Raw genomic sequence first — 538,120 nt, 5'->3', positions numbered from 1 at the left:
GGCAGGAGTCTCCATCAGCCCTACCTTGGAGATGCTGCCAGGGAGGTAACTTGGGACCTTCTGCATGCTGGTGCTCTTCCTGGTTCCTCTGGAGTGTGTGAAACAATACAGAAGGCTTTCTCTGCCCTTGTGCAGAGTGTCTTTGCTGGCAAAGAGTCTGAGTTGTGAATCGGGACATTCCCAGTTCAGATCTTGGCTCTGCCATAGACTCCACAGATGGCCTTAAGTGTCTCTCCTAGCCTCATTTTTCTCCAGCAGTATGGATGTAAATAACACTGATAAATGGGTGTATTTAGGATTCTAGCGGAATGACAACACAAAGTGCTATGAGCACTTGAAAGTGCTATAATTAATACATTTTCCCAAATGTGCAAGATGGGGAGGATATCTTTCTAAAGAGAATTCTAAAATATTTGCAGCTGTTGTGGTCCTTGGTGGAGGAAGAGGAGGGCTATCTTGAAAGCTGGTGACCATTACCACATCCCATGGCAAAGAATTCCATAGATTAATTATGCGCTGTGTGGAAAAAATACTTGCCACTTGTTGGTCTTCAGTTTCATGGGATGATCCCTGGTTCTAGCATTGTGAGAGAGAGAAGGAAATTTCTTTCTGTCCACTCTCTCTACTCCATGCATAATTGTATACACCTCAATCATGTCTTCCCATAGTCAACTCTTCCAAATGAAAAAAGCCCAGATGCTGTCGCCTTGCCTTATAAGGAAGGTGCTCCAGGCCCCTGATCATCTTGGTTGCCCTCTTCTGTACCTTCTCCAGTTCTGCAATGTCTGTCTTAAGATACAGTGACCAGACCTGTACACAGTAGTCCAGATGTGGCTGCACCATAGATGTGTATAAGGGCATTATAATACTAGCATTCTTCTTTTCAGTCCCCTTCCTAATGATTCCTGGCATGGGTTTAGCCTTTTTCGCAGCTGCTGCACACTGAGTCGGCTTTCAATGAGCTGTCCACCATGACACCAAGATCTCTTTCCTGGTCAGTCATTGACAGCTCAGATCCCATCAGCATATATGTGAAATTGGAAGGGGTTTTTTTTTTGCCCTAATATGCATCACTTTACACTTGCTTACATTGAACCCACATTTGCCATTTTGTTTCCCAGTCCCCCAGTTTGGAGAGATACTTTTGGAGCTCCTTGCAGTCTGTTGTGGATTTCACTACCCTAAATAGTTAAGAACATAAGAACAGCCCTGCTGGATCAGGCCCAAGGAAGCCCATCTAGTCCAGCATCCTGTTTCACACAGTGGCCCAGCAGATGCCGCTGCAAGCCACAGGCAGGAGTTGAGGGCATGCCCTTCCTCCTGCTGTGACTCCCTTGCAACTGGTATTCAGAGGCATCCTGCCTCTGAGGCTGGAGGTGGCCTATAGCCCTCTGACTGGTAGACGATGATAGACCTCCATGAAGTCATCCAAACCCCCTTTAAAGCCATCCAGGCTGTTGGCTGTCACCACATCCTGTGGCAGAGAGTTCCACAAGTGGATCACACCTTGTGTGAAAAAGTACTTCCGTTTGTGAGTCCTAGACCTCCTGGCAATCAATTTCATGGAGTGACCCCTGGTTCTAGTGTGTGAGAGAGAAAACAATTTCTCTCTCTCCACTTTCTCCACACCATGCATTATTTTATAGACCTCTATCATGTCTCCCCGCAGTCGTCCTTCTTCTAAACTAAAAAGCCCCAGGTGTTGTAGTCTTGCCTCATAAGAAAGGTGCTCTAGGCTCCTGATCATCTTGGTTGCCCTTTTCTGTACCTTTTCCACTTCTACTATGTCCTTTTTAAGATGTGGTGACCAGAATTGTACGCAGTACTCCAAGTGTGGTGACACCATAGTTTTGTAGAAGGACATTATAATATTAGCAGTTTTATTTTCAATCCCCTCCCAATGATCCCTAGCATGGAATTGGCCTTTTTCACAGCTGCCTCACGTTGAGTCAGCACTTTCAACGAGCTGTCCACCATGACCCCAGATCCCTCTCCTGGTCAGTCATCGACAGCACAGATCCCATCAGCGTATACTTGAAGTTGGGGTTTTTCATCCCAATGTGCATCACTTTACACTTGCCAACATTGAAGTGCATTTGCCATTTTGTAGCCCACTCTCCCAGTTTGGAGAGATCCTTTTGGAGCTCCTCACAATCCGTTTTGGATTTCACTACCTGGAAGCATTTGGGATCATTGCAAATTTGGCCACCTCACTGCTTACCCCTACTTCTAGATCATTTATAAATAAATTTAAAAGCACGGGTCCCAATAACTCTCCATTTATACCTACCCTCTGTTTTCTGTCCTTCAACCAGTTAGCAATCCACACATGTACTTGTCCCCTTATCCCATGACCGCTAAGTTTCCTCAGGAGTCTTTGATGAGGAACTTTGTCAAAAGCTTTTTAGAAGTCCAGGTATACTATGTCAACTGGATCACCTTGATCCACACACTTGTTGACACTCAAAGAACTCCAAAAGGTTCGTGAGCCAAGATTTACCTTTGCGGAAGCCATGCTGGTTCACTCCCAGCGGGGCATGTTCTTCTAGGTGTTTTACAATGTTAACCTTAAAGATGCTTTCCATCAATTTGCCTGGAATGGAAGTTAAGCTAACCGGCCTGTAATTTCCTGGTTTGCCCTTGGATCCCTTTTTGAAAATCGGTGTTACATTTGCTACTCTCCAGTCCTCTGGTACAGAGCCCGATTTCAGGGATAAGTTATATATTTTCGCAAGGAGGTCGGTAATTTCACATTTGAGTTCTTTGAGGACTCTTGGATGGATGCCATCCAGCCCAGTTCAGTGTCATCTGCAAATTTGGCCATTTCGCTGCTCACCCCACTTCTAGATCAGTCCTTGGCAGCAGCTCCCAGTAGGCCTGGGAGAGACTCCTGCCTGTAACCTTTGAGAGCTGCTCCCAGTCAGTGTAAACAAGACTGAGCTAGATGGACCAAGCATCTGATTCCATCTAAGGCAGTTTCCTATGTGGGTCATTCTGGATTTAAAGGGAGAGGAAAAGCAACTCTTGTTTTTTGGGGGACCGAACCATGATGCCTCGGCAGTTCTGCTCTCCAAAGCCTCCCATTTTCCTGTCTGTAACCTGAGCCTTTTTTGTACCCAGGCAAGCAAGCCTGGAAAGGGTTTCCTCCCTATCAAAAGCTGAGCAGGCCAAGCTGATCTGCTCCAGGCTACAAAAAGCGTCACATATATTAAATGTCTCTGAGCTTGTACAGAGTGCATGACCCTTACTCATGAGAAACCACAGCCAGTAATGGTTTAAAAGCATGTGATGGGCAGGTACCTTCCCTTAGCACAGAGGTGCCCAGCCTTGAGTCCCCACTCATTGTTGGACTACAACTCCCATCATCACAAAGGCCCAAGGGAGTTGGGTCGAACAATGTGTAAGGGACCCAAGATTGTGAAACCCTGAAAGGAAGTCTTGGGAGGATTCAGGAGCATCATTCATATATACACACATACAGACACCTTTATATCCTTTCTCCTCCAAGAAATTCAATGGAGCTTCTATGTCTTTCTGTCTTCACCTCATCATCGTCACAACAACCCCCTGAGATAGGCTAGGCAGAGAGTGAAATGTTCCCTCTGAGCTTCATGCTCCAGGAGGAACTTGAACCCAGATCCTCCCAGCACCAGACCAAAGCTCTCACCACTGTGCCATGCTCTTGCTGTAGTCATGGGAGAGGACCTGGGGTGAGGAAGCGATGCACACAAGAATACTGCTTCTGGTTGCCCCCAGAGACATGGGAGTGTGTGCCTCTGATGTTTGAAGCTACATTTTGGAAAACAAAACCAAAAGGTTCCTCTGCAGGTAGACATGTTTTCTTCTTGTGAGAGCTGAGCGCCCTCTGCTGACTGGCAGGTTGGCAATACATCAACATGGAGCTCCCCAGCTTCTCTCCACCCGTTGTGTGCAGCTAGGCCCTGTCAGAGGTCCAGAGGGGCCCAGCCTACTGCCAGCTTTTGAGGCCGATGAAAATGTGGTGGATAAAGGCCACCACCAGCCGAAGAGGCAAGATCCCTCTAAATTGCAAGGTATCAACAACAGAGGTAGGGCGTGCCCTCACCCCCTACTTGTGGGCTTCTTGGAGGCATCTGGTGGGCCACTGTGTGAAACAGGACGCTGGACTAGAGGGGTCTTTGGCCTGATCCAGGAGGGCTGTGCTTAAGTATATAAAATGACATGGAAACTACGTAAAGGCACCAAAAGAGTGAGACATAGTTTGAGTATTTACTGTCTAAAGCTAAGGCCTCTTTTGAGCTTGAGACCCATATGACCCTCCTGGACCAGCATCTGACTGGCCCTGTGTGCAGCTAGGGTGGCCCTCATTCCTCAGAGAGAATTCTTTGCCACAACCGCCAAAATGAGGCAGTGTGCTGGGCCTGGATAGAGTGCATGACCAGTGGAGCTAGAAGGCACATTTTCACCTCTAGCACTCTCTGCCCAAGAGAGGATTGGGAGCATTTCACCACAATAAACACAATCAAATATGCAAAATAAATATGGTAGCTAACACAAGTGCAGGTGAGAAATGAAAAAAACCTGTATTACGTGTTTATTAACGGTTTATAAAATGACTTGTTTAAATACAGTTGGGCTTGGAACACTGGAGCAGCCTGCAACAGCCCTGCAGTGCAAGCCAGAGTTAGTGTTGGAGATGGGGCAAAGGAAGAGCAGCTTGCAACAGCCCTGCAGTGTTGCCCAGTGGCCAGTATTAATAGCAGAAGCTGGGGGCAGGGCTGGCTGTGTGTGGCTTATGACATCCCTGCAATGTAGTCCTACTATGCTCCCCTTAATGGAGTCTGAGTGGAGTTCACAGTACCCTTGCAGTGTAGGCCAGTGTCGCCTATTACAGGCTAGAAAGGGCTGAAGAGGATTCACAACAGCCCTGCAAGGTCGTCCAAAGGGCTTGTAACATACACACCGAACCTCTATGGGTGTGGGATGTGGCTCTCTAGCCCTCCTCATCTCTATGGCCCCCCTCCTTTCAGCCATAGAGATGGGGAGGCCTAGAGAGCCACGCAAGGCTCCTTATGCCTTGCCTTCTATTGAGGAAAATCCGACAGGGAGCACGTAGTGACGTCAACGAGCTGTGCGAGTTGATTAGTTAGCCGAACCAGGGGAGGGGAGGAGCTACCTGCTTAATGACGCAACCCTAGAACGCAAGGGTTGATTGGCCGGGCGGGCGAGCCGCGCGGGGGGCCTACCTGCGCGATGACGCAAGGTAAAGCGGTGTTCCGAATTGGCTGGTCGGGCCGGCCAAAGAGAGCGCGAGAGGCGCTCGGCTCGGTGTGCTGATTGGCTGCTGAGGGCAGGATGGCGTCGCGACCCGGGCGACGTCTGTGACGCCTGAACGTGGGCGGGGCCCACGGCAGGAAATCGCCCTGCGGCGGGACGGAAGCGCGGTGGAGTTCCGCTTCCGGCTAAGGTTCGTTCTCTTTCCGTTCAGCCGAGGAGGTGGCCGCAGGACCGCGTGGAGGGTGGGTGGCCGAGCTGGACGCCTGGGTCCCCCCTCCTCCCATCTCCTTGTGCTTATTCATGGTTTCTTTTTCTTTTTAACTTATTCGCCCTGTTTCCCTCTCTTTCTCTGACTCCTGGCAGCCTTCTTTCTCCCCCTCTCCTGCCTGTGGCCCTTATTAGCTCCCTTGCGTGTCTGTCTAAAATAATTTATCTGTCTTTATAGGTAGATAGATAAAATTTCTGTGTTTGTGCGTGTATACACACACATATATCTATCTAATACAAGTATTAATAATTAATAACAATTTATATATTAATATTCTAATCTCATTATTATTAATATTAATTATAACTTTGGTGTATGTGTAAAACTATATGTAATTATGTTCGAACTTGTAGTGTAACTGAAATTTTACACACACATTGTATATAAATCACACTGTATAGAAAGCAAGAACTGTGTTCCTGCTGAGGAGGATGGTGGGGTTATAAGCATTAGGGGTTATCTAAGCAAGTGGGGTTATCTAAGCATTGCATGCTTAGATAAATACTAGTAGATCTCTGTTTACATGATCAGGTGTTTCTGGATAATTCTAAAATATAGACTAAGAAAATCTAGTACAGGCTGTAGTGGTTAGCAGTGAAACTAGTACAATAACATGGCTCTCTAAATGTATTTGATACATGTGATTTACTCTCTGTATCTTTCTTCCCCTGTCTGCCACTTCTGGTTCCCTAGACCCTTATTTCCTCCCCCTCTTGTGTGTTTGAGATGGTTACAGATGTCTGTAAGGTTTTCTGTATACTGTAATATAATGCATGTGAGGTGGTCCATGTCTAGATAAAACTCTTTATAAAGAGATGGTGGGGAGGAGATTATAATATAGTGAACATTAAAGAATATGTCTGCTGGGGAGGAGTGTTGGGAAGGTTGGGGGATTTTCATAGAGATATTACATTTGTCAGTATAAAACTGTTGGCACTTTGCAATAAAATGAATATGCAAATATTTTAAAATATTCTAAAATATGAAACAATGCACAAAACAGTTGAAACATAAAAAATTCAAAAATACCAAATAAATAATAATAATACAACAGTAATAAATTATTTATTAATAAGAATAAATATTACCAAATAAATAATAAAAAGCCAAAGCAATTAAAAATAAATTGAAATAAAAAGAAATGAGCCTGACCCTGGTGCAGGTGAGGGGCTTTGAGCCCAGAGCTCCTGACCCGGAGTCTGATGCTCTTCTGTGCTAAGCAGATGTAACATGATGGCTGAGGGATGGAGCTTCTGCAAAGCCCCTGGTTCATGTCTTGCTGCTGCAAAGTCTAGTACTCTTACTACACTACCTTAGTGTGCTCTGGCCTTTGTAGTCACTTGCTATAGGAGGCCAGTGTTCTGTTGTGTTGCTCAGAGGGTGAATAATATTTGTTTGATGGCCAAGATACTTCTAGGCTGAGCTTCCTTCTAGTCTTCAACCTGCCATTTCTCATTCTGATTTTTCCCACTCTTTAGGTGACATTCAGCTGCCACGATGCAGATTTTTGTGAAGACCCTGACAGGCAAGACCATCACCCTAGAGGTGGAGCCCAGTGACACGATTGAGAATGTCAAGGCGAAAATCCAAGATAAAGAAGGTAAGTGGTGGAGTCTGTCTTTATATGCCAGCCCACTGAGACACCTGCACACAGGCACGTGGGTGTGGGGAGGACAAAAGGGCAGTGGAGGAAATTCTTGTTTTATCTACCAGGGTTAAAAACACTCTTTAGGTTAACCTCCCTAAATGGTGGACTCATTAGAAGACCAGCAGCATCTAATAAAATTATTAAACTACTACACAGCCAAAGTGGCAGACAGCAGTAAATTCAGAAGTGCCTGTTCTCCGAAGAACTGTGGTTCATTTGTCCCAGGAATGTTGTTTTTAAAAAGAGGTAAAAGAAATCTGGGTTGGGGTGTTCCAAAGCTTCCTGGGTTTCAACAACAGTCAGTGATGGGGTCAGAACACTTGCTTTGAATGCAGAAGGCCCAAGGTTCCATCCTTGGCAGCATCTCTAGGTAAGACTAGTGTCCTCTTAGCTAAATGGAGTCCTCCCTGGTTACATATGAATGAGAGACTACATGTGTGAGCACTGTTAAAATGTTCCCCTTAGGGATGGAGCCGCTCTGGGAAGAGCACCTAGGTCCCAAGTTCCCTCCCTGGCAGCATCTCCAAGATTAGCCTGAGAGAGACTCCTGCCTGTAATTTTGAGAAGCTGCTGCCAGTCTGTGTAGACAATACTGAGCGAGGTGGACCAAGGGTCTGATGCAGTAAATGGCAGCTTCTGAGGTTGTTTTGACTTGCCTAAAATGCAGGCCAACCACTACCAGCCAGTACAGACAGTGGTAAGCTACAGAGCTAGAGGAGCCCAGGATCTGACTTAGTAGAAGGTGGCTTCGCATAGACATAGTTAGTTTTTTTGCTGCAGAAAGGTCTTTCAGTTGAATTTGTTAATCATTCGAACCTGTTTCACAATGAACAGGAACTTATCCTCAGGGTAATGCTGTAACCTGTTGCTTCTCGGCTGGTGTAGGAGGTCACCCAAGCTTGGGATTACATCCCCCCCACATGCTCCAAAAGGCAGGAAGTAGTCATACTTGAAGATCCTTAACCCAGTGCATGTGGGCGGATCTCCTCAGTTCTACTTCCTGCCTTTGCTCCAGAAGGCTCGCATTACAGCTCGCAGGCTTTGGCCTAGTTAACTAGGCCTCTTCTTTTCTTCTGCTTATATTCCTATTGTTTTTGACTATTTCCAATCTATTCTTCACCTGGTATTCTACTACTATTAGTTCTCTCTAGTTACTAAAGAAAAAAAAATAATAATAATTTTAAATTTTAAAAAAAAAAAATCATATCTGTTCTTCTACTGTCCTTTCTGTTATTCGTTACCTCTCCTCACCTCTTGCCGACCTTTTGGCCGATGTCCGCTAAAAAGACCTTCGGACTCCTGGCTATTAGGGAGAGATCCGCCCATCAGCGCCTGTTCCCGCCAAAAACTCGGGACTGCGCAAATCCTGTAAGGAAAATGGCAGATGTATCAGATGACCTTGCTGGCGCCTGTAGGCCACAGCGGTCCTCTCTGTTGCCAGATACCAGTGAGGAGACTGGGCGCAATTCATGCCACCAGCAATCCACCGAAGCAGGACGCAGGTGGCGGCACCAGAATCGGAGGCTTTCCTACAAGGAGGCCCCGTTGGTGGCCAGATACCGGTGAGGAGACTGGGCGCAATCCATGCCACCAGCAATCCACCGAAGCAGGACGAAGGTGGCGGCACCAGAATCGGAGGCTTCCTGACAAGGAGGCCCCGTTGGTGGCCAGATACCGGTGAGGAGACTGGGCGCAATTCATGCCACCAGCAATCCACCGTAGCAGGACACAAGTGGTGGCACCAGAATCGGAGGCTTCCCTACAAGGAGGCCCCGTTGGTGAGAGAGCTTTCGCCCGGCAGCGCGAGCCAGGTAAGCCTGTGATGTTTGGCCTCGCCCCCCCCCCCAACTCCTTTCCCTAGCAGTTGGGCGTGCAGGAGGAGGACTGCCTCAGCGAGTATTGGGGCCACGCTGAAAGGAACGTCAGCAGGAGTGGCCGCCCCAGAGCCTGTCGGAATCAGACGGGGAAGACGTGCAGGATGATGAGGCAGGCGGTGCTGAGCCCGTGGATGGGGCGTCGGAGCACCCAGAAGGCCATGAACAGCTCCCCCCGGTAAGATCGGGACTTGCTCGGGGGGGAGGAGGTGAGTGCAGATGCCCCCTATGTGGCCCCTCCCTCAGGGCCTACTCCTACAGGGAATGTGGGGGTTCCCCCTGATGCTGCCACTGCAAAGGGCTGGATTCAGGAGGCCGTTCAGGTCTCACTGGCAGCGGCGCTTAAAGCGCGGAAGCCTGCAAGGCATTGCAAGGCAGGCTGTGATCCATGTGTCGCCCTCAGACTCTCAGGAGGAGATGGTGCCCGCTAAGCAGCCCAGGGTGGCTATACGCCAGGACTCTGTGCCCTTGCGTAGAGGGAGGTCTTCAGATGAGTCTGGAGAGGACTCCCCAGATCTATTGTGACCCAGGGTCAGTGGGTCAGAGACATTGCTGGGCAACCCAGACAAGGGGCCCTCCTCCTCGGAAGAGGGGGAGATGATTGAGGACTCTGCTGCAAACTTACACAGTCAGAGGCTCTCTCTTATGGTGGATTTTCAGCCACTAATTAACCAGGCTATTGCTGCGCTTGATCTGTAGCCAGTTACAGAGGAACAGATCTCTCCTGTGTCCAAGGGCTCCTTGGTGCTGCCTAAGGCTAAGGTACCGCAGATTAAATCAGTGATACCTGAGGGCTTTACTAAGACCATCAAGGAGGAATGGGCAGCTATTGCGACTCCCAAAGCGTATGTTGACATTGGCTAGCAAATTGTACAACTTTGAGGAGGAGACTCTGGACTTGCTGAAGGTGCCACTTACGGTTGCTCACTTCGGGGCCCTACTTAGTAGCACAGTGGTACCCAAGGATGGGGACTCCTCTTCTAAGGAGCCAGAAAACAGAAAAGCAGAATCTGCACTGCGCAGGGCCCACGAGGCTTGAGCAGTGGCCATCAGAGCTGACACCACTGTGTCCTTGGTGTCTAGAGCATCAGTCTTGTGGGTTGGCGAGTTACCCAATGACCCTCCCACTAATCAGTCTAAGATGTGGCATAAGCTACTTCGTCTGCAGAGGGCGGCTGCCTTTTCAGCGGATGCTACTCTGGACAGTGTTCAGTTCTCGGCACGTGCGGTCAGTGCAGGTGTCCTGGCAAGACGCAACATATGGCTAAAATTTTGGAAGTTGATAATACGTCTAGGGCTAAATTAGCTGCTGTTCCCTATGCTGGGGGGAAAGCTAATTGGGAATGAGGCCCTGAAAGAGGTCCTCATTGAAACTAAGGATAACCGCAGGGCTCTGCCATCAGCTCCTAGGAAGAAGGACAAGAGTTTTAATCATAGACCGATGCAAACCTTCAGGGCGTTTAGACCTCAGTTTGTCAGAGGGAGCCTTTTAGGCCTTTTTGATCGCAGTGGAACAGATCCAGAGGCCAAGGCAGGCAAGGGTGCACTCAGCAGAACCATCAGTCTCTCGGAAACCAGCAGCGGGGCCCCAAAGCAGCAGTTCTGACTCCCACTCAGGCAAAGTGGGGGTCTGCCATTTGGACTGTTTTGGAAAGAATCCATCGACAGGTGGGTTCTTTCCATTAGCCTACACGGGTACGAAGTGGAGCTGGCCAGCCCCCCAGGAAACAGATTCCTCCTTACCCCTAGATCTGGGAAACCGGAAAAGCACAAGGGGTTGTCCATGGCCATTCAGTATCTGGTGGCTATAGGGGCCATAGAGGAGGTCCCACCTCTTCAGAGAGGCAAGGGCATCTATTCTGTGATTTTACGGTGCCAAAAAAGGACGGATCGGCCAGGGCAGTTCTCAACCTACGCCCAGTCAACCGTTTTGTGATAAAAAGGAGGTTCAGGATGGAAACCCTTTGTACCATCTCAGAGGCATTGCAGATGGGGGACTACATGACTTCAATAGATCTCCAGGAGGCGTATTTACACATCCCCATTCATCCACGCAGTCGACATATACTCCACTTCTGCTACATGGGGAGGCATTATCAGTACAGAGCCCTTCCTTTTGGTCTCTCATCAGCCACCCAAGTTTTTATGAAGGTTCTAGTCTGCTAGTGGCCACTTTATGCACTGAGGGGGTCCACCTGTATTGTTACCTCGACAACTTGCTCAAGAAGGGGCAGTTCAGTCGGCTCTGTCCAGAACAATGTCTGTGTTACGTGCGCATGGGTTTCTGATAAATGTGGGCAAGAGTCACCTGATGCCCACACAGAGCCTTCGTCATTTGGGCATGGTAATGGACACCTCAGTAGGCAAACTGTTTCTGCCACAGGATCGGATGGAGGTCTTAACGTCACTGGCTCGTGTGATTGCTTCGAGACTGTGGGCCAGCCTTCTCAATCTAGCAAGTTTGTTGGGTCTCATGGTGGCGGCTATGGACTCGGTGCCTTGGGCGAGGTTTTCATCTACGCCAGTTACAGTGGGGTTTCCTCCTTTACCAGCACAGGATTGCCCTCAAACGTGACAAGAACATTCCTCTCTTCGCGAGTCGATTCATTGGACGGCCCGGGGAACCTAGACAAGGGCAAGCTGTTCATAGAACCCGAGAGAGTGATGGTCACGACGGACACCAGTCTATCGGGCTGGGGGGCTCACTGTTGGAACAGTTCTGCCCAGGGGCTTTGGTCGGTGGAAGAGTTGCTCCATAGCATAAACTGGCTCGAGCTGTGGGCTGTCTTTCTGGCCCTAAGAGCCTTCACGCCCTTGGTGAAGGGAAGGAATATCTTAATGTGTACAGAACAACTTAATATCCATTCTGGACCATCATGTAAACAGAATTTCCAATGTTCGGGCAGATTGGCTAAGACGGCAGGAGATCCAGCCGGCAGAATGGGGCCTGCACCCTCAAGTATTTAGGTGGCTGACAGAGCAGCTGGGATGTCCCCAGATAGACTTGTTTGCATATCCTCAGAATGCCAAGATTCAGAGGTTTTACTCACGTTGCCCGATGTTGGGGGCAGAAGAGACGGATACGCTATCGGTGCCATGGCGTCCGTGTCTGCTGAATGCATTTCCTCCAGTGCCGCTGCTCTCCCGTTGCCTCAGGAAGCTGCGGGGTTTCCGGGCATCCCTGATATTGATTGCGTCTTTTTGGCCCAGAGGGCCTTGGTTTTCTGAGATCGTCGACTTGACCGTAGGTCATCCACTCAGTTTGCCAGACCATCCAGTTCTGCTGTGTCAAGGTCCGATTTACCATCCTTGCATCTAGAAAGTGTTCAGCCAACAAGATTTACCAATCGACTTGGCGTAGTTTTCTGCGCTGGACAGCAAAGCTCTCCCTGCAGCTGGACAAGTGCAGGTCGAGGGGATTACTAGGTTTTTCTTCAGGATGGCCTTGCGCTTGGTCTGAAACCCAACATGCTTAAACACCAGGCGGCGTGCTTGATCCAGATGTTGTTTCCTCATCAGCGTTTGTTCAGGCGTGGCACCCTCTTCTACGCAAGTTCTTGAGGGGGGCAGCTTTGTTGTCTCCTCTGGTCTGCCATCGTTTTCCGTCATGGGATTTGCATATTGTGTTGTGGGGTCTGCAGTTTCCGCCATTTGAACCACTTTGATCTGTATCATTGCAGATGCTGTCCTGGAAGGTGGCCTTTTTAGTAGCTGTAACATCAGCCAGGAGGATTTCTGAATCGCAGGCTCTGTCAGTTCAGAGTAATTTGTGTAATTTCTCTAAGGACTCTGTGAGACTTATCCCGGATCCTTCGTTTATCCCTAAGGTAAAGTCTCAGTTTAATCGTGAGGCGGTCATTTAATTACCTTCTTTTTGTCCGGATGCTCGTCACCCTGCAGAGAAGGAGTGCAACCGGACGCAGGCTTTTCGTAAGTCAGATGCTCTTTTTGTGGCCTTTAAGGCTTCTAAGATGGGATGCAAGGTCTCTTCAGCCATTATTGCTCGATGGGTTCATTCATGCATTACGATGTTGTATGAAGCCCAGAAACTTTCGGTGCCTGGTCAGATTACGGCGCACTCAACTACATCGGCAGCCACTTCCACTGTGTTATCTTCACCGGTGTCCCATGAAGAGATTTGCAAGGCGGCTACTTGGTCGTTGCCTTTTACATTTTCAAGGCATTACAAGTTGGATGAACATGAAGCTGCCAGAGCAGCATTTGGTCGGAGGGTCCTGCAACAGGTCCTTCCGGGTCAGTAGCTCCAGCTTGGGTATTTTCCCTCCCGTGGTTGGTGCTGTGGTATGTCCCAAGCTTGGGTGACCTCCTACACCAGCCGAGAAAGGTACATTGGTACTCACCGTGAAGGTGTCTTCTGGCTGGTGTAGAAGAGGTCACCCAAGGCCCGCCCGGGTTGTGTTAGGCTGGAGCTGATGATCTGGTTGTAGGGGGACAGTTTTTCTGTCTTTCTCCGCATTATTGTTTGTATATTGTTGTATATTCTCTGTTGTGTTCTGTGGTTTTCATTCCGTAGCTTGAGCTGTTTTAAGCACTGAGGAGATCCGCCCACATGCACTGGGTTAAGGATCTTCAAGTATGACTACTTCCTGCCTTTTGGAGCATGTGGGGGGGATGTAATCCCAAGCTTGGGTGACCTCTTCTACACCAGCCAGAAGACACCTTCACGGTGAGTACCAATGTACCTTTCTTGAAAAACCAGTATAGAAATAAAACTTGGTTTTTAAAGGGGTTAAATTCCGAGTGAGAGTCAAATGTTTCTGACTGAAACCCTGGAGACCTGCTGCCAGTTATGAACACCAATTAGCTAGTTGGACCAAGGATCTGATTCAGTAAAAGGCAGGTTAATACAATTTAGCCTTCACATAAGAGAGAATTTGGAGCAAGGCCTCACTTCCTGGTCTTAACCAAGAGGAGGTTCCCAGACATGCAAACTGTTGCCTTGCAGGTATCCCTCCCGACCAGCAGCGTCTGATCTTCGCAGGGAAGCAGCTGGAAGATGGGCGCACACTCTCGGATTACAACATCCAGAAAGGTATGATGCTAACATCCTTTGGAGAGAGCCCCCTGTGGAAGCCAGATGGTCTGTTGGGCACCATTAATTCCCTGTGTGAGGTGTCACCCCCATGCAAAGACATGAACGCAAGTTGGTGGGGGGACAGTGCGAGTCCCATTGTCTGTCCTCCAGCAGGCCTCACTCAGGTAGAGGCGCCTTTTAAAACTGCACAGTGGCCTTAATGGAGCTTCACAGTCTTGGTCTGATTCTCTGCAATATGCTGATGATCCTGGCCTACCTTACAAGGCTGTTCTAAAAATTCCTGCAGTGGTATGTTTGGAGCATTCTGTAAAATGTTAAATAAGGGGGAAGACATGCGACAAAGCCAGGGGTGTTTCCTATAGCCCTCGAAAAACGTGAGGCCTCTGCCTCTGCCTTGCTCAGCCTGGTGAGGCCTCACCAAGCGTCTTGTGTTCCCGCCACATTTGTTGACAGTCTGGCTCCTATACTTGCTGTTTTCCAGGGGTTTGGAACTCTTGTGCGGTTGGGTCTCCAGGCTTGGTGCCTTAAGAGGCTTCTTCTCAATGCTTCTGAAATGTCGGGGCAAGTTGCTAAGCTGAGATCCCCTTTTCTTTCTCCCCTCTCCCACAGAATCGACCCTTCACTTGGTGCTGCGTCTCCGAGGAGGGATCATCGAGCCTTCTCTCCGCCAGCTTGCACAGAAGTACAACTGTGACAAGATGATCTGCCGCAAGTGGGTGCCATCACTGCCACCTTGGGGTTGGGAGCAGGACCGCTGCAGGCAGGGAGGTGCCATCCCGTTGGCATCCTTGCGGGACGCGGCTGCCCCGCTGCAGCGTAAAATACCGAGACCAGTCCCTTCCCGGGGCCTGCTGAAATGTGCAGGTTTCCAGCCAGGAGGCCAACAGACGCCCGTAAACAGAGGCCTGTAAACCAGGCCTGCTCAACTTCGGCCCTCCTGCAGATGTTGGCCTACAACTCCCATAATCTTTGGCTATTGGCTACTGTGGCTGGGGATTATGGGAGTTGTAGTCCAAAAACATCTGGGGGGCCTAAGTTGAGCAGGCCTGCTGTAAACACTAGAGCAGCGGCAGGACCCCGTCTTTGGGGGAGAGTCTCCTATGGCAGCACACCAGGTTTATGTGTGTTGGAGGAGAGCGGGTCTTTCGGTAGTGAGCACGAGTTCTCCCCTCAGCAAAACAGGATGGGTAACCACATGTGTGCGCTGTCTTTGCCACGGGATGTGGTGATGGCCAACAGCTTGGATGGCTTTAAAAGGGGCTTGGACAAATTCATGGAGGACAGATCTTTCCATGGCTACCAGTCTGGTGGCTGTGGACCACCTCCAGCCTCAGAGGCACGATGCCTCTCAATAAATACCAGTTGCAGGGGCGCCACAGCAGGAGAGAGGGCATGCACATACCTCTTGCCTGTGGGCTCCCCAGAGGCATCTGGTGGGCCACTGTGTGAAACAGGATGCTGGACTGGATGGGCTTCCTTGGGCCTGATCCAGCTGCAGGGCTGTTCTTATGTCTGCTGTAAGATATTCCCCAAGCTCAGTGGTAGAGCATGCAGAAGGTCCCAGATTCAGTCTCTGGCAGTGTCTCCAGGTAGGCCTGGGAAAGACCTCCGAGCCTGAAACCTTAAGAGAGCCGCTGCTAGTCAGCATGGACCATACTGAGACAGATTGTAAGGCAGCTCCCTGCCATATACTGAGTGAGACCATAGGTCCATCTTGCTCAGTATTATCCCCACAGACTGGCAGCGGCTTCTCCAAGGTTGCAGGCAGGAATCTCTCTCAGCCCTATCTTGGAGATGCTGCCAGGGAGGGAACTTGGAACCTTCTGCTCTTCCCAGAGTGGTGGCTCCATCCCCTGAGGGGAATATCTTGCAGTGCTCACACTTCTAGTCTCCCATTCATATGCAGCCAGGGCTGACCCTGCTTAGCTAAGGGGAGAAGTCATGCTTGCTACTACAAGACCCGCTCTCCCTTCTTCCCCTCTCTTAGACCCGCTCTCCCCTTTAAGGTAAAGTGTGCCGTCGAGTCAGTTTAGACTCCTGGCGACCACAGAGCCATGTGGTTTCCTTTTTGGTAGACTACAGGAGGGGTTTACCGTTGCCACCTCCCACGCAGTTATGAGATTATGCCTTCCAGCGTCTTCCTATATCACTGCTGCCTGATATAGTACCAGTGGGGATTCAAACTGGCAACCTTCTGCTTGCTAGTCAAGCATTTCCCTGCTGTGCCACTTAAGATTATCTCTGATAACCGTGCTTGAAAAGGTCTCTGCCTATCAGCTGGGAAAGTTGCTGCCCATCAGAGTAAATGGGTACAAGGTTAGACGGACTCATCCAACCCTGCGTGAAATAGTTTTGTGTGTGCGTTAATTTCTGCTTGCGGGCTGGATCTTGCCAAGATCCATTACTGACCAGAGATGCTCTCCACTCATTTTGGTCCTGAGGTCGTGTGAACCTAAAGATTGCTGTGCAGGAGCAGACCACATTTTAGTCTAGCCAGCAACCAGGTTGATTCCTCAGGGGAGCTTCTGAGCAAGGCAGAGCAGCAAGAGGGTTAGGTGTCTTCTAGATGTGCTCTCAGTTTGAGTCTCCCATGCCCTATATTTTATTTATTTATTTACTTATTTGATTTCATTTCATTTCTATACCATCCTTCCAAAAATGGCTCAGGGCGGTTCACACAGAGAAATAACAAATATATAAGATAAACAAAAAGATAAACTATATGCACAGAATGCACCCAAGAACACTGTAGCTACCCCTGTCACACACACACACACACACACACACACACGTCTCAGCCGATGGTTGGGCCTTGGAGGAAAAGTTGGAGCACTGAAAGGTGCCCCAGAATTCCCTGCGAGGGACAGGAGTCACCGGGCTTCCTTGGCTGAGCTCGGCAACGTGGCAAGCGTTGCTTGCTGTGCCAGAGTCTGGAAAAACCATTGTGCCTTTCCTTTCAGGTGCTACGCCCGCCTGCACCCCCGTGCTGTGAACTGCCGCAAGAAGAAGTGTGGCCATACCAATAACCTGCGCCCCAAGAAGAAGGTCAAGTAAAGAGCCCGGCGGGGGCCATCTCTTCCCACCTGGCTTCAGCGCTCTGTCTCAAGGCTCGTAGCCGTTTCTGCCTGTTAGATTAAAACTTTCCGTGCACCATGTGGCTTGTGTGGGACTCTTCATTGCGGGGTGTGGGGAGGGAGGGGGGGTCCTAAAGGGAGCCAGGTTTTTATGGAATGTGCGGGGTTACCCCCCCCCAAGGATTTGCTCCCCTTGAAACCAGACAGGGCAGAATAGAGAACTCTTCCCATCTTAAGACTTGCGAACTGGTTAGAATGGAGGCTTCTCAAACTTGGGTCCCCAGACATTGTTGGACTACAACTCCCATCTTCCCCAGTCCAGCCTCTGGGGAGCCAAGTTGGAGAGCCTGCGAAAGGTTTCACCTGGGTCTTGATGCGTTTGACCTGTTAGGTTTCTGAAAGCTCCACTTGTAGGTACTTCATGAACTGCTCTGTCTTCTGGGCAAAGAGAGAGAACGGCCAGTGGGCTGGGTTAAGGGAGGAGAGGGCCATGGTTCTGTGGCAGCGCCCCTATTCTGTGTGGAGATGGCTTCAGGCTCCATTCCCAGCATACAGATTTCAGGCTAGGAAGACCCCCTCGAATTACTGTGGGAGGTTTCACTTGGTATGAGGAGTATGTGAGTGTGTAAGCATAATGGTAGTCAGGCTTCTCACAATATGGCACCCACATAGGAAGCTGCCGTTTACTGAGTCAGACCATTGGTCTACCTAGCTCAGTATCGTCTTCACAGACTGGCAGCAGCTTCTTCAAGGTTGCAGGCAGGAATCTCTCGCAGCCCTATCTTGGAGATACTGCCAGGGAGGGAATGTGAAACCTAGATGCTCTTCCCAGAGCAGCTCCATCCCCCGAGGAGAATATCTTACAGTGCTCATACTTCTAGTCTCCTTTTCATAAGCAACCCAGGTGGACCCTGCTTAGCTAAGGGGAACAGTCATGCTTGCTACCACGAGAATAGCTCTCTTCAGTATCCTCTGTCTATAGGCTTTCTTAAACTTCCATTGACAGCTCTTTGCCACCAAAGAGCTTACAACTTAAAATAAATGGTGTGGAACAGGGAGAATGTGAATGCATAATGATCAGAAGGTTTTGGGAGCATGGGTGATGTCACTGTACTCATCCAAAGCCAAAATAGGAGGAGGGGTAAAGTCAAAGGACTCCTGAAATCAAAGTGAGCAGTTGATGTGTGGGTCCACACAACATGACCCTCCGGCTGATTTTGGACTACAATTCCCAATCTCCCCAGTCAGTGGCCAATAGGGATGATGGGAGTTGTAGTCTAGCATCTGCAGGAAGGCCCGAGTTCAGCTCTCTCTCAGAGCTGAACAACTCTGGCCTTCCTGCAGATGCTAGACTACAACTCCCATCATGGGTGGGGCTGGTGTGTAGGCTGTCCTTGGTCTTCCTTCCCTTTTGCTGACTTGGACCCGAACAGAATCTGGGAGATTTCCAGCGGAGGTGGTTTATTAGAAAACAAAACACTTAAGAAATTGCATTTGGGACTAGGGCGAAAGGAAAGAGTTGACTATGGCAGACCACTGAGCTGGTTTATAAGCAAGCAAACAGCCCCTTTATCCCAGGGCTGCTCAAATTCGGCCCTCCTGCAGATGTTGGCCTACAACTCCCATAATTCCTGGCTATTGGCCAATGTGGCTGGAGATTGTGGGAATTGTAGTCCAAAAACAGCTGGTGGGGAGGGATAGGGTGGGGTCAAAGTTGAGCTCTTATAGTTACTGGAGTTTGCCCAGGAGGAAGCTACTTTCACATTAGCATGTGTTGAAACCAAAGTGTATCGATGGTTTCTGGATGAACAAAAACGTCTGGATGTGGTTTTGTCTCTGGACTTCTTGGCTTAAAATGCCTTAACGTCTAATGCTGTTATAACTGTTGGGATGACCAGTGGCTAAAAATGCATTTTAACTGTTCGTATAGGCTCAAAGTACATGTTTTAATTGGTAAAGCGGCGTATTCCTGCAAAGAGTCTTTGCCCAGTTAGAAGGGGCACCTTCTCCCTCAGAAGAGGATGGCATCCGAGATCATCATGGGTTGTCACGACCTCCTGCTCCGAGACAGGGCCAATCAGAGAGCTTTTCCTCCTGTAGCAGGAGGGAGGGGCAATCCCCTCAGTCTTCGCCCTGTCTCGCTCCGGCAGGTGCTGTAGTCGTTGGCTCTGGCTATTAATCTTTCTTCTCCGTTATTTTCGCCTGCCCTTAGGCCCTAGCCCTATCTGTCTACTCCTGAGCTGTCCCAGTCAGGGTATTCTTTGTTTCTCCTCTGTCCTGAGCTGTGCCGGTCAGGTCAGTGTTGTTCTGGGCTAAGCAGGGCTTATAGGGGCGGTTTGTATTGCGCCAGCCGTCTGCGGCCCTTCTCCCGCAGCGGTCACTTACCTCTGGCCGGAATGGCAACCGAATCTGCCTGTCCCGAAGGGGGGGTCTCCCCCTCTCTTTCGGAAGATTCCGTGGCGCCATCAGTGTGTCGGGATGAGTGGGCGGCGGCAACCACTCCCGCGCCCGTCACTCATCAAGCCAAGCGCAGGAAGAAGGCAAAGAAAGCCTCCAAAGACAAGCGGGTGGCGGCTAAAACGGCCAAGGGAAGCTTGCCTATTGCTCCCGTTATGGCCGACGAACAGGGAAGTCGAGAGCCTGTTCTCCAGGAGATACCGTCGACTACGGGCACGCAAGTTACTCCCACCCCCCCGCCTCTGCCCGTGGAACCTCCCGCTAAACGCGCGCGCCCCTCCAGCGGCGCGGATGGCAGCAAGGAGGAGATTCCCCCGAGTTTTGCCGCACTCCTGCGGCGTGTAGTGGCTGAGGAGTTTGGCCGGTTGCTTCCCACTGTGGCGGATCGTTTTCCCGCCCAATCTGCAGCGCCCGCCATTTTGAATGTGCATGGGGACGGACCTGCTGCCGCGGCCGCCATTTTAAGGCCGGGAGATATGGCTCCTGCAGGCGCTAACGTTCCGCCCGCATCTGCTGTAGTGCAGCCTGCTGCGCTGCGCGATCTCGGTCCCCCCACTCTCAGCCCATGTGCGACAGCCAGGGCTTTCCCCCACAGTCTTCGTCCACTGGGCTCTCCGACGGGGGGGGGCACCCTCAGAGGATTCCGACACCGACTCGGACCGGGAAGAGGGTGAACTTTCAGGGGATGAGGGGGATACTGCGCCTACCCCACAAGCCCCGTATCGACTGTTTTCTCCAGCCGACTTTCCTGTGCTCCTGCACAAGGTCCGCAGGACCTTGAGATTGGAGGGGGTGGTACCTCTCCCGCAAGATTCTTCTGAAGGGGTCTCCACAGTTTTACCCTCATTAAAAGCACCCGAGATTGTGGTGCCCTGCCCACAACTCTTCCAAGACATTATTCACTCAGAATGGGAGCACCCCACTGAGGCTAAGGGCCCCCCCCCCGGCATCAAGCGCCTTTATACCACAACCAAGGCGGTAATGGACACGCTACAGGTCCCCCCTGTGGACGCCGAGGTCGCCTCTCTGGTGACGGGTGCCGTTTTGCCTAGGGATGGGGACGAGGTCTTGCGCAACCATGATGACAAGCGATGTGATGCTGCACTGCGCAGATCCCATGAGGCCTCTTCGCTGGCCATGCGGGCTTCTATGGCCAATTCAATATTTGCCCGAGCCTCGGTACTATGGATTAAAGAACTCCTACCTCTAGTACCTCCCGAGCTGCTGGCTCTGAGGCAAGGGCTCAATAAATTACTCAAGGCTTCTGCCTTCATGGCCGATAGCTCCCTGGACGCTACACAACTGTCGGCCCGAGCTATGGCTTCTGATGTCACGGTTCGTAGACATCTGTGGCTAAAGCATTGGAGGGTCGACCAGAAGTCTAGGTCCAATTTGGCAAACTCAGCCTTCAAAGGGACCAAGCTGTTTGGGGACATTTTGGAGCCTGTACTGGTGGAAGGGAAAGACAAGAAGAAGGCGATGCCTTCAACTTCAGCACAGCGCCATGAGCGCAGGCAATACACTCCTAACTTCTCTTCCTCTTTCAGGGGTTACCGGTCCTCCTTTCGAAACCGCCAAGATAGGCAGGACAAGTTTCCTTCCTGGAAAAGGTCACAGCCATCCTTTCGGGACAACTCCCAGTCCAGGTTCCGGCAGCCCGGGCATCAGCAAAAATCCGGGTTCAAGCGTCCGGCAACTCAATGACTGTCCTTCGGAGTCGCAGGTAGGGGGCAGGCTACAGTTTTTCGCCCAGGCTTGGGCGGAAACATGCTCGGACGCCTGGGTTCTCCAGACCGTGAGCCAAGGCTACAGGCTGGATTTTCTTTCCCAGCCGCCCGACCGTTTTCTGAGGTCCCCCACCTCAGCCAAGTCGGGCAAACATTCCCTGATGTTGTCTGCCATCAGCCACCTGCTCAGGGTTCAGGCAGTCGAGCCGGTTCCCCCAGACGAGGTTGGGTGTGGCGTCTACTCCATTCTTTTTCTAGTGCCGAAAAGGAATGGAGAATCGAGAGCCATACTCAACCTGAAGTTTGTGAACCGGTTCCTGCGGGTCAAGCACTTCCGGATGGAGACCCTCCGCTCCATCCTGCTGGCTCTCCAAAAGGGAGACTTCTTGTCCTCAGTGGACTTGAAGGAGGCCTACCTCCATGTCCCCATTCACCCCCAGGACAGGAGGTTCCTCCGGTTCACCTATGCGGGGGATCACTTTCAATACCGTGCTCTCCCCTTCGGTCTGTCAACTGCACCACGGGTGTTCACCAAGGTTATGGTGGCACTGGTGGCGCACTTGAGAACGAAGGGGATTCACTTATACCCGTATCTGGACGATCTCTTGATCCGTTCGCCAACGTTCCAGAGGGCCCTGGGGGATGTTGGGGAGACAATCTCAGTTCTCCAGGCCCACGGGTTTCTCGTGAACTATCAGAAGAGTTCCCTCGTCCCCAAGAACCGGATTCAACATCTTGGGGCAATAATAGACTCAATGAAGGGGACGGTCTCCCTCTCCCTAGAGAGAAGACGAGGGTTGTCCACCGCGTGCCGAAAGGCGGGTCTCCGCAGTCGCCCGGATATTCTTTCCCTCAGCCAACTACAGGGGATGATGGTATCCACCATCGGGATAGTTCCCTGGGCTCGTCTTCATTCACGCCCACTCCAGTGGCTACTCCTGCCCCTCCAGGACTTGGTAGCTTCCTGGGCCCGGGACAGGGTTCTTCTAACCCCTCGGGTGAGGAAGTCCCTGCACTGGTGGCTGTCGCCAGCCCTGAACAAGGGGGTCTCCTTCCTCCCGGTGACACGTGTAACGGTCACAACAGACGCCAGTCTTCGGGGGTGGGGCGGTCACTGCCAAAGTCAGGTCGCTCAGGGTCTGTGGTCCCCTCAGGAACGGCTCCAGTCCATCAATTGGCTGGAGCTGAGGGCGATCCGCTATTCCCTGATTCGTTTCCTTCCCCTGATCGCCGGTCGGCATGTTCTGATTCAAACCGACAGCGCGACGGCAAAGGCGCATATCAATCGTCAAGGGGGGGACCAGGGCTTGGCCGCTGATGCACGAGGCCTCTGTGCTCCTACACTGGGCAGAAAGGCACCTGGGCTCGCTAGAAGCAGTGCACGTCAGCGGGGAGTCCAACACGCTGGCAGATTGGCTCAGCAGAACCAGGCTGGACCAGGCAGAATGGGTCCTGGACGAGCAAGCCTTTCGCACCATCACGGCGAGCTTCGGCCACCCACAGGTGGACCTGTTTGCGGCTCCGGGGAACGCCAAGGTCCCCAGGTTCTTCTCAAGGTACCAAACACACGGAGCCGAGGGGGTGGACGCCCTATTGACACCTTGGCCACAGGGCCTTATGTACGCCTTTCCCCCCACGCCCATCCTGTCCCAGACGGTCAGATTGGTCCGCCAACAGCGGGCGGAACTCATTCTCGTGGCCCCGCATTGGCCGCGCCGCCCGTGGTTTTCGGACCTCGTCGACATGTCCCTAGCCCCCCCAGTGCCCTTGGGCTGTCATCCCCAACTCCTTCGACAGGGTCCGCTCTTCCACCCGGACCCGCGCTGGTTGAACCTACACGCCTGGAGGTTGAGCGGGGCGCGCTAGACGCATGCGGTTACTCTCCTGCAGTCAAGGAGACTATCTTGGCATCCAAACGGCCCTCAACACTCAGGGTTTACCAAGCCACATGGACTGCGTTCGTGGCATGGTGCGTGTCGGTTGGGGCCGACCCTCACTCTGCCTCGGTCAGTCAGGTACTGGGGTTCCTGCAATCCGGATTGGATAGGGGGCTCAAACCGGCCACCCTCAGGCGACAGATGTTTTCTATCTCCTCTACTCTACAGGTTCCTGGGACATCTCCTTTGTCATGCCATTCCCACATTCGAAGGTTCCTTAAGGGTGCGGCGGCCCTTAGTCCTCCACCGGTCCATCGTTTCCCCACTTGGGACCTGAACTTGGTTCTTCGGGCCCTGGTTAAGCCTCCTTTCGAACCTTTAAGGACTGTGCCGCTGCGTATTCTTACCTTTAAAGTCCTATTTTTGGTAGCCATTACATCAGCCCGGCTGGTCTCAGACCTGGGCGCTTTGTCTGCCAGAAAGGAGTTGTGTCTAGTTTACTCCGATTACGTTGTTCTGCGTACAGACCCCACTTACCTGCCCAAGGTTAATTCTCTTTTTCACCGATCCCAGGAGCTCATGCTGCCTTCATTCTGCCCCCACCCTGCCAATCCCAGGGAGAAGGAGTGGCACACCCTAGATGTCCGCAGGGCATTAAGAATCTATTTGCGGCGCACTAAGGGCTTTAGGGTCTCTGATTCCCTGTTTGTATCATTCAGGGACTGCTCTCTGGGAAGGAAGGTCTCTTCCCCTACTTTGTCACGCTGGATCTGCGAGTGCATTCGCTTGGCCTATACAGCGGCTAAGGCGGTGCCTCCGGAGGGTATAACTGCCCACTCCACGCGCAGTGCCGCGGCTTCTGCAGCTCTCTCCACGAGGGCGCCTTTGATCGATATCTGCAGAGCTGCAACGTGGGCCTCCCTGTCCACGTTTGTTAAATTCTATAAAATACACGACTGGGCTTCTGCAGACGCTTCTTTTGGCAGACGAGTTCTGCAACAGGTGGTCCCGCCATAGGAGCATTCTCACGGTCTCCCACCCAGCTAGGATAGCGGCTATGGCATGTCCCATGATGATCTCGGATGCCATCCTCTTCTGAGGGAGAATGAGCCGTTGGCACTTACCTGAATGGTCATTCTCCTCAGAAGTATGGATGGCATCCGACCCACCCGACCGTTCGTGTTTCTGCTTCTGTTTGTTTCCAACTTATCCACCTTTCTGTTCCCTATATAGGTGTGGGGAGGCTCTATTCTTCCGCATTGTACGTCTCATCCCATGGGTGGGGTTTTTCCGCAATGAGAATTCACAGCTCGTTTTCTTCTAAAGTTCTACTTTACTTGTTGTTCCATTCTGCTTGGTTCTTTCTCTGCGACTGTTTTTTCTCTAGCCGGAGCATCGGAGAGCTAGCTATAGACTGAAGCCTGAGGGGATTGCCCCTCCCTCCTGCTACAGGAGGAAAAGCTCTCTGATTGGCCCTGTCTCGGAGCAGGAGGTCGTGACAACCCATGATGATCTCGGATGCCATCCATACTTCTGAGGAGAATGACCATTCAGGTAAGTGCCAACGGCTCATTTTAAAAGTGGTGAGCCTCTTTATCGAGCAGGGGGAGCGCAAATGGCCCTATCCATCCCTCCAGTGGCTGTTGCTGGTGTCGATCTTTTGGAAACTCTTGTGGAAAATTGTAGTCAAAGGTAAAGTGCACTGTCAAGCTGGTGTCGATTCCTAGTGATCGCAGAGCCACTAGGTTGTCTTTGGCAGAATACAGGAGGGGTTTGCCATTGCCCTCTCCCTCAGAGAGATGATGCCTTTCAGCATCTTCCTATATTGCTGCTGCCTGGTTTGGGGACCAACCCTTCTATAGAAGAGGGCTTTTGCCCTCCATACACCCAAATGGATAGTGTGGGGCATCTTTACTGAGGCCAAGCACTCCCTCCTCTCCTAAATCTGGATAGCCCCCAGAATATTAAAATATTCACTCCTTTTATCCCTCTCATTTTAAGTGTGATTCCTGATAATATTTAGGTTTTAGACTGTATCTTGTTTTTTTCCTTTAAATGTGTGTAAGCCACACTAATGAGGGTAATCGAAAGACACTCTGAATTAATACGGTGCATGAGGAACTCATTGCCACAAGATGTGGTGATGGCTGCTAACTCAGATGGTCCTAAACGGATTGTGGAGCCTACTCTCTACATAAGAGGTGAAGGCCTGAAAGCATAGTGAACAGGGATAGCAAATAGGACGTTGGAGTTTTGCAGGAGTTTAGCGGGAAGTGTGCAGGGGAGCCTGGAAGAAGCCCCTGTGATAACAAGGAATCCGGTGGAGAAGAGAAGGTAGGTACAAATTCCACCCTCATATTCTTGAGAAAGGCTGTTTGGACAGCTAAATAGCTGATCATTACAGCTGAGACCTTCCCTTCAAATAAACTATCTTTAAATACTGTAAACAGCCAACAAAACCAGTATGAAGATAGAAAGTCAGCAGGGGAGGGGGCACTTCCCAGTGTATTGCACAGAGTGCCACATGTATGACTATTTGCCCCATGAGCAGAAGTCATGGGTGTGTGCTCAGTGCAAGGAGTTCCTGGCTCTCAGGGAACAAATCCGTTCCCTTGAGACCAAGGTGGCGGATCTGGAGAAGCTCAGAGAGGCATGCGGACGAGACCTTCAGGGATGTGATACAGGCATCCCACTCCAGGGCTAGTAGCTCCTCTGTTGTCAGGGAGAATGAAGGTCTTGGACAAGGAGGACATCGGTCTGAGGAAGAGGGAAATGCTCCTTTAGAAGGGACCCCTTCCGTGGATGATGAGCCCATATCCTCTCGCACAGGGGATACTCTTCTGGGGGGTGGGGGCCTCCTTGTAGTGGGTGATTCGATCATTAGAGGGATAGAGAGATGGGTTTGTGACCCGTGTGTTGACTGCACGGTGACTTGCCTGCCTGGTGCGAAGGTTGCGGACATTACGCAGCGTCTAGACAGGCTCCTAGGTAGTGCTGGGGAGGAGACAGCTGTCGTGGTGCATGTTGGCACCAATGATGTGGGGAAATGTAGTCGGGAGGTCCTGGAGGCCAAATTTAGGCTGATAGGTAGTGTATTGAAGTCCAGGACCCCCAAGGTAGCATTCTCAGAAATGCTACCTGTTCCATGCGCAGGTACAGTGAGACAGGCAGAGCTGAGGGGTTTCAATGCGTGGATGAGACGTTGGTGCCGGGAGGAGGGGTTTAGATTTGTTAGGCACCGGGACACATTTTGGGGCAAGCAAGGGCTGTACAAAAGAGATGGGCTGCACTTGAACCAAGATGGAACCAGACTGCTGGTGCTTAAAATCAAAAAGTTTGCAGAGCAGCTTTTAAAATGACGCCTGGGGAATTGCTGATGGGAGCTGGGCAGTATCCGGTGAGGCAAAAGCCATCCTTTAAAGTGTGAGCGTGCAAAGGATTCAGATAAAACAGAAGGGGACAGAGCAGAACCGCATAAAGAGCAGACGGGAGCCTGTGCCAGCTGGTCAGAAAGTCAAAAGAAAGATAGCAGACACCAGGGAAGAGATTCAGCGTATAGGTGCTTATATTATTTATTTATTTATTTATTAACATTTTATATCCTGCTCTTCCTCCAAGGAGCCAAGAGCGGTGTACTACATACTTAGGTTTCTCCTCACAACAACCCTGTGAAGTAGGTTAGGCTGAGAGAGAAGTGACTGGCCCAGAGTCACCCAGCAAGTATCATGGCTGAATGGGGATTTGAACTCAGGTCTCCCCGGTCCTAGTCCAGCACTCTAAGCACTACACCACACTGGCTCCTTAATATGCCAATGCCAGAAGCCTCCGAGCCAAGATGGGTGAGCCGGAGTGCTTGGTTGCTAACACAGAAATAGATATAGTAAGCGTAACAGAAACGAAGAAGTGACAAGAGATGATTTTCTAAACTGTCTGGAAAAACTGAAAACTTGTGATTATGTGCCGTCAAGTCGGTGCTGACTCTTAGCAACAACATAGATAGATTCTCCCCAGGATGATCTGTCTTCCACTCGGCCTTGAAGGTCTTTCAGTGGTGCATTCATTGCTGTTGTAAACGAGTCCATCCACCTTGCTGCTGGTCATCCTCTTCTTCTCTCTCCTTCCACTTTCCCCAGCATTATGGACTTCTCAAGGGAGTTGAGTCTTTGCATGATGTGTCCAAAGTATGAGAGTTTGAGCCTGGTCATTTGTGCCTCGAGTGAAAATTCTGGATTGGTTTGTTCTAGGATCCGTTTGTTTGTTTTCCTGGCTGTCCATGGTCTCCTCAAAAGTCTTCTCCAGCACCAAAGTTCAAAAGCGCCAATGCTTTTTCTATCTTGCTTCTTTAAAGTCCAGCTTTCGCATCCATAGAGTGTCATGGGGGAAACCACCGTCCAAACGATTCTAATCTTTGTAGGTGTAAACATGACACGGCATCTAAATCTCCTTTCCAAGGCCTTCATTGCAACTCTACCAAGTGCTAGTCTGCGGCATATTTCTTGACTTCTGGATCCTTTACTGTTGGCAGTTGATCCTAAAAGACAGAAGCTATCCATCACTCCAATGTCTTCAATATCAATTCTGAGGCTGGTTGTCATTAGACTGGGTAAATTCACATTCATGTAATAAAGAGAGGCCAAATCTTTATACATGTTAAATGACTGTGCCTTGGAAGATTTAAGAACATAACATAAGAACAGCCCTGCTGGATCAGGCCCAAGGCCCATCTAGTCCAGCATCCTGTTTCACATAGTGGCCCACCAGATGCCACTGGAAGCCACAGGCAGGAGTTGAGGGCATGCCCTCTCTCCTGCTGTCCCTGCCTTGCAACTGGTACTCAGAGGCATCCTGCTAAGGAGGCTGGAGGTGGCCTGTAGCCCTCCGACTAGTAGCCGATGACAGACTTCTCCTCCATGAAGTTATCCAAACCGCTCTTAAAGCCATCTAGATTGTTGGCTGTCACCACATCTCATGGCAGAAAATTCCACATGTTGATTATGTGTTGTGTGAAAAAGTACTTCCGTTTGTTGGTCCTAAATTTCCCATCGATCAATTTCATGGGATAGGAAGCTGCCGTATACTGAGTCAGACCATAGGTCCATCTCGCTCAGTATTGTCTACGTAGACAATACTGAGCGAGATGGACCTGTGGTCTGACTCAGTATATGGCAGCTTCCTATCCCATGAAATTGATTGATGGGAAATCTAGGACCAACAAACGGAAGTACTCTACACAGACTGGCAGTGACTTCTCCAAGGTTGCAGGCAAGATGACCCCTATGTGAGAGGGAGAAGAATTTCTCTCTCTCCACTTTCTTCACACCATGCATGATTTTATAGACCTCGATCATGTCTCCCCGCAGTCGTCTTTCTTCTAAACTAAATAGCCCCAGGTGTTGTAGCCTTGCTTCATAAGAAAGGTGCTCTAGTCCCCTGATCATCTTGGTTTCCCTCTTCTGCACCTTTTCCAGTTCTACAATGTCCTTTTTTAGATGTGACCAGAATTGTACGCAGTACTCCAGGTGTGGCCGCACCATTGTGTTGTATAAGGGCATTATAATATTAGCCGTTTTATTTTCAGTCCGCTTCCTAATGACCCCTAGCATGGAATTGGCCTTTTTCACAGCTGCCACATATTGAGTTGACACTTTCAACGAGCTGTCCACCATGACCCAAAGATCCCTCTCCTGGTTAGTCACCAACAGCTCAAATCCCATCAGCGTATACTTGAAGTTGGGGTTTTTCGTCCCAATGTACATCACTTTACACTTGCCAACACTGAACTGCATTTGCCACTTTGTCACCCACTCACCCAGTTTGGAGAGATCCTTTTGGAGCTCCTCATAATCTGTTTTGGATTTCACTACCTGAAAGAGTTTGGTATCATCTCAAACTCCCTAAAATATAAGTTGCAGAACCAACCAGAGGAATGGCGCTCTTGGACTTAATCCTGAGTGGTGCCCAGGACCTGGTGCGAGATGTCAAGAGTTGCAGAACCATTGGGCAGCAGTGACCATAGTGTGATCCAATTCAGCATATAAGTCAACTGGAGAATTGTCAAGGAAGTCCAACACAGATGGATTTCAGAAGAGGAAACTGCTCAAAAACGAGGGAACTGGTAAAAAGGAAGCTGAAGGGGAAAGTCAGGAGGGTCAAATCACTCCAGAAAGCATGGAACTCATTTAAAACCACAATACTAGAAGCTCAGTTGAAATGACTACCAAGAAGGAAGAAAGGTACCACCAAGTTCAGGACGCCGCCAGTGTGGCTAACAAGTAGAGTCAGGGAAGCTATAAGGGAAGAAGGCTTCTGGTGAGGCAAGCCAGATATGGCTTTTGGGGGCACAAAAATGGTGGTAGGGTGTGTGTGCACTCACTGGCATTGAGAGGTGGGGGAAGAGACCCTCCCTCTTAATCAGGATGGGTGAGGTCCTTGATTGCAAGTATGACCAGCTGATTAGTCCAATTTGCATCCAGATTCTTGTTTATGACAACGAGGCTGGTGTCCCTTCCCCCCACCCATCAATAAAGCCTGCCCTAAAGCCTGCTGAGGGATGCCCACAATAACTTTGTGGGGCTATTTTAGAAAGCACCCCTACACATGTGTCAGGGGGCGTGTCTCCCAGAGTATTTCCAAACTTCCATATATGTGCAACATCTAGCTGAAATATGGCCCCGGTAGCCAGTAGTGAAATATTTTGGCCTCGTTTGAAGCCAGACCCCACTCTATCTGGGCCTGACTGAGTCATGGGGTTCCATTCAACGACGATTCCGTCCCATTGTTTCTGCAGAACATTCCGAAGCCATCAGGGGCAGGAGAATGCAGAGAGAGGGAGTGATCCAGTTTCCCAAGTGATGGTTGGAGGAAAGCACTCACCGTGGACCATACCAATTAAACAAGTTCACCCACGCTGTTGCGGTGATGTCATGGTTGCCTTTGTGACCAGAGAGTGAGGTAGAGGCGGTCCCCAGCACTTTGAGACTATAACCCATTGGCGGATCTCACAGAAGGCTCCTTGGGTGCCCATTCAAAATGTCGTTCAGAAGTGGTAGGTCAAAAAGCCCAGGGCCTTCACGGAAAAGGAGTCCTGGGCCCGCGCGATCCAAGAGTCCAGCACAGAGGTCTGTGAGTCCAGGATGTGTGAGAATCAGGACTCCTTCCCCGGGATATCCGATGGGCCAGTCGGCCAGGTCCAGAGCCTCTTCGAAAGAAAGAGGTTCTACCAAGATGCGGTCACGTACTCCGGAGAGAGATATTGTGAAGACCGGAGCGGTGGTGATCGATACGGGTACCGGGACGTGTAAAGCGGGGTTCGCAGGACAACAGACTCCCCAATCTGTCATTGGGACTTTGGTTGGTCACCCTACAGAGAAGTCCATGAGGACTAGAAGAGACAGACCAGATACGTATGTTGGGGAACGAGCGAGGACAGAGCCCGACCTTGATGTCATCTTGCCGGTAAGGCATGGCATAATCGTAGACTGGGAGGCGGCAGAAGTGCTGTGGAGACACCTCTTCTACCATGACCTCCAAGTTGCCCCGGAAGACCATGCACTCTTAATGTCCGATCCTCCACTCTGCCCGACCACAAACCGCGAGAAGTTGGTGGAGGTTGTCTTTGAGTCGCTCAACTCCCCGGGGATGTACGTGGCCTATCAGTCTGTGCTGTCGGTCTACGCCCATGGCAAAATCAGTGGCATGGTGGTAGACACGGGATACGCAGTGACGCACACCGTGCCCGTCCATCAGGGGTACAACTTGCCGCATGCCACGGAAAGGATGGATATCGGTGGCACAAACATTACATCTTTTTTGATGAACCTCCTACGGGACATGGGGCATTACTTTGACGAAAGGATGTTGGATGTCGTTGCTGACATCAAGCAAAAATGCTGTTATGTTGCCCTCGATTTCGACGCCGAGTGGAATCGTCCCAGGAGAGAATATATGGTCGATTACCAGTTGCCTGACGGCCAAATCATCAGTATGGGGAAAGAGAGATTCCAATGCCCGGAGATGCTGTTCAACCCTCCCCAGATGCCCGGTCTGAACCTTGTCGGGATCCATGGTATGGCCCAACGAAGCTTAAGGAAAGTCCCTGAAGAACACCGGAAGGACATGTACGAGAACATCATGCTGTGCGGAGGCTCATCCCTCTTTGAGGGGCTGGAAAAGCGCTTTACCCATGAACTCATGGCCATGGTGCCCACCAACACCAAAGTCAAAGTCACAGCCAACCCATTGAGGAAGTATTCCGTCTGGACCGGAGGCTCCATCCTTGCATCCCTGAGGAACTTCCAGCCCTGCTGGATTAGGAAGGAGCAGTACCAAGAGTCCGGGCCTTACATCGTCCACAGGAAGTGCTACTGAGATGACTGGATGAACCACGAAGGTAGCTTGTGGCCGAGATGGCTGGAAAAGAAATCAATAAATCAATCTGTTTGCATAAGCTGGAAATATGCCTTGTGATTCTTGAGCAGGGTGTCAATGTATCATCTCTTGGGTAGAATCGGTACTGTGTTCCATCGTACAGTCAGCTAGTCACCTGACTTACTGCGGGATAAGGCACAGGATTAGTTCAGAGGCAGGGTTGTGTTTTATTGGTGTGTGCAGAAGGTCCCTGGTTCAATCCCTGGCATCTCTGGTGTAAAAATAGCGCTGAGCTGAAATGCCGCCCCATCTGCAGGAAGCAAAAACAGGAGAGCCGAGGGTAAGGGCAGGAAGAGGCCCTTGCCAACAGCAGCAGTTTTCTTATCAACGACTGGCAGATATCTTTCCCCCCAGAACGTCTTTGGAAATGGTGCTGCCTGATGAGATGGAGCATTGTTCATCGTCCCCTGCTAACTGAGCAAAGAGGCACCTTTTAAAAGTGGTGCTTCTCTATATTGAGCAGGAGGAGAGCAACTGGCCCTATCCATCCCCCTATCCATCCCCAGTGACTGTTGCTGGTATCTGTCTTATGTTTCTCTTTTAGATTGTGAGCACTTTGGGGACAGGGAGCCATCTTTTAATCAATCAATCAATCAATCAATATGTCAGTGGTCCCCAACCAGGGTGCCTCCAGATGTTGCTGAACTACAACTCCCATCACCCCCAGCCACAATACATTGTCACTGGGAATGATGAGAGTTGTAGTTCTGGGAGTTGTAGAACCACTGATCTATATAAACTGCTTTAGGGACTTTTGTTGAAAAGCGGTATATAAATATTCATCATATTCCTCCAGAGGGTGAATGCTGGAAAAATAATTGCAGCGCCTGAAGTGATTAGGCTTTGGTGACCCAAAGATGGAAACTGGCAATAAAATTGCCCTACTTTTGGCTCCAGTACCAGGGCCCCTAAAAGATCCTCGGGTTGTTCAAACGAAACAAGCCACAGGTACCAAGATCCCCTGGGCTGAGGATGCTGCCACACAGAGGAACAGAGAGACCTGGGGCTGAACAGGTGTGCCTTAAATGTTACCCCAGCTTGGTGAGTCTCACTTCCTCATGAGTGGATCCTTATGCATTGGTGATGCAGGTGGGGACTGATCGTGTGGATCCTTGATGCAATCAGCACTCAGATTGTTCTCTCTGAGGTAGATCCATCCAATCACCCCAATCATGTAGGTGAATCAGTTAGACACAGAAGCTGCCATATACTGAGTCAGACCATTGGTCTATCTAGCTCTGTATTGTCTACACAGACTGGCAGCGACTTCTCCAAGGTTGCAGGTAAGAATCTCTCTCAGCCCTACCTTGGAGATGCTGCCAGGGAGGGAACTTGGAACCTTCTGCTCTTCCCAGAGCGGCTCCATCCCCTGAGGGAATATCTTCCAGTGCTCACACATCAAGTCTCCCATTCATATGCAACCAGGGCAGACCCTGCTTAGCTAAGGGGACAAGCCATGCTTGCTACCACCAGACCAGCTCTCCTCCAGCTCTCACTTCCAACCTAACCACGTCAACTAGATGTTCCCTCAATCCAGACAGGAACAGGTGCTTTCCATGCAGGTAGGAGAACGTCGAAGTGTGGTGAGGGTTCTATCTGACCCCAGAACTGGCTCTAGGTCCACCTGTCTGCTACCAGCCCAAGGGATCGGATGGGCTCCCAGACAGAGGACAGGCAGGTGGGACTGGTGGTCCCATCATGGTTAGCTCTGTGGGGCTCACATCTTTAAATGGGCTGAAGCGGGATGAGGTTTCGTGACTGAGAGGACAGAAGTGGCGGGGGAGCGGGGGGCGTCATACCGATGAGGAGAATCTGGTGCCAGCCATTTTCTCCATGCATCCTGCCAAAGCGATTCTACATCATGGTCTCCTATCATGCATAAATTGTTCGTAGGCGATTGTCTACCACTTTGGACACCTTGAGGCTGTTCTCACGGGCAGCCAAGCTACGTGAGAACACGTTGGCTTGATGTATCAGGGTAACCTTGTCCCCAATAAGGAGGTTCGTTCCTGGGCAGATGGAGTCAATAATCAGCCCAGATGAGAAGACTTTAAGATCAAAGGTTTATTTACTCTTAAGTAGTAAAGGTATTGTTTGGCTCATGCTCAAAACAAGACAAAGGACCATTACAGAAAGCAATACATTTATACTCTCAGACAAACAGCTGCGTAGCAAACCCGTCACCATGACTGGCTACGATTTCAGCCGTATCTGCTTCTGCGTTATCTTTCTCCTTCAACACTCGCAGGTTGCTTTGACTCTAAGGGAAGGAAAAGTACCCCAACAGCATTCTTAACTGCTGACAGGGATTTCTTACAAAATCCTTGAGACTAGGGAAGCAGGCTGGCATTATATCAAGCCATGCACTTCTGTGTCTAATTTGCTATACATCAGGCTGGCTACGGCAGCAGCAAAGCCTTGGCTTGGCTGTCCGTGAGAAGAACTGCCAGGATCCATGGCCGCAAACCTGCCTACGGAGCCTGCCCGTTCATTGCGGCTAAGGGTGCGAGGACACCCTTAACTCAGGCTTAACTGCTTGTTCGCATGTACCAGCAGCTCCAGCCGCTGCTGGCACAGGTGCGGGTGCGGGATAATCCCCACAATGCACTGTGTACTCACAAGGTGCATTGTGGGATCTCGGAGTTCAACACTGCAGGCACTGGGAGTGCGATTCGCGCTCCCAACAGAAGAACTTGGTGGTCTGGGGGTGGGGGGAGGTGAGTTAAAAGCGACATGAAACCGCTGGGAGATCGTCAGGAAGTTTGATCTGGGGTGCTATCAATATGCTGATGACACCCAGATCTATTTCTCCATACCAACTTCATCAGGAAATGGCATGACACCCCCTAAGTGCCTGCCCGGAGGCGATATTGGGCTGGATGAGGGATAACAGGCTGAAGTTGAATCCAAACAAGACGGAGGTACTGTCTGTAGGGGGTCGGGACCCGAGAGATGGTTTAGATCTGCGTGTTCTGGATGGGGTTACACTCCTGCTAAAAGATCAGATCCGTAGTCTGGGAGTGCTCCTGGATCCCCAACTCTCCCTAGTTTCTCAGGCTGAGGCCAGGAGTGCTTTTTATCAGCTTCGGCTGATATGACAGCTACATCCATTTCTGGAAACAAATGACCTTAAAATGGTGGTAACATATGCTGGTAACCTCTAGGCTTGACTACTGCAATGCGCTCTATGTGGGGCTGCCTTTTACGTAGTCTAGAAACTACAATTGGTACAGAATGCTGCAGCCAGATCGGTCTCTGGGACAACACGAAGGGACCACCTAACACCAGTTCTAAAAGAACTTCACTGGCTGCCAATAAGTTTCCGAACAAAATACAAAGAACTGGTTATTACCTATAAAGCCCTTAATGGCTTGGGTCCAGGCTATTTAAGAGAGCGCCTTCTTTGTCATGAACTCTGCTGCCTGTTACGATCTTCTGGAGAGGTCAGGTTACGGTTGCCACCAGCTCGTTTGGTGGCAACCCAGAACGGGGCCTTCTCTGTGGCTGCCCCAGGGCTTTGGAACTTGCTCCCTGCTGAAATAAGAGCATCCCCATCTCTGTCTGTTTTCAGGAGGACCCTGAAGATGTACCTGTTTTCCCAGGCCTTCAACTCATACCAATTTTTTGAATGTTAATGTGTTTTTATCTATTTTATCTTTTTATGTATTTCTAATGTTTTATATTTTTGATTATGTTTTAATGTTTTAATTCTGTAAACCGCCTAGAGATTTCGATATTAGGTAGTATATAAATTCAATAAATAAATAAATAAATTTTATTTTAAATATACACACACACGCGCACCATAGTGTGTGTGTGTGGGGGGGTAGAAAAGCAAGTGCAGGGGGCAGATCAGTGGGGGGGGGGACAAGGGAAGGGTCAGATTTGCATGGGGTTCTTCGCTGCCTCTCAGGCAGAGAGCAGGACGGCAGCCTCTGGAACCAGCATCTCTAAATGGATTTCAAGCTGGGAAGGAACCCTCAAGGGTAGCTTATTTCTTTATTTATTTAAAACAGTTAGCAGCTGTGAAAAAACACAAATTCCATGCTAGGGATCATTAGAAAGGGGGCTGAAAATAAGAATGCTAGTATTATAATGCTCTTATACAAATCTATGGTGCAGCCACATCTGGAGTATTGTGCACAGTTCTGGTCACCATATCTTAAGGACATTGCAGAACTGGGAAGGTGCAGAAGAGGGCAACCAAAATGATCGGGGGCCTGGAGCACCCTCCTTAGGAGGCAAGGCTGCAGCATCTGGGGCTCTTTACTTTGGAAAAGAAGCGGCTAAGGGGAGACATCATGATCGAAGTGTATAAAATTATTCATGCAGTGGAGAGGGTGGAAAGATGGCCTAGAACCAGGGGTCACCCCATGAAACTGAAGGTCGGGAAATTTAGGACCGATAAGAGGAAGTACTTTTTCTCACAGCGCATAATTAATCTATGGAATTCTCTGCTACAGGATGTGGTGATGGCCTCTCACTTGGGTGCCTTTAAAAGGGGCTTAGACAAATTCATGGAGGAAAGGTCTATCAATGGCTACTAGTCGAGGCTGTGGGCCACCTCCAGCCTCAGAGGCACGATGCCTCTCAATCCCAGTTGCAGGGGACCAACCGCAGGAGAGAGGGCGTGCACATACCTCTTGCCTGTGGGCTTCTCAGAGGCATCTGGTGGGTCACTGTGTGAAACATAATGCTGGACTAGATAGGCCTCCTTGGGCCTGATCCTGCAGCCGGGCTGTTCTTATGAATGAATGAATGACGGAGCTTGGACTGGAGGAGGAGAGAGATAGCTAAGGTCAGGGTTAGCGGACGAACAGGCTGAAGGCGAACATTCCCTCAAAGCCTAGCAATTGTATTCATTGCTAGGTTTATATGCCGCTTTTCACTAAAGCAATCCTAAATTTAATGTTTCATTTAAAACATTAAATGCCGTTTAAAACACATTGGAGAACAATACAAAACTATCACACCGTTAAAAGGATGCAGACATTAAACTGGAATATAAAACTACGAATCTAATCAAAAGCTGAGCAAGCACACACAATCGACCCACGGAGCCAAATAACCAACGCGTCCCATTTAAGCCTGCCTGGGTGAAAATGAAAGCCCTGATGATTTCGCGTGGCGGCGGCGAAGAGGCATGGGGTTGCCGTGGGGCGGTCTGGCCGGCAGGTGGCGGCAGAGGGCCCCGCTCTAGCGCGGACGGGCTGGGCGAAGAGGAAGCGCAGCAGCCGGTCGCCTCTCCTGCTGGAGGCGGGCGCGCTTGGAGAGCCTGCCGGAGGAGGGAGGAGGACGCCCGTTCCGCAGGCGCGGCCGCTGCCATGGTGAGCCTGGCTGGAGGGGGCCCTGGGGGGAGGAAGAGAGCGGCCCCCCCCCGCCTCTCCTTGCGGGGAAAGGCAGGAAGAGCCGGGCACCCCGAGGAGGGGCCTGGCGCGCCGTGGCGCAGCGCCCCGCAAGACCGCCAGCGGCCGCCAGAGGGCGCCCCTCCCCAGGAGGAGACCCGACAGGATTGGGGGGGCGGGCAAAGTCTCCCCTCCGCCTTTGCTGCTTGCTAGGCTGCGCCAGGCGGCTTGCAAGAATTACCTGCAAGCGCCTGCAAACTGAACGTAAGGCCGACGAGAAAAGGCAGTAGGCGCGATCAGGACCCGCCACGCGTAGCATTTGTATTGAGGTGGTTGCAGGGGTGTGTGTGGGGAGCGGGGGGGGGGGGCATTTCTTTCAAGCTTCTCGCAGCTTGTGAGCTGTAGATGCAGAGGCTTCTACTGGGAAGTGGGGTGCTGAGCTGGAGGGGGGGTCTTGCGTGGTCTGATCCAGCAGGGCTCTCAATATGCTCTTATTTGCCGTGATAGGGATGGAGCCTCCCTATGCAGGGGCAGTCTGCCCTGGAAAACTAGCTCATGGACAGGGGAAGGGGCTGTTGCTTTCACCCCACTCTTCATTTTAGATGTCTTGGAGTTGGGGAAAGGGTGTTGGGACTACACAAGTCTTAAGAATGTTTATGTACTGCTTCTCAGCGACAGCACAAGCTCTCAAAGTGGTTTCCATACTGCTGCTCATAGCAAAAAGGCATCTAAAATGGAACCTCCATGTTGAGAGGCAGTGTTCCCTGAATACTAGGACAGCAACTGGCCATCATGCTTGTGCCACACTTTCGGGCTTCCCGGAGGAATCTGACTGCGGTTGGAAACGGGCTCACAGTCCGATTCAGCAAAATGCTGAATTCTTATGCTGGCATGTGGGACTTGTAGCTGAGCAGGAGTTGGCCAGAAACTAGGTCTCTCCTGTTCCTAACAGCGATACCACCCAGTGACATACATATGAAGCGGACTCTGGCTAGACTTTAGGAGGAAATTGAGGACTGTAAGAGTTATTAGACAGTGGAACCACCTGCCTCATGCAGTGGCAGGCTCTCCTGTGCTGGAGACTTCCAGTTACAGGCTGGGCAGGCATCAACTCTGTGCTGAGCAGGGGGTTTTGGACTAGAGGACCTTAAGATTTATCTTCCCACTCAACAATCTGTGAAATCAAATGCATAGTTATGGCTTTGTGGTCCTGTCTCAGTATGGAATTGAACCAGTAATATTAATATTATTAATAATAATTTATTATTATTATCATATTATTATTTTATTCCAGTTCAGGTTCATTGATTATTATTATTATTTTAATTCTCTGGTTCAGAAACTAACTTTTGAAAGCAGTTCAGTAGCCCTTCTAGATCACTTCATCACCTCAAACTCCTTTGTGGCTGCAGTGGTAACTCCATGGAATGAACTTGATGATAACTGGTGTGTGTGGGGGAGATATTTATGGTTTTTAAACGGTTTGAGGTTAAAGGTTTTTGCTAGAAAAAAGTGGGTGCAATGAGATAAAAACCAAAACAGACAAAATTTTCCCCTCTATTGCAAGTTCAACACCTGGATGTTTTTCCCACCTGGCTTTTAGTTTGCATCTCCTCCAGATTGGAGGGGGTGTATTCACATATTGGCCAGATTTACCCCAAAGTCCAGGCAAACTTTACACAGGATTTGGGTTTTTCATTGTGCATTATTGTGTAGCACGATTTATATCCGGGTTAAAAAAAAATAAAATCTCCTTTTTGCGTCAGTTTATTTGGGCATCTTTGAACTCACAGTAAACCCTCAGTAAAGCCTGCTGTCTGGAAAAGCTCCTGGTGACTGAATTGTTTGTTTTAAAAAGGTTGCTGCTTTTGGGGTTTCAGTTGACGGGAACTAAGAGATTTTAAGTCTGGATTCTGTGGCTCATTGAAAGAAGTCTAGGAACATAGGAAGCGGCTGTCTACTGAGTCAGACCCTTGGTCCATCTAGCTCAGTACTGTCTACACTGACTGGCAGCAGCTTCTCCAAGGTTTCAGGCAGGAGTCTTTCCCAGCCTTACCTGGAGATGCCGCCAGGGATTGAACCTTGGACCTTCTGCATGCAAGCAAGCAAGCAAATGCTCTTCCGCTGAGCTTTGACCCATCCCCTTGGGAATATTGTACAGGAGACAGTGCTCACACAGAGTCTTGCATCCAAATGCAAACCAAAGTGGACCCTGCTTAGAAAAGGGGACAATTCATGCTCACTACCACAAGACCAGCTTTCCTCTCCATTATGTCTCTGAGCTGGGTTTTGGATTCGTTTTAGCTTTGTCCGTCTTTTTTAACCCTTCTCGGGTTCAGTTCTGGTTCAGACAATTAAAAAAGCAGTTCAGACATTTTAGAACATAGGAACAGCCCTGCTGGATCAGGCCCAAGGAGACCCATCTAGTCCAGCATCCTGTTTCGCACAGTGGTCCATCGGATGCCTCTGGAAGCCTACAGGCAGGAGTTGAGGGCACGCCTTCTCTCCTGCTGTTACTCCCCTGCAACTGGTACTCAGAGGCATCCTGCCTTTGAGGCTGGCCTATAGCCCTCTGACTAGTAGCCCTTGATAGACGTCCTCCATGAAGGGATCCAAGCTCCTCTTCAAGCCATCCAGGTTGTTGGCTGTCACCACATCTTGTGGCATAGAATTCCACAAGTGGATTATGCGTTGTGTGAAAAAATATTTCCATTTGTTGGTCCTAGATTCCTGGCAATCAATTTTATGGGATGACCCCTGGTTCTAGTGTTATGGGGGAGGGAGAAGAATTTCTCTCTATCCACTTTCTCTACACCATGCATGATTTTATAGACCTCTATCATGTCTCCCCGCAGTCGTCTTTTTTCTAAACTGAAAAGTCCCAGGTGTTGTAGCCTAGCCTCGTAAAGAAGGTGCTCCAGGCCCCTGATCATCTGGGTTGCCCTCTTCTGCACCTTTCCCAGTTCTACAATGTCCTTCTTTAGATGTGGTGACCAGAATTGTATGCAGTACTCCAGGTGTGGCTGCACCATCGTTTGGTATAAGGGTGTTATAATATTAGCAGTTTTATTTTCAGTCCCCTTCCTAATGATCCCTAGCATGGAACTGGCCTTTTTAATCGCTTCCGGGAACTGAGTCAACAGTTCCAACGAGCTGTCCACCACGACCCCAAGATCTCTCTCCTGTTCAGTCACTGCCAGCTCAGACCCCATCACTGTACATGTGAAATTGCCCCAGTATGCATCACTTTGCACTTGATTACATTGAACCGCGTTTGCCATTTTGTTTCCTACTCCCCCAGTTTGAAGAGATCCTTCTGGAGCTCCTCACAATCTCTTTTGGATTTCACTACTCTAAACTGTTCGGTGTCATCTGCAAATTCTGCCACTTTGCTGCTTACTGAGATCAACTGAGAGATCAACTGAGATCAACTTCTAGATCATGTATGAATAAATTAAAAGGCACTGGTCCCAGTACAGATCCCTGGGGGACCCCACTTTTTACTTCCCTCCATTGTGAAAACTCTCCATTTATACCTACCCTCTGTTTCCTGTCCTTCAACCAGTTAGCAATCCACACATGTACTTGTCCCCTTATCCCATGACTGCTAAGTTTCCTCAGGAGTCTTTGATGAGGAACTTTGTCAAAAGCTTTTTGGAAGTCCAGGTATACGATGTCAGTTGGATCACCTTGATCCACACACTTGTTGACACACTCAAAGAACTCCAAAAGGTTCGTGAGCCAAGATTTAGTTTTGCAGAAGCCATGCTGGTTCTCTCCCAGCAGGGCTTGTTCGTCTATGTGCTTTACAATTTTATCCTTGAGGATGCTTTCCATCATTTTGCCTGGAATGGATGTTAAGCTAACGGGCCTGTAATTTCCTGGGTCGCCCCTGGCTCCCTTTTTGAAAATTGGTGTTACATTTGCTACTTTCCAGTCCTCCGGTACAGAGCCTGATTCCAGGGATAAGTTATATATATTTTTGCAAGGAGGTTGGCGATTTCACATTTGAGTTCTTTATGTGCTCTTGGATGGATGCCATCTGGCCCGGGTAATTTGCTAGTTTTTAATTTTCCCAGGCAGTTTAGAATGTCATCTTTTCTGACTCTATTCTTTAGCCTCTGTCCATGAGAAGCCTGGTTCAGGAACAGGTATACACTCAGTATCCTCTGCTGTGAAGACAGATGCAAAGAACTCATTTAGCTTCTCTGCAACCTCCATATCCTCCTGAATAATCCCTTTGACTCCCTCATTGTCTAACGGTCCAACTGCCTCCCTGGCAGGTTTCCTGCTTCTGATGTATCGAAATAAGTTTTTGTTATTCTCCTTGATGCTTTTAGCTAAATGTTCCTCAAACCCTCTTTTCGCTTCCCTTATTGTCACCTTGCATTTCTTTTGCCAGAGTTTGTGTTCCTTTTTGTTCTTTTCATTTGGGCAGGCCTTCCAATTTCGGAAGGAAGCCTTCTTCCCCTTTACAGCTTCCTTGACTTTACCTGTTTGCCATGCTGGTATCCTCCCGGTCTTGGTGGTACCTTTCCTCCTTCTGGGCATGCATTCTAACTGGGCTTCTAGTATTGTGGTTTTGAGTAAACTCCATGCATTCTGGAGCGAAGGAATTCTCCTGATTTTCACTTTCAGCTTTCTTTTCACCATACTCCTCATTTTGGAGAAGTTTCCTCTTCTGAAATTCAAAGAATCTGTGTTAGTTGTCCTTGGTGATTCTCTCCCCACTTGTATGCTGAATTTGATCGCACTATGGTCACTGTTCCCTAAAGGGTTGATGACACTGACATCACGCACCAGGTCCTGGGTGCCACTCAGGAATAAGTCTATGGTCGCCTTCTCTCTGGTTGATTCCATGACCAACTGTTCTATCATTCAGCGTATCTTTGTCATTACTTGACTGTGAATTTCACCAGTCTTTGTGTGGGTGATTGAAGTCACCCATTATTTCTGCCCTTCCTTTCCTTGATGCCTCCCTGATTTTCTCCTGCAACTCCCAGTCACTGTCAGCGTTTTGATCAGGAGGGCGATCAAGACATTTTAATTTGTATTGTGCCTCTAGAGAAGGATGGGTATTTAATCTTGAGAAAAAGCATGCATTGTTTTTTGATTGTTTGTTTTATACACACACACACAAACACACACACACACCCCTTTGTGAAGGTTTTTTGCAAATCTGAAAGTGGAGGGCCTGGGCTTTGGACTGGTTACCCTTTCTTGTGTTCCGCTTCCTGAAAAACAATCTCTCCAAACTAGTTTGGGGCTTTGGGTCCAGGTTCTGCTTGGTTCCCTGGGTCTCAACTGGGAGGCTGAGCTGGAGCCCACTTTGGAACCAGCGGTGATTATTCAACGGCTGGCCTTCCAGGCCTGCAGACTAGCCCGCACCAGCAGGCCGGCTGGGATTCCAGCCTGGAAGGAGCAGAGCATCCCAAGGCCTGGACGCCACATGGAGAGTGTCAGCTTTAATTGGGTGAAATATAGGGAAAGCCCTCCACCGCCCCACCGCCCCGGGCAAGGGCTTAGTGCTGAGTGTACTGCTGCAATTGGGGTCTTTCCGCCCCCCCTCCCCTCCATTCCCAATTTGGAACGGGGCAAGGAGCGTGTGCCAAAATTGTGCTCCAGAGGTGTTTTGGAAAAGACGCCGTCTGTCTAGAGGTCAGGGGTTCACCGTGTCGGCGGAGGCGATGGGGAGGGTTCCGTTGTGGGGCTGGAGGGTGCGTCGCGTGTGAGGTTTCGCCATTTGGCCTCACTGCAGACCAGCCGAGTTGTGGCTGGGAACGGGCGAGGCCATTTCTGCCCTAGGTTTGTGCCCCAGGGTGCCAAGCTAGACGCTGCAGCTGTTGCCTTCAGGGGGCCGGACCCCTGCCTCTTTCCCCCCTTCTTGGTTCAAGCCATGGAGAGCTGGGGCAGGCGGCCAGCAGGCCGTGCCACAGCCTTGCCAAAGCGCCTGCTTCAAAGGCCCAGTGGAAATTTCTTATGGAGTGTGAGAGAGATTGGATTTTTGGCAAGCGACCCACGGCATAGAGAGCCAAAGCGGACGCCGTCCGTTCCAAGGAGTTTCTGGTGGTGGGGGGCGATGTGGGGGGGGAGGAGAAGAGGATTGTGGAGTCGCCAGCAAAGGGGGCCCGGCTCCCTCCCCCTTCAAAGCTTTTGGGCACAAAAATGCACACACACACACACACATATCTAAGCGAACCGTAGAAGAAATAAACCCACCCTCCGCCCTCCCCTCTTTGTGGAGAAATTGCAAGAGAGCCTTTCCCAAATGCACATGGTTGCTTCGAAAGAGGATAGCCAGGTTTTGAGAAGAGTCAAGTTTTGTTCCCAGCCAATGAAAAATGGCATCCGTGCAGCAAAAGAGCCCTGCTGGCTCAGATGAAAGGGCCATCTAAGCCCAGCATTCTGTTTCCAACAGGGGACAGCTGGAACCTCCAGGAAGCCCCCAAGCTGGTCATGAAGGTGATGGCTCTGGCAGCCAGGTAGATTGCTCTGAAACATGAAGGTTCCATTGCTGCTCCCCTGACGCGCTGTTCTTGGCAGAACGTTCCTCCTCCTTTTAAATGTGTCTGATCTTTTGGTTTTTGTAATTGTATTTTAAGCCCGTTCTCGGTAAACATAGGTGGAATTTTTACCCATGTTGGTGACTTGCCATGGTGTATGTGTGTGTATAAATATTGGATAATTCATTTACTTTCCTGCTATGCATTTTATTCAGGGCGCTATACATCCTGCGCTGTGGTTGTGTTAAAAATATATATCTTAAATGTCCTCTCAAGTATCACTGGTTTTCATTCCACATGAAACTGGAACATAGGACGCTGCCTTCTACTAGCTCAGTATTGTCTGCACAGACTGGCAGCGGCGTCTCCAAGGCTGCAGGCAGGAGCCCTGTCTTGGAAATGCCAGGGAGGGAACACGGAACCATCTGCAGGCAGAGGCGCTTCCCAGAGCGGCCCCATCCCCTAAGAGGAATATCTTGCTGTGCCCACACATGTAATCTCCCATTCAAATGCAAACCAGGGTGGGCCCTGCTTAGCAAAGGGGACAATCCATGCTGGCTGCCACCAGACTAGCTCTCTTCCCCTGAAAATGGAACACATGGCAATATAATTAATTTGCATCATTGGGGCCCTGCCTTTTTTGTTCATGGGGAGAGAGCAATGGCACACCAAAGCACCCCCCCCACACACACACACACCAAGAAAGCACTCCCCATTGGTGGCTGCTCCCAGAGTCGATATTTCAGAGGAAGCAGGTCCAGAGCAGGTCTGTAGCGTCTCACAGAGCTCTTTTCTGCCTTGTAGCCGGACAGGGATGTGCCATCCTTGGTGTGCCGTTTCTACGCCCTGCAGAGTGAGCGAGTGGAAGCGTACCGCCTTTTCGAGGAGTGAGTATCTTCATCTGGTATTTGGGGTACACTGCCTCTGAACATGGAGGCTCTGTGCAGGGGACGCTGTGTCCCCTGCACACTAGTCCAGCCCTCCCTTTTCCCTCCTGGGGTTTGAAAACGCCCCCGAGGCCCCATCCTATTTGGGACTCACCAAATCCATTCAGGACTAACTTATTCCTGTACCATCCAAAACTTGCATCTCTGGGTGGTTTACAATTAAAATCATTTAAACGTTAAAACCAATGCCGGATTAATCTGGGTCTCGCCTATTCTTTTCAGGACTAACCAAACCTCTCTATGATGACCTTCTGTGTTGGGTAGAGAAAGTTGAAGGAGAGGTGTGTGTGTGTGTGCGCGCGCACGCACATGTGCACATGCACACTCTCACCCCAAAATCCATATTTTGGGGCCTTGTACATTTCTGATGTCTTCAGAAATGGTGATGGTACCAGGCAGAGAGAGTTCTCCGTCAGGCACTGCCATAATTTGTTTTGGAGACCCAGAAATCCACGCAGGAGGCCTTCAAACGCCTGTCCCGCACCCCCCCCCCCAAAAAAAACATGCCCTGACACCCAATTGACTTCCGTGCCCCACTCTCCTCCTGGGACCGGGGCTCAGCAGGAGGGCCCCCGCCTTCTCCTCCCCACCCAGGGCCTTGCCTCCGGGTGCCTGATCTACTCCAGATGAGACCCAGGGAAGGCCCAGCCTCCAGACACCTGTCTTCCATTTGCAGAGCGGGCGCACTTGGTGTGTGTGTGTGTGGGGGGGACATTTGGAACAATTTCCTTCTGGGGATGGGGAGTTGGATGCCCGAACGTGGCCGTCCCCCACCGCTCGGAGGGAATGAACCTCGGCGCACTGCAGGGGATGTGGGTGATGGCCCCTCCTGGGTCAAATTGCAGCTCCGGGGCGGGGGGGGGGGAGCGTTGCTAATGCAATAGTGCATTTGGAAAACCCAGCCCAGTAGATCCTGTCCGGGGTCACGCAGAGGAGAGCACCCTTCCTCTTACCTGCTTAATGAGCCACTTGTCGGCCATAATGAGTAGCCGAGGCTGTCTTTGGCTCTTGTTTATGGGCTTCTTCCTGCACCCTGAGTAAGCTTGACGGCCGGGATTTGTGGCTAAGCTGTTGCAGGTTTGAAAGTCAGGGAAGGGAAGGCAAGGAGGCCATTCGGTCTGACCTCCATCCGCGCCTATATTGCATGCAGTGCCTAATTAACTTGCGGAACTCATTGCAGCTGGGTGTGGTGATGGCTCCAACCTTAGACTGCAAGGCCCAGGCCAATTTAATTTGTGACGAAGCCCCCCCACTTAACGTGCACATCCCGGGGAGGGCAAGACTCACCCCCAGTTCCCCTGGCTCCGTTTGTCATCTGCAGAGGCCACCGGGCCTATCTGAGGAGCGGTCCTGCCTACGACTTCATCCGCTATCGGCAGCTGGTGCACGAGATCACGCTGGCCTTCAACGGCATCTCGCAGGAAATCCTGCAGATCAAAGACCAGCTGGAGGGACCTTGTGGGCGCGGTGACCTGGCCCAGCATCTGGGGCGGATCCAGGAGAAGGAGAAGGAGAAGCTTGAGCTGGTGAGTGGAGAAGGAGGAAGAGTTCTGTTCACTGCTATAAACTGGTTTGACTTCAGTTTCGTTGTCCTGTGCACTCATGGGAACTGTGGTTCTGGAAGAGTGCTGAGAATCCAGGAGAACGTTGTTTGTTTATTTTATTCAGTTTTTATACCGCATCTCAAAGCGGTTTACAAAAGTTAAAAAAATAATATAATTCCTGGGAGCACATCACCCCCATTCTGAAAGAGTTGCACTGGCTGCCAGTTCGTTTCCGGGTCCAATTCAAGGTGCTGGTTTTGACCCTTAACGGTTTGGGCCCAGGGTACTTGAGGGACCGCCTGCTCCCAAGGGTTGTTGCCCGCTTGACGAGGTCATCTGAGGGGGCTCTGCTCCGGGTGCCAACAATGAGGGAGGCTCGGTTGTTGTGCTCGCGGGACAGGGCCTTCTCTACTGCTGCCCCCAGACTCTGGAATGCTCTCCCGGTGGCTATTCACTCCTCGGTCTCCATCACAGTTTTTAGAAAGCTTGTTAAATCTTGGCTTTTTACCCAGGCTTTTATATGATTATCTCCACTGCTGCTTCTTGTATTTTGTACTGTTTTTATGCTTGTGTTTTAATTTATTATTTTTTAAAAAAATCAGATTTGTTTTTATACTTTTTAGCTCAATATTTTAATGTGTCTTTTTTATAATCGTGTTTTTAAATTTTATTGTGAGCTGCCTTGAGATTTTCTTAATGAGAGGCGGGGTATAAATTTAACAGTCAATCAATACATACATACATACATTCCATAAAAGTTACGTCTAAAACCTTAAAATCAGCAAAAGCCATAAAACACCCAACCATTAAAAAGACAAACAGAAACAAGAAAGTTGAGAGACCCAGCAGCCCCTAAGGGGTAAAGAGCCTGAACAGATAAAAGGGTCTTCAGTTGATTTTTAAAAACAGCCACAGACATCCAGGAGTGGACATTCGCCAGGAGAGCATTCCAGAGCCCGGGGGCAGTAACAGAGAAGGCCCTGTCCCGTGTGCATGGCAATTTAGCCTCTCTCAATGTCGGCACACGGAGCAAAGGCTCCTCTGACGATCTTGTTAGGAAGGCAGAAACCTGGGAGCAAGCGGTCCTTCAGGTATCCGGCCCCAAACCACTAAGGGCTAACGGTTATTGCCAGACCAAGCATAGATCCTAAAGTTCCTTTTTGTGGGGGGAGCCATCAGTACAGTATTCCTTAACTCAGTTTTATAAAGAGTGCATGTTTATCCAGCTCTTCCTGCCAAAAGTTCATTCTCCCCCCTGCCCGCCATCCTCACAACAACCCTGCGAGGCGGCCATGCAGTCAGCTGTGCGGCCAGGCAAGGATCTCCCTCGTTGGAATCCCAACAGGCGCACCACACTGGCTTCTGTTGAGAATGGGTTTGTCGTGCAGACCGGGGGTTTTCAACCTGTGGTTCTCCAGATGTTGCTGGACTGCAACTCCCATCATCCCTAGCTACAGTTTATTGGGGTGGGATGATGGGAGTTGTAGTTCAGCAGCATCTGGACGACCACAGGTTAGGAACCCCTAGGGTAAAGTAAAGTGCTGTTGAGTCGGTGTCGACTTGTGGCGACCACAGAGCCCTGTGGTTGTCTTTGGTAGAATACAGGAGGGCTTTATCATTGCCTCCCCCTGCGCAGTATGATATGATGCCTTTCAGCATCTTCCTATATCGCTGCTGCCCGATGTAGGTGTTTCCCATAGTCTGAGAAACATACAAGCGGAGATTTGAACTGACAACCTCTGGCTTGCTAGTCAAGTCATTTCTCCGCTGCGCTATTAGTTGGCCAGTAGACAGACCCTAATGGTCTCTCTCCACTCAACTTGGGAACCTACCCTTCCGACCCCACAGGTTTCCCTTCTGTCAGCTCCCGTAAGGTCTCAGAATGTACTACCGGCCTCGAGACAGATGATCAAATAAGATCATCTTATTTGATCTTATTGCATCCTGCAAGGAACACAGACCTCCTTAGCTTTTGCAGGTGTCCCCCGTTAAATCCGAGACGGCGTCAAGCGCTCCGTTTGGGCTGCCGTAGCTATGGTGCGAGTGCACTTCTCGGGAGTAAACCTCTACCCTTATGGGGTACCTGTAAGGTTCCATGTTTTGAGCGAAAGGTGTGCAACTTACCTGGACCGGCTTGTGTAGCAAAAGTCGGCTCCCCGGTGTGGAAGCGAAGAAAATCCGAACGTCTCTGTTTCTCTCCCAGACGGCCCAGCTGCAAATTGCCAAGCAAAATGCTCAGGACCATCCTGGTGCGGAGGCTCACGAGCAAGAAGTGCGGGATGTGAAGCATAAGTAAGTGGCTTCCTTGGGGCGGGGGGCGGTTTCTGGGGCATGCAGATCCTTCAACCCAGCTTGCTCCAATTGCAGAGCAGAAGTTACTGGCCTAAAGTTGGGCCAAACTACCAAAGAACACAGGCTTTGGGCAGGGAAGGCCAATCAGGGTGATGAGTGGGCCGTTCGCATGTTTGGACCGGAGTGATCTTCGCGCTTTCTGCCTGTCGTGGAAGTCCTGCCAACGTGTTGACTTAGCCCAAATCAATGAATACCTGCTTCTGCGTGGTTGCAGGCCATGCATCTGTGTGCAGTCACATTGCAAAACCCTTTAATGGGGATCCCTGATTGGCTATGCCACACTACCCTGGTGTCTGGGTGGATCCGCCTAGAAAGATCCGCGTGAGAAAGTGGGTCTCTAGGAGTCTAAATATGGACATGGAAGATGTTAGCCAGATGTTTCCATGGGGTTGGATGAGGGGGTCAGGATCACAGAAAGGGTGGGGATCCTTCACTAAGTGATGTTTAAAAGGAACGCCCTACTTTGAGATGGAGTGGGGGGCACGTCAAACCTCTTCACTTTCCGTCTGTACCTATTTATTATTTCCTCACCCCCAAAATGTGCCAAATGGTTTCAAACATGGGGAACAATTTGGTATCCTCCTTCCTTTTCACTGAGGATGGTCCAGAACATTCTAGGGCAAGGAACCAAAGTCTCCCATCACCCCACTTGGCAGGACGGCTGAATTTCCCATCATGCTTTGCGCCAAGGGGCATCTTGGGAAGCACTTTGATGCTGTTTGTGAGCCAGGCCAGGGGGCGGTCTTGGGGGGATTAAAGCATCATGGAAACTAGACACCCCACACTTCAAGGCTCAGAGGTTCCCCACCGAAACTCCGAATCGAGTCCCTTTGCTGTCCTGGGGGCTTGGGGGAGTGTGTGCAAATTTGGGGCAGGAATCCGGGAACGAGACCCCCGCTCTCCTTTTGAAGAAGGGGGCCTCCTGAGGGCGGCTTGCAGGGCCGTGCCCCCTTCCTCTCCCCCCACGTTGGTTGCTTAAATTGTTGGCTTTCCCCCTGAATCCCACCGCCGCGGTCGCCTCTTTCGGAGCGTTTCATAAACAAGCATCGGGTCTGCGAGGGAGGTGGGACGGGCAGAGGCGCGGGGGAGCACGGCTAATCGCCTCCATATGCGGCCTTATTTATCGTTTCCATTCGGCTCACGCAGGCTAATTCAAACCATCGAGGCAATCAGCGAAATTCTCCAGGATTTCAAGTACGATTCGGAGGAGAACGCCTGATGGGACGTCCCATGAGATCCGCTGCGGCAAGCCGGGGTGGGGGGGTGGGAAGCTTGGGGGGGGTCCGGGGAGCTGCCCACCAGGCCTGACCCTCCACCCCCCCAGGCAGCCCGTCCTGGTCTCCTTCATGCCAGCCTGCATGCAGGCCCGATGCCGTGGTGAGAAGCTCAGCGGGGTGCAGAAATGGAGAAGCCATGGTCCACCAGCCTCGGGGGACGCCCGTCTTCTTCCCCTCTCTACTTGGTCTCAACCGGGACTGGTTTAACTTGCGGGGAGGAGGGAGATGGGCTGTGCCTCGGCGGTGGGCTGGAATGAGCTTTGGTTTTTTGTTTGTTTCTCCTCATTCAATAAAGGGCAGGCAACGGCTTTGATTCCAGGTTCCTTTGTTTGCCGTGAAGGCCCCATCCTTTCCTCTCCCTCAGCACCAAACCCAGCCCACTCCACGGGGATGTGTGTGTAGAAGTGAGGAGTCAAATAAAAATTAGTTACAGGATTTGTGCCAAGAGTCCAGGTAGAGAGGGGTGTGTGTGTATGTGTGTGGATTGGTCGAGGATGCTGTAGCCGTTTCCTGCACAGAGGGGCGGGGGTGGACTAGAGCACCTCTAAGGTCCCGCCTGACTCTACAGTGCTATGAACCCAAGCAATAACGTTGCCTCAGATTAATTCAGGTGCCCCCTCCCCACGTAAGAGCAGGAGAGAGGGCATGCCCTCAACTCCTGCCTGTGGGCTTCTTGGAGGCATTTGGTGGGCCACTGTGCAAAACAGCATGCTGGACTAGATGGGTCTTAGGCCTGATCCCACAGGGCTGCTCTTATGTTCTTATTGCCATGTGTAGTTCAGAGCCCTAAAGATCATGCCCCAGACCAGCTGGTAGGTCTAAAACAATTCCCCCTGAGTACCAGATGCTGCTGGCCTATCTTGTCCAGCATCCCGTTTCCCACAGGGGCCCACCAGATGCCTCCGAGAAAGCCCATGGGTAATTGCTGAGGACTTGCAATATACCTGCAATATTGTTTGCAGTCACCCAAAAGTGCCTGTGTGCTTGCGATATGCTGTCTTGGGATGGCTTATGAAAGGCGGTATAAAAATAGAATAATAAAATGAGAATGCTGTCTTTTCTTGCTGTTGCTCCCCTGCAACTGGTATTGAGAGGCATTGTGCCTCTGAGGCTGGAGGTGGCCCACAGCCACCAGACTAGTAGCCACTGATGGACCTGTCCTCCGTGAATCTGTCTAAGCCCCTTTTAAAGCCATCCAAGCTGATGGCTGTCACTACATCCTGTGGCAGGAAATTCCATAGATTAATTACATGCTTTGTGAAAAAATACTTCCTTTTTTTTCGGTCCTAAATTTCCCGACCTTCAGTTTCATGGGATCGTCTCTGGTTCTAGTGTTGTGAGAGAGGGAGGAAAATTTCTCTCTGTCCACTGTTTTCACACCATGTGTAATTTTATATACCTTTTGTCATGTCATAAGAACAGCCCTGCTGGATCAGGCCCAAGGAAGCCCATCTAGTCCAGCATCCTGTTTCACACAGTGGCCCACCAGATGCCGCTGGAAGCCACAGGCAGGAGCTGAGGGCACACCTTCCCTCCTGCTATTACTCCCCTGCAACTGGTACTCAGAGGCATCCTGCCTCTGAGGCTGGAGGTGGCCTATAGCCCTCCGACTAGTAGCCGTTGCTAGACTTCTCCTCCATGAAGTGATCTAAACCCCTCTTAAAGCCATCCAGGTGGTTGGCTGCCACCACATCTTGTGGCAGAGAATTCCACTAGTGGATTATGCATTGTGTGAAAAAGTACTTCCGTTTGTTGGTCCTAAATTTCCCAGCAATCAATTTCATGGGATGACCCCTGGTTCTAGTGTGATATGAGAGGGAGAAGAATTTCTCTGTATCCACTTTCTCCACACCGTCCATGATTTTGTAGACCTCTATCAGGTCTCCCCAAAGTCGTCTTTTTTCTAAACTAAAAAGCCCCAGGTGCTGTAGCCTTGCCTCATAAGGAAGGTGCTCTAGGCCCCTAATCATCTTGGTTGCCCTCTTCTGCACCTTTCCCAGTTCTACGGTGTCCTCCTTGAGATACGGTGACCAGAACTGTACACAGTATTCCAAATGATTTATATATGGGCATTTTAATATTAGCATTTTTATTTTCAATCCCCTTCCTAATAGATACCTGGCACAAGGAAAAGAAGACTGAGACCTCCATGTTTCACTTGAGGCCCCGAATTGTGGGACATGAGATGCTAGACCTTTTTGGTATGGCCCCATGGGACTCTTCTTAGGCTCGTGGCAAAACTGAGCCTCTCTGTTCAAGATCAGTCTATCTCCGAGTGTCAGCTGCTCAGAACCTGGCTCTCTAAAGGCTTCAGACGCAGAATTGAGTTTTGGGACAAAGGGCGGTATATAAATAAGGAGTGGTAACATGTACAAATTAAGGATTTGTTGGGGGGGTGAATGGGGAGAAACAGCTTACATCTACAACAGGAGCCTGAACCGCTTGGACAAAATTGGGCTATGCTCCCCACCACGCACACGCCGAAGAAACTTCCATTTCTCACTGGATGGGATTGCGGGATGAGGAGGTCTTGTTGGGGTTTTGCCCTGGGCCGTTGATCCTTGTTTCCACGGTGAAGGGGAAAGGGTCTGTCCCAGTAACAACTGGATGCTTTTGTGGTGGAGACAGAGGTCTTTGTGGTGCATCTTTTGGGTCCCGGACAGGAAAGGAACATTCAGAGCAAACAAATTTTGAGGGGGAGACAGTAGATGCTGCCCCAACTCAGGCCTGGTAGCAGAGGAGTCCCTGTTCAGTTCCAAAACAAAGTCGCAGCAGAGCGTCCTGTTCCTCTGGCTACCTGCAAGATAGGTCGACAGTGTCGCTTAGATCTCCAACATCGCCAGGAAGAACCGGCCCCAGCGCTCACGGCGGCCTCGAGGAAACTTCGCGGCCCACCATCAGACTCTGCTATGATTTATCGCCGGATAGGACCTGGGGGAAAGAGAGAGAGAGAGAGCATAAGCCAGAGGCACGGGATTCTCCTTGGTGGGCCTTGAGCCGTACGTGGTATAGGGGTTAAGTGTGTTGGACAAGGACTAAGGAGACCCCAGTTCAAATCCCCGTTCAGCCATGGAACTCACTGGGTGACTCTGAGCCAGTCACTTATTTCTTATTCTGACCTACCTCACAGGGTGGTTGTGAAGATAAACATAACATATACACTGCTCTGAGCTCCTTGGAGGGAGAGTGGGTTATAGATGCAATTCACTGTCTGTCTGTCTATCTATCTATCTATCACCTTGGAAGCCCTGTTCAGTTTGGGATGGGCGGAACAGCAGGGCGTCTTCTCCGGTCTCTGAGCTCAGTGGCTTCAGCCTGCAATGGAGCAAAAAGATACTCTATCCAGGGGTGTAGCGATAATTGAGTGGATGGGTTCAAAGAACACCCCCCCCCAGCTCCACCCTTCCCTATTTTCTTCATTAACTCCCTCATTCCAAGGGGCCACCGGGGAGAGGGGCGGACACGGCCCCCCGCTCCCCTAGCTACACCCCTGACTCGTATCTCCGTTAACCAGGCAAAAGATCCCACCATTTACATCATGCCTGGCCAATCCAGAGAGACTTCATACTGCCAGCCAATCACATGGCCTGATTTACACCATGCCATTCCCTTTGGTGCCTGAAGAGGGCTCCAAAAGCCAGAGCACATGCTGGCTCCCTAGGCTAGACTCCAGTCTCCAGCTGTGAGGTTCTGGGTTCAAGTTCCGACGTCCCAGACAATGCGGAGCAAAAAAAGAAAAAAAGGGGGTGGGTGGGGTGGGACAGAAAGAAGCGGGGGGGGGGGGGTTGGAACCACCAGATACTGCTATACAAATAGTATAATGTAAACACTATATATCATATCTTAATGTAACATGTTGCAATCTAATAAACCATATTACAATACATTGCAAAGTTTTTAATGAACTAACAATGGGCAACAATAGGTCTGCCCTTGGACCTTGCCCCAGCTTGACTCCCTGGCCTCTGCCCATCTCAGAATGAACGGGAAGCTGCCATATATTGAGTCAGACCATTGGTCTATCTCAGGGTTTCTTAACCTTGGGCCCCCAGATGTCGATGGACTACAACTCCCATCATCCCCAGCCACTATGGACATGGCTGGAGATGATGGGAGTTGTAGTCCATCAACCTCTGGGGCCCAAGGTTAAGAAACCCTGGTCTATCTAGCACAGTATTGTTTTCCACCTCATGATTCTCATGTGTGTAGATCCAGCCATGATATAGAAGCAGAAGGATTCTGGGCTAGGGGAGTCCAGAAACTCCCCGCTTTGCCACACACACAAGCAGAATGAGGTGGAAGAGTCCTGAAGCCATAGACTGGACTGTACCACTTCAGGTAACGGGGTGGAAGTGGGCAGGGGCCCGATTTCTGAATGCTCCCCACATCGGAAAACACACACAAACCCAGACTCCCTTCATGTCGTCAACTCGCTCTTCAAGGAGACGCCCAAGCAGGATAATCGCTGGTTCGGACTGTAGCCCTCCGACACGGCTTCTCTCCGAAGAGACCACAGAGTTTTGGGGAGCGGGAACAAAGGAACATAGGAAGCTGCTATATACTGAGTCAGACCACTGGTCCATCTAGCGCAGTATGGTCTGCCCAGACCGGCAGCAGCTTCTCCAAGGTTGCAGGCAGGACTCTCTCTCAGCCCTCTCTTGGAGAAGCCAGGGAAGGGAGGGAACTTGGAACCCAGATGCTCTTCCCAGAGCGGCCCCATTATCCCGGGGATCTCTTGCAGTGCTCACACATGTAGTCTCCCATTCATTCATGAGCCCCTGGTGGTGCAGTGGTAAAACTGCTGCCCTGTAACCAGAAGGTTACAAGTTCGATCCTGACCAGGGGCTCAAGGTTGACTCAGCCTTCCATCCTTCCGAGGTCGGTAAAATGAGTACCCAGAATGTTGGGGGGCAATATGCTAAATCATTGTAAACCGCTTAGAGAGCTTCCAGCTATAGAGCGGTATATAAATGTAAGTGCTATTGCTATTGCTATTGCTATTTCAGGTGCTCTCTTGGGTTCCTCTTCTAATTCTTGCCTCTTGGAGCAATACCACCGTGCGGCTAATGGGGAAGGAGCTGCCAGCTAAAAAAACACTACCTTGCTTAAGAGTCAAATGAGTACCCAGAATGTTGGGGGCAATATGCTAAATCATTGTAAACCGCTTAGAGAGCTCCGGCTATAAAGCGGTATATAAATGTAAGTGCTATTGCTATTGCTATATGCAACCAGGGCAGACCCTGCTTAGCTAAGGGGACAAGTCATGCTTGCTACCACAAGACCAGCTCTCCTCTCCATTTTCTGCTAGGCCCATCTCTCTCTCTGTGTGTGTGTCTCTCTCTCAAATGGGGTTGGTAGGGCGCTCACTCTCCTAACCGTATTTAGAAGGGTGGGTCCACAAGTGGTTTGCCGCTGTGGTGCCTCTGGGATGGGGGCTGATCCCGGCGGTACACACACACACACACACACACACACTCGGGCTGGGCCCCCTTCGCCCGGTTTCACATGCCCCTGTGAATAATCTCTTGTAGTGGCAATGTTAATGTCTCTTTGCGTTTTGTGCCCTGCATCCTGTATTTGGAGGCAAGACGGCCCTTGAACATGAGGCAACCAGCTGAGCAGCGAGCGAGTGGGCAGGGGTGCTTTCCCTCTGGCGCGGCCCATGCCTGGTTGCCACAAGCAAGGGGGGGTTGCCTGGATGCAGCCGGGCCCTCCCTCCCCCTTTCCCGCAAGGAGAACACAGAAGTCCTTACCTACCTGGTTCCGTGTTTTGTGCGACTTCTGCAGCGAGACGCGCCACTGGTCGTACATCTTGATGCTCAGGTTGGCGCATCCATAGGAGCTGCCATGTTTGCGCATCCACCCGAAGAACTGCTTGAGCTCCCGCCGCAGCGTGTGGTTGTTGTGTTCCCCGCTCTTGGGCTCGCAGACTCCGTGTGACCGGCCTGCGAGAAAAAGAGTGTTTGTGTGTGGCGGTGATTGAGGGGGTCACAAACAACACCTTTGCAGAAGGAGAGTTTATTCGAAGAACCCCCATGTTCAAGGGCAGTTTACCTCCAAATACAAGATGCTAGGCACAAAACACAAAAGGCAGCATTGCCGTTATGCACTATGTGCTTGCTTGCTTGCTTGCTTGCAGACACAGGAATGTACAGAGAACTCTGCCAGACAGGACCGAAATTCTAGCATTCTGGGTGCTAGCCACCCAGTCTAGCATTCTGTTTCCAGCAGGGGACAGCCTCTGGAAGAGAGGCATGAATCTCCTTTCACTTTGTCCTTGGCAACGGATATTCAGAGATAGCTGCTGCTTAACATGGAGGTTCCATATAGCCAATAGGGAAAGTCACAGAGGAGAGAGTGATTCCCGTCAGGCCGTCTGGCAGGGTGGGGGCGGGGTGGGAAACAGGGGGAGGTTCTAGAGGCCTCTGGCTGTCCCCTGTTGGAAACAGAATACTGCGTGAGGTGGACCTTTGGTCCAATCCAGCAATTCCTGCGTTCAGCAATACAGAGTCATCTAAGCAACAGACACTCCCTAAAAAATCTGTTCTGCTGCTTGTCCAAAAGAGAGAAATTCCCCTCTCGGTTTGTCTGTGTTTACAAAAACCAAAAACACAGATTGCTTTCATTTCGGGTGTGATTTTTCCGCCCTCCACCCAGCTGTTACGCCAGCGGGCAGATCTTAAAGTTTCTCTGTGCTTCAGACATCTTGTTAAACCTATGACGCCTTCAGGGAAGATGACAGTTCACCCCCCCCCCCCCGCCACCCCACTGATTCTGCTCCCCGGTTCAGGGGTCCCCAAAGCTGGGAGGTGATGGAAGAGGTTATAGGTGGGTTGGCTCGGAGCAGCTGGGGGAACACCGGTGCAGCTTTCTGGGCCCTCCCAGCTGGGAAATCAGGCCTCCCGCCTGGCTCCGAAGCAAGAAATCCAGGTGCCAGGCATACAGAGAGGTTAGGTTTTCTCCCGGGGCTTTTCGCTTCCTTCCCCACAGGTCTGCCTTTGGCGTGGAGTCAGTTTCTCAGGGCTGCCTGCTCAGATTTCTGGAGAAAGGGAGGCGCTGGCCCAAAGAGAAGCTGGCAGGACGCCCAAGAAAGAACGCCAAGAGGGGAGGGCGGGATTGCGCACCTGGCGGACGAGCGCAGGCCCCACTGAGGCAGGACAGCGGCGGGGGAACGAACCACCAGCTGCGTCTTCAGACCTCCGAAATGGGTGTGCCGCGTTTCCCCGACTTCGGCCACCTTTGGATATGTTTGCCGTTTCGTTTCCGTTTCATTACGAATGGACATGAAGGCTGCCATCTTTAATGGATTCATTGGCTGGACAAATTGATGGCAAATCTTTTCAGATGGACCCAAAAAAAGACATCCCCCAAACCTGTTTCCTTCTGTTTTTTAAGTTTTGAATATTTAAGTGTCTTGGAAAACTGCAGACGGCAAGAACCATCTTATAAGGATTTCTCTAACGCACGAGAGAAGGCCTCTTCTAAAGGTGAGGCTTTCCCCCTTCTCTTTCACAAAGCAGAGACTTTCCCCCTTTTCTTACACACACACACAGCAGGAATGCCTCTTCTAAAGATGAAGCAGATGGCAAGAACCATCTTATAAGGATTCCCACTCCTCTCTAACGCATGAGGGAAGGCCTCTTCTAAAGGTGAGGCTTTCTCCCTTCTCTTCCACAAAGCAGAGACTTTCCCCTTTTTCTTACACACACAGCAGGAATGCCTCTTCTAAAGATGAAGCAGACGGCAAGAACCATCTTATAAGGATTTCCACTCCTCTCTAACGCACAGGGGAAGGCCTCTTCTAAAGGTGAGGCTTTCCCCCTTCTCTTACATACACAGCAGGAATGTCTCTTCTACAGATGAAGCTTTCTCCCGTTTCTTCCTCACACAGCAGGAATACATCTTCTAAAGGTGAGACTTTCCCCCTTCTATTCCACAAAAAGGAGGCTTTCCCCCTTTTCTTACACACATGTTGGGAACTGTCCCTGACAGCTCAGACCCCATGAGTGTATATGTGAAGCTGGAGTTTTTGCCCCAATAAGCAACACTTTATACTTGCTTTACATTGAACCACATTTGCCATTTTATCCCCCACTCCCCCAGTTTGAAGAGATCTTTTTGGAGCTCCTCACAATTTGTTTTGGATTTCACTGCCATAAATAATTTAGTGTCATCTGCAAAGTTGGCCACTTTGCTGCTTACCCCAACTTCTAGATCGTTTATGAATAAGTTAAAGAGCTCTGGACCTACTTCTTACTTCCCTGCTTTGTGAAAACTGTCCGTTTTATCCTTCAACCTGTTACCAATCCATAACGGAACCTGTTCCTCTTATCCCATGACTGCTAAGCTTACTCAAGAGCCTTTGGTGAGGAACCAGTAGAGAGATCTTGGGGTGATGATGCTAGACAACTTGTTGAAAATGTCGACTCAGTGCACGGCAGCTTTGAAAAAGGCCAATTCCATGCTAGAGCTCATTAGGAAGGGGACTGAAATAAAAATGCTGGTATTATCATGCCCTTTCCCAAATCTATGGTGCGGCCAAATTGGAGTACTGTGTGCAGTTCTGGTCACCGTATCTTAAGAAGGACATTGTAGAACTGGGAAAGGTGCAGAAGAGGGCAACCAAGATGATCAGAAGCCTGGAGCACCTTACTTATGAGGCTAGGCTACAGCATCTGGGGCCTTTTGGTTTGGAAAAGAGACGACTATGGGAAGACATGATAGAGGTGTATAAAATTATGCATGTAGAGAGAGAGTGGACAGAGAGAAATTTCTCTCCCTCTTTCACAGCATTAGAACCAGGGGTCATCCCATGAATCTGATTCATAGGATGACCACTGGTTATCCACTGATTCATAGGATAGGAACATAGGCAGCTGCCATATACTGAGTCAGACCATTGGTCCATCTAGCTCAGTCTTGTCCACACAAACTGGCAGCGGCTTCTCCAAGGTTGCAGGCAAGAATCTCTCTCAGCCCTATCTTGGAGATGCTGCCAAGGAGGGAACTTGAAACCTAGATGCTTTTCCCAAAGCGATTCCTTCCCCTAAAGGGAATATCTTACAAGGCTCACACATGTAGTCTTCCATTCATATTCAACCAGGGCAGACTCTGCTTAGCAAAGGGCAAAAGTCATACTTGCTACCATGAGACCAGCTCTCCTGACCACTGGTAATTATTCAGTTTCAGTGAAACGGAAACACATAATTAATCTCTAGAATTATCTGCCATGGGATGTGGTGATGGCCACTAACTTGGATGGCTTTAAAAGGGTCTTGGGCAAATTCATGGAGGATGTGTCTACCAGTGGCTACTAGTTTGGTGGCTATAGGCCACCTCCAGCCTTTCTCCCTTTTCTTACACACATATTGGGAGTGCATCTTCTAAAGGTGGAGCTTTGTCCCTTCTCTTCTACAAAAATGAGGGTAAAAAACACACACACCCTTTTTACACACATTGGGAATGCATCTTCTAAGTGTGAGGTTTTCTCTCTTCTCTTCCACAAAGAGGAGGCTTTCTCCCTTTGTTACATATATGGCAAGAATGCCTCTTCTAAAGGTGAGACTTTCTTCCTCACACAGTGGGAATGGCTTTAGAAGACAGTAATCATCAGTGAGGACTTTACCCCTCCCTGTAAAGCAACCTTGGCCCTCTAGCTGTTTTTGAACTACAACTCCCATCATCCCCAGCCACTGTTCAAAAACAGCTGGAGGGCCAAGGTTCCCCATCCCTGCTGTAAAGGCTTTCCCACTTGTCTTCCACAAAGAGGAGAATTTCCCCCTTTCTTACACACACGGTGGGAATGCCTCTTCTAAAGGTGAGGCTTTCCCCTTCTCTTCCACAAAGAGGAGGCTTTCCCTCTTTTCTTACACACATGGGAGGAATGCCCTCCTAAAATGGAGCCTGATACAACATATACCCGCATCCAGAGGCGTATCTAAGGAAAATAGCGCCTAGGGCAAGCATTAAAATTGCGTCCCCTGTCCAAACATCTGACACCCATCTTTCAGATAACTTTACCATAATATCAGCGAAACAAGTCTGAAGGTCACAAACAAATCACATATCTGAATATGTGTACAGTGACTTATATTATATTAATTTTTTTTAAAAAAATTACCTGTAGCCCCTTTGGGGGAGCTTCTAAAGGCTGGGGGGGGGCTACAAAGGTTCCCCCTCCCCCCTGCTGGCCTCTAGGGCCTGACAGGGACCATTTAAGCATGTGCGGTGGCCATTTTTAAAAATATTTTTTTAAAAAATGGCAGCTGAAAACAAAATGGCCACCATGCATGCTCAAATGGTCTCTGAGAGGCCAGGTATGGCCTAGGGCCTCAAAGAGGCCATCTGAGCATGCACGGTGGCCATTTTGTTTTCGGCAGCCTTAAAAAAAAATAGTTTTAAGAAATGGTGCCCCCCTTCAAGTGGCGCCCGGGGCACGTGCCCTGCCTGCCCCACCCTAAATACGCCCCTGCCCGCATCACCTGAAAGCAAAAAAAATGCCTCCTCCCGCCCCCCACACCACCCCCACACCACCCACCACCACCCATTCCACTTTAAAAGTCACAGGCAACCTGATGCATATGGAATTTTTTAATGGAGAAAACTCATTTGACAGGTTGCCTAATGGAACGAGAGCCTTAATACTGATCTTGCACTCACCGTTCCTGGGCGTGGATGCCGCCGTGGGGTTGCTCCAGTCACTCCAGATGCCGGCCTTCTTGGAGCCATAGATGCCGAACGGATTGCAACGCACCTGGACAAAGTATACCGTGCCGGGTCTCAGCCCCGCCAGGCGGCACGAGGTCTGGTTACCCACATTGTCTACGACCTGTTGGGAGAAAGCGGAGACCTCTCAGCCCTTGGATCAAGGCTGGCCTTACTGCGCATGCTGCCAGGGCCACCTGCGGGCAGAGGGAGCACCGGTGAGTTCCAGGGTGCTGATGCCTCTACCCAAATCCTCTTAATGCTGGGAATCAGGTGGCTGCAAAGAGCCCATCCTGTGCATCAGCAGCGATTAGTGGCTGCTAGTCTGAGGGCTAGAGGAGGCGGCAGCGTGGTGTAGTGGTTAGAGGGTTGGACTAGGACTGGGGAGACCCGAGTCCAAGTCCCCACTCAGCCATGAAACTCGCTGGGTGACTCCGGGCCAGTCACTTCCCTCTCGGCCTAACCTACCCCACAGGGTTGTTGTGAGGATAAACACAACCATGCTCCTTGGAGGGAGAGCGGGATAGAAATGCAAAAAAAAAATAAAAAAAAATCAACCAATCAATAAAAATAAATAAATATAGGCCACCTCCAGCCTCAGAGGCATGATGCCTCTCAATAACAGTTGCAGGGGAGCAACAGCAGGAGTGGGGGCATGTTCACACCTCTTGCCTGTGGGTTTCTCAGAGGCATCTGGTGGGCCACTGTGGGAAATGGGATGCTGGTCTAGATGGGTCTCCTTGGGCCTCATCCAGCAGGGCTGCTCTTGGAAAGCTTGGAGATCTGCAGTATTCCGCCAGCCTGACCAGCTCCTCACTCATGGGCACCACCAGCGTAGCTCTCTTGCGCTGATCTACTCCCCAATCAGCTCTCTGACCCAGGTCAACAAACCCAACATGGCAGCCACACGGTGGCCAACACAGAAGCAACAAACTGATAATTTGCTATCTGGCGCTACTCCATAGGAGCATAGGAAGCTGCCTTCTACTGAGTCAGGCCATTGGTCCATCTAGCTCAGTCTTGTCTACCCGGACTGGCAGCAGCTTCTCCAAGGTTGCAGAAGTCTCTCCCAGCCCTATCTAAGAGATGCTGCCAAGGAGGGAATTTGGAACCTTCTGCATGCAAAGCAGATGCACTTCCCAGCGCATCAGGGGAATATCTTGCAGTGCCCACACATATAGTCTCCCATTCAAATGCAAACCAGGGCAGACCCTGCTTAGCAAATGGGACAAGTCATGCTTGCTACCCCAAGGCCAGCTCTCCTCCCTTATGTTGCAATTCTCAACTGGCCGTACTCCAGATATTGTTGAACAACATCATCTCTAGCCGTTGATGGGGGTTGTAGTTTAGTTTAGTTTAGTTTAGCTTAGTTTAGGAACATAGCAACATAGGAAATTGCCATATAGTGAGTCAGACCATTGGTCTATCTAGCTCAGTATTGTCTTCACAGACTGGCAGCGGCTTCTCCAAGGTTGCAGGCCGGAATCTCTCTCAGCCCTATCTTGGAGATGCAGCCAGGGAGGAAACTTGGAACCTTCTGCTCTTCCCAGAGTGGCTTCATCCCCTGAGGGGTATATCTTGCAGTGCTCACACATCAAGTCTCCCATTCAGATGCAACCAGGGCAGACCCCGCTTAGCTATGGGGACAAGTCATGCTTGCTACCACAAGACCAGCTCTCCTCTCCAGGGCAACCTGGAGAGTTTAGTTTAGTTTAGTTAACTAAAGTTTTTAAAGTTTAGTTTAGTCTAGTTTAACTAAAGTTTTTAAAGTTTAGTTTAGTTAAGTTAACTAAACTAAACTTTAAAAACTAAACTTTAAAAAAAACACTAAACTTTAAAAACTTTAGTTAAACTAAACTAAACTAAACTGGGGGGGAAAGTAGTTCAGCAACATCTGGAGTACTACTGGTTAGGAAGCCCTGCCCTAACAGAAGGACCAGCCCCAACCAGCTATCCAGGTTCCATGGCCCTTCCCTTCCCCGACACATTCCGCCCCCCCCCGACACGAGAACCGGGGAGGGCCCACCTTCCACTCCGAGCTGTCCTCCACGCGGTACTGGATCTGATATTTGGCCTGAAAGAGGAAGTCTTTGAGGGCAGGAGGGGCGCTCCAGCGGACACTCAGCTGGTCCTCGAGGTCTCCCAAGCGGCTCACATGGACATCCGAGGGGGGGTCAGTTGTGACTGCCAGGTGAACACAACAGTTGTTAAACTGGGCGGGCAGCGGGAGGAGAATGCTTTCGAAAAGTTCGCTCTGGAAAACACAGTTATTAAAGATAATGCAGAAGGCCATTCTGTATTCATATCTCCAGATCCTCTGAGGGTGGATGATTCGGCTGCCGTAGGAAGTGCATCAGAATTGCAGGGGAATTCAGAAATATTTTGTCCGCTTTCCAGATTACCCGCTACAACTGTAGTAAAATGCTTCGGCTTGGCAAGATCAAATTGAAAACGACCCCCAGAATCTACAGCGGGGAAATTGCCCTACTACGGGAAAAATACAGCTCCTTGTTTGCAACGGACATACAACGCTATAGCACTAAATCGCAGCGATAAAATCCGAAACAAGGCACCCGGAATGCGAACGGCAGCTCAGGGACTGCGGTGTCACAACCCAGGAAGTACGGAAGCACACGTAGCAGATACATTGTGACACGGTTGTAGGGTTTGATCTGAAAAGCGCCTGGTGCAGACAGAAGTGGCCAAATCTCCGTCCCTTCCAGGAAAGGCTGGTTTGGGGGGAGGCAAGGCCTGGGCAGTGACTCATACAGGGATTCAACAGACAGCCTCTTGGAGAGGAGAGCTTTGGATTGTGTTATTTTCTCTCTCTCCAGGAACTCCAGTCACAGTTCGGGAGCGGTTGGATTCAAAACCGTGAGCTTGGTGATGGAGTTTTCATCGCAGACGGGAAAGGCAGATAATCAGAACTTAGTGGCCTTTGCTAACTCGCCATATATGGGAGTGATCTTTCTCCAAGCAGGGGACATCCGCCCCCCCCCCCTCTGCCTATGGGGCAGCCCTTCCCTATCCCACCTCCGCCCACCAGCTCCTCTCGGCCAGCACCAGCACGTGTGAGATTTGACCTTGGCAGAGGTCCAGGCAGAAAGGGAAAGGGAAAGGGTTAAGAAGCAGCAGATGTCTGGAAAGCACATGCAAAAAAAAAAAAAAAAAAAAAATTCCAGGAGAAAGATCCTAATTAGATTAAGAGCAATTCTGCTCACATATGATCTATTTCCTGCTTTCCCTCCTCTCGGCAGGATGCAACCAGCATCTCTCTTTCTTCCCAGGCCTCTCGTTGTGTGCGTTTGCTGGCGCTGCAGATGGGGCTGTTGCATCCCTTGTGTGTGATGTCACCGGTGACGGGCGGTGACATCACATTCACAGCTAAAATTGCAAGCTAAATGGTATTTGGAAAACCTGAGGATAACTGTATGTTTTAGCTTTTCAGTGCTCTCCTCCCTTTTTCCATAAGAAGTTGGTGCACTGTTTTTTTTAAAAAGATGCTTCATAGGAAAAACTTTGCACATGCTCTGTATCTATTTCAGGCTATGAATGAACTACACCCAAACCCCGGAATATTGTTGCAGAGTAATTTAAGCATACACAGTGTTGCTGAGGCTAAATCAAGGAGGCTTGCATTTATTTGCATAAAGAGAAATAACAAAAGAACAATCTCCTGTCCAGGAGAAAAAACAGAGTTGCTGTTTTACAGCTCCAAGGCTGAAACAACTGTGAGGATGCAGACACTGGACTGAATTCAAAAAGTCAAATCAACCAATAGTGAGCAGGACCCCCCCCCCTCAACTAGGCCAAACCACACAAATACACATAGACATAAATACGGCATAGAGAAGAGCAACAAGTACCCAATGGAGGGGGGAAAATTCAACAAATAGGATTTCCTTCGAAAAGACAAATTCACAGGAAATAATAGCTATTGCCACAAAGAGCTAAATGGAGCCTCCATGTTCAGAAGCAGTCAGTCTTTGGGAAGCAGAGATTGACTGGGACCAATAACAGCTAACCTCAGTTCTGGCTAACTGCACCTGTTGAATTACTGGTGCCATTGCACCCGTTAAAGGGGCAACAGCCCTACCAGACCCTGCCAACCCTGAAGTGCTCTAGTCTTGGAGAGGTACTTTGAAAAAGGAGGGGAGAGATAATTGGATCACTACAATAAGGATTGCTGGTCTATGGGAGGAGAGCTGGTCTGGTGGGAGCAAGCATGAATATTGTCCCCTTTGCTAAGCAGGGTCCTCCCCGGTTGCAGGCGAATGGGAGACTACATGTGTCAGCCTGTAAGATATTCCCCGGAGGGGATGGAGCCGCTCAGGGAAGAGCACCTGCATACTTGCAGGCAGGAGTGAGAATTTTGGAGGGTTCCGCTTCTCCTACAGTCCCTGCCCAAATGCTATCTGCTGCACAGCTGTGCAAAAGACCCAGAAGCTATTGTGCCTTTTGCATGTCCTCAACAAGATGGCAGGTTTTTTGTAAACCACCCTGAGACGTACGTTTTGGGCAGTATAAAAATATGTCAAATAATAATACTATAGAGTGGGTGTCTGTTCGCAGGTACGCAGGGTGTCTGTAGGACAGCAGGATAAGTCCCTTGTAAAAAAATTTGGGAGGATATTCATTCATTCATTCATTCATTTGCTTATTTATTTATATGCCGCCCTTTGTCCTAAGACCCCCAAGGCGGTTAACAACAAGACAAAAACAATTCAATGAAAACATAAAAACAGGACAAATGAGGCTAAAGATTTAAAAGGGCAAGGGACAGAAATGGGCTGAAAGCCTGAATAAAAAAGGACCAGCCTCACTTTCCAGGACTGAACCTGCTTCCTGGAGAAAGGGCTCTCTCTGGGCATGAGAACGCACAGGCTTCCTGAGGTTTTGCTGGCCAGTGGCCAGACAGCATGGTGTCAGCCCTGGATGTTTAGTGTCAGAAAGGATTATTCAGTGTGATGGTTGGTTCTCTGCAGAATCTCTTCTCTCTGCTCCCAGCCCAGATCGATGTTGGACTACAACTCCCATCACCCCCAGCCACAGTGGCTGGGGATGATGGGAGTTGTAGTCCAACATCATCTGGGGACCCAAGACTGGGAACTGTCTGGTCTAGAATTTGCTCCAATTGCTGTGTCGACCAGGGACCCCTCCACTGTTCCCTCTAAGAGGGATTCCCAGATGTTGTTGACTACAACTCCCAGAATCCCCAGCTGCAATGGTGTTTGGCTGGGGATTATGGGAGTCTCTGAAAGGCATCATCTCATACTGTGTGGGAAGAGGCAATGGTAAACCCCTCCTGTATTCTACCAAAGACAACCACAGGGCTCTGTGGTCACCATGAGTTGACACCGACTTGACGGCGCACCTTGACTGTTACCTTTAGTCAACCACATCTGGGAATCCCTCTTAGAGGGAACACTGGATCCCACCCTCTTCTCCGGCATCCATCTTGATGAAAAGCTCTTGCCCCATTTTGCTCTGGGCGGGGCAAATGCCTTATAACAAGTGTGCGCTTCGGCTCGCTTCCCTAGCTCCAGCATCAGGCTGGAAATATTTATTATAGGAAGCTGCTTCCGAATGAGTCAGACCCTTGGTCCATCTAGAGCAGTATTGTCGACACTAACTGGCAGCGTCTCTCCAAGTTTCCAGGCAAGAGGGTCTCCCAGCCCTAACTGGAAAAGCTGCCAGGGATTGAACCTGGGACCCCCTGCATGCAAGCAGGTGCTACCTACCACTGAACTACGGGCTACGCCGTCCCCGATCTTGCAGGGCTCACGTGTGGTCTCCCATTCGAATGCAAACCAAGGTAGACCCTCCTTGCTGCCAATACATGCTTGCTGCCACAAGATCAGCTCCCTTCCCTGTTCGGATGAGGCAACTGTTGTGGTCTGTTTGGGAACAAGGCCCCGCCTTCGGAAGCCAGTGCAAGGTATATGATCAGCTGGTGACACACAGTTTCAGGCAAGGGTATCAGCAAGGGAGGGACTTGAGACTCCCTCTCTTCAGAGTCAGAAGTGGGTTTAATGAGCCAAGAAGGATGTGTTGCTTTTCGCCTGTCAAGATCTTGGGGGCTGGCTGTTCGGCTGTCTTGTTTCTCCCCCTATTTAATTCTTCAACTGAAAACTGGAGTGGCAAAAGGCGTAACATTAATGTTTGGGTAGGGTGGTTCACACAGACGTATATCGACTGATAATGGACGCTCCTATGCAGAGTCATTAGGAAGGGAATTGAAAATAAGACGGCTCATATTATCGTGCCCGTATACCAAGCTATGGTGCAACCACATCTGGAGTACTGTGTACAATTCTGGCCACCGTATCTTAAGGAGGATATTGTAGAACTGGAGAAGGTGCAGAAGAGGGCAACCCAGATGATCAGGGGCCTAGGGCACCTTCCTTATGAGGCTAGGCTGCAACACCTGGGGCTTTTTAGTCTGGAAAAGGGGTGACTATGGGGAGACATGATAGAGGTGTATAAAATCATGCATGGAGTAGAAAGAGAGAAGTTGATGCCATCCCATGAAGTTGATGCCCAGGAAATTTAGGACTGACCAAAGGAAATCTTTTTTCACACAGCGCATAATTACTCTATGGAACTCCCTGCCACAAGATGTGATAGCCACCAAGGTGGCTTTAAAAGGGGGCTTAGACAATTTCACGGAGGACACGTCTATCAACGGCTACTAGTCTGGTGCCTGTGGGCTGTCTCCAGCCTCAGAGGCACGATGCCTCTCAATCCCAGTTGCAAAGGAGCAGCTGCAGGAGAGAAGGCATGCCCTCCCCTCTTGCCTGTGGGCTTCTCAGAGGCATCTGGTGGGCTGCTGTGTGAAGCAGGATGCTGGACGAGATGGGCCTCCTGGGGCCTGATCCAGCCGGGCTGTTCTTATGAACCTGGGACCTTCTGTGAGAGAGCCAAGCGGGGGCTCCCCATTTCCTGAGGGGCCACGCTTACAGCAGACCGTGCTCACATGTCGTCTGGCCTGATCCAGCAGGGCTGTTCTCATGTCCGTATGTTCTAGGAACGAAGTGGTGCAGGCCTGCATCGGCAGAAGGAACTGTGCTGCTTCAAATTGCAGATTCGGGATGGGGGAGTGCCACATTTCTGTGATTCCCCAGTCAGAGGTACTCTTACCCCCAGACCTTGGGGCCCTGGCCTGTGGCCTCCAAGGCCTGGGTGGCCTCCTGCTGCCACGAGCCCCCCTGCCACCACCACAAGCCCCCCCCCCCCCCGCCGCCGCGATGCCAAATCAGCACCGCCGATCTTTCCCAGTATCTTAGCCGCCATTTGGGCGTCTGGGGTTGGGGGGTGAGCCGAGCAGGCCTGTCCCACCCCGTGGCGGTGGGGGGCGGGCGGAGAGGGAGTGGCTACTGAGCCCAAGAACTGTGGCCACTGGGCCGGACAGTCAAGATCAGCGGCCACTCCCGTTCCACCCGCCACGGCCACGCACATGGCGGCTAGAATACTTTGAAAGTTCAGCAGGAGGCTTGCAGCGGTGGGGGGGGGCCTCGCGGCAGGGGAGGTCTGAGCACCCAAATGTGTCACTGTCCCCAGTTGGGGGGAAACTCCCTGGATTTCGAAGGTTCGTACAGCAAGAAGTGTGTGGGACCGGAGCCTCTTCTCATCATGGAAGTGCTAGCTTTCTACTTCGAGGGATTTTTAAAAACATAGGGAGTATTCAAAAATGCTAAGGAAGGGCTGTAGCTCAGAGGTAAAGGTCGAGTGTGCCGTCACGTCGGTGTCAACTCCTGCCGCCCACAGAGCCCTGAGGTTGTCTTTGGTAGAATACAGGAGGGGTGGACCATTGCCTCCTCCCGTGCAGTATGAGATGATGCCTTTCGGCATCTTCCTATATTGCTGCTGCCCGAAATATAGGAGTTTCCCAGCGGGGATTCGAACCGGCAACAACTGGCTTGCTAGGCAAGTCATTTCCCCGCTGCATCATTAGGCGGCCTACACCTGTATTTTGATGCAAGAAGGTCCCAAGTTCAATCCCCGACATCCTCAGTTAAGGAGACATGGGTAACAACAGGACCAGGAAGGACTTTAGTTTGAAACGCCCGACAGCTGTTGCCGGTCAGAATAGACAATCCAAAGCTAGATGTGCCAGTGATCTGACTTAATACAAGGCAGTCAGAGTAGTCATATTGCAACCCGAAGTGGTATAGTCTTCTCCCATGTCAGGACCTAACCACCAGCAGCCCAATTCTACTGCACACAGGCCCAGAGGCATGAACGGCCGTCAGCCTGTGAAAGTTCCATCTGGGGCATTTTGATCTGCGGCATTTCATGCACACAAGCTCAGTGTTGCGGGATGGTATAGTCACCACGGGATGGACTATATCATGGGGTGGCCACGGCAGGTGCGTGAACCAGCATTGTTTGAACCAGCATTGTGAATCAGCATTCAAACAAGCGACGGTCGACAGCAAAAGAGAGGGAAGAAAGAACCGGATCTTACCAACATCAACGATGTCCAACATGACCACGTCTGAGACGGCCACCCCGAGCCGGTTGGAGGCCTCAACCCAAATCTCGTAGGGTGTGAAAAGCGCCAGGTCTTTGGGGATGTGGCAGGAGTAGGGGCCGGCCGTGTGGTATTCCTGGCACGTGTTGTCACGCCCATACCACCTAGAAAGCAAACATGGCCATTATAGCCCACACCCCATCCAATTTGGAATTCTGATGCCCCCCTCCATTGGGGCTGCGTTATTAGCATTGAGGGCAGGGGACACCAAATCCCTGGAAAAGAGACTCCCACGTGTCCTCCTCTCTCTGGATCTGGCTAAAGGCCAGCTCCCCTCCCACCCCAGGATGGAGAAACCGTCTGGAAAGCCCAGCCCCAGGGGGAGCAGAGAGAGGAGAAATATCAAGGAACGTTCTTTGTTGTCACGACCAGATGGAACCTCCATGTTCAGAGGCAGTCTATCTCTGTGTGTACTGTAGGCAGGATGTGCAACAGGAAGAGTGCATCACTCCTTCGCATGCTGTTTTTTTGCAGGCTCCCGAAAGGTGTTGAGCAGCTGTGGTTAGGAATACAAGGATGCTTGCTTGGGCCCCATGGGTGTCCTCCATCAGGGTCCTTTTCAAGCTCTTGCCTGAAAGCTTTGGGGCAGTCAAGCCAGTTGGAATGTGGCTTGAATTTGTACTGTAAACACATGTGGCGGTGGGGTTTCCTTTAACTAAATGGTACCCAGATTTCCTGACTGCTGCCCCTTTCCCCTCCCCAAGGCCTTACCTTAACTTGTACTTGAGGGTGTAATTGGTATGCAGGTGGGTTTCGCCCTCCGTCCCAGGTGACCATTTACAGGTAAGGTCCTTCAAATTCTTCGACCAGCAGGAGATATTGGTGGGCTTCTCTGGGGGAACTTGAGGGTGGAAGTACAAAGAAACATGCTGTCAACAGAGAAATGCCAGTACCCAAACCCATGAGACCAACTGTTTTTAAAATAGACTTCTTTGGCAGAGATGGGATGTTTAAATGGTGCCCTTTTGGGTACCAGCAATCTGGGACGAGGGTTGGAGAGAAGAGCAGGCCGTTCCCAGACCCAGTTTCCATCTTCTGAGAAACTGCCTGAGAACAGTTAAAACAGCCTGCGATAAAAATCTTAACGAATATTGATTTGGACAACTGTAATTTTCGAGAATGTGGCCAAAATAGCTTTTTCGCTCGGAAAACAAGCTCTTGTTGACGACAACAGCCCGGGACCAGAAACGTTTATCGGCGAAAGGTCTCACGAGCTGGTGAGTGGGTGGGATGGCGAGGCGAGAATGCGAGGGCAGCAAATGGCTGTTTGAGCTCCGGAGGAGCAGCGGCACAGCACTTGGGCTGGCTAGTCTAGTGGTTACGTGGGGTGGACTTTTCATGGCGGGTAGCAGGGCTAGGCTGTTGAGGGGGTGCAGAGGCGAATCTAAGGAAAATAGCGCCTAGAGCAAGCATTAAAATTGCGCCCCCTGTCCAAACATCTGACACCCATCTTTCAGTTAACTTTACCATAATATCAGCGGAAAAAACCAAGTCTGAAGGTCACATACAAATCATATATCTGAATATGTGTACAGTGACTTATATTATATTAATTAAAAAAAAATACCTATAGCCCCTTTGGGGGAGCTTCTAAAGGCTGGGGGTGTCTGCAAAGGTTCCCCCTCCCCCCTGCTGGCCTCTAGGGCCTCACAGGGACCATTTAAGCATGTGTGGTGGCCATTTTTTAAAATATATATATATTTTTTAAAATGGCAGCTGAAAACAAAATGGCCACCACGCATGCTCAAATGGTCTCTGTGAGGCCTGGTATGGCCTAGGGCCTCAAAGAGGCCATTTGAGCATGCACGGTGGCCATTTTGTTTTCGGCAGCCTTTTTTTTAAAAAAAAAATAGTTTTAAGAAATGGTGCCCCCCTTCAAGTGGCGCCCGGGGCACGTGCCCTGCCTGCCTCACCCTAGATACGCCCCTGAGGGGGCGTGAACTGAGTGACCCGCCAAGGTATCAGAAGCATGACTGAACCTGGCCCCATTTGGAGGAGGCATTCTTCTATCAGCTACAAAAATAAAACTGCCCACCCTATCGAAGTGTGTTAACTTTCATGCGACACCCCTGCAAATTCCTTTCCTGTGTCAGATGTGTCAAATCCCATCACTACCCCACAGGGACAATTGACCTAATCTGCACATGTTGCATTGTCTTGGAGGATTTATTCTGCTGCTGGTGGGGAGGGGAGAGGAGCAAAACAGGGGCCCCACAGCACTTCCCACAAGCCTACTGTTGCAGTAATAAGGACTAGAACCTTTGCATTTAAAACAAGATCCTCTGTTAAGAACTGACTTGCCTACTTTCCTTTCACTATCCCTACAGCTGTAGCAAATTTGGTTCAAATTGGTTAGACGGCGCACAAGTTAGCCCACTTGCGCCTCAAACATTCACACGTCTGCCATCTTGAATTGGGGTGGGACGACATCATCATAGACTATGCTGTTGAGGGGTCCCTACAGCTGTAGCAACTTTGGTTCAAATCGGTTAGACGGCGCACAAGTTAGCCCACTTGAGCCTCAAATGTGTACGTGTCCGCCATCTTGAACTGGGGTGGATGTCATCATCACAAACTACGCTGTTGAGGTGTCCCTACAACTGTACCCAATTTGGTTCATATTGGCCCAGGCATTGCGAAGTTGATAGGGACACACGCACACAGATATACGCACACAAACACACACACACACACACACACACACACACACGCGCGCAATGCCGGGTGTGTGAATATGAGAATAAGCTTACTCTCCTTAGGGAAAGTAGGCTAGAAAAAAGAGATTCTGGTGAAACTGCATCTTGTACCCCAGGGATTCCCAACCTGTGCTACTCCAGATGTTGCTAAACTACAACTCCCATCATCCCCAGCTGCAATAGATTTTGGCTGAGGATGATGGGAGTTGTAGTTCAGCAACATCTGGAGTACCATAGATAGGGAACCCCTGTTGAACCGAATACCTCTTCCGCTCCCCTTTTTGTGTGTGTTTGCACAGAAGGACAAAAGGCATATGGTGCTGTTGAACAGCAGCCTCATTCACCGCAAGCCCTAGGCAACTTATGGGGATGTACAGATCATGGGAAAGCTCTACTTCCCATGGCTCCCACCTCTAGTTTTTGAGCTGTGTGTGTGTGTGTGTGTGTGTGTGTGTGTGTCTGTGGTTTTCTTCACAAACATGAGGTCTAGCAGCTTACAATTTTTAAAAAAAATTAGAATTCCTCAAGATTCCGACAGATGCAAAAGATTCTGAGCTGACAGTGAAGGTCCATCATAGCTGAATTAGACCTGGCTATCTGGTGATATGGTTGCTGTGTGAAGAAAGAAATGTTGTGGGAGAAGAAGATTGATCATTGCCCTCCTGTGTTTTGGCCTCTCAACTTTGCAAGAGCTCACTTGCCAGCCGATTAGCTTTGCAAGAGCTCACTTGCCTGCAGATGAGCTTTGCAAGAGAATCTTGCCTCTGACTGAACCTACGTCCTATGTAGAGGCACGATCCAGCCAAGATGCCGCCCCCTTCCTTGCTGTGACAGACCAAGTTATCTCCTGACTGCTGCTGGGATCCATTCAGGCTGGAGAGGGTGACACTCAGGGTGGTGGCGCTGAGGACCTTGTAGGTCTCCACCGGGAGCGGCCGGCCATTCAGAGTCCAGTAAAGGTCCTCGGCCCTCAGACTTGAATCGGCGTTGACTGAACAGTTGGCCATGAGCGAGGAGCCAATCAGGAGGGTGGGGTCTTGGGGAGAGATGGTTGCCGGGTCTGCAGCAGAGAGAAAAGGAGAAGAGATGGCAGATGAATCTCTTTCTTGGCCCCTTGGCTGCGTCCCCAAATGCTACAGCAATGGAAGCATTCTGCCCTCTCGGGGATCTTTCTTTCTTTCTTTCTTTCTTTCTTTCTTTCTTTCTTTCTTATGATATGTTTTAACAGGCAAGAGTCTTTGTCTTATTTTGTGCATCAAAAGAGCCCTGTCAGAAGGGTCATAAGAACAGCCCTGCTGGATCAGGCCCAAGAAGGCCTATCTAGTCCAGCATCCTGTTTCCCACAGTGGCTCACCAGATGCCTCCAAGAAGCCCACAGGCAAGAGGAGAAGGCATGCCTTCTCTCTTGCTGTTGCTCCCCTGAAACTGGTATTTGGAGGCCTCTGAGGCTGGAGGTGACCTATAGCTACCAGACTAGTAGCCATTGGATAGACCTATCCTCCTTGAATTTGTCAGACCCTCTTAAAGCCATCCAAGCTGGTGGCCATCACCACATCTTGTGGCAGAGAATTCCATAGATTAATGATGCATTGTGTGGAAAAGTACTTCCTGTCGTTGGTCCTAAATCACCTGGCAAGCCGTCCAAGGTAGCGAAGTCAAATCTTAGCCAACATTCTGTTTCCAACACACACAGTATACAGCAATAAGAGGTAGACTGCACCTGATCCTGGAGGCTCTGTGGCTCTCGTGGATAGATCTCTTATCCACGGACGGACCCTATGCACTATGCCCAGTGCATTGACAACCAGCAGAGAAAGTGGACTTAGGGTCACAGAAAAGAATCAGCAACATGTTTCCTCCGGAGGAGGGTCAGTCTTTGAAATGCTTGCCCGGAGAAACACAGCCATTGAGGACTAAAGGACCTGGTCCCTCCATCTGTGAATGAGTTTAGGTATCAGCTTTTGTCCTTTGGCAATGGTGGCACCAGAAAAATGTTGGGTGGGGGGGCACAGAAAAGGCAAAGTGCATGTATGGGTGGGTGAGCTGTGTCCCACACATGGGGGGGGGGCAAATTAGTTGCCTGAGGGGCACTTGTCCCTCTGGAGCTGCCCTTGCCCTTTAGTTGAGTGCCACCAGGTGGCGCTAGGAACATAAGAACATAGGAAGCTGCCATATACCGAGTCAGACCCTCAGTCCATCTAGCTCAGTCTTGCCTTCACAGAGTGGCAGCAGCTTCTCCAAGGTTGCAGTCAGGAATCTCTCTCAGCCCTATCTTGGAGATGACGCCAGGGAGGGAACTTGGAACCCTCTTCTGCTTTCAGAGTGGCTCAATCCCTTAAGGAGGGGAAGATCTGACAGTGCTCACACTTCTCGTCTCCCATTCAGATGCAACCAGGGCGGACCCTGCTTAGCTAAGGGGACAAGTCATGCTTGCTACCACAAGACCAGCTCTCCTCTCCTAAGGAGAGGAGCTCTTCCACATATTTTCTCTTTGGGGCAGGTTCAAATGTTACCTGGGTCCCATCTTTGGGATGCAGGGAGGGAAGCGAGGAGAAAGCCATTCAAGGCATATTGGCCCAGCCAGAGCCGAGAGTCCGGAAGCTCTCTGGAAACCCAACCTTTGGGGCTACCCAGGGCTCCTCCTCACTCAAAACAACCACCCGAAGAGCTGCTGACCTCCACCAAGCAGACTGAGCGACATCAACAATCCAATCGCTGCTGTGTCAAGTCGCCAAGAAGTGTGGGGCTGTCTAGCTCAGTTGGCAGAGCCCCCTGCTTTGCAACAGAAGGTCCCCATGTCATATCCTGGCAGCAGCGCCAGTTTTGGCCTGGGAGAGACTCATGTCTGAGTCTCTAGGGGGTTGCTGCCAGTCAGTGTGGCTAGATGGACCAAGGAGAAGACAACTTCTTATAGACCTCATTTGTCAGTCACTAGGAACATAAGAAGCTGCCCTAGACTGAGTCAAACCATTGGTCCATCTAGCTCAGTATTGTCTTCACAGACTGGCAGCGGCTTCTCCAAGGTTGCAGGCAGGAATCTCCCTCAGCCCTCTCTTGGAGGTGCTGTCAGGGAGGGAAGTTGGACCCGCCTGCATGCAAGCGGGCAGGGGCTCTTCCCAGAGCTGTCCCCTATGGGGGAATTTCTTACAGTGCCCACACATGTAGTCTCCCATTCAAATACAAACCTGGGTGGACCCTGCTTAGCATCCCTGCTTGCTGCCACAAGACCAGCAAGCCTCTCTCCAAGTAGGGCTGAGACTCTGGAGCGCTTTTGCCAGTCAGAGTAATAGACAATACTAAAGCTTGATGAACGAAGGGCAGAAATTTCACATGGGGATTGTGGGGAGGGGGGGAGAAAAAACATCTGTTGATCTTCTTTCTCCACAAAACATCTCTTGATCTTCTTTCTCCACACCACGCAGGAGCAAAAGACCTTGCAACTGACCCGCTTTCTTGCACACCAAACCCACCATCTCTCCATCCGGGTTCTTTCTGGCCCTGGGCATGGGGGGAAATTGATGGGGTGACAATCGCTCTTTCCAGCGGCTGGGATTCAACCAGCCGCCGTTGACCATCAGGGTCCCCCTCTGGCCAGCCAAGGAGTCTCCTGCCTCTCCTCCTAGACTGAGCAAGCCCAAGCTTTTGGAGCACTAATTGCACCTTTGGTGGGAAGGGACGCCGAGGAGAACAGGGGTCCCGGACATCTGGTCCCACTCAGCCAAAGGCCAACCAAATATTAAGGTAATTCGTTTGGTCTGCTGAGAAATCCGAGGACCCCGCCTGAAATGAATTCGGCATGCTATTCCCTGAAGGCAGCTCGCGGTGGGAGGGGCGGGCGGGGCGGGTGCATTTCATGTTTCACTCCTTCGGTTTACGGGTTTCTTTGTCCGTGCAGAAATAAAAGCAGCAAAGAGGAGAAAGGAGAACCGAAATCAAAGAAGAGACAACAGTTTGGCTTGTCCAAGGAGGAGTTGGTACTCCTAATACGGACCTTGCCTGGTTGGACCAGAATGGGTTTGTCTAGTCCAGCATCCTGTTTCCAACAGGGGACAGCCAGAGGCCTCCAGGAAATCCACAAGCAGAGCAGCAAGGAAACAGCATTTCCCCTGTTGCTTGCCTCCAAGAAACTCATTTTTGGAGGTAGACTCCTCCTGGATATGGAGGTTTGAATTGGCCACACTGCTGCTTGTAGCTATAGGTAGGCCTCTCCACCTCCATAAAGGGCTCCCAGTGACAGAAATGAACATCATGGGTGGGAAATATAATCTAAGTTCTATTGGATGTTACAGAGTGGGGCAAGATAAAAGACAGCATGGTGTGGTGGTTAGTGTGTCAGGCCAGGAGTGGAAAGCAGTGGATTCAAATCTCTGTACAGTCACAAAGTTCACTAGGTGACCCTGGGCCAGTGCCTCTCTCAATCTTAGCCTAAGCTAACTCCTCAGGTTCTTGTGAAGTTAAAGCATGAGGGGACCCTCTATGCTGCTCTGAGCTCCTTGGAGGAACGTGGGATTTAAATTAATTTAATTAAATTACAAGGTTTGCAGTAGGTACACCTTTGGCCCTTAAAACCTACTGAACCTGCTTGGCCCTTAAAACCTACTGAACCTGTTTGATTAGAGGTGGTGGTCGGACGAGAGAAACGTGCGTGTTTTGCAGTCTGGGGAAGCAAAACCTCTTCCAAAGCACTTCCAGCTCTCTGAAAAAATGGCCATCAGCCAAACACACTCGTACAGAGACTGATCCAAAGTCTTTTGGCAAAATAAAGTCCAACAGAAAGAGAGAGTTCCAGCTGCCGTGGGCCTGGGACCAGACCAGGAATCCTTACCGCCGGGAGGAGCAAACAACCCCGCAATTACCTGACCTGCAGGAGGCTGCGTCTGATTCTGCCCCATGCCAGGCCTCCTGAAAGACCCAAAGCTTTATACTCCTCCTCTGTTTGGGAGGCCCAATCCCTGGGGTTGGAACTGGGATGTCCCGCGTCGCGGACAGTGCCAGCAACTGTAAAAGTAATAAAATTAGTGGTGTAGGGTGCATAGTAGGAGCATGGCGTGTTCCGGGGGGCGGGGGAGTTTGCTTTCTCTGCCGTTAGATTTTTCAAAGAGGCAATAAATACCAGCATCGTTGCTGCTCGCAGCTAAAGATATTTCCTCCTGGCTTGAGATGGCGTTCAGGTCCACGGAGGTGTTCCTGGATCTGAGGCCTCCTATTAAATTTCCATTTTGTGATCCAGCAACAGGGAAATGGGTCAGGGGGTGAGTTATTTGCCTGGCGGCCCTGTCGAGGGCCACCATTGTGCCGAGAACCTCTGGGACGGACCAACCCCCCCCTCCGCCCCGCAAAGTGGGCCATCTTCTAACCCCGCTGCAAACAAAAGAACCTCCGCACAAATACCCCTGCAAAAAAGAAAACCGAAAACACTCGAACTACGTCCAACTGCCCTGAAAACAGATCTAGTTTTTTTCTCCACTTGCAGAGGGGCTGCTGGTTGGTTTTTTTTAAAAGAAGAGATTCCTTTTCACACTCACCTCATGGACTCAAACATGTGTTTTAAAAGGGAAAGGTGTGAAATTTTCACACTGGAGAGGAAAAAGGCTAGGGGGAGGCGGGGGCCATAGCCGGAATGTGTCCCCCCCCCGCAACTTTGCTGTACCTGCAAGAGCTTTTATTGCATTCTGATTTTAAAAAACACAAAACAAAACAAAACAATTACTGATCAGGTGCTAAGTAATACTGGAAAGCAAAACCACATTTCCAAGGTGTCTGAAACATTTATTCTTTTCTTTTGAATGGCTTGGTTTTATTGCCTTTTGTGTGTTTGTGTGTGGGGGGGTGTTATTGGTGCTTTAAACAGCTGGAAGAGGTGGAAGGAGTCTGATATAAAAACAACTGAAACTGCAAACTTGTATTTCTCCTCGTTTGTCATGCAATCTTTTTAGAACAATCGTCTGGGGGGCTACAGTCAAAAAGGTGAGGGGGCTAAACAGGAGAAGGGGCAATGATTGTTAAGCAATCGCCTCTAACCTCAATGAGAGCTATAAGAAACAATTATGCCTGTCTCCCAGTTTACAGAAATGATTACAAGCACTATTACCCAGTTAAAGAAATCTTAGTCACTTAATTGGTTAAAGCAACTGACTAGAGAAATCATCTTCAGAGCAGGGAGGACAGGGACTTCCCTTGTTTAGATGGCGCATTGATATGTTACAGCAGTCTGAGCATATAAATTGGGAATGCCTCATTGTAGAAGAGGCATTCTCTCCCAGGTGCGAGAGAAAAGGTGGGCGTACCTCTTCTCAAAGAGCATGATCTTTATAAGCCCATTTTTTTGGGGGGGGAACTATTAGAGTCTGCCTGATTAATTAGTGCCCCACTTGTGATCAGTCCAAAGGGTTTCTCTCTACTGATTAATTGACTGAGGCTGCAATTCTGTGCATTCGTACTTGGGAGTAACTTCCATTGAACTCAGCGGAGCCTGAGTAAACATGCAGAGGATACTATGAGTGGGCTATTTCAATCGCTTGCATTAAAAAGACAAATCATATTCCTTAAAAGGGTCCCCACACCCACACCCCACCGCCCCGGCTTGAAGACTGCTATAGCCGCTACATTCCAAGATAACTTATATCCAAAGTTTCCATTTTGAAGAACCAGTTTTATTTGTTTCCTTTGTTTGTTTGTGTGTTTTTTAGCGGTGATTGGTTGTAGGATGGAATTTGCAATGCTCTTAAGTTTGCAAAACACTTTTCAGAACTGGTTTCTTTACTTCCAGTCTGTCTGCCTCTCTCTCTCTCTCTCCACTCATGTTATCTTTCTTTTTCACTCACTCATTCATTCATTCATTCATTCTCTCTCTCATGTTCTTGTCATCTATTTTTACCTGTTGGAAGCTGCTGCAAACAGGAGAGACGAGGCCAGAGAGAAATCCTTGAACTGAATTAATCTGTGAAAGGGTGGCCGACGTGTGTTCAATTATCCCTAGCCATAATAAATATCTCTTTAAATCTGTGTTTATTTAAAGTGGACATCCTTAAATCCCAGACATCTACAGTTCTGCAGAACATAAACAACATCCTTTCTTACTACAGACAACTACAGCAGTCTTTGCGGTGGGGTGGGGTGGCGTGGAGGGGGGGGGAATAGTCTAGACTTGGAATTGGCAAATGTATGGTTTGAGGAAAACCTAATGAGTTGGGTGGGTGAGAAGAATAAATATCCCACTCATATTGAATCCATCGTCTGCAGATTTCCAAAACAACTTGCATTTTGATTATGGAATGTTTTGCATGCATTTATTTATGAGCATCAACTATGGTGCGAATAGAGGGTGGGGGTGGGTGGGGTGAATTTCCCCTCTCTCCTATAATTCTGGAATTGGAGCTGCCCAGCGAATTAATTGCCAGGAGATTTCAGGAAGGCAGAATTAAGTGGTGCAGCTTCTTGCCACAGGATGTGGTGACGGCCATAGGTTGAAATAGTTTTAAAAGGGAATTAGGCACGTTCACAGAGACGGCGAGGTGGTCTATCAATGGAGGCTGTTCTCCATGAAAGTGAAATGGAGCATCCAGTTTCAGAGGCAATCTACCTGTCAACACCAGATGCTGGGTGACAAACAGGGAAAGGCTGTCACCTTTGGGCTCCGCTAGCTGTCCCCTGATGGAAACAGGATGCTGGCCTAGATGGCCTGAACTATTAAGCAAATCTCTAGTGTCCTTGCTTCAAGCTGTTCTCCTAAACCAAGACAGCACAGGGGCTAATTATGACACTGTATTTAGATGCCACTGGTTCTATGTTCCTCGGAATCTCAGGTCTTGGAATCAGATAATTTCCTTGAGAATATAAACCTCTGCTGTTATATCCTTGAGGAAATAATTTGACTCGGAGAGCTGGATTTTGGGGAAAAAACCATAGCAAATATTGTCTAAAGAGGGTGAGATACTGCTAAATTCTCAGTGCATAAAATCTCTCTTTCACACACATGCACACAACACACACACTCCATGACGATTTTGAAGTTTCCCCCTTGCATCCTGCAAAGGCAGGTTTATAACATTTGTGTCAACTTGATTTAGCGAGGGAGTTGTCTCTGTTAGTTAATTGGGACCTTTTGACCTTGGTGAGTTGAAGGAATTCCTCCCAACCAACCCAGGTGTTCAGAGATCAATTTCCATATTGTACCAGAACCTTCTCTAGCAATTCCGTGGAATCATAATAATGAAGCCCAACCCTTCAATGCTCGGTTTCCCATCTGCCAGCGGATTGCAACACCAGGTAGCAAATTACAGCGATTGCAGAAACCAGCTCCTAACGGAAGTTTGTTTAATGTCTTGCTCATAAATGTCAGGAGATAAAGTGCCTGCCAGGGACAGCAAAGGCAGGATTTGAGAGCTAATATAACGTAATGGACAGTATTTTCTCTGGAGCTGCATTCGAATCCTTCCTCTGTCACCAACCTCCCTGCGGTTATGACTCTGTCTCTCAAGAAAGTTTGTTGCGACAGCAACTGGTTTTAATTGTTCTAATGTTTTGATTTCATTTTAATTTGTTTTACGTTGTTGTAAACCACCCAGAGATGTAAGTTTGGTGCAGTGTACAAATATAATAAATAAATACATAAATAATAATAAATAAATACATAATAGAATAGAATAGAATAGAATAGAATAGAATAGAATAGAATACCTCCCTGAGTCATTTTTAGGGTGATATATAAATCAAATCAAATCAAATCAATAATAATAATAAGAAGAAGAAGAATAAACAAATGCCAGTCTGCCAACAACCCCTTGCTTGCTTCTTCAAATTCAAATTGCATGCACATTTTAAAACATTCACTTTTATTAATATTCTGTCCTTGCCACATTATTAACCTGCCTTTCTGTAATATTCAAAGTGACCAACAACCTAAAGCAATGAGAAATACCGGTAAAACGTAACATTGATGGTACAACCATTAATGGAATAAAAACATTTAAAGTTGTGCATGGCTGTCTTTGGACTTCAGAACAGCCCATGAAGTAGGCAGGTCTCCTTTCTGTTGGGCGCCCAAATATCAGGGAAGTGGAATAGGAATCTGGTGGCATTCAAGCATCTGTGACAAGGTTCTTATGAACTTAAAAAGCTGCTTCCTACTGAGTCAGACCTTTGGTCCAATGAACTCACGATTGTTAGCACTGACTGGCAGCATCTCCCCATAACCATTTCAGTTATTTTAGGAGGGGCATGAGAAATTCTGCAACAGTTGGGGGGACAGCTTACCACTGGCTAGCAACAGCTGCTCAGTTTTTCCTTTACTGTGTCTTTTTTTCACCTCATCTTTGACGGTGGCTGTAACAGTGGCAGCATTTATTTATTTATTTATCTATCTGATTTCTATACCACCCTTCCAAAAAATGGCCATAATTTCCCCACTAACAAACCCTGGGGACAACACTGCATGTATCTTGAACTGTGTATCATCTATCTGCTCCCACTATGATTGTAAACAGAGATTGTAAGCGACTTGGGGTAGAGACTTCTTTTTTTGTTCATTCATATTTTATATTCATATGCTGCTTTCATAAAATAACACCCCAAGGCCATTCACAAAAAAGAATACCAGACAGCAATAAAAACCTGTCTTTCTCCCCTACTGCTGAAATAGAGATTGTAAGCTACTTGGGGCAGGGACTTTTTTTTTTTTAGTTTGTTTATTCATATTTAAATTTACACACTTCCTTTTGTAAAATAATACCCTGAGATGGTGCACAAAAAGAATACCGAATATCAGGAAAAATCCACAACACCATTATCAAAACAACAATAAAATAACAATGGTATTGTTCTGCAACTGTGTACATAGGAACATAGGAAGCTGCCATATACTGAGTCAGATCAGATCAGTATTGTCTACACAGACTGGCAGCGGCTTCTCCAAGGTTACAGGCCGGAGTCTCTCCCAGCCCTATCTTGGAGCTGCTGCCAGGGAGGGGACTTGGAACCTTCTGCTCTTCCCAGAGCGGCTCCATCCCCTGAGGGGAATCTCTTCCAGTGCTCACACATCACGTCTCCCATTCATATGCAACCAGGGTGGACCCTGCTTAGCTAAGGGGACAAGTCATGCTTGCTACCACAAGACCAGCGAGGGTTAGGGTTAATGTTTTGAAGAAGTGGGCTCTCCTGTCCCTGATTGTTTCTGGAGGGCGGGGGGGGGGGGAATTAAAGTGCATGCTCGGGGCACTGGTGGATTTGGGCCTCTATTCTCCGGGGTGGGGCCCGTCTCCACATTGTCCGTCACTGGCCACAGGTGCGGCTTCTGAGCCTACGCCATCCGGGCGTTGGGTTTCATGCCAGACCTCGCTGCTCTATGTTCGGCAGACGTGTTCCCAGGACAAGCTGTGCAGTCTGGCGGTGTCCGGCTGTCCCAGCGGCAACAGGCGTTGTTCTGGGCTTGGCAGTGCAGTGCACACTCTCCGAAACCAAATTTCTCACCCTGCAGAGGAAGTGTAAACTTCCTGCTGCAACAGCCTTGTGTGTATGTGTCGAGGGGGGCTGGAATCTCCCCCCCACCCCCACCCCATCACCTCCTGTCTGGTGGGGATAGCCAAAATCCGCTCCAGGAACGAAAGCCTAATTTGTGTTTACAACACTCAAGAGGGCAGAAGCATTGGAAATTCTCTCTCTTCCCTGAGGAAACGCTCCGTGCGTGCACTTTCTCTGCAAGAGGTCCATCCTGAGCAAACAAAGGTCGCATCCAGAGCCTCGAGAAACGATGCCAGGCCTTCACTGCCCCTCTCTTCTGGTTACCCTTGTGCCACCCTAAAAGTGCTTGGGCCCGTTTTGCCATTTTCTTGCTTTGCACAAACCTCTCCGGGGGTTAAAATGCTCCACTGTGGAGACCCTGGCCTTGATTTGGAGTGGAGGCTGAGAGGAAGGGGGGCTTCCACCCCCCCATCTATATTCTCTCATGGGATTATGCAAAACAAGGCAGGGTGAATCTCTTTGACAATAGAGAGTCCATTGTTCTGAAGACAAAAGAACAGCATGGCTGGCTGGCAGGCTAAATTACGCCCGAGGAGTCCTACTGAAGTAAGAAAATAGGAACCTAAGAACAGCCCTGCTGGATCAGGCCCAAGGCCCATCTAATTCAGCATCTTGTTTCATACAGTGGACCACCAGATGTCTCCGGGCAGCCCACAGGCAAGAGGTATGTGCCTGCCTTCTCTCCTGCTGTTGCTCCCCTGCAACTGCGATTCAGAGGCATCATGCCGATGTCCTCCGTAATGAAGGAGTCAGTGTGGTGGAATGTTCCAGACATTGTTTTGTGAAAGATTCTCCCCCTTCCACACCCCCAGACTGAGGTTTCAGTCCCAATGCAACAAAGCCTGGTTGGTTCTCTTCCCACCCTCAGAGACTGTAATCTCCTGGGGACAGAGTCCTATCACACTGGGCACTGCTAAAGCACCTCATGCATCAGCCATTGTCTTTCCCGTCCATAGTAAATTAAGTTCTGGTTAGAAATTAGATTACCAGTTGTGGCCAGGGAGACTCTGTTCTCAATTCTGATTCATAGGATGTGTGTGGGGTCAGCTTATGACTGTCCTTTATGGGGTAAGACAGTAGATTCTCTGTTGCCTTTTATTTCGAAGGCGTTGGAGTGGATTATCTGTTGCCCTCTATGGGGCAAGGCTGTAGAGTCTCTGTCACCATTTGTCTAGGGATGTGGTGCTGATTCTCTGTTTCCTTTTTAGTGACTATAAGTTTTTTTTAATTCTTTTTACTCTGCCTTTTGGACTGAAAGCTCTACAAAGGGGCATAAAGATCTAGTGGGTTTTTAAAAAAGTTAATTAAAACAAAATATATCTGGCAGATTCTCTGCAGGATAGCCGTAGATACCAACAGATCAGTTATTCTCTGCATCTAAAGTGTTGGGAAGGGGTGGATGTTCACAATGTCCTGAAGATAAGAAGATTTCACGGCTTGCCTCCATGGTAAGTGAGTGCTAGAGTTTCCCCTTATGGAGTGGAAAGGGGGCCTGGATTTTGACTGAGGCTGGAGCTAAATGTGGGTTTCTCATTGTCCCTTGGGGTAGTGACTCTTTTCCTAGGGAAATTATTTCTATTTTCCTCGCCTGAAAAGCTGAGAAATAGAATCAATATCCGTGTGGCCGTTGAGAGAAAGAAAGCCCAGATGTACAATACTCCTAAGAAAATGGTCATTTTCCATTGCCAGGTCACCGCCCCCAATATTTGGGGGTGGGGGTAGGAGATCAGACACCCACCTCAGGAATAAAGATGCCCATTTTGGAGCAACTTAATGGAAAGCCTTCCAAGATATAACATTCGGAAAGAGCAAGGTGTGTGTTTGTATGTGTATGTGGCTGGGGGCGGGTGTGTGTGTGTGTGTGGATTAAAGAAGAATTCCTCTCTAAAACTACCAGAACAGGAGGGGGCTGCTTCCAACGAAATGTTTGAAAAATCGACTGTTACCACACACACACACACACACACACACACACGCACGGCCACAAAAGCATCTTTTCTAGGAATTTGGATTATCTATGTCTGGGTTGTGATGGGCTAGGATTTAGGATTAGAAACCACCAAAAGCCAAACTCAGGAGGGGAAAAGAAAGGATGCCCAGTAGATCATATACAGGATGGGAAATTCCTTTGTTTCTTAAATTAAGCAACTGGGTTTGGGGGAAGGGGGTTCTAATGACCTCCTCTCCTTCTTGCACTTTCCCCTTATGGGGGGGTGGTCAAAAGAGCCCATTTTCGCTGCTTCTTCTGGGGAGGGTTGGGAACCAGGAGATGCAGCGATACATCCCTTTTGTCTCCCTTCCTTCTGTTTATATATTGCTTTAAGGGGGGAAACACTTTCTTGGATCTCTGCCTCCCCTTTCCCGAGGATAAATAAATACTTTTGCTCTTTTAAAAACTAACAGCACCCATCCCCCCAACACACACACACACACACACACACACACACACACGCAATGCTAATTTAGAGAAAGGGCGTTGGGGGCTTCCCCCTTCGCAAGCGACCCAGGTTTTCTTTTTTTCTTTTCTTTTCTTTTTTCTTTGGGGCAGAGAGGGAAGGGAATAGAGGGTGTCTTCCTCCCCCCCCCCCCCGCATGTTTTCCTATTTTTGCTAGATGTCTACTTTTTTCCTATACCGGGCATACTGAAATTTGGGGTGGGTGGGGTAGGGGGTGCAAGGTGCATCCCAGAACGAAGAACAAACAAAGGTGAGCAAAAGTCCTTGGTGTGTGTGTGTGTTTTAAGTATGAACTATCTGGAGATGAAGAGCAAATGTGCAGATCTCTGGAGTGAGGAGAAAAGGAAGGGGGGCATCCTGAATTTAGCCCCCCCACAAAAAAATCCCCTACAGTTCAGCTCTTTCCATCTGTGCCTCTCTGAATGAGGGGGCTAGACGTTGTAGCTGCACAGCTAAATCTATGTATCTCCTCACTTCTCCAGCTCGGCACTGTTTCCCCCTCCCCAGGCGGCCTTTTCCAACTCCCCTCTTTCCATGCCTAGAGGTGGTCTCATCTCTATCTGTTTTAAAGTAGATCTGGAGACAGGAGAATGGGGAGGATTACACTAATCCCTGGTCTGCATTAATAAAAGGGGAAGAATGAAAGATAACCACTCAAAAAATTAAAACAGACTGGGGGGATGTTCAAAGAAACATCCCCACTCTTTGGAACGGTGGCTTTGCGCCCGGCTGTGCCCTGTTTTAATGGTTCTGCCGGTTTTTGCCTGATAGTCTTGCCATCCTTTTAAAAAAGCTTAAAACCACACACACACGCTTACAATTTAAAAAAATAAATTATAATTATGTGTGTCCCTTATGCCAGGATGATAATTTTTCCTCTGTGGTCAGTGCAGTGTCTTGAAGAAAAAAGGAAAGGAAAGGAAAATCGAAAGACCCTCTTTGTATTATTATTATTAGTATTAGTATTAATAATAATAATAATAATAATAATAATAATAATAATTTGCATCATCATCATTATTATTAGTAGTATTAATAATAAATAAATTAATTAATACATAAACAAAATCAAGACAGGTCTGCTTTAATTTATTTTTTAAAAATCCAGGGCTTCCTCTCTCGGCACTTTTAAAACCTCCCGTAAAACTCGCATCCCGGCCGCCTCCGGCTGCCTGGCTCTCTCTCTCTCTCTCTCCCCACCTCTTTCCTCCCCACTTCTCTCTCTCTTCCTCCTCTTTCGCACCATCCTTTGCGATTGCTGCTTTTTACGCAGCTCCATCTGCCTTCCACCTTTCTCCACTTCTTACAAAATAAAACTTGACAGACAGACACACAGAGAAAGAGATTATTATATGCAGATCAGAGATTCCAAGAGGGTTTTTTTTTTTTACTTACACATCAGAGAATCCACCCGCAGAAGGGACAGCCAGAGGAAAACGACTTTCATCATATTGCCGAAACCGTATGTGTGTGTGGGAGGGTGGGGGTGTTAATCAAAGTTTCCCCACTTCTTATAGGGACCCCTTTCTTCCACCCAAATCTTCTTGTCTGTGCCCTCTCAAGAGGCTCCTTTCCCAGGTCGTTCTCACAAGCAGCTGGGGGGTACGGACCCCCCTTTCCTTCTACCCCAAAGCCTCCCCCCCCACCCTGTCCAAACATAAAGAGGCAAACAAGAGATCTCCTAAGCAAGTCTGAGCAGTTCAAACTTGACAAGTTCCTTAATGTGCCTTTGACTCTCCGCCCCACCCCGCCCTTCCCCGCCCCTCTGGGCTTTGGTGGTGGGGGGGGGGGTGAGGCTGAAATTAACAAGCCCTTGCTCAGATCACACACACACCCTGCCCCTCTTTAGAGCCATCCTGCTCCTCTCTGGATGCCACAGGGCGGCTCAGGACCCACCCCAGCCCTTCCTTCCCCAGCTGATATTTCTCCCCCCCACCGCCGCCCCAACCTTCTTCTGCCTGTTACTCAATCATCGGGCTGCAAAGAAAGATCACTTCTGACTCAGGGCAGTAAATACCTCCTCAACTATTTGGCTCTCTATGGTGGGTGGTTTCTTTTGTGTGCCTCTTGCTTGCTTCTTTCACATTTGAGGTTTCCACTCTTTCTTTCTTTCTTTCTTTCTTTCTTTCTTTCTTTCTTTCTTTCTTTCTTTCTTCTCTCTTTTTCTCCCCCTCTTTCTTTCTTTCTTTCTCTCTTTCTTTCTTCTCTCTTTTTCTCTCCCTCTCTCTCTCTTTCTTTCTTTCTTTTTCTTTCTTTCTTTCTTCTCTCTCCCCCTCTCCCTCTCCCTCTCTCTTTCTCTCCCTATCTCTCTCTCTCTTTCTTCTCTTTCTCTCCCTCTCTCTCTTTCTTTCTCTCCCTCTCTCTCTTCTTTCTTTCTTTCTTTCTTTCTTTCTTTCTTTCTTTCTTTCTTTCTTTCTTTCTTTCTTTCTTTCTCTTTCTCTCCCCCTCTCTCTCCCCCCTCTTTCTTCTCTCTCTCCCTCCCCCCCCTCTTTTTCTCCCTTTCTTTCTTTCCTCCAGCTATCCCCAGCCTGGCTTCTTTCGTTCTTCTCTGCAGATCTATTTCCACCCCCCCCCCATATATATATATATATATATATATATATATATATATATATATATATATATATATATCTCCATTTCATTTAATGTCTTTCTTCTCTGCATTTCTCTCTCTCTTTCTATCATTCCAGCTTTATTTCTATCTCAGTTGTTTCTTCTCCCCCCCCCCCTTGGGTCGGTCTTTTTTGGCTCTTTAAAAATGTCTTTTTAAAGCTCTTCCCATCCCACCCTCTGTTCTCTGAGGTGAGTAACAAAGGGGAGCTCACTCCTCCAGAAGAGTTCTCTCCCTCCCGCCGCAACTGGGCAGATGATTCAAGCACTCCTGAGCCAATTCGGTTCAGAGATACTTTATGGGCACAATAAGTTTGCAGGCCTAACTAAAAATCTTTGTATGGGGCTGCCTCAGCAGTGTCAGCTTTGGAAGTGCACAAGGCTCCTCAGTGAGCACTGTGGAAGAGTTCTGTGTAAGTTGAAAGCTTGCAGATTGGTCTGTTTTTAATTTAAATTTTTGCTTTATCCTGCAAATTCTCCCAGATTATTCTCTGTATCTCTTTCAGTGCTGAGTTGTATGTGGTGATGAGCACCCTTCGATCCTTGATAAAATGTGTAGAAACAGCAGGTTCTTAAAATGCTTGTTTCAGGATGGAACTGGGAATAATAATGCTAATATTGATCAGTTTTAATACTATTGTTATTCCTATTAAATGTGCATATCTCACCATCACACTGACTGGTTTCTAAGCTATGAAGCGGTTCCTTTGCTCAGTCCAGCCAGTTTAGAGAAGAGATAAACCTTCACCTTGGCTGACAGAACCATGGGGTGAAATTTGGGATAGTGTCATTAACAGAAGATTTCCCAAACCCCTCTGAAATTACTCTAAAAACTCAAGAAACATACTCAGAAGAATGTGTTGCTTTCAGCATAAAACGAAAGTATTTAGTGTTTCAGCATAAAACTAAAACGTTTCAGCGTCTGCAGAAATGTGAATTGCACACACTCTGTGCCTCTGTCTGAGTCCCTATCCGGGGAGATGGGGGTTGGTTTGTGGCTGCGGACTTGGTGTAGCATAGCGGCGAAGAACCGGAGGTCCCTGGTTCAAATCCTGACTTGGCCATGAATTCATGAGGTGGTTGGTCATGTCATCTCAGTTCCCTTCTGCTGCAACTCTGTGTGTGTGTGTGTGTGTGTGTGTGTGTGTGTGTGTGTGAAAATAATACTTGTTTACCTCGCAGGGTTGTTGTAAGGCCTGAAGCAAGTAGACACGTGGAAAGGCTTACTGATCTTTTGCCCAGAAGAACAGGGCAAGTTCCAAGGGGGAGAGCTGGTCTTGTGGTAGCAAGCATGAATTGTCCCCTTTGTTAAGCAGGGTCCACCCTGGTTTGCATTTATTTATTTCTCTGTTTATTTTATTGCATTTATAAATTGCCCCATCCAGAAGCTCTGAGATAGTTTTTTTTAAAAACCCATAAAAATAAATAACATTTAAAACACACTACTTAAAACAATATACAAACAAATCTAAAACAGTTCAGAGCCATTTAAAACCAATTAAGTGGTGCAGTGGGGAAATGCTTGACTAACAAGCAGAAGATTTCCGGTTCGAAACCCCGCTGGTACTGTTACTGGGCAGCAGCGATATAGGAAGATGCTGGAAGGCATCATCTCAGACTGTGAGGGAGGAGGCAATGGTAACCCCCTCCTGTATTCTACCAAAGAAAACCACAGGGCTCTGTGGGCGCCAGGTGTCGAAATTGACTTGACGGCACACTTTACCTTTTACTTTAAAATGCTTAAAAACAATGTTAAAACCTTGGAAGGCCAAGCCAAACTAGTAAGTCTTTAGGGCTCTCTTAAGGGCCGACAGTGAACTGCGGATATCTGCCAGGAGTGCATTCTATATCCCAGGAGCAGCTACAGAGAAGGCCCGGTTCTGAGTCGCCACCAGATATACCGGTGGTAACTGGAGACGGACCTCTCCAGATGACCTCAACGTGCTATGGGGATCATACAGAAGAAGGTGCTCTCTAAAGTAGTCCGGACCCAAGCTGTTCAGGGCTTTAAAGGTCCCATTTGAATGGGAGATGTGCGAGCACTGGAAGATATTCCCCTTGGCAGGTGGGGCCGCTCTGGGGAGAGCGCCTGCCTGCTTGCATGCAGAAGGTCCCAAGTTCCCTCCCTGGAATCCTGCTTTCTGAAAGGATTCTCCTAAACTTGCTTTCCTGATTAAACCTATGCAGACAGGACTAAATACTCTGCCAAGAGGCTAAGGGGATCTCATCAAGTGGATGGCAAGTTTGAAACAGCCTTGTGCAATCCAGGCGGCTAATTACTTTCCTCTTTTTAAATTCTGTTGTCTCCAGTCTCCCCATTTAGCCAAAGGGGCAGCTATAATCTCTCCAGCTTCAGTTTACACACAACGATATCCTGAACTAATTTAACCGGCCCCAACTTCTTCTGTTTCCCCGCCGGTCCTTCCAAAAGCTATGACCCCGATCTGGGAAGCACAACACTTTGCAAAGCCGAGGGACATCCCGGAGTCTGCCCCTCTGATCTTACTGACTTGGCTCGGAGGCTTGGTGTGGGCAGCAGGCCAGGCCAAGTTGTGCTTTTGGGGGTAGGAACATGTCTTGGACGCCAAGGGCAAGGTTACCCACAGCAGCCTCCCTAGGGTGGATGATGGCGCCCCAAAACATGGGCAGAGATTCAAAATGGCCCCCAGAATTGGGCTGCCATTTTGCAAAGTTTTCCTTTCAGGAGAGCATCATGAAGCATGTTTCCAAGCTGGCAAATCCTGCTTTTCTCAGCAGTTCAGATCTCAGTCATCCTGAGGAGAGCTGGTCTTGTGGTAGCAAGCATGAATTGTCCCCTTTGCTAAGCAGGGTCTGCCCTGGTTTGCATTTGAATGGGAGACTTGATGTGTGAGCACTGTAAGATATTCCCCTCAGGGGATGGAGCTGCTCTGGGAAGAGCATTGGAATGCTTGCATGCAAAAGATTCCAAGTTCCCTCCCTGGCAGCATCTCCAAGATAGGACTGAGAGAAACTCCTGCCTGCCACCTTGGAGAAGCTGCTGCCAGTCTGTGAAGAAAATACTGAGCTAGATAGACCAATGGTCTGACTCAGTAGAAGACAGATTCCTACGTTCCTATCCTGACAGCAACCCTGTAAGGTAAGCCCAGTACACCACTGATTGATTGAATTTCTGTCCTGCACTTCCTCAGGGTGGGGTCCATGTTTCTTTGTATCTGCACAACAACCCTGTGAGGTCGGTTAGGCTGAGAGAGAAGCAACTGGCCCAAACTTGGCCAGTGAGATTGAGCTGAACTCGAGTTCACCCCAGATGCAAAATTCAAACCCAGGAGGACCCTCCGATCCGATCCGGGGCTCGCTCTCTTAGCCTGATAAGAAAAGCAAAGTAGGAATATGGATAGTGAATAATTAAATGAAATTGAACTCATTGTGGCTCGGGCCTGGGGCTTGTTTTTGGTGCTTCTGGGCATGTGCAGAGTTTAGTTCCCTCCCTTCCCAAGTTGCCCCCAGGGAGGGACAAGGGACACCGATTTCCTGCCCAGAGGACATGGTGCCTAGGCTGAATCAGACACTGGCATTTCTTTGTTGAGGATATAATTGTCCCTGGACCTGCAAATTTCCAGAAGAAGGACATGATTCAAAGGTTGCCTTGGGTGAGGGGGAGACAAATGCCAGAGGGGTCAGGACCTCTGCAGCCTAGCAGCAGCCCAAAGTGGGACATTTTGTCCCCTCTGCGTGCTGAGTCACGGAAGCTGCCAGGAAGGGAATGAGGTGGCGATTTCCCCTGCCCTTGGACTCTGGCCTTTTGCGGGATGAATCACTCAGCCCACAAAACAGCTCTGCCCATGCTTTGAGGTTTTGGGAGAAGAGGGAGGGGAAAGTCAGGAAGGGACGGTAGGCCCAGGAGCGGCGTGCAGTTCAAGCTTTGTTCCTCTCTCTCTCAGGACGATATAAGGAGAGCCCTGCTGGATCAAGCCTAAGGCCTAACAGGTTCAGCATCCTGCCCACAGGCAAGAGGTATGTGCATGCCCTCTCTCCTGCGGTTGCTCCCTGGCAACTGGTACTCAGAGGCATCCTGCCTTTGAGGCTGGAGGTGGCCCACAGCCACCAGACCATGGCAGAATACAGGAGGGGTTTCCCATTGCCATCTCCCGCGCAGTATGAGACGATGCCTTTCAGCCTCTTCCTATATCACTGCTCCCCGATATCGGTGTTTTCCATAGTCTGGGAAACACACCAGTGGGGATTCGAACCGGCAACCTCTGGCTTGCTAGTCAAGGCATTTCCCCGCTGCGCCATTAGGTGGCTAGGAATTTGTCTGAGTTGCTTTTAAAGCCACCCAAGCTGGTGGCCATCACCACATCCTGTGGCAGAGAATTCCATAGATTAATTATGTGCTGTGTGAAAAAGGACTTCCTCTCGGACTCAAAGGACTCAGCACTTCCTCCTAAAAGTCCCAACTCTGTCAAGCTAGGCCGATGAGAAGGTGTCTCCATGACTTTAGGGACCTTTGGCATCCATGGCTTCTCCGGGCACCAAATCTCTTTGCATTTTACTGTTTTCACGGGTTGTTGAGAATCTCCTGCCAGTTAGGCACTGCCTTTTTCCACAGAGTCTGGAAGGCCAGGTGGATAGGGAAAGAACATATTAAACACACACACACACACACCCCAACAACCACTACCAAGTGCTTTCTGAATCCGATCAACGGTGCATACAGACTCCAGCATCCTCTTTCCAACTGGTAAGCCCACAAACAAGGCATAAATGCAATAGCTCCATGCCTATCATTTCTCCCCCCCTCCCCGACACCAGTAGCTGGTATTCAAAGGTAGACTGCCTCTAAATATGGATGCTCATTTTAGCTAGCCAAATAGCTGTCAGTGGAGCTCTGCTCCTTAAATAGTTAAATAACTTTGGGTTACAGCCCGTTTGACTCACGAGTATACCCCTTAGGTTCTGGCAGCCCTCATCCCACTTAAGCAAACCGCCATCTATCTCGCATCTTGTGGCAAGAAATCCTGGAAGTCACTTAAAGCGCTGTGTGAAGAAATTCTTTTCTTCCTCTCGCCCCCCCCCGCCCCCCCATCCTGACATCCAAGGCCTATCCATTCCATGGGATGACACTGTGCCCCCACAAACTTTGGTATTATTAAAGGGAGAGAAAAAATGTTATTTTTATATATTTGTTATTGTCAATTCTTTTTTCAAAGTGGTCTATAAATATTAGCCTTGCCATGTCCCCCAGAATTTAGGGTAGCCCCCAGATTTTGGCTCCTCCACCTGGCTGCTAAATTCCACCCAGATTTGCCTAGATTTCAAATGTGCTGCCCAAATGGCCCGGATTTTACTCTGGATCCGATCACATGGGAGGGTAGAGAAGGAAGGGACATCATACAAATCTGTCAAATAAATACATAAATAAAATGCAAATTGGTTGCCGCATAATTTGCATAACATCTGCATGATTCACATAATTTTTGCCACATAATTGGCAAAGTAATGATACTTGCATTTTTAATAAATAAATAAAGATGCAAACTAGGCCACCCGGATTTGGGAAGCTTGAATATGGCAACCCTAATAAATATCCCTCATAATATTAATAGTTTTCGTCTACCCTCTCCACACCAGCTCCTGCACTACTTTCATTTCCCTCTCCTTGCCCCAGGGACAGCGGGGTCCTAGGCACATTTACTCAGAAGTAAGCCCCTCGGAGGTCTATGGGACCCGCTCCAGAGTGCAAAGGTTCTCAGCCTCCACCTTAACACAGCAGCTGAGAGCAGTGTGAACGCCCAGCTCGGCTCTCTGCCTGCATCCTTCTTTTAAAAGGGCTGTTGGGGGAAATTAAAAAAAGGCTAGAAATGCCAGGAATCCCACAAAGTCAGCCCTCTCCCACTTGAAATCTGGGCTCACCAGCACGACCAGATTAATGAGTAATTTAGCAGACTCGAAATTGACTCTTTGCTAACCCAGTGCCTAGTGCTAATCCTCACGGAGTGCAGAAGGTAGAACGCAAGTAGTTTTGGCAGGGAGCAGCGGTGGAGCAGATGCAGGCAGTCCCGGAAAAAGGCCTAGCTATCCAAGACATTGGAGAGCTGCTGCCAGTCAGAGTTGACAAGCCTGTGCTGGATGGAGGAAATGTTTGACTCAGTAACTGGGGAAGCTTCCATGATTTGCTTGTGAGAAGATTTACCCTCTGAACACCGGCTACTGTGAGGAGAGCCAGTGTGGTGTAGTGGTTAGAGTGCTGGACTAGGACCGGGGAGACCCGAGTTCAAATCCCCATTCAGCCATAAAACTAGCTAGGTGACTCTGGGCCAGTCACTTCTCTCTCAGGCTAACCTACTTCACAGGGTTGTTGTGAAAGAGAAACTCAAGTATGTAGTACACCGCTCTGGGCTCCTTGGAGGAAGAGCGGGATATAAATGTAAAAATTAATAATTATAATAATAATAATACTGGGGACAGACAACAGAGAAGAGCTGCTGCCAGTCAGAGTTGATGATATTAAACTAAATTTAGTAAACTAATTTTTTTTTTGGTTAAATAATAAATAAATAGACTTTGGTCTGGTCCAGTCGGGCTCTTCTGATGCTTGCGATCTAGGTCCCAGAGCATAGTCTAAGGGCACATGATCCAGCCACCTTGCTGAAGCTAAGCAGGTCTTGGTGTGGTCAGTGCTTGGATGAGAGACACGAGGATGCCACCTCAATGGTAGAACATCTAAAGGCCCCAACTTCAATCCCTGACAGCATCTCCAGGTAGGCCTGAGAAAGACCCTTCTTCTCTGCCTGAACCTTTGGAGCAGCTGCTGCCAGTCAGAGTAGACAGTACTCTGACTTTGTACCTGGGATTCCATTCCTCCTTCAAACTCTGAAACTTCAGGCCAGGTGTTGGAAGCAGCTTCAACCTGTGAGATCTGATTTCTTTCCCCACCAAAAAAACTAGAAAGCAACCCCAAATATATATATTTCCCTGACTGATGGCGGAAATGCAGCTGGGGTTTGTTTGCTCGGCGTTGTGAAATCTCTCACCCACTTCAAGAAGCTTCAAGGGCCTCCTTTTGGGTCTCCTTTGTTTCCCTGCACCTTTGTTGGTTAGCTTTTGCATGCAAGCGAAGGGAGTCATTCATGTTGATGACGCATCGATGGATTAAGCGTCGCCTTCGGCAGAAAGGTGGGGTTTTGGAGGGGAGCCCAGAGAGCCGAACCCTTCAAGTGTCGGGGCGATGGAGACAGATACCCGCCCCTCAGTGCTCAGGAGAGCTTTTCTGAGCCTGGATGAACAGGAAACGACCCAGCCGACTAGAAGAGAGGAGAGCTGGTCTTGTGGCAGCAAGCACGAATGGTGGTCTCCTTTGCTAAGCAGGGCCCACCCTGGTTTGCATTTGAATGGGCGCCATGTGTGTGAGCACTGTAAGATAATTCCCCACCCTTAGGGCATCATGGGGCCACTCTGGGAAGAGCACCTGCTTGCTTGCTTGCATGCAGAAGGCTTCAAGTTCCCTCTCTAGTGGCAGCATCGCCAAGATAAGGCCGAGAGAGACTTTGGAGAAGCCGCTGCTGCCAGTCTGGGTAGACAATCCTGAGCTAGATGGACCGATGGTCTGACTCCGTAGAAGGTGTCTTCCTATTTCCCTGCGTTCCCTAGCCTGGCTGGTCTGAATTTCTGGTGCAAAATGACCCCCCATCTGGGGTGAATTCTCCAAATCTTTTTTTTTTTCCCCAAGAGAGAATTTCTGGAAGAAACACACTAACATTTTCACTACTCTGACAGCTGTCGGTTTCTAATGGCTGGTCCCCCGGAGGTAGACTACCTCTGAGCATGGAGGCTCCATTTTGCCACCGCGAGAGCCCAGCTGGAAGAGACCCAAGGGGCATCTAGCCCTGCAGCTTGCTTCCCACAGCAACCCTCCGGATGTTCCCAGGAGGGCAAGTCTCTCTCTCTTTCTCTCTCTCTCTCTCTCTCTCTCTCTCTCTCTCTCTCTCTCTGTGCTTTGCATATAGACGCAGTGATGCTGTGGAGAATGTTCCCCATGTAATGCCACGCCTTTGTGGAGGAAGAAGAAAGGAGCAGAGCAGGCTGTAAATATTCCCCATCCGGAGGGTTGCTGCAGTGAACGGGGGAGATTTTTCCTATTAAAAGCCTAGTGGATTTAGTATCTTTGGCTCTGACAGCACAGACATACCCAGAGCTGTACATATTGTCAGCAGGTGCTTGGAAGGTGGAGCTGCCTGGTTGTGTTCTGCAGCTGCTCTGCTCTTCCTTCCCTGATCACCCCCAGCGTGGCCCCATCTGCAACAGCATCCAGCACTCAGTTCATCAGGGGTGCCAACTGACCAGGAAAGCATTCCTGGCTTGCTCCTGTGCCTGAACCAGCCGCCGTTTCCCCTGAAATTAGCAACCGCAGCTGATCATGGCATAGAGGGAAAGGCTACCCTCTACTAGCATGTGCAGACTGAGCAGCTGCTAAAGGTCCAAGAGCAAAGCCCAATAAAAAAGTTGGCAACCCGGGTCATAACCCACTCTCCCTCTTGTCAAGCTGGGTTCCACTGCACAGCCACAACCCCACTGGAACACGCACACCACTGACACCACGCACAATAATTTGTCGACAGCTCTCCGTCACGGCCACATTTCCCCATTATTTCGGGATGCCAGGAGGCTTGGTGCGCCCGCTGAGAAAGAAGAAGGTTTCCCCAGTGTGTTGGTCTTTTAGAGCTATAATTTAAAAATTAATAATTCTATATTTAAATGTTTAATATGTAGTTTAAAGCTTTCAGTTCCTGATCTTCATTTTTTATTTGTTGGTGTAAGCTGCGTTGCGCATTCTTGGAAAGGTGGGATATAAATATTTCAAATGTATTTTGAATACAAGGACCTATAAAAACTGCAGATCAGAGAAGTGTTACCTCAGCAGAGGTCTTCTGTTGCTGAGCTCATGCAGGACAGAAAGCCTCTTCTAAGATGAAGCATTCCCTTTTCCCTGCCATGTAGGCCGGAATGCCGCTCCCAAAATGACGACTCCCAAAATCCCTGAAAAGAAGTATCCCCTTTTGCTTCAGAAGTACTTATTTTTAATCCTATGCAAATATTTTAATTAGATACTGTTTTAAGTGTTTTCATTGTGTTTTAATCGTTTTAACTTTTTAATTTTGATTGTTGAAATGTTTTAGTCTTTTATTGGCTGTTTTTATTGTTTTGTAAACGGCCCAGAGAACTTGCATTTTGGGTGGTATAGAATGTATTAATAGATAGATAGATAGATAGATAGATAGATAGATAGATACATAAATAAAAAATTAATGGATTCAGATTTAACTGAGCCATGAATTGACTTCTTTTTACCTGGACAACTCAACCCTAAGAGGAAACTTTCTCTTTCTGCACACACACACACAACAGGTTTGTGTGTTTTATGTTCTCCCTTAACATGGAGCTGAGTAGGTTGCTGCATGGCATTGGTGCACCCCTTCGCCCCCCCACTTTTGCAAAGGGTCCCCCCCACCTCCATTGCTGGATTGTATGAGAAGGACCCCCCTTTCTCCTTGGACCATTACCAGCTCCAATCTCCAACTTGATTTCATCTCTTAACCCTCATGTGTTCCCCATTAAGCCGTCGGCACGCTTTGGGGGCACCAGCAATAAATTACGTTAATGAGCTTTGGTGCGGAAAGGTCCGTATCCACCGCAGGGGGGAGATGAAAGGGAAAGCAGGGTTGAGAGGGGACCAGGGCGGGGGGGGGGGGGGACGGCTGGTGCAGGTGGGAAGAGAGATGGGTTTGTTTCTGCTTGGGCCGGGCTTCAAACATGTGCTGCAAAGTCAGGGTCATAAATCTCACACGTTCAGGGAATGGCCCAAGAAAGCCAATCTCTCGCTCGGGGAGTCCCCCCAAACCATGGGGCGGGTCCTGTGTGCCTGAGAAATGAATGTGGTTATGGTGGCACCCACAAGCGTCTTCTGAAATTCTCCCTCTCCAGATTTCTTCTTGAGTTTCAGAGTTCTGATTAATCTTTTTTTAAAAAAACTTAACACATTTTTATACGGCCCCATATGTAAATCTCTGGGTGGTTCACAATCTAAAAAGAGAACAATTAAAACATTAACAGAATTAAAACAATTTTAAAAACAGAGAAAAGCTCTAAAAACTTAAAACTATCAACTAAAAGCCTGACTAAACCCTAAACCGGTATGTTTTCAGGTCTTTCTTACAAACATTCAGAGCAGGGGAGATGCTAATTTAATTTGAAAGTGCGTTCGTTCCAAAGTCACGGGGCAACCCTAGAAAAGGCCTGGTTTTGAGTTGCCACCAACTACAACCCGACCTCTGCAGGCAGAGGTAAGGTAAGGTAAAGTGTGCCATCAAGTCGATTTCGACTCCTGGTGCCCGACTTTTAAATAATAACAAATAAAGTAAAGGTCAAGTTGCTTCATCGAGTTTTGGTGTCAACACCTGAGGACAGCAGAGCCCTGTGGTTTTCTTTGGTAGAATACAGGAGGGGTTTACCATTGCCTCCTCCTGCACAGTATGAGACGATGCCTTTCAGCATCTTCCAATAGCAGCTGCCGCCTGATATTGTACCAGCGGGGATTCGAACCAGCAATCTTCTGCTTGTTAGTCAAGCATTTCCCGCTGCATCGCTTGAGGTGGTGCACCTAGGTAATTTTGGAGCCTGGACCGAAAGGCCTTTGGAGCCCGCCCCACCCCCTCCGCCCTGCTGCAAGTTAAGCATCATTTTTTAATGCATAGATTCTTGAGGGCACAAACCACACCACCCAGGACAGACTAAAGTCGATTTCGGGGTGTGTGTGCAGGGGGTGCAGAGGCCCTGGACTTCAGCCTCGAAGTCCAGAGGTAAGAGTACCTCTGTCCCCAGATGATCTTTGTAGGCAGCGGGGTTGATGAAGAAGGCAGCGTTCTCTTAAATAATCTGGTCTTCTTTCCAAAGAGGCATGGCTCGACGTAGGGATCCTCCCTGATTTCATTTCTTAATTTATCAGATTTTGTACAGAGCGCCACACACCTACGCAGGGTGGGTGGTCCGTCCCTGCTTTTCCGTTAGCAAGGCATTCGTGAGCATTGATAAAACCTAACCCAAAATGCAATCTAGCTAGCTCCAATGTATGCTATGTACGATTGCATCCAAAGTGCAGACCACTTGCACAGACAGGACATTCTGCCAGGTCTGCCTTGGAGAGGAGAGCTGGTCTGGTGGTAGCAAGCATGACTTGTCTCCTTAGCTAAGCAGGGTCCGCCCTGGTTGCATATGAATGGGAGACTTGATGTGTGAGCACTGCAAGATATTCCCCTCAGGGGATGAAGCCGCTCTGGGAAAAGCAGAAGGTTTCAAGTTCCCTCCCTAGCTTCTTCAAGATAGGGTGTAGAGAGAGATTCCTGCCTGCAACCTTGGAGAAGCCGCTGCCAGTCTGTGAAGACAATACTGAGCTAGATAGACCAATGGTCTGACTCAGTATATGGCAGCTTCCTATGTTTCCTATGTTCCTATGTCTCTGTGTGGCCTCTTTGGATGGCTTGCCTTTTGGGAGATTCTGCATGAGCCACCACTCAGAGGGAGCCTGGCAGTTGAATCTCTGACTGAGTCTCCTTTCTCTCCTAAATTGAGAGACACAACCAGCTCCGGGACATGACTCAGGGACTCCTCTCGCTTGCTACCTCAACGAGATCAGGGACTCACGCAGAGTCATGGCAGGTGGGTTCTTCCCCGGGACAGTCATTTTTCCTCTTTCACAAAGCTAGACCCTGAATATCGAAGAGGAATCTGGCCTCCTGACAAGCTCCTCGCTCATTTCTTTTTCTCCAAGCGGAGTCCCACTTCCTTCCCTCTCCCCGCTGGGCGTGCGGCTGCCGTCCGTGCCTGGGGGCTTTGGCATTGTTCAATTAAAGTTAATGACTTTTGCTCAGCCGGACATAAACATTAATGAGGATGTTGTTAAAAGGACAGGGGGAAGTGCTGTAAAATCTTCATAAGCCAGGAAGAATCAGGAGGTGACAGTAAAAGAACGGGAGAAGGTGGCCGAATGTCGAGCTGGCAGCACAGATGTGTTCCCTCAGTAACCAGACCTGCTCTTTTCTTGACATCCATGATGATGTCACGGCAAGAGAGCTGGTCTGGTGGTCGCAAGCATGACTTGTCCCCTGAGCTAAGCAGGGTCCACAATGGTTGCACATGAAAGGGAGACTAGAAGTGTGAGCACTGGAAGAGATTCCCCTTAAGGGGATAGAACCACTCTGGCAAGAGCATCTAGGTTTGAAGTTCCCTCCCTGGCAGCATCTCCAAGATAGGGCGGAGAGAGACTCCTGCCTGCAACCTTGGAGAAGCCGCTGCCAGTCTGTGTGTAGACAATACTGAGCCTGATAGACCAATCATCTGACTCAGCATATGGCAGCTTCTTATGTGTTCCTATCATGCTGTGGAACCTCCATGTTCAGAAGCAGCCTATCTTTGAACAGCAGCTGCTGACCACCACTCGAAACTGGACGCTGGGCTTAATGGACCTGCGGCCTGATCCGGTGAGGCAGTTCTTATGTTCCTACCAGCAATTAGGCACGTAGCTAAATGGAGCCTCCACACTCATAGGGCAGACCACCTGTGAATACCGGATGCTGGGGACAGAGGAGGGACTGTTGCCTTAATGCACTGCCCTAGGGGGCTTCAGGGAAGCATCTGGTTGCTTGCTGCTGTGGGGAACAGGATGCTGGCCTCGCTTTGGTCCGATACAGGAGGAATGCTGGACTCGCTTTGGTCCGATACATCAAAGATCTTCATATGTTCTTTGCCATGATGGCTAAATGGACCCTCCAGCTTTAGAGGCAGTCTTCCTCTGAGTACCAGTTGCTGGGGAGCAACAGCAGGAAACTCGGGACCTGCTTGCGAATTTCCCAGAAGCATCCGACTTTGCCCTGTTGGAGACAGGCTGGGCTTGACAGACCTTTGCCCTGATCCACCAGGGCTCGTCTGCTGCTCCCAAAAGCCAGGTGCATTTCCTCAGAAGTAAGCCTCCTTCACGGCAACCAGGATATGCTGTGGAGGAGGCCAGCCTGCTTGGGACTGTAACCGAAATCCCGGAAACCCGGGCTTAGCGTCTGCCCAGGGCGAAGATGGAAGAGGAGGCACCAGGGTGGGCTGACAGCGTGGGAGGCCGACGCGGCCCCCTGCCGGTTGGCGTTTTGGCAGGCCGGCTGCCTGCTGGGGACCCTCGCAGGCAAGCCGAGGCGCCCCGTGGCTCCTTGCCTGCAGCGTGGAGACCGTTGGCAAATCAAACAGATGTTCGCCGCCAGAGCAGAACGTCCCAGGCATTCCTGTCCGATTAGGCCACGCTTCCACCAACCCCCTTTCGCCGCCTTGGAAGACGGATGAGGCACCCTGAGGGTGCCAACTGGTGAGAAACGGACAGGGGGGAGAAGCCAGGCTGGAGGGGTTGGCCATGACATCATCACTGGCCAAGGCGCCTGCGCCGAGCATGGCCACCACTGCGAGATCCCCAGCGGCCCAAGGGACATCGCAAGCTGCCTTCTACGACTCAGACCCTCGGTCCATCTAGCTCAGTATTGTTGACCCAGACAGGCAATGGCTTCTCCAAGGCTGCAGGCAGGAGTCTCTCTCAGCCCTGTTTCAGAGAGGGAACCGGGAACCTTCTGCATGCAAGCAGGGGATGCAATTCCCAGAGAGGCTCCATCCCCTAATGAGAATATCTCACAATGCCCACACTTGCAGTCTCCCATCCAAATGCAAGCCAGGGCAGACCCTGCTTAGCAAAGAGAACCATTCGTGCTTGCTTGGTCAGACCTTGGCTGGACTTCTGGGAAGTGTATTTAAGTTACAGTATGGTGGTGGTGCAGCGGGGAAATAACTTGCCTAGACAGCCAGAGGTTGCCGGTTCGAATCCCCGTGGGTACGTTTCCCAGACTATGGGAAACACCTATATCGGGCAGCAGCAATTTAGGAAGGTGCTGAAAGGCATCATCTCATAGATGGTAATGGTAAACCCCTCCTGTATTCTACCAAAGACAACCAAATGGCTCTGCGGTCATCAGGAGTTGACACCGACTCGACGGCACAACTTTATCTTTACTTTAGGGTATGGGAACTGGGGAAGCTGCCGTATACTGAGTCAGGCCCTTGGTCCATCTAGCTCAGTATTATCTACCCAGACTGGTAGCAGCTTCTCCAAGGTTACAGGCAGGAGTCTCTCTCAGCCCTATCTTGGAGATGCCACCAGGGAGGGAACTTGGAACCTTCTGCTCTTCCCAGAGTGGCTCCATCCCCTGAGGGGCATATCTTCCAGAGCTGGTCTTATGGTAGCAGGCATGACTTATCATCCTCGCTAAGCAGGGTTTGCTCTGGTTGCATCTGAATGGGAGACTTGATGTGTGAGCACTGCAAGATATTCCCCTCAGGGGATGGAGCTACTCTGGGAAGAGCAGAAGGTTTCAAGTTCCTTCCCTGGCAGCATCTCCAAGAAAGGGCTGAGAGAGATTCCTGCCTGCAACCTTGGAGAAGCTGCTGCCAGTCTGTGAAGACAATACTGAGCTAGATGGACCAATGGTATGACTCAGTATACGGCAGCTTCCTATGTCCCTATGTAGTCCCCCATTCAAATGCAAACCAGGGCACAAGACCCTGCTTTGCAAAGCAGACAATTCATGCTTGCTACCGCAAGACCAGGCCAATCAAAAAGAGCTTGGAGAACCCCCAATGGGGGGGAAGGATCAGCCTAGGAATATTAGGAATAGAAAAATAATTAAAAACGGTTCTGAATTTAGAAACAGGATGGGGAGGAGGCAAGACCTCAGGGAGGGCGTACCCACTCTCTTCCCCAGCTTGAGGAAGGGAGCAGTTGGATCAAACCACTTACTAAGTGGAACATCTCTCAATTTCATCCGCTACGTCCACTTCCGAGCCCGTGTCGTGCAGCTGCTAGAGCATCGGACTTGAACCGCGGAGATCCGGAGCTGCCTACTGAATCCGACTCTGACCCCTTGGTGCACCTAGCTGAGGAGGGTGAGCTCTGACTGGCAGCAGTTTGCTAAGGTTTTAGGCACAAGGAACAGCAAGAGAAGAAGGGCACGCCTTCACCATATGCCTGCGGGCTTCCCAGAAGTATCTGGTGGGCCACAGTGGGGATTCAGGGTGTTGTTGAACAAGAAGGGCCTCCTTGGGCCTGATCCAGCTGGGCTCTTCTTATGATCTTGTGTTTCCCAGCCCTACCGGGGGATGCTGCCGGGACCAACTTGGCATGAGAGACAGTGTGGCGTAGTGGTTAGAGTGCTGGACTAGGACCAGGGAGGCCCGAGTTCAAATCCCCATTCAGCCATGGAACTAACTGGGTGACTCTTAGCCAGTTGTGTCTCCCTCAACCTAACCTACCTCACAGGGTTGTTGTTGTGGGGATAAATATAACTCTGGGCTCCTTGGAGGGAGAACGGGATATACATGTAATAAGTAAATAAATAAATGAAATGTCCACAAAGGTGATTTAGGTGGTCGCCTGGAGCGTGAGTGCTGCGTGTGCCCAAGGGAATAGCTCCGGTCCTTCTGCTACTGCTGCTGCGATCCCAGCCCATAAAGCCCTGGCTTGCTCCCTTGGGAGAGGAGAGCCGGTCTGGTGGTCCCATTGCAAGCATGACTTGTCCCCATAGATAAGCAGGGTCTGCCCTGGTTGCATATGGATGGGAGACTTGATGTGTGAGCACTGCAAGATATTCCCCTCAGGGGATGAAGCCGCTCTGGGAAGAGCAGAAGGTTCCAAGTTCCCTCTCTGGCAGCATATCCAAGATAGGGCTGAGAGAGATTCCTGCCTGCAACCTTGGAGAAGCCGCTGCCAGTCTGTGAAGACAATACTGAGCTAGATAGACCAAAGGTCTGACTCAGTATATGGCAGCTTCCTATGTTTCTCTTCCGATTGTGCAGACACACTGAACCTGAAGCCTTCTGCATGGTTTTTAGTTGCTTTTTAAAAACAACAAAAGACCTAGCGGTTGGCTCCATCCCCTGAGGGGAAGATCTTCCAGCGCTCACACTTCTAGTCTCCCATTCATATGCAGCCAGGGCAGACCCTGCTCAGCTAAGGGGGTAAGTCATGCTTGTGACCACAAGACCAGCTCTTCAAACTACCTTTCGGCTCGGGTGGAACCCTAACCCCTGCTAACTGAGCAAAGGGGCAATCCGCTTCTATTTAGCAGAGGGAGAGCAACTGGCCATCTCCATCCCCAGCACAACATCCCTCCAGTGGCTGCTGTTGGTGTCTACCTTGCGTTTCTTTTTAGATGGTGAGCCCTTTGGAGACAGGGATGATTATTACTTTCCCCATGTAAATGGCTTTGGAAGCTTTTGGTGAAAAGCAGTTTATAAATGGTAATTTCCGTCCCTGGAAACCCACGCGGTTGGCGAATTCGCGGTAGGCGAGACATTGAATGTAATGGGAAATGGGGTTAGGGGGACTGCAATCGGGAAAGTACCTTAAGATTACCTGCGATTGGGAAAGTACCCTGGGTACCTAAGAGAGCGTCTTCTTCGTTACGAGCCCCACCGCCCACTGAGGTCATCTGAGGAGGTCCGTCTCCAGTTACCGCCAACTCGTTTGGTGGCTACACAGAGACGGGCCTTCTAGGTCGGTCGCTGCCCCGAGTCTGTGGAATGCGCTCCCTGCTGAGATACAATCCTCCCCATCTCTGGCAATTTTCAAAAAACTCCTGGAAACCCTTCTTTTCACTCAAGCTTTCTCAGCTTCCTAAATTGTGGGGGTTTTAATTTCTGGTTTATTTTAAAATTCAAAACCCGATTTCGGGGTTTTAAAATCACTGTAATTGTTTAATGGTTGTTTTAAAATGTTTTTAAATTGTTAATTGTTCTATTGTTTTTTTTAATTTGTTTTAGCTCTTTACTGTTTTAGTGGTGTGTTTTAATTGTAAACCGCCCTGAGCCATTTTGGAAGGGCGGTATACAAATCAAACAAACAAACAAATAAAATGAAGAATTTTTTTTAGAACAAATCCCCCCTGACCCAGAACCCCCCAAAATCATCTCTGAACCCCCCATCACCCCCAACCCCCCCCCCAATTACCCTGATCACTGGAAATGACCCCTGGAATGACCCCTGACCCCAGGAAGCCCTCCCTCAAAAAGCCACCCAAATTTTTGGGAAAAGGAGCCAAACTGCGAATACTCAGGTCAAAGTTGGCGGGTTTCCCAATCGTGTACAGGCGAGGGACACCTGTAACAGTCAGACTTCCAGAGTGACCTTGACCAGTCAGTGAGGCGAGTCTCACGATCGGTGAGACTCCCCGAGACCGGGTTAGTGGGGAGAACGGGCTTAGCCTGCGCTCTCCCACTGATGATCAGGCAGGAAGCCCTGGCCGGCTGGATCGGCTGCCCACACGACTGCCGGCTCCATCACAGAGCCGGTGGGGGCTGTGGGGATCGGGGGCCGTGGGGCATCCTGGAGAGGTTCCCCAGGGCCGGGAGGCTGGTTTCAGCCTCCTGGCGGGGGTCTCCTAGTGTGTGGCGCAGAGCTGCACCACAGCAATACACGATCAAATAGATGGGGTTAATGGAGTGCTCGCTGCGCTAACCTCGATTAAGGGGAGGGCTCCGTAAGCGGGTTACCCGCTTTGAGGACACCGGGCTCGCCTGCAAGCCCGGTGGTTCTCACGCTCGCCAAAAAGCAATCTAGGCTCCCTTCACCCGCTTTCCGGCGATCGTGAGAATCGCCTCAGTGTTTCACGGCCTAACCCCGCAGGGTTATTATGAAGATGAAACCGTCCACAGAGGACACACGCCTGTGTGCCTTCATTTCTTCCTTGTTTCTCTTCATAGGAACATGGGAAGCTGCCCAATCTTAAAAGGAAGCTTAAAAAGTAGCGTAAAAGCGACTGAACCTGTGTCTTCCCATAGAAACATAGGAAGCTGCCTTCGACTGAGTCAGGCCCTTGGTCCATCCAGCTCATTATGGTCTACACAGACTGGCAGCAGCTTCTCCAAGGTTACAGGCAGGAGTCTCCCTCTCCCAGCCCTATCTGGAGATGCCAGGGAGGGAACTTGGGACTTTCTGCAAGCAAGCAGGCAGGTGCTCTTCCCAGAGTGGCCCCATCCCCTCAAGGGAATCTCTAGCAGTGCTCCCATGTCATCTCCCATTCAAATGCAAACCAGGGTGGACCCCGCTTAGCAAAGGGACAATTCATGCTGGCTAAGGCAAGATCAAACCACCTTAAGTGGCACAGCAGGGAAATGCTTGACTAACAAGCAGCAGGTTGCCGGTTCGAATCCCCACTGGTGTGTTTCTCAGCACCTATATCGGTCAGCAGTGATACAGGAAGATGCTGAAAGGCATCATCTCATACTGCGTGGGAGGAAGCAATGGCCAACCCCTCCTGTATTCTACCAAAGAAAACCACAGGGCTCTGTGGGCGCCAGGAGTCGACACCGACTTGACAGCACACTTTTCTTTAAGGCAAGACCAGCTCTCCCTTTTCTCTTCTTCAGCCATTTCCCGTTCAGCTTCTCCGGCTTTTTCTCTTTCCATCAGTTTCCTTCTTTCCTTGTTGCCAGCACCTCTCTTCCACCCTTTGGATTGCAAATGCCATTCTTTGAGTCCTTCTCTTTCTTTCTTCTTTTCCAGGTTCCTTGGAGAAATGCTGGCATTACAATAATGAGAATAATTAACCCTAACAACCAGCAACCTCCCAGGTCTTCACAAAAACAGATTGGCTGAGGGTGTGAATTCAGCTGTCTGACACTGGAGCCATATATCGACCGCAAACGGATTCTCATTTTCATCGCTTAACGAAGCCTCCCAACATGCCTGTGGCCCACCCTCCAAATGCATTCCAGGACAGGAAAGCGATGACAGTAAATCAATTAATCAACTAAAGTGTATATGATTAATTGACCGAGAACATCTTTTTAAAATGAAATGAGCTTTGATCTCTTTTTTGTCTTTTTAAAAAAGACAGCCTCTGATAAGTGTTTGCCAGATGTGTACAAAACATTGATTTGTGAGAAATGGCATCTCCAGCAACTTATGTATTTATTTAACATATTTGTACGGTGCCCACTATCACCTTGAGTGGCACAACGGGGAAATGCTTGACTAACAAGCAGAAGGTTGCCGGTTTGAATCCCCACTGGTATGTTTCCCAGACTATGTTTCCCAGACTATGGGAAACCCCTATATCGGGCGATATAGGAAGATGCTGAAAGGCATCATCTCATACTGTGGGGGGAGGAGGCAATGGTCAACCCCTCCTGTATTCTACCAAAGACAACCACAGGACTCTGTGGGCACCAGGAGTCGAAATCAACTTGACGGCACACTTTACTTTATGGTGCCCACTACCGAAGTCTCTAGGCGGTTTACAACAATAAGCTATTTTATTTTAATAAACTATTTTCATTATGGAATGGTTTCCCAAATGCCCCCAAAAGTTTATCATGGATGTTAACCTGGGTGGCAGATTGGCAAGGCAGACCAACCCCACCCACCCCAAGGGAGAGCACCAATCACCAATTTCCTGGCACAATCAAAGGCCTGTAAGGACAACATGAGAAGAACATAAGAACAGCCCTGCTGGATCAGGCCCAAGGAAGCCCATCTAGTCCAGCACCCTGTTTCACTCAGTGGCCCACCAGATGCCTCCGGGGAGCCCATAGGCAAGAAGGATGTGCATGCCCTCCAGGGGCATACCAAGGTTGGAATGGGCCCAGAGCCAAGACTGTAAAACGGGCCCCTCTCTGTCTTCCTCTCCAAAACTCTACAGTTTTGCAGCACACAGAGGAGAGGTTCACCTGCAGGTCTGTCAGACCACACCTAACCAAAAGTAAAGAAGAAGAGGCACGCGCTGGCAGAAAGCACCATCCCCTTTAACACAAGAGTGCCAAACTGAAGTCAGGGACCAGGCAAACGTTTATGCCCAAGATGCTGGACAAGCATCCAAAGCTTGCAGCCAGGACTTCAATATTGCTTGATCTGCCCTCTTTCCTGCTGTGGCTCCCTTGCAGCTGGAAAATGTTGCACCAGGACAGGAGCCAGCCGGATGGTCTTTCCCCCCTTTCTCCATCTTTTTGCTTTCCTTGAGCCCCGGCACCTCTTTCCTTCACTCCTCCCTCTCTTTCCTCCCCGCTCTGTTTCTTGCCGTCCTCTCCTGTCTGGAGAGCTTCTTCTCTGGACCAGCTCAGCTGCCTCTCCGCCCCCGCTCGCGCCCCGGCACCTCTTTCCTCCCTCCCCGCCCCCCGCCCCACTCTCCCAGGCTGCTCAGCTGCCGCCGCCGCCGCCGCCGCCACTCCTCCTCCTCCTCCTCCTGCTTGGTGGTGCTGCTGCAGCAGCCGCGGCGGAGGAGGCCCCGGCGAAGCGCAGGCAGGCAGGCAGGATGGCGGGCCGCGCCGCGCTGCTGCTGCTGCCCCTGGCCCTGGCGTGCGCCTCCGCCGCCCCCTCCGCCTCCTCCTCGCCGGCCCCGGCCCCGGACGACCCGCTGGCCGCCCAGCTGGGCGACATCTCCGCCTGCCAGGCGCGCTGCGCCCAGAGCCTCCCGCCGCCCGCCAAGGTAAGCCGCGCAGGGGGGCGCGCGCGGGGGCCGGGGGTGGCGGGCGCCCCCCCTCCTGGGGATGCTCGCACAGAGAAGGGCAGCAGCAGCCGGGCCGGGCACGGGGGTGTCTCTGCGCGCTTGCAGGGCCGAGGAGCGAGGAGGAGGGGCTGGGGGGGGGGCCGGCCGATGGAGTGGTGGTGGTGGTGTTGGCGGTTGCGGGGAGATGCCTCGCTCTGCTGCTCCCAGACAGGGCAAGAAGAGGCCGGCTTGCCTGTCTTGGGGGTGGGGGTGGGGGTCTACCTGCCCTTGCGGGGAAGCCCGGCCAGGCGAGAACCACCATGCGGGGGCCGGGGGCATCTCGGCAGAGGAGGGGGCCTCGCTGGCGGCGGCCCCTTCCTTCTGTGCGCACGGAGGCCTCTCCTCCTTCTCCTCGGCGCCACAGCAGAAGCGCTTCGGAGCCGAGAGCGTCCATCTTCCCAACCTGGGCGAGGAGGACAAGAAAGGAGAAAAAACACCAGCCCCCCCCCCCCGAAAAAACCCCACCACCCTTTAGAAACGGCCAGGCCTCCCTTCGGAGGAGGATGCAACCATCTGATGATGCACCAGCTTGGTGCATTTCCTTTTCCAAATGCTTTCCCATGATCTCTGGTTTTCGAAGTGATTTCAGTGCCTTTATGTAAGCTGGGGGTGCCACCTCCCCCCTTTGTGACCATCACCGTCTGTACACACACTCACAACACACACACACCACCTTTCTTTGACAGACACCCCTTTTCTATAGCATCTCCGGGTTGGCTTATCCAATTTTGATGTTCTCCTTCCCTCGCGTCTTGAGCTTCGTTTGGATTTTCATTTTGCCCTTGGGCTTGCAAGCAGCATACCAAGGCGGCTGACGAGAGAGACCCAGCACAGAAAGGAACTCTGGTTTGACCCCTATGTGTGCAGCTGTGCAGAGAAAGTGACCCCCCCCCCCGACACAAACACACACTCTTGGGTATTCAGGGTTCATCTTTGCAAAAAGCAACATTCCAGAAAGCAAGTCAGGACTATCTTGATGCTTTGGAGCCACAGGGAAGATGCTAACTCAGAATGTTTTCCCTGCCGAGGAGGTGGGGGGAGGAATTCCTCTCCAAAGGTACCCTTGAGGCCACATTTGGGGCCTGTGGACAGTTCGGGTCACTAGATCTCAAAAGGGGCATTGCAGAACTGGAATAGGTGCAGAAGTGGGCAACCGAGATGATCGGGGCCTGGAGCACCTTCCTTAGAACAGCCCTGCTGGATCAGGCCCAAGGAGGCCCATCTAGTCCAGCATCCCATTTCCCACAGTGGGCCATCAGATGCTTCTGAGAAGCCCACAGGTGAGAGCTCAGGGTACCTGACTAGTCTCCATTGCTAGACCTGACCTCCATGAATTTGTCTAAGCCCCTTTAAAAAGCCATCCAAGCTGGTGGCCATCACTACATTCTGTAGCACCCTTAGGTTATTTATGCGCTGTGTGAAAAAGTGCGTCCTTTTGTTGGACCTAAATTTCCTGGTAATCAGTTTCATGGGTTGACCCCTGGTACTCTGTGTGTGTGTGTGAGAGAGAGAGAGGGAGAGAGAGAGAGAGAGAGATGGTGGATTAACGTAGTAGCAAATGTAGCATTTGCTGCAGGCCCCGCGTTTTCAAGGGCCCCACATGCCCAGCTTCCAACTGGGAATTAAAGTTAAAACTTTACCTGTTTTATTTGGTCCATGTTAGTTAAAATATCCCTTTTCTGCTAAATGTTCCTTTTAAGAGAAGGCCCAGCACAGCATCTGACCAGTGGCTGTTGCTGGTGCCTACCACATTTCTCTTTTTAGAGCGTGAGCCCTTTGGAGACAGAGAGTCATCTCTCCACTCTTTATTTTTCTATGTAAACCACTCTGAGAATTTTGATTGAAAAACGGCATATAAATGTTCACTGTTGTTGTAGTAAGTGTGAGTTTGTGGCTTGGTCTCCCATACTCCAAAATACAGCAAATGAAAAAAAATGAATTACTTTCCTATGCAAGTAAATAATTTATGTTTTAATATTTATGTGCATTTTTAAAAATTTAGGGCCCCTTTATAACATGTGCTGCAGGCCCTGCACTAGCTTAATCCGGCCCTGTTGTGTGTGTGTGTGAGAGAGAGACAGAGAGAGAGAGAAATGTGTGTGAGAGAGATAAAAATTTCTCCCTATCCACTCTCTTCACACCACGCAGAATTTAATAGGCCTCTATCATGTCTCCCCTTAGTCGCGTGTTTTTTAAATTTTATTTATTTATTTATTTATTTATTTATTTATTTATTTATTTATATTTAATTATACCGCCCAAAACGTACGTCTCTGGGCGGTTTACAACAAAGCAAAAACAGAAAGTAAAACATTAGTTAAAACAAAAACAGAAAGTTTAAAACATTACAACAGTTAAAAAAATTTTTAAAACAATATTTTAAAACCGCATTTAAAACCATTAAAACAACATTAATTAAAAGCCTGGGTGAACAGATGCGTCTAAAGACTTTTTAAAAGGTAAGGCTACAACATCTGTGGCTTTTTAGTTTAGAAACAAGGCAACGAAGGGGAGACACGATAGAGGTCTATAAAACCATGCATGGTGTGGAGAGAGTGGAGAGAGAGAGTTTTCGCCCTCTCTCACAGGGGGCACCCCATGAAACTGATAGCCAGGAAATTTAGGACCGACCAAAGGAAGTACACAGCACGTAATTAATCTGTGGAATTCCCTGCCACAGGATGCGGTGATGGCAACCAGCTTGTGTGGCTTTAAGCGGGGCTTAGATGAATTCATGAAGGACGGGCCTATCTATGGTTACTAGTCCTGAGGGCTATAGGCCACCTCCAGGCTCAGTCAGGATGCTTCTAAATCCAGTTGTAGAGGAGCAACAGCAGGATTGGGGTTGCATGCCTTCTTCTCCTGCCTGTGGGCTTCCCAGAGGCATCTGATGGGCCACTGTGGGAAACCGGATGCTGGACTAGATGGGCCTCCTTGGGCCTGATCCAGCAGGGCTGTTGGTATGACGTGGGTAATGGTGTGTCACTTTGTGGGAGTCATATATCGAGAGGTGTGCATATTGCAAATGAAAAGATTGTTAGGGTTGTATGCTACATGTGTTCAATATGTCTGGTTTATTACTGGCTCAATGGGACGAAGGGGCTGTCTGGCCCAGCATCCTGTTTCCAACAGGGGACAGCCAGAGGACTCTAGGAAGCTCACACGCATAAAGGCAGGAGCCCTCTTCCATTGTCTGTCCCCGCCCCGCGCCAGCAACTAGTATTCAGAGATAGACTTTCTTTGTATGTGGAAGTTCCATTTTCATGGAACGTGCTGACACCCCCATCGGAGTTGATTTGCTGGATCTGACCAAAGGTCCGTTTAAGCCCAGTGTCCTGTTTCCAAGAGGGGACAGCCAAGTGCCCTAAGAACCATGTAACCTGGAGCCCCCTAAAGCTCCTCATCAAGCCTTGAGGGCTGCAGCTTTCTGGAGACCTCTTTGGTAAATTACCTTGCTGGACCCGGTCAGCAGTGCAGCACTCTTGTTTCCTAGAGTGCAGCAAACAAAGAAGCACCATGTGGACTAGCAACCTGGCCAGATTTATTTGCCTGGTTGTAGTTGTCTTCCTTCAGATTGTGGTGGAGGGGGAATGTCCTGTACTCTGCCGTTAGATGGCTCTAAGGGAATAAGCTGACATGCCCTTGCAAATTAAATACTGTTTTAATCAACTGCTTTGGTATTGTCAAATCCTGGAATTCTGGAGGCTGCAGGGGGAAGAGAAGATGGTCTTGTTTCTTGACCATACTTGGTCAGTGCCTTCTCCCTTTGCATTATGTGTATAGTTATGCCTCTAAGATGTCTCTCCAGAAACCGCTGGACTGTGGATTGTTTGGAGATATCGGCCATAATCATATTGAGGATAACATTTTTTTAAAGAAGTCCACTTTTTATCCCTCAGCTCTGGTTATGCTTTGCTTCCCTGGATTTTTGGCCAGCATAGATCCTCTATAACAGGGGTTCTCAAACATGGGTCCCCAGATGTTGTCGGAATACAACTCCCATAATCCCCAGCTGCAGGCTGGGGGCGATGGGAGTTGTAGTCCAACATCATCTGGAGACCTTTGAACCCCTGCTCTATAACAAACCTCAGTATTCCAGTACAGCTTTTAAAGCAATCGGAGAATTCCGTATCAGTTATGTCAGGAGTGCTTACAATGACCTTGTATTGATACAGGCCGGGCATATTATCTGTATATTGCCAGTCACAGGTTCAGTGAGCGGCTTGTACATCAACTCAAAGAGCCTATTTCCACAAACACTAGAAAGCCGGCAAAGGGAGCCTAGTCCGCTTTCTAGTGATCGTCGGAACCACTGGAATCGCGTGGAAGCCTGGTGGTTCCATGGTGGCAAGTCAGGGTGGATAAAAACAAATTATTTTTCTTTAAAAAATCAAAAACATTGGATATTTTTATTTAAATCAGATTTTTTTCAATTTAAATCGGATTTTTAAAAATAAAATGCTTTTTGAGGAAAATTCTATCTAAATATAGTTTTCTGTTTAAGATACATTATAGTCCAAAGGTATTCATCATGAAATAAGGATTGGTTTTTAGTTATGTAGCATGAGGCTGTATATATGCAATGTTTAAATTTTTTGGTAAATTAATTCCATTAATCCATTCACAATGTCATGCTCTTCCAGAGGTTTCTGTAAGATTATTTTGGGCAATTTTTCTATCTAGAAGAGGACCAAAAATGAAACCTTCATCTGGTTGTAAATATTAAGATTATACCGCAAAAATGAGTCTTTGTGTAAAACACCATGATTTAAATCTAGTCTTACTGACTAGTGATTTAAATTGTGATTGAAATCGATTCGATTTAAATCAAATCCACCCTGTGGCTAGTCCACCGCATTCCCCTTCCCCTGCCTCGAGGTTAATAGAGTGAGTGCTCTGTTAACCTTGTTTCTTTGTTTTTAATCCTGTGCCACCGTGGTGCATGGTGACACACGAGTAGACCCCCACCTGAGAGGCAACAACAAGCCTCCCAGCCTTGGGGGTCCTCCCAGAATGCCCCGCGCACTCGTGAGTCATGTGGGGGGCTGATCCGGCCACTCAGGGCTTCATGTCTGATCGTCTGGCTAAGCCCGTTCTCCCCGCTGAACCCCCCCCCCCAGGTTCTACACATTACTTGTATGTAGAGCCTTGAAGTGTGGCAAGGTTGAGATCAGAGGTGCACTTTTGGAGCCTGGACCTAAAGCCATTTGGAGCCGCTGCCCCCCCCCCCGCAAATTAAGCATCGTCATGCTTGGCCAGGCAACCACACCACCGGGACAGACTAAATAGGATTTGGGGGCCCCCAGGGGCAAGACCACCAATGGCGCAGTGGGGAAATGACTTGATTATCAAGCCAGAGGTTGCCAGTTCAAATCCCCGCTGGGATGTTTCCCAGACTATGGGATATCGGGCAGCAGCGATATAGGAAGATGCTGAAAGGCATCATCTCATACTGCGCGGGGGGAGGCAATGGTCCACCCCTCCTGTATTCTACCAAAGACAACCACAGGGCTCTGTGGGCGCCAGGAGTCGAAACTGACTCGACGGCACACTTTACCTTTTACAGGGGCTGTGGCGGCCCTGGACTTCAGCCCCGAAGTCCAGGGATAAGAACGCCTCTGGTTGATATTTCAGCAAATCTCTTAGCCACTAGATGGGCTCCCTTTTCCTTATTTAGAGGACAGGCCATAATAGTGCTTTCCGGTTCTATTTTGCCTTTTTTTTTTTTTTTTTTTTTTTTGAGGAATCCAAAGTGTGTTCCCGATAGTGAACCTTTTCGGGTTGGCCAATATGACTATACCCATGGATAGGATAGGGTAGAAAAGTCAGTTTGGGGCCTTATCCTCTTGGCATGGCTCCGCCCCTTCAAGTGGATAGCCCTGCCCTCTGTTAGGTTTCTTGGTCACACCAGTGTGTGACCAAGAAACAGAGCCCAGAGATCTGGCTTCTATATATTAATTTGTGTACCCAAACTGAATCAAATTGCTCTGTGCTTGCAGAGTTTGGAGAATGCGTCTCTATTGAGACTGTCCTAATCCGTCCGTCCACCCCTCACCCCCCACCGCTTCTTCCTTTGCTTCCTTCAGGATGCTGTTCTCAACGCCTGTTACCGCGGCTGCCGGCTGTTTTCGATCTGTCATTTTGTGGACCCCACTGCCGAAGTGAATGCAACCAGAGCCGAGTGCGAATCGGGTGAGACAGCGTCTGCGCGGCCGTTTCCCCCATCTTCTCTCCCCCCCCCCCTTCACCTCCTCTTGGTTACATTATCCAGATCCTCTCTTCCACTTAGGCCTGTCATCTCTCTCGCTTTTTCGGAGCTTCTGCAACAGATTCCCACAGACAGCCAAGGCCGATGCAGCGTGTAGGTGGGGGGAAAGCACTCCCCCCCCCACCGCCCTGCCCCCCAAGCGGGTGCAAAGCGGGAGAGAGGGGATAACATCACGTCCCACAAAAGGCCTTGAAAGAAGTTTGCAATTACTCTGATTTATTGCAAGCTTCCTAGGGTACGTCGTCAGACAGGAGCGTGCCAATTTTTATTTTTATTTTTAAACTGAAATAGATTGCATTCCGTAAGGAGACCAAAGTGCCATTCGGCCCAGCACCCTGTTTCTGGTCACCGAGGTGCCTCCAGGAAAGCCACAAAAAGGATGTGGAGGTTACAGCCTTGGCATATGGTACTCGGAGGTAGACTGCTCCTGTACAAGGAGGTTTCATTCATACTGCATAGGGGCTGAGCCATCTGAGAATGTTGGCTTTTGGACTGGACCAAAGGCCCATTTCGTCCGACATCCTGTTTCCAGGAGCGGCCAATCAGATGCTCCAGGAAAGCCTCGAGCAGGGCAGGAAGGCAACAGCCCTTCCTTGTCAATCCTTCCAACCCGTAATTGGAGATACACTGCCTTTGAATATGGAGGCTCCATTCAGCACTCACGGAAAAGAGGGGTGCTTTTTCTTTCACTCCGAATTAAAACAGGCAGATTTCAACTCCTGCTGCTGAAAAGGGTTGTTTTTAGAATGTGTGTTGAGGATGACCAACCCTCTGTGGAGTTCACTGCTGTGTTTCTGTATGAGTCACGCCCCGTGCGTGTACCCGGGAGGGCCAAAGCAGCCATTCACCCAAAGATGCCAAGGCTAGCCTCCTTTTGATCTTTAGGGCAGGATTTCTGCATTGGGAGTGACCCAACCGCTCCCAGTTCAGAGATGCGACAAGGTGATTCTTTGCAGAGGCTGTTTGGAAGGGGCCCAAAGCCAGAGCGTTGACTCGTGCAGAGATACAAGGCAGCCTCTCTAGCTCTTGGTCAACTAAACAGTGAATTATCTGATTGTCCCTTTTGCTCTGCCTCTTTGTCTCTTCTGGGGATTTGCAGCCTGCTTGGAGGCTTATGCCGGGGGCGAGGAGCAGTTTGGCTGCACAACTGGATGCAGGACGCAGCTGCTGGATGCGGAGAGCAGAGACGAAAAGGTAATTCTCTTCCCCCTGTTCTAAAAGAGCCAGCGTGGTGTAGTGGTTAGAGTGCTGGACTAGGACCGGGGAGACCCGAGTTCAAATCCCCATTCAGCCCTGAGACTTGCTGGGTGACTCTGGGCCAGTCACTTCTCTCTCAGCCTAACCTACTTCACAGGGTTGTTGTGAAAAAAGAAACTTAAATATGTAGTACACCGCTCTGGGCTCCTTGGAGGAAGAGCGGGATATAAATGTAAAATAGAAATAAAAAATAAAAAGGAGACAGATGCAGCCTGCCCTGACCCTAGTAGAAGAGCAGATTATTACCCAGATTATTAGATTATTATTAGATTATTAGATTATTACCCAGATTATTATTATTACCCAGATTATTACCCAGAAGTGCTGGGACTTGAACCTGGTTGGCATTCCCTCCCTTCCTCCAGAGGCTGGAATTGGGAGCCGACCATGGTTGGAATCATAGCGTTGGAAGGGACCCTTGGAGATCCTCTAGTCCACCCCTCACTGCTATTGCAGCATCCCTGACCATTCAACTTTGGTTTGAAACCCTTCAGCGAAGGAGAGTCTGCCACTGCATGAGGCGGGCCGTTTGACATTCTTCCTGATGTCTAGCCTAAATCTGCTTCTTTGTCATTTGCGAATAGGACGCATATTTATATACCACTTTTCAACAAAAGTTCCCAAAGCGGTTTACATAGATATAAATACATAAACGAATAAATAAAACTAGCTGGGCCGGGCACAGAGCATCTACACCGCTAGTTACTGCTGCCACTGTCGCCGTTTTCTCCCCCCACTGCTGCCGCCGTTTTGTTTCTCGCCTTGCCTCCGGTGCTGCTGCTTTCCTCTTCCCCCTGCTGGCGGCTTGCTCGCGAACTCTCGCGAGAGTTGCCGTGCATGGGATTAGCGATGGGTACGCCCAAGAGAAATATATATAGAGAGAGAGATTATTTATTTATGTGTTATTTACATTTATATCCCACTTTTCCTCCGAGGAGCTCAGAGTGGTGTGCATGGTTATTTTTATTATCCTCACAACAACCCTGCGAGGTAGGTTAGGCCAAGAGAGACATGACTGGCCCAGAGTCACCCAGTGAGTTTCATGGTTGAATGGGGACTTGAAACCGGGTCTTCCCGGTCTTAGTCCAACACTCTAACCACTATGCTATGATGGCTCCCTCTCCCCGAAGGGCACACAATCTAAAAAAGAAACACAAGATAGGCGCCAGCAACAGCCACTGGAGGGACACTGTGGTGGGGATGGATAGGGCCAGTTGCTCTCCCCCTTCTCAGTAAGGGGAATCACCACTTTAGAAAGGGACCGCTTTGCTCATTTAGCAGGGTTTCAACCCCTTGGTTCTCGTCCTGCCCTCAGGAGTGTCGGAGATCAAGCTCAAATATTTGAAGACGGCTGTAATAGCCAATATTCTCTTCTCCAGGCCGGACATACCCAGCTCCTTCAGGCTTTCCCCCTAGGACTTGGTTTCCAGACCCCTCGCCATCTTGGCTGACCTTCTCTGAACCGATCCCATTCTTCCAATGTTCTTCTTAAACCATTGTGCCCAGAGTGGGACACGGTATTCCAAGTCAGGTCTGACCGGCCAGAATAAAGTGGCATGGTTGTTTCTCATGATCTGGACACGATGCCTCCTTGACAGTCAAGGAAAGCTTCTCTGTACATGCTCAGGGGCACTCTTGCAGTCATAAGTACTTGCCGGCCGAGTTGATAATTTGCTGGCTGTGGCCACTAAAATAAACAAACCAAATAGAAACCCTGGAATTCAACCGGAAGAAGCCCTCAGTGGAGAAGTGAGCCTGGAGGGCATGAAAGTCCAGTAGTTCAGTAAGAATATAAGGGAAAGCCCCACTGATTCAGGCCCAAAGCCCATCTAATCCAGCATCCTGCTTCATGCAGTGGCCAGCCAGGAGCATCTGGGGGCCCACAAGTGGGGAAAAGAGGGCAATGCCCCTTCCTGTGATGTTCAGGGGCATGCCCTCTCTGATTCTGATGGAAATATACACAAATACACAAAAGGTACATAGGAACCTAGGAAGCTGCCATATACTGAGTCAGACCACTGGTCCGTCTAGCTCAGTATTGCCTACACAGACTGGCAGCAGCTTCTCCAAGGCTGCAAGCAGGAGTCGCTCTCAGCCCTGTCTTGGGGAGGCCTCCAAAGTTTCTTGAAGACTTCCCTCCAAGTTCCAGGGAGGGAACTTGGGACCTTCTGCACGCGAGCAGGCAGGTGCTCTTCCGAGAGCAGCTCCATCCCCTACTGGGAATATTTCACAGTGCTCACACATGTAGTTTCCCATCCAAATCCAGGCCAGGGTGGCCCCTGCTTAGCAACAGCGACATTTCATGCTTGCTAGCACAAGACCGCTCTTCAATCCCAAGCACAGCTCTCCCGTCCCAGTAAACCAAGGGAAGCTTTTAAGTCCGAAACGGACTTTGCAAACCATGTCATTTGAGTCACCGGATCAGAGAGGAAACGCTGGAGGCCCTTAAGACGGGCCTGGCCCATCCGCCCCGGGTGTCTGAGCCTTTTGGCCTTCTCCAGAGCGTCTGTAGGCAGGCGTGGAGCAGCTCCCAAATGGAGACTGTCCAGGGCCTGTGTCCTGCCGGCTTATTCTGCACCTGTTGTCTGCCGCTAAAACGTGGCTGTGTGTGGGAGCGGCATGGAGGTAGCTGTGCCCTTTCGAATGACAACGAACGCCCAGGTGCTGATTCTGGGAAAAGAATGGCCTGGCAGGGAAATTGCCCTGCGCCTTTGGGGTGAGAGGATTGTTTCCATTCCATTATTGTTCTGAGGGTTTGCACTACGCTGCCTCCCCCTCTTCCTCCTCTGTGCCAGTCAGACGAGGAGAATTTGTCAAGTTAATTCTGGATTGAGAAGTTTGCTGCTACTGAGAACAGCTTCAGTTCACTAGCTTCAGTTCAGTTCACTAGCCCTGAGAACTTGTTGGTTGAGAAACGGTATAAATATTTCAATGCAGTCTGTAGCCAGTATTACAACAATAAATTCACTGCATAAACACCACACAAAACAGCAGCATAAACATTCCCCTTTCTGCTTTCTGCTACTTGTTGAGTAAGTTAAATCTTATACAAACTGCGGCACAAATTTTGGCCACTGCAAAAGTTATCCGTGGTTTCTGATCTGCTAACAATTACGGCACATAAAGCATTTCTGATCACCCTAGTAAGGATGACAGAAAGGGTGTTATAAATATGTTACGAATCCTTTGATAAAATTTACAGTTTAAAATTATGTGCTCAGTTGTCTCTATCTCATTCAAACCTCAGGGCCAGAGTCTTTCCTGACATGGTGTTCAAAATAAAAAAAATAAAAAAATTGGCAGTGTTTTATCAATAATTATTTTTTCAATATTTTAAAATCTTTATTTGTTTGTTTGATCTCTATACCGCCTTTCATAAAACATCACATGGCAGTTGATTAAGCATGGCAACAAACAAACCCACAAGTAAATCTGGATATGATTGCATACTTGCATGAAATATTGTGTGTGTGCACAACTTAACTCAGGCTCACGGGGTTTTTCTGTACACAGTAAAACGCCACAAAACTGAGAAAATGCCAAACCAACAAATGGAGGCGTACCAAAGTGGAGGAAATGCTGCAGATCAGCAATCCGGGTGCGATTTGACACAGCTACACAGACGGATGCTTTTGGTGTGGTGTTTCAGCCACGTGCAGGAACGCATGTGTGCATCAGTCAAATGGGACACCAAGGAAAAAGCCTCTGCAGGCTGCAAAGAGCCTTCTCTGAGCCCCCTTGCCTCATTTGCCTCAGCGTTCAGTGTCCAGGAAGGGGAGGTTTAACACACTTTCTTCCCCTGCCCTTTCTTGATGGCCAGCGAGCGGCAGTCTTAAGGACTATAGCGGGAGTCACAGGGCTCCTGATGGTTAGTAGCCCTCCTCCTTCTGCTGGCCCTCATCATCCTCCAGCTCCTGTTTAAATAGCTCTGTGCAGGCATCACAGCTCCCTGCGCGGGCAGGGCTGTGACTTCGCGGTCCTCCAGGTCTCTTGGGAGGCTGCGAGCGTCATCCACTGCCTGGCTTCACATCCTGCCAGGAGAGGCTGGCTTCTGCCATGGCCGGTGGTGTCTCCTCTCCTGTGTCATCAGACTGAGATGCGGCGAGGAGAGTGGGTCGCTGTGAATGCTCTCGGCCGGCGGTGGGTTTCTTCCTTCCCGGACTCCCGACACAGGCACAAATGTGATCCCTCCTCGAGGGCCTTTTCTGAGTGCATCAGTGACGGGAACAGACCGAAACGAAATGAAAGTGGCAGCAAGCCACGCATGCACAACATTCACAGTTTGGAAATTAAGAAATTGAGCTTCTTGGGAGTAGGTGTGTTTGTATATCAAATCACCGTATTTATTCAAATAGAAGGCGACTCTGAACTTAAGACGACCACCATTAACAAAAGGTTTAAAAGGGGTGGGTGGGTTATACCTATGTTTACCTGAAAGGGAGGAGACTCTCAATTTCAAAGAATTCGGGGGAAACCTAGTCCTGGATTCAGACAAATACAGTGAAATATTTCTGCCCTGCTTCTCCAGTACACTGCTGCTTGGGGTGGCTTATAATAAGATGATCACACACAATTAACCACAAAAGAACTATCAAAGGTAATGGATCAGCTTCCATTCTGGAAGCAAGACCAGATCGTTTGCTTCTGGCCCCAATTTTTTCCAACGGTTTTGCCTTTCCGCCCATCCTGTTTTGTGATGCCTTGAGGTCCTGAATAAACAAGTAAAAGAACCAACTCTTCTAGTTTGCATATATTTTCCGTGGTCACTTGGAGGTTATCTTGGCTCTCCAGAGGCAACCAGTTTGTGTCAGGAAAGGGGAGACAGAAAGGAAGGAGAGCTGATCTTATGGTAGCAAGCATGTCTCCTTTGCTAAGCAAGGTCCCCCCTGGTTTGCATATGACAACATGTGTGAGCACTTTAAGATATTGCCCTTAAGGGATGTGGCCACTCTGGGAAGAGCAGAAGGTTCCAAGTTCCCTCCCTGGCAGCAGCATCTACAGATAAGGCTGAGAGAGACTCCTGCCTGCAACCTTGGAGAAGCTGCTGCCAGTCTGTGTAGACAATACTGAGCTAGATGGCCCAAGGGTCTGACTCGGTAGAAGGCAGCTTCCTATGTCCCTATGGGAAGAAACAGGTTCAGTAGCTCTCATTTCTTTTACAATTGGGCAGATCCCAGACCAGAAGCCGACCTCCTTCTCCGTCTTCGACCTGGTCTCCAATTTTTGCAATGATATTGTGAGTTCGGCGCAGAGTTTCATCTCCTCTACGTGGACCTTCTACCTTCAGGCCGATGATGGGAAAGTGGTGGTATTCCAGGTAGGAGCAGAAACAGTTGGAAATGGAAAGGGAGAGGAAACTGGGAGAAGCAGAGAGAACCTCCTCCTGGAGGGGGTTGGGGTGGCCCAAATTAGCGAGATATTTACATTCTTATGTCTCCAGGGCAGAGGATTCCTTGGAGATGTTTATGGTTGGCCCAAATTAGCGAGATCTTTACATTCTTATGTCTTCAGGGCAGAGGATTCCTTGGAGATGCTCACGGGTGGTGTGTGGGGACACAACTGACAGAAGATGGGAGCTGAGCATTTTAGAATCATCACAGAGTCAAACCAAAATCTTGTTGACGTTTGGTGGTTTGGAATGTCAGAATGCTTTTTATAGAAATGCCTCTCCAAAAATGTTCCTTTGGGGATGGGAGTACTTCTAGAAAGCTTTAAAGATCTTGCTGTGGAACTTCACTGCTTCCCCACCACCACCTTTGGTGCCATTTGCATGTGACGCATTGCAAAATAGATGAGGATGAGTCCCTGCCCCGAGAGGCATGCAGTTTACAATTTGACACGGGATACAATGGTGGAAGGGGAGAAAGATGGAGGCAAGCGTAGGCAGGAGAAGAATGTGTGTTGAACATTAAGCATCCCTTTGCCAACTCCCTGGCTTTCCGCCTCTTCCTCTGTCTGTCCATTGGTCCTGCAAAACGCCTTCTTGGATCCAACAGAAACCATCTCTGAGAATGTTGAACAGATTAAAAGGCTCTTGTTCCAAATTCTGGTAAACCTGTCAGCCAGCAGAGTTTGCTTGGAATTCCCGCCTTTACGATGCGTTCTTAGGAGATGCGCAAAGACTTGGCCTGAGCCTGTAGAGGATGGGAACGTTTCGTGCTGATCTGGTCTGATTTCATGGCTTGTGGGGCTTAGGCGTGGAGGTCAAGCGGCAAGGGCCCTCTGGGTACCAGGCCGGCCACAGGACTAACCTCTCTTGTCTTCAGTCTCAGCCAGAGATCGAGTACCCCATTCCAGAAGTACAGGCCCCCAAATCGGAAGTGTCGGAGAAGACCTGGACGGTTTCCAGCTCCAACACCCTGAACCCCCACGCAGGTAAAAGGCAACTGCAGGTTTTACCGAGACAGGTAAAAGTCTAAGCCACTGGCTTAGATGGCTTTGAGAGGGGATTAAGCAAGTTGTTGGAGGAGAGCTTTCGCAGAGGCGGTTGTGTAGACCTGTGAAGTGGAACCTCCATATTTAGCAGCAGTCTACCTCTGAATGACTAGGTTTAGGAATGGCTCTTGGGTAGACCTGTGAAGTGGAACCTCCATATTTAGCAGCAGTCTACCTCTGAATTACTAGGTTTAGGAATGGCTCTTGGGTAGACCTGTGAAGCGGAACCTCCATATTAGCAGCAGTCTGCCTCTGAATGATTAGGTTTAGTAACAACTGCTGGGTAGACCTGTGAAATGGAACCTCCATATTTAGCAGCAGTCTACCTCTGAATGATTAGGTTTAGTAACAACTGTTGGGTAGACCTGTGAAATGGAACCTCCATGTTTAGCAGCAGTCTACCTCTGAATGACTAGGTTTAGGTGTGGCTCTTGGGTAGACCTGTGAAGCGGAACCTCCACATTAGCAGCAGTCTACCTCTGAATGATTAGGTTTAGTAACAACTGCTGGGTAGACCTGTGAAATGGAACCTCCATATTTAGCAGCAGTCTACCTCTGAATGACTGGGTTCAGCAGCAGCTCTTGGGTAGACCTGTGAAGCGGAACCTCCATATTAGCAGCAGTCTACCTCTGAATGATCATGTTTAGTAACAACTGTTGGGTAGACCTGTGAAATGGAACCTCCATATTTAGCAACTGCTGGGTAGACCTGTGAAGTGGAACCTCCATATTAGCAGCAGTCTACCCCTGAAAAACTAGGGAAGAGACAAGCAGCCGGAGAGAGCTGTTTCCTCTTTGTATCCTGCTTGTGGGCTTCTCAGAGGGGAATGAGTCTGCCATTGTTGGAAGCAGGGAGATGGGGTAGGTGGGATTATGGCTGCTTCCATCAGGGTGCGGCTTCTGCTCAGGCCTAGGTCTGGTCAGTGTCTGGAGGGGAACTCTGTGCATGATGGACGTGAGCTCCATTACTGAAGAAAGCTGGGATATGCACATGATAGATAAGTAAAATAATTGCCAAGTCCCGGCAATAGCCGGGTTCTGAGATCAGCCAGGAGTGGCAATTGTGCCCTGCAGGTGAGGCGCCTGGTAAGGCAGAAAGGGATCAGCACCATGGACAGAGCCCAGTGAGGTTGGAGGGCAGGCTGGAGACAGCTAGCAGGCAGACCAGGCTGTTGCTCCAGCACCGATGGGACGCCTGTGGACCGGGGTGTGTGCCATTTTGGCTGTCTGCTGCCGGAAACAGGGCGCTGGGCTAGTTGGACCTTTGGGGCTAAACCAGTGAGGCTGTTTCTTTGGGATGGGCCTGTCATAGACCTGCACGAGGCCGGATCCGGACCGCAGAGACTTTTTTTTTTTGCTGGCCTGCAGGTAGGAATATCCTGCATCAGCACCAGGAGCCATGGAGGGTTTGTGGCCGATGAGTAGCAAGTTGGTGGCTTGAGACATAGGAAGTTGCCCTGTTTTGGAGATGCCGGGGCCTTCTGCAGGCAAGCAGGCAGGTGCTCTTCCCAGAGCAGCCCCGTCCTCTGAAGATCTTACAGAGCTCACACATGTCGTCTCCCATTCAAATGCAAACCAGGGTGGACCCTGCTTAGCAAAGGGGACAATGCATGCTTGCCGCCACAAGACCAGCTCTCCTCTTGCTGGCCCTGCCCCTATGGCAGTGCCACTGACACCAAATCTCATCCCTCTTTCCTCTCCCCTTTCCGCCAGGCTCCAACCCTCTGCCCCTTGCTCTCATTAATATGTTTAATAATTTATTTTAATGTAGAAATTAATGTGCTGGAAATTGACCTTGCCCCCCCCCACACACCAAGTCATGGTTGGTTCCAGCCCTCTGAGCCATTTTGGCACCTCCTATCCATGACAGCTGAGTGGAGCCTCCATGTTTATGTACAGTCTACCACTGAGTGGCAGGTGCTGGCAGCAGACAGTCAGAGAAGGGCCGCTGCTGCCTTTGTGCTCTGTTTGCAAGGGTCCTCCGGCTGGGGAAACGGGATACTAGAAAAGATGGCATTTTGGTCTCATGCAGGATGGCTCTTCTTAGGTGCTGATAGACCAGTCGAAGAACATATTAGCCCCAATAGCACAATAGAACCTCCATGTGTAGAGGTAGTCTGCTTTGTGTGCTGAGAGCAGACCCCAGAGGAAAGCTGTTAGCTTTGTGCTTGTGGGCTTCCCGGAGGCCTCTGGCTGTCCACTGTTGGAAGCAGGATACTGGGCTAGATGGGCATTTAGTCTGATCCAGCAGGAAGGCCATGGATTTATACCTTTCCCAGCCCATAACCTGCATTTCTGGCTCTCGGTTTGTCTCATTTGCAGACAAACGCCCGCCCTAATTCTTCTGCACTTCTGCAGGTCTTCGGGAGAAGCTGGAGAAGCCGCCTGTGGCAGAGCCCAAGAGTGGAGCCAAAGTCCAGGCCCCGGCAGAGAGTCAGCCGCTGCCCGAGCATGACTTCCTGGGCTGCATGTCCAAGTAAGACACTTGTGGGGTGGGGATCTGGCCGTCGCCGGATTGGAAAGCAGGGGAGCGGAGGAGGAAGGGGATGGAGGAGGCGTCCGAGGGCTGGGGGAAGGAGCTCTTGCGAGAGGGTGGAATCGGCCAGTCTTGCAAGAGCGTAGGACCTAAGCTTCCTGGAAACCCTTGGCTTTCGTTTGGTTTGGTTTTTTTAAAAAAAGGAAACCGAAGGAACGCCCAGACAGGGTAGGGGGGCCGTGCGTGCTTGGTGTGGACTCAAAAAGCAAGGTAGGAGGAGGGAAAGTCATCGTGTGGGAGGCAGGAGCTGGGCCGGGCTGGTTCCATCCCAGGTTCCATCCATCCCAGGTTCCATCCCATGTTCTATCCATCCCAGGTTCCATCCCAGGTTCCATCCATCCCACGTTCCATCCATCCCATGTTCCTTCCATCCCAGGTTCCATCCATCCCAGGTTCCATCTCAGGTTCCATCCATCCTAGGTTCCATCCTAGGTTCCATCCCAGGTTCCATCCAGGTTCCATCCATCCCAGGTTCCATCCAGGTTCCATCCATCCCAGGTTCCATCCAGGTTCCATCCATCCCAGGTTCCATCCAGGTTCCATCCATCCCAGGTTCCTTCCATCCCAGGTTCCATCCACCCAGGTTCCATCCATCCCCAAGCATTTTACCACAGGTAGATGAAAAGCCGCCCGACCCAGCTCCCACCGCCCACACCATCCCTCCTCTCCCCTCCTCCTACCTTGCGGGTCCAGAGTGTGTACAGCTCTACTCTGGCTAGGTGCTCCTCCGGCCCCTTTTAGGGGTGAAGTAGCCTTGTGTGATTACGAATTCTCAGCAGCTTGACTGGTGGTGCAGCACAATTTCTAGGGCTTTGGCGGGGTGGATGAATTTAAATCGCCATGGCTTGAAAATGTGCACTGAAATCACGTTGCTAGACCTCATGGCTGCAGTAATATGTGGGGACCTCTTGCCCAGCGGGCTTCCCAGCAGTAGGCAAGAGGTGCCCACATATTACTGCAGCCCTGAGGTCTAGCAGCTTGATTTTGGTGCACCTTTTCAAGCCATGGCGATTTAAATTCACCCACCCTGCCAAAGCCCTAGAAATTGTGCTGCATCACCCGTCAAGCTGCTGAGAATTCGGAATCTCAAGATTTCAGGCCACTGTGTGAAACAGGGTGCTGGGCTAGGTAGGCCTTGGGCCTGATCCAGCAGGGCTGTTCTTCTGTTCTTATGGCAGTCTCTGCAGGAATCTTGAGAGCACGGAGAGGTGGCAGAAGGAGTCAAAATGTAGGAGCGTTCGAATAGTTTGGGGAAGTACTAAGGCAGAGAGTGGGAGGAGTGTGGGTGGGGCCGTCTTAGAAAAGGGGTGGGGTTCTCTGTTTCGGGGTGGAGCTTCACCTGGGAACATTGATATGGGGTGGGAAATGTTTCTATCAGACTGTTTACGCTGCTATACTCTTCCACAAACAACGTTCCAGTTCTAAAAAAAACACCCCATGGTTTCATAAAATTAATTAGGAACATGATGAACCAATCAAATTAGGCAGTTTCACTGTTATAATTCACTCTTTTCAGGTGGTGAGGCTTAGGAAACGCCTATACAATAACGCAAAGCTCTTTGGCGGTGCGGAAATTAATAAGTTGTCTGGGGTGCCTTCGTTTCTCCCACCCTTGAAATTTAGGCAGCGAATGTCACACGTGCTACTCAGCTATTGTGTCTTAAAACGTTTCACAAATCTCCCCATTAAAAACAATTTCCAGATAAAGCTTTGCATTTTGTTTGAATATAACATTTAAACCACACTCCCCAGGTTTCTTGGGCATTCCTCTCTCCAAGATCAGATAGTTCAGTGCAAGGGTTTTTGGCCTGTTGCAAAAGCCCTGGAGATATTTCTGCAACCTGTTAAAATAACAGGAGGTCTCTTCCGTTGCTGTGTGAGCCTTCTTTACGAAACGCCCGTCAAATAAATATGCTCGGTCGGATCCCGGTGGATTTAGGGGGCTGGAACCAAAACGGATTCTGCATGCTATTCCAGTGCAGGGTGTTCTGGAAGCTGACATGGCTGTCCGGAGCTGCAGGCAGGTAGTTCAACTGGGTGTGCTCGCCAGGCAAGTGAGTCTCCTTCCCGAGACCTGACATTCATCTCCTCCCTCCCCGCCCCCCCTGGACAACCCCTCCCCTCTGCCTCTCCATCAGCCAGTTTGAAGCATCTGCTGCCCCCATGTCCAGCCATAATCTCGCCGTCTCTCTTTGGCGGGGGGCATCCGGGTGTTACAGGCGTTCGGGGCTGCCCCGCTGGATCCTGGCCGCTTGTCTCTTCCTCTCCATCATGGTGATGCTTTGGCTGAGTTGTGCCAGCCTCGTGACAGCTCCGGATCAGCACGTCAAGACCCAGGTAGGGTGACCGGGGAATGTGGAAGAGACCCCCTTCTTACTCCAGCTGTTTGGGAGCTTTCCCCCAGGGATAGGGGTCTCCACCACCACCAGGGTTTTGAGACTGTTCTGTTGGGAGTCCCCCCCCCGCCCCGCCCCGGGACAGGTAAAAGTCCATAACCCTGGGGTTTTTCAGACTTGGGTCCCCAGATATTGTTGAACTACAACTCCCATCATCCCCAGCTTCTGGCCATTGTGGCAGGGGATGCTGGGAGTTGTAATCCAACACATTTGGGGACCCAAGTCTGAGAAACACTGCCATACCTCATTAATGCATCTCAGAAAAGTCTGTCAGCATCTGCTACAACATTCTCGAACCCTTGCCTTTGTCCTGATTCTTTCTTTCTTTCTATCTATCTATCTAAAAGCCATTCCTTCGTTCTCACTGCACTTCTAGCATCACTTAATTTTTTTTATTTCTTCATCTAGTCCACTTCCTGTACTCCTGAACAACAGTCTTCCAAGAGCCGATATTTATTGTTTGTTTGTGGCATATGTAGGAATACCCTGCTTTTGTCCACACAACAACCCTGTGCGGTAGGTAGGGTAGGCTGAGAAATGTTAACCAGACTTTGGACCCAGTGAACTTTGTGGCTGAGTGGAGATTTACCCAGGCTTCCCTGCTCCTAGTCCAACACCCTGACCACTCCACCACACTGTCCCTCCATTATTTGGCTCTCCCATAGGTAGGAAACATAAGACGCAGCTTTCTGCGGAGTCAAGCCCTGGGTCCCTCTAGCTCAGTATTGTCTACTCTACTTGGCAGCAGCCCTCTAGCATTTCAGGAGTTTTTCTCCACCCTACCTGGTGATGCTGCCCGAACTTGAACCTGGGACCTTCTGTATGCTACCCAGAGACTCCAGCAGAGAGCTGTGGTTCCATCCCCTAGCTGTACATGTCTGGGCTGATACATCCCCAGCTGCGGTGTTTCTTGCAGGGAGGCGATTCCGGAAGCTTCTCACCCCCAAAGTGGATTTCCTTTGCTCTTCCTTGCAGCCTTTGAGCATCAACGGAGACAAGGAATACTTGGATGACCTCGAGGTCCCAACGCCGTATTCCCTGCGCCCGGTGATCGCCGTGGCCATCTGCCCAGCTGAGGAGAATGAGGAAGCCGGCCTCCTGCCCGTCAAAGTGGATTTGGACAAGACTGCTCTCTAAGAACAACCCTCCCCGCATTCATCCCATCAACTTCCCTCTTATCTCACCCGCCCCTTTTGTCCTTTGAATTATCCCATTCCACATCCTCTCCACTCCACCGTCGCACATCCGTCACCGGCTGTTTCATCCAGGTCGGGTGTTTTGGAACCAGCTCTGATCAGGCGGCTGCGCCCAAACCCCAGTTTTCACCAGCAGTGACATCTTGGGTTTTGTGGGGCAGGGACGTGGGGGTGGCGAGAAACCCGTTTTAGAACAACACCGTGGTTACCTCCACAAATTACATCCCCCAAACAACCAGCCTAGGCCCGTCTCTGACGTCAGGTTCTGGAGACGGGCGTTGGCCCTTTCGTTGATCTGGCAGATAGGGGCTGGGTTTTCTGTCGCCCCATCCGCTTTTCTGTGGGGAGGGTTGCAGCTCAGGTAGAGCTCTTGCTTTGCAGGCAGAAAGTCCCAGGTTAAGGCTCCGGTTAAAAGGAACATGTAGTGGGGAATCTCTTGATAGCTGCTCCCAATCAACCGATACGGAGCTGGATGGGCCAATGGCCCGACTCGATGTAAGTGGGACGAGGCTCTTTTGGTTTGCAAAGGAGATTTCGTGTGTTTGCAGGACGTGTTTCGTAGCAAATTGGATCCTCTGAAACTTGTGCCCCATGTCTCAGAGAGAGAGAGAGATTGAGAGAGAGAGAGGTGATTGAGAACGACTTTTCAAGACTTTGGCTTCTTGACTCTCAAAAAACCTGGTGAGAGGAGAGGTTCTTCTGGAAAACAAAAATGGTTCCCCGACAGGGCACACAGAAACAGTGGAATGGTTATTTCCTTCTCTTCCAAAAAAAAAAAAAGGAAAATGCCGTTCCAGTCATGCTTTTACGTTTTTGTGGGTAAACAAGGAGGTTATGACCTCTTTCTCTTTCTCTGACAGAATGATACTTCCGGGACTCAGACTAGCATTGGTTCTTGCTGAGTGGGTTTAGGACTGTGAGCTCAGTCAAGGAAGGAGAACTGACTTCAGAACATTATTTCTCCCCTCTTCCGCACCCACTGCCCTGATCTCTTTCTTCCCTTCTAATCAGCCCTTCTAGGAAGCTCCACTGAGCCACATATATGAGCGTCTCTGTTTTTCTGCATGAGACTCTCATTGAGGGATGCCAAGCACCTCACAAACCCAGCACGTGGCCATGGGAAGCACCTGAACTTCCCATGTCTCCCGACACATGGCCATGGGAATCACCCCAGCTTCCCATGTCTCCCGACACTTGTCCATGGGAACCATACGTGCTTCAACTTGCTCTCCCATCAGCTGAAGGGATACCACGGCTGCAAACCTGTTTCATATCACTCGAGCCCGTGTTTTCTTGGGTTTATTTCGTTTTGTTTTTGCACTGACGACCTGTGGGTTCACCATCTCCTTTCCAGCCCGGTACTCCACTTGTGATGTTATATAAGACCCTCCTGTGCCGATCAGGTTGCTTGTACATTCTGCCTAATACCCGTTTCTCTGTACATAGATTTAACTTATTCCCCCTGCTGTTCCTGCTCTATAACATTCTTGGTTAGCGAAGGAGAGATCTGTTTAACACCGTGGAGGTCCAAGCTCCTCTACAGAGCTCCTCCGACGATACTGAGAGGACGCTCGTCTGTTTTCGATAACTTTTTACGATCTTTCGAAGTGCTTATCTCTGCAATGTTTCTCGACATATCTGGTGTGGGTTGAGGGTCGGGGGTGGGGGGAAGGGATGCAGATTGTGGGGGGGGATATATTTTATGTATCTTGGGGGGTTTCATCTGTCTTATCTCTTCATTGGAGCTTTCGCAACGGATCACCTGTGTGTGAAGCTAAGCTGCGTTTGTGCGTCTTTAGTTCTGACAGGCTCGTTCTTAATTCCGTTTTAGCTACGTTCTCAGCCACCCCCACCGACTGCTGCCCCCTCTTTTTGGAGGGCTACGGAAGAAGAAGGCCTCGGTTGAACCGAGACGGGACAGGTTGGGAGGGCCTGAATCTACTCTTATCTGTATTTAGCTGTATCTCCTAATAATAAAACCTTTTTGTCTGTCCTGGAATTTGTGGGAGAGAAATGGTTTGTGGATTGAATTTAAAATAAAACGAAACAGAAGGAGATGGCCTGGGTTTTTGTCCAGAGGGAGAAATAAAGACTTGCTAAGAGATTGCTGATTGCCGAGGAGGAGAGCTGGTGTGGTGGTAGCAAGCATGAATTGTCGTCTTTGCTAGGCAGGGTCTGTCCTGGTTTGTATTTGAATGGGAGACTGCATGTGTGAGCACTATTCAGGGGATGGGGAGGGTCTGGGAAGAGCATCTGCATGCAGAAGGTTCCAAGTTCCCTCCCTGGCATCTCCAAGAGAGGGCTGAGAGAGATTCCTGCCTGCAACCTTGGAGAAGCTGCTGCCAGTCTGGGTAGATCATACTGAGCTAGATGGACCAGTGGTCTGACTCAGTATATAGCCGCTTCCTATGTTCCTTTGTTCCCACTCCCCAAAACTCTGTGGTCTCTTCGGAGAGAAGCCGTGTCGGAGGGCTACAGTCCGAACCAGCGATTATCCTGCTTGGGCGTCTCCTTGAAGAGCGAGTTGACGACATGAAGGGAGTCTGGGTTTGTGCGCGTTTTCAGATGTGGGGAGCATTCAGAAATCGGGCCCCTGCCCACTTCCACCCCGTTACCTGAAGTGGTACAGTCCAGTCTATGGCTTCAGCACTCTTCCACCTCATTCTGCTTGCGTGTGTCAAAGCGGGGAGTTTCTGGACTCTTCTAGCCCGGAATCCTTCTGCTGCTATGTCATGGCTGGATCTACACACATGAGAATCATGAGGTGGGAGAGTCCTGAGGCCATAGACTGGACTGTACCACTTCAGATGGCACGGGGAGGGTCATATTTTTGCATGCTTCCCTTTGTGTCGTTTTGTTAAAAAAAAACCAAATTTCTCTCTCTGCAAGCAGAAACCCAGCAGAGCAGGGCCACATCTTCAAATGCCTCCTTATCTGTAAAAGGCCAGACAGCTTCCTCTCTGCAAGTAGAATACTAGCAGAGCAGCAAGAGGCCTGAATTATACTCTTTATTTCTGCCGTTCTAGTTTTCTACAAGCAGGAATTCCTTTCGTGGTGGTGAGATTTCAGATATGTTGCTTTCCCTGCCATTTGAAGTGCTATAAGCCAGGACTCTCCATAGGGAGGGGAACGGCTCCTTGGGGCCCTCCAGGGTTCAGGGAAGCAAGAATTTTATTCTAGATCCTAAAACATCGGCTGGTTTGGGACAGCAGCTGGAGGCAGGAGATTGCCTGTTTCCGTCCAGCCGCTCCTTGGAGGAGGTCAGCCCAGGACAGCGGTCCCAGCCTAGAAAGGGATGTCCTGGCTGGAAGCAGAAGCCCGGGGCGAAAACAATGTGAAAAATGCATCAAAGATGAGGAAGGCAGCAGCCTACAGGACGGATGTTTTGTGTCTGACTCAAGCTTTTAAGGCGAAAAGGAATGTTCCGTGGGGAAGAGACGGATTTTCTTTTCTAACCCACAGTGGCCAAAAAAACCCCAAAAACAAAACTTGATTTCATCCCCCAGAAAGCTCAGGGTGGCATTTGATCCACCCTGTCCATTTCATCCTCACAACAGCCCTGGGAGGTAGGGCAGGCGGTTGAAATCGCAGCTGGCCCAATGTACCCCTGCTGAGCTTTGTGGCCGAGAGAGACTTCTCATGGGTATCCGTCACCCAAGTCCAACACTGTACAAGTGCTTGTTCCCTGTGGCTAAGGAGGCGGAGCCTGTGTGCTAAAGGGCGGTGCCTCTGTGCTCATGGGGTGGCGCCCACTCCAGTGGGGCGGGGCCTGGTGGGTCAAAGGCCAGGGCCAGCCATGGCCGATTTAATAAGGTTTCTTTAATTGCCATATGACAATGGGTGTACAAAAGGAGAAACAGACATGTTTTCTAGTTTTTAATCATGACTGTAATAAAAGCATAATGACTGCCAAATAAAATAATCATGTTGTTGCCAAAACATCGAAAAGAAAGCAAGGTTCAGGATCAAGCACGGGATCAGCGAGAGCCCCTGTACAATCTTGTGCGGTTTCAGGTCCGTTTTAATTCCAAGGCAGACCCAAATCTCGGTGTGAGGCTGCCGTGGCAGAAGAGCGGAACCGGAACCCTGAAATGTGAAGAAACCGTTTCTCGGGCAGATTTCGATGGTGGAGGAGAGGCCTGCTTTTCAGGGCTTGCTGTTGGGATACGTGTGCACATTTCTCTCTGTCTGTGGATCCGTGGGTGGGTTTTCGGCACCAGCAGGTGGGGGTCTTTGCTGCAGCAGAGGCATGCTGCCACACAGAAATTGTTGCTGCCATGGAAGTGGGGAGGAGAGCTGGTCTTGTAGTAGCAAGCATGACTTTTCCCCATAGCTAAGCAGGGTCTGCCCTGGTTGCAGATGAATGGGAGACTTGATATGTGAGCATTGCAAGATATTCCCCTCAGGGGATGGAGCCACTCTGAGAAGAGCAGAAGGTTTCAAGTTCCCTCCCTGGCTTCCCCAAGATAGGACAAGATTTTTATTTTTTTAATAGGACAAGATTTAACTACCAAAGCATACAGTACGTTGCCAAAGCACAATTATATACAAAGTGGTTGTTTGTACATCATATATCTACAAAGATTTACACACAAGGATTTGGAAACCCACAAGGTTATGAAGTATATGCGGGTAGTACTGTAACTCGGGGGTGGGGGATTTCAAGGCACATCAGGTAATCGGGGGGGGGGGTTACGTCCGATGTCCATTTCCACAATTTGTCCCATTGCTGTTTAGAAGAGATACTCTCGTCTTTTTGCACATAACCATACAAACTTTTCCAGAAGAGATTTACTGTCTCATCTGCGTGAACCTCTTGGTCGCGTCTTCCCTCCCTATTCCTATGCAGGAGCATTGCATAAATGACATACAGGTTTACTAACCTGATTACGAGAAGGGGGACGTTCCAGTTCCCTAGTATGAGGGCACCCATTCCGTCCCGTTTCCTTGAAGGTTTCTTTCTGGGACCTCGAAAGGAGGTTCTATCGCTCAAATCCGAGGTTAGTTCTTCCCAAGTCTGTTTTTCCAAATCAGGCCACTCTTGCTTACTCCCTGCCACCCTCTTTTGGCTACCACACACTCTTTTAAGAAGTGTGAGTGGGTTTCCCTGAATGTTTTGCCTAGCTCACTACCCTTCTGTTTGCAGGTGATTTTAGGGCACTCTTGCTGGTCCTCTGGGAGCCATGGCTCCAAGATAGGGCTGAGAGAGACTCCTGCCTGCAACCTTGGAGAAGCCGCTGCCAGTCTGGGTAGACAATCCTGAGCTAGATAGACCAATGGTTTGACTCTGTATATGGCAGTTTGTTTCCTATGGTGGTAGTGGAAGCGAACAAAACCAAACCGACGCAGCTCTCTTTCTCCTCTGCCTCCCCACCCGCTGAACCCCTGACATTGGTTTGCTGGCAGATGGGAACCCACATGGCTCTCTTGTTGCTCTTGTTTTCATTTTGCAAGTCCTGCTAGGCAGAGCTTCCAGCTCCCCAATTCTCATGATAATCTGAGGGCTGCAGGCTTGCAATGGCAGAGGAGGCTATCGGAAGAACACACCTGCATTATTAATAATAATAATAATAATAATAATAATAATAATAATAATAATAACAACCCCAACGCCTTGGGGTTGTCTTTTAACGAAAGGCGGTATATAAATGTAAAAACATAAAATAAAATAATAATAATAATAATTAAAAATAATAATTTAATAAATACCATATTTACCTGATAGAAGATGACTCTGCATTTAAGACGACACCCCCACCTCCACCCCTTTAAAAAATGCAGGGTACCTGTGTTTACCCCAAAGGAAGCGGACTCTGGATTTAAGTAGGGGTGTGCACAAAACCAGGCTGCCCGGTTCGGTTAGAGTCTGGATCGGACTCGAACCGGACTATGCATGTTCAGTTTGGGCACCTCCCAAACACTCCCCCCACCCAGTTTGGTTCGGAGGGGGGGGGTTCACAAGGTTTTTTATTCTTACTGGGGGAAGAAAAATTTACTTACTGCCACTAGATTTGGCAGCGGTGTGTGTGTGTGTGTGTGTGTGTCTCCAGAAGTTCCCCCTCTCCACCAGCGGCCTCCATTTATGTACAAATCGCCTCTTTTGGGTGGTCTTTGTTCCCTTTCCTGGCCAGCCCTCTATTGCGGTGGCCATTTTGGAGGCTGCCACGCATGCCCAATGGGCCGTCACAGTGGCCACCACAACGGAGGCTAGGCCAGGCCGAAGACCGCCTGAACCAGGCGATTAGTACATAAATGGAGGCCGGAGGGGGGAGGGAGAACTTCTAGAAATCCACACACACACACCCATGGCCAAATCTAAGACCCCGGACAGGGTGGCAGTAAGTAAAATTTAATTTTTTAACTTTAAAAAAAATATATTTTAACCCACAACCCACCCACCCCAAATGGCCAGGGGTGTGTGTGTTTGTGTTTCAGTCCAATAGCGAACCAAACTGGGGTGGGGAGGTTGGTTCGATATCGGACCATCGGACCGAACAGGTTCCTGTTCGCACATCCCTAAATTTAAGACAAGCCCACAATTTCTAACATTAAATAATTGGGGCGGGGACGGGGGACTAGTCTTCGTTTCAGGTAAATACAGTAATCCCACAGCTTTTTATTTATGTCACTCCAGCAACACACACAGTCCACACAAAGTTTCTTATTTATGTCACTCCAGCAACAGGTCTCTGCCCCAAGGGTCTTGCCATCTAGAATACTTAACGTTTGATTCAAGTCAGTGTTCAAAGTGCTTCCCTTGAATTACCTTGTAATCCTTTCAACCACCTTGTAAAGTTCACAAGTGTTGTTATCCCGCCCTGCCCTCTGCAGCTGAGGCTGGGAGGGAGCAGTTTGCCTAAGGCAGGGCTGCACAACTTTGGCCTCCAGCAGCTGCTTTTGAACTACAACTCCTATCATCCCATCACAGCGGCCACTTGTCACAGCTACTAACCAATTGCTAAACACCTTCTAACTGAGCAAAGAGGCACCTTTTAAAGCGGTGATTCTCTCATATTCGCAGGGGGAGAGCAACTGGCCCTATCCATCCCCAGCACAGTGTCTCCCTCCAGTGGCTGTTGTTGGTATTTACCGTATCTTTCTTTCTAAATTGTGAGCCCTTTGGGGACAGGGAACCACCTTAATGATTTATTTTTCTGTCTAAACTGCTTTGGAAACTTCTGTTGAAAAATTACATGTAAGTAGCAAATTTTTATCCCATCCTATACCATATAGTCTCAGGGTGGCTTACAACAAAACACGATGATGAGAACACAAAACACAATGAAAAACTGTTCTGCCTGGGTTTGGGAGCTGTCTGTGCTCCTAATGTCCAGTTGTGTGGAAGCCAGGTAGGAGGAAAACCTGGGTAGAAGTGATTGTATGGAAGCAAAGCGGGAGGAAAGGCTACCCAGGAGGATTCCCAGACGAGACTCTTAGCTTGCATCCACCGGAACGGAGGGTGTGCGTTCACATATCGGCCAAATTTACCCCAAAGTCGTGCAACATTTCAGAGGGCACTCCATACATGATTTGGGGGTTTATCCTTGCATATTAGTGCCTAGCTTCAATTTATGTCCAGGGTGGAAAAAAATTCCACGTATGTCATCGGAGAACACAATATGTCCCGAACTTTCAGTAAACCTGTGATAAAGCCTGCTGTCTGGAAAAGCTCCAGGTTTCCCTCCTAATTTGCTTCCACACAGACCTCTATCATGCGAGGAGACAGGATAGAGGTCTATAAAATCATGCATGGTGTGGAGAAAGTGGATAGAGAGAAACTCTTCTCTCTCTCCCATAACACCAGAACCAGGGGTCATCCCATGAAATGGATTGCCAGGAAATCTAGGACCAGCAAACGGAAGTACTTTTTCACACAACGCATAATCCACTTGTGGAATTCCCTGCCACAAGATGTGGTGACAGCCAACAACCTGGATGGCTTTAAGAGGGGTTTGGATCACTTCATGGAGGAGAGGTCTATCATCGGCTACTAGTCGGAGGGCTACAGGTCACCTCCAGCCTCAAAGGCAGGATGCCTCTGAGTACCAGTTGCAGGGGAGTAACAGCAGGAGAGAGGGCTGTTTTTGGATTACAGTTCCTATCACCCCCTGCCACAGTGGCCAGCAGTCAAGGATGATTTGAGTTGTAATCCAACACATGCAGTAGGTCCAGCATTGTGCAGTACCACCTTACAGGGCTGTTGTACAGATTACAAGATAATTCTTGGGAAGGACTTTTGAGAGCACTAGACAAACGTCATGTATTATCACAGGTTGTAAGACCGGCCTTGGCCTGCCCTTGCAGCCCCTGAAGTCAGCTATGAACCAAACTCCTTGAACCTGAACAGAGCTGAAAAAACGACTCAGCTGGATCTGCCAAAGGGCTCATGCGACTCGACGCGATTCGTAGTCCATGTGGTTCTTCCTCATGGGATTTATCGCATGTTTGGAACTGTGTGGATATCCTACGCCCACAAACCCAGACCTCAAAGGATTATGGGGGCTTAAGGAGAGAGGGCCTTGGCAGAGCATGGCAGCCACGGATTGGGGGTTAGGTGATGGACACCACTTCTCTCTAGAAGTAAGCGGGCTGCAGAGCCGAAGGTCTCCCTTCAGATCTGGAGGAGGGTTGCGTGACATTCAAGCAGCAGAATCTGCACCACTTCATTCCAACTGAGACAGGGGAAATGTCACAGAATTGTCAAGCTGCAAACCTTTTGGAGAGCTGAAAAATGTAGCTGCCATTGCATCTGCAAGGCAACACATAGTGAGAGACTTCACATGTTGGCGGGGGGACACCCACACCCACAGAGTCATTCTTACCCCTGGACTTCGGGGTGAAGTCCAGGGCCTTCACAGCTCCTGGGGAACCCCAAATCCTCTGTCCTGGGTGGTGTGGTCGCCCGGTGGAGCGTGATGATGTTTAGGAACATATAGGAACATAGGAAGCTGCCATATACTGAGTCAGACCATTGGTCTATCTAGCTCAGTATTGTTTACACAGATTGGCAGCGGCTTCTCCCAAGGCTGCAGGCAGGAATCTCTCTCAGCCTAATCTTGGAGAAGCCAGGGAGGGAACTTGAAACCTTCTGCTCTTCCCAGAGCAGCTCCATCCCCTGAGGGGAAATATCTTGCAGTGCTCACACATCTAGTCTCCCATCCATATGCAACCAGGGCAGACCCTGCTTAGCTAAGGGGATAAGTCATGCTAGCTACCACAAGCCCAGCTCTCTTTAATTTGCAGGGGAGGGGGCCCCTCCAAAGGCCTTTAGGTCTAGGTAGGCTCCAAAATTACCTAGGTGCACCTCTGGGGACCCGGTTTGGGGACCAGGACAGATTAAAAGCAGCCTATTGAGTTCAGGATTTTGAGGAGACCAGGGACAGCCAGGAAAACAAACCAATGGATCATGGAACAAATCAGTCCAGAATTTTCACTTGAGGCACAAATGACCAGGCTCAAACTATCATACTTCGGACAGATTATGTGAAGACCCAGCTCCCTTGAGAAGTCCATCATGCTGGGGAAAGTTGAAGGAAAGAGAAGAAGAGGACGACCAGCAGCAAGGTGGATGGACTCGATAACGACAGCAACGAATGCACCACTGAGAGACCTTCAAGGCCAAGTTGGAGACAGATCATCCTGGAGAGAATCTATCTATGTGGTCGCTAAGAGTCAACACCGACTTGACGGCACATAATCAGTCAATCAATCAATCAATCCATCTATCGAGTTCAGGTGCAGGGTGGGGTCGGGACCAGTGAAGAGGTTTTATCAATGCAGAGGCACGCCACAAGAGGGAGATCTCGACAACAAGAAGGCAGGATATGTCTAGAAATAGAGATGATGCCTACCCGCCAACCCCATCTTGGAACCCACCCCACGCCACTTAGGCAGGGAGCAGAACAAGCTGGGTGAAATATATATTTATCTATTTATTTCATTTACATCGCTCCCATCTTACAGTGGCCCAGGGCGGTTTACATTAAAAATCCAAACCATTTAAAATACTGGCATAAAACATAACAGCCGTTAAAACATTAAAATAAAACTCATTTTAAAACATTCTAAACCAGTTAAATATTATTAAAAGCTGGGCTGGAAAGATGGCTCTTTAGGGCTCTCTGGAAAACTTCTTCTATCCCTGGGGAGTGCATTCCACAACCTAGCGGTGACAACAACAGAGAAGGCCTGATCCTGAGTTGTTCCCAAGAACGGTTGCCCAAGAATTGTCTGGGGTTCTCAAAGTTAGGTGTCGTTGGACTACATCAGTGCCCATAATCCCCAGTCACAATGGCCAAAGGGATGATGGGCATTGTAGTCCCAACATCATCTAGGGACCCTACTTTGAGAACCCCTGGCTTAAGCAGTAATTATTGCCTACATTAATAGCTTCCGATGATTAATTCATTTCTAAATAACCACAGGGCTCTGTGGTCGCCAGGAGTCGACACCGACTCGACAGCACACTTTACTTTAAAGCATCTTAACATGCGGGTGCTCTTATCTATGCAAGCGAGGCTTTACCAGCAGGCTTGCAATCAAAGCTCGTGGTGTGCTGAAGGTTTTCCTGGAAAACGTTATCAGGGATGCTGTGACTTACACCGAGCATGCCAAGAGGAAGACTGTGACTGCCATGGATGTGGTGTACGCTCTGAAACGCCAAGGCCGTACTCTTTATGGTTTTGGTGGCTAAACCCTCAGACTACAAGCGGGGGGGGGGGGGAGAAAATCCAAATGCAATCAAAGCATTATAAACAGTCATATTCTACATTGATTATAAATACGTTTATTTCATTTTAAAGGTTTAGATGCTGCTCCCTAGATGTGGTTAAACACAAGTTACAGGAGCTGAATGCCTTGCGAGTGTGCTTCTAGTTCCATGCCTCCTACAGAAGAACATCCCAGCGGGATTGGGTCCATCTAAATCCTGCTCCCCAAACTGTTTCTGACAAGGGACCGTCAAATCCTGCTGGGATGCCCGGAAGTGGGGCAGGAAGGCCTTCTCCTGTGGATTGCCCACCCAAGCACCCGGGATTCAGATTCATGCCTGTGAGATTCACGGCGTCTCTTGGCACACGGCGCGCTTCATCAGCGCCTGCCATCTGTGGGAGGCATTGCGATTAGGAATGTGATGCCGGTTTGTGTAACGATCAGACCACAAACCCACACAGGGCAGGATTTGAGAAAACAAGAGAGGCTTGTGAAAGGAGCAGTTCTGCGGCTCCCTTGGCTGAGTCACACATACTTCAGAGCTGTGTTTATTATTAATTTATTAATTTTTTATTATTATTAATTAACTAGCAAAATGCACATCCTCAGAAGAACCCTGCTGGGGCGGACCAAAGGCCCATCTAGCCCAGCATCCTGTTTCTGACAGAGGACAGCTGGAAGCCTCTGGGCCCCCCCACAAATTATCTCCCCGGTTGTCTACCCCCAGTAACTGGAACCCGGAGGTAGACTGTCTCTACACAGAGAGGCTCCATCAGTTGCCGCTGGTGGTTTTGTTTTTCGGGATCAATATCCAGCTTTTGAGAACAAAAAGTCTCATGGAGATAAATAAAAAAGTATGATAAACACTGTCATAGAGCAACAATTAATCGTTATTTGTGCTTGTGGCTAATAAGCACTAAGAGATCAGCTGCAGGGCATATAAGGAGCTCTGTTAGATCTAGCTCTCCCAGTGGGACTGCTTTGGGAGGCCAATCCAGGTTTGCCATTTATACATTTGGGCATGGGGAATCTCCATATTACCCACCCAAAGGCACCTCCCCCAGTCTGCATCTCTCTTGGGGATGTCCGACGTTTTGTCCGTTCCAATGTGATGGTGGGTTAGGGGGAAGAAGTCATCTCCAAATATCTGAGGTCTCCCATTGGGGTCTGTCTCCATAGATCCTGGCTTTCATTCCACACATTTTGTGTGTGAGGGATGTGCAAGCAACTGGGATTTTAATTCATGCACAGGGGGGTGGGGGCTGCAGCCCCATACATCTCCTGGCTCTCCCAAAGGGGAGAAGCTCCCCAAACCCCTCTCTCTTCCTTCTGCAACTGTAGAAATGGCAACGGAGTCTCTCAATTTACAGGCTGACCAGGCTCCCTTCCTTGTGGGGGGGGATGTAGAGAGAGCAATGGGAAGGAACCCCACCCAAATAGGGATCCCCAACTCTCCAGACCCCAAAACTCTTTTTTTGGGGGGTAGAGAGAGCCATGAAGACCCCTAAATGGGGACCCCTGAACACTTCCAGTGGGACCAGGCCAGACCAGACCCCAAAAGTCTCCCTCTGCAGGATAGAGTCATGAAGACCCCCTCCCCAATGCAGCCAGACCCTCCCCCCCAACTGTCCTTGGGAGGGGAAGGAGAGCCACGAGGACCCCTAGAAGATGGGGACCCCAATTCCCCAATGGAGCCAAACCACCAAATCCTTCCTTTGGGGGGCAGAGGGAGCCATGGGTACCCCCCCAAGTAGGGGCCCCCATCTACCCAGTGGGGCCAGGCTCCCCAAGCTCGCTCTCGTCATAGGTGTAAAGCGTGCCGGGGCAACCCCCAACCAAATAATACCCCCCTCAATGGAGCCAAGCCTTCCCCCCAAGCTTCCCTCCGAGAGGGGGTCGACAGAGCCGCCAGATGGGGGGCTGCCCACTGTCTCCCAGAGAGGGACCCACCCCAAGCCTTCCCTCTGGAGGGTGGGTAGGGGGAGAGCCAAGAAGACGCCCCTTCCCTTATGGGGAAACACCCCCCCCGGAGAGAAGGGGCAACCCCCCTTTCTCGGGGGGGGGGCAGAGGGAGCCCTCCAGGTCTGCGTGCGGCGGGCAGCCCCCTCCCAGTGTCCCCCAGGGACGGGGGGGGCGTGTGTGTGGGGCGGGGAGGTCCTCCCTCCTCCGTCCTCCTCCGCCTCCTCCTCCTGGCCGGCGTCCCGCCCTCTCTCCCGGCTTGGCGCCCAGGCCAAAGCGGGGCGGCGGGCGAGGCGGAGGCCGCGGCGGCGGGACTGGAGCAGCACCCGGGAGGAGGCGGAGGAGCCAGGAGGCAGGCAGGCAGCGAAGATGGCCGAGCCCGGCCGGGCAGAACAAGCCTCCGAGCGCCCGCCCAGCCCCGGCCCCAGGTGAGCAGCGGCCAGCCCCGCGGGGGGGGGGGGCTGCCCTCCCTGCTGCAAAGCAGCTGCTGTCCCCCCTCCCCTCCTCTCCCCTTACCCCCCCCGTCTGCCCCCCAGCGCCCCCTTCGTCGCTCTTCTCCCCCCGCCCTTCCCCAACTCTCCCCGGGTGTGTGTGTATGTATGTGTGACCCTCTTTCTGGTCTCCCCCTTGGATGTTGCACCCCCCAACCACCCTTCGTCCCACTTCTCCGCCCCTGGGTTCTTCTCTGCCCCCCCCCACTTCAGTGCCTCCCCCGCAGTTGCCCCCATATACTTGCTCTCTCTCCTGCCCCCCCCAAATCCGAGTGTACATTTTCTCCCCCCCCCGTCCCCAGCTCTGTCCCTAGGGTGTGTGTGTGTGTGACCCACTGCCTCGTGGTGGCTTCCCCCCCCCGCCCCATGGAACTGCCCCTCCCCGGATTTGTTCTTGCCCTCCTTGGCTGGACACCTGCTCTTCTCTCTCTCCCCACCCCATATCTGTGTCTTTCCTTCCCCTCCCACCCCTCTTCCCACCCCACGCCCTGCAGAGTTGTGCCCCCTCCCCCATGGCATTGCCCCACATGTCCCTCCCTGGGATGGGCCTCCCCTCCCCACAAATCGTGCCCCCCATGCACTGCCACTTATTCTAACCTATGCTGGGGTTTGTCTCCCCTCCCCAATAGCTGCCCCTTTGTTCTTGTATGGCCCCCCATCATACATCACCCACTGCCCCCCAAACCCCACTTTTCTCCATCTCCCCCCCCCCAATTAATTGGCCTCCATATTATTTATCTACTCGGTTGGGTGATCTCTTCTCCCCACATAGCTTTCTCTATGGGTGTGCATTCTTCCCATGCTCACCCTCCCCCAGACCATTTCTTCTGTCTCTCCCTTAGCTCTATGGGCTCACCCCACATAGCCTGTTGCCCCCTTATTCTGTTTCCTTCATAGCCTCTCCCGCAGCGTTCCACCTATATGTCCCAAGATGCCTTCCCTAGAAGATCTTTTAGGGAGGCTCAGTTGTGCATTCTGTCCTTTTTACTGATAGCCTGCCTGCCCCTGGAACTGCCTGCCACCTGATCATAAATGGCACCTTTCTCTCCTCTTTTCAGGTTTTAAACAGGCGCTGTTGTCTTCCCTCTCATTGGACCTCTCTGCCACCTGATCCTTGGGCATCAAGAATGCTTGAGCAGAGTTTCAGACCCTTTTTATTTTGGCTGGCCTTCCCCAACACTTTTTGAGCTGCTTCTGATAATTTTAACTGGGTTCACCTCTCTCTGTGTTTATATTTTTATTGCTGTTGCCTGCTGCTGTGTTTCTGTTTGCTTTTGTTTTGTTTTTTTCCTATATAGACCACTTTGAGAACTTTTTTTGCTGGAAAAGTGGCATTGATTGATTGATTGAGCCAGAGTGGTGTAGTGGTTAGAGTGCTGGACTAGGACTGGGGAGACCCGAGTTCAAATCCCCATTCAGCCATGAGACTTGCTGGGTGGCTCTGGGCCAGTCCCTTCTCTCTCAGCCTAACCTACTTCACAGGGTTGTTGTGAGGAGAAACTCAAGTATGTAGTACACTTCTCTGGGCTCCTTGGAGGGAGAGCGGGATATAAATGTAATAATAATAATAATAAAGTGCCGTCAAGTCAGTGTTGACTCTTAGCGACCACATAGATAGATTCTCTCCAGGATGATCTGTCTCCAACTTGGCCTTGAAGGTCTCTCCGTGGTGCATTCATTGCTGTCGTAGCCGAGTCCATCCACCTTGCTGCTGGTCGTCCTCTTCTTCTCTTGCCTTCAACTTTCCCCAGCATCGAGGGAGCTGGGTGTTCACATAGCGTGTCCAAAGTATGATAGTTTGAGCCTGGTCATTTGTGCCTCGAGTGAACATTCTGGACTGATTTGTTCTATGCTCCATTTGTTTGTTTTCCTGCCTGTCCGTGGTCTCCTCAAAAGTCTTCTCCAGCACCAAAGTTCAAAAGCACCAATGCTTTTTCTGTCTTGCTTCTTTAAAGTCCAGCTTTCACATCCATAGAGTGTCATGGGGGAAACCATGGTCCCCAAACGATTCTAATCTTTGTAGGTGTAGACACGGCATCTAAATCTCCTTTCCAAGGCCTTCATTGCAACCCTACCAAGTGCTAGTCTGCAGCGTATTTCTTGACGGTTGGATCCTTGACTGTTGATGGTCAATCCTAAAAGGCAGAAGCTATCCACCACTTCAGTGTCTAGCATACTGAAAAGCAGCATACTGTATAAATATTTGTCGTCATCATAATTTTATTCCATTTTAATTTGGGAGGTGGGGTTAGCCGTAGCCTTGAGTTCAATTGAAAAAAGGCGGGATAGGGATATTTAAATACATAAATGTGCAAGCCTCCTTCCTTCCTTCCTTCCTTCCTTCCTTTATCACATTTATATACTGCCCAAACTTTCACCTCTTTCGTTACTCTTCCCTTCCTCTCCTCTCCCACATAATTGCCCCCCACTTCGTACCTATCCCTTGGGGTAGCTATGGAGGTTTGTGCACATGTCTTGGGGACATATAGGAAATATGGGGATACTCACCCCTATTCCTAGGGATCTCTCCCCTTTTATGCTTCATCACCTAATACTTATGCAACTGAAACTGAGGTGTGGTGCGGGTCCACCTCTTTCACCCCATATATGACCCGCTTTGTCTGCTCCCATTTCAGTCTGGCTTCCCTTCCATTTTCCAAGTTCTCCACCTCACCCCGCCAAAAGTCTTGGCTCCGTTTCCTCTTCTAGTATTGTCCACCCTCTTCTCTTGGCCTCTCCCCCCCCCCCAGTTTCAGAGTAATTTCCCCATTTTGCATTTTTAAAATACTTGCACCTGCCCTAAGCCAAAGGGGAAGGGGTGGGATATCAAAAAAGAAATTCAAAAACATCCCCCCCCCAAAAAGAAACTTGACTACAGCTGCTTCTTTTTTGCAAGTTCCCAAACAGACCACGCAGGGTTAAAGCTGCCCTGCCGCTAGACTAGATGATCTCTAAGACCCCATCTGAGTCTTCAGTCTCTCCTCTTTGTGCTTCCTCACCCCAGGGAGGTTGCTGGGGTCTCGTTTTTCCTGGGTACGTGACGCCAGGCATAAAGCTCCTGGATGTTAACTGTCACCATGGCTACCTCCAGATTCTCCAAAGGAGACCAACTGGATATGTATAGTTTTGATTTTTTTTAAAGTGTCTTAATTGCCATTTGAAGAAACAAGATGTGCTTTCCTGTGCATTAATGCTTCTTCCCACCTTAAACTTCATTCCATGTGGAATGACGCTTAAGGGGCCTGCTTGCTCTGGTCCAGCACCACCCTCTGGAAAGCAGGGCGTGAGGATTATGGCCCTAACCCCATTGCTGCCTCTCTCCACTGGCGTTGAGAGGTAGGCTGTCTCCGAACATGGAGGTTCTGTTCAGCTATGATTGCAAGCTGTTAATAGGCCTCTGAGAGATTGCTCAATTTCCCTTTCAAGCCGTCAACACTAGTGGCGGCTGCTGCATCTTGTGGCAATGAGTTCCATATCGTGTGAATTACGCACTGGATAGAGAAGGATGTTCTTTTTCTGCATCCCTTGCCAGCCCATTTAACAGGCTGGCCAGAGTTCTAGTCTTCCAAGAGAGGGAGCAAAAATGCCTTTCTCTGCAGCATGGATGGTGCATCAGAGCTGGGAGATGGAAGCGTTGAATCAGGTTGGACCTTGCCTTGATTGTGAACTTGTTAGGCGGCTTTCTTTCTCGCTCTCTCAAGCTCAGCAATATGGGGATAATAAGACCACTCTACCTAAGAACACAAGAACAGCCTTGCTGGATCAAGCCCAAGGCCCATCTAGTCCAGCATCCCATTTCACATAATGGCCCACCAGCTGCCTCTGAGAAGCCCACAAACAACAAGAGCTGAGGGCATGCCCTCTTTCCTGCTGTTGTTACTCTGCAACTGGTATTGAGAGGCATCTTGCCTCTGAGGCTGGAGGTGGCCTATAGCCCTCAGACTAGTAGCCATTGATAGACGTGTCCTCCAGGAATTTCTCTAAACCCCTTTTAAAGCCATCCAAACTCATGGCCATCACCACATCCCGTGGCGGAGAATTCCATAGATTAATTATGTGCTGTGTGGAAAAGGACTTCCTTTTGTTGGTCCTAAATTTCTTGGCAATCAGTTTCATGGGAAAACCCCTGGTTCTAGTGTTGTGAGAGAGGGAGAAAATTTTCTCTCTGTCCACTCTCTCTCTTCCATGCATAATTTTATATACTTCTATCATGTCTTCCTGTAGTTGCCTCTTTTTCAAACTAAGAAGCCCCAGGTGTTGTAGCCTAGTCTCGTAAGGAAGGTGCTCCAGGCCCCTGATCATCTGGGTTGCCCTCTTCTGCACCTCCTCCAGTCCTGCAATGTCCTCCTTAAGATACAGTGACGTGACCAGAACTGTAGGCAGTACTCCAAATGTAGCTGCACCGTAGATTTGTATAAGGGCATTCTACTATTAGCGTTATTATTTTCAACCTCCTTCCTAATGATTCCTAGCATGGAATTTGCCTTTTTCACAGCCGCCGTGCACTGAGTCAACACTTTCAACAAGCTACCCACCATGACCCAAAGATCTCTTTCCTGGTCAGTCACCGATAGCCCAGACCCCATGAATGTATATGTGAAATTGGCGGGGGGGTTGCCTCAATATGCATCACTTTGCACTTGATTACATTGCACTGCATTTGCCATTTTTGTTTCCCACTCCCCCAGTTTGGAGAGATCCTTTTGGAGCTCCTCACAATCTCTTTTGGATTTCACTACCCTAAATAGTTTGGTGTCATCTGCAAATTTGGCCACCTTGCTACTTACCGCAACTTCTAGATCATTTATGAAAAAGTAAAAGGGCACTGGTCTCAGTACAGATCCTTGGGGGACCCCACTTCTTTCTTACTTCCATTGTGAAAACTGTCCATTGATTCCTACCCTCTGTTTCCTGTCTTTCAACCAGTTACTAATGCACACATGAACCTGTCCCCTTATCCCATGACTCCTAAGTTTACGCAAGAGCCCTTGGTGGGGCATGTTGTCAAAAGTTTTTTGGAAGTCCAAGTATACTATGGATCACCTTTATCCACATGTCAGTTGACACTCTCAAGGAACTCCAAAAGTTAGTGAGGCAAGCCTTTCCCTTGCAGAAGCCATGCTGGTCCTCCTTCAGCAAGGCCTGTTCTTATTTTGTCCTTAGGTATGCTTTCCATCAATTTACCCAACACAGAAGTTAATCTGTAGTTAACTTCTGTAGTTTCCCGGATCGCCCCTGGATCCCTTTTTAAAAACCCTTACAGGGTTGTTGTAAGAATTATGACAAGATCACATGTCTAAGCAAGGTTGGATGTTCTAGAGCAGAGATTCTCAGTGTTGGGTCCTCAGATGTTATTGGACTTCAGGTCTCATCATTCACAACCAAAGGCCGCTGGGGCAGAGGATTATGGGAGCTGAAGTCCAATAATATCTGGAGACCCAATGTTGAGAATCCCTGTTCTAGAGCACTCTAGAAATGCATAAACCTTTGCTAGTGGAAGGCACAGAGAGCAGAAATCTTCCTGGCTGGCACTGCCCTGGCTTGCAGCCCCAGTCAGTCTGCTGAGCTATCCAGGTCCTCTTGACAAGAACGCTGTCATAATGGCTCTCTTAACCCAAGCCAAAGTGGGGAAGAGAGCCTTTCCCCTGGTCAGCCCCAAACCTGTCTTTGGTTTGGCCAATGGTACCAACCCTTCCTCTCCGGCCAAGCAGGTAGGTGAGATTCCAGGACTCTGCAGGATGCCTCATAACACCAAACGATGTTGCTTTTTGTGTGGAAATGTGGCGGGGTGTCAGGATAAGTGGCGGGGAGGCAGCCTTGTGATGCAGCAATTCGAGAGTGATTTGTGGATTTGGCCAGGGATTGCTGGGTGACGCCTCCTTGCGAGCGAACCTCAAGCCAAAGTTTTGGGGGCCGAGCAGGTGACTCTGGAGTTGGTGGCAAGCGGCTGCCAAGGCTCTTCTCTGGCCTGTTTTTCACGGCCGCAGCGCGGGAGGAATGCAGCACAGGCAGGCCTCCGTGTTTTGAGGCGGGTGGCGTTGGGAGCGCAGAGTTTCAAGGCCTTCTCCCCTTTGTGTGCCTTTCAGAGGCTCCTCGTCCCTCTGCGTCTCCCCCAACGGCAGGGACGCGAAGTCAGGAAAACATGCTCTCACTGCAGCATCACGTTCTCTGGTATGATACAGTTTGGGCCCCTTTCTCTCTCTCTCTCTCTCTCTCTCTCTCTCTCTCCCTCCCCCTCCCTCCTCCAGCACACACAATACCTTCACCTGAATGCAAAAGGCTGTTGCTACATCACCTCTCCCTCTTCCTTCCTTTTATTAATACATTTTTAAAAGGAAACACACACACACACACCCCGCACCCGGAGGCAGCTTCCAACACGAAGCAGCTTGAAAAATAGGGAAACAATCAAAAGAAGGACAGTTATAAAACGGGAGTCACAAACAAGACAAGCAAAATCTGTTTTAAAAGAGACTAAAACCCCATAAGGCGAGGGCTTTGCCTGAGGGCAGAAGACCAGCTGGGAGGAAATTCGGTGTCACCCAAGCCAGGGCACCACCGCAGGGAAAGCCCTCATCAGGCATGCCAGCCAAAGACAATTCAGATGCTGGTCCGACATGGAGGAGGGTCTCGATAGACGATGCGAGGGCCACCTTCCATTCCTGACCCCGGATGGCCAAGGATTGCAGACCAGCCCTTCAGTAACCGCTCCCTCTCTTTCTCATTCCAGCATGGCGGGCAAGAATAGCGCCTTGAAGTGTACCTTCTCGGCTCCGGGCCACAGCGCCACCCTCCTGCACGGCCTGGCCTCTCTCCGGGCCCAGGCGCAGCTGCTGGACGTCATCCTGACCATCAACAACGAAGCCTTTCAGGTCCACAAAGTGGTCCTGGCCGCCTGCAGCGACTACTTCAGGTGAGAATCGGAGTTCTTGTTGCTCGAAGCAGATGGGGAGTCCTTGGCGGGGGTTTCTCTGCCACATTTACAGAGCGGGTGTGTTCATGGGACTAAATCAGGAGAGGAGGAGAGGCCTGTCAGCAGCCAAAATGGCTAAGTGGACCCTCCATGTCCAGAGGCAGTCTACCTCTGAACGCCAGTAGCCAGGGGGAGCAACAGCAGGGAAGGCTATTGCCTTCCGACCCTGCTTCTGGGCTTCCTGGGGGCAACTGGCTGTCCCCTGTTGGAAACCAGGATCCTGGACCATGTGGAACTTTGGGCTTCTCCAGCAGGATAGCTGGTCTGGTGGTAGCAATGGTCCCCTTTGCTAAGCAGGCTCTGCCCTGGTTTGCATTTGAATGGGAGACCACATGTGAGCATTGTAAGATGTTCCCCTGGGGCCGCTCGTGGAAGAGCACCCGCATGCTTGCATGCAGAAGGTTCCAGGTTCCCTCCCTGGAATCTCCAGATAGGGCTGACGGAATCTCCTGCCTGCAACCTGGCAGAAGCCGCTGCCAGTCTGTGTAGACCAGGGCTGCTCAACTTCGGCCCTCCTGCAGATGTGGGCCTACAACTCCCATAATCCCTGGCTATTGACCACTGTGGCTGGGGATTATGGGAGTTGAAGTTAAAAAAAAAGAAAAAAAGCTGGTGGGGGTCAAAGGTTGAGCAGGCCTGGTTTAGACAATACTGAGCTAGATGGAGCAATGGTCTGACTCGGTAGAAGGCAGCTTCCCATGTTCCGATGACTCTCTTTTTTTCACATCTTCACTTGGAAGCTCTGCTCCTGGGGTTGGCACCAGCTAGCCCAGCCTTGCCCTCCTTGGAGCATTCTGCTGGAATTTTCCCCTTGCCTGGTGGAGTCGAGCGAGCTGCGAAGGCTGCTGGGGCAGGCAGTCCTGGGCAGGGGTGGCCTGTGGGGCCTGAGATGGGGCCAAATGCTGCCTTGCCCCAAGCCCCTGGTGGAAACTTCCAAAACGGACCCTTGCAAGCCTGGAAAGTGGCACAGGGGGCCAGGGAGGAGAGAAGGTTGCCCGCAGCCTCCTCTCCTCTCCTCTCCTCTCCTCTCCTCTCCTCTCGCTTCTTGCAAGCTTTGCAAAGAATGCGAAGAGAGGCACAAAGCTCCGCTCAGCCCCAAAGAGCAGATCCGACGGCTGTGGCAGGGGGCATTCTGCACTTGCCCCAGGAATTTGCCACCTGAGGCTAGCACCTCGCCTCATGAAAGAGCCGCCCTGATCCTGTGCAGTCAGTTTCTGGTCACCAGGGAAAGGTATGCCAGGCTCAGAGGCATCTTCTCATCCTGAGCAGAAGGTGGTACCAGTTGCGGGGGAGTAACAGCAGGAGAGAGACCATGCCCCTTTCAACAACTGCCTGTGGCTTCCAGTGGCACCTGGTGGGCCACTGTGCGAAACAGGAGGCTGGACTAGATGGGCCTCCTTGGGCCTGATCCAGCAGGGCTGTTCTGATGTGGCATCCTCCATCCCTGCCTCACAGGGTGTTCTCTCCCCCACCCCGCCCCGCCCCCGTTCCCGGCAATTGCAGAAAGGCCCCTTCACCTCCGCCTTCTTGCAGCTGCCTGGGTCCTCACCTGCCTCGCTTTGCATCTCCCTTCCCAGATCTTCTCTCTCTCTCTGTACATGTTTTTGCAGCCGGCGTGTGTTTCCGTAGCAACAGCAGGCCCCCAAGTTTTATGGCTCTCCCTAGCAGGCGAGAGATGCTCCGAGGCCGCTGATCTTCCGCCAACTGCTAAGAGCACTGTTTCAAGCCAGGCACCCTACGCTGGCCTCGACTGCCAGCAGGATTTTTTGGTAACTTCTGCAGCGGCGACAAGAGCCAGCCTACAGAACAGCGGGAAGCGTGATCTTCCCTTTGGACAGGCTCCGGTTCATAGGAACATAGAGGAAACTGCCTTTATACTAAGGGCGTGCAGAACGTTCCGAGGTCGGAACATTCCGCCTCAAAACAGGCCGTCTTGGGTGTTCCATGCTCGAGAAAGAACACCACTTTAAAAGGGGGCCTGTTCCGAGCTCGGAACGGAATGACCCGTCCCCAAGTAGAACGTCCTGACCCCGTTCCGAGTGGCATTCTGGAATCCAAAATGGCGCTCGGAACGGGGTCGGGGCACGGCTCAGACAGAATGATCCGAACAACTCAGCCGGTGGTTCCAATGGAACATTTCGTGCATTTTGCATCCTGTTCCGAGCTCGGAACGCAACACAAAATGCATTTCGTGCACACCCCTACCTTTATGCTAAGTCAGACCACTGGCCCATCTAGATCAGTATTGTCTACACAGACTGGCAGTGGCTTCTCCAAAGTTATAAGCAGGAGTGTGACTCAGCCCTGTCTTGGAGGTGTCAGGGAGGGAATGTGGAACCTTCTGCATGCAAGCAGGCAGGTGCTCCTCCCAGTGTGGCCCCATCCCCTAAGGGCAATATCTTACAGTGTTCACATGTGGTCTCCCATTAAAAAGCAAACCAGGGCAGACCCTGCTTAGCAAAGGGGACAATTCATGCTTGCTGCCACAAGACCAGCTCTCTTTAATTCAGATCCAGATGGGACTGTAGTGCTATGGTCCAACCCCTGCTTTGCACGCCAAAGGTCCTAGGTTCAAGTCCTGGCGGCATCTCCAGGTAGGGCTGGGAGAGACTCCTGCCGGAGACCTGCTGCCAATCCGTGCAGACAGTTCTGAATTAGATGACGGTCCAAGCTTGCTATGCTGGAAGAGCCACAGCTGCAGCACTTGGCAGGCCGAAGGTCCTAGGTTCAATCCCTGGCAGTATCTTTAGGCAGGGCTGAGAAAGGTCCCTGCCTGATACCCTGGAGAACTGCAGCAGTCAGTGCTGTTGCCTGATTTGGCTTATTTAAAGCCAAATTTTGGGTTACGGCCCATTTGACCCACAAGTATACCCCTTAGGTTCTGGCAACAATTGGGCCAAGGACCTGACTCTGTATAAGGCGGCTGTCAGGAGGTGGCGCTTCAACCAGCCACTCTGCAGTTGTTATTTATCTATCTATCTATCAAATTTGTACACCGCCCCAAACTTTCGTCTGGGCGGTTAACAATAGCATAAAACAAGTTAAAAACACATACAAAAACTTAAAAACAATTTAACAATTTAAAATAAACCAGAGATTAAAACCTAATTTAAAAAAAAAAAGCTGAGAAAGCTTGGGCGAACAGATGGGTTTTCAGGTGGTTTTTTGAAAATTGCCAGAGATGGGGAGGATCGTATCTCAGCAGGGAGCTCATTCTGCAATCTCTTCGGGGCAGCGACCGAGAAGGCGGAGGCCCTGTGTAGCCACCAAACGAGTTGGAAGTAACTGGAGACGGACCTCCTCAGATGACCTCAATGGGCGGTGGGGCTCGTAGTGAAGAAGACACTTTCTTAACTGTTCCTCTGAACTGGATTTCAGAAGTGCTTCTTGAAACCGGGATGGCTCCCTGCTGCCTTTCTGACTCTCCTCTCTCCTTTGTTGATATGAAACTGTTCTCCTTCCCGCCCCCTGCCCCCCACACTCCTATGAAGCAGCTTAAGTGCGGCAGCCCATAATGCTTCCATTTGTTGTCTTGGCAGACAATGTGCATTTACTGGCTTAGCTGGTCAATGGGTTACAGGGAGAGAAGTCTGCTGTCTGGATCCCCCCGCATGAAATTGACCTAGATCTGGGCAGAGGAATGTCTGATCTCTTCTTCGTGCAGAGCTTGCCTTTTTGCGAGATTAATTCCTCTGGATATGGGCAGCAGCTTCTCCAAGGCTGCAGGCAAGAATCTCTCTCAGCCCTATCTTGGAGATGCTGCCAGGGAGGGAATTTGGAACCTTCTGCTCTTTCCAGAGCGGCTCCATCCCCTGAGGGGAATATCTTACAGTGCCCACACTTCTAGTCTCCCATTCATCTGCAACCAGGGCGGACCCTGCTTAGCTAAGGGGACAAGTCATGCTTACTACCAAAAGACCAGCTCTCCTCAAATTTTGCATTTGGCTCCGCCCCCAGTCACAGGGTTCTAGGAAAAACCCAGTGGAACATAGCAAGCTGCCTTCTACCCATGCTGCCAGGGACTGAACCTGAGACAGTCTGCATGCAAAGCAGTTCATCTGCAGTCTTCTTGCCTCAAATCGCCAAGTCATAGGAAGCTGCTGTATACTGAGTCAGACCCTGGGTCCATCTAGCTTAGTATTGTCTACCTAGACTGGCAGCGGCTTCTCCAAGGTTGCAGGCAGGAGTCTCTCTCAGCCCTTTCAGGAACTTGTAACCTTCTGCAGACAAGGAGGCAGGTGCCTTTTCCCTGAGCTCTGGCCCCATCCCCTAAGGGGAAGATCTTACAGTGTTCACACATATAGTCTCCCATTCAGCTGCAGACCAAGGCAGACCCTGCTTAGCAATGGGCACAATACATGCTTGCTACCACAAGACCAGCTCTCCTCCTCCTGCTCTCCAAAGCAGAGCTTGAAACCTGCGAGCTTGAAATCTGCCCACCCCCCACCTCCGTCAAAGGAATATGCGGATGTATTTAGATGCAATTGATCACGTTTAAAAGAGAGGTGGTGAGGGGATCTTGCATGCCGAAAGTCCTCAGTTCAGTCCCTGGCAGCATCTCCAGGAAGGGCTGGGAAAGAGCCTGCTCTGCCTGGAGCGCAGCTGCCAGTCAGTGTAGACAAGACTGAGCTAGATGGACCAATGGCCTGACTCGGTATGAAGCAGCTCCCTCGCAGCCTATATGAAAACGGAAGATGGTGCACATTGCTGGCAGGGGATGGGGCATCTCACCCACGCTCTCTTGTCCTCTGTGATCTTCAGGGCGATGTTCACCGGCGGGATGAGAGAAGCCAGCCAAGACGTCATTGAGCTGAAAGGCGTCTCCGCCAAAGGGCTGAAGCACATCATCGAGTTTGCGTACAGCGCCGAAGTCACCCTGGACCTCGACTGCATCCAGGACGTGCTGGGGGCGGCCGTCTTCTTGCAGATGGTGCCGGTGGTGGAGCTCTGCGAGGAGTTCCTGAAGTCCGCCATGAGCGTCGAGACCTGCCTCAACATCGGGCAGATGGCCACCACCTTCAGCCTGGCCTCCCTGAAGGAGTCGGTGGACGCCTTCACCTTCCGGCACTTCCTCCAGATCTCCGAGGAGGAGGACTTCCTCCACCTGCCCCTGGAGCGCCTGGTCTTCTTCCTCCAGAGCAACAAGCTCAAAAGCTGCGGCGAGATCGACCTCTTCCAGGCCGCCATCCGCTGGCTGCAGCACGACCCATCGCGCCGCGGCAACGCCAGCCAGGTCCTCTGCCACATCCGCTTCCCGCTCATGAAGTCCTCGGAGCTGGTGGACAACGTCCAGACCTTGGACATCATGGTGGAGGACGTCCTCTGCCGGCAGTACCTCCTGGAAGCCTTCAACTACCAGGTCCTGCCTTTCCGGCAGCACGAGATGCAGTCTGCCCGCACCGCCATCCGCTCGGACGTCCTCTCCCTCATCACCTTCGGCGGCACCCCCTACACGGACAACGACCGGACCGTGAGCGGCAAGGTCTACTGCCTGCCGGAGAGCAGCACGCGCCAGTTCAAGGAGCTGACGGAGATGGAAGTGGGCAGCAGCCACACCTGCGTGGCCGTGCTGGACAACTTTGTCTACGTGGTGGGCGGCCAGCACCTGCAGTACCGGAGCGGCGAGGGGGCGGTGGACATCTGCTACCGCTACGACCCGCACCTGAACCAGTGGCTGCACATCCAGGCCATGCAGGAGAGCCGGATCCAGTTCCAGCTGAACGTCTTGCAGGGCATGGTGTACGCCACCGGCGGGCGGAACCGCTCCGGCAGCCTGGCCTCGGTGGAGAAGTACTGCCCCAAGACCAACGAGTGGAGCTACGTCTGCTCCCTCAAGCGCAGGACATGGGGCCACGCCGGGGCCACGGTGGGGGGCAAGCTGTATATCTCGGGGGGGTACGGGGTCTCGGTGGAAGACAAAAAGGCGTTGCATTGTTACGACCCCGCAGCGGACCAGTGGGAGTTCAAGGCCCCCATGAACGAGCCCCGGGTCCTGCACGCCATGGTCAGCGCCTGTAACTGGATCTACGCCCTCGGGGGCCGCATGGACCACGTCGACCGCTGCTTCGACGTCTTGGCGGTGGAGTACTACGTGCCGGAGAGCAACCAGTGGACGACTGTCAGCCCCATGCGGGCCGGGCAGTCGGAGGCCGGTTGCTGCTTGTTGGAGAAGAAGATCTACATCGTCGGGGGCTACAACTGGCACCTGAACAACGTCACCAGCATCGTCCAGGTGTACAACACAGAGACGGACGAATGGGAGAGGGACTTGCATTTCCCAGAATCCTTTGCTGGCATTGCTTGCGCACCAGTGATTCTGCCACAGACCACAGCCCAGAGGTGATGGCCGGAAACTGCCCCGTCTTCCAAAACATCGCATGTTGTTGGGAGGTGCACGCCGAGTGCCCTCCTTTTGCAAAAATAAAATCCAGTCCACGGCGGGCAATCCCTCCGCCCTGGCCCTCCGATTTCCTTGCCTTTCGGCAGCGTGTCCCATCCCTGCTGGGACGGGATAAGGCAGACTGTCCTGGGCTGGGGTTGCCTCATGAGAAGGGATGTGGGGGGTGGGGTTTGCTCCATTTCCCTAATTTATGTCTTGCAGGTGGAAAAAAGCGGGTTCCCTCCTCCTCCCCTTTATAAACTGTGAAGAGTTTAAACGCACCTCAAAGCATAATTCCACTTAGGTTGTTGCGTCTGGACAATTCAAAGCAAAATTGAAATTGTCTTTAGTTTCCCAAAAGCAATAAGGAGAATGAGATGTGTGGCAGGCAGGGCTATAAGGAGGGAAAATTGTCTGGTGTCACGCAGCCCTGGAAGCACTTTTCTTTTTCCTGGAAAGCACACTCTTCTCTCTCTGTCTCTCTCTCTCTCTCTTTTTGCTCAGAGAATCTGTAAGCAGCCTCCATCTCTTCCAAGATGTCTCTTCTCCTTCTCCCTCAGTGACCGGGACACTCTCTCTTTTGTAAACGGGACGGCAAAGTATTTGTTAAAGGGCCGCTGCATTTGAACAGAAGTGGATCTCTCTTTCATAGCTTGTGCCAGGAACGCCAAACCGCCAGGCTGGTGTCTCCAAGTTTGCTCGGGAGTCACTGGCAGTGGAGGCTGGGTGGAGAAGTGGGACAGGGATAGCAAGGGGGTCGGGGGAGCAAGGAGCGCTGCCTCCAGACATAAGAAAAAGTCTGGGAAGGAGGGTGAGAGAGACGGGTACAGCAGGACTGATGTGTGGCTGAAACGTGCCTCCTGCAGGAGAACATTCGCGAAGAGGCCTCTACAGCAGGGCTACACCACTTCAGCCCTCCTGCAGTTGATAGACTACAACTCCCATAATCCCTGACTATGGATCACTGTGGCTGGGGGTGGGGGGGGCTGTCGTCTGACAACAGCTGGAGGGCCAAAGTTGTAGCAAGACACAGCAGCTAGCCTTCGGCACGGGCAGCTGGTAGGACCTGAGCTTGGCTGACTCCAAGCAAATATTGTAGGCTTGCAATGCCCAGAGTATCGGGCCGGTGAGGAGAGCTAAAGTCAGACATTCTCTGTGGGACCTGATCTCCCCCTGGGAGTTAGGCGAGGATCTGAGGCCACAAAGAGCTCTGCCCCTCACAGCTTGCAGTTCCCTTCTGGTTCTTTTGACAGAAGTGATCTTTCGTTTGTGGGAGGGTGGGGTGTCACACGTGAAGGTTGTTCCAGGGGGACCCAGCAGATATCAGCCCCTGCGGCCAGATGGCCACTCTGATGAGATTTCCGTGTCTTTCACAGGAGCGACGCTCTCCGGTCCTCTCCTGAAGATGCATGAGCCACACTTACAAAACGACCAACCTGCAAGGTTTCTGAGCAAGCATCTGCTTGGCCATCCGCATCTTGCAGCTCAGGCTTTGCTTCTTGTCATAAGTTTTGGAGGCATTTCCAGATGTGAAATTAAAACACTTTTCCAAGCAGCTTTCATTGTGTTGAACCTCCCGTTTCTTTTGATGCAGTTGTTGTGCGGGCGGGGCATCCCGAGGGGAAACTGGTTGGGGGAATAGAGAGAGGCAACACTTATTTTGTCCGTATATCTTGATCCCCCGTGTAAATTTGCAAATGGAAAGGCAAAAGAGTGCTGGGTTGAAATATTTTAGTTATTAACAATATCTTGCTCTATATGGCAACGTCCTGTGCTCCTAGCCTGGAAGGTGAGAAGCAAGCATCTTCTCTGTTTATTTGGAAAGGAGAGCTGGTCTTGTGGTAGCAAGCATGACTTGTCAGCTAAGCAGGGTTCACCAGGGTTGCTTATGAATGGGAGACTTGATGTGTGAGCACTGCCAAGATATTCCCCTCAGGGGATGGATCCGCTCTGGGAAGAGCAGAAGGATTCAAGTTCCCTCCCTGGCAGCATCTCCAAGATAGGACAAGATTTTTTTTTTTTTAATAGGACAAGATTTTTTTATTGAACCAACAAACTACCAAAGCATACAGTACGTTGCCAAAGCACAATTATATACAAAGTGGTTGTTTGTACATGATATATCTACAAAGATTTACACACAAGAATTTGGAAACACACAAGTTATGAAGCATATGCAGGTAGATAGGGCTGAGAGAGACTCCTGCCTGCAACCTTGGAGAAGCCACTGCCAGTCTGGGAAGACAATCCTGAGCTAGATGGACCCAAGGGTCTGACTCAGTATATGCCAGGTTCCTATGTTCCCTGGAGCAGTGTACATAGTTACGTTTATCCCCACAACAACCCTGTGAGGTAGGTGAGGCTGAGAGAAGTGACTGGCCCACAGTCACCCAGTGAATTTCATGGTTGAATGGGGATTTGAACTTGGGTCTCCCCAGTCCTGGTCTGACACTAACCTCTACACCACGCTGGCTTTCAGATACTTGGGAGTTGGAGATGCCCCGTCTGGCTGGAGGAGGCTGTTTTGTTTGAAAATGCCCATTAACGAGAGGTTAAAAAATTCTTTACTAATAAAAGAAAGAGAAAACCCTTTTTGAAAATACCTTTTGAAATTCATAAACGCAAATACATGATATCAGTTAGTGCTACAACATTATCTGGAAGAAGTTCCTAATCACTTGATTGTGTCCATGCTATTAGCTGCTTGAGCTCTGAATTCACAATTCAGCCTTGGTTCCACAATTCAGCCTCTTTTGCCCAGGAGAAGCTAAGGTTCTAGGAGCAAAAGGAACTTAACTTGTAGCTCGTGTAAAGTGCTTCTCCTGCAGCTTTGTCACCTTCAGCCCTGCCACCCTTTGGGCTCTGCTTTCTGGGCAGTTTCTCCAGGAATAAGGGGAAATAAGGATAACCCTGCATTTGGTTGGGGTGACCATCCCAGATCAGGAGTGGCCCTCCTGAGGCTCTCCAGCAGGACTACAACATCCATCATCCCCAGCTGTGATGGGCGTTGTTGTCATCCAACAACAGCTGGAAAGCCTTGGGTCGGCCACCCCTGGTCTGGATGGTGGCAAGTCCTAGCAGGAGCAATTAGGGTAATATAAACAGACCCTATTTAGGGGCAGAGAGTTCTCAAGAGTGCGAGCGCTTGGAGAACGCAGGGTTGCCGCGCCACCTCCTCCTCCTCCGCCGCCGCACGCCAATTGGGCCGGCAGATGGCTCCCAGCGAAAAACAAACTACCATCTGGTTGGAGGTTGCCCAGATTGTTGCCAAACGCTGAAAGAGGGGAGGCTTTCTAGAAAACAACAAAGCAAATTATGGTTGACTTTGTTTTAATAAATAGAGGGGGAGGGGACTCTGGAGCTTGGCTGGCTCCTGACCACCGCCCTCGCTCGCACATTCATTGCCCTAATTAGCTGGTTATTCAGAGGCAGACTGCTCTTGGACATGGAGTCTCCATCTTTAGCTGTCATGGCTATTATATTTTGCTCTCTCCCTCTAATTGTGGAGAGCAACAAGGGGAAGGTGTATGATTAATTGAATGGCTTTTAAAAAACTGAGGAGTGAAACGAGAGGAAAATCCTTTGGAAAAGCGCGGCGCAAGCGCCGCTCGTACGGTCTCTCAGTGTGGTCGCGGAGGAAGACTGCCACGCATGCGCGGGAGTGAAAAGCCGTAGTCGAAAGCTGCCTATGCGGGGGTCTGAGACCTGCAGGCTAGCTCCGAGGCTGCCTAGAGTAGGCTGCGCTTGCGCACTGGAGTACCGCTTGTGTAGCGTGCCCCCTCCCCTTCGCCTGCCAGTTCTCACGCGTGCGCACTCGCCATCCACCTGTGCATGCCCCCTGCCATGTCGCCTGTTCTCCACTAGTCGCCCCGTTCTCACGCCTGCGCAGTCGCCATCTATCGCCTCCTACTATGAGCACGCGCATTGCCGCCCTCTCTCCCCCTCGCCTCCTCCGTAGTCTGCCTGTTCTCACGCCTGCGCAATCGCCTTCCACCGCCTCCTCGTCCTCCAAGCAGGCGCCCTAGCATCGCCTCCTTTCCAATACTCTGCCCGTCTCTGCGCTTGCGCAGTCGCCATCCTGCTCCTCCCCGGAGCATGCGCTGGAGCGGCCGCCTCTTCCTCCCTTTCTCTCCTGTCGCCTTCGCTCCGCTAAGCCTACCCGTCCGCACGCCTGCGCAGTGGCGGCCGCGGCGGCCGCCTCCGCCGCCGCCTCCTCCACCTCCACGGCCGCGCAGGCGCGGCGGCCGCTCTCGGCTCCAGGCCCCGCCCGCGGCGCATGCGCAGTGGCGTCGGCTGAGCCCGGTGGGAGGAGGAGGGGGTCCTCGTCGTCGTCGGTGGCGGCGGCGCGGCGGGGGGGCGATGCGGACGGGCGAAGATGGCGGCCTCGTCGAACAACCCGCGGAAATTCAGCGAGAAGATCGCGCTGCACAACCAGAAGCAGGCCGAGGAGACGGCGGCCTTCGAGGAGGTCATGAAGGACCTCAGCCTCACGCGCGCCCACCGGGTGAGGGGATGGGGGGTGTCTCCTGACAGGAAAAAGGGGGGGGCTGGCGGGGCCTGTAGGGGGGCCGCAGTCGGGGGGATGAAGGAGAAATACCCCAGGGGAGGGGCTGACAGGGGTAAAATAGAGGAGGGGGCACTGAAGTCAGGGCGGCCGCGACCCCCCACCCTCAGATCGTGGGGTTGAGTCATGAGGGCTAAAGAAGGGGAGGAGGGCAGGCTGACGCCCCTCCACCCATACCAGCCTCACCTGAGGAGAAATGGGGAGGGGGGCACAGCCCTCCCAGCCCATAATTCTGTGGGAGGCTGGGTCAGGGGGAGCAAATAAGGGGAGGGTGCTTTGTATCTCATGGGCACCCCCTGACCCCCCCAACAATGGAGGAAATGAATGGGGAGGGCATATTGAACGCAGCCCCTCACCCACTCCCTGACCTGAATTGTGGGAAGGGGGGGCTTGGGAATAAATAAAAGGAAGGGGATAGAGGGGTGGGTACTGATCCCCACCATCCATGGGAAATGGTTGGGGGGTGAGGGAATACAGGCCCCCCCAAATTATTTAGGGGGCTGAATAGCAGGGAATAAGTAAGGGAAGGGGGTGGAGGGACTGACTGACACCCTCCCCCCTCCCCCAACATCCCAGGGGGGAAAGGAGGGTAGAAGTGAGAGATGGACTGACTGTGATTGACCCCCTCCCCAGTTTGTGGGAGCTTAATTATTTGGGAGGATGGAGGAATAGATAGAAAAAATGAGGGATAGATACCTCTGTTCAGAAAAGGAGGGGGGAATTGGGGAGCACTAGTTTATGGGATATGGGCAGCTGAGGGAAGGTTGTGGAGAGAACTGTACATAAATGGGGAAGGGGAGATATTGGCATGGACACTCCTAGGAAAGTGGAAGGAAGGAATTGAGGAAAGGGGCATGCATTGATTTTTCTTGATGTTTATGTTAGGAGAAGATGATTAGTTTTTCCTCCGTTTTTTATTTTTATATATATATATATATATATATATGAATGAAAGGCGAGCTTTAATGATCCCCCTTCCCCGATTTATGGCTTTGGCAGTGGAAATTAATTAATCTTATATGTATCGGGAAGAGATTTAATGAAACTCTCTCATTGTTCTCTGCGTGTGGGTACTTAATAACCCCTACCTTCCAGTTGGGTGTATTTTGAGGGACTGTGGGGGGAGTGGGGAAGTTAATGTTTCCTCTCCTCTTTATCTGGATGTGACAGTGGCAATTGTGAGAGAGGTGAGGGGCTATTAATCAATCTCCCCCATATATGTGTGTGTTGAAGTGCTGAAGGCGGGTAAACACACACCCCTCCCATGTATGGGGGAAAATTAATGTTTTCCCTGTGAGTGAGTGGGGGGATTGTGAAGGATGGGTGGCTCATGACCCCCACCGATACACCTGTTTCTTTGATGGAAAATAAATCAGTCAATTTTGGGGCAGGAATGTGAGGTATGGGCAGGAAAAGGGGCACTACTTTACGTCTGTGTTGAATTGTTAGAGAGAGAACGCTTAAACCCTCCCTGTATCTCAGATGGTGATAAATTCTCCCTTGTTTGTGTGTGGGGGAAGTGAGTTGTGAGAGAGGGGGCAATTAACATTCCCTAATTTCCATGCATTGTCAGGAGGAAGTAATGAGTCCTCACTTCTGCATGTTTGCAAATTGGAAGGGCTGGATTCTGCACTCTCTCTTTTGGTGTGTGTGTGTGAGAGAGAGATGGGACATTTCAAAATGTGTCTATTTACAAATCTAAAAACCAACAACTGCCCAATCAAAATATTTTTAAAAGGAAATCCCAGCTGGGATGTGTCATTTTGGCCCCTGTTTACATCTGTCTGTGGGGAGGGAGATTGCAAGGATCCAGCGAATGGGTGTACAGATGGGATGGGGTGGTGCTGAGTATGTCTTCTGTAGTGTGCATATTCTCATGACCAATTATCATAATGCATACGAGTGAGTAGGGATTGGCATTGAATTATTGCCTGGATCTGATCTGTTGACGGCAGGCATCCTCTTTCTTCTGTAATGATGGGACATGGTCACAACTCTTTCGGCGAGGGAGGGGAGCCTGGACTTCAGTGGGTGGGGAACAATGAATGCCCTTCGATTTTTATTGAGGGGGTCATTTATGAGCATAAGAACACTTGCCGGACTCAGGATGGAGGGAATTTGGAAGGCAGTGTGTTGACTACTCACCCCCACAGGCAAGCCTTTCTGGGAGTGTGGAACCACAAAGGGGCATTCAGAGTGACATGCTCCACAGTGTTGGAAAGAGTTCAGACACGCAGCTTTTGGGTGGGTCAGATTGTAGGAGAAAGATCCATTGAAGCAGAGGGGTTTGAGGTTTGTTGGTGAACTGCTGTTGTTACGAAGAAATATTATTGTGCCTATAGCTTGGCGCTTTGCAGTGAGTAGTCTTCATGATTGACATCTTTGTTTGTACAGCGTATGGTTAATAGCCCCCCTTCTTTGTAGGGGAGGGGGTAAGCAGATTCTCCATGTGTTGTGTAGGGGTGTGTGATTTTTTGTTGAGGAAAAGCATGTTGTTTTGAAGAGTGGGGGTGGATCTGCTGCACTGTGGTAAAGTTGTGAGCAAACTGAGTAACCTCTTCCTGCTCCCCCAGTATCTTCTCAGAAGGGGTGGGAGAGAAGTGCAATCCCATTTGTTCCCTTAGCATCCCCACCCCATTTCCATAAACACAGTGTGTGTTGCCTGTGAGTGTCAGCACTGCCTGGCTGTGGGTGGAAATTGACACCCCTTTGCTTTTGTTTAATGTCACCTGAGCAGGTTACAGCCCTTTGCCTTCAAAAGGGGCCACCAGTATCTCTGCTGTTGTGGAGGAATCAGCTGATCCCCTTCATGGGGGGCGAAGCACATCTCTTATTGGAGGGTGAGCGGTTGATATGGATCCACACGGAGATCTGCCCCATCGTTAGTGGGAATCTCTCTTCAGCTCCTTCCCACAGACTGAGATTTGCAGTGAGGCCAGGGCACCCTTCTACGTACTGGGCAAGGAACAGAACTCCTGGATTTCCCCTATCAGCCCTGGGATCATGGGTTTTGTAGACCGTGGGATTGAGCAGGTAGAGCCAACAGGGCAATTTTCCCTAAAGGGCAATTCTGCTAATAGTGCCTTCTGATTAAGGCACAGAGGTTTGAGGCACGGATGTTGGGGCAGGAGGAGGAGGATGGTGGTTGCATTGCTGCATCTCATCTCCACTATTGATTAGGGCGCTTGTGATTTCACTTGGGGCTGTGTTCATCACCTGATGTGATCTAATAGCCATTTGATAGCTCCTTTTAAACACCGGGCAAGTTCTGCAGTCCAGGCACGCTCTGCATGCCGCTGCTTTTGTTACGGACACCACCACACGGGAAGGGTGGCGGTTCAGAGGGAGAATGCAGGAGGACCACTGTTGAGCCTGTCTGCCCTGCTAGCGAAAGTTCCCTGCAAGATGCAGAAAGGTTGTCTTTGTGCCTGACTTTATCATCTTCTCGGCTGCATTGCTGATAGAGCCGAGTAAAATCTTTTTGCATCTGCAAGGCTGTTGTTTGATGCGGGTCTCCTGACCCTGAGCAACGCCTTGGCGATCACTCCTGTACATGGGATAAGTTTGGGTGGGGTGGGGGGATTGTGGCTGCTGTTATAAGTGCACACAAATAAATTGCCTTGTGGCACCCTAATTGGCCCCCTGGGTATGAGAGCGCCCCTCCTCCTCGTCTCTTGTGGTTTTGGCCCAAACATGTTGCTACAGATTACAGTGTGATTATGGAAGTGGCTATGCTTCTGGCTCAGTCCTTAATAGGCCACCATTCTGTATGTGCACACACATAGCCCTTCAAAACATGGATTTCCTCCTTTGGGCTTCATTGGAGTCGTGATTTTTTACTGCGATTCCTTCCCCTGTCTGGCTCGCTTGTGAGTATATCTTCACTGCTTACAGAATGTGGCACCTGGGTCCGGTAGGACACCAGGAACATCCGAGAATACTGTTGAATTTGCAGATGGGGTGGGGTTTGGGGAAAAGCTTCCTCTCAAGTTCTTTGCTGTCAGGAAAGTGTCAATATTTGCTTCTTCTTTTTTTAAAGGTTCTGTGATAAGCCAGATAAGAAACAAAGATTACATTTTACTTTATTTTTGATCATTGCATGCTTGGCAGAAGTTAAGGTGTGCTTGTGGCAGGGCCCAGCTGTTTGCTAACCTGGTGTGGAGTATATTATTATTATTATTAATATATAATAATATGACTCGATGTCTGGATAAAACAAACCAGTCAATAACACCTGTCTGACTGTGTAAACAAGAAATAATAATAATTCAATTTCTATACCACCCTTCCAAAAATGGCCCTTCCAAAAATATTGGTTGTTGAAGTGGCATTATCCACCCTGCTGCTGCTTCATGTTGTGTTTGCTGTCATTCTGGAACAGAGACTCTGTTTAGGAAGCACCCTTTTGAGACAGTTCTCCAGGACTGGAATGTCCTCATCAGAAATCAGTTTTGCTAGAGATGCAGTCTGAGGAGAAGGTGTGGGAGACTGGCTTCCAGGAACCGCTATCTTCCGATGAGGCTGTTTTCTGTAGAGGCTTTTCTATAAGCCCCCTTTACGGTTTGAAGTTAGATTTTGAGGAACCAACAGGAGGACCGCCTTGATTGTGGCTCTCCACCTGTAGAAAGTCCTTCCTGGGGAAGCTTGCCCGGCACCATACCCGAAGTCTTTCTGGATCTGGGCAAGTGACCATATGGTGTTAACTGATGACTTCTATGGAATCTACTGCTTTTATTGCTGTCTTCCGCTTTCAGTGTTTCTGTTGCATTATCCTGCGTCTTATTTCTGCATTTGATAGTGGTTTTATGATGTCCACTGCCCTGGAAGTTTTGGGAAACCGAAAGATGGTGTGTGGATGCTTTAATCAAGGGGCTGCTGTTGAGTATATGGCCAGACCAGCTGGTGGCTCCTCTCATATCTACATTGGCAACTGGAGAGCTCAGGTAGTCCCCTTGTGGTCCAGAGCCCACCCATTGCTGGGTGGGCTTCATTTACTATTGTTGTTTAGAGATCTAGGCATGCTCTTTGAGCCTTGTGATTAGGGGGATCACCTCTTGCAGTTGATTCATATGTCTTGGGGCACATAAAAACTTAACACATGGTGCATGCAGCTTGCCTCCCCTTTAGGCATGCCTGTTTGAAGCAACTGAGGGCAGGGCTCTTAGCTGGTCACCGATGACAAATCAGTAGCTGTTCCAAGAGATCAGCCAAAAAGATGCTTAATAGGAGAGCTGGTTCTCTTGTGTGGAATTATAGATGGCAAACCGCTCAGGACAGGGAACTGCCTTTTCAGACTGGGTGAAGGACCATGCACATTGGTGGCTTGGTATCAAGGAATGTTAGTGTTGTCCATCCTGAAGCCACGGACCCTTCTGCTGAACAAACAGCTAAGCACCAAAACTATCCATCTGGATATCCCCCCCCCTTTTTTTTGACAGAAAAAGGAACTGGCTTAAAATCAGACCGTTGGTAAGATGACTTCTCCAGGGTGCTCCAAAATCCAAACGGTCTTCCAGCCCTCGCTGCTGTAAGATGGTAGGTCAGCAGTGTTCTCCATGTGGCAGACAGAGCTGTTGAGGCTGAGACAGTGCGGCTTGCCTCCAGCCGCAGAAGGATTTAGTGGCCAAGCTAGAATTGGAACCAGGGACTCCCCGATCGTTGCTCGCTCCCTAAGCCGCTCCGCCACACTAGCTCCCGCTGCACATAAACAGAATGTGGGCGTGCTGGGATGATGTGACCAGCGATGTCTTGTCCTTGTGGGCACAGAATGTGTGGGGAAACCCAGAGGTATTCCTGGGAGCATTTGACTGCATGGTGGCATCAGCTGTACTGTTTCTGTTGTTTAAAGGCACTAACCAAGGCACCAGTCCTCAGTGGTTTAGGATCATGTTGATCCTTCCCTTTTGTGCAGGCCAATCTGAGGTCCAGTTGGCAGGGATATGTCAGAGGGAGCCTCTTCCCTTCTGATGCCCATAGGTGACACCCTTCCCGCCCCCCACTGCCCCGCTCTGGGAGATCTGTTGCCCCCTACTTTTCTAGCATTCCGCTGCTGACTCAAGACCTTTTCAGAAAGGGTTTGGTTTGCCTGCCACCCAATGCTTTTGATTTGGTTCCAGGTTAGCTGTTGTGTTTGCTGCTCTGGCAGTGGCTGTTACTGTTGGTTTAATGTTTTTGTTTTTCAGTTGTGTAAACTGTCTCCAGCACTTCTGCCAAGAAGTGGAAAGGTGGTAGAATTTCCAGATGCATGGCTTCAGTTGTCCTGCATAAAGATCTGTCCATGTCAGAATCGGAGGACATGTGCAGCATCCTCACCTTTACTGGCCACTAAAAGCCAGAAGTTGAAAAAAGGGTTGTGTATCTCCCCCCCCCCCTCCGCCAACAACAACAACTGCCTCTCAAAATCTGCTCTGCCTCGGAGTCTCCCAGGGCTCTGCTGTAGGGCACCTGTAGAATCGGTGTCCGGGCTGTTTCCCGTGTCCTCCCGCCGTGCACACTGAAGGAGCAATGTGCCCCAGATTGCCCTCCCAAACCCAGCTGATCTTTGACACATAAGTCTCCATTTTGCTGCTGCTTCCTCAAACCTTCCCCTTTCTGTGTAGTTGCATATTAAAATGGGGTGAACATTCATATTGTACCATCTCCCCGCACCTGCCACTGCCCCTATCTATCTATCTATCTATCTATCTATCGTATTTATTTATTCCCTTCTTGGCAACTAGATGCTTGGCTCTCGATCCTGATTCACTTCTGTGGAGGCGAACCAATCCCCTCACCCCAAGCTTTTTGCATTATTAGCAATAGTCTCTCTTCCTTTTTTCTCCACCATCCCGCCCCACTGGTACTGTTTACTGTCATGTGAGTACTCTCTCTCTCTCATATATATATATATATTCGTTTTTGGTTATTGGTTACGGCAGAGACTCTGAACTGCTTCTGCTGCACTACAGTTTGCCAGCACACACGCCCCCACTTTGATGTCGATCGCTTGGTTTGTTTTCCCGGTTCTCTCTTCCCCTGCATCCCCCCCCCCCCCCGGCCGCCAGAACCACCACCCACTTTTTTTGGTACAGTCTTGTGTTGTGGGTATGTGATACCTTCGTATCCTGTCCTCCCCCCACTTCAAATGTGGAGAATTCAAAACTCAGCCCTTATTTCAGGTCCTCCCCTCCTGGCAAAAACAATGTCAGTGTGAAGAGTGGAGCCGGCTCTGAATGAGGGGGTGGATGCGGGCAGGCGTCTCACCATTCGCAGGGAGAAGGGAGTCTTCTGACATTTTGCCGTGTTGCTGAGCAGGGAGTGGGAGGCAGATGGCAGAGAGGGGCCATGCCGCACTGAGGATGCCTCCGAGGGATGGGCTCCCGTGTGCGCATCTCTTCAGTGGGAGTGGGAGTCCATCTTGCCACAGTGTGTGTGTGTGTGTGTGTGTGTGTGTGTGTGTGCGCGCGCGCGTGCGTGTGTGCATGTGCATGTGCGTGGGCGTGGTGTTTGCTTTAAACTTGAGTGGGGGTGACCTCAGGAACAAGGGACCACTGCTCTTTAAGAAGGGGTGTGGCTCCCCCCCCCTTGATTTAGGGAGCAGCCTGGAGCCATTTGCAAGGTGAGGAAGGGGACGGGCCTTGGGGCTTATCCACATGGATGAGGGTTATGCTCCTGCCTCCTCTTGAGCTCCTGGGTCTCTCCCTGACCAGAGAGAGCCACCGGGCTGCTGCTGCTGCTGCTTCCTTTGCCTCCCTCTTTCCTCCACCTTTTTAATGGGCCGCTCTCCAGTCCCGCCCACTTCCCCACTGCCCTTGCTTTGCTCATCAGGAGGCCTTACTCAAGGGGGAATGGGTTCCCTGCCGTCTTTTCGCTTCTCGTGAGGCTCCCCTCCTTGCCCTCCCCTTTCTCCAAGACCCTTGCGGTGCTGTTCCGGTATCTGGGAGCTTTGTCAAGGTGTGCGCCCCAGGCCCCCACACTGGAAGCCAGTCTTTCAGGCCCAGTGTCGATTGCACTGGGTGGGTCGTCTCCGACCTCCTCCCTGGACCCCCGCCAGACTTCAGATCTAACAAGAAAGGGAGCACAATGTTTTCTATTGGACTCCTCTGGCCCTATACCATCTGGGTCGTTGTTGCCTACAGTGCTTTCCCAGCCTTGCCTGGGGACCACCTGCAGCCATGCAGAGCAGGGGCTCCATCTCCGAGCTCTGACCCCTCCTCATACAAGAGTTTGTATAATGTTCTTCCTGAGTGCTCAAAGGGCTTTATTCACAGGATTACCTCAGTCGTTCTTACAAATAGCCTTATCTGGTAGGCCACTGCAGTGATTATTGTTCTTCTGAGGCATTATTATTATTGCTGCTGGTGCTACTGCCCACTGTTTTGATTGGAAGTTTTCGGTGTGGAAATGGAAAACGCGTAATATTTGCACGTCCAGCAAAACGTGGGAGAGTTTGCAGCATCACTGAGGGAATACAGAGAGAACAGAACACCAGGCACCTGAAAGACATTTGCCCGCTCAACGGAGTGGGCATGCAAGCGCTAGATCGTGACCAGGCGACTCCAAAATCATGGGTGTTGCACTGCGTCGCGTCCTATTGAGGGATCATGGTCAACGTAAGAAGTGAAACCCCTGTGCTGCCAGATGCTCCTGAAGGAGAACGATTGCTGGGAGGGCCAGTATGGCTCTCCTCATGTTTCAGATCTGAGAGGAGAGAATGAGGCTAGGGGGTCTTTGGCTCAGCTGAGATCAACTCCCAGGGCCTCGTGGAGCCTTCTCTCCACCTCTTGCTCCATCATATTTGTAGAGGCCGTTGGCGTGAGCTCTGCCTAGAGTTAACCCTGCAGGGATGGACACTGCAGCTTGGCTGCCTGGGGCTGGAGGAGAGAACTGTCTGGGGGTTGTCCTGCTCCAGTCAGAAATGCTTCCCGGTATTCTCACTCTGGTATTATTCTCACTCTGGCGGGTCCACTTTAAAGCCTTGAGGTTCTTTGCCAGAGAAAGGGATGTGAGCGCCCTCTCCTGGAACCTGCCGCTAGGAACTCCAAATCATGTGAACACCAGGGCATGGAAACATCTTCCCTGAGTGGCTGGAGGCCAGAGCTTTTGGCACACGGGCCACGCCATAAGAACAATGCAGGGTCCGTATCGGGGAGTGATCACCACGAACCTTCCTTGGTTGCAGATTCCATTGGGGGAGCCTTGTGTGATTCATTGTTGCAGAAGCTTTGGTGGGCTTGGCATCTGCCAAAGTGGGCTCCAGGCCATGAATGCAGCTGCCACGATAAATCGGTTATCCTTTAAGGTGCCTCAGGACGGCCTGTTGTCCACAGAAATGTTGCAGTTGCCATAGCTACATACACGTGGGCATGGCGGTTCATCTCATTCAGTGTTAATTAGGCCAAAGCGCCTTGCTGATGTTGGGGTAGCGGCAGCCATGCGGATCAGAGGGAGTCTTCTGATCTTTCTCCCCCACTTCACTTGGAGGTGTCCAGATTCCTCCCCTCAGCCTCTAGCCTTGGAAGCAGGTCAGCTTCTCATGTTCATCCGTCTTGGCCTGATAACGATCCATTCCAGAACTGAAAGGTTGCTTCATTATCTTGTGTTGTGTGTGTTGATTTGGGAGGCATGTTGGAATGCACAGGCGGCCTGTAAGATCCGGAGCAATGCAGTGGCTTGAGAGTTGGCTGTGAATCCTGGACACCTGGGTTCATATGAAGCTGCCTTACACCGAGTTGGGCCGTCAGTCAGTTTCTCTCAGCGTTTTCTCTCTCGACGGTCAGCGGTCTCCAGGGTTTTCAGACAGGGTCTTTTCTGGAGATGTCAGGAACTGGACCTGGGACCACCTTCATGCAAGGTGTGCGCTCTACCTGCTGAGCTACAGCCATGCCATTCCACTTCTGAAGGGAGCCATGGTGTCACTGTGGGCAAGCTACTCTTGGTCTCTGTGAGTGGCGTGCTGTTGGCAGCAACAGCCATCTCTTTGTCAGAGAGGGAGGGTCTGCCTCTAGGTCACAGGTTCTCAACCTTGGGTCTCCAGATGCCATTGGACTGCAAGTCCCATCATCCCCAGCAGCAGTGGCCAAAGGATGATGGGAGTTGTAGTCCAATATCATCTGGGGACCCAAGATTAAGAGCCTCTGCTCTGGGTAGAATGCCGCCCGTATCCCTGATCCCCTTAAACCTCAACCTTCAATTGTGGGACCCCACTTGGAATTATTTTACTTTACTGCATACCTATATCTTTCTTCTTCTTCATTCTGTGGCTGCCACCTTCTGGCTCTTGTTCCTTTCTTGCCTTTTTTTTTTTTAAGGGGGCGGGATAGCTCAGTTTATTGGTTTAGATATGTATCTAGGATTGTTGTTGCAGTCCTCCTGGTTCAGCTTCCCTAATGTGCTAGTTTTCTCCCTGTGGGGAGATTGACTTCAAACAAAATAGAGGGAGGCAGTCACTGTTCTCTCTAACAGGGATTCCCAGATGTTGTTCACTACAACTCCCAGCATCCCCAGGGGCAGTGGCCTTTGGCTGGGGATTATGGGAGTTGTAATCAACCACAACACTGGAGGCAGGGTCCAACATGTCCTTCCACCTGCTGTTTGGAACAGCGCCAGGCCGTGTGCTGCCTGGCCCTTAATTGTAACGTCTCAAGACAATTGCACAGAAGCGAAGTTGGTTTGAGCCAAGGCATGGGTGGGCTGAAAGCAGCAGCAGTATCCGTCGTGTGGGTGATGGAAATGAAACTCTTTAAGTGCAGGTGAATCTTCGCCAAAGAGGTAGGTGCGTGCATGTGGAGATGTAATTGTCTGTAACGTCAGGGAGGAACAAAATGTACTTTAACTGTATGCATAGAAGAGCACACTTAGAACTTACCTCATCACAGAGAGTGTTGAATTAAGTTATGGCCTGCCTAGACATCTGAAAACAGGGCGGGGGGTGGAGGCGGGAGGCTGAGCTCAGTTCCACGATGCCCTGCAAGGCAGAGTGCCCACTTCTGGATGCGATCCAGAAATAGCTCGGAGCAGCGACTTCCTCCTGGCCTGAACTGATTGGCGCAACGGTTTGCCTTGTCGCTTTTTTTGGTTGTGTGTTTAAATTTTTTGGCACACGGAGCCACCAGCACAGCACGAAAGGAACACTTCCTCCTCCGTGGCTGGGACATTGCTGAGCTTGGGATGTTTGACCTGTGGGCTTAAGACAGTGAGCCCTTTTTGCTCTGCGTACTCTGATGGGTGTCAGAGTATGCAGAGCATACTCTGTTTCCATGGGCGGAAACTGCTGGCACCACATCTGCCTCAGAATGGCATGCTCCTCGTTCAGGAGGATGATCGAGGAAAACACAGCTAGTTCTCACTCACTTGCTCGCTTGCTTTTTGTTTCCTTGAAGTGCTCTCTGCAGAACATGCCTTGGTGGATGAAGTTGCATTTCTCAGTGAACCTCTGTCCTTTGAACAAACTGGCATAGTGCCTTTCCGCTGCCCCCTTCCTGTAATGGTCACAGAACTGAGAGCTTCATGTCCAGTGATTATCTTTCTGCCCTGCTTTTCAACCAAGATTGGCTCCCAAAGTAGCTGACTATTAAAACCCACCCAAGTCTGATATACTATGGAGTTTGTGGCCATCTCTTCTAACCTGACAGTTGAGTGATCTGGTACTGCAAGTGGAGTCCGGGTTGGCTCACAGTAAAGACATTTCCACTTTTGCGCAAAATAGGTGTGTTTGCATATATGCATACCCCCACCCCTGGCCTCATCTTTGGGTTGCTTCTGCCTCCACCTTCTGCCCAGATGATGATGATGATGATGATGATGATGATGATGATGATTTTATTATTATTTTAACATTTATATCCCGCTCTTCCTCCAAGGAGCCCTGAGCAGTGTACTACATACTTGAGTTTCTCTTTCGCAACAACCCTGTGAAGTAGGTTAGGCTGAGAGAGAAGTGACTGGCCCAGAGTCACCCAGCTAGTTTCAAGGCTGAATAGAGATTTGAACTCGGGTCTCCTCGGTCCTAGTCCAGCACTCTAACCACTAGCCACCACACTGGCTCTAAGATGTAAGATGACATCAGGAGTCTCTAAGATGCTTCGTATCTGCAGGAGAGAGGCTCATAACCCAGTGGAAGTTAGTTTATCAGCTTGGGTTCCTTCCCTGGCATCTCAGGGAATGGGGCCGGGAAGAGATGGCTAGCCAGATGGCCAGTGGTGTGACTTGGTGGGAGAAAGCAGTTTCCTCTTTTTTGGGGGGGGAGGGGAAGCACCAATGTCTGTGGAGCAGGAGTGGAGCTGTTAACTTGGATGGCTTTAAAAGGGGAAGGGGATTAGACAAATTCATGGAGGACAGGTCTATCCATGGCCACTAGTCCATGTAATTACAAATAATTACACAAATGACTTTAAAAACATCAGAAAGCAGGAAACCTGCCAGGGAGGTGGTTGGTTCGTTAGATGATGAGAGATTGAAAGGGTTTATTAAGGAGGATATGGCGATTGCAGAGAAGCTAAACAAGTTTTTTGTATCTGTCTTCATGGCAAAAAATACTAAGCATATACCTGTGCCTGAACCAAGCTTCTCAGGGACGGAGGCACAGGCAGATATAAACGAAGAGTTTTCACAATGGAAGGAAGTAAGAAGTGGAGTCTCCCAGGGATCTGTACTGGAACCAGTGCTCTTTAACCAGTTCTAGAACTGATCTAGAAGATGGAAGAAGCAGGGCAGTGGTCAAATTTGCAGATGACACCAAACTATTTGGGGTAGTGAAATCCAGAACAGATTGTGAGGAGCTCCAAACTGGGGGAGTGGGTGACAAAATGGCAAATGCGGTTCAGTGTTAGCAAGTATAAAGTGGGCAAAAAAGCCCACATGATGGGGTTTGAGCTGTCGGTGACTTGACTAGGAGAGTGATATTGGGGTCATGGTGGACAGTTCATTGAAAGTGTGACTCATTGCATAGCAGCTGTGAAAAGGCACATTCCATACTAGAGATCATTAAAAGGGGAATTGAAAATAAAAATCTGAATATTATAATGCCCTTATACAAATCTATGATGCAGCCACATCTGGAGTACTGTTTACATTTCTGGTCACTATACTTCATAAAACTGGAGAAGGTATAGAAGAGGGCAGCCAAGATGATCAGAGCCTAGAGCGCCTTCCTTCCAGACTACAACACCTGGGTTTTTTTTAGTTTGGAGAAAAGACAGCTGAGGGGTGACATGATTGAGGTGTATAAAATTCTGCATGGAGTGGGGAGAGTGGACAGAGAGAAAATTTTCTCCCTCTCTCACAACACTAAAACCAGGGGTCGTCCCATGAAACTGATTGCCGAGAAATTTAGGACCAACAAAAGGAAGTCCTTTTTCACTCAATGCATAATTAACTTGCACAATCCTCTGCCCCAAAATGTGGTGACAAGCACCAGCCTGGATGGCTTTAAGGAGGGCTTAGATACATTCAAGGAGGACAGGTCTATCCATGGCTACTAGTCTGGTGCCTGTGGGCCGCCTCCAGCCTCAGAGGCAAAATGCCTCTCAATCCCAGTTGCAGGGGAGCAACAGCAGGAAAGAGGGCATGCCCTCGTCTGTTCCCTGTGGGCTCCCCAGAGGTATCTGGTGGGCCACGGTGGGAAACAGATTGCCGGACTAGATAGGCTTCCTTGGGCCTGATCCAGCAGGGCTGTCCTGAGGTTCTTAGAATGTGGCTTTGGAGGAAGGAGAGCAGGTGGGCTCTTTACACCCACCCCACCACCCCCAGTCTCTTGTTTGGGCCGCTTGGCAATGACATGGATAGTTAAAGTCAGCCCCTACCTTGCTCGGTACCCCCCCCCGCCCCGTGCGCCTGCATGGCTCAAGTTGGGGAGGGCAAGGCTGAGGAGGAGTGTGTGGCAGCCCCCCCCCCCCCCGCCTGCCTTGCGTGTTGGTGCTTCCGTTTTCCAGGGCTGAGCAGCCACTCTACTACGAGGAATGTCAACAGTCTCCTGTTTGCTTTCTGAATTATGAAAACCGTACCCGGTTACATAATCACATATTCATTCTGCGGCTAAAAATAATGGGACGGAAGCTATTTTTATCACGCTCGGCTGTGGGCACCTCGGCTTTCTTTGGTGTCGCCTTTGTTTTGGTCACTTCTGTAGTGGAAGCCGCTCTTTGTGTTGAAAGGACACCTCCGTTGCTTTTTCGCCAGCATGGCGTAGCTGCTAAGTGACTGAGCTACCCATCAGGAGGCCTCTCTGGCTTAACTTTCCCCTCAGCCCTGAGTTCACCAGGTGGCCTTTGGCAAGTCTTAGTTTCTCCCCCTCAGTCTTCCCCATTTGCAGCAGGGGGAGAAGACGGCTAGCCTACCTTACAGGGCTGTTGGTGGCCATGGCGTTTAAGAGACTGAGATGTCTCTGGTTTGAGTCTCGCCTCGGCCATGAGCTTGCGGGCTGCTCTTCGGGCTCTCTTGTCCCCCATGATCGGCAAGCTGACGCTAATAACAATACTTGGGCCAGAGTGGCGAAACTGCCATGGAATTGTGGTTGGTTTGTTACGATGAGCCGTTTTGAGTTCTACCCAGCGTTTCTGTTTTGGCCCACGTTCAGAATGCCGTATGGATTTCTCAAAGCAATGAAGCCACACTTTGGAGCAGAAGGGCAACTTTAAAAGCTGCCGGGGGGGTGAGAGTGCATTTGAAGGTTGAGCCTGAAAACGCCTGCTGAAACAAACATCTTTTAACTGTCACCAGAAGTGGGCAGCCGACCAAGGGGGCAGGCGTCAGTGTTCCCTCTAAGGTGTGTGCGTGTGCTCTCAAGTTTTTTGATGCCCTCTCAGTTGACTTTAGATCCTGCTCAGGTTGAATCAGGAAGGTCCCACTCTGCATGCAGGTGCGTACACACGGCCTTGATGTTGCCGCCCAGAGCAAAACTCATCCCGCACACAGATGACGGAAATGAGAGAGAGCCCTGGTGGGCATCCCTCCCTTGGGAGTCCCTGCCACGGTCTGGGTGCTGTTGCTGAGAGGGTCCCGTCTTGGCTTCCCACCTGCCTATCTCCCACTGGTGGAGTGTGGGTGGTGCTTCACAACCTGTTCCAAGGCTGTTTTTCTGAGTAAACCGCATGCTGGGGCCCACAGCAAGAGGAAGCAGCCTTCATGCCCGCCTTGTGAGCCTCCCAGGACATTGGGTGGTTTGCTGCTGGAAACAGAACGCCCGGCCAGCTGGCCCTTTGGCCTGATCCAGTGGGGCAGCCCTTCTTGTCCTCCCACAAGCCCTCTTTGACGTCTTCTCTCCGCAGCGCAGACGTGCAGCCTGGATCAATACAGAGGCCGGAGCCTCCGGTTTGTTTGGGGATGGGAAGTGCACCATGCTTGCCTCATTAGGCTTTGGGGCCCCGTTGGCAGCAGCGAGCCTCTGCCGCTTGGTAGAAGCGCGCAGGCCTTGGAGCAGGCCGTCTTGGCTTCCGCCAGGCTCGATTGATTTCTATTCTTGTCTGTCTATTGTTTTTTAAACCAAGCCGTATTAATAATGGAAAAGCACTCCAGACATTTCTATGCCTGCATGTAGTTGTGAGGTTTCTGAATGTAGTTGTGGGTTCTGTCAGCGGAAACCTATGCGAGCAGATCCTTTTATTGATCTGGCGTGCTGAGTAATCTTGAGTCTCCTATGCCAAGGCAGAGGTCTGGGGAATCTTCTGCCAAGAAGCCCTCTCTGGTTCCGAGGAAGTGGGAAGGGTATAGGTTAGGGGGCAAAAAGTTAAGGGTCCACTATTAAAATACCCATGTTGGTTATGTCTAGTATGCAACAGGGCCAATTCTCTAAGCATCAGGACCTTGGGTCCTGGATACCGGAAGGAGCGCTTGCTCCGAAGGGTTTCTGCACACCCAACAATGTGTCAGAGGGGTCATTGCTCTGTATGCCGATGTTGAGAGAGGCAAAATGGTCGTGCACGCAGGACAGGGCCTTCCCTGTTGTTGCCCCCAGGCTCTGCAATACTCTCCCACTGGGTGTCTGTTCTCTGGCGACTTTGTCTGCTTTTAAAAACCACTACTAAAGACCTTTTTGTTTGCTCAGGCTTTTTACTCCTTAGGGGCTGCCAGGTTTCTCAGCTGTCCTGCTTCTGCTTGTCTTTTTAATGGAGGTGTGGGTGTGATGGTTTTTATTGTTTAACTGATTTTAAGGTTTTAAATGTGATTTTTATGGAGTTTTACTGCGTTTTAACTTTTGTAAACTGCCTTGGGATGTCTTATGAAGGGCAGTATAAAAATTGAACAAATAAAATAAAATATATTTGGAAATATTTGATCAGTGTGCCAGTCCTAGAGAAAAGCCCTTGGAAATTACACTTCTAACTTGGTTTTGCTAGATGGAAGCTGGAAGGTCCTCTTCATTGAGGACCAGCGTGGTGTAGTGGTTAGAGTGCTGGACTAGGACTGGGGAGACCCGGGTTCAAATCCCCATTCAGCCAAGATACTTGCTGGGTGACTCTGGGCCAGTCACTTCTCTCTCAGCCTAACCTACTTCACAGGGTTGTAGTACACCGTTCTGGGCTCCTTGTATGTAGTACACCACTCTGGGCTCCTTGGAGGAAGAGCGGGGTATGAATGTAAACATAAATAAATTGTCTTTCTGAGGAGGCTGTAAGATTTCCTGGTGTTCTCAAGCGTTTGGTTCTTTCTTTCTGAGCGGTTTGGTTCCTTCTGATTCTGCTGTGGTTTTAACCATGACTTGTGTTCTTGTTTGGGTAGAACGCTGCTCTTTAAGCTCGGGGGAGAGTGGTATTGCTTCTCCAAATTCCCCAACTTGGGGCAGGAAGTCGCCTGTCAGGCTTTGATCTTGCAAACTCTGGTTGCTGTGGAGCTTGTTCAGTGCTCTGAGCCATAATTGGGCTGCATTGTACAAAAACAAAACCATTAAATTAAAAGCTAGTATCCACGTTGTGTGAAAGAAATGCTTCATTCATCCCTCCCACCCCCTTCTTTTTCCCTCTTTTATGTGGGATCGTCTTTAAAAACTCTCCTTTCATTATGCCTGAAGTGGGCGGGGTGTGTGTGTTCAAATAAAATGGCATCTTGACGAAACCTGGGTTTTGGAAGGCACCTCTGACTTCACAGTCCCAAAGCGGCTTCCTTACCCTACAGCGATCTGTTTGGGTGGGGGGAGAGAGCTACACGGAGAAAGTTTTTGTACACAGACTGCAGCAGCAGCTTAGCAACTGCAGCTGTGTCTCCTCCAAGGACCCAGCATCCAGATGCTGAGCTCGCTCTCTCGCTTGAACACCTGATTTTCTCAAAACATTTAAAGTCCTTGAGCACAGTATTATTGTTGTTGTTGTTATTTATTTACACAGTCAGACAGGTGTTATTGACTGGTTTGTTTTATCCAGACATCAAGCCCTTCCCAAGGACCTGGGATGCCAGAATTTTATTGTCAATATTGTTGCTGCTGTTAGATATTGTCACAGAATATAGGCTGTTCCCAGTAAAGTTGCTTTTTGTAATTGGCTGATGGTGATTTCTGTGGCCCCGATGGTGTTGAGGTGCTCTTCGAGGTCTTTTGGAACTGCACCCAGGGCGCCAATTACCACTGGGATTATTTGGGTCTTTTTCTGCCACAGAATTTCAATTTGTAAATCTTTGTATTTTGTGATTTTTTCTATTTCTTTTTCTTCTATTCTGCTATCCCCTGGTATTGTTATGTCAATTATTTTAACTTGTTTTTCTTTCTTCTCGACTACAGTTATATCTGGTGTATTGTGTGGCAGATGTTTGTCTGTTTGTAGTCGGAAGTCCCACAATATTTTTGCATCTTCGTTTTCTACAACTTTTTCAATTTTATGGTCCCACCAATTTTTGGCTACAGGTAGCTTGTATTTTTTGCAGATTATTACTATTATTATTCTGGATGAAAATTGGAGGTGTACTCAGAAATACAAGTCTTTCCTTCATTGGATTCTGGAGCAATAGGCAGGTATCCTCAGAATGACAGGATAGCCCGTTCATACAGCATGACAGTCTGCCTCCCTTGTTGGTTTACTCGGTTAAGGTTCTGGGGTGGGACTTGCTTTCTGGGCACTGAAAATACTTCTGGGATTTTCCTGCGCCTGGCAGGCTGTATTGAGATTCCTGCCATGTCGTCGTCCTCTTGTCTGCTCATACAAGGATCTTGCTGAGCTGGACCAAGACGGGTTCCTCTAGCCTAGGATGATGAATCCTCTTTCCAACAGGACAGCCAGATGCCTCCAGGGGACCTGCAGGCAGGGCGGACGGACACCAACCCTCACTGTGTGTTTCAGACTGCCTCTGAACAGGAAGCTCCCATTTAGATCTTCCCTTCCTCCATACATTCTTCTAACTTAAGTCCAAAGCTGCGTCTTATGGCAATGAGTTCCATGTTTATTTATAATTTATTTATTATTTAAATTTATATAAATGAATTGCATCTTGTAATGAAGTATGGCTGTTCTGAATTGGCTGCCCATCAAGGTTTTCTTAAGTGAGCTTGAGAGCTAACAGAACTTCTTTCTCTCTAAGCCATGCATTTCTTTGCAAACCCCCTTAGCCTCCTTTCCCCCAAACGAAAAAGCTCCAGAGCTGCTCCACCCCTCCTATTCATCTGGGTTCCTCCACCCACCCCCTCAGCCCTTTTCCCAGCACCACAATATCCTCTTTATCTGTTCATCTGAGTGTCTCTTTGTCTTCTAGCTACAGCTGCAAAAGACCCAGTATTTGCAGCTGGGGCAGAGCCGTGGCCAGTATTATGGAGGGTCCCTGCCAAACGTCAATCAGATCGGGAGCAGCGCCATGGACCTGCCCTTCCAGGTGAGGCTTGCTCTTCAGGAGAGAACCCAGGTTTGGTGCAAAGAGGAACGAAAAGTCTGTGGCCTCCGTAAAGGATGCACAAGGAGTACAGGACTGTGTCCTTTCTCTTGCTGCCTGTTTTTGCACTCTTTATTCTCAGGGCAACCACTAGATTTAAATAAATCCTTGATTGTCCAATGGAATCCCCATCTCCATGAAACTAAGAATTGCATAGATTTTAGGTGATAATGACGTCGACAAACTGATCTGTAGAATCATAAGTTGATTAATTTCTTAACACATTTTTAAAGCTCTGTCTTCATATTAGTCTATTTCATTTTTATCCTGCTTCTTTGGGGACAGGGAGCCATTTTATTTATTTATTTACTTGTATCTATGTGTAAACCACTTTGGGAATAGGCTTTTGTTGTTTTTTAAAGGGTAGTAAGACAGAACAGCAACACATAATAAAAGCCTCTCTTGCTGTTGGCATTGTGGTGGTGATACGTAACCAGATCCAATTGGCTATGTGGTGTTGTGACATCATGCTCATTATGTGATCCCTGACTGGTTGGGATACGAGCAGAAGGAGCTGCATAAAGCAGATTGGCCACTGAATGCCTGCCAGAACAGGTTTTCAGAGCCATATTAAAAAAGGGAAAGGAAGCCGGCCAGATCTCTCCTGGGAGGTAGCAGTAGAATTCAGGCCTGGTCCTCTCATCTCCCTCTGCCCATTGAGGTTTCCTTGCATTTTCCATAGACTCCGTTTCAGTCGTCGGGCTTGGACACCAGCAGGACAACCCGGCACCATGGACTGGTGGACAGAGTGTACCGTGACCGGAATCGCCTCGGTTCGCCGCACCGGCGCCCGCTCTCTGTGGATAAACACGGCCGACAGATATCCTTTGGCTAAGTATTGTGGCAGGAGGCTGGAGGAAGAGGCAGTCACTTGGGATACCTAGATTCTAGCTTGCCGTCAGATGGTTAGAAGACTTGCAGGTGACAGGCCAGGCTGTCTGGGGGCATTTTGGTGACAAGTCGCCGGCTGGCCTTTAAGTTGGCTAGCAGAGATGGGCAGTGGTACCCAAGCCATTTGTTTTACAGACAGGAGCCAGGCTAGCATTAGCTGCTTGGCTCCACTAGAACCTTATGGAGTCTCTTGTGTCACTTGATGCCATGGATTTAGAAGCTGCAGTACCGCTCTCTTGCCATCAGCAGTGGTGGTGCTGAAGAGCAACAGAGAGTAGTCGAAGGTATCTTATTTCTTGTCCCCCAAGCCTCTGGAGCTGGCAGTTCTGCCCACCCACCCAGGGGCTGAGCTAGAGTGAGATCTTGGGTCCTAATACCTATTTTCCATCTTTGCAAAAAGTGTCTCTGCCCCCCCGCCCCTGGCACTTCAGCATTGGCATCATGGTGATGTCATATGGCCAGACAGGATTGGTTATGTGGTGCTGTGACATCATCTATTATATTAATTCTCCTGGGTGTGCCTTGGAATGTGCATCCTGGCGTCCAGCTGATTGGCTGGGCGGCAGAGGCGCCTGATTGGCTGACATGCACCCAGGAGAATTGGTGGCCGGGCGGCTGCGGAGGCAAAGTGGTGGGCCAGGCCACGGCGGCGGTTGCGGTGGGTCCGGCCGTGGGGGCAAGGCACGGCAGCAGTGGGCCCAGCGGCGGCACTCGGCCCGGCCGAAGATGGGGCAGGTGGCGGGGGAGAGGTAGCTGGCCCCAAAGAGCGCACAGATGCTCTGTGTGGGGGTCGGCTAATCATGTTTATTATGTGATTCCTGACCGGCTGGGGTAATTCAGGGAAAGGGCACAGACTAAACAGGGTGCTACAGAACTATTGCTGTAGCAAACAGTGACCAGAAACTGTGGAAAGGGAGTGCAATAAAGTGAGATTTGAGGGAGGAACAGGCCCAGGGGGCAGGGGCGTTCCCTTTAAAACTTGAGCATTAGGTTTTCAGGTTTCTTTCCGTTCCAGGAGAGACTGTCCATCCCTTGCAGAAAGTGATCAGGAACGTAGGAAGCGACCTTATACCGATTCAGACCATTGGTCCACATAGCTCAGCATTTTCCACACTGGCTGGCAGCATTCCTCCCAAGATTTCAGGCAGGAGTCTTTCCCAGCCCTCCCTGGAGATGCTGCCAGGCACTGAACAGGGCTCCTTCCGCCAAGAAAGCAGGGGCTTTCCCACTGAGCTGCACCCCCCTCCCAGAGGAGCATTGCACAAGGGAGAAAAGAGCACTTTTGGAATTCAGATCGACTCCAAATGGAGTGGAAGGAAGAGGTCAGCTCAGAAGGAAGAGGGAAATTAGAGCGAGGCGGGAGAAGCGGTCCCACGCTCCAGTTTTCGCAGCCTTCCTCCACCCTCCCCATTAAACGTTTAAGAGTTTCTTTAGGGGGAAGTAGAGGTGTTTTTCTGCTCAGCTTGAAGACTGCCTGCCTGTGTTCATGCCCAGCCAGGCCCGTTTCTGCCTCATGCTCAGTTTGGTAGCAGCTGCACACCGGTCACTTCTTGCTGGAGGCTTCCAGGAGACTCTGTGGAATGTTCTTCTCCTTGACCTCCTTGCCTCACGTGGACAGCTGTCCGTATGGTGCGGTGTACCTGTCCCCTCCTTCGGATACAAGCTGGAGAAGGTCTGTGTGCGCGCTGGGTTTTGAAGGGAAAACATTAACTTTTCTGTTCTGTAACAGGATCATTTTATCACTGTGCCCAGTGCTGCAAGCATCAAGAGGAGAGGCTTCCCACTCCGAATCTGACACAGGGGAGACCGCGTAGGAACAGGAGGCAGATGTAGTCGGGGGAAATGTGTCCTTAAGCCTCCGTCAACAGATCCTTGGCCTAGCACAGACCTGGCATTGTGCCACTCTGCTTGATTTACAAATGTTTCTGTTGCCCAGTTATTTCTGGTTTAATTAGGTTGGTTTTAGTTTCAGATTGCTGTAGCGGGTTGAAAAAGTTATGAGTTGCCAGTCTTAGGAGTATGAATTCCCTCTGGTGGGTTTAGGCTTCCTCCATCTTTACTAAGACTAGCCAAGCGGGTTACTCCGTGAAATTGACTGGAGGTTTAGGACAGAGAAAAGAAAAAAGACTTCTTTGCGCAAGGCGTACCGGGGTGGGGGGGTGGGAATTTGCTGTTGCCACAGACTTAAAATGGCCTTGCAAGGAGACTAGGCAGATTCCTGACAGCAGTGCAGAGGTGTATTCGAGGCTGTTGGCCCCAACGGCTGTTTAGAACCTCCATGTTAAGGGGTAGTCTACCTCTGAGTTCTAGCCACCAGAGAGCAGGGCTGTTGCCTTCACCTCCTGCTGTGTGGGCTCCTTGGAGGCCTCCAGTTGCCCACTGTGGGGAGCCAAGAGCTGGATTGCAGGGCCCTTTGGGTTTGACCCTGCGGGAGTCATCTTGGGTTGTCCACTGGGGTTTTTCAGATCCTGACTTGAGCCTCGCTAGCTCTGACCATGACTGTTGCCTGGCCAGGGTGGGGGGAATTGATGCTCTAGGCAGTTGTCCATGCATGGTTGTGGTGCTTGCAGCCCATCCCGTGGCCCTTTTCGGTCAGAGGGCTGGCGTTATGGTTCTTTGAGTGACTCTTTCGACAGAAAGGCAGAATGCAAACGGAAGCAAGAAGGAAGGACTGAATTGTGCTTCTAGATAAAAGGCAGGGGTTGGGGGTGGTGGTTTCTGGACACGTTCTCCACGAGGGGGCCCAAGCATAATGCTCGTCTCCATTTTCTCTTCAGGACCAATTCAGATTCTGCCCTGCACCAGAGCACGATGACCCCCACTCAGCCTGAGCCGTTCTCAGGAGGGTCTCAAGACATGCAGCAGAAAAGAGGTGAGGCTTGTATTTCAAACGCAGCCCGCGGGTTGCCAACCATGGGAGAGACTTGGGCGTGTTCCCCTAGGAAGGCACTCCATGACTTCTCCCCAGGAGAGTTGTTCTCGGGGGCTACTCCTTCACATATTGCGCGTTTCTTCTAGTCTTACTGTTGACCGTCCCGGGCATGGAGGAAGGCACCTCGGAGACAGACAAAAGCCTTTCGAAGCAAGGCTGGGAGGCTAAGAAGGTACCAGCACCCATTCTGCTTAGACTTCAGGCACTGAAGAGCATATGCCGACACCACAGGAGCTGCCAGGGATTTTTGCAGCTCATGGGACCTTTTATTGTGTTAATTATTATGTGCTTTTGACTTTAGTGTAAACCGCCCTGAGCCACTTTAAGAAGGGTGGTATATAAATCGACAAATAAATGAAATGGTGGCAGAGTACTCAGTGGCTTAGAAACCACTGAGGATCAGGCCCATCTAGTCCAGCATCCTGTTTCACACAGTAGCCCACCAGATGCCTCTGGGGAGCCCACAAGCAAGAGGTATGTGCATGCCCTCTCTCCTGCTGTGGCTCCCCCCTGCAACTGAGATTGAGAGGCATCATACCTCTGAGACTGGACGTGGCCCACAGCCACCAGACTAGTAGCCATTGATAGACCTGTCCTCCATGAATCTGTCTAAGCCCCTTTTAAAGCCATCCAAGCTGGTGGCCATCACCACATCCCATGGCGAAGAATTCCATACATTAATTATGTGCTGTGTCAAAAAGTACTTTCTCTTGTCGGTCCTAAATTTCCCGACCTTCAGTTTCATGGCGTGACCCCTGGTTTCTCCCATGCAAACAACATTACAATTCAGGGCTCAGACCATCTGCCTTCTGCGCCCAGAAAAGTTGGCTTCCGTGACCTGTAGAAATGACACACAAAAAATTCAACTGTTGTATGACTTGCATAATTCTGCATAACTTATCCTGGCTTTGCTGCCCATGGAGAAAGCGGAAAGGAGAACCAGGCTATGCAGCAGACCCCCAAGTTTCAGGAAGCCAATGGCATCCTGGCTTTCTGAGTCTCCGCACCCGCGTTCAGTCATATCCTTGCAGGATGCACACGATGGCCCAGAACTTGGTTTTCATTGGCTCTTTAAGCATAATAATTCCAGCACCACCACCCCCCGGCCCCATACTGGGTGGGGATGAGTCCCACTGCTGCAGTTCGGGGGTGGATGCAAGGGACACGATTCCATCTGGTTTCCAAATTTCTTTTTAAAAGGTGGGGGTTGGGGAGTGTCTTTCCACAACAGCAGGGCCAGCATCTCTCCAGTTGGAGATGCAGCCATCTCCCTCCTTATCCCTTTCAGGCAGCGTTTGGCGTTGGCAGCTCTGTGCCTCATGCCGTCTTGTTCTGCTTCGTTCTCTTTCAGACGGGATCTTCGAGGCCAAAGTCCTGCGAAGTTCCAGGAATCAAGTACGTCCAAGCAGCAGAGTGTGTTCCTGGGTGATGGGCAGCGATGGGCTACGGGTGCTGTGTGGTGAAACCGAAGGGTCAGAATTGGCAAGCCACCGTTGGCACTTGGCCGGCAAACCAGAATTGGAGGCCACAGCTTGAAGCGCGTTTGCAAACTGTGGCTTTGGCAAGATGTCTGGATTTATCCTCCTGTTTCTGTAGGACGTGGGTGGCCTCATTAGGTTTTCCAGGAGACTTTGAAACAACAAAAGAGAGCCGGTCTTGTGGTAGCAAGCATGAATGGTTCCCTTTGCTAAGCAGGATCTGCCCTGGCTTGCATTTGCATGGGAGACTATATGTGTGAGCACTGTCAGATGTTCCCCTGAGGGGTGGAGCCATTCTGGGAGGAGCAGCTGCATGTTTGCATCCAGAAGGTTCCAAGCTCCCTCCCTGGCAGCATCTCCAAGATAGGGATGAGAGACTCCTGCCTGCAACCTTGGAGAAGCCGCTGCCAGTCTGGGAAGACAATACTGAGCTAGATGGACCGATGGTCTAACTCGGTAGAAGGCAGCTTCCGATGTTCCTATGTTATATGTAACTTTGAACAGTTATCCTCTAGGGAACAGTGTTTCTCTCCCCCTGACCCCCCATTTGCTTTTCTTAAAATAGATCACAAGCTTCTGTTACTTTTTAAAAAATTGATTTCCCCCCTAAGTAAATTCTAAGGTTCCTGCCCAAAGGAGGAGGCTCCTGAAGATGGGGTGGGATAAAAATGCCACACATTCCAGACAAGAAGCATAGAAATGTCCAGTGGCAGGACTGTCCCCCAGACCGTGGTGCCTCGGACTCTGTGCGTGCAAAAACTGTTGAGTTTCCTCCTTTGTCTGGTTTCTTCTCCAATGCAGCATCTTTCCATCAGCCGACCAGGAAAACACTACTGGGCTTATCCCTGCCACTCACAACACAGGCGGCTCCTTGCCGGACCTGACAAACATCCACTTCCCTTCTCCCCTCCCAACACCGCTTGACCCAGAAGAGTCCACCTTCCCCTCCATGAGCAGTTCCAACAGCACCGGGAACCTTGCGGCCAACCTGACACACATGGACATCAGCACCGCCAATCAGGGTAAGACACTGTGCAAAGGGTAGTGCCCTGGGAAAGAGGGTGTGATTTCACTTCCTGCCCCAGGCTGGGTGTGCTGTGGCATCACTTCCTGTCTTGGTCAGCCATCTTTGGTGCCGCAAACCTGCTTTCTCTGTTTTGGGTGGAGAAAGATTAAAACACACTGCAGTTCTTGTAAGGTGGGAGTGTCAGACTTAAGGCTTGGGGTCCCCAGTCCTCCACATGAATGAGCCATTTCCAGAGCCCAAGGACCCCAATGTCAGACTGCCGTACAAGAGAGAAGGTGGCCAAGTTTTGTGCAGCTGCTTGTGCCTGTGCAGGTTGTTGGTTAAGTAGTCATAAGAACATAAGAACAGCCCTGCTGGATCAGGCTCAAGGCCCATCTAGTCCAGCATCCTGTTTCGCACAGTGGCCCACCAGATGCCGCTGGAAGCCACTGGCAGGAATTGAGGGCATGCCCTCTCTCCTGCTATTACTTCCCTGCAACTGGTACTTAGAGGCACACCCTTGAGGCTGGAGGTGGCCCACAGCCCTCTGACTAGTATCCATTGATAGACCTCTCCTCCATGAAGTCATCCAAACCCCTCTTAAAGCCATCCAGGTTGTTGGCTGTCACCACATCCTGTGGCAGAGAGTTCCACAAGTGGATCACGCATTGTGTGAAAAGTCCTATCTTAATGGTTACAATATCTTGGGTAAATGCATTTGATGCCTTTCGGTGGTGGTGGTGATGATTACCACTGCCATTATTATTATCTTTATTTATTTTCACATTTATATCCCACTCTTTCTCCAAGGAGCCCAGAATGGTGTACATGGTTGTTTTTATTCTGTCTATCTGTCTATCTGTCTATCAAACATATTTTTATACCGCCCAAAATGCAAGTTTTCTGACACAATACAAGACAATAAAAACAACCAATAGAAAGATTAACATATTTCAACAATTAAAATTTAAAAAGTTAAAACTATTAAAATACTATTAAAATAATATCTAATTAGAAGCCTGGGTGGACAAACTGCTCTCTTAAAAATTGTCAGAGATGGGGAGGCTCTTATTTCATCAGGAAGTGTGTTCCAAAGCCTCGGGGCAGCAATGGAGAAGCCCGTCCCTGAGTAGCCACCAGACGAGCCGGTGCAACTGCAGACGGATCTCTCCAGGTGATCTCAATGGGCGGTGCAGTTCATAGCAAAGAAGACGTTCTCTTAAATACCGAGGGCCCAAGCTGTTTAGGGCTTTATAGGTTTTTTATCCTCACAACAACCCTGTGAAGTAGGTTAGGCTGAGAGTTAAGTGACCAGAGTCACTCAGTGAGTGTCATGACTGAATGGGGATTTGAACCCAGGTCTTCCTGGTCCTTTTTCAATGTTCTCACCACTACACTAGCAAATATACGACATTATTATGTAGTATATGCAATTTGAGTTGTTTGTTTTGCTCCCCTTGTGTAGGCCTATGATAGTAATTTGTGTATGTTACTTTTTATGCGCTGGCCTATGATCGTAATCACCTTACTACTTGACTGCATATTCAGGTGAAGATACCTAGCCTATTGTAATGTAAATATACCCATGTCTGTAGCCGTATCTCTGTTATGGCACCAAAGAATTGTGCTGTGCGCAGGGAATATACTTGGTACGAAAGGGGAAAGTCGGTCATACCCACCTTCCTAACCACCACGCAGTTCTTCATTGCCTTGAGGACTAGGAGCTGGACACGTTTTGAGGGCAAGTTGAGAGTGATCGGGGTTCCATGGGAGGTTGGGCCCCTCCATGGTACAGATCATAGTCCTGGATTCTGCTCCGGAGGGCAGTGGGCCAGCAGGTGGTGAGCGTGACCCCGTTCAGGCCAGTCAGGATTTGCTTCGCTGTGTGTGACTGAATGGAAGAAAAACCTCCACTTGTGGCACGCCTTGACTTTTGCCCTTGGTGGCAGGAATGACGATGACGCAGGCCTCTTCCCAGCAGCAGCAGCAACAGCAGCAGCAACAGCAGCACCGCCAATCAGCTGTCAGCCCCCTTTCGCTGAACACAGACTCCAGGAGGCCCCAATCCCAACAGGTGTCTCCTACACTCTCACCCCTCTCGCCCATCACTCAGGTACAAAGGGAGCTCTTTTGCGGGGAGGGGGACCAGCAGCCTCTTCTCAGATGTCCTGAGGGTTCAGATCAAACACCCCCTGATGCTGGTCTCGTGGTAGCCAGCATGAATTGTCCCCTCGGCTAAGCAGGGTCTGCCCTGGTTTGCATTTGAATGGGAGAGTACATGTGCGCGCACCGTGAGATCTTCCCCTGAGGGGATTGGGACATTCTGGGAAGAGCATCTGCATGCAGAAGCTTCCAGGTTCCCTCCCTGGCAGCATCTCCAGATAGGGCTGGGAGAGGTTCCCTGCTAGCTTGGCAAAGAGGCACCTTTTTAACGTGGTGATTCTCTTTTATTTAGCAGGGGGAAAGTAACTGGCCCTACTCAACCCCAGCACAGCATCCCTTCAGTGACTGTTGCTGGTGTCTATCTTTTTAGATTGTGAGCCCTTCTTTGGGGACAGGGAGCCATCTTCTTTATTTATATTTCTCTGTGTAAACCGCCCTGAGCCATTTTTGGAAGGAAAAGTTTCAAAAATTTTGAGAGGGAATTTTTGAAAATTGAATGAATGAATTCCTGCCGGCAAGCTTGGAGAAGCCGCTGCCAGTCTGGGTAGACAATGTGGAGCTCGATGGACCCAGGGTCTGACTCGGTAGAAGGCCGCTTCCTGGGTGCCCATGTGTCTCCCGTTTCCTTCCTCTCCAGGCGGTGGCGATGGACGCCCTCTCCCTGGAGCAGCAACTCCCGCCCTACCCGTTCTTCACCCAGACGAGCGCGCAGCAGCAGCAGCAGACCCAGCTGGCGAGCGCCCTCCCGCCCAACGCCTCCCTGATGCAGACCTCCGGCTTGCAGCGCGGAGTGCAGCTGCCCCCGCTCTCGGTCACCGTCCCTTCCACCATCCCCCAGTCTCCTCCGGGCAACCAGAGCCAGACTCCAATGGGGATAGACATCAGTTCGGTAAGCTTGGTGGGCAAGAAGCCCCACAGAAGGTGGGTCCCAGGGGCTTCCAGAGGCCACCTGCATCAGGCAGGAGCAGGGAGGGAAGGCAGCCCCTGGGATCCTTGCGTTGGAGCCCAGAAGCTGAGCTGCATGCTGCCCATCAGTCGTGGGCAGCCACCTGTTAGGAAAGCGTCGTCCTGTTGGGTATCAGCACCACAAGCTGAAACTGGCTTGAAAGCAGTTCCAGCCGCAATGGCTCTCCTCAACGGGATGCAGTTCTCTGATCGTTGCGGCCCCGTGGTGCGATTAAATAATGGGAAGGCCCACTTTTCAAAAAAGCAAGATAAGGAAAAGCCCGCCAGCAGTAGTCTGTGTAATGACTCTCAGAAGCAAACTTCCTCTTGAGGGAGGAGAAAGCCCCAGCTGGCACAGCAGTGGCAAGGGGGAGAGGAGCTTCTTCCGCGCAGAATGTTGCGACCCTAGAAACCCCGAGCACAGTGGCCCTACTTGGGCTGAGAACTGCTTTGCCTCGTGGCTGTAGGATTTTCGTGGAGGAGCGGGGCTGGGCTCCTCGGAGTGAGCGTGACAGAAACAAGGGGATCCGTCCCTCAAGTGACACCCTGCCTGCCTCCTTCCTCGTGCATATAAAATCCAGGCCATTCTGGTTTCCCAGTGTGCCGCAGCTGTGAGGGGGAGAAAAGGCAAAATCCATGTCAGGGGATATGAGTCAAGGGACTGAGGAGCTTGAAGCCGGGCCTCCAGCGTCTCTCTGGGCAGCATTTGGGCAGGTTCGTTCTAGAGGAGACAGCTCGCCAGGGATCCTGGTCTTACCCGTCGCACAGACTGGGTCCGTAAGGGATCCTGGTCCCAGGCCACGTGCAGGTATCAGAGTCAAAGCATGATGCTTTGTCCAGAATCCATGGGGTGTGGCTGCATTTGGAGTCCTGCCTCTAGACCTCCTTGCCCCCCTCTCGGAAGGGCCGTCACGGAGCTAGGAAGGGGGCGGCCCCAGTGCCGGTGGGGCTGGAGCACCTTCCTTTTTTTGTTGTTGTTGTTCACAACCTCTCTGGGCATTGTGAACGGTACTGGCTGTCATGCTGGGTTTGTCAATGACTTTCCCCTCTCCCTCTGCCTGCCCCCACCATCTTTCTCTCTTTACCCCCCGCCTCCTTGGTGAAAGGCAGCTGCAATTTCTCTCCCTCTCCTCTCTCCGTGTCCTTCTGTAGGGCTCCCTCCAGCAGTACCGCAGCAATGCCGGCTCCCCGGCCAACCAGTCTCCCACCTCTCCTGTCTCCAATCAAGCTTTCTCTCCTGGCAGCTCCCCTCAAGTAAGGGACTCTGCTCTTCCGCGCCTGGCTTCTGCGCTGCTTGGTTTTTGTCATCTTCCTCCTCTTAATTATCCATCATTTCGCCTTGTATGTCTTCAGCTCCCTGGTTGGTGTGTTGTCTGTCTTTCCAGCATGCACAAACAAAACGGTGAAGTGTGAGTCTGGCGGGGGCCTGGGCGTGACTCTCGCCCTCTAAAATAGTTGTTCATCTCTGCACTTGCGTCCTGGTTTCCGTCTCCCCCCGTCATACAGCCTTGTGTGGGGGAGGACCCCTTGGCTGGCTGGAATTGGCCTCGGGCCCCGTCTTGCCCGTCCTTAATGGCAGGCAGCGAACTGCCGAGAAAGCTCGTCTCTCCGTTGCACTGCAGGGAGTTGCTGATCGCCAAGCCAGCAGAGGGGGCCGCTCTTGGACCAGGAAGTGCTGAAGCAGGGAAAACTGCCCGGCTAATCTCTTCGGGGCCATCTGCCGCCGAAGAAGTTATTAAGCAGTGCATTTAGGGCTCCCAAGGAGAACGTTTTAATATGTGTATGTGCAAGTTCTCCGGAGTTGGCTCAGAGGTGCTCCTGTTTGTCAGCAGAGTTGTGGAATGGAATTTTTATCATCGCCATGCGGAGGGAGAGGGCTGGCTAGCCAAATGCTCCTGGAAGGTTGGAGCGGGAAAGGACTGGTGTGGGGGGGGGGGGAGCGGCCTCCCATTCCAGCCCCCTGCTCGGACAAGCAAGGGCAGGGATTTCCCGGCTGAGTTCTGGGAGTCCCGAAGCCCTAGAATAGTTAGCTGGGAGGGCAATTGGACGCCATTCCTCTCCCAGGTTTGGAGCGTTCTTGCTCCTCATACTTCCCTTTAGGTTGATGGGCCTGCCGGCTCGGGGCACCTCAGAGGGATTGGGCCCAGGCACCGTTGAAAGGTGCCAGCTTGCCGAAGCAGCTTTGGGCTCCTGGACGGGAGACTGCCAGGGAATGCCGTGGAGGCTGTCTTGTGTTCCGCGATGGGAGAGAGGCAGGCTCTAAATGAAAGGCAAGGCAAAACTAGGAATGCAGGACATCTGGGTCCCCTTTTCTGACAAGCCCGTCATCCCCAAAGCAACCCTTCTTGGCAATGCTTCCCAAAGACGGCCTGCACTGGGCACAGAGGAACTTGCTGAGTGGGGGGCTTCTGTAACTTGGGGAGAAGTCATTGAGTATCTGTCTTCACACCTTGGGAGGAGAGGGCATAGTTCAGTGGGTAGGGCCCTTGCTTTGCCTGCAGAAGGGCCCAGGTTCAATCCCCGGGCCACTGCCAGTCAGGGTAGACAGTGCTGAGCTAGTCGGAGCAAGGATCTGACTCGGGCGGCAGCATCCCGTGTTCATGTGCTGCACAGATGGGATCACGAGGGTGTCCTTAGTGACATCGTTGCAGGCAGAGTCTGTGCTGGGAGCTAAGGCAATCCAGGGGCCAGCCTAAGGTCCTGCCTTGGAGGTTGCGATGTGTGTCGTTGCCAGGAGTGTCGGATTTCCAGAAATCTTGAGGCCATTGGCCCATGGCGGGGAGGGGCAGGGATCCCAGAAACTTTGGGGAACGTTAAAATATAAGCAACACTTGTTGAGTTGAAATTTGCTTTAGGGGCACAAAACGTATTGCATGCCACCTGGGGCATAAGCATTGTACGACTTGGTATGTTGATGAAACTGAGCGGGCGTCATCGCGCTCTGTTTATGGAGGCAAAAACTGGTGGTCTGTACGGTGTTTGGGAAGGAGCTGCCGCCAGCTGCGCTCAAAGGGACCCCAGGTCTCTCCCAGCGTGAAGGCAGCAGCCGCATCAGCCTGATAGCAGACAAAGGAAGGCTTTATTGGCTGGGCTTACAAACAGCCAATCTAGACCTCGACATTATTGTCCGCAGAGAGAGAGAGAGAGAGATCGCTCTTGGCTAGTAGGCATCCCTAGAATGTTGTGAGAGGGAAGCAGGTCCTCGGGACCCCCTGTGTGGCTGTGCTGCAAGAGCAGGGTGCCTGGTGGACCCCCGGATCTGGACCAGGCCCTCAGAGCTGCTCTGTAGTATTCAGCCCCTCCACGCCACCCCGTCCCAAGAGCGCTGCTGCTTTAAGCATCTAGAGGAACGCAGCCGCGACGGCCCTTGTCACAACCCTGATTGATTACCTTTTGAAATCTTGGGTGGAAATGCCGGGCCGCGACGTGCCTTGGCTGTGGCGCTGGGCTTGCAGGCCTCTGGCCCCGCGGAATGTCCTAGGCGCCTTGCTTGAAGCCAGGCCGGGGGGCGGGGGGGGCGGTCTGATGAGCTCCCTTGAATAGGAGACCCTGGGAAGCCCCAAGGCGAGGGTGGGATGGGGGGTCTCACACACACCCCCAGAAGAGGGAGGGGGAAGGCTTTCAGGACTATTTCATTCCTTGTTTCGAAAGAGGAAGTGCCTCATGCTTTCCACGCCCCCACAGTTGACAGCGTTTCCTTCCCCCCTGCCCCACTGTAAAAAAAATGAGTTGTTGTTTTTTGGAATAATCTGCAGCGTGGTGAGGCTGGGAAAGAAAGGGGTGTCTCTGCACTCGCTGTCTCCCTCAAAATCTTTCCATCCCCCCCCCCCGTCACATCTCTAACTGGAGCCACCACCACCCCCAGCATGCAGACGTGGGTGGTAAAACTCTGCCCCTGCCACTTCAGAGAGACTCTCTCTGCTCCTCCGCTGTCCTGCCTTGCTCTGAACAGTCCAGAAAGCCTCATTCCGTGTCATTCAGAAATTCGCAATGATTTCTCATCATTGAGATGCGAGTGCCTTTCCGAATGTTGTAGAGTTGGCCACTTCCCACCAATGGCGTTCCTGCTGTTCTCCATAAACGGCCCAAAGAGGTTCTGGAGCAGAGGCCTTTGGCACCAGAATCAACATGGCCGGGGTTCGGGGGGGCCTGGCTGCTTTATCCCTTCGCTGGCCCGTGGCCAAGAGGGGCAGGGCCTTTCTCCGCACCGAAGTGTGTGTTTCTTTCTCTGCCCACAGCAAGCGTCCATCCTGGGGAGCGTCTTTGGGGACTCCTGTTACGATCAGCAGATGACCACCCGGCAGGCCAACGCCTTATCCCATCAGGTGAGCCGGGGCTGGGCGGGTGTTGCTTCCAGTCTGCCCGTCCCTCGCAGGACTCGGACCCCTCGAATCCGAATCCCTTGCTGTGAGCAATTAAGGAAACAGCCAAGCCCCAAGGAGGAGACTCTTCGTTACCAGGGTGGCTCCGGAGGTGGGGCACGGAGTGGGGGGAATAGCTGCCCCCAATTCCTGTCTCAGAAATCTAACCTGTGGGGTGCAGCTTGCCCACCCGGAAGTGCGCTTTCTCCCCCCAATTACGGCCACCCTAACCAACTTGGCCCAAGGCTCTCCTGTGTCCCTGTGGGCTTGGTGTGAAAGATGTCCCCAGCTCCTGCTGGCGGCGGGGAGTGGCTCTGGGGGTGACGCAGACAGCCTTCCTTTCGGCAGCTTGAGCAGTTCAACATGATCGAGAGCGCCATCAGTTCCAACAGCCTGTACAGCCCCTGCTCCACCCTCAACTACTCCCAGGCGGCCATGATGGGGCTCACTGGCAGCCACGGAAGCCTGCAGGACTCTCAGCAGCTCAGCTACGCCAGCCACGGGAACATCCCCAACATCATCCTCACAGGTGGGCCGGCTCTGCGGGTGGGTGGGTGGGCGGGCGGGCTTCCTTTGAGAAGGGGGAGGGGCCCTCTGGACTCAGGGGCGGGTGGCTTTGCCCCGTCCCTTGAGCCTCTGGCTCTGCATGGAGGGAGTGAGGCACAAGGGTTCGCGGCGAGACGAGCCTGAACGGAGACACGTCTCCCCTCCCTCCCCCTTCTCCAGTGACCGGGGAGTCTCCTCCCAGTCTGTCGAAGGACCTGACCAACTCCCTGGCCGGGGTGGGGGACGTCAGCTTCGACTCGGATTCCCAGTTCCCTCTGGACGAACTCAAAATCGACCCCTTGACCTTGGATGGGCTGCATATGCTCAACGACCCCGACATGGTCCTTGCCGACCCCGCCACAGAGGACACGTTCCGGATGGACCGGCTGTAGGGCCGGCGGGAGGCCGTGCGGCGCGGAGAGAGCCCCACCGAGGGCCGGCGGCGGGCCCCGGAGCGTCTGCACCATCCCGGCGCCCTGAAGGAGAGCGAGACCCGCCCCGCCCCGGGCCCGTCGCAGCCAGTGGGGGGCTGCTGAGAGTCTCGGCCCCGTGGTGTCCAGTTAGCAGCAGCGCTTGTTCTACATTTGCCGAGCGGCCGTCCTGCCTTCCTCCCCGCTTTCCCCGCGGCACCCTTTGAGTCCTCCGTGCACACTTGGCCGTCGAGAAGAGGGAGAGGGGCTTTCTGGCAAGAGCTGCCCCCCCGCCCCCCCAGCTTCCCTCTGCTTCTCACCAAAGTTCCAGCGTTTGGTTCTTTATCCTTTTTGCACTAACTCCCCCCACCCACCCCCCTTTTTTGTGGGTGCAGAAGGGGAGAGAGAGAGAGAGGAGATTGGTCTCCCCCCTCTCCCGGGGCGGGGCAGAGTCCAGAAAGTCCATAGATTTCCTTTCCCTTTTGGGTTTCATTTTTAACTTCTGTGTGTAAACGACCGAGCCTTCGGTCTCTGTTCCGGAAACGGCCGCCTCTGCGTGGATCGGCTTTTGTGGCCACAGAGGGGCAGGTTACTCAGTACTGATCGCGCCGCCCGCCCCCCCCGCCGCCCCTGACTTCTCAAGCTACCTTGTTGGTGTTTGCTCCCTTCCTGATGGAAAGTGGGGTGGGGGCCAGTGGGGCAGGCGGAGGGCGGGCTGACTTTCCAGAGGCGCTTCCTGGGGGGGGGGGGTGTGAGTGAAGGGGGAGCGCAGCTTGCAGCCTCCCGCTGCCCACCCGGATCTGTTCCCTCCGCTCCCACTGCTTCCGGTTAGCCCTTCACGCCTCTGCTCTTGAAAGCAGGAGGCCTTTCTGTCTGTCCATCCGTCCAGGGATTTCGTGGTGCCAGGACTCCTCTTGAAGCAGCAACTGTGTGTGTGTGAGTGCGTGCGGGCTAGGGTGACGGCGGAAAAAATAAAGCGCTTACTCTTTTCAAAAGACACTTTTGCGGGGTGGGAGGGATTGTGCATGCCGGTTCTGTAACTTCGTCACCTGGAGGGCAGGGGAGCAGCAGTCTTGTGCAGGCTGGGATGGTGACGACTGTTTGTGTTTTTTGTTTTTGTTTGTTTTGCAAAGGGTTATCTTCATCAATGCAAGCGGTTTGGTTTCCTGTTTTGCACAGGAGATGTAGTCCTTGTCTTGTGTGAACTCTCCCGTGTGCAGAAAGTGTCGGGCGAGGTGGGAAAGCCAGTGGAATCTGGGTGGCTTTGGATTTGGGGGCGGGGGGGGCAGGCCGGGCCAATGGGGGCAGTCTGTCAAGGGAGGCTCCTCTCCACCTTGGACCCTGAGCATGGGGACAGTGGGGCCTGCCCCAGCTTTTCCCGCTGGCAGTTTCCTTTCCCTCGCTGCATGAAGGGCACGGAGATCTTTGCCTGTGTGTCTAGAGCCGTTTGAGAAAGGGAAGTCGGAGCCCCGGAGGAACCGGCCCTCTGCACGCTCCAGTTGGCTGGTTGGCAAGGACAAGCCTCTGCCATTGCGCAGGGTGCCACGGGGCGCACGGGGGTGCCCCAGATCGTAGCTGGACCCCAAAGAGCTTCCTGAGGTGTGCTTGAGAGTTGCCAGGGCTCTGAGTGAGCCAGGCTGGTCTCGCTTCCTGTGGGCGGGGCCTGCTCCTCCCCTCTCTGTGCTTGGTTTGTTGGATGAAACACTAATTCCGAGCCTGCCTTGGGGGACCTGCGTCGAGCTGGTTCTCGGGGACTTGGAACGGAGCTCACTTCTGGACTTTTCCTCTGGCCCATCTAGGGTGAGAAGCTGTGTCCTTGGTTGCTGCTGCTGTTCCCTCTTTGGCCCCCGGGTCGGATCCCTGCCTTCTGCTCCTCTGGCTCCGGGCTCAGCACCCTCTCCCACCCCTTCCTCTCATATACTGCCAGCTTCTCTTTGCCAATCCCGGTCTCCCAACTTCTAGCAGGATGTCTCCATACGTTCCCGGAAGCAGTTTTTTGCCCCCCAGGAAAATCCTGTCCTGTGTGCATGTTTGCTTGCATTTGGTTTGTGCCATTGGGTTAGCGTTTTATGTTTTTGCACTTAAAAAAAAAAGGTGAATTTTATTTTTAAAAAAGTGTACAGACTTGTAGGTTGTCTGTGTAGTGCTTCAGCACAATTTTCCCACCCACCCCGTGGCTTCAATTCCCGAAAATCCCCCCCCCCTTTTTTTTAACCCTTGACAGTATTTTATCCTGATCTCCCCTAGGGTTTTTGTTGGTCCGTTTATTTCAGGTTTGCTACAGATTTCCTCCATATCAAGTAGGGACATCCTCAGTACAAACATGAACTATTTCAGTGCCAGCCCAGTTCAGTCAGGAAGTGCCCTTCGGGTTCCCAGAGCTGTTAAATTCATTTGTTTGGGTCTGTCTTAATCTGTGCACTGTGTTCTGTTAGCCAAAATGTAAGGATCTGTTGTCCAACCCGGGGGAAGATTCACTACACTTCAACTGGATGGTTTTATGAAGGTATCTTGCTAAATTGCAACTTCTTTCTTTCTCTTTTTTATAAAACAAAACCCTGCATATGTACATAGGAGCGCTCGGGTGCTGATAACTTGTAAGTAGTTTGTTTTGCAGGATGGCCTTAATTTAAAAACATGTATAGAGATATAAATATACAGAACCTTACCTGAATGCAGTTTGTTTGGGCTAGATGGGGATTTAAGGACCATTTTGCTTCGAAGGATCTTTCCCCGCCAACTTCTGTTTTGTTTTTTCCGGGGTGGGATCTGCGAACTGGCTGGGACGTAGAGGGAGGAGTTTTTGCTCTTCCTTCCTCTCTCCAGTAAGGGACCGTGTTGCTGCTTTTACTGAAGGGTTTGAGAACCCAGGCGCTAAGTTTGGTACCAGTATTTTCTACCCGCTTTATTTTCCATTCCTTCTTTTAAAACCCCCCCCCCCGCCTTTCAGCTCTATAATTATTTGATGAACGCAGTCCTTTAAGAAATGTGTGTCTGTTGCTTAGTGAAGGGGAAGCCGGTTAGAAAGGGCATTCCTGTTGAAATGCAGCGTTGGGTTGGGATTTCATCCCAGAGCGTTGGGCATGGGCATGCCTGCGTACTGTCCCCTCTCTCGGCCTCTGTACCTGCTAGCTGGAACCGGGTAGCTGAATATACTGCTGGTGGCAGGGCTGTGGGTGTGCCCCCCACCCAGGCAGGCTCCAGGAAGGGGCCCCACAGGTGAGGGGTGTGTGCTCTGAAGAGGGAGGCCCTAGAGAAGTTGGACTCCTTGGATGCACCGCCATTCAGCAGGAGCATATAAAAGGCTTTGTGTGGAATCGGACACAGAATTCAGCTTTGGTTAGTGGGTGTGCTCCTCCCATTCCCTGTCCTTCAGCCTACAGAGATAAGACTTGAAAGACCAAAGCCTGAGAAAACCAGAGAGCTGTCTGGATGAGTTTCCAGTGGTTGTCAGTAGAACTTCTCCATGGAAAAACATCTCTGAGAGCATGCAGAGTGCTTCTGTCTCCCCCTCCCTGTGAATGCCCGTGGCTTTTGCCCAGGTGCACTAAATCATGAAAGAGCGTCTTTCCGAGTCCATTCTGCAGGACTGTGCACATTTTCTTCAAGTCCAGCAGGTCTTTCTATCAGCACAGCACACGGACGGCCTACCACCCAGGGGTGTTGTAAGCATTGTGTTAGGAGAAAGCACTCCCATCCGGAGTCGGTCCTGAACCTTCCTTTTCAGCCTCCAGCCAAACGGGATGCATCATCCCTGCCAAATTTTTACGGGGGCAGGTCTGTTGGCCAGCCGGAAGGAAAGGAGGACTGGCAAAGTTGCCTCGTGCGGGGATCCCTTTCCCAGTGGCACCTGCGGGGTGAGAGTCACTGCAGCACCAGAGCAAATGTGAGGGACCCTAAGGCCCTGGGGGCAGTGTCTTGTCTGCGAGCAGGGCCCAGGGGCGTTCGGTTTACAAGCCCAGAAGGCTGAGCTGCCATGGCAGGCAGCTTTCAGCCCAGCATGGATCAGTGAGCTGAGGGAGCCGATGACGTTCTGCCGATTTGGGGCCGAACTCCCTGCGGGCTGAGCTTCCTGGTCGCCAGCCCTCAGCGGAACCTCGGCTGTGGTGCCTCCCCACACCGGCATGGCCTCCTTGGCTCCACGAGCGGGTGGCGCTGGTCTGGGGAGGGGGCGCAGCCCGGGAGTCTCACGTGCTCCTACTGGGGCTGACCTCAGGCTGGAGCAGGGGGCCCTTGCGCTCCTAGAGCAGCCCCAGTCCCGCCTTTTCTTCCAGAACCAGGCGGCCCCCTCGCTAAAAGGAACCTTTCTGGGAAGTCTGAAGAGAAGGGATGCATTCATACTGGGCCTTTACAGCTGGCCTCTCCAGACTCTCCGTTTCCAGAGCCCAACAGTGGGCGGCCCCAGATTGTGGGTGAGCGCCCCCCACATCCCCACTTCACAGCTGCCTGGAGGAGCAGTTTCCCTGCCCCGCCAGAGCGTGCGCTCCCTTCTCCTGCCCCATGCTGCCGGCTGTCTAGGGAGGCCCCAGTTCCCCTGCCAGACCACTCTGGGCGTCCAAAGTGATCTGCTCTTGCCACTTCCGTTTCCCGTGGGGTGGGGTGGGGTGGGGTGTCCTGGGACCAAAAGGCAGGACCTGGGTTTCCAGTTAAGAATATACTTCAGAACCAGCTGATCCGCTTCAGTCCCCAAACCAGGATTGTTTCTGAAGCCAGACAACGAGTAGAGAGGGGTGTGTGTGTGTGTGTGTCTGTGTGTGTGAGAGAGAGAAAGAGAGAGCGCATAAATTGTGATTAAGTACAAAAGATTAAGACTTAAATGCAGGGAGTGGGGGGGGGGATAAGTTATTTAATGCCTCTCATAGTGCTCCACCTTCCATTCTGTTCTGGCTAGAATGACTGCCCAGTTCCAGAGGCAGTCTGCCTCTGAAGGCCAGCAGCCGAGGGCGGTCTTGCCTTTGTGTCCTGCTTCACGGGGCGGTGGCGGGGGGGGGATCTGGGGCTGGCCACTGTTGGAAGCGGGACACTGAGCTCGTGGGGGTCTCTTCTTCTGCTCCAGGGGGGTTCTTCTTACACGAGGGGGCAAGGGCCACCCCCCAGAAGACCCATCTTGAGTCTGATTGCCCCACGCCCAGGGGGAGGCAGCCGCATCGACCGTTGGGGTCCATGGCCGGCCCCCTTGCTTGCGCTCGGCTCCTCAGACAAGCCGTTTGCGCCGGCATGCCCTTCCCGCTCCCTTGACCGCCTCTTCCTTTTACAAACCAGCTGGCCAAGAGACAGGCCTGTCTTGTTCTCTCTTCCTTTCCCCTGTAACCTTTCCGCACCTGAAGGTGCAGGCACACCCTCTGAGCCAACCTCGGGTTGGGACACAGTCAGATCTCGATGTGAGTGACTGCTGGCTTCCTCCTCCCTTAAGGGAGCGGTTTTCGTGCATCCTCAGATGCCTCTAAATACCAGTTGCAGGAGAGTAATGGCAGGAGGGAGGGCATGCCCCTTTCAACTCCAGCTTGTAGGCTTCCAGCAGCATCTGGTGGGCCACTGTGCGAAACAGGATGCTGGACTAGATGGGCCTCCTTGGGCCTGATCCAGCAGGGCTGTTCTGATGATCTTATGATGTTGGCTCAGCAGTGTGAGAGGCTTAGCAGCGGAGGGCAGAACTCCCCCAAAGAGACCAGTCCTCCCCCCTCTTCGCCCCATGATGCAGGGAGTTCTCGGGGCACGTTATCACATGAGGGAGCAACGGCGTGTGCACCCTAAAATGCTCCCTTTCAGTCCTTTGCAAAGCATGAAAGTTCCTCAGCAGGAAGGGTTGCCCCCCAGCCGAAAAGCGGGCGAGCCCCCTTGCTTTGGATGCAAATCCCGCCCTGTCTTGATGCCTATTCAACTCCTTTTTTGAGAAACCCTTTGGGAGGACAGTTGGGAGAGCGGCCCCCTGCCCCGCTCCTTGCTGGACGCTTTAATTCCGAGCTCCCTTGCCACTGTGATGACGGTGTGAACGAGCAATTTGTACAGCCATTCTTATCTTAAAAAGCAGAGAAGCAAACACAAATGAACTTTATTTCTGGTTTGTTCTTTAAATTTTGCTTAGGCATGTCTTTAGGCGGTGGGCACGAGTCTGCAATTTGCTTCCCTGTGCGCGGGGACTGTGGCGATATTTGACGATGTATTCCAGAAACCATTTTTACCTTTTTAAAGGGGGAAAAAAACCACCCCCACCCCTGGGATCATTCATGTGGAATTTCTATATTGCAAGCTCGGGGGCGGGCGGGTGGGAGGTGCAGGGCAGGACTGACATCCCAACACTACGACATTCAGGAACTTGACTATCTGTTTGTGTGTTCTTGTTTTTATGTGTTTTTTTCTTTGGGTGTATAAAAGTAATGTCAGCTTGGCCGATTTAAAGGCGGGGTGGGTGCAAGAGGCCCCCGGCGGCAGCTGCTTGCATCCTGCATTTCTGTAAGGAAGCGAAGTGTATCGTAGCCCTCCGTATCTGGCATGTGCGTTGAGCAGAGGCTGTACAGGCGCTGCACCCTTCCCCCCCCCCGTCCCATCAGCCAATTGAGGCTTGTGCACCAATCCTTTCTGCCAGTTGCAATGAATGCGTCCGCCTTGCCTGATTTCTCCTCCACCTCCTCCTCCTCTTCCTGCACCCCACTCTTTCGCCACTCCCTTCGGCTGTCCAGCCAAACTTGCATAAAATCAACAGGAGGCTAGTTGGGGGGTGATGGATGGCGTCCTCCTCCCCCTGGCCCGGTCTGGGAGATGCGTAGGAACCCCAGGAAATGCTGCTGGCTGTGAGCTTGTCTTCTGCGGCCGCCTGGCTGTTGGATGCCAGCTGTTGCCACAGGCTTGGACGTGCTGTCGGTTTCTCATGTGGCAGGCCCCAGGCAATGGAGAGGGGACCACAGTGTGCATGGAAACACACACACGCACACACGCCCCACAGCAACACTGTGACCAGCACAAACTGCTGTCGAGGCTGTTGTGAGGGCAACGGAGGCAGTGTGACATGACGCTTGTAGGATGCAGCTATGGGGCAAGCTCCTTGCCTGTGCTTTAGTCTCCAGACTCTCTGAGGGCCGGGCCGTGGAGCATGAGCTAGAGAGCAAGGAGGCCCTCGGCCTACATGTGAATCTGTGGGGAAGAGTCATCACCTTTTGGAAAGCTCATAAAATCAAGATACTTCCCCCCACACACACACACCCTGCCCCCCAACTGTGCATGTTTAAGGGGAAAGGGGGTCTTAAGGCAATGAAGTCTCTTGCCAAGTTGGGCTGGCTTCTTGGTTGGCGGGGAGGGGTCAGGGATTGTGGAAGCTGCTGAAATTGCGAGCAGATGCCTGTCTGGAAATGAATGAAGCTTCTGGGTGCCATTTCAGTGGCTTTAAACCCTTTTTGAAAAAGAGAGACCATCTGTGACGAGGTGGATTGCTCTCTTTTAACAAGAAAGAACGTCTCCGGCTCTTCGCATGTTTCTTAGGGCAGCAGAACTGCCAGCCCTCTGACGATGCTGTGATGGCATTTCACCTCAAGAGACTCCCTGTCGAACGACTTGTGCAAGTCTAGCTCAGTTGCTAGAATGATTTGCTTTTAAACCTTCGTTCCCAAAGAAAAGAGATCGCTGTGGTCGGGCTGGGGTCTTCAGTAACTCCAGAGGAGCCTTGTTTTGGGGCAGGAATTGAAGTCAGCCGTAGGAAACTTGCAAGCAGTTTGGCTGCCCCATAGAAATGGTCTCCATTGGCCTCTGGGTCAAAGGGATGACATTTTAATTGCCCCTAGAATGGGGATAACATTCAGTACATGCTTTTAAAGAGAATATGTGGGGCTGGGCAGAGATGCTACTTGCTCTTGGAATATGTAACACAAATACTCTACAGGTGAAAATATTTCTTTCTGGGGGGATTAGAAATGATTAACGTCTTCAATAGCTCCTAACTCTATATGGGCAAAAGCAACTACACATTTAACACAAGTATCCACATTTATAACCATTTTTTAGCTGCATTGCTAGAGACACCCAGATCGCTTGACTTACCCATCTGTATAGCTTAGCGAGTTAAAGGGAAAAAAAGTTCTAGCTGGCAGAGTGATTGCTTTTAAGCTGCAGTTGCTTTTTTTTTTTTAAGGATGGAAACTTGTGTCCTTCTTTCCGAATTTCCAGTGGTGGGAAGGCAGAGAATGGAGTCGATCCAAACAGCAGCAGCAGCAGCAGCTCAGCTGCCCTGCAGTTTCTCATACAGGCAGCTACAAAACAGACTTCATAGTTGAGGGTGAAGAGAAGTGGGGAGGAAAGCGTCTTGGTTTTCTGTCATTTCAGACTGTGTGACAGCCTGTTATTTACAGATCGATTAAAAAAAAAAAAACATACCATGAGGACTAGTGGAATGAACTTACTGATATATGCAAATCCTACCATTAAGCTACAGGTTTTCTGGGGGGAGGGGGGAGGACTTGGGGGCAGGAGCACAGGAACTCTGGAGCATAGAAGCTTAATTTATTGTGGCTTTTTTCTCTCTTGGCAAAAAAAAAAAAAAAAATTGGAACCCCAAAGGTGGCTTTGTACCGTGTGTGTGTGTATTTCTTCTTTTTGCAAACTTAAGAACATGACGATGATGTGAAAAAAAAGCAGCAAAACTTCTGTGTACATTCTTTTTGATCTCTTTTTTGTTCATTTGTTTGTTTGTTTCATTATTATTATTATTATTATTTTCTGTGAAGGCTTTTTTTTGTCTTTGTAACTTTGCATTATTTGTAAATGAAATGTAATAAAGTTCAGCTGTTTTTCTCTCTGGCTGCACAGTTCTGCTTTTCTGGAAAGCAAAAGTGTGTGTGTGTGTATGGATGTGTGTGTGTGTGTATATATATATATGTATATATATATACTATATAAAAAATATCAGATTGGTGCAGAACCTCTTGGCGTGAAAGGTTTTCAGATTTCCAAGTCTCACCCTCCTTGTGCATCTCCCGTGTGGGCCATTGTGAGGAGGGGACGGATGCTGCCACCACTGAGCTAAGTTTCCTCCCCCGTAGTCCAGGGGTGGGGAGGGAACGGCATTGGAGGGCGCTTTGCCCTGCAGACGCAGAGCCAGCCCTGTCCAGACCCTGCCCTGCATATCTGGGCAGGGATCAGCATGACATTCCCAGTGGGAGAAAAAGTGTGTTTATTGCCCAAATTCTCTCTACTTCGGAAGTGCTGTCCTTTTCCGGTGTGCCTCTTCCCAGTTCCCATGAAGGTCAGTGTCTGAATTCTCGGCTTTAAGCGTCCAGGTTGGTGCTTCTTGCGGGCGGGCGGGCAATGGAGCTCAAATCTGCAGGAGTTGCTGTCCTGAGTGACTTGAGCAGAGACGCCGCGGTCAAGTAACTCCGCTCTGTAGCAGCAGCAGGAACGACTACGCCAATCGCACCCACTGCGGAGACGTGGCAGAATGACGACACACACACTGACCCCAGCAGAAACGGAGTGGAAGAGGTAAGCCCAGAGCAGTGACTCCTGCAGAGTTGTGGCAGACAGCCTTAAGAACATCAGCACAGCCCTGCTGGATCAGGCCCAAGGAAGCCCATCTAGTCCAGCATCCTGTTTCACACAGTGGCCCACCAGATGCCTCTGAGAAGCCCACAGGCAGGAGTTGAAGGCAGGCCCTCTCTCCTGGAGAGGAGAGCTGGTCTTGTGGTAGCAAACATGACTTTTCCCCTTAGCTAAACAGGGTCTGCCCTGGTTGCATATGAATGGGAGACTAGAAGTGTGAGCACTGTCAGATATTCCCCTTAGTGGATGGAGCCGCTCTAGGAAGAGCAGAAGGTTCCAGCTTCCCTCCCTGGCAGCATCTCCAAGATAGGGCTGAGAGAGATTCCTGCTCTGCAACCTTGGAGAAGCCGCTGCCAGTCTGTGAAGACAATACTGAGCTAGATGGACCTATGGTCTGACTCAGTATATGGCAGCTTGCTATGTTCCTGCTGTTGCTCCTCTGCCACTGGGATTGAGAGGCACCGTGCTTCTCAGGGGAACTGAGCTCCCTGCCGTAATTACTCCCTGCATGCTAGGAGTTCCCTCACAAAACACATCTCTGGACGAGCTGCTCATTGGCACTGTGTAGGAGAGGCCATGTTGACTGGTGGTCCTGTGTGTGAGTTCCCTTCTGAGCCCAGGGACTCCCTGGGAGGCTCCTGAGAGCGCCGCGTCGGCTCCTGGAGAAGGGAGTTGGGGGAGTGACGGCCTGGTTGGCCATGCAAAGCGAGGCAATGTGGGGCCGTTGGCCATATCTGATATATCGCAAGAGAGCAGAAAGCAGGTAGCAAGTCCTTGAAGGCGCCGGGGTTAGTAGTCTCGCTGGCTCCGGTAAGACTCGTAGTCTTCGGGGATGGTGTCTGTAAACAAGAAGGGGGAAGTGAGGGAGGATTAGGGGTCCCCCCAAGCAAGGGGCACATGGGGAGACCCTTTCTGGCCAACGGGAGCTGTGTTGACCTGCTCAAGTAGCTGCAGCTGAGAGAAGAGGAAGCCGGGGAGGGGTACTGCTTGGCCCACTGCCCTCTGCTAGCCACCTCGATGGCAAGTGCCGATTGACCCCAATTAATTAATTAATTAAAATATATTTATACCCCGCTCCTCCAGTGCACTACTGCTCGGGGCAGCTCACAACAATAAGATAGACACAGATACAATAAAAGTAATAAAATTTAACTTAAAAAAAAAGTCAGATTAAAAACCGCAATTATTAGGTTCAAATTAAAACTGAAAATTGTAAAAAGCTAAAGAACCTACCAGATCTAACAAAACAATAATGGAGCATTAAAAAGTCTCCTTAAAAAGGTGCATTTTGAGATTTTTTTTTTTTTTTAAAGGAGCCAGCATGGTGTAGTGGTTAGAGTGCTGGACTAGGACCGGTGAGAACTGAGTTCAAATCCCCATTCAGCCATGAAACTAGCTGGGTGGCTCTGGGCCAGTCACTTCCCTCTCAGCCTAACCTACTTCACAAGGTTGTTGTGAGGAGAAACTTAAGTATGCAGTACTCTGGGCTCCTTGGAGGAAGAGTGGAATATAAATGTAAATAAATAAACAAATAAATAAATAACACTGAGGGAGGGAGGGAGCAAGCATAACGAAGTTCGTCAGGGAGGGCGTTCCAAAGCCGAGGGCCAGAACTGACAAGGCCCTGTTTCTAGTCCCCGCCAACCAGATCTCTGTTAGTGGCGGGGTCATGAGCAGGGCCTGAGATGAGTTATGACTCCTATTGGGGAGTCCCCGCAGGAGAGCAGGGGTCACCTCCTGCACGCCATTCTCCAGTGATCTCTGGGCCAGAAATGTGTGCGCGTGCGTGCACACCATTGGACCGATTTTACAGGCAAAGGCTCACATCACAAGATCGGCCCTGCCTTCTTGTTTCACAGTTGTGGGGCGCTCGCAAGAGGCACGGTGGATGCTAGCCCACGATGGCCTTGTTGGAGACATGGCAAACGGGACCTCCCGGGCAACTCATGACACAAAGTTTGTGGGTGAAACTGTTGCCCCCCCCCCAAGCCACCCCTTGGATTTGTCGGATAAAATGGCTCAGAGGGTTGCCTCTGGGGTACAGAATAGGGGGTGGGCCCTACTCACCATTGCAGCGATACCGCAGGTTGGACCAGATGATGTTCTCCTGGGAGAAGCAGAAGACGCCTAGGCGACCACCTCGCATGGTCGTATCAAGGACAACACCCGTATCGGCCACCAGCTCTGAGCCCTCGTAGAAGCGGGTTCTTCCGGTGGGGGGAGAGAGCGGTGGAGGTGGGGGGTCAGTCAGGCTTGTGCTTGGCCATAGCAGTCCCTACTTTACTCTGCGGGATGGGGTGGGGTGGAGAGGGCAGGGGTGGTCTCAAGAGACTTCTCCTGGGTGCTCCCCTCAGACCGGTTGTAAAAGATGGATGGGTTATAAAGGTCATATGGACCTGCGGACTCGAGCTCTTGAAATACTGGATTTGAATCCCGGTTCTAAGAATGACGACCAGTTTGAAAACCAAGAAAGAAGAAACTGGTCGTCATCCTTATAACCGGAATTCAAATCCAGTATTTCAAGAGCTCGAGTGGGACTAGCCACAGACTGCCCCCCCTGGGGCCACAGGAATATTCCTTCACATTTTGGCTTCTCGTCCACTCAAACCTTCCCCTCAGGTGGGGCAGGCAACCTTGACCTGGAGGAGAGCTGGTCTTGTGGTCGCAAGCATGACTTGCCCCCTTGGCTAAGCAGGGTCCACAATAGTTGCATGTGAATAGGAGACTAGAGGTGTAAGATATTCCTCTCGGGATGGAGCCACTCTGGGAAGAGCAGAAGGTCCCAAGTTCCCTCCCTGGCAGCATCTCCAAGATAGGGCTGAGAAAGACTCCTGCCTGCAACCTTGGAGAAGCCGCTGCCAGTCTGTGTAGACAATACTGAATGAGATGGACCGAGGGCCTGACTCAGTATGTGGCAGCTTCCTATGTTCCTTTGATCCGCCAGTGGTTGTGGAAGAACTACAGTTCCCCTCAGTCCCAGCCACATATGGCTTTATTTGTGGCTGATGGGTGTTGTAGTTCAACCGCTGCTGAAGAGTTAAGGGGAAATTGCGCAGCGGGGAAATGACTTGATTATCAAGCCAGAGATTGCCGGTTCGAATCCCCGCTGGTGTGTTTCCCAGACTATGGGAAACACCTCTATTGGGCAGCAGCAATATAGGAAGATATTGAAAGGCATCCTCTCATACTGCACGGGAGATGGCAATGGTAGACCACTCCTGTATTCTACCAAAGAAAACCACAGGGCTCTGTGATCGCCAGGAGTCGACACCGACTCGATGGCTCACTTTACCTTTTACCTCCTGCCACAAGGCAGGGTTTCCAAACTGGGTTCCTCCAGAGGCTGCTGAACTACAACCCCCATAATCCCCAACTACACTTTATCATGACTGAGGATGATGGGAGTTGTAGTCCAGCAACATCCGGAGTACCACGGGTTGGGAACCCACAGGGGAACAGCTAACTTTGTGGGAAGGAATATAGGATGTAGGAAGCCACCTTAAATGCCCACCTTGGTTCATCAAACCAGGTGATACTGGATAACTCCCATAACCCCCTGCCACATTGTGGTGGGAGATTATGGGAGTTGTAGTCCACCATCATCTTGGCGAGCCACGGATGCCAAGGCCGGAGCCTAGGCCCTGCTTGTCTACTAAGCTACAGCCTCACCCTCAAGTGTGAAGCGAGGGGCCCTCTCCTCTCTACAAGCAGCAGCCAACGGTGTGCCCAGCTGGTGTTGGAAGTGAAGGACTCTGCGCTGTCTCTTGTCTCAAGGACATAGGAGGACAGACTAGTGAGTCAGAAGGCTAGAGGGTCAAGACATTGGTCATCCCTTCTCTACTACTCTTGACACTATCCCTTTGACATGAAGATTGGTGATCTCAGGAACTTCCTTCCTTCCTTCCTTCCTCCCACTTCCTCTTCCCTTCCTTCTCCCTTGCAACATGCAAGCTCCTCTCTCCCTGCCTGCACCATGTGTGCAGAGATGCAGAATCCATCTGCATCCAGCTAGATAGACAGATTTAGAGATCCTCTCTCTTCACTTTCCTATCTAGAATGGAGTTCTCTAATAAAGACTCCTTATACTGATTTGAAACTATGAACTGGCTCCAAGTTATTTTAGTCTCAGCATACACGCGTGCCTAACTAAATTCCGCTGTGTTGTGCCTCTGTGCACTCTGCTATAATGAAAAAGGATTTCTCTTACTAGAGAGAATTCTCAACAGCTGGCCTGGTTGCTTACCGGATGTAGCCCACCTGAGGCCGATGCTGCAGGAACCAGCGGTAGGAGGTCTTGTCTTTCCAGCCGACGTTCCGGGGGTCTTTCCACAGCAGCTTCACCTGATCGACTGTGTCCCCCGTGTGCCAGAGCGAGTTGCGGAGGTACTCCCCTGGCCCTGTCTTGGACTTGACTGCCTGCATTAGTAGAGGGGCAGAAGACGGAAAGCGAGGAAGCAGAAAGGGGTGGAGAAGAGACGGCGCCCTCTTAAACCTTCTCAAACGTCCTGGGCTCAGCGGACTGGCATGAGCCTCAAGACTATCATTCCCTCTAACGGAATTCCAGATGTTGTTGGCTACAGCTCCCAGCATACACAGCTGTGGTGGCCTTGGGCTAGGAATTATGGGAGTTGTAGTCAACAAATCCAGGCAGCATGGTGTAGTGGTTAGAGTGCTGGACTAGGACCAGGGAGACCTGGGTTCAAATCCCCATTGAAATCCCCATGAGGCTTGCTGGGTGGCTCTGGGCCAGTCACTTCTCTCTCAGCCTAACCTACTTCATAGGGTTGTTGTGAGGAGAAACTTAAGTATGTAGTTTAAGTATGTAGACTAGTATGTAGTCCTCTGGGCTCCATAGAGGAAAAGTGGAATATAAATGTTAATAATAATAATAATAATAATAATAATATTATTATTAACATCTGGGATTCCCTGATGGAACTCTGCTCAAGACCAATCAAGTGTGCTCTTCACATGTGCCTCCTTTGTGGCCCATCATTCCCAAAATGATGCCTGGAACCAGAGTGGCCCCCTGCCAGAATTCTCTCGCCCTGGGCACTCGCCCAAGTTGGACTTTTTGCTCCCGACTGTAGGAGAAAGGGGCTTGCGTTCTTTGTGCTTCGCATTTCAGTGTGCGCACCCCAGGCTGTGCGCTAGGAAGGCTCACAAACTGCAAAGTGGAAGCTAAAGACGCAGGCTAGCTTTGACCCTCACTGGATTCCCGTGGCTGACTATTTGTGCGGAGAGGTGCTCCGAGCACTTTCTGAAAAGCAGGCTGTGTGTGGTGGGTTGTGCGTTTCTCAGTTTCCTAGATCGAATTGTGCCAACTGGAAACTTCCAGGGCTCACCCTAAGACTCCTTGATTTTACCTTGAGCTGGATCCCGGGTTCAGCCACTGCCCGGAAGGGGTTGGCCTGCCAGTATGTCTGCTCCATTTGCTTCCACATCACCACGTAGAAGCTTGAGCTGTCCTGGTAGCCAAAGATGAAGCCGGCGTAGTCGTCGTCCGTGGCTGTGTTGACGTGGAAGGTGCCCTCAAAGTCCACCCCGTTGAAGGCGGTGTACCCTCAACCATGGGAGAGAGAGCAGAATGTCAATATCTGCAGATGAGCTACGTGAAGCCAGGTACAGGCCTGTGGACTCAGCGCCTAAAGACTAGGAACTTTAAAAAACTAAAAAAAAACCCAAATGGAAATGGGAGATTCTGCAGTCTGTGCACAGCCCTTCGGCCCAAAAGGATGAACAACTCCACTTAGAAAAAATAACTAGTTCCCCTTAGAGCAAGGCTTCTCAACTTTGGCCCTCCAGGAGATCTTGACCCGGGGCATAGCGACTATAAGAACCTAAGAACAGCCCTGCTGGATCAGGCCCAAGGAGGCCCATCTTGTCCAGCATCCTGTTTCACACAGTGGCCCATCAGATGCCTCTGAGAAGCCCACAGGCAACAGCTGAAGGCATGCCCTCTCTCCTGCTGTGACTCCCTTGCAACTGGTATTCAAAGGCATCCTGCCTCTGAGGCTGGAGGTGGCCTCTAGCCCTCTGACTAGTAGCCGTTGATAGACCTCTCCTCCATGGAGTTATCCAAACACCTTGTGGCAGAGAATTCCACACGCTGATTATGCGCCGTGTGGAAAAGTACTTCCTTTTGTTGGTCCTAAATTGGTCCTAAATTTCCTAGCAACCAGTTTCATGAGATGACCCCTGGTTCTAGTGTGATGTGAGAGGGAGAAGAATTTCTCTCTATCCACTTTCTCCACACAACGCATGATTTTATGGACCATTGAGCAAGGGAGGACGACCATTCCCCAGCCACCAGGGCACCTGTGTGCGGCCGCGGCGGGCGCCCCGATACCCCGCCCCCTGTGTCTGACGTCAGATGCAGGGGATAGCCACGCCCCCACGTCTGATGTCAGACGCGGGGGGCGTGGTCTGGCTCCCGAACGGAGCCTTGAGGCTGCGTTCGGGAGAAACTGCAGCAGCTTAACTGCTGAAGGGGCCGCGCTGCCCCTTCGGCAGTTAGACGAAGGCTGGTGCTGCGTTCGCAGCACAGCCCAGGAGCAGCTCTTCCCTGCAGGGGTTGCGTGACCCCCGCTCGGGAGCTAAACTACCGCCCCCGCATCTGACGTCAGACGCGGGGGGCGTGTCAGGGCCGCAAATGGCGGCTCCTGATTGGGCACGGCCCGGGTTCTTTGAACCTGTTCGCCCAATGATAGCTCTGCCCCTGCACCGGGGGGCGGGGCACCAAGACACCCCCTCACCCTTGGCCAGGACACCCCTTTGCAAGCATAATGCCTGCCGCCTGGGATGGCGGGATATACCCCTCGTCTCCCTAGCCAGTATTTCACTGAAACGCAGGCTGGGCTGGGGAAAGAAAGCCAGCCAGTCAGCGCGGCAATGAAACCTTGTCTGGGGAGAATGGGACCTTCTCCCAGGCATCAGCCATGCCCTCTGCATATGACGTCAGATGCAGGGGGCGGGGCCAGTTCCGGGGCGGGGCAGTCAGCCACAGCACACATTCTCCAGTCAGCGGTTTGTTGAACCTCCCCGGGGAGGCAGGGAAAGGGGTTCCCAGTCAGCGATTCAAGGAACCCCTGACTGGCCCCGCCCCCTGCATCTGACAGAGGGCGTGGCCTAGGGACACGCCTACTTTGCACGCGCACTGGGCAGTCACAGGGGTGGAGGAGTCGCCAGCAGGACAATGTCCTTCAGCCACCCAAGTAATTCCTACGCCGCTGTGTTGGCCTACAACTGCCATCATCCCAGACTGCTGGTCACTGTGGCTGGGAATGGTGGGAGTTGTAGTCCAACAAGGAGTTGGAGGGCCGAAGCTCTGTGTAGCCCTGTCTTGGAGCAAAATATCACTTACCCACGGCCAGGCCTGGGTCGCTGTTCATGGTCTGGACAATCTCCATACCCTGCAAAATAAGGTTGCAAGTTGATCACACGCGTATCCAAGGCCAAGAGGTCAAAGATGCTAACTGCGGCATGTGCATTGGGGGGAGGGGAGGGGAGAGACTGCCCTCTCTCTCTCTCTCTCCAAAGGACACTGATAAAACTCCCCACCACACACACACACACACACACACACACACAATTTTGACTTGTGTCCATGGGTTACTGTATTTACCTGAGTCCAAGACTAGGTTTCCCCAGTAGTTCTTTGATGATAGAAATGGGGGTGGGGGTCTAAAATCCAGAGTCCTTTTGCTTTTCAGGTAAATACAGGTATAAAGTAAAAGTAAAGTGTGCCATCGAGTCAATGCCCACTGAAGGCGCCCACAGAGCCCTGTGTTTTTTCTTTGGTAGAATACAGGAGGGGTTTACCATTGCCTCCTCCCACACATTATGAGATGATGCCTTTCAGCATCTTCCTATATCTTCTATAGCTGTTGCCCGATATAGGTGTTTCCCTTGGTCTGGGAAACATACTAGTGGGGATTCGAACCAGCAACCTCTGGCTTGCTATTCAAATCATTACCCTGATACGCCTGTACTTAACCTTTATTTTCTAAGGGGGTCATCTTAAATTCAGAGTTGTCTTCTGTTTGGGTTAACACTCCCAAATGAAACCAGAATCTCCCCATCTCTCGTTTTTCAACCATCTTTGAGAAAACACCTGTTTCATCAGGCTTTGAGTTTATGATGTTTTAAAGTTTTATTTATGGCAATCCTAATCCGCTTTATATGATTTTTAGGTTTTAGTTGCTGTTTGGTAGACTGTGAACTGCCCCAGGATTTCATATAGGGTGGTATAGAAACATGACAAATAAATAAATAAATAAATAAATAAATAATAATAATAATAATAATAATAATAATAATAATAATAATAAATAATTAATAGTTTGGACTAGACAAGTGTGCTGCATTAATAATGAACAGAGGGAAAATAAGAAAAACAGAAGGAATAGAACTGCCCAATGGAAGCAACATCAAGAACCTGGAAGAGAAAGAACCTTACAAATACTTGGGCATTCTCCAGGCTGATAACATCGCACACACTGAAGTTAAAAGAAAAATTGGAAGTGAATACATCAGGAGAGTTAGAAAAATCCTCAAGTCCAAACTCAATGGCGGGAACACCATACAAGCCATAAACACCTGGGCTATACCTGTTATCAGATACACTGCAGGAATAATAGACTGGACCCAGGCAGAGCTAGAGACGCTGGATCGTAAGACCAGGAAAATCATGACCATCAATCATGCTCTGCACCCCCGCAGTGATGTCGATAGGCTCTATCTCCCTCGCAGCTCAGGTGGAAGAGGAATGCTGCAAGTCCATCAAACAGTAGAGGAGGAGAAAAGAGGCCTTGAAGAATATATCAAGGACAGTGAAGAAGATGCACTTCAAATGGTCAATAACGCAAAACTATTCAACACCAATGAAAGAAAGCAGGCCTACAAGAAAGAACAAGTCAAGAACCGAGCAGAAAAATGGAAAAATAAGCCCCTGCATATTCAATATTTGCACAATATAAGTGGAAAATCAGACATCACCAAGACCTGGCAATGGCTTAAGAATGGCAACTTGAAGAAAGAAACAGAGGGTTTAATACTGGCTGTGCAAGAACAGGCACTAAGAACAAATGCAATAAGAGCAAACGTCGAAAAATCGAACAACAAACAGCAAGTGCCGCCTTTGTAAAGAAGCAGATGAAACCGTGGACCACCTAATCAATTGTTGTAAAAAGATTGCACAGACTGACTACAAACAAAGGCATGACAAGGTAGCAGGGATGATACACTGGAACATCTGCAAAAAACACAAGCTACCTGTAGCCAAAAATTGGTGGGACCATAAAATTGAAAAAGTTGAAGAAAATGAAGATGTTAAAATATTATGGGACTTCCAACTACAAACAGACAAACATCTGCTACACAATACACCAGATATAACTGTAGTCGAGAAGAAAGAAAAACAAGTTAAAATAATCGACATAGCAATACCAGGGGATAGAAGAAAAAGAAATAGAAAAAATCACCAAATACAAAGATCTACAAATTGAAATTGAAAGGCTGTGGCAGAAAAAGACCAAAATAATCCCAGTGGTAACTGGCGCCCTGGGTGCAGTTCCAAAAGACCTTGAAGAGCACCTCAACACCATCGGGGCCACAGAAATCACCATCAGCCAATTACAAAAAGCAGCTTTACTGGGAACAGCCTATATTCTGCGACAATATCTATAACAACTGACAATAAAATTCAGCCATCCCAGGTCCTTGGGAAGGACTCGATGTCTGGATAAAACAAACCAGTCAATAACACCTGTCTGACTGTGTAAACAAGAAATAATAATAAATAATGAATAAATATGGTATAATCTAAAGATTGTGTCGCAGTAATGCCATCTCTGGCCACAACACATTCCCCCACACAGGGAGATAATTGTGGGGCAGAAGCCAGACCCCCATGCACCACTCCCACCCCCACCCCCAACCCACCTGGTGGAGCACAATCCAGTGAGGGTCAATCTGTGCATCGCCCTCGGGATCCAGCACCACAGTCTGGTAGGCCCGGAAATCCGTCAGGGTCACCTCGGCGTTCTCAGGACAGACGTCAATCTGGTCGATCACCGTGTCCTTGTCGAAGTCGCCCTGGCAGGCATTCCCGATGCCGTCTCCTGTAGGGCAGGAGAGAGGAGGGTCGGCACCAGCTAACCAGTTTCCCCTCTAACAGGGAACCCCCCAGATGTTGTGGACTACAAGTCCCAGCATCCCCAGCTGCAATGGCCTTTTGGCTGAGGATTCTGGGAGCTGTAGTCCACAACATCTGGAAATCCCTGTTGGGGGGAACACAGCTGCTAATTCTCCCCACAACCTGTGCAGGGACCTGCTTGCGTGAAGAGGGAGGCAGGAGTGCCCTGGCTACCCAATCTCTTCCTAGTGTTAATGCTCCGCTTCTGCAGAGATCAACCCACCAGGTTTATTCAAGGCACACGTGCCAAGTTATTCTGCAGCTCCCTCACATTCACCAACAACTCCTCCCGCCCCATGCGAGAGAGAGAGAAAGAGAGGCGTCCTCACGATCTGTGTCCTCCTGTCCGGGATTGGGGACCAGACGGCAGTTGTCGGGGCCTGGGGGCCTCAGATCTGGGATGCCGTCATTGTCGTCGTCATCATCACACTCGTCCCCAATGCCATCCCGGTCAGAGTCCAGCTGGGAACTGTTGGGGACAGACGGGCAGTTGTCCCTGGAGTCCTGGTGGCCGTCTCCATCCCTGGCACACAGAGAGAGAGAGAGAGAGAAATCTGGAACAATCCGAGGGCATCTCGACCAGAAAGAAAGAGTGTGCATGTTGAAGCATGACTTGTCCCCTTTGCTAAGCAGGGTCCAGCCTGGTTTCGGAACATAGGAAGCTGCCAAATTCTGAGTCAGACCCTCAGTCCATCTAGCTCAGTATTTTCTACCCAGTCTGGCAGCGGCTTCTGCAAGGTTGCAGGCCAGAGTCTCTCTCAGCCCTATCTTGGAGATGCTGCCAGGGAGGGAACTTGGGATCTTCTCAGAGCGGCTCTATCCTCCGAGGGGAGGATCCTTGTCTTCTTGGTTCCATGTAATATTCTAATTTTCTGAGATTGTGGATTTGGGGTTTTCATGAGCTGTACGCCATGATCATCACAATTATAACAAATTAAGGCTTGACTTATCTCGCTTTGCATGTAATGCGTCTGTCTCATATATCAGTTTCACCTTTTAATTTGCATTACTGAAATTAATGGACTTTTGCACGGTATTCTAATTTTCCGAGTTTCACCTATCTTCCAGTGCTCACACTTCATATGCAACCAAGGTGGCCCCTGCTTAGCTAAAGAGACAAGTCATGCTTGCTGTCACATGACCAGCTCTCCTCTCTTTGCATTTCAGTGGGAGACTACATGTTTGAGCACTGTAAGATATTGACCTTTGGGGATGAAGCCACTTTCTGCAATGAGCACCTGCCTGTTTGCTTGCAGAAGGTTCCAAGTTCCCTCCCTGGCAGCATCTCCAGAGAGCGCTGAGAGAGACTCCTGCCTGGAACCTTGGAGAAGCCATTGCCAATCTGGGTAGAAAATACTGAACGAGATGGACCAAGGGTCTGACTCTGTATAGGGCAGCTTCCTATGTTCCTATGTAATTTATTTACTTACTTACTTATTTAATATTTAGAATTTTATACCCGGCCTCTCTAGTACACTACTGCTCAGGGAGACTCACAACATTAATAAAAAGATACGATGTTAAATAATGCAGTTAATCAAATTTAAGTTAAAGAAGTTAAAACCCATTTAAAATTATAATTCTTTTTTAAAGTTCCAAATTAAAAGTTATTTTAAAAGCTAAAAACTAAGAATGATGAAAACTAAAGAACCTACCAGATATAAACAGAGATGAAACACTAAATTTAAAAAGATGTGTTTTCAATTGTTTTTTAAGAACACTGAGGAAGCAAGCATGGCGAAGCTCTTCGAGGAGGGCGTTCCAAAGCCGAGGGGCCACAACTGAAAAGGCCCTGTCTCTAGTCTCCGCCAACCGGATCTCTGTTAGTGGCGGGGCCATAAGCAGCGCCTGAGTTGATGAGCGGAGGGCCCTGGCAGGTTCGTATTGGCGAATGCGGTCTGACTAGGTAACTCCTGTTCAGGCCAAGACTTCGCAAATGGTGTGTGAGAGAACTGGTAGGGTGCTGTGAGCAGGGCCAGCTGGCCCACTAGGCTAGGGTTGCCATGCCCCCCAGAATTCTGGGTATCACCTGGATTTTAAGTATCTCACCTGGATTGCTTAGCCCACCCGAATTTGCCCAGATTTCAGCATTCTTTTTTTTTTTTTTTTAAGCTAAGCTCTATCTCTTGTAGAAGTGGAGTTATGGAGCAAAACATGCAGTGACGATACTGCTCAATCGCTGGACTTGGATTAAGAGAGGCACAGGAGGCTTGCTGGGAGGGTTTCACTTCCACAAGTAGAGTAATCCCCTGAGGAATGTTGCCTTGTTTGTTATCAGCAGGGGATCTCCATCAGGCAGTTGAGAGAATAGTTTGCTTTTGATGTAAATCACTGCCTGCCTACCAGGCTGTGTATTGTAATGTTTAAGGACTTTCTTGGCTTTATGTTCAATGTATGCCTACTTAGAAGTAAGCACCGTTGGTTTCAATCAGATCTTCTCTCAAATTCTGTGTGTACAGAATTGCAGCCTTAATTTAAAAGCTGTGCTTTTTTGGGGGGGGGGTGTTCTATTGCTGTTGTCAAGGAAAATGGTTAGGCAGAGGTATCTTCCCCAGCTATTGTTGGTCGAGAGCAAATGTTGGTTGAGAGCAAATACAAGTAAGCTGGGAAGTGCAGCTGCTAATTCGCACATGCAAATTATTATATGCAAGTCAATTTACATACTATGCAAAATAGGCACCTGGATTTGGAGAGCCAGAATTGGCAACCCTGCACTAGGAAGTCCTCAGTGGCTACCTAGAGTGCAATTCTTGCAGGGTGTGGGACAGCTGCCCCCCTGCAGTGAATAGCCACTCCCCTGTATATCAGGCCGGTGGGCAGAGACGAAATATATTATAAGTTTAAAAATCCATAAGGCTGTACTGCTGCCCGGCTCCGGATGGGGTCCACATTTGCTGTGCACCCTGCCCCTGCTCTGCACACCAGGCCAAGGTGCATGCCTGGTGGCCACTTGGCTGCCGCACATGCGCGTAGGTGGGAGAGGGGCTATGTGGCGTGCGTGCACTCTGGGGGGGAGCTGGGCAGAGGTGGGGAGCGGGGCTTTAGAGACACAACCTGCTTTCTTGCTGCCAGCCCCACCAAATATGAGACTTGGGCAATATACATTTTAACTGAATGATGGTCGGGCGGAATCGCTGGAAGATGATTCATGCTTCGCCTGGGATGCCAAAAACGTGGGGGCCAGCCCTGGCTGTGAGAAATGGTTTGGGATTTAAGGCTCCAACTACATACATCTGCTTATGTGTGTAAACTAACTCTCTCTCTCTCCGTGTGTGTGTGTGTACACAGGGAGAGAGAGAGAAAAGAGGCTGAATACTTTAATGCTGCATCAAGATACAAGAACCAGCGTGGTGTAGTGGTTAGAGTGCTGGACTAGGACCGGGGAGACCCGAGTTCAAATCTCCATTCAGCCATGAGACTAGCTGGGTGACTCTGGGCCAGTCCCGTCTCTCTCAGCCTAACCTACTTGACAGGGTTGTTGTGAAAAAGAAACTCCAGTATGTAGTACACCGCTCTGGGCTCCTTGGAGGAAGAGCAGGATATAAATGTAAAAATAATAATAATAATAATCTCTGCATGATCTTCAGCTCCAGACTGTTGTGACTGTGGATGAAGGGCATTGTAGTAGAACAGCTGGAGGCAGCAGTTTGAGATTGCATGTAGAGGTTTCCAGGTCTCCCCACTGCCCAAGAGAAGCTGCTGCCAGTCTGGGTAGACAACACTAAGCTAGATGGACCAATGGTCTGACTCAGTATATGGCCGCTTCCTATGGGAACCCCTGCCCTAGACAATTCTACGGAGTCTTGGGATCAGTTGTCTTTCTCTTGCATGCACAAAACACAAATTTCTTGGGGATGCAGCTCTCCAGCTATGGCTGTGACTGATCGCTGGAAGCGGAAGGAGATTTCCAGGGCACACAAACGGGAATCCCCAAATCAGCCACAGGCAGAAAGAGCTCCACCCCGATTCCTGAAACTCACCGGTCCTGGTTGGTGTCACAGGGGTCGCCAACAAGATCATGGTCGGTGTCTTTCTAAAAAATAAAAGCGGGGGGGGGGACACCAGAGAAATGTCTGTTAATTTCTTTTTTACAACGATTATGATATGACAGGCATCCCTGGTGGTGCTTTTTCCCACAAGGCTGGGCTTGGAATTCTAGACTCTTCTCACTGCCACTGCTCACCCCTGCTAACTGAGCAAAGAGGCACCTTTTAAAGGGGGGGCTCTCTTCTGTTTTGCAGGGGGAGAGCAACTGGCCCTAACCGGCCCAGCAACAATCCAGTGGTTGTTGCTGGGGTGATCCCCCTTGTTTTCCTTTTTAGAGCAGGGGGCCTTCTGCAAGACATCCTAAAATTTAATTTAACCAAGTTTCTAGCCAGCATACATTTGGGATTTTTTAATTTTTTTTTAAAGGATAAACATGGGGCAGGCAATATTTGCTCAGATGGAATCTTGGGTGTGGCCTCCCATGATCAGGAGGGATGTAGTTCGTTTATTTTACTTATTTATTTATCTCATGTATATTTATATGTATATATACCAGCCTTCGTCCTAAAGCCCCAAGGTGGTTAACAAGGTAGAAAAATAAAACTCAATAAAATTTCCAATAAAAGCCAAGGTAAAACAAAACTCAGCAAAAACAAACAAACAAAACCAAAACAAAACACCATAAACTGAACAAAACAAAAATTTAAAAGAGCAAAGACAGCTAATTGGCCAAAAGCCTGAAGAAAAAGAGAGAGAAAGTCAACTCTCACAGCCCTGGCAGTCTTTTGCTCCACACTCTCTCCCTTTGAAGTAACTCCTAAGCCTCACTTCCCTCCAGCTCCCCAAAGCCTGAAAAATAACTAGGGATGTGCACGGAGTGTTTCGTGCACATCCGGGGCAGCGGAGAGCAGGCACTTTAGAAGGAGGAAGGCAGGTGGTCAGAACTGACCACTCAAGTTGGCGTCTGCATATGCTCAGATGCCATTTCCTGCTGGGAACAGGGAACTTCCTGTTTCTAAACAAATGCAGCCGGGCAAACAGAGAGCCTGGCTGTTTAATACAAACAGTGCCGCTCTGGGGGCAGCGAAGGTGTAACGGAGGGGCAGGTAAGAGCTGCCTTCCTCCCTTTAAAGTGCCCACTGGTCTCGAGTCGAAATGATTCGGCTGGGGCACAACACCTGGGGCTTTTTAGTTTAGAAAAAAGACGACTGCGGGGAGACATGGTAGAGGTCTATAAAATCATGCACGGTGTGGAGAAAGTGGGGAGAGAGAAATTCTTCTCCCTCTCCCATCATACTAGAACCAGGGGTCACTCCATGACATTGATGGCCAGGAAATCTAGGACGAACAAACGGAAGTACATTTTCACACAACGCGTGATCTGCTTGTGGAACTCTCTGCCACAGGATGTGGTGACAGCCAACAACCTGGATGGCTTGAAGAGGGGTTTGGATCACTTCATGGAGGAGAGGTCTATCAATGGCTACTAGTCAGAGGGCTGTGGGCCACCTCCAGCCTCAAGGGTGTGCCTCTGAGTACCAGTTGCAGGGGAGTAATGGCAGGAGAGAGGGCACGCCCTCAACTCCTGCCTGTGGCTTCCAGCGGCATCTGGTGGGCCACTGTGCGAAACAGGATGCTGGACTAAATGGGCCTTGGGCCTGATCCAGCAGGGCCGTTCTTATGTTCTTATATTCTTATGAAGCGTTTCGGCTCCTGAAAACAGAGGTGCCGAAACGCTTCGAGCACATCCCTACAAACAACCCAGTTCTCCCATCCCTCCTCTCCAAGGACGCGCACACACTGGAGAAATGCTGGGGCCTGTGTCCTTAAGAACTGGGGCAGGGAACTGGCCTCTTGCATTCCGCACAACGCCAGGAGTGTAGGCGGCATGTCAACCTTATGGAATCAGCTTCGTCTGGGATTCTGAATTTTCTCTTCTGCAGCTGTGCTCTGTTGGGAAAGCTCTGTTGCAGTGGGCCAGCGGTCTGTTGAAGAGGCTAGTCCTCACTGGCTGATCTTCTCGGGGATGCTTTCCGGAGGAACCCCCTGGCCCCCTGAAATGGTGCTTTGGGGGAAACCGCAGGGCTCCAGAGCCCAAGACCCCCTCCGTAAACGCCCCCCACCCCCATGAAGATATGCAGTAAGCAACGGGGCAGCCTTCTGTTGGCACTTACCTGGTCCGGGTTAGCAATGAGTGGGCAACTGTCACAGACATCCCCTACTCCGTCTCGGTCGCTGTCCCTCTGGTCCGGGTTGGGAATCCGCACGCAGTTGTCCAGGATGTTCTTGACCTCTGCACGGATGGAAAGAGCGCACTGTCAGGACATGATTCCGGGCAGCAGGTTTTGAGATGGCAGCTGGAAGGACGTTGAGTGGGGGTTGGGGGGGTTGCGACACCATCTAGCTCTGGAGGGAACCGCAGGAAGGGATGAACAGGTAGGCCAGATGGAGGCACAAGGGAGAGCCGTGATCTGGGAGTTCTGCAAGCAGCCCTCCCCTACAGTTTTTACCCAGCACCTGCCACTCGGGGATAGACTGCTCCTGAACATGGAGGTTCTGCTCAGTTTATCATCCCCATAGCAGCTGAAAGACTCCTCCTGCATAAAAGGGGCCCCACCAGATGAGAGCAGCCATGCATAGGAAGCTGCCGCCTACCGAGTCTGGCCCTTGGTCCTTCTAGCTCAGCGTTGCCTGCACACTGACTAGCAGCAGCTCTCCAGGCTTTCAGGCAGGGGTCTTCCTCAACCTGGAGGCACTGCCAAGGATTGAACCTGAGACCTTCTTCATATCAAGCATACGCTCTCTCAACAACAACAAATATTTATATACCGCTTCTCAACAAAAGTTTCCAAAGTGGGTTACATAGAGAAATAATATAAATAAGATGGTCCCCTTTCCCCAAAGGGCTCACAATCTAAAAAGAAACGTAAGACAGACACCAGCAACAGCAACTGGAGGGAGGCTGTGCTGGGGACGGATAGAGCCAGTTGCTCTCCCCCGCTAAATAAAGAGAATCACCACGTTAAAAAGGTGCCTCTTTGCCCAGTTAGCAGGGGAGCACAGAGCTATGGCCCCATCCCAGACTCTTCTCAAGGTACTGTCATACATTCAGGGAGCCAGTGGCGTAGCCACTATTGGACAAAGGGGGACAAATGTCCTTGGATCTTCAGGGTCACGGGGTGCCCCCAGGATACCCCTTTGTCCTCCACTCACACCCAGCTGGCAAATGAAGCACTCGCCAACTGTCAGCACAAGGTGTGGCCCCCTACTTGTTCCTTCCCAGCCAACAAAGGAATCTCTCTCTCTCATTCCCAGCCAGTAAAATAAACTTTCTTTCTTTCTTTCTTTCTTTCTTTCTTTCTTTCTTTCTTTCTTTCTTTCTTTCTTTCTTTCTTTCTTTCTTTCTTTCCCTTCTTCTTTTCGTTCTTTCTTTCCCTCCCTCCCTTCTTTCTTCCCCCCTTCACTTATTTTTTTCTTTCTTTCCCTCCCTTTTCTTTCTTTATTTCTTTCCTTCCTTCCTTTCCCTTCTTCTTTTCTTTCATTCTTTCTTTCCTTCCTTCCTTCCTTTCCCTTCTTCTTTTCTTTCTTTCTTTCTTTCTTTCCCTCCCTCCCTCCTTTCTTCCCCCCCTCACTTATTTTTTTCTTTCTTTCCCTCCCTTTTCTTTCTTCCTTCCTTTCCCTTCTTCTTTTCTTTCTTTCTTTCTTTCTTTCCCTCCCTCCCTTCTTTCTTTCCTCCCTCACTTCTTTCTTTCTTTCTTTCTTTCTTTCCTTCCTTCCTTCCTTCCTTCCTTCCTTCCTTCCCCTTCTTCTTTTATTTCTTTCTTTCTTTCCCTCCCTCCCTTCTTTCTTTTCCCCCCTCACTTATTTTTTTCTTTCTTTCCCTCCCTCCCTCCCTCCCTCCTTTCTTTCTTTCCTTCCTTTCCCTTCTTTTTTCTTTCTTTCTTTCCCTCCCTCCCTCTCTCCTTCCTTCCTTCTCCTCTCTTTCTCTGCATATCTACTTATCTTCCTTTCTTGTATATCTATCTATTCACTTTCCTTTTTTCTCTTCGTATCCCCCCCTCCCTCCCTTCCCCCCCCTCTGACTCTGGCTCACCCCCAGGGGGAGAGCTGTAGACACCCCACTTACGGTCTCCGTCCATGTCGTCGTCACACAGGTCTCCTCGCCCGTCCCCGTCACTGTCGCGCTGGTCGTTGTTCTTCACGTGGGGGCAGTTGTCACAGGCGTCGCCAAAGCTGTCCTGGTCGGCATTGCGCTGGTCCGCGTTGCGCACAAACACGCAATTGTCCTGGGGAGGGGGAAGCCGCCAACATCAGGCCCAAAGCCCCGCACCTGGGCCAGCATCCTGCTCTCCAACTGGCGGGAGGTCCTTGGGAAGCTTGCCAGCAGGACAGGGGAGAGAACTCTCCCCCTGTCTGGCAGGCACTCAAAGGTAGCTTGCCTTTGGATAAGGAGGCTCCATTTAGCCACTGCAGGAAATAACTGTGGATAGGTGGGTCCCCCGTGAACTGTACAGTTACAATGGTTTCTGGTCGCAAGTCTCGAAGGCTGAAATAACATTTGGAAGGGGAGGATTTTGCATCCTTCGATGCAGCCGCCCACCCCAGCGTCCTCTCTTAATTCTCAAAACTCATCCTGAACCCAGCTTTGTTTCGCCCAAGAGATACTTAGATTAATGTCTCTACCTAATGACTTGGGGGAAGAGAGCTGGTCTTGTGGTAGCAAACATGAATTGTCCCCTCTGCTAAGCAGGGTCCACCCTGGCTTGCATTTCAAGGGGAGACGTGTGAGCACTATAAGACAGTCCCCTTTGGGGATGGGGCCACTCTGGGAGGAGCCTCTGCCTGCTTGCCTGCAGAAGGTTCCAAGTTCCCTCCCTGGCGGCATCTCCAAGATAGGGCTGGGAGAGACTCCTGCCTGCAACCTTGGAGAAGCCGCTGCTGCCAGTCTGGGTAGACAACACTGAGCTAGGTGGACCAAGGCTCTGACTCAACTTGATTTGGGGAGAAGAGACTGCAGATGAATTTTGCTTTGCATGCAGAAGGTCTCAGCTTCAATCCCTGGCAGCATCCCCAGCTAGCTGGGAGAGACCCCTGTCTGAAACTCTGAAGAGCTGCTGCCAGTCAGTGTAGACAATACTGAGCTAGATGGACCAAGGGTCCAAGACTCGATATAAGGTAGCTTTCTGTTTTAGGGGGATGGGGCCCTAGCTCACTGAAAGAGCATCTGCTTTGCATGCAGGTTCAATCCCTGGCAGCATCTTCAGGTAGGCCTGGGAAAGACCCCCACTCGAAATCCTGAAGAGCTTCTGCCAGTCAGTGTAGAGCTGGATAGTAAGCTTAGATGGACCAAGGGTCTGACTCAGGATAAGCCAAACCGACGTTACTAAAAACCACATTAGGTCCACTGTCTCTACAAAAGTGAAACGAACACGGGAAAGGGTCTAGCACAACGCTTTGCGTGCAGAAGGTCACAGGTGCAGTCCCTGGCAGCATCTCCAGGTAGCTGGGAGAGACCCCTGTCTGAAGCCCTAGAGAACTGCTGCCAGTCAGAGTAGACAATCCTGAACCAGCTGGCCCAAAGGTCGGGCTCTGCAGAAGGCAGCTTCCTGAGTTCATCGGAAGCATTCATCGCTCCGTGGGAGAACTCTTGCTGTCACTCAGCATCAAACCACGTCCTCCACTCACCTGATTAGAAAGGGGATTCACATCATTATGGAAGGTATGTGTGTCGACCACTATTCACCACAATGGCCACACGGAGCCTCCATAGTCAAAGGCAGTCTACCTCAGAACACCCGATAAGTGGGGGAGCAGGAAGAGGGAGAGGCTTTCTTTCCCTGCTTGGAGGCTTCTGGCTGTCCCTTCCTGGAGATGGACTTCAACCCGCCACCCCGACACCTTGGTCTGACCCAGGATTGCTGCTGTTATACGTCTAGTTCACTGACCCCCATGGCTTATGGCCAAACATTCAAATCCTTTGGCCTTCTGGATAACGGAGGATGTGATTGTATCTGATACAGAGGACCGTGTGCTTTTAATCGCTCCCTGTTTCCGACAGGGGAGGAGAGCCTGATTTGACGGCCTTGAACCAACAGTCCTAAATGCTGTGCCTGCCACCCACGCACCCCCGCCACTGCGTCCAGACCTCTGTGTTGATTATCCCATCTCCATCAGCATCGTCATCGCAGGCGTCTCCGATGCCGTCTCTGTCTGCGTCCTCCTGTCCAGAATTGGGGGTGGTCACGCAGTTATCCTGATGTGGGAACAAACAGCAGAATATTCGGTAAGGTTAAAAAAAAAAAAAAGGAGTTTTTAAAAGGCAGGCAGGGTTCTCCCCCTTTGCTTGTAAAAGGGAATTATTTACAATTTATCCTTTACGGAAATCCTTTATGGATTCCCCTATACAAACATGTCTCTTGAGCCAAATCAAACCAGTTCTGAATGGTTCGACCCTCGCACTGAACCAGGGGCCGGTTTGATTTGAACTGGCTTGCAGTCTTGTGGTCTGGTTCAAATTCGGCTTGAATTCGAACTGAACCACCAGAATCGGTTTTGTGTCCTACTCACAATAAAATAGGTAGAATATAAATAAAATAAAATTAAACAAAATAAAAGACCCAACTAAAAACCACATTTAAAATTACAGATTTTAAAATTTTCAAATTAAAAATTTAGTTAAAAGTTAAAAACTAAGAACTAAAAAACCTACTAGATATAAGCAGCGGATAAAACATTTAAAAGCCTCCCTAAAAAGATGTGTCTTTAATGGTTTTCAAAAACACTGAGGGAGGAAGCATGGCGAAACTCTTCTGGGAGGGTGTTCCAAAACGGAGGGGCCACAACCGAAAAGGCCCTGCCTCTAGTCCCCGGTGCCAACCGACTCTCTGACTTGTGGATAATTTCTTCTTACCTTGCGGCATTTCTTGTCGTTACAGCGAAGTTTCTCATCTGGAAAGCCGTCGATGTCTGTGTCTCTCCCACAAATGTAGCCATTTCCGGCCCACCCGACGATGCACTGAAACAGACGCAGAGAGAGAGAGAGTCAGTAGCAGACCCCGACCCTGAAAACCCAGATTCTGGTTGGGCAGTGGGAGGCTGGCAGAGTGGATTTGGGAGCTGCGTTTCTGTCAGTTGGAAGACAGCAGCATTCACAAGCCCATTCTGGTGCGTGGTTTGCAATTCCAGGGGGAGAGACAGTCTGCATTCCGATTCTCCTTTCTCCAAATTCCACACGTCAGTTTCTGAATATTGAAGTGTTGCCGGTGCTGAAGCTTTTGGAACTCTGCAGTCAGAATTTTATCTGTTTTCCCAAACGTTTGGAAAACCTTGGGATGGAAGTCAGTTTCTGAGTGTGTGGGATGGGGCTGTTGCTCAAGGGTAGAGCCCCCGCTTTGAATGCAGAAGGCCCCAGGTTCAATCTCCGGCAGTATCTCCAGGTAGGGCTGGGAAAGACTCCTGCCTAAAACCTTGGAGAACTGCTGCCGGTCCGTTCAGACCAGGGCTGCAGAGCTTTTGTGCTCCTGCAGCAGTTGTACTACAACTCCCATCATCCCTGACTATTGGCCACTGTGGCTGGGGACGATGGGTGTTGTAGTCCAACAACAGCTGGAAGGCCAAAGTTGTGTAGCCCCGGTGTAGACAATACTGAGCTAGATGGACCCAAGGATCTGACTCCAGTTTCCTGTGTTAAGACAGGGGTGTGTGTGTGTTCTTACTTTCTTTTTGAAGTGCACTGTTTGGGGCTGAAAAATGGAATTCTACATTCCTAAACCTTTCCCATGCCAAAATTCACATTTTGAGCTGGGGGGTGGGGAATAACAATCTCTGCCCGGGTTTTAAACCTATGCAACATTCAATTCAGCTCTGCTTACTATGTTTACCCTAATCGAAGATGGCTCTGAATTTAAGATGACCCCTTCAAAAAGTAGAGCTTAAATACAGGTTACAGCTGCATTTACTCAAAAGGAACAGAACACTGAATTGAAGACGACCTCCTGATTTCTAATATTAAAAAAGAACCTGGGGGAAATACTAGTCTTGGATTCAGATAAATACAGTGTAAACCCAAAAGGGTTCTGGGTGCTTTCCAGATTGCACACTACAACAGTGTCATTACGTGTCCGCTAAGTGTGCTTCCGTACTTGCTGTGTTTTGACACCGCAGTCCCTACACTGACCGCAAGGTGCCGTTCACAAATCCAAGGCCTTCTTTCAGGTTTTGTCTTTGCATTACAGTGCTACAACGCTGCATGTGCGTCACAAAAAAGTAGCTGTATTTTCCCATGGTCGGAGGTTTGCGCAAGCTAGAAAAGACTGCCCCCCCTGCTGGTGGCTTTGTGCAACAAACAGCTAGATCTTTTATTTATGTTTTCAATACGATCCTGCCGAGTTGAAGCATTTTACCCCTGCTGTAGCGTGCAATCTGGAAAGCGCCCTGGAGAACCACCCAAGAACCTGGCAAAGAGGTCACGCTTACCACGCAGGCGAGGGTCCCATCACGCTTGACGATACAGTCTGCCTTCTCGTGGCAGGGGCTGAGCTCTCCGTTGGGGCAGCGTCGCTCTGTCTTGCTCCGGCAGCCGGAAACTTGGTCCCCTACGAAGCCCGTCTTGCAAGAACCACACTTGTAGGATCCCTGCCGGAAGAAGAGACTCTATTGTGGCGGGAGGCATCTGATCTGGGGCGATCCTGGAACAACCAATGGATGTCCTTTTTCTAGGGAGGAGTGAACTGTACTTTCCATGAAGTTTTTGTTAAGAGAGCTTGGAGGGGAGAGTCCTTTATCTACCCAGCTGCAGCAGAAGTGCCCAGGTAAGGAGAGCACTGCTCCTGAATACTGTCTGGGGACGTGGAGTTAACAGTTCTAAACAAAGCAGTTTATTTGGGAAACCCATCCGGGAGATAGATAAGGCCCACATGCCTGGCTGCTGGCTACATACAGGGAGAGGGGAAGGGAGAAGACGGAAGTCTCTCTCTCCAGGGGAGAGAATGAAACCTGAGACCTAACAAAGGGAGCCAGCATGGTGTAGTGGTTAGAGTGCTGGACTAGGACCAGGGAGACCCGAGTTCAAATCCCCCTTCAGCCATGAGACTTGCTGGGTGACTCTGGGCCAGTCACTTCTCTCTCAGCCTAACCTACTTCACAGGGTTGTTGTGAAAGAGAAACTCAAGTATGTAGTACACCGCTCTGGGCTCCTTGGAGGAAAAGCGGGATAGAAATGTTAAAAAGGAGGGGGGCGGAATCAGATTAGAGAAAGAAAGGTCAGAAAGGGAGTACCCTTACTGGCTGTCTCTAACTCTAATGACCCTAGTGGTCAATAGGGCTGCTGGTGGTGCTAAGAGTCCATGCCATCAGGAGCTGAATCTCTAACAATTTCCTGCACTTTTTATCCCACTCTTAGACATCCATGGTGAGCAGCGGGTGTGTGTGTGTGTGTGTGTGTGTGTGTGTGTGTGTGTGTGTGTGTGGACTCTGCTAAGCACCTTGGATATTTGTTTGTTTGTTACGTTTATAGTTCAATTTCTATACTGCCTTTCATAAAACCCATCCCAAGGCACCTTACAACAATTTAAAATACAATAAAACCCCATAAAAATCACGTCAAAACATTAAAATCAGTCAAAACAATAAAAACCATCACACACACACACACGGCGGGGAGAGAATTAAAAAGGCAAACAAATTAGCAGAGGAACTAAGAAACCCAGCAGCCCCTAAGGGGTAAAAGCCTGAACAAATAAAAAGGTCTTTAGTTGTTTTTTAAAAGCAGCCAGAGATGTCAAGGAGCAGACACTCAGCGGAAGAGCATTCCAGAACCTGGGGGCAACCACAGAGAAGGCCCTGTCCTGCGTTCACGACGATCACGCCTCTCTCAATGCCTCCCCAGTCTCATGGGCAGCATCCAGAAATCAATGAGAAGTCCCATTAACGTGGGAGGGGTGTCGTCATGACTAACGTAGTAAGGATGCCATCGCCCCTCACCTCACCCCCTGCCTTTAGCAGGCATAAACCATAAGAGCATCAGAACTCTCCCCCCCTTTTGCTTGGGCCATTCCCATTCCAGGGTCCCGTCCCCACCCCCAGCTCACTGGCACAAGAGGCAGCTGATAAATAACTGTGCCTAAGTTATTTTAAAAAACATTTTAGGATCTTTCCTCCGCAGGGAGAGAAGCGAGGTGGGAGAGAATGAAGAAGGGAGTTTGGTCTCGCCGAAGAAGCTGGCTGGAAAGAGTTACCCGGGTGTTGATGCAGATCGAGTTGGGGACGCAGGTCCTGGCCGTGCCCGACTCACACTCGTTGATGTCGTTGCAAACCTGTTCAGAAAAGAGAGTGCGGGGCGGAGGCCGTGAGCTTGGAAATACCCTCTTCCATGACCAAGGAAGAGGGTGGAAGAGATTCCAAGAACCGATGGTGGGAGGCAGGGGCGTAGCTATAACTGAGCGAAGGGGTTCAAAGAACACGGGCCCCCAGCTCCTGAGGGCCCTCCAGCTCCACCCCTCCCTATTTTCTTCATTATTTCCCTCCCTCTGGGGGGCCACCAGAGAGAGGGATGAACACAAGCCCCCTCTCCCCTAGCTACGCCCCTGGTGGGAGGAGGCACTGTGCACATGTGTCTTGGCTTGTTGTCTTTGTATGCCGCCCCAAATCTGCATGTCTGGGTGGTTTACAACACGTACGGCAGAGGCGGGTCAACCTGGTCCTCCAGCTGCTGTTGAACTACAATTCCCATCATCCCTAGCCACAATACATTGTGGATGGGGATGATGGGAGTAGTATTTCAACAACAGCTGGAGGGCCAGGTTGCCCACTACAAATGTAGAAGGCGCAGGGTCAGATCCTGGCTTCTCCAGTTGAAAATGAGCACACAACCGAAAGGTCTGGGATGGAAAGCCCTTTTGCTGCCTAAGAACATAAAGACAGCCCTGCTGCTGGATCAGGCCCAAGAAGGCCCATCGGGTCCAGCATCATGTTTCACCCAGTGGCCCACCAGCGGCCTCTGAGAAGCCCACAGGCAAGAGGTGAAAGGGGCAGGCTCTCCTGCTGTGGCTCCCCTGCAACTGGGATTGAGAGGCATTTTGCCTCTGAGGCTGGAGGCTGCCTGTAGCCACCATTAAAAGACTAGATCAACCTGTCCTCTGTGAATTTGTCTAAACCCCTTTTAAAGCCATCCAAGCTAGTGGCCCTCCCGACACATCCCACGGCAGAGAGAAGATGCTGGAGAGCTGTTGCCAGTCAGAGTAGACAAAGCAGAACTGGATGGACCGAGGGTCTGACTCAACAGGCAACAGCTTCCCTTCGCTCGATGCATGTGTGAACTGGCTGATAAGTGTTGAGGATTCACCACCACTGGGCCGGAATCCCACGGATAAGCCTTAGGGATTCAGTCAGCCTTAGGGGAACATTTTCCTGGAGCCTTTGGGCCTTCTTTTGTTCCCGTTACGTCGTTCTCCAACCCCACCGGAGTCAGATCCCAGCCTTCCGAATGGCTAAGATATCCCGATATTTCCCTGCTCTGCCCATGCTGGACTTTGGGCTGGCAGTCTGCTCCTGGTGAGAAGCCCTCTTCTCCAGAATTACTGCATCAGCTGGCTGGCTGGCGTCCACTGGAATTCACTGAACAATCTCACAGCTCTAAAGCAGGGATTCTCAACGTTGGGTCCCCAGATGTTATTGGACTTCAACTCCCATAATCCCCAGCCCCAGTAGCCTTTGGCTGGGGATTATGGGAGTTGAAGTCCAATAACATCTGGGGACCTAACGTTGAGAATCCCTGCTCTAAAGCAGGGGTGGGCAAACTGGGCCCTCCAGCTGTTGCTGAACTACAACTCCCATCATCCCCAGCCACAATTCCCAGCCAAGTCGTCCCCCCATCGCCCCGGGTCTAGGGTTTTGTTCCTCATTCCTCAATGCCATTCAAAGGCCTAGGAAAGGCATAGAAGGCAAAGAGGGGATACTGCTCCCCCCCCCTGCCCAGGCAAGGAGGCTCATGCCTTGTCCAGCCCATAAGAGTTACCTGCTTGTTGCCTCTGGCAAATGTTAGCCCCACCCCTTCCAGCACTGGCCCGGTGTATCCAGCAGGGCAGGGGTCGCAACGGAAGCCCGGAGCTGTGTTGACGCACTGGACTCGGGGGAAGCAAGGGTTCGCTGTGCACTGCAGAAGGAACCAGGTGTTATTTCATAAGAACAGCCCTGCTGGATCAGACCCAAGAAGGCCCATCTAGTCCAGCATCCTGTTTCCCACAGTGGCCCACCAGATGCCTCTGGGGAGCCCACAGGCAAGAGATATGTGCACGCCCTCTCTCCTGCTGTTGCTCTTCTGCAACTGGGATTGAAAGGCATCTTGCCTCTGAGGCTGGAGCTGGCCTATAGCCACCAGACTAGTAGCCATCGATAGACCTGTCCTCCGTGAAATTGTCTAAGCCCCTCTTTAAAGCCACCTTGGTGGCCATCACATCTTGTGGCAGGGAGTTCCATCAATTAATTATGCGCCATGTGGAAAAAAAGTACTTCCTTCTGTCGGTCCTAAATTTGGTTCTAGTGTTGTGAGAGAGGGACAAAAATCTCTCTCTCCACTCCATGCATAATTGTATAGGCCTCTATCATGTCTCCCCGTAGTCGCCTCTTTCCCAAAAAGAGCCCCAAATGTTGGAGCAAGGAAGGTGCTCCAGGCCCCTGATCATTGTCTGCACATTTCCCAGTTCTATAGTGTCCTTTTCCCGGTGACTGCCACAGCCCAACCCCCTTGGGAAGGGAATTTCCAAGAGCAGATACCAGGGGGGCACTTCCAGCTAGGTAAGGCAGCACCTCCCCAAAGCGGAAGGTGCTGTGCCCCGTCTTTCATGGAAGAAGCTGTTGGCCTGGACCCCCTCACCTCGTTGATGTCGCTGCAGTGGGTCCCGTTGCCGGTGTAGCCCAGAGGGCAGGCCCCACAGTGGAAGCCGCTGGGGGTGTCCGTGCAGGTCACCCCGGGGAAACATGGGTTCGGGTAGCACCTGTTCAAAGGGGTCACGCTGATTCCTGGCCCGGTGGCTCCTGTGCTCATGCCTGCAGGGAAGGGAGAAAGAGAGAGACCGAGGGATGGAGAGAGAGAGAAAGAGAGACCCCCTCCTGCAGCTTTGGTCTGAGTTCATCAGCATCGGACAATCCTCTCCTCACAAGCTTTGCATTCTGCCCAATGTTGCCAATGACTCTCTTACTCATGGGTTAGGAACGTAGCAAGCTGCCTTAGTTCTACTGAGTCTGACCATCAGTCCATCCAGTTCAGGGTTGTCTACCCAGACCGGCAGCAACTCCTCTAAGCTTGCAGGCAGGGGTCTCTCTCTTAGCCCTGTCTTGGAGATGCTGCCAGAGAGGAAACTTGGAAACTTCTGCATGCAAGCATACACAGATGCTCTTCCCACAGCTTCACCTAAGGGGAATATCTTGGTGTTCACACATGTAGTCTCCCATTCAAATGCAAACCTGGGTAAACCCTGCTTAGAAAAGGGGACAATTCATGCTTGCTGCCACAAAACCAGCTCTCCTCCCCAGGGCTCCGTTCCTACACCACTTTTCCACCGCAGTGCCCAAAGCAGTAGATAATTTGCAGAAACCGCGGGTTAGAAACACAAGAAAAATGAATAAAATAGATTGTACCTAAGAAAAGACTTGCTGGATCAGGCCCCAGGCCTATCTAGGGGAAGACCTTTTTCTTCACTCGGGCCTTTTGATCTGATTTTAATGGATTGTTTAAAAATTTTTCGTTTAAATTGTTTTGTATTGTATTTTATCCCACCTAACCCCCCCACCCCTTTTTTTGGTCTGTTATGATTTAATTTGTTGTGAGTTTTTCTCTCATGTTGCGTTGTAAGCCATACAGAGAACAATTTGTTACGGGACAGCTAACAAATAAAGTTGTTTATTATTAGTATTATTATGGTATTGTGGTAGCAAGCATGAATGGTCCCCTTAGCTAAGCAGGGTCTGCCCTGGTTGCATATGGATGGGAGACTAGATGTGTGAGCACTGCAAGATATTTCCCCTCAGGGGATGGAGCTGCTCTGGGAAGAGCAGAAGGTTCCCAGTTCTCTCCCTGGCATCTCCAAGATAGGACAGGATTTATTTATTTTTTAAATAGGACAAGATTTTTTAATTGAGCCAACAAACTACCAAAGCATACAGTACGTTACCAAAGCACAATTATATACAAAGTGGTTGTTTGTACATGATATATCTACAAAGATTTACAAACAAGGATTTAGTAACCCACAGGGTTATAAAGTATATGCACACAGTACTGTAACTCAGGGTGGGGGGGATTACAAAGCACATCAGGTAATGGGGGGGGGTTTACGTCCAACGTCCATTTCCATAATTTGTCCCATTGCTGTTTAGAAGAGATACTCTTGTCTTTTTGCACATAACCATACAAACTTTTCCAGAAGATATTTACTGTCTCATCTGCGTGAACCTCTTGGTCGCGTCTTCCCTCCCTATTCCTATGCAGGAGCATTGCATAAATGACATACAGGTTTACTAACCTGATTACGAGAAGGGGGACGTTCCAATTCCCTAGTATGAGGGCACCCGTTCCGTCCCGTTTCCTTGAAGGTTTCTTTCTGGGACCTCGAAAGGAGGTTCTATCGCTCCAACCCGAGGTTAGTTCTTCCCAAGTCTGTTTTTCCAAATCAGGCCACTCTTGCTTACTCCCTGCCACCCTCTTTTGGCTACCACACACTCTTTTAAGAAATGTGAGTGGGTTTCCCTGAATGTTTTGCCTAGCTCACTAGTTTGCTGTTTGCAGGTGATTTTAGGGCACTCTTGCTGGTCCTCTGGGAGCCATGGCTTAGCCGCATTAAGTGGTAGTACTTGGTGGTATAAACGCCACTTCGTTTCCCATAAATGGAAAGGGACCTTTTTCTCCTTAAAGAGAGCGATAGGGTGATCGGGTTGCAACAAGTACTGTGAAGTGCGGTGTTTGTAGCGTTTACGTTCTAAATCAGGTTTTTAAGAAACCCACTTCTAGAATCTCTCCATCAATTGTTTTCCTTAGCTGCTTAACTGAGGAGGATCCTTTAAATAGATCTGGTTCAACCTTCCATTTTTTAAGTGTGAATAACAAATCTCTCAAGTAGTCCGGGTGTTCTCTTTTTAATACTTGTGTAATATTGCCATTGAAAGATCCTTTCCCCCACCATGCTATGCCCCATGCTGACTTGCGCCAACGCAGAGCGAAAAGCGAGACCCAGGTTTTTTGCAGGAGGTTGGACATATCATGGACATTCACGAAAATCCAGTTTCCAAAATGGTAGGACATGAATTCAGTTACAAAATAGGGTTGCAGGGCAGGTAGGGCTAGGCCTCCCCGCTCAACCTCCTTAAATGCTACCGCACGGGCCAAAGGGAAGGACGCTGTGTGCCACACTAGACAGAAGACCTGGCTTTCAACTCTCGGAAGGAGATCGAGCAGAGGAGGGTAGACTACCGCCAGGTTGTTCACCGGGGTGGGGGTGGGAGGGGGGGGAAATCAGGTAAGTCCGGATGTAGACCGCTTTCTGGTACATGGCAAGGCTCAGTTTTTTCCACATGGTGATTTTAAGCATTACCTTTTCTTCCCAATCTGTCCAATTCCCCACCACCACCCAGATTTTTTTCCTTAATTTTTTCCTCCCTGGCAGCATCTCCAAGTTAGGGCTGAGAGAGACTCCTGCCTGCAACCTTGGAGAAGCCGCTGCCAGTCTGTGTAGACAATACTGAGCGAGATGGACCAAGGGCCTGACTCAGTATATGGCAGCTTCCTATCCTATGGAGCTATGCCTTCTCTCCTGCTGTTGCCCCCCCTGCAACTGGGATTCAGAGGCCTCCTGCTCGGACTGTGGCGCCAAAAGGAAGCCTCAGAAGGTGGTGCCACAAAGCTGATCCCAGAGACAGCTGTCTTGACTTGAGGCTTGCTGTGAAAATCCTGACCAAGAGGTTCTACGCACAGCAGTTTTACTGCAAGGTTTTTGCTTTTAGCTCCCATCTCCTCCAGAATGGAGGCTGCAAATACCAGGGGCGTATCTAGGGGTAGGGCAGGCAGGGCACGTGCCCCGGGCGCCACTTGAAGGGGGCGCCATTTTTCTAAAATGTAAAAAAAAAAATTAAAATGGCTGCTGAAAACAAAATGGCCACCGCGCATGCTCAAATGGTCTCTGTGAGGCCCTAGGCCATGCCAGGCCTCGCAAAGGCAATTTGAGCATGCGCAGTCGCCATTTTGTTTTCAGTGGCCATTTTTTTTTAAAAAAAAAAATTTAATGGCCACCGCACATGCTGAAATGGTCCCTGCGAGGCCCTAGAGACCAGAGAGGGGAGGGGAAACCTTTTCAGACCCCCCACAGCCTTTAGGAAGCCCCCCAAAGGGGCTACAGGTAATTTTTTTAAAAAAAATTAATATAATATAAGTCACTGTACACATATTCAGTTTGGCACTATGTACAGAGAATCAGATGGGTGTCAGATGTTTGGACAGGGGGCGCAATTTCAGTGCTTGCCCTAGGCACTATTTTCCCTAGATACGCCTCTGGCAAATACACATATCGGCCAGGTTTCCCCCGAAGTCCCTGCAAGTTTATCAGGGAGCAGACCACGTGTGCAATTTGGGTTTTCCACTGTGCCCAAGTGTAGTCCGATTTATCTCCGGAGTAAAAAAAACCAACAACCCACTATTTGCAGCGGGTTTTTGAGACAGCTTTACGTTCACAGTAAAGCCTCCCGGTAAAATCTGCTGTGCGTAAAACCACTAGATGGACCTTTGACAGGTTCCCCTCCTCATCTCGCCAAGGATAGCATCCTCTCTGCCAGCCAGTTCTGCCAATATGCTCCCTCAAAATATGCACCCATTTTGCAGACCGTTCTCTCCTTTGGCCTGCCTTCTCCTTCTCTTCTCCCCACCCCTCTTAATTTTGTTTCTTCTCCTCGGACCCTTGGATTTGTCTGCTACACCCACCCAGTCCCTAAAACGGTTTCCTTGCAAACGACTGGAGCAGAATTGATTTCTCTGAGCGAGGGGCCGGTTTCTGCCCTCCGCTCTCACGCATGGTTGCTTTGGGCGCTTGGGTTTCTTTCAAGGCACCCTAACCACAAACAGATGAGAAAGCCTCTCAGCATTCTAAAGCATCGCGGAACATTTTGCCGCTTTCTTTCCCTGCCACAGACTTCCAGGTGTGGGTCAAGGTGCTTGCAACCACCTCGGAAGCCCTCAATGGTCTGGGCCGTGGAGGTCACCGTCTTCTCCTGAATGAATCTACCCATCTGATGAGATCTATTTGGGAAGGCCCTGTTTTGCCAACACTGCTGGAGCAGCTCAGCTCTTTTGCACCCAGGACAGGGCCTTATCTAAAGATTGCCCCCAGCTGTGGAACTCCCTCCCACATAAGATCCAATCTGGCATTTCAGAAACTGTAAAAGACCACCCTATTTATTTGGGCTTTTGGCCAGCAAATGTGCGTCCACTTTTTTTCTGTTCCATTGACTACGCTTTGTGGGACCCTCTGTTTTCCTTTTCTTATTCCCTTGTTTTACATTGCATTTCATTGTAAACTGTTCTCTTCTGAGACGTTGTGCACTGCTATGGGGTCGTTGCCAACCAGTGGAATAGAAATATAAAAAACGATGTTTGAAAGAATAAGTGTGGCTGGGATTTGTACATCCACACACACATTCTTGCACCTAAGAGTTGGCGTGAGACTGTGAGAAAGTCAGAGTACATTTTGAAGAGCAGAGAGGCCAAGCTTCAAAGTCTGGGAGAAATGGAGCTCACTCGACTTAAGTGAAGTTTCAGCCAGCCAGAAAGAACAGGGCACACCCAGCTATGCATCGCTGGGCAATGCCTGATCCACACCTTGGGTGTGATCCTGTGGTAACGCGGGACTCTTACGGATGGCTGGCCGCACCTGGGAGGTGGGACAAAATTACTCGACAAAACAGAGCTCATCTTCCGCCCTCTTGCCTGGCTGCTGCTTCGCAGGACGGCTGGCTTGAGGACTGAACCCTTCTGAGAATGTCCTCTGTGGCATCACCACATCCTGAGGCAGAGAGTTCCACAGCTTCCTGCAAAGAATCCTGGGAACTGTAGGTCAGCAAGGGTCCCAAGAGGGTGGCTAGCGCTTCCTAGTCCCACCTGACCACAGAACTACGGTTGCCTAGGAAGACGGAATGCCTGTGACACCCATTTGTAATGCAGATGCACCCTCTGTCGTCTCCTCTGCCGCACTTTTAGTGGTGTCTGAAATAAGTTTAGGACTGTCTCTGGTGACTGCAAGGCGGGAAATAATTGCAAGACCCCATCACGGAATTGGCAGGGTGGCGGCGGTTATGGACTGAGATTTCCAGGCAACCCCCACCCCCGGACACTGATTCTATGGGCACATGGCCACTCACCCCCACCCCATGGGCTTCATAACAAAGCAAATCTCACCACAAGCATCACACTCCATTACAGTGTTCTTCAAGAAGATGATCTCCTTGTTCTGGGGAGAGAGAGAAAATAAAAGTAACAAGCTTTAAACACCTGGTTTGTGGAAAGCTAGGCTTGCAAACACATGCTCGGTCTGGCAGTGGTCCCTTTCTGTTTGAGACCCTGAAAAGCTGCTGCCAGTCAGAGAAGATAATGGAATAAAGATAGGAATGTGCTAAATGAAATAAATAAGAGCACCTAATTTGCATACAGAAAGCCCCGGGTTCAATTCCTGGTGCTTCCAAGGAGAGGCAATTTGGATAGCTGGCAATGGGAAAGACTCCTCTCCACCTAATGACCTAGAGAGCTGCTGCCAGCCAGAGTACAGTATTAGACCAATGACAGGACATAGTAGAAGACAGCGTGGTGTAGTGGTTAGAGTGCTGGACTAGGACCGGGGAGACCCGAGTTCAAATCCCCATTCAGCCATGAGACTAGCTGGGTGACTGGGCCAGTCACTTCTCTCTCAGCCTAACCTGTTCACAGGGTTGTTGTGAGGAGAAACCCAATTATGTAGCACACCGCTCTGGGCTCCTTGGAGGAAGAGCGGGATATTAAAAAATGTGAATAAATCAATAAATTAAATAGAAGGCAGCTTATCTATAGAGGGGGGCGGCATGGCTCAGTGGAAGACCATCTGCTTTGCATGATGGTCTTCCTTGCATGCAGAAGGTCCCCGGTTCAATCCTCCTTGAATAAGGATTTTTGGAGAGCTAAAAGGAAGTTGGGAAGGTCCCTGAAGAGCTGCTGCCAGTCAGAGCTGACAAGTCTGGGCCAGATGGCTCAACAATCTAACTCGGCATAAAACAGCCTGATATATTTACGGTGCAGAGAGTCCCCCTTGTTGGTCCACCTCCGAACCACGTCTTCCTGGTAAGAAGGGGATAACTGTTAAACCAATATAAGGCTCCGCTCTTGTGTAAACAAATCTGCATCACTAGGCCTGTTCACCTCTGGGCTGGGGTGATGGCAGAAGGAAGCATTCCAACCAGGGAAGCTACCCAAGACAATGATCTCACCTGGCAGGAAACTGGGGATAGGGGATTGTTTTGGTCATGGCCTCTCCAGTGCGTGTTGGAACCAGGCTCTCTGTGCTTGGGGGGGAACGTTAATCCTTTCCAGACTTTACACTAAACCGGGACAGCTCAAAGCAGCACGGCCTGGAGAGGGTTTGTTTCCACCACCGCCAGAATCATTTGTGGGGCGGCAGAGCATCCAAAGCTCTCAGAGCCATTTACAGGGCTTCCACGCTACCTCGGCAAGCTGTGCACACGTATCCTTTTGGCGGAGAATTTTGTTATGAAAGGCGAGAGACTAAAGGAGGGAAACGGTCCAGTTTAGAAGGGAAGCAAGGTGTGGAGAGGTCTGCTTGTTTTAAACCGTGGCTTTCGGAAGGAAGACCCCTTGGAAAAGGTGGAGCTGAAAGGCAGCGAGGGGAAGAAGATCCCAAGGAGGAGAGCTGGTCTTGTGGTAAAAGGTAAAATTGGGGCGCTGTCGAGTCAGTGTTGACTCCTGGAGACCACAGAGCCCAGGGGTTGTCTTTGGTAGAATTCAGGGCAGGTTGACCATTGCCTCCTCCCCCGCAGTATGAGATGACGCCTTTCAGCATCTTCCTATATCGCTGCTGCCCAAGATAGGTGTTTCCCATAGTCTGGGAAACGTACCAGTGGGGATTCGAACCAGCATCCTCTTGCTCCCTAGGCAAGTTATTTCCCCGCTGCGCCATTAGGTGGCAGCAAGCATGAATTGTCCCCTTTGCTAAGCATGGTATACCCTGGTTTGCATTTGAATGGGAGACAACATATGTGAGCTCTGTAAGATATTCCCTTTAAGCGGCCGCTCTGGGAGGAGCATCTGAGGTTCCAAGTTCCCTCCCTGGCAGCATCTCCAAGATAGGGCTGAGACTAGAGACTCCTGCCTGCAACCTTGGAGAAGCTGCTGCCAGTCTGGGTAGACAATACAGTCCTGAGCTAGATGACTCAGTAGAAGGCAGCTTCCTATGTTCCTGTGCAGGAGACCGGATGCCCACTGTGTCATACTATTATTATTATTATTTTATTATTTACAATATTTCTACTTATAACATTAATCAAAGAGATACAAATAGGGGATAAAAATGAATGAGGTTAAAAAGTTAAAAGGCCAGGCTAAAACCATCACTAAAATAACCAGTTTTAAAACTGAAATTAAAAAATTATCAGTAAAAAGCTAAACCCCAGGAAACCTACCAGACTGAAGCAGAGGACGAGCTATTTAAAAACCTCTCTAAAAAGAGGAGACCAGACGTTTCTTAAAGACAACTGTGGGCGGGAGCATGGCAAAGCTCTTCCGGGAGGGCATGCCAAAGTCGAGGGGCCACAACCGAAAAGGCCCTGTCATACGACCGTAGGAAGCTGTCATATACTGAGTCACACACAGGGGTCTCATTGGGGGTGGCCTATGGAGCATGAGCCCCAAATGAATTGCTCAGAGCCCCGAACCTCATTAAACACCCCCCTCCTCCATGTCCTCTTGCAGAAGGGAAGAGCAGCAGTGGAGGTTCCTGCACAGAGCAGGGGAGAGAGCTCCTAGCCTCACGTAGCCTTCGGTTGCCTCCACCTTCATAGATGCTGTATTATATTAGAGACTTTTAAAAATATACTTAATTATTTTTTGTTAAATTTATGTATTTATGTATTTATTGTCAAATTTATATACCACCTTTCATTAAAAACAATCCCAAGGTGGTTTACAAAAGTTAAAAAACATATAATGAAAAATGACAAGTTAAAAGTATTAAGCTAAAAATATGAAAACGAATCTGATTTAAAATATATAATATACAAACACAAAAACTGTACATGGATAAATTATTCTTGCAGCGGATATGCCTGAGTTTAGTTACCAAAAGGCGGGCCGTGGGTCTTTTAAATACCTAGCAGCGCTCCTGGTCAGACCCTTGGTCCATCTCGTTTAGTATTGTCAACTCTGACTGGCAGCAGCTCTGCAGGGCTTCAGGTAGGAGTCTTTCCCAGCCTTTCGAGAATGTTTGTTGAAAAGCGGTCTATAAATATTTGTTGTTCTGGGGCCTTCTGGCCAGATTTCCCAGGAAACTGACAAGGAGGTCAAGTTTCCAAAAAAACCCCGAAACCCATTCTTGGTCGCTTTCTCCCCCAGTATCTGACAGTCTGAGATAGACTGCCTTTGAACATGGAGGCTCCATTTGCTGGCTGCCGTGACCGTAGCCAGTAATAGGCCTATTATCAGAATGAGCTCGCTGGAGAGGCCCAAGAAAGTCTGGCAGCCCACCAGACGCCTCCGAGGAAGCTGGAAGCAGAGGGGACCCAGCTGCCCGGGAAGAAGGGCAGTCACGAGATGGGTCTGATTTCATTTCAGGCAAACACAGCTGAAGGCCAGCGGTGGGTGGGTGGGTGGGAGGGGTGACGGCGAAGGTGCCAGCTTGCAATGTGTGAGTCACGCTACAGAGCGGCTTCATTCGAGGCTCCCCCCCCCCCCGCTCCGCACAGGGTGTCCAGGCAGAGAAGGTCTGTCTGCTTTTCCAGTCAGCTGGCAGGGAGAGCCCGAAGTCGAGTTGTGTGTGGTGGGGTGGGGGAGAAAGGCTGGAATGTGGCGCTTACACAAGAGACAGCCGGAGAAAGCAGAGCGGGCAGGTGCCAGGCAACCCCCACCCACCCACCCACACAGCATGTAGGAGCTCAGCTGAAAGGCTTCGAAGCTCTCCCGGGTGCTTTCCAGATTAAACCCTACAGCAGGGAGTAAAATTCTCCGGTTCGGCAGGATCGTATTGCAAAACGATCCCCAGAATCTCCGATTTTTACAACGGGGAAATACAGCTACTTTTTTGCGACGCACGTGCAACGGGCACTCTGTTGCCCAGATAAAATCCAAAAGAAGGCGTCGGAGATGTGAACGGCACCCTGCTGCTGTCAGGGCAGGGGCTGCGGTGCCACAACACAGGAAGTACGGAAGCCCACGTAGCAGATCCGTAGTGACCCTCCTGTAGGGTTTAATCTGGAAAGCGCCCCAGCATCAGCATCCCGGTCTCAGAGGCAACTGAGCATGGAGTCATCAACTCCACAGCTTTCCCCAGAGAAGAACCATGGTCTGGGGACACATCTACCGAATGCGAATCCAACCAGTCTTGGGCTGAAAAATCAGGTTTTCCAAGCTTTCCCAGACAGCAGGCTTTACCGCAGGTATTCTGCAAGGCTTTACTGTGAGCTCAAAGTTGCCCAGAAAAACTGCCGCAGAAAATGGATTTTTAAACTCTGGCTATAAATTGGGCTATACTCTAATGCCCGATGAAAGACCCGAATTGTGTGTGAAGTGCCTCCCAATATCTCATAGGGACTTTGAGGTAAATTTGGCTGATATGTGAACACACACCCTTCATTCCGGAGGAGATGCAAACTATAAGCCGGGGGTGAAAAGCTTCCTGGGTGCTTTCCAGATTACACCCTGCAATGGGGTCATGTCATATCTCAGAAGTGTGCTTTCTCCCTTCCTGTGTTGTGATACTGCAGTCCCTACGCAGACAGCAGGGTGCCGTTCACATCGCCAATGCCTTGTTTCGAATTTAATGGCTGTGATATAGAGCTAAGACGTCATATATCCGGCGTAAGGAAGTTGCTGGGTTTTTTGGCTGGTTAGTTTCCGCGAGCCTGCTCTCCCTGCCTGTTTATTTTCCGAATGCGACTTGCCGAACGGAGGCATTTTGCTGCTGTTGGGCAGCTAGACTGGAAAGCACCCTGGTGGCATCGTGAGCTCAGCCACAGAGCCACCACACCTAAGAAGCCCTTGGATTAGGGGCATCAAAGAGCAGGTCCTCCACTGGGGGGGGGGCGTGGGAGGGGGAAGGCCACGAGGGGCAACAAAGAGTGGGGCCCCGGCCTCCATTGGGGGTGTGGAGAGGGAAAGCCCTTACAGTATTCCTTGGGGGGGCTTGTCGCCTGCTTTCCTGCATTGCGGGTCTCTTGGAGAAAATGCCAAGCCATTTAAACCAAACTAGCTGGCCCGGGCACAGAGCATCTGTGCTTCTAGTTCTCCCCCATCTTTCCCCCCTCCCTCTCAGCTCCCCACCTCCGGTTCTTAGCCCCCTCCTGGACGCTGCCGTTTTCTCCCCCCAACCATCACCGTTTCCTTTTTTTCCCCCACCGCCCCCACCACCGCCATTTTCTTTCCTCCTCCACCGCCAGTTTCTCCCCCTCACCACTGTATTCTTCCCCGGCCACTGTTTTCTTTTCCCCCTCCACCTGTCCGTCACCACTTTCCTCAACCCCTCCCCGCAGCTCGCTCACAAACTCTCGTGAGAGCTGCCACACATGGGATTAGGGATGGGTATGCCTTAGAGAATTATATAGATAGATATGCAACCAAACTCCCTGCTAAGCCAACCAAGAGTCACACAATGGTCACTGGAAGAATGGCAACTGAGCAGCTTCAAAGGCGAATGATGTCTTTAAACTCAGCGGCTCTCAGGGTTAGGGTTTTTGGCATGTTTGGCAAAGTTTCATTTTGCCCCCCCCCCCCCCCCAGCCAAGAAGTGCAGAGCGCCGGCTTTAACTTGAGCCACGCAGGCTGCTGGTTGGTGAGGTCGAATGTCCCTCCCATGCGGGTGGCCAGCCAATGCCGAGCCTGTGCTGGTTTGAGGATACTACGGGGGAGCATCCCCAGTCTGTGATAGGGGCAAAACTCTAACCCTTCAGAGAGAAAACCGAGGCTGCTGTGAATTTGGAAATACGGCCCAAGACAATTTCTTTTTGGAGATGGATGCTGAGGCAGGCCGTGCGCATCCCAGAGGCGAAGTGCAGCTTAAGAGACAAGCTCTCCATTGGGGGCTGAGGGGCAATGACCAAAGAAGGCTGTGCATTTTGGGGTGCGGTTGCTGGTTTGAAACCCGGCTGGTGTGTTTCCCAACACCTCTATCGGGCAGCAGCGATCTAGGAAGATGCTGAAAGGCATCATCTCATACTGTGCGGGAGATGGCAATGGTCAACCCCTCCTGTATTCTACCAAAGACAACCACAGGGCTCTGCGGTTGCCAGGAGTCGACACCGACTCGACAGCACAACTTTACTTTACTTTAATGTGTGCAGGCCCTTTGGGGGTCCCCTTAATGTGTGCAGGATTACGCCTTGCTTTCTTCGACCACTCCAGGGGTGCAATACAAGAGAGGGAGAGAAAGAATAATGAGCAATGTCATATTCTGGCACTGCTTATGCACCCCCTGCCCGAAGAACGGATGTCCTAGGCGACCACCTCAGCTGCCTAATGGATGGGCTGAACCTGGCTGCTCTGCATGAGCCCTTGTGTGCTCTGGATGGAAGGCTGCCAAAACATCAAACGTCAGACTTCTGAAAAGCTTGGCTCCCAAAGGAGAAACTCCCTTGTCATCTCCCCTTCGGGGATGCCCCGGCACTCATGGTAGGCTCAGGGACCTCTTGTCTAGATCTTCCAGAAGAAGGGACAACCACCCACACTCACTCACCTGCTGTCTCAACAGGTCTGTGATTTCCCTCAGCACCTGGTTGGTTTCTCTCATCTCCGACAGCATCTGGGGCGAAAGGTCTCCTCCTGTGAAGGCACAACAAGGGTTAGAGTCTGCCACGCTGCTTAAGGGTGGAGGGGTCACTGCCAAGTTGGGCTGGACACCCAGGTACAGGGTAGGCCTGTGCAGTAGGATTGTTCCGACAGGCATGTCGGGCCGGTAGTCTCTATGTTGGGACTGTCGGGATTGATTCTGCAAACATCAGGGGGGAGCCTGGACAGCTGGAATGCCGACTCAATTCCCTCCCGTCGTTTCGGAATTCTGTCCCATTCGGACACGTGCGTATCGGAACTCTGAGAGGCACCATTCCAAAATTAAAGGGCCAGGACACCACCTCTCAGCTGAAAGGCAACTTCTCTTTCCCCGTTGGGATGTAAAAATTCAATGGAATAACTTTGAAATCCCAACAGGATTCCAGAAAATTGTTGGGATTTCCAGTTGTGTTTTTACACAGTTTGTGTGTGTGTGTGTGTTGTGTGTTTTTATCTCATGTTTTAATGTCGCATTGTAAGCTGACAAGAGAACAATTTGTTATGAGGCGACAAACAAATACAGTGGATAATAATTAACTAATAATTATTAATAATTAATAATAGAGTGATTCGTCAGTTTTGAGAGGATATCAGCCCTCCCAGCAATTTTTCTGACAGATCAGATCAGATCCAACCATTTTCAGTGTGCACAGGCCGACCTGGTACCTACCAAATCCTTTTGCTTTTCGAAACAATCCATCTGTTTAGACATTTGGATGAAATGGCTGATGCATTCTCAACACAGATGCCTCTGCCATTTAAAAGAGAAACTTCTTTCTGTTCACAGGGCGGAGAACAAACAAAACAGTAAACCAAGTAGCAGCTGGGGATGATGGGATTTGTAGTCCAACCACTGCTGTGGCATCTCCAGTTGGAGGAAACCACACTCAGCTATCACAGCGTTCCATTAAAACCAGCATTTGAGGCTGTTTTATTATCAGTTTGCTTTTCTCTTGTGGGTTTTTTTTTACTGGCTAAAAAACGGTTTTGTGTTATATAGAAAGGTGATTAAACTGAAGGCAGTGAAGAGAGAGAGAATGGTGGAGAAAAAGCTGCTGAAACCAGACGCCATTTAGAGAGAAGACAAAGTGTGGATTTTTAGGATTTTTGCATATTTTCCTTATTTCATGCATAGGCAGAAAAGGCTTCCTTAATCTTTGTTTACTGCTTATGATGGTAACACCCAAGAAAGGGCCTCCAAAAAAGAATATAAAGGTGTGTTTCTAATGCAAAGCCCTACCCATTCAAGCAGAGGCTTATAAAATATTTGGTGGTGTGGAAAAAGCAGAGAGAATTTTTTCTCCCTCTCCCATAACTCCAGAAATAGTCAGCAAAACTGGCAAGGGAGATTCAGGACACACAACAGAGTCCACCTTTGCACAGTGTGGAATCAGCCTATGGAATTCTCTGCCACAAGATATGATGAGGCTTTAAAGGGGGATTAAGTATTCAGGAACCACTGGCTACCAGTGGCAATATGATATCTCATAGGAACATAGGAAGCTGCCTTGTACCAAGCCAGACCCTTGGTCCATCTAGCTCAGTATTGTTTACACAGACTGGCAGCGGCTTCTCCAGGAGTCTCTCTCAGCCCTATCTCGAGATGCTGCCAGGGAGGGAACTTGGAACCTTCTACATGCAAGCAGGCAGGGGCTCTTCCCCTGAGCTCTGGCCCCATTCCCTAAGGGGAATATCTCACAGTGCTCACATGAAGTCTCCCATTCAAATGCAAACCAGGGCAGACCCTGCTTAGCAAAGGGGACAAATCATGCTTGCTAGCACAAGACCACCTCTGCTCCCTCTGAACCTCCAGGTTCAGAGGCAGTCTACCTTTCAATGCCAGATGATGAGAGAGGAACAATGGGTGAGCGCTGTTGCCTTCAGTCCTTTCATGGAGGACTGTCATCTGGCTGTCCTCTGCGGGAAACAGGATGCTGGCCTAGAGGTGTGTTTGTTCCAGGCTAGCTGGGCTGTTTTGCTATGAAAATCTGCCCTTTTAGTTAATGAACTAATGCAGGGTTTCCCCACCTTGGGTGCCCAGATGTCATTGAGCTCACCGCCCTGAGCCATTTTTGGAAGGGCAGTATAGAAATCAAATAAATAATAAATAATAATTGGACTACAACTCCCATTATCCCCGGCCACAATGTGTCTGGGGATGATGGGAGTTGTAGTCCAAGGACATCTGGGCACCCAAGGAGGGGAAGTGCTTCTGAACTAATGAATGAGTTGACTTAAGTTGCTTCGTCTCCTCCTGGCCTTGATTCCGAGGGGCGGTAATTAAGCCCCCCCCCACTCCAAAAGACTCACTGTGGCTGCCATTTACAAGCTCGCTGGTACGTGTGTAACTGAAGTTATACAAGCAGAGGCAGCTCCAATTAAGGCTTTCGACTTGACGGCTTGTAATCCGCCCACCCTTCAGGGCAAATGGTCTGGAAGCTCATTTCACAAGTCCGCTCCTGTTTTCAGGCTCCAACCTTGGGGCAACGTGAGTTTGTTCAGCTCACCGGTTGCTCTAAGGAGGGCCGAGCACCCCCCCAATGACTTGTCCCTAAACGAACCAAAAGCCCATCTAGCTCAGCTTCCTGTTTCCAACAGAGGACAGCTAGGTGCTTCCAAGTTACGGCAAGAAGCCGGACTTCTTGTATGGCTCTCCACCTGAAAGCGGTACAGCCCGCCGCCCCCCGCAATTGGTATTCAGAGGTAGACTGCCTTTGAACATGGAGGCTCCATGTATCCATGGTGGTCTTTTCCATAGGGGTGCCTACACTTTAACGGGGTTTTCTTTTTCCTCTGAGGAAAAACCACTTGGTGGTTTCTTCCGGCATCTGTGATGGGGGTTTTAACTGGACTTATTTATTGATTTAATAACTTTCCAAATTTGTTTGAGAAAAAAGCTCAAGGTGGATCTAGTGGGCCGGAGGACTTTGCAGAGCACTGCTGGTTAGAATGTCTTGTATTTATATTGTATATGATTTTATTGCTGTCAGCATTGTGGCAAGGGAAGCAATCTTCCCTAGTGGGGAGATATACTGTTAATGGAACTGTTCTGGGGTGCTGGTGAAACAGTCGGGCTTTCGGGCTAGCGTAAGGAATCAGCGTGACTATACAGAACAGTGTAGTGGCAGGGAGTTCCTTCCTGGGGCCATGCAAACGGGTGAGGGGATTCTCCGCAGTGGGAGATGCTAATCCCAAGTGGGAGGGTGCTACTCCCAAATCATGCAAGGATGTTTTCCGCCCCAAGACAAGCTGTTTCAGCAACCCTACTAACCTTCCAAATTTATAATAGTCCCCATTTTCTGTTCCCTCTCTGTTATCTATCTTGGTCAACGCCCCTATTTGTCCTTGGGGATTTTGCTTTTTTTTTTACAAAAAAAAAAAGTCTGACAGTGTGAACCCAAATTCACCAAACTCCTGACCCCTGCCATGAGCCTGATGTTCTCCTGGGGGTCATAGAGCCCTGAATTCTACCTCTCTGTGTCTCTTGGGCTGAGTCTGTCTTGGGCTGAAGCAGAACCAACTGGCGAAGCATCATTTCAGGGGAATCTCCCCGGGGGAACTAAAACAGCACCCCACATGCAGAAAGCTTGTGTCGGGTTAGCCCTATTTATCCCCAAAGTGCTGTCTTCCGACATCTGGTGAGCCTCCGCCCGTAGGGAGCATTCCAGTGTGTAAATCCTCACTGGTCACCTGCAAGTGGTACAGTCCCAGCAAAAGCTTTACTGCTTGATTCTCCCGAACGTAGCAGCCAGGCTTGGGACATATTCTGTAGAACACAGTGGTAAACAAATGGACTGTGCCATTGCAGGTGGCAGGAGATCTTCCCTGTCAAGTTTCATTTCTTAGCAGCCCCTGTTGAATTGAGGATGAAGAAAGCCAACAGGCCCCCATCTGGAAGACGGGGAACTGGGGCAACAATCAAACTTCTTCCTTCTGAGGCAAGGCTACAGCATCTGGGGCTATTTACATTGGAAAAGAAGCAACTATGGAGAGACATGACAGAGGTGGATAAAATTATGCATGGAGTGGAGAGAGTGGACAGAGAGAAATCTTTCTCCCTCTCTCACAACACTAGAACCAGGGATCACCCCATGAAACTGGAGGCCAGGAATTTTAGGACCAGCAAACGGAATTATTTTTTCACACGGCACAAAATTAAGCTATGGAACTCCTTGCCATGGGATATGGTGATGGCCACCAGCTTGGGTGGCATTATAAGGGGCTTAGACAAATCCATGGAGGACAGGAATATCAATGGCTATAGGCAGCCTCCAGCCTTAGAGTCAAGATGCCTCTGAGTACCAGTTGCAGGGGAGCAACAGCAGGAGAGAAAGCATGCCCTCAGCTCTTGCCTGTGGGCTTCTCAGAGCCACCTGGTGGGTCACTGTGTGAGACAGGATGCTGGACTCGACAGGCCTTGGACCTGATCCATCAGGGCTGTTCTTACGTTCTTAAACTCCATCTCTAGGATTGCCAACTTCCCCTCCTAACTGAGCTCCTGGGTTTTTAACAGCTGTGTGATCAACAGGAAATCCAGTGACAGGAGAAGATCTTGTGATGGGATCTCTATACCAGGAAAATTTGACTGCTGGGTTTTCACTCGTCACGCAGCTGCAAGAGGCATGGGAGCTCTGCTAAGCAAGACACTTGGCAACCGCCCCACACCCCACCAGCAATGTTGCCCCTCATGTTCTCTAGGCAAAACCAGAATGGGGCTCAGGTGCCCACCAGAAGCTGGCCCTCTTGTGTCTTGTGGGGCCCTGCCCAGAAATTTCGGCTTATCTTGGGACAGCAGCAGACAGAAAAGACAGTAGGTGAGCCTCGATGCTTTTAAAAAGGACGAGAACTTTGAGGATGGGGGAGAGAGAGGAAGCTTGGGTTAGAAGGAACCTTTCTAAGATGGAGGGGGGAGAAGGGGGCAATTGAAGAGGACAGACAACTGCAGCCCCTTGGTAGAGTTAAAAGAACACATCCAGTTAAGCCCTCCTGACCTCTTAAGGGCAGTGGAACAGAAGGAGACTGGAAAGGCAATGGAATACAAATAGACAACTCACCTCTTCCACCCGGCATCTGACCTGATGCAAAGGTGCAGGCGCTCAGCAGAAAAACCAAGCCCGGAATGATGATCATTTTTTTAATCCTGAGGATGAGCAGGCAGCTGGCTTACCTTTTTAAAAGCTTTCTGCCTTTTTTTTTTTGAACTATATATATATATATATATATATATATATATATATATATATATATATATATTGGCTACCCTGCGCGGTTCGCCTCCACTGCTCACCCCGTCCAATCCCTGTGGTTTGCTCTTTATGAAGCCGCATTCCTTCCTCTGAAGTTTTTATTCTCTCGGACGCTGGACGTCATCTCTGGCTCCCAGTCCAGGGTGGGAGAGAGAGAGAGACAGAGAAATTAAGTTAGAAAAATAAACAGTATGAAAAAATCATCAGGAGAACCGCTTACAATGCTGAGGATTCTGGAAGTGGGATCCAAAGTCCAGCCCCCCGCCCCCCCCCCCGCCCGTTTATAGGTTGTGTGTTTGTGTGTGTGTGTTTAATTGCATGCACAGAGAAGAGAAGAGCTCCAGCGTGCATTACGCGATTTGAGGAGGTCTTTCGTAAACCTTCTCCAAACCCACCTTTTTCCATGAAGCCTTTGGCCTCCTGCCTAGAGCGATCCTGTGCTTGCATTCATCCTGAATTCACCTCCCACTCCCTTCTCTTCACCTCCTCTTCCTGCTGGCAGAATTTAGACTGGAAGCTCTTTGGGGCAGGGACTCGCTTGTGAAACTCTGAAAAGCACCGTCCATGTTGGCAGTGCTGCATCTTTTAGTTTCCTAGCCTGTGTTTTGGAGAAACCCAAGAATCCAATGCGGTGGGGGGGGGGGGTGTCCTTAATGAGAAAATTAGGAATGGTGATTCTTTATTTAATTATTCATTCATTCATTCATTCATTCGATTTTTATACCGCCCTTTCAAAAGGCTCAGGGCAGCTTACAATTAAAAACAGAGACCATTAATACCAATAACAATTAAAACAGATATAAATATTAGCACCAATTTAAAAACAGCTTTAAAAAAACAATTAAACTGTCATAACAATTAAAACCCTGAAAATCAGTTTAGCATTAAAACAATTAAAACTAATTAAAAACCCTGAAAGGCCAGGCCAAACAGATGGGTTTTTAGGGCTCTCTTGAAGGTCAGTAAGGAATTAAGATTACAAATTTCTGCTGGGAGTGCATTCCACATCCCAGAAGCAGCCACAGAGAAGGCCCGCCTCTGAGTCACCACCAAACGAACCGGTGGCAACTGGAGACAGACCTCCTCAGATGATCTTAACGTGCAGTGGGGATCGTGTAAAAGAAAAGATTGTGTTTCCCGAAGAGACATTTTGCCCAAGATTTTGCGTGATGACAAAAAAGCATCAGATGTGTCTGAACACATCAGAATATCCCAAGAGCCCTGCATGATCAGACCAAAGCTGGTCCATCTTACCCAGCATCTTGTTTCCAACAGGGGACAGTCAGAAGCTTCCGGGAGGCCGACAAGGAAGGCAGGAAGATGATAGCTCAGACCTTGACAAATTTTCCTTGGATCCAGCTGGCCTTGTGGTAGCAAGAATGAATTGTCTCCTTTGCTAAGCAGGGTCCACCCTGGTTTGCATGTGAATGAGAGACTACATGTAGATATTGTAAGATATTCCCCTTAGGGGATGGAGCCGCTCTGGGAAGAGCATCTGCCAGGTTCCAAGTTCCCTCCCTGGTATCTCCAGAGAGGGCTGAGAGAGATTCCTGCCTGCCACCTTGGAGAAGCCGCTGCCAGTCTGTGAAGACAATACTGAACTTGGATGGACCAACGGTCTGACTCAGGATAAGGCGGATTGCTATGTTCCTGTGTTTATAGGTATACTGTGCACTTCCCATTGGTCTATCAAGTCGATGCTGGTCTTGTAGTAGCAAGCATAAATTGTCCCCTTTGCTAAGCAGGGTCTTCCCTGGTTTGAATTTGAATGGGAGACTACAGGTGAGCACTGTAAGATATTTCCTTTAGCAGATGGGGCTGCTCTGGGAAGAGCATCTGCCTGCTTGCATGCAGGAGGTTCCAAGTTCCCTCCCTGGCAGCATCTCCAAGATAGGGCTGAGAGAGATTCCTGCCTGCAGCCTTGGAGAAGCCGCTACCAGTTTGTAAAGACAATACTAAGCTAGATGGACCAATGGTTTAACGCAGTATTTGTTTGTTTGTTTGTTTGTTTGTTTGTTTGTTTGTTTGTTTGTTTAACATATTTTTATACCACCCAAAACTTACATCTCTGGGCTGTTTACAACAATATAAAAACAGAAAGTAAAACATTAGTTAAAACAAAAACAAAAAGTTTAAAACATTACAACAATTTAAAAAATTTAAAACAATATTTTAAAACAGCATTAAAACAATTAAAACAATATTAATTAAAAGCCTGGGTGAACAGATGCATCTTTAAAGACTTTTTAAAAGCTGTCAGAGATGGGGAGGCTCTTATTTCACTAGGAAGTGCATTCCAAAGCTTCAGGGCAGCAATGGAGAAAGCTCATCCCTGAGTGGCCACCAGACAAGCCAGTGGCAAATGCAGACGGACCTCTCCAGATGTTCTCAGGTGGGTGGTGGGGTTCATGATGAAGACGTTCTCTTCCTAAGCTGTTTAGGGCTTTACAGGTTATAAGCAACACCTTGTATTTTGCCCAGAAACATATCGGGAGCCAGTGTAGCTCCTTCAATACAGGAGTTATATGGTCTCTCCAAGATGACCCAGAGACCAACCTGGCTGCCGCATTCTGGACCAACTGTAGTTTCCGGACTACATACACGGGCAGCCCCACATAGAGTGCATTGCAGTAATCCAATCTGGAGGTTACCAGCAGATGTACCACTGTTTTGAGGTTTTTCATCTCAAGAAACGGACACAGCTGGCATATCAGCCGAAGCTGATAGAAGGCACTTCTGGCCACTGCCTCAACCTGGGACACCAGGGAGAAGCTTGGATCCAGAAGCACCCCTAGACTGTGTATCTGTTCCTTCTGGGGAAGTGTGACCCCATCTGGAACAGGCAGATCAAAATAGTCTCTCGAGTTCTGACCCCGCACAATGAGGACCTCCAACTTATCTGGATTCAGTCTCAGTTTGTTTTCCCTCATCCAGCCCATCACCGCCTCCAGGCAGGCATTTAGGGGGCTTATGCCCTCTCCCGATGATGCTGACATGGAGAAATAGATTTGGGTGTCATCAGCATACTGATAGCACCCTGCACCAAATCCCCTGATGATCTCTCCCAGCGGTTTCATGTAGATGTTAAACAACATCAGAGACAATATGGAACCCTGAGACACACCATACAAAAGTTCAGATTTTGAAGAACAACGGTCTCCAAGGGACATCATCTGGAACCTGCCTGAGAGGTAGGAGCAGAACCAACTCAAAGCAGTGCCCCAACTCCCAACCCCCTCAGACGCTCCAGAAGGATACTGTGGTTGATAGTATCGGAAGCCGCCGAGAGGTCCAGAAGGACCAACAGAGTCACACTTCCTCTGTCGATTCCCAATTGGAGATCATCCATCAGGCCGACCAAGGCAGTCTCCACTCTAACAGGGATCCTGGTAAGGGAAAGATTATTCCTTTGAACCACAGCCACTCCAAATCCCTGTCCCCGGTCCCTTGCCTGCTCCTCGAACAGAGTACCCTGGAGGGAGAAGCTGGGACCACACTGGGCCCCCAGCCTCCCCCAACCAGGTCTCTGTAATACAAACCAGGTCAGCACCTTCATCCAGAATCAAATCATGGATGGTTTCTGATTTGTTCTGGACCGACCTGGCATTACAGAGGAGCAAGGTGAGGTTCCAAGGGTGGTCGGCACTGCTCCCCAAGGTCAAAGAGCTGGCAGGACAGCCGGAAGGGGAAACAGCTATTAGGTTTCCAAGTCCCCTTCCCCTGAAATGGCCCGCTGACCTGCCAACGTTACTTCTTCTGTTCCCCACCACGACCAGAATTGCCGCCCCACAGTCAGTGGACACATTCCCTGTCTCCCCATCTCCAGGAAAGGACAGACACATTCTAAGATTGTCTCACCCAGGACCAATTAAAACAGGAGCCCCACTATTAAGTGCCCTCCACCCCACATACAAATACCTGGGCCAGAAGAAGGCAGCTTCCTATGTTCCAGCCCCCATAATTTAGGAGCCAGACAATAGGCTCTTGGCAAGATTACTGGATTTAATGATGGGCACTGTAGAGTGGACCGAGTGGGTCAATGGGTTTCTCTTTATCCCCTTTACAAATAACCTATTAGAACAGAATCAGGGCTGCCTGGGACAAATACAGATTTTATGCAGTGACTGCCTCTGAATAGCCTAGTCTAGGAGTCTCAGCTCTATTTCTAGGCACAATGGCCCCCTGGGATTTCTCAAGCCCTGTTCTGCATTGTGTGCCCCTGATCCAGGGAGATAGACTGTCTCTTTGCATGGGGGCTCAATTTAGCGAGCATGGCTTTTTCCTGTGCTGAGCAGGGTTGGTTTAGACGACCTCCAAGGTCCCTTCCCACTCTGACATTCTATGATTTTGTGGTTTTGTAGCCTCTCCTCTTGCATGAATTTGCAATAACTTCCAAATATGAACCTAAGAGTTCTGCAGGATGAGATCATCAAATCTAGCACCCTGCTTCCAACAGGGGACAGCCAGAGGTTTCCAGGAAGCCCACAAGCAGGACTTGAAGGTATTTGCCTGTCCACTAGCAACTGGCATTCAGATATACTGCCTCCAGATATGGAGGCTTAATTTAGTGACCATGGCTAATAGGTTTTGGCAGACCCTGATTCTTCTCTGAATGTGGCTCATCCCCTTCTAAGCCAATGGCCACCACCATAACTTGTGGTAGCCCTGTCCATAGGCTGGATGCCACTGAATGCTAGTTGCAGGGGAGCACAGATAATACTGGGGGAGAAATATGGATTTCCTGCCCTGCCGGTAGGCTTCCCAGAGGCCTCTGGCTGTCCTCTGTTGGAAACAGGTTGCTGGGCTCGATGGACCCACTTTGGTCCAATCCAACAGGACACATCTTATGCTTTGAGGCATAATTCCATGCAGGCAGAAGCCCTGTTCAGGCATGACATTACATGTGTGTTCAGGCATCTGTGCCCATATGCATGTGTTCCTGTGAATGACTGTACCTGCGTAAACCTAAGTACAGGCCCCTCAAATGCTGGGCACAGAGAGGAAGCATCCTGCTGGATGTACGTTTGATATAGTACATGAAGAACTGTGCATGCCTACAGATCTCTCTACATGCATACAGCACCCACAGATTGTATGTATGTATGTATTTAAAATATTTATACCCAGCCCCTCCAGTGCAATACTGAGAGCCAGCGTGGTGTAGTGGTTAGAGTGCTGGACTAGGACCGGGGAGAGCCGAGTTCAAATCCCCATTCAGCCATAATACTAGCTGGGTGACTCTGGGCCAGTCACTTCTCTCTCAGCCTAGCCTACTTCACAGGGTTGTTGTGAAAGAGAAACTTAAGTATGTAATATACCGCTCTGGGCTCCTTGGAGGAAGAGTAGATATAAATGTAGTAATAATAATAATAATAATAATACTGCTTGGGGCGGCTTACAGCAATAACATAGACACAGATACAAGTAATAAAATTAATTTTTTTTTAAAAAAAAAGTCAGATTAAAAACAGTTATTAGGTTCAAATTAAAGCTGGAAATTATAAAAAGCTAAAGACGCTGAAGAAGCTACCAGATATAACAAAATAATGATATTCAAAAGCCTCCTTAAAAAGGTGTGTTTTAAGAGGTTTTCCAACATCTGTGTTCAACATAATGTGTGGAGAGGGCTCTTGCATAGACGTGAACATGGCCGCTTGTGGGAGGGGGCCCTCCTCCCAGCCAGCTAGCCAAAGTGCACAAGGCCGAAAACTTCAAAAGGAGCCTCAGATGCATTTTCCAAAAGGCTGCTTGCTTCTGAAGGGAAGCCACCCTGGGCGCGGGAGGGAGGGAAGCCGCTCCGAGGACAGACACATCTCTTGTTCGGTCAGCCCAAGAGGAAGCCACATCAGGGGGCTGGGCAGAGAGAGCACGGGGCAAGAAGCATCCATAGGTATGGATGTGGACCGGCCAATCCACAAACCCACTGGGGGGGGGAACCCCCACCAAGCTTAGAAACTGGAATCATCCCATCCAAAGCCAATAAAAATGGAACTGCCTGGAAAGTGTGTTTCTTCTGCACCCAAGGGAGGCGTTAAATTGACTGTTTCGGGGGGGGGGGGAAGCCCCCACCCGAATCTGGAAGGTCAGGCCTCTTGTTAAAGGGAGGGTCTGTTCGCCTCGAAGTCTCCTGGAATCCTCCCTCTCGGATGCCAACTTTTTTTTTCAAGCACACTCCTGTGACTTTTAAGAGTCACTTCATATGCAGAAATGCGAACTTGGGTCCCCCCCAACCCACATTTCCCTGCATCACCCATGTTGTGCAGAGAAAGTTTCACCTGCTCATTTTCTGTGTGCTCCAGTGCGATGTGAAAGGCACAAGGAGCAGTTACAGAGAGCCAGCGTGGTGTAGTGGTTAGAGTGCTGGACTAGGACCGGGGAGACCCGAGTTCAAATCCCCATTCAGCCATAAAACTAGCTAGGTGACTCTGGGCCAGTCGCTTCTCTCTCAGCCTAACCTACTTCACAGGGTTGTTGTGAAAGAGAAACTCAAGTATGTAGTACACCGCTCTGGGCTCCTTGGAGGAAGAGCGGGATATAAATATAATAATTATAATAATAATTCAATTTCTATACCGCCCTTCCAAAAATGGCTCAGGGCGGTTTACAAAGAGAAATAACAAACAAATAAGATGACTCCCTGTCCCCAAAGGGCTCACATTCTAAAAAGAAACATAAGACACACACCAGCAACAGTCACTGGAAGTACTGTGCTGGGGTGAATAGGGCCAGTTACTCTCTCCCTGCTAAATAAAGAGAATGACCACGGTAAAAGGTGCCTCTTTGCCCAGTTAGCAGGGGTTTAATAAAGATGGCAACCTTGACTCCAAGGTGTTCTTAAGCTCCATGGAAGCTTCTCACATGGGGCTATTAAAGCCCTTTAACTCGCATCTCCTCCGGAATGGATGGGGTGCGTCCACATATCGGCCAGATTTACCCCAAAGTCCCTATCGGGGAGCAGTTCACACACAATTCGGATTTTTCACTGGGCATTAAGAGTGCAGCGATTCTGTGTTGGTGCTTAGTCGGTGTGTGGAATTCATCCCCATCCCAGGAAGCATGCCAGGGGTAGTTGCTCTGGGCTTTCAGAAGGGTAGTGGATGTTTTTAGATCTTTCAAGGTGACTGGCAGGGTTGATGTGTTGAAACGACTTTGGTTTGCAAAATACTGTAGCAACAAAAAGCATGTCTGTGGCAAGTGAGAGCAATTTTAAAAAGCGAACTTGAGAAAATAGCCATTAAATGGCCCTCACTTGCAACTGACCTCACTGGCCATCGCTTTCCATTGCCCTCACTTGCCCTCAGCAATGTCATCCTGCAAGCAAATCTGAATTTGTAGCATCATGAGGGTACCTTGGGCTATGCAGTCCCTGATTGGGTGGGAGTGCCCATTTGACTGATGCAGGAAGGAGGAAGTGACGATTGCCAGAGATCATCCATGCTGTCAGACAGGATCGACTGTTCGCAGAATCCAGTTTTGACCCCATCACACACTGAAAGTGGAGAGCAATTCAGCACAGGTCTCATTTTGTCTGCTCCTGGTTTGGATATTTGGTGGTGGTGGCAGAAAATATCCTGCCTGTGAGTTTGGGTCTTTAGAGGCCATATGCCACTGAATCCCAGTAAGAAACGAATGAGGGCAAGTGATGGCAGTTGCCTTCCTGCCGTGCTTGTGGGCTTCCAGTAGGTGAGCTGGTCTTGTGGAAGCAAGCATGAATTGTCCCCTTTGCTATGCAGGGTCCACTCTGGTTTGCATTTAGATGGGAGACTACATGTGAACACTGTAAGATATTCCCCTTAGGGGATGGAGCCACTCTGGGAAGAGTATCTAGGCTCCAAGTTCCCTCCCTGGCAGCATCTCCAAGATAGGGCTGAGGGAGATTCCTGCCTGCAACCTTGGAGAAGCCGCTGCCAGCCTGTGAGGACGATACTGAGCTAGATGGACCAATGGTTTGACTCCGTATCAGGCAGCTTCCTATGTTCCTATGTGGCTGTGCCCCACTGGAAACAGGATGCTGGGCAGACGGACCTTTGCTCTCACCCAGCAGAACTCTTCTGCCCAAGAGCACGGCAGCACCTAAGCCAGGAGAAGAGGGAGCCTTTTTGATGCTCTGCTTGCTGCAGGGGCATCGCTGACCAAATTCCATTAGCCAGGAAGCAGGCAGTGTGAGGATTCCAAGATGTGGCTTTTCAGTAACAGGGAGGCGATTGCTGCTCCAATCCCCGGGATGGGTCTGGAAATCATTTGCTCCCTCGTTTTGAGGTAGGAGGTATCGGCTGCAGCACGCAAGGCCCAGGAGCCAACGGCCGGCCTCCGCAGATGGCTCCGAGAGCACACAACGTCCCGGCAGGGTGAGATCACTCCCTTCCTTTATTTTCCTTGGAAAAATCCCCTGCATCGTTCTCCGGTTGGGTCAGGGACCTGGAAAAGCTTTTCGGAGCCACTGTTTTAAAACAAAGCCTGTACAGAAGCAGAGGGAAAGGCAGCCTGGTGGGCCTGAGGCGGCTCCATTCCTCCTCTTCAAGGGGCAGGCTTGGAAAAGGAAACGGAAGACAGAAAGCTCAAGACCGGGCCAAAGTCCATCAGGTAGCCTGCCTCTGACCATGGAGGTTCCGCTTAGCTTTCATGGCCACCAGCCATTCATGGACCTCTTAAGAACATAAGAACAGCCCTGCTGGATCAGGCCCAAGGAGGCCCATCTAGTCCAGCGTCCTGTTTCGCACAGTGGCCCACCAGATGCCTCTGGGAAGCCCACAGGCAAGAGGTAAGGGCATGCCCCCTCTTCCTACTGCTACTCCCCTGCAACTGGTACTCAGAGGCATCCTGCCTTTGAGGCTAGAGGTGGCCTATAGCCCTCCGACTAGTAGCCGTTGATAGACCTCTCCTCCATGGCATGATCAAAGCCCCTCTTAAAGCCATCTAGGTGGTTGGCTGTCACCACATCTTGTGGCAGAGAATTCCACAGGTGGATTATGCGTTGTGTGAAAAAGTACTTCCGTTTGCTGGTCCCAAATTTCTTGGCCATCGGTTTCATGGGATGACCCCTGAATCGGCTTCTAGCCCCTCTCCCCCATGAATCAGTCTAGTCCTCTTTTGGAGAAGCCATACCAGCTTGAGGCACTCAAACAGCGACTGCTGGCTTCTAGCGCACGCCTCTGAAGCGGTGCAAGCGGAGCACATTTTCTGAGGGAAATGCAAGGTGGGTGTTTGCAGAGGCGGATTTAGCCACGGACCTTGGGGATTTGGCCCGTGACCTCTGTCTGTGGGTGCCTCCAAATTTTTTATTTGTTTGTTTGTTTGTTTGTTTGTTTGTTTGTTTATTATTAATTCAATTTCTATACTGCCCTTCCAAAAATGGCTCAGGGCGGTTGACACAGGGGAATGAATAAATAAATAAGATGGCTCCCTGTCCCCAAAGGGCTCACAATCTAAAAAAGAAACATAAGATAGACACCGGCCACAGCCACTGGAGGGATGCTGTGCTGGGGGTGGAGAGGGCCAGTTGCTCTCCCCCTGCTCAGTAAAGAGAACCACCACGTTAAAAGGTGCCTCTTTGCCCAATTAGCCTCCCCAGAGCCCCACCGCTACGCCGCTCCCCTGCGCTCGTCCCGCCACTGCCCTGCGCCCCCAGCTGCCCCGCCGAGATTTGCCATCCTCACTGCCGGCGGGTGGGTGCAGAGTGAGCGGCCGAGTGGAGCAGGCCTCCCCCCACCGGTGGTGGCGGCGGGCCGCGGATGCAGCAGCTGGTCGGTCTCTTGGTGGGCGCGCCTGCGCAGTGAGCATCACACGCCCAGCCATTGGCTGAGCTTCTGTGACAAGAGATGACTGGGGGAGACATGACTGAGGATTATAGAATTACGCATGGAGTAGAGAGAGTGGACAGGAGAGATATTCTTCTCCCTCTCTCACAACACCTGAAGCAGGGGTTCATCCCATGAAACTGAAGGCAGGGAAATTTAGGACCAACCAAAGGATGTGCTTTTTTCACACAGCACATATTTATTTTATTTTATTTTATTTTATTTACTGATTCGATTGTAATACCGCCCTTCCAAAAATGGCTCGGAATTAATCTGTGGAATTCTCTGCCACAGGACGTGGTGGCGGCCATGAGCTTGGATGGCTTTAAAAGGGGCTTCGACAAATTCATGGAGGACAGGGCTATCCATGGCTACTAGTCTGGGGGCTATAAGCCACCTCCAGCCTCAGAGGCAAGTTGCCTTTCAATACCAGTTGCAGGGGAGCAACAGCAGGAGAGAGGGCATGCCCTCCTCTCTTGCCTGTGGGCTTCTCATGGCAACTCGTGGCCACTGTGTGAAACAGGATGCTGGACTAGATGGGCCTCCTTGGGCCTGATCCAGCACGGCTGGATCTTACATCCTAATGCGTTGTAGATGGTGAGTTAACCCAACAGGCTGTAGTTGCAATTTGTTTGTTATACTGTGGTATGCTTGTTTTGTGCTGTGTGTTTTAATTTGATGGGGGCTTTTTTTATTGTTTTGCTGTGGGAGCTGCCCCGAGAAGAAATAAAGATTATTAATTATTAATTTTATTTTATCACCACCACCACCAATGATAATAATTTATTTTTATTCACATTTTATATCCCGCTCTTCCCCCAAGGAGCCCAGAGTGGCGTACTACATACTTGAGTTTCTTCTCACAACAACCCTGTGAGGTAGGTTAGGCTGAGAGAGAAGTGACTGGCCCAGAGTCACCCAGCAAGTATTATGGCTGAATGGGGATTTGAACTCAGGTCTCCCCAGTCCTAATCCAGCACTCTAGCCACTACACCACGCTGGCTCTCTTGATAATAATAAATAAGTGGTTGTGGTCTAATGCTTCCAGTTTGAGTCCTAGCTGGTCTGGGCCCTTGCCCTCCTCCTGACCCCCGTCCCGGATCCATCTTCACCGCGGCCACAGTTACGCAACAGGCGCACCCGTTTGGCCCAATGCCGCCCCAGCTCTTGGCATGCCTCCTCGTCCCAGGACGCTTGGCTTCCAAAGCCCCGCGAAGTTCTGCTAGCTCTGCATGCCAGCCTGTGTTGAAACCCGGGGCGAAAGGTGAGGAAGGGAGAACTGAGTCAGGCCCAAGCCGGCCAGCCACTGGGAGCTGTGTTGTGGTTAAAAGGCTTGGCTTCTGGTGAAAGACGGGACCCCAAAGAGGAGCGCCCTCATGCCAGAGCCTGTTTGGATGACCGGCTTCAGTTCGGTCAGAAATGGCCCCAGCAGCAGGGAGGAAAGAACCAGCTACCCACTGCAGTCAGAGTTCCCCATTGCTTCTGGCTCCCTGCCCCATTTTTTTGCACAGACCCTGTGGGAGTCTGATGCCTCCTCCTCTTCCTCCTCCGCCTCCTCTCTGTCCCAGGGAGGGTCTGCCTCCCCACCTTCTTCTAAGCAGTAGCTCACGGCTGCCGCCTCGGGAGTTCAACCCGGTGGTGTTCTAAGAAAAACCTCTGATGCTTGAACCGAAAACGGCATGAGTAGCAGAGGAAAAAATGTCTGCTGCTTCCTGCCAGTGCCTTTTCACGGCTCCTCTGGGCGAGCGATTACGCCACGCGCTGTGTTGGGTGGCGGTAACCCTGGCAGGCCTCGGCAGCACCATCTGCAAACCCCATCACAATGGGCTGCTTGGAAAGGGCGGCGGCGGGGAGTGAAAAACACCCAACCCGAACAATCACCAACATTCTTCCTGGCGAAAGCGAGCGAGTGAGCAAGTGTTGCAACCAGCCGGGCAACACGAAGGAAAAGACATTTCTGGGAAAGGCCAGGTTGCTGGCGCGCGACGTGTCCCGACGCCTACAGCCAGGATGGTTCTGGGACTGCAGTGGTAGGGACGTCCCCAAATCTCAGGGGTTAGAGCTCATCCCTTGCCTAAAACTCTGGGGAGCTGCTGCCAGTCAGTGTAGACAGCACTGAGCTAGCTGGACCAAGGGCTTGACTCGGTCTGTCAGCTTCAAATGTTCACCAGGAGCATCCAGTGAAAGGATTTTTGCTTTGCACGCAGAAAGTCCCATGTTCAGTCCCTGACAGCCATGTAGGCCTGGGTAAGACTTTTGCCTGAAATCTTGGGAGAGCCACTGCCAGTCTGTTAGAGGTGGTTGATTTTTACCCACAACAGGTAAAACAGCAGAGCACTAAGGAATGAGCAGACACTCCAGTTACAGAGTAGGTAGCAGAGGATGGTTTGGATATTGCGGCTGTTTAGAGAAAACACATGGAGATCCTTGTATGACTAAACACTAAATATTTATTGGTTAAATACACTTAGATAGGAAAGACCTATCTCTAATCTAAAGGACTACATAGTGGATAGGTAAGGAGAGAGAGAGAGAGATGTTTCCATCTGCTCCCTAGGAGGAAAGGAAGGATTGTGACTCAGCATAGGAAGCGCTGCAGAGTCAGTTCAGGGGTCATAGAGTAGGGACAGATAGGGAAACCCTGACTCACTGCCTCTACTCCCAATGCCCCTAGTGGTCATTAGGAGGGTTGGTGCAAAAGGTCGATGCACTGGAAGTTCATCTCCAACACAGTCAGTGCAGACAATCCCGAGCTGGATTGACTGGGGTCCTGCTTCAGCACGGGACAGCCTCAAATGCTCATCAGGAGCACCCACAGCTCAGTGCTAGAGCCCCTGCTTTGCTTGCAGAAGGTCCCAGCTTCAATCCTCCGTATCTCAAGTGAAGTGTAGGAAAGGCCACATCTGGAATCTTGGAAAGACGCTGCCGGTCAGTGCAGACAATGCTGAGGGAGGGCTGACCTGATATAAGGCAGAAGGTCCTAGGTTCGCTCCCTGGCAACAGAGGTAGGGCAGGGAAGGACCCTTGCTTGGAACCCTGGAGAGTTCCAGCCAATCAATGTAGTTAATACTGAGCTGGATGGACCAATGGTGTGGCTCAGTATAAAGCAGCTTCCTACATTCATCAGAAGTATCCATTGCTCAGTGGCAGATCACCTGCTTTTGTGTGCAGAAGGTCCCAGGTTCAATCCATGGCAGCGTCTCCAGGTAGGGCTGGGAAAGACTCTTGCCTGAAACCCTGGAGAGACGCTGCCAGTCAGTGAAGGCAATACTGAGCTAGATGGACCAAGGGCCTGACTCAGTAGGAGGCAGCTCCCTATGTTCACAGGTTCAATTCCTGCGTCGCCACTTGAAAGAATTTCAGGAAGGAAAGACATAGGAACGTAGGAAGCTGCCATATACTGAGTCAGACCATCTAGCTCGGTATTATCTACCCAGACTGGCAGCAGCTTCTCCAGGGCTGCAGGCAGGAGTCTTTCTCTCTCCCAGCCCTATCTTGGAGACGCGACTGAACTCAGGGCGATTGAACTCAGACTTACTTGGGAGTAAACAAGCAGGATCACAGCCTGATCCAAGCAAGTCCCTCAGAGCTGACTCCCAGGCAGGACTGTCTCTAGCTTTTACGGGGACCAGGGCAAGAATATTTTGCGGGGTCCCATTGTCCTAAGAACAGGAGAACAGCCGTGCTCGATCAGACCCAATTGCTATCCAGTCCAGCATCCTGTTTCACACAGTGGCCCAAAAGTCCCATGGTGCTGTATGCAGGTTTATTTGAGCCCAGCCCCAACGGGTGTTGGACGAAGCCTTCTTCAGGGGCAAAACATTATCCAATGTAATCCTGTTACAAAAACCCTTCTTCAAAAACAGGTAACCATATCTTGGAGTAGCCAAAATGAATGAAGCACATTTGCCGATATCTTCGCCTGATATCTGATATCTGCATTGGGTGCTTCTCGTTTTTCTTCATCTATCTCACAGTGGCCCACCAGGTAGATTTCAGTCCCATGAAACTGATTGGCAGGAAATTTGGGACCAGCAAACGGAGGTACTTTTTCACACAATGCATAATCCACTTGTGGAATTCTCTGCCACAAGATGTGGTGACAGCCAACAACCTGGATGGCTTTAAGAGGGGTTTGGATCACTTCATGGAGGAGAGGTCTATCATTGGCTACTACAGGTGAAACTCGAAAAATTAGAATATCGTGCAAAAGTTCATTAATTTCAGTAATGCAAATTATAAGGTGAAACTGATATATGAGATAGACGCATTACATGCAAAGCGAGATAAGTCAAGCCTTAATTTGTTATAATTGTGATGATCATGGCATACAGCTCATGAGAACCCCAAATCCACAATCCCAGAAAATTAGAATATTACATGAAACCAATAAAACAAGGATTGTAAATAGAACAATATCGGACCTCTGAAAAGTATAAGCATGCATATGTATTCAGTACTTGGTTTGGGCCCCTTTTGCAGCAATTACTGCCTCAATGCGGCGTGGCATGGATGCTATCAGCCTGTGGCACTGCTGAGGTGTTATGGAAGACCAGGATGCTTCAATAGCAGCCTTCAGCTCTTCTGCATTGTTTGATCTCATGTCTCTCATCCTTCTCTTGGCAATGCCCCATAGATTCTCTATGGGGTTTAGGTCAGGCGAGTTTGCTGGCCAATCAAGCACAGTAATCCCATGGTCATGGAACCAGGTTTTGGTACTTTTGGCAGCGTGGGCAGGTGCCAAGTCCTGCTGGAAAATGAAGTCAGCATCCCCATACAGCTCGTCTGCGGAAGGAAGCATGAAGTGCTCCAAAATCTCCTGATAGACGGCTGCGTTGACCCTGGACTTAATGAAGCACAGTGGACCAACACCAGCAGATGACATGGCTCCCCAAATCAACACAGACTGTGGAAACTTCACACTGGACTTCAAGTATCTTGCATTGTGTGCCTCTCCATTCTTCCTCCAGACTCTGGGTCCTTGGTTTCCAAATGAGATGCAAAAGTTGCTCTCATCAGAAAAGAGGACTTTGGACCACTGAGCAACAGACCAGTTCTTTTTTTCTTGAGCCCAGGTAAGACGCTTCTGACATTGTTTGTTGTTCAGGAGCGGCTTGACAAGAGGAATACAACATTTGAAGCCCATGTCCAGGATCCGTCTGTGTGTGGTGGCTCTTGAGGCACTAACTCCAGCCTCAGTCCACTCCTTGTGAAAGTCCCCAACACTTTTGAATGGCCTTTTCTTGACCATCCTCTCCAGGCTGCGGTCATCCCTGCTGCTTGTGCACCTTTTTCTTCCACATAACTTTCTATTAATGTGCTTTGATACAGCACTTTGGGAACATCCAACTTCTTTTGCAATTACCTTTTGAGGCTTTCCCTCCTTATGGAGGGCGTCAATGATGGTTTTCTGCACAACTGTCAAGCCAGCAGTCTTTCCCATGATTGTGATTCCTAATGAACCAGACTGAGAGACCATTTAAAGGCTCAGGAACCCTTTGCAGGTGTTATGGATTGATTAGCTGATTGGAGTGGGACACCTGGAGCCTAGACTGTTGAACCTTTTCACAATATTCTAATTTTCTGGGATTGTGGATTTGGGGTTCTCATGAGCTGTACGCCATGATCATCACAATTATAACAAATTAAGGCTTGACTTATCTCGCTTTGCATGTAATGCGTCTATCTCATATATCAGTTTCACCTTTTAATTTGCATTACTGAAATTAATGAACTTTTGCACGATATTTTTATTTTTTGAGTTTCACCTGTAGTTGGAGGGCTATAGGCCACCTCCAGCCTCAAAGGCAGGATGCCTCTGAGTACCAGTTGCAGGGGAGTAACAGCAGGAGGGAAGGCACGCCCTCAACTCCTGCCTGTGGCTTCAAGCGGCATCTGGTGGGCCACTGTGTGAAACAGGATGCTGGATTAGATGGGCCGCCTTGGGCCTGATCCAGCAGGACTGGTCTTATAGATGCCTCTGGGGAGCTCACAGGCAAGAGGTATGTGCATGCCCTCTCCCCTGCGGTTGCTCCCCTGCAGCTGGTATTGAGATGTATCTTGCCTCTGAGGCTCGAGGTGGCCCAGAGCTACCAGACTGGTAGCCATGGATAGCCCTGTCCTCCATGAATTTGTCTAAGCCCCTTTTAAAGCCATCCAAGCTAGTGCCCACCCCCACATCCTGTGGCAGAGAATTCCATAGGTTAATTACGCCCTGTGTGAAGCAGTATTTCCTTTTGTCGGTCCTAAATTTCCAAGCCTTCCGTTTCATGGGACGACTCCTGCTTCTAGTGTTGTGAGAGAGGCCGAAACAGGTCTCTCTGTCTGCTCTCTCTGCTCCATGCATAATTTTATACACCTCAATCCTGTCTCCCCGTAATCGCCTTCATTACCTTTGATGACTGCCTTTGCATAGCTATTTCTAGCGTATGCCAGCCAGTCTTGACAAGGCTTAGTCCTTCCACCAGAGCTGTCTCTAGCTTGTGCAGGCCTCCCATAAGGACTCAATATTGTTCCGGCTCTGCCAGAACGGGAAGAGTCCCTGTTGCTATGCTGCAGTGTGGGACCTTGGGCTCCCCCACACACCCCGCCACCGGCTTCAGACAGCCCTGCTCCCAAGGAAGCCTGCCTGGGTCTCTGCAGCCCTGGTACCATTTCCTCTCAAACAGCTCGGGGGTTTCTCTGTGCTGCGTGTCCATTTAGACATGCTTTGGCCTGCACTGTGGCTGGCCCTAAAAGCTGCCCGTTTCCAGCCAGATCTCAGAGTAACGCTCCTCTTTGGTCAGTCAACATCAGTCAGGCGTTGTTTGTTCAGGACTTCCCGGTGGAGACAGAGAGATTCTGCACATTTCCCGGCTCCAAGATGGGGTCCCTTTTTTTTCTTCTTCTTTTTTTTGCCAAGCTCCTCTGTTGGCTTTCTGCTGCCCAGAGAAGACTTTTGCACAAGGCCTCCCTTTGTGAAGGAGTCTGCGGTCATCCAGAGGAGGCTTTACCTTTCCATCTTTCCCTGTTGACTGTCTTGAGCCTTCTGGCTTTCCACCACAGCGGCTGCTTCCACACTAGCCCCTTTCTCCGGAAACTGACATCAGGGGCTCACTCTGCTATTACGGTGAATCCAGACGACGTCACCGCCAAACCATTGCATTCCAGTCTTCGCCATGTGGTCTTCCCATCTCCCCCACCCCACCTGAACGGGCTTCTGGTGGTGTTTCTTGACTTGTGCTTTCCAGGGAGAAAGTCCTATGACATTGACTGGGATTTACTTCGTAGGAAATACTTAGGCTCGCACACTAAGACTGCTGGCCTGCCTGTGCTGTAAGGATGGACATTACATAGGAACACAGGAAGCTGCCTTATACCGAGTCAGACCCTTGGTCCATCTAGCTCTGTATTGTCTACACTGACTGGCAGCAGCTTCTCCAAGGTTGCAGGCAGCAGGAGTCTCTCTCCCAGCCCGATCTTGGAGATGCTGCCAGGGATTGAACCTGGGCTAAAATGGCTAATATTATAATGCCCTTATACAAAACGATGGTGCGACCACACTTGGAGTACTGCGTACAATTCTGGTCACCACATCTGAAAAAGGACATTGTAAAACTGGAAAAGGTGCAGAAGAGGGCAACCAAGATGATCAGGGGCCTAGAGCACCTTTCTTATGAGGCAAGACTACAACACCTGGGGCTTTTTAGTTTAGAAAAAAGACGACTGCGGAGAGACATGAGAGAGGTCTATAAAATCATGCATGGTGTGGAGAAAGCGGATAGAAAGAAATTCTTCTCCCTCCTACATCACACTAGAACCAGGGGTCATCCCATGAAATTGATTGCCAGGAAATCTAGGACCAGCAAACGGAAGTACTTTTTCACACAATCAACTTGTGGAATTCTCTGCCACAAGATGTTGTGACAGTCAACAACTGGATGGCTTGAAGAGGGGTTTGGATCACTTCATGGAGGAGAGGTCTATCGATGGCTGCTACTCGGAGGGCTATAGGCCACCTCCAGCCTCAGAGTCAGGATGCCTTGGAGTACCAGTTGCAGGGGAGTCACAGCAGGTGGAGAGAGGGCATGCCCTCAACTCCTGCCTGTAGGCTCCCAGCGGCATTTGGTGGGCCACTGTGCGAAACAGGATGCTGGACTAGATGGGCCTCCTTGGGCCTGATCCAGCAGGGCTGTTCTTATGTTCTTATGAATATTTTACAGCAGACAGTGCTCAAATGTAGTCACCCATCAGAAGATCCTGTACCAAGAGTGTTTCTGTCCATGTGGAAATAGTGCCATAGAGAATATTGGCCATGTGTTATACCCTGCAGTTTTTAATCAAGATTTAAGAGTACTTTTAATCTCTCCTTTATGCCAGGTGGCCAGGATGAGCTGTATATTACCTATCTTCTATCGGATCCAGGATCTGAGGCGACATATAATGTAGCTAAGTTCTGTGTTGCTGCAATGCGAATTCGCCAACAAATTTTGGATAATAGAGTGAGATTAAGATAAGAGTCTGACTGCTGTTTCTTTGTTAATTTATTAAGAGAGCAATTACAGCTGTAGATTGTTTAATAGTACTGATACGGTTACTTTTGAATGGCATTTTGTATCTCTGTATTGTTTCTGTGTTACTGTATCTGTACTGGTCAAGGATTGTAATAAATTCATGTAGTCACCCATCCAAATGCAAACCAGGGCAGAGCCTGCTTAGCAAAGGGGACAATCCATACTTGCTACCACAAGACCAGCTCTCCTCCCAGAATTACAACGAAGAATATAGGATTATATATAGCATGCCTGCTAACTGAGGAATGAGGCACCTTTTGAAGTGGTGATTCCCTTGTCTTTAGCAGAGCAAGAGCAACTGTCCCTATCCAACCCCAGCCCAGCCTCAGAGGTTGTTATTGGTGACGACATCATTTCTTTTTAGATTGTGAGCCCCTCTGGGGACAGGGAAGCAACTTTATTATTTATATTTCTAGGCAAACTGTTGAAAAGCAGTATGTAAATATTCATAATTGATGTAGCTTCCAGGTGATTACAAAATCTGGTTGCAGAATCATCTGCAGTGCTCAAGGGCCCTAGTACAGAAGCAACCAGTATCTGTTTCCTTGCCTGGTTACAGGAACAAAGTGGGGATTCTGCTGCAAAGGCCAGTCCAGTTTGCTGCCAATTTGCATTGCTAAGTGGAAACATAAGAACGTGTGGCCAACAGCCCTGCTGGATCAGGCCCAAGGAGGCTTTTCTAGTCCAGCATCCTGTTTCACACAGTGGCCCACCAGATGTCTCTGAGAAGCCCACAGGCAAGAGGTATGTGCATGCCCTCTCTCCTGCGGTTGCTCCCCTGCAACTGGGATTGAGAGGCATTATGCCTCTGAGGCTGGAGGTGGCCCACAGCTACCAGACTAGTAGCCATTGATAAACCTAACCTCTGTGAATTTGTCTAAGCCCCTTTTAAAGCCATCCAGGCTAGTGGCCATCACCACATCCCAGGGCAGAGAATCCATAGATTAATTATGCACTGTGTGAAAACGGACTTCCATTGGTTGGTCCTCAATTTTCTGGCCTTCAGTTTCATGAGATGACCCCTGGTTCTAGTGTTATGGGAGAGGGAGAAGAATTTCTATCAACTTTCTCCACACCATGCATGAACGTATAGACCTCTCTCATGTATGTGCGGCAGCCAGACTGGTCTCTGGGGTAACCTGGAGAGACCATAGTATGCCTGTTTTAAAACAGTTGCACTGTCTGCTCTGCCGATATATTTCCGGGTAAAATACAAAGTGCTGGTTATTACCTTTAAAGCCCTGAACGGCTTGGGTCTGGGCTAGCTTAGAGAGTGCCTACTTCTGTATGTTCTCCATTGCACATTGAGGTCATCTGGAGAGGTCCGTCTCCAGTTACCACCGGTATGTCTGGTGGCATCTCAAAACCGGGCCTTTTCTGTAGCTGCTCCTGGCCTATGGAATGCACTCCTGGCAGATATCCACCGTTTGGGCTTGCTGTCGGCCTTTAAGAGAGGCCTAAAAACTTACTTGTTTGGCCTGGCCTTCCAAGGTTTTTAAATTGTTGAAGTATTTTTAATTGGTTTTAAATTGTGTTAAAATGGTTTTTATATTGTTTTTAGCACTGTGTCTTAAATGGTGTGTTTTTAAATGTCTTTTAAATTTGTTGTACACCGCCCAGAGCCTTTGGATGAGGCAGTTTATAAATTTAATCAATCAATTAATTAATTAATTAATTAATTAATGTTTCCACTCTGTTGTCTGTTTTCTAAACTAAATACCCCCAGGTGTTGTAGCCTAGTCTCGTAAGGAAGGTGCGCCAGGCCCCTGATCATCTTAGTTGCCCTCTTCTGCACCTTCTCCAGTTTTACAATGTCCTCCTTAAGGTATGGTGACCAGAACTGCACACAGCACTCCAGATGTAGCCTCGCTGTATATTTGTATAAGGGCATTTTCATATTAGCCGTTTTATTTTAAATCCCCTTCCCTAATGATCCCTAGCATGGAATTTGCCTTTTTCACAGCTGATGGATTTACACACAACCACCAGAGAGCCCAGTTGGTAGACAAAGCTGAAAGACCCCAGAGACCCTGGGGAAGTGTGAGAAAGGGAGATCTTGGCAAATTAAGGCGGGGGGGGGGGAACCCAATTTCCCATCCAAAAGGAATGAAGAGCAACTGAAAACCGGGGAGAGGGCAAGGATGGTGAAGCTGGGCCAAACCACCAGAACTAGAATGGACAGAAATAATTTATTCTTCGATGAAAGGAAGGAGCTGGCCTTCAGCTGCCCCCAGCTCCATCACAACTGATTTTTTTGATCCCCTAACAAAGGAACTCCAGAAGACAAGGGTCAGAGAAATGAGAAGTGAAATGTGATGGAAACCTGACTGGGTTTCTAAAGTTTGGCCCACGCCCACTGAACCTGACCAGCTCCTGCAGCCAAAAGCCACATGTCAATGCAGCCAGCCTGCTGGTGTGCGAATGAGTTCAGCTTCATGGGCAGCAAAGCAGCCATGCCTCACACAATTGAGACAGGGTGATCTGGGTCAATCATTGAGAAAGCATGTGTTTTGTGAGTGGAGCAGCCCTTTGTCTGTGAGCTACGTTTGTAGGTGGGAAAGGCATATAGCAGACATTTGTTTGTTTGGTTGCCCTGCAAAGAGATAAGATCCCAATGGAAGAGAAAGGAGCAGGCCCTCTTGCAAATAATGTGTGAATAATGTGTGGGCCATCACAACCATGGTGTTTTCCTTTCACAGTCGCCTCCTTTCATTACGTCCTTTGTCTTGGAATGTCCCTTTCCTGCTTCCCAGCACTGGCTGGGACCGTAGTGGGGAAAAGACCACGTGGAATATTATAGGAAGCTGCCGACTGCTGAGTCAGACTCTTGGGCCATCTAGCTTAGTACTCTCTACACTGACTGGCAGCAGTTTCTTCGAGGTTTCAGGCAGGGGTCTTTCCCAGCCCTCCCTGGAGATGCTGCCAGAGATGGAACCTGAGACCATCTGCAAACAAAGGGGAGGCTCTCTGGCTGAAAGATGGCCCTATCTCCAGTCACAGGAGATGGCTGTCAACTAAAAGAGGGTGGTGATCTATAGCAGTGTTCGCTCTAAATTTTTTCACCTGTGTGCAGAATGAATTTTGTTCTGGGCGTCAGTATCAGGGCAGTGTGTGCGCACCATGTGCATTCAGAGTGGGGCCTTCCTGATTGAACCTGAGTGGGATCTAAAATTAACTTCAAAAGATGTGTGAGCGCGCACAGACGCGCATGCCTTAGAGGGAATACTGATCTACAGGTAAAGATGATAACATTTATCTCCCAGCCACATCAAGGCACAACAGCAAGGGCTGTTTAAAAACTGAATGAATGAATGAATGCTCAAGGTGTCTGAGGGCATCAAAGAAACAGGAAAACTACCACCAGACCTTCACAACTTTAAAAAACCACAGAACTTAGTTTATCTGTTGGCTGCTTTGTCAAAGAACAAGTATTGAAATACAGCATTAAATTGAGAAAAAGTTCTTGTTTATTCCCAAACAAATGTATTAACAAGTTCAAAGAAAAGTCCTTTTCACAGCAAAAAAAATTTTTTTAACACATTTTATATCCCGCGCTTCCTCCCAGGAGCCCAGAGTGGTGTACTCTAACCACTACACCATGCTGGTTTATTTCTAACCACTACACCATGCTGGCTTGTTGACATATGGAAATTGACATATGGTAACCGACAGACTAGGCCCATATTAAAGTGCTAACCTGCTAACTTGGCAAAGAGGCACCTTTTAACGTGGTGATTCTCTTTATTTAGCAGGGGGAGAGCAACTGGCCCTGTCCACCCCCAGCACAGGACCTCCAGTGACTGTTGCTGGTGTCTCTCTTGTGTTTCTTTTTACATTGTGAGCCCTTTGGGGACAGGGATCCATCTTTATTTATTTGTTATTTCTCTGTGTAAACCGCCCTGAGCCATTTTTGGAAAGGCGGTATAGAAATCAAATAAATAAATAAAGCGCCTTCTGCTGAGTCAACTCACTGGTCCCTCTGGCTCAGTATTGTCTACACTGACTGGCAGCGGCTTCTCCAAGGTCTCAGGCAAGATTGCTGCCAGGGATTGAACCTGGGACCTTCTGCAAGCAGATGATCTGCCACAGAGCTATGGATGCTTCTGATCAACATATGGTTGTCAAACCTTTGGTTAATTTAGCTCAGTATTGTTAATGGAACTGCCCTGGGGTTTTTGGTCAGCACCCCAATGTTTGGGCTTTGTGGGAGAATTAGCTCTTAAAGGGTGTCAGCTCCACCAGTTTGGACTCAAGAAATGACTGGATTGAGACAAGGGTATCGTTTCAAAATTAATAAGGATAATTTATTGTAGGAGCGGGTACACAAAAGAAGAGAGTTACGTGATTAAAGCAAATAAAAATACGTTTCTAGATAAATCTACCACTATGTGGCATTTTCAGCTTAAAGTCTAATAAAAATAGGTTTCTAGGCAGGGCTGGACTGAAGACACTGGGAGGGCGGTGGAATGGATGTGGGGAGGGCGCCGGGTTTTGAGCAGAATGGGTACTTAAGGGTGGGAGTATTCACTGCTGCTGAGTGTGGCAGGGCGCAGGGCGCCCTGTGGATGGGGCGTACCAGGAAAATGCCCTGTGGGCCTGTCCGAGCCTGTTTCTAGGTAAACCAACTGCTATGAGGCGTTTTAGCTTAAAGTCTAATTGTGTAAGATCCCAGGTGGGCAAGAGAAAGACGCTTTTAGAGAAGGAGGGGAGTGGATTTAAGAAAGGAGAACAGAGATAGATTTTGGGCCCAAGGAGGGACGAAGGCTCATATCACCCGATCTGGACGACGAGACCCCAGGGATACTGGAAGGACTGCAGAATCTCACTTCTCAGCGTGGTTAGAGGCAGGAAGGTTGCAGGGATTAGTAGAGGGAGAGGTGCCCATGAGAAGACCTCCATGGGGCCAGCTTCCTATGGAGGCTAAGCAAGCTGGATGGATCGTCAGAAGGAGCGATCTGGAAAGTGGCTCGAATAAACTGGACACAGCATGGTGTGGCCTGGCCTGTGACCGGAGAATCACCCAAAGAAGTTAGCGATTTCACAAAGAGTGCTCAGTGGAGTCCCAAGTACAGCACACGGTGGAGTATACAAGGAACATGAAGGTTGCAATGAGCGCCCGATGGAGTCCCAACGGAGAGGCACAAGGGAGCACGTGTTGGAGTCCCAGGTGGCAAACCCAAGGGAGCACACTGGTTCATGGAAGTGGGGATACTTGTATCCCAAAACATGCCTTGGGACAAATTCCTACTGCCCTACTTGTCTGATTCGAAGTGATGGACCTGCACGGAATGCATTGTTGCTGATCTTTCTTCCTGAGTGTACAATGTAGGAATTGCCTACATAAGCCAAGGCTTTTGCGATGAAAATCAGAGCATGCAGGTGTGCCAAAAAGTATCCGTGCCTGGAGAGGCTCTCATCCTTCCTCTCCATGAGTCCCACCGCCTGTTGAGATCATCTGGAGAGGTTCGTCTGCAGTTGCCGCCAACTCGTATGGCGGCTACTCGGGGACGGGTCTTCTCCGTTGCTGACTTTGGAATGCGCTCCCTGTTGAAATAAGAGCCTCCCCATCTCTGACAGCTTTTAAAAAGGAGCTGAAGACACATTTATTCACCCAGGCTTTTAATTAGATTCATGGTTTAAAATTTTAATGCTGGTTTAAATGATTTTAATGTTAGTGTTTTTAATGTTTAAATGATTTTAATGTTAGTGTTTTAATGTTTAAATGATTTCAATTGTTTGATTGGTTTAGTTTTGATTTTAACTGTTAATTGATTTTAATTGTTTTTATTTGTTGTAAACCGCCCTGAGCCATTTTTGGAGGGGCGGTATATAGGGATATGCACGGATGGATATGCACAAGCGGTCCTACCTGCTGCCCCTGCCCCCTTGTTGACTGCGAAAAGTGGAAGTAACTTGCACGCATGTGCCCGCTGCTAATGCATGTGCGCACGTCACACACGTCACACATGCTGTGTGGCATGCGCAGGCAAGTTATTTCCGCTTTTCGGAGTCAACAAGGGGGCAGGGCCGGCAGGGAGGAACGCTGCTGCCTCGAAAATTTCACTAAAAAATGGAGTGCCAGAGGGGGGAAAGTGGCCGGAGAGGTAGGTACACCCCCCTGCCCTTAAAGCGACACCCCCACCCCCACGTCGGACCAGGCCACTTGCAAACCAGTTTGCAGGCCTCTAACATGGCCTGCGGACTGGTTTGTGCACATCCCTATCAATCAATCAAACAAACAAACAAATAAAATAAATAGATAAATAATCAATCCTTTCGAGAATTTCAATAGATACACCTTCAGGTCTATATCACTGATGTCTTCTTTGTGATGGGGAGACAATTGCTTCACTACTTGATCTACTTTTCTTCCTGCTTGGCATAATCAGCTCATTAGCGTGTTGTTATCTCTTGCAAGAGGATGAGGGGGGTTAAAGCAGTTCATTCTGAGTTTAGAATGGCCTTGGATGCCAGTTAACTCAACTTCTGGAGTCTGCTTAGCTGGGGCTCCTTCATAGGGCGGGGGCGTGCATCTTGATCCCGGCTCCAATCTGCTTTGTTTGTAGCCAGATCTAGGGGCGATTAGCCCATTGCCAACTAAGTGACCCGTCCCCATGTGTACCATAAACTCACGTTACTGTGAAGCTCCTGAGCATATCCAAAGTGCGATTTCCAAGCCTGGAGATGCAACTGGCAAACAGGGAGGCTCCTGGGAGCAAACAGGGCAGAACAAGCACAGCTAGCAACAGTATGGTCTACACTGACTGGTTGCAGCTGTCCCAGGTTTCTGGCAGGAATCTTTCCCAGCCCTCTCTGGAGATGCTGCCAGGGACTGCACCTGGGATGTTTTGCATGCTACTACCACACGGCCCCATCACCAGCGTGGTGACGCTGTGCTGAATTGCATCCCTCATCCTGTTTCTCTCACCTTCCTGTCCTCTGCTTCTGGGCTCAATATGGGAAGAAAGGCAAGAAGCAGAGCAAGGAGGAAGCCATCTGAAATGGCAGGAGTGTGTCTGCTCCTTTGCCCTCATTCCCTAGCTGGCCCCTAAGTTGGGAGGAGAGCTGAGCTCGTGGTAGCAGGCATGACCCGTCCCCTTTGCTAAGCAGCATCTGCCCTGGCTTGCATTTGAATGGGAGACTACATGCGTGAGCACTGTAAGATCTTCCCCTCGGGGGATGGAGCTGCTCTGGGAAGAGCACCTGCTTGCCTGCCTGCCTGCAGAAGGTGCTAACTGAACAAAAGAGGCACCTTTTAGAAGTGGTGATTCTCTTTATTGAGCAGGGAGAGAGCAACTGGCCCTATCCGTCCCCAGCACAGCGTCCCTCCAGGGGCTGTTGCTGGTGTCTGTCTTATGTTTCTTTTTTAGATCGTGAGCCCCTTGGGAACTGGGAGCCATCTCTGTGTAAACAGCTTTGGGGTTGTTGTTGTTTTTTTGGTTGAAAAGCAGTATAGAAACATTCATCGTATTCGTAAGGTTCCTAGTTTCCTCCCTGGCAGCATCTCCAAGATAGGGCTGAGAGAGCCTCCTGTCTGCAACCTTGGAGAAGCTGCTGCCGGTCTGTGTATACGATACTGAGCGAGATGGACCAAGGGTCTGACTCAGTATATGGCAGCTTGCTATGTCTCTATAGCTGCAGTTGACTGTGTAGACACAGATTCCACTGCAGCCGCATAAAGATCTCCTGTTAAACCTCTTAAAATAGCATGGGCAGGGAAGGCAGAGGTGAGCCTCCCAAACCTCATGTGTATGGGAAAAGATTTAGGAATCCAGGGGAACAGTATGGTCAAATAAGAGGAAACAGAAACCCTGGCAAAGGGGATCAAACGTTTGCAACGACGTGGTCCTTGTTTCTTGGCTCTCCTGCAGCTCCTGAAGACAAAGAGAACATTCTGCAATAACACCAAGGCATTTTGTTGCATTGCGTTGAGCTGTTGCTAAGCCAGCTGATTCTTGTGTTCTGTGGGTGCTTTACTGGGAATCGTCATTTCTGGATTCTGCCGCGTATATGATCGTTAGAGAATAGCTACTGAGGCTGTTTCCCCCAGGATACTGGCCTCTGCGCTCGTCGGTGGAATGTGTCTTATTTTCCATATTTCAGGCAGTTGGAAATGTATTTTGTAAAATCATTAGACAAAAACTTTTCGGTAAAAATAGCACAAAAGCTACTAACCTGATTCCCATCCAATAAGCCAGGGTGCCCTTTCACATCCCTCTAGTGGCAGGAGAACGAAATGCAGCTCTGTTAATTGATTAAGTGCCGTCAAGTCGGTGTTGACTCTTAGCGACCACATAGATAGATTCTCTCCAGGATGATCTGTCTCCAACTTGGCCTTGAAGGTCTCTCAGTGGTGCATTCATTGCTGTTGTCATCGAGTCCATCCACCTTGCTGCTGGTCGTCCTCTTCTTCTCTTGCCTTCAACTTTCCCCAGCATGATGGACTTCTCAAGGGAGCTGGGTCTTCGCGGAACGTATCCGAAGTATGATAGTTTGAGCCTGGTAATTTGTGCCTCGAGTGCAAATTCTGGATTGATTGGTTCTATGATCCCATTGGTTTGTTTTCCTGGTTGTCCATGGTCTCCTCAGAAGTCGTCTCCAGCACCAAAGTTCAAAAGCCTCAATACTACGTGTCATGGCATCTACATATTTATTTATTTATATTTTATTTTTCTACATTTTATATCCTGCTCTTCCTCCAAGGAGCCTGGAGCGGTGTAGTACATACTTAAGTTTCTCCTCACAACAACCCTGTGAAGTAGGTTAGGCTGAGAGAGAAGTGACTGGCCCAGAGTCACTCAGCAAGTAACATGGCTGAATGGGGATTTGAACTCGGGTCTCCCCGGTCCTGGTTCAGCACTCTAACTTTTCCAAGGCCTTCACTACAACCCTACCAGCTCTGTACTGGTTATTATCTATCTATCTATCTATCTATCTATCTATCTATCTATCTATCTATTCGATTTTTATACCGCCTTTCCAAAAATGGCTCAGGGAGGTTTACACAGAGAAATAAAAAATAAATAAGATGGATCCCTGTCCCCAAAGGGCTCACAATCTAAAAAGAAACACCCCAGCAACAGTCACTGGAAGCCCTGTGCTGGGGGTGGATAGGGCCAGTTACTCTCCCCCTGCTCAATAAAGAGAACCACCACATTAAAAGGTGCCTCTTTGACAAGTTAGCAGGGGTTAATAAGTTGTATATACAAAATTTACCCATAACAGAAATGCAGGACACATAAGAGCTGCTAAAAGAACCCACATTTCACAGTGGATGGAAAGTCAGCCAACCGAGATGAGCAGCAGCTTCATATGTTGTACCTGATGGGCAGACATTCTTCAGGGTCTCTTTGCAGGAGTCCGTCTCAGGTTTATCTCCCTGGCATCTCCGGTGAAAAAGGGCTCAGGTGGCTGGACTGAAAAGGGCCTCTCTCTACTCAAAAGCACGGGGTGCTACTGGCAGCTGGAATCCAAGGCCAGAACCATCTTCTTTATTTTTCTGTGTAAACCACTTTGGAAACTTCTGTTTAAAAACAGTATATACGTAGCTGTAATACTGGTGGAGTAGCCACCTAAAGGTGCAGCAGGCAAATGACTTGAATAGCAAGCCAGAGGTTGCCGGTTCGAATCCCCACTAGTATGATTCCCAGACTATGGGAAACACCTATATTGGGCAGCAGCGATATAGGAAGAAGCTGAAAGGCCTCGTACTGCACGGGAGGAGGCCATGGTCAACCCCTCCTGTATTCTGCCAAAGACAACCACAGGGCTCTGTGGGCACCAGGAGTCGACACCGACTCGACGGCACACTTTACCTTTACCTTAGTAGTGGTGGTGGTAGTTGGACCAACCACCTACTCAGAATTAGAACATAAGAACAGTCCTGCTGGATCAGGCCCAAGGAGGCCCATCTAGTCCAGCATCCTGTTTCACCCAGTGGCCCACCAGATGCCTCTGGGAAGCCCACAGGCAAGAGGTATGTGCATGCCCTCTCCCCTGCTGTGGCTCCCCTGCAACTGGTATTTAGAGGCCGTTGGCTGTCACATCTTGTGGCAGAGAATTCCACAAGTTGATTATGCATTGTGTGAAAAAGTACTTCCTTCTGCCGGTCCTAAATTTCTTGGTAGCTTAATTAAGCTCCTTCTTTCATTTTTACTGAAACTTGCTGGTGGTCGGAGCCAGACCTTATTGGCATGCAGTGATGCTCTTCCGGTTTGACCGTCGGTGGCTGTTTAGCTGGAGGGAGGGAAGGGTGGAAGGCACATCCTTGCAAATGATTACAAGGGGCCCTCATAATGTCTTCTTCCAGGTCTTCCGCTGCAGCCAACGCTAAATGTCTCTGATAACAGTGAGGGCATGCCGAGGGGCTGTCGCTAGGCACCCCAGCATGTACAAATAGTGCAGAGCCGTCTTCCAACTGGAACTGACTCCAAAGGTAGGAAGAGAGCGGCATCCGAGAGCGACATCACCACACTCCTTTCACATTTCCCCTGATGAGGGGAAGGACACACGTGGCGGGACAAATTTGTGCTGTGTCTTAGATGTTAACTGGTTTATTAGTGCCCCAGTCATCTCTGTCGCGTTTGACGCTTCGACTACAAACTGAAGCATGCTTCTGCCACGGGACCAGAGCTTATAATGGCAGGGATTCTCCAACTTGGATTCCTAGCTGGTGGTTGGACTACAACTCCCATCGTCATTCCCCTGCCACTGGGGATGATGGGATTTGTAGTCCAAGGAGATTAGGGGACCCAGGTTTGAGAACCCGTTATTTTGAGGCGCTCCAGAATGCTCGTCATTCAGAGAATAATTCTCTGAGAGAGTGCTTGATAAAAACTCATATTAAACTCAGCCATTCTGAACACAGAGCAACTGCCAGAGGGACCCAAATTTCTTTTGAGCAGGTGGAGGGGATCTTCCGACAGGAAAGTAACAGAGCTTCGCAGAGCTTTCCTGTTTACTCCAACGCTCTTTCCGGACATGCCATTCCACTGCACCCCTCTCGGTGTGAACTCAAAACAGACTCGGGGATCATGTTTTCCCAAGCCGTTGGAGATGTTTGTGGACGTCTGAGGATCTGAATAGCAAACAAGGTAAGACTTTAACAAAATGAAGATTTATTATGGAAAACGGGACACAGGCTTTAGGCATGTCTTAAACCTCCCCCCCGCCGCCCGTCTGCCCCCCATATAAAGCAGCACTCTCACGGATATGACTTCAACATCTAAGGTAGTGATCTTCAGTGTTTTTCAAGTTTGAGTTCACTCCAAGAGGGGTGCAGTGGAATGGCATGAAGGAGCGGCAGAGAAAGTCAGGGCCTAAAATTTAAACTAGAGAGATGCCTCTTCTATATAATATGCTGCCTTCTCTCTATCATCTGGGGCTTAGATTCAGCCTTGTGTATGTTTAGCAATACCATTAATAGGGGACCAGCGCACACACAGACACACCCCATTTTCGAAGGATAAAGTTCTTTAATGCAGTGAGGACTTTCTCTGAAGAAACTGCTGAAACTCTTGTTCACTCTCTTACTCTTCTTGGACTTGATTATTGTAATTAGTTGGTCTCCTAGTGAAAACCGCTGCTATTCATCCTTTCCTCTGCTCGTCTCATGTGTCTTATCTGTAAAGAGTCCCATTTTTCTCCTCTTTGTTTTTTCTTTTACACTGGTTCCCTGATCTTCATTAGCCCCATTCAGACATTATGTTGTACGAGCGTACAGGTGTCTGTCTACTCACACACGTGTTTGTGTGAATGACTGTACCTGTGTTCATGTTAAAAGTGAACCTGGATACAGGCCCTTCAAATGCATGGTACAGATAGGAAGTAGAGTGCCTGACTTGTGTTCAAGACATGAATAACAGTACTTGTGCACAGATCTGTGCCCGTGTACACAAACGCAGACTGAGTGTTCCACACCACGTGTGACTGTGTCCAGTTTTAAATCCTCAGTTTTAAATGGTTATGCTCAATCTCCTTTACATGGCTCTCAGAACTGTGTGTCCATCTCATATCCGTCTTTTAGTTAGACCAAGGATTAGGAGAATAGCAAGCTGCAATATACGGAGTCCAACCACTAGTCCATCTAGCTCAGTCTTGTCTACACAGACTGGCAGTGGCTTCGCCGACGTTGCAGGCTGGAGTCTCTCTCAGCCCTATCTTGGAGATGCTGCCAGGGAGGGAACTTGGAGCCTTCTGCTCTTCCCAGAGCAGTCCCATCCCCTAAGGGGAATATCTCTGTGCTCATACATGTAGTCTCCCATTCAAATGCAAACCAGGGTGGACCCTGCTTAGCAAAGGGGACAATTAATGCTTGCTACCACAAGATCAGCTCCTCAACAGATTGCATCTGTTGTCTTCTACAAGTGTGCATTTTCTCTGGTAGCATCTGGTCACTGGAACTCATAGCCTGCAGATTTTGCATAATTCAGTCCCTCCCACTCTTCAGGAAACACTTCCAGGCATATTTATCCTCCTAGGCCTTATCCAAGGTGCTGTGATTTTATTGCTGTGCCTCTTTTCCTTCACACTTCATTTTCCCTGTGTATGTCTAAAGGTGAAGTGTGCCACTGAGTTGGTGTTGACTCCTGGCGATCACAGAGTCCCGTGGTTTTCTTTGGTAGAATACAGAAGGTGTTTACCATTGCCATCTCCTGCACAGTATGAGATGATGTCTTTCAGCATCTTCCTATATCACTGCTGCCCGATACAAGTGTTTCCCATAGTCTAGGAAACATACCAGCGGGGATTCGAACCAGCAACCTCTGGCTTGCTAATCAAGTCATTTCCCCGCTGTGCCATTAGGTGGCGCCTGTGTATATCTGCTTAGATTGTAAGCTTGCAGGCAGGGTCTTGTCACTGTGAATCTTATGTCTGCAAAGTATCCAGAGATGTTTTCTACAATTTCCCCCCATGCTTTATCTTTCCGTGGAAACTCTTTACTTGGCTGCTTGAAAAACTTTAGAGATACACTGAGCAGAAATTAATATTGTGGAGGTGTGTATGTGTTGTTTTTTAACTGTATAAGTAAGTCAAATAACATGCCTAATCAGATCACAGTCATCAGGAAAATTTGTATAGTAATTTTTAAAGGAAAAAATTGATGCAAATTCTATGCAAAATAAGGGAGAATTTGCATGGCAATTTTTTTCCAGAATCTCTCTTTTAAAAAATACATAATTATCACTATTACTTGGTTCTTGTTATTTCATAACTAGTATTTTTAAGCCCGTTATGATAACGGGCGCTAGCTTTCTATCCCGTCTTTTCTGTCTCTCTCTCTCTCTTTCTGTCTCTTTTTTCCCCCCTTGTCCCCTCTCTCTTTTTGTTTTTGTTTTTGTTGTTGTCTCTGTTTTTGTTCTTCCTTATTTTGCTTATACTTTTTGGGGGTGTGTGTGTGGATGAATAACGGCCAAAATGGCCCATGAGAAGGTGGCCGCCCCCGCCTATCGCCCTCCCGCGCACCCAGCTGCCGGAGCCCACCTTACCCGCTCCAGCCCGAAGGAGAAGAGAGGAACTCGGGAACAGAGCTACTCTCTGTGTTAAGCTGCTGCCTATACTGTCGCAATGGACGCAATAGGCGTCCTTTGCGTCCATAGCGGCAGTTTGAGCAGTGACTTAGCACAGAGAGGAGCTCTGCTCGTGAGCTCCTCTCTTTTCCCTCGGGCTGGAGCGGGTAAGGTGGTCTTCGGCAGCTGGGTGGGCGGGAGGGCGATAGGTGGGGGCGGCCACCTTCTCATGGGCCATTTTGGCCCTTAATCCTTTTTGGGGCGGAGCGGGGAAGGTGATTTTGGGCAGCTGGGAGGGCGGGTGAGCAGGCGGGGGTGACGGCTGTGAGCGGGCGGGGGCCTCGTTGGCGGCTTCGCCGCCACCTCGCCCAGCTTCCCTGTCCCCCGTCTCGGTCTTCCCCCGCCGCCATTGCCCTCGCCTTTTTCAGGGCGGCCGCTTCTGGTTGCCTTGGCCTCCTCTCGCCGTGCCGCAGCTCATGGCCGAGGCGGCGGCTCTGCCGCCGCCTCGGCCACTTTCCCCCGCCACCACACACCGGCTAATGGCCGCCCGTGGCTGTGGGACACTGGTGTCTGCAGTCCTGTGTCCCTTGGGCTCTTCTGGGCCTGCGCTTCGCGCAGGCCCAGAACAGCCCAGGGAGGCAGGGACGCAGATCCCCAACGTTCCAAAGCCACGGCCACTCACTTAGCCTTTTATTATATAGGACTAGTATTTTTAAGCCCGTTATGATAACGGGCGCTAGCTTTCTATCCCGTCTTTTCTGTCTCTCTCTCTCTCTTTCTGTCTCTTCCCCCCCCCCTTGTCCCCTCTCTCTTTTTGTTTTTTGTTTTGTTGTTGTCTCTGTTTTTGTTCTTCCTTATTTTGCTTTTACTTTTTTGGGGTGTGTGTGTGGATGAATAACGGCCAAAATGGCCCATGAGAAGGTGGCCGCCCCCGCCTATCGCCCTCCCGCGCACCCAGCTGCCGGAGCCCACCTTACCCACTCCAGCCCGAAGGAGAAGAGAGGAACTCGGGAACAGAGCTACTCTCTGTGTTAAGCTGCTGCCCATACTGTCGCAATGGACGCAATAGGCGTCCTTTGCGTCCATAGCGGCAGTTTGAGCAGTGACTTAGCACAGAGAGGAGCTCTGCTCGTGAGCTCCTCTCTTTTCCCTCGGGCTGGAGCGGGTAAGGTGGTCTTCGGCAGCTGGGAGGGCGATAGGCGGGGGCAGCGACCTTCTCATGGGCCATTTTGGCCCTTAATCTTTTTGGGGGGGGAGCGGGGAAGGTGATTTTGGGCAGCTGGGAGGGCGGGTGAGCAGGCGGCGGCGGCTGTGAGCGGGCGGGGGCCTCGTTGGCGGCTTCGCCGCCACCTCGCCCAGCTTCCCTGTCCCCCGTCTCGGTCTTCCCCCGCCGCCATTGCCCTTGCCTTTTTCAGGAAGGCCGCTTCTGGTTGCCTCAGCCTCCTCTCGCCGTGCCGCAGCTCATGGCCGAGGCGGCGGCTCCGCCGCCACCTCGGCCACTTTCCCCCGCCGCCACACACCGGCTAATGGCCGCCCGTGGCTGTGGGACACTGGTGTCTGAGGTCCTGTGTCCCTTGGGCTCTTCTGGGCCTGCGCTTCGCGCAGGCCCAGAACAGCCCAGGGAGGCAGGGACGCAGATCCCCAACGTTCCAAAGCCACGGCCACTCACTTAGCCTTTTATTATATAGGATGCAACACTCATGCCTTTTTGCTAACTGTGTGAACGGCTCTATTGGAAAGTGCAGTTTTTGAAACAAAGTAAATCTGTCTGTGGTGTTCATCATCTGTGCTGGCTTATTCAAACACAAAGATCACCACTGGATGTCACAGGAGTCAGGCAAGGAACAAGTGGATGTGTGGACCAATGCACCATTAACCTGCCTTTCTGGCATCCAGTACCGCCCCATACAAAAAGGTCCCTGGGCGGTTCACAATCTACCATTAAAACATTAATATGATTAAAACAATTTAAAATGCAATAAAAACTAAAACCCAGTGCTTTAAAACTATAAACTAAAAACAGGAATTCCTAAAACAGGAATTCTTCCAGGTCCGTCTTAAAAACATTCAGAGAAGAGGAAACTCTAATTTCATTAGGAAGTGTATTCCAGAGTTCCAGGGCAACTCTAGAAAAGGCCTGGTTCCGAGTCACCACCAACTGAGCTGGTGGCAAGTGCATCCAGACCTCCCCAGATGATATTAATAGACGGCAGGGTTGATGAAGAAGAAGGCGCTCTCTTAAACACCTCGGACCCAAGCCATTTAATTTATATAAACAAATAAGCAATTTTGCCACTTTACTGTTCAGTTCGAGATCATGTCAGAATTGGAGGCTGCTGGAGGTGTGATGAATGGGAAGAAAGTATGAACGGTCCCGTTTGCTAAGCAGGGTCTACTCTGGTTTGCATTTGGATGGGTGACTACCAGTTTTCTCTCTAATTTCTTTCATCTGTGTGTAGAATGAGTTTTGTTCTGGGCAGCAGTATCAAGGCATTGTCTGCGCATGTGCATTCAGAGTGGGGCCTTACTGATTCAACCTGAGCAGGATCTATAATTAACTGAGCAGACACTGAAAGTGTCATCTCAGTGCACAGCAGCTATGAAAAATGCTAATTCCATGCTAGGAATCATTAGGAAGTGGGATTGAAAAAGAAGAATGTTAGTATTATAATGCCCTTATACAAATCTATGGTGTGGCCACATCTGGAGTACTGCGTACAGCTTTGGTCACCGTATCTTAAGAAGGATATTGTAGAACTGGTAAAGGTGCAGAGGAAGGCAACCAAACTGATCAGGGACCTGGAGCACCTTCCTTGTGAGCCTCAGCATCTGGGGCTCCTTACCTTGGAAAAGAGGCAACTAAGGGGAGACATGATAGAGGTGTATAAAATTATGCATGGAGTGGAGAGGGTAGACAGAGAGAAATTCTCCCTCTCTCACAACACTAGAACCAGGGGTCACCCCATGAAACTAAAGGTTGGGAAATTTAGGACTGACAAAAAGAAGTCCTTTTTCACACAGTGCGTAATTAATCTATGGAATTCTTTGCCACAGGATGTGGTGATGGCCACCAGCTTGGATGGCTTTAAAAGGGGCTTAGACAGATACATGGTGGACAGATCTATCAATAGCTACTAGTCTGATGGCTGTGGGCCACCTCCAGCCTCAGAGGCACAATGCCTCTCAATCCCAGCTGCAGGGGAGCAACCGCAGGAGAGAGGGCATGCACATACCTCTTGCCTGTGGGCTCCCCAGCGGCATCTGGTGGGTCACTGTGTGAAACAAGATGCTGGACTGGATGGACCTTGGGCCTGATCCTCTTGCCTGTGGGCTCCCCAGCGGCATCTGGTGGGTCACTGTGTGAAACAAGATGCTGGACTGGATGGACCTTGGGCCTGATCCTACAGGGCTGTTCTTAGGTTCTTAAGTTATCTTATGACATTAAAGAAAACTTGTGAGCACACACACACACGCCTTAAAGGGAGCACGGCTGACTACATGTGAGTACTGTCCGCAGCAAGAGTGCTCCAACGTGGGTCCCCTGATGTTGTTGGAATATCACAACAAAAGTCATTGCAGCTGGAGATGAAGAGAGTTTTAGTCCAACAACATCTGGGGACCCTAGTCGGAGGGAGTGGGACTGTGGTGAGTGATAGAGCATCTGCTTTGCATGCACAAGGTCCCAGGTTCAATCCCTGGCAGCCTCTCCAGGAAGGGCTGGGAGAGACTCCTGCCGGAAACCTTGGAGAGCCGCTGCCAGTCAGAGCTGACAATACTGCGCTAGATGGGCCAAGGGTCTGACTCAGTATAAGGCAGCTGCTTGTGTGTGATATGGGGCTTCCACAGCAAGAAGAGGAGGGAGGGACCTTGGCTTGCAGCTAGATGGGGGGGGGGTTTGCCCTCCATTTCAGCACCTTAGACAGCAGCCCAGTCTGGCCACAACAACTGGAACGTCTGCCATGACTGTCTCCGTTGTGGATCATCTTTGACTTCTTCTTGTCGCCAACCTGCTCGTTTTCCCAGCCGGGTGATACGAAAACACTTGCCAGTAGGGACACGTGTTTGCCAATAGGAAAACCATGCTTGCTGAAAGGGAGCCACAGGAAATCACCGCTTGCCTCTAGGGTCTCATAGGGAAAACTTAGGGAGGTACATTTCCACAAACCAATTGCTCATAAAGTAGCACGTTCAATGAAAAATGCATGGAGCCTGAAAATTCAGTACCATGAACTGCAGAATCTGTTTTTAATAGAAATTGAGTTAGCTGCTTAATCTGCATAACAGTGTTGATCCTCTATTTGAGAAGGTGACCAACATCTGGTTGCCACCGGTTTACATGTAACTGTAACGTTGCCACCCACTCGTTTGGGAGCGACTAGGCACCAGGCCTTTTCTGTGGCTTTCCCGGGGCTTTGGAATATGCTCCCTGCTGAAATATGAGCATCTCCATCTCTGACTGGTTTTAGGAAGACCCTCAAGTCACACCTGCTCTCTGAGGTTTTTAACTGAAATTAACTTTAAATTGTTTAATTTATTTTTATCCTATGATATTTTAATTTTTAATGTGTTTTTATCTATATTGTTTATCTTTTATGAATTTTAAATGTGTTATTGTGTATGTTTTCATTCTGTAAACCACCTAGAGATTTTTATACTAGATGGTATATAAATTCAATAAATAATAATAATAATAATAATGATGATGTTTTAACTTTTTTATTCTGTGAAATTGTTTTAATTGTTTTTACTCTGTTTTATATTTGTGTAGACCACCTAGAGACACACGTCAGGGAGTATGTAAATAGGATAACAAACAAACATCTGGCAAAAACTGTACCAAAGAAAAATGTGTGCAGTGAAGAGTCACTGACTGACTACTGCCTCATTAAGAAGTCTCCCATTTGGACCTTGCCTCTGTCTGGGAACTTGCAGAGAGGCCTCAGGCAAACCCAGTGCCTCAGCCTTCCCATTTGGGATCAGAGTATAATACTCACCTACCCTACAGGGCAAAGAATGGTCTTTGGTGAGACTGCTTGAGCACCTACCTTGTTGGCTATCTGGGATCATTTCCATTTCAATGCTTTAATTATGCATATGAAATTGGAGGCCCTGGATAACAGAAATCGCCCTAGAGGACAGAAATCCATGGGTGAGAGGAACTGTCGAAAAGAAGAAAGGAGAGAACACCAAGAAATATTTGGTACATAAACTTAGAGGTCATTCACACAATCAAAAACTGTGTTCTACCCAGGTTTGGGAGCTGTGGGTGCTCCCAATTTTCAGTTGTGTAGAAGCAAGGTAGGAGGAAAACCTGGGTAGCTGTTCTTGTTACCCGTGTTCTTATGTGGCAGGATGCCCATTTGGAGCTTTCTTCTATGGCTAGGATTCTGGATTTCCCTTCCAAGTCCTCCAGGGACCCAGCCTGGTCTCCCTTGTTCTCAGCTCACACCTTCCTCCACATCCATGTAACAACTAGGGATGTGCATGAATTGGTTTTTTTAAAATTTGATTTGTACTTGAACCGAATCACCCCCAATTTGTTTTGGGTCCAAATCTGCCCCCTCCTCCCGAATCACCCCAGATTTGATTTGTACCTGAATTTTCCAAATCCGAATCAATTCGGGGCAAAAAAGGGGTTCCAGGATCAAAAGATTGAGGTGGGTGGTAGTGCCCAATGGGCGGAAGCTACCACCCAAAAAATTAATTTGGGCAAAGGGGTGATTTTTTTTTTTAAATTGAAGTTGGCGCATCTCAAAGCTTTTCCCCATAGGGAATAATGGGGATTTTAGCAGCCTTATAACTCCACGAGGGGGGCACCAGGGTGGCTCAGAGCAGGTTGTGGTGGGTGGTAGTGCCCAATGGGTGCAAGGAAGCTATCACCCAGATTTCAAAGAAATTGAGCAAAGGGCTGTTTTTTTAAAAACAATTGAAGTTGGCATGTGGCAGATTTGGGGCAGGAAAGGGGTTTGGGGGCAGAAGAGTGGGTCGGGTGGTAGTGCTCCAATGGGTGCTTGCTGCTACCACCTAGATTTCAAATAAATTGGTGAAAGGGGTGATTTAAATTTTTTTTTTTTAAGTTGGCACATCTTTACGCTTTTCTCCCATAGTGAATAATAGGGAATTTAAGCAGCCCCATAACTCCACTTGTGGGGCACCAGGGTGGCCCAGAGCAGGTTGTAGTTTAGTGCACATAGGATGTCAACTACTCCCCAAGCAACAAGCCCATGGGGCACTGGGTTTTGTTGTTTTCAATGTATGAGATGTTCTGAGGGTAGATTCTCTGGTAGGAAATGAGAGTGGATTCTCTCTAGGTTCATTCATCATTTTGCACAATCCATCATCACTGCTCATCTTTGTTCATTCATAATCTTCTTTGGTGCAAAATGAGCAACGGACTTAGAAAGAATCCACTTTCATTTGCAGACTGGGGGTGAGTGGGAATAACATTGGGCGGGGGACTGAGCTTGACAGGGATTGTCCATTGCACAATATTTCTTTATGTCCCACACGGGTGTCTTGTCCCCTTTATTCCGAGGGGTTCAGGGTGGCATACAGGGGAGCTCCACCCCTTTCCCATCACAACATCCCTGTGAGGAAGGCTAGGCAGAGAGTGCACGTCATGACCGACTGGCCCCAGATCACCCAGGGGCCTTCAGGGCTGGGGGCAAGAGGTTTCAAGCCAGTCTGATGAAGAAGGGAAGGGAAACAAGGCCAAAGGAAACAGCTGCTCCTGTCTCCTTGTCCAGGATTTTGACCACTAGGCAAGGAGGGCAGCTGAATTGTTTTTGGAAAAGGTTGCATGGGCCGGCCTCCTCACCTCATAAGAATACCCCTGCTGGATCAGGCCCAAGGCCTATCTAGGTCCAGCATCCTGTTTCACACAGTGCCCCACCAGATGCCTCTGGGGAGCCCACAGGCAAGAGGTGTCTCTCCTGCTGTTGCTCCCCTGCAACTGATATTGAGAGGCATCTTGCTTCTGAGGCTGGAGGTGGCCCACAGCCACCAGACTAGTAGCCACTGATAGACCTGCCCTCTGTGAATTTGTCTAAGCCCCTCTTAAAGCCATCTAAGAGCCAGCGTGGCGTAGTGGTTAGAGCGCTGGACTAGGACCGGGGAGACCTGAGTTCAAATCCCCATTCAGCCATGAGACTTGCTGGGTGACTCTGGGCCAGTCACTTCTCTCTCAGCCTAACCTACTTCACAGGGTGGTTGTGAGGAGAAACTTAAGTATGTAGTACACTGCTTTGGGCTCCTTGGAGGAAGAGCGGGATATAAATGTAAAAAAAATAATAATAATAATATTCTAAGCTAGTGGCCATCACCACATCCCATGCCAAAGAATTCCATAGATTAATTATGTGCTGTGTAGAAAAAGTACTTCCCTTTGTCGGTCCTAAATTTCCCGACCTTCAGTTTCATGGGATGACCCCTGCTTCTAGTGTTGTGTGAGAGAGGGAGAAACATTTCTCTCTATCTACCTTCTCCACTCCATGCCTAATTTTACACACCTCAATCAGGTCTCCCCTTAGTCACCTGTTTTCCAAGCTTCCCCACTTCCATTTTTGCGTTCCCAGCAAGAGAGATTCTCTCCCTCCCAACCTGAACCTTCAGCCCCTTCCCAATGGCTTGTCTCATGAACCTTTCCCCCAACCCTGGAAGAAGTGAGTTAAGGAGAGAGAGCCCAAAGAACCAAGACCTCCAGCCTGCTGGCCCCAAAGCCCAAAATTAGTAGGGCAGCTGAATCATGCAGTTTGGAGGACTAGAGACGATTATTCATTCCTAATTTGTATTAATGATTTTGCTGAATTCCTCTACCACTATATTATTAAATTGACTCATCTTCCTTGGTGTGTCCATTTTGTAGCCATAAACGTATTCCTAATTTCATGCATTACCTCCATGTAAATATATACTCATTTAATTACTGGTTCTAATGTAATCTTTGCCCAAATACATACAGACTATGGCTTTGCATTTTACTAACCATAGTAATACTAATTTATTATAATTGTACCAGTCTTTCTTTTGTTAAAGAACTCTTACTCTAAGAATTTTTTGAAAAGTACTACTCCGGAGGCGGAGCCTATTGCCATTCTGAAATCTTATTAACATTCCCCGCCCCGAACGCGCCTTAGCCAATCAAGATGAAGCTCGCGGCTTTCCCCCCTCCCTCCCAGGGGGCGTGGTCTCCACAGATCCACATGACTTGCACATGCGCACTGCCAACCTATGGTTATTTCCTGCTTACACACCTGGCTCGCGTGCACGTGAGTGTAGATGACGTTTCGCGTCTCCAATCCCGCCCCTTCCATGTCCTCACGACATGAAGTGTCACCAGCTACTGGGCCAGAGCGACAAAAATTGGGGGGTAAAACCCGAGTAGCTGGGCTTGTCAGCACACCTTCCCGTCTTGTGAGCGCTCCTGGAGAAAGAGGCACGGAGCCCGCTATTCTGATTGGTTACTTCCTCCATCGCTTGCCTGAAGCTGCGTCCTGATTGGCTATTTGGGAGTGTCCTCGTCTCCCCCCCCTCTGATGCATTCTGATTAGCTCCCTTCTCCCGCTCACTCCGCCCCCTAGCCAATAGTGAATATCACGACTGGCCAATCGGAGCGAGAGGGCATTCCAGCCGGTATGAAGGGGCGTGGCTTTGGGGTCGCGTCAGGGTGAAGCGCACTTTCCCACCGCAGTATTCTTTCCTTCATTGCGCGCGAGAAAGACTCGAGGCGTTCTCGCGAGACTTCACGCGCGGTCAGACAACCTAGGCGAGAAAGCGCGGTGTGTGTACGCTTAAGGGAGACGTCTCTCTCTCTCTCTCCCTCCCGCGCGCAGAAAGCGGCCTCGCGCACGCCTGCGAACGCGTGCGCAGTTGAGGTTTCTCCGTCCCTTGCTCGCGCCGCGCGGCGAGACGTTGGGAGGCGCGCGCGGCCTCTCATTGGCTGAGCTGGAGCGGAAGGTCCGTTGCTCGACGGTTGAGAGGAAGAAAGGAAAAGGGGGGGAAGCGAGAGAGAGGGCGAGAGGAGGCGGCTCGCGCAGGCGCAGAAGCGCTCCCTGGCTGGCTGAGGCGAGGCCTACCGCGCTGCCGCTTCCGTGAGGGGGAGAGAAGGGAGACCCGGCCGCCGCATTCGCCTCCGCCGCCCTCCCCGCCGCCGCCATCATGAGCGTGGAGGCGTACGGGCCGAGCTCGCAGACGCTGACCTTCCTGGACACGGAGGAGGCCGAGCTGCTGGGCGCCGACACGCAGGGCTCCGAGTTCGAGTTCACCGACTTCACCCTCCCCAGCCAGACCCAGACGCCGCCCGGAGGAGCCGGCGCCGCCGCAGCAGGAGCGGGCCCCGGCGGCAGCAGCGCCGCCGGGCAGGGCAACCCCGCCGCGCCCGGAGGAGGAGGAGCCGGAGGGCTGCCCTCGGCCGTGGGGCCCGGACAGCTCGATGCCCAGGTGGGGGAGGGGAGGACAAGGGGGCGGGAGTGGAGTGGAGGGGCCTTTCTCACGGCGCCAGGGAAGTTGGGGCGCGCGTGGTGGGGCTGCGGAACCCCCCTCCACGGGATGCGGTGGTGGCTCGGGCGCAGCAGCTGTGAGAGAGGCGGACTTCACAGCACTCGGGAAGTGGGTTGCAAACAGATCTGTTACCATGCCCGTCATCGGGCCTGTGGTGCGGCCGCGTTTGGGTCAGCGTCTCCCAGAAGGGACCTTGTGGATCCGGAAAAGGTGCAGAGGACCTGGGACTTCTTCAGTTTGGGGGAAAGGGGACTAAGGGGAGACATGATAGAGGCTTATAAAAGTAGGCACGTGTGGCGAGGGGAGACTTCCTTTATCCCAACACTAGGAGCAGCGAGTCATCTGCCTCGGAGGCAGGATGCCTCTCAATCCCAGTTGCAGGGGAGCAGGCCCGCTCCTCTTGCCTGTGGGCTCCCCAGAGGCATCTGGTGGGCCACTGTGGGAAGAAGGATGCTGGACTGGATGGGCTTCCTTGGGCCTGATCCAGCAGGGCTGTTCTTATGTTGGTGGGGGTCATCTTAAGTTTGGATAAATTCACACTATTGCTATTTAAGAAGGGGGTGAGGAGAAGGCCCTGTTCTAAATGTCAAATGTAATTTGTGTAGTAGTAAAGAGGCAAGTCAGTTATAGAAAATGAAGTTTGCTATAAGAAGATGGGGCCCTAGATTAGGGCTAGAGCATCTGCTTCATATGCAGAAGGTCCCAGGTTCAGTTTCTGGCAGCATCTCCAGGTAGGCCTGGGAAAGTTTCCTGCCTGAAACCTTGGAGAGATGCTTCCAGTCAGGGAAGACAGCACTGAGCTATAGATGGCTATAGACTGCCTCCAGCCTCAGAGGCAAGATGCCTCTCAATCCCAGTCGCAGGGGAGCCACAGCAGGAGAGTGGGCATGCCCTCAGCTCTTGACTGTGGGCTTCTCAGAAGCATCTGGTGGGCCATTGTGGGAAACAGGATGCTAGACCCGATGGGCTTCCTTGGACCTGATCCAGCAGGATTCTTGTTCTTATGAATGTTCACATAGCACATGATTAAGTTGTGAAACTCTGCCATGGGATATGGTGATGGCCACTGCCTTGGATGGCTTTAAGTGGGGCTTATATTCTTGGAGGACAAGTCTATAGATGACTACGGGTGTTGGTGGCTAAAGGCTATTTGCAGGTGCAGAGGCAGGACACACCTCTGAATACCATAGGATTGTAGGAAGCCGCCTCCTGTCAAGTCAGACCCTTCGCCCGTCCACCTCAGTATTATCTACACTGACTGACAGCAGCTTTCCAAGGTTTCGAGCAGGAGTCTTTCTCAGCCTTTCCTGGAGATACTGCCAGGGAGTAAACGTGGGACCTTCTGCATGCAAAGCAGAGGCTCTACCACTGAGCTGTGGATGCTCCTGATGAACATTTGAAACTGCCTTACGCAGAACTGGAGTATTGGTTCGTCTAGTTCTGTATTTCATACTCTGACAACAAATGTGCCACACCACCTCTGGGGATCTTTCCCAGCACCAGTGGTTAAGAGAGATGCCAGGAAAGCTGCCTCCTATGATCCAGCTCTCTACTCTGATTGGTAACAGCTCTCTGGGGTTTCAGATGAGGGTCTTTTCCAGCCCTATATGGAGAATGTTGTCTGGGATTGAACTGGGACCTTCTGCATGCTAAGCAGCGGCTCTGCCACTGAGTGACAGCCCCATCCCCACTGAAGTAAGGCTCTCCTGATGAACGAAGGCTAGATGGGTGCTAGAACTGGTTTAGCTCCCTGGACTGGCTGGTTGGGACTAGCTAGCTGGGATGCTGCCCTCTCGACTGTGGGGGTCTCCCTGCCTGGGAAGGGGTCTGAGGACCGGCAGAGGGACAGCTGAATATATGACAGAGCATAATAGTCGTGTGTGTGGCTGTGTATATGTGCCTGTGCACAAAGCTCTGTGTGTGTGTGTGAGAGAGAGAGTATCCGTTATCCGGCATCTAAATTTTTGGGCTGACTCCTAAAGCCTAAGCTATACATATGTGTGTGTTGTGCTATATGCACACACAGTTCTATATGTGTGTGTGATAAAATATGTGCCTGTCTATGTGTATGTGTGCACACGCACATCCAGATTATTATTGTTTGGGATAACAGTGTAACTATAATATGTATGCTTGTATGTGTATGTATATGCACACACAGCTATATATATGGGTGTATATTATTATGTCTGTGCCTGTGCATCTGTATGCACATACAGGTCTATATTGGGCATTATAATAAAGTGTGTGCGCCCGTGTGCATATGTGTGCAACAAAAGTCCCAAAGCCGTTTACCTAGCAAAAGGGAGAAGGTGCTTCTCTGTCTCCAAAGGGCTCACAAGGGAGAGGTCAGAAACAGCCCCTGGGACAGATAGAATCTTTGTGGTGTAACCACCTGGACTTGCCTTGGGGGTTCAGCACAGGTCATGGAAGAGAAGATCACAACAGGAGGTTTCTGTGTCTCTTTAAAGAGAGATGGGGGTGGTGTTTCTCTCTCTAGGAAAGCAATATACATGAGGATTCATCCATTATGCAGTATAAGTGTTTGTATACACAGATGTGTTTTTGTGTGAATGACGACATGCTTATATTTGAGAGGCAGACCTGGGACTGGACCCCTCAAATGCGTGATATGGGTTGTGTGTAATACTGAAGATTCATTGAATATAATGTGTACATAACTGGATACACTTACAGATCAACAATCTGTGTATTTTGAGATGTAAGAGATGGTGTGTGTAATTGTGTGATATGTGCATGTAACTTGGTCAGCCAACAACTTGGATGGCTTTGAGAGGGGTTTGGATCACTTCATGGAGGAGAGGTCTATCAACAGCTACTAGTCGGAGGGCTATAGGCCACCAACAGCCTCAAAGGCAGGATGCTTCTGAGTACCAGTTGCAGGGGAGTAACAGCAGGAGAGAGGGCACTCCCTCCACTCCTGCCTGTAGGCTTCCAGCGGCATCTGGTGGGCCACTGTGTGAAACAGGCTGCTGGACTAGATGGGCCTTGGGCCTGATCCTGCAGGACTGTTCTTGTGCTCTTGGTGTGGTTTGAAAGCTGCTTGAATGTTGGGGAAGTGGGGGCATGAGATTTATTAATCTTTGCCTCTGTGTGCATAATATGTACTGCACTGTAAGACTAAGCTAGCATATATAACAAAAGTACATATTTCCCTTCTCCCCCTTTGTTTGTCTCCCTTGTGTATCTCTTAGATTGTGAGCCTTCTGGAACAGGAAGCTCTCTTGCTTGCACCATGTGAAGCACCTTGCACATGGAGAGTGCTATATAATAGGGTGTGTGTTTGTGTTCAGTAATTGAATGGGATTATGGGAGCCAAGGTGACAATTCTAACAGTCAATGTATGTTTATATAATCATGGGTATATAATGTGTTGTGATCATAAGCATTCTTTTAGGGAGGAGTTAAAAGGAATATTGAGTATGTGTGTATATACACAGCTGTGTGTTATGGTTAGGTATAATATGCATTGTACATTACATATATAATCTTGCGGCTAAAATGGTTAGTCTATTTTAGTGATACTGTGAGGATGTGGTGGCTTTTCAGTGGGGCAGTCAAAACTATCTTTAGTCGGATTGGGGCCAACCGTTTATATATTGTGTTTGAGCAGTCTTTTAAGGAGGAGATGTAGTACAGGATATGTGGCGCGTGCGCACATACATACACACACACACTTTTATACACAGGTATGAGAAGATCTAAAATAGAGAAGAAAGTTTGAGGAAATATAACAGCCTGGCAAACTTCCCAAAGACACGAAGACCTCAAGCTTTTACTAGCCCACCTCTTCATACATCTTTGTGGGTCATTAGATTAAGTTTGAAAGGAGGAGCAAACTCTTCCTGGTGTCCAGAGGTTTCCTTGTCTGGTTATTTGAGAGATAACTCCTGCTCCCCACAGGTGACATGGCTCTCTTCAGACCTGGAAGATAAGCTTTATGTCTCTTTGATTTATGCAGTATCTTCAGGAGGAGATGAATTGTGTGCATAGTCTGCCAGGAAGATGAGAATATAACTGTGACTCCTGTGGGTACAGCAGTCTTGGAGAGAGACGTCAAAGGGCTGTGACGGGGCAGTATAATGTGTAGATAACCATGAAAGCTGGTTTTGGAGGGAACACCTACCTTCAGCTGAGGGCAGGATTTCCTACCACACAACTAAAGGACTTTGTGGATGCTGGAAGGGTTGCAGTTGTGGGTAGACACGAGTAGTTTAACCTATGAATAGCTGGGTGTGGTAAAAAACTGAGGGCAAGGTGTGTGTGTGTGTGTGTGCATGCGGCGCGTGCGGGTGCATGCCTAATGAACATATCTTAGGAACTGGTTCCTAGAGGAGTAAGAGGAGACTTCCTGTCTGCCCTTCCTAGCAGCATGAGTGCTCCCTGCTTTCTCAGCCTTGCTGTCTTTGAGGACAGGCTTCAGCACACATGGTTCCTTCCTTTAGGAAGTCCAGTCACTCCTGATGAGTGGCAACAGGCAGCGTTTGAAGCCTGCAGCGTCCCCTGTGGAAACATCTCTTTAAGGGTAGAGCGTCTCTCTGCACTGGTCTGGGCTTTCACAGCAGGAGGGCAGCAACACTGGAATGCTCCTTGGGCCCCCTGCAAGCACTTTAGTTCCTCGAGTTCAGCTTTGCTGTGTGGTGCATTGTGAAAACACTTTCTCTCTCTTGGTCACGTAGATACCGGAAGTGCTTCCTGCTGGCCCCTAGTGGTGCAGCTTGTCTTCCCCACTGAGTGGTTGCTAGTAGGGACATGCAGGAGCCTGTTTTGTAACAGAGCGAAGCACAAGGTGCAATTATCAAATGCACACCCCAAACGATGCATTCTCTTTGTTAATAGTTGTATTGAAAGAGGGGTGTGTGGCTCTCTGTCTGTCTTAGATCTTATCCAGAGATACATTTGGAAAACCCCCAGTATAATCCACCAAGGTGCAATGTTTTTAAAAGCTGGTGACAACTCAGGAAGTCAGAGGTTGCCTCTTTCAAAATAGTGCCCAGGTGTTAGCTTTATGTCAGGTTATGTGGGAGCAAGTTGGTGGGTCCAGCCAGTGTTCCCTGTCCTTTGGCCCCTCTTAAAAATGACTTTCCGAACAGGAATGCAGCTGTAAAAGTCACCACTCTCATTTAGCAGATGAAAGGGACCCTGTTCTTGTTGTGTGCAGAATGAATGGGTTTGTCTTGGACCTTCCCATGCTCTTATTGGTGCTTAGGTGACCGAGGTTAGAGTCTTTTCCAGTTAGCCTTGTGCCTGTCATAGAGAAGAAATGGCAGAAGTGCAGGGAGAAATCTTGGGCAGCCTGCTTCAGTGCAGAGCTGCTTGGTGACCTGCTGGAAGTACCCGCCTTAAGGAGCCATCCTGAGGGATCGGAGTGTTCCGAGAGCTGTTCCTCTTTAAATGTGAGGCTGATAAGGTCAATAGAGAGGTGGTGTTGAGAGCTGAAAGGAGACCAGCTTCTAAACAGGCCAACCGAAAAAGGAGAATGGGGAAAGGATAGATGGTGCTTGTCCATGGGTGACCATAACAAACCAGCAGGTCTACGCACATTCCTGTAAGTGTCTGCAGCATCTAGGAATTGTCACTGGTGTGGCCAGGCAGGCAAATTTGTGGAACTTCTTGTGGGCTTATGACTTATTTGCAAGGGTGGCCTTCCTGATGGTGTGGTGGGTGGGGTTTGTGCAGAAGCTGCGCCAGCAGGGCTGTGTCTGTTCAGGTTTATTTTTCTCGAGGGCCAACTGTTTGAGGCAAACAAAAATGGAGGCGGCAGCAGGAGTTTGTGTCAGATTGCCGCTAGCTGTGTTTGAGCCAGTTCCCTCCTAGCCCTTGATAGTGGTACTCTTTGTTTGTGCAACTCCATATCTGTTTCCCTTTAGATCAACGGACCTGATGGCATCCTTCAGAATGGGGCCCTGGATGACAGCGTGGCCAAAACCAGCCAGCTCCTGGCAGAACTCAACTTTGAGGAGGACGAGGAAGACACCTACTACACCAAGGACCTTCCTGTGCATGCCTGCAGGTAAGGCAGTGGAAGCCGAGGAGGTGGAGGCAGCAGCAGGGACTGGGTATAATCTGGAACTCAAAACAGGGTCTCTCTCCATGACCATGAACTTGCCTCTCTCCTCTTAGTCCCTGGTGTCACTTTGCCCTGGCAGCTGGCTTCTGGGGCCTCGTATTGGAAAGGGCAGGGGAAGCATCCTTCATTTCCTCTCCCTTGAAGTGACACCTGCTCTGGATGTCATCTTTGTGTTCTGCTCCCTAGCTATTGCGGCATCCACGACCCAGCGTGTGTGGTCTACTGTAACACCAGCAAGAAGTGGTTCTGCAATGGACGTGGGAATACATCTGGCAGGTAGGCAGCCAAACGGCAGGCATGGCAGTGATGAATGCTTAGCCTCTGTTAAATCTCTGGAAGGTGCGGAGTTCTCTTCGGTGGAGCTGGACCCTTGGTTCCTCCAGCCCTGGCCTGTGTCTGCTGACTAGCAGGACAGACTGAGATCTTCCCCAGCCCTGTCCTTGAGTTCCTTTACCTGGGACCTTCTGTATGCAAAGCAGGTGCTCTGCCCCTTGAGCAGGCCAGTTCCTCTAAGGGATTTGAACGGGCGCCTGCTGTGAGGGCTGAACTTCCCACCATATCCACACCTGTACTTCACACACAAAGAAAAGCAGGCTCCCTGATGCAGGCTTCTGGTTTCTGCACTGGGAGGGAAGGTGACCCAAGCTGTGTGCCTGCAACTCGGATTCAACTTGCACCCTTCTGTCTTTCGCCAGCCACATTGTGAATCATCTTGTGAGAGCCAAATGCAAGGAAGTGACTCTTCACAAGGACGGGCCCCTGGGAGAAACTGTCTTGGAGTGTTACAACTGCGGCTGCCGTAACGTCTTCCTCCTGGGCTTCATTCCAGCCAAGGCTGACTCGGTGGTCGTCTTGCTGTGCAGGTGAGAAGGCGTAGCTGGAATCCAGCTTGCTTGTTTGTGGACTTTGATGGGACAGTCTTTAGTCCCTTCTGAATGTGTTGTCTTGTGGGTGGAGCGCTCTCTCGCTCTCTCTCTCTCTCCACCCCCCCCCCCGTGTGTCTAATGGATGGCCTCTTGGTTGTGCAGGCAGCCTTGCGCTAGCCAGAGCAGCTTAAAGGATATCAACTGGGACAGCTCTCAGTGGCAGCCTTTGATCCAAGACCGCTGCTTCCTCTCCTGGCTGGTCAAAATTCCTTCGGAGCAGGAACAGCTGAGAGCACGGCAGATCACGGCGCAGCAAATCAACAAGCTGGAAGAACTCTGGAAGGTAGGGTGTGTGGCGGGGGGCTGGCTTTGAGGGGAGAGAGCACAGGCCCCAAGCAAGGCTGTGTGTACACATGGTATGGGGTGCCCAATTCAGCTTTCTGAGAATCCCAGCTCGTTTCTTAAAAAAAAAAAAAATCAATCAATCAAGTTTCTATTTCTTATGGCTGTGGAGCTATGCTTGAAGACCTCAAAAGCCATAGGGGTGGCTAAAGGAGGTTTCCAGTGTTGGGGAGTATGGTCAGTGCCTAGCAGAGCTTATGCCCCCCCCCCCCCAACCATGAGTAGCATAAGCAGAACAGATTGTGTGAGAGACAAGCACTCATGCAGACTTGCTCAGCTTGCAGACCATATGCAGCTCTTGGTGTACACCTTAGCTCAGCATTTTGGATTGCCTGGGTTTAGAAGCTTTATGTTGTTTAAGCAGAGTAGATGGACCTGTCTCTGTAGGAAACTCCTAATATTGCCATAAGACGGCATGTTTGGTACCTGGCTTAGATCAGCCTTTCAAATTCATAGGAGTTTCTAGCCCACCTTTCTCAACAAACTGATTTTTGTGCCCTAAACGAGTTTGGGGATGGGGAGGAGTCTTCTTTGCCCAGAGACGGTCCTCTTCCACATAGGAAACATCTTGCTTTGGATACAAACCTCCAGGGTTGAAACCATGGGGACAGGGTCTGCCCATGGGGATAAGGGTACCAGTACCTGGCATAGGAAGAGCTCATAGCTCAGTGGCGCAGCCCCTGCTTTGCATGCAGAAGGTCCCAAATTTAATACCCAGCAGCATCCCCAGGTAGGGCTGGGAGAGCCCCCTTCCTGAACCCCCAGAGCTGCTGCTGCTGCTCCTGCCAGTCAGAGTAGACAGTCCTGAAGGATTCCAGTCAAGGCAGGGTTATATCTGTGCAAGTGCAGGATTTGGCTATTCTAGCTGCTTGTATTGCAGTGGATCCCCACATGATTCCCTCTTGATCTAGGAGGGGCTGCTGTGAGGCCACATTGCTCACCGCGGGGTGGGATCAGAGCAGTTGTGCTGATGCTCTCCGGCTTGTAACTCCAGGAGAACCCGTCCGCCACCCTGGAGGACTTGGAGAAGCCCGGCGTCGATGAAGAGCCGCAGCACGTCCTGCTCCGGTACGAGGATGCCTATCAGTACCAAAACATCTTTGGGCCGCTGGTCAAGCTCGAGGCGGACTACGACAAGAAGCTGAAGGAGTCCCAGGTGAAGCAGAAGGTGGCGGGGAAGCAGTTGGCTGAAAGGAAGCTGGCTTGCTGGGTCTGCAGGACTCTTCTTGCACAGGGCTGTTGCAGGCCCAGGGCCCTTGGGGATGGGCAGTGCAGACTGTTTGACACTTTGAAGGCTCCTTTCAGGGGAGGGACTGTAGCTTCATTGTAGAGTACCTACTTTGAATGGAGAAAGTCTCGGGTTCAATCCATGTGTCTCTAGGTAGGACTGGGAAAGACTGCTGTCTGAGATTCTGATGGACTGCTGCCTGCCAGTGTAGACAGCCGGAAGCCTATCATAGCGAACAGGAATAGCAAACGGGACATAGGAGTTTTGCAGGAGTTTAGCGGGAAGTGTGCGGGGGAGTTTGGATCACAAGGAGCCTGGTGGAGAAGAAAAGGTAGGTACATATTCCTCCCTCTTATCCCTCATGTTCTTGGGAAAGGCTGTTTGGACAGTTAAATAGCTGACCATTACAGCTGAGACCTATCCTTTTAATAAACAGATAATAAACTACTAACAATAAACTATCTCTAAATACTGTAAACAGCCAGCAAAACCAGTATGCAGATAGAAAGCCAGCAGGGGAGGGGGCACTTCCCAGTGTATTGCACAGAGTGCCACAAGTATGACTATTTGCCCCATGGGCAGAAGTCATGGGTGTGTGCTCGGTGCAAAGAGCACCTGGCCCTCAGGGAACAAATCCGTTCCCTTGAGACAAAGGTGACGGATCTGGAGAAGCTCAGAGAGACAGAGAGGCATGTGGACGAGACCTTCAGGGATGTGATAGAGGCATCCCACTCCAGGGCTGGTAGCTCCTCTGCTGTCAGGGAGAATGAAGGTCTTGGGCAAGGAGGACATCAGTCTGAGGAAGAGGGAAATGCTCCTTTAGAAGGGACCCTTCCGTGGATGATGAGCCCATGTCCTCTCGTACAGGGGATACTCCTCTGGGGGGTGGGGGCCTCCTTGTAGTGGGTGATTCGATCATTAGAGGGATAGAGATATGGGTTTGTGACCCGCGTGTTGACCTCACGATGACTTGCCTGCCTGGTGCGAAGGTTGCGGACATCACGCGGCTTCTAGACAGGCTCCTAGGCAGTGCTGGGGAGGAGACAGCTGTCGTGGTGCATGTCGGCACCAATGATGTGGGGAAATGCAGTCGGGAGGTCCTGGAAGCCATAATTTAGGCTGATAGGTAGCATTTTGAAGTCCAGGACCCCCAAGGTAGCATTCTCAGAAATGCTACCTGTTCCATGCGCAGGTACAGTGAGACAGGCAGAGCTGAGGGGTTTCAATGTGTGGATGAGATGTTGGTGCCAGGAGGAGGGGTTTAGATTTGTTAGGCACTGGGACACATTTTGGGGCAAGCAAGGCCTGTACAAAAGGGACGGGCTGCACTTGAACCAAGATGGAACCAGACTGCTGGTGCTTAAAATCAAAAAGGTTGCAGAGCAACTCTTAAAATGACACCTGGGGAACAGCCGATGGGAGCTGGGCAGTATCCCGTTTGGCAAAAGCCATCCTTTAAAGTGTGAGGGTGCAAAGAATTCAGATAAAACAGAAGGGAACAGTGCAGAACCGCATAAAGAGCAGACGGGAGCCTGTGCCAGCAGGTCAAAGAGTCAAAAGAATAGCATTATATCAGGGGAGAGATTCAGTGTATAGGAGCTTATATGCCAGTGCCAGAAGCCTCCGAGCCAAGATGGGTGAGCTGGAGTGCTTGGTTGCTAACGCAGAAATAGATATAGTGGGCATAACAGAAACATGGTGGAACAGTGATAACCAGTGGGACACAGTCATCCCTGGGTATAAACTCTATAGAAAGGACAGGGAGGGGCACCTTGGAGGAGGGGTAGCACTGTATGTTAAAGAAGGGATAGAATCTAACAAGCTAGAAAACCTAGGTGGACTGGAGTCCTCCACAGCAACCCTGCGGGTGACTATACAAGGCCGGAAAGGGAACGTGCTACTGGGGATGTGCTATTGCCCTCCGGATCAAAATGCCGACAGTGACTGGGAGATGCAGGAGGAAATCAGGGAGGCATCAAAGAGAGGCAGGGCTGTAATTATGGGTGACTTCAATTACCCACACATAGACTGGGTAAATTCACAGTCAGGTCAGGACAAAGAGGTCAAATTTCTAGATACACTAAATGACTGTGCCCTAGAACAGTTGGTCATGGAACTGACCAGAGAGAAGGCAACCTTGGACCTAATTCTGAGTGACACCCAGGACCTGGTGCATGACGTCAGTGTCATCAACCCTTTAGGGAACAGTGACCACAGTGCCATCAAATTCAGCATATATGCGGGGAGAGAATCACCAAGGATGTCTAACACGGACATTTTGAATTTCAGAAGAGGAAACTTCTCCAAAATGAGGAGTATGGTGAAAAGAAAGCTGAAAGGGAAAACCAGGAGAGTCACTTCGCTCCAGAGTGCATGGAGTTTACTCAAAACCACAATACTAGAAGCCCAGTTAGATTGTATACCCAAAAGGAGGAAAGATACCACTAAGTCCAGGAGGATGCCAGCATGGCTCACGGTTACTGTCAAGGAAGCCATAAAAGGGAAGAAGACTTCCTTCCGAAATTGGAAGGCCTGTCCAAATGAAAAGAACAGAAAGGAATACAAACTCTGGCAAAAGAAATGCAAGGTGACAGTAAGGGAGGCAAAAAGAGAGTTTGAGGAACATTTAGCCAAAAGTATCAAGGGGAATAACAAAAATTTCTTTGAGTACATCAGAAGCAGGAAACCTGCCAGGGAGGTAGTTGGGCAATTAGACAATGAGGGAATGAAAGGGATTATTAAGGAGGATATGGAGGTTGCAGAGAAGCTAAATGAATTCTTTGTGTCTGTCTTCACGGCAGAGGATACTGAGCATATACCTGTTCATGAACCAGGCTTTTTAGGGATGGAGGCTAGAGAGCGGAGTCAGATAGAAGTGACAAGAGATGATGTACTAAACTGTCTGGAAAAACTGAAAGCTAACAAATCACCAGGGCCGGATGGCATCCATCCAAGAGTCCTCAAAGAACTCAAACGTGAAATTGCCGACCTCCTTGCTAAAATTTTCAACTTATCCCTGAAATCGGGCTCTGTACCAGAGGACTGGAGAGTAGCAAATGTAACACCGATTTTCAAAAAGGGACCCAGGGGCAATCCAGGATATTACAGGCCGGTTAGCCTAACATCCGTTCCAGGCAAATTGATGGAAAGCATCCTCAAGGATAAAATTGTAAAGCACCTAGAAGAACAGGCCCTGCTGGGAGTGAGCCAGCATGGCTTCTACAAAGGTAAATCTTGCCTCACCAACCTTTTGGACTTCTTTGAGGGTGTCAACGAGTGTGTGGATCAAGGTGATCCAGTTGACATAGTCTACCTGGACTTCCAAAAAGCTTTTGACAAAGTTCCTCATCAAAGACTCCTGAGGAAACTTAGCAGTCATGGGATAAGGGGACAAGTACATGTGGGGATTGCTAACTGGCTGAAAGACAGGAAATAGAGGGTAGGTATAAATGAAGAGTTTTCACAATGGAGGGAAGTAAGAAGTGGGGTCCCCCAGGGATCTGTACTGGGACCGGTGCTTTTTAATTTATTCATAAATGATCTAGAAGCAGGGGTAAGTAGCGATGTGGCCAGATTTGCAGATGATACCAAACTCTTCCGGGTAGTTAAATCCAAAACGGATTGTGAGCAGCTCCAAAATGATCTCTCCAAACTGGGGGAGTGGGCAACAAAATGGCAAATGCGGTTCAATGTTAGCAAGTGTAAAGTGATGCACATTGGGACAAAAAACCCCAACTTCAAGTATATGCTGATGGAATCCGAGCTGTTGGTGACGGACCAGGAGAGGGATCTTGGGGTTGTGGTGGACAGCTCGTTGAAAGTGTCGACTCAATGTGTGGCAGCTGTGCAAAAGGCAAATTCAATGCTAGGGATCATTAGAATTGATTGAAAATTAGGATTGAAAATAAAACGGCTAATATTATAATGCCCTTATACAAAGCTATGGTGCAACCACACTTGGAGTACTGCGTACAATTCTGGTCACCACATCTTAAAAAGGACATAGTAAAAGTGGAAAAGGTGCAGAAGAGGGCAACCAAGATGATCAGGGGCCTAGAGCACCTTTCTTATGAGGCAAGACTACAACACTTGGGGCTTTTTAGTTTGGAAAAAAGACTGCAGGGAGACCTGATAGAGGTCTATAAAATCATGCATGGTTTGGAGAAATTGGAGAGAGAGAAATTCTTTTCCCTCTCACACAACACTAGAACCAGGGGGGTCAGTCCATGAAATTGATTGCCAGGAGGTCTAGGACCAACAGACGGAAGTACTTTTTCACACAACGCGTGATCCAATTGTGGAACTCTCTGCCACAAGACGTGGTGACAGCCAACAACCTGGATGGCTTTAAGAGGGGTTTGGATAACTTCATGGAGGAGAGGTCTATCAATGGCTACTAGTCGGAGGGCTATGGGCCACCTCCAGTCTCAAAGGCAGGATGCCTCTGAGTACCAGTTGCAGGGGAGTAATGGCAGGAGAGAGGGCATGCCTCAACTCCTGCCTGTAGGCTCCCAGTGGCATCTGGCGGGCCACTGTGCGAAACATGATGCTGGACTAGATGGGCCCTGGGCCTGATCCAGCTGGGCTGTTCTTATGTAAGCCAAATGCACCAAAAGTCAGACTCGGTAGGAGGGAACTTCACCTGCTTCTCAGGAGTAACCTTGGAATGCAGACGGTCCTAGGGTTCAATCACTGGCAGCATCTCCAGGTAGAACTGGGAAAGACCTGTGTCTGAAACCCTGGGGAGCTGCTGCCAGTCAGAGTAGGCAATACTGAGCTAGATAGACAAGTGGTTTGGCTCCTTGGTGCGTCCTTCCTCTTCTGAGAAATAGTGGCAGGCCCATACGTTTCCCACCGTTTTTCCTGATGTCCTCTTGGACTTCGATTCATTACCCATTCTTGATTCCTTAAATTCTTCGTCTCAACTAGTCTATAAGCAAAGATTAATATAATGTAGATGAATCTCTTCAGTTGCTTATCCATCCACCTTCCAGCAACAGTTGTGGTTGGAAAATCAGGAATTGGCTGCAGGGCATGGCCATGCTAATGTTCACTCAGTTTACCCTGTGAAAACACTTTGCTGCTTTTGAAAGTTTAGTGGTCAACCTGAGCCCCTAAATCTGCAGCATTCTGGGCTGCTTCAAAGCATTTCTCTTTCCCATCATTTCTAGCCTCCTTAGAATATAGCCAAAGCCAGCTGGCACCATTCCTCCTCTGCCATTCAGCCACTGCTCTATTGCCCTGGACTGTGATCCTCTTTGCCCTGCATAAGGGCTGAATGCTGAGCCAGTGGGGTGCCATGTGCCTTCCTTACTGTGAGAGAGTGACTGTGCTGCTTATTAGATTTATAGCCTTGGCCGTCTGCGGTTCAGAGTGAGTTGCCAAATGTTTGGAACAGTAGGTGAGGCCCATCTTAGACCAGGCAAAGTTACTTTGCATACATTTCACTTCTAGGAAAGTTTAAGAAATCAAATACATGCAATCAAATTTTGTATTAATGTGCCTGCAAAAGGAAAGTAAAAGAACAGCTTGAAACTTGTGGGAGTTCCAACTTCAAATGTTGTTTGTTTTACTGTATAGTAGTGACCATATGGTAAATGTGAATCATAGTAAATCTGAAACTGGGAAAGACCTTTTGCTTTTCTCAGGCATTATGTTGTTTGGGAATTATTAATCTGATTATTGAGTGTTAAAAGTCTGAGAACAATAATAATTAAAAATCATCATAAATAGGATGATTAATTCAGAATTTCTGCTTTTAAAAAAACAAACCCAAACCCAAAATTATTTAAACATGTCCTCAAGCATATTCTGGTGTAAAAAGTAATGCATCCAGTTAATATAAATGGCAGGATTACCTGTCAAAAATTTGGTGTCTGTAGATAATTGGGAAGTATGTTAATTGCTTCAAAAAACTATCAAAATTTTCCCCTGAGCATTCAGCCAATTTCAGTGACAGGATTGTGTATGTAAAATTTGGTATCTGAAGGCCATTGGGAAGTATGACTTTATTTCACACCAACTAACTCTTCAAAATATATAATGGTTTGTATTTTAAAAGGGGAGAGCAAAGAATTACTTTCTCCATAGTGCTCATCTTTCTGGAGTGTGTGTAGAGAAGGGGCGGGGCTTCTTCTGGATCACACAGTGGCAGCTAGAGCAGATGTACCGTGGAGCTCTCACCAGGGAGTGTTAGCAGCCCTTCCTGTGATTGTTTGAGCTGTGTGTTGGAGGCAAAATGCCAGGAGAAGCAGCCAGGAAGGGGAGGGAGAGAGAGCTGCTCTTGGCCACATCAAGTAGAATCTGCATCTCTTCCCTTTTAGACCCAAGACAACATCACCGTGAGATGGGACCTGGGCTTGAACAAGAAGAGGATCGCTTACTTCACTCTGCCAAAGACTGATTCAGGTCAGAATTTAGCCAGCATGACCAAAATGAAAGAGGGAATGAAGTTTAAAACAAACTTCCTATGAGACTTCCAAGGCTACAAAAGGCTGACCTTATTGTGTTCGGGGGGGGGGGGGGCTCAACTGGAGTGTGTGTCTTAATTGCAGTGGCTTTACAAATAAATGGGTTTGTCTATTCTAAGAAGTGGGTGGCTAGCCTGCAGCGTGGCAGCATCAGGCCAAGGCACTCCCCGGTCTGGCTCTGGCCTAGGAATCAAAGCACCAGTCTCCTCAATGCTGCAACCTGTTGCCACAGAGACAAAATCTTCCCAAGGGGTGGGGAGATGGTGTACATACTGTGCTGTTTCACACTCTGGAGTTGGCCTGAGACACTCTTGCCCGAACCAAAATTGGCTGCAGCTTTTGTTGGGGGCGAATTCAAGGTCCTTGGTTTTGACCCTGAAAACCCTGCACAGCTTGGGACCAGGGGAGGATGTAAAAAATCTCTTGTACAAACCTGCCCAAAATGCAAGATCTGCTTCTGAAGCCCCCACCAGTGAGCCTGTGCCAGGAGAGATGAAGTTTGCAATAACTGCAGGGTGAGGTGTGGGGGGTGGTCCTTTTCAGTGTTGGCACCTTAATTATGGAAAGCTTTCCCCAGTTGGGTGAGGGAGGCCCAGCATGTTTGCTGCTTATGGACTGCTCTTCCCCATCTGCTTTTAAGCCCTGAAGGACTTGCTGGCTCTTGCAAGTTTAACTTTTCTGTGACCCTTTTGCTGTGCTTTATCATATTTATCTTATCCTTGTGAGCTGCTTTAGATGTTTTTCATTGAACAGTGGAATAGAAATGTCTATTTAAAGAGAGCTCAACAGGCAGACTTGAAACCGTGTTGCTGCTCGGCAGAATGAACACAGCAAAGCTTGTCTCCTCCAGATATGCGGCTGATGCAGGGCGATGAAATCTGCCTGAGGTACAAAGGAGATCTGGCCCCACTGTGGAAAGGAATCGGCCATGTCATTAAGGTTCCTGACAGTATCTTTTTAAGTGCCTAAGAAAATAAAGGTCAGCATCTTAGCTGCATGGATTTAATGGCAAATGGAGTTACAGGTGCACTCTGACATCCCAACATCTGAAAAAACTCAAGTGTGGGAAGGGGCAACCTCTCTTTTTTTTCACGGTTGGGGTCACTAAACAGAAGCAGGAGATGGCCCATATGCCAGCACTTTGAGGACCTCAGATCCACTTCTGTCTGACTCCCAAGCTGGGCTCTCATCCTTGCAGCCTACAGACCCGCTTAGTGCCAGCAGTAGGCCCTGCTCTGTAGATTGATGATGTGAGGAAAGGGGGTGGGAGCAGGGAAGCCTCTCCCTGCTTGGACCGCTGTGCAGAGACACTTCGACTTAACAAGGTTTTGAAGATTATGGCGACGAGATAGCCATCGAGTTGCGGAGCAGCGTTGGTGCCCCGGTGGAGGTGACCCACAACTTCCAGGTGGACTTTGTGTGGAAGTCGACCTCCTTCGACAGGTGGGTGAAATCCAGGAAGTCACTCTGGCTTGTGAGGCACACTGCAAGCACTTGGTTTCTACCTGCGTGCGCCAGACAGCACTTGGTTTCTACCTGCGTGCGCCAGACAGCACTTTCTGTAGCTCAGTAGCAGAGCCCCTCCTTGGAATGCAGAAGATCCAAGTTCATAATCTGGCAGCATCTCCAGGTTGGGCTAAGAAAGGCCTCTGGAGAGCCCTTGCCAGTCAAAGTATACAAGACTCAGCTAGCTGGACCAAGGATAAGACAGCTTCCTATGTTCTCCCTCTTCAGAATGCAGAGTGCCCTCAAGACGTTTGCTGTGGACGAAACCTCTGTTTCTGGCTACATCTATCACAAGCTCCTGGGTCACGAAGTGGAAGACGTCATTATCAAATGTCAGCTGCCGAAGCGCTTCACAGCACAAGGACTTCCTGACCTCAACCACTCTCAGGTAACCTGATCTCGTCCCTTAGCGAAGGCAGGATATGTTGAAAGAGGGAATCGTAGGTGTCAGTTTCATAGCCTGTGTGGCATTCACACTCTTCCTCTCCTCAGGTATATGCTGTGAAGACTGTCTTGCAGCGCCCCTTGAGCCTCATCCAGGGCCCCCCCGGGACAGGGAAGACGGTCACATCTGCTACCATTGTGTACCACCTGGCCAGGCAGGGCAATGGGTAAGAACCAGGGTGGAGAGTGTTGCATCTCTTTAGTGGACAGAAGAGGCATTCCCACTGCTTGCACACAGGATGGAGTGCTTCTTTTCCTCTCACAGGTGGGAATGGCAGGGATGCCTCTTCGAAGGTGACTCTTGTGACTTGCAGTTTGTCTTAAAAATTAAAACCCGCAGCTTAAGTAATGTGACAAATTAAATTGTTTAAATTAAAAGGATATTTTAGTCGTTGATTAATCAAGGCCTCCTTTTAAAGTCTTCTGGCACAATGCTTCAGGTACTCATAGAATTGCTGTAAGGGCTATTTAGCAAATAGACCTAATGCTGGGTCTGGAGAGAGCTGTCTGCTGCAGCTGAAACTCACTGAGCTCTCTGACTGCCTTAACTGTGGTTGTGGACTCTGCCTGCATTGTCCTTAACCATGGTTAACATAACCCAGGTTTTGTGAATCCACCAGACCCTGGTTAAGCTGGGTGCCCTGCTTAGTGTTCGTTGCAGTGCAGGTATAACCATGGTGGAAAAGCCCAAGGGAAATCCTTGAGATGTTTTGGACTTAAAATAATAATAACAAATTGGGATTTGGTGTTCCAGTTCACACCCTCTTGTCTCCTGTCCTATAAGGCCTGTGCTGGTTTGTGCCCCGAGTAACATAGCCGTGGACCAGCTGACCGAGAAGATCCATCAGACGGGCCTGAAAGTGGTGCGCTTGTGTGCGAAGAGCCGCGAGGCGATTGACTCCCCCGTGTCTTTCCTGGCACTGCACAACCAGATCAGAAACATGGACAGGTAGGAAGAGCCCGAAGAGGGTTGGGGAAAGGAATGTTGCTGTGGCTCCCCTCTGGTTTCAGGGTGTCCCTCACATTTCCCTGTCCCAGGGTGTCTCCCACATTTCCCTCCCCTGTTCCCACATTTCTTGGATTCTGGTCTCTGGCCAGCTGCCCTTGTGGCTTCTTCGGGCCATCGGGGCCTCCACCCATGACTCCTCGAGCTCCATCAGCTCTGACCTCTAGACCCCGACTTGCTGTTGCAGGTGACCAAAGGCTTGGGCTTCCAACAGCAACAAATATTTATATACCTCTTTTCAACAAAAGTTTCCAAAGCAGTTTGCATAGAGGAATAATCAGTTAAATGGCTCCCTGTCCCCAAGGGGCTCACAATCTAAAAAAGAAACATAAGACAGACACCAGCAACAGCCACTGGAGGGACGCTGTGCTGTTGGTAGATATGGCCAGTTACTCTCCCCCTGCTCAATAAAGAGAACACCTTTAAAAGGTGCCTCTTTGCCCAGTTGGCAGAAGGGACTTTAATTTTTTTAGATGGTTTTTCTTGGTAGGTGCTTTGGAAACCTGTTAAATTCAAAAATGTGAATTTGAAGGATCTTCTAGGGCCTTGGATCAGCTTCTGTTCTACAAATCCAAGCTGATGGTCAGATTGGCAAAAAGGTTTCTGATTCCCAGCTGTTCAATGAAAGTACCACAAAAGCTCCTACATTGGGCTGTTAGAGTCTGTGAACAGCAGTAACTCACATATGGCTTGGTACTCGTATATGCAAGCTGTCTGAGAACGTGGCTCATGAGGTGCTGCAAGTCAGGGGCTCTGCCCCACTCCCAGCTGCCATTTTGTGTCTTGTCCCCGTCCCCAGCTCTGGTTAGTGGATCTTGGGCGAAGAAAGTTAAGCCTGCCTGCCGGAAGTCTGTGCACGGCTGCTGTAGCATCATGGGTGGTGGTGTATGTGTTTGCTTCTCAGCATGCCTGAGCTCCAGAAACTGCAGCAGCTGAAAGACGAGACTGGAGAGCTGTCATCTGCAGACGAGAAGCGCTATCGGGCCCTGAAACGGACGGCTGAACGGGAATTGCTCATGGTCAGAGTCTTTCCTGTGTCTTGATGTTTGCCTTCCTTAGGCCAGGGCTGGTGCGGGCAGCTGCTCAAACCACCCAAGTTCCCACAGTCCCATCTACATGCTGCACAGTGCCAAGCGGCACTCCCTTATCAGTGCTGTGGTAGCAGAAGGGCAGCCCTCCTTCTCTCTCCAAATGGACCTTGATGAGAAGTAATTCCAGTGGTTGCTGCAGAAATTCCCAGAGAAATTTTTTGGGGGGTGGGGGTGGCGGCACTTGGGATCCTGTGCCAGGCAGCCCCCTGAACGCCTCCCGTTTCCTCCCGTGCAGAACGCGGATGTCATCTGCTGCACCTGTGTGGGAGCCGGTGACCCCCGGCTGGCGAAAATGCAGTTCCGCTCCATTCTGATTGATGAGAGCACCCAGGCCACCGAGCCAGAATGCATGGTGCCCGTGGTCCTTGGGGCGAAGCAGGTAGGGCCGGACTGCTGCTGGGAAACGGAGAGAGGCAACCCGCTCCTCCTCTTGGCAACTTCTCGTGGATTAGGCATTTCTCTGTTTAGATGTTGGCATTCTGAGTCTGCAGGAAAAGAGTGTGAACTCTCTCTAGCCCCGTCTGGCTGGCATTTGGACAGGGGGCAAAGATGGTGGCGCAATCCCTGCATGTTGCTGTCATGCCTGGAATTCCTGAGGGGGCTGAAGATGGGGGAACAGATTGGGCCGGGCCAGGAGAGGAGGAGGGAGCCGTTGCTAACGCCAGGAGGCAAGCCAGAGGTGGGGCTGAGGTTCGGCTAGGAAGCTGGTGGTGGCTGTGAGGAGATGATGATGTTGTGGGAAGAGAACCAGGGACGGGGAAGCTGTGGAGGGGTAAATCTCAGAGTTGCGTTGGCTTGTCGCAGAGAGCAGTAGCCAGCCAGCAAGCAGAGGGACCTTCTTCCACAGCCGCAGCCTTTCCACCTGCAGGGCCTTGATGGCTGGCCCTCAGGAAGCTGCCCTCAGGAGGGCCGTTGACCGTCCAGGTGCTGTGCCTGTGGAAGGCAGAAGTCCCTGTCTGGCAGCAGTCCCCCTGTTGACCCCGGGCTCTGTCTTTCCCAGCTGATCCTGGTGGGCGACCATTGCCAGCTGGGCCCCGTTGTGATGTGCAAGAAGGCGGCCAAAGCCGGGCTCTCTCAGTCTCTCTTTGAGCGGCTGGTGGTGCTGGGCATCCGGCCCATCCGCTTGCAGGTGCAATACCGCATGCACCCGGCCCTGAGCGCTTTCCCTTCCAACATCTTCTATGAGGGCTCGCTCCAGAATGGCGTCACTGCAGGTAAACGGGGGGGAGAGAGGGCTGCTGGGAGGGCAAGCTGTCCACGAGTGGGGCTCTGCTTCAGACAAGCCACACAGTGGCATCTCCCGCCAGCACCTTGTCTGTTCTTGGGAGGCTGCAGACTTGCGCTTGCTTCTTTGGACCGAAAGCGGCTGGTCCAAAAAGACCAGGGCCGACACGCAGCCTTACTGCTGGCAACCCGGTTGCCTGTTGTCTCCGCAGCGGACCGTGTGAAGAAGGGATTTGACTTCCAGTGGCCGCAGCTGGACAAGCCCATGTTCTTCTACGTGACTCAGGGGCAAGAGGAAATCGCCAGCTCCGGCACGTCTTACTTGAACAGGTAACGCAGGTGGGAAGGAGACGGGACCCCAGCCACGTTGGTGAAAAGGGCGGCGGGGGCTTGGCTGGCCTCCAGGGTGTGACCGAGGGGTGTCTTGGCCCCGTCCTGGGATGCAGTGGCTTAGCCCCAACCAGGAGGGTGCCGCAGAGGCAGCAGAGCTTGTCAGACAGAGGCTCTGCCAGGCTTCTTCACAACAGAGGAGGGTTTGCTTTCTCGTTCAGTGGGAAGGCTGAGGGGGAGTTGAGGGGCAGCGTCCCTGCTTGCATGCACGGTGCCCCAGGGTCAGCCTCCAGCACCCTCCGTTAAGAGCCGCTGCTGGGAGAGATCTTCTCTGCCTGAGACCCTGGAGCACCCAGTTAAATGTCTGTAGTGGGATGTCGCACTCTGCAGGTGTTTAGCAGCATGCTTCTCCAGCCTGAGGAGCACCCGAGAAATGCATTGTAAGACAGATGGCGCGTTCCCTGCTCCCTCTTTCCCACCCTGCATCTCCCATTAAGGAAAGGAAAGATTGACCTGTCGAGTCGGTGTCGACTCCTGGTGACCACAGAGCCATGTAGTTTTCTTGGTAGAACACAGGAGTGAGTTTACCATTGCCATCTCCCACACAGTAGGAGACGATGCCTTTCAGCACCTTCCTAGATCGCTGCTGCCCGATAGAGGTGTTTCCCGTAGTTTGGGCAACGGGGAATTTGAACCAACAGCCTCCTGCTCTCTAGGCAGGTTGCTCCCCTGCTGCGCCATTTTCATTAAAAGAAGAAAAATGTCATTCGGAACCAGAGTCTTTGAAGCAGCAGAACTTCCAGAGACTCTAAATGCAGCTGGCCCTTGTAATTCATGGGTTGCAGTTTCGCATATCCGCAGTTGTCTCGTAGAGACCCCGTTTTTTAATCCACTGGTAGAAAAAAAATAACCTCTAGATTCCCATAGGGGTAAGGTTCCTTTATTTGTGACTTCTGTGTTCGCGCCCCTGGGCAAGAACGGAGCCCCCGTGACTCATGAGGGGCCCCTGGACTTTGCTTCTTCAGCAGCAGTACATCTGGGAGGCGTTTAGAGCAGGTTGGCTTGGACACGGCTGCCCGCTTGTGGCCCGTGCTGCTTTAAAGGGGGCACTAAACGAGAGCCTCCTTCGCCACCCCCCGTGCAGGACAGAAGCTGCGAATGTGGAGAAGATCACCACCAAGCTGCTGAAGGCTGGCGCCAAGCCTGACCAGATCGGCATCATCACGCCCTACGAGGGGCAGCGCTCCTACCTGGTGCAGTACATGCAGTTCAGCGGCTCCCTGCACACCAAGCTGTACCAGGTACCCCCAGTGCTCTGCGGGCTCTCCACACCTGGGTCCAGCCGCTGGCCTTTGCACATGTGCTCCCAGCCGTGCTCTTTGAGGGCGGAGAAGTCTGGCTGCGACTGCGTTGGGCAGCGTAACAGAAAATAGGGGCTCTCTGGGGCCGGGAGGGCCCTGAAGCTTGCCCTGAGAGCCCCCCTCCTCCTCCCTCTGCCCCCAGGAAGTGGAGATTGCCAGCGTCGATGCTTTCCAAGGGCGGGAGAAGGACTTCATCATCCTGTCTTGCGTCAGAGCCAACGAGCACCAAGGGATCGGCTTCCTCAACGATCCCCGGCGTCTCAATGTCGCTCTCACCCGAGCAAGGTAGGAGGAAGCCTTCCAGTGCAAGGTGGCAAAAGCCTTCCGTCCTCTGGAGCCCTCTGCCACCAGCCCGCTCGGAAGGTGGGCATTCCGGAGAACTTTGCACGCGCGTGGCAACGTGCGTGACATTTCTGACCCGGGTCTGGATTCTCAGCGGCTCAGCCGGCGGTTACTGAACCCAGCCACGTCTCATGTCCTTGCACAAGTGCCTGGAGTCCTATCCAGTTGAGTGTTGGCTGAACCGCATTCCGCAGCTCACTCGAGCCCTCACTTTGGTGGCAGGGAGCGGCTGACCTGTTGGTTTGGCTCCATAGGTACGGCGTCATTATCGTCGGCAACCCCAAAGCCCTGTCCAAGCAACCCCTCTGGAATCACCTGCTGAACTACTACAAGGAGCAGAAGGTGCTGGTTGAGGGACCGCTCAACAACCTCCGGGAGAGCCTCATGCAGTTCAGCAAGCCCCGGAAACTCGTCAACACCATCAACCCTGTAAGTGTGGGGCCGTGGCCCACCATCTCTGCAGTGGGGTGGGTGAGGGTGAGAAAGCCTGGACTGCCTCACCTTCTGGAACCAGCTTTCACTGTTCCCTCCCTAGGGTGACAAGGGGTCACTCCCCCCCCACCCCCCAGCAGTGCTGCATTTCATGTGCCTAAATTGGGGTTCCCCCAGCAGTGAGTGAATATACTGACCCAGGTCTTTGGGGCCTAGTATGGATCCCTTTGGCCAGCACGGTTCTCTTTGGTCAGTTGAGTGGCACAGATCGGTTCTCCTTGACATAAATGAGCTTTCAAGGGGTGGAGAATGACCCCAAAGATCTCCCTGGCTCAGTTGACCTTGGGGTACCTGCCCCTAAAATGTGGTCAGTTAAGCCTCAAATCTTTAGCTGAAAAGGAAAGAATACTTCCGAGTATTTAAAAAGCACTTCTTATATTTTCTTTGTTAGCTGTGATTCTTACAGCAGCCCTATAAAGTAGGTTGTTGTTGTCTCATATTTGGGGGAGTGTGTCTGAGTGTTGAGATTGAGACCCAGGGCTTTGCCTGAGGCCACTTCCTCCGACTGTATCAGTCAGGTGTCGAAAACAGGGACTTGCTGATTCATTTGAGTTGCTGCACTCACTGTAAAAACAGTTGTGTGATAGCTTGAAAATTTGCACACTCTTTGATAGCACAAACCTTTTGTGGCTTGTGATTCATTCCATAAGAGATGTCTGAGCACAAATGGTACAGCAGATGTGATCAGATGTATAATTGTTAACCTTCTCTGTGTGTATGTGTTTCTTCCTGGACGGCAGGGAGCTCGCTTCATGACGACTGCCATGTATGATGCTCGTGAAGCTATTATCCCCGGATCAGTATACGACCGCAGCAGCCAAGGTGAAAGGCTCTTGGGGCGCTTTCCCAAACTGGAGAGAGGCCTAGAGGCTGAAACTACAGAGGCCCAGACTCTGGAACCAGGGGGAAGAAGGGGGGAGCATCGTCCTCGGCCCCAGGCTGTCTTGTTGCAGGGTGGGAGGGGTGTGCATGGCATTGCCCACAGAGGCGGGGCAAGAGTAGGATTCTTGTGCCGCTCAAAGGTGGGAGCAAAAGCTAGGGGGCAAATAACCAGTGTCATGTCCTGAATCTGCAGTGGGGCGGAAGAGCCAGCAGCTACCAGTGTCTCTCCCTCCTTGAGCATTTGTGTCTCCTTGAAGCAGTTTGCGCTCTCTGAGCTCTCCCTCACTCTCCCCTCAGGTCGGCCTTCCAACATGTATTTCCAAACGCACGATCAGATCGGGATGATCAGTGCCGGGCCCAGCCACGTCACGGCCATGAACATCCCCATCCCGTTCAACCTGGTGATGCCGCCCATGCCGCCACCCGGGTATTTTGGACAGGCCAACGGGCCAGCTGCCGGTAGGCCGCCAACTGGGGCTCCTCTGCCTTTGGCTTGTCTTGCGCAGCGTGGGTGGACTTGCCTCGTGTGTCTGCTAGGCCTGTTCTGTTCCTTTTCTTCCCTGTTTTAAAACTGTTTATGTCAAAAGGAAAAAGGAACCCTGTGTCTTCCGCTCTCCCTCCTTCCGCTCTCCTTTTTTTTTTTTTTTTGCAAATCTTGTGGCTTTGGAGGCAGGATAGCACTGAATCTTGGATCCTGGAGAAGTTGCAGAATTTTGGTTAGCAAGAATTGTCCCCTTTGCTAAGCAGGGTCTGCCTGGATTTGCATTTGGATGGGAGACTGCATGTGAGCACTGTAAGACATTCGCCTCCAGGGGTGGGACCACTCTGGGAAGAGCGCCTGCCTGCTTGCAGGCAGAAGGTTCCAAGTTCCCTCCCTGGCAGCATCTCCAGATAAGGCTGGGAGAGAGACTCCTGCCTGCAACTTCGGAGAAGCTGCTGCCAGTCTGTGTCGACAATACTGAGCTTGATGGACCAGTGGCCTGACTTGGTATATGGCCGCTTCCTATGTCAGTGTCCAGATTGGAGGCCCCCTTTCAGTTCTCCAGTCAGCCACAGGCCCCCTCTGCTCTCTGCCAGGGTCACAGACAGAGTCCCCAGACTCTGCCCGGTGCCGGCCCCTTTGCCGCCATGGCCCCCTGCACAAGGGGTGAGCTGCATCGGGCTTGCCCCTCCTTTCTGAAGGGAGCACAGTCTCCTGGTGGTGAGCTGCGGTTCTCCTTTCAGGGCGTGGAAACCCCAAAGGCAAGACCAGCCGGGGTGGGCGTCAGAAGAGCCGCTTTGGGATGCCGGGAGCCAGCCAGTCCAACCTCCCCAACAGCCAGGCCAGCCAAGACGTGGTCTCCCAGCCCTTCTCGCAGGGCCCCCTGACGCAGGGCTACATCTCCATGAGCCAGCCCTCCCAGATGAGCCAGCCGGGCCTGTCTCAGCCAGAACTCTCGCAGGTAATGGCCTCTGCTCCCTGCTGGCCTTTGGGCATGTGCACATGTCTGCTGGAGGCCTGCCTCCACGGCTCTGTTTGTTTGAGAGCCCTCCCATGTGGCCCAGCAGGGCTTGGTGGGCAAAGAAGCCCCTTCCAGGGGAAAGGGAAAGTTGCACCGTCGAGTCCATGGCGACCACAGAGCCCTGTGGTTTTTCTTTGGTAGAATACAGGCGGGGTTGACCATTGCCATCTCCAGATGATGCCTTTCAGCATCTTCCTATATCCCTGGATTTGGCTGGGGGGGACTCTGCTCCACCACCTTTCTCCATTGCAAGTGTGGTTGGTGACGTGCCAAAGAGACGCCTGCTTGGCTGTAGTGTCCACATCTGGGAACACTCCCCCCCCACCAGGAGGCCCGCCTAGCCGCCTCCTTCCTGGCACCGCCTTGTTGAGGGGGGCTTTCAGTGTGGTTGGCTTGCACCCCCATTGACTGTGGGGCTTTGGGCCGACTTCTTAAAATGCCGCCTGCATCCCGAGGGCCTTGGCTGGACATCTGTGTCGGCTTTCCCAACGCTCCTTGTTTTTCCCCCCTTCAGGACAGCTATCTTGGTGATGAGTTTAAGTCTCAGATCGATGTGGCCCTCTCACAGGACTCGACTTACCAGGGGGAACGCGCGTATCAACATGGAGTGACGGGACTGTCACAGTATTAGAGTGTAAGGTGGCTTTGGTGGGGTGCGGAGGGGAGACCTGGCAGTTGCATCGGCATCTCTTGCCCACGCTGTTCTCCTCGGGGGGGTGGGTCTGAGGGCTGCAGTGCAGCTTCTCGGCGCTCTGCTGGTCTCTCCGAAGCGGAGAAGGGCGGCTCGGAGAGCAGCTGCCCTCCTCTGGGTGGGTTGTGTCGTGAGTGCTTCGGGGCACTTCCTCTGGCCAGCTCATTGGTCCCACGGGCCGCAGCTCTGGGCCTTGGATGTCGGGCCTCCTGCAGGCCAGGCATTGGCTTGGCTCTGCCTTGGAACTCCAGCCCTGGCTTGGGGCCACTAACTGTGCTTCTCTTCCTCCCCGCTCTTTCTTAGGTTGCAGGAGGAGAGCTAAGCTTGTGTGGAGCTTAGTTCGTCAGCATTTTATTCTGGGTAATAAAAATAAAATAAAATGGATACCTGTTTTCCACTGCTAAAACTGAAGCAACTCTGTGAGAGCAACAGGAGAGAAGGGAGAGGAAAAGAGAGAAACCAACAGAGAGGAGAGAAGAGAGCTCGAGAGAGAGAGAGAGAAAGAGAGAGAGAGAGACAAAGAGAGCCCACTGCTAGCTCACTGAGACGAGGAGACTGACCAGGGATGAGACTGAGCGAGCATCGGAGGACCGACTGGCACCTCGCTGGGGGGCAGCCAACTCGCCCCGGAAGAACTAAGTGGTCAGCGGAGATCCCTCCCCCCTCCATCCCCGTTGACGCAGATCAAGAGAGAGAGAGAGAGAGAGAAGGACCCTGGAAGCCAGATCACTCGATTCCGTTCTTCTCGTTGCCAGCAGGGCTTCACTTTTCAGAGCAGGGTGGGGAAAGGAAAACCCCCCATCTCAGAGTTGTTCATGTACCAATCTTCACACACACACACACACACACACACCCCAACACCATTTTTTTCCTTTCAAAAAGAAAAAAAAGGCGGCATCTGACGTTTTAGGGAGCAACTGCGTCCAGAAGGAGGAGATCTGCCACGCTTGTTGGAGAGCAGCCAGCTGGTACCCGACTCTGAGATGCACGGTTTTGCTGTCTGCATCCCAGCTTTGAAACTCGCATGCGGCGTCACCCACGTTCCTAATGGGCTTTTGTGACAGGATGGAGTTCTTTTTTGTGTTTTTTTTCCCTTTTTAAAAGAGAGATGCTTTCAAATAAGCACTGGATATTTTTGTAGAAGTTTGTCTCTGGTAGTTGGGGGAGGGGGGGAAATCCTCATGCTGCAAAGCTTAACAAAAATCTATAGAAACCCTTCAAATGCTTAAAAATTAGAGCGCCAATCTTTGCTTAAGATCTCTTCGGTGTGATGTTGGTCGCTCGGCGTCTTCTTCGGACGGACGACAGCAGTTCTAGGGAGGCTGCCGGCGCATCTGTGGCAGTGAGGTGGAGGGTTTTACGAGGGTGTGGTTTCATCTGCTTTTAATGGGTTCTGCTCTGTGAAAACAACTTTGTTTCTTTGGGGTTTCCCCCCCTGTAAGATTTACCATGCGCTTCACAAAAGGGGGAATTTGTGCCCTTCGTCCCAGAGAAGAAAAAGGATGCTGGCCTTTCTCTTAGCTCCCACTGACGATGAGGAACTGTAGTGGAAACTGGGGATTATATTGGTTTTGAAGTAAAGACTCCATAAAAGAGGCGTTGGGCTAGGCAGGGATGTTGGAAGGTGGCGGCTGAGCAGGAGGTAATTCTTAGAGCAGATGCGGGGCTGGGGCCTGATTTTTTTTGTCAGGAGTTCTACACTGTGAGCGGGAAGTTGGAACCAGCTCGGGGCTCTGTATTGACTCCCTCAAGTGGGCGGCTTCAGCCTACAGCGGCACATCCACCTGGTCGGGGGCATGGAAACCACTGCTTCCCTTGCGGAGAGCAGTTTGATGTGCACCTAAATGTTCCTGCAAAAATTAATGTGGGAAATGGGATTTCTGGTAATCCCACGCGTTGGTTTCCTCCCTGGTGATCTGTTGAGAATTCCACCTCCCCAGTTGGCTGAGACTGTAGTTCAACCAACCACCCAGGGCTGTGGTGCTTTTCGAAAGACTTTCAAATTTAAAGTTGGCTTTTCCCATCAAAGGGCTCTAAACATCTAATAACGTGTGTGTTGTGGAACTCAAGGTAACTTCATGAATGTACTTGGGGAACTCCCTGTGTTTTTAAAGGAAAGTTGGCAAGCTGGCCTTCCTTCCATGCCTTTCTCTCCCAAAAGTAGTCATTCAGCAAGCAGTACTTGCACAAAGTCCTTTTTCTTTTTTCTTTTGCCCCTCCCAGAAATACACCTTGCAGATCTGGGAGGGGTATAGCAGACTCCTGTGAGAACCAGAACCTCTGCCTAAAAACAAAGGTCGCTGTCTTCAACTGTGCAGGGTGGAATTCCAGGACTCGAAAGACTTCGTCCATGTGTGAGGGAAAAGGGGAAGCTGCCACCTTCCTTCCGGAAGATGAATTCTTATTTATTCAGACTGCCGGAGGGCTGCTCTTTCATTTTATTCTTGTTTCCCCCACCCCCTTAGGGTAGGCTGCATAGCTGTGTAGGTTTTTTGAGCTAGATACTAAGTGTGAACCATTTTTTGTGTGTAATGCAATTCATTAATGTAGCCCCCCTTCCTCCCCCACACTATCTTCCTCCCCCCAAGATATTTCACACGCTTGCCTCTGCTTTTTGCCAGCCTATCTATATAATTTTTTTCCTCTGCAGCAGCTACAATTCTGAGTTCTTCTATAAACCCACTGAGCCACTTGTGCTAGCACAGGTGTGTTGAACTCCACCCCCCCCATCTGTTTGAAACTGTTTGTCATCGATAAAAAAAATAAAGAGCTCTTGCATTCAGTCTCCCTGACTATTTCTATGGAAAAGTTGCAATCGTTGCAGTTGGTTTACCTCTGTATACCTTGCTTGGCAAATTATTTTGCTACTGAGCTAGGACGTAAAATGTTCTCTATCGACTCTGTGTCGCTTCATGGTGTGAGGCTCCCTCATGAAAAGAGGTGGCAAAGGCATTCATGCAGAGGAGAGCACCGGCCTTTGGGTGCTTCTGGTGGAGAAGAGGGGGGGAACATAGCCCTAGTGCCTCCTAAAGATGGTGAAGGGGCAGAAGGTGGTCTGACATGAGCCTGTATCCTGCTAAATGAGAGCAAGAGGAAGAAAACCTTACAGTGGGTGCTTTGGGTGTGTCATCCTTCACCCAAGTGAGCCTGTTGTGATGGCCAGAAGAGCTACAAACTTGACATGAATTCATGGAATATTACACCACCACGTGGGGAGCTCTGTCAGCCTGAGTGTGAACAGGACTGGGGAAGAAAGGCTGCCCTCTCCTGGAAAGTGCCGATGACAGGGTGGTGCCACTCATGCTTTGCCAGCTCAAGATGGCCATTTAGATGCTGCTTTTCAACAAATGGCAGATACAAATGGAATGGCTCCCTGTCCCCAAAGGGCTCAATTTTTAAAAGAGACAAGAAGCACCAGCCACAGCCACTGGTGGGATGCTGTGCTGGGGAAGGATAGGGCCGGTTGCTTCCCCCCGCTAACTAGAGTCACCGCTGCCTCTGTGCTCAGTTCAGCAGGGGACAGTTTTGCCAAACTGGCACCTCCCACCTTAAGCCCTGTTGCCCCACCTATGAGGCTTGCCAAGGTTGGTGAAATGCTGGGGGTGACGGCAGGTGAGATGGTCCAGCCAGGCACCTTCGCTGGTTTTGGGCCTGGAATCGCTGCCAGAAAGAAGGGTCTCGTCAAGAGCAGGAGAGGGAGCCTGGTGCAGCTGTGCCCGAAAAGCCGGGGTGGGCTCAGGTGCCTCTGCCTGCCCTGCAGTGCCCGTGGCTGGGGCAGGAGCTGCCCCACAGCTGTGCTCCCTGCTTGGCCTGTGCCAGCCCAGCCCCACCCTCCTGTTCTGTGGGCTGAGCCCGGGGCGACTGAAACCTGCTCCCACCTTGGGGCGCTTTGGCAATGTGCAGAAAACTGTTGCTGGAAGTCTAGAAGGGAGAGGAGGGTCAGCCAGGACTTGGGGTGGGTGTGTGAAGCACACCTGCGCCGAGGGTCTCTTCTCAACTCCCTCCAAATAGTCAGTGCAGCTGCAGCCCCCTTCCCAATCCTTGAGCACTTTTTTTTGCAGGGGGGAGGGTACATATATTAACAGAAATTGATATGACAGGAAGCTGGAGACTTCTTTTTACACCAACTGTTGCAGAGTTACATAAAGAGATTGTATTTGTAACTGAGCCAATACATGCTTTTCATTTCTCAAGTCGTGGTGGCCCCAATAACATACTGTCAGTAGGTAGTTATGAAGATTAAAAAGAGTCATATAATTTCTTCTATTTCATCCCCCCCAATTCCCACTGCACAGCATATGTCCAGCTACACATTAGAATCAAGCCCAAGCCACACCTCTCTTCCGAATGCTGGGATGTTCTGCTCATGCTCATTCAGCTGCAGGGAACGGCTTTTCAGTAACAAGGAATGGGCCCAGGGCAGTTGGCATCAGTGATACATCAAGACGCTGGAAACCTGCCGGGGAGGCGGCTGGACTGTTAGATAATGAGGGAGTGAAAGGGATTATTGAGGAGGATATGGAGAGAAGCTAAAAGGTCTTCACGGCGGAGGATACTGAGTATATACCTGTTCCTGAAACAGGCTTTTCAGGGATGGAGGCTAGCACAGTCAGATAGAAGTGACAAGAGATTATGTTCTAAACGCTTGAAAATCTGAAAACTAGCAAATCGCCAGGGCTGAATGGCATCCATCCAAGAGTCCTCGAACAACTCAAATGTGAAATTGCCAACTTCCTTGCTAAAATATATAACTTATCCTTGTGGGTGACAATACAAGGCCCGAAAGGAAACGTGCTCCGGATCAAAACACTGACAGTGACTGGGAGTTGCTGCAGGAAATCTGGGAGGTGTCAAGGAGAGGCAGGGCTGTAATCATGGGTGACTTCAATTACCACACATAGACTGCGGAAATTCAGTCAGGTAATGACAAGAGAGGTCAAATTTCTAGATATGCTGAATGACTGTGCCCTAGAACAGTTGGTCTTGGAACCGACCAGAGAGAAGGCAACCTTGGACTTAATCCTGAGTGGCACCCAGGACATGTGTGATTTCAATGTCATCGACCCTTTAGGGAACAGTGACCACAGAGCAATCAAATTCAGCATACATGCGGGGAGAGAATCACCAAGGATGTCTAACACAGACATTTTGAATTCCAGAAGAGGAAACTTCTCTAAAATGAGTATGGTAAAAAGGCAGCTGAAAGGGAAAACCAGGAGAGTCACTTCGCTCCAGAGTGCATGGAGTTTACTTAAAACCACAATACTAGAAGCCCAGTTAGATTGTATACCCAAAAGGAGGAAAGGTACCACTAAGCCCAGGAGGATGCCAGCAAGGCTAACAAGTACTGTCAAGGAAGTCATAAAAGGGAAGAAGACTTCCTTCCGAAACTGGAAGGCCTGTCCGAATGAAGAGGACAGAAAGGAACACAGGATGCCTCTGAGTCCCAGTTGCAGGGGAGCAACAGCAGGAGAGAAGGCATGCCCTCAACTCCTGCCTGTGGGCTTCTCAGAGGCATCTGGTGGGCCACTGTGCAAAACAGGATGCTGGACGAGATGGGTCTTAGGCCTGATCCCGCAGGGCTGTTCTTATGTTCTTAGTGATGGAGGTGCAGGTCAGGTTCTCCCTCCAACAGCCCGCCCACCCCAACAGTCAGAGAAGCCACAAAGTTCCTGTGCAGCCTCCCCCCTCCACGACACCCCTGGTTGACAGAACAAAAGGAAGATGATGATGGTTCCTGGTCCCAAGTCTTGACAGTGATCTAAACATGGATTAGCATCTGTTCCAATTCAGGGCGGTTTATTCTACCACTGGTGATTTGCCCTGACAAGTTCAGCGGCAGGCCAACCGGGAGGTGCTATGTGGCAGCAGGGCCAGTTGTGACCTTTGTGCCCTGCTTGGGGGGGGCAACCAAGTGGGGACAGGCTGGTTGCTGTCTGAAACAGAGTGCTGGGTATGTGATAGACATTTGGTCTAATCTAGCAGAGCTATTCTTTGCTAGAACCCATGGTGGCCAACAATGGAGCACATTTGTACAGGTGCAGTCTACCTCTGGATCCCAGTTGCTAGGGGAGCAACAGCACAGCAGCAGAGGAGCAGTGGCCGAGAAGGACTGCACTTCCCTGCTTTTGACCACGGTAACCTCTAGCAAGTCGTCTTCAGCTGCTGGCTCAGGTGAGCCTCCCTGGCATTTTAATTATTTACTATTCAGTTTATATACTGCCTTTCATAAAAATTTATCCCAAGGCCGTTGACAAAACTCAAGACAATTCCATAAAATCACATTACCTATACCTATAGAGCCAGCGTGGTGTAGTGGTTAGAGTGCTGGACTAGGACCGGGGAGACTCGAGTTCAAATCCCCATTCAGCCATGAGACTTGCTGGGTGACTCTGGGCCAGTCACTTCTCTCTCAGCCTAACCTACTTCACAGGGTTGTTGTGAAAGAGAAACTTAGTACACCGCTCTGGGCTCCTTCGAGGAAGAGCGGGATATAAAATAATACCTCCAGCCTCCAAGGCAGGATGCCTCTGAGTACCAGTTGCAGGGGAGTAACAGCAGGAGAGACGGCATGCCCTCAACTCCTGCCTGTAGGCTTCTCAGAGGCATCTGGTGGGCCACTGTGTAAAACAGGATGCTGTACTAGATGGGCCTCCTTGCGCTTGATCCAGCAGGGCTGTTCTGATGTTTTTATGTGGAGGTGGTCTTTCAGATATCCAGGGTCCCTCCCAAGTGTTAAGGGCTGCAAAGGTAATAACCAGCACCTTGAATTGAACCCCTCAGCTGCAAACTGCACCAACTTTAAGTTTCCGAATAATCTTCAAGGGCAGCCCCACATAAAGCACATTGCAGTAATCCAGCCGTGAAATGGCTAAAGCATGGGTAACTGTGGCCAGATCTGCCTTCTCAAGAAAGGGCCGTAGCTGGCACACTAGCCGAAGCTGTATATAGGCACCCCCCTGGCCACCACCTGAGCATCCAGAACCACAGCCAGGTCCAGCAGCATCCCCAAGCTGCACACTTGCTCTTTCAAGGGGAGTACAGCCACCTAATGGCACAGTGGGGAAATGACTTGACTACCCAGCCAGAGGTTGCCAGTTCGAATCCTCGCTGGTATGTTTCCCACCTATATCGGGCAGCAGCAATATAGGAAAGATGCTGAAAGGCATCATCTCCTACTGTGCGGGAGATGGCAATGGTCAACCCCTCCTGTACTCTACCAAAGACCACCACAGGGCTCTGTGGTTGTCAGGAGTCGACACCGACTCAACGCCACAGTTTACTTTACAACCCTATCCAGAGCCAGTTGAATCACCCTATCCGAACTGGCTTTCCTACTGACCAACAGCACGTCACTCTTGTCTGAATTTGGCTTCAGTTTCCTAGCCCGCATCCAGCTCAGTACATCCACTACTGCCCTGGAATCTGATGTTAGAGGCAGAGCGGAGTGTCATCTGCATATTGATGGCACTTCAAATCTTCTGCGGACCCCCATCAGGCAGGGGAAGTGGGGGCAGTCTCACCAATTACCTTGTAGGTGTGGATGCGCTTAACAACCCCAAGAGAAATCTCCTGGCTATTTTATCCTTTGTAGATTTCCAGCCATGATGACTTTCTGCTAGATCTCTGAAAGGTGTGCCAATATGACCCATCTTCTGAACCTCCCAGAATTTGGAAAAGGGGCCTTCCCTTATAGGTGTGGATGTGCAGAAGGAATCCACAAAGAATCTCTCTGCTACACCTCTCCCTTAGAGCAATAGTATTCTACTTCTGTGAACTGGGCATCAAAGTGAACATATCCCAGAATTTTCAAAGTGTACTTGCCTGGAAGGTAAAAGCTATGCTCACCTCTTAGAGAGGTTTCCTGCCTTTTCCTATCCCTTCTGTATGTTCAGCCATGGTTTTCTTTTCCTGGCAGTATTTTGAAAAGTACAAAAATACTCCAGCTGTGTGCAACATAATTCAGGATGTGGCCAGGTTCTCAATCTGTTGAAAGTGAACTTTTGTGTGAAAAAGTGTCCTATGGAATTATTTGCCATGGGATATGGTGATGGTCACTAACTTGGATGGCTTAAAAAGACAACCAAGACAAATTCATGGAGGACAGGAATATCAATGGCTACTAGTCTGATGGCTGTGGGCCACCTCCAGCCTCAGAGGATGCCTCTGAGTACCAGTTGCAGGGGAGCAACAGCAAGAAAGAGGGCATGTCCTCAACTCATGCCTGTGGCTTCCAGCGGCATCTGGTGGGCCACTGTGCAAAACAGGATCCTGGACTAGATGGGCCTTGGGCTTGATCCAGCAGGGCTGTTCTCACGTGCACTTCCCTCCTAGCTTCAGAAACAGCTTATAATCTTTCTGCAATCCTGACTCCTCCTCTGGGTAGAGGTGTGCACAGAACCGCAGAGCTGCGGTCCGGCACTGGGGTGGGGGGGGATTCCTTTAAGGGTGGGGGGAGGGTTTACTTACCCCTCCCACCGCTTTCCCCCCTCCGGCACATGTATTTTAGTCAGTAATTGGGGCGGCAGGATACCCCCCTGCCGCCCCTTCCCCTGCTCAGCTGCAAAAGGCTTCAGGAAGCCTTTTGCGCGTGCACACGTCGCATCTCCATGACGCGCATGTGTGTACGTCGCGGAGACGTGAAGCACGCGCGCGACGTGCATCCAAGCAGGGGAATGGGCGGCAGAGAGGTATCCTGCCACCCCAATTACTGACTAAAATATGTGCGCCGGAGGGGGGAAAGCGGTGGGAGGGGTAAGTAAGCCCTCCCCCCGCCCTTAAAAGAACCCGAACTGCCCATGTCTGGACCGGTCTGGAGGCCTGTAGAATGCACATCACTACCTCTGGGAAGGAATCCACAAGCTAACATCCAAACCAATGCAAATAAAAAAATAAAAGCCAGAGTCTCTGAACTTAAACAAACCACTACGCAGTTTTTAAAAAAAATTCTTTATTTATAATATTTTACAGACAACTCAGTTTTAAAATAACAAAAACAACCCACCGGTGGCCTGACCGCAGTAGGGAGGAGAGATGAGGGCAAGTGTTGCTTCTTTCACAAGGGCCTCAAAATTAGTGTGTGATGTGCAAAGGAAAAGTAGTAGGGACAAAAAACAAAAACACCCACTTGCCATTTGTAGGGGACAAGAGGGAAATTGTGCAAAATATGCTGGGGGTGGTGGAGGAGAGAGTTCCCTGTGTACACAGAAAGAATGGTAGGAAACCCCACCTCAGACCCAAAGGAAGGATGGCCCTGGTCCTCCTCCGGTCTCGGGTGCTTGCCATTCCTCAGGGCCTGCTCTCCCTTCCCAGGGAGTTGAGCTTCAATTGACCACAGAAGAAGGCTCTCCTTCCTCAGGGTGGCCCAGCTCTCTGGATCTTGTTCCTGCTAGGCCCACAAGAGAGACATCATCTGTAGAAGAAGGGAAGAGTTGCTGAAAAGACAGCTTGACCAATTCAACAGCAACTAGGTGTGTGCGCACGCAGAAACCTCAAAAATAAGTTTTAAAAACTCTTCTGGATCTAGCTTTTAAAGAATACGTGGAACACAGGAAAACTGCCGACTGAGTCAGGCCCTTGGTCCATCTAGCTCAGTATTGTCTACACAGACTGGCAGGGGCTTCTCCCAGGTTGCAGGCAGGAGTCTCTCTCTCTGCCCTATCTTGGAGATGCTGCCAGGGAGGGAACTTGGAACCTTCTGCATGCAAGCAGGCAGGGGCTGTTCCCAAAGCAGCCCCATCCCCTAAGCAGAATATCTTATAGTGCTCACAAGTGGTGCCCCATTAAAATGCAAACCAGGGCAGACCTTGCTTAGCAAAGGGAACAATTTGACCTTTGCTCCAGGAGAGGAGAGCTGGTCTTGTGGTAGCAAGCATGACCTGTCCCCTTTGCTAAGCAGGGTCCACCCTAGTTACATATGAATGGGAGACTTGATGTCTGAGCACTGGGAGATAAGTCACTCTGGGAAGAGCAGAAGATTCCAGATTCCCTCCCTGGCAGCTTCTCCAAGATAGTGCTGAGAGAGACTCCTGCCTGTAACCTTGGGGAAGCTGCTGCCAGTCTGTGAAGACAATACTGAGCTAGATAGAACCATGGCCTGACTCAGTATATGGCAGCTTCCTATGTTCCTAACCCTTGGTCCATCCAGCTCAGACCTGTCTACACTGACTGGCAGCGGCTCTCCAAAGTTTCAGGCAGCCTGACCCGGAGATGCTGCCAGGGATTGAACTGGGACCTTCTGCAACCAAAGCAGATGCTCTGCCACTGAGCTATGGCCTAATCCCCAGGAGTGGCATACATGAGTTTCCCATCCAGGCACTGACCACACCAACAGCTGCTTAACTTCAGCAAGGGGGCTGCATTGTATTATGCTCTGAGACATGCACACACCCCTCTCTGCTAGAGACACTTGGGCTTCAGTTACTCTTTGCTATGGCCTTTCAAAAAGAAAAAGAAAAAGATCTGCTTCTAGTCCTCATGGATGCAGCCACTCCTTCCTGCCCCCTAGCTTTTCTATTCCTCCCCCGTCTCTTGACCACCAGAGGGATCAGCCTACTTACGGAACCGTATACGGATGGGCCAGACCATGATGAAGGTGAGGCAGATGGTGGCTACCACGGCAATGCCCCCAGTGACCGTCACCATGATCCAGTGGTAGAAGGTCACACAGCTGGCGCAGCAACGTTGAGACCTGAGGGAAGAGAAAGAAAGGCAAGGAGCAAGATAGAGACAGAGCCTAGTTGTTTCCACAGCCACATTCCCACTAAGCAGCCAAAAACCCAAGGCTCCATCCACTTGAGGGTTGTTTTGTGCATGTCACTGGAACACAGGAAAATTCCTACTGGCCCAGCATCCCATTTCCAATGGAGGACAGCCAAACTACCCTTGGAAGCTCACAAGTGGGGTGCGAAGGTGGATGACCTTGCCAAGTTTTTAACTGTCCCTAGCATTTAGTAACCAGGGTGTAGACTGATCCGATACATGGAGGCTCCATCTGGCTATCCTAGGTCACAGCTACCGATACACACACCCTGCGAGCGCCAAACAAAAAGTTCTGTTGAGTCCAGGATCCCATTGCTCAGTATCTAGCCAGCAGACGTTTCTAGGAAGCCGATTCACAAGGCATGAACGGAAGAACAATCTGTGTTCTCCAGTTTCTCATGTTTGGGGGTAGACTGCCTTTGAACATGGAGGCTCCACAAAGCTACTGCAGCTCATAGCTGTTGACCGACTTATCGTCTGCGAATCGGTCCAGTGCTTCAAAATGAACCCCAAAGCCTCGGCTTTCTCCCGTGCACACAAGGCCTGCATCTTCCTGCCTTCCCCACCATAAATAGCAATGGACAGATGTTCCCCTGGTAGGAATTCTCCCCAGGCGACCAGCCTGAAAAGTTTCCCAAAGTTAAATTTTGCCCCCACCCACTGCCCGCCTTTTAAGCCGTGTACGGAGAAGAAGAAGACGACCAGCAGTAAGGTGGATGGACCCGATTATGACAGCAATGCCTGCGCCACTGAGAAGACCTTAAAGGCCAAGCTGAAGACAGATCATGCTGGAGAGAATCTGTCTATGTGGTTGCTAAGAGTCGGCATCGATTTGATGGCACTCACTCACTCAATCAAGAGAGACAGAACCGTAGGCATGTAAGCTAGTAAGGTTGCCCCTTGCCAAAGTGATTGACGGGCTCCTAAACTCTGCTTTTTAGTTGCAAGCCCTGGGAATTTTCCAATCGACAAATGGCACAACTTACGGGCAGGGATGTAAGTTTTGGATGACCATCACCGCGACCCCATTGGCGACCTTGTCCGTAAAACTCATGGCACCATAGACAAAAGCCCCACTATTCTGTTAAAGGAAAGGAAAGATGCTGTTTACATATATTGGAATAGGGCTCTCAAAGACAACAGCCGCCACCACCTTGGTTAACCTCCGCACAACAAGTTCTCTGGGTAGTGCACAACACAACTACAACATCCAATTAGAACACAACACAAAATGAACAAATTACAATACAAAACTTTTTTTTTTTTTAAATCAATTTTTTAAAACCTGGCATCTAAGAGAACAAAGTGGTGATGCAAGGCAAGTCTCACCAGGGAGGCTATTCCATAGACGGGATGCCACCACCCAAAAGGTTGGCCAACAGCGAAAACCAAATGAGCATTAAAGTCAGTAGATGGCTCCAGTATCCGGAACATTTACTATTATTATTATTATTATTATTATTAATAATTCAATTTCTATACTGCCCTTCCAAAAATGGCTCAGGGTGGTTTACACAGAGAAATAATAAACAATTAAGTTGGATCCCTGTCCCCAAAGGGCTCACAATCTAAAAAGAAACATAGGATAGACACCAGCAACAGTCACTGGAGGTACTGTGCCGGGGGTGGATAGGGCCAGTTACTCTCCTCCTGCTCAATAAAGAGAATCACCACGGTAAAAGGTGCCTCTTTGCCAAGTGAGCAGGGAAATAGAGCACAGAATAGAGAAAGTAAGACTCTAATCTGCCACCCTAACCCTGAATTCCTTGCTACACGCCCCCAGTCCAAATTCCCCCCTATATCCTCCTCTCTGGTCACATGACATTTCCCTACTTTCACCGTTAATGTTTCAGGCATGAGGACTAGAACCTTGATTTTTTTTAAAGAGCTAAGATTCTCTTGACTGTATTTCTTGGTATCAAATTCCAGATCTGCCAAGTATGTCTGCCCGCCCCCTCCCCATACTGCACATACCGTGTTGGTGCCAATAAGGTCAGCTGTCATGGACAGGGACGTCACCAGGATGGTGGCTGAGCCAGCCCCAAGCAAGACAGCCGCCCCATAGATCTCCACGCCAATGTGGTCTACCAAGGCGATCCAGGAAGCGTATGCCAAGATGATGAGCAAACCCAGGAAGTAGGTGAGCTGCCCCAGGAAGAGAGGAATCAAGAGAGAGAGACACACACACATTGGAAAACCCAAAGTAATAATTAGGCGGAGTACTTTATCAGAAGTAATAATTAGGCTAAGCACTTTACAGAATTTAAAAAAGATGGGCTCCCTGTAATGGTGCACTTGTGTTCAGGCAATGTGATCCCTGATTGGGTAGACTACAGCCTTCAATAATCATTGATTCAATTATTTTATTTTTATACTGCCCTATATAAAATCTCTATGCGTCATTAGGACACCGACGTGCTGGCAATGAGAGTCTTGACTGAAGACCATGGTCCACCCTATCTGACTATGTGCCATTATGACGCATCCAACATGCTGGATGCGTGATTCCTGACTGGGTAGACCATACTGCCAGCGTTTTAGAAAAACCTCATTAACCGCTGTGACGATTTCCGTAGCAGTATATTTGAAAGAGAATATAAACCCCCCTTTGTCTGATTGTCTTTTTTTAGGATATGGGATATAGCAAGGATGACAAAACACTTCTATAAGTAAGAAAGAGCGAGGGACAATCAGATATACAACTCTCACTTTATTAAGAAGTGGTCACTTCTTGTATCTTTTTGGAATGGTAAGTTTAGTGACGATGTACGTCCCTATTCATTGTTTTCCCTAATATGAAATATGAATGTACCATTGAGGGTTTTCTGGTTATAATTTGGTTGGAGGGGTTAATAATCCAAAGTATTCTCCCGGGGACTATTCACAATTCCTCTCTGTCTGCTCAACGCGTCCAGCCATAAACATCTGTCTCGCTCCCAGTCAAAGCTGTCTTGGTCTGGCCTGACCGGGGATCTCTGCTCCTGCGAGAGGCACTCACATTCCTGCCAATTTTCTTGTTCACAGGTTTCATCAAGAAGGAGGAGAGGAAGCCACTGATGTACATCACCAGAGGGATAGTGGCGATAAATTTCTGCAGGGAGAGATAAAAGGCAGAGTCACACAGGAAGTTCTGTTGGGGCAGAGGTTCAAGGGCGCTGCCACAGGGTGCCCGCTTGGGTTTCTTTTAAGACACGGAAATTATGAGAAGGGGATGGAGGTCCCATTCTGGTTGGGAGAAAGTGCATTCTTTTTGGAGAGCATTTCAACACCCGGAGCCCTTTTGCCTCCACAATCCGGCACAGGCCTATTTGGGATGTAGAGATTCCCAACTGACGCGCTCGACGAGGTCATCCGAGGGGGCTCTGCTCCGGGTGCCGACAATGAGGGAGGCTCAGTTGTTGTGCTCGCGGGACAGGGCCTTCTCTGCTGCTACCCCCAGACTCTGGAATGCTCTCCCGGGGGCTATTCGCTCCTCGGTCTCCATCACAGTTTTAGGAAAGCGTGTCAAATCGTGGCTTTTCACCCAGGCCTTTAGATGATTGTCTCTACTTCTGCTTCTTGTATTTTGTACTGTTTTTATACTTGTCTTTTAATTAATTATTTTTAAAATCAGATTTGTTTTTATGCATTTTAGCTCAATATTTTAATGTGTCTTTTTTATAATCATAGGAACATAGGAAACTGCCATATACTGAGTCAGACCATTGGTCTATCTAGCTCTGTATTGTCTTCACAGACTGGCAGCGGCTTTAGCTCTGTATTGTCTTCACAGACTGGCAGCGGCTTCTCCAAGGTTGCAGGCAGGAATCTCTCTCTGCCCTATCTTGGAGAAGCCAGGGAGGGAAGATGAAACCTTCTGCTCTTCCCAGAGCGGCTTCATCCCCTGAGGGGAATATCTTGTAGGGCCCACACATCAAGTTTCCCATTCATATGCAACCAGGGCAGACCCTGCTTAGCTATGGGGACAAGTCGTGTTTGCTACCACAAGACCAGCAATCCTCTCCTAATCGTGTTTCTAAATTTTATTGTGAGCCACCTTGAGATCTTCTTAATTTAAACAAACAAACAAACAAACAAATGAATAAATAAAATAGAGCAGCCATCTAAAGTTCCTCCTGGGAGGAGCCTTGAAATTCAGCATCTTCTTGGAGGAACTCTGCAAAATTCTCTTCCCAACTTTAGAGGAATTTCAGTTCTAAACCTACTGCACAGCTTACTAAGATGTGGGTGGGAAGAGGCACTCGGGGGCCCAGGCTGTCTGACCTGTTACCTCGCCACGTTCATAGAATGCACAGCAACATAAGAAGCTGCTGCATACTGAGTCAGACCCTTGGTCCATCTAGCTCAGTCCTGTCTACACTGACTGGCAGCGGCTCTCCAGAGTCTCTCAGACCTACCTGGAGATACTGCCAGGGACTGGAGCTGGGACCTACTGCATGCAAAACAGGCGTGCTACCCTGTTACGGCCCCATTCAGTGGAGGCACTAAGAACCCTATTCCTGGATGATCAGGGCTTTTGTTGCCTTGACAATCAGGTAACAGAGAAGCCTCAAAGCACTATGTACCCGCCCAGAGGATCTCAAGGGTCCCTACAGTGGGATTTCCCCCCTCTTCTCCTCAGCTGGGCAAAGATCCTGACAAATCTAACCAATTAAGTCTTCTACTTAACTGAGCAAAGAGGCACCTTTTTAACATGGTGATTCTCTTTATGTAGCAGGTAGAGAGTAACTGGCCCTATCCGTCCCCAACACAGCATCCCTCCAGTGGCTGTTGCTGTTCTTTTTTTTAAGACTGTGAGCTCTTTGGGGACAGGGAGCCATCTTATTTATTTCTTTGTTTATATCTTTGGGAACTTTTGTTGAAAAGCAGTATATAAATACTCTTCATATTCATCATATTAACACACCCACACCCATTTTTCACTTTTGTCCCACAAGAGTGTGCCGAGAATACTTGCATTTCAGTAGTATTTCTCTCTCTCTCTCGTTCAAGTGTGTCTAACTTAATTAGTTTGTGAATCTCTGTGTGACACTTTCTGTCTGCCATACATGCTGAATGATCATATCTTCTTACTTATGAATTTACTACCTGCATTACTGATGTGAAATATGCATGTTCTCTTTTTGGTTATCATTTTATTATTTATTTATTTATTTGATTTCTATACTGCCCTTCCAAAAATGGCTCAGGGCGGTTTACATTAAAATAAAACTAAAATCAATTAACTATTAAAATCAAAAACTGTAAAGACAGCATAAAACCATTATTCAAAGAATTAAAACAGTTTGGAAAACCCTGGAAAACCAGGCCAAACCTTTACGGTTTAAAAACCCTGGAAGGCCAGGCCAAACAGATAGGTCTTAAGGGCTCTCTGGAAGGCCAATAATGAACTCAGATTACGGATTTCTGCCGGGAGTGCATTTCAGCACCGGAGCAGCCACAGAGAAGGCCCACCTCTGAGTTGCCACCAGACGGGTTGGTGGCAACTGAAGATGGACCTCCTCAGATGACCTTAATGAGCAGTGGGGACATGCAGTGGGTCACTGACCACAATAAAGATTTTGATCTGAAGGGTCCCTACAAGTCAGACTCACCTTTGGGAGCAGCAATGAGTTGGTGAGGTACATGGCGATGTAGGTCTGGGAGAGGTTGACAATCAGTCGGGTGGACATGTACAGCATTGCTACCTGGAAGGAGAAACATGCACGAGGTTTCAGACTGCCTTCCTGTGGACTCTGCATTTGGGGCACATAGATTCCTGCCCCCTTGTTCCGGTGTTTTGAAATCGGGTGTGCCATTCCTCTTAACAGTTTGGCTTCTCTAGGACAGAGATGGGCAAACTTGGCCCTCCAGCTGTTGAACTACAACTCCAATAAAAACATAACCAGATGTTCATTTGGCCCATCTAGTCCAGCATCCTGTTTCATGCACAGTGGCCCCCCAGACGCCCCTGAAAAGCCCACAGGCAAGAGGTATGTGCATGCCCTCTCTCCTGCTGGGGCTCCCCTGAAACGGGGATTGAGATGCATCTTGCCTCTGAGGCTGGAGGGGACCTATAGCCGCCAGACTAGTAGCCATTGATAGCCCTGTCCTCTGTGAATTTTTCCAAGCCCCTTTTAAAGCCATCCAAGCTAGTGGCCATCACCACAGCCTGTGGCAGGGAATTCCATAGGTTAATTATGCGCTGTGTGATAAAGTACTTCCTTTTGTAGGTCCTAAACTTCCTGGCCATCAATTTCATGGGATGACTCCTGGTTCTCGTGTTGTGAAAGAGGGATTAAAATTTCTCTGTCCACTCTCTCTCCTCCATGCATAATTTTATATACTTCTATCATGTCTCCCTGTAGTTGCCTCTTTTTCAAACTAAGAAGCCCCAGGTGTTGTAGCCTTGCCTCGTAAGGAAGGTGCTCCAGGCCCCTGATCATCTTGCTTGCCATCTTCTGCACCTTTTCCAGTTCTACAATGTCCTCCCTAAGATACGGTGATCAGAGCTGTGTACAGTACTCCAAATGTGACCACACCATAGTTTTGTATAAAGATATTATAATATTAGCAATTTTATTTTCAATCCCCTTCCTTAATGATCCCTAGAATTGAACTGGCCTTTTTCACAGCTGCCACATACTGAATCGACACTTTGAACAAGCTGTCCACTACAACCCCAAGATCCCAATCCTGGTCAATCACTGCCAGCTCAGACCCCATCAGAGTATATATGAAGCTGGGTTTGGGGTTTTTTTGGCCCCAATATGCATCACTTTATACTTGCTTACATTGAACCATTTTTGTCTCCCACTCCCCCAGTTTGAAGAGATCCTTTTAGAAGACATGCCCTTGCAGAAGCCATGCTGGTTCTCCTTTAGTAAGGCCTGTTCTTCTATATGTTTAACAATTTTATCCTTAAGTATGCTTTCTAAAAATTTACCTGACACAGAAGTTAAGCTAACCAGCCTGTAGTTTCCTGGATTCCCCCTAGATCTCTTTTTGAAAACAGGCGTTCCATTAGCTACACTCCAGTCCTCTGGTACAGAGCCTTATTGTTAGGACATATTTTTGCTAGGAGATCATCAATTTCACATTTGAGTTCCTTTAGAACTCTTGGGTGGATGCCATCTGGCCCTGGCGATTTAATAGTTAAATTAAAGTGTTTTCAAGGGTTTAGAACAGGGTTTCTTAACCTTGGGCTCCCAGATGTTGTTGGAACTCCCATCACCCTCAGCCACAAAGGCCATGTCTGGGGATGATGGGAGTTTTAGTCCAACAACATCTGGGGGCCCAAGGTTAATAAAACCCTGGTTTAGGACATAATCTCTCATCACCCTAAGTAGGTCCAGTTCTTCAGCCTCCAAGCTTGAGAAGCTCAGTTCTGGAGTGGGTCTATGGTCAGTATCCTCTGCCGTGAAAGAACTCGTTCAGCTTCTCTGCAGTCTCTCTATACTACCTTAATAATCCCTTTCACACCCTCATCATCTAAGGGGTCAATTGCCTCCTGGCAGCTTTTCTGCTGCTGATATATTTTAAATAAGTTTTTCTTATTCCCCTTGACACTTCTAGCTATCTGCTCCTCAAAACTCTCTTTTTGTAATCCTTATTGGCTCTTTGCATTTCCTTTGCCAGAGTTCATGTTCTTTTCGGTTCTCTTAGTTTGGGCAGGACTTCCATTTTCTGATCAGCTGTGGTGACACAGTGGAGAAGCATCTTGTCTAGGGAGCAAGAGGCTGTGAGTTCGAATCCCCACCTGGATGTGCTCTCCAGACTGTGCCTAGTAAATATATATTTGTAGTCACCTATATTGGGCAGCAGTGATATAGGAAGGTGCTGGAGGCAGATGCTCACTTCAGTGACAACAGCAAAGGCATCATCTCATAATGCGCAGGTGATGGCAATGGTAAACCACCCCTGTATTCTATCAACAGAGCCACACGGCTCTGTGGTCGCCAGAAGTCGCCAGTGGACGGCAGTCGGCACAATCTTTCTTTTCTCCCATTTTCTGAAGGAAGTCTTTCCCCCTTTTATAGCTTCCCAGACTATTTGTTAGCGATGCTGGCGTCCTCCTGAACTTGGTGGTACCTTTCTGCCTTCTTGGTATACATGATTATGGTTACCCACAACCATAAAGTGGGTAGGCAAACCTTAGGAACATAGGAGAGGAGAGCTGGTCTTGTGGTAGCAAGCATGACTTGTCCCCATAGCTAAGCAGGGTCTGCCCTGGTTGCATATGAATGGGAGACTAGACGTGTGAGCACTGGAAGAGATTCCCCTTCTTAGGGGATGGAGCCACTCTGGGAAGAGCAAAAGGTTTCAAGTTCCCTCCCTGGCAGCATCTCCAAGACAGGGCCGAGAGAGATTCCTGCCTGCAACCTTGGAGAAGCCGCTGCCAGTCTGTGAAGACAATACTGAGCTAGATAGACCAATGGTCTGACTCAGTATATGGCAGTTTCCTATGTTCCTATGTTTCTATGTTCCCAAGTGCTTCTCTTGCCCGTCTTCCATCGCAGAAAGCAAGGCACATATGAGGCTGCCAGGCTGTTACCCATCCAGGAACTGACCAGACCTGGACCTGCTTAGCTTCAGCACCCTCAGACTGCCTAGAGATGTGCATGGAACCACACCTCCGCGGTCCGGCACTGGGGAGGGGGGCTCTTTAAGGGCAGGGGAGGGTGTACTTAGCCCTCCCGCCACTTTTCCCCCTCCAGCGCTCCCGGTTTTGCAAGCATTTGGGGCGGCAGGGTACCTTCCTGTTGCCCCTACCCCCGTTCCTTGTCAAATGGCTTCAAAAGCCTCACTGCGCATGTGCACATCGGGCGCACGCGATGCATGCGCGCGACGCAGACATGATGCGCACGACATGTGCACATGTGCAGTGAGAGAGAGTCCATCATCTGAGGGTGGGGTCTTCCCAGGGGTTATGAAGCCCGAGTAGCAAGCTAGCTAGGGCTATTTTCATTGATTGATTGATTGCATTTATATACCACCCCATACAAAGAAGTCCCTCGGTGGTTCACAATATATGCATTGGTGTTGTTTTGTTTTTAAACCCAACACCTCCACAAGCCCCATGATTTCACAAAGCTTCTTGTTCACACAGACCATCCCACTTAGATATAGAGCATGTGTCAGGTGACAAATTAAGAGAATCCCCAAGCAGTTCATGTTCCCCCCCCCCTTCTCTCTCTCTCTCTCACACACACACCAGCCCCCTCCATCTTGCCGTGGCTATCACTGAAAGCCGGCTTTATCTGCCAGAAGTGGTGAGTCAGTTAGCAGGAGCCTGTGGGTCTTTTGACACTTGATAAGAAAAACAGTTTGCAAGATGTTTGCTAGCAGTTTGCAAGATGTCAACAAACCCGGGCAATTGTTCCTGCAAGTTTGCTGAGCAACTGGGGCTCCTTCTGTGAACTTTGCTGTTTCTTTCACACTGTAATATGGGCTTCACCCAGATTTCAAAGGGCTCCATGCCAATGCCCTGAGGGACGAGGGAAAGCCTCAGGCCCTGCCAATAATATAGGGGAAACAGCGTCCCATACAGGACAAGAGATTTTTGCCGTGGATACAGGACTTCCTGTACAATACGGGAGCGTTGGGAACGCTACGCCAGTGTTGCTCAGCTTTAACACACTCCCCAAGCTAAGGTGGGGTGCGAATAGCTTTGTATTGCGTCTAGAGCAGGCTTCCGCAACCTGCGGCCCTCCAGATGTTGCTGAACTACAACTCCCAGCATACCCAGCCACAATAAATTATGGCTAGGGATGCTGGGAGTTGTAGTTCAGGAACATAGGAAACTGCCATATACTGAGTCAGACCATTGGTCGGTCTAGCTCTGTATTGTCTTCACAGACTGGCAGCGGCTTCTCCAAGGTTGCCGGCAGGAATCTCTCTCAGCCCTATCTTGGAGACGCTGCCAGGGAGGGAACTTGGAACCTTCTGCTCTTCCCAGAGCGGCTCCATCCCCTAAGAGGGGAATATCTCACAGTGCTCACACTTCTAGTCTCCCTTTCATGTGCAACCAGGGCAGACCCTGCTTAGCTATGGGGATAAGTCATGCTTGCTACCACAAGACCAGCTCTCCTCTCCAAGGAGAGGGGAGAGAAAACATCTGGAGGGCCACAGGTTGCGGAAGCCTGCTCTTGAGCAGGGATTCTCAGCGTTGGGTCCCCAGATGTTATTGGACTTCAACTCCCATATTCCCTAGCCCTAGTAGCCTTTAGTTGGGGATTATGGGAACTGACATCCAAAAACCATCTGGGCACCCAACGTTGAGAATCCTTGCTCTGGAGCACTGGTTCCTGACTTCAAAGCCTCTAGATGTTGCTGAACGCCAACTCCCAGGATTGAGTTGATGCTGGGAGTTGTAGTTTAGTGACATCTGGGGAACCAGGGGCCCAGAGGCGTCTGAAGGTTCTAAGAAAAGCTCCTGGCCTCTTCCGAGCCTGGGAAGAAGGAGGATGGTGCACAAGTGGTGATCCACTTGTGGAACTCTCTGTCACAGGATGTGGTGACAGCCAACAACCTGGATGACTTTAAGAGGGGTTTGGATAACTTCATGGAGGAGAGGTCTATCAAGGGCTACTAGTCAGAGGGCTGTGGGCCACCTCCAGCCTCAAGGGCAGGCTGCCTCTGAGTAACGGCAGGAGGGAGGGCATGCCCTCAACTCCTGCCTGTGGGCTTCCAGAGGCATCTGGTGGGCCACTGTGTGAAACAGGATGCTGGACTAGATGGGTCTCCTTGGGCCTGATCCAGCAGGGCTGTTCTGATGTTCTTATGAGGGTGTGCAGCCAGGTAGAGAGACCCCACCTCCCCACTCACCTGGTAGAAGGCTGGCTCCAGAAGCCAGTGTTTCCAGAGAAGGATGGGCTGAGCCGAGTTCTTTGGGCCCGGAGGGAGCAGAGGGGTGTGTTCTTCGGGCTCTGGCACCTGGGCGGGCAGGCGGCTCTTCTCCCGGGTGCCCAGATGGAAGAGGAGTGAGAAGACGGTGCCCACCCCCACCACAATCAGAGAGAGGTTCTGAAATGGGGGGGAAAGAAGAGGAGAAACAATGGGGCGGAGGAGAAGAGAGGCTTCCCCTAAGAAGTGGGGCTCAGCCGGAGGGGATGTAGTAAGGTACACTTGAGAACCTCCCCAGTTAAAAAACAAAAACACGATGCATAGCTTTTCAGCCAGGAAGACCCCCACGTGGCAACTGAAATAGCTAGCCCGTTTTAATAAGCCACAAGACAGAAATGTACAACTTCTCCTCCTCTGTGAATTTGATGGAAGGAAGCTTTGCCCCCATCTTGTGGCAGGGGGTTCCGATGGTTCACGGCGGGCAGGGCAAGACAGCATTGGAATGAGACAGACACCAACTTCAGTCTCTCACACCGCCTGGGAGATGTGGTGTGCAGGCTCTCACACCGCCTACAATCCCCGCCCCCCAGTTCAAGTGTCCACATCCCTTCACTCACCCGAAAGGTCGGGATGTCATGGCGTCCAAGGTGCTGGCTGTGATCTGGTGGCCCCGTGTGGCCCACCTGGAAGTGAAACAGTAGCCACGCCGTGCCATAGACAGTGATGTTCGCCATGACAGTGAAAGCATACCTGAGGACCAGTAGCATGGGAGGGAAGAAAGCAGTTAGAAGCTCCTGGGTAGGAGGAGGGCTGTGCCCCTGCTCTGCACGCCGAAGGCCCCAGGTTCGAATCCCCGGCATTTTTAAAAAGATGCTCGTCAAGCCCTGGAGGGCTGCTGCCAGTCAGTGATGACACGTCTCAGCCCGAAGGCCAGACTCAGTTTACAGCAGCTTCCTATGCTCATCAGGAAAGCCCACAGCTCAGTGATCGAGCACTTGCTTTGCATGCAGAAGGTTAAGAACCGAGAGAGACTCCGAGGAGCTGCTGCCAGTCAGTGAGGATGATACTGGACTCTGACAAATGGCCGACTCAGGGCAGGACAGCTTCGTGTGCACTCTTTAGAGGTCTCTCAGAAGTGTCATATTATATATATAAATATAAATTTCCAAAACAAATTCTCCTTAAAACTAAATCCAAATGACTCTACCTTATGGAGTCAAACCACCAGCCCAGCAATCACAGTACTGTGTGCTCAGACTAGCAGCAGCTTTCCAAGCAGAGAGAGAGGTTTCCCCCAGCTGTGCTGAGATCCTCTAACTGGAGACACTGGGGATTGAACCTGGGACCCGTGGCCTGCCAAGGAGAAGAGAGCTGGTCTGGTGGTAGCAAGCATGACTTGTCCCCTTAGCTAAGCAGGGTCTGCCCTGGTTGCATATGAAAGGGAGACTAGAAGTGTGAGCACTACAAGATAGTCCCCTCCTTAAGGGATGGAGGCGCTCTGGGAAGAGCAGAAGGTTCCAAGTTCCCTCCCAGGCAGCATCTCCAAGATAGGGCTGGCTGAGAGAGATTCCTACCTGTAACCCTGGAAAAGCCGCTGCCAGTCTGTGAAGACAATACTGAGCTAGATGGACCTATGGGCTGGACTCAGTATATGGTAGCTTCCTATGTTGCTAATTGTGATGTACCACTGAACTACTGGTAGGCATATACGCAGCCCTGGATAAGGCTAGAAGGGTGCAAAGCTCTTCTGCAATCAGTATCTTAGCATAGTTTTCATTCTGCAAATAAGCCAGGCACCCAAGATGACATCTCTGCCAGCCCTACCTGGAGATGCTGCCAGGGATTGAACCTGGGACCTTCTACATGGAAGGCAGGTGTTCCACCTCTGGGCTATGGCCCCACCCCCTAAGGGGAATATCTCACAGCGCTCACATGTAGTCTCCCATCCAAATGCAAACCAAGGCAGACCCAGCTTGGCAAAGGAGACCATTTAAGCTTGCTACCAGAAGACCAGCTCCCTTTCTCCTCTTTTTATCAGGTAAATATATTTATTTATTTTCATTTTATCAGATTTGTACAACGCCCCAAGCTTTCGTCTCTGGGCGGTTAACAATACCATAAAACCAGTTAAAAACATATACAAAACACTTAAAAACAATCTAACAATATAAAAATAAACCAGAGATTAAAACCTAAAAAATTTAGGAAGGAGAGAAAGCTTGGGCGAAAAGATGGGTTTCCAGGTGTTTTTTGAAAATTGCCAGAGATGGGGAGGATCGTATCTCAGCAGGGAGCGCATTCCACAATCTCGGGGCAGCGACCGAGAAGGCCCATCTCTGTGTCGCCACCAAACAAGTTGGCAGTAACTGGAGACGGACCTCCTCAGATGACCTCAATGGGCGGTGGGGCTCGTAGTGAAGAAGTCGCTCTATATATACAATATATTCTATGTATGTACCTGAATCCAAGACTAAGTTTTCCTTTGATACTATAAAACTGGGGTTGTCTTAAATTCAGGGTCCTCTTCCTTTCGGGTAAATACAGTATAACCTGTATTTTTTTTAAGGGGGGGACATTTTAAATCCAGAATCGTCTTCTGCTCAGGTAAATATGGTAAGCAATATGCGTTCCAAGCAGAATAGAAAAGTCTCATAGCATCTGGGTCACAAGGCCTCTCTCATCCTGGAGGCACCCAGGGCTAACTGGAGGGCGTGAAAGCAAGATTGCTGCCCCTGCAATCGCCCCTACTGGAATGCAGAGGTAGACTGCGTTTGAATGTGGAGGTTCCATTCAGGCTGAAGGTTTGGCTGCCTCCGGCCACCTTACCTGAAGGCTGTGAGCTCCACTTTCTCATGGTCGCTGGTGACCAGCTCTGGAATGAGTGAGAGGTGGGAGATTTGGGTGGCTGCCCAGCCAAACTGGAAGATGATGATGATTGGAATGAAGTAGATGAGGGCGGCCCACTGGGGCGTGTTTTCGGAGCACCCCAGGCAGGGGTTGAAGATGAAGGGGAAAGTGAGGATGACGCAGATTGTTCCTGAAAGGAGGAGAAGGAGAAAACGAGAGAAGAATTAGCATTTTAATCATAGCCTAACCTACCTCACAGGGCTCTTGTGAGGATACTACTACTACTAAACTTTATTAGCAGCCACATAACACATTGTACTCTGGGCTGCTCACAACAGAGGATTAAGACGTACAATAAAATCACATAACACATTAAATCATAACAGACAAAAAAGAAAAGAAAATACAAAATACAATACAAAGCAGCTTAAAAACTCATTTTAAAATTCGTTAAAATTCAGATCAGCTCTGAAAACCAAAATTTAAAAGGCCTGGGTCAACAAAAACCTTCTCTGTAGCTGCTCCTGGACTGTGGAATGCACTCCCAAGAGAACCTATCTGCTTGGCCTGGCCTGCCAGGGTTTTTAAACAGCTGTAATTGGTTTTTAATGTTGTAACCTACTTTTCAGAGTTTTAAAATTGTTCTGATAGTTTAATTGCTGTTTTATGGTGTTTTAATTGCTAATTGCTGTTTTACGCTGTTTTATAATTTCTGTCTTAATTGTTAACTGATTTTAATGGTTTTGTTTTAATTGTAAACTGCCCTGAGCCATTCTGGAAGGCTCTAAAATTGATTGATTGAATGAATGAATGAATAAATAAAAAAATAAAAAGTTCTTTACCTAGCATCTAAAAGAACAAAGTGACAAAGCCAGACAAACCTCACCGGGGAGGCTAGTCCATATACCAGCATGGTGTAGTGGTTAGAGTGCTGGACTAGGACCGGGGAGACCCGAGTTCAAATTCCCATTCAGCCATGAAACTAGCTGGGTGACTCTGGGCCAGTCACTTCTCTCTCAGCCTAACCTACTCCACAGGGTTGTTGTGAAAGAGAAACTCAAGTAAGTAGTACACCGCTCTGGGCTTCTTGGAGGAAGAGCAGGATATAAATGTAAAAATAATAAAAAATAATAATAATAAACGGGGTGCAACCACCAAAAAGGCCCCCTCCTCGGTAACCACCCACCTCCCCTCATTTGGCAGGGGCACCCGCAGGAGGGCCTCTGAAGCAGATCTTAAGGTTCGGGTAGGGACATATGGGGCAAGGCACTCTCTCAGGTAACCCGGTCCCAAGCCTTTATTTAATTTATTTATTACATTTCTATACTGCCCCATCCAAAGGCTCAGGGCGGTGCACAACACGTAAAATACAAAAACAAACACCATTTAACACAATCGACAAACAAAATTTAAAAACAGTTCAGAGTGATTTAAAACCAATTAACTCTATTTTAAAACCTTGGAAGGCCAGGCCAGACGAGCAAGTCTTTGGGGCTCTCTTGAAGGCCAACAATAAGGGTTTTTAAAGGCTAAAACCAGCACTTCGAACTGGGCCCGGAAACAGACTGGGAGCCAGCACAGCTGATGAGGCTGATGTGCTCAAAACATCCAGTTCCCGTTGTTAATCTTGCAGCCCTATCTTGTACCAGCTGCAGTTTCCGGACTGTTTTTAAAGGCAGCCCCACACTCAACGCATTGCAGTAATCTAAGCGAGAGGTGACCGGAGGCATGAGCAACTGGCCTTCCAAGGCTTGTAAAGCGTGGTTGTTTTTAAAAGTATTTTAATTGCTTTTAAATGGTTTTGTTTTTGAATTGTTTTTAGCACTGTGTTTTGAATTGTGTGTTTTTATGTCTTTTAAAAAGTTGTACACAGCCCAGAGCCTCTGGATGGGGTGGCTTATAAATGTAATCAACAACCACCACCACCTGGACAGAGACAGCTTGGCCACAGTAAGGCCACAGTTGGCTTATCAGCAGAAGCTGATAAAAGGCGCTCTGAGCTACAGAGGCCACGAGCCTCTAGCGACAGTGCTGGATCGATGAACACCCCCAAACTGCAAACTGGGTCCTTCAGTGGGGTGCGACCACATCGGGAACAGACTGAACATCATTCACCTGGGCAAAGAAACCACTGACCAACAGTACTTCCGTCTTGTTGGGATGGAGTCTCAGCTCATTCACCCTCATCCAGCCCATTACCGCATCCAAGCACCGATTCAGAACAGTCTCCGCTTCACCTGCGTCCGATGAAGCGGATAACACAGGAGGAAGGAGAAACCTTCTAAACCGCTTTGAGCTTCCCGGAGGACAAACAGGGCCTACTTTCCTCTGCTTTTAACAAGGCAGCTCCTGCCTGCCACTGGGCTTGCATCCTACCGTCAGCACATCGGCAACAACAGGGTGTTGCCTATACTTGGGAGTGGCCGCCATTTTGAAACAAGATGGTGGACTGCTTAAAAAAAAAAAACCCTCATCTGCCATCTTGTTTCAAGATGGTGGCCACTGCAAGTACAGGAAACACCCCTTTGTAACCCATGTGCCACCAGTCAGATGCACACCAAACTCACGGTGCACGGTACGGGGTCTTTGGTGAACCAGGCTGGGGTATTTCCCCCCCAGTCAGAGTCACCTAGGGCCCCCTCCCACATGCTGTGAGCATGGTTTGGACTGGACTGAAATGCAGAAGTCATTAAAGGGGGGACCAACACACAGAGATGGTGACCTCGAAGCTTTCTTCCCTGTGGAAGGCCGTCAAAAAATAACTATAAATCACATGCACTATAACCCTAATTGGATGTGGTTAGTAAGATCCTGTATGTGGGTGAAGCGTGTAAAATGGGATCAGAAGTCCCGGCTTGACCCTGTCAGTCATTCATGGTCACAAATGACTGATGAGGTCAAGGCAGGAGACTTCTGGCTCGTGTACTCACATAGGAAGCTGACATATACCAAGTCAGACCACTGGACCCTTGGTCTATCTAGCTCAGTATTGTCTACACAGACTGGCAGCAGCTTTTCCAAGGTTGCAGGCAGGAATCTCTCTCTGCCCTATCTTGGAGATGCTGCCAGGGAGGGAACCTGGAACCTTCTGCGTGCAAGCAGACAGGGGGCTCCTCCCAGAACAGCCCCATCCCCTCAGGGAAATACCTTACAGTGCTCACACATGTAGTCTCCCATTCAAATGCAAACCAGGATGGGCCCTGCTTAGCAAAGGGGACAATTCATGCTTGCTGCCACAAACCCCTCCTGTATTCTTCCAAAGACAACCACGGGGATCTGTGGTCGCCACGAGTCGAAACCGATTCGACGACACACATTACACTTCACCTTTACCACAAGACCACCACCTAATGGGGCAGCGGGGAAGTAACTTGCCTAGGGAGCAAGAGGTTGCTGGTTTTAATCCCCGCTGGTATGTTTCCCAGACTATTGGAAACCCCTATATCGGGCAGCAGCGATATAGGAAGATGCTGGAAGGCATCATCTCATACTGCGTGGGAGGAGGCAATGGTAAACCCCTCCTGTATTCTCCCAAAGACAACCACAGGGCTCTTTGGGCGCCAGGAGCTGACACCGACTCAATGGCACTACTTTACTTCCTGCAAGACCAGCTCTCCTCCCTCTCTCATGTACAGCATCTTATTAACAAGATCTAAACAGGGCTTCTATTCCTGTTATTAGGCAGAAAAAGATCAGGGCTAAATTGCACATTACATTAAACAAGCAGCCCTGCTGGATCAGGCCCAAGGAGGCCCATCTAGTCCAACATCCTGTTTCACACAGTGGCCCCCCAGATGCCTCTGGGGAGCCCACAGGCAAGAGATGAGGACATGCCCTCTCTCCTGCCATTGCTCCCCTGCAACTGGGATTTGAGAGGCATCTGAGCTCTGAGGCTGGAGGCGACTTAGATTAGTGGCCATCGATAGCCCTGACCTCCATGAATTTGTCTAAGCCCAAAAGCCATCCAAGTTAGTGGCCATCACCACATCCCGTGTCTGTGTATGATTTTTTAAACTGTAATTATAGTGGTTTGTGGGGCGGGGGGATCAGGGTGGCATTTGACCCTTTCTTCCCATGTTGTGGTCCCGGCAAAAATGCTGCTTCCGCCCACAGCTCTTGGCCACAGAAGGCTGCCAAAAGTGTCCTTTTTTTTCACTCACAAATTCTCTCTTTAACTCTCTCTCCATTGCAAACATCGTGACATAATTCTGCACCTGGACACCACTCTAAAGCCAAAAGCTCAGCTCAGACCCAGCTCCAGGGTCAGCAAGAAATCACAGGCTGATCACCATCTGTGCAGAGGGAGCGAAATTGACACAGGAACCGGATGCTGAACTGCTAGGAAACTTGAATTGGCTTCTGTGCAAATTTAGTTTACCCGCCTCTAAGTTATGTGCAGACACAGATACGTGTGTGGGTGTGCGGCAGAGGAAGAAAAACCAGTTTCACTAGGTCAAGGGAGAAAGCAGTCCAAGAGCAGCAGAATGAGGCAGGATCCTATCAATTTTGCTGTTTTACCCAAACTACTCTGGTCCGCGCATATATTCCGGCAGCTTCCAAAAGGTATTTTTCCTTGCACTTTCCTTGGTTCTGTTCCCAGCATGGCCGCTGTGGCTGGGAACAGAACCCCCTGCTTCTCCGGGCATGCGTGAAGACGACGCAGATCAGTTTCTCAACGCTTGGGAAAAGCCGTGTGAGCCACGCTTGAGATCTGCCAGCTTGCAGTCTGCAGCGTGCCGGGAACCCGAGCCAACTACGTGGAAAGCTGTGCAGAGTGAGACAAGCACGAGAGCCTGCTAAATGGAGCCTCCATGTTCAGTGGCAGTGTACAGTACCACATGCTGGGGCCCCACTGGAGAAGGAAAGCACCTCTGGGCCCTGTTTGTAAGCTTCTGGAGGAGGTATCCAACTGGCCACTGTTGGAGACACAATGAGGCTGTTCACACAACTGGAAACTGGGTAGGAGAAGTGTCCCAGACAGGTGTGGGAGCTGCACACGCTCCCAATTTTCAGTTGTGTGGGAGCAAATAAGCAGGTAGGAGGAAGAGGGAGGAAAAGTGATTGTGTGGGAACCAGGAGCTGGGTAGGGCCGCTTTTAAATAAGAACAGCCCTGCTGGATCAGGCCCAAGGAGGCCCATCTAGTCCAGCATCCTGTTTCACACAGTGGCCCACCAGATGTCGCTGGGAAGCCCACAGGCAGGAGTGGAGGACATGCCCTCTCTCCTGCTGTTACTCCCCTGCAACTGGTACACAGAGGCATCCTGCCTTTGAGGCTGGAGGTGGCCTGTAGCCCTCCGACTAGTAGCCGTTGATAGACCTCTCCTCCATGAAGTGATCCAAGCCCCTTTTCAAGCCATCCAGGTTGCTGGCTGTCACTACATCTTGTGGCAGAGAATCCCACAAGTGGATTATTCATTGTGCGAAAAAGTAACCTCCGTTTGCTGGTCCTAAATTTCCTGGCAACCAATTTCATGGGATGACCCCTGGTTCTAGTGTTATGGGAGAGGGAGAAGAATTTCTCTCTCTCCACTTTCTCCACACCATGCATGATTTCTCATGAGACATCTCTCATGTCTACCCGCAGTCATCTTTTTTCTAAACTAAATAGCCCCAGGTGTGCCTTGCCTCTCATAAGGAAGGTGCTCCAGGCCCCTGATCATCTGGGTTGCCCTCCTCTCTGCACTTTTTCCAGTTCTACAATGTCCTTTTTAAGATGTGGTGACCAGAATTGTATGCAGCACCACAGTTTTGTCTAAGGGCATGATAATATTAGCATTTTTATTTTCAATCCGCTTCCTAATGACCCCTAGCATGGAATTGGCCTTTTTCACAGCTGCCGCGCATTGAATCTAGACTTTCAACGAGCCGTCCACCACGACCCCAAGATCCCTCTCCTGGTCAGTCCCCGACAGCTCAGATCCCATCAGCGTATACTTGAAGTCTTCCTCCTACTTTGGGCAAAGGCTGGGTATGAAAACTGGATCGGGCAGCACCTCCTTGGCCAGCGCCTGCCTCCCACACAATCACTTCTCCTCCCTGGCTGTCTGCTCCCACACAACTGAAAACTGGGGGGCGTGCACAGCTCCTAAACCTGGACTTGTCCTGCCCAGTTTCCGGTTGTGCGGACGCCCCCACGGCCAGATTTCAGGCCTCCCACGGAAACCGCAAGGTCAGCCTTCTCCGTAGCTCGTCCACATGACATTGCGGGCTTAGTCACCGTGTGGGTTACCCCCATGCACCACAAGGCGGGCCCTGCGGTGCAAGCCTGACGCTTGCTCCCTGTTGAGCAACGGCCTAGCGGCCTGCTGGTCACAAGCGAGCCTTATCAGCTGGTTGCAGGCGAAGATTAGCAACTGTCTGGCCCTCACAGTCCCACTCACTTCGGTTTTCTCACCTTGGTCCTCAGCTGCCAGCTGGTGGTTTTCGCTTCCTCAGAACAGGAAGCGAGACTGATTCAGATTGGGGTGGGGTGGCCACGCGGAGTGGAAGCACGTGGCCAGGGGGAAACCCCACCACAGCAGTTGTTCCCGCTCAGGTTAAGAGCCAGAGCTCAGCGTTAGAGTCCCTGGTTCAAGCCCAGCAGCCTCTCCCGATAGGCCTGCTGCCAGTCAGTGTAGAGACAATCCTGACCTAGAGAGACTAAGGGCTAGGCTCCGTAGGAGGCAGCTTCCTAGGAAACTGCCTCCTACAGAGCCTTCTCCAAGGTTGCAGGCACGAATCTCTCTCAGCCCTCTCTTGGAGATGCTGCCAGGGAGGGAACTTGGAACCCAGATGCTCTTTCCAGAGCAGCGGCTCCATCCCCTTGAAGGGAATATCTTCCAGTGCTCACAGTTCTAGTCTCCCTTTCATATGCAACCAGGGCAGATCCTGCTTAGCTAAGGAGACAAGTCATGCTTGCAACCACAAGACCGGCTCTCCTCTCCTGTATGATGTTCCTAATCATACAGCCGACGCTGGCGTGCTTGTGGTTGCTCATGCAAACAGCACACTTGCAGAGAGGGCGGCGAGCCGGATCAGAACCAAGGTGAGGTCTGGGGGAGCTTTGCCCCACCCCCACCCCCCAGTCTCATCCAATCCTGCCCATACAGCGCGTGCTATTTGGTGCTTGGTCCAATCTGTGGCAGCATCGCCAGGTGGGGCTGGGGGGACTGAACAGCTGCTGCCAGCCAGAGCAGATGATGCTGAGCCAGATGGACCAAGCGCCTGACTCTGTAGAAGTCAACTTCCTATTTCCCAAAACAGTTCGCCCACAACTGCATCCTGATGCTTCTCCCAACAGAGATCATCATCATGACTGTTGGGTTTATTTTTAAATAAGAACATAACCTGACTTTTCACTTCTTTAACCTTTTTAACTTCTTTGTTCGATTTGGTAAATTTTATTACTGTTATTGTGTTTTGTTTCTATTTTATTGTTGTGAGCCACTCCCAGCAGTAGTGCTCTGGAGGGGTGGGGTATAAATATTTCAAATGAATGAATGAATGAATTAAAATAAACATAGGAACAGCTCTGCTGGATCAGGCCCAAGGCCCATCTAATTCATCATCTTGTTTCATACAGTGGCCCACCAGATGCCTCCGAGAAGCCCACAGGCAAGAGGTAAGTGCATGCCCTCTCTCCTGCTGTTGCTCCCCTGCAACTGGGATTCAGAGGCATCGTGCCTCTGAGGCTGGAGGTGGCCCACAGCCACCAGACTAGTAGCCATGGATAGACCTGTCCTCCATGCATTTGTCTAAGCCCCTTTTAAAGCCATCCAAGCTGGAAGCCACCACCACATCCCATGGCAAACAATTCCATAGAGTACTTATGCATTGTGTGAAAAAGTAGTTCCTCTGGTCGGTCCTAAATTTCCCAACCTTGAGTTTCATGGGATGACCTCTGGTTCTAGTGCTGTGTGTGTGAGAGAGAGATTTCTCTGCCCACTCTCTCTACTTTCTACATGCATAATTTCATACCCCTCGATCATGTCTCCCCTTAGCCACCTCTTTTCCAAGGTAAAGAGCCCCAGAGGCTGTAGCCTTGCCTCCTAAGGAAGGCGCCCCATTTCCTGAGAAATCTCATCTCCCCACAGGAACCTTTGAAGTTGGCCGGCTGGGATGAGTTCCTTGCCCTGCGCCCACCCAGATCAGATTCCCGTTAAAAAGGCTGATTTGTAAGAAGGGGAAGCATTTCTAGGGAGGGTCTCTGGAAATTTGATCATCCGATGACCAAGGATCTCGTGATCTGGCAACGAAAGAAAGAAAAAGAGGAAGGACCCAAGCCTCGATTCTCCTTTGCCTCAAAGGATCTCGTCAAAACCTACAATTCACCCACAATTTCGCTTGAAAGAGGAACTTGGATATCCGAAAAAAGGAAAGCCCCGGTTTCAATGCAACTTAACCCCCTCCAAATTCTTCCACAAGACTTTATTTCCTCAATGCATCATGCTATCTGCCCTTCTCGCTTCTCCTTTACCTGCTCCTTCGCAGAACTGCAGCAAAATAGGACATTTCCCCTGCCTATCTTTGGCTAATAAGACCATCTCACCTCCAGGGTAGTCTCTGGCTAACTGAGCAAAGAAGCACCTTTTAAAAGTGGTGATTTCTCTTTACTGAGCAGGGGGAGAGCAACTGGCCCTATCCGTCCCCAGCACAGCAACCCTCCAGTGGCTGTTGCTGATGTTTATCTTATGTTTCTTTTTAAGATTGTGAGCCCTCTGGGGACAGGGAGCCATTTCATTTATTTATATGTAAACGGCTTTGGGAACTTTTGTTGAAAAGTGGTATATAAATATTCAGCATATTCGTCGTAAAGTTAGCTGCACAAGACACAGCCTCCATCAGTGCAAAACCTCTTCGGCAACCTCTTTGGCAAAAAGCTCACTAGAAAAAAGCAGGAAGGAAAAGCAAAGTTGAATCAGAAAACCAATTCAGAAAGTTAGGGGATTTCCCCCGCCCCCCCACAGTTAAGCAGAAAAACGCAAACCCAGAAACTCTCTGATGCCTTGAGCGTGAAACCCTGAAGCATAAGAAAAGGGAATTGTTAAATTCAAGCGAAGCGTTCAGTAATCCGGCACCCGGCTCTCACTGGCAGGAGTCCAGTTTTTCATCTTAAGAACATAAGAACAGCCCTGCTGGATCAGGCCCAAGGAAGCCCATCTAGTCCAGCATCCTGTTTCACACAGTGGCCCCACCAGATGCCTCCAAGAAGCTCACAGGCAGGAGTTGAGGGCATGCCCTCTCTCCTGCTGTTACTCCCCTGCAACTAGTACTCAGAGGCATCCTGCCTTTGAGGCTGGAGGTGGCCGATAGCCCTCCGACTAGTAGCCATTGATAGACCTCTCCTTGGTATAATCTCCTCTTCTTGGTATAATCCATTTCTAAGATGTTTATAAGTGCATCTGTTTCTTCTCTTTTAGAGAGTTCTACTGCAAATCAAAGAGGCTGCCATGAAAGCATCACCAAACCAGGTCAAGGTGCCCTCTTCAAAATTTGGGTTCAAGTTCTGGTTTGGCAGGACTGTGTTAAGTCTCCCGTTTAGACACCCAATGAACAGGCAGATCCGGCCACTTTTGAGAGGCTGTCTAATTCATGGGGAAGCTAGCAACACAACAGATCCTTAGAAGGTAAGAGCTGGTCTCTTACCGTGGTAGCAAGCACGAATCGTCTCCTTCGCTAGGCAGGATCCACCCTGGTTTGCATTTGAATGGGAGACTATATGTGAGTACTGTAAGATATTCCCCTCAGGAGATGGGCTGCTCTGGGAAGAGCACCTGCATGCTTGCAGGCAGAAGGTTCCAAGTTGCCTTCCTGGCATCTCCAGGCACAGTTGAGAGAGATTCCTGCGTGCAACCCTACAGAAGCTGCTGCCAGTCTGTGTAGACAACACTGAGCTAGATGGAAAAATGGTCTGACTCAGTATATGGCAGCGTCCTATATTCCTAATGCTCACTTTGTCCCAGGAGTGAAGTACGGACAGGGTATACAGCTTGTCCTGTGTATAAAAACTGCTGAAGGACAATTTGGAATTTTTAATACACCGAAGAAAAAACAGGGGAAGTTGAAACGCGTTTGGCTTTCCCCCCTCCTCGGCATCTGCCTCAGAATGATGCTTCATCATGACACGGTGTTATTCCAGAGGCATTCTGGGAAAAACCAAGGCAGCCCAACAAAGCCTACCCCAGAGTGTGTGTCATTTAGGAGATGGTTTGGCTTTGCTCAAATTATTATTTATATTTATATACTGCTTTTCAACAAAAGAGTTCTCAGAGTGGTTTGCAAAGGAAAGGAGGAAGGGAGGAAGGGAGGAAGGAAGGAAAGAAGGAAAGAAGGAAAGAAGGAAAGAAGGAAAGAAGGAAAGAAGGAAAGAAGGAAAGAAGGAAAGAAAGAAGGAAAGAAAGAAAGAAGGAAGGAAGGAAAGAAGGAAGGAAGGAAAGAAGGAAGGAAGGAAAGAAGGAAGGAAAGAAAGAAGGAAGGAAAGAAAGAAGGAAGGAAAGAAAGAAGGAAGGAAAGAAAGAAGGAAGGAAGGAAAGAAGGAAGGAAGGAAAGAAGGAAGGAAGGAAAGAAGGAAGGAAGGAAAGAAGGAAGGAAGGAAGGAAGGAAGGAAGACAGTTTCCTGTCCCAGAAGGACTCACAATCTAGAAGGAAACATAAGATAGACACCAGCAGCAGCCACTGGAGGAATGCTGTGCTGGAGATGGATATGTCCAGTTGCTCTCCTCCTGATAAACATAAGGAGAATCACCACTTTGAAAGCACCCCTATGTGGCTCCTAGAGAGGAGACCTGCCTTTTGGTGTGGGAAAAACATCAGACCTAGCCGTGCCCTCAAGGCCATTCTGTCACCAGCGAAAACGCCAGCGTGATCTCTTGCCTCAAAGTGGACTTTGACCAGTGCTTCCGCAGTGACCGGAAACACACCCACGCCGCCTGAGAACAGAGGTCATCTTGTCTCAGATTTGGAACGTTCCAGTCGGGCAACCAAGAATCCACTCCAGTCAGCTGCTTTGGGGGAAAAGACACCAAACGCTTTTTGAACTAAGAAGCTGCCAGATGAAAAGATGAAGGAGAAAGAGGTTGGGGAGATCCAGGACGAGACGTGGGTGGTGGAGGAGGAAGAGACAGTGGGGAAAGCCACAAGAAATGCAGGGCTTATCCCCACAAGGCTGGAGCGCCATTCAGTTCTGCCTCCTGATTTTTGCTCCTTGGAAGGCATCACCGGATGAAACGTCGCATACCAAAAAACTTAAGTGGAGGTTAGATTTTGCAGAGTGACTAGTGTCACTACCCTCTGCTTAAGCTTGTGTGTGCATGTACGTGTGCACATGTATAGACAGAATATAGAGAGAGAATGCACAGGAAAAGGTGCAGAAGAGGGCAACCAAGATGATCAGGGGCCTGGAGCACCTTCCTTATGAGGCAGGGCTACAGCATCTGGGGCTCTTTAGTTTGGAAAAGAGGCAACTATGAGGAGACATGATGGAGGTGTATAAAATTATGCATGGAGTAGAGAGTGTGAAATTTTTCTCCCTCTCTCTCAACACTAGAACCAGGGGTCACCCCATGAAACTGAAGGTTGGGAAATTTAGGACCAACAAAAGGAAGCACTTTTCCACACAGCACATAATTAACCTATAGAATTCTCTGCCACGGGATGTGGTGATGGCCACCAGCTTGGATGGCTTTAAAGGGAGCTTAGACAAATCCATGGCGGACAGGGCGATCCATGGCTACTAGTCTGGTGGCTGTGGGCCATCTCCAGCCTCAGAGGCAAGATGCCTCTTAATATCAGTTGCAGGGAAGCCACAGCAGGAGAGAGGGCATGCACATACCTCTTGCTTGTGGGCTTCCCAGAGGCATCTGGTGGGCCACTGTGCGAAACAGGATGCTGGACTAGATGGGCCTCCTTGGGCCTGATCCAGCAGGGCTGTCCTTATGTGAGAGGGAGAGAGAGAGGGGGGGGGGGGGAGAGGGATTCAAGTGAGTTATCCCATTTTCCAAATAATTCAAGGTCCCGTTCCAAGAACATTCTAGCATAAGGCTTCCGAACAGGTGGGTCCTCTAGATAGGAGTTGTAGTTCAGCAACATCTGGATGACCCACCAGTTTGGAAGCCCTATCAGACAATTCTCATTCTCACCCCATTCCCCCCACCCCACCCCCTTAGTAAGAGAGGCTGTTGGATGCCACCAGCAACTGAAGCACGCTTCCTTGGAAATCATCCCCATGGGAAACATATAATAATCATGCCTTCTTCTGCATGATCCTCACCGCACATTAAGGTCATCTGAGGAGGTCCATCTTCAGTTACCACCGGTGCACCTGGTGGCGACTCAGAGGCGGGCCTTCTCTGTAGCTGCTCCTGGGCTGTGGAATGCACTCCCGGCAGAAATCCGTAATTTGAGTTCATTATTGTCTTTCAGGAGAGCCCATATGACCTATCTGTTTGGCCTGAACTTCCAGGGTTTTTAAATTGTTAACTGTTTTAAATTGTTTTAAATATTTGCCCTGGTTTTCCAGGGTTTTTACTGTAACTGTTTGAATGTTTAATTGGTTTTATTCTGTTTATATAGTTTTGATTTTAATTGTTAACTGGTTTTAATTGTTTTTATTCTGCCATGGGCGATGAAGGCAGCGATTCCAAACATGACTACAAGGGAGCACGTCCTTCTGAACACAGTGGCATGTCTTTCCACGTAAACACAAAGGATTCCGCCTGGCTGTTAATGACATCTAGTTTGAATTGTAATTTCAGTGCATTTTAATCGGGTTAAAATACTTTCTGATGTTAATTGCCTTATTATGCGTTTAATGCAAACTTCCCCGAGCCACTTTAGGAAGGGCGTAATCTAAACCAAATATATAGATCATAAATAAAAATAAAGTTGTGCTTGGGTGCAAGCAACCTGAGGCGCAAGAGAGGCCGGTTTGGGGTCGTGGGCATACGCCAGCTCTAAGGGGTGGAAAGAGTCAGACAGAACTTTCCAGGACAGCCTACAAGGGTGCGTTGCAAAGCAATCTGAGATCGCCATCAGATATGCTCCTCTGGTTCAAGAAGCAGAATGACCAGGAGGCGTCTGGAGCCCTTGTGACTGTTAGGAATACAAAGGCTCTGAGGCAGCCCAAGGAACTGCGGCACCCAAGGTGAGGCGCCCAATGCCGTCTCGCCCCCTGCCCTTCCAAAATGGACCCTTACAAGCTCTGAAAGTGGCACCGGGGGCCGAGGCAGAGGGCAGGTGGCCAGAAGCCTCCTTTTCTCCTCCTGCTGCTTCTTGCAAACTTTGCAGAAAGTGTGGGGAGAGAGGCACTCCTTACAAAGCTTGCGAGGGTCAGAGTGGTCCCAAAAAGCTGCTCCGATGGTGGTGGTGGTGCTGGGCCTCTTGCCTCCCTGCTGGCACCCCAGTGGTCTGCTGTCTGGGGAAACAGCCTCATGAGAGGGTTACCCCGAAAGGCTAGACAGCGGGGTATGAAGGGATGGGGCCGCTCTGGGAAGCTTGCATGCAGAAGGTCCCAAGTTCCCTCCCTGGCAGCATCTTCAAGACAGGGCTGGGAGAGACTCCTGCCTGCACCCTTGGAGAAGCCGCTGCTGCCAGTCTGGGTAGACAATACCGAGCTAGACAGACCAAGGTTCTGACTCAGCAGAAGGCAGCTTCCCAAGGAGAAGTAACTTGTTCCTGAACACACAGACAGTTTCCTCCTTCGCAAATAACGTCACACACGCCAGTCCCGCCCAGAGACAACGAGGGGAAGAGTTCTGGCTGGCCCACAGGCCCACTCGCAGCTCTAGAAGAACTTCCCAGCAATCGCCGAGGCATGGCAGCCTGCAGAAAGAGCACCAGAGAGAGTCCAGGCAGGATCCGTCCCGGGTGCAGCATTGGCATCTAACGGTGCTCGCTGCAAACCAGGAGCCAGCCAAGCACATTCTGGGAAGGAAGAACCGGGCCTTGGCAGGCTCTGGAAGAGATGGCCGAGGTTTATGAAAGTATGGACGGTGTGCAGAAGAAGGGACGGACGGACAACGCCTGCCATTCAGCCATCTGGAACGGATCCAGCAGGTTCAGGCATGACCGAGGGAAGAGCTTCTTCCGACACAGCAGAATTAGTTTCATTTCTCAGAATCCAGCGGTACAAGAGATAGCACTCGCTTAAGCAGCTGTTTTGTTTTGTTTTGTTTTTTTTAAAAGAAAAGAATGAGAGAACCCAGGACAGGATGAGCCGCTGTGCTGGATTACAGCAAACTCAGCACCCTCCTTAGAACATAGGAAGCTGACTTATACTGAGTCAGACCCTTGGTCCAGCTAACTCAGCATTGCCTACACACCGGCTGGCAGCACCTCTCCAAGGTTTCAGGCAGGAGTCTTTCCCAGGCTCCCAGCCCGCATGCCAAGCAGGGGCTGGGCTCAGCTGGGCCATAGTCCAGGGCCTCCACCACTGCTCCCCCAACAGGGATTCCCAGATGTCGTTGACTACCACTCCCAGCATCCTCAGCTGGTGGCCTTTGGCTGGGGATTCTGGGAGTTGTAGTCAACAACATCTGGGAGGGGGAACACTGACCTCCACACCCCCTGGGGGCCCCCAAATCCTTTTTAGTCTGTCCCCGGTGGTGTGCGCGCCGCTGGGCATGATGGTGACCTGAGCCAGGCCAACAAGCGTGACCTCTGCTTTAGAGACAATGTGGGTGGGGTGGGGGGGGGGGAAAGAAATATGGGGTTGGGTGGGAAGATGTTAAGCTGCATGTGGAAATGTCTCTGCTAATGCCTATTTGCACCAATAGAACTTTTTATAGTCTTACATTCTTGTGAGTTCAGTTACTGTTTGTGCCCTCAAGAACCCATGTGTTAAAGACACTGCATATGTGTAGGGCAGGCCTGCTCAACTCAGGTCCCACAGCTGTTTTTGGACTACAGCTCCCATAATCCTCAACCACTGTGGCCAATAGCCAGGGATTATGGGAGTTGTAGGCCAACAGCTGCAGGAGGGCCAAAGTTGAGCAGCCCTGGTATAGGGGGATGATTTTTCACTTACAGCTGGCCAGCGGGGGGGGCGGGGGGGCACTGGCTTTAGGGCCAGGCTCCAAGATTACCAAGGAGCACCTCTGGCTCTACCACTGAGCGAAGTCCTCAGTCAGATGCCACCAAGTAGCCTGCAAGGAGGGTGGGAAGGCCACAGCCCTTCCCCAGCAGAAGCTGCTGCCCAGCAACTTGTGCTTGCAGGTAGACTGTCCCTCAGCATGGAGGCTCCACATAGCCACGGGGACTAATAGCTGAGAAAGCCCTTCACGAACCCTTCTTTGCTTAAAAAAAAGAAAGAAACAGAACACCTAATCGAGAGGCCCTCACCACCGCAGCTCCCTAACATTAGTTATGTGTTTTGTGGATGGGGAGAACATTTCCTCCATAAAGGTTAGCGCAGTGGCGATCAGCCATAACACTTCCTGTTCAGAGACAGCATGTGACTGAAGTTCTCAGGAACAGCAGTGGGAGCCTAGTACTACCCCTCCCAGCCAGCCTGTTTGTGGGCTTCCCAGGAGCCTCTGGTTGGGGTTCAGTTGTTGGAAAAAGAGTGCTAGGCTTGTGCTATTCAGAGATGGCACATATCACGCCTCTCCCCAGAATGCCAGGATGCCCTCGCACAAGGCAGTCTACCTCTGGGCATTGGATGCTGTCCTTAGAGAGCCCTGGCGGGGTGCAGGGCCCGGGGCAAATCAGCCAGTCCGGGGCCCCTTTCCAGTTAATTCTAACAGGGGTTAAAAGAGCGGGGCCCGGGGCAGTTACCCTGCTAAGGACAGCCCTGCTCCCCGCAGAATTCCAGGACGCCCCTGCACAACAGGTTCAGAGGTGGTCTACCTCTGGGCCCTGGATGCTGAGCTTGTGCGGCAAGCACCCAACAAGGGGTGGGTAATCCCTTTCAAGGCTTGCTGGGTGGACACATTTTCTCAGCGGCAGAGAGAAGCAGGATGCTGGAATAGATGGGCTTTTGCTCTAGCAGGGCTTGGGTTCAAGGGAGAATCTATCAACAGCCTGCCGACCAGGAACAGATGAACAGAACCACCCTGTACTCAAGGACAAGCAACAAGGTCCAATCCAACAGAGCTCTTTTACCACCTGCCCCGTTTATGAAACATTCCTAGATACTCAACACTTACCAATAGCCCTTGTCTTGACCACATTTTTATCCCAATCTTCTTCCAAGAGGGCAGCCTGCACCCCCACCCCCTGTGAGGCAGGCTAGGCTGAGGTCAAGCTAGGCTAGCTCAAGGGTCCCCAGTCAAATGGCGCTTTGAACCTGGCCCCTCCCAACGTAAGTCCTAGCCGGACACTCTAACCACTAAACAACTCTGCCAGCCTGCCAGCCACACGCTGGCCTTCGCAGCGACCTTACCGGCGAGATGCCAAGACTTCCTCCGGCCGTAGCGCCCGCAGCCGCCGGCCTGGTCCGCCTCGTAGCCCACCAGGGGCGTGCAGAAGCCGTCGGCCACCTGCCCCGCCAGCAGGAGCGCCCCCGCGTGGCTCGTGCTGTAGCCCAGGACCGAGTGGAAGTAGACCAGCAAGTAGGTGAACCACATCGAGGCGCAGAGGTCGTTGAGGAAGTGGCCCACCGCGTAGCTCAGGCGGTCGCGGAGAGGCAGCGGCCGGGGCGGCGGCGGCTGCAGCAGGGGCTCGTCCATGCCGCCCCACCCGGTGGCCTCCCTGCGCGCTTCACAAGTTACCCGGCGCGCCGGCGCCAGAGGGCACCCGCCGTGCGTAAAGGCGCGCCGGCAGAGCGCATCAGCTCGGTCGTGGGTGGCTGGAGGGCAGGCGAGCGCTCAGGGCGGGCCCGGCCCGCCCAGCCAGACCCGGCTGCCGCGGGGAGAGGAGAATGCAGGGAGCCGCGGAGATCTGCGCAGCCATGCGCCCGCCGAGCGCCTTTTATGACCTCTGGGAGAGCCCCTCCGCGCTGCCTGGCTGGTGCGCGGCGCCCCCAGGCGGGCTGCCTGTCGCCACGCAACTCTCCTCCGCCTCCCGGCGGGCAAGCCAGGACACCGGAGGCGGGGAGCTAGCCAATGGCGAGGCCCGGAGGCGGAGTCAAGCCGGCTCGCTTCCCCAAACCCGATGCTGACGTCTCTCCCCTCTCGATTCCAAGCCGCTTCGCGCTCCAGTTGTGGGCGGGGCCCCCAAGCATTCCCGGCGCCCAGTTCCGAGCAGAAGGGAGCTCCACTGAGTGACCTGCCTGCTGCAGCCGACGGGAGGGGTGCTAGCCGACCGGCAAAACACGCCCGCTCTGCTCTATAGTAGCAGCAGCCAGCCCGGACCATTGCCAACGTTTTACAGGGCCCTTGCTGGGCTCCTCTCGTGCTTCCAACAGGAGCTCCAGACCCTCGTGAAACGTTGGCGGCCCAAAGCACAGGACCTTTGTGGAACTCTCCGCCTCAGGGGACCACGCGAGCTTAGATGGCTAGGGACGGGACTGAACTACACACAGGGAGGAAGAGAACTTTCTGCCGGTGGCAGGCGTTCTCGGACTCGGGTCCCCTCCAGAGGCTGTTGGAGGACGACAACCTTCCACCATCCCGCCAGTGTGGCTGGGCAGGATGACAGAGCACCTGGCGGCCCTGGGTTCAGGTCTCTGCCCTCTCAGGTCACGTGGCTGGGAAAGAGCTCTGGCTGCCTGGGACCGTGGACAGCTGCCAAGTCAATGACTCTGACGGGCAGCAGCTGGTCTGACTCAGAATAAAGTCATCTGCGTTTACGGTAATAAATAAACAAAACAAAATAAAACAAGGAAGGAAGGACGGAGGAAAGGCAGCCTGCTGTTCCAAAGCGCCGCTGCACGTCCCCGCGGTGACTCAGCCGGGCAATTTTCCTGACCGGCTTTTCCCGCAGCATTTAACCCAGGCGACTGAAAAACCGGTGCGGTCAGTGCACCCCTGAACATACGCCCCTGCACTTGATTCAGAGGAGGCCAAGGTGGCATCGGACCCTCCGGCGTGGCAAGGGTGGAAAGAGCGCCCCGTTGCACGCCCCTAGCGCCCCCCTTCTCATTGCAAGGGGGTCGTGAGCATCCCGCGTGGAAAGAGGATTCTTTCCCAATGGCTTGCTATGGGTGTCTTCCTTTCAGTGGATATGCCCCCGCTCTTCCCCTCTTCACTTTCCTTCCTTTCCTCTCTCCATTCATCTTTCCTTTTCCATTTTTAAAATTCCCCTCGCCTCCTCTCTCCTATCATTCCCCTCCCTCTCCCCATTTATCTTTCTTCCTCCATTTATTTTTTCGTTCTCTCGCTTCTTCTTCCATCTTTCTTGTCTCACCCTTCCCCATTCATCTTGCTTCCTCTCCATCTTTCTTTTTCTTTCTCTCCCTCCCTCCATTAATCTTCCTTCGTGCCTCAGTTTCCCCCTGGATTCTTCATTTAAATTAAATTAGACGTCTAAGCGTGCCCTTTTAAAGTTGAATTGATGTATTTTTACATTGGCCGTCACTAAAATTAAGTTATAAGTATTAATTTTGGTCCTAGACCATAAAAGGATAGAGTAGATTGTCCAGGAAAAGTGGCCTCCTCTAGACGCGGTTGCCCCATCAACACTGATGCACTTAGAAACTCTCTCTCCACACCCTTGGTTGTACTCTTTCTTTAAAAAACAAAAAAGTCTGGGATACAAGAGGCAAGGTAATGATCTTTAAGGGACCAAATTCTTTGGGGGAAGCAGCTGTATGCAAACGTTTGAGTAGCACATATTTCTGAATCAGAGACGGAACATAGCTAATGCTCAGCTATAAAGAGAATAGAGAAGAAATAAAGATATTTGATGGGGCCAAATTCTTGTGGGCTTCTGAGTGACACAGAGAACTCTGCACCAAGGACGGAATGAAGAGGTGGTTAATGATCAGCTGTAAACAGGACAGCAAAGGAAGAAATAAAACGTTTTATTCGTGTTGTAAACAAGCCAGATAAAGCAGAGATGCTATTTTACCACCTGTGTATCACGCCCTTCTTGAAGAAGCAGAGATGGATTAAGCAGACAGGGAGCGCTGGGTCTCTCTCTTTCACACACACACACACACACACACACAAAACACACAAAACACACAACAAAACAGGGATCCAGTCCCTGTGCCGCTTGCCCTCCCCCCCCCATTTGTTTTTAAACATCTGGCCAGGAGACAAATCTGTTCTCTGTCCAACCCCCCCCCGCAAAGCCTTTTATGTAACTCCGCAATTCTTTAATAAGATTTTATTCCACTTTTCTCCTTTAAAAAAATAAAGAAAGAGCACGCCCAAACAGCGTGCAAAACTTCGCACGCCACTGTGCAGAATCGGAGAGGACGTGATTGCAGGGGGAAAGGAGAATAGCCACGAAGAGGGTGCTGCCTCCGCTTTCCACCCGCTCCAAGGTTCTTGTGGCGGGTTGCTGGGTGACTGGGTCTGCCAGGCCATTAACACACACACCAGCACGGCTTCACGGGAGGCTCCTGGGCCTGCGCAGAAGATGGCGGCCCCGCCCTCCCTTCGTTGGAACGACTGTCGCGTCTTTGGTTGGTTGGCTGGCACCTGGCTCCGCCTTCCCCACCTGAGGGGACTTTGCGCGGGCTTCTTCTTGTCTTTTCGATTTGAGGCGCACTTGAGGGGGCAGGATGTGGGCAGGCAATAGCTACTCTTTCGCCTCAGAATAAAGGCGTGGAATCGACACTCAGGCCTAGCTGCTAGCTGAGGGCTTCCTTCCAGACGACGAATCTCCTCAGAGCAGGCAGGGCTCTGAGTTGGACCACTACAGCTCCCATAATCCCTGGGTATTGGCCACTGTGGCTGGGGATTATGGGAGTTGTAGTCCCAAAACTGCTGGGGGGTGGTGGTTGAGCAGGCCTGCCTAAGAGAGTGGCTGGAGGGGCGTCTTCATGTTCAAGCCATTTATCGCTCACAGGGAATTCTGTGAGGAGATCTGGGCACGCAAAGAGAGGGACTGGCCTTAGGAGCAGAACTTTAAGCTTGTTCCTTTTATCCTGAGGGGATTCTGTGAGGAAATCTGGGTCACCAAGCCAGAGCCTGGCATGGTGTGAGAAGCTTCATGCTTTTTATTATACGATAGGATACTTTTTATTATATGATACAATACAACACGACGGATATTTATATACCGCGTATCAAAAAAAGTTCCCAAAGTGGTTTGATGGATTAAGTGCCGTCAAGTCGGTGTCGACTCTTAGCGACCACATCAATAGATTCTCTCCAGGATGATCCGTCTTCCACTTGCCTTTCAGGTCTCTCAGTGGTGCATTCATGGCTGTCGTCTTCGAGTCCACCCACCTTGCTGCTGGCTGTCCTCTTCTTCTCTTTTCTTCAACTTTCCCCAGCATGATGGACTTCTCAAGGGAGCTGGGTCTTCGCATAATGTTTCCGAAGTATGATAGTTTGAGCCTGGTCATTTGTGCCTCGAGTGAAAATTCTGGATTGATTTGTTCTAGGATTCATTGGTTTGTTTTCCTGGCTGTCCATGGTCTCCGCAAGAGTCTTCTCCAGCACCAAAGTTCAAAAGCGTCAATGCTTTTCCTTACCTTGCTTCTTCAAAGTCCAGCTTTCGCATCCATAGAGTGTCACAGGGGAAACCATGGTCCGAATGATTCTAATCTTTGTAGGTGTAGACACGTCACGGTTTACATAGATAGAGGTGTAGACACCTCTACATAGATATAAATAGATAAATGAAATTTTTATTTATTTACTTATTGTTAAATCTATATACAGCCTTTCATTAAAACAACCCCAAGGTGGTTTGCACAGAAAAATTAAAACCAGACTATAAAAACACACAATTAAAATATTAAGCTAAAATATAAGAACATAAATCTGACTAAAAAGATTTTAAATATAAGCATAAAACAACCATAAAAAAATACAAAGAAGCAGCAGTAGAGACAATAATATAAAAGCCTGGGTAAAAAGCCAAGATTTAACACGATTTCTAAAAACTATGATGGAGACCAAGGAGCAAATAGCCCATTCCAGAGTCTGGGGGCAGCAACAGAGAAGGCCCTGTCCCGCATGCATGACAGCTGAGCCTCCCTCATTGTCGGTACCTGGAGCAGAGCCTCCTCAGATTTGATTTAATTAATTAATTAATCAACCAATTAATCAATTAAAAGATTAATTACCACCCAATCCACAAACACAGGGCGGTGTACAAACAAGAACAGCATCCAATAAATTTAAAGGGCAAATGCCTAGTGGAAAAGAAATGTCTTCAATAAGGATTTAAAGGCTGAAAGGGAGGAGGCAGACTGAATCTGAGGGGAAGGAGAATTCCATAGTGAAGGGATAGCAACAGAGCAAGCCCTTCCACGGGCCCTAGTACTATGGACCTCTCTGAGACCAGGGGCTGAAAGAAGGGCAACCTGAGATGACCTCGTCAAGCAGGCAGCAACTCTTGGGAGCAGGCAGTCCCTCAGGTATCCATCCAAGGCCCAAACCGTTAAGGGCTGTAAAGGTCAAAACCAGCAACTTGAATTGGACCTGGAAACAAACTGGTAGCCAGTGCAGCTCTTTCAAAATGGGTCAGATGTGATCCAGATAAAATATCTTAGCTGCTGCATTTTGCACTAGCTGCAGTTTCCAAATATTCTTTAAGGACAGCCCCACGTAGAACGCGTTACAGTAATCCAGCTGTGACATGACTAAGGCATGGGTAACTGTGGCTAGATCCGCCTTCTCGAGAAAGGGACGCAGCTGGCGCACTAGCCAAAGCTGTGCAAAGGCAACCCTGCCCACCACCTCCACCTGAGCTTCCAGAAGCAGAGCTTGGTCCAGCAATACCCCCAAGTTGTGTACTTGCTCCTTCAGGTATGAAGAAAACATAAGAACAGCCCTGCTGGATCAGGCCCAAGGAAGCCCATCTAGTCCAGCAGCCTGTTTCACACAGTGGCCCACCAGATGCTGCTGGAAGCCTACAGGCAGGAGTTGAGGGCATGCCCTCTCTCATGCTGTTATGTATATGGCTCCCTGTCCACAAAGGGCTCATAATCTACAAAGGAATCATAAGTCAGACACCAGCAACAGCCACTGGAGGGATTTAGCTCTCTCCCTGCTAAATAAATAAAGGGAATCACTACTTTTAAAAGTTGCCTCTTTGCTCATTTAGCAGGGGACTTTATGCTTTTTATCATCAGGAAATCAAATCTGGTCTCCAAGAGAGTGTCTGGTATTAAAAGCTGATTATTACCTATAAAGCCCTTAACGGCCTGTTTCCAGGCTATTTAAGAGAGCGTCTCCATTGTCATGAACCCTGTTACGATCTTCTGGAGAGGTTGGGTTACGGTTGCCACCGTTTGGTTGCAACCCAGGACCGGGCTTTCTCTGTGACTGCCCCAGAGCTTTGGAATGTGCTCCCTGCTGAAATAAGAGTATCTCCTTCTCTGTTTGTTTTCAGGAAGACCCTCGGGACTCTCCTGCTCTCGCAAGCTTTTAATTAGAATTAATTTTAATAATTTTAATAATTTGTTTTAATAACTGTTTTATGTAATTGTTTTTATTGTGCCTCCTGTATTTGTAAAGAGGATTTGAGGGCTCCCGGGGGCTTAGGAGGCCTGGATGTCCAGGGGTAAGAGTGCCTCTGACTGTGCTAACACTTCAAATTAGGTAATGCAACTTTTTAACCAAAAGATTTCGAGGAAGAAGCAAACGGAAGCAATGACATGATGGAAGCCAGCTGAGTCACACTACTAAAGGTTTATTTTCAGATTAGTCTCTGAGAAAGCTGCTGGAACTAGAAACATCTGTTCTGTGCACCATGTTATTGCCCCAAGAGCCCAGTATGGTAGTATATGCTGAAAATTCTTTGCTGTCCTGAAGGCTTAATATCTGATAACTACAGCACTGAAGTCTAGTAAAGGTAAAGTTGCACGGTCGAGTCCATGTCGACTCCTGGCGCCCACAGAGCCCTGTGGTTGTCTTTGGTAGAATACAGGAGGGGCTGACCATTGCCATCTCCTGTGCAGTATGAGATGATGCCTTTCAGCATCTTCCTATATCACTGCTGCCCAATATAGCTGTTTCCCATAGTCTGGGGAAACATACCAGCAGGGATTCAAACTGGCAACCTCTGGCTTGCCAGTCAAGTCATTTCCCCATTGCACCATTAGGTGACTGCCTTGTAAAGATAAAGTGGACTGTCAAGTCGATTTCGACTCCTGGTGGCCACAGAGCCCTGTGGTTTTCTTTGGTAGAATACCATTCTACCAAATGGTATTTATCATTTACCATACTGTGCAGGAGGAGTTTACCATTGCCTCCTCCTGCACAGTATGAGATGATGCCTTTCTGCATCTTCCTATATCGCTGCTGCCCAATATAGTACCGGTGGGGATTCGAACCGGCAACCTTCTGCTTGTTAGTCAAGCATTTCCCCTCTGAGCCACTTAAGGTGGTGGCTGCCTTGTAGCCTGTGTTTAATTGAAACATGAACATGATGTGTGTTTCCAGGCAAGGTTAGATGTTATGCTTAATAATGGAGGTTTGTTTGTTTTTTTTAAAGAAAGTTAGACTATTCTAAACTGAGACCAGAGAAAAATTGAATTTTACTTTGTACAACGAACCTGCCATGGCTACTTTGAGTGAGTATATCTTGATCTGAAAAGAATATCATGTTTGGAACTCTCTCTCTCTCTCTCTCTCTCTCTCTCTCTCTCTCTCTCTCTCTCTCTCTCTCTCTCTCACACACACACACACACACACACACACACACACACACACACACACACACACATTTAATATATAAGTATTTTGTATTTTGATATAGAAATGTTTTGAAATAGATGAAATAACTACAAATTAGCATGTCTCCAGATTTTATTTTCTCCCAAGAGGTTGATTTATATTCACTGCCATGTGGACTGTAGATGAATCCCTGCCTAGAAGAAGATTTGAGGAAGCAAGAGGTTTATTTAAAATGAGGTTTATTAAAATACAGGTGAAACTTGGAAAATTAGAATATCGTGCAAAAGTTCATTAATTTCAGTAATGCAAATTAAAAGGTGAAACTGATATATGAGACAGACACATTACATGCAAAGCGAGATAAGTCAAGCCTTAATTTGTTATAATTGTGATGATCATGGCGTACAGCTCATGAAAACCCCAAATCCACAATCCCAGAAAATTAGAATATTACATGGAACCAAGAAGACAAGGATTGTAGAATAGAACAATATCGGACCTCTGAAAAGTATAAGCATGCATATGTATTCAGTACTTGGTTTGGGCCCCTTTTGCAGCAATTACTGCCTCAATGCGGTGTGGCATGGATGCTATCAGCCTGTGGCACTGATGAGGTATTATGGAAGACCAGGATGCTTCATTAGCGGCCTTCAGCAATTCTGCATTGTTTGGTCTCATGTCTCTCATCCTTCTCTTGGCAATGCCCCATAGATTCTCTATGGGGTCAGGTCAGGCGAGTTTGCTGGCCAATCAAGCACAGTACACTGTATACTTTTCAGAGGTCCGATATTGTTCTATTCTACAATCCTTGTCTTCTTGGTTCCATGTAATATTCTAATTTTCTGGGATTGTGGATTTGGGGTTTTCATGAGCTGTATGCCATGATCATCACAATTATAACAAATTAAGGCTTGACTTATCTCGCTTCGCATGTAATGCGTCTGTCTCATATATCAGTTTCACCTTTTAATTTGCGTTACTGAAATTAATGGACTTTTGCACGATATTCTAATTTTCCGAGTTTCACCTGTAGAGAAAAGGTGGTGGTGGTGGGAATCCCAAAGATGGCATGAAGATTATTATTAATTATATATTCAGCATCAAGTGTTCACCTTATGTGTGTGAACTCTGTAAGAACTCTGGTTCTTGTTTCCTTTTGAAATATGATTACAAATATATCCCTCTGAAATATTTTGAAATATAATGTTTGGTGTAAACGAATGTGCGAAGAAATTATTTTTAGAGACACATTTGACACTATTACGCATTTCTGCCATTGCAAAACTTCTGATCAACCCTGTGGCTTTGAAGTGCAGTGCAAACAAGAGAGCCCTACTCCGTGGAAACCTGTGTGAATATCCAGGCCCCTTAGGATGCTCCGGAGGCAGCAGTACATGGCAGTAGCAATACATGGTGAGATTTTGTAAACTGAGGACCCATTAGAGCAAGTCTTTTTAAAATGTGCCACCCGACACAAAACATGTAGACCCACCTGCCCTCCAAAGTGTAATTCTCCAAGAATATCTGTGTGGTTCTAAAATTCAAGACATGCAAAAGTTGTGTTGTATTTGATGCAAAAAGTGACTGACGTCCGAATGAAATTTACCCGACGGAGCCTCCTTAAAAGGGCAAGACAGCCATGCCTAAGTTTTCCTTTTAATTTCAGTGGGACTTCCTTGAGTAAATTTAGCCAGGATGTCCGCCTAGGGTTGCCAACTGTCCCTCATTATGCAGGACGCCCCTCCTTTCAGGGATGAAATGTTGGTCCCTATAGGGACAGCATTTCTCCCTCATTTTGGTAGTGGGACGAGCAGCTTCTTATTTTGAGAAGTTTTTGGTTGAAAAGTGGTATAATTTGAATATGTTCTAAATAATAACAATGCTGGCATTACTGAATAGCATATAATTCAATTACATATACGTCAATGATACTCAGGCTCTTGATGACCACTGCATACACCTCCCCTGCCCCCAGCCAGCCCTCCAAACATGTGTCCCTCATTCTGGCAATGAAATGTTGGCAACTTTATGTCAGCCACTGGCTATTCATGATGGATGAGAAAAGGCACGTGATTCGTCCGGGCTCCTCTACAACCCAGACCCTGATTAAGCGTATCCATGTTTCCTTCTCCCCCTGTGCCAAAGACGCTTCCTCCACGGCTACTCCCACAAAGCCATCCCTGATGAAAAGTCACCCCACTCTTCTGCAATAGTGCTGTCAAGTTCCCAGTTCTGAGGATTTTCTCCCACTTGGTGTCGGTGTCTAAGTGTCATGAGATGCAACTCTTGGCAACAAAGTATGTGTGCTGTACCGGTGCATGCAATATATGTGGTTTGTGAGCCATTATGCACTTCTGAATTTTCCTTTTGAAAAGCCCTGAATTAAGGAGTAACCAGTATTAAGGTCAATTGCGTTGACCATGTCAAGTTGTGGAGTATCCTTAGGGAAATGGGCGTCCCAGAACATCTCATTCTTCTCATGAGAAACCTATACACAGGACAGGAAGCCACAGTCAACATTTGTTGAAAAGTGTTATATAAATATTATCATCATTATAATTATCATTATTGGTGGTGGTAGCAGTAGTAGTAGTCGTCATAGTCGTCGTCATAGTCGTCGTCATCATCATAGTCAGTAGGGATGTGGACGAACCGGTTCGGAGGCCCTTTCACGGACCTTGAAACTGGTTCGAAAGTCTGGCAGCTCGGCTGGTTCGAAGTGGGGGATAGCTTTAAGGATTCGGGAGGGTGCCCTTACCCCCCCCCACCACCGGTGCATTTCCCCCACTGGTGCTATGTTAAAAAATGGCCCTGTGGGGTGGCAGTGTACCTCCATGCCGCCCCGATGCACGTCGGACCGGAAGTACCCCTGGAACTACCTGGTGGATGCAAGCACATCATGTGCACGGACATGCAGTGGGTACTTCTGGTCTGGCGTGCACCGGGGCAGCAAGGAGGTACGCTGCCACCCCACGGGACCAGTTTTTAACACAGTGCTGACGAGGGAGGTGGTGGTAAGAAGAAACGTGGCGTGTGTGTATGTGTGTGTAAGAGCACCTTCTCGGGTCCTTAAAGCTCCCCCACCTTCGAACCAGCAGTTCCATGAACATCCCTAGTAGTCAAGACCCTTGGTCCTTCTAACTCCGTATTGTCTGAACAGACTGGCAGCGGCTTCTCCAAGGTAACAGGCAGGAGCCTGTCTTGGAGATGCTGCCAGGGAGGCGACTTGGAACCTTCTGCACACAAGCAGGCAGGTGCTCTTCCCACAATGGCCCCAATCCCTGAGGGGAATATCTCACACACGCCGTCTCCCATCCAAAGGCACACCAGGGTGGAGCCTGCTTGGCAAAGGGGACGATCCATGCTTGACTCTTGGATCAGGGGTTCTGCTGGCCGCAGGCTTCTCCTCCCGAGGAGGCCCCTGAATCCCAGTTGAGGGGGCCCCGACAGTAAAGCAACTTGTAGCCCCAGGCATAGCTCCAACAGACAAGCTCCTGGCAACACCAAGCTGAGGGACCTTGGCGGATAACTTGAAGGGCTCAAGAGCTCCGGCTCCCGGCCTGGAGAGCAGAAGCCCTCCAGGGGCATCTGGCCTGGAGTCAGCACTCCTGCTCCTCTCTCTCAGACCTTTCTCAGCCAGCAGCTCTGGCGTAGAGAAAGCAGGGGCCGCGGGGTTGCCAATGTGTGCCATGGCTAGGTAGGGACCTCACCCTGGTCCTGGGGTTTCTTTCTCCAGGCTCTGGTCTGGTGTCAGGGCCTGGGGCTAGCATTAGCCCTGCCGCCTGCCTCAGGGTCTGACTCAGAGTCACTATTCAGACCAGGGGCCAGCCCACTCGCCTCCTCCACAGCTGTCCTCATGCCTCTGACTCAAATGCATGAGTTGCCCCCTTTGCAGCCCTCTGCTCCATCCTGTTCAGTCCTCAGATCCATCCCATGAACAACTCGGTCGGTTTGGGCTGTATGTCTTTCACAAGCCACACATTCCTTCCCCCTCTCTCGCTGTTTCTTGCCTTCCCTTGTGCCTAAGTTTCCCCTGAGCTCCTGCTTTGAATCTTTCATTTGCTCTCTCTTTTTTCTGTGCCTCCGTTGCCTCCAGGTCCCTCCCTCCCTTCCCCTTCCCAGTGCCCCAGTTCTCTTGGGGCTCTCGCATGGGATTATGGGCCTGATTTTGCCCACTTCCCCTCTCCCCACAACCCCTCTGTACGGGATTCCCTCTTTGAAGCTTCAAAGCCAACTGCCCAGTTCAAGGGTACTTTTGCTGCTCTCAGATCTCGGCTTCCCTGAGGGATTTGCACCTTCACAGAGGGTGTGGGGGGCGTGCGGGGGGGGGGGGGAACACAGGCACTGCATACTTTAAAGGTGCAGGCCACAGTTTTTCCTGGAACGACTCCTCCACTCTTTAATACTTGCAAGCAGTATGGCAGTATGTCACTCTTTGGCGCTCAGCCCAAGGTTCTAGTCCCTAAGCTTGCCATTCCGTGGGTGCTTATTTGGGAGTAACTTCCATTCAATTCAGTGAAATGTTTGATCCCAACAGAGAGCCTGTGCCTTTTACAATTCCCTGATCCTGGATTAGAATCTAATTCTAGAGTTTGGCATGGGGAGTGGGTTCTTTAAAAAGATAGGCCCCTGCAGCAAGGCACTGCCAGTCAAAACGAATCAACATGATGTTGTGCATTATGCAGCTCTTTTATTTCAACACACAATCCTCCAAAACTGGACACACACAGAATTGGTGTGTCTCTCTCCCCAAATCAGTCGATTCTGTTTAATAATTACTATTTACAATCATGATAAAGCATGGATTAACTGAGCAGACAATCAGTTGAAAGTTCCTTGATTTGGTTTTAAAAGCAGTTGCTTCTGGAGCAGACGAGCTGTGGGATCAGGGAGCGTTACCAGATTCTGGCACAACTAGGAAGCTGATTCAAGCAATTCCACAATTCCTGCTGCTTGCACTCTCCTACAGATGAGCAGAATTGCCCAGTTCTGTCCCATTGCTCTTTCAGAATTTTACCCTGTGCTGTGCCGCACTCCTCCTCAGCTTGGGTTTCACTAGGAAGTGCTTGAAAATTAATTCTGGACTTGCAGTATATAGAATTGGCTGGAACATTTGGCTTCCAGTGTGCAAGGTAACACTGAAAAGAAAAAAAAAGCCACCTGTCTGTCTGATTGAATCAAAACCCTTTCGGTGTCGTGTGTGTTCCACTGCTGTGCACATGTGTTACTGCACATTGGTAAGAGTGCCCTGCAGAAAGAATATTGCTGCAATTGTGTGTAGAATTGCACCCTAATTGTGTTTTTGTACTGCTTCACAAAAGCAGTACAAAATGCACAGATGCACATCGCTGCAGGAGGTGGGGACAGGCAAATTGCAACCACAGTGCTCTCTTTGAATTTGGAAAGAAAAAATGAATCCACGGCAGGATCCCAAGACTTCATCTCCACTTTGGAAACAAGATCAGATTATATGGAACTCTGAAATGCAGAAGAGGAGAATGTTGGAAGCCATCTCTAAATTCTCCGGGAGCTCTAAATTTCTCTCCCAGCTAATCTGAGACACAGACTGGACCGGACCTGGGACATGGGAAGCTACCATATACTGAGTCAGACCATTGGTCTATCTAGCTCAGTATTGCCTTCACAAACTGGCAGCGGCTTCTCCAAGGTTGCATGCAAGAATCTCTCTCAGCCCTCTCTTGGAGATGCTGCCAGGGAGGGAACTTGGAAACTTCTGCTCTTCCCAGAATGGCTTCATCCCCTGAGGGGAATATCTTGCAGTGCTCACATGTCTAGTCTCCCATTCATATGCAACCAGGGCAGACCCTGCTTAGCTAAGGGGACAAGTCACGCTTGCTACCACCAGACCAGTTCTCCTCTCCTGGCAATGTTTGGATAGAAGAGAGAATTTTAGATGTGGCCATTTCTTCCACCACAGTGTTGGAATGGGCGAAAATGCTACTCTGAAAATTCTCCCATTTTTCCAGCAGCTCCAAGACAAGCAGAGCTCCCATGACCCAAGCAAATCTGGGTCCTGGATTAGCTGGGACAGGCAGAATGAGCAAGGATGGGGGGATCGTGGATTGGGACTTGGATGAGCAGGTTTCGTGGGGTAAGGGTGCCTTCAAGCGAGGGAGCTCATCCACCTCCAGACGACCTTCACAGGGAAGTGTGTTTCTCATCTTGTATCTTATTCCCATCAGCACTGGAAGGTTGCTCTTCGCCTTCCATCGCGAGGTTATCGTATACATTTTCGTGCTTGCTGGGGAGAGGAGGACAGAAAACAAAGCAAAGTTAACTCGCGCCGTCTTGTAAGCAGCTACGTGAGAAGCAGAAGGCCACAGAACCTGGAGGGCCACCTGTCAGATATGAAGCAGCAGTTTCCTGCCCTGAGCAAGAGGCTGGAATAGAAGACCTCCAAGAACCTTTCCAACTCTGACATTCTGTGATTTAAAATATCCGTTCCCCCCACCCCCACATCAAGGCATCATATTTCCCCAAGCGCCTACCTTGTTTCCATCATATAGGGTTCCCCATCGTTGGTCCTGCATAAGAACATAAGAACATGAGGACAGCCCTGCTGGACCAGGCCCAAGGAAGCCCATCTAGTCCAGCATCCTGTTTCGCACAGTGGCCCACCAGATACCTCTGAGAAGCCCACAGGCAGGAGTTGAGGGCATGCCCTCTCTCCTGCTGTTACTGCCCTGCAACTGGGACTCAGAGGCATCCTGCCTTGGAGGCTGGAGATGCAAAGGAGAGGGAAAGCCCACCCTTCATCAGATCCTATCACCCAGGGGTCCTCAAACCCAGGCCCCCAGATGTTGCTGGACTGCAACTCTCATAATCCCCAGCCACCAGTCCAACAACATCTGGCGGCGCAAGTTTAAGGAGTCCTGCTATAACTTGATCAACATTAAGCTTCCCAAATTAATTTGCATATTAGGCCTAATCTGCATATTATGCAAATTATAATAATCTGCATATTATGGAAATTACACAACAACTAATTTGCATTTATTTGTTTGACAGATGTGTATACTTTCCCCTCCCATGTGATCGGATCTAGAGTTAAATCTGGGCAATCCAGGCTGCACATCTGAAATCCTTGTAAATCCGGGTGGAATTTAGTGGCCGGATGGAGGAGCCAAAATCCAGGGGCTACCCTAAATTCTGGGGAGCGTGACAACCCTAATCAACATCCTACACATGTTTCTGAACCTTTAGACCTCTTTGCATCTTCTCTGGCTTTTCAGGAGGACCAGAAACCTTGCAAAATATGTACTGATTACATTCTTAGTCTGTTCTTATATGGCAGTGGCCTCGCCTCCAAGGGGCTCGCCAGATTCACATCTCCAGCAGTGCTATAGCAGCAGATCTACCTAAGCCACTTAACTGCAAAGTAAAAGTAAAGTGTGCCGTCTAGTCGGTGCTGACTTCTGGCAGCCACAGAGCCCTGTGGTTGTCTTTGGCAGAATACAGGAGGGGCTGACCATTGCCATTTCCCGCGCAGTATGAGATGATGCCTTTCAGCATCTTCCTATATTGCTGCTGCCTGATATCGGTGCTTCCCATAGTCTGGGAAACATACCAGCGGGGATTTGAACTGGCGACCTCTGGCTTGCTAGTCAAGTCATTTCCCCGCTGCGCCACTAGGTGGCTTCTCACTTAACTGCGCCCTGGTAGAACGAGCATCTCTCTCTGGGTCTGGAACCTACACGATGAGAAATGCCAGCCGCCTCAGCCCTCCTGAGGTCAGACCTAACATGCTCTCCACTCCCCTTGAACGAAGCTTTCAGCCTGTGCCTACTGGGAGGCAGTTGGCAGCTTAAAATCAGGGAAAATGGCCCCAGGTACGGAGGAGTCAGAAGAAAGGGGACCTACTTCTTTTTGGAACAAAAGGCTCGATTGATGAGGTTGACCACGAAGATGATAAACAGGAAAGCCACCACGGCCGTCAGCCCGATCAGCCAGGGCTGCAGCGTTTTTGAGCCGTCAGTGGTGCCGGTCAGCCCTGCAGGCGCCAGGAAGACATTGATCAGGTCATCATGTGTGCATCGCGCCCTCACCATCTCATGCCAGAGCTGCAGACGGGCATGTCGGTCACACCCCGATTCTCGCACCAGAGGAAGCCGAGTGTGTCATCCCCCTGCTGGTACACATGGCTGGAGCTTGTGGGCGCTTTGGCGGCCTGTTCTCCTCCGCCAATATAAAAGCCAAGGAGGCAATTTCAGGGGAGATGCACTAGGAAGGACATGTGTCAGCATCCTAGCGTCTGTCCTCAACAGTTTCATCTCACGAACTGGCTTCTGGCCCATGTGCACGTGTATGAGCATGCATGAACACCAAGGGACCTTTGTGCCCTGCAACTGCCATGGGCCAAAATGGCACACTGCAAAACGCCCCAGCGTTCATGCACATGCATGCACAGCAGAGATCAGCTGCCTGGTGTAGAGATATTTATATTTATATATATTTTGCTCCCTCTTCCCACAATGCTAGAACCCAGGGTCCTCTCAAACTGGCTGGCAGGAGATTCAGGGCAGACAAAAGCAAGTTTTGTCTTCTCTCCACAAAGCAATGGTTAATCTGTGGAACCCACTGCCACAGGATGTGGTGGTGACAAGCATTGCGTTAGAAGGCTTCAAAAGGGTATTATTGAGGGCACAGTCTGCTACCACGGAGGACAAGTCTGACCGTGGCTGCATCTCTCGATGGCTAAAGGCAGCCTCCAGGTTTAGAGGCAGGCAGTATATCTTTGCAAACCGGTTGCTGGAGGTTGAGTGGGTGCCTGGCTTCTGTAGGCCACTGGGGAAGCAGAATACTGAACTTGATGGGCCTTTGGCCTAATCCAGCAGGGCTATTAAAAGGGTATTGGTCCAATTCATGGAGGACAGGCTACTGGTCAGGACTGCTAAATGGAACCTCCATGCACCAGGACAGTCTACCTGCAATTACTGAATGCTGCAGGCAAGGAAGATGCATGGCTCTGGCCACTTTGTGGGCTTCCTGGTACCATCTCGTTGGCCCCCCATGAGTAACCAGATGGGGAAGGATGCCTAGCTTGGGGGTAGACCCGCCCCTGCCTACTGGGCAAAGAGGCACTTTCCCAAGTGGTTATTCTCTTTAGGGGAGGAGAGCTGGTCTTGTGGGAGTGAGCATGAATTGTCCTTTTTGCTTAGCAGGGTCCACCTTGGCTAGGCTTGCCATATCTGGGTGGTCTAATCTGCATATTATGCAAATTACACCGCAACTAATTTGCATTGTTTTTATTTATTTGACATATTTGTATACTTTCCCCTCCTTCTCTGCCCTCCCGTCTGATCAGATCCCGAGTAAAATCTGGGCAATCTGGGCAGTGCATTCTAAATCTGTGTCAATCCAGGTGGAATTTAGCAGCTGGGTGGAGGAGCCAAAATCCGGGGGGCTACCCAAATTCCGGGGGACATGGCAACCCTAACCTTGGCTTACATTTTGTCGGGTGACTACTGCGAACACCGTTGGATATTCCCCTTGAGGGCTGGGGCTACAGCCCAGGGGGAGAGCCAGTGAAAACTCCACATCCCCAGGTTCCCTCTCTGGCAGCATCTCCAGGTAAGGGTGAGAGACACTCTTGCCTGTAACATTGGAGAAGCTGCTGCCAGTCAGTGTAGCCAGTACTGGGCTGGATGGACCAATGGTCTGACTCGGTATAAGGCAGCTTCCCGTTCCCTTACATTGAGCAGACAGAGAGCAACTGGCCCTCTCCAGCCCTAGCACAGCATCCCTCCAGCGGCGGCGGCTGGTGTCTATCTTGTGCTCCTTTTTGAGACTGTGAGCCCTTTGGCGGCCAGGGAGGGCACCATTTTCTTCTTGTTCTTTCCCCATCTTTGGGAATGTCTTTGTTGAGAAGTGAGATGTGAATAGTAACAGCAGCAGAGCCTCTGCTTAGCACTAAGGCAGCCCCAGGTTCAGTCCCCTGGTTGCAGCAACTCTGGGAAAGACCGCTGCCTGAAACCTCGGAGAGCTGCTGCCAGCCAGTGCAGACAACCCTGAGGCTGATGGGCCAAGGGTCTGGCTCAGGCAGAAGCCGCTTCCAAGATGACTCAGATGGGCCTTGGATCCATTTCAGCGGGACCCTTCCAATGTCCCTCACCCCTCCCTCCGAGGTCTAACTCCAAGAGGCCCCCATGGGGGCAGCTGAGCCGTGTACAGTGGCACAGCTCGCGATTCCCACCCATCACATTTTAGCAAGACGCCCTTCTCAGGGCCAACTTCTCATTCTCCCTAGACCGTCATGCACACAGAGAACATAACGAGAACCATCATACTGGGAAGTGACTTCAGGTGCCCTTATCTTTCTGCGAGACCATGCATTGCAAGGAGAAAAACACTCCACAATCGCACCCCCTTTCTCTCTCTCGGAAATAATTACGATGTCTCCAGAGAGGGGATCCTCTGCCCGGCCAAGGGTCAACCCTCCCACCATTTCTACTGGGCACCACACGCTGCCCTGTACCTTGAGCAGAGCAGCAGGAGCTGAGGAAGAGGCCCAGAAAGAGAGCCGCGCACACGGGTGATTCCATTGCACGGGCCGAGCCTGGCACCGAAGATTCGCCGTACACCTGGTGCATCCGCCGAGAACGCCTGGAGAAACTGGCATTGATCTTCCTCGCACCTTCAACTGTGGACTCCGACCCAAAGGGCTCTTGATAAGCCCGCTGTGGTTCCAGCAGGCTGGTATCTGGTTTCACGTGGGATTGCCATGCAACAGGCTGAATTATGATCGTGCCCGTCAGGAAAGGGGAAACGCCAGAATACCACCTTGTGAGCAGCAGGCCGAGTTAATCCTTGAAGAGGCAAGGTGCAAAAGGCAGGGGCCCTGGAGCAGCCGGGCCGGCGGCCGGGGGGGAGAGATAATTTGTGCCAGGGTGAGCTGGTAGTTTCGGGACAAAAGATCTCCCACTGCAAAAATATGAAGTTAATCTAAACCAGTATTTCTCAACCTTTGGTCCGTGGACATAGGAACATAGGAAACATAGGAACATAGGAAACTGCCATATACTGAGTCAGACCATTGGTCTATCTAGCTCAGTATTGTCTTCACAGACTGGCAGCGGCTTCTCCCAGGTTGCAGGCAGGAATGTCTCTCAGCCCTATCTTGGAGATGCTGCCAGGGAGGGAACTTGGAACCTGAGATGCTCTTCCCAGAGCGGCCCCATCCCCTGAGGGGAATCTCTTCCAGTGCTGCCTGACACTTCTAGTGTCCCATTCAGATGCAACCAGGGCAGACCCTGCTTAGCTAAGGGGACAAGTCATGCTTGCTACCACCAGACCAGCTCTCCTCTCCGGTGCCGGTCCGTGAGCAATTAATTCCCCCACCAAACAATTTCGAGCCAGTTGGGGCCACCGCTGCTGGGAGCTCTCTCGGAGCTCATTTCTAGGCAGGCTGCCCTCGAGGAAGCTAAATGAGTGTGAGCCCAGCAGCGAGGGCTGCCTGCTTAGAAATGAGCTCTGGAGGGCAACCAGTGGCAGTTCCCCCATGGCTTGAAATCGTTTTGGGGGGTGCCTGGGGGTGGGGGCGACCCCTTTACTAACTGCTGGGCCTGGAAACTGCGCACAAAGGATGTACCGGTCCATGGCTCCAAAACCGTTGAGAAACACTGATCTAAACAACGAGCAAGAATGCCCTCGAGCATCTGCAGAGTGCATTTCCCTCACCACTGATGGAAGAGGAGAGGAAGGATAGGGGTCCTGGGCCAAAGGGGAATTTTGGTTGGTGCAACTTCCTGTGAATGCAAAAAGGTAAGCTGCATTGGCCCAAATTCTGCTTAAAGGCACAGGAGTCCCAGAGGCTTTTGGATCCACCTTCCCTGAGAGCATATGCAGAGGGCCCAAGTGCTACTGAATACTGTTTCCAACTGTGGGTTGGCCTTCAGAGGTAGACTGCTCTTATACATGGCAGTCCCATTTAGCTTTTATTGAAAATCATAGGTTAAAAATACCTCATGGCTACATGGTGGATGGGAAAGGAATGTACACAAACATAACGTCTGGCTGCTGATTCCACCCATCAGGGCAACTAAAGGCCCTGGTTTTCAATGACAGTTAATAGCCATTGATAGCCCATCTCGTCATGCATTTGCCAACCCTTTCTGAAGACTGTCTCAGCTAGGGACTCTTACCATATTTTGTGGCAGTGAGTTTCACATGTTAATCACATGCCCAGTAAAAAGGGGCTTGCTTTGGTCCCATTCCCAAACTTTTGAGTCCAAATTCTGGTATTATGAAAGAGGAGAATACACATCCCACCCCAGCCCCGCCATGCATCCTCTTATTTATTTGCACTCTGCCTTTTGGGGCAAATACCTCTCAAAGCGGTTTAGAACTGAAAACAAAATAAAACCTCAGTCTTATCTTCCACCCTTTGATGCCCTTTTATTCCCTCCTCCACCCCACAAAAAAAGACTAAATAGCTCTCAATGTGTTGGCCTTTCTTTGAAGGGAAGATATTCCATCCTCCTGATGATTTAGAGGGACCCTTTCTGCACATTATCCGTGCCTCTGTTTTCTACAAGCCCCTGTGGCTGTGACTGTTGCCAGGCCTTGTGCTGAAAAGTGGCGCCTGGTCGGCCACAGTTTTGATAAGTCCCAGGGAGCTGAGGAACCAATATGCACTTAGGCGGCACGGTGGACTCTGCTCCCTAGATCACAAGGCAATTTGTCACCTCGCCAGAGCACCACCCACCCTTATACACCATTGTCACAGGTTACACCCGATTGCAGGGTTGAGAGAATTCTCGGTTTGGTTCCCCTGTTCATTCTGCTCTGGAGTCCTGCTCCTCCTGTATTTGGGCTGAAGTCGGAGCATTTCTGACATCAATCCTACATAACAACAGCCCTGCTGGATCAGGCCCAGATTTACAAGCTTGGAATTAATTTTAGAATTTCACAATGTAAAAACCGTTAACAGGGGACATTTGCTCATCCTCACTGATTCATAGGTCAGTCTCTTAGCCAGGGTATTTAAGAAAGCACTTCCTTTGTCATGAACACTGCCACTTACTGAGATCATAGGAACATAGGGAACTGCCATATACTGAGTCAGACCATTGGTCTATCTAGCTCAGTATTGTCTTCACAGACTGGCAGCAGCTTCTCCAAGGTTGCAGGCAGGAATCTCTCTCAGCCCTATCTTGGAGAAGCCCGGGAGGGAACTTGAAACCTGCTCTTCCCAGAGCGGCTTCATCCCCTCAGGGGAATCTCTTGAAGTGTCCACACATCAAGTCTCCCATTCATATGCAACCAGGGCAGACCCTGCTTAGCTATGGGGACAAGTCATGCTTGCTACCACAAGACCAGCTCTCCTCTCCCATGGCGAGGTTGCATTTCAGCTGCTACTGGCTCATTTGGTGACAGTGAAGGGCCAGGCCTTCTCTGTGGCTGCCCCAGGGCTTTGGAATATGCTCCTGGTCAATATAAGAGCTTCTCCATCTCTGGCTGTCTTCAAAAAATCACTTAAGACTTAGGCCCTGGGTATTTAAGAGAACGTCGTCATCATTATGAGTCCCACCACCCACTGTGGTCGTCTGGAGAGGTCTGTCTCCAGTTGCTGCCAGTTCAACTGGTGGCCACAGGGGGATGGGCTTTTTCGGTTGCTGCCCCAAGATTGTGGAATACTCTCCCTACTGAAATTCGATCCTCCCCATCTCCAACAGTTTTTAAAAGCACTTGAAAACCCACCTCTTTGCCCAGACTGTATCAGTTTTTAAAATCTGTAAGTTTTAATCTCTTTTTGATTTTTAGGTTGCCTAAATTGTTTTAAGATTTTTGTGTATGTTTTAACTTGCTTTATGTTATTGTTAACTGCCCAGAGATGAAAGTTTGGGGTGCTGTACAAATTTGACAAATAAAGTAAATATAGACCCATTTTCTCAGGCCTTTTGCTAAACTTTTAACAAAATTATTAAAATTGTATTGTCTCCGATGTTGAACATCTACATGAAACCGCTGGGAGAGATCATCAGGAGATTTGGTGCAGGGTGTTATCAGTATGCTGATGACACTCAAATCTTTTTCTCCGTGTCAACATCATCAGGAGAAGGCATGAAGACAAGCTGAGGCTGAATCCAGATAAGACGGAGGTACTTATTATGCGGGGTCGGAACTTGGGAGATGACTTTGATCTGCCAGTTCTGGATGGGGTCACACTTGCTTCCCGAGAAGGAACAGGTATACAGTCTAGGGGTGCTTCTGAACACAAACCTCTCCCTGGTGTCCCAGGTTGAGGCAGTGGCCAGAAGTGCCTTTTATCAGCTTTGGCTGATACACTATCTGCTTCCATTTCTTAAGATAAATGACCTTCAGAACTAGTACATCTGCTGGTCACCTCTAGACTTGATTACTGCAATGCGCTCTATGTGGGGCTACCTTTGTACATAGTCCAGAAACTGCAGTTAGTCCAGAATGTGGCAGCCAGGTTGGTCTCTGGGTCATCTCGGAGAGACCATATCACTCCCATCTTAAAAGATTTACACTGGATGCCAATAGGTTTCTCGGCAAAGTACTAGGTTTTGGTTAGAACCTATAAAGCCCTAAACAGCTTGGGCCCTGGGTATTTAAGAGAACATCTTCTTCGTTATGAACCCCACCACCCACTGAGATCATCAGGAGAGGTCTCTCGTCTGGTGGCTACTCAGGGACAAGACTTCTCCATTGCTGCCCCGAGGCTTTGGAACACGCTCCCTGCTGAAATAAGAACCTCCCCATCTCTTACAACTTTTAAAAGGGAAGTCAAGATGCATTTGTTCACCCAGGCTTTTAATTAGATATTGTTTTAATTGTGCTTTTAATAGTTTTAACATTTTAAATTTTTAATTGTTGTAATGTTTTAATCTTTTTATCTGTTGTTTTTATTTAATTAATTTATTTATTTACATATTTTTATACCGCCCAAAACTTACGTCTCTGGGCGGTTTACAACAAGATAAAAACAACATTAAAACATTAGTTAAACACAAAAACAAGACATTTAAAACAGAACAAATTAATTTAAAAAACACCACCAATATTCTACAACAACATTAAAAACAATCAAAACATCTGAATGTAAACCATCCAGAGACTTGCATTTTGGGCGGTATACAAATGTGTTAAATAAATAAAATGAAATGATTTTTTAAAAACTATTTAAATTTTTTTGATGATTTTAAATGGTTTTGTTTTTACATTAGAGATTTCTAATTATTGTTTTAAGTTGTATACTGTACACTACCTTGAGACTCAGGTGTTAGGTGTTTTATAAATGTAGTAAATAATAAACAACAATACTACTAATACTATGTAGAGTCTCTAAAAACAGCACCAATTGAATTTCTGTCTGTTGCGCACTGTTAAAAGTAGGGATGTGCACGGTTGAAACAGTCCGACCGGCCATTTCGATGAAACAAACCTGAAATGTTTGGAGTGTTTACTTGTTATCCAGCTCTCAGTACTCAATACCTTTGGTTATGTAGCCTCACAAGCTCAGGATAGGCATATATGTTCAGTGTACAAATGAAACAAAACTTGAGGTGTAGAACAAAATAGGAATAAGTTTATTATTTACAACTGATTGGAATAAAGATCTCTGCAAGGCAGGGCACATAAACATCTCTACAAAGTCGCTAAGTATGTCAGCTGTTTAACTCTGAGTGTTTTTTCCTTCTTGATAAGATGTAAAGTTATTTACATTTTTTATATCCTGCTCTTCCTCCAAGGGAGGAAATGTAGAAGAAGTTTAGGGAGGAAATATAACTGGGACAGAGGGAAATAAAACTTGGTATGCAGACTCAGTGAATCAACTCAGACTTTCTTGTCTGTCACCAGGAGGTTTAACTTCTGGGCACGTTTCACATTCAAGGCTTCTTTCTCAGGCTTAACACTCCCCCATTTTTAGAGTACTACCCCAGTCTCCACCCATTCACCAATCAAGTCTCACACAAACCCCTGAACAATCTCTCTTGTTCAGATCACATAGACCTATCTCTGCTACACTCTGTCCAGACTCTCACTCCTAATCCTCAGCTCCAACACTCCTACTCCAACATCAACTGTCTCCAATGTCCCTTATTTAAATCCCTCCCCGTGAACATTTCATGCCCAATTACTATGGCAACACGCACTCTCACACACTCACTCTCCATTCCATCACGCAGCCATAGAGAACAACGGGGAAACTTGAATAACCCCATTGTTCCCCATGAGTAGCTCCTAGGAACCATTTTTTAATTACTTTTTTTAAATGAAAGAGTTTGTTCAGACTTGACGCAGAAAAGCCCGGCACTTTCCCACATCCTCAAAGAGGAAAAACAAGGTTTCATTGATCTTTGATATTGAAAGTCACAGATGCAGGAGAGGCGGAAGAAAACGGCCAGAGTGAGCGAGAGAGGGACCTTCCCCCACTGCCTAAGTAGGCCAACCTTCTCGTAGCAAAAGATGGAGAGAGGGTTAAACAAATTTTCTCCCATAGGAAAAAGGAAGTTCAGCAACAATAGGGCGATTCTCACGATCGCCAAAAAGCGGGCTAAGGGAGCCTAGCCCGCTTTTGGGCGCTCGTGTGCTGCCACAGGAACCACATAGCTCCTGGCAGCAAACTGCCAAAATCTCCCTCCTCTTAGCCAAGGTTAACAGAGCGAGTGCTCTGTTAACCTCGGCGTTCTGCTCCGCGGCAACACATAAGTAGACTCTCAACCAGGAGGCTGCAAACAGCCTCCAGGGCTCAGGGGTCTCTCCAGGAAGCCCCGCACACTCGCACGGGGCATCCTGGAACTTCCGTGGGCTGCGTGGCCCCCGATCCCCACAGGCCCCACCAGCTCCGTCACGGAGCCAGCAGTCGTGTGGGCGGCCGATCCGGCTGCCCAGGGCTGCAAGCGTGCTCGTCTGCGGGGAGAGCGGGCTAAGCCCACTTTCTCCGCCTAACTTCATCTGGCGAGTCTCACTGATCGTGAGACTCGCCTCAGAGACTTTTATTGTTATTAAGATTTTCTTTGGAAGCCAGATGTAGCAAAACACAGACTTTTAGGGATCACAGTAAAGACACCATCTTAACACTTGAATCTTGGCTAGCCTACAAATTTGCTCGCAGAGAAGCTATGCCCTTGCAGGAGGTTCTGGCACGCATCCTGATTCACATACAGTAGAGAGGAGCTGAGTGGTTGCCAAGTACTTGGGGTTCTCATTTCCAGTGTCCCTGAGCTAAGGTCTTGCAAGGAGGTCTGGGCTTCCAACACCCGGATAGGAACACAGGAAGCTGCCTTTATACTGAGTCAGACCCTGGGTCCATCTAGCTCAGAACTGTCTTCACAGACCGGCAACGGCATCTCCAAGGCTGCAGTCAGGAGTCTCTCTCAGCCTTATCTGGAGATGCTGCTGCCAGGAAGGACACTTGGAAACGTGCTCTTCCCAGTCACACTCAGGGCCGGGTCTAATGTCGGAAGTTCAGGACTAGGAACAACATATCCATTGTGTTTGGGGTGATGATCCTTGCTGTGAAGTTTGCCCTTCAGGCCACCGCAGGATGAAGGAACGTCTCAAACCGATCTCTCCTTGACACAGTCCCGAATGGGGAGGGAAGGGTACTGAAAGGATAGGGGTGAAGCTGAACAGACCCCCATTCCCGGCAGAGCATGGGGGGCATGGCAGTCTTGAGACTCCACCGCCAAGGAGAGGGTATCCGCTCTCCAGTTCAGGGCATCTTCTGTGGCCCCGAGCTCACGCCCATCAGATCCCTCTTCGAGCCTTTTCTTCTCTTCTATTTTGGAGCCAAAAGCCCAGTCTGAAAGAGAGGCAACTTTTAAAATCTGTCAGCCATTTAAATTTTTTAAAATCCCCTTTAAAAAGTCATCCAAACTGGTGGCCATCACCACATCTTGTGGCAGTGAGTTCTATCGGTTAATTATGTGCTGGTTGAAGAAGCCCTTTCTTTCACCCATCCTAAATTTCCTGGAAGTTTTTCACAAGGAGCTTTAAAAGCCCTTTAACTCGCATCTCCTCTGGAATGGAGGGGAGTGTGTTCACATATTAACTAGGTTTACCCCGAAGTCCCTGCGAGTTATCGGGGAGCAGTTCATACACAATTTTGGTTTTTCACTGCGTGTTAGAGGGCAGCCCGATTATATCCGGAGTTTAAAAAATCCACTATCTGCGTCTGCTTTTTGGGACCACTTCGAGTTCACAGTAAAGCCTCCCAGTAAACTCATGGTAAAACCTGCTATGTGTAAATGTCCCTGCTGTTCAATTTCATGGGATGACCTTTGGTTCTAGAGTTACGGGAGAAGGGGAAGACTCTCTAGACACTTCCCCCACATGACGTGCTATTTTATAAGCCTCAAATGTATTTCCCTCCTAGTTGTTTTCCCCTAAACTAACAAGTCCCCCAACATCCTAGCCTTTCCTCGTAAAGAAGATATTCCAGCCCCCCTCTTCTGCACCTTCCCCAGCTTTATATCCTTTGGAGTTGCAGTAGCATCTTGGTGCTATGGCATATTTGGCTGCATCAAGATGGTTTTTGTCTATGGTAGTCTGAGTTTTACTGATGCATGCGGGAACTCTTGCACAATACTAAAAGCACTGCACAAAAATTTACCACTACCAACAACAACTTTATTTGTGGGCTGCCCCATAACAAATTAAGTAAAATAATAAAGCAACAATTAGTGTGCGAAAAGTCCTGTTAGATCAGAACAAGTTGGGCCTGTCTAGCCCAGTACCCGGTTTCCAACAGGGGACAGCCAGATGCATCCAGGAAGCCCACAAGCAGGGCAGGAAGGCAAGAGCTTGTCCCAGACACCTGGCCCTTCTCTGCTTGTCCCAGTATAACACAATTAACACACATAAAACAAAAAATTATAGTAAAATGCAAACATTTCAAAAACTTAAAAAATTGATTTTAGAAGGCCTGGGCGACGAGAAAGGTGCCTAAAAGAAAGCGATGATGCCAGGTTAGCATCCATGGCTCCATGCTCCAATTCTGGAATTAATTTTAGAAATTAAAGGTAAGGTGTGCCGTCAAGTCGGTGTCGACTCCTGGCGCCCACAGAGCCCTGTGGTTGTCTTTGGTAGAATACAGGGAGGGTTGACCATTGCCTCCTCCCACACAGTGTGAGATGATGCCTTTCAGCATCTTCCTATATCTCTGCTGCCCAATATAGGTGTTTCCCATGGTCTGGGAAACATACCAGCGGGGATTCGAACCGGCAACCTCATGCTTGCTAGTCAAGTCATTTCTCACTACGCCATTTATTACTCGGGTTAAATTGGAATTCAGGAGAGTGGAGTCAAGTTTTGGAACCAGAAAGGAACAGAGTGGGGAAAAGCTGATCTTCCCTGCCTGTTATCCACCCACTCACCCGCAAAGTCGTGGACCAGGTCGTTGATGAGGTGGCCCACGATGGCATAGGCGACCACCACCACGATAATGATGGCCATCAGCAGGTACAGCACATAACGCGGGAGGCGGATGGAGTCCAGCGAAGGGGGCTTGTAGTCTGTGAAGAGGGCGCCCCCTTCCTCTCCCTCTGGGGATTGCATCAGATGCCGGGGCATCCCTGCCAGGTCCCCTTGCATTTCACCCTGCAGAAGTTACTGTGCTCCCCAGGGAAGCTCTCCCGACCGCAGGGTGTCTTGGCAACCTCCAGATGAGCCCTCCGCACAGTCTTGCTGTCCCAGGAGAGGCTATTGCGCAAGTGTCACCAGCTTGCACAGCTCTAGGTGAATTCTGGGGAAGAAAATAAGGCAGAATTCCTCAGCTACATAAAGAAAGCTTTCCACAAAGTGTGTAAGAAAAACCCTTTAAGATCAGAACAAGATGGGCCGGTCTTGCCCAGTACCCTGTTTCTAACAGGGGACAGCCAGATGCAACCAGGAAGCCCACAAGCAGGGCAGAAGGGCAAGCGCTTGTCCCAGATATCTGGTCCTGAATGATACACTGCCTCTGGACATGGAGATGCCATTTAGGGTAATGTACTTCATGGATTACTCTTCTTTGCTGATGCAGTTTGTCTAGCTCAGGATCCTTTCTCCAACGGCTAGATGCTTCCAAGAAAGCAAGACCACAGTCTTCCCTTCTGGGTTGTCCCTCATACTCAGAGGTAGACTGCCCCTGGATCTGGAGGCTCTATTTAGCTAACATAACTAATAGAGGAGCACAGGGAGGGTTGTGCTAAATCGAAATAGGACACATAAAAGTCCTTAAGAATGCAAGAACCGCCCTGCTGGAGCAGACCAAGGGTCCATCTAGTGGCATTCACAAGGAGAACACCAAGGCATTCAGCAACTGATATTCTAAGGTAGAGTGTATCCAGTCATGGAGGCTTTGTTTAGTTACCATGGCTAATAGTCACAGCCACAGCGATCCTTCCAAAATTGGTCTTTTTTGCTTTAAAACTCACCCAAGCGAGTGGCCTTCACACAACACCCTGTGGTAGTGAGTCCCATATGCTGGGCGGGGGCGGGATGCTTACCCCTTCACCCATAGGACTGAGTCACCAGGAAAGGGGTCAGCGAGGCACAGCCTACAAAGCTGAAATGCCTCGTCCCCAACTTAGTAATGACAAACACACATTCAGCACATACTCTGACATGTGCATGAACGCACCAAGTTGCTTTACACCCAGTCAGACTCTTGATTCATCTAGCCCAGGATTTGTCTACTCTGACTGGCAGCAGCCCTCCAGGACTGTGGACAGGGCAGGGGTCTCTCTCACCCCTGCCTGGAGATGCTGCCAGGGACCGGAGATCTTCTGCATGCAAAGCAGATGCTCTAGCACTAAGCTAGGATTCCAAACACGGAAGTCTGAACGCAATGGACCAAGAATAGATTTTCAGAGTCAAAAGCAGCACAAAAGGAGTGTAATTCCCCACAATGCATATACCAATTTCTTTTGGGTTTGCTGTTGGCTCTCTAGTCAAACAGTTTTGGCAAGGCTGCAAAACTTCCTATACTTGTTTGACTGGGGCAATAGCAAGATAAGGGCACAGCAGTTAACATCTCCGCTGTGCCACCTTTGACTCTCTGGAGGGGACAGGAAACATAGCTGACCTCTCTAAGCCTAAAAGGCAAACCTGCTTTATTTCTGGATTTACAAGAGACTCACACCTACCTGGATGCAGGAAGAGCTGGACACAGAGCCGAAGCTACGCCCAGGTACAGCTCACAGCAACCTCCGATTCTTGGTGTTGAGGCTTTTCAGGGTGGAAGATGGACCATGTTTGGGGGGACATTTGGATTCCACTGCAGCTCTGCTCACGTTGCGCTTTCTGATCCATGGAGGACAAAATCCGGGATTCCTCTCCCCTTCGAGCCGATTGCTAAATCGGGCAAACAGATGGTGTGGAATCTACTGAGGGGAAGCGGAGGGTGGGGATTTGGGGCAATCTGGCAGGCGGGGAGGGAAGGGGGAGACCAGCCATTATTTTAAGCACCAGGTCTTCTGGCTGCATCTGCCCAGCATTTTGAATTTCAGACAGACTGGCAGCGGCTTCTCCAAGGTTGCAAGCAGGAGTCTCTCTCAGTCCTATCTGGAGATGCTGCCAGGGAGGGAACTTGGACCCTTCTGCATGGAAGCATAGGAACACAGGAAGTTGCCATATACTGAGTCAGACCCTTGGTCCATCTAGTTCAGTATTGTCTTCACAGACTGGCAGCGGCTTCTCCAAGGTTGCAGGCAGGAATCTCTCTCAGCCAAATCTCTGTAATACTAGACCTCTTCTGGGAATATGGCAAGATCTCGGGCTCAGAATTAAATGCTGACAAAAGTGTATTTGTTAAAATGGACCCCGGACACCAGCAACTCTCGTGCCTACCCATCTCTGAATGTAAAAGCGAAGGGGCCCCAGAGTCCAAACTGAAGTGGGTAGATACAGTAAACATTTTGGGGATTGAATATGGGATTAAGGAAAAAGTCTGGGGGGGAAATTGGACAGATTGGGAAGAAAAGTAATGCTTAAAATCACCATGTGGAAAAAATGGAGCTTCGCCATGTACCAGAAAGCAGTCTACATCTGGACTTACCTGATACCCCCCCCCCCGGTGCATAACCTGGCGGTAGTCTATCCTCCCCTGCTCAATCTCCTTCCGAGAGTTGAAAGCCAGATCTTCCATCTAGTATGGCACACAGCGTCCTTCCCTTTGGCCTGTGAGGCAACATTTAAGGAGGTTGAGTGGGGAGGCCTAGCCCTACCTGCCCTGCAACCCTATTTTGTAACTGAATTCATGTCCTACCATTTTGGAAACTGGATTTTCCTGGATGTCCATAATATGTCCAATCTCCTGCAAAAAACCTGGGTCTCGCTTTTTGCTCTGCATTGGCGCAAGTCAGCATGGGGCATAGCATGGTGGGGAAAAGGATCTTTCAATGGTAATATCATACAAGTATTAAAAAGAGAACACCCGGACTACTTGAGAGATTTGTTATTCACACTTTAAAAATGGAAGGTTGAACCGGATCTATTTAAAGGATCCTCCTCAGTTAAGAAGCTAAGGAGAACAATTGATGGAGAGATTCTAGAAGTGGGTTTCTTAAAACCTGATTTAGAACGTAAACGCTACAAACACCGCACTTCACAGTACTTGTTGCAACCCGATCACCCTATCGCTCTCTTTAAGGAGAAAAAAGTCCCTTTCCATTTATGGGAAACGAAGTGGCGTTTATACCATCAAGTACCACCACTTAATGCGGCTAAGCCATGGCTCCCAGAGGACCAGCAAGAGTGCCCTAAAATCACCTGCAAACAGAAAGCTAGTGAGCTAGGCAAACATTCAGGGAAACCCACTCACATTTCTTAAAAGAGTGTGTGGTAGCCAAAAGAGTGTGGAGCTGTTAGAGTGGCCTGATTTGGAAAAACAGACTTGGGAAGAACTAACCTTGGGTTTGAGCAATAGAACCTCCTTTCGAGGTCCCAGAAAGAAACCTTCAAGGAAACGGGACGGAACGGGTGCCCCCATACTAGGGAACTGGAACGTTCCCCTTCTCGTAATCAGGTTAGTAAACCTGTATGTCATTTATGCAATGCTCCTGCATAGGAATAGGGAGGGAAGACGCGACCAAGAGGTTCACGCAGATGAGAGAGTAAATCTCTTCTGGAAAAGTTTGTATGGTTATGTGCAAAAAGACAAGAGTATCTCTTCTAAACAGCAATGGGACAAATTGTGGAAATGGACGTCAGACGTAACACACACACACACCATTACCTGATGTGCCTTGAAATCCCTCACCCCCGAGTTACAGTACTACCTGCATATACTTCATAACCTTGTGGGTTTCCAAATCCTTGTGTGTAAATCTTTGTAGATATATCATGTACAAACAACCACTTTGTATATAATTGTGCTTTGGCAACGTAATGTATGCTTTGGTAGTTTGTTGGTTCAATAATTTTTTTTTTTTTTAAGGAAAATGAAAGCTGAAATCCGGGCAAATCTGGGTGGGCTAAGTAATACGGGTGTGATGCTTGAAATCCGGGTGAAAAAACCTGGAATTCCAGGGGGCAGAGCAACTCTTAAGTCTGTTCGGGGTTCCCTCCAGGCTCTGCAGAGGGTAAAAGGCAGCAAAGCAGACAGGTCTGAGGTAAAAGCTGCCTGCGGTCGACTTTTGGAGGGAAAGTGTTGTGATTGGTTGTCTCCTGGCCAAGACAGAAGGTTCTGGCTGCCTGAGGGAAGAAACTCCCTGATTGGTTAATGTATCCCTTTGGAATTGGATAAAATGGAGGGTTGAGCCGCCAAGGGGAAGAGAGTGCACTTACCCCTCCCTCCGCTTTCCCCCCGCCGGCGCTACATGTTTTAAAATATTTTTTTTAAAAAAAACACATCCGGCGCGCACAGGCGCATAGGATACTTCCGGTAAAGGGGGCAACAGGGCAGCAGGGAGGTATGCTGCCACCCCGGTAGACTTTTAAAACACGGAGCACCGGTGGGGAGAAAGGGGAGGGAAGGGTAAGTGCACCCTCCCCCGCCCTTAAAGCAGAACCCACCGACCCCGCCTTCGAACCGGCAGAACCGCCCTCGGTTCGAACCGGTTCGGAGGCCCATAAAGGCCCGTGCCCATCCCTACTGCTGAGTGTTGTGTGAGCTGGAAGGCTGGAACACCGGCGGGGCAGGGCAAGGTTGGGCTGAATCAGCTAGCAGTGAGGGAGCTGGTCCTACAAGAACCTGCTAGGCCTTGGGCGAGAAAGCCAGCAACCTTGTTTGTCTTTGTATTTTGAACTTTGTACTCCTGCCAGTTGAGCTTTGCAACGTTTGTACTTGTACGGTGTGTTTGAAAATTGTCTTGTTTTTATCCTATTTTACTAGTGTCTCCGGTCCTACCTCATGCCTACCTGCCCATTTTTTTGGTTCCCTTCTACAAGGGAGTGGAGTTTTGGAGCAAAAAGTGCAGTCACTATTCTGCTCAACCGCTGGACTTGGATTAAGAGCGGAAGAGCACAGGAGGCTCACTGGGAGGGTTTCACTTCCACAAGTAGAGTAATCCCCTGAGGAATGTTGCTTTGTTTGTTATCAGCAGGGGATCTCCATCAGGCAGTTGAGAGGATAGCTTGCTTTTGATGTGAATCACTACCTGCCCACCAGGCTGTGTATTATAATGTTTCAGGACTTTCTTGGCTTTACGTTCAATGCATGCCCACTTAGAAGTAAGCACTCTTGGTTTCAATCAGATCTTCTCTCAAATAAGTATGTACAGAATTGCAGCCTTAATTAAAAACCTGTGCATTTTTTGTTGTTGTTCTATTGCTACTGTTAATATGTCAAGGGAAATGGTCAGGCAAAGCTATCTTCCCCAACTATTGTTGGTAGATATCCAGGGCAAATACAAATCAACTGGAAAGTGCAGCTGCTAATTTGCACATGCAAAATTATTTTCAAGCCAATTTACATAATACGCAAATTAGGCACCTGGATTTGGAAGGCCAGAATATGGCAACAACACAAAACATAAAAGGGAATATGCAATTCCTTTAGAGGGGAAGAGGGCAGGAAGAGGCCCTCAGAAGCTCACAAGGCATCCATCAACGAACTCTACTTAGGTGACCTCAGAAAAAGATCAAATTCCTTTCTACCACCTCCCTGAGCTGGGCAGCCACACGCCCATTAATACATTTTAAACCAACAAAAATATAAGAGGATTGAGGGAGATTGAGTCCTAAAGTGCTTTTTGCAGACGGAGACCGGGGAAGGAAAAGCTTCTTCAGCCAAACTGATCTGGGACGACGCGTGCCAGGGCTTAACAACTCTGCCAGCAGATCAGGCCTTGAAAACCTGCTTCAATGTCACAGCAGGACAGACACACGTTCCTAGTCCCGCTGTAAGGATGCTTCCAAGCACTAAACTCATCTGAATTCTTGTGTGACTTACAGAGTTCCGAATAGTTTCCAAAGCTCAACTGATGCACTAAGAATCTCCTCTGTTGCTCTGCCTTTCTGTTTCTTGATTTTGGACAGAGAACTGTCAGGGTTTAGTTTGCCGCAATGTTTAAGACCCTTCAGGTATTCTTCCCCCCCCCCTCCTCTGTTAACCGCACACACTCCTGCAATGCTAAAACCTTGCAAAAAGCCATCTTGATACGGTCATATGTATGCCTGCATCTCAAGCCCTTCTGTGACATGGTTTGTGTTTTGCTGGGGTTTATCAACTTGGAAGTGGTCGGATGTACGACTGCATCAAGAGTATTTCTGTGCGGGGTTTTACAGCTGTGCAGGAGAGTGTGTCTGAATCCATAACACACTGCACGAAAAAGAGTACACATGGCCACATTCGGATCGATAGCTTTACAGGGTTTTGCCAATTCATATCGATAACACGAGGAAGACAAGAGCTATGGCAGACTGCACATACTTCCATCCCAGATTTAATTCTGGAAATACCCCTAAACTGGAACTGAGGAGTGTGGCATGGATGTCCAGAACAATTAAAAATGGGGAATGCCAGAAAACCGACCATCCCAGTTCTATCTGACACCAGCTGCTCATTAGAACAGAGCAGAACGTTGAACAGGAAAACCCCCAGGAAATGGGGGGGGGGGAGATTCCGAATGGTTTATGTCAGTGATTTGAAATTCATCTGAATTTGAATGATCTTTGCCCGATAAGCTGCCAAAGAACCACAGAGGGGTTGCCACTCTGGAACTGCAGGGGAGTGTCCAGTGCGTGGGTGTGTTCTAAGGAAAATGGTTATTATATGCTACATTTTTATTTTCTTCAAACGGTGGAGCAGCCCCGTTTTCATCCAGCCTTCCTCAGCCACGGGAAATTAATTATTATTGTTTACACAGTCAGACAGGTGTTATTGACTGGTTTGTTTTATCCAGACATCAAGTCCTTCCCAAGGACCTGGGATGGCTGAATTTTATTGTCAGTTGTTATAGCTATTGTCGCAGAATATAGGCTGTTCCCAGTAAAGCTGCTTTTTGTAATTGGCTGATGGTGATTTCTGTGGCCCCGATGGTGTTGAGGTGCTCTTCAAGGTCTTTTGGAACTGCACCCAGGGCGCCAGTTACCACTGGGATTATTTTGGTCTTTTTCTGCCACAGCCTTTCAATTTCAATTTGTAGATCTTTGTATTTGGTGATTTTTTCTATATCTTTTTCTTCTATTCTGCTATCCCCTGGTACTGCTATGTCGATTATTTTAACTTGTTTTTCTTTCTTCTCGACTACAGTTATATCCAGTGTAGTGTGTGGCAGATGTTTGTCTGTTTGTAGTTGGAAGTCCCATATTATTATTATTACATTTATATCCTGCTCTTCCTCCAAGGAGCCCAGAGCGGTGTACTACATACTTGAGCTTCTCTTTCACAACAACCCTGTGAAGTAGGTTAGGCTGAGAGAGAAGTGATTGGCCCAGAGTCACCCAGCTAGTTTCATGGCTGAATGGGGATTTGAACTCGGGTCTCCACGGTCCTAGTCCAGCACTCTAACCACTACATCACGCTGGCTCTCAGAGAGTGCCAGAGAGGCAAATTGCTCAGAGAGACAAAAGCCAGCTGGAGCAGAGACCCAATTCTTCTTTTGGAAAGAACCAGAGAAACCCAGGCAATTATGAGTGTGTCATTTATTCCCAGCATCCTCTGCACCAGCATCTTGTGGTAGCAAGCATGACTTCTCCCCATAGCTAAGCAGGGTCTCCCCTGGTTGCATATGAATGGGAGACTTGATGTGTGAGCACTGCAAGATATTCCCCACAGGGGATGAAGCCGCTCTGGGAAGAGCAGAAGGTTTCAAGTTCCCTCCCTGGCTTCTCCAAGATAGGGCTGAGAGAGATTCCTGCCTGCAACCTTGGAGAAGCTGCTGCCAGTCTGTGAAGACAATACTGAGCCAGATAGACCAATGGTCTGACTCAGTATATGGCAGTTTCCTATGTTCTAAACACCCCACACATCCCCAGCCCCACAAGCTTCTCCTCTTGAAGCCACACAGTGGTGGGTTTTGTGGAATTGTTGTTTTTGGCCAAGGAGTCTGACCAGAAGAGTGGCAAACGGTCCCTTTCCGCCGACAGCAATCCACTTGCAGAAAGAAAGCCACCCGAGCAATGACATTTCTAGGATAGCTCCCAGCATGCTCTGCTCAGGGAACGGCCAGCAAGGAAATGCTGTGTCTGAAGCCCAGCAACGGCTGCAGATTTAACAGCTCGTTTCGAGGGCAACATCCTGCACTTCCATGCTGGGTCCCTGCAGTGCTGGAAAAGCGTTCTGGTGGAAGGCAAACTCAGCCCTCGCTTGTAGGGCGACACAGCCCTCTGTATGGTCCCCTCAGGTAAGCCGCTGCGAGAGGGAAAAATCCCCGCAGCTCAGGTCTGAATGGCAGTCCGGCCAGCAAGAAACAAAGAACATTTATGCCAAGGGCCGAGGCAGGGGGAGCTAGGCTGCTGTTGGCTGAGAGCTATGGACAACAGGAAGAGGAAGGAGGAGGGGAGGACCAGGATGTTCCCTGCAAAGAACCCCAATGGAGACATCGTTTTTTCCATCCAACACAGGCCTGCAGAACTCTTGAGCCACAATGCAGGATGCTGCTTCAGCTACGAGGGCCCATTGGGGGCTAGATAAACCTCTTGGCTTTGCTGCCCGCCCAGGACTACTGCTATTTGGAGTGGTTACCACTGTTATGTTTCTAGTCCTCAAGGGGCTAGGAAAAAAAATCAGGTGACTGGAAGGGGGGCAGCAAGGGAGAGGCAGAATTTATCAAGCACCCAGCAGGTCACCATGCAGGACAGCTCTGGGCATAGTGCTTCCCGAGTTGTGCGGTGGTAAAGACATGGGGTTTGCAGGATCCACCCAGACGCCGATGCATGCAGACACTGCCCTGTTCAGCACCAGTGTGGGTGCAAGGAGGACTCCGGGGCCCGTTTCTCAGCGGAAAGGCAGCCTTGCCCCAAATTCTGACCCCCATCACCCTAACCCGAAGTCCTTCACCTAGAGAGACAACCTAGACAACACCAAGGAGAGAGAGATGGTAATAACTTAAGGACAGAGAGGGAAAACGGACTTTTCTCCACCCCACTTCCAGGCCTACAGAGAGCAACGGTGGTGGGAAGCACGGCCAGAGACAGGGGGAGAGGCCCGGCGGGGCCCTCAACCGCCGCCCCCTTCAGTCCGAGGCCCGTAGCTTGCTCAGCCCGTCGGCATACTGGAAGTCCGGGCTGTTCTCGTAGTTGTACATGTCCAAGGCCACCTCGCAGCTCTCCCGGACCACCCGCTCCTCGTCCTGGGCAAAGGCCTCCAGGGTGGCCAGGCAGGGGGCCTTGGCAATGGAGCCCAGGGCCTCGGCACACTCGTGGCGCACCATGGGGTTCTCGGCCGCACTCGCCAGCGAGGCCGTCAGCTGGGGGACGCTGGCCTCGTGCTGCATCTGGCCCAAGACGTAGGCGACTTCGTGGCGGAAGAGGGCGCTGCCGCACTTCAGGCCTGGGGGGGAAGGGAGAAAGAGAAAAAGGGCTAGTACGGCTGCCTTCTGCAGATCAGGGAGGTGCAGGCGGAGAGAAAGCGATTGGCTGGAGGAACCGAGGCAGCCGCTTCCTACCGAGTCAGGCCATTGGCCCTCCAGCTCAGTACTGTCTGCTCAGACTGGCAGCAGCTTCTCTAAGGCTGCAGGCAGGGCACTCTTCCCTGAGCTATGGCTCCACCCCCTGAGGGGAATCTCTTCCAGGGCTCACACATCAAGTCTCCCATTCAAATGCAAAGCAGGGCAGATCCTGCTCAGCAAAGGGGACAATTCATGCTTGCTGGCACAAGACCAGCTCTCCTTCCCTAGTGAGCCTGGGGCAGAGGTGAGGGGTCAACCCAGACTGCTGAGCTACTACGCGTGAGACAGGAGCCCTATTCAGACTAAAAAAACCAAAACCCAATTACAAGTGAAACTCCATAGATGTTTCTTTAAAATCCATAAACTGATCGGAATTGTTCCAGAAGGATGTCTAAAAGTTCTTCACAATATATCAGACACGTTTTGGCTATTTCTCAGCCTTCTTTGATGGCATTAATCCAAAAATTCCTTACAAAACCTCAATATAATTGTGTATATTCAACGTTCTAATACTGTGGCTCAAAGTAAAGACATCCTCTCCTTGTTGCCGTTTTCAGCTACGGAGTTTCATTAAATCTCGGAAGAAATATCCATTTGGACTTTTTAATATTATAAGACAGAACATATACTTTTAATGGAGGGAATTTTTAAATAAGATTATTTGTAAGGATTTTATAGTGTCAATTATACGTTATGAGGGGGAGCAATACATAGGAATCAATGAAGGATTATAATTTATTATGAAAGTTTGATTAATGAGATACTTCAGATATTAAGATTTTTAATTGGGGTTATTTTGTGTACTGACCACACCTCTGAGCCCTGTACTGGGGTGCCCTGAATACTCCCCAGTATCCATCTAGCTCAGAATTGTCTGCATTCTACACAGACTGGCAGCGGCTCCTCCAAGGTTGCAGGCAGGAGTTTCTCTCAGCCCTATCTGGAGATGCTGCCAGGGAGGAAACTTGGAACCTTCTGCATGCAAAGCAGATGCTCTTCCCAGGGCGGTCCCATCCCCTCAGGGGTATGTCTCCCATTCAAATGCAAACCAAAGCAGACCCTGCTCAGCAAAAGGGGACAATTCATGCTTGCTACCACAAGACGCTTGACTAACAAGCAGAAGGTTGCTGGTTCGAATCCCCACTGGTACTATATCGGGCAGCAGTGATATAGGAAGATGCTGAAAGGCATCATCTCATACTGTGTGGGAGGAGGCAATGGTCCACCCCTCCTGTATTCTACCAAAGACAACCACAGGGTTCTGTGGGCGCCAGGAGTTGAAATCAACTTGATGGCAAACTTTACCTTTTACCACAAGACCAGCTCTCTCCCTCTTGGTCATTGCTAGACAACTGGAAGCCAGAAACCCCTGCTTAGTGGCCCCAGAGTGGCCCCCTTTTCAAGTGGGGAACCTCTTCTCTCCCTGTTCAGCCCAGCCCAGCATCCCTCCCAGGGGCTGTTGTTGTGTCTCCCTTGGGTTTCTTTTTAAGATTGTATTGTAAGCCCTTTGGGGCAGGGAACCATCTTCATCCCCTCAAGACACATTTTTTTAGACTGGCTCTTAGAAGCCTTTGAATGTTTTAAATGGCTCTTTTAACAGTTTGTTTTGTCTTTACTGTGTTTATTTCTGACCCCTTTGGGGTCAGGCGGTATATAAAATATAAAATAAAATAAAATAAAATATAAAAAATAAAATAAAATATTAAAAATAATTAAATAAATAAATTAAGAAAAATAAAATCCTGCTAACTGGGCAAAGAGGCACTTTTTACCATGGTGATTCTCTTTATTTAGCAGGGGGAGAGTAACTGGCCCTCTCCATCCCCAGCACAGGACCTGCAGTGACTGTGGCTGGTGTCTATCTGATGTTTCTTTTTAGACTGTGAGCCCTTTGGGGACAGGGAGCCATCTTATTTGTTTGTTATCTCTCTTTGTAAACCGCCCTGAGCCATTTTTGGAAGGGCGGTATAGAAATTGAATTATTATTATTATTAATAATAAAAATAAAATAAAAATAAAATAAAGCAAAGCAAAGTGGGGGCTCTCTTCTACTGAGCAAGGGAAAAGCAACAGTCCCTACACAGGGTCCCTCCCAATGGTGGTTATTGTTGGGGTCTTCTGCGTGCATTTTTTTTTAGGCTGGGTGCCTCTTTGGGACAAGGAATCCTCTTCTCATTCTTTTTACACCAGGAACTTTTGTTTTGGTTGCAAGAGTGGTGCATACATTTTAAAGAAGAGCAGTCTGGGGGGGGGCGGGGGAGGAGATCAGCCTGTGATCAAGCGGCAGTTCCCAGTCAACCTTCTGCCTCCTCCCCGCAAGATCAGGACAAGGGCAGGGGGGAGGACTCACCATCGGCGAGGGCCAGGACGGCGGCCTCGCCACCGATGTTCCGCAGAGCGAACATGGCCCTGTACCGCTCAAAAAGTGGCAAGGAGTCGTTCAGCAGGGCTTGCCTCAGCTCCTCCACATCCCCCTCCTCCGCAGGGGGTGCCGGGTCCACGGAGCAGTAGGGGCTGCTGGGAGGCTGGGCTGGGTGCTTCTGGAGCCACTCCAGCCTCTTCACGGCCAGCTGGCACGTCTCGGCGACCTGCGCAGGGTAGAAAGACGGAGATGAAGCCTCCCCCTTCCCGCAAGCCATGCACGGGGGGGTGCACCTGGAGACGGGTTTCCAACCTCATTTTCCGGCTTGCAGGCCTGGCACCAGCACCCAGGCACAGAATCCATCTGCAGCTCCTTCGGCTCTCCTCCGGAAGGACAAGCATGGAAACTGGAGGATGTCACTTCTAGCCCCCAGTTGCAACTTTTAAAAATCCTTGGGCAATGGATTTGGGGCAATGATTCTTCCTGCCTCTTGAATTCTAGGCTTCCCTTAGTAGCCACTGTTCCCTTTAACAGGGAATCCCAGATGTTGTTGACTACAACTCCCATAACCCCCAAGCAAAGGCTACTGCAGCTGGGAACTGTAGTCAACAACATCTGGGGATCCCTGTTAGAGGGAACTTTGGGGGTATCCCTTGGGGACACCTTTTACAATGGTGATTCTCTTATATTTAGCAGGGGGAGAGCATCTGGCCCTGTCCACCCCCAGCACAGCATCCCTCCAGAAGCTGTTGCTGGTGTATGCCTTGTGTTTCTTTTTAGATTGTGAGCCTTTTGGGGACAGGGAACCATCTTATTTATGTATTTATTTTTCTGTGCAAACTGCTTTAAGATATTTGGATGAAGAGCAGTATATAACTATTTGTAGTAGTAGTATTAGTAGTAGATCATTTTTATTTATTCTCAGTTTTAATTATTTCTTCTTGTTACTAATGACATTCACATTTGGGTTATTGGTTCAAATTCTGGATGCCGCCTGCGGGGCCGGCTTTGTGGAAGCCGAAAGGCAAGGAATAGATACAAAAGAACCTCGTTATCTATGGATTCATTATCCACGGTTGGGTAAAACACAACCAACCTTGGCATACATGGGGGGAAAACACATCGACCTCAAGTATCCACAGGTCAGGGGTGGCCGGAAATGACTGGAGAAGGTTATTTCTGGCCGCCATTTTGTTTCTTGGAGCCACAAAATGGTTCCTTTCAAGAACAAATCAAACAGAAAAACCTGCCATTTCCAGCCAACTGGGGGGCATTCTGGGGCACAGAGCAACTGGGGGGTGGGGAAGCAGCAAAGCATGGTAAATAGCTCCTCCTGTGTTTCCCCCCCCCCAATATGGCCGATTTTCAGATTTTTAGCAAGTTTTGAGCCAACCGGGAACCTAACCCCCGCGATGCCATTGCCTCGATATTCAACCGGGATGCCTCAATATTCGCCGTTTCGGTATCTGCGGCTGCAGCCGGGAACAGAACCCTCATGAATATCAAGGTCCTTTTGTACTTAAGTATGATTTTTAAATAACGCTTCCCCCTGCTTTCTAGACTGCACATCTTAGTCAAGGCTGCGTGCAGAGAGAACACAGACCCTCTCCTCCGACCATATTTACTTCGATCACAGGGTCTTCGGAGTACTGCTTCAAGACATCCAGAACTTCAGGGTTTCCGATGGCTCCCAAAGCTTCACCTGCAGAAAGCAGGAGAGAGAGACCGGAAATCTTACAAAATGCAACAAGCAAAGGAAGGAAGCAATTTTTGTTTTTAAAGGTTTATTTTTTATTTTTTAAAGGGTGTCACAAAGATCTTCCCATATTACATTCCATACTCAGAGGAGGGCAAACGGGAATCTATTTTTCTAGCACGGATGTTGCCTGACTAATTCGCTATCAAGTGGGAATCTGGTCTGCATACTATTATTTATAATAGTGCCATTACTCTAAGCACTACACTACACAGAACATGCTATTGCTGGTGCTGCTTCTAGCTAGGGTCTCCAACCCTCCAGGAATCGGCATCAATCTCCAGGTGACGACTAAAAGGCACCCTGGAGATTTTAACGGCTTGACATTGTGAAAAACACTGGGACAAGATGATAGAATGCAAGACTTCCAGGAATAGCTTCTGTCAGAGCTGGCAACAATACTTTATAAAAAATTATGATTAGATTTATAAAGTTATCCACTCTCTCCACACCATGCATAAGGGAAATCCCCACCCCACCCCGCTCTCATAACACTAGAACCAGGGTAATCCCATGAAACTGAAGGCCAGGCAATTAAGGAAAGGCAAAAGGAAGTTCTTTTTCACACAATACTTTCCCATTAATCTATGGAATTCTCTGCCACGGGATGTGGTGATGGCCACTAGCTTTGGTGGCTTTAAAAGGGGCTTGGACAAATTCATGGTGGCCATGTCTATCAATGGCTACCAGTCTTGATGGCTATAGGAATTTGGTGCCTCCAAATACAAGTTGCAGGGGAGTAGGACAGAGGGCACGCCCTTCCCTCTTGCCTGTGGGCTTCCCAGAGTCATCTGGTGGGCCAGTGTGAGAAACAGGGTGCTGGACTAGATAGGCTTCATTGGGCCTGATCCAGCAGGGCTGTTCTTACTTTTCCAGAGCTTGGAGAAAGGTGCTCGGAAGAGAAAGCAGATGAGTTGTCTTGGGAAAACAAGAGGCCAAAAATTAAAGCCCACCTGACCTACCCAATGCCAAAAGAGACCTGATGGGAGGAGACCCAGAGAATAACAATCCCCCCGCCCCACTGCATAGCACCCCTCCCTCAGCCCCATTCACCTGCTTCATGCCGGACCATGGGGTCCTGATGGGTATCCTGCAACACCTCTGTAAGGACGGGGATGGCCCTCTCGTCTTGCATCTGGCCCAAGCAGTACGCCAGCTCATGTTTGAGAAGCGCCGAATCGTCCTCGAAGCCTCGGCTGATCCACTTGATGGCCACTGGGCCGCCCAGGTTCCGAAGGGTGAAGAGTGCCCGGAAGCGGGCGTTCAGGGGCTGCCTGGAATCCACCAGAGTCCTGCCGATGACCTCCACTTCCTTCTCTGTCACCATGGTGCGTGGCTAGGCAGAAACAGTACGCTGAGCAGTACTGGCAAAATGGGAAGATGCTGATTTCCAAAGACCTACACCAGAAGGAAAATGAGCTCTCTATGAAAAACGATTCCCAAAAGAGAATCACCAAAGCCCAAATTTGCAAGTTATTTTTTAACTGCTTTGCCATTTGGCCTGGCATCTGGAGATCTACCAAGGCAAGGGTTCTCAGAGTTGGGTCCCCAAATATTGTTCGACTTCAACTCCCATAATCCCCAGCCACAGTTGTGGCTATGGATTATGGGAGTTGAAGTCCCACAACATCTGGGGACCCAACTTTGAGGACCCCCTTAGTGTGAGTGTTTTTTTCCTTTTGGCTTGGCTACAGTTCAGATGAAGGTTACAAACACCGTGAAGTTTTTCCAAGCCTCTTAACAAAATAAACACACAAAATCAAATGCAGAAAACAAAGTTTTCACAATGTTTATGTCCTCTGATTCCTGGTTTGCGCAGCTGAATTTAGACAACAGATTTCAACGCTTCGCCAAGTTATTAAATATTGAATCTGTGAGCTGCTGACCAAGTTAGGCATTGATAAGATGTTCTGACAATTTCTGCACAAGCTGAGGCAATAACCTGGATACATTTAGCTGCCCGTGTTTGAGAAATAGGTGATCCTTTGAAGGACGAAGTGGTACCCTCTGTAAATTGTAGGAATGTACACTCCCATAATGGAAGGGGATTGAAAGTATCCCTTTCTCTGTTTCTCTAAGGCGTACCCGTCGCTAATCCCATGCGTGACAGCTCTCGCAAGAGTTCATGAGTGAACTGCTGGCAGGGGGAGAGGGGAGTGGTGGCACCAGTGGACAAGCTTGCAGATGAGGGAGGAAAGAAAATGCTGGTGGCGGCGGGTGGGGAATGAAAATGGTGGTGGTGGTTTGAGAACAGGAGGAAAAACTGGGAGGCAGCGGGGAGAGCTAAAGGTGCAGATGCTCTACGCCCAGCGCAGCTAGCATTATATATTAATATTATAATGCTCTTACACAAATTTATGGTGTGGCCACACTTGTAGACAGTTTTGGTCACTATATCTTAAGAAGGACATTGCAGAACTGGGAAAAGTGCAGAAGAGGGCAACCCAGACGATCAGAGGCCTGGAGCACCTTCCTTATGAGGCAAGGCTATGACATTTGGGACTTTTTTGTTTGGAAAACAGGCGGCTACAGGGAGACATGATAGGAGTATACAATTGTGCATGGGGGAGAGAGAGAGAGAGAGAGAGTTCGTTTTCTCCCTCTCTCACAACACTAGAACCGGGGGTCATCGCATGAAACTGAAGGCTGGGAAATTTAGGACTGACGAGAGGAAGTACTTTTTCCACACAGTGCATAACTGATCTCCAGAATTCTCTGCCATGGGATGTGGTGATGGCCACCAGCTTGGATGGCTTTAAAGGGGGCTTAGACAAATTCATGGAGGGCAGGTCTATCCATGGCTACTCATCCGGTGGCTATAGGCCCTCCTCTGGCCTCAGAGGCAAGATGCCTCTCAATCCCAGTTGCAGGGGAGCAACAGCAGGAGAAAGGGCATGCACATTTTCTTGCCTGTGGGCTCCCCAGAGGCACCTGGTGGGCCATTGTGGGGAAACCAGATGCTAGACTAGATAGGCCTTGGGCCTGATCCAGCAGGGCTGTTCTTATTCTAACTTCCTTTCATTGAGAAGATGTTTGGCTTCCCAGAGTTTTGTTAGATATATGGAAGCTGAATTTCCTGGTCACCTGCAGGCGATTTGTTACAAGTTCGGTGTGATGGATACTCCCATAATTTTAGGCTCCAGTGCGGTGGCATTTAAGCCGTACTTGTAATAAAAAGAGGCTTTTAAAAAGCTCTTCCACACCCTCAGAGATGACAGAACTATAGTTCACACACAGACACACCTTTCTGCCTGTATAAAGTCTGGAGAATCATCCTCCACTTACAAGCGAGTCTGCTGCAAAAAATTCAGGAGAAAGCAGCTTCTCAACCTCAACCGGAATTTCTCACTGTTTGAAACGTCAGTATTATTGACAATAATGCTAAGTCAGTGCGGGAATACACCAAATTTAGGGTGCAGCCACATCTAGAAAACTTTGGGTTATTCTGGCTGCCCAGTTGACATGTTCAGATTTTAGCACTGGGAAAGGCGTGTGAACCAAAATGATCAGGGGCTGGAACATCTTCCCTACAAGAAAAAAGCTATGATGTTTGGGGATTTTGTGTGTAGAGAGAAGGCAACCAACGTGTGGTGGAACTTGGTAGAGGTTGATAAAGTGATTCTGGCATTGAGAAAGATTTCCCCCTCCCTTTCTCCACTCCCCATGATTCTAGGTCTCAGAGACACCCAATGAAATCAGTTAGCATTAGATCTAAAACAGAAAATAAATGGCATCTGTGCCTAATGCAACACATGGAACTCACTGCCACTAGATTAATACTTCTTAGATGGTGTTAAGAGCCGACAGGAACTGAGCATTATCTGCTTCTGCATGCAAAATTCCCCAAGGTGCAAGGGGGCAAACATTTCAGATCAACCAAAAGAGAACAGAGAGGAACCAGGAGTAAAGCAGAAGGAAACAGCTGATCAAAAAGGTCAAATGACAGTAAGGGAGATAGCACACACCAACACCAGGTAAGAGATATATCAGCATATAGGTGCTGATATACCAATGTCAGAAGCCTCCATGCCAAGATAGGGGAGCTGGAGTTGGTTGCTGGTTCGAATCCCTGCTGGTGCTATATCGGGCAGCAGTGATATAGGAAGATGCTGATAAGCATCATCTCATACTGTGTGGGAGGAGGCAATGGTAAACCCCTCCTGTATTCTACCAAAGAAAACCACCGGGCTCTGTGGGCACCAGGAGGCGAAATCGACTTAATGGCACACTTTACTAATGAAAACATAGATACAGTGGGCATAACAGAAACCTGGTGGAACAGTGAGAACCAGTGAGACACGGTTATTCCTGGATATAAACTCCACAAGCTAGAAAACTTAGGAGGACCTGAATCCTACACAGAAACTCTGTGGATGACAATATGAGGACTGAAAGGAAACATGTTACTAGGGAAGAGCTCTTGCCCTCCAGATCAAAACGACCTGGGAGTTGGAGAAGCAAATCAGAGAATAACTCTCATTTAGACTGGCCAAATTCACATGTGGGTATTAATAGAGAGGCCAAATTTCTAGGCATGCTAAACAACTGTGCCTTAGAACAGTTGGTCACAGAACCAACCAGAAAGAAGGCAACCTTGGACTTAATCTCGAGTGGTGCCTGGACCTGGTGCAAGATGTCAGAGTTGTAGGACCATTGGGGAACAGTGACCATAGTATGATCCAATTCAGCTTCTATGTGAGTGGAGCATTGCCAAGGAAGTTCAGCACAGATGCGTTGGATGAAAATAGGGGAGGAAACTTCTTGGAGGAAAGGTACCAACTTGTTCAGGATGACACCAGCATGGCTAACAAGCAGAGTTAGGGAAGCTATAAAATGAAACAAAATGGAAATCCTACCCAAATGAAAAGAATAGGAAGGAACATAAACTCTGGCAAAAGAAATGCACTGAGAAAATAGGGGATGCAAAGACAGAGTTTGAGGAGCATATAGCTAGAAGTTTCAAGGGGAATAACAGAAACTTCTTTAAATATATCAGAAAACCTGCCAGGGAGGTGGTTAGACTCTTAGATGATGAGGGCATGAAAGGAATTATTGAAGATAAGGAGATTGTAGAGAAGCTGAATGAGTTCTTTGCATCTGTTTTCACAGTAGAGGATATTGATCATATAACCACTCCAGAAATGAGCTTCTCAGGTTTGGAGGCTGAAGAATTGGGCCAATTGAGGGTGATGAGAGAGGAAGCCTTCCAGAGTTTTTAAGTAGTTGTAATTGGTTTTAATGGCCAAATTTGCAGATGATACCAAACTCTCTTGTGTAGTGAAATCCAAAACGGATTGTGAGGAGCTCTAAAAGGATCTCTCCAAACTGGGTGAGTGGGCAACAAAATGGCAAATGTAAGCAATGTGCAAAATGATGCACATTGGAACAAAAAAACTCCCAACTTCACATATACACTGATGGGGTCTGAGCTGTCGGTGAGGTGACTGACCAGGAGAGAAATCTTGGGGTCATGGTGGACAGCTCCTTGAAACTGTCAACTCAGTGCATGGCCTTGGTGAAAAGGGCAAATTCCATGCTAGAGATGATTAGGAAGAGGGTTGAAAAGAAAAATGCTAGTATTATAATGGCCTTTTACAAATCTCTGGTGTGCCCACATTTGGAGTACTGTGTACAGTTCTGTTCACTGTATCTAAGGAGGACACTGTAGAATTGGAAAAGGTACAGAAGTGGGCATCCAAGATGATCAGGGTCCTAGAGCACCTTCCTTATGAGGCAAGGCTACAGCACCTGGGCCTTGAGAAGCAACTATGGGGAGACATGATGGAGGTATACAAAATTATGCATTGAGTAGAGAGAGAGAGAGAGAGAGAGAGAAATTCTTCTCCCTCTCTCACAACACTAGAACCAGGGGTCATCCCATGAAACTGAAGGTCAGGAAATTTAGGACTGACGAAAGGAAGTGCTTTTTCACACAGCACATAATTAATATATGGAATTCTCTGCCATGGGATGTGGTGATGGTCACTAGCTTGGGTGGCTTTAAAAGGGGCTTGGACAAATTCTTGGAGGACATGTCTATCAATGGCTACTTGTCTGGTGGCTTTTGGCCACCTCCAGCTTCAGAGGTAAGGTGTGGCTGAATACCAGTTGCAGGGGAGCAACCGCAAGAGAAATGCCATGTCCTCCCTTCTCGCCTATGGGCTTCTCAGGGGCACTGGGTGGGCCGCTGTGGGAAACAGGACCCTCGACTAGATGGGCTTCCTCGGGCCTGATCCGGCAGGGCTGTTCTCATGTTCTTAAGAGGGGATTCAAACAAATCCACTGAGGAAGAGAGTCCTAGGGCTCACAAGGGCTAAACAGAACTTCCATATCCAGAAGCAGTCTACCTCTGACTACCGACAGCAGGATGACACATTGGCAGGGAGGACCATTGGCCTCCCTATCTTCCATGAGGGCTTCTTGTGCACCACCCCACTTCTTTGGGAATGGAACTCTAAAACAGACATAAAGCCAGCCAGCCTCAGAGCCAGCCGGATCCCAAGGCCAGCTGCACACTGAACGCGTGCCAGAACGGATGCAAGAACATGCAACTCAGCAGCACCAGCGTCCCTTGTTACAAGGATTCCCCGATGCTGTTGACTACAACTCCCATAATCCCCAGCTGCAGGCAACTGCAACAGGGGATTATGGTGGTTGTAGTCGACAGCATCTGGGAACCCCTGTTACAGGGACGGGGCGCCACAGCACACCAGCCCCAAGCTGGATGTACATTAAACACATGCAAATTAATGCAAATAGGGACCCAGACCCATCAAACTGGGCTATCCACGCGACATACAATGCAAATCCATGCAAAATCATGCAAATCGGCAACAGTCCATATTAAGTATATATACACAATTAATGCCCCAACTGGAACCTAAACCGGAGGCATACCTCAAACCTATGCAAATACATTCAAATCAGCCGCTGCTCTGTTGGTTTCTCCCCCTCCCATGTGACTCTTTCCCCCTCCCATGCGGCTCTGTGGGTTTCTCCCCCTCCTAGCCCGTCTCCATGGCAAGGGAGAGGCAGAGGACCCCCTCCTCCCTGTCTCCCCCACTCACGCGAGCCCACGCGCTCCCCCGGAGTCTCTGCGCCTGCGCACTGGCCACTAGGACGACGCACGGCGGTTGGGCGGAATGCACCAAACAAGACGGGGGTTAGGACGGAGGAGAATAGTGTTTAGCAACACAATCCTACCTTTTTTTCTCCTCGAACAGAGGTATGAGGCTTTGTCGGGAGAGTTCTGCCCCCCACAAAAAAACAACCCAGCTGTCTCTTTACCTCTCCTGCTTCTCGGTTCCGCCTGGAATGGACGAGCCCAACGTTAACGAGCGAACGCAGATGGCATCTTACACGCACGCGCAGAGGTATTTAACTATGTAGCCGTGTGGAGAAGTGGAGACTAGTTAGGGTGCATCCTTCCCTCAAGGGATGCTGGGAGGTGTAGTTTTAAGGAGCGATATGATCTAGGCCCGCTGACGACATCCCCATAACCCCACAGGGAGTCGTAGTTCTAAAAGAGCGCGTGATATGGGTTCCTCCACGCCCCTTGGAATGGTGGGAATTGTAGTTTGGAATGGTGGGAATTGTAGGGAATCTCTCTTGCAAAGGATTTTCAAGCAGCAGTCCTACAATTTCCAGACTACGTGGGGAAAGCTTTAAAACTCTGAATTAAAAAGAAAATAAAAGCCTGTTTTGCTTGTTTTGCAATGCAGTGCATAGCCAAAACAACTGTATATTTTCCCTGCTTCCGTTCCCTTCCTCTTCCTCTGCTATTTATTTATTAATTTAATTTAATTTAATTTATACCCCTCCCCTCCAGTACACTACTGCTCAGAGCGGCTCACAACATAATCAAAAGATACAGTTTAAAATATGACTAATAAAGTTAACCAAATTTAAGTTAAACAAGTTAAAGGACCAAACTAAAGGAAGCCACCCTTAAAATTAATTTTTTAAAAAAAGTTTTGGTGTAGGCCTGAACCAGACCGAAGCCATGTTACCTTTGATATATTCTGTCTGTATAAGGGGGGCCTAGGGGAATCCTTATAAGGAGTTGCTTTTCTGTGCCAAGGAGGGCCAGGAGAGACTAGATAAGAAGGTGATGAGGTATTCACCTAAAAGAATACATGCACAGACGTTAGCTGGAAATTTACTGAAAGTCCAGACAAAGGAAAGGGGCAGTACCTATGTATCATCTCCTAGGTTATAAATATGTCATGCTTGTAAATGAACAGCGTCTTGGACTTGAGCGAGAGCTATCCAGGACCTTTGCTACTATAGAGCAAATAAAGCCTTTTATAATCCTCGGCTGGTGAAGTGTTTTGGCTACTGACCCAGAAAAGAACCTCTCTTTGTTGGGGTACAACAGTTTCAAATTAAAAGAGATTTTAAAAACCAAAAACTGAGAACTATAAAAACTAAACAATGGTTCCAGCAGTATAAGACAGAGGCCTTATGACTTCTAATCACCTTTTGTGGTCCGGCTCCCTTTCTGTTGATCTCAGGCAGATAAACGTTCTTTAATTTGTGCCTTTATGCAGGTGAAGTCACACCCCATCTGCAAATCTCTGTCGAGAACTCTTTGGGGCATTTTGCTGCTTAATATGGCATCGGCAAGGACGGACCTTCCCACCCAAATCCTCCCTGTTAAAAAAATACAAAGAAGAACCGGCATCCTTTCCCCAACAGCAGCCAGCCAGGAAGCCCACAAACAGGGCATGCCTTCATATAAACACTGATGGTGTGTGGCTGACCAGTGTCACACCAGTCTGACCAGAGACTGACCCAGTCTCCCTGTCTCCCCCCACTCACCAGTTGGGTGGATTGCACCAAACAAAACCGGGGGTGGGATGGAGGAGAAGAACCGTGTGTTGGAGTCTCGAGATGAGAACATTTGCCCCATAATAGTTGTCCGCCTTGCAGATACACAGAGAATCTCTGAGAGTATCTCATGACATTTTGCTGCTTGTAGCTAACGCAGCTTCCTCCTAGGGAACAGGTCCTGTGGTTGCAAGCATGAATGGTCTCCTTTGCTAAGCAAGGTCTGCCCTGGCTTGCATTTGAATGGGAGGCTACATGTGAGCAACATAAGTTATTCCCCTTAGGAGATGGGGCCGTTCTGGGAAGAGCACCTGCATGCTTGTGTGCAGAAAGTTTCAGGTTCCCTCCCTGGCATCTCCACATATGGCTGAGAGAGACTCCTGCCTCCAAACTTGGGAGAAGCTGCTGCCAGTCTGTGTAGACCAGGGCTGCTCAACTTCAGCCCTCCTGCAGATGTGGGCCTACAGTTCTCATAATCCCTGGCTATTGGCCCCTGTGGCTGAGGATTATGGGGGTTGTAGCTCATAAACAGCTGGGGCGAGGCCTAAGTTGAGCAGGCCTGGTGTAAACAGAGCAATGGTCTGACTCGGTAGAAACAGCTTCCTATGTTTTTTTTTTGTGTGTGTTACTCCCTTCGCCTTTCCCCTGTCAAAATCACACCCCCAGTTCCTTCCTTCATTGAGATCTTCCCTCCTTCCTTCATTTTCTGTTTGGAAGGAAAGACGCAGTGCTGTGTGCTGCTACTTTGCCTTTCTTCTTCCACAGGCCACCCGGGGAGGTGGGTCAGTTCTGGGTGGGCTGTCGTGCTGCCCCCAAAACTGGTCCAGAGTCTGCCACCTGAAGCAGCCCGCCTCACCCTGCCTCACTGTAGGGCTGGCCTCGGAAGCAGAGCTGTCCTCTGGCTCTCCTGGGATTGAGTTCTCGCCAAGGCTCTTAACCTCTGCTAGGGCTCTGCTGCTTCAGACTGAAGTGTGGCCCAGTGTTTACTCTTGGTTTTTTTCATCTGTGTGTGGAATGAGTTTTGTTCTGGGTGGCAGTATCAAGGCAGCGAGTGTGTGTGCACATATTCATTCAGAGTGCGACCCTTCCTGATTCAACCTGAGCGGGATCTAAAATTAACTGAGTGGACATCAAAAAGCCTGTGAGTGCACGCCTTAGAGGGAACTCTGGTGTGGACTCACAGGAAGAAACTCTTCCAAGGGGGAAAAACCCAATTCTCTGCCCACAGGAAAATAATAGGGCCGTTCATACGACATAGGCTGCTAGGTTTAACTCCGCCCTACACAAGCAGCCTGTGTTGTCTGGGTGACTGGGAGGCCCCCTGACTCAGCAGCTGCAGCCTCAAGTAGCTCTGATCTGCTACCGGGGCAAATAATGAGGCAAGACAGAAAAGGAATCTGAGAGCTGGTCTTGTGGTCGCAAGCATGACTTGCCCCCTTAGCTAAGCAGGGTCCGCCCTTGTTGAATATGAATGGGAGACTAGAAGTGTGAGCACTGGAAGAGATTCCCCTTCTTAGGGGACAGAGCCACTCTGGGAAGAGCATCTCGGTTCCAAGTTCCTTTCCTGGCAGCATCTCCAGGATAGGGCTGAGAGAGATTCCTGCCTGCAACCTTGGAGAAGCTGCTGCCAGTCTGTGAAGACAATCCTGAGCTAGATGGACCGATGGTCTGACTCAGTATATGGCTGTTTCTTATGTCCCTATGTTCCTAGTGCTACATCAGGGCTCTGGAAACAGCTGCCTGGAGTGGTGTCCATAGAGCCGCAACTCCAGCACGGCCAGGGAGAGAAGCCCTGCTGCACTGCAGTTCGCGTGAGGCATTGTGGGATGCAGGAGGACTTCCGATTCCCCCTCAGGTGGCTGCCGCAGCACCACCTGTGTGGCTGCACGTGTGGGGGAAGGTAGGTAGAATCCTGCCTTCCCGCTCAGCCCTCCGCAGTCCAAACCCCAGCGGTCCTGTGAATGATCTTAACATGTCAGGGAAAAGAGGCTTAGGGAGATGCTTGTTGATGAGAAATGACAAAGCTAGTTAGAAGTATTACAAAAGGAGACACAGGGCAACCTTTTCCTCACTTCTTTTTTTTAATGTCAGTTAATAAAATATTTGTATAGAGCCCCAAAATTTCAAAATAGTGCAAAACATTTCACTATCATGCATCCATTGTCGGTTAACCGTTGTTCAATCCACTCCAAGTATGTAACAGAACAAACGACATGAAACATTTGCCAAGAGGTGTGCTTGCTACACGAAGGAACTCGGTTGGACTCTTCGGGTTTTTTTTCCTATCATTAAAATTTTTAAATTCTGTTTTGCTTCTTTGTTTCAACCACATGCCAAACAGAAATGACCAAAAAGGGCGATTGATTAAGGGGGGAGATGGGCCGGTGGACCACTGTCCACTCTGGAGTTCTTGGCTCGCCCTTTGGCATGATCCAAGGGTTCGGGAATGCGTGCGGCCCGTTTCTGAAGAGGACCAAGGACCCCGGGGGTGGGAACAGAAACTGCCACCGTCAACCCCGCCGCCATGGACTTCTTCTTCTTTTTTTTTTGTTGCTTTTCCATTTTCTGATCGATGCAGCTTATAAAAGTTCGGGGTAGTGGCGTTTGGTGTGTAAACATTCAACTCAAATTCCGACACTTTGGTCCCAGGCAAATTGTATGGAAATATATTTGTATTTAAAAAAGGGCATGATTGTAGGGAAATGAGGAAGAGGCCCGGAAGGAGACCGCTCTGGCCAGCGTATCGTAGAAACGATGCACCGGAACTGGGGCCGCGCAATGCTTGAAGAAGGCTAAGAAGGGAACGTTTTAAAAAATGCAGGGCAGGAAGCCATAAAGTGCGGGCAGACCTTTACTGCGGACTTAAACAGGCCCCTTTCTCTCTCTGGGGAACTCTGGGAGTTGTAGTTTTCTGGTGAAGTCTCAGCAAACTACAGTTCCCAAGGATCACTGATAGTAATCCCACTGGATAGAAGTTTGCCACTTTGCCCAGCGATGGTTGGTTCTACATCACATGAGAAACAGGACAGGGTTGGGCAGATTGTGCCTGCTTTTGCTTGGCGGGGGAACCAGTTGGAGGGTGGCTGAGTGCAAAAACGAGCAGCACAACTGATTGGTGCCTTGCAGTGTTCTCTCTAACTGGGATTCCCAGATGTCGTTGACTACAACTCCCATAATCCCCAAGCAAAGGCTATTGCAGCTGGGGATGCTGGGAGTTGTAGTCAACAACATCTGGGAATCCCTGAGGGAACACGGGGTGCCTTGGGTGACGGACAGTGATGCCATGGGCCACAAGTGAACATAACCACCGAAGCAGATGAGGCACTGCATTTGGCACGGCTTGAAAAAGAGGGCCATCTGCCGATGTGATGGTGGGTAGGATAAACCAAGATGGGTGCCTTGCTTTCCCAGCTGCCCATCTCACCCCCAGCCTCCCACCTTGGTGCACCTCAACTCCGGAAACGAAGGTGGCACTTCTCTTGCTTCAGCCAAATCTTTTGTGGAGTCTTTGTTGGCCTGACCACACCCCCACACCCCAGCTTTATGCATGCAAGGTAGGGGGACAGCTGCAGCAATTGGTCGCTGGGCACGTGGAGGGGAGAGAGAGTGGGGAGAGATGTGATTGTTAGTCACGGACTGGAAAAACGTCTCCCATCCCCTGCGTTAACTTGTGCGTGCAGGGAAGAGTGCCTCTGAGCATGTGCTAAAGGTTTTTCCTTGCCACCCAGTAACAGTCAACACCATGTAGGTCTTAAGATGAAATGGGGCAGGCCTTTGCTGTCCCCTACAAAAATCAAATACTGATATGGCTGACCTGACCACTGTTCCTTCCTTATGAGGCAAAGACACTGCAGTGGTTTGTTCTAAGAGAGCTCTCCCTTCTGTGATAGGATCCTGTCCCTTTCCTCTCCCAGACCCTTTGAAGAAAGGCTCAGATCTGTGTGTTGGGAAGCCAGAAGCCCCCACCCCTCTGAAAATCCCCACGGCATCCTAAATCTGCGGCCTGGCAAACACGACATGAGCAAACAGACCAAGGAGGGTCCAGCTCCGCAGGCAGAACTTTGACAGAGTTCTGAAACTTCTCACCCAACTTTTCTCCTTGGCTGTTGGCACTCTGAGTCATCTGGCCTGATTCCCCAAAGCTGAACTTCATTTAGCTGCAATGGCCAAAATGTCTCTCACATTTCCGCCCCCAACCCCTTGCCGGATTTCTGACAGAGCTGTGCGAACAAGCTAGACTCAGCTTTCAGCAATTTCGCATCCATGCTTTGCCGCCCCCCCCGGCCCCCGCCCACATTACTGGCACACACATGAGCATCACTAAAACACTGCAAAGATACAACTCGGTAATGCATTGTTTGCCATTCTTCGCTTCCTTTGCATCTTCCTTCCCCCTCTCCATTGCCCTGACAAAACCCACAAGGTGGGCATGAAGGCAACAGCCTTCTTTTGTGGCTTGTCCCCGGCAGTTTGCCACCCGAGGTAGACTGCTCTTGTGCATGGAGGTTGCATTTAGCTATCCTGATACATAGTTGCTGGTCGACTCGTCCTCTATACCCAGAAGAGCCTTGCGGGACCAGACCAAAGGCCTGTGCCAGTGATCCCCAAGCTGTGATTTGTATCCCCAAAACTCCATGAAAAATGTTTTGCAGCAATAATTCTTCCGCCCCCCCCCTTTTTTAAAGCTGGGGGGGCAATATTTGTAATTGCTTGAGATCCCAGAATGGGCATGATACCCCTCAAAGTTTGGAAACCACTGGCCTCTGTCAGCCAGCATCCCATTTCTAACAGTAGACAGCCACATGCTCTCTGGAAACTCACAAGCAGGGCATGTGGGAGCCAGCTCCCTCCTGCTGTTCGCTCCTTTCCATCCTTCCACAACTGGTATTCAGTGGTAAGCTGCCCCTGAAACTGGAGGCTCTACATCGCCATCACGACTAATAGCCAGGAAGGAGCAGAAGCTTGGACGTGGGGGGGCGGGTTGCATGGAGGCCTAAAACATGGCAGCTTTCAGTGCTGTCGGTAGTACCTCTGTCCCCCTTTCAGGGGTACCTTTTCCTCTGCCTTGTGGCGGTTTGCGTGCAATGCATTTGGCAATGTGAGTGCATGTTGGAGCGGGTGGGGGGTGATCCTTGGCAGGGGGAGCAATGCTCCCAGACTGAGGGGCAAAGGGGCGGAATCTATGTGTGTGTGTTGCGGCGGCGGGGGGTGGGGGGGGGATAGGCCAAGTTGCAAACTCTATGGCTTTGACATGGCTGTATAAAAGAGGCAGGGGAAAGGGTGGGGCGGGAAGTGGGTCCTAGCAGAGCAATGGGGGGGCGGGGTAGGTGCACAGAATGTGGGAGGGAGGGGGGCCTTTAGCTGCTCCCCTCCTCGGCCGAGCGCGTGTCCGACTTCAGCTTGACAAACTCCTTGGCCACCTCGTCGTTGTTGCGCTGGGAGAGGATGCGCAGCACCGTCAGGCCCGTGTCGTCCATGTGGATGCGCCGGCCCAGCGGCAGCCAGCAGGCGCAGCTCCCCCGCTGCGCCATGTCCTTCAGCTGCAGGATGGCGATGCCCACCGTGCGGTCCTCCCGGGCGAAGCAGTAGTCCTTGACGCAGACCTGCACCTCGTAGCACTCCGGCCCCGTCTCGGTGCCCAGCGTGCTGCGGAAGCGGGGAGAGGGAGCAGAACCGGGTCACTCGGAGCCGACAGACGCGTTTCGAGAACCCCCTCGCCGAAGCCAAGCAGACGCCGCTGTTTTAGGGCCCGGTCTGAGAGATCTGCTCCTGGGACTCGTCCCGGAGTCTTTAGGCCCATTCCCACCTTCTGTTCAGCACTCGTACAATGAGAGTACAGGCAGTGCAGGCGGGTACAGGTCCGTACACAGGTACAATTCATCCGCATGTTATGCTGAATGCAGGTACAGCAGTCCGCTTCCGATCTGCACCATGCATCTGAAGGGCCTGCATCAAGGTTCACTTTCAAAATGAACCCAGGTACAGCCATTCACACACACACATGGGCACTCATACAGCACAATATCGGAATCAGGCTTTTTTTCCTTTTGCAAAAAAGTAGCCGTGGGGGAGGGGTTAGGTCACTGTTGCAGTGATGGTGGGGGAGTGAGATTCAGCCCCGACCCCAAAGCAGCCAGCGATTGACCATGGAGGGAGAAAGCTACAGGCACAAGATGTCTATTCTCAAGCTGCCTGCTGCATCCCAGAGCGGGAGAGACTCCTGGCTCTCCAGAACGTCAAACCTGAGTCATAAAGGCAGCCTTTGGGAACCCTTTCAGGCACTTGGTGGGGTGGATGCGCGGGGGGGGGGGGGCGTGTGCAGGGGGAAGAGTCCTTGTTGAAATATCCAGAGTCCTTGCTGAAATATCCAGGCACTCTTTGTTTGTCGAAACAGATCAGACCTCTTTGCTAAGATTAGCACCCCTGTTGCTGGCCAATTGCAGTTTCTCAGTGCACCCCCCCGCCCGCAATTGCATCTCCTTGACATCTAGTCCACACAGACACCGTCCCAGCATGCAAAGTACATTGCATATTTCCCCAGCACATGCCCACAATTTCACGTGTTCCCACTACTGCAAACCACACCGCTGTACCGGGAAGATTGCTGGTCATGTGGCAGCAAGCAGGGTCGACCCTGGTTTGCATTTCAATGGGAGACTACATGTCTGAGCGCTGTAAGATATTCCTCTCAGGGGATGGGGCCGCTCTGGGAAGAGCACCTGCCTGCTTCCATGCAGAAGGTCCCAGGTTCCCTCCCTAACAGCATCTCCAAGATAGGGCTGAAAGAGACGCCAGCCTGCAACCACTGAGAAGCCGTTGCCAGTCTGTGTGGACAATACTGAACTAGATGGGCCAATGGTATGACTCGGTATAAGGCAGCTTCCTATGTATCTTCCCAGCAATCACAGTATCTAGCTGGTGAAATTGCATTTCCCCACGCTAGCTGGAGGGGAAATGCGATTCCACCAGCAGATATTGCTCTAAACCAGGGCTTCTCAACCTGTGGGTCCCCAGATGTAATTAGACTTCAACTCCCATAATTCCCAACCAAAGGCCACTGGGGCTGGGGATTATGGGAGCTGAAGTCCAATAACATCTGGGGACCCACACGTTGAGAAGCCGAGTCTAAACCAAAGCAGAGTCAGCAACTTCTGTGGCCAGGGCCAAGTCCAGTGCTCAAGCACCCAGAATGGTACGGCCCTAACGTTAGGTTCTGCACAGAATGGAGTGAAGGGGGAGTGACTCACAACTGGATGCTCTCATTGTACTTGGGGGACCAGCTGTTGTTCTTGGACTTGGTGGCAAACTTCCTCTTCTTGTCGCTGAGGTGCGGCCCAATGATGTTGACCTCGATGAAAGGCCGGAAGATGCCGGAAGTCTGCCACTTGAGATCGTTGGCGGCCACCACTGCAGGGGCAGGGTAGGAGAAAAGGGGGCGAAACCACTGTCAGCTCAGGCTGAAAGAGCTACCTACCTCACAGGGTTGTTGTGAGGACAAACATGACCATGTATTCTGGTCTGGGCTCCTTGGAAGAAGAGTGGGATATAAATGTGAAAAATAAAATAAAATAAAATAAGGAGACGGCCACCTAACACTGAGCGTAGCACAAGCTCGGTCAATCTCCTCAGAGAGGAGAGCTGGTCTGGTGGTAGCAAGCATGACTTGTCCCCTTAGCTAAGCAGGGTCTGCCCTGGTTGCATACGAAAGGGAGACTAGAAGTGTGAGCACTGTGAGATATTCCCCTTAGTGGATGGAGCCGCTCTAGGAAGAGCATCTAGGCTCCAAGTTCCCTCCCTGGCAGCATCTCCAAGATTGGGCTGAGAGAGACTCCTGCCTGCAACCTTGGAGAAGCTGCTGCCAGTCTGTGAAGACAATGAGGCGGTTCCGACGATCAGTGGGAACCGCCAGATGGGGTTAAGCGGGGAGAGCAGGCTTAGCCCATTCTACCCACAGACGAGCGCCCACAGAGCCCTGGGCAGCTGTCATGGAGCCGGCAGGGGCCTGGGGCCGCACCCCTCCGGAAGTTAGAGCACGCCCTGCGCGAGCGCACAGGGCATGCTGGAGAGACTGCTTTTTAGCCTCCCGGTCGGGGGTCTACTCATGAGTTGCCATGGAGCCGCGGCAACACACAATCCGAAAGCCCGGGTTAGCAGAGTGCTTAGGGGAGGGTAACTTTAGCGGGTTACCCGTTTTGCTGAGACCAGGCTCGGCTGCGAGCCCAGTGGTTCTACGCGCGGACGAAATCGGGCTAGGCTCCCTTAGCCCGATTTTGCCCGATCGTGAGAATCGCCTCAGTCTATGGCAGCTTCCTATGTTCTTTTGTAATCAGGTGATCAGATGTGCCACAAGCTTGGTAATGATGTTACACTATGTCACCCATTTGCCTTTGATGGGCTACGTGGTGCCGGGCACTCCATCCTCCCCATCTTGATTTGGGCCTCAAAGACCAAGGAGAAGTAAGGGTGCAGGGAGGGTAAGTTGGAAGGAAGCACGACTGGCGCCATTCCACAGCATCATGGCTGAAGAGCCTGGTGTTCTCATGACTGTGGACAACGGATTCGGGTTTCTTTTTCCGAGCTGTGGAGAGCCCTCGGAAACAGCCGGTCACACACTGACCTTTGACGGTGACTTTGTGTTCCCCCGTGCCAGGGTGGGTGATCAGTTCAACGTGGATGGAAACTTCTCCGACCGGATCATCCACTCCGGATCCTGTGCAGCAAAGCAGGGAAGGTGTGAACTCCCGGAGACGCAGTTAAGGGGGCTAGCAGGTGGCATAATCCCCAGTCCTGCTCCAGATCAGACCCCATCCCTCCCACCGTGATGAAGGAATCAGGTCTGCGGCTTGCCTCTGAAATATAGTGTGTTCCCCTCCCGCTTTTAGGCACCCTTTCCTCGCTCCGAAAAGGGTCGATTCTGCTCGCAGAATTCTACCAGGTTGTGCTCAAGTGATACTGAGCTCAGATGATCGACATGGGCTCATTTCTCCTAAAACTAGACCTACCATCTACGTTGCAGAGCCAAACGGCTTTGAACAAGCTTTTAAATAGCTGCTCACCTGTGGTGAGCTAAGAACGGCCTCCAGGCAACTAGCTGGGGCAAAAAAGTATGCCCTTTTTAACAAAAGCAATCATTGAATTGGATACTGCTTTGAATGTCATGGCTTCTGCCAAAGGGAATTTTGTGTAATTTTTATACTTTATTTTGCTTGTCCTGAATTGACTTCTAAATCCATTTCATTGGCAGACCCCAAATTTCATTACTGAGAAAGCAGAAGGAAAGTGTCTCTCTCCACTTTCTCTACACCAGGTATCATTTTATAGACTGCTATCATGGTGTCCCTTTGCTAGTCTCAGCCATGATTTTACTTTGTGCTCTGCCAAAATAGGAAGAATCAACTTTAAATTTTCTTTGGTTTTTATCTTTTTGCACGTTTGAGGTCTACCCAGTTGGCCTCCACCCAATCCTCTGGTCCCAAGCTCGCAAGCTTCTGTGACCTGAATCCGGCAACACTGTAGACGTCTTGTGAATGTCCACATTCAGTAACTGGATCTGCCCTCTCCCCCTTCATGGTCCAAGAAGTAGGATATTGCTTGGTCATTCAAACAGGCTTCCTCGCTGAGAAACTTTTGCATGCAACAAAGCAAAAAGGAAAGCAGAAGTGGGAAGAGAGACTCGGAGAACAAGCTCCTCGGTGCATCGGGTGATGCAGGAAAGATTGTGGCCCAGTGTGGGTGCGGCGTGGAAGGTTAGGAAGAGGAGAGTGATGGAAAAGAGCAAAAGGATGGGGGAAAGGACAGGCTGAGGGATGATCATGTTTGGCGTGTTTCCAAAGATGGGGGTTCTGGGAAAAGGGGGTCAAGGCTGCAGATCTCAGAGCGAGGGGGAAACCAAGTCAAGAGGTGTTTTGCTTCTGAGAAAGGACTGTGTCAGGATTTCCAGGGAAGAGAGCTGGTCTTGTGGTAGCAAGCATGACCTGTCCCCTTAAGCTAAGCAGGGTCTGCCCTGGTTGCATATGAATGGGAGATTAGAAGTGTGAGCACTGGAAGAGATTCCCCTCAAGGGATGGAGCCACTCTGGGAAGAGCATCTAGGTTCCAAGTTCCCTCCCTGGCAGCATCTCCAAGATAGGGCTGAGAGAGATTCCTGCCTGCAACCTTGGAGAAGCCGCTACCAGTCTGTGTAGACAATACTGAGCGAGATGGACCAAGGGTCTGACTGACTCAGTATATGGTAGCTTCCTATGTTCCTTAGGGTCAGATGTGCTTGATGAAACCAGTTTCACCATAATGAGGCTGGAGATCTCTTCCTTTGGGCTCTTGAGCCATCTGCTCATTCATTTTCGGAGCTGCAGAACCGAAGTTTGTATCTGCACATCACACCTATTTTAGTTTAATAGCAAACATACCTCCCCTCTCCAAAGAATCCTGGGAACTGTAGTTTGGCCAGCGGCTGAAAATTCTCGATAATGGGCCCTTTGCAGAACTATAGTTCCCAAGGTTCCATGGGATGAGGAAATGACAAACTCACAGAGCTAAGAAAATACTAGAGCAATGTAAGAAGAGCCCTTCTGGAGCACACTGAGGACCCATCTAATCCAGCATCCTGTTTCGAACAGTGGGCAGTCTGATGTATGGATTTCAATCGCTAATTGCTAGGACCATGCTCTGTCTGAAGCATTTCTAAAGGGGCTGGTGGCATTCAGAATATTCTAGCAGGTCAGCCTGGCCCAGGAGGGTTAGGAAGGCCTGTATGGAGATTGCTTTTTTCCAGGCCTGCTTTGATTACTTATGTGGTTCAGGCATCCAAGAAACAATCTAGAATCATAGAGCTGGAAGGGTTCTTGGGGATCCTCTAGTCCAACCCCCTGCTCAGTGCCTGAATCATTTATTAATTTATTATTATTATTTGAGGAAAGTAAATTATTTGAATAATGCCTGAGTGAAGTGAAATGCCTAAAGTTCCTAAACTCCTGCAAACAATTTTGTTTACAATGTGTTACCAAAATATGTGTTACAGAAGCCACATTTGGGTGGGGGGAATCAAAGGGGGTTGGCGGCAGGGAAATAGTTTTGGTGTTGTTGTTTTTAAAAGTAGTTTAAATGACTTAACTATTTCAGGGAAGTTGCAGAAGTTCTTCCAGTTACTTTTACTGAACTGTACTTGACTAGTCTAGCTACTTTTAGCCTAGCTACCTTTTGGGCAGCAAGGCTAAATGGTTTCGAAAGGAGTTGTTCCCTGGGGCTTGTTATCGGTGGGGGCTTGGACATGTTTCCCCAACATGAATGAGTGCAGATGAGAGACCGCAGGCCGACTCTTCTGGATCTGCAGCCTTTGACCCGGCCATGCTGAAGAGGTGCCCCCTGCATGCCTTGGTCTGTCCTTGCCCACCAAGGTTGGGCCCTCCCCCCACGCCTGTACACGCACACACCTCCGCCCTCCCACCCCGCAGCCTCCCTCTCTACCCCCAAGTCACATGCAGGAACTTGCTGGTTCTGAGAACCAAGGAGCCGTCCGATCATTTCCAGGGGCCAAAATGCAAGCACGAGAGCTGGCAAACCAAGGGAGCAACCCCCACCCCCCCGCTCCCCAAAGCTCCCCCTCTCCCGACTTCTCCGCCCAGCGACGAGCGCTTGCACAGGCAAGACCGCCCCGCAGGGGTGTCATTCTGATGCATTCAACGTGCTTGTATATGGAGGGCAGAGAGTGGGGGGCGTGAGCACCTGGAGCAGGGCTAGTAACAGTTCCCTCGCTGCTGCCGTAGGAGCCAAGTGCCAGGCCTTTTACTAGCCCTGGCCGGGGCAGCGGGGATAGGGGTGTCTGGGATGGGTGCATGGGGGGTGGGGTGGGGGGTTGGGAGGCGTGTCAGGATGGCGTGAGACGTACCCTTCTCAGGATATGTTTCTTCACTAAGAGTAAACCTAATACCTTTTCCACCATGAACTAATAAAAAGGAGAGAGAGAGAGAGAAAGAAGGAGAGAGAAATAGAGAGAGAGAAAGAGAGAGAGAGAGAGAAAGAGAGAGAAAGAGAGTGAGAGAGATGGAAGGAAGGAAGGAAGGAAAAAAAGGGAGAGGTAGGTAGGAAAGAAAGATGGAAAGAAAATGTATGAAGGAAGAATGAAATGCATGAAGGAAGAACGAAAGAAAATGCATGAAGAGAGGGAGACAGAAAGATGGAAAGGAAGAATAAAGGAAGGAAAGGAGGGAGGGAGGGAGGAAAAAGAGAGAGAGAGAGAGAGGAAGAGAGAAAGAAAATGGAGAGTTAAAGTGTAAGAAAGAAAGGAGAAATATAAGAAGGCAAGGGACAGGGAGAAAAAGAAGAGAAAGAAAGATCAGCTACTGCAGAGAGACGCACTGGCTTTGAAAAGTAGCCGAAGAATTCATAAAATAAGTAACAGCAACACCAAGATGGGGAATGAGGGAGAGAAAGGCTTCTTGGAACACCCCGAACTAAGGCCGAAGGTTCTGGGTCTCCTGGCAGCCGCTGGGAACGTTCCTCTCCTGGTTGAGCCGAGCTGCCAAGTGTGGTTTAGTTGCAGGAGCACAAACACAGTTACAGAAGTGAGGCCAGCAAGCTTAGCCTGGGGCTTCCATTTAGGCCAGCATCCTGCTCCTAACAGTGGCCAATCAGATGCTTGCAGGACACCCATGAGGAGGGCAGGAAGGCAACAACCCTCCCCTTTTCGATAGTCCACAGCATTTCATAATCAAAGATGGACTGTCCTTGTGTGTGGAGGTTCTATCCAGCTATCCTAGTGCGCAACCATGGATAGACTCACCCTCCAACAGAAGAGCCCGGCTGGGTCAGACCAAAGGCCCATCGACTCTAGCATCCTGTTTCCAAGAGGGGACAGCCAGATTTTTTCAGACAACTTCCAGAAGAGTATGAAAGCTACAGCCCATCACTGTCATTCATCACCCAGGGGCTGGTACAGGTAGACTGCCTCTTCCACGGAGGTCCTATTTAGGGTCGTTATCCCTCACCACATCCCCTTTCCTGGATTTCTAGTTCCAGTATTTTCAAACATGCTCAGTTTGTCTGCCTGCCGGCATGGAGCTTTGGGGTCCTCAGGAATAGGGAGTGGCTCCGATCCATTCCCAAAGCTGAGCCGTCTGCTGGGAATGTCTGTCGGTTTCCCAGCATGGCTAGGCCCCCTCCCACCCCTTGCCCCATCCAGGTGCCCTCCTTACCCTGAGCGGACTGGGTCTGGACAAAGGTTTTGATGAGCAGATCTGTGGCCTGCGTGTAGAGAGAGAGGGCGTAGCGCAGTGATTGCAGGTCCGGGCTCTTTTCCAGGAAGGTTTTCTTCAGGCCAACCCCTCCCGCGTGGAAATATTGCTGGTAGGAAAAGGGGCGGGGGGGAAGAAGTGGGCAAAGGCAGATATTTGTCCGTTAATTGTCTCATCGGCCATGAGAGGACTCGAACTGTAGGCCCTTGGGAAGCTGGCCTAGTTCTCTACTCTCAGAGGAAAACTGTAGGCATCTGAGTAGCTTTATTTTACTTAGTTATATATAGTTTAGTTTGGTATATTTTATATCATATTATATTTTTAATTTGTTATATTTAGTTCAGTCCTTCAAAGGAGCTCAGGATGAGATATGAATTCTCTGCCCTCCCCCTTTTATTTCACAGCCACCCTGCAATGTAGGCCCACCAGTCACTGCCCTTATTCAGATACTATCCTCCTCGTACAGGGGTCTGTGCACACATACATACTTTTGTTCGAATGACTGTCCATGTGTTTATTTTAAAAGTGAGCCTGGGGACAGGTGCCTGAGATGCAGGGTGCAGCTCAGAAGATGGTACATGGTCTGAACCTAATGCGTGAATAACTGCACGTGTTTATGGATTTGCATGTGCATACACTGCACACAGTTGTATATGCATGTAGTAGGGATGTGCACGGACTGGTCCAGAGCCCATTCTAAGGGCCTCTTGACTGGTCTGGACCTGGGGCTGGTTCGGCGGTCTGACGCCGGGGTGTGTGTGTACCTTTAAGGGCGGGGGAGGGTGTACTTACCCCTCCTGCTGCTTTCCCCCCTCCAGCACTCCCAGTTTTTAAGGCATTTAGGGTGGCAGGGTACCTCCCTGCCACCGCTTCCCCTGTTCCTTGGTTAAAAGCTTCAAAAGGCAGACTGTGCATACGCATGCCACGTGCGCACGTCATGTCCGTGCATGCATCAGACGTGTGCATGCGTGGCACACGGGACACAGGGACGTGACGCACGTGGCGTGAGCATGCACAGTCCCCCTTTTGAAGCTTTTAGCTGAGGGACAGGGGAAGTGCCCAAATGCCTTAAAAACCAGGAGTGCTGGAGGGGAAAAAGCAGCGGGAGGGGTAAGTACACCCTCCCCTGCCCTTAAAGAGTTCCCCTCCCCAGTGCTGGACCACGGAGGTGCGGTTCCTTGCACATCAGTAGCATGGAGCATAATGTGTGAACAGGGCCTGCCATCTTTCAGCCTAAGGGAATCCAGTAAACTTCACCACAGAGTGAGGTATGTTCCTAGCAGCTGCTGGAGCAACATCCCTCTCATGTTGCCCACGTTGAACCCACGTCTGGTGGTCCACATCCAATGCTATCAACTGCACTACAGCATCCCTCTGTAGTCAGATTTGAGTTCAGATCTTCCTGGTCCATCCCACCCTCTGTTCAGCACACTACACTGGCCTTCTCCTGTTTGCTGATCATGAAAACTGGAGAAAAGGAATTCAACTCTGACAGAACAATTGGCCCTTGCACACATGCCCACCCACAATCAGTTGGTAGCCAAGACCCTGAATCTGGCAGGCAATGAGGACATACACATAAACACACAACCACTCACCTTGATGGTGTCCAAGGCGAGTTCTACCACGGCGCACTGCTTGGGTGTCAAGCTCTTGGCTTCCTCACGCACCATGTGGTCCTGGAAGGAACAAGGCCTGCTAAGTAAGTCCCTTACTTTCAACCCATTAGTGTCATGACCTGGGACACCTCCAACTGGGGGACAAAGTGACAGGAATCCTGTGACCCAGGTCCTGGGCAACTCTAAGCCAGTGAGACCCCCTACACCAGGAGAGCTTGAGCCAGCACCACCACCATGGCATGAATGCAGAGCCCTGCCTTTGTCCTCTGACACATAGTCCCTCAAGGACCAATCAGCCCAGTGTCACCAGAGCTGGCTCCTAGAAAATCAGGCAAGACCCTTTAAAGCAGGGATTCTCAAACTTGGGTCCTCAGGTGTTATTGGACTTCAAATCCCATAATCCCCAGCCTCAGTGGCCTTTGCTTGAGGATTATGGGAGTTGAAGTCCAATAACACCTGAGGACCCAAGTTTGAGAATCACTGCTTTAAAGGAAAAGAGCTTTCCTTAGGGAAGAGGCGGGCCACTTCACTGTTGGCAGCTCCACTTTGGCCCTGCCAGTCTGTTCCTGTTCCTTGTAGCTGCTGGAGCAACATCTCACTCATGTTGCTAGACCCAGCTCTTGTGTGTTCCTAGCAGCTGCTGGAGTAACATCCCTCTCATGTTGCTGGTCCCAGCTCTTGTATATTCCTAGCTGCTGCTGGAGCAACATCCCTCTCAAGTTGCTAGACCCAGCTCCTGTGTGTTCCTAGCAGCTGCTGGAGTAACATCCCTCTCATGTTGCTGGGCCCAGCTCTTGTATATTCCTAGCTGCTGCTGGAGCAGCATCCCTCTCAAGTTGCTAGACCCAGCTCTTGTGTGTTCCTAGCAGCTGCTGGAGTAACATCCCTCTCATGTTGCTGGGCCCAGCTCTTGTATATTCCTAGCTGCTACTGGAGCAACATCCCTCTCAAGTTGCTAGACCCAGCTCTTGTGTGTTCCTAGCAGCTGCTGGAGTAACATCCCTCTCATGTTGCTGGTCCCAGCTCTTGTATATTCCTAGCTGCTGCTAGAGCAACATCCTTCTCAAGTTGCTAGACCCAGCTCTTGTGTGTTCCTAGCAGCTGCTGGAGTAACATCCCTCTCATGTTGCTAGGCCCAGCTCTTGTATATTCCTAGCTGCTGCTGGAGCAACATCCCTCTCATGTTGCTGGGCCCAGCTCTTGTATATTCCTAGCTGCTACTGCAGCAACATCCCTCTAGTTGCTAGACCCAGCTCTTGTGTGTTCCTGCTTGGAACTAGCGAGGTCCTGACTCCTTTCCTGCCCAAGGGCTGTGTCCTTCCTGTAGCTCTGCCTCAGTAAGAGACCTCAGCTCAGCCTAGAGCAGAATACTTGGTTGTGTCCAAAGATTGCAAGCAACCTTGAGAACACAAGAGGAATTGCATTAGGCCTTTGCAGTAACTACAAGGGCCAAGGATGCCATCCAGAGAAGTGCCCACACTCAGCCAGCAAGGAAAATGTTGGGACCACCCAGCAGGCTGTTTCGGATATTGCCATGATAGCACATTGATCCAGACCACCAGATATAATATTGTGCTTGGGTGCTCATTAGCAATTCCCTGGCACCTGATAATTCAGGGCACGTGAGGAAACATGCCACTCTTGCCCACCCTACCCCATCCCACTTTTTCCACTTCCTACCTTGAGTTTTGACAGCTGGCCCAGTTCCTTGGCTGCATTGAATATCATCTGAGTACCCTGCGGTTCAGGAGGAGGAAAGAAAGAAAGAGAAAGAAAGAAAGAGGAAGAAAAAGAAAGAAAGAGGAAGAAAGGAGAGAGAGTAAAAACAGCAAAGATTTTGGCAAGGGAGCCCTGGAGGAGGGAAGCGTGACCCCCAGAAGGGTGGTGCTGAACCCCAGATCATTTCCCGGATTGCATGGTGAGAAATCCAGGCGGCCAGACCCCAGGGGAGGCTTCACATGCAATGTCTCCATGTCCCTTACAAGGGTGTGGACACCTGCATGTGCGAAGTGCCCTATTCCACCAGAGATGGGAGCTCGCTCCAACTGCAGCTGCCTATGGACTGTCCTGAAAAAGAGGCAGCGGCATGTTCTGCAAGGGTTATGCTGTGCACAGGCTTAGTTTCAAGCAGGAGGGCATGCCTCCTTAACAGACGATGGAGTACGCACCCTGCCCATGCTAGAGGAGAAGGAACCGACAGAGATCTGCCCCCTCTAGGAGGAAGGAGGAGAACATCAGGATCACATGGGAGCCCTGTTAGGTGAGACCAAAGATCTATCTGACCCGATATCCAGTTTCCAACAGGGGACAGCCAACTCCTCCAAGAAGCCCTCCAGCAGGGCAGGAAGGCCACAGCCCCGTTCCCCTTGTGGCCAGCATATAATAATCAGAGGTAGACTCTTGCTGTGCGTGGAGGTTCCACACAGCGATTGTGACCAACAGTCATGAATCCACCCGTCCCACATGATTCTGGCTGATCACCTGTCAAGAGTATGCAAGACCCATGCTGGGTGAGATGAGAAAAAAACTCTATTTAAGTCCAGAGTCCCTGTTTCCTACAGTAGCCTACCAGAGGCCTCACAGAAGCCTGCACAGGAGGGAATGAAGGCACTAGCATCTCTTGCTGTTGCTCCTCAGCAAGGGGCATTCAAAGATGCTCCTAAACATGGAAGTTCTATTTAGCTCCCATTACTAATAGCCTTTGATAGCCTTATCCGCCCCCTTCACTCACTGAAGCCACCCGCCCATTGAAGTCACAGCAGCCGACTCTTTATTTTCCCCACAAACGTGAATGGCAGCCATTCTTCTATATCAGAGAAAATAAAGGGTTGGAACTGGATATATTGTTCAGATGGGGGTTAAATCTGCACCTCCTCCTTCCGTTCAACCCAGTTTTTGTAAAGTTTTGTGTTGCTTTAGAGTCTTGCTCCGGTTGCAATCTGCTCCATAGAACTCAATAGGAACCCATGAAAAGTGCACCAGCAGGCCACACCCATATAAAGCCCACGCCTTCATCTGCATAGCACTGCTCTGGGTTTTGTTCCCTGGTCACTCCTGAGTGTGACGGAGTGTTGAGAAAGTTCCAGAACGTTGGGAATTTGCACAGATAGATAGGGAGATAGACAAAGAGATAGATCAATATGCGGAGAAGGAAGGAAACAGATAAACTTTTGAGAGTACCTTTGACTTGGAAGCAAACCCATTGCCTTTCCCAACCTTCCCTAATCCTCCTTAAAGTACATTTTAAAGAAACCTGAAAGATTTTGGAAATTCCTACCATCCCAGCCAACTATCCTTTAAAGTTCTTTCAGAGTCTGTACCCGAGTGAAAAAAGAATATCTCAAAGCTCATAAGAACAGCCCTGCTGCATCAGGCCCAAGGAGGCCCATCTAGTCCAGCATCCTGTCTCACACAGTGGCCCACCAGATGCCGCTGGAAGCCACAGGCAGGAGTTGAGGGCATGCCCTCTCTCCAGCTGTTACTCCCCTGCAACTGGTACTCAGAGGCATCCTACCTTTGAGGCTGGAGGTGGCCTATAGCCCTCCGACAAATAGCCGATGATAGACCTCTATTCCATGAAGTGATCCAAACCCCTCTCAAAGTTGTTGGCTGTCACCACATCTTGTGGCAGAGAATTCCACAAGTTGTGATTATGCGTTGTGTGAAAAAGAACCTCCACTTGCTGGTCCTAAATTTCATGGCAATCAATTTCATGGGATCAACCCTGGCTCTAGTGTTATGTGAGAGGGAGAAGGATTTCTCTCTCTCCACACCATGCATGATTTTATAGACCTCTATCATGTCTCTCCACAGTCGTCTTTTTTCCTAAACTAAATAGCCCCAGGTGTTGTAGCCTTGCCTCATAAGGAAGGTGCTCCAGGACCCTGGTCATCTTGGTTGCCCTCTTCTGCACCTTTTCCAGTTCTACAATGTCCTTCCTAAGATACGGTGACCAGAATTGTACACAGTACTCCAGGTGTGGCACACGTCTTCTGTTCAGCAGTGTAAAAAGCATTCAGACTTCATCTTATGGCTCTCTAATGGAACAAGGTGGAATTGGATTCCGATTCATCCACCCATAATTTCTTGGGCTGCCTTGGGCTCCCGTGGCTTAACCTTCACTTTGGATACTCCAAGACTCAACCTTGGCTTTTGGCATTCTGGAGGGAGCTGTTCAGGTGCTGAACCGGCACTTTCCAGAACCCGGACAGCTCCCCACAGAGTTCAGTGCTACACCAGCAATGGCAGAGAGTGCTTCAGAGCATGACAGTATTTCCCTTCCTCTCATCCACTTCTAACTGCCTTGAGGAATTGGAGAAAAGCAGGTCAAAGGGTGGAATTACAGGTGCGGCCATCAGTCTATCTTGCTTTAGAAGTCAAGCATGGGAGTGGGGTTTGTAAGGGAACATAAGAATGGTTTAGACAGAATATTTCAAGAAACACATGCTCTTCCAAGACCCCTGTAGCCTTTTTGCCCCCTTGATGATGGTGTTGGGAGTCTGCAAATACATGCCTTTGCCATTAAGAACATAAAAACACTCCTGGATCCTAGTAAGGATAAAGCTCCACCGTGACCAGCGTCCTGTTTCCAACAGGGGATAGTCAGATGCCTCTGGGAAGTACTGAGCAGGGCAGGGAGGCAAGAGCTGTCTCTTGTTTGTGAATGACTCAGTCTTGTTTCTGAAGCACATTAGGAACCCTCCAGTTTGGTTTAAGAAACAAAAAAACATTTCCAATTTTTGCACAGTGCTGTGCATGCACAGTTGGACTCCGCTTCGAGCTCCAGTTCCTCCAGTTCCTTGGTGGGCCTTTCTTTACCTCCCCGATGCAGTACCTCGTGTGAGTTTTCAGTGCCCTCTGCTGACAAGCCGCCAAACAGCCCTGTCTTCTCAATCCTACTTTTATCCGGACTTGGAAAAGTCGCGGCTTTTGCATGGATTGTCAGCAGAGGATGCTAAGAACATACGCGAGTCGCGACATACTTCACCATCATGTGGGACACTTGTTAGCATCTGTCCTACTGCTGGAATAAATCACCGTCTGGAAGTGCCCCAGGAGATTGTGGATCACAGCAGGAAGTGAGACTCCAGACCAATAAAGGAGCCGATGGGGGGTTGTTTACTCATTGCTAGTGGTAACTCTAAGTTACGTATTTTAATCATCCCCCCACCTGGTAACCACAGAATGCCAAGCCTTATCTCCTGATTTCTAACCACAACCTGCCCGCCGCCCCGGCCCAGATACTTCAAAAAAGCAAACATCACTACTTATGGAGTCATTTTTGCTCTGGCTGCATTTTCTTCCTCCATCCCCAACTTTTCACCCCTTCCCTTGTAGTTCTAAAGTCCACTTTGCCACCCCCCCGCCCCCTCAACATGCAGACAGGCAGGCAAGCAAGCTGAGAAACTTAGAAGGCCACCCCGCACTTTTGATTCAAGACAGAGATTAGGAGACGAAAAATTCAGCACAGGTTTGGAAAAAGCAGCCATTTCTAGGCTTGAGCCTGACAAGGAAAAGGAGGACAGGGAAGAAGACGGACGGACAGATGGACGCAAAGACCACAAGTAAGGCGGACAGTGCAGATCTATGGACAACGGGGAGGGGGACGAGACGAAGCAGGCTAAGAATTAATTGGAGGGTCCTTACTTCGGTGTGGCTGGGAAGCTTCACCCTACTCTGTGGAGAAAAAAGCAGTGTTTATACCGAACAGCATCTTCAGTACAGCCGCAGCGACATCTGCACACACACCGCCCTCCACTGCACAAGTGCCATCTTCCATTTCTGTCAGGGTTCATTTCCTAGGCAACTGACTGGTCTGGCTTGCAGATTTAAATGGCTTTAAATGGTTGTGGCTTTCTATAAACTCACCCAACCCCCTCAGAGAACTGTGGGCATTTTGTTTCGTTACAGTTTTATGCCACTTTCTTGGGAACTGTAGTTCATCTTTCATTCGTCCGTTGGTTCCTACGCAGCCTACTTTTCAGCCAAAATAGCCCTCCCAAAGCAGTTTATAAATTTTATTGATTGACTGATTGATTGATTGATTGATTGATTGTTAAATTTATATATCACCTTTCATTAAAACAATCCCAAGGCAATCACCAGGAATAGTTTGGTGTAATAACCAGGAGAGATGATGAAGTTAGTGCAGGAGTTGAGAATAACTCATTCAATCCTCCTAGGCACAAATAACTGAGGGTAGAGAGGCCTTTTCCAAGCTAGCCTCTTCTACCCCCTCTCCGCTCTTTCAATTCAAGGGAATCTGGGACAGTCTCCTTTTCTCTGTCCAGACGGGTAAAACCAAATGCGTGTGGCAAATGCTCCAGAATCCTGCTTACATCTGGGGCATGGTGGGGAAAGTTACCAGGCGACAGCCATCCAAAGAACTGCCACTATGGTTAATAATGAAATGTTCATTTAAAAAACCACTGCATCACACAGTGGATAAGTTTCCCCTTCTGACAACAATTTTGGGTCCTTGGAATGTATGCAGTTCATTCTGTTTGTGACCTGTGATCTGCATTCATTTTCTAATGCAGTGGTTCCCAGTCCCTTGGTCCTCCAGATGTTGATGAACTACAATTCCCATCACCACCAGCCACAATGAATTATAGCTGGGGATGGTGGGAGTTGTAGTTCAGCAACATCGGGAGGACCACAGATTGGGAACCCCTTTTCTAACAAATAAAAGCAGAAATTAATTGGGCCCACTGAGCTTCAGTTGAATTGATTCAATTCAACTCGAATCTGGATGATTTGAGTCATTCGAATTCGAAACAAATAACCCCTTAAAAGGGCAATTTGATTAGAATCCAAATTGAATTCTCAGAATTCGATTCGAATTCGATTCGAGAGCCATTTGGCACCTTTCCCCAAACCATTCAGGTTTAAAGTCCTCGGTGCAAGGGTTTACCAGTTCCACTTGGGCTCTAAAGCACCTTGTACACTGATAATAAGCAGCCAGAACATTGGAACCATCTTGAACAGCTCCGTGATAGAGGAGGGACCCGTAACATAGATATGCTCACCATATTTGTGCCTCACACTCCTTGCACAGGGCAACCTTTGACCCCAGAGCTTTACACCATGAGAATACCAATGCATGGCCCCCTACGAGACAGAAGGCCATGCTGCACGAGACCTCGGACACCAGCTGACTCAGATAAGAAACGACACAGGACACACACCTTGACACCACACACAACGAAACGCAATGCCCAGGTCTCTCTAACCTCAAGGCCTCTGTTGCCCACCCCTCTCTCTGTCATTCAGACTGCACTGCCGGGGGAAAAGGGGATTTGGGCATTTCTCTGTCCCTGCAGATATAGTTTGGGACCCTGTGGCTACAGACAGACAGTCAAAGAACTAGGACGGCCAATTACCTTCTCGGCTCCCTTGCCATGCTTTCTTAAGAGAGTTCCCTGTAGAAACAATATCACAAATTGATCACAAGGCACTCTAGAATGGGAGCATGTCTAAGCATGGAAAGCTACTGGGAGGGAGGGAGGGGAGGGAAGGAAGGAAGGAAGCAATAGGGAGGGAGGGAGGAGGGAGGGAGGGAAGGAAGGAATAGGGAGGGAGGGAAGGAATAGAGAGAGAAGGAAGGAATAGAGAGGGAGGGAGAAATAGGAAGGAAAGAAGGAGATTCAAGGAGAGAAATATGTCTTCATCAGTGGACAGTGCATGGGACAGAGGGAGAAAGAGACTTTCTTGTTAGTCTCTTTGTACAGTGATGTATCCTAGCTTTCCCAGATTAGTCCCACTTCACTATGTCTTCTCTTCCCTTTCTCTCCTAATGTGTCATGACTTCACTTTTTTTTACTTTACTTTTTACTACAAACTCAAGGGCAGGGCCTGTGTGTTATTTTTCATATAGCACCTAGCAGTTTTGGAGAATAATGATAACCAATAATGATAGTACCACCAGCAGCCTGATCAGAAATTTGACAAGAGTCCCGGGTCTGGCATGAGTTCACTGACCCCAAAGTACCTTTATCTAAGCCTATCTTTCCTTTAGTTGCTAATTTTCCTAACAGGTTGGGAGAGGGAGAAGAAGAGATAGTTAGCTGCTAAGGAAAGAAAAGCACAGATAAATGTCCCTGGGGATAACCAGCCACCAGAGGGAAGAGAAGCAGGTAGAGAAAAACAGAGTGCCCAGCACCTCTGTGATCCAATTCAGTGAACTATCCCCAAAGGAGTTTATTTTATCTTTGCCGTTGATTGTTGCTTCTGCTCCCCCTCTCAATCTCTAGGGAAGATTAGCCACCAGAGACAGGCATAGCAATGGGTGGAGGAAGGTGGCTAGAGGCTCTCTGGCAAAGTGGATATTTCTAAGGTTCTTGTTCACCATTTTCCTCATCTTCCTTGTCATCAGTGTCTCTTTTGAGAGCTGTGCAGTCCAAGGCCTGGGACACTAGCAGGGATTCTCAATGTTGGGCCCCCAGATTTTATTGGACTTCAACTCCCACAATCCCCAGGCCCAGTGGCCTTTTTGCTGGGGATTATGGGAGTTGAAGTCCATTAACATCTGGGGACCCAACGTTGAGAATCCCTGCACTAGAGCACAGCATATATCTATCACAATACAGCAATTATGGGATAGGCCATGCCCCATATTTTTCTGCCTCGGCTCCTCCATGCATGTATATTTCTGAACCTGCCATGGTCTCCCCTCAGCAGCGCTAGGGGGCCGGTTACAGAAGGATCCCATTTGCAGAGCGACTATGCCCCTGTGACTCAGGACAGATTGAAACTACTGAGCATGTCCTCCTACACTGTCCGTTCTATAGAGACATTCGTGCCTCTCTCATTCTCCCATTGTTGAGCAAGTTCCCGGGACGTCCGAGACAATTCTACAGCTTTTGGTTACTCTCTGACACTAAACCTGCCATTACGTATAGAGTTGCCAGGTCCTGTGTGGCTGAGATCGGCATCCGTCGAAGGCTGTGAGCCCCTTTTGCCTTAATCTGATTCTTGACTCTGGATTGAGCTCACACTTGCCCATGCCTCCCTTCCCATTTTTTAAAATTTCATTTTATTGCTTTTCTATAATATTTTTACCACTTTATACTCCCCTTTTTATCTTTTCTGTGCATTTTTATAATAGAAATAGTATTATTTTATCTCTTTTATTTTTTAGGAGTTTAAGTATTTTAGTATTAACGTGTACATATGTAATCATTTTTCTCTCATCCTTAATTTTAGCCTTTTCATGATATGTATCATCATATTATTTAATTTATACAAATTAAAAGTTATGATGATAATTTGTATTCACTTTTAGTACTAATATGTATTTACATGTCTATTTTAACCTGTCTGTTTTAATTTGGAGCGATCCTTAATTTTAGCCTTGCATGATATGTATCATCATATCATCTTCATATAACATGTAATTTTTAACTTGTATTCACTTTTAGTATTAATATGTATTCATATAATTTTATGCTGGTCTCTGACTGTAATAAAGATTGAATGATTGATTGATTGATAGATATTTCTGAACCATATAGCATAGGGTTCCGAACCTTGGACCCCCAGATATTGTTGGCTCACAACTCCCAACACCTACTGCCACAATGGCTGTGTATGATGGGAGTTGTATTCCACCTTCATCTGGGGTGCCAAGGTCGGGAACCCCTGTGTTGTGATAACAGCAGATTATGGGGATCACACAGGGGCCAGAAACGTCCCGTCTGTTTACAAGGAAGATAAGATTCTCTGGAAACAGACTCTGCTTTGCACACTGGCATGGCTTAGTGCCCTAGAAACTGAGTTCTCAGTCAGGTTCCCAGTTCAAATCTCGCTCTCTGCCACGCACTCACCCAGTAGCTTTTGGCATGCCTCTTCTCCCCATCATCTGCAGTATGTGGACAGCAACACCGGCCTACCTTGCAAGGCCGTCGCAAGGCTTACTGACACAGTGCACGTGTAACACTTTGAATGGTCTGGCGCGCCATATAAATGCAAAGGAAGGTTCTCTCTCCCATAGGAGGAGTAAAGCGGTACATCCACATCGCAGGTCCGCCATGTCGAAATGCAGGAGGGGGCAGGAGAGGAGAAAAGGGGGGTCTCTACCAACGGGAGGAGCGTGCATGCATTTCCCAGAATAAAGGGACCCCCGCAATGAATCCAGTTTGGCTTCTGCTCATGCTGAACAAATGGGCCACAGGGACCGAATGGGACGAACTGGGGTCTGCTTTCAGCACCCCCTTGGTTGCCCATTCATTTCCCCTGCAAGATCCTCTTGTTTGACACTTCTGTTTGGGTCAGCACCTGTGCCATGGGCAGCAGGAGTCCCAGCGTCCCCCCCGCTTTTAACCCTTCACTGCCCCAGGAGGCAGGAGGCTCCAAACTGCACATGCCCCATGCCGCTAGAGAACATTCCTGGCGGCAGAAGGTGCTGTGGAGTTGTGAGCCCGTGGCCCCACAGATTGAGGAGTGTAGGTGGCCAGTGCCCCAGAGGGTGGGAGTCGGGCTTGAAAGACCCACGTCCTGGGCAATGAGTGGGTGTGAACCCTTTGTCGGTCAAGGCTGGGAGGGTGAGTGGCCGGGGTGCATCAAGGAGGGTCGGGGAACTGGCACTGGCTGACACACCCCGCACCCCAGAGATGGGAAGCCTTGGTTGGTTGGGCAGGGGAGTGTGAGTGGCCGGAGGTCCCAAGGGCAGGAAATTGGCCTCAGAGGACGCCGACCCTCTGACACCGCCTGCCTTTCGCCTTCCAAGCTTAAGCCTCTCCAAAACCCTATTCTGTTGGAAGGGGGAAGTGCTCCTCCATGGGTCACAGGGATGCCAGGGGGCTATTCAGCTCAGAGAACCCACTTCCTCTTGGACCCCCCCTTCCTTCCCCCTGCAAAATCATCATGGGATCCCACTTTTCCTTCTTAGCCCCTCCTTAGCCCCCACCCCCAGCAATCCCACCCCTCCAGGAAGCACTGCTAGTGTAGAAATCAGATGGGGCAGGATGGAAGGGGCAGAGAGGAGAAGACTTTCCCACCAAGACGTTCTAGCTGGCGCGAAGCAGCTCAGCAACCGGGGGGGGGGTGTGTCACAGAACAAGAAGAGGCGAAGGCAATTTGAGGAGGGGGGGCAGGAGCAAGGAGAGAAGGCACAGGGGGAGGGGGCAGGGCAGGCAGCCACAACAGGACGACAAAAATACCAGCTTGAGTTTTGTTTCGGAAGGCGGGGGCTTGGTAGAGACGCAAGGCACACGGAAAGGAAGAGAGACAGACAGACAGACAAGGTTCGCTGCTGTACTTACAATCATCTGCCCGGTGAGAAGAGGGGAGCATTTAGAAAGAACAACCGTTGTGTGAGTGGGCAGCAACCTTCAACGCACGGAAAACCCACCCCCCACCGGCAAACCAGGCCTCGTCCCCCAACCACATCTCCTCTGGCAGGGCTGTCCTTAAGAGAGCCTAACCGGCTTCCCATCAGTACAGGTGGCAACCTCCTGGCTGTAGCGCAGGCCACAAAAGCGACACTCTTGTGTGTGGGCACGTGCGCACGTGTGCCGTGAAGACCCGCTGACTTTCAGCAAGCCCACACTGGAAGGCTGAGGTCTCCGTCCCCTCCCGCTGAAGCCCCCTCCCAATCCCCTTGTTCCATGAAAGGCAAGGAAAGCGAGTTGCGTATTTTCAGTATGTATTTGTAACTACAGAGAGGGTGGGGCAGGGAGAGATAGCTTTTGCACCGCTGAATTCTAAAGGCAGAACCATAGATGAGTATATTATAAATTGTGCTTTGGACATCTCCCCCTGAGCTAACTGGGAAAAAGAGTCATCAGAAGCAGCTGGAGAACTTTGCAAGACTTTAGAGCTGAGCCATCTAGCAACCGTTTCTTGCAGGACTGTAGATCTGAGCTCTCTACCAGCTCCGTTCAGCAAAATTCTCTTAACTTGTAGATGAAACTGAGAGCTTGCAGAGACTGCTGAGGAGCTGAGCTCTCTTGCCACCTGCTTAGCTGAGTTTTTAAAAGAGGAAACTTCAGTTTCCTCTGAAAACAAATGACTGAAACCAAATCAAGAGAGAGTCCAAAGTCAGAGAGTTCTGAACTGTACGAGGGTGATCAGCCTTAGCAACAGTCCCCTCCTAGGGTCAACCAAAAGTGTCTCCCCCACTTTCACTGCATGATTCATGAGAGGAGAGCTGGTCTTGTGGTAGCAGACTTGACTTGTCCCCTTAGCTAAGCAGGGTCTGCCCTGGTTGCATATGAATAGGAGACAAGAAGTGCGTGAGCACTGTAAGATATTCCCCTCTGGATGGAGCTGCTCTGGGAAGAGCATCTAGGTTCCACGTTCCCTCCCTGGCAGCATCTCCAAGATAGGGCTGAGAGAGATCCCTGCCTGCAACCTTGGAGAAGCTGCTGCCAGTCTGTGAAGACCATACTGAGCCAGACTGACCAATGGTCTGACTCAGTATATGGCAGCTTCCTATGTCCTATGAAGGGGCGATTTAGAGGGTTGTGTGTGTGCAAAGTTATCGGGGTTTGCAGTGCTCCTTGCCATGGCTGTTAGCTGGATCCGGCCATCTTTCCCTGCTATGCCCTGCTCCATTCTATGTCATCACTTAACATTGCACTGAGGTGTATTCTGCGGGGGGCGAGGGTGGGAATGGTGTCCCCAGAGAGGAATGCTGCTCTACCCCCACTGCTGCAAATTACAGCTGGCAGCAGTGAAGGAAAGCCAATGGGGGGGGGGGAATCACATCCCTGCTTTTGCAACGGAGCCCCCTCATTCAGCCCAAAGCTCAGCGAGCTTTGGGCCCAATGCTAGCATCTCTCCCGCTGACGTTTCCCCCGTATTGGGCTTCCCAAAGTATAGTCCCCTTCCTTCTCCTCCTGCCCACCCCATCAGCCAGCCTTGAGGAATCTTTAGGGTGGTGTGTAGGCCACCGTGTCTGAGACCACAAAAGAGGGAAAGCACCCCCCTTCTGTATTCCTTAACCCCAGCCTCCCTGTAAGCTCCCCCTTTCCCATCACAGGCACCAAAAACCCCAAGTTAGAGCTCACAAAACCAGCAGATTTCACCTCTTTTCTGTTTGTAAGAAATGCACGAACCACACGCAAAAAGCAGAGCTTCTCTCTCTCCCCAGCACTGCTGCCCCGCTCCCACCTTTCCAGGAGGCTTGGAGGGGGCAGCAGGCCAGGCAGGGGGCAGCCAAGATGGCTGCAGCTTCTCATTGCCTCCGTGCTTGCTGTCTCGCTGGAGAGCAGCAACCAGCAAGAGCACTCTCTCTGAAAAGCCAGCGTTCCCAACATAGCACGGGAGTGTTCCAAGTAAGACCGCTCATTCTCCCACCCTGTGCCGGAATCCACGTTTGGACTAAACCTGAGGTAGGTAGGGGTGTAAGCCACGGAGGACCGATTCCCATGTGAATTGGGAGGACCATGAGACAAGGGGAAGGCAGAGCAGGCGTCGCAGCACTGAGGTGAAATGCTCCCTTTGGCCCATCCCTCTTGGGACGGGAGATGAGCCATCAAAAGTCTGCCCCAGGAGTGCCTGGATATGCCTTTAGTGCAAGAGCCCCCAGTCTTTTTAAACAAGCATATCCCTTCTGTCTCTAACCTTAATTTCAGGTACTGCATAGAGAAAGAATGATAAGAGTGTGTGTGTTTAGCATGTGTGTATGCGCATGTGTGTGTGCACACACACACACTTGTGCGCACGCACACACATACGTATTACAGTTAGGGAAACACACACATACGTATTACAGTTAGGGAAACAGGCTACTCCAGTCACTGGCTCACAGCCACACAAAGTTAACCATAAGCAGTCTTGTTGAAATTAATGGGACAGGCTTCCTTGTCCTGTTCCTTTCAGTGAGAGTCCTCCGTGTAATTTTCTGAAGGCAGGTAGAGGGGAGGGGCACACTGAGCTTCAGCATATAGCCAGCCAATCAGGAGAAGAGGAGGAGGGTCTTTTTGCTTCCCCATCTGCAGAGGACACATCGCCGAGGATGCGTCAGCTTCAAGCCAGCAATCCTCAGAGGGGGAACAAATAATGTGGCTGTGGAGTGGGGAGGCCAGAGGGCCCTGAATGCCCCTTGGGAGCCCTTCAAGTAACCCTAGGGGTACTGATGCCCCCTGCTGGGAACCCCCCTGGTCTAGGGAAGAACCTCAGAAGCACCTCGCTGGGTCTGATCAAAGTCCAGTCAAGGAACAGGAGTGGGAAGCTAGCTCACTGTGCATGCTTCAGCTCGGAGTTAATTTCGGAAATTAAACAGAAGCTGGAGGAGCAGAGCACAACCAGAACCAGCAGAGAAACGAGGAAGGGGCTGGATGAGGCCAGAGGCGTTCATAAAAAGAAGAAGGAAACTATCCTGAGGACTAGGAACTTGCTCGTGTGAAAAGGAAACCGGGTTTTCTCAGGAGGTGAAATTCTCCAGCTCATAGAAAAGTTGGCGCTCATGTTTTCGTGATTGTGAGATATATACCAGGGGTCCCCAAGCTGTGGCCCTCCAGATGTTGCTGAACTATAACTCCCATCACCCCTAGCTATAATTAATTGTGGCAGGGGATGATGGGAGTTGTAGTCCAGCAACATCTGGAGGGCTACAGTTTGGGGAGCCCCTGTCCACACCAAGGCGTGGCCCACCCAAGGCTCTCCAGCCATTGTTGGACTACAACTCACATCACCCCAGCCGCAACTGTGGTTGGGGATGATGGGAGTTGTAGTCCAACCACAGCTGGAGAGCCCCCTGCCACATCAAGTCGCCCACTCTTCCCAAGGGCAATGGGGGGTGGTGGGGGGAAGCGGTACAGTCCACCCTGCTAACTTGCTGCCAGCAGGACTCACCGTCTGGTCTGTGAGCGGGGGAAGGACAATGGTCTTCTCCATGGTGTTCATGACAAGCTTCCAGAGCTCCTTCAGCACCCGCTTCAGAACCGTCTTCTCACAAATCTTTGCAAAGAGCGTCAAACTGCAGGAAGAGACGCCGAGGAGAGGGAGAGGGTGAGGCAATGCACTGCTAGGGGCTTGGTTTTCACGGCTTGGTTTTCAAATGTCCCCCAAGGCCTCGTTCTTGACTAGTCTTCTGCTTCGGGTCTCTCCCTGGTTGTTTTGGGATGCGGTTACAGCCGCCGCTCTGTCCTCGCGGTGGCCACCCCTTTTCTGCTCTGCTTCCCACACGCTCCACCCACCCCTGCCCCGCGCATTTTGCTTGCACTCACTTGCTGTCCAGAAGGTCCATGATGGGCTGCAGGACGTTATCGGCATCCTGAGCCACGCTGCTGCAGGCGCTGGCCGGGACGTTCCCCGTCCCCTTCACCTGGCTCAGGATGTCCCCCATCTGCTTGACGCACTCTTCAATGTGTGGCTGGAAACTGAGAGTGGGGAGAGGCAAAGGCCGATGCTGTGAGGACACACGGGAAGGGGCAGGCCAAGGACCACAGAAGTGCCCTACTGGGGAGGGGACAAAGGTCTACCTAGCCCAGCACCCTGTTTCCAACAGGGGGCAGCCAAAGCCCCCTGGGAAGATTGTCGAGGCTAGGGGACGCTTCATTAGTTTCCACCTCGATCAAGCTTCCTTCTCGAGTGTTTCGCCAGTGAAGGACTTCATCGGTCTTCCCACCCAAGCTTTCCCCCTTCACAAGACAAAACCTAAGAACCACTTTGTTAGGAGAACTAGCTAGCTAGCCCAGTATCCTCTTTCCAACAGTGGACAGTCAAATGCCCCAGCAAGGCTCATGGCGGCCTCTCTCGTATCTCCTTTGTTCAAAGCATTCCAGGGCAGCCAGATTGCCTATGAGCATGAAGGCTACATTTAGCTATCCTAACTGTTAGCCATGGGTGCATTCTGGGACGCCTCCCGGAAGGACTGCAGTTCAGCGGCAGAGCCTGTTGCATGTGGAATAGCTCAGGCTCAAAGCATCTCCAGGCAGGACTGGGAAAGATCCTCCCTGAAACCTTGGAGACACACTGCTAGTCAGTGTAGACAATGCTGAGCTAGATGGACTAAGGGTCTGGCTCAGTAAGGCAACTTCCTGTGTCAGAGGCGTAACTATAATAGGGCAAGGGGAGACAATAGGGCAAGATAATAGGGCAAGGGGAGTTGTCTGGGGGCCCACTGCCTTGGGGGGCCCCCCAGAGGCAAGTCACATGACTGACTCCCCCAGCCGCGCACCCGCTGGGGCTTCCTTCCGTTGTATTCATCCTCCGAAATTGATGTGAGTGTTAAGACCTGGAGCTACCAGAACAGCATGTCTTTCTCTAGTACCATGAAATGACTTGCATCGTCCACAATTTACAAAACCTTTTAAAAAATAAAATTTTACTATGCTTTTTGTTACCACTATTCAGCCTCATTTAAGATTTCTCTACTTCATGAGCTGGGCTTCAGTGAGGGGGAGCCCATTTTAAAATCTTGTCTCTGGGCCCACTCCAACCTTGCTATGCCCCTGTATCTCTCTTCTGTGAATCCAGAATGTGTCTGATCTTTCTTCTTTTTCTCTGGCTGACCACTGTTGGAAACAGGATACAGGTCTCAGATGGACTGCTTAGTGTGATGAAGCATGATTTCATCCTATGTTTTAGATCGTTCCATTCCATTTGTGCCTTCTGTGTGCCAAAGGATTGGGGTGCATAATGACAGGTGCAAATAAAAATAATTTGCTTTTTCGGGGTGTGTTGTGATTTCAAGTGTTATGTGTTTTCACGTGATGTTTTAATGCTGTGTTGTGAGTCGCCCGGAGAACAATTTGTTATGGGGCAGCTAACAAAGCTCATTATTATTATTATTTATTATTATTATTAATGACCCATCCTGCCCCTCCTGCCAAAGTTAGCCCTACCTGGTGGCGAACACCCGGCTCAGCTCATCCAAGACGTTGTTGAGTTTCACTTGGAGCTCTTTGAGGATGTCGCTGGCCTCAGTGTCCAGCTGGGAGGGCAGGAAGCAACAGTGCTCATTAGGACTTCTTGGGGAACGAGGAACAGAAGGGCACCCACCCAAAATGACCTCAAAGGGATCCTGTTCTTATAAAGCTACATCAGAAGCACATCTATTATAGTTTGTAAACACAAAAAGAGTCTCCTGAGTAAATAAGCAGAAAATGATGACCATGTGCTCAGGGACTCCCGTCAAAGGGCAATAAATTGCACTGAACAATGACGCCACATCTGTCTGACATTATCCCATGCTGCCACTCTGATTGGCTGAGCTGGTGTGATGTCATGGAATGTTCGGTTACTCGGGAGCTGTGTCTAACGTGGACCTGCAGCAGTTCTTGCTTGGACCGGCCATCTTGCAGAGGGTGGGAAGGGGTGATCTTAGGGTTCAAGACCCATTTGAAATATGTGAAAAGATGGGCATGCCGGCACTGGGTTTTCCCCCTGCGGTTGAGGAACCTCCAAAAGCAAGATCTGAGATTTTGGGAGTGGGACAGGCAGAGAGAGAGAGACAGAGAGTGTTGCTGCAGGAATATGGAGAAGAGCTCATCTTAGCACCACAGCCCCAGTGTGATGTAGCCACCATCAACACCCCACATCAAGACCAGGGTTCCCTTTAATGGAGAATTCGAGATGTTGTTGACTACAAGTCCCAGCATCCCCAGCCAAAGGCCATTAGGGCACTGAAACTGCCTTGGTCGCACTAGTGGATGACCTATGCTGGGAACTAGATGGGGGAGTGAGTCCCTGTTGGTGCTGCTGCACCTCTTCGAGGCGTTCGATACGATCAACCATGGTATCTTTCTTGACCGTCTCTCAAGTATAGGGATTGGAGGGACTGCTTTGGAGTGGCTTAGGTCCTTTCTCGGGGGAAGAGTAATAAGAACATAAGAACAGCCCTGCTGGATCAGGCCCAAGGAGGCCCATCTAGGCCAGCATCCTGTTTCACACAGTGGCCCACCAGATGCTGCTGGAAGCCACAGGCAGGAGATGAGGGTGTGCCCTCCCTCCTGCTGTGACTCCCCTGCGACTGGTACTCAGAGGCATCCTGCCTCTGAGGTTGGAGGTGGCCTATATATAGCCCTCTGACTAGTAGCCGTTGATAGAACTCTCCTCCATGAAGTGATCCAAACCCCTCTTCAAGCTATCCAGGTTGTTGGCTGTAAGCATAACTTGCGGCAGAGAATGCCACAAGTTGTGATTATGCGTTGTGTGAAAAAGAACATCTGTTTGCTGGTCTTAAATTTCATGGCAATCAATTTCATGGGATCAACCCTGGCTCTAGTGTTATGTGAGAGGGAGAAGAATTTCTCTCTATCCACTTTCTCCACTTCATGCACGATTTTATAGCCCTCTATCATGTCTCCCCACAGTTGTCTTTTTTCTAAACTAAATAGCCCCAGGGGTTGTAGCCTAGCCTCATAAGGAAGGTGCTCCAGGCCCCTGATCATCTTGGTTGCCCTCTTCTGCACCTTTCCCAGTTCTACAATGTCCTCCTTAAGATATGGTGAGCAAAGCTGTACACAGTATTCCAGGTGCGGCAGCACCATTGTTTTGTATAAGGGCATGATAATATTAGCCGTTTTATTTTCCATCCCCTTCCTAATGACCCCTAGCATGGAATTGGCCTTTTTCACAGCTGCCGCACATTGAGTCGACACTTCCAACAAGCTGTCCACCACGACCCCAAGATCCCTCTCCTGGTCAGTCACCGACAGCTCAGATTTGGTTCCCCCCCCCATGCTGTTTAACATCTACATGAAGCCACTGAGAGAGGTCATCCAGGGATTTGGACTGAGCTGTCAGCAATATGCGGATGACACTTCACTCTCTCTTGCCTTATCACCTGCTCCTAGGAGGCAGTGGATGCCTTGAATTGGGGGCTGGAGGCCATAATGGGTGTAGGGATGTGCAAACAGGCTCAAAACTGAACCAGCTTGACTTCAAACTGCCTCGGTTCAGCTCAACATCGGACATGACCCAGGCCACGCAGGGGCCCATTGCATATGCGCGATGGTCTCCAAAATGGCCACTGCAACAGAGGTAAGGCCCAGAAAGGGCTGAAGACCACCCAAACCAGGTGATTTAAGGCATAATGGAGGCCGGTGGCGGTAGGAGGAACCCCCCCCCAGGTCCTAGGAGAAGTCCCCCCGGAGGGAGTAAGCACTATTTGAGTCTTCCGAGGGGGCTTTGCTTAGGAGGGAGTCTTGGCTGTTGTGCATGCGGGACATGGCCTTCTTGGTTATTGCCCCCAGACTTTGGAATGCTCTCCCAGTGGGCCTCCGCTCTTCTGTCTCCATCACAGTTCTTAGAGAGCAAGTGGACTCATGGCTGTTTACCCAAGCTTTTATAGGAGTGTTTCTTTTATTGCTGATGCTCTGTATTCTATGGTCTCATTGTGTACATTTTAAAAACTTTTGATTAGGTTTGTATTTTTTAATTCCAATTTAATATTTGTATCGTTTAACTGCTTAATAGTTTTAAAAAATGTTTTGTAAACTGCCGCGAGACTGTTTTAATGAGAGGCAGTATACAAATCAAACCAACACATTAAATAAACAAATTGCAGCTGGGGATGCTGGGAGTTGTAGTCCACAACATCTGGGATTCCCTGTTACAGGGAACACTGGTCAGGACCCTCCTGGACTCTGACCTAGAGGAGGCTTCTTGCAGGAAAATATCCTGGCAGAGACCTCAGCGCCCCCCAACACCCCCCCCCCAGTAAAGCCCCTACAAAGAGCTTGTCTCCTCTCCTTCAGTTGGCCCCTCCGAGGAGCCCTGGGGACCCAGTGTCTCCTCATCAGGGCTTCTGTCCTGTCCGTAGATCCCCCTTCATTGCCCCCGGGGCCCCAGTAGCAGAGGAGATTCCACGCCAGGACCAAACTCCAGCACCGGAGGTGAAATTCTCGCCTGTCTGCTCTGGGCCTCCCTCCCAGCGGGTCTACTTTGGAAGAGGGGGAGGCCGACTCAGGCACTGGCTTTGGATCAGGACCTGGCGGCCCCAGAGACGTACGTTTTGGGCGGTATAAAAATATGTTAAATAAAATAAAATAAAATAAAAAAATAAATATATCATCCTGGTGGCTGTATCATCCCCCTGTTTGGGGCTGGGCTTTGCTGGATCCACAGCTCTTTCACCAAGATCCTGCCTTGCTGGAGCTGGGCACAGACACCCCGAATGCTCCCAGAGTGACGCCATGACAGGAACGGGGTGGGCGGGCTAAAATGGCAGCACTGAGAGGAGTGCTGGGAAAGCAGGGACTAGGGGTGTGTGCAAACGATTCGTCCCGAACCAGTTCGTCTCAAACCAGGGCCAGTTCAAAGGTTTGATTGTGTACAGTGCTGGGGGTGGTTCGGTCCATGGTCGAACCGGGCCCAGTTTGGACGAACTGGTTCGGGACGAATAGGGGTATTCCCAAGGTGGCGGCGGCAAGAGGAGGGGAAAGTTGCTATCCTGGCCACTCACCGCCATTCACCCTCCCAGTCTTACCACGCTTGCTCTCCCCACCTTTACTAAGCCACTGGCTCGATGGTGGCTCGGTTCTGGCCTCCGTGCATGCGTAGAGGCCATTTGTGTCACCATGCGTTCTGCCCCTTTACTTGCAAAGGGGAATCCTCACCAAATTCCCCTTTGTAAGTATATCCTCCGAACTGGTTCGGCCCGGTTTGATGGTCGAACCGGATCCGACCCGACTGAGCTGGGTCGGTTTGAATCCAGTTTGAATTCAAACTGGACCGGTTCCATGCACACCCCTAGTGGGGGCCCAGTGGCATCACAAGCTGAAGCTGGCCCATGATTAAGCTGCTCTATTTATTCATTTAAAGTATTTATACCCCACCCCTCCAGTAGACTACTGCTCACAACATTAATAAAATAGATATAATCTAGATAAATAGATAAAAAATTAATAAAATTAAACCAGTTAAAAGACCAAGCTAAAACCACATTTAAAATGACAGATTTTAAAGTTTCAAATTAAAAGTTACGAGCTTTATCCGTGCAAACCTCTTTCCCTCCCATGGCTTCGAACATCTTCTCCAACTGGACTCGCAGTTGCTGGATGTTGTTCATCAGGATGCAGGGCTAGAGTGGGGGGGGGGGGAATAAAACCTCGGTTATGAGGAACCAGAGCCAACCCTTTATCATGGTCCCTGGCAAAAGTCTCAAAGCAGCAAGCAAGCTTCCGAGTTCCACAGAACTCTTCTTCAGGCCGGATACGAGCCAAAACCAGTCAGGGAGAGATAAAAAGCTGAACACAATGTTGGGGCCCCACAGTCTAGAGTTTGCACAGTTTTAAGATGGAGGGTGTTGCAGACTTCATGGGGTCTGAAGACTTAGCACTCTGCTTGGCGGCAAAACAGAACTCAGTGGCTGCTGAAGTTACAAGCATGTCCCACTTCTCATCTGTGCAACAGTGGAGGGTAGGCTAGTGAGCAATCAGGCCATGGCTTGTGCAAATGGTTTCCTAGGGGTGGTGGGTTGTCCACCCTAACCCCCACTTCCAATCCCCAGTGCCCCTGGGTAACCTATTGTGCAGGCACAGGAACATAAGAATCTGCTGTCTACTGAGTCAGACCCTCATTCCATGTAGCTCAGCATCGTCTACACTGACTGGCAGCAGCAACTCTGCAGGATTTCAGGCTGAGACACTGACCCTCATTTGAGATTTAGCTCTAAGGAAGTTAGTCTGCCTTCCCACTCTAAACAGAATCCTCAAGTTGGCTGAAGCTATAAAAGAAAGATAAACTCCCACCAAACCTCAACAAATTAAACCCCCTCCTCGCAATTTTGTTTATTTCTATGCTGCTTTTTCAAATCATCATCATCACAGCATCACATTGAGAAAAGGTCCCCACTGATTGCAAAACAGCAGATTTGGCTCATCAAGAAGTTCAAGTAAAAAGCCTTTTCCAAGCAAGGAGAGAAGAGCTGGTCTCGTGGTAGCAAGTATGACTTGTACCCTTAGCTAAGCAGGGTCTGCCCTGATTGCATTTGAATGGGAGACTACATATATGAGCATTGTAAGATCTTCCCCTCAGGGGATGGAGCTGCTCTGGGAAGAGCATCTAGGTTCCACATTCTCTCCCTGGCAGCATCTCCAAGACAGGGCTGAAAGAGATTCCTGCCTGCAACCTTGGAGAAGCCGCTGCCAGTCTGTGTAGACAATACTGAGCAAGATGGACCGATGGTAGGACTCAGTATATGGCTGCTTCCTGTGTTCCCGTGTTCCAAGGAATTGACATAGACAATGGATAAAACTAGGTGCACAGGAAGCTTCCTCCATCTAGCACAGCACTGGCTGGCAGCGGTTCTCCAGGGTTCCAGAGAGAGGTCTTTCCCTGCTCTGCCTGGAGATTGAACCCGACACCTTCTGTGTGCCAAGCAAGGGCTCTGCCACTGAGCTATGGCCCCTTCCCAGACTCTACGGGGGAGAAGACAAAGGACGGAGGCCAGAAACTTGAGGCGGATACATCACCACTTTCTCCTTCTCTTTGGAGCAGTAGGAGGCAAAATCCTTCGAGATGATCTCAGCGTACTGCAGCAGGACGTTGCTAATGGTCTGAAAGAAAAGTGTGGCAAGTCAGAGAAGAATCTAACATATTGCAACCTTCCTGGATGTGCTCAGATGTCCCTCTAGTCCGCCATTCTTTCCCCCGCAGTGACCAGTCGGATGCCTCCACGATATTCATAAGAACGGCCCTGCTGGAGTGGACCAGACCCAAGGAAGCCCATCCGGTCCAGCATCCTGTTTCACACGGTGGCCCACCAGATGTCTCTGAGAAGCCCACAGGTGAGGGTGTGCCCTCTCTCCTGCTGTTGCTCCCCTGCAATTGGTATTTAGAGCCATCTGGCCTCTAGAGATGTGCACCAACGGCTCATGGACGGGCTGCCAGGGCGGGGTGTGGTTCCCTTAAGAAGCTGATGAGGAGCTCCTCACCTGCCCCACCGCTTTTCCGGGTGCGGTGCCTGCTCCCCAACTGGCTGCTTGGGGCCATGTGCATGCCGATGCCGTGTGGAGAACGCTGCAGGAAACAGCACCACAGCCCCATACGGCTGGTTGAGGACCAGACACTGTGCCTGGAAATGTGGTGGGGCAAGAAGGAGCAGGTAAGGGGTTCCTTACCAGCCCCTTGAGAGAACCGTTCCCCGCCCCAGCTGGCAAACGTCGGACCCTGAGGCGGCTTGTGCATATCCCTACTTGCCCATGAGGCTGGAGGTGGCCTGTAGGCAACAGACTAGTAGCCACTGATATTCCTGTCCTCCATGCATTTGTCTAAGCCCCTTTAAAGGCCATCCAAGGTAGTGGCCATCGCCACATCCCGTGGCAGAGAATTCCATAGATTAATTAGGCAGTGTGTGAAAAAGTACTTCCTTCTGCTGGTCCTAGATTTCCCGGCCTTCAGTTTAATGGGATGACCCCTGGTTCTTGTATTGTGAGTGAGGGGAAATTTTCTCTCTCTGTTCACTCTTTCTACACCATTATACACCTCAATCGTGTCTCCCTGTAGTCACTGCTTTTCCAAACTAAAGAGCCCCAGAGGCTGCACTGGTCCCAGTACAGATCCCTGGAGGACCCCATTCCTTACTCCCTGCCATTTAGAGAACTGTCCATTTATTGCTACCCTCTGTTTCCTGTCCTTCAACCAGTTACCGATCCACACATGAACCTATCCCCTAATCTCATGACTGCTAAGTTTACTCAAGAGCCTTTCCTGGGGATCCTTGTCAAAAGCTTTTTCAAAGTCCAAGGATACTATGTCAACTGGATCACCTTTATCCACATGCCTGTTGACACTCTCAAAGAACCCCAAAAGGTTAGTGAGGTAAGACTTTCCCTTGCAGAAGCCATGCTGGTTCTCCTTCAGCAAGGCCTGTTCTTCTATGTGTTTAACAATTTTGTCCTTAAGAATGCTTTCTCTCAATTTACCTGGCACCGGTTGAGCTAACCAGCCTGTAGTTTCCCAGATACCTCTTGGATCCCTTTTTGAAAACCTGAGTTACATTAGCTACTTTCCTGTCCGCTGGAAAGTAAGAGGACCTTCACAAGGAGGTTGTGATGTGAAGGCCATCAGCGGTAGAATACCCCTCAGAGGCAGAATGCTGTATCTTATTCTAAAACACAGGGTTTCCCCCAGCTATCTCTTAAACATCAGTTCCTATTGGCTAACTATCCCGGGCAGTTAACCAACATTCTGTCTAACAAATAATGATTGGCCAGCAGCTATGATGTCAACAACTTTAATCCTGAATTCTGAAAGTTGACAATGCCTATGGATATAAATTGGACCCCTCCTTACCTTGGCAAACCTGCGCATGTAATGACCGACGATCTGCGGATCGGGGCACTCCAGCTTCTTGATTATTTCAAAGCTCTGGTTGAGTTGGGAGAAGACATCAACCACGGAGCAGGAGAAGAGAGCATGCTCTGACGTTTGTTGGAACTGGAGGGATGCACAAGAGAAACAGAGTTATTGGCTCTGTGTCCGTTTCCCTCCCCCACTTCTGTCTTTTGAGGACAGAACCACAACATTTCAGGAGACAACATTTCAAACTAGTATTTTTAAGCCCGTTATGATAACGGGCGCTAGCTTTCTATCCCGTCTTTTCTGTCTCTCTCTCTCTTTCTGTCTCTTTTTTCCCCCCTTGTCCCCTCTCTCTTTTTGTTTTTTGTTTTGTTTTTGTCTCTGTTTTTGTTCTTCCTTATTTTGCTTTTACTTTTTTTTTAGGGGGGGGGTGGATGAATAACGGCCAAAATGGCCCATGAGAAGGTGGCCGCCCCCGCCTATCGCCCTCCCGCGCACCCAGCTGCCGGAGCCCACCTTACCCGCTCCAGCCCGAAGGAGAAGAGAGGAACTCGGAAACAGAGCTATTCTCTGTGTTAAGCTGCTGCCCATACTGTCACAATGGACGCAATAGGCGTCCTTTGCGTCCATAGCGGCAGTTTGAGCAGTGACTTAGCACAGAGAGGAGCTCTGCTCGTGAGCTCCTCTCTTTTCCCTCGGGCTGGAGCGGGTAAGGTGGTCTTCGACAGCTGGGAGGGCGATAGGCGGGGGCGGCGACCTTCTCATGGGCCATTTTGGCCCTTAATCTTTTTTGGGGGGGAGCGGGGAAGGTGATTTTGGGCAGCTGGGAGGGTGGGTGAGCAGGCGGCGGCTGTGAGCGGGCGGGGGCCTCGTTGGTGGCTTCGCCGCCACCTCGCCCAGCTTCATTTTGGGCAGCTGGGAGGGCGGGTGAGCAGGCGGGGGCGGCGGCTGTGAGCGGGCGGGGGCCTCGTTGGCGGCTTCGCCGCCACCTCGCCCAGCTTCCCTGTCCCCCGTCTCGGTCTTCCCCCGCCGCCATTGCCCTCGCCTTTTTCAGGGCGGCCGCTTCTGGTTGTCTCGGCCTCCTCTCGCCGTGCCGCAGCTCATGGCCGAGGCGGCGGCTCTGCCGCCACCTCGGCCACTTTCCCCCGCTGCCACACACCGGCTAATGGCCGCCCGTGGCTGTGGGACACTGGTGTCTGAGGTCCTGTGTCCCTTGGGCTCTTCTGGGCCTGCGCTTCGCGCAGGCCCAGAACAGCCCAGGGAGGCAGGGACGCAGATCCCCAACATTCCAAAGCCACGGCCACTCACTTAGCCTTTTATTATATAGGATATGGTACACTACCCCATCTTTCTTGTCCCGTTCCAATGCTCCGTGGAGGAAATCCCGTGAGACTTCTTCATTCTCATCCAGCCACTGTATGACAAAAGGCTCGAACCATCTGGGAAAGGAGAAGGAAAAGAGAGGGAGGCGGCAGCTGAGGAGTCTCACCTTTTAAGCACAAGTGGGGACAGAAGAAATCAGAAGAATGGATCTTCCTGCAATTCTCCTCATCCAAAGGACTTCCTGTGCTTTGGAGTTCTACAGAAACTGTTCTTGTTTCCAAAGTGCAACAGCTGCATTAGAGATCCACCATGATTTAGTTTTTAATTCTGGAATTTTATTTATTTATTTATTTATTTATTTGATTGATTGATTGATTTCTTGATTGATTTCTATACCGCCCTTCCAAAAATGGCTCAGGCAGTGCTTGCTGTAGCTTTATCTTCCTTGTGCCATTTCCTCCCTTCTGTCCTGATGTTTTAAAGAACTAAGCTTCTTTAATGCAACCATCGGTATGAGGTTCATAAACAAAACAGTCACAAGAGTGATATGTGTAAGAGTAACCAGCAACCCCCATCTGTCTTAACGATGCACACAGATGCACTGATAATTTGCAATGACAAAAGCTATCTCAGTGTGCCCTTAAGTATGACAGCATCAAGATGGTGTGTGTGTGTGTGTTGCTTTACCCATGCTCAGGAGCACACATGGGCATCCACAGCACCCAACACAAAAACGATCTTGATTCAGTCATGCACTGAGATTCCATTTTTGTAGTGTTTTATCAAGGCGCATTGGCAATGCAGAGAAGGAGAACATCAAGTACTAGAGGCAGGGAGGCAGTTTGGGTTGTTCCTCTCTCTTTTCCCACCTCAGCCATCAGCCACGCTGCCTGCAGGCAGGCTGTTCCTCAGACAGAGCTGCGGGGGTTAACCAGCTCTATCCCGACTTTGATTTTTGAAACCCTCCCAACTCAGCAGGCATGGAAGGAACGCAGTCCAGTACGAAAGGGAGGAAACAGAGATTCGCTCTGCCTTGTTTGGAAACAGCTGAGATTTAAGAAGGCTGGAAAACTCTCAGGGTCAGTGTGGAAGCTCTGTTTCAGCCCCCAATTAAATCTCAGGGGAGGCCACAGGGAGACTTACGCTGGGTATTCGGGCACCCGGCTCTTGAAGGAAGGCAGGTCTTTGACGTATTCATTATACAGCCACTTCACCTTAAAGTGCAGGTTCATGTAGTCAGCGCTCTTGCAGAGTCTATGCTTGTCGTGTTCTGGGGAGCAGAAAGAGAGCGAGAAAGAGTGAAGAGGCAGGAAGGCTTTGGGGAAGGAAAAACCAGCAGGCAGGGAGTTGGGAGGAGTCTGGATAGGGACGGTGCCTCAAAACAGAGAGCATTGGGATTTGACCCTTGGTCCTTTTCCTGCAGTACATATCCTGGGACCCAAATACTAGTCAGTGGACTGGACACCCAAAGGTCAAGAGGCACTGACGAGGCCCCGGGGAGCTCACCTTCCATCGCATATTTCATATCCTGAGCAAAAAGATTCCACATCACTTCAGCGCTGATCTTTCCAACATTCAGCTCTTGAGGAAACCTAGTAGAAGGTCAGGGGCAGAGTGAGAGGCCCTGGAGACCCACACCATTTGGAACCCAATATCCCGCAACCAAATTCTCACCAGGGACTAGAAACTTGAGGCCTCTTTTCTGGCCCTTCCCCCCACTGCACACTTACTGGTTGAGGCAGGGTGTGTATGAGTTCTTATCTTCCTCTATGATCGACACTATCAAGGTGATAAGTTTGGACCAGAAATCCAAATTCTTGATGCTGGGCCCTTGTTCCTCGGGGGGCACTTCACCCTTCTTGGTCTAGGAGGGGTGAACCCAAACAGAAAAGACACATGTTGAGCATGGGATGGGATTCCATTTCGAAGACCCTTTTGATATTTCGTTCTGTGATAGGGCATTAGAGCACTGGGAAAGGTGCAGAAGAGGGCAATCAAGATAATCAGGGGCCTAGAACACCTTCTTTACGAGGCAAGGCTACAACTGGGACTTTTTGGTTTTAAAAAAGGCAGCTTGTAGGAAACTGATTATCTAGACCCATTTCAGACTGGCTTTTGAGCTGGCTATGGGGTTGAGACAGCCTTGGTCGGCCTGATGGATGAACTTTACCAGGGAATCGACAGAGGGAATGTTCAATACCATTGACCATGGTCTCCTTCTGGATCGCCTGGGGGAGCTGAGGATAGGGGGCACCGCTTTGCAGTGGTTCCGCTCCTATCTCTCGGGTAGATTCCAGATGGTGGAGCTTGGTGACAGTTGCTCCTTAAAACGGGAGCTGCTATATGGGCTCAGGGCTCCATAACGTCACCAACGCTCTTTAATATCTACATGAAACTGCTGGGTGAGCTCATCAAGATATTTGGTGTAGGGTGTTATCAGTATGCTGATGACACCCAAATCTATTTCTTCTTGTCATCAATCATCGTCATCATCATCATCAAATGGCATTCATTTCCTAAATGCCTGCCTACAGGCAGTAATGGGCTGCATGAGGGATAACACATTGAAACTGAATCCAAGCAAAATGGAGGTGCTGATTGTAGGGGTTTCAGAATTTGAGGGATGAGTTAGATCTGCTTGTTCTGGATTGGGTTACACTCCTCCGGAAGGAACAGGTATGCAGCTTGGGATACCCTTGGATCCAGGCCTCACCCGTTGGAAATGACCCACTGAAAAGGACTCTTATTGAAAACACTTTGAAAACGCTTCTTATTGTTTGATGGAAAGGCATTCGGTCTTCATAAGGACTTTGGCTCACCATGAGCCTACTTTGACTATTCAGGGGCATTTTTATATATCCCTTTATTATGTGATTTCGTATTATATTGTTGTCTGCACAGGAATGTTTTTATAGTATGATTTTAAGTGTGTGTACCTGTTCTATGTAGAACTTGTAAATTATATTAATATACTCATTTTCAGGTACATTCTGAATTTTTGGCAGCCTCTTATTACATTAGTTCCTTGTTCTGGTCTTTTTGGGGGGCAGCTACATTCTTTTTGGGACCAGCAATGCACCCCATTTTGTGTTGTGTTTTGGCCGACTTCTCCTGCTCGACAGCAATCCTCTGTTCAGGCCCCAACTCCGCATTACTGTCCAGGGCTGGGGTCATGGCATCCTCGAAACACCCCTCAGCCTGTGGGGCCCCGCCCAGCCAGCTCACCGGGTCAGTCTGGTATTCGCGACTGTAGAGCTCGTGGCAGTTGTTAAAGATGTACTCATATGTCGAGTTGAGGCAGGCCTTCACGCAGTCCTTCACCACCTGACTGGCTCGGGGCGGACTCTGGAGTTCCTGGACCTGTTTGGATAAGAAGGTCGGGAACAGTGATTTAAGGCCGGAGGCTGACCAAGTCCACTGCAGACAACCAGACTACAGGGGCGTCCAGAACGGGCTTCACACAGTTAGCAGGCCAGAATGAAAGTCAAGAGGGCTCTTCTCACAATCAGTGAGAAGAGCTCACAGGCTGTTTGTGGGGAAGGAGGGTTAAGCTTACCTTCTCCGTAGACAATCACGTCTCCTTCCCTAGGTGGGCGGATCACCTGGCCAGATGAGCGGCGGCTTCCCTTGTGGCTCGCTTGGCAGCTCTGGGGTTGGGGTGCCGGGATGCGCCGCTGTGCGTCACCCCGCCCCCAGGAAGTACCAATAACGCACCATGCGAGTGTGCAATGCATTACTGGGCCCCCCTTCCCCCACCTGAGTGTGCCAGCTGTTCCAGGCAAAGCAAAGCTAAGGGAGCACTAGTTAACCTCGTTTAACTAGATGACTACTTTGGCGAGTTTGCTGCCATGTAGCCACCGGGACTGGGTGCGATCCCGGCGGTTCACCTGAGTGTGCAAAACGAGGCTGGTTTTGCATGCTCATGTGAATAGCCGCAAGAAGTCTCTTTGCAGATGTTGCAAGCCCTTTATTTTATTTTTATTCATGCATTCATTCAATTTATATGCCGCCCTTCCTAAAGTGGCTCAGGACGGTTTATATTAAAATAAAAAAAACGCACATCATAAAACAATTAAAATCAGAAAACATTGAAACCAGATTAAAACTCATTAAAATTAAAACTAATGAGCCCCTTTGGGGGCTGGTGGTAGGTAGGTAGCTTGTCATGGGGACATAGGAAACAGCCTCAGACTTTTGGTCCATCTAGTTCAGGACTGTCTACACTGACTGGCAGGGGCTCTCCAAGGTTTCAGGCAGGAGTCTCTTCCAGCCCTACCTGGAGATGCTGCCAGGGGTTGAATCCAGGAGACCTTCTGCATTCAAGGATGCAGATGTTCTTCCACTGAGATAGGGCTCCATCTCCTAAGGGGGGCATCTTACAGCAGTCAGTGTTCCCGTGTCGTCACCCATCCCAAGGCAAACCAAGGTAGACACTGCTTAGCAAAGGGGACCATTCACGCTTGCTCCCGGAAGCCTAAGATCTCCTCCTGGTGCCGTTCAAAACAAGCTTCCCTTCCAGTTTCAGAAGGCAAGTTGGGAACTGGGGGCTTAGGCTCACCTTCATCCGGAAGAAGGTGATGCTGGTCAGGAGGTCTACCGTCGATTTGAGGTCCTGCAGTCTTTCTGGACTGCTGGCAGGGAAATTATTCTGCGGGGGGAGGGGGGGAAGAAAGAGAAAACAGGCCTGCGGTCAGACAGCAGTTCCAAATTCTGCAAATCACAGCAGCTAGCCTGACCCTGCGCTGATGTCCCTGCCCACCCACCCCTTCTTAGGGCTCCTCCCAGCAGTTGAAACCAAACTGAATTCCCTGTTTTGAGGACAGCCCTATTGGCAGCACAATCCTATGACTGTCAACTCCAAAGCAAATCTGACAGAATGAGGATTACCGGACCCAAGCACTGCAAGTTGGGAGCATGTTCATTCAAAAAAACCCTAATAATAATAATAATAATAATAATAATAATAAAACCTTGAGCCACTGGGTCAGAGATTGCCTGCAGCCTCTCCCCTTACATCTCCATCTCCAGCAACAAAAGGGACTAGAAACTTACTTTAAAAAAAAAGAAAGGAAAACTGAACCTTCAAAGGTGAGGCCTGGAATACTATAATCCCCAGTATGCCTCAGATGAAAATGGGGCACGCTTGCAACCAGTGTTCCCTTTAAGAGGGAATCCCAGATGTTGTTGCCTACAACTCCCAGAATCCCTAGCTGTGGTGGGTTTTGGCTGAGGATGCTGGGAGTTGTAGTCAAAAACATCTGGGGTTTTCTGTTGGAAGGAACACTGCTTGCAACTGCTAAACAAAACAAAACAAAATAGAAAGAAGTATTGCATTATCACACTCACACACACCACTTACCCGGTACATGGACAGATCAATCCGAAGGGAATTGTGGAGTTGGTCCAGCAGTTTGACGAACCGTTCTTTCTGCCAAAAGAGACAGGCCCCAGGAGCAGGTAAATGAAGTCAAAAACGCAGAGTTCCAGCCCCTGCCCCACAAACATGCCCCTCCCCATCTCTTGAAAGAGTTCTAGCCCTAGCTGATTTGATCACCAGTGTCTATGGATTAAGGAACAAAGCCCTGGCTAAAAAGAAACAAACAAAATAACTGCATGCACCTTGGGGCAGGAAACTGGCCATAGGGTGCAAGGTTAGCGTCCTTCCTGTGCTATGGGCCCACCGATTCTTCGGTCCTGGGCATGTTGGACGAGCGTATTCTCTTCTGCGCATCAAGATGCAGAGGGCTTATCTCTGACCCCCTAACCACTAAGGATTGGCAAGGGCATTCTTTTGCAAGAGAAGCAACAACCAGTTTCAAACTAGCATAGATTCTGGAGCAAAATGTAGGCTTAATTCCATCTGTTTATGAGTTGGCAATTTGGGGTGATCCACTCCAAAGGCTGAACTGGCTGTGACATACGGTTTCTATGCCTCGTTTGGGATTAATTAGCTGAGAAGCTCCATAGTGTGAGGAATAGGAGCTCTGGGACCGGAGAATAGGGTAACCAGACCCAAGGGCTCTCTGGAAGGGGGTCTCAGCTATCCTCTGCTCTTGGGCAGTTCCAGTGGCCAGGAGGAGGTACTGCAGCTCACTGCAGTTTGTCAGATGACAGAAAGAAGCCAATGGGGAGTCACCTGGTCCTATACAATTTTAGATTGTGACAAATGGCTCAATTTTGTCTGCCTTGGGTAAAGACCTAGCTGCTTGATCAAATTGCTTATCAGCATACCTGTCTTGCTACCTATCTTATGGCAACCATCCTCCTCCTCGTCTGTCTCAGTTAAGGCGCCTCGAAAACCATCTTTTCATGCTCCAGAACTGATGCTAGCTAGGTACAAAAGTGATGCTATATGCAGGGATTAATGAGAACCCCAGAACACGGGCAGGGCATGGGAAGTCACGGGAAGCCTCTAAGCATGGGCAGAGTGCCTTCCCTCACTGCTAAGGTATCTGAGAGGACCAATAAGGACTTACAGGGAAGAGGGTGAGACTTTTGCCCACCTGCTACTGCTAAGCTTAATTCCTGGGTCAACTGTATGCACCTCGGGGCAGGGAACAGGCCTCCGGAGGCAAAGCAGGCTTCTCACTCAGTGAAACGGGAGAGCTACCCATCCTTAGGACTTGGTTTGATCAGGGGGGGTCATTCCCTCATTTCCTGCTGGATCTCTGGCCCCAGAAACCTAACCATAACACTTGGGCCCACGTCTGAAAAGTCTAGCACTCTGCTATGCTGTTAACGCTTACTCCAGAGAAGGAAGTGGGAGTATCTGATCTCAGGTCCCCACCTCACTCCCCCAATCAGGGCTGACTCAAAAAACTGGGCACCTCAGCTAGCCCCGCTCCCCCAGTTTCCACCCTCGCTCCCACCTTTTCCGCCAAAACCTCTTGAGCAAAGCAGATGGGACAAGGGGCTTAGCATTGTGCAACGTTGCATGCAGACAGCAAAACAATCATTGGGGGTGGGGGGAAGTCGCCCACAAAGTCACAGCCCCCAGGGATCTTCCTCCTAGACCCAGGTTCCTCCGCCACCAAATTATGGGGCTCCCCCGCCCCCCCAAGCTGGCTATTACCTCCCTCCCACCCACATCTGCACCTCTGTATCTGGCGCCCACACTTTCATCCTGGCTGCTATGTGTGAGTGTTTTTATAATGCCACGCCTGTGCACCAGATGCATCACGCATGGCTATCATGCACAAAAGCACAGTGGTGCTGAGTGGATGTCCATGCTGGTTTCCATGCAGTGGCCATCTTTTCCCCTTTCATGATGCACAGTGGTATTAACGTAAGAACATGAGGACAGCCCTGCTGGATCAGGCCCAAGGAAGCCCATCTAGTCCAACACCATCCTGTTTCACACGGTGGCCCACCAGATGCCTCTGAGGAGCCCACAGGCAAGAGGTGAGGGCAGGCCCTCTTTCCTGCTCCCCTGCACCTAGTGTTCAGTGGCATCTTGCCTCTGAGGCTGGAGGTGGCCTATAAGGCTAGTAGCCATTGATAGATTTGTCCTCCATGATTTTATCTAAGCCCCGTTTAAAGACAACCAAGCTAGTGGCCATCACCACATCCTGTCTATGTGTCCTGTCTACACCATTGTCCATCTATGACATGTGTGTGTGTAGGGACAACCTCTATAGTACAGGGATTGTGGTGTGTGCGTGTTCTATGTGCATGGATTTCCTGTCAGTGGAGGTTGCCTTCCACTGTAGCATATGTATCTTGCCCCTGTTCTTAAATTGTGTCAGTGTGTAGTGTCGATTTCTCCCCCCTTTATTTCGATGGGAGAAACACAATGGGGTTATTCATCTTTATTAAGCATTATTCCCCATCATTGATATTAATTCCTATTGGATTGATTAGTGTTCACTATGAAAATAGGCTGTACTTCCTAGGTCTCCTGCCTGTTCCTCAGTTTCTCTCCCTGCTGCAAACCTTTCTGCCACCGATGTTCCTGCCTAGCTCCAGTCATGTTCCTCTGAGACCCGGACCACCGACACCCTGTGCCCCTGGCCACCCTCCCCACACAATGCTGAGGCTGCCTTGAGGGGGCCGTGTTTCCACCTCCCTCCATGCCCCTCCCCTATTGCCCCCTAACCCCCTAGCTGCACCCTCCGCCCACCCGCCCCAGCCTACACCCTCCACTATCGCTACAGCACGAGAGACAACAAGAAGCGTTTCTTGCACAAAAAGAGCACAGATCGATATCCGCCACAACACAGCCTCCGTAGCACGCCTTAGCACCGGCCACGGCACACAGAGGGTTAAAGCGACACAGTCTGGTTTTTTGGGGGGGAGGGAAAACGCCCAAATTTTAGGCTCTCTGAGAGGAGAAAGAAGAAAGAAAGAATGTTTGTACAAAAGCCTGACATTTGCTTCATCAAAACTACTTTTTTTTTTTTGCTTTTCTGCAGCTGCGATTCGGAAATGCAAACAGAAAGACGACGGTTCCTTCGAGACCTAAAGGCAACCCCTTGCCGCTTTGGCAGAACAAAACTGACTAAATGCAGAAGTAAGGTCGGGGGCTTGTTTGCACACATTATGGCTCATGGTCAAGGAAGTCCCAAGCCCCCTCTCTTCCACAATAAGTCTCATGTTTGCAGTCAGGGTGTTGGTTATAAGGTTATAAGGATTTTCACGGGGTACCAATGCATGTATCGTATGACAGAAGGACAGGTATGTACCGTACAATGGAAGGACAGGTATGTATTGTATGAATGAAGGACAGAAGCACAATGGCCTCCAGGAAGACGTCATAATGGTTTATTGGCCTGACCCGTTTCGAGACTATTGACTCTTCTTCAGGGGCAAATTTAAAAGCAACAGGTTGGGAGAACTCCAGGGACACAATTTTGTGAGGCACAGGCAGCTGTACGAGGAAGGGGAAGATCACAAAAACCCATGATCTCTGGTGTCCCGCAATGAACAGGCTTAGCCTGGATGCCGGTGGGTATGTAGATACAATCCATTAATTCAGGCAGGAAACTGAGAAAAATGGAAGGAGAGCCCAAAAGGTCCAAAGTATTTTGCTGTCCATTCTGAAGTGCCATTTTGATAATCGTTTGGAAGGGTGTGGATGAACAGAGGAGCATAGGAAGCTGCCATATACTGAGTCAGACCATTGGTCTATCTAGCTCAGTATTGTCTTCACAGACTGGCAGCGGCTTCTCCAAGTTGGCAGGCAGGAATCTCTCTCAGTCGTATCTTGGAGAAGCCAGGGAGTGAACTTGGAACCTCAAATGCTCTTCCCAGAGTGGCTCCATCCCTTAAGCGGAATCTCTTCCAGTGCTCACACTTCTAGTCTCCCTTTCATATGCAACCAGGGCAGACCCTGCTTAGCTAAGGGGACAAGTCATGCTTGCGACCACAAGACCAGCTCCCCTCCTCTGATGGATTTCAGGGGTTGGGGTGGGGATGAACATAACTCCAGTAGTGTGCTGGCCACAATTTCCCTGCAGAATGTGAGTGAGTGTCACGCAGAAGGGATTTCTGGCGGGGGGTGGTGGTGGCAGCAGATGCTGTCAAGCAGGGCATGGCTGCTTCTGTCTCAGTGAGATGTATAAAAGGGGATGAGTAGCTTCACCACCTTTCACCCAGAAGCCCCCCAAACTCCCCCACCCACCCATTAAGTCGAAGGTTCTCCTCCAAGAACTTTCGACCCAGGTATTATTTTTGAAAAATTAATACCTCTTCTCTGAAACCTTTGAGATAAACAAGAGAATCAGTGCAGGATCAGATCGGGGAGGCTGAGTGTAAGACAGCGCAGATTGAATAACTCGTATTCATCATAGTCGTATTCATAACTTAAATTTTAAAAAGTATTAATGAAAGTTAACCCCCTTGAAGAACCCGTTAACAAAATATAACAGTTTTCATGGATAGATATGAAGGGAGAATCAGTAGACTCAAAATGTGTTAGGCCAAGAAAACATCTTCAGGACATGGTGAGATTTCCTCTCATTGTTTTGATCATTGGTGTCTTCCCATTTCTCTCTCTCTCTCTATGACCTCTGACCACAAACCAAAGAACTGTGTATTAACAAGCCTCCACTAGCTGACCTTTTTTGGAAGGGGAAAGAGAAACCACACACACAAGGAAGAGAAACCCTGCCCTTAAAAATTCTTGCTGAGTTCAATCAGAGCAGCAGAGCTGTTGAAAGGGGCCGGGATTTGAGATCGCTTCACTCAGTGCAAACAACAACAACTGCCTTACTGGGTTGACACTGCATCATGGGTTCTGTAGTCACAAGATCACTGAGCCCATGGTGCTGTGCTTCTGTGGACAAAGCATACAACATGAAGCTGTCTTATTCTGGATCAGACCCACCTAGCTTAGTATGGTTGGTTCTGGAAGCAGCTCTCCAGGCAAAGGATGAGCTCTTTCTCGCGACCTGGTTTGCGGGGAGGAATCCCGAAGGTGCTTACCTCCCCGCAGACGAGCGTTCCACTGTCTCTGGGTGGGCGGATCGCCCATCCGAATGAGTACCGGCTGCTGCTGGGAAGAGGGTTGGGGTGCCGGGACACTCCAGCCTGAGCCACCCTGCCCTCTGGAGCTCCGATAATGCACTGCGCGAGTGTGCGGTGAATTATGGGGATCTCCCCTCCCCAAGTCTGCTTGCAGCCGCAGCTGAAACACGATATAAAAAATAGGGCTAGGAGAGGGCTGTACTCCTAACCCCGTTTTGAAGGGTGGCTCTGTAGTCGGGTTTGCCACCGTGAACCCAGAAGTTCACATGCGCGTGCAAAACTGGGCTGGGCTCCCTCGGCCCGGTTATCCACGCACGTGTGAATAGCCTCGGCATCTCTCGTCTCTGCTACCTGAGGTCCTACTGAGTGGAGAGGTCAGAATCTGAACCTGGATCTTCTGCATCAAAGCAGGTGTCATATCACTGAACTTTGGGTCTCTCTGCAATATGGTAAGTGGCCATCTCTTTGCACCCTAAAATGCATTCATAGGCTGAAAAGATTTCTCTAAAATATTTGTTCTTGTTGTCGGTGGGAGGACACAGCTGCTATTCAGAGTCAAGCAACTGGCCCACCTCGCCCAGGATTTTCCACCCTGATTGGCAGCAGCCCTCAAAGGTTTCAGGCAAAAGTCCATTACTTAGCTCGGCTACACATGAGGGTAAGAGTAGAGCTTTTCCCCACCAATGGGGGCCTCCATCTTTCTCCCCAAATGTCTCAGAATGGTATAGCACCTGGACATTCTGGGTTAAAAAAAAATACAGCAACTGCCAAGAGGAAATATATTCTGCTGCTGGAGCTCAATGTTCTTAAAAAATTTTCAGTGTTGTTTAAAGAAAATGACATAACCCCCTGCCCCAAAAACTTTGTTTAAAAGGCGGGGGGTGGGGTGCGGTGGGTTTAGACACAAGTGGAAATAACAAATGGGTGAAACTTGTTACGAAAGAAATGCGAGTACAAATAAATGTGTTTTTGAATAATGAGAACAAATGGAAGAATAAAATATAAATTAAAAAAATGGAGGTGCTTTCTTGGAGAGCCCTAGTTGCGGTTCTCAAACTGTTTTGAGAACTTTTAAATTGCTTTAAAAAATTTCATTGAAAAGTGGTATATAAGTAGGATAGCAGCAGAAGAAGGCAAGCTCTCTAGGCAGAGGGCTGACTCCTCCAGGTGCTTTTCTGTTCAGCATCTAGCACTTTAGGGCCCCAAACACGAAATTGGCCAAGAGATCCACTGAAGGGATCTACCATTATTTTCAATGAACTGCACCAGACACTTGCTGGATCGCTGTCCTGGTAGGTCACAAGGTTGCACTGAAAGAAACCATCTCATAAAAGGACTCCTTTCCAACTCTGCTGCCACGTCTCATTTGTGACACGAACCCTGTCACCCTTTCAGAAACGATCCTGGCTTAGCAATTGTTGGTGGGCAACTCTTTATCGGTAGAGCTGTGCTCAGGGCTGTGGGTCTGACATTCTGCGATGTGAAAAGTGAAGTTCTGCGATCCAGAGAAACGCTACACATTTTCTTGCTCCATCTCCGCTGGCCACAGGGAGAGGAGAACATTATTCTGAGATTTTGTTTTGGCCCACAAAAGGGCCCCCGTTATTGCTGCTATGATCCCTTGGAGATCTCCAAACCACTAAACCAGGAGGTTTCAATCCAGGGCTCTGGGTGTAACAATCACTATAAGAGGCTGTGTCAAAAGATCACCACGGAATCAGCAAGGGGAATTTCCCCACAATTTCTCTCTGGCTAGTTGTCTCACTGTTTCTGAATGGAGATCTCTCTGGAGACAACTTTTGCTCCCAGTCACACTGCACCATGGTTTTGATAGTCTTTGAGTTCTTTCTGTTATTGTCAGAGAGATCCATGTGGTATTTCTATACAAGGTTGCTCAGCAAAACCCATCTAAAGTGAATGAGTCAAATCTCACTCTAAACCAGGGCTGCTCAACTTCAGCCCTCCTACAGATGATGGCCTACAACTCTCATAATACCTGGTTATTGGCCACGGTGGCTGGGAATTATGGGAGTTGTAGTCCAAAAACAGCTGGGGGGCCTAAGTTGAGCAGACCTGCAAAACCTTTTGGGGGAATGGTAACTCCACTGCCTGTACTTTATGTCAGTGGCAAGAAAAAGAGTGTTCTTAGTAGCCATCGGGCGGCATCTCATAGAAGGGGCTTCTGGGAAAAATGGTAGCTACCAGGGCTGCCATTTCCCCCAGAATGCCTCTGATGATGACATAATATTGTTTAAAGAGGTATTCAGGAGGAAATTGCAGTTGCTTTGGAGGAACACCCCACTGCTGGTGTTGTTTTCCCCCCACCTTGAAAAAAGTTGCCCCCACGCTTAACAAAAATGGGACCCCCCTCTTTAACCATCTGGAAATGGAGAATATAGGGCTAAGCCAAAATTCCTTCCTACCCAGAAACGGAGTGATGAAAGGAGGGGAGGGATTGTGGCTCAACCCTATATGCCCCGTGAATCACCTACATTTTCCGGGGGGGGGGAGTGACTCCCCCAATCCTTTGCACACCAAACTGGGATAATTCAGCACATCGTGGTGATGCCTCTTTTGGCATAGCCTGCTCTACCGCCATGCACCCCCCTCCCTCCCAAAGGAAGCATAGAGAGTAAAAAAGTAAGAAATGAGTGTTCTACGCACCATCGGACTTACCCCGAAATTGGAAGCGGCAAAACGGTCAGAGGCAGAGACGTTGGTTGAGGCAGTGGTGTGAGCATAATAAGCGTTGATGTTGGCCAGCAGGGTGCTCATGACTGCCGGCACCCCGGGGCACATGTACTTGGAGGAGAGGCAGGCAAAGTGGCTGGCGGGAAAGCATAGGGAGAGAGGAAGAGGTGAACACATCACAGAACACCAGGCAGCAGTTTTCAGCCTCTGATGCCCATTATGAAGAATGGAATTTAAGGACAGTGTTGGTCAACCAGAGGCCCATCTTTCCCCCAGCTCCCTGCTTCCGACAGAGGACAGCCAGATGCTTCCCAGAAGCCCATAAGTGGGGTGTGAAAGGGATGGACACCCCTGTTTGTCCCTGGCAATATATAATCCGTGTTATACTGCCTCTGAACATAGGAATGTAGGAAGCTGCCTTATACGGAGTCCAACTCGTGGTCCATCTAGCTCAGTATTGACTACACTGACTGGCAGCAGCTTTCCAAAGTTTTAGGCCGAAGTCTTTTCCAGCCCTATCTGGAGATGCTGCCAGGGCTTGAACCTGGGACTTTCAAACATGGAGGCTCCATTGCTGATGGTAGCCACTGATGGATCTGGAATAAGAAACAGAGATGTGCACGGAACCACGGAGGCGCGGTCCGGCTCTGGTGGGAGTCTAGCTTTAAGGGCGGGGGGGGTAGCACTTACTCCTCCTGCCGCTTTCCCCCCTCCGGTGCTGCACTTAAAAGAAAAGTTTTGGGGGTGACAGCGTTCCTCCCTGCCGCCCCTGGCCCCGCCGTTGCCCGGCAAAAGCGGAAGTACTAACCCCCCGCCCTTAAAGCTAGACTCCGCTCCCCCCCCGCCGGACCGCCAGACTGGCCAGGTTCTGAACCGGTTCGGAGGCCTCTAACATGGCCTCCGGACCAGTTCGTGCACATCAATAATAAGAAAAGGCCTGCTGGATCAGACCAAAGTTCTCCCTATCCTGGCACCCTTCATCTAACTGGGGGTAAGTAGAGGCTTCTGAGAAGCAGGGCATCAAGGTGACAGCCATTCTCGACTGCCGGGGTGTCACACTGCTAGCCTCTGGGCCGGATCAGGCCCTCAGAGCTCAACTGTCTGGCCTGCGTGAAGCCAGGTATTGCTGCCACCGCTATTCTTCCCCCTGCCATGCTGAAGAGGTAGCATGTCTATTTCTTTGCCGGTTGGCTGGCCAGCTTCCTTTCCCCCTCTACTGCAGCAGCGGTGGCATCTCTCTCTCTCTCTCTCTCTCTCTCTCTGTCTCCTTTCACCCATGTGTCACAATGGAAGCGGTGAGTTGCATCCTTCCTCAACCACTGGCACTCCCCTCTAGGGATGTGCACGAACCTGTTTGGAGGCCCTTTTACGGGCCTCCGAACACATTCGAAGACCTGACGGTTTGGCTGGTTCAAAGACGGCGGGGATAACTTTAAGGGTGGGGGAAGGTGCATTCCCCCACCTGCTGCGTTTCCCCCACTGGCACTGTCTGTAAAATAGGTCCGGCGGGGTGGCAGTGTACCTCCCAGCCACCCAGGGGCGTAGCAAGGTTGGAGTGGGCCCAGAGACAAGATTTTAAAATGCCTGCCCCCTTCTCACTGAAGCTCAGCTCATGAAGTAAAGAAGTTTTAAATGAGGCTGAATAGTGGTAACAAAAAGCATAATGAAATTTTGGGGACGATTCAAGTCATTTAATTTCTCTTTACTAGAGAAAGACATGCTGCTCTGGTAGCTCCAGGTCTTAACACTCACATCAGTTTTGGAGGATGAATACAACTGAAGGAAGCCCGGGTGGGTGTGTATGGCTGGGGGAGTCAGTCATGTGACTTGCCTCTGGGGTCCCCCCAAGGCAGTGGGCCCTCAGACAACTGTCTCCCCTTGCCCTATGATAGTTACGCCCTTGCTGCCACCCCATCCTCTCCTCGGACCCAAAGTAACCTGTGTGCATGTGCATGTCAGTGGGTTACTTCCGATCACTTCTGGTGGAGGAGGGAGGAGGACTCTTAAAGTTACCCACTCTTAAAGTTACGCCCCCCACCTTCGAACCAGCCCTCGCCAGTTCAGTGCACATGCCTACTCTCCTCCCTCCCTCTTCCCTTGCGGTGGGCTTTCAAGTGTGCCAAGCGCTAGCCCAGAAGAAGAAGAAGACGGGAGATAAAGAGGGAGGGCAACAACAAAGTCAGAAGATAGTGCAGGATGCTTTTTCTCTGGACAAGGGAGGGGCGAGGAGGAAGAAGAAGAAGAAGAAGAAAGAAGGGTGAGCGGAGAGTAAGGGGTGTGGGGAAGAGGGCTTCTACTTTTCTTGGGCACGATGTTGCTTTGGAATTATTGATCTAATCACTGAGTGTTAAAAATTGGTTGAGAACAATAACAGTTACAATAGGATGGTTATGGTCAGAATTTCTTCTGAAAATACCAAAAAAACCCACATCTAAATCCCCCCTGAGCATATTCTGATGTAAAAAGTAGTGCATTCAGCTAATTGCAGTGGCACAACTGTGTATGCAAAATTTGGTATCTGTAGGTTATCAGGGAGTATGATATTCAGAATTACTACAAAAAAAACCTTACCAAAATATTATTTTAATTTCCCCTGAGCGTATTCTGTTGTAAAGTCGTGTGTTCAGCTAATTTAAGTGTCAGCGCAAGAGAGGGAGGAAGAAAGGAAGGGAGTAAGAGAAAGAGGGAGGAGGAGGTGGAGGTGGAGGACAGAAGGTGGTGTGAGGCGGGTGTGAGGCCACAGAAGGTAGCGCGAGCAACACAATGCATACTCCACTTGTGGAATTCTCTGCCACAAGATGTGGTGACAGCCAACAACATGGATGGCTTTAAGAGGGGTTTGGATCACTTCATGGAGGAGAGGTCTATCATTGGCTACTAGTCGGAGGGCTACAGGCCACCTCCAACCTCCAAGGCGGGATGCCTCTGAGTACCAGTTGCAGGGGAGGAACAGCAGGAGAGAGGGCGTGCCTTCAGCTCTTGCCTGCGGCTTCCAACAGCATCTGGTGGGCCACTGTGTGAAATAGGATGCTGGGCAAGATGGGCTTCCTTGTGCCTGATCCAGCAGGGCTGTTCTTGTGTTCTTATGTGTGACTCCCTGGAGGTGCATCGGAATCAAATCTGGCCCACCACCCAATTGACACCCCTGCTCTACTGTTTGTCCCTACAACCTGGAATTCTGAGACAGACTACCTTTGAACATGGTCTGATTGTCATTGCTAACTGCTATTGATGGACTAACATATGAATGGCTGAATCTGACCCAAGGGCCCATCTAGTCCAAGACTGTGCTTCTGACTAAAGACAGTCAATTTCCCCTGAAAAGGTGGGATGCAGAGAGCCATGCCTGTTTGCCTCCAAGGGCAGACTGCCTCAGAACGTGGAGGCTCCAAATAGGCATCACAGTTAGTTGGGCATCTTGTTCTAGCCAAGAGAAATACAGCTGAACTCAACGGACCTCAACGGGTCTGCTTCATTTTTGAAAACCAGACACCAGCAAAATAAACCTTTTGGCCCTGGACCCATCTGGACTTGCGTCATGACTATATGACTGGCTCTAACTCTGGAATATTCTCCAGAGAGACTCACGTCATTGCCTGGTAGATGGACTCCACTCCATATCTCATAGCAAACTCATCCACAATCTCTTGGGCAGTCTCATCGAAGTAAACCTTCCAGGCATCGTCACCTTTTGCATCCGGGATTTTGACCACACCATTGTTTTGGATGTCCGTTACAAAATGAAAGAGGTTCTAAGGTAGCATTCAGAGGGGAAATGAAATCAAACAGTAAAGGTAGACAATTAAAGAGGCTGCTTAGAATATGAACTTATTTCACCCACCATGCTCAGATGCATTCTGAATGGAGCACCATGTCTCTGAGAATTTTCACTCTATACATTTTTAAAAAACTAGACTTCAAATCCTTATTTCTGACCCTGAAGGACACCCCAAGATAGAGTGATCTTGAAAATACTTTGCTCTAGCTCAGAACACATACTGAGCTTCTGGGCATGTGCAGACCACCAGAGTCCCAAGACATATTGGCTGTAATCTAGGCAGGGATGTCAGGCATGGTGGAAACGACATATCCCAGGGTTCTTTTTACTAGGGAATGTTACAGAGTATGCTCATGCCAGCATTTCAGGTACAAATATCCCTGAGAGATGTAGTTTCCAGGGTGCTTGACATCCCTCCTGAGTACTCAAGAGCTCAGGAAAACTACAATTCCTAGGGTCCCTCCCACCTGGAATGCTCCACTACCCCAAGCACCAGGTATGAATGGAAGTCTAACAGAGGCCTCTCTGTTGTTGCTGCTGTTGTCACCAAAAAAATATTTGGATAAAAAGAAGGGGCACATGAGTGAGAATTTGAGCTGCTCATTGGGGATTTGAGGGCAGGGTATTCAGGACTCAATTGCACCCCTAAAGATATCATGGGTGCATGATAATAGTTCCAAATTTCAGAAAAGGCTCGGTGTGTGTGTGTGTGTGTGTGTGTGTGTGTGTGTGTGTGTGTGTGTAATGAGGTGCTCTCGGATCTCTTCCAAACTGAGATGGGCTTGCCTGATTGTCTGCTGTGCATTTTGGGCAGTGGGGCAGGCATGCTTTTTAGAAAGTGTGTGAAATCTTGGCTTTTTACCCAGGCTTTTATATGCTTATTGCTGCTGCTCTGTATCTTTTATGGTTATATTGTGCTTGTCTTTTAATCGGATTTGTATTTTTCTGTTCTAGCTGATATTTTAATTGTGTAATTTTGGTAGGCTTGTTTTAACTTTTGTGTGAACTGCCTTGAGATTGTTTTGATGAAAGGCGGTATAGAAATCTAACAATAAATACAATACAATACAATACATGAATAAATATCCGAGCACAAAAGTGATACCGCCACCAGCTTGAACTGCACTCACCTCATGAAGGCAGGTATACTGGACATGGTAGGGTGCCACTTTCTCCTCGCCTTTTATCTCCACGCTAATGTGCAACCGTATGGCCCCGGATACAGCCGATTTGTCTGTCCGCTTGTCTGCCATGGTCAGGAGTGAGGAGGAGAAGAGAAAGGGTGATGTTTGGAGTCAAGATTCTTTTTGGAGGGAGGCAATTATTTCCCTCCAAGCATCACATGACAAGCTCAGGGCAATGAATTAGGGCTACATCTACAGATGCTTATGGAATCCATCTTTGCCAGATTTCATTCCAAATTATGTGGTTCCGCACACTGGAGGGGTTCTCAAATTTGGGTCCCTAGATGTTGTTGGACTACAACTTCCTCCATCCCCAGTCACCACGGCCAAACTCGTAAACATATCCAGTATGTTTGGCTAAGCCATTGTGGGTGGGGGTGAGGGGAGCTGTACGCCAACAGCATCTGGAGATCCAACTTTGAGAAATCCTTGGCTTACTGGATTTGTTTGCAGTAGCAGAATTCAAAGCATCAGAATCTATTGTTATCCCAGGGGTACATTCCTGGAATTTTGCAAGCCCGGTGAGGGCAGATTTCTGCTCCCCTTCCTAACTTTTTGCAGTAATACATACCTGAAAAAGGAACTCCTTCTCCAGATACCCCATTTATAATTTTTTTATTTGCACAATAGTGCAATAGAAATGGCACAATTTCACACTTTGAAAAACAAATTTAAAAAATTTACATGCTAGGCTACGGCATATCTGCAAAATCTGATTCAACATTGCCAGAATTCAGCTAGGCAGAACCAGAGGATGTCGGAGTCTCAGAACAGTAATGGAGTGGAACAGAAGCACTCTACTCTGAATTGAATCAGAATTTTGAAGCACTCTACTCTGAATTGAATCGGAATTTTGAAGCACTCTACTCTGAATTGAATCGGAATTTTGAAGCACTCTACTCTGAATTGAATCGGAATTTTGAAGCACTCTACTCTGAATTGAATCGGAATTTTGAAGCACTCTACTCTGAATTGAATCGAAACGGCGTGTGGGGTGATTTCCCCGAATGTTTCTTGCATTTCTATGTACTGACCAAGGTTGTACCAGACGTCCATTTCTCCGCTCAGAGTCCGCACTTCAATGATTGTCTGCCCGAGAAAGTCGTCTGACTCTCTCTTAAAGCGTTGCTTGACACGGGATTTAATGTCGTCATCTTCATCCCAAACTCGAACCTTGATTCGGTCGGAAGAATTATGACATTCGCTGATGGGAGGAAGTGATGGGGGGTCGGGGAAGAAGAGAGACAGTTTCAGAAACCAGAGCTGCTTAATGGAGGAGCGTGTCTTAGTGCCATGCTGCACCACCTTTCTGATGGGATCAGCCCAGAACAGCATGAGGCATCCTTAGACCAAGGAGATCTTCACAGCAATCACACTCCCAAGACCACCAACCCAGGAAGATGCCATGCTCAAAAAGGCTACAGATTTAGGGAAATCCACCAATGGCAGCCATTCTTCATGGTGGCAGTCATTTCTTTTACCTACACTGCCCCACAACAATAGGGGGCATATGGGTAAAAAGATGGCTGTCATCAAAAGAATCAGGTCTTCTCAGGCCTGCTCAGCTTTGGCCCCCCAGCTGTTTTTGGACTACAACTCCAACAATCCCCGGCCACAGTGGCCAATAGTCAGAGATTATGGGAGTTGTAGGCCAACATCTGCAGGAGAGCCGAAGTTCAGCAGGCCTGCTGTAGATGCTTTGGAATGTGCCTCCTGATGGAATTAAGAGCTTCACCATCCCTGACAGCTTTTAGAAAGATTCTTAAGATACATCTGTTCAGCCAGGTAATGGTTCATTTTTGGTAGTTTTAAGTGGCTTTAAAATTCTGCATTTAAATTGTTTTAGATACTTTGGTTTATAGATTTCTATTTTAACTGTGTGTAAACCACCATGAGAGACAAGCTTTTTGGAAGCATACACATATGTGAAATAAATAAAGAAAACAAATTTTTAAAAAAATGAAAATTGCAGTGAAACAAATAGTTTAAATGAATTAAAGGGAAGGGTGCATGAAAAGGAAAGTATTTCCTTCCCTTGCACATTCCTAAAGACCAAGTGAACATTCCATGGGCCCAATCCACTCAGGCTCCCAGCGTGCCAGTTGATCTGAAAGCATCAGATCTAAGAAAGGGTTCGGGAGGGAAAGGTTACAGCATCTAAGGGATACTGTGGAATGCTCTAGAATGATCTCTTGGTGGCTATTTGTTCCTCGATCCTTTAGAAAGCATGTGAAATCTTGGCTTTTTACCCAGGCTGTTATATGACTGTCTCTACTGCTGCTGCTTTGTATTTTGTATGGTTATACAGTATTGTGCTTGTATTTTAAATCTTTTTAGTCAGATCCATGTTTTTTATATTCTAGCTTAATATTTTCTTTGTGTAATTTTTATAGTCTTGTTTTAATTTTTCTGTGCGAACCGCCTAGGAATTGTTTTAATGAAAAATGGTATACAAATTTAACAATAAAACAAACAAACAAACAAACAAACAAACAACAAATATTGGTGGTTGGGTCTTGGCAGGTCACTTACAAGTGGAAGTTCTCTTCCCAAACGGGGTTCAAATTGCCATAGATGGTCTTTGTCCTTTTTTTGGTCTTTCCAACCTGGACAGTCACGTACGGATCACTGGAACCCGTCTTATCCTTTGCTTGCAGGCCTTGGGCACAAACGACTGTTGGGCAAACGTACATACAGGAGTTAAGTTTTGATAAGCATACCCATGCAAATGGCACCACGAGATGCAATCCCCACAGCCACACCGTATGCAGAGAAAACAGGGAATAGACAGGCAAAATCTTTATGGAAGTCATAAGAACAGCCCTGTTGGATCAGGCCCATCTAGTCCAGCATCCTGTTTCACACAGTGGCCCACCAGATGCCATTGGGAGCCTACAGGCAGGAGTTGAGGGCATGCCCTTTCTCCTGCTGTCACTCCCCTACAACTGGTACTCAGAGGCATCCTGCCTTTGAGGCTGGAGGTGGCCTACAGCCCTCCGACTAGTAGCAGCTGAGAGACCTCTCCTCCATGAAGTGATCCAAACCCCTCTTAAAGTCATCCAGGTTGTTGGCTGTCACCACATCTTGTGGCAGAGAATTCCACAAGTGGATTATTTATTTATTTATTTATTTATTCATTCATTAAATTTTAATACCGCCCTTCCAAAATTGGCTCAGGGCGGTTTACAATAAAACAAAGACAATAAAAAACAATAAAAAACTAAAAGTTATAAAATACCATAATCATCAAACGATAAAACAATTTTAAAATCCTGAAAAACAGTTACAGTTAAAACCCTTTAAAACCATTAAAAAACCCTGGAAGGCCAGGTCAAACAGATAGGTCTGAAGGGCTCTCCTAAAAACCAATAAAGAGTTCAAATTATGGATTTCTGCGTAATTATGCGTTGTGTGAAAAAGTACTTCCGTTTGTTGATCCTAGATTTCCTGGCAATCAATTTTATGAGATGACCCCTGATGTGAGAGGGAGAAGGATTTCCCTCTATCCACTTTCTCCATATCAGGCATGATTTTATAAAACTCTATCATGTCTTCCCGCTGTCGTCTTTTTTCTAAACTAAAAAGCCCCAGGTGTCGTAGCCTTGCCTCATAAGGAAGGTGCTCCAGGCCCCTGATCATCTTGGTTGCCCTCTTCTGCACCTTTTCCAGTTCTACAATGTCGTTTTTAGATGTGGTGACCAGAGTTGTATGCAGTACTCCAGGTGTGGCCGCACCATAGTTTTGTATAAGGGTATTATAATATTAGCAGTTTTATTTTCAATCCTCTTCTGAATGATCCCTAGCATGGAATTGGCCTTTTTCACAGCTGCTGCACAAACTAGTCGCTGACCATTAGAAGTAAAAATACTCAACAAATGCATGCATAAGATACACATAAACTGAAACAGCAATCAAATATTGTACTAATAAAAGGAGAAGAAAAAGAAACCCAACCAAATAATTATACACTAAAAAGAATGGTAAAAGTACAGTTGTGAGCCCTTTGGGGACAGGGATCCATCTTATTTATTTGTTATTTCTCTGTGTAAACTGCTCTGAGCCATTTTTGGAAGGGCGGTATAGAAATCGAATGAATGAATGATATTAAATAAATAAATTCAGGGGCGTAACGATGGGGGGGGCAGGCAGGACACGTGCCCTGGGCGCCACTCTGGTGGGCCACGTGGGGGGCGTCAAAAAGTGGCATGCCCCCCCGACCCCCCCCCTGGATCGCACGTCGGTGGAGGGTGGCGGCGGGAGTGAGCGCGGCGGTGGCGGGCGGCGGCGGATCGCCGAGTGCAGCAGAGCGACGCCAAGGCCTGCCGTCTGGCCGGGCCAGACGGCAGGCATCGGCGTCGCTCTGCTGCACTCGGCGATCTGCCGCCGCCCGCCCGCCACCGCCGCACTCGGCGATCCACCGCCGCCTGCCACCGCCACGCTCACTCCCGCCGCCGCCCGCCACACTCACTCTGGCCAGGGGGGTGCAGGTATGTGGGGGGGCGGGTGCAATTTCAGGGGCAGAGCTTGCCCTGGGCGCCGTTTCTCCCGTTACACCTCTGAATAAATTCCTCCCTCTGAGCCTGTAGTCTGGCCAAATGTCACTGTCAGGGATCGGGGTCAGGCACCTCGACTTCAGCGGCCTCGGAGGCTTCATCAGGAGGACGGAGGGAAGGAGGCAGAGGGGCCTGCAGGCCTGTCAGCTCTGGCGCTGTTGAGTTGACCGGAGTTTCCTCCTGCTCACTCTGCTCTGGTGAATCCTCCACGACCCCCATGGGAGTCATCACATTGGGCCTGATCTAGCAGGGCTGTTCTTATGTCCTTAAACTAGATTGGCCAGTAGTCTGACTCTGTATACTGCAGCTTCGTAAGTTACATTTTGCCTTATGGCAGGGGTTCTCAAACTTGGGTCCCCGGATGTTGTTGGACTACAGCTCCCATCATCCCCAGCCACAATGGCCTTTGGGATGATGGGAGCTGCAGTCCAACGGCATCTGGGGACCCAGGTTTGAGAGCCCCCTTAGGAGAAATTCAATGGCAATCCTTGCCATGTGGTGAAGAACCGGAAGTTGCTGGGACTGTACCTGTGATGCTGATCTTGGCTGACCACTTGGAGGTGCCGTCTAGAACGCTCTGCTTGACAGCCTTCATCTGCTGGGTGTGAGTGGTCTTGGAGACAGCAAAGATCTCCTGGATCAGTTCAAAGATCTCGGGCTTATTGCGCTCCCGGATCTTCATCCGGTCTTTCAGCACCATGATGATATTCTGCGTCCGGTCTTCTGCTCCGTGCTTGGAACTTTTCTCAGCCGCTCCTGAGTGCACAGAGAAGCACACGTGTGATATCCCAGTCTGGTAGGCAAGGTTCGGGCTTAGAGGTCCAACCTCATGTGGTCTACCAAACCCAACCAGGGGCAAAATGGTAGTGACGGATGTGATGCCAGGGGCTCTGGGAAATATAATTTTCCCAAGACACACAAGTCCTTACAATGGACATCGTGCACTTTGGAAACCATGCAGCCCACACTGCAGCACAAAGTGCCAGGGAGGATGACCAGGGGGCGGAGTCAGATACAAAAGGGTGGCTTGGGGGGAGAGCCAATTACCAACAGTACCCTAAGAGGCATACATTGGACCGACCCACATATAAAAATACGAATCTGCGTCTGAGTTACTGCAGATCAGGGATTTCAACCCAAACTTCCAAACCTGGCCAGCAAAGAAAGACTGCAACAAAGACAGCCAAGGCTGAGAGAGGATCAATTAGCTCAAGGCCAGCAATGGCAGAGAATGGAGACAGCAGACATTATTTGGGTCTGATCCCAAATCCCCACTTGGATCCCTAGCCCCAAGTGAGCCTGACACCCACTTGCCAGTGTTGGACTTAGGCACAAGCAAAGCAAGCTACAGCTTAGGGCCTCATATCATTTGAGGCCGCTGGATAACAACTAAATTCCAAGTTTTGCAAAATATATTTTCACGTAAAGGTATTGCTAATGCAAATTAGCTTCTCTTTTCATTGTCCCTTCGGTCCCTAGATGTTTATTTTTGTAATGCTATGGGGCAGGGATGTGTACGAAACAGATTTTGCATTTTGTTTCGAGCTAGGAACAAAATACAGACAGCCGAAACATTTTGCCAAAACAGTGGTTGATCCTGTTGTTTCGTTGAAACAAAACCTGAAATGCTTCAAGTGCTTTGGCCATAGGGAACAATGGGGAAACTCAAAAAACCTCATTGTTCCCCATGGGTAGCTCCTAAGGACATCAAAGTGGGTTGGGTGGTAGGGCATGATGGTTGCCACCTACCACCCAACCCACAAGAGAAATGGACAAGCGGGCAATTTTAAACACATTTTCAACCTTTTCCCCATACCCCCATAGGATTACAAGTCAATAGGAAACCAGTGCCAGAAAACCAATCAGCAAGGGGAAAACAGGCCTCCAAAATGGTGCATGAAATGTTGAGACGTTTCGAATCAAAATGGGATTGTTTTGTTCTGAGCTTGAAACAGGCCCTTTATTTAAATGGAGTTTTTGTTTTGAGCTCAAGACACTTGAAACGGCCCATTTTGAGTCGAAACATTTTCGTGTCAAAATGTTTTGCACACGCCTCAGTGTCCAAAAGCTTGACATAACTTCGGGAGTGTTGTATTCGGACCTGTAGTATTCTATCTAGTAGTCTTTTATGTTTTGTAATTTTAGAAGTTTGTCCCAGTGGGGATCCTGTAGAGGGGGTGGGCCAAGTTCCCTCCCTGGCTTCTCCAAGATAGGGCTGAGAGAGATTCCTGCCTGCAACCCTGGAGAAGCCGCTGCCAGTCTGTGAAGACAATACTGAGTTAGATGGACCATGGGTCTGACTCAGTATACGGCAGCTTCCTATGTTCCTATGTGGAGTCAGAAAGAAAAGAGAGGAAAAGGAGAAGGGGAGAAGGAGAAAAATGGAGTTGTTTCTGAATAAAGTCTTAGTTAAACCAAGTTAAGACTACTTTGTGTTTATGAGGGAAGCAGCTATAAAACAGGGCTTCGGCGTGTCAGAATCCGGCCCTGCCAACTGCCCACGCAGCCCCCATTTCCCATGCCCATCCCAGGTGAGTGAGGTGCCCCTCACTTTGCAGGCAGTCAGCGTTGAGGAGGTCCTGGCACTTTTCGTGGCATTTCACCCCACACTCGGCACACCGCATCCCTTGGCGGGCGATGCCCCAGAGTAAGCCCTCGCACTCGTAGCAGTAGGTGGGCGTGGTGGCCGTCCACACCTCGAAGTTGTGGGGGGTTGTGGAGGAGATGGGGTAGATTAAGGCTTGAAGGGTCTTCTTGTAAACATGGTTTTTCTACAGGGAGAGAGCAAAGACGTACAGGTTTAGGGTGGAGCTCAGTTCAGGCGCTATGCTGTACAAGTGTGATGAGGTCGTACACGTGTTGGTGTGAATGACGGTACCTGTGCTCCTTTAAAAAGTGAACCTGGATACCGGCCTTTCAAATGCATAGTACAAATAGGAAGTGGACTGCTGTTCCTGCGTTCAACATAACTTGTGAATGGCTACATCTGTGTACAGATCTGTACCTGTGTCTACTGTACTGCCATGTCATGGGCATGCTGGAAGACTCCGAGGAGGAGCTGGTGGTAGAGACAGAGCTGACAGCAGAGGAGGGTGGGAAACGACCACAGGTGGCAAAAGAGAGTGGGTCTGATGCACAGGGAGTTGAAGATGAGTTAGAGCCGGGTGAGGCAACTCTTGTGGAGGAGGCGCAACCAGTCTCAGCTGTGGAGAGGTGCCGATCCAAGAGACAGCAAGAGCTAAGAAGCCGCATGGGTAGAGCAACAGGCAAAGCTGCTGACTCAGCAACTCTTAATTAACAGCACCGGGGGCTTGGCCTATTTAAGACGCCTGTAACATAGCTACCCTGCTGATAGCAACAACAGTTTCCTGCGAGCTAATCGGCTGTGTTCCTGTATTGCCTTGACCATGTTTGGACCCTGGACTGTGTTGACCTTGCCTGTGGATTTCGCTTTGGACTCTGTTGGATTTATTGGACTGACTCAGACTGGACCTGGTTTGGAGAATTTATTCCTGTTGGATTTTGCTGTTCTGCTTCTGCCTCTGTTGTGCTTCGCCTGGCTAGCCTGACAGATTTACGACACGTCATCGTACAAGTGTTGAACGTAACATGTGAATGGGGCTTTGGTCTCTTACCAAGTGGGGCCATCACCTTGTGCCCTCCCAGTGATGCTCGCCTGCACTACCAGTCAGACGCCACCTCCTGCCGAAGGTCTTGTGTGGCTTGTACTGCAACCGGAGAGCCTCCTCTGCCTGCCTCTCATCCTTCTGGTTGCCTTGCAGGCTGAAGAAGTCCTGCAACTCCAGCCCACCTTTCTAAGCCTGCCAGCCTCTCCTCTATGCCTCATGGGCTGTCACTCGGGGATAGGACTGTTTCTCCGCGACAGAGGGAGTCCGCACACTTACTAGCTCTTCGTTGTTTAAAGTGCTCGATGCAAGTGCTGACGTGATTCCGGCTTTCCTGGACTGGACCAAAGACTGTGGGAAGGAAGCAGGATAACAAAACAAAACTGCAAATCAGTGATCAGTTAAGGGAAGACTCTAAGAACAGCTCGGATGGCTCAGGCCCAGGCCTATCTAGTCCAGCATCCAGCCTCCCACAATGGCCCACCAGATGCCTCTGGGAAACCCACAAGCACGAGATGAAGGCATGCTTCCTTTCCTGCTGTTGCTCCCCTGCAACCAGGATTCAGAGGTGTCCTGCCCCTGAGCCTGGAGGTAGCCTCTAGCCATCAAGACTATTTGCGACTGAAGGAGCTGCCCTCCATGAATTTGTCTAAGCCCCTCTTAAAGCCATTCCTTAGGCTTAAAGCCACCATTGAAGACAATGGAAAGTCATCCCTTAAAGCCCCTCCATGAATTTGAAAATGCACTCCCCCTTGCTCCTGGCCTACAAGAGCCCACTAAAAAAATTAACCTGCCCATCAATGACAACTTTTTAAAAGGCTCTTAAGATGGATTTGTTCATCCAGGCTTTTAGAATTTAACATTCATTCATTCATTTGTTAAATTTGTATACCGCCTTTCATGAAAACAATCCCAAGGTGGTTCACACAAAAATTAAACACAAGACTCTAAAAATGACACAATTAAAATATTAAGTTAAAATATAAAACAAATCTGGAACAGGCACACAGTCTGGGGGTGCTTCTGGACACAAAACTCTCCCCGGTGTCCCAGGTTGAGGCAGTGGCCAGAAGTGCCTTTTATCAGCATATGCCAGTTGCATCCATTTCTTGAGATAAATGACCTAGGAACAGTAGTACATCTGCTGCTCACCTCCAGACTTGACTACTGCAATGCGCTCTATGTTGGGCTGCCTTTGTACGTAGTCCGGAAACTGCAGTTAATCCAAAATGTGGCAGCCAGATTGGTCTCTGGGTCATCTGAGAGAGACCATATCACTCCCATCTTAAAAGATTTACACTGTCTGCCAATAAGTTTCCAGCAAAGTACAAGGTCTTGGTTATAACTTATAAAGCCCTAAACAGCTCAGGCCCTGGGTATTTAAGAGAACGCCTTCTTTGCTATGAACCACACCGCCCATTGAGATCATCTGGAGAGGTCCGTCTGCAGTTGCCACCAGCTCGTCTGGTGGCTACTCAGGGACGGGCCTTCTCCATTGCTGCCCCGAAGCTTTGGAACACACTTCCTGCTGAAATAAGAGTTTCCCCATCTGCTACAACTTTTTGAAAGGCAGTCAAGACGCATTGGTTCACCCAGACTTTTAATTATACATTAATTAAATTTTAACTGTGTTTTAATTGTGTTTCAATAGTTTTAACATTTACAATTTTAATGTGTTAATCTTTTTATTGATTTTTATTGTTTTGTAAACTGCCCAGAGAACTTGCGTTTTGGATGGTATAAAAATGTGATAAATAAATTAAAAAAATTTTTAAAAAAAGATTTAAAATGCAAGCATAAGAACTGTACAAAATACAAAGAAGCAGCAGTAGAGACAATCATATAAAAGCCTGGGTAAAAAGCCAAGATTTAACATGCTTTCGAAAAACTGTGATGAAGAGTGAGGAGCGAGTTAACTTGGTAACCCCTGCTAATTTGGCAAAGAGGCACCTTTTAACGTGGTGGTTCTCTTTATTTAGCAGGGGGAGAGTAACTGGCCCTATCCGCCCCCAACACAGTACCCCTCCAGTGACTGTTGCTGGTGTCTATCTTATATTTCTTTTTAGATTGTGAGCCCTTTGGGGACAGGGATTCATCTTATTTATTTGATATTTCACTGTGATCCATTTTTGGAAGGGCGGTATAGAAATTGAATGAATGAATGAATGAGTTATAAACATTGTTTATATTGAACATTTATAATATTGTTAATAACATTTAAAATTGTTTTAATGCTTTAATCTAATTTTAATTTGTGTTATTTTATTGTAAATTGCTAAGTGACGTGAGTTTTGGGCAGTATATAAATATGTTAAATAAAAATAAATGAATTTGTCAACATAAATAGTGATTTGACGTCAACTCTTGACTCTAGGCAAAATGCCCAGTGATTGCTGTCCTGTTTATTTATGTATTGTATTTCTATACTGCCCATCCAAAATATCTCAAAGCAGATTCTCCGCAAACATAAGTAAGAGAAATCTCGTAAGTACAGCATCAATTCTGAATCAAGTTGAAGGACTGGGGTGGGGCGGGGGATTGCCTGTGGGTAATATTCAATGAAGAAAAAGATCTGGGATTGTGGGAGAAAACGCATCCATCAGTAAGCAACAGCTAAAGAAGGAAGATGCACCACTACTCACCATCGCCTGTAAAGTTGTGGCGTCAGAAAAGGAGCAAGAGAGAAGGGAAGGAGGAGTTAAGATGACTTAATAAGGGAAGGAGAAGTTAAGAGAAGGAAACTAGGTGATAATCCCTTCTCACCAGACTTCCCCCACGAAAACAAGAAGAAAGGCAGCGCTGAATCCTAACCCTCTTTCCAGACTTTACCAATCTCCTACCTGGCTTATACTCAGTACCCTGGACACTTTCCCTATATCCCACCCGGATCTGTGGGGCTGACCAACTGCACTCTTAACATTGCCATCTCTGGGTCATGTTAGAACATCAAGCACATGGTACCAGGCATCTGCTAACTAAGGGGAACCTCCCTTTCCCCTGGAGACTCCCCAAAGCACACGCCTAAGCATCTTCCTGAAGTTGTCAAGGATCTTAAAAACAGGCAGTGTATGCCCCTCTTTCCTCTGCTTTGGTTGGACACAGTGATGATAAATTTCTACACCCCACAGAGACATTTTTCTCACGGCATAAGCCTCATGTAGAGAACTCAAAAATCTATCAATCAGCATGTGGAAAGAAAGTGCAGGTTTCCTCACCCACTGGTCTTCCTTCCGACCTCCACATGTTGATTTCCCCTGGTCTTACAACCTGACAGTCCCCAGGTCTTTGCTGAGGTGACACAGAATACCTGAGTAGCTCTTTCCCCCTGCACCCCTCCAACTTCTGCTTGTGGGTGGAAGCACCTCCAAGGCCTTCTGGCTGGAGGAAACATTTTGTTTGCCCCACAGACTTGGAGTAAAAAGGATTCCTACAGACCTGTAGAATACCCACCGAAGCCTGAGAAGGAATGATGGCTCACCATACATCCTGACACAGTGGAGTGTGCATCCTGCTGCCTGTGACCACATCTATAAACAAGTGCCAATTCATAACCATGCCCCACCACCGCAAGCCCCCTCCCCAGGTTTGGTACCCACATATAAGACAGAGGCATCAGCATTCCCTCAGTAGGAGGAGGGAGAAGACACCAAAAAAGCAGCAGCACTCAAGGAAAGGAGCAGAAGCTTGGGCAAAAGACAGACAGAGGAAGAACGGTCAAATTCAGGTTTTGCAAGCAGGGCGTTCGAAAGAGAGAGGCAAGCAAGGGGTGGTGGTGGTGGTAAATATCCTGCAGGAGAGAAGTACTATAAAGGTGCTGGGGAAGAGTCTTACACCAAGGCCTCAGGTGGGCACCTTACTCCCTCAACCACGGGGCAGATGTTGGCCTGGACTTTGCTGCACTACAGCGCCACCCAGATAATGGCCAGAAAGGGTAGTGAAGCCCAGCCAGACCTGGTGATTGAGAGTACCTGGCTGGCTCTACACTAGGGCAGTTAACACAATCAAGAACAGGGTAGGACAACCCTCCAACCCTCGTTTGGGAGCTGTGTGTGCTTCCGATATTTGATTGTCAGTTAAAAACAAGGTAGGAGGAGCCATCCGTGATCGTGTAGGAGGCTTCCCTGAGCCTATTCTTTATTGTGTGAATGCCTCAGCCTTTGCTCCTCTGTCTGAGCAACCTTTGGAGTAGCCACACAAACTGCATTGCCTTCTTTCTGTGCCACCCCCCCCCGACTTCCTTCTTTTGGAATATGACTGTTGGGCTGACCCTGACTCCGTTCTGTGCCTCCGGTCCCTCTGATTCCCATCTGCATGCTCCAGCACCTGGCCGGAACCCTGCTGCTCATCTCTGAACCTGGCTAAGGCCTGAAAAGTACAAAAAATTGGCATTGTCAGCAAACAGAAAAACATAGCCTGCAGGTGACACTAGAAAGTGATTTGAAATTGGTCTGAAACTGGTTTCAATGTTATCCCCCCCCCACCGCCACCAATATCCTTGGGAACTGTTGTTTTTAATGAGGGCGTTGAGAAATCTTATTAAAGATTTGTAGCCCCTTCCAAGAACAAACATTACAAAGGTTCCTAGATTGCAGCTGGTTACAGCACCCAGGGAATTGTAGTTCTCCAGGGCTTGGTGTCTCTCCAATTCAGAACTTTAAGTACCTACACAAAATGATAAGAAGCCAGGGTTTCTTGACTGCACCTAGTCACCCGATCAAGGAGCAATGGGAACGGCAGTTCTTTGGGGCTCAGGATTTTTGGAACACAGCATGAATACCTTTACAGATCTACAAACCATAATTCAGATGGTTCCTGCTGGCACCGGTCACCTAATCAAGGGACCTTGGAAATAGTAGTTCCCTGGGGTTTAAGATCTTGCTCACGCAGCCTTCTTAGCATGTACAAAATGATAGTTCCCAAGGTTCCATGACAAAGACAGCCAGGGCCTCACCACCTTGAAGAGTTGGGTGGAAGAGGGATTTTTGGCAGACTCAGCTGGTCATGCAAGAATGAAAAAATATGACCCATCACTCATTGAAGCTCTTCTCACGATTGGTGAGAAGAGCTTCCAGTGAGTCTGTAGGGAGAGCGGGTTAACTTACCCTTCCCCGCAGACGATCGCTGAGCCGCCCACACGATTACCAGCAAGCATGAATTGTGGTAGCAAGCACGAATTGTCCCCTTTGCTAAGCAGGGATCACTCTGGTTTGCATCTCAACGGGAGACTACATGTGGCAGGTATTGGGGGCCACTCGGACCCCAGAAGTTCCAGGAAGTTCCAGGAAGTTCATTAGAGTGTGAAGGGAGGCTTGTTCCAGCCTCCTGGCAGGGGTCTCCTCATGTGTTGCTACAGCACATGACCAGAAAACCTGGGCTTGTGGAGCACTCACTCCGCTAACCTGGGTTAAGGGGAGGGCTTCTTTGGCGGGTTAGCCTCCAGAGAACCACCGGGCTTAGACCAGTTTTCCCCCATCGAGAGAATAGCCTCATTCTCCCTTCTGTACAAACTCTTGAAGGTTTCAGACTGAAGTCCATCAAACATGTGCAGTTGCCTCGTTCCTGTTCTGATCATTGGCCTACCCAGCCCAGAGAGGAGAGCTGGTCTTGTGGTAGCAAGCATGACTTGTCCCCTTAGCTAAGCAGGGTCTGCCCTGGTTGTATTTGAATCGGAGACTAGAAGTGTGAGCACTCCAAGATATTTCCCCTCAGGGGATGGAGCCGCTCTGGGAGGAGCAGAAGGTTCCAAGTTCCCTCCCTGGCACCTCTAAGACAAGATAGGGCTGAGAGAGAGATTCCTGCCTGCCACCTTGGAGAAGCCGCTGCCAGTCTGTGCAAACAATGCTGAGCTAGATAGACCAATGGTCTGACTCAGTATATGGCAGCTTCCTATGTTCCTATGACTGGCAGCAGTTCACTGGAGACGCCAGACATTGGACCTGGGAAAATGAATTGCCCCCTTTGCTAAGCAAGTTGTCGTCCCTGGTTTGCACTTGAATGGGAGACTACATGTGTGAGCAGCACTGTAAGATGTGGCCCTTAGGGGATGGGGCCGCTCTGGGAAGAGCAGAAGGTTCCAAGTTCCCTCCCTGGCTAAGGCTGGGGGAAAACGCCTGCCTGCAACCTTGGAGCAGATGTGGCCAGTCTCTGCAGACAATACAGAGCTAGATGGACCAATGGTCAGAGTCTTTATAAGGCTGCTTCTTAGGTTCCTGTGCACTCTACCATTGCTCCCACAAAGCAAGGACAAAGAGGATGGCCCATTGGGAGAGCATGCCACGGAGGGGTGTGTGGCGGACGTTCTGGGTAACAGCCGGGTGGCAGGGGGTACACCTGAGGTCGCAAGGAAGGACCATCCCTTTGGAAGCAGCGAGGCTCAGGAGGCGGGAGAGGGACAGAAAGGGAAACTCGGAACACAGAAGACAGGCTGATGCTCCCTGTCAGGCAGGGATTTCACACAGCAGCTGTTAAAGTGATAGCACCCGATGTGGGGAACCGGGCCAGTCCCAGCAACTCTCTCAAGCTCTCCAGTCAGGCAGGGAGCTGCTCTTCCCTTCCTGTTTCTCCCAGCAGGCGGGCAGGAGGAGGGGACCTTGGTCCTGGCTGAGCAGTCACCGAATTTGTCAGCACCAAGCTGAGACGGAGTCAGTTTCCCCACCTGGGGGAACCCATCCTGGGGCTTAGCAAGCCACTAGAACGGTCTCCGAGGCACGTGGCAATGGCCTTCCCCTCATCAGGGATGGCAGAGGAAGGCGGAAGAAGGCTTAACATAAGAACCTAAGAACAGCCCTGCCGGATCAGGCCCAAGGAGGCCCGTCTAGTCCAGCGTCCTGTTTCACACAGTGGCCCACCAGATGCCGCTGGAGGCCCACAGGCAGGAGTTAAGGGCATGCCCTCTCACCTGCTGTTACTCCCCTGCAACTGGTACTCAGAGGCCTCCTGCCTTTGAGGCTGGAGGTGGCCTATAGCCCTCTGACTAGTAGCAGTTGATAGACTTCTCCTCTTCTTAAGAAGAGGAGAGCTGGTCTTGTGGTAGCAAGCATTACTTGTCCCCTTAGCTAAGCAGGGTTCACCCTGGTTACATATGAATGGGAGACTAGAAGTGTGAGCACTGGAAGAGATTCCCTTCAGGGGATAGAGCTGCTCTGGGAAGAGCATCTAGGTTCCCAGTTCCCTCCCTGGCAGCATCTCCAAGAGAGGGCTGAGAGAGATTCCTGCCTGCAACCTTGGAGAAGCCGCTGCCAGTCTGTGAAGACAACACTGAGCTAGATAGACCAAGGGTCTGACTCAGTATATGGCAGCTTCCTATGTTCCTATGTTCCTCCATGAAGTGATAGACCTCTCCCCCATGAAGTGATCCAAACCCCTCTTCAAGCCATCTAGGTTGTTGGCTGCCACCACATCTTGTGGCAGAGAATTCTACAAGCTGATTAGGCTTGTTCTTCTCACCTTCACTGCCTCAGCGGTCTCCCTTGGGGTCAGAGACCTCTAGACCGGGCAGGGGTTAATGGAGCACTTGGGCGGCTGTCCCTCCGACTGTTGCTGAACTACAACTCCCATCATTCCCAGGCACAATAAATTGTGGGTGGGAGTTCACTCACTCTTTCCAAGCACACGGTGCACTATATGGGTGGCACTATAGCCTATCACCGTCTTCGTCTTCCTGTACCAAGTGGGGGGTTGGACTAGAAGACCTCCAAGGGACCCCCACCTCAAAAAAATGTAGGGTTCTAGGCCTGAATCTGTCTATGCTCCAAGGCAATATTTTTGTCAATTAACAGGACTAGTGAGATGAGAGTTGGGTGTGGTGGAACAAGGCACCTCTGGAGCCCACAGCGCGTCTCTGCATAAATTACAGAGAGAGACACTTTGCGCCCAGACACACCACCCGGCAAGGAGAATTTTAGAAGCAACACTACTTGGGGCAGGATCAAAGTAATGTTTTCCTGATTCCACCCCACCCACCACTGGGCCTTGCCCTTCTCGATAGGGTGGGCCTATCCACGGCTGTTCATCAGGATAGCTACACAGAAACTCCATGCACAGGAGCAATGTTACCAAATGCTAGGGACAAACCATAGTGGAGGGCTGTCTTCCTAAGCCCTGAAGGACACTAGTCAGCAGCTGATCACACCAGTCTGACTGAGCTCCTAAGAGGTGCTGCGGACATGGGCGGTGGGGGAAAGGGGAACCCACAGGGTGCTTTCTCTTTAACCTTGTTCTCACCAGATCGCTGATGACTAGCGGAAGAGATTTACGTCCAGGCCTAATGTCGGGCATGCTGTCAATGCAGCGCAGGAACTTGACCGCCGCTCCCCTGAGGGACAACGTACACAGCCAAAACAGCGTCATAGAGAAGAGAACAGAAGAAGGAAACAAAACAGAAGCAGCTATATTAGCGAAGCGAAGCAGATGCAACTCAATGAGGCTGGCGCGCTGGACCTGGGGTTAATGGAGGACGGGAACCTTATCTACCCCACTACCCACTGTATGTTTTCAGGCTCCGTAAATAAATAAATAAATAAATAAATAAATAAATAGCTGGTATATCTCCGGTCAGAAGATCTGGTCTTGTGGTAGCAAGCATGAATTGTCCCCTTTGCTAAGCAGGGATCACTCTGGTTTGCATTTCAACGGGAGACGACATGTGTGAGCATTGGAAAATATGCCCCTTAGGGGATGGCCGTTCTGGGAAGAGCACCTGTCTGCTTGCATGCAGAAGGTTCCAAGTTCCCTCACTGGCAGCATCTCTAGATAGGGCTGAGAGGGACTCCTGCCTGCAGCTTTGGAGAAGCCGCTGCCAGTCTGGGTAGACAATACTGGGCTAGATGGACCAATGGCCTGACTCGGTAGAAGGCAGCTTCCTATGTTCCTCTCACCAATTATTTGCTTGGAACAAAATTAGGAGACACTTTGATCACTTCCCCTGAAGAGAGGGAAAGCAGGGTACACCTTTTAACATAAGAACAGCCCTGCTGGATCAGGCCCAAGGCCAATCTAGTCCAGCATCCTGTTTCGCACAGCGGCCCACCAGATGCCGCTGGAAGCCACAGGCAGGAGTTGAGGGCATGCCCTCCCTCCTGCTGTTACTCCCCCGCAACTGGTACTCAGAGGCATCCTGCCTTTGAGGCTGGAGGTGGCCCACAGCCCTCCAACTAGTCGCCGATGACAGACCTCTCCTCCATGAAGTGATCCAAACCCCTCTTAAAGCCATCCAGGTTGTTGACTTGGGGTAAGTAAATCCGCTATAATCTCCTTTTTGCAGTGTCACCATGACAGTTGATATTGGACTGAAAAGCTGTGAGAAGCAGTTGTCCTTGTGGGTAATAATAACAGTAAAGACAAGAATTGCATTTTTAAATTCCCTTTGCTGGGGCCGCCTTGGAGTGGGGGACGACCCTCAAACACGTAGGATCAAATGATGTATTTAAAGTTACAGCTAGCTGGGCCTGAGTTAATGTTGCTTAGCCTGAGTCAAGGTGAGAAGTTAGTGGCTGAGGTCCAGGGTGCCTTTGAAACTCATTGCCACTGCGGTATACCAACTCTTATGATACAACATGTTACATATGGTACAGAGGAAGATGCCTTATATAGAATCAGACCATTGGTCCATCTAGCTCGTTGTTATCTACACTGTCCGGCAGTGGCTCTCTAGGGTTTCAGGCTCGGGGGTCTTTCCCAGACCTATATGGAGATGCTGCCAGGGATTGAATCTGGGACCTTCTGCATCCAAAGCAGATCCAAAGATTGAATCTGGGACCTTCTGCATCCAAAGCAGATCCAAAGCTATGGTCCCATACTCAACTATGGTTCCATCCCCAACGTATTTATAATTATTCTGACAGTGTTATTAAATATTACATCTGGTGAGCAAAGGCATTAACCTTTTTTTAAAGGTTTAAAAGTCAGGGTTTTGTTTTTAAATTGAAATTGGATCCAGCTTTTCCAACATTGTCAGACTTTGGATTGGTGAGAAGTGATGGTTTCAGCTCTAGCTTTGGAGGGGGAAAAAATAAATCTATCTATCTATCTATCTATCTATCTATCTATCTATGTGACTCCTTCCTCCATTAACCCAGCAGGACCCATAGCTAAATTCCGGTGGTCCAGAGCAGAGAAAGCTAGCAGCTGCTGAAGAGAACGAGAGAGAAAGAGCAGAAAGACATTAGGAGAAACCTCACCAAATCACTAACTAGGGGGATGGGTTTTCTCTTGCGAATGTCTGGCATACTATCAATAATGATCAACCCGCCACCAGGCCTGGAAAAAAGACAAAAAGAGTCAAAGAAAGAAAGAGAAGGAGACGGGAATGGGAAGGAGATGGGGGTTTGGACTGTATACCTTAAAAAAAAAAATCAAAAGTGCCACATGAACATAGATGCATGTATCTGTTTCTTTGTTCATTCATTTAATTATTAACCTTTTAAAAAGGACACTTTTTAAAAAGTGCAACACCCTTCTGAGGATTATGGGCAGAGGTTTATCGGTGACATCCAAGGCACTAGCCAATTGGCACTGCACACAGCTGGCTTCCATATTTGTACTGAATTCAGTGTGGGTAGTTCCAGAGTGGCCCTGATGCTCTAAAAATGCTATATCCACGCTTCAGCTCTCTGAGAAAACTATTTCTCTCCAGCTGGGGCTCAGTCCTCTAAAGTAAGAGGTGTAGAGGCCAAAGGCTGTCTGGAAGTTACATACAGACGCTGAAACAGAATTTTGCAAAATTTCAAAAGGCAACACATTTTGGAAAAGCGGTTCTGAAGTCAGAATTTTACCTTGCTGTTTGAACATTAGAATTGCAGCCATCTATTTATCAAAGTAACCCACAGTCTGTCTCAAGATGTTTACTTTTCTAAGCCACACTTGGGACCATCACTTACCCGCCTTTGAACCACAGAGATTTCGATTCCCCAGATCCTTCACCTCGGGCCTGAGAGACAGAAAATACCAAAATTAATGGTGCCCCTATAACAACAACAACAATAATAGAAATGATGATGATGATGACTTCATTTGTTAGCCGTCCCATAACAAACAAATTGTTCTCTGGGCAGCTCACAATAAGACAGTGGTAAAAAAACAACCAATAAAGAGACATAAAGCAAGATGAAAATATTACAATATAAAATACAGAATACAATACAAAACATTAAAATTAAAAACAAACAAACAACTCATCACGATCATCATCATCACTCAGTACAGGTCCCTGCCTCCAAGGAGCCTGCAGTCTAAAACAAGATCATGGGCAATGTTTGGGAGAGAGTAGCCATTTGTAAGCCGGGCTCCGAAGGCTAAGGATTCTGACATTCCCCAGGACAGACCGAGAAGGCTGGAGAAGGTCATGGGGTCACTACACCGACCACACTGCAAACAGCTGCTGGTGATTCAGTCAACAGCTGCACACACTTACCGGAGCTTACGGTGCAACCCAGACAGAGAGACGTAGAGACAAGGGTGGTGGCGAAGCGAAACAACTGAAAAGTGACGTTCGGGGAGGGGGGTCCCAGGAGGGGCAGAACGGGGGTCAAAAGAAAACGTAAAAAGATGGCGGATGGTGTCTAGAAACAAAACGAAACAAAAATTATATACCGTCAACTCAATTCACGGGGAAGAGGTACACAGCCGGAGGGTCGCGGGGTTGGAGAGGAAGGGGATGCAAACTCAAAATCGACTCCAGCAGGACAATAATTGGCAGAGAGGGGTGTGCGTGGGTAAGATGCACGACTGGGGAGTAATTCAAGTTTCAGAAGCGTTCCTAATCAGGGGTCAATGTCGTGGGCAAAAGAGGTTTCTACCTCAGGGGAGGAGTCTAAATCTCCCTTCGTTGATTTTTCCAAAGATAGCGGGAGTGAGTCGGGGCAGTGTTCCCTGTAACAAGGATTCCCAGATATCGTTGACTACAACTCCCATAGCCCCTGGCTGCAATGGCCAAAGGCCACTGCAGCTGGGGATTATAGGAGTAGTAGTCAACAACATCTGAGAAACCCTGTAACAGGGAACACTCGTCTCAGGGTGGGATGGGGATCAAAGACACTTGCCTCTTGGAGTTGCATACAGACTTTGTTGAATGCCCGTAGCCAGTTGGCCTTTGCCCGTGCTTTAGGGTCCACGACCTCTGCTTCTTCTTTCTCCCTGTAACCAGAACGCCAAGATAAGGCACTGTAGGCAATCACTCCATAAAGTAAAGTTGTGCCGTCGAGTCGGTGTCAACTCCTGGTGCCCACAAAGCCCTGTGGTTGTCTTTGGTAGAATACAGGAGGGGTTTACCATTACCATATCCCGCACAGTATGAGATGATGCCTTTCAACATCTTCCTATATTGCTGCTGCCCAATATAGGTGTTTCAGCGGGGATTCAAACCAGCAACCTCTTTTATTTTTATTGTATTTTAAAAAAATATTTATTTATTTAAAATATTTCTACACCGCCCAAAATTTGCATCTCTGGGCGGTTTACAATTAAAATCATTTAAAACATTAAATCAATTAACAATTAAAATCATTTAAAAGATCAAAAACATTTAAAACCCAGTATTAAAATTATGCAAAACTATCAATCTACTTAAAAGCCTGGTTGAATAAATGTGTCTTCTGTGCCTTTTTAGATGTTGGCAGAGATGGGGAGGCTCTTATTTCAACAGGGAGCACATTCCAAAAGCCAGGGGCTGCAACGGAGAAGACCCATTCCTGAGTAGCTGCCAGATGAGTTGGCGGCAACTGCAGGTGAACCTCTCTAGATGATCTTAGCAGGCGGTGGGGCTCATGGTGAAGTAGATGTTCTCTTAAATACCCAGGACCCAAGCTGTTTAAGGCTTTATAGTAATGACCAGCACCTTGTATTTTGCCTGGAAACATATCAGTAGCCAGTGCAATTCCTTCAACGCAGGAGTAATATGGTCTCTCCAAGATGACCCAGAGACCAACCTGGCTGCTGTGTTCTGAACCAAATGCAGTTTCCGGACTACATGCAAAGGTAGCCCTACATAGAGCACATTGCAGTCATCCAGCCTAGAGGTTACCAGCAAATGTACCACTGTTTTGAGGTCGTTCATCTCAAGAAATGGACGCAGCTGGAGTATCAGCTGAAGCTGATAAAAAACATCTCTGACCACTGCCTCAACCTGGGAGACCAGAGAGAGGTTTGGATCCAGAAGCACCTCCAGACTTCGTACTTGTTCCTTCTGGGGGAATGTGACCCCACACAGAACCGGCAGATCAAAATCATCTCCCGAATTTCGACCCCACATCATAAGTACCTCTGTCTTATCTGGATTCAGTCTCAGTTTGTTATCCCTCATCCAGCCCATCACCACCTCCAGGCAGGCATTTAGGGAGGTTATGCCTTCTCCTGATGATGTTGACATGGAGAAATAGATTTGGGTGTCATCAGCATATTGATAACACCCTGCACCAAATCCCCTGATGATCTTTCCCAGCGGTTTCATGTAGATGTTAAACAACATCGGAGACAATATGGAGCCCTGAGCGACACCATATGAAAGTTCAGATTTTGAAGAACAACAGTCTCCAATCAACCTACTTCACTGGAATTTGACCGTGAAGTAGGAGTGGAACCACTGCAAAGCAGTGCCTCCCAACCCCAATCCCTTCAGATGTTCCAGAAGGATACTATGGTCAATAGTATCAAAAGCCGCTGAGAGATCCAAAAGGACCAACAGAGTCACACTTCCTCTGTCAATTCCCAATTGGAGATCATCCATCAGGCCAACCAAGGCAGTCTCCACCCCATAGCCCTCCCGAAAGCCAGTCTGAAATGGGTCTAGATAATCAGTTTCCTCCAAGACCTCCCGGAGCTGGGAGGCCACCACCTTCTCAATCGCCTTGCCCAACCATGGAAGGTTGGAGACAGGCCTGTAATTATTTAACTCTGAGGGATCCAAGGCAGGCTTCTTCAGAAGGGGTCTAATGATTGCCTCCTTAAGACAAGGAGGCATGCTGCCTTCCCTCAGAGATGCATTTATAATCTCTACCAGGCCCCCTACAAAGAGCCTCCTTGCCAGATAGTATAAGCCATATCAGACAAGGATCAAGAGGGCAGGTGGTAGGCCGCACCATTCCAAGCAACTTGTCCACATCCTCAGGAGTCACAAACTGAAACTGACCCAGGGTCATCACTTAAGAGGAACTGCTGGGCACCTCGGCATCAGACTCTGTAACAATTGCGGAGTTTGAATCCAAGTTGGCCCAGATATGAGAGATTTTGTTCACAAAGTACTCATTTAAAATGTCACAGTGAGTAATTGTTGGTTTTAAGTACTGATTCAAGGGGGAAGGGGCACACATTAGCCCCTTCACGACCCTGAACAACTCTGCTGGACGTGAACTTGTGGACATGATAAGGGAAGAAAAGAATTGCTTACGTATTGCCTGAGCATAGATCTTCAAATGTGCTCTAATCTGTTGGATTTGAGTTGAGTCTTCCTCCACTTGTGCTCTAGTAATCTACCTCACTGCTTCAGCCCCCGTAGTTCTTCCGTATACCAAGGGGCCAGTTTTGAAGCGGGTCGGAGAGGACGCTTAGGAGCGATCATGTCCACTGCCCTGGTGAGTTGATTATTTCAGTTCTCCACCAGAGTGTCAACAGGGTCACCAGCAGAGCCAACACCAAATCCCTCCAAGGCTTCTTGGAATCCTATTGGATCCAGTAACCTTCTCGGGTGGACCATCCTAATGGGCCGCCCTGCCCCTGCGGAGGTGGGATGTGGTCATGAGTCCAACCTTAACCAGATGGTGGTCCGTCCATGACAAAGGGGATATCACAGGAGTCCCCACCCACGGAACACCACCCTGTTCAGAGTGAACGACCAGCAATATGTGTCAGTCCCGAGACCACCTGGGATAGGCCCATGGTCGTCATGGCTGCTATGAATGCCTGAGCCGCCCTGGACAAATTGGTCCCAAAGTGAACACCGAAGTCCCCCAGCACCACAAGCCTGGGAGACTCCAACGCCAAGCCCGAGACCAAGTACATCAGCTCAGTCAGGGACCTCTTGCTCCCTAGGCAAGTTACTTCCCTGCCGCATTGGGGAGCAGCAATATAGGAAGATGCTGAAAGGCATCATCTCATACTGGGCAGGAGATGACAATGGTAAACCCCTCCTGGGTGCTTTCCAGATTAGCAGCTCAACAGTGGCAAAATGCTTCCGTTCAGGCAAATTGCATTCAAAATGTAAATAGCAAAGCGCCAAGCAGGGGGAGCAGTCTTGTGAAAACTAACAACCTGAAAAAACCAGCAACTTTTTCACACGAGATATACATCATAGCACTATATCGCAGCGATTAAATTCGAAACAAGGCATTGGAAATGTGAACAGCACCCTGCTGTCAGCAGAGGGACTGCGGTGTCACAACGCAGGAAGTGTAGAAGCACACTTCCGAGATCCGCCGTGACCCCATTGCAGGGTGTAATCTGGAAAGCACCCTGTATTCTACCAAAATAAAACCACATGGCTCTGTGGTCACCAAGAGTTGACACCGACTTGACGGCACAACTTCACTTTATCAGTCCATAGCTAGCTATATATGTGGTTTTCAGTGCATGCAATTTGTAACAGAGATCAAACCTACCTCTCACTTCTGCTGGATCACTCACCTCTCCTCTGTCTTTGGGGGTTCTTCCTCGGGGACTTTCTCCTTGGCTGGGGTCTCTTCTGCTGGGAGTTCCTCCAGCTGGACTGCTGGAGCTTCTTCTTTTGCTTTCTCCTCCTTCGGTTCCTGCTGTTGCTGCGGCTTCGGCTGCACCTGCTGCTGCTGCTGCTGCTGCAGTTGCTGCTTCAGCTGCACTGGTGGTTGTTGCTGGGCTGCGGGCGGCTGCTGCTGCTGCTGCTGCTTCTGCTGAGCTTGCTGCTGCTGTGGCAGCTGCATTTTTTGCTGGACTTGCTGCGGGGGTTGCTGTGGTGGTTTTTGCTGTGCCTGCTGCAGGTTCTGCTGCTGCTGCTGCTGGGGCAGAGGCACCGCTTGTGGCTTCTGCTGCAGCTGCTGTGCTTGCGGCGGCTTCTGTTGCTGCAGCTGCCCCTGCTGCGGCTTCTGTTGCTGCTGCTGTTGAGCCTGTACCGGTTTCTGTTGCTGCTGCACCTGCTGAGGCTTCTGTTGCTGTTGCTGTGCTGGGGGCAGCTTTTGTTGTGGCTGCTGCTGCGTCTGTTGCAGCTTCTGCTGGGGTGCCGTGACTTGTGGAGGCTGCTGCTGCTGCTGCTGGTATGTGTCCCTGGGGTGGGGCTCAGGTTCGGGTTCCACTAGCTCATCCTCAGGATAGTATTCATCCTCACTGTAGTCCTCGTTGAATTCGTCCTCCTCCAGGGAGAGAGCGTCTTCCTCCTCCTCGTCCCAGCGCGGAGAGTCCTTGTGGTAACTGACCGAGCTGTGGCACGAGTGGTAGGAATCGCCATCCCGCTCGTCTAGCTCCGAGCCTCGCAGGCTCACGTCGTCAGGCTCAAAATCATCGCTGAGCTGCGAACTCCCCTGGCTCAGCTCTGCCGATGAGGCGTAGCGGCTACTTCCTGTGGGGCTGCAGCAGGGGGAGGTTGTGTTAGGGGGAAAAGAGAAAGCAAGGAAGGAAGGAAGGAAGGAAGGAAGGGACACATCCACAGGCACTTCTCCAAAGGCCCAGGGAGGCCACGCTGGGCCCACTGAAGGCTCCCTGCTGTAACCATCCTCACCATGGTTTTCCTTAAATGGCAGCCAGGGGTACATAGCAAGAAGGTCGATCTATGTCCACTGCAATCCCCTCCTCAGATCGTACACTCGTCCCACTCTGTCCTGCCTTCAGAACTCATGGGGTTGAGACAACACTGGGCTTATGTCTACAGATGGAAGCCATTTTGGAAGCCAGTTCCAACCGTCATGGCTTCCCCGAAAGAAGCCTGGGAACTGTTTTGGCAAGTGTGCCAAGAGACGTCTTTCAAAGGGGTCCCTAGATGGTTGCAAAGCTGTAGTTCCTTGGCAGGGAATGTGGGATCCAGCAAGACTGGTAACTGATTCTGATCGGTCTGGCAGACACACCCTTATTCTCTGCGTAGGTGAAGAGGAGGTGCGGAGGTAGATTTGCCTGATTTGCACATTATGCAAATTATACGGCAACTAATTTGCATTTTATTTATTTGACAGATCTGTATACTTTCCCCTCCTTCTCTGCCCTCCCGTGTGATCGGAGCCAGAGTAAAATCCGGGCAATCTGGGCAGCGCATTTGAAATCTGTGCAAATCTGGGTGGAATTTAGCAGCCAGGTGGAGGAGCCAAAATCCGGGGGCTACCCTAAATTCTGGGGGAAATGGCAACCCTATGTGGAGATGATAACAGCCAATTTATATGGCATACTGCAGCCACCACATAAAAGCCTGTCACACTGGCTAGGCCTGTGTAAATTCTTCGCATCCCAGGGACAACTTCGTGGCTCACACTGCGGCCGCTGCAGGGAGTGGAGGCCACACAGAGCCATTTTGAGACCGCTGTGGTGGCATTAACATGTGGACCAGGCCAAAGCCTCCATGGCAGTGGTGATCATCACGTGCTGACCAGGCCGAAGTCCGCTTTGCTTAGCGTTGCCTAGGATACAGACAGCCAGGCCCCAAGACAGGCCTGCCCACTCGGCCATGCAGCTCAGTGGCTGAAAGTGACTTTAGAAAGTGACTCTTTATCAAAGCCTATAGGATATTGGGGCGTTAATCAATAAATCGGCAATAAATAATCCCTGCATCTCTCAGTCTAAACTACCTCTCAGGGCTATAGCGAAGATTAAATGGGTGGGGGGGAAGGATCTAGAACAGGGGTTCTCACCTTGTGGTACTCCAGACGTTGCAGAACTACAACTCCCATCACTCCCAGCTACAATGTATCGTGGCAGGGGAAGATGGGAGTTGTAGTTCAGCAACTTCTGGAGTACCAGAGGTTAGGCTTGCCATATTCCGGCTTTCCAAATCCGGGTGCCTAATTTGCATATTATGTAAATTGGCTTGAAAATAATTTCTGAGCAGACTAGGGGCTGCACGTTTTGCTCCATAACTCTACTTCTACAAGGGCTAGAGCTTAGCTTTTTTCTTTGTTTTTAATGAAAGCTGAAATCTGGGCAAATCTGGGTGGGCTAAGCCATCTGGGTGAGATGCTTAAAATCTAGGTGAAACCCGGAATTCCGGGGAACGTGGCAAATCGACAGAGGTTGGGAATCCCTGATCTCCTTAGAAGCCAAATATGTCTACCTGAGGGACAGTTTCCTCCAACACAGAAGGAAAAGGGGAATCTAAAGCACCCCTAAATCTAAAGAGCATTCAAATCTAAAGAACGCCTTACTGGAAACCACGGGCATAATTGGGGCATGGCTAGAATCCAGTCTGCTCCTCACCACTCCATCCTCAAAGGATCTTCCAGTAAAACCAATTGCTAACTGGTGGTTAAATATGCTGGCCAGCCCTAAATTGGGTCCTTTCACCCACACACACACACAATCCGTGAGCACAGAGGAGACCAGCCCACTACCAACAGACCCCGAACGCACCCCGTTCTCATGGCCACCCCATCATATCGACCCTCAGCGGCACCATAGAGTTGGGCGAATCACTACAGCGAGCTGCACAAAGAAACAGCAGCCATGGACACAAAAACACGGGCACACACACACACAGCTCTGCCCTACATATGCCCCTGTTCCTTTAAGCAGGCCTGCTCAACTTAGCCCCCCCCCCAGCTGTTTTTGGACTGCAACTCCCATAATCCCTAGCCACAGTGGCCAATAGTCGGGGCTTATGGGAGTTGTAGGCTGACATCTGGAGGAGGGCTGGAGCTGAGTAGCCTTGCTTTAGAGAGACCTCAGTCCTAGACAGTGCTCAATGATAGCATTAGAAGTGGATGACCCCACCTGGCTGGAAACCATGGGCGTAACTGGGGCATGGGCGTGAAGGGAGGACTAACCTACACATGCTCAGAGGCACTCTTCTCTCCCACATTCGGCGTCGGGGGATAGTCTCCAAGTGGAAACTGGGTCATTCCAGGGCTGTGACATCAGTTTGTGAAAAGGGAGGGCCATACAGAGGGGTACACAGCACGGCAGCAGGAGTACTCGCTGTGGGTGGAGCGGGGGACACATTTCGGTTCTAGGAGAAATACTACAGCAGATTCACTAGACAACCTCTGAGCAAGTGCAGAGGGCTACGGGAAGCACATGCAGACATGATGCAGGACAGACCTGGGTTAGACCGAAACCACACCTCCAGCCAGGGAGAGCCCCCTCACGCAGCTGTAAGGGTGCCCATCTGATTGGCCTCAGGCCTGGCGGTAAGTGAGAGAGGCCACAAGCTCTAGAAAGTGTGAGAGGAGCAGCATTTTGGAGACTTCGGAGCCCGGCTAAAGTGTTGGGCCAGAGCAAGATAAGGAGAGCAGGTGGTGGGGCCGGGAAAGGGAAACTGAGGCAGGGATGTGGGGCTGGCAGAGAATCTATGAACATTTCCACCTCTTTGGATTTAGACTAACCTTTGGGTGCAGGTCTCCAGAGCTTTATAATATGCTGCGATTGTAATCGACTGAGGCAATTTTTCGCATGTCTGTGTGTTTGTATGTATATATATCAGGCGGTATATAAACATCATAAATAAGTAATAAAATAAATAAATGTATCTGTGCATGGCCTGCTTATCTCCTCCTCTAAGGAATTGGCAATCGCCTCGTTTAGAGAGGAGATGTTGCATGGAATTGTCTCCTACTCAAAAAATAGTTCTGAATTGTCAAATGAGAAAGAGAGAGAGAGAGAGCTCCAAGCTGCCAGGAAATCACACCCTGTCCCCATCAATCAGCCTTCCGATGTGTTGGGACTGCTTGAAGGTCCTCGATAACAAGAGGAAAGCACTCTGCACATGCCCCAGGGACACTGAAATATATTGGCATGGGGAAATGGTCCAGAAGGAAGCAAAGTCCGCCTTGGGATTGTTTTAATGGAACCACCTTGGGATTGTTTTAATGAAAGGCGGTATATAAATGTAGCAATAAATAAATATAACAATAAATAAATAAAGTCCTGGGTTCAAATTCAGCATGCTTTGAGAATTTTTTTTTTAAACCGGGGATAGGTAATAGTGGCTGCCACAGCTGGAGGGATGCTAACGGCCTAACCCAGGTTGCAAAACCAAGAACCACGTTACTCTGCAAAAGGCACATGGCGAAAAGACAAGAGAGAGAGAGAGAGAGAGAGAGAGAGACCCACCTATCAGATAGGTCTAGGGAACGCCTGCTCTCGAGGGAGGGCTGGCGGCTTGTGCGCCTACTTGACTCGGAAGCGGACTCAGCGTCGCTGCGCCCGTTCGCGGCAGATTCTACGCTACCATAGCGTCTGCCGGAGGGGGGGAAGAGGAAGACGGTCAGCATATGAGAGGCATTACATCCGCTGGACAGAAAAGACACCTCCCACGGGGTCCAGAAACCGCTCCAGACACCAGCAGTGGGGAAAGGGAGAGGGAGAGAGGGGGAAGCCCAGGTCTGGCACTCCTGGAGCACAGAGCTAGACTTTCAAGTAAGACACATGATGGAATCCTGCTGGGACTATACCACCTCAGACTATATCACCTCAGACTACTGGCAGGGTGGGCAGGGATGGCATGTTTCAAAAGAGTAGGAAATTGTTGTTGTTGTTGTTGTTGTTGTTAATAATAATAATTTCAGCCATCCCAGGTCCTTGGGAAGGACTCGAAGTCTGGATAAAACAAACCAGTCAATAACACCTGTCTGACTGTGTAAATAAATAAATAAATAAATAAATAAATAAATAAATAAAATAAGGACTCGATGTCTGGATAAAACAAACCAGTCAATTACACCTGTCTGACTGTGTAAACAAGAAATAATAATTCAATTTCTATACCACCCTTCCAAAAATGGTTCAGGGCGGTTTACACAGAGAAATAATAAATAAATAAGATGGATCCCTGTCCCCAAAGGGCTCATCACATTCTAAAAAGAAACGTAAGATAGACACCAGCAACAGCCACTGGAGGTCCTGTGCTGGGGGTGGATAGGGCCAGTTGCTCTCCCCCTGCTTAATAAAGAGAATCACCACATTAAAAGGTGCCTCTTTGCCCAGTTAGCAGGGGTTTTACCCTGTGTTCCTTTCCTTTTAAAAAAAGAGAAATCCAAGATGGCTCCCAAGACAGGACAATCATATCGTGGCTAAAAACCCATCATGTTTTTGCATGTGGCAATCTGTGATGACTCTGCAGTGAGTGCTATCAGGTGCCGCTGTAATGCCCATGATTTAAGGCTGACATTTTTTAGCATGCATTTTGATTAGGGATAAGGAACTGGACATCTGGGAACTGAAGAAGGGATGCTGGAGCACCACAAAGTTTGGACAGCTAAGAGGGCAGGGAGTCAGCACCTTGGCTGAGCAGGATCACAGGAGCTGGGTAAGGCAACACCAACAGAATGTTGCTCCAGCAGCTTCCTGCATTCTTGCAGTTGCTGCTTAGGCAGAGGAAACTGGCTCCTCCCCTTCCGTTGGGAAGGCTCTATGCCTTAAAGGGGTCTTGCTTTATTGCTTAAGAACATAAAACAGCCCTGCTGGATCAGGCCCAAGGCCTATTTAGTGCTTAGGTGCTGGGGACTTCTACTGGGACTAGCAGATCTTTAGGGAACTCCTTTGAGTTGGGGGATGAAGGTGGGGCTTTGGGTTTGGTGGAGGTGTTAGCCCAGGCTCCCCTATTTCTCCTGGTATGGTGGGTTCCAGTTGCACGGGGTCATGTTGGGGCAGGGTCCTAGGTTCTCCCCACCTGGTCTCATCCTCAGAACTGTCTGCCTGGCGCCCCGATTGGAGAGGGGGGGCGGTGTCCTGGAACCAGGGTTATGGCAACCACCTACTGTACCAAGCCAACCATCTGCTAACTCTCACCAGATCCTTCCCTCTACAGGCCACGAGCTGAGAAGGTCTCTGCCCACTCTACCTGATTGGATGATGATCAGAGTAGTCCATCTCATAGCTCTGCATGGAGTCCGTGTAGGAGTCCCGGGACGCTCGCTGCTGGTGGCGCATGGGGTACTGGTGAACCGAGGCATTGGGCTGGGAGGTGGTATAGTAGGGGGGCGGGATACTGTTGCTGGTCTCGCTCCGGTAATCACTGTCCCGGTCGTCCACGGTGCTGTCGGGGTCATCGTCTGGAAACAAAAAAAAAGGGGGTCCGACAGACCACGGGAGGTGAAACGATGAAGTCGCAACATGGCAGTCATTATAGTGAGGGGGTGTGTGGGGACGGTATAGGAAGGGCCTGTACTCCAAGGACCCCGTGTGGGTGATCAATGCTTCCCTGTACGCCTAGCAGACTGGATGTATCTCTACCCTGGCGGAAGCCCTATCAGCACAGACCAGGCCACTGGAGCTTGAAGAGTGGGGCAGGTTTGGTCCTCTCTGCAGCAACAGCCCTATAGCCAGCATTTCTCATTAAATTTCAAATTTTTCATTGCCCATAAACATGAATGGTAACCATTCACTTACATATGAAGGTGACTAGCGTGCTTAATGTACCTCGATGCTGTAGGGATAAAGCCAATACGGGACCCAGGTTCAAAATGCCCACCCAGCTATGAAACTCACTGGGTGACTTGGCCAGTCCCTTCTCTTGGCCTAACCTACCTCACAGGGTTGTTGTGAAGATAAAATGGTGGGAGGAGTTACGTACACTGTCGTGAGTTTCTTGGAAAAAGAGCAGGATAAGAATGAATGAATGAATGAATGAATGAATGAATGAATGAAAGGCGACAGTTTGGTGTACAGTAGGGGGCAGCAAAGGAAAAACAGATACAGCTGAGGCACAGAAGATGGAATTTTGGATTTATGGGAATCAGAGGAGCAAAGAGAATGAGAAGAGAGGTGAAAAAAAAAGAGAAGACCAGGTAGATAAGTGGTAAGCAAGACGACAAAGGCATTTTAAACATCAGTTGAAGTCATTCAGATAGAATACAAGGATGGAGGAAGATTGAGTTGATGTGGAGAAAGAAAAGGAGGAGAAACATGATCAGAATGACGGGCAGAACAAATGGATGGGAAGCTTGACTGCACAGGCCACATAAGGTGCATGTCCTACGTCCTGGCGGTAAATTCTATGGAGTGGAAAGGGAAGGGGGGGACAGTAGGTTGTACACAAGGGGTACAGATTGGAGACTGGAGAACCCCCTTGGCATGCGAACGTATCCCCATTGTTTCTTTGGGAGCAAAGGTAAAATCTGCCACTTTATGTAGCTGTATAGTTACTTCTGTATCTATAATAACCCCTGCTCTTTCCCCACAAAGCTGGGTCCCCTTTAATGTTAAAAACAAGCAAACAGAAACAAAAACTAGCAGAGTGCAGCCTTCTTTTCAGCTACCAGTTTGAATCAACTACCCATCTTAAGTCTGAATGAGAATAGGGCCATGCTGAACGCTTCACTTTTGGAGGTGACTGCGTTCAATGAACAGCTCCCTTCCTTTCTGGGTTTTGGTGCCCTTGCAAAATCCGTTTGCTTTTTCATGGAATTTGCCCTCCCTCTTGGTTACTCTCAGGACTGCCACAGTGCAGTCAAATTGGATTGACTTTGCAGCGTTGAGAAGAAGGCCATATTGCAGGGAAGGCGGAACCTGTGAACCGAACTCCAGGCAGGAGAGGAACTTGCATACTTACTTTGTTGATCTCCCCAGCCAAAATAATTCCAGTTGCCTACAAAGAAAACCAAGAAGACATGTCCCTTTAAGAGACAGGCCACCTCTAAACACAGTCAGTACTTTTTAGCCCTAGAAGGATTAGGGAGGATGACACCTCGCAGTTGGATAAATCCTAGAAGCTCACAGGCAGGGTATGAAGGGAACACTCCTTCCCTGTCATTTCTTCCTAGTGCCTGGTCCAGAGAGATAGACTCCCTTTGAACATGGAGGTTCCATTTTGCTCTCATAGCTGCCACTGACAGACCTGCTGGTGGGCTTCCCAGCGGCAACTGGTTGGCTACTGTTGAAACACAACTGGCCCAGGCCAACAGGCCTCTCCTTAGGATAGCTCAATGGAGCCTTCATGTTGACCAGCACTCTACCTCTGAATACCAGACGTTGGGTGACGACTGCTGCTATCACGGTCTGCGTGTGAGCTTCTCAGAGGCACCTGGTTGGCCGCTGCTGAAAACAGCATGGACTAGCTTGACCCATATTCTGATCGTCCATCGCTATTTGGAGGATCATAAGAGCATCTCATGTTGTATTCCAATGCTTTGCTTGTCAGGTTAAAAGAAGGTGCTGCCAACTTTTCTGGCAGCACCAGCAGCATCGGATCATTACAGAGGCCACTGCGAAAAAGGGCATTCCCTCCCTTAACCATCTCTGGCACTCCCCTCAGCCTTTCTGCATCTGCACACAACAACCCCTCCTCATCAACTGATCTTCTCTCCACCCAAACCTGTCCAAGACTTTGCGAGAGGAAGTGGGAGACAGAGGGGGATGGAGGGAGGGGTGGGAAGACACAGAGGGAAGGACTGAGAAGAAAAGGCGAGGCTTCTATTGGCCAGAATATCAGCTCCGTCTCTGGCCATCCCATGAAGCCCTGCTAAAGAGCCTGAGGGAGACCCAACTCCTTAAGACTCCGGCCAAAGTGGGGACATTTCACAGCAAGCCCGCAGTGTGTAGGGGCAGCCCTCAGGCGTCCCCTAAGTTGCAAAGGGGGCTTTGGGGGGAAGAGGGGCTGTATGGATGAGATTCAAGAGTGAGTTTTAAAAAGAACCAAACAGACTTACAACATTGTGACCCGTGCACCGGAAGCGGCTTCTCTTGTTCCTCCCGGAAAGAATACTGTTTTGGGGTGGGGGAAGGAAAGAGGAAAGTTGTGACCGGGTTAATCAACACTCAGAAAAGCATGTTGCAATTAAAATTGGGAATATGCCAAGTGAAACCAAGATTAATACTTGCATTATCCCTATTTTAAATAATACAAATACTAATAATTACTCGTGTATGAAATTCACTGCAATAAAATGTTAATAGCAATAGCAATAGCACTTACATTTATATACCGCTCTATAGCCGGAGCTCTCTAAGCGGTTTACAATGATTTAGCATATTGCCCCCCAACATTCTGGGTACTCCTTTTACCGACCTCGGAAGGATGGAAGGCTGAGTCAACCTTGAGCCCCTGGTCAGGATCGAACTTGTAACCTTCTGGTTACAGGGCGGCAGTTTTACCACTGCGGCACCAGGGGCTCCCACCACAAAAAGCACAACTGTAAGAGACCACACAAAAAGTATTTTCATGCCCTCATCTGTACAAAGCACATTTTGTCTGCTTTGTTAAAGTGTTTAATTAGCGTCCTTGTGCACATCCTCAATGTGACGGGAGAAAGGCATGAATAAATCAAAAGTGGCAGGAAAACGTGCATGCACCACGCTCTGTACACAATCTGGGAATGGAAAAGAAGCAGAGAAGGATTCCTCATGCATCAGTTTTCATGTTGGGGTAAAAACCTCATAATCGGGAATTCCAAAATCCGGGCTGGGGTGGGGGATGAGAATTTTGAAAGCACCCCTACTTAAAATCGGGTAGATTCCACGTCTTTAAAATAATGTACTTCTCTCCACTTACATCATCCTGATCTCGCATGGCATTAAGTTGTTCTAGCTTCTTAGCCCAATAACGGGCTTCTTCCTCAGGAATATCTGCACAGGAAGAGAAAGATTCGCCAGTTGATACAATTTGCAGAATCCCATGGTAAAGTGCATTTGGGACAATACCACTTCAGGCTAGATGTGGGGGTGTTGTATGTTTGAATAGTCCTCTGTGTTAATTTGCCTCCAATCACATTTTTAAAAACAACATCGTGTCACTGAATGAGGTGAAAATCAGCTGGAAGAGTCCCAAGCTGGTAAAAGGGATTGTACCATATCAGGTTTCAGGTGTAGGATTACATTTTTTAATGTCCCTACCTAATGGCTCAGAGGGGAAATGACTTGACTAGCAAGCCAGAAGTTGCTGGTTCGAATTCCTGCTGGTATGTTTCCTAGACTACGGGAAACACCTATATCAGACAGCAGCCATATAGGAAGACTCTGACAGGCATCATCTCATACTGCACAGGAGATGGCAATGGTAAACCCCTCCGGCATTGTACCAAAGAAAACCACAGGGCTCTGTGGTCTCCAGGAGTCAACACCGACTTGACGGCACATTTCCAGAGTCCATCCCTGCTGTACAAGTTCGCAGACTCTCATAGTTTATGTTTTTTTTAATGTAGAGGAATACTCAAAAATGGCACCCCCCAGATGCTAATCTGAAGTGGTCCTAGCATCTAGAAAAGGTTTTCCCACTTGAGTCCTGAGCTAGCCAAGTGATGTGCAAACAAGCAGATACTATCGGCCTAGTTTTCACAGAGGACGTCTGGGAGTTACCAGTTTACAAAACCCATGGGTTGGAGTGGACCAGAGTGTTTCCTTCATAACCAGCGTGGTTATGTTATGTTAGGAGCCAGCGTGGTGTAGTGGTTAGAGTGCTGGACTAGGACCGGAGAGACCCGAGTTCAAATCCCCATTCAGCCATGATACTAGTTGGGTGACTCTGGGCTGGTCACTTCTCTCTCAGCTGAACCTACTTCGCAGGGTTGTTGTGAGGAGAAACTCACGTATGTAGTACAACGCTCTGGGCTCCTTGGAGGAAGAGCGGGATATAAATGTAATAAAATAAAATAAAATAAAATAAAATAAAATAAAATAAAATAATAACACCAACCACGGTTCCGTAATGCCATGATTATTCGGCCAGTTGTGTGGACCGACAGAAGTGCATTTACACTGTTGCACGAAAAGCCTGCAGCAACGTCTGCACAATGAGCATTCTGCAACCTGAATATATTATGCAAATAGGCCTCGCCCCCTCCCCTCACCCCCAATTCAGCTTGGTGTGGCCCAAAACCGTTGCCTCTCCCCGACACACCAGCAGCCGTACCGAGGGGTAGCTCAAAGCGGGTGTCCAGGAGGATGCGATGGAAGGTAGGGTCCTTGGTCCCAGAGATCTCGTTGTCAGTCATGATGACGTGAGAATCGAGGGTGAGCCACTCCCCGGGGCCCTCCTGGGAGGGACAAGGAGAGAGAGAAGATATTTTTTTTTCCTGTTCAGGAGTCCCCCCAGACATTTTAGCCTTTCCACATAGGGAAGCTGCACCTCCTGCTCCTTGATCTTTGGGGTCACCTTTTCCAGCTCCAACTCATCAATATGGTCTTTGAGACGTGGGTCAGCGAACCATCCGCTCCACCCCCCTTCTCACTGAGCTGGCCAGGGGAGCGTGGCTCTCTCGCCCCAGTGCCTCCGTTTCATACGTACCTCATTAGACTGGCGGATGGTGCGTAGCGGGATCCAAACCGTCCCCACCATGGTGTCCCAGATGAGACCTTTGTTCCAGACTTCCACGGTCAGCCCTAAGTCCAAGCGGTTGATTTCACTGCAACACACACACATATTGATCAGGCAGTGTGGAGCCAGACCGGACGTGACCCGTAAGAAACATGCCCCGCTATGTCCCCCACTGGAGTCTTTTACAAGATTTGCCATGGCTGGGTTCCAACGTAGCACGGAACCGCGGTTCTGGGTTCAGACATAGCATGGACCCGCAGTTCTGCACCCGCCCCGCGCTCTCCCATCTGCATTCGGACGCTGGGGAGGGGGGCCTCTCTGCAGTCAGCGAGGCTGCAGGGAGGTGGGGGAGCTGGCTGTCCGGGCTTCCTTCTTGACAGGACAGGACAGCCCACACAGCCAATCAGGCAGCACAGCCCGCACAGGGCAGGGCAGTCCACACAGCCAATTGGGCCGCAGTGAGAGAGGAGCTCCCGCCCTCAACTCCGGTCCCATCGGGCCCTAACTGTGGTGCCAGCGTTCGAACACAGCACTGGCACCACAGAAATGGGCTTCCTGGCAGCAAAACTCTACTCTGACTGAAGGCTCAGAGTGGAGTTTTGCAAGGGAAACCATGGGTTGCTTTCCCCCGCAAACTCCATTTCCATGAGTTTGGACATTCGGGTTAGGAAACCGGAGGTGAAGAGACCTCCAGTTTCCTATCTCGTCTGAACACAGCCCATGTCTTTAAGCAGCATGGCCTTAACAAAACCCGACAGCACCACCTGCTGGCAGCTAAAGAAAAAGACATCTAATGCATTTCGGCACACTTTGGTACAGTTCAATGAACTCCAACGCACTTCAAAACTAAGCTAGATGGTGTGTTTTAAGTTCCAGGCCAACCAATATAGATCAGTCTAATGCATTAAGATTGCATCCAGCAGTTCACACAATCAACATTGTTCTACCTATCTATCTATCTATTGTTTATATTTTTATTCCACCCTTTATCTGGTAAAAACAAATGGCTAAAATACTGTATATGCCCAAACAGAAGGCAACTCTGAATTTAAGAAAATGTCTTAAAAGATAGAGACTAAATATCTGTATTTTCCCAAAAGAAAGAGAAATTTGTAACTAAATTTGTACACACACCCTGGCAATGGTGCAGCGGGGAAATGACTGGGGCAGAACATGTCTCAGAGTTGGGTAAATATGTTAGAACAAAACCCTACGATAAAAAGAGCCGCGGGCCACTTGTTGGCCAGAAGTCTGTTTTAAAAGGGTGGTCCAAATTCCTCCGAAAGGCTGGGAAAGAGGGAGCCATGTGGATTTCTACCACAGGTGAGTTCCGTAGCTTGGGGGCAATCACTGAGAAGGCCCTGCTCCGCAAGTCGGACAAACAAGCCTCGGTAGGCGTCAGCACACGGAGCAGAGCCCCCCAAGTCTATTCAGTCAGGTGGGCAGATTCAACTGGGAGCCACCTCGCCTAATTGGGGGACCAGGCCTGCTCCCATTTGCTGGGCATATTAGATAAAAACAAAGACGGAGGTGGGGAGTTTGATTGTCAGTCAAGCCCCAGCTGAGTGGGAAGATATTCCCGCATACCTCATTCAGAAGCTGCAAAATAATCTGGGTAAGATGCACTCGTGAGAAAGTGCCCCACCTCTGACCTTGTTTTTATTTCACACATGGTTGAAAATTGGGAGCGGCTCCTGCGCCCGAATTGGGACAGGAGGCTCCCCGTACCCTAATGAAGATCGTGTGAACTTCCCTAGCGAGTCTACAAAGGCTCAACAGTGCCACCTACTGACAGCTAAAGAAAAAGTACACCGTGTGCTTCAGCATCCCACGGTTCTGTTCAATCAACACACTCCCAAACGGAGAGGTGGTGCATTCTAGGTAAGTCTGCACAGATTGAAATGCAGAGGTCAGCCTTTGCATTCGAATACTACAACCGCCCCCTTCCTGGGCCCTTCTGCATGCCCCATATCCAGTCTGCACCTTTGCCAAGTTCCAGCCCACCCGGAATCGCCGCCGGAATCACTTACAACATGAAGTCCTGCTCCCAGCAGGGAAGGTTTCCCCGCACTGCAATGGTTGTGCTCTTCACATTCTGCACTTTGAGGGTCACGTATGTGTTGAATTTTTCTGCCAGGGAAAGAGCAATATGAGAGAGAGGACACCATGCTAGACCTGGGGGCAACCAACCTTTCCTTAAGGAAAGTAAGCCTATGAGATGTCATGGCTCAGACTTCGGAGTCAGAAGACTCAGAGCAGGAAGACTCGCCTGCTAGTGAGCCACAGCAGCAAGATCTGGCAGAGAAACCCGACTCGGGACCTGAGGATTCTCAACAGCTGCCAGACGTGAATTCTGATGTGGAAGAGCCTGGGATTCCACCTAGAGTGAGACGAAGTATCAAGAGGCAGGCTCAGCGGGACTCACGCAGGTGCAGGAGAGAACAGGGAAGAAAGCCAAACTGCTGACTCAGGGAAGCCTGATTGGTTCCTGGTTCTGTTGAGCCTTATATATTCAAGTCTCTCATGGCTGAGTTGCTGTTTGCAACTTCGCTGGCAGCAGATACTGTGCTCTTGGAATTATATCTTTTCTGTGTTCCAGTTTGTCTTGTCTGTACTTCCCTGTATTGTTCCCTTAATTCCTTGTTCTGTGTCCTTTGCTTGTTTCATTCCTTGTTTTGTCTTTTCTTCCACTTATTACTCAGTTAATTTTAGAGGGGCGAACCTAGTTTTAGTTCAGGGGGACTTAATTCATTTACTGTTTTCTTTGCGAGCCTTTTATTTTCCTTCATCCAGTTTTGTTGCTGCTTTCTGTTTACTCTCTCTCTCTCCGGGGGTTGTAAATCTTGTAGGGATAGCTGGCTAGCAGTTCACGACATGAGATCACCCAGCTCTGTGTGTGTGTGTTTGCCACTACCAACCTCACAATCCTAAACTGATTTGGACCAAATTTGGTACCATTGTAGGGACACATAGGGACACCTCAATGGCGTAGATTGTAATGATATCATCCAAGATGGCGGACGCGTGAATGTTAGAGGTGCAAGTGGGCTAACTTGTGAGCCACCTAACTGATTTGGACCAAATTTGGTGCAGTTGTAGGGACAGATAGGGACCAGTGTTCCCTCTAACAGGGATTCCTAGATGTTGTTGACTACAATACCCATAATCCCCAAGCAAAAACCATTGCAGCTGGGGATTCTGGGAGTTGTAGTCAACAACATCTGGGAATCCCTGTTAGAGGGAACACTGATAAGGACTCCTCAAATGGCGTAGTTTGTAATGATATCATCCACCCCAATTCAAGATGGCAGACGCATTGAGGCAGAAATGGGAACAGATTTGGACTAAATTTAGTGCAGTTGTGGTGGCACATAGGGGCACCTCAACAGCATAGTTTATGATGGTGTCATCCACCCCAATTCAAATGGTGGACTTGTGAATGTTAGAGATGTGCACAAATTGGATTTTGCGATTCAACTCAAGCTCCAATAGAATAGCAAAATCCTCGAATCGATTCATCAAAACAGCAGGCCTTGCCAGCTGTTTCGACTAATCAACTCAAATGGATTTGAATGATTTGAGTGACTTGGCCATAGGGAACAATGGGGTACTTGAATCACCCCATTGTTCCCCTGGGTAGGTCCTAGGGACAGCAAAGTGGGTTGGGTGGTAGGGCATGATGGCTGCTACCTACCACACAACCCACAAAAGAAATGGGACAATGGGCACTTTTAAATTTTTTTTACCCTTTCCCAAAAACCCTCATAGGGTCCTATGGGGGTTTGGGGAAAAGGTTAAAACATTTTAGAAAACCGCTTGATTGCCCATTTATTTTGTGGGTTGGATGGGAGGTAGCACCCATCATGTCCTACCACCCAACCCACTTTGGTGTCCCTAGGATCTACCCATGCGGAACAATGAGGTGTTTCAAGCTCCCTATGGCTGAAACAAACTGCACTCACAGAATGCACATGACAAGTTTTGGATTGCAACTTGCAATGCATTCTGTGACCTTGCCTTGCAAAACAGATTAGAAGCACACAGTTAAAGGAAACTGTCCCTCTCGACACAGAACACACATTTTTCTAAACACAGTCCAAAAATGGCCAAAAAAGAATCACTGACCCAGAATCCAGTCCACTGCCAGCCACAGTGGCTGCGCTGCACTAACATCATCGGGACAAGACAAGTTGCTCTCTCACACACAGTGATGACTCACTTCAGAATTGCAACAGCTGCCACAGCAGCACCCTTAGCAGCAAGCAGAGCCATACACTCAGAATGAAGACTGCAGAACAGACCAGAGCAGTGAGTGAAGCACAAGTTAGTCTCAAGGCCAGACATGGAGCTTCTCTCTCTCTCTCTCTCTCTCACACACACACACACTCACACTCACACTCACACTCCTACCTGCCACACTGTCCATTTCTTGCCACAATACAATTTCACAAACAGACCAAACAACAACTCAAGGTAGACGGGCAGGCACCTAAGTTTTGCCTTTGTCAATCTGAGATCCAGTAAAACCAGAGAGTTAATAATATAGCATCAATAGCACAGCATATTATAGTGCTGAGAAAAGAAAACCACAAAATCAAACCTTCCTTGATTCCTTCCTTCCTCCTCTCTTGATGTATCCTATTCAAGGGCACACTAAGGGCTCTCTCTTCCTCCCCTCCCCAGGCCCTTTGAAAACATTTCGAAATGTCCTTCTTTTTTGTTCCTCCTCCTTCCTCCCTCAACCCAGCCAATGGGGGCACAGTTGCCCATGACAACACTTGAGTGGTATGATAACAAGCCAACCAAGAAGCAAGGAGACCTGAAGCCAATCTGAAGCCAGTGCCAGTAAATCAATCAGCAAAGGGGAAAAGCCCACCAGAATGACACTCAAATCACTCAAATCGTTTCGAGCTCGAATTGGGGCCATTTTGATTCAAACTCAAACCAGGCCTTTTATTTTAAAGGTGTTTTATTTTTAATTCAAATCACTCAAAACGACCCAATATGAGCTCGAATAGATTCAAACTCGAATCGATTTGTACATCTCTAGGGAACGTTTGAGGTGGAGGTGGGCTAACCTGTGAAGACTGAAGTTATCAGTTAAGATCATAGTGAAGGGAAAGTAAGCAGATCAATTCTAACCAGAACTTCTTGTTTGGTATTGTTTTCCATAGGGACACCCCTGCTTTTCATTCAGAAATAGCAAAGCAGCTTATGCCATTGCAAAGGGTGATACAAAGAATGAAACATTTGATCACTGAATGATCACAACCCACTCAGATATCAACACAGAATGAGTAGAAAACCAAAGTCTTTCCCCGCCCACACTGGAAATGTGTGGCTCTTCCGTTGTGCAGGTAGGGTGATTAATGTCCTCTCTCTTTTGTTTCCACCTGTCTCCTCTGGAAATCCTTCATCCTTCCCACCCAGCATCCTGCATTGCCATTGGCCCTCTGAGGCAGGAAGTGCTCTGAAACACTTCCTGTTTGGGCTGGCACTTGGCCTAGATCTCAGCAGTTTTCTGGTTCTAGTGTGCTTTGGTTTTTTGTGCCCATCTCCTAGGACTGTTCCTCTGATTCATCCAGCTTATGCCTTGATCCTCCAGCTCCTGAATGGTCTGACCTCTGGATCTGGATCCTGGCACAACTCTTGGTTCTTGGCTCCACTGAGACCGGTCCATGACTCAAGCCCTGACAGCTGTATTTTCTGCACTCAGTCCTGGCTATCTGATAGCATCTTGTTGTCCTGGTTGAGACATTGAGATCCTGGTTGATTGTCAACATACTAACTGTTGGAAGTGAAGGACTCTGCGCTGTCTCTTGTCTCAGTGACATAGGACAGACTAGTGAGTCAAAAGGCTAGAGGGTCAAGGCATTGGTCATCCCTTCTCTACTACTCTGATACTATCCCTTTGATATGTAGATTGCTAATCTCAGAGACTTCCTTCCTTCCTTCCTTTCTTCCACTTTCTCTTCCCTTCTCTTCTCTTCCTTCTCCCTTGCAACATGCAAGCTCCTCTCTCTCTGCACTATGTGTGTAGAGATGCAGAATCCATCTGCATCCAGCTAGATAGATAGATTAGAGATCCTGTCTCTTCACTTTCCTATCTAGAATGGAGTTCTCTAATAAATACTCCTTATATTGATTTGAAACTATGAACTGGCTCCAAGTTACTTTACTCTCAGCATACATGCATGCCTAACTAAATTCTGCTGTGTTGTGCCTCTGTGCGCTCTGCTATAATGAATAAGGGTTTCTTCTACCAGAGAGAATTCCCAACACTAACCCAATCCAGATGTTGGGCGAGTGTACAGATGTCTGTACACTCGTACACGTGTCTGTGTGAATGACTCTATCTGTGTTCATTTAAAAAGTGAACCTGGATCCAGGCCCTTCAAGTGCATGATTCAGAAAGGAAGCATCCTCCTGTACCTGCATTCAACATAACATGTGAATGACTGTACCTGGGTACAGATCCGTATCTGGGTACACTGTACACCTGTTGCATGAGTGTTGGATATAACGTGTAAGTGGGGCTACTGTAGAAAACTAAAACCTAGTTTGCCATGCAGGACAAAAAGAAGAAGAAAAGGAAACAACTCACCTTGGGGCCCATCAAATTTGGCTTTTTTGACTGGAAGGAGAAAGAGAAAGCCAGTGGTTACTGCTCAATACAAGACAGAAATTTCTAGAATTTTTGAGCTGGACAGGACCAATACTGATTTCATACAGCCTCCTGACCATAGACGGGCCTGTCCATCCATCCATCCGTCCACCCACCCATCCATCCATCCATCCATCTTCTACATCCTAAGAAATCCAGATAGTGGTGTGTTGTACCCAAATACCCTCTGAGGTTGGCCACCTTCTATTATGACCCTAAGCCAAGATGGTCTCTACAGGAGATAGCGTGATGCTTCAAGTCCAAGAGGATGTTAATCCAAGCTGTAGAAGAATGTATGTATTTTCACATCTATATATATAATACGCTAAGGTCATACGTGGCAAGCCATGCCCACACAGTGCTTTACCAATCAGAGGTAACAGAACAGAAGCACCGTGGTGACTGGACAGTGGGGATTCCATATGCAGATAGGGGAGAGGAGCATGTAGGGATCGAGTGAGTGAGCGAGCAGTAGGGAGGGGGCGGGTGAGTGAGCGGGTAGGGAGGGGGCAAGTGAGTGAGCAGGTGGGGAGGGGCTGAGCGAGTGGGAGAGAGGGGGCAAGCGAGCAAGCGAGCGATCGGTGCAGAGGGGGTGAGTGAGTGAGTGAGCGGCAGGGAGGGGGCAAGTCACGGGCTTTCATTCGGAGATAAAAACAGAGCAAATGCGGCTAAAATTTTAAAAAGAGCACAAGAAAGTTCATTGGCCCAAACCCAGAATACTTCTACTACTACTACTAGTAGTAGTAGTAGTAGCAGCAGCAATTCTATGATAAGTATTTATATACCGCCTTTCAACCAAGTTCTCAAAGAAGTTTACATCGAAAAATCTATAATAAATAAAGATGGTTCCCTGCCCCTTAAGGGCTCGCAATCTAAAAAGAAACATAAGATAGACACCAGCAACAGCCACTGGAGGGATGCTGTGCTGGGGATGGATACGGCCAGTTGCTCTCCCCTTGCTAAATATACAGGAACCACCCCTTTTAAAGGTGCCTCTTTATTCAATTAGCAGAGTTCAATAAAAAGAGCACTTTCCTCCTAAAGGCTGGGAGAAAGGGAGCCATATGGGTCTCAGATGAATTTAAATTGCTATTCCTGCTTGGGAGCCCAGAATGAGTAGGTTCGGTTGAGAGGAAAGTGGCTGGCCCAGAATCACCGAAAGAGTTTCATGGCTGGGTGGGGATTTGAACTCAGGTCTTCTTGGCCCTAGTCCAACACTCTAACCATGACACCATACTGGCTCTGTATTTGGTCCCTGAATCCAGTCCTTTCCCTTCTCCCATCTAGCCAGCCCCCAAAGACCCGCAGTATGCCACGTGAAAATTCCTCTTCCATCCCTCCTCCTCCTCTTTGCCACCAACATGAGATCAGATGCCAAGTAACCAGGTGAGAAGGGTTCAGGCCCACCAGGGAAGTGATGTAGGAGGCCTGTGGGTGTGTGTGTATGTGAAGGGATTTTGGGGATTTGGGCAGGGTAGGGACTGGACACCACCAGTCAGGCGTCCACATTTGTCCGGAGTGGCTTGGATTAATCCAGGGGTCCCCTCTTTGGTCCTCCAGATGTTGCTGAACTACAACTCCCATCATCCCGAGCTACCATTTATCATGTCTGGGGATGATGGGAGTTGTAGTTCAGCGACATTCTGGCGGACCACAGGTTGGGAAACCCTGGATTACGCGATGCAATCTCCCATTTATTTTGGGGGAAGAGCTCGGCTTGCTGACAGCTGATCCACACCAAGCCTGGGGAAGCTCGCCCATTGCAGGTCTCTGAGACTCGTGATTGACTGGAGGCTGTTTAACACTGACGGACAGGACTAAAACGAGACTCTTCCAAACGTGGGGTGTGCACAGTGTCCTTCACCCCAATAAATGTCGCAGTACCCTCCGATTCTTTTTGGAGTTTTACCTTTAGTGTTGCAACGACATAAAGGTGCAGAGAACCACAGTAGCCTGATCAAAACTTCCCCCATAAGAACCTAAGAACAGCCGTGCTGGATCAGGCCCAAGGCCCATCTAGTCCAGCATCCTGTTTTGCACCGTGGCCCCCAATTCCTTGGACGCGACATCTCCAAGTGTGCCTCCCATTCTGACTTTTGGCGAAAACCCTGGGCATCTCCCAGCCAAAGGTCACAGGTGGCATCCATCCCTGGCTTGCTGGAGCGCACACACCCCTCCTCCTCCTCCTCCTCCCACCCCACTGCCGTCGTCCGCATCTCCTATTTCCACTCTGGCCCGGAGACGGGGTTAAATCCATTTCTCTCGCTCCCAGAAAACCACTGACCTACTTCTGAGCCAGTGGAGTGACATCGCTTTTCTCGCTTCTGCCGAGGCTCTGGGCAGCGAGGAGACGAGGGAGGATGCCACCTCCCCCCACCCTCTTGAACTCCCACGTTTGTGAATGGCTCAGAACTGGCTTCGACCAGCTGAGACAGAAATACTCTTCCCTGGCAAATGCTGATGTGCCAGCATGCACACCCCCTCCCCACACACACACACTCGCAGCATCCAGATGAATCTTGTTTCCCCCCCAATCTGCGTTTTTCATATGCAACACAGCCTCATAGGAACATAGGAAGCTGCCATATACTGAGTCAGACCATAGGTCCATCTAGCTCAGTATTGTCTTCACAGACTGGCAGCGGCTTCTCCAAGGTTGCAGGCAGGAATCTCTCTCAGCCCTCTCTTGGAGATGCTGCCAGGGAGGGAACTTGGAACCTTCTGCTCTTCCCAGAGCGGCTCCATCCCCTGAGGGGAATATCTTACAGTGCTCATCTCCCTTTCATATGCAACCAGGGCGGATCCTGCTTAGCTTAAGGGGACAAGTCATGCTTGCTACCACAAGGCCAGCTCTCTTCCCAACAAAGGAAGTTGCCATATACCAAGTCGGACCGTTGGTCCATCTAGCTCAGTATTGTCTACACAGACTGGCAGCGGCTTCTCCAAGGTTCTCTTTCAGCCCTGTCTTGGAGATGCTGCCAGGGAGGGAACTTGGATCCTTCTTCCTCGTCTTCCACAGAGCAATGCCCCCAGCCCCTAAGGGCGATATCTTACAGTGCTCACACATGTAGTCTCCCATCCAAATGCAAACCAGGGTGGCACCTGCTTAGCAAAGGGGGCATTCATTGCCACCACAAGACTGGCTCCCCTCCTCCTGATCGGGGGGAGGAGGTCAGGTGCTCCAGCTGGGAGCCCAGTGCTCCTTTCAAGCAACCCAACCACAGCCCAGGTCTGTCTCAGTGGCGCTAACCCTTTACACGCAGGCTTCTCCCCCCAGCTGCTTCCTCTTCCTCACTGCTGGCTCGGTGTCACTTCTGCGGTTCCTTTCTTTTGGCTATGGGGCTCCACGGGGTGAGCTGTGCAAAACCTGAGCTGCAATGTGGAATCAGAGCTCCTTCCATGACCTCAGCTGCTTAGCTGACCCTGGGTCCTTGACATCATATGGACCTGAGCACCGACCAGCTTGTTGAATGCCAAGTGACTTTCTTTCCAGCAAAAGCTATTGAGTAATTTGCGAAGCAACACAGGAAGCTGCCATATACTGAGTCAGACCCTTGGTCCATCTAGCTCAGTATTGTCTGCCCAGACTGGCAGCAGCTTCTCCGGGGTTACAGGCAGGAGTCGCTCCCAGTCCTATCTGGAGGTGCCAGGGAGGGAACCTGGGGTCTTCTGCATGCAAGTAGGCAGGGGCTCTTCCCCTGAGCTACAGCTCCATCATCTAAGGGGAATATCTTACACTGCTCGCACGTGCAGTCTCCCATGAAAATGCAAACCAGGGTGGACCCTGCTTAGCAAAATGGAAAACTCATGCTTGCTCCCACAAGACCAGCTCTCCTCCCCTGTCTTTTCCTGTGGCTTGTCTTCTCCCACGCCGCAAAAAACACGGAAGGAGACGGAAGCAAACAGGAGTCCGGTGCAGAAGGAGGGCCGCCCACAGGACAGGTGCTACGTCTCCTCCATCGTCTCTGTTGACATGATTATCAGGCGATGTTGGCGCACATCCAAAATCTCGAGGTCTCTTCTTCCCCGGCACAACGCCAGCAGCTGCGTTTGGGTTTGGGGCTCCTGTCTGCCAACGGAGTCACGCCAAAGGGAGGAGAGCTGGTCTTGTGGCAGCAAGCATGGATTGCCCCTTTTGCTAAGCAGGGTCTGCCCTGGTTTGCATTTGGATGGGAGACCACACATGTGAGAGCACTGTAGGATAGTCCCCTTAGGGGGCCACGGGGGCCGCTCTGGGAAGAGCAGAAGGTCCCAAGCTCCCTCCCTGGCAGCATCTCCATAGAGGGCTGAGAGAGATTCCTGCCTGCAACCTTGGAGAAGCCGCTGCCAGTCTGGGTAGGCAATACTGAGCTCGATAGACCAATGGTCTGACTCAGTACATGGCAGCTTCCTAGGTTCCAAAGTGGCAGGGAGTTCTCTCTAGCCGGATGCTCGCAAGGTATCCAGGGAGCCTGGAGGCAGGGTCTCCCCTCCCTGATCTCTCCTCTGTGCACAGTTCCCCCATTTCTACTCAACGGTTGCCCCCTCCTTCCCCGCTTCCACCTCCTCTCCTGCACATGTGGGGGGCGGCGGAGACTATTTTTAATCCTTTGTCAGCGTTCGCTTCCAGATGGCGTGTGCCTGCTGGTGTGTGGATGGATGCATGCACGGACGCGCACATGCAGACCATGCACCTAAAATCAAAGTGAATGCATGGGGGTGCCTGGGACCACCCCTGCTAGCCCCACATCCCCACCACGCCCACAAGACACCCTCCCCAGCATCCAGCGTCTGGGAGTAAGGATGGCACACCACATGAAGCATACAGTACATACGACCTGGAGATTTGGGGCAGCCGCCCTTCAAGAAGAGCCACTCTTCTGCCCCGAAAGTTCGGAAAGTAGCCAAGCCCAGAGACACAGGAAGCTGCCTTCCACTGCCATATACTGAGTCAGACCATCGGCCCATCGAGCTCAGGATTGTCTACCCAGGCTGGCAGCGGCTTCTCCAAGGTTACAGGCAGGAGTCGCTCTCAGCCCTATCTTGGAGATGCTGCCAGGGAGGGACGTGGAACCTTTTGCATGCAAGCTGGCAGGGGCTCTTCCCAGAGTGGCCCCATCCCCTAAGTGGAATGTCTTGCATGTAGACTCCCAATCAAACGCAAACCAGGGTGGACCCTGCTTAGCAAGGGGGGCAATTCATGCTTGCTACCACCAGCAGTTGGCTGGTCAGCTCTGTGGCATCTGAACATAGGAACAACATAAGCTGCCATATACTGAGTCAGACCATTGGTCTATCTAGCTCCGTATTGTCTTCACAGACTGGCAGTGGCTTCTCCAAGGTTGCAGGCAGGAATCTCTCTCAGCCCTATCTTGGAGATGCTGCCAGGGAGGGAACTTGGAACCTAGATGCTGTTCTCAGAGCGGCCTCATCCCCTGAGGGGAATATCTTACAATGCTCACACATGTAGTCCTTCATTCATATTCAACCAGGGCAGACCCTGCTTAGCTAAGGGGACAAGTCATGTTTGCTACCACAAGACCAGCACCAGAAAGTGCTCCTGAGCATACACTGAGTGCGTTTCCCTCCTGGGCACTTTCCAGATTACCCGCTAGAACTGTGATAAAATGCTTCATTTTCGAATTGAAAACGAACCCCAGAATCTACAATGGAAAATACAGCTACTTTTTTGCAACGGACATACCATGTTATAGCACTAATTCGCAGTGATATAAGATCTGAAACAAGGCATCCGAAATGTGAATGGCACCCTGCTGACAGCATAGAGACTGTGGTGTCACAACACAGGAAGTATGGAAACACACCTAGCAGATATGTTGTAGGCGTTAATCTGGAAAGCACTCTGGTGACCAAGTTATAGAATCCATACACATGAGGGCGAAAGGCTGGAAAGTGACTGAAGCACCAACTCTTCTAAAAATTAAGGCACTAGTCCTCAAGTTTCCGCCAGACTGATCAAAATCTGCTTATATTTCCAACGCTATTCCTGCTCTTCTCCAGTTGCGATCTTTGCCTTTGAGGTCCAGCCGGATGCAGTTCTCACATGTAAGAGTTTAGTGCTTTTTGGCAACGGGGGGAGGAAATAACCATAAAGGTGGAAGAACGGGGGGGGGGCACTTAACCTCTACAGTTCTCGTGTGCCTTTTTGAGGCAGTCCTAGACTCCTCTCTGTGAGAGCAACCTGCTCAGCTTAACGACGCCCGGGCAGCCTTCAAAGGCTGGTACGGAAACATGTTCGATCCATTTTAAGCTTGGAACAAATGGTTATAAAACATCCAGAAAAGGAAGCAGCAGGAGGGGTTGGTTGGAAATGAAATACGGATTCGATTTTAACTGCTGCTGTGCCAGTAAGGCAGCGATGGAACAGCCAGGAACTTTAGATGTCCTGAGGTTCCTCTAAACAGAGAGATCATGAAAAAGGCTTCGGAGATTCTCCTCCTTGGAAGTTCTCTCCCGATTCTGGCATCCCAGTGACCTGGATTAGGGATCTGCATGAATCCCTCCTCCACATTCAGCCCAAGGGTAATGCCAAAAGGATGTCAGCCCTTTGGAACACAGGAAGCTGCCATATACTGAGTCAGACCCTCGGTCCATCTTGCTCAGTATTGTCTACACAGACTGGCAGCAGCTTCTCCAAGGTTGCAGGCAGGAGTCTCTCTCACAGCCCTATCTAGAGATGCTAGGAGGCTTTACAGACAGGGCTGTTACCCTGAATTTTCTTCAGAAGACAGTGTGTGCATTCACACACCCGCCAAACTTACCCCGAAGTCCCTTCGAGATCCTTGGAAGCACTCCACACACAAACTGGGCTTTGTCTTCTGAATTCTAGCATCTCAGTGTATTTCTGGGTTTTAAAATGCTGGTTTTAAGTGACTTTTTCTGAAAAAGCTGGAGCAAATAGGGAGAGGCACTGGCGCAGAATCATTAGTGTGATAAGAGGGATACTCTCTTTAGAAATGCAGATATAGCTCTTTAGAAATCTCTCTACCCACACCACACCCCATTGGCTAGAAGGAAAACATGGTGGCAAGCAATGTGAACTTGCTCCAAAACAAAACCCGAGAGCAGAGGGGAGGGGCGGCTTCCCTCAATGCCGCAAGTGTGATTTGAAGTGGCTTCACTCAACCTTTACCCCACAGCATGAAGCCATGTGCGAATCACTCCCAGGGAGGGAACTTGGAACCTTCTGCATGCAAGCAGGCAGGGGCTCTTCCCCTGAGCTCTGGCCCCATCCCCTAAAGAGAATAGCTTACAGTGCTCACATGTGGTCTCCCATGCAAATGCAAACCATGGCAGGGCCTGCTTAGCAAAGGGGACAATTCATGCTTGCTGCCACAAGGCCAGCTTTCCACCAATGGCTCGGCCCTGGGGTAGGTAGAGAGAACATAAGAACAGCCCTGCTGGTTCAGGCCCAAGGAGGCCCATCTAGTCCAGCATCCTGTTTCGCACAGTGGCCCACCAGATGCCACTGGAAGCCACAGGCAGGAGATGAAAGGGGCATGCCCTCTCTCCTGCTGTGACTCCCCTGCAACTGGGACTCAGAGGCATCCTGCCTTGGAGGCTGGAGCTGGCCTATAGCCCTCAGGCTAGTAGCCGTTGATAGACCTCTCCTCCATTAAGTTCTCCAAACCCCTCTTCAAGCCATCCAGGTTGTTGGCTGTCACCACATCTTGTGGCAGAGAATGCCACAGGATGATTATGCGTTGTGTGGGGAAAAAAAACTTCCGTTTGTTCGTCCTAGATTTCCTGGCCATCAATGTCATGGAGTGACCCCTGGTTCTAGTGTGATGTGAGAGGGAGAAGAATTTCTCTCTGTCCACTTTCTCCACACCGTGCATGATTTTATAGCCCTCTATCATGTCTCCCCGCAGTTGTCTTTTTTCTAAACTAAAAAGCCCCAGGTGCTGTAGCCTTGCCTCATAAGGAAGGTGCTTCAGGCCCCTGATCATCTTGGTTGCCCTCTTCTGCACCCAAGGAAGTGAGAAAGAGCCTGCCCCCATCCGGAGCATTCCACCCCCCGCCCGCCCTTTCTGCACCTCCTGACTTGAGGAGTGGGTGCCATTTTAATGGCTTCTGCGTACCCCGGCCCAAGATGACACTTGGGCCGGGGTCCGCAGGGGTCCGCCTGTCTGTAAGGGGGCAAATCTGCAAAGCCCAGCAGAGAGGGGAGACAGCCGGCTTTTAAGCGCGCAGCAGGAGGCAACGCTGGAGGAAGAGAGAGGCGGCCTCTTCCTTGCTCCCCGAGCCTCTCCTTGTAGGGCTGCTGCTGCACCAGAAACTGGGCCTTCCGTTAGCAGCCCGAGACGGCAACATCTGACCTGCCAACGGCATCGTCGGCGTCGGCTTCAGCTCAGCGCTGAAAATAGAAGTCCGCTGGGGAGGCAGGAGAGCAGGGAGCCGAGGAGAAAGAGGGCTGGGCGCATATAGGGACATAGGAAGCTGCCGTATACTGAGTCCGGCCCTCGGTCCATCCAGCTCAGTCTTGTCCGCACAGACTGGCAGCGGCTTCTCCAAGGCTGCAGGCAGGAGTCTCTCCCAGCCGGATCTTGGAGATGCTGCCAGGGAGGGAACCTGGGACCTTCTGCGTTGGAACCTTCTCCACCTCCACCTCGGGCCTGTCCCAGGGGCGTAAGCAGGGGAGAGGGGGCCCGGGTTTGCCCCTCTCTCCGGCAGCCCCTCGGCATGAGGGAGATAATGAAGAAAATAGGGAGGGGTGGATCGGGGGGGGCGGGTTCTTTGAACCCCTTTCGCTACACCCCTGGCCTGTCCTAAGAGAAAGCTCAGGCGATGGGCGTGGAGACAAGAGTCTTGGGATTGTTTTAATGAAAGGCGGGATATAAATTTAACAAGAAATAAATAAAATAAGTCTGGGCCTAGAGCCCTGTCTGGGCCCTCAGCCACTTGGGCCGGGCTCCCTTTTCCTTCCCCGACTGAACAGCGGCTCCTCCCTGAGTCTGGCCTCTCCCCAGAGGCCCCAGGACCTCCCTGGATGTGCCCCCCACCTCCCCATAGACCCCAAACCCTTGAAAGAGGGAGGGGGCAGGCTGTACACCCTGTCCGAGCCCCTCCCTTCCCCCCAGGGGGGACCACGGGCCTTTTCCCAGGTGGGGGGGGGCAGCCGTCCAATACCCTCCACCTTGGGAGTATGCCCTCTTGAATTCAACGGGAACTGGCTCAATCGGGGGGGGGGATTGCTCCCTCTTGCCCCCTCCGGACGCCCATACTTCTGCCCCTTTGTAGCCTTCCTCAGCCCACCCCCTGGGAGAAGCCCTTCATCTCCCTCCTTGCTGCTGACCGGGCCTGACCCCACTGAGTTGCCGGCCTCTGGCTGTTGCCGCTGCCCGACTGGGTCTCACTGGCTGCACTCTCCGGCTTCGGGCTGGGCCCCGCAGACAGGCTTGGGATCTCTGCCTGCCCTGTGGGGCTCTGCCTCTTCTCCCCTTGCTGCTGGCCCACCAGGGGGTTCGGCTGCACCTCTGGGGGTCCCGCCAACCGTTGAGGCGAGTGGCGTGGGGGGTAGCCTCCGGACAGCGGGGGGACAGCGGAGCACCCCAGTCCGTGCGGCCCATCGCAACCCCGCTCAGTGCTCCATCGCCAATGAATGTCACCGAAAACCCTCCAGCACTTGGCAGGCGGAAGGTGTGTGTTTTCCAGGCCCGAAGGGTCCGACTGCGCCTTCTCTGGGATGCTGGATTCAATGGCTCCACGTTGCCTCTCCCAGGCTGCGTCTGAACATCCCATGGACAAAAAACCCCTTGCCACTTAACAAGTGGCATGAAGGGCTTTCCACATTCACTCAGGCTCCAAACTGCTGGGGAACTGGGGCTCTTCAACATAGGAACATAGTCTCTCCCTCGGCCCTTTCTTGGAGCTGCTGCCAGGGAGGGAACTTGGAACCTTCTTCTCTTCCCAGAGCGGCTCCATCCCCTGAGGGGAAGATCTTGCAGTGCTCACACTTCTAGTCTCCCATTCATATGCAACCAGGGTGGACCCTGCTTAGCTTAAGGGGACAGGTCATGCTTGCTACCACGAGACCAGCTCTCCCCTCCCTTCTGGGCCACTCCTGCTGGCATGCTCCGTCCCTCCCATCCCTGTCTTGGGTGGCCCAAGGGATTGTGGTGCCCCCAAGGCAGGGTGCCAAATGCTAATTTCCCCTGCTAACTGGGCAAAGAGGCACCTTTTACCGTGGTGATTCTCTTTATTTAGCAGAGGGAGAGTAACTGGCCTGATCCACCCCCAGCACAGGACCTCCAGTGACTGTGGCTGGTGTGTGTCTTACGTTTCTTTTTAGAATGTGAGCCCTTTGGGGACAGGGAGCCATCTTATTTGTTTTATTTCTCTTTGTAAACCGCCCTGAGGCATTTTTGGAAGGGCGGTATAGAAATCGAATTAATAATAATAATAATAATAATAATAATAATAATAATAATAATAAATGCTGCCTTGCCCCACAAGCCTGGCGGGGGCCAGCCCCCTTTCAGAACCAATTCCGGCAAGCTTTGGAAGTGGTACTACAACAGGGAGGAAGGCAGGTAGCTCACAGCCTCTGCTTCTCTCCTGGTGCTTCTAGCAAGCTTCATAAGGAGTGTGAGGAGAGGCACCCCTTGCAAGGGTCAGATGGCTCCCAAAGAGCTGCTCTGAAGGCAGCAACAGAAGGGGGCGTTTTGCCACCCTGCCGACGCCTCAATAGTCTGCCACCTGAGGCAATAGCCTCCCCTCACCTTGCAAATGGGCCGCCCTTGTCCCATACGGAGGAGAGCTGGTCTAGTGGCAGCAAGCGTGACCTGTTCCCTTTGCTAAGCAGGGTCCTCCCTGGTTTGCATTTGGATGGGAGACTGCGTGTGTGAGCATTGTAAGATGTTCCCCTTAGGGGACGGGGCTGCTCTGGGAAGAGCAACTGCACACCTGCATGAGGAAGGCTCCAAGTTCCCCCGCTGGAATCTCCAAGATAGGACTGAGAGAGACTCCTGCTGGCTGCCAGTCTGTGCAGACAATACTGAGCTAGATGGACCAAGGGTCTGACTCAGTATATGGCAGCTTCCCCGGTTCCCGTACTCTTCTGTAACTTGAAATGCGCTGCCCAGAATTCCAGCCCAGGCCTGACCAGCCTGGAATAGATCCATCTGGCCTAGTACTACTCAGGCAGGTCTTTGCTAGACCAGAGATCCTTTCAGCTGGGATGGAGGATCGAACCTGGGACTTGCTGTTTGTAAAGCACAGGCTCTACTACTGAGCTAGCCCTGGGCACTGCCCCAGTCTGAGCTCTCATAGCCCCACCGGTACAGCAAGCAACGGGGACCCGATACGCCTGGGGACTTTTCCGTCTGCAGCTCCAGGCACAAAGTCCAGATGGAGATCTCCCTGGCTGTCTAATCAGGCGTCTCCCTTTCCAATTCCAATTCCAATCAAATTATCTCTCCCCCCACCACAAGCTACCTGAAAAAAACCTTCTCTTTCGTTGCTGAGATCGTAGTGGGGCCGGAGGCAAAGTAATGCCATCCTTTTGCAAACAGCCAAGTGTGGGGGGGTTCGTTCAGTCGAGTGACACCCTCCCACCCCCCACCCCCTGTGCTTTATTGGAGGGGGGAAAAAAGATTTCTCTTTTCTCTTCTCCAGAGCTGGTAATTGTCTGTTTCACAAAGACTCTTCGCCCAAGTACGGAAGCAGGGATCTATTTCCGGAACGAAAGAGAAAAGACCTCTGAAAGACGGTGCTGGAAGGCGCCTTGCTGTTGGACGAACGAACACCAACACTTTGGGGGGTTTTCCTAAGAAGAAGCTTGAGGTCTCTCGTTCCGTGGCACCAGCTGGGTCAACTTGCCCACCTTTGTGGCTGTATTTCTTTTTGGGGCTGAATTGTTCTCAGAAATTGGGATCTTGGGATCCAACTGGGGTGGAGAGCCGATCTTGCAGTAGTGAGCATGTATTGTCCCCTTTGCTAAGCAGGTTTTACTTTGGTTTGCATTTGGATGGGTGGCTATATGTGACCGCTGTAAGATATTCCCCTTTGCGGATGGGGCCGCCCCTGCTTTGCATGAAGAAGGCTGCAGTTTCACTCCCTGGCAACATCTCCAGGTAGGGATGGGAGAGACTCCTACCTGAAACCTTGGAGAAGCTGCTACCGGCCAGTGCTGGAAATACTGAGCGAGATAGACCAAGGGTCAGGGCAGTGTCCTATGTTCTATGGATGCACAGATCTGTGAACAGAATTGAGTCCACTTCTAAAGCTAGTAGATTTGGTAGCAGCAGGCAGGGAATAAACCCTCCCGCTACAGGCCCATAGACAGAAATTTCACATAGGGAGGGGGGAAAAATGGATGTGATCAGACGATGACTGCAGACTGCAGAGAGATACTCAGGAGTGTATGCGGGCATAATTCCAATTTGCACAGGTTACATCCATCAGAAGCTGGCCTTTTACTGAGTGGTCCATCTAGGTCAGGGTTGTCTACACTGACTGGCAGCAACTCTCCAAGGTTTCATGCAGGAGTCTCTCCCAGGCCCAGCCCTACCCGGAGATGCTGCCAGGAGTGAACCTGGGACCTTCTGCAACCAGCACACTCTAAGCAGCTGAGGGCAGAAAAGAAAGACCAAAGCTACCACCAAACCTCAAGAACTTTTTTTTAAAAACCCAACCCCCCCACCACCCACTTAGTTTATTTCTATGCTGCTTTTTTCAAGGCACAATGATCAAAATACAGGAGGCCCCCAATCACGGTTGTGTCACTCACGGGTTCTGACTTTGCAGTTCCAGCTTTTTGCAGTTCCAGCTATATATACATACGCCTGGTTTCAATGATTGCAGGGGTGAATTCCAGCCATTCACAGTTTCTGTGCACACATCTCACATTTCTGGTGGTAATTTTGGCTTGGAGGCACTTCTGGAGACAGTGTGGAGCCACATTGGGATGTGTTTTTTGGGGGGGTATTTGTTTGGGGGGGCATTACTGGAGGATCTGGAGAGGCCAAGGTGTAGTGCTGTACTCCCTTATTTCTGCCCCCCGCTTTGCAACTTTTAGTGCTTTTTTATGTACGGAGGAATCTAGCCTCACCATTCCTATAGGGACATGGTTTCAGTTATGCCTCCTGTACACCTGAAGTGGCGCAGCGGGGAAATGGCTTGACTAACAAGCAGAAGGTTGCCGGTTCGACTCCCCGCTGGTGTGTTTCCCATCTGTATCGGGCAGCAGCGATATAGGAACATGCTGAAAAGCATCGTCTCATACTGCGTGGGAGATGGCAATGGTAACCCCCTCCTGTATTCTACCAAAGAAAACCACAGGGCTCTGTGGGCGACAGGAGTCAACACCGACTCGATGGTGCACTTTGCCTTTACAGCATCACGCTGAGAAAAAGTTCTGGTTGGTTGCAAAGCAATAAATTCAATCCATCAACATGTTCCTTTCCACAGCAAGACATGGACATATAGTAACAAACCAACTAGGTGGTCCATATGACGCTGCTGCCTACTGAGCCAGGCCTTTGGTCCGTCCAGCTACACTGACTGGCAGCAGCTCCCCAGTGTCTCAGACATGAGACTCTCCCTGCCCTACCTGGAAATGTTGAATTCTGGGAGACCTTCTGCATGCAATGCAGATATTCTTCCACCGAGCTGTGACCCTTGCCTTCCATTTATGCACATTCTGAGATTGACCCTTGGTCCATCTAACTCTAGGGTTCCCAACCTGGGGGGCGGGGGCTCTAGATGTTGCCAAACTACAACTCCCATCACCCCCCGCTACAATGTATTATGGCTGGGGGTGGGTGGGTGCGGAGTTGTCGTTCAGCAACATCTGGAGTACCACAAGTTGGGAACCCCCTGATCTAACTGAATATTGTCCGCTCTGACTGGCAGCAGCTCTCCGAGGTTTCAGGCAGGAGTTATTCCCAGGCCAACCTGGAGATGCTGCCAGGGACCGACCTGGAGATGCTACCTGGGCCTTCTCTCCACAGGCTGCTTCAGGAGGCTGGCTCTCAGGCCTGCTCAACTTAGCCCCCCCCCAGCTGTTTTAGAACTACAACTCCCATCATCCCTAGCCACAGTGGCCAACAGCAAGGGATTATGGGAGTTGTAGGCCAACATCTGTAGGAGGGCCGGAGTTGAGCAGCTCTGTGTGGCTTGTGTCTGCCTCATCACTCAGCCGCTTTCCCTCCAGGCCTTTGCTGGAATGAGTCGCAGAGCCCTGGATGAATAGGGAATGCTTGCTTGCTAATTCTCTCTCTCTCTTTCTCCCCCAAAGCTGGAAGAAGCAGAGCACAGCACAGACCAACGAGAGGCCGCTTGGGAAGCAGCGCCAAGGAGGGAGAGAGCAAAGGGGGGATGCCCACACGGAGCAGAATCAGCGGACGCGGAGGTGTGTGCAGCATTGCCGAGAAGTCACCGGGCAGTGTGGGAGGTGGCGGGCAGGCGGGCGGGGGGGGGTGATGCACGGCCTGCGAGGAGGAAGCCGGGAAGAGAGACTCCCAGCCTCTGACTCAGGCTGGCCTTGAACAGCCAGCAGAATGGGGTGGGGCCAGCCAGCCGTAGCTCTGGGCAATGGGGGGCAGAGCCCCTGCCAGGCCTGCAGAAGGGGCCTAGGCTCCTTCCCTGGCCTCTGCAGGTGGAATCAGCCCTGGAGAGCCATTGCCATGCCGTGTATATGCCGCGCTTCCCAACAAGGAACATAGGCAGCTGCTGAATACTGAGTCAGACCATCGGTCCATCTCGCTCAGGATTGTCTACCCAGACTGGCAGCAGAGGCTTCTCCAAGGTTGCAGGCAGGAATCTCTCTCATCAGCCCTATCTTGGAGATGCTGCCCGGGAGAGAACTTGGAACCGAGATGCTCTTCCCAGAGCGGCTCCCTCCCCTGATGAGGGGAATCTCTTCCAATGCTTCCACTTCTAGTCTCCCATTCAAAGGCAACCAGGGCGGACTCTGCTTAGCTAAGGGGGACAAGTCACGCTTGCGACCACAAGGCCAGCCCATACTAGAAGGAGTTTCTATGTGACACTAGAAGAGAGGCGTTCGAGCCCCCCACTTTTGGAGCTGACTCACCCCATAACGCATCAGCAGAAGAGTGTCCCTCCATCCCGCTGCATAGGGGAGTGAGTCATCTCCAAAATCTGAGATCTGGAGTGGGCTGTGGGAATCTCAAGCAAGTCCTCCTAAATCAGGCCTGCTCAACTTAGGCCCCCCCGTCAGCTGTTTTTGGACTACAACTCCCACAATCCCCAGCCATAGTGGCCAATCGCCAGGGATTATGGGAGTCGTAGGCCAACATCCTCAGGAGGGCCGCAGTTCAGCAGCCCTGTCCTAAATCAATGATCTTTGCTGTTTTTCAGGCGGGGGCCACTTCAGGGTGAAAGGCAGGTGGGAGGAGCACCGGTCTTATAACTAAAGTTTGATGAAGATGATGATGAAGAAGATGATGATAAATTGTCCCCTTTGCTAAGCAGGGTCCACCCTGGTTTGCATTTGAAGGGAGACATGCAAGAGATTCCCCTTAGGGGACGGGGCCGCTCTGGGAAGAGTATCTAGGTTCCAAGTTCCCTCCCTGGCAGCATCTCCAAGGTAGGGCTGAGAGAGATTCCTGCCTGCAACCTTGGAGAAGCCGCCGCCAGTCTGTGAAGACAATATTGAGCTAGATAGACCAATGGTCTGACTCAGTATACGGCAGCTTCCTATGTTCCTGTTTCTCACTGTGCTGATTTCCGCACAATGCTGTGCTTTTCTCAGTGCTGAGAGGGCCCTTAAAGAGAGATGGAGTCCTCTCTTAAGAGCCACAGGAGAACATAAGAACAGCCCGGCTGGATCAGGCCCAAGAAGGCCCAGCAAGTCCAGCATCCTGTTTCACACAGTGGCCCACCAGACAGATGCCTCTGGGAAGCCCACAGGCAAGAGGTGAAGGCATGCCCTCTCTCCTGCTGTTGCTCCCCTGCAACTGGGATTGAGAGCCATCATGCCTCTGAGGCTGGAGGAGGAAAGCCCTGGGAAAGACTACACTTCCCACCACTCCAGCAATGGCATCCAAAATGGTGCAGGGGCTCAAGCGAGCCTCCGCCTCTGCATGGCACCAGGCGTCTGGGCAGAGCATTCAGCTTTGACGAAAGCTTCACAGAGGCCCAATAAATAGTTAATTGGGGGCCACACTTAGGGTTGAAGGGGGCCGCTATTGGCTCCCGGGCCTTGCAACGAAGAACCCTGCCCTAAATGTTTCAATGATCTTTTTTGGAAAGCATGAATGCTGCACACAATAAAGCAATATTGGGTATTGAAGCACAAAGGGAGGTTCTTTTAAAATGTGCCCGTGTTTCCACTCGGGCTGTGTTGAAATGATGGGGAAATCCTGGGAGGGGTCTTAATGAAGTTCACCGGGGGCCCCCCCACTCCACCCATGTCATAAGCCTTCCCCCAATACCCTTTAAAAAAATTGTTCTGGGGTCAGCATGCCCTTGTAATTGAAACACTGAATTGGGGGGCCCTCTTGATCTTAGAAAACACACCCATGGAGGAAAAATAGGATCAAAGGAAGCTGCCCTATACTGAGTCAGATCCTCGGTCCGTCTATCTCAGAACTGTCTACACTGGCTGGCAGCAGCTCTCTTAAGATTCCCAGCAGGAGTCTTTCCCAGGCCAACCTGGAGATGCTGCCAGGAATCGAACCCGGGACCTCAGATGCTCTTCCACTGAGTTACGGCTCCATCCCCACCTTACAGAGCTCGCATGTAGTCTCCCACCCAGATTCAAACCAAGGCACCCCCTGCTTAGCAAAGGGGGCAATTCAGGCTCGCTGCCTCCAGACCCAGATCTCCTCCCTGGTCGGCCACTGCTCCATTTAAGAAAGGGTGAGAAGAGAGCAGCCGTCTTCGGAGAGGCACCACGTCAACAGACCGGCTGACTTATAGCATCGCTGCTGCTGAGACGTTCCCTTCCGAATGCATCCATTCATAAATTGTTCCCCGCCACTGCATGTCGCCAGAGGCTGCGAGCACACCTAGCGGGTGCCAGCGCTTTGATTTATCCATTTTGGGAACCACGACAGACGTCAACAGAAGATGCAGGGCGGCCGCTGGGGCTCTTAAAAAGCAGAGAGAGCTGGAGACACCTGGCCAAGCCGACCCACCCCAGTCCTGGCGAACATACAATATCCCTCCTGGTCTTTGCTTGGCCTGGTTATCCACCAAAGGACTTACGGAGAGCAGGAATCCACCCAGAGCTAAAGACCAGGGAAGGTTACCTTTCCCCGCAGTTGGTGTTGAGGGGTGGGGCGGGAACATTACGGGGCCCGAGTCTGCAGGCAGGGTTGCTTCAGACTGGGGGAGAGAACCCAGTCCAAGCCTGGATCAGGCCCCCCACTGCGGCCACCTTTTGCAAATCGCCTGTCGCCTTCCTCTTGGCTACTATTTACCCCAATAGAAGATGACCCTGAATTTAAGAGGACCCCCCCCCCGCCGCCAAAAATATGGGTTAAGTAGAGGTTATGCTATTTACTCAAAAGGAAGCAGACCCTGAATTTAAGATGCACCCCCAGTTTCTAACATCAAAAACAAAACTCTAGAAAAAAAAGCTAGTCTTGGATTCCAGTGAATGCAGCATTTCTTTCAATCGATTATCTGCCGACTTGGAATTTAAAAACACAGAGGATCACCAGCAGCAGCAGCAGCAGCAGCAATGCCCAGGGGATACTGCTCCGTAATACGCAAGGTTTTGTGAATGAAGACGAGGGGGGTGGAGAGGAAAGTGGAGAGAGACGGGAAGGCACTGCCTTGAACGGACTGGATAATAAAGAGCCGTGTTGGCAGGGGAGGAGAAGCAAGGAAGGCCTCCATGCCAAGCCGTGGTTGTAAAACACACACACACACACACACACACACACACACACACACACACACACACAGAGTTCAGGACACTCAGCGAAACATTCCAGGCCAAATGGACATTCCGGGGCAATCCCCAGCCTATTCAACAAGATTTAATCCAAATACATATGCCTCTCAGATTGACGGGAATATAAGAGTCGGCCACACACACACACACACACACACAGACACACAGTTCAGGACACTCAGCGAAACATTCCAGGCCAAATGGACATTCCGGGGCAATCCCCAGCCTATTCAACAAGATTTAATCCAAATACATATGCCTCTCAGATTGACGGGAATATAAGAGTCGGCCGGCTGGAACGGATCAAACCTCTCCAAGTTCCCTCCCTGGCAGCATCTCCGAGACAGGGCTGAGAGAGACTCCTGTCTGCAACCTTGGAAAAGCTGCTGCCAGTCTGTGTAGACAATACTGAGCTAGATGGACCAAGGGTCAGACTCAGTATATGGCAGCTTCCTATGTTCCTCTGTTCCTCTGCCTGGCCCAGCATTCAACTGCAAGTAGCCAGAGAGTGGCAGGAAATGCCCAGGAACGGCCCAAAGCCAACACATTCCTCCCCTCTGGTCTTCCCAAGTATCTGGTCTTCCCAAGGTAGACTGCCTCTGGGCCAAGAGGTTCTTAGAAGACCACACGCCAGGCATGAAGGCCACAGCCTCCCCAGCCCTTGTCCCACAGCCGCTGCTACTCAGAGGTAGGCTGCCTTTAAACCTGGAGGCTCTGCTCCAATATTTTTCATTTATTTATTTAACCTATATAAATATCGGGGTGCCTATCCACTCATAGACAGGCCTGTATCCTGTGGACAGGTTTAACCCCATTAAAATCTGAGCTAGCGGCACTGTCACATCTCAAAGAAGGGGATTCCAAATCGGAACACAAGGGACGTAAATTGCCTGCACAGACTGGCAGCATAGTGCCCTGTCTGGATATTCTGCCAGGGACTGAACCTGGGAGCTTCCGCCTGCAAAGTAGATGCTCTAGCACTGAGCTATGGAAAGCTCTTGATGACCACAGGAAGCCCCTGAATACCCAGTCTGTTAATCCATCTAGCTGAGGCTTGTCTGCTCTGACTGGCAGCAGCTCTCCAGGGCTTCAGAGGCGTGTTTCCCAGCCCTTCCGTTAGGAAATGCCAGACCTTGAACCTCGGACTTCCCCCCTGCAAAGCAGTTGCTCCAGCACTGAGCTACCATACCATTCCATCCCTGGTCTTGCTGGACTTCACAGGGTCATGTTTCCAATCATCTAAACCCACTTACTTGCACTCAAGTGGTACACTGCACCAGTGAATGGAGGCTCCACCTAGCTATCCTGGCTCACGGGCATGCATGGACCTTTCCCCGCATGGGGAGTGTCAGATTCCCTCTTCAAAAGACCCTGCAACTCCTGGCATTCAGAGGTAGACTGCCTTGGGATGTGTGGCTCCATTCCCAGCCACCACGGCTAACTGCTCTTCGCCCACCCTCTCCTCCACAAATCCGACTCACCCTTCCAAAAAGCCACCTAAGCTAGCGCCCCCCCCCCGCCTCTCATGGTGACGGAGCTCACCTTCCATCCCTTAGAAGGGTATCGCTTTAATTTAGCATGAGTATACGGATACATAAGAACATAAGAACAGCCCTGCTGGATCAGGCCCAAGGAGGCCCATCTAGTCCAGCATCCTGTTTCACACAGTAGCCCACCAGATGCTGCTGGAAGCCACAGGCAGGAGTTGAGGGCATGCCCTCTCTCCTGCTGTTGCTCCCCTGCAACTGCTACTCAGAGGCATCCAGAGTACCAGTTGAATATGACGTACCACTACAAATGTGACGAATATTTATATGCAGCTTTTCAACAAAAGTCCCCAAAGCACCGAAAGAGAGATTACAGAGGGAGAGAGAGAGGGAGATCTCAACAATGGCTCCCTGCCCCCCAAAGGGCTCACAATCTAAAAGAGAAACTGAAGACAGACCCCACACCACAGCCACTGGAGGGATGCTGTGCTGGGGATGGAGAGGGCCAGATGCTCTCCCCCCTGCTAAATCAATAAAGAGAATCGCCACTTTGAAAAGGGGCCTCTTTTGTGCGTTTAGCAGGGGCATAATCCCAAAATAATCCAGAAGCGGCCTTTCCACACAGCTGTAGCCTTGCGGGGTGTGTGTGTGTGTGGGGGGGGGTCATCGGGGAAAAAAAACCTCCCCTCCCGGAGGGGGCCGGGAGAAGCCCTCCTTTCTCCAGAGACCAGGGAGAAGCAGCTCCTTTGCGGGCCTTTGGCAGGCGCGTTGGGGGAGCGGGGCCGCACCACACCTCTCGCCGCCCCCCCCCGCCGGAGAAAGGGGGCAATTGATTCCCACGGCGCCAAGAAGCCGCCAGGGCAGAAGGAAGCAGCGATTTGGCCTCTCCGCGGATTCCCCGCTGCTGCTGAGCTCCGCGTGGAAGCGAAGCTGCCCGCCGCCCTGGGACGGAAGAAGAGTGAGCTCTGCAGTGGCCAAGAAGACGCCGCCACACCCTCGACCGGCTCTAAAAAAGAGTGCCCATTCGGGGGGGGGAGATGAGGGGGGCCGCGGAGCGCGCCCTCTCCCACGCCCAAGAGGAAACTCCACGCGCCGGCTTCTCTGACCCGGGCAGGCAGGCGGCTGCTTCTGGGTTAGCCCGGGCGGCTGGGCGCGCACTGGCAGCATCGGCTCTGGCTCGCTGGCTCCCTCTGCCACGCGCCTGCATCTCCGCCAGCCCCGCGGGGTCCACCCAGTCCAGACACTGACTGGCAGACGCACACCCCGCCCCGCCGCCCACCACCACCACCACCACCAAGCGCTTTCGGTGTGTGTGTGTGCACGCGCGCGCGCCCCCCTCCAAACTGCCCTTTCCTCTCCAGCCAAGGCTCCGGCTCACGGCTGCCTGCCTGGGGCTGCTGCCCCTTCCCTTACCTCCAACGCAGAGCAGGGACATGGTCCTCCTCTCGGGGTGGGGTGGGTGTGCGGGGGGGGGCTCTTCTTCTAGCAGGGGGCGCTTCCCGGCTGGGCTTTGGGCGGCTCGGAGGCGGCCGGCGGGAAGGGCGTGTGCCGAGTGCCAGAAAACGGCATCCTCGGGAGCGGCTGCTCCTGCTGGGGCTCAGCAGCCAGCCATCTTGCTTCAGCACCCAGGGCTGTGGACAGCGCCTGACGTCAGCCTGACGGCAGAGAGCGAGCCGGGCCAGGAGGGGGCGGCGCCTCCGCCGGCACCGCCTGATCGGCCGAGCTTTTGCCTAGGCTCTGGCAGGCAGCCATCATCGCGGGCCCCTACTAGATGCCTCTCTCGCCAAGAGAGGCGCCAGGCGCGGTCTGCGTCCTCTCTCGGGATGCTTGCTTCCGAAACCCGAATGCCTCTGGCTTGCAGAGCGCTGAATGGACCGGTCTCCTCTCTCGGTGGTGGAATCAGTCCATGTGCTGCTGGGATTGGCGCTTGATTGATTGATTGATTGATTGATTAAGTGCCGTCCGGTCGGTGCCGACTCTTAGCGACCACCTAGATAGGTTCTCTCCAGGATGATCTGTCCTCAACTTGGCCTTTCAGGTCTCTCAGTGGTGTAGCAAGGTTGGAGTGGGCCCAGAGACAAGATTTTAAAATGCCTCCCCCCACTGAAACCCAGCCCATGAAGTAAAGAAGTCTTAAATGAGACTGAATAGTGGTAACAAAACACACACACACACACACACACACACACACACACAACCTATGTGCCACAATAGAACATCATCCTAAATTATTTTTTTAAAGTTCTTGTAAATTGTGGATGATGCAAGTCATTGAATGGTACTAGAGAACGACATGCTGTTCTGGTCGCTCCGGGTCTTAACACTCACATCCATTTGGGGGGATGAAGACAACTTAAGGAAGCCCGAGCTGGGGGAGTCAGTCATGTGACTTGCCTTTGGGCCCCCCCCCCAAAGGCAGTGGGCCCCCAGACAACTGTCTCCCCTTGCCCTATGATAGTTACTGTCATCATCAAGTCCATCCACCTTGCTGCTGGTCGTCCTCCTCTTCTCTCTTTCCTTCAACTTTCCCCAGCATGATGGAATTCTCCAGGGAGCTGGGTCTTTATCTATCTATCTGTCTATCTATCTATCATATTTCTATACCACCCCAACTCACGTCTCTGGGCGGTTTACAACAGAAAGGTTGAAACATTAGTTAAAAGAGAATAAATGACAGATAAGTTAAAACATTAATTTAAACAAAATAAATGACAATAGAAAAGACTGACACATTACAACAATTTAACATTTTAAAATATTTTAAAAGATGGTTAAAACTATTAAAACAGTATTTAATTTGAAGCCTGGGTGAACAGATGCATCTTTAAAGATTTTGTAAAAGTTGCCAGAGATGGGGAGGCTCTTATTTCAGCAGGGAGCACATTCCAAAGCATCGGGGCAGCAACGGAGAAGGCCCGTCCCCGAGTAGCCACCAGATGAGCCGGTGGCAAATGCAGATGGACCTCTCCTGATGATCTCAATGGGCGGTGGGGTTCATAATGAAGAAGACATTCTCTTAAATACTCAGGGCCCAAACCGTTTAGGGCTTTATAGGTTACAACCAAAACCTTGTATTTTGCCCGGAAACTTATCGACAGCCAGTGTAGCTCCTTCAATACAGGAGTAAGTAACATGATCTCTCTGAGATGACCCAGAGACCAACCTGGATTCTGGACCAACTGTAGTTTCCAGACTACATACAAGGGTATGCAGTAATCCAGTCTGGAGGTTACCAGCATATGTACCACTATCCTGAGATCGTTTATCTCAAGAAATGGGCGCAGCTGACATATCCGCTGAAGCTGATAGAAGCCACAAGAGTGGAACCACTGCAAAGCAGTGCCTCCCACTCCCAACCCCCTCAGACACCCCAGAAGGATTCTAAGGTCGATAGCATCGAAAGCCGCCGAGAGGTCCAAAAGGACCAACAGAGTCACACTTCCTCTGTCGATTCCCAATGGGAGATCATTCATCAGACCGACCAAGGCAGTCTCCACCCCATAGCCCGCCCCAAAGCCAGTCTGAAACGGGTCTAGATAATCTGTTTCCTCCAAGACTGTCTGGAGCTGGGAGGCCACCACCCTCTCCAGAGGCGTAACTATAGGGGGGGCAGGGGGGGCACATGCCCCGGGCGCCATCTTTTCTGGTCACGTGGGGGGCGCCGCCATGACAAAAAATTTTTTTTAATTTTTTTAAAATTTTTGTTAATACAAATGTTTCCTGCTCAGTGCAGCAGCGCTGCAGCAGTCAAGGGAGCGCGTCGGCGCCCCCTCCCCCATGAGCGGTCCCTTCCGTGCCGCCCGTGCCCCCCCCCATTGCTTTGCTGGCGCCTGGCAGCCAGTCAGTGGCCTGGCTTGGCGGCGGTGGGCGCTTGTGAGGAAAAACCTAAGTATAATGTAGTATGTTGGGGGGGGGCGGGGGGCGCGGGGGGCGCCATTTCAGTGCTTGCCCTGGGCGCCGTTTTCCCTAGTTACGCCTCTGACCCTCTCAATCACCTTGCCCAACCACAGAAGGTTGGAGACAGGCCTGTAGTTGCTCAACTCTGAGGGATCCAAGGCAGGCTTCTTCAGAAGCGGTCTAATGATTGCCTCCTTGAGACAAGGAGGCATGCTACCTTCCCTCAGAGATGCATTTATGATCTCTACTAGACCTTCTACAACAACCCCCCTGCCAGATAGTATAAGCCATGTCTGGCAAGGGTCAAGAGAACAGGTGGTGGTGGGGGGTTGCACTGGTCCAGTCAGCTCGTCCACATCCTCAGGAGTCACAAACTGGAACTGATCCAACCAAACCATACAAGAGGAGTCGCTGGACACCTCCGCATCAGTCACTGAAGTAAATGTGGAGTCTAAGTCGAGAGATTTGTTCCATAATGCTATCGCCCCTGCTAACTCTTTACTGAGCAGCGGGGAGAGCAACCGACCCTATCCTTCCAGAAATCGCCATCAGCCAATTACAAAAAGCAACTTTACTGGGAACAGCCTCTATTCTGCGACGATATCTATAATAACCAACAGTACTGATGATAAAATTCAGCCATCCCAGGTCCTTGGGAAGGACTCGATGCCTGGATAAAAACAAACTAGCCAATAACACCTGTCTGACTGTGTAAATAAATAATGATAAGGCTCATCAAACAGAGAACTGAGGATATTGAGAGAAAAACAGATCTAGCAAGGGTACCTGACTTTCAGAGCCAAGAATCAGTCAGATATAGTTTGGCCCCAGCATCCTATCTCACTGTCTTGGAGGTGCCCCCAATTAGAAGAGTTTTTACCCTGGCAAGATGCAATGCCCTGCCTTCAGCCCTCTTAGAGGGCAGATATAGAGGGATTCCCTATAGGGAGAGGCTTTGCCCATGTGGTGAGGGTCAAGTGGAAACAGTCACCCATGTGCTATTGGAATGTCTGTTCTATAGAGACCTGCGTTGGGATCTCATTTACCCTTTGATAGCTAAATGACCAGGTCTTGATTCTCCTCAGACGACTGACAGGCTGTTGGAAGGAAGTAATTCCTGTGCCACCAGACAGGTAGCTAAATTTTGTAGTGCAGCCCTCTGTTTGCGGAAGAGCTTAATAATGGGAAAATAGGCAATGGATTTAAGGCCAGAGCAACTTGTAGCTATAATGTGGCTAGCTGCAGGTGGGCACGCAGGTACTGGTATCACCTGTATATCAGCAGTAAATCTAATGACAATATTTCCCCAAGCTCCTGAATTGTTTAACCCCTCTCAGATTTAGGAGTCGAGAAGTTTTGATTTGTGTGTAAAAGCCTCATAAGTATGAAATATTGCTGCCTCCTTTATCTCTAATTATTTTAGTAGTATGTTCAGTACCTTGATCTATGCTGAGGAGGACTTTTTAAAATTCATTTGGTGTTATTGTTTGTAATAGAAGTTTGATTGTCTTCTCTTTTACATTTGTTTTAACCTCATGCTGGTCGCTGACTGAAATAAAGAGATTGAGATTGACCTGTCTGACTGTGTAAACAAGAGATGATGATGATGATGATGATGATGATGATGATGATGATAATAGTAGTAGTAGTAGTAGTAGTAGTCAGGCTAAAAAGATGGGTCTTTATGGCTCTCCTGAAGGCCTCCAACAATCCTCTTACATCCCCTTAGGTAACCTGGACCTAAGCCATTCAGGGCTTTAAAGATAATAACCAGCACCTTGTACTTTGCCCAAAAACATATCGGCAGCCAGTGCATCTGTTTGAGAACAGGCATAATGTGGTCTTTCCGGGATACCCCAGAGACCAATCTGGCTGCTGCATTTTGCACTAACTGAAGTTTCCAAATGACATTCAAAGGAAGCCCTACGTAGAGTGCATTGCAGTAGTCCAGCCTGGAGGTTATCAGCTGGCACACCACTGTTCACTGGGCACTGGTTAAACAGTGCACTGGACCAAATTTAGAAATCCAAAAAGTGGATGATTCCTGACGTTGCAGAGAAATTACTTATCCTCTATAAGTAACTGTACTGAAAGTAACATTAACTGAGAAACAAAAGTTTGATATTTATTACTAACTAAAACTTAGGCTAAGTAACAGTCTCTTATGCAGAGAGAGGGAGAACCTCTCAGTTTGAATTCAAGGCAGTAAGTATAGAGCGGACAAACAAACCCAGATCCCCTCCCTGAAGCCAGTCCATACGAAGCCAAATAGACAAGCATATCCGAAACACAGAACATCTCCTCAGTCTCTTTCTCAATAGCTTGCCTCTGTCAAGGGGCAGCTGGGCAATGCCTACGACAGACAGGGTTACTTCTGTGGCTAGTTGGCTATGCCCTGTTTCAGCAGTAAAGAGTCCCCCAAACTTCTGGCACAACTTCCAGGCACCCTCCTTCTGCTGAGGAGTTAGTGTAGGAGCCCAGAGGATTTCCCACCCCTATGGTGAGCGGATATTTATATACTGCTTCTTCTCAACAAAAAGTTCCCAAAGCGGTTGACAGAGATATAAATGAATGAATGAATGAATGAATGAATGAATGAATGAAATGGCTCCCTGCCCCACAAAGGGCTCACCATCTAAAAAAGAAGCATAACAGAGACACCAGCAACAGCCACTGGAGTGATGCTGTGCTGTGGCCCCGATGGTGTTGAGGTGCTCTATGGTGTTGTTTTGGAATTGCACCTAGGGCGCCAATTACCACTGGGATTATTTGGGTCTTCTTCTGCCACAGCCTTTCCATTTCAATTTGTAGCTCTTTGTATTTTGTGCTTTTTTCTATTTCTTTTTCTTCTGTTCTGCTATCCCCTGGTATTGCTATGTCGATTACTCCGGTTAAGCAACGCTTCTTCCAGTAATCTTGCAGTCTCCAGCCCTGGTTGCTCAACTGAAGATCCTGAGTCCTGTAGCCCACTTGCCACCAGACGTCCAGGGACTCCAGCACCTGGCGCGGTCCTTGTTGACCCGGGCGACTGTTGGTGTTGGTCTTGGTCTTGGTCTTGGTGTTGTGTGATTTACACACAGTCTACCAGCTTTTATTGACTGGATTTGGTACTTTAATTATCGGGCCCTTTCCAAGGATCTAGGATAACTAAAGAAAAATTAAAGATAGCGTCGTAGTATTTGTGCTGTCTCGAGTAGTGTGGCCTTCTGTAGTTGATGCGTTATAATTTTATCGATGCCCAAGGTGTTGAGATGGTGTTCCAGTTCTTTTGGTATTGCACCAAGGGCACCAACAGCTATTGGCACCACTATTGTTTTCTTTTTCCAGAGCTGCTCAGTTTCAATCTGAAGGCCCTTGTATTTTGTTATTTTCTCCAATTGTTTTTCATCGACTCATCTATCCCCTGGAATTGCAATATCAATTATCAGAACCCGATTCTTCTCTATGACTGTCAGATCAGGTGTATTATACGCTAAATGCCTATCACTCAGTTTGTATTAAAAAAACCCCAAAGGATTTTTGCCTCCTGCTCAGGGTGGCTCACAGCATTAATAAAACAGATACAATGTAAAATAAAAGACTAACAAAATTTTAAAAAAGTTTAAAAACCAGGCTAAAATCACATTTAAAATTACAATTTTTAAAAGTTTCAATTTAAAAGTTATTAATAAAAAGCTAAAAGCTAAAAGAAAACACCCTAAAAATACCCTACCAGATGTAAGCAGCAGATAAAACATTAAAAAGCCTCTTTAAAACAATGTTTTTATTTATTTATTTATTCAATTTCTATACCACCCTTCCAAAAATGGCTCAGGGCGGTTTACACAGAGAAATAACAAATATATAAGACGGATCCTTGTCCCCCTGTCCCCAAAGGGCTCACAATATAAAAAGAAACATAAGACAGACACCAGCAACAGTCACTGGAGGGGTACTGTGCTGGGGGTGGAGAGGGCCAGTTACTCTCCCCCTGCTAAATAAAGAGAATCATCACATTAAAAGGTGCCTCTTTGCCAAGTTAGTAGGGGTTTTTGATTGTTGTTTTTTTTAAAAAAAAAAAAAACACTGAGGGAGGGACCATGGTAAAGCTCTTCAGGGAGGGCGTTACAAAGCTGAGGGGCCGCAACCCAAAAGGTCCTGCCTCTAGTCCTCGCCAACTCATGACAAAAGCTATGTGCAACTTCCATATTCAGTGGCAGTCTACCTCTGGATCAGGAGCATAAGAAAATGGGAGGCAGTCCTGGGACCTCTCCAGCCTTGAAAACAGACCCCCAGCTGGCCACGCCCCTGAGGCCAACACATCGGGCTCAGAGAGGGCAGCCAGCACCAGGACACAGTTGCGCTGCCCGGCTGGGTGCTCATCGACCAAACAAAGCGCTCAACGGCTTGAAAAGGCTGACGGGCAGCACCTCTGTGTCCCGGTTCTAGCCACGTTGCCAATATTGGGGCCCAGATATGCCGCCCTCCAGCCTCTCCCAGCTGAGGAATGCTTCATTCATCAGCAAGGAGGCCCCCTGGGCACTGGCGGCTGCGGGGCAGTTCTCGTTGCCCCAAGAATGGCTGCACTTCTGTTGTGGACGCAAGATGCTCGGGACAGGCAGGCAACAGTGGAGGTGATCACTGATTGCCTTCACTGAGCTCGGCTTCTGAGTTTCCAGTGGCTCTGGTTGGAACCAGGATGCTGGACTGATGCATATTTTTGATCCAGAGAGGATGCTTTGTGCAGCAACTGCTCCCTCTAGTGGGGAAAATGTGAATGAACAACGTTACTGTACAATGAAGCGGAGAGGGCTGGTGGGTTATCCCAGTGGGCCAATATTTGCCAAGGACTCGGGCATGCAACATGATGTGATGAGGAATGCTCACGAGTAGGGATGTGCGAAACGTTTCGGATACAGAACGATCTGTACCCGAAACAGCCAATTTCGGGTGATTCAGAGCCGAACCGAATCACCTCCTAAGATTTCCGAAAAATTTTGGATCCAAAATGAATGAGAGTGGATTCATGGTGTCTCCTTGAAAATCTCATTTGCTATCATAGAATCTACACTCAGAATACATCAGAAACAACAGAACCCTGTACCCCATGGGTTAGAAACCCATGGGGGTGGTTGGCACCCTATGTGTACTACACCACCACTTGCTCTGGGCCACCCCAGAACCCCCCAAGTGCACTTGTGGGGCTGCTGAAACCTCCATTATACCTTATGAGGAAAAACCTTAAAGACGCGTAAACTTCAAAAATTCACCAAAAATCAGCCCTCTGCCCAAATCCTTTGAAAAAATTCAGGTAGCTTCCTTGCCCCTACCCTGCACTACCACCAACCCCACACCTCTAGGCCACCCCTTTCCCCCCAACGTGAAGCGATACACCCTCCATTATACCTAATGGGGGGAACCTTTAAACCGCGTAAACTTCAGAAATTCACCAAAAATCAGCCCTCTGCCCAAACACTCTGAAACTGGGGTGGTAGCCTCCACCCATTGGGAAATACCACCCCACCCCACTCTTCTGCCCCAGATCCCACGTTATGCCCCCAATCTGCTCCAAAGACACTAAAACTTCAAAAATTCACCAAAAATCAGCCCTTTGGACAATCCCCCTGAAATTTGGGTGGTAGCCTCCACCCATTGGGCACTACCACTCCACCCCACTATTTTGGCCCCAGGACCTGTTTTTTTAATCTGAATCGATTTGGATTCAGATTCAGATTAATTCGGATCTGAATCGAATCAGGGGTGATTCGGATGGGCCAGATTCGGATACAAAACAGAACGGGGGTGTTTCAATTCAGATCCGAATCGAAATACTGAAAATCCAAATTGCACACACCTACTCACGACAGCTGCTCTGGTGAACAGGGTGTGCTGGAATACTAATCTTCCATGAATACTTACTTCTAATATGACTTCTAATACGGCGCTGTTCATTTTAACAGACTCTGCCTGCTGAGTCAGCTCATCGATCTAGCTATCCCAGCGTTAGCTACTCTGACTAGCAGCAGCTCTTCAAGCGATGAGAGGTCTTTCCCACAGAATGGTACTCAGGGTCTTTTTAACTGGAAAGTAAACCTGGAAACAGAAGGTAGGAATAAATGGACAGATTTCACAACAGAGGGAAGTAAGAAGTGGAGTCATCCAGGGAGCTGTACTGAGGTCAGTACTCTTTAATTTGTTCATAGTTGTTTGATTTGATCAAGAATTTGGAGTAACCAGCGAAGTGGCCGTCTTTGCAGATGACACGAAACTATTCAGGGTAGTGAAATCCAAAACAGATTGTGAGCAGCTCCAAAAGGATCTCTCCAGACTGGGGGCGTGGGAGACAAAGTGGCAAATTCATTTGAATGTAAGCAAGTGTAAAGTGATGCATATTGGGGCAACCACCTACAACTTCACATATACACTGATGAGGTCTGAACTGTCAGTGACTGACCAGGAGAGAGATCTTGGGGTTGAGGTGGACAGCTCATTGAAAGTGTTGACTCAGTGCACGGCAGCTGTGAAAAAGGCCAATTCCATGCAAGAAATCATTAGAAAAGGGACTGAAAATAAAAATGATAGTATTATACTGCCCTTATATAAACCTGTGGTTTGGCCACATTTGGAGTACTGTGAACAGTTCTGGTCGCTGTATCTTAAGAAGGACCTTGTAGAATAGAAAGGCAACCAAGATGGTCAGGGGCCTGGAGAACCTTCCTTATGAGGCTAGAGCATCTGGGACTATTAGAAAAAAGATTACTACAAGGAGACATTAAAGTGGTTTATAAAATGCATGCATGGAGTGGAGAGAAATGTTTCTCCCTCTCTCGCAACACCTGAACCAGGGGTCATCCCATGAAACTGAAGGCCAGGAAATTTAGGACCAGTAAAAGGAAATGCTTTTTCACACAGCACATAATTAATCTATGGAATTCTCTGCCATGGGATGTGGTGGCGGCCAATAGCTTAGATGGCTTTATAAGGGGCTGAGACACATTCACGGAGGACAGGTCTATCAATGGCTATTGATCTGAGGGCTATAGGCCACCTCCAGCCTCAGAGCTCAGATGCCTCTCAATCCCAGTTGCAGGGGAGCAACAGCAGGAGAAAGGGCATGCCCTCACCTCTTGCCTGTGGGCTCCCCAGAGGCATCTGGTGGGCCACTGTGTGAAACAGGATGCTGGACTAGATGGGCCTCCTTGGGCCTGATCCAGCAGGGCTGTTCTTATGATCTTATGTAGTGATAGAGGGAGCAAAACTCCTGAGCCCTACAAGTCTCTGTTTCAAGATCGATGGTGGCTGTTCCTATGTTCTTCTGATTTTTTTATTTTTATTTTTTGCAGGCAACTCTGGTACTCCAGCACTGACCTCTACAAACCACCCCCACCACCCCCAATTTTCTAAAAAATGAATCTGCCTTATATAAAATCTCTCTCCTAGAGGTGAAAGACCCCAGGACTTGGACCACATCGTCAGCCACCAGGGCTGAATTAGATTTCCCCTTCCACACATGTTTTAAAATTGCAATCCCTTTGGGGACAGGGAACTATCTTCAGTTTTCTTGCTCTGTGTAAACTGTTCTGAAAACATTTGTCGAAAAGCAGAACATAAATATTGATAATATACCCAAACAACGGCATTCTCTGGAGCATAGTTCAGAGGAAGGGATACCCACCCGCAGGGATTCCCGGGTGTTGTTGACTACAACTCCCAGCATCCCCAGCTAAAACAGCCTTTGCTTGGGGGTTATGGGAATTGCAGTCAACAACTTCTGGGAATCTCTGTTAGAGGGAACACTGGTACCCATGCTTCATGTCAGCATCTCCAGGTAGGGCTGAGAAAGACCCCCATCTGAAATCCTGGAGAGCTGGCGCCGCTGCCAGTCTGTGCAGACAATCCTGGGCTAGATGGGCCAAGGGTCTGACTCAGTAGGCAGCAGCTTTCTATTTAGCCCTTATAATAACTGCATTGCATTTGCATGTGGATTTTAACTGTAAATTGCTGTTAGGACTAAATTTTGGAATGCACTGCCTGACAAAAATAGCACCTCCCCTTCTCTGGCTGTTTTAAAGGGGGGGGGGAATCTGAAACCATACTTGGTTGGTTGTTGGTTTGTAATATGTATAATACCCCACTCTTCCCAAAAGGCTCAGAGTGGCTTACAGCATTCTTGTCCCAAAGGGGCTCACAATCTTTTTAAAAAATCCCCTCCCGGCTGGAATACATCCCTGACTGAACCGAGAGTGGTTAGACCATTACACATCTATTTTTGGTTACTTGTTTCATCAGGCTTTTTATTTGTCATTTTCAAGTGTGAAGCTTTAGAGTTTTCAGTCTGCATTTTAAGTTGTTTTAATGGTGCCCATCTTTAAATAATTGTTGTGTTTTAAATTGTAAGTTGCATGGAGATTTTTTTATATGGGGTGGTATAGAAATGTGGCTAAATGAATGAATGAATGAATAATCCTGGCTGGAAAACAGGTATAAACAGGAGCGTATCTAGGCTAGGGCAGGCAGGGCATGTGCTCCGGGCGCCACTTGAAAAGGCGGTGCCATTTTTTAAAATGAAAAAAAAAAAAAAATTAAAATGGCCACCGAAAACAAAATGGCCACTGTGCATGCTCAAATGGCCTCTGCAAGGCCCTAGGCCATACCAGGCCTCACAGAGGCCAATTGAGTATGAGCTGCGGCCATTTAAAAAAAATATTTTGAAAAATGGCCACTGCACATGCGAAAATGGTCCCTGCAAGGCCCTCAGCCTGAGATGGGCTGCAGCGGTGAATTAAGAGGCCGGCGGGGGGAGGGGGAACCTTTGCAGACCCCCCCCCATATGGCCTTTATGAAGCTCCCCAAAGGGGCTACAGGTAATTTTTTAAATTTAATATAATATAAGTCACTGTACACATATTCAGTTTGGCGCTATGTACAGAGAATCAGGGCTCGTGAATACTGATCTGAAGTTTCTGAGCTAGGATTGTATTAATTTGCTCTTACTTTGCTTCTTGTGATAAGTGAGTTAAATGTGATGGCTTAATAATATGGCTATTAATAGTGAGCTTGTCTATGAATCAGTGTGAAATCCTTAGTATTAAGGCCCACTGGGAGTTTCTTGCTGCTCTCTTTCTCTCATTTTAACTGTCTTTCTGAAATACTAGAATGTATTCCAAGCAGTGATACAGTTTACTCTGCATATCCTTTAATTATTTTCAGAGTATCTGGGAAAAGTCAAATTCTCCATTTATTTTTAAAACATATGCAATAGTGATGCTATAATGCATAGAAGGGAATTAAACAGGCATTTCTGTTTAGTTTTCCAAGTACACCTCCACATAGTATTTGGGTATTTCATGAGCCCCAGCATACTGAAATTTGTAGTTTTCCAGCATTTTTTGGTCTGGCTACGTCCACTGTTAAATAGTCTTTGAAATATTAAAAGATTAACGTGCTTGACTTGTATTTTTGAGCTGATATTATGGTGAAGTTATCTGAAAGATGGGTGTCAGATGTTTGGACAGGGGGTGCAATTTCAGTGCTTGTCCTAGGCGCTATTTTCCCTAGATACGCCTCTGGGTATAAATACAACCCCACCTAGCCACATGAGACAGCGGGCTTGTAACTGGGCAGGACAAGCCTCCTCTCAGCTTGGGGAGCTGCGCGTGGGCCTGATTTTCGGTCATGCTTGAGTAAAGAGCAAGGGAGGCGGTGGGGAACACGGTCACTGGCTAAGCATCGGCTGGGTGGTTTTTCCATCCGCCTTGTTCAAAAACTGGGGATGGAAACTGGGTAGGGCTGGCTTGCTCTACCCAGCTGACGCGTGTAGCAAAATCGATCATGCTCCCCGCCTCCTCCCCATGGCCTTTTAGTCACACACAACCGGAAAACGGGAATGCACACAGTTCCCGAAGCTGCTACCCAGTTAACCGTCAAGTGAACTGCTGGATGAATCAGGCCAGAATTGTCTCTCTCACCCCACCATCGGCTGCCAGCACTTCCAAGGCCTAAGAGAGAGGGAGAGGGAGAGAGAGAGAGAGAGAGAGAGAGAGAGAGAGAGACCCTACTATGGGCCGCAACAGCGGAATGGAGCCTCCATCTCCAGAAGCAGTCTACCTGGCATTGCCAGCTGCTGGAGGTGGCAGGCAGGAGGTCCCAGGCTCGAATCGCGTGGGGAGAAGCGGTTTCCCTCCGGTGTTCTTTTTACTGAAGATCCAACTCGGCTAGGGAAAGCAATGCCTTCTCCTTTCCAGATCTCCAAGGAGACTGTGTGTGTGTGTGTGTGTGTGTGTGCGTGCATGCGTGCACGCACGCACACACACACACACACACACAGAGGAGACATGATGCCAGTGTGCTGGGAGTTGAGGCAACGTTGCGGTTATGTACAATTACAAAGGACTGGAAAATA

The 538,120-nt window shown here is 49.8% G+C and overlaps 13 protein-coding genes and 1 long non-coding RNA gene across 40 annotated transcripts; 8 read left to right on the top strand and 6 right to left on the bottom strand.

Moving 5' to 3' along the window:
* The first annotated feature begins 5,360 nt into the window (after positions 1-5,360).
* UBA52 (ubiquitin A-52 residue ribosomal protein fusion product 1) lies at positions 5,361-17,257 on the top strand. 2 transcript variants are annotated; one of them, XM_053298010.1, is made up of 5 exons: positions 5,361-5,498; positions 7,003-7,124; positions 14,013-14,099; positions 14,712-14,814; positions 17,063-17,257. In XM_053298010.1, the coding sequence occupies exons 2-5, from the start codon at positions 7,022-7,024 to the stop codon at positions 17,154-17,156; spliced, it is 387 nt and encodes a 128-aa protein (XP_053153985.1). In that variant the 5' UTR covers positions 5,361-5,498; positions 7,003-7,021; the 3' UTR covers positions 17,157-17,257. The 2 variants fall into 2 exon arrangements, with proteins under 2 accessions (XP_053153985.1, XP_053153986.1); XM_053298011.1 differs by having other exon boundaries at positions 5,427-5,446.
* A 12,253-nt stretch (positions 17,258-29,510) lies between these two features.
* Positions 29,511-31,691, top strand: LOC128342133 (actin-like protein 9). The gene has a single exon (XM_053289041.1). The coding sequence runs from the start codon at positions 30,267-30,269 to the stop codon at positions 31,602-31,604; it is 1,338 nt and encodes a 445-aa protein (XP_053145016.1). The 5' UTR covers positions 29,511-30,266; the 3' UTR covers positions 31,605-31,691.
* A 5,075-nt stretch (positions 31,692-36,766) lies between these two features.
* On the top strand, positions 36,767-49,945 carry REX1BD (required for excision 1-B domain containing). The gene is made up of 5 exons (XM_053293200.1): positions 36,767-36,991; positions 44,317-44,399; positions 45,781-45,985; positions 48,207-48,295; positions 49,502-49,945. The coding sequence occupies exons 1-5, from the start codon at positions 36,767-36,769 to the stop codon at positions 49,572-49,574; spliced, it is 675 nt and encodes a 224-aa protein (XP_053149175.1). The 3' UTR covers positions 49,575-49,945.
* Positions 49,946-51,687: 1,742 nt separating this feature from the next.
* CRLF1 (cytokine receptor like factor 1) lies at positions 51,688-86,291 on the bottom strand. Of its 3 annotated transcripts, none has more exons than XM_053301349.1 (8): positions 85,935-86,291; positions 72,344-72,625; positions 69,581-69,710; positions 68,804-68,973; positions 62,363-62,520; positions 60,292-60,460; positions 55,386-55,577; positions 51,688-52,563 (listed from the first exon to the last, which is right to left on the bottom strand). In XM_053301349.1, the coding sequence occupies exons 1-8, from the start codon at positions 85,987-85,989 to the stop codon at positions 52,547-52,549; spliced, it is 1,173 nt and encodes a 390-aa protein (XP_053157324.1). In that variant the 5' UTR covers positions 85,990-86,291; the 3' UTR covers positions 51,688-52,546. The 3 variants fall into 3 exon arrangements, with proteins under 3 accessions (XP_053157324.1, XP_053157323.1, XP_053157325.1); XM_053301348.1 differs by having other exon boundaries at positions 55,390-55,577; positions 85,935-86,289; XM_053301350.1 differs by lacking the exon at positions 85,935-86,291 and adding an exon at positions 78,443-78,526 and having other exon boundaries at positions 55,390-55,577.
* A 21,129-nt stretch (positions 86,292-107,420) lies between these two features.
* Positions 107,421-129,839, top strand: TMEM59L (transmembrane protein 59 like). 2 transcript variants are annotated; one of them, XM_053297735.1, is made up of 8 exons: positions 107,421-107,692; positions 113,839-113,944; positions 115,120-115,214; positions 120,448-120,594; positions 121,544-121,652; positions 124,071-124,188; positions 126,387-126,585; positions 127,620-129,839. In XM_053297735.1, the coding sequence occupies exons 1-8, from the start codon at positions 107,519-107,521 to the stop codon at positions 127,779-127,781; spliced, it is 1,110 nt and encodes a 369-aa protein (XP_053153710.1). In that variant the 5' UTR covers positions 107,421-107,518; the 3' UTR covers positions 127,782-129,839. The 2 variants fall into 2 exon arrangements, with proteins under 2 accessions (XP_053153710.1, XP_053153712.1); XM_053297737.1 differs by having other exon boundaries at positions 107,422-107,692; positions 126,468-126,585.
* A 10,666-nt stretch (positions 129,840-140,505) lies between these two features.
* On the top strand, positions 140,506-155,907 carry KLHL26 (kelch like family member 26). 6 transcript variants are annotated; one of them, XR_008314614.1, is made up of 5 exons: positions 140,506-140,937; positions 147,731-147,913; positions 152,735-154,312; positions 154,857-155,031; positions 155,729-155,907. XR_008314614.1 is itself a non-coding variant. In XM_053288450.1 (4 exons), the coding sequence occupies exons 1-4, from the start codon at positions 140,879-140,881 to the stop codon at positions 155,763-155,765; spliced, it is 1,857 nt and encodes a 618-aa protein (XP_053144425.1). In that variant the 5' UTR covers positions 140,506-140,878; the 3' UTR covers positions 155,766-155,907. The 6 variants fall into 6 exon arrangements, 5 of the variants coding, with proteins under 5 accessions (XP_053144425.1, XP_053144424.1, XP_053144426.1 ...); XM_053288450.1 differs by lacking the exon at positions 154,857-155,031; XM_053288449.1 differs by having other exon boundaries at positions 154,857-155,907.
* Positions 155,908-158,599: 2,692 nt separating this feature from the next.
* On the top strand, positions 158,600-201,260 carry CRTC1 (CREB regulated transcription coactivator 1). The gene is made up of 14 exons (XM_053288448.1): positions 158,600-158,856; positions 177,568-177,684; positions 178,424-178,561; positions 180,243-180,304; positions 181,410-181,504; positions 181,651-181,736; positions 182,916-182,959; positions 183,844-184,064; positions 185,998-186,161; positions 186,849-187,100; positions 188,309-188,410; positions 191,395-191,481; positions 191,866-192,046; positions 192,244-201,260. The coding sequence occupies exons 1-14, from the start codon at positions 158,728-158,730 to the stop codon at positions 192,453-192,455; spliced, it is 1,890 nt and encodes a 629-aa protein (XP_053144423.1). The 5' UTR covers positions 158,600-158,727; the 3' UTR covers positions 192,456-201,260.
* On the bottom strand, positions 200,219-246,361 carry COMP (cartilage oligomeric matrix protein). The gene is made up of 19 exons (XM_053288446.1): positions 246,286-246,361; positions 241,140-241,225; positions 234,614-234,665; positions 229,052-229,224; positions 228,194-228,331; positions 226,416-226,493; positions 224,656-224,814; positions 223,091-223,195; positions 222,326-222,433; positions 220,307-220,466; positions 218,355-218,473; positions 216,174-216,226; positions 212,523-212,716; positions 211,941-212,119; positions 209,362-209,410; positions 207,365-207,561; positions 206,242-206,414; positions 204,066-204,205; positions 200,219-202,837 (listed from the first exon to the last, which is right to left on the bottom strand). Exons 1-19 carry the CDS (start codon positions 246,359-246,361, stop codon positions 202,788-202,790), a joined length of 2,289 nt encoding a protein of 762 aa, XP_053144421.1. The 3' UTR covers positions 200,219-202,787.
* Positions 246,362-287,217: 40,856 nt separating this feature from the next.
* UPF1 (UPF1 RNA helicase and ATPase) lies at positions 287,218-316,543 on the top strand. Its single transcript, XM_053297106.1, has 24 exons — positions 287,218-287,772; positions 293,724-293,866; positions 294,110-294,199; positions 294,619-294,786; positions 294,952-295,132; positions 296,186-296,347; positions 302,743-302,827; positions 303,740-303,838; positions 304,224-304,332; positions 304,624-304,783; positions 304,888-305,006; positions 305,624-305,788; positions 306,750-306,864; positions 307,172-307,315; positions 307,937-308,150; positions 308,373-308,490; positions 309,635-309,791; positions 309,994-310,136; positions 310,448-310,622; positions 311,426-311,507; positions 311,865-312,026; positions 312,792-313,009; positions 313,584-313,703; positions 314,064-316,543. Exons 1-23 carry the CDS (start codon positions 287,491-287,493, stop codon positions 313,698-313,700), a joined length of 3,408 nt encoding a protein of 1,135 aa, XP_053153081.1. The 5' UTR covers positions 287,218-287,490; the 3' UTR covers positions 313,701-313,703; positions 314,064-316,543.
* Positions 316,544-322,690: 6,147 nt separating this feature from the next.
* MFSD12 (major facilitator superfamily domain containing 12) lies at positions 322,691-355,177 on the bottom strand. The gene is made up of 10 exons (XM_053303613.1): positions 354,551-355,177; positions 338,172-338,382; positions 335,963-336,095; positions 335,328-335,525; positions 330,116-330,208; positions 327,520-327,612; positions 326,496-326,666; positions 325,508-325,602; positions 324,320-324,450; positions 322,691-323,172 (listed from the first exon to the last, which is right to left on the bottom strand). Exons 1-10 carry the CDS (start codon positions 354,834-354,836, stop codon positions 323,084-323,086), a joined length of 1,500 nt encoding a protein of 499 aa, XP_053159588.1. The 5' UTR covers positions 354,837-355,177; the 3' UTR covers positions 322,691-323,083.
* A 2,486-nt stretch (positions 355,178-357,663) lies between these two features.
* On the top strand, positions 357,664-368,612 carry LOC128341945 (uncharacterized). Its single transcript, XR_008314689.1, has 3 exons — positions 357,664-361,747; positions 363,167-363,263; positions 368,054-368,612. It is a non-coding gene; the product is annotated as an uncharacterized LOC128341945 (long non-coding RNA).
* An 8,787-nt stretch (positions 368,613-377,399) lies between these two features.
* SMIM44 (small integral membrane protein 44) lies at positions 377,400-385,492 on the bottom strand. 3 transcript variants are annotated; one of them, XR_008314705.1, is made up of 4 exons: positions 383,878-385,492; positions 382,967-383,174; positions 381,215-381,582; positions 377,400-379,641 (listed from the first exon to the last, which is right to left on the bottom strand). XR_008314705.1 is itself a non-coding variant. In XM_053288729.1 (3 exons), the coding sequence occupies exons 2-3, from the start codon at positions 381,429-381,431 to the stop codon at positions 379,397-379,399; spliced, it is 462 nt and encodes a 153-aa protein (XP_053144704.1). In that variant the 5' UTR covers positions 381,432-381,582; positions 382,967-385,492; the 3' UTR covers positions 377,400-379,396. The 3 variants fall into 3 exon arrangements, 1 of the variants encoding a protein (XP_053144704.1); XR_008314704.1 differs by having other exon boundaries at positions 382,967-383,999; positions 384,088-385,492; XM_053288729.1 differs by having other exon boundaries at positions 382,967-385,492.
* A 4,349-nt stretch (positions 385,493-389,841) lies between these two features.
* DOHH (deoxyhypusine hydroxylase) lies at positions 389,842-402,509 on the bottom strand. Of its 4 annotated transcripts, none has more exons than XM_053304009.1 (5): positions 402,196-402,509; positions 396,046-396,390; positions 394,862-394,938; positions 393,225-393,462; positions 389,842-390,756 (listed from the first exon to the last, which is right to left on the bottom strand). In XM_053304009.1, the coding sequence occupies exons 2-5, from the start codon at positions 396,317-396,319 to the stop codon at positions 390,440-390,442; spliced, it is 906 nt and encodes a 301-aa protein (XP_053159984.1). In that variant the 5' UTR covers positions 396,320-396,390; positions 402,196-402,509; the 3' UTR covers positions 389,842-390,439. The 4 variants fall into 4 exon arrangements, with proteins under 4 accessions (XP_053159984.1, XP_053159986.1, XP_053159987.1 ...); XM_053304011.1 differs by having other exon boundaries at positions 402,280-402,509; XM_053304012.1 differs by lacking the exon at positions 402,196-402,509 and adding an exon at positions 402,060-402,098.
* Positions 402,510-405,879: 3,370 nt separating this feature from the next.
* LOC128343637 (protein unc-13 homolog A-like) lies at positions 405,880-525,471 on the bottom strand. 13 transcript variants are annotated; one of them, XM_053293059.1, is made up of 44 exons: positions 525,256-525,471; positions 504,430-504,459; positions 499,856-499,955; positions 497,796-497,913; positions 497,421-497,544; positions 496,065-496,138; positions 495,223-495,277; positions 494,127-494,162; positions 492,417-492,627; positions 490,688-490,813; positions 486,095-487,006; positions 482,521-482,614; positions 481,360-481,409; positions 478,706-478,796; positions 470,762-470,833; positions 469,408-469,627; positions 467,385-467,612; positions 464,836-464,977; positions 463,338-463,507; positions 462,250-462,365; positions 460,930-461,093; positions 457,315-457,477; positions 449,546-449,614; positions 448,745-448,834; positions 447,412-447,546; positions 445,917-446,050; positions 445,693-445,778; positions 445,330-445,456; positions 444,206-444,302; positions 442,858-443,001; positions 441,036-441,119; positions 439,565-439,642; positions 435,462-435,550; positions 433,842-433,994; positions 433,468-433,591; positions 426,051-426,089; positions 424,315-424,344; positions 420,349-420,405; positions 418,648-418,728; positions 417,011-417,158; positions 415,705-415,761; positions 412,439-412,531; positions 411,069-411,228; positions 405,880-409,467 (listed from the first exon to the last, which is right to left on the bottom strand). In XM_053293059.1, exons 1-44 carry the CDS (start codon positions 525,275-525,277, stop codon positions 409,179-409,181), a joined length of 5,682 nt encoding a protein of 1,893 aa, XP_053149034.1. In that variant the 5' UTR covers positions 525,278-525,471; the 3' UTR covers positions 405,880-409,178. The 13 variants fall into 13 exon arrangements, with proteins under 13 accessions (XP_053149034.1, XP_053149035.1, XP_053149038.1 ...); XM_053293060.1 differs by having other exon boundaries at positions 457,327-457,477; XM_053293063.1 differs by lacking the exon at positions 415,705-415,761.
* Positions 525,472-538,120: the final 12,649 nt, after the last annotated feature.

Source organism: Hemicordylus capensis, chromosome 2 (genome assembly GCF_027244095.1).
Source record: "Hemicordylus capensis ecotype Gifberg chromosome 2, rHemCap1.1.pri, whole genome shotgun sequence".
In the NCBI taxonomy this organism is placed as follows: Eukaryota; Metazoa; Chordata; class Lepidosauria; order Squamata; family Cordylidae; genus Hemicordylus; species Hemicordylus capensis.
Note: the sequence above shows the minus strand (reverse complement) of the source record. Positions and strands in the feature narration are given on the sequence as shown.

Excerpts from the sequence above, each read along its gene's own strand:
- UBA52 (XM_053298010.1), top strand. The coding sequence starts at position 7,022 with ATGCAGATTTTTGTGAAGACCCTGACAGGCAAGACCATCACCCTAGAG. Across the intron at positions 7,125-14,012 it reads GAAAATCCAAGATAAAGAAG|GTATCCCTCCCGACCAGCAG; the intron begins GTAAGTGGTGGA and ends GTTGCCTTGCAG. Across the intron at positions 14,100-14,711 it reads GGATTACAACATCCAGAAAG|AATCGACCCTTCACTTGGTG; the intron begins GTATGATGCTAA and ends CCTCTCCCACAG.
- LOC128342133 (XM_053289041.1), top strand. The coding sequence starts at position 30,267 with ATGTCGTTCAGAAGTGGTAGGTCAAAAAGCCCAGGGCCTTCACGGAAA.
- REX1BD (XM_053293200.1), top strand. The coding sequence starts at position 36,767 with ATGAAAGCCCTGATGATTTCGCGTGGCGGCGGCGAAGAGGCATGGGGT. Across the intron at positions 44,400-45,780 it reads GCGTACCGCCTTTTCGAGGA|AGGCCACCGGGCCTATCTGA; the intron begins GTGAGTATCTTC and ends TGTCATCTGCAG. Across the intron at positions 45,986-48,206 it reads AGAAGGAGAAGCTTGAGCTG|ACGGCCCAGCTGCAAATTGC; the intron begins GTGAGTGGAGAA and ends TTTCTCTCCCAG.
- CRLF1 (XM_053301348.1), bottom strand. The coding sequence starts at position 85,989 with ATGATGAAAGTCGTTTTCCTCTGGCTGTCCCTTCTGCGGGTGGATTCT. Across the intron at positions 69,711-72,343 it reads ATCGTGCCTCTACATAGGAC|TTCCCCCAGAGAAGCCCACC; the intron begins GTAGGTTCAGTC and ends TCCACCCTCAAG. Across the intron at positions 52,564-55,389 it reads CGCACAAAACACGGAACCAG|GTCCTATCCGGCGATAAATC; the intron begins GTAGGTAAGGAC and ends TCTTTCCCCCAG.
- TMEM59L (XM_053297735.1), top strand. The coding sequence starts at position 107,519 with ATGGCGGGCCGCGCCGCGCTGCTGCTGCTGCCCCTGGCCCTGGCGTGC. Across the intron at positions 120,595-121,543 it reads GGAAAGTGGTGGTATTCCAG|TCTCAGCCAGAGATCGAGTA; the intron begins GTAGGAGCAGAA and ends TCTTGTCTTCAG. Across the intron at positions 124,189-126,386 it reads TTCCTGGGCTGCATGTCCAA|CCAGTTTGAAGCATCTGCTG; the intron begins GTAAGACACTTG and ends CCTCTCCATCAG.
- KLHL26 (XM_053288449.1), top strand. The coding sequence starts at position 140,879 with ATGGCCGAGCCCGGCCGGGCAGAACAAGCCTCCGAGCGCCCGCCCAGC. Across the intron at positions 147,914-152,734 it reads GCCTGCAGCGACTACTTCAG|GGCGATGTTCACCGGCGGGA; the intron begins GTGAGAATCGGA and ends TGTGATCTTCAG. Across the intron at positions 154,313-154,856 it reads CCACAGACCACAGCCCAGAG|AGAATCTGTAAGCAGCCTCC; the intron begins GTGATGGCCGGA and ends CTTTTTGCTCAG.
- CRTC1 (XM_053288448.1), top strand. The coding sequence starts at position 158,728 with ATGGCGGCCTCGTCGAACAACCCGCGGAAATTCAGCGAGAAGATCGCG. Across the intron at positions 186,162-186,848 it reads CCCTCTCGCCCATCACTCAG|GCGGTGGCGATGGACGCCCT; the intron begins GTACAAAGGGAG and ends CTTCCTCTCCAG. Across the intron at positions 188,411-191,394 it reads CTCCTGGCAGCTCCCCTCAA|CAAGCGTCCATCCTGGGGAG; the intron begins GTAAGGGACTCT and ends CTCTGCCCACAG.
- COMP (XM_053288446.1), bottom strand. The coding sequence starts at position 246,361 with ATGATCATCATTCCGGGCTTGGTTTTTCTGCTGAGCGCCTGCACCTTT. Across the intron at positions 229,225-234,613 it reads AATGGAGTGTGATGCTTGTG|GCATGAGCACAGGAGCCACC; the intron begins GTGAGATTTGCT and ends CCTTCCCTGCAG. Across the intron at positions 209,411-211,940 it reads ACTGGATTGTGCTCCACCAG|GGTATGGAGATTGTCCAGAC; the intron begins GTGGGTTGGGGG and ends CTTATTTTGCAG.
- UPF1 (XM_053297106.1), top strand. The coding sequence starts at position 287,491 with ATGAGCGTGGAGGCGTACGGGCCGAGCTCGCAGACGCTGACCTTCCTG. Across the intron at positions 303,839-304,223 it reads TGTCATTAAGGTTCCTGACA|ATTATGGCGACGAGATAGCC; the intron begins GTATCTTTTTAA and ends AAGGTTTTGAAG. Across the intron at positions 313,010-313,583 it reads CTCAGCCAGAACTCTCGCAG|GACAGCTATCTTGGTGATGA; the intron begins GTAATGGCCTCT and ends TCCCCCCTTCAG.
- MFSD12 (XM_053303613.1), bottom strand. The coding sequence starts at position 354,836 with ATGGACGAGCCCCTGCTGCAGCCGCCGCCGCCCCGGCCGCTGCCTCTC. Across the intron at positions 336,096-338,171 it reads GTGGAGCTCACAGCCTTCAG|GTATGCTTTCACTGTCATGG; the intron begins GTAAGGTGGCCG and ends ACTGGTCCTCAG. Across the intron at positions 326,667-327,519 it reads ACAAGAAAATTGGCAGGAAT|CTCACCTACTTCCTGGGTTT; the intron begins GTGAGTGCCTCT and ends TTCCTGGGGCAG.
- SMIM44 (XM_053288729.1), bottom strand. The coding sequence starts at position 381,431 with ATGCAAGGGGACCTGGCAGGGATGCCCCGGCATCTGATGCAATCCCCA. Across the intron at positions 379,642-381,214 it reads CCTGGTCCACGACTTTGCGG|ACTGGGCTTTTGGCTCCAAA; the intron begins GTGAGTGGGTGG and ends CCTCTCTTTCAG.
- DOHH (XM_053304009.1), bottom strand. The coding sequence starts at position 396,319 with ATGGTGACAGAGAAGGAAGTGGAGGTCATCGGCAGGACTCTGGTGGAT. Across the intron at positions 394,939-396,045 it reads CATGGTCCGGCATGAAGCAG|GTGAAGCTTTGGGAGCCATC; the intron begins GTGAATGGGGCT and ends TGCTTTCTGCAG. Across the intron at positions 393,463-394,861 it reads CCGAAGACCCTGTGATCGAA|GTCGCCGAGACGTGCCAGCT; the intron begins GTAAATATGGTC and ends TACCCTGCGCAG.
- LOC128343637 (XM_053293059.1), bottom strand. The coding sequence starts at position 525,277 with ATGTCCCTGCTCTGCGTTGGAG. Across the intron at positions 482,615-486,094 it reads CCCCCAAAGACAGAGGAGAG|GGAGAAAGAAGAAGCAGAGG; the intron begins GTGAGTGATCCA and ends TTCTGGTTACAG. Across the intron at positions 415,762-417,010 it reads CCAGACCCAGTCCGCTCAGG|TTCATGGTGGAAAAGGTATT; the intron begins GTAAGGAGGGCA and ends CCTTTTTATTAG.